The following is a 576716-nucleotide window of genomic DNA, read 5'->3' on the forward strand; positions in this document are numbered from 1 at the left end:
TTGCCCACTTTGATGCCAGTTTTGATGCCCAGAACCCATTTGTGCCAGGCTGAAGTGACATGGATTTCATGTGGGGCATCACTAGGTATGTAAATCAGGTGTTTGATTAGTGGCACAAAGGCATTTAACCCCTCAAAAATAGCTGTTACTTATTCAAATCTATGAAAATTGGTGATTTGCTCACTTTGATGCCAGTTTTGATGCCCAGAACCCATTTGTGCCAGGCTGCAGTGACATGGATTTCATGTGGGGCATCAATAGGTATGTAAATCAGGTGTTAGATTAGTGGCACAAAGGCATTTAACCCCTTAAAAATAGCTGTTACTTATTCAAATCTGTGAAAATGTGCAATTTGCCCACTTTGATGCCAGTTCTGATGCCCAGAACCCATTTGTGCCAGGCTGAAGTGACATGGATTTCATGTGGGGCATCACTAGGTATGTAAATCAGGTGTTTGATTAGTGGCACAAAGGCATTTAACCCCTCAAAAATAGCTGTTACTTATTCAAATCTATGAAAATTGGTGATTTGCTCACTTTGATGCCAGTTTTGATGCCCAGAACCCATTTGTGCCAGGCTGGAGTGACATGGATTTCATGTGGGGCATCAGTAGATATGTAAATCAGGTGTTAAATCAGTGGCACAAAGGCATTTAACCCCTTCAATACCATACCTCAGTGCCCACTTTGATGCCCATTTGTGTGCCAGCCTTCTAAATTTTGTATCTGTTTTTAAGTGTATTCACAAAAGGACACATGACCGCATATTATTATATACTCAGAATGGTTTATTTTTATACAAAAACCTGAAAAAAACAGAAAATAAAAAATAGCCGAATAAGAAACTGCTGAATAAGAAACCAACTTCAGCCCGAATAAGAAACTGAACGAATAAGAAACCAACTTCAGCATCGTCCCACTAACTATAGACGGCTCAGTGCTGAGGTGACCGGAGCTACTGGAGCCGGGTCCTCACAGGAACAACCCCACTGTAGGCGGCTCAGTACTGAGGTGACCGGAGCTACTGGAGCCGGGTCCTCACAGGAACAGCCCCACTGTAGACGGCTCAGTACTGAGGTTACCAGAGTTGCTGGAGCGGGGTTCTCACAGGAACAATTCACTGTAGACGGCTCAGTATTGAGGTTACCGAAGCTGCTGGAGTGGAGTCCTCACAGGAACAACCCCACTGTAGACGGCTAAGTACTGAGGTTACCAGAGCTTCTGGAGCGGGGTTCTCACAGGAACAACCCCACTGTAGACGGCTCAGTACTGAGGTTACCAGAGTTGCTGGAGCGGGGTTCTCACAGGAACAATTCACTGTAGACGGCTCAGTATTGAGGTTACCGAAGCTGATGGAGCCGGGTTCTCACAGGAACAAACCCACTGTAGACAGCTCAGTACTGAGGTGACCGGAGCTGCTGGAGTGGGGTCCTCGCAGGAACAACTCCACTATAGACGGCTCAGTACTGAGGTGACCGGAGATGCTGGAGCTGGGTTCTCACAGGAACAACCCCACTGTAGACGACTCAGTACTGAGGTGACCGGAGCTACTGGAGCGGAGTCCTCACAGGAACAACCCCAGTAACTATAGACGGCTCAATGCTGAGGTGACCGGAGCTGCTGGAGCGGGGTTCTCACAGGAACTACTCCACTGTAGATGGCTCAGTACTGAGGTGACCGGAGCTGCTGGAGCAGAGTCGTCACATGAACAACCCCACTGTAGACGGCTCAGTACTGAGGTGACCGGAGCTGCTGGAGCGGGGTTCTCACAGGAACAACCCCACTGTAGACGGCTCAGTACTGAGGTGACCGGAGCTGCTGGAGCGGGGTTCTCACAGGAACAACCCCACTGTAGACGGCTCAGTACTGAGGTGACCGGAGCTACTGGAGCGGAGTCCTCACAGGAACAACCCCACTATAGACGGCTCAGTACTGAGGTGACCGGAGCTACTGGAGCGGAGTCCTCACAGGAACAACCCCACTATAGACGGCTCAGTACTGAGGTGACCGGAGCTGCTGCACCGGGATTCTCACAGGAACAACCCCACTGTGGATGGCTCAGTATTGAGGTGACCGGAGCTGATGGAGCGGAGTCCTCACAGGAACAACCCCACTGTAGACGGCTCAGTACTGAGGTGACCGGAGCTACTGGAGCGGAGTCCTCACAGGAACAACCCCACTATAGACGGCTCAGTACTGAGGTGACCGGAGCTGCTGCACCGGGATTCTCACAGGAACAACCCCACTGTGGATGGCTCAGTATTGAGGTGACCGGAGCTGATGGAGCGGAGTCCTCACAGGAACAACCCCACTATAGACGGCTCAGTACTGAGGTGACCGGAGCTACTGGAGCGGAGTCCTCACAGGAACAACCCCACTATAGACGGCTCAGTACTGAGGTGACCGGAGCTACTGGAGCCGAGTCCTCACAGGAACAACCCCACTATAGACGGCTCAGTACTGAGGTGACCGGAGCTGCTGCACCGGGATTCTCACAGGAACAACCCCACTGTGGATGGCTCAGTATTGAGGTGACCGGAGCTGATGGAGCAGAGTCCTCACAGGAACAACCCCACTGTAGACGGCTCAGTACTGAGGTGACCGGAGCTGCTGGAGCCGGGTCCTCACAGGAACAACCCCACTGTAGATGGCTCAGTACTGAGGTGACCGGAGCTGCTGGAGTGGGGTCCTCGCAGGAACAATTCACTGTAGACAGTTCAGTACTGAGGTGATTATGGTCCTCACAGGAACAACCCCACTGTAGACGGCTCAGTACTGAGGTGACCGGAGCTACTGGAGCATATTGTATCAAATACTTGTGTCATGGGATAGAATGCAAATTAATTATGTAAAAATCATACAATGTGATTTTCTGAATGTTTTGCTTAGATTCTGTCATAGTTGAAGTGAACCTATGATAAAAATTACAGACCTCTCCATTCGTTATAGGTGAGAAAACGTGCAAAAATGGAAGTGTATTAAATGCTTATTTTCCCCACTGTAGCAACTCCAATCTTGCCGTTTCACTACAGAAATAACTAGATGGGAGTTGCTACATGGAGGTTCTTGGTTTCAGTGCACACAGTACTGTCTATTCTACTGGTGATAAGTAATAATAGTCTTTATATAGTGCCAACATATTCCGCAGCGTTTACAGTTTAACAGTTTCAAACCCAACAGTCATAGGTAACAACGTTAACAATACAATAATAAAGCAAAATAAGACGACCCTGCTCGTGAGAGCTTACAATCTACAATGAGGTGGCGGAGATACAAAGCACAGGTGTGTTTTTACAATGATGGTCCAGCCATCTTCAGGGGGTGGGGGGTGGATGGAGATAGTGAATGGGCTACACACACACAAACATAAAAGGACTTTGATTAGTTAACGTAGTAGGCCGCTCTGAACAAATGTGTTTTGAGCGAGCGCCTAAAACTATGCAAGTTGTGGATGGTCCTAATATCTTGGGGTATAGCATTCCAGAGGATTGGCGCAGCACGGGAGAAGTCTTGGAGTCAGGAGTGGGAGGTACGGATTAGTGCAGAGGTTAGTCGAAAGTCATTTACAGAGCGCAGCAGTCGGCTAGGCCGATAGACAGAAATGAGGGAGGAGATGAAAGGGTGCCGCACTGTGGAGAGCTTTGTGGGTGAGAACAAGTGCTTTGAATTGTATCCTGTAATGAATGGGCAGCCAGTGTAATGACTGGCGAAGAGCGGATGCATCTGAGTAACGATTAGCTAGACAACCCTGGCTACTGCATTAAGGATAGACTGGAGAGGGGAAAGTCGAGTACGGCCGGCCTCACACTAGCGAGTTTTACGGACGTATGAGCGCATAAACTACGTCTGTAAAATTCGCATTACACACGGCCCAATGAATCTCTATGGCCCAGCTCATATCTGCCGTATATTACGCATCCGTAATATACGGTCTTGTACGGCCGTAGAAAATCGCAGCATGCTGCGTTTGTCACCGTATTGCGCAAAAAAAATCGCCAATGAAAGTCTATGGGGGCGAGAAAAATACGGATTCCACACGGACCAGCAGTGTGACTTGCGAGAAATACGCAGCGGTGTTAGTGAAAAGCCGGTAATTCAATTGCCGGCTATTCATTTCTCCTTCACAAACCCGACAGGATATGAGACATGGTTTACATACAGTAAACCATCTCATATCCCCTTTTTTTTGCATATTCCACACTACTAATGTTAGTAGTGTGTCTGTGCAAAATTTGGGTGCTGTAGCTGCTAAAATAAAGGGTTAAATGGCAGAACAAAATGGCGTAGGCTCCCGCGCAATTTTCTCCGCCAGAGTGGTAAAGCCAGTGACAGGGCAGATATTAATAGCCAGGAGAGGGTCCATGGTTATTGCCCCCCCCCTGGCTACAAACATCTGCCCCCAGCCACCCCAGAAAAGGCACATCTGGAAGATGCGCCTATTCTGGCACTTGGCCACTCTCTTCCCACTCCCGTGTAGGGGTGGGATATGGGGTAATGAAGGGTTAGTGTCACCTTGCTATTGTAAGGTAACATTAAGCCAGATTAATAATGGAGAGGCGTCAATTATGACACCTATCCATTATTGATCCAACTGTATGAAAGGGTTAAAAAAACACACACATTATTAAAAAGTATTTTAATGAAATAAACACACAGGTTGTTTTAATATTTTATTGCTCTCTCAATCCACCTGAAGACCCTCGATCTGCAAAATAATAAACCAACAATATACATACCTTCTGATGATCTGTCACGTCCCACGAAGTAAATCCATCTGAAGGGGTTAAATCATTTTACAGGCAGGAGCTGTGCTAAAGCACTCGCTCGTGCCTGTAAACCCCGGGTACTGAAAGGAAAGCTGGGTGATCTGTACTTACATTGAGTCGCGGTGAGGCGCCCTCTGCTGGATGAACTCATATGAACTCGAGCGTGGGAACTTTTCCAAGGCTCCAGTTCATGACGACATCCAGCAGAGGGCGCCTCACCGCGACTCAATGTAAGTACAGATCACCCAGCTTTCCTTTCAGTACCCGGGGTTTACAGGCACGAGCGAGTGCTTTAGCACAGCTCCTGCCTGTAAAATGATTTAACCCCTTCAGATGGATTTACTTCGTGGGACATGACAGATCATCAGAAGGTATGTATATTGTTGGTTTATTATTTTGCAGAGCGAGGGTCTTCAGGTGGATTGAGAGAGCAATAAAATATTAAAACAACCTGAGTGTTTATTTTATTAAAATACTTTTTAATAATGTGTGTGTTTTTTTAACCCTTTCATACAATTGGATTAATAATGGATAGGTGACATAATTGACGCCTCTCCATTATTAATCTGGCTTAATGTCACCTTACAATAGCAAGGTGACATTAACCCTTCATTACCCCATATCCCACCACTACACGGGAGTGGGAAGAGAGTGGCCAAGTGCCAGAATAGGCGCATCTTCCAGATGTGCCTTTTCTGGGGTGGCTGGGGGCAGGTGTTTGTAGCCATGGGGGGGGGCAATAACCATGGACCCTCTCCTGGCTATTAATATCTGCCCTCAGTCACTGGCTTTACCACTCTGGCGGAGAAAATTGCGCGGGAGCCCACGCCAATTTTTTCCGCCATTTAACTCTTTATTTTAGCAGCTACAGCACCCAAATTTTGCACACACACACTACTAACATTAGTAGTGTGGAATATGCAAAAAAAAGGGGATATGAGATGGTTTACTGTATGTAAACCATGTCTCATATCCTGTCGGGTTTGGGAAGGAGAAATGAGAAGCCGGCAATTGAATTACCGGCTTTTCACATATATTGCGCTGAATTAAAGATAAATACAGAATATATACATATATATATATATATATATATATATATATATATGTCTCAATGACATATATATACTGTATATATGTTTTAACAAACATTTGAGCACATAAATCCATTAGATGTCGGTTTTGCAAGCCTGCGAGAAAATATCGCAGTACGGATGCCATACGGATTACATACGGAGGATGCCATGCGCAAAATACGCTGACACACCCTGCCTACGGATGACATACGGACCACTATTTTGGGGACTTTTCTGCATATTACGGCCGTAAAAAACGGACCTTATTTACATACGCTGAGTGTGAGGCCGGCCTAAGGGGGAGGCCAATTAATAGAGCATTGCAGTAGTCCAGGCGGGAGTGGATTAGGGCGACAGTGAGGGTTTTTGTCTCCATGGTGAGAAAAGGGCGGATTCTAGAGATGTTCTTTAGGTGTAAGCAGCACGAGCGGGCAAGAGATTGTATGTGGGAGGTGAAGGAGAGATCGGAGTCAAACATAACACCCAGACAGCGTGCCTGCTGCCAGGGTGTTATTATGGTGCCACCCACGGAGAGGGAAATGTCAGATTTAGGGAGGTTAGTAGAAGGCGGGAGCAGAAGAAGTTCAGTTTTGGAGAGGTTGAGTTTCAGATAGAGGGCGGATATGATGTTGGGAGACTGCAGACAGTTAGTGGTGTTCTGTAGAACAATGGGGGTAAGGTCAGGGAATGATGTGTATAGTTGTGTGTCATCAGCATAAAGATGGTACTGAAAGCCAAATCTGCTGATGGTCTGTCCAATTGGTGCTGTGTAGAGGGAGAAGAGAAGGGGGCCAAGGACTGAGCCCTGAGGTACCCCAACAGTGAGAGGAAGAGGAGATGAAGTGGAGCCAGAGAACAGAACACTGAAGGAGCGGTCAGAAAGGTAGGAGGAGAACCAGGAGAAAGCAGGGTCCTTAATGCCTAGAGACTGGAGCCTAGAGAGTAGGAGAAGGTGGTCAACAGTGTCGAAAGCTGCAGAAAGGTCGAGAATGAGCAGAGTGGTCACCGTAACATTTTGCTGTCAGAAGGTCATTGGTCACCTTGATGAGTGCAGTTTGTCGAATGTAGGGGGCGGAAACCGGACTGTCAAGGGTCTAGGAGGGAATGAGTGGAGAGGTAACGGGTAAGGCGGGAGTAGATCAGGCGCTCCAAGAGTTTTGAGATGAAGGGGAGATTGGAGACCGGTCTGTAGGAAGAGGGATCTAGTTCGGATATGAATTCAAATTCTTCCATGAGCCACATTAAGGTACCTAATCCTCAATTTTACCCTGTACAAGCACGTAAACCTGTGATGGATAGGTTTCAAAATGTCATGGAGACGCAGCTAAGACTCCTTTCTGAAGGTGTCCATGATGCACGTCTGTATAACAATAATCTCAAACCCAAATTACAACAGGCACTACGAGAACTACGAGATAATGATGACCTTGTCATTAAAAATTCTGACAAAGGTGGCTCTGTCGTAGTGATGAGTAGAAATGATTATATTGCCTGGGTTGACAAAATGCTATCAGACTCTGCTGTGTACAAACGTTTACCCACTAATCCCACCTCAGTGACAAAAGATCAGATTTTTGGGCTCATTGAAGAGGGTCTTAGCTTGGGCTTCTTTAACAAAAAAGAAAGCGACCATCTCAAAGTCCTGAATCCTGTCACCCCTGTGATGTATGCCTTGCCTAAAACTCATAAAAATGTATATCCACCACCTATGAGACCAATTGTCTCAGGCATTGGGTCCCTGGGTGAGAGACTGGGGGAGTGGTTAGATCTGCTCCTCCAGCCTCTCGTCCAGAGGACACCTGGTTATCTTAGGGACAGTACAGATGTCCTTAATATCATGAAAGACTTGACATGGCAACCTAACTATTCATGGATCACTTCGGACGTCGTTTCATTGTACACGTCCATACCACACGAGATAGCATTGTATGCATTAAAATTTCATATGGAAAAATATAGTGATTTCCCCCCGGATCTCCAATTTTACATAATAGAGGTTACCCATTTTCTCATGACCACCAATTTTTTCTGCTTTAATCAAATTTATTATATGCAAATCAGCGGTGTCTCAATGGGGGCCAAGTACTCACCATCTCTCGCCAATTTGGTGATGAGCTGGTGGGAGGAGTCATATATTTACAACATAGAGAATCCATTCAAGGACTGCATATTTTGGTACGGTAGATACATCGATGACATCATCATGGTGTGGAATTCCGATGTATCTACCGTACATAACTTAATTGACTACTTCAACAGTAATCTGTTTAATTTAAGTTTCACCGCTCGCCAGGAACACACAAGCATAGAGTTCCTGGACCTAAAACTCAAAGGTGTAAATAACATTCCTGTAGTGACATCAACTTTTAGAAAAAATACAGCAGGGAATACAATATTGAGGGCAAACAGTCATCATCCTAAGCATACAATCAAAAGCATACCTGTGGGGGAAATGGTTAGGGCAAAACGAAATTGCAGCACACAGGAAGATTATTCTAGAGAGGTCGAGGAAATCAAAGCAAGACTCACACAGAGAGGTTACAGCAAAGGGTATTTACAAAGGGCGGAAAAAATAGTGGAGAAAAAAACACGGTTTAAATCAAAACAGAATAAAAAAACAGGCTCCACTAACCCTATTACTGTTGTCTTTCAATATAGCAACCAATTTGCTTCTATCAGTAAACTGATGAGAAACAACCTAACCATCTTACGGGAAGATCCTGATATTGCGTCCATATTAAAACACGGATGCAGAATTGTGTCAAGAAAAGCACCATCATTGGGCTTTAGTTTATCAACCAGCTCTTTAAACACATCCCATGCTCAGCCTTCCAACTGGCTTAACATTAAGGGCTTCCACAAATGTGGTGCCTCAATCTGTAAATTTACACAGAAATGCTCCGACTTCACGGATGCAAACAACCAAAAAACGTACCAAATCAAAACATTCCTTAATTGTAATACCACCAACGTGGTTTACATTATGGAATGCACAATTTGCCATCTTAAGTATGTGGGGAGCACGATACGTCCACTTAAAACAAGAATCCGTGAGCATATTTATGATGTGGAAAATGGTAACACCCATAGAAATATGTCACAATTGTCACAACATTTTATTAACCAACATCAATCGAACCTCAATTCATTAAAAGTTTACGCAATTGAGAGGACACACAGACCCTTTAGAGGAGGAGATACTGAGATTACCCTTAGAAACAGGGAGACTTGGTGGATCTTTAAATTGGGGACCAGAATACCTCATGGTCTCAATAAGAGAAAGGACATCATGCTTTTCTATTAGTGTCATTTTCCTTAAAACGTATATAACTTAATTTTATTTTTTATTTTTTATTTTTTTTTTATTTTTTTTTTTTTATTCCCCTTTGGGATTTATATCCTATCATAATAACAGTAAAGCAAATATAACAAACATCCATAATGGATTCAGTTGGGGAAAATTGCAATATGTAGTGCCATCTCCATTTTTCTGCTTTCGCCGGACATCGGTTTCCAGACATGGTTTGGGCGTTCGAGCTAATGCTCGTATCGACATCACTCCCTATTGGTGTGTAATATTATTATTTATGAAATTTTTCTTTTCTGCAGCTTTTGTCGGATACAGGTCTTCATATACAATCGAGGTGTTTCATTAAGTATGTATACTAACAAAATATATATATTTTTTCTTAATGACAGGTATCAGCACCTTTATGGTGCTCGAACTCACCTGTCAGATTTACAGATTTGCGATGTTCTCCCCCCTCTCTGTGTAGCTGACCGCTGCTCCACTGTTTCACGTTTACTTTTGCCCCCGAATGTCTCCAATGCAGTCCATAGGTTTCTTATCCAGTAAATTAATACCCGCCTCCTTAATCATTTTTTGTATTTTTATAACCATCATCATGCCAATAATTAGAATTCTTTATTTATTTATTTATATATCTTCATAGGTCTCCGATTTAGAGATCACTCAAGATCCTGTGTATAAATCTTCTTTGAATAAAAATTCTCTTCGAATGATTATCTTGGAACATATAAATGAAACACCCAACAGATCTTTCATTATGACATTGCTCCAATCATTTTCTTCCAGCTACTTCATAAAGAATTTGATATATCAAAAACTTTTTGGATATTTATTATTATATGTCACATGCTTCATTTGTAAACAACGAATTATTATGGAATGACATATATGTATTCTGTATTTCCCTTTATATAGCCAAAGTATATATGTAGTCTGCTTGTTGTGTTTTTTTTTTTTCTGTGCCTTTTTTTCTATCTGTATTGTGCAACTAATTGCAGCTTGCACACACTATCATGTGTTTTTCATTTTGACTAGATTACTTTTTGTAATTAGTTATAGCACCGGTGTGCCTACTGGTTGCTAGCATAAAAGCATAGAACAGGCTGCACTAAAGTTATCATGACTAAGGGTGCTATGTCACCAGAAACGCGTAGATAGTGTTTTTAATTATATTGTGCTGTTGTTTTATCCTCTATTTTTTGATATGAAGTGAATAAAGTACCAAGACTTTGCTTTTTCACCACCTCGTCGAGCTGGATTTTTTTCTATTTCCTGCAAAATGATTTAACCCCTTCAGATGGATTTACTTCGTGGGACGTGACAGATCATCAGAAGGTATGTATATTGTTGGTTTATTATTTTGCAGAGCGAGGGTCTTCAGGTGGATTGAGAGAGCAATAAAATATTAAAACAACCTGAGTGTTTATTTTATTAAAATACTTTTTAATAATGTGTGTGTTTTTTTAACCCTTTCATACAATTGGATTAATAATGGATAGGTGACATAATTGACGCCTCTCCATTATTAATCTGGCTTAATGTCACCTTACAATAGCAAGGTGATATTAACCCTTCATTACCCCATATCCCACCACTACACGGGAGTGGGAAGAGAGTGGCCAAGTGCCAGAATAGGCGCATCTTCCAGATGTGCCTTTTCTGGGGTGGCTGGGGGCAGGTGTTTGTAGCCATGGGGGGGGGCAATAACCATGGACCCTCTCCTGGCTATTAATATCTGCCCTCAGTCACTGGCTTTACCACTCTGGCGGAGAAAATTGCGCGGGAGCCCACGCCAATTTTTTCCGCCATTTAACTCTTTATTTTAGCAGCTACAGCACCCAAATTTTGCACACACACACTACTAACATTAGTAGTGTGGAATATGCAAAAAAAAGGGGATATGAGATGGTTTACTGTATGTAAACCATGTCTCATATCCTGTCGGGTTTGGGAAGGAGAAATGAGAAGCCGGCAATTGAATTACCGGCTTTTCACATATATCGCGCTGAATTAAAGATAAATACAGAATATATACATATATATATATATATATATATATATATATATATGTCTCAATGACATATATATACTGTATATATGTTTTAACAAACATTTGAGCACATAAATCCATTAGATGTCGGTTTTGCAAGCCTGCGAGAAAATATCGCAGTACGGATGCCATACGGATTACATACGGAGGATGCCATGCGCAAAATACGCTGACACACCCTGCCTACGGATGACATACGGACCACTATTTTGGGGACTTTTCTGCATATTACGGCCGTAAAAAACGGACCTTATTTACATACGCTGAGTGTGAGGCCGGCCTAAGGGGGAGGCCAATTAATAGAGCATTGCAGTAGTCCAGGCGGGAGTGGATTAGGGCGACAGTGAGGGTTTTTGTCTCCATGGTGAGAAAAGGGCGGATTCTAGAGATGTTCTTTAGGTGTAAGCAGCACGAGCGGGCAAGAGATTGTATGTGGGAGGTGAAGGAGAGATCGGAGTCAAACATAACACCCAGACAGCGTGCCTGCTGCCAGGGTGTTATTATGGTGCCACCCACGGAGAGGGAAATGTCAGATTTAGGGAGGTTAGTAGAAGGCGGGAGCAGAAGAAGTTCAGTTTTGGAGAGGTTGAGTTTCAGATAGAGGGCGGATATGATGTTGGGAGACTGCAGACAGTTAGTGGTGTTCTGTAGAACAATGGGGGTAAGGTCAGGGAATGATGTGTATAGTTGTGTGTCATCAGCATAAAGATGGTACTGAAAGCCAAATCTGCTGATGGTCTGTCCAATTGGTGCTGTGTAGAGGGAGAAGAGAAGGGGGCCAAGGACTGAGCCCTGAGGTACCCCAACAGTGAGAGGAAGAGGAGATGAAGTGGAGCCAGAGAACAGAACACTGAAGGAGCGGTCAGAAAGGTAGGAGGAGAACCAGGAGAAAGCAGGGTCCTTAATGCCTAGAGACTGGAGCCTAGAGAGTAGGAGAAGGTGGTCAACAGTGTCGAAAGCTGCAGAAAGGTCGAGAATGAGCAGAGTGGTCACCGTAACATTTTGCTGTCAGAAGGTCATTGGTCACCTTGATGAGTGCAGTTTGTCGAATGTAGGGGGCGGAAACCGGACTGTCAAGGGTCTAGGAGGGAATGAGTGGAGAGGTAACGGGTAAGGCGGGAGTAGATCAGGCGCTCCAAGAGTTTTGAGATGAAGGGGAGATTGGAGACCGGTCTGTAGTTTGTGCAGGATGGGTCGAGGGTGGGTTTTTTTAGTAATGGAGTAATGATAGAGTGTTTGAAGGAGGAGGGGAAAATGCCAGAGGAGAGGGAGAGATTAAAGATTGTAGTTAGGTGAGTTGTGACGACTGGAGAGAGAGATTGGAGGAGATGAGAGGGAATGGGGTCGGTAGTGCATGTAGTCGGACGAGAAGAAGAGAGGAGCTTGGAGACTTCTGTGATGGGATCGAATGTGGAGAGTGAGCCAGGGGAGATGCAGGGAGGGATGGGAGTCATTGCACTTGGTATCTGGGAGCGGATTTCCTGACGGATATTGTCTGTTTTCTCTATAAAGTGGGAAGCCAGATCATCAGCACAAATGTCTGTGATAGGCCAAAAGCACAAGACCGTGAGGAGGGAGTGAAAGGTGTTAAAAAGTTTCTTGGGGTTGTTGGATAGTGAGGAGATTAGGGTGGTGTAGTAGGACTGTTTGGCGAGGTGAAGGGCAGAGTTATAGGTCCTTAACATAAATTTGAAGTGTATGAAGTCTTTTGGTGTGCGTGTTTTCCTCCATAAGCGTTCAGCACTCCTAGAGCATCGCTGGAGGAATTGGGTTTGCGATGTGAGCCAGGGCTGTTTCACTCTGTGTTTGGAGGTTCTGAGGGTGAGGGGAGCTACTTGGTCAAGGGTGTTTCTAAGAGTGTCGTTGTAGTGATGTACAGCCAGATCTGGACAGGTAAAAGAAGAGATTGGGGACAACGATGAGTGTAGGGAGTCTGAAAGTATATGAGGGTTAATGGCATGTAGATTTGTGAATGTGTGGTAGGTAGGAGAGTGCTGGGGTGGGCGCGGAATTGTGAGTGTGAAGGATAGAATTTTGTGGTCAGAGAGGGGAAACAGTGAGTTATCTAGGTAGGAGATTGAACAGAGCAGGACAAAGACCAGGTCCAGGATGTTACCATCTTTGTGTGTTTCAGAGGTTGAGAGCTGTGAGAGGCCCAGAGAAGTGGTTAGTGATAGAACCTGGGATGCAGATGTGGAAGTGGGGCTGTTAATGGGGATGTTGAAGTCTCCCAGCATAAGGTTTGGGAGTTCTGAGGACACGAAGTGCGGTAGCCAGGCAGAGAAATTGCCCAGGAAGTGGGTGGGTGAGCTTGGGGGCCGGTATATAAGTGAACGTGCTCAGATATAACGTGGTGTTCTAGTATCTTGGGCGACTGCATGTTTTGCAGCTGTTACATAGCAGCAACACATGCAGGGATTGCCTAACAAACAGGCAATCTTGCTCTTGTGTGATAGTCAAGAGAGCTGTTGCCTAAACAGCTATAGAGCTAACACCTTTCTAATATGTCCGAAGGCCTTAGGGTACCGTCACACAGTGCCATTTTGATCGCTACGACAGTACGATTCGTGACGTTCTAGCGATATCCATACGATATCGCAGTGTCTGACACGCAGCAGCGATCAGGGATCCTGCTGAGAATCGTACGTCATAGCAGATCGTATGGAACTTTCTTTCGTCGCTTGATCACCCGCTGACATCGCTGGATCGTTGTGTGTGACAGCGATCCAGCGATGTGTTCGCTTGTAACCAGGGTAAACATCGGGTAACTAAGCGCAGGGCCGCGCTTAGTAACCCGATGTTTACCATGGTTACCAGCGTAAACGTAAAAAAACCAAACAGTACATACTCACATTCCGGTGTCTGTCCTCCGGCGTCTCAGCTTCTCTGCACTGTGAGCGCCGGCCAGCCAGAAAGCGAGCACAGCGGTGACGTCTGACGTCACCGCTGTGCTTTCCGGCCGCTGTGCTTACACAGTGCAGAGAAGCTGAGACGCCTGGGGACAGACACCGGAATGTGAGTATGTACTGTTTGGTTTTTTTTACGTTTACGCTGGTAACCAGGGTAAACATCGGGTTACTAAGCGCGGCCCTGCGCTTAGTAACCCGATGTTTACCCTGGTTACCCGGGGACTTCGGCATCGCTCCAGCGCCGTGATTGCACCATGTGACCGCAGTCTACGACGCTGGAGCGATACTCATACGATCGCTGCGACGTCACGAATCGTGCCGTCGTAGCGATGTAAATGGTACTGTGTGACGGTACCCTTAGGCTATGTGCACACGTTGCAGATTAGCCTTAGGAATTTCTGGTGCGGATTCTGCATCTCTTGGCAGAAAATGCAGCTGCGGATTTGTTGCATTTTTAGACGGATCCTCAGCGGTTTTTGTGCACTTTTGCTGCGGATTTTCAGCGTTTTTGTACATCTGCCGATTTCTATAATGGAAGGGTACAAAAACACTGCAGATCCGAAAAAAAAAAGTGACATGCTACTTCTTTTAATCCGCATCGTTTCCGCTTGGAATTTTCCGCACCATCTGCACTTTTTTCCTCATTGATTTACAATGTACTGTAAATCAGATGCAGACCTGCAGCGTTTCTGCAACGCAAAAAATGCTGCAGATCCGCAGAGAATCCGCAACGTGTGCACATACCCTCAAAGAGACTGTCAGCGCAAACTGACTGTTCAAACCAAGCACAGGCACTTGATGCACCCCTGATACAGACAAACATTTAAGTGCCTCTTCACACCTGCTTGGTTTCTATGTTCGCCCTTCTCTCGTTTTATAAAGCCATATCAAAATAGAGGAGGTGTGGAGATAGATGAAAAAAAATTAGATGGGAAGAACCACTTAATGTTTGGCCACACCAAGTGTGCACCTAGCTCCTGTGCTTGGTTTGAATAGTTATTTTATGCTATCTAAACATCCAGGTTGCCTGGTACTTACCGACCTTGGACATGTGGATACATCCAGGCGATTTTGCACACACACAGGCTGTGCACACAATTAGTTATGGGCTGTCCGGCTCTTTTTGGTGATCCGTCTCTCATGGCTCTGTTCACCAAAAGGAGCTGGCTCTTTTTGGATCCTAAATGGATCCCTAATAAATATGTGTTCACAATAGGTGAACACATACTTATGCTGACAGTAATGCGTCCAAAACCCCGCCCAGCTGCAGCAGAAACTTCGCCCACTTGCTAACAACCAATTGGTGAGTGGGTGGAGTTTTGTTCGAGTGGGCGGCGGTACGTCTGCCAAACACCCAGATTTTACACCCCAGAGAATTTAGTGGGGTGCCAACTTCCATGGTTCACAGCAGGGATCTGGCTCTTTGTACCGGATCGTTCACGAATGACCCATCACTAGCACATGTGATCACCATCACCTACCTCTTGAAGCTCATCAAGAGAATGCCAAGAGTGTGCAAAGCAGTCATCAAAGCGAAAGGTGGCTACTTTGAAGAACCTAGAATATAAGACATATTTTCAGCTGTTTCACACTGTTTTGTTAAGTATACAATTCCACATGTGTTAATTCATAGTTTTGTTGCCTTCGGTGTGAATTTACAATTTTCATAGCCATGAAAATACAGAAAAATCTTTAAATGAGAAGGTGTGTCCAAACTTTTGGTGTGTAGTGTACGTACGTACGTACGTAAGTACGTACGTACAAACACACACACACACAGTTACGTCCATATATATTTGGACAGAGACAACATTTTTCTAATTTTGGTTATAGACATTACCACAATGAATTTTAAACAAAACAATTCAGATGCAGTTGAAGTTCAGACTTTCAGCTTTCATTTGAGGGTATCCACATTAAAATTGGATGAAGGGTTTAGGAGTTTCAGCTCCTTAACATGTGCCACCGTTTTTAAAGGGACCAAAAGTAATTGGACAGATTCAATAATTTTAAATAAAATGTTCATTTTTAGTACTTTGTTGAAAACCCTTTGTTGGCAATGACTGCCTGAAGTCTTGAACTCATGGACATCACCAGACGCTGTGTTTCCTCCTTTTTTGATGCTCGGCAGGCCTTCACTGCAGTGGTTTTCAGTTGCTGTTTGTTTGTGGGCCTTTCTGTCTGAAGTTTAGTCTTTAACAAGTGAAATTAATGCTCAATTGGGTTGAGATCAGGTGACTGACTTGGCCATTCAAGAATATTCCACTTCTTTGCATTAATAAACTCCTGGGTTGCTTTGGCTTTATGTTTTGGGTCATTGTCCATCTGTAGTGTGAAATGACGACCAATCAGTTTTGCTGCATTTGGCTGTGTGGAGCACACAGTATGTCTCTGAATACCTCAGAATTCATTCCGCTGCTTCTGTCCTGTGTCACATCATGAATAAACACTAGTGACCCAGTGCCACTGGCAGCCATGCATGCCCAAGCCATCACACTGCCTCCGCCATGTTTTACAGATGATGTGGTATGCTTTGGACCACGCCTTCGCCATACTTTTCTCTTTCCATCATTTTGGTAGAGGTTGATCTTGGTTTCATCTGTCCAAAGAATGTTATTCCCGAACTGTGCTGGCTTTTTTAGATGTTTTTTTTTAGCAAAGTCCAGTCTAGCCTTTTTATTCTTGATGCTTATGAGTGGCTTGCACCGTGCAGTGAACCCTCTGTATTTACTTTCATGCAGTCTTCTCTTTATGGTAGATTTGGTTATTGATACGCCGACCTCCTGGAGAGTGTTGTCCACTTGGTTGGCTGTTGTGAAGGGGTTTCTATTCACCCTGGAGGTTATTCTGCGATCATCCACCACTGTTGTCTTCCGTGGGCGCCCAGGTCTTTTTGCATTGATGAGTTCACCAGTGTTTTCTTTCTTTCTCAGGATGTACCAAACTGTAGATTTTGCCACTCCTAATATTGTAGCAATTTCTCGGATGGGTTTTTTCTGTTTTCGCAGCTTAACTGCTTTCTGACCTCGGACGGGATAGTACGTCCTAGGTCAGATCGCCTGCTTTGATGTGGGCTCCGGCGGTGAGCCCACATCAAAGCCGGGACATGTCAGCTGTTTTGTACAGCTGACATGTGTGCGCAATAGCGGCGAGTGGAATCGCGATCCACCCGCCGCTATTAACTAGTTAAATGACGCTGTCAAACGCTGACAGCGGCATTTAACTACCGCTTCTGGCCGCGCGGCCGGAAATCCGCGCATCGCCGACCCCCGTCACATGATCAGGGGTCAGCGATGCGTCGGCATAGTAACCAGAGGTCTCCTTGAGACCTCTATGGTTACTGATGCCGGCTTGCTGTGAGCGCCACCCTGTGGTCGGCGCTCATAGGAAGCCTGTAATTCAGCTACATAGGAGCGATCTGATGATCGCTGCTATGCAGCAGGGCTGATCAGGCTATGCCAGCTTCTAGCCTCCCCCAAAAAAAATGTTTAAAAAAATATGAATTAAATAAAAAATATATAAAAGTTTAAATCACTCCCCTCTCGCCCCATTCAAAATATCGATATCAATAAATCTATCAATAATAAAAAGATTAACCTGATCGCTAAACGGCGTAGCGAGAAAAAAATTTGAAATGCCCAAATTAAATTTTTTTGGGTCGCCGCGTAATTGCATTAAAATGCAATAACGGGCAATCAAAAGAACGTATCTGCACCAAAATGGTATCAGTAAAAATGTCAGCTCGGCATGCAAAAAATAAGTCCTCATCCGACCCGAGATCCCGAAAAATGGAGACGTTACGGGTATCGGAAAATGGCACAATTTTTTTTAGCAAAGTTTTCAATTTTTTTTCACCACTTAGATAAAAAATAACCTAGACATGTTTGGTGTCTATGAACTCGTAGTGACCTGGAGAATCATAATGGCAGGTCAGTTTAGCATTTAGTGAACCTAGCTTAAAAGCCAAACAAAAAACATGCATGGGATTGCACTTTTTTGCAATTTCACCGCTCTTGGAATTTTTTTCCCATTTTCTAGTACACTACATGGTAAACCCAATTATATAGTTCAAAAGTTCAACTTGTCCCGCAAAAAATAAGCCCCCACATGGCCATATTGACAGAAAAATAAAAAAGTTATGGCTCTGGGAAGGAGGGGAGCGAAAAACGAACACGGAAAAATGGAAAATCCCAAGGTCATGAAGGGGTTAAGGATGGCTTGTTTCACCTGCATGGAGAGCTCGTTTGGCTACTTCACAGCCAGAGGGAGGCATAGCTAGGGTTTTGGTTCGGGGGGGGGGGCAAAGCTTCTGAGTGGGCCCCTAACCAGGTAACCTTGATTACAACTGGGTGACGTGCTCTAATAGTGGAGGAGAACCTCAGCAGATGACCGCGCTGTTACTGAAGATAATCTCTATATAACGACCAACGTGAATATTACCGCCATATGGTTAGTGGTAGATACCAGTCCTACAGAACATGTAAGAGATAACAGCACAGTAACAGATAATGACTTACCACTGATGTCCTTTATGATGGAATTGTTCACTTTTCCTGTCTTTTCCATCTGGCCCAGACCGACATGACAACTTCTTCCAGCCAGGACTCATCTGCAGAGAATGCAACAAAGACACGTTTCACTTCTCATATTCCAGCCCCATCACCAGCTATTCCAAACCTGCACAAACTCCTTATCCTGCTGATACCCCAATACTGAGCCGCTGCTGCCGTATGTGTCCCTATTACTGCACCTGATACCCCAATACTAAACCGCTGCTGCCGTATGTGACCCTATTACTGCACCTGATACCCCAATGCTGAGTCGCTGCTGCCGTATGCAGGGCCGGCTCCAGGTTTTCATGGGCCCTGGATGAAAGAGTCCCAGTGGGCCCCTTTAACACATAACACAATTCATAATGCACCGATACGGCAGAGAAATAAAGGTATAGTACAATGCCAAAGATTTCACTTACTTCTTACATTACATGAGTGATATCTATTGTACATTCTACATTAGCTCAGAAACCGGACAGTATAGTCCTCTATACAGAATAATGAGCATCATATATTGCTCCAAACAGAATAATGAGCCCCATATATTGCCCAATACAGTATAATGGCCCCATATAGTGCCCCATACAGTATAATTGGCACCACATAGTCCTCTATACAAAAACATTTCCCGGATCCGTGCATTCCTTGACCGTGACACCGCAAAAACACTAGTGCATGCCCTTATCATCTCCCGCCTCGACTACTGCAACCTCCTACTCTCTGAACTCCCCTCTAGCACTCTGGCACCACTCCAATCCATCCTACACTCTGCTGCTCGACTAATCTACCTGTCTCCCCGCTATTCCCCAGCCTCTCCCCTATGCCAAGCCCTTCACTGGCTTCCTATCGCCCAGAGACTCCAGTTCAAAACCCTCACAATGACCTACAAAGCCATCCACAACCTATCTCCTCCATACATCTGTGACATGATCTCCCGGTACCTACCAACACGCAACCTCCGATCCTCTCAAGACCTCCTTCTCTACTCCCCTCTCATCTCTTCTTCCCACAACCACATCCAATACTTCTCCCGTGCTTCCCCCATACTCTGGAACTCTACCCCAGCACATCAGACTCTCGCCTACCATAGAAACTTTCAAAAAGAACCTGAAGACTCACCTCTTCCGACAAGCCTACAGCCTGCAGTGATCCTGAACCTACTGAACCGCCGCACAACCAGCTCTGCCCTCTCCTAGTGTATCATCACCCATCCCCTGCAGACTGTGAGCCCTCGCGGGCAGGGTCCTCCCTCCTTATGTACCCGTGTGCCTTGTTTGTGCTCATGTTTAATGTATTTGTCTATATTTGCCCCGTATTTCACATGTAAAGCGCCATGGAATAAATGGCGCTATAAAAATGAATAATAATAATAATAATAAATATACAAAATAATGAGCCCCATATATTGCCCCATACAGTATAATGGCCCCATACAGCAGGGCTGTGGAGTCGGTAAGCCACAGTTGCGACTCCGACTCCTGGATTTTATCAGGTTCCGACTCCTTCATAAATGTCCAATTCGTAACAATAAATTTACTGTTGTAAAATATTAACATCGTGCTTATTCAGTTTCTCACCATCATATAAGTAATCAGACCACTTAGAGCAAAAACTATATTTATTAGAATACAATTAGAATATAGCAAATAACTTTTATAAACTTTTATAAACTCTTGTAAGTAAATATGCCATAAACACTGTTATGCAGTTAATAAGAAGAAATCTATAAATTTGTCCTCAGAAAAAGTATTGCCTCTGTCAGATCCTCCTTCATGGATGCCCTCAAATCTGATCTAATTATTTTGAGAGCAGAGAACAACCTCTCTACACTAACTTGGATTGGTGGCAAAACAGTAACCACTCGGGCAACATCTCTGACAATGTCAGGATACAGAGGAATCGCTTGTTGCAGTGTTATTTTTGATGAACGGTCCAATTTCTCAATTTCTTTTAGTGCACATGAAAAATTCTGCTGAAATGTACTGGCTGTGTTCTTTGATGGGGATGACTCTTCTTCTATGCGGGAACGCTTTGCACGGTCCTTGTGATCCAAATATTTTTCGATATTAAATTCTTCATCAGTTGATGAGGGTGAAGATGTGGCAGGACGACCAAATTCTTCTTGTTCCTCCTGACTGTTCTGCAACCCTTTCATCCTTACTGCTATTTCAAACAGAGCTTCTTTTCCTTTAGTTAGCTGTTGATCATCTAGAAGAATCCGATGCATTTGGTCTACATAAACAGCTGCCAAAAGAATATTATTTTGTAATAGTAGCTCCTCTCTCCGTTTCATTGATGTAGCAATGCCACTTGCAATTAACCCTCCTCTTTGGGACAGGCGAAACATCAGGTTCTTCCACTCCTTTAAGAAAATACCTGGAGTTAAGTCCTCTGCTTGTAATTTTTTAGTCACTGTAAATGGGTGCTCTAGCAATTTTTCCAGCTCAGTCACCTGATTCCACTGACTGTCATTTAGCGTCGGTTGAGGGTTAGCCATGTCTACAAGAAAGGTTTTCAGTTCAACCAAGCGCTGAATCATTAAGTAAGTACTGCCCCATCGTGTGGCTTATAATTGCCCCTTTTCCAGCACGTCTCTTCAAAATTGAGTCAACTTTAGGGGTTCTGGCAACACTAGCCAATTTTCTCACCTTGCCAATCAGTGCAGCAGCATGTCCTTCTTGCAGACTGTCTCTTATAGCCAGCTGTAGCGTATGCACAACACAGCGCATGTTATGAATGAAAGAACGTATTGACACAGTTTCAACAAGATTATCTAAACTATCATGTTGCTGTTCATCTGAAGCAACTTCAGTTTGCTCCTCAGTTACAATACTGTGTTCCTCTATTTCAAACATTTCTGTGTCTGTGGACCCAGAATGTTCTTCTAGCTGCTGGTCACCATCATATTTGAAGCATTGTCAGTTACGACAGAAAGAACTTACTCTTTTTTAAGTTCATAGTTTTGCAGAACCTTTTCCACCAAGACCTGGAGAAACTCACTGGTGTGATGAGCTTTGGTGTCTTTTACTGCCAATGTCTTGGTAACTATTTCATTTTTGTCACAAACAAATCGGACATTGATGGCAAAATAGTTCACTCTGTGACGTGTGCAGGCATCCATTTTAATAAACAGAAAGCGTCCCTTGAGAGTTTTTTTAAGTTCTTCCTTTGGTTTAAAAGCTTCTTCGATTACTAATTTTCTAATACTCTCTCTCCCCAGAGAAACACGAAGCTTGCGGGCCATTTACCCATTTAGAAACATAAAAGCTGGTCGTGAAAATAATGAAATAGGCACACTATCCTTTACAACAAGCTCTATGATCTGTTTTTTAAATGTATCTACTGTCATTGTCACAGTAACTTTGTCACTGACAAAATATCTTGCAACTGATGGCTGCAAAGTTCTCTGCTCCTTTGTTTGGCTGGAAGAGCTGGGCACTGGTTCATTGGTTTCGATGCAGTCTTTCTCATCCACTGCTTTCAGTACTTCTGGATGAAAGCGCTGTAAATGTCTCTTTAGATTAGAAGCTCTGGTAGGAGCATTTTTATCTTTGCCTGAGTATGCACTGATCTTGGCTTCACAGCATTTGTTTTCGTCTGGATCATTTGTCATACACTGACAGACATAATGTTTTCTATCTTGAGAGATGGTGAAATGTTCAAATACAGCTGATTTAATGTGACGCTTCTTTGACATTCTCAGGTTTTTAATTCTGCATTCACAATCCAAATGACAATTGTTTTTCCTAAAAACAATTGTACAAAATTATTGCCAGGTCGTGCAACTGATATAGTGGTCAGTAATACTGTTATTCCTCATGTACTCACAGTTAACTGATGCAAAGTTTGTTGAAAGGATAATACTTCTTACAGTCTTCCTCTTCTGAGTAGCAGCTGTGAGATGCTTGGAAGACGCACACCTAGTAAACATCTAGTCTAGAGGAGGACCTTTACTACTAAGAATTTGCAACACATTTTCACTTTCAGTTTCATGCATTGTAAGTAGGGGGGATGGGGCATCATGAGGTTAACCAAGTATAAGATTAGATAAGGGCAGTGGAGAACAGTGACACACAAGAAGTAAGAAATGTCTATCTCCAGCAGAACTGCTTATCACTGTTGTTTATAGTTTGATAGAACATATATATTTGAGTAACATTTATAAAATTCACATGAAAGTTCAATTATGAAATATTAATACATTTTTTTTTAAAGCTGGAGTCGGTACATTTCTACCGACTCAGACTCCAACCAAAACTAACTCCGACTCCACGACTCCGACTCCACAGCCCTGCCATATAGTGCTCCATACAGTATAATTGGCACCACATAGTCCTCTATACAGAATAATGAGCCCCATATATTGCTCCAAACAGAATAATGAGCCTCATATAATGCTCCATACAGTATAATGGGCACCACAGAGTGCTCCATACAGAATGAGCCGCATATATTGCTCCATATGGAATTGACCCCATATAATGCTCCATACAGTATAGTGAGCCACATACAGTTGTGGCCAAAAGTATTGACACCCCTGCAGTTCTGTCTGATAATACTCAGTTTCTTCCTGAAAATGATTGCAAACACAAATTCTTTGTTATTATCTTCATTTAATTTGTCTTAAATGAAAAAACACTAAAATAATTGTCCTAAAGCCAAATTGGATATAGTTCCACACCAAACATAAAAAAGGGGGTGGACAAAAGTATTGCCACTGTTCATAAAATCATATGATGCTTCTCTAATTTGTGTAATTAACAGAATCTGTAACTTAATTGTGGCACCTAACAGGTGTTGGCAATAACTAAATCACACTTGCAGCCAGTTGACATGGATTAAAGTTGACTCAACCTGTGTCCTTGTGTGTACCACATTGAGCATGGAGAAAAGAAAGAAGACCAAAAAACTGTCTGAGGACTTGAGAAGCCAAATTGTGAGGAAGCATGAGCAATCTCAAGGCTACAAGTCCATCTCCAAAGACCTGAATGTTCCTGTGTCTACCGTGCGCAGTGTCATCAAGAAGTTTAAAGCCCATGGCACTGTGGCTAACCTCCCTAGATGTGGAAGGAAAAGAAAAATTGACAAGAGATTTCAACACAAGATTGTGTGGATGTTGGATAAAGAACCTCGACTAACATCCAAACAAGTTCAAGCTGCCCTGCAGTCCGAGGGTACATCAGTGTCAACCTGTACTTTCCGTCGGCGTCTGAATGAAAAGGGACTTTCTAGTAGGAGACCCAGGAAGACCCCACTTCTTATCCCGAGACATAAAAAAGCCAGGCTGGAGTTTGCCAAAACTTACCTGAAAAAGCCTAAAACGTTTTGGAAGAACGTTCTCTGGTCAGATGAGACAAAAGTAGAGCTTTTTGGGCAAACACATCAACATAGAGTTTACAGGAGAAAAAAAGAGGAATTCAAAGAAAAGAACACAGTCTCCACAGTCAAACATGGCGGAGGTTCCCTGATGTTTTGGGCTTGCTTTGCTGCCTCTGGCACTGGACTGCTTGACCGTGTGCATGGCATTATGAAATCTGAAGACTACCAACAAATTTTGCAGCATAATGTAGGGCCCAGTGTGAGAAAGTTGGGTCTCCCGCAGAGGTCATGGGTCTTCCAGCAGGACAATGACCCAAAACACACTTCAAAAAGCACTAGAAAATGGTTTGAGAGAAAGCACTGGAGACTTCTAAGGTGGCCAGCAATGAGTCCAGACCTGAATCTCATAGAACACCTGTGGAGAGATCTAAAAATGGCAGTTTGGAGAAGGCACCCTTCAAATATCAGGGACCTGGAGCAGTTTGCCAAAGAAAAATGGTCTAAAATTCCATCAGAGCATTGTAAGAAACTCATTGATGGTTATCGGAAGCGGTTGGTCGCAGTTATTTTGGCTAAAGGTTGTGCAACCAAGTATTAGGCTGAAAGTGCCAATACTTTTGTCTGGCCCATTTTTGTAGTTTTGTGTGAAATGATCAATGTTTTGCTTTTTGCTTCATTCTCTTGTGTTTTTTCATTTAAGACAAATTAAATGAAGATAATAATTCCCAAGAATTTGCGATTGCAATCATTTTCAGGAAGAAACTGAGTATTATCTGACAGAATTGCAGGGGTGTCAATACTTTTGGCTACAACTGTATAATTCTCCATACAGTATATGATGGGCCCCATCTATTGCTCCATATATTCAATACAGTATATGATCGGCCCCATACAGTATACTGAGTCCCATATATTGCTCCATACAGAATGGGCCCCATATGATGCTCCATACAGAATGGAACCATATAATACTCCTTACAGAATGGGTCCCATATAATGCTCCAAAAATAATTGGCCCCATAAGATGCTCCATGTATAATGGGCCCCATATAATGCTCCATATAATGGCCATATAAAATGATCTATATATAATTAGTCCCATAAGATGCTTCATATATTATTGGCCCCATATACTGCTCCATATGCAATTGGCCCCATAAGAAGCTCCATATTGAATTAGCCCCATAAGATGCTCCATATTAAATTGGCCCCATATAATGCTACCTATAGAATTGGCTTCATAAGTTGCTCCCTATATTATTGGCCCCATAAGATGCTCCATATAGAATTAGCCCCATATAATGCTCCATATATGGGCCCCTTCTGATGGTCCCCATACACTCACCGGCCACTTTATTAGGTACACCTGTCCAACTTCTTGTTAACACTTAATTTCTAATCAGCCAATCACATGGCGGCAACTCAGTGCATTTAGGCATGTAGACATGGTCAAGACAATCTCCTGCAGTTCAAACCGAGCATCAGTATGGGGAAGAAAGGTGATTTTAGTGCCTTTGAACGTGGCATGATTGTTGGTGCCAGAAGGGCTGGTCTGAGTATTTCAGAAACTGCTGATCTACTGGGATTTTCACGCACAACCATCTCTAGGGTTTACAGAGAATGGTCCGAAAAAGAAAAAAAATCCAGTGAGCGGCAGTTCTGTGGGCGGAAATGCCTTGTTGATGCCAGAGGTCAGAGGAGAATGGGCAGACTGGTTCGAGCTGATAGAAAGGCAACAGTGACTCAAATCGCCACCCGTTACAACCAAGGTAGGCCTAAGAGCATCTCTGAACGCACAGTGCGTCGAACTTTGAGGCAGATGGGCTACAGCAGCAGAAGACCACACCGGGGACCACTCCTTTCAGCTAAGAACAGGAAACTGAGGCTACAATTTGTACAAGCTCATCGAAATTGGACAGTAGAAGATTGGAAAAACGTTGCTTGGTCTGATGAGTCTCGATTTCTGCTGCGACATTCGGATGGTAGGGTCAGAATTTGGCGTAAACAACATGAAAGCATGGATCCATCCTGCCTTGTATGGAGCATCTTTGGGATGTGCAGCCGACAAATCTGCGGCAACTGTGTGATGCCATCATGTCAATATGGACCAAAATCTCTGAGGAATGCTTCCAGCACCTTGTTGAATCTATGCCACGAAGAATTGAGGCAGTTCTGAAGGCAAAAGGGGGTCCAACCCGTTACTAGCATGGTGTACCTAATAAAGTGGCCGGTGAGTGTATATTGTTCCAAATATTAAAAAAAAAAAAAATAAAAAAAAAAAATACTCACCTCTCGTTGCTTGATGCTGCTCTGCTCTGGACTCCTCACCATCGGCGTCTTCCTGCTCTGTGCTGCGACTGCTCAGGCAGAGGGCGCGCACTGGTGACGTCATCACGCCCTCTGACCTGAACGTCACAGTCAGAGGATGGAAAACGCTGCAGCGCTGGAACCGGGAGAGGTAAGTATCGCAAGTGCCGGGGCCCAGAGCAGGAGGGGGGTCCACTCACGGGGGCCGGCACTATAGCGCGCCAGTGTCCCTGACGGCGAGTGGGCCCCCTGCCTGCTCAGGGCCCTGGCACTTGCCTGGGTGCTGACTCTGGCCCTGGCCGTATGTGCCCATATTACTGCACCTGATACCCCGATACTGAGCCGCTGCTGCCGTATGTGTCCCTATTACTGCACCTGATACCCCAATACTGAGCCGCTGCTGCCGTATGTGTCCCTATTACTGCACCTGATACCCCAATACTGAGCCGCTGCTGCCGTATGTGTCCTTATTACTGCACCTGATACCCCGATACTGAGCCGCTGCTGCCGTATGTGTCCCTATTACTGCACCTGATACCCCAATACTGAGCCGCTGCTGCCGTATGTGCCCATATTACTGCACCTGATACCCCGATACTGAGCCGCTGCTGCCGTATGTGTCCCTATTACTGCACCTGATACCCCAATACTGAGCCGCTGCTGCCGTATGTGTCCCTATTACTGCACCTGATACCCCAATACTGAGCCGCTGCTGCCGTATGTGTCCTTATTACTGCACCTGATACCCCGATACTGAGCCGCTGCTGCCGTATGTGTCCCTATTACTGCACCTGATACCCCAATACTGAGCCGCTGCTGCCGTATGTGCCCATATTACTGCACCTGATACCCCGATACTGAGCCGCTGCTGCCGTATGTGTCCCTATTACTGCACCTGATACCCCAATACTGAGCCGCTGCTGCCGTATGTGTCCCTATTACTGCACCTGATACCCCAATACTGAGCCGCTGCTGCCGTATGTGTCCTTATTACTGCACCTGATACCCCGATACTGAGCCGCTGCTGCCATATGTGTCTATTACTGCACCTGATACCCCAATACTGAGCCGCTGCTGCCGTATGTGTCCCTATTACTGCACCTGCTGTGTGGTTCTCTGTACCCTCTAAAGTAATGCTGGGTGCAAGTGCCCTAGAAAACAGTGCCCACATTTTGCCCGCTAGAAAGTAATATTGCCCTGTGTGACTATTCACAGTAACCTGAGTTCCCCTATAATGCCGGTACAGCTCACCTTGCGATAACGGGCGGGGGACCCACTGCTGGCATCGCCCCCCCCCCCCCCCCCGCCTGCTCAGGAGCCACATAGTGGCAGAGCAGGGAGATTGATTCTCCCTGCTCTGCCGCAGAATGCAACTGCATCGGCGCGCGCAGCGCGCCAATGCAGTTACAGTAGTGTAGCTCCGGGTGGGCCCCCTCAGAGCGCGGGGCCCGGGGAGCTCGCACCCTCTGCCCCCCCCGGTAGCTACGCTACTATTCTCAGCAAAACCTTCCAAATGCAAGCACCACACCTCAAATCAACTCCAAGCCTTTTATCTGCTTAATTGAGAATGACATAACGAAGGTATTGCCCACACCTGTCCATGAAATAGCCTTGGAGTCGATTGTCCAATTACTTTTGGTCCCTTTAATAACAGGGTGGCACATGTTAAGGAGCTGAAACTCCTAAACCCTTCATCCAATTTTAATGTGGATACCCTCAAATGAAAGCTGAAAGTGTGAACTTCAACTGCATCTGAATTGTTTGTTTAAAATTCATTGTGGTAATGTCTATAACCAAAATTAGAAAAATGTTGTCTCTGTCCAAATACAGTATATATGGACGTAACTGTATATATACACAAACAGTATATACACAGTAGCAGGGCAAAGTGCCAGATGCGTGTCTCCACAGAACCTATGGCTTCAGCAGTTGTCTGACAGACCTGCTGAAGCCACAGGTTCTGTGGCGACATGAGTGGAGGTAGGCTGGGGAAATGATCTGTAAATCGGTTCACCATGCAATCTCAAAAATGGGGAGGTGTCATAGAACATTTTACAATCAGTGAAGCCCCCAGAGATGGGGGCATTCACATCCCTCCCTACTCCCCTCTCACACAGATTTCCGGTAAGGAAACAAGAGATGCCTTTTAAATAGAATTGTACAATGAAATAGAGGAAATTAGGTGTAGCTGGATAAGGAATAACCCTAATTAAAAGGCATGATGCTCCTTTTAGGAAAAAGAACCTCTGCAATGAAAAAGGGGATGTCTTTTGTGCGTGGACAAAGAGTTGTAGATTGGACAAATAATTAAGATAGGATACCTATATAATTTGTTTGTAGTCCGTTTCTCTTGCGCCTCTTTTCATTTTGTATTTGTTTTGTTTCTATTTTATTTCCAATTCTAGTAGCAGGGTTCTCAAAAGAATTAGCTGCATACTTTTTCCTGGCCGTATATCTCCTTTCCCATATTGCTCTAGTTAAAAGCTTTTCTGATGAGTGTGGCAAGGCGTCTACCAAATACATGTTTTCCTGTTTTCGCAACATACAACCCATTTCTAGCAAGGAGTCAAGAAACCCAAAACTTTGCAGCCAGCACCATCGATGTATCCAGTTGTTCACCTTTAAAATCCTGTTCAATCTCCTTGTTCCATGTTCATCCACTGGGAGGATGGATGAGAAGACAACCTGAGCTCCCAGTTTCTTCACTTTCTGGCTTATGTCTTCAAAGTTTCTGCACATACTTTCCAGGCAGGGCCGGACTGGCCATCAGGCAGTTCTGGCAAATGCCAGAAGGGCTGGTGCTAGTAGTGGGCCGCTGCATGGCGACTATGACGCCGGTACAGTTGAATGCAATGATGGAGGAGAGAGCGTCACCTGACACTCCCTCTCCCATCATTCCCCGCTCTGCTTCTGGCACTGCGGGTGCGCGCGCACTCACTGTGTCCCAGTTAGTGCAGAGGCAGCCACCGAGACAGGAGCAGGGAGCACCGCAGGCACGATGGGAGGTGAGGAGTGTTTTGGTTTTTTTTTTACTGGACTACGGGGCCATTCTAGGGGGGGAGGAGAGATGTGGGCTCTGCTGTATACTACTGTGTGAGCAGTGCTGTATACTACTATGAGGGCAGTGCTGTATACTACTATGTGGGCTGTGCTATACACTACTGTGTGGGCAGTGCTGTATACTACTGTGTGGGCTGTGCTGTATACTACTGTGTGGGCTGTGCTGTATACTACTGTGTGGGCTGTGCTGTATACTACTGTGTGGGCTGTGCTGTATACTACTTTGTGGGCTCTGCTGTATACTACTATGTGGGCTATGCTGTATACTACTATGTGGGCTCTGCTGTATACTACTGTGTGGGCAGTGCTGTATACTACTGTGTGGGCTGTGTTGTATACTACTATGTGGGCAGTGCTATATACTACTACGTGGGCTGTGCTATATACTACTACGTGGGCAGTGATATACACTACTATGTGGGCTCTGCTGTATACTACTATGTGGGCTGTGCTATACACTACTATGAGGGCTGTGCTATACACTACTATGTGGGCTCTGCTGTATACTACTATGTGGGCAGTGCTGTATACTACTATGTGGGCAGTGCTGTATACTACTATGTGGGCAGTGCTGTATACTACTATGTGGGCTGTGCTGTATACTACTATGTGGGCTCTGCTGTATACTACTGTGTGGGCTGTGCTGTATACTGCTATGTGGGCTGTGCTATATACTACTGTGTGGGCTGTGCTTTATACTACTATGTGGGCTGTGCAATATACTGTGTGGGCTCTGCTGTATACTACATGGGCAGTGCTGTATACTACTATGAGGGCTGTGCTGTATACTGCTACGTGGGCTGTATTATCTGCTATGCGGGTTGTGCTATATACTATGGGGGGTATATTATTCTATGGGGAGGCCGTGTTATATACTATGTGGGGGTATATTATATTCTATGGGGTGGCTGCATTATACTCTGGGGTGGCAGCATTATATTCTGTAGGGTGGTGGCTGCATTATACTATATGTGGGCTGCATTATACTGTATCGAGGATTATGGGGAATACGTTATACTATATGAAGAACTATGGGGTGCATTATACTATGAGAAGTGAATTGTACTACATGGATGACTATGGCGGTGCATTATACTATATGGAGGACTATAAGGAGTGTATTATACTATATGGAGGACTGTGGTGCACATTATACTATATGGAGGACTATGGGGTGTATTTTACTAAACAAGTAAAATGCTGCATATTCAGATTGTTTTTGCTGGAACAAAAATCATTGTTCTCAGCAGCACATCGCCGCTGTAAACTGTAGATGTGCTGCTGATAACATGGTACTGTATGGGGATCTGTTAGTTATCTACTAGTGATCGTTCTGTCCCATCATTATTCCTCAGCTGGTGGAAAGAGGCCGGGAAACAAGTGTTGAACAACTTCAGTATTGGTGATCAAACTCGTTTAGCGGCCTGAACTCAGCGCTTGTAAATACAACCGAAATGCTTTTGTGTGATGTGCAATATGTTAGCATTTGGGGCCCCATTTTAAACTTTGCCTAGGCGTAGTGTTGTAAATTCTGTTCTTGGGCTCCCTCCGGTGGTTGTAAATGGCACTTTCGTGAGTTCTGCCCTTGGGCTCCCTCCGGTGGTTTTGAGTGGAACTGCTGCTCCTTGGGTTTAACATTAGCAGCTGCTTCCACTTATCGTCTCTCCTGGCTCTGCTATTTAGCCTGGCTCTAGTCTTCAGCCAGTGCCAGCTGTCAATGTTTCTTGGTTGGATTCAGATCTCTCCTTGGATTTCTCTGATAGCTTGTCCATTTCAGCAAAGATAAGTCATTGCTTTTCTTTTGGTTGTCCACTTGCTGTGGACTTAATCGTTCAGCTCATGTTGTGTTTTTTCTTGTCCAGCTTGTCAGTATTATATATTCAGCTTAGCTGGAAGCTCTGGGGAAGCAGATTTGCCCCTCCACACCGTGAGTCGGTGTGGAGATTTTTTGTAAACTCTGTGTGGATTTTTAGCGTTTAATACTGACCGCACAGTATCCTTTTCTATCCTGTCTATTTAGTTAGAATTGGCCTCCTTTGCTAAATCTTGTTTTCATTCTGTGTATGTCATTTCCCTCTCCACTCACAGTCAATATTTGTGGGGGGCTATCTTGCCTTTGGGGTTTTCTCTGAGGCAAGATAGCTTTCTGTTTCCATCTTTAGGGGTAGTTAGTTCTCAGGCTGTGACGAGGTGTCTAGGGAGTGACAGGAACATCCCACGGCTACTTCTAGTGTTGGTGTTAGGATTAGGAACTACGGTCAGTACAGATACCACCTCCTCAGAGCTCGTCCCATGTTGCTCCTTAACCACCAGGTCATAACAGTACAGCTGGCCGCCAATGTGTTGAATGCATCTCAAAAGAGGGGAAAAAAAAGTTCTGAGCCATTTTTTTTTTTCTTTGCAGCCTGTTTTGTCTTTTTTTTTCCCCTTACCTCTGGGTGGCTCAGTGGTTAGGTGCTAGCATGGATATTCAGGGATTGACGTCTCGTGTGGATCAACTTGCTGCTAGAGTACAGGGTATTTCGGATTATATCATTCAGACTCCTGTTTTAGAGCCTAGAATTCCTACTCCTGATTTGTTTTTTTGGGGATAGATCCAAATTTTTGAACTTTAAAAATAACTGCAGATTGTTTTTTGCTTCGAGACCCCGTTCCTCTGGTGACCCCATTCAGCAGGTGAAGATTGTCATTTCTCTGCTGCGTGGAGACCCTCAGGACTGGGCATTCTCCCTTGAGTCAGGGGATCCTGCATTACTCAATGTAGACGCATTTTTTCAAGCGCTCGGATTGCTGTATGACAAACCTAATTCTGTGGATCAGGCAGAAAAGACCTTGCTGGCTCTGTGTCAGGGTCAGGAAGCGGCAGAAGTATACTGCCAGAAATTTAGAAAGTGGTCTGTGCTCACAAAATGGAATGAGTATGCCCTAGCAGCAATTTTCAGAAAGGGTCTTTCTGAAGCCCTTAAAGATGGTTCCCCACGCCTGCTGGTTTGAACGAATCAATGTCTCTGGCCATTCAGATTGATCGGCGCCTGCGCGAGCGCAAGGTGGTGCACCATATGGCAGTGTCCTCTGAGCAGAGTCCTGAGCCTATGCAATGTGATAGGATTTTGACTAGAGCAGAACGGCAGGAATTCAGATGTCAGAATAGGCTTTGTTTTTACTGTGGTGATTCTGCTCATGCTATTTCTGAGTGACCTAAGCGTACTAAGAGGGTCGCTAGGTCTGTTACCATTAGTACTGTACAGCCTAAATTTCTCTTGTCTGTTACCCTGATTTGCTCATTATCGTCCTTTTCTGTTATGGCATTTGTGGATTCAGGCGCTGCCCTGAACTTAATGGACTTAGAGTTCGCCAGACGCTGTGGTTTTTCCTTGCAGCCTTTGCAGAGCCCTATTCCCTTAAGGGGGATTGATGCTACACCATTGGCCAAGAATAAACCTCAGTACTGGACACAGTTGACCATGTACATGGCTTCAGCACATCAGGAAGATTGTCGTTTTCTGGTGTTGCATAATTTGCATGATGTTGTTGTGCTGGGTTTTCCATGGTTACAGGTGCATAATCCGGTGCTGGATTGGAAATCTATGTCTGTGACTGGTTGGGGTTGTCAAGGGATACATAGTGATGTTCCTTTAATGTCAATTTCCTCCTCCCCCTCTTCTGAAGTTCCTGAGTTTTTGTTGGATTTTCAGGATGTATTTGATGAGCCCAAGTCCAGCTCCCTTCCTCCTCATAGGGACTGCGATTGTGCTATTAACTTGATTCCTGGCTGTAAGTTCCCTAAGGGCCGACTTTTCAATCTGTCTGTGCCAGAGCATGCAGCCATGCGGAGTTATGTAAAGGAGTCTTTGGAGAAGGGGCATATTCGCCTGTCTTCGTCACCGTTGGGAGCTGGATTCTTCTTTGTTGCCAAGAAGGATGGCTCCTTGAGACCCTGTATAGATTATCGCCTTCTCAATAAGATCACGGTCAAATTCCAATACCCTTTACCTTTGCTTTCTGATTTGTTTGCTCGGATTAAGGGGGCTAGCTGGTTTACTAAGATTGACCTTCGAGGGGCGTATAATCTTGTTCGTATTAAACAGGGTGACGAATGGAAAACAGCATTTAATACGCCCGAAGGCCATTTTGAATACCTTGTGATGCCATTCGGGCTCTCTAATGCTCCATCTGTGTTTCAGTCCTTTATGCATGATATCTTCCGGAATTATCTTGATAAATTCATGATTGTATATTTGGATGATATTTTGTTTTTTTCCGATGATTGGGAGTCTCATGTGAAACAGGTCAGGATGGTATTTCAGATCCTTCGTGCTAATGCTTTGTTTGTGAATGGGTCTGAGTGCCTTTTTGGAGTTCAGAAGGTTTCTTTTTTGGGTTTCATTTTTTCTCCCTCGGCTATAGAAATGGATCCTGTTAAGGTCCAGGCCATTTATGATTGCATTCAACCCACATCTGTGAAGAGCCTTCAGAAATTTTTGGGCTTTGCTAATTTTTATCGCCGTTTCATTGCTAACTTTTCCAGTGTGGTTAAGCCCCTGACCGATTTGACGAAGAAAGGCGCTGATGTGATGAATTGGTCCTCTGCGGCTGTTGAGGCCTTTCAGGAGCTTAAACGTTGTTTTACTTCTGCCCCTGTATTGCGTCAGCCGGATGTTTCTCTTCCTTTTCAGGTTAAGGTTGACGCTTCTGAGATTGGGGCAGGGGCCGTTTTGTCTCAGAGAAGTTCTGATGGTTCTTTGATGAAACCGTGTGCCTTCTTCTCCAGAAAGTTTTCGCCTGCTGAGCGTAATTATGATGTCGGCAATCGGGAGTTGTTGGCTATGAAGTGGGCATTCGAGGAGTGGCGACATTGGCTTGAGGGAGCCAAGCATTGCGTTGTGGTCTTGACCGATCATAAGTATCTGATTTACCTCGAGTCTGCCAAGCGGTTGAACCCTAGACAAGCTCGATGGTCCCTGTTTTTCTCCCGTTTTGATTTTGTGGTCTCGTATCTTCTGGGATCTAAGAATGTGAAGGCTGATGCCCTCTCTAGGAGTTTTTTGCCTGATTCTCCGGGAGTCCTTGAGCCGGTTGGTATTCTCAAGGAGGGGGTGATTCTTTCTGCCATCTCCCCGATTTACGGCGGGTGCTTCGGGAGTTTCAGGCTGATAAACCTGACCGCTGTCCAGTGGGGAAGCTGTTTGTTCCTGATAGATGGACTAGTAAGGTAATTTCTGAGGTTCATTGTTCGGTGTTGGCTGGTCATCCTGGGATTTTTGGTACCAGAGATTTGGTTGCTAGGTCCTTTTGGTAGCCTTCCTTGTCGCCGGATGTGCGTTCTTTTGTGCAGTCCTGTGGGACTTGTGCCCGGGCCAAGCCTTGCTGTTCCCGTGCTAGTGGGTTGCTTTTGCCTTTGCCGGTCCCTGAGAGGCCCTGGACGCATATTTCCATGGATTTTATTTCGGATCTTCCTGTTTCCCAGAAGATGTCTGTTATCTGGGTGGTTTGTGACCGGTTAAGATGGTCCATTTGGTACCTTTGCCTAAGTTGCCTTCCTCCTCTGATTTGGTTCCATTGTTTTTTCAGCATGTGGTTCGTTTGCATGGCATTCCGGAGAATATTGTGTCTGACAGAGGTTCCCAGTTTGTTTCTAGGTTTTGGCGGTCCTTTTGTGCTAGAATGGGCATTGATTTGTCTTTTTCTTCAGCATTTCATCCTCAGATAAATGGCCAAACTGAGCGAACCAATCAGACCTTGGAAACCTATTTGAGATGCTTTGTGTCTGCTGATCAGGATGATTGGGTGACCTTCTTGCCGTTGGCCGAGTTTGCCCTTAATAATCGGGCTAGTTCGGCTACCTTGGTTTCGCCTTTTTTTTGTAATTTTGGTTTTCATCCTCGTTTTTCTTCAGGGCAGGTTGAGCCTTCTGACTGTCCTGGTGTGGATTCTGTGGTGGACATGTTACAGCAGATTTGGACTCATGTGGTTGACAATTTGACGTTGTCTCAGGAAAAGGCTCAACGTTTTGCTAACCGTTGTCGGTGTGTTGGTCCCCGGCTTCGTGTTGGGGATTTAGTCTGGTTATCTTCTCGTCATGTTCCTATGAAAGTTTCTTCCCCTAAGTTCAAGCCTCGCTTTATTGGTCCTTATAAGATTTCTGAAATTATCAATCCGGTATCTTTTCGTTTGGCCCTTCCAGCTTCTTTTTCCATCCATAATGTTTTCCATAGATCTTTGTTGCGGAGATATGTGGTGCCCGTGGTTCCCTCTGTTGATCCTCCTGCTCCTGTGTTGGTTGAGGGGGAGTTGGAATATGTGGTGGAGAAGATATTGGATTCTCGTTTTTCGAGGTGGAAGCTTCAGTATCTGGTCAAGTGGAAGGGTTACGGCCAGGAGGATAATTCTTGGGTTGTTGCCTCCGATGTCCATGCTGCCGATTTGGTTCGTGCTTTTCACTTGGCTCGTCCTGATCGGCCTGGGGGCTCTGGTGAGGGTTCGGTGACCCCATCTCAAGGGGGGGGGGGTACTGTTGTGAATTCCGTTCTTGGGCTCCCTCCGGTGGTTGTAAATGGCACTTTCGTGAGTTCTGCCCTTGGGCTCCCTCCGGTGGTTTTGAGTGGAACTGCTGCTCCTTGGGTTTAGCATTAGCAGCTGCTTCCACTTATCGTCTCTCCTGGCTCTGCTATTTAGCCTGGCTCTAGTCTTCAGCCAGTGCCAGCTGTCAATGTTTCTTGGTTGGATTCAGATCTCTCCTTGGATTTCTCTGATAGCTTGTCCATTTCAGCAAAGATAAGTCATTGCTGTTCTTTTGGTTGTCCACTTGCTGTGGACTTAATCGTTCAGCTCATGCTGTGTTTTTTCTTGTCCAGCTTGTCAGTATTATATATTCAGCTTAGCTGGAAGCTCTGGGGAAGCAGATTTGCCCCTCCACACCGTGAGTCGGTGTGGAGATTTTTTGTAAACTCTGTGTGGATTTTTAGCTTTTAATACTGACCGCACAGTATCCTTTTCTATCCTGTCTATTTAGTTAGAATTGGCCTCCTTTGCTAAATCTTGTTTTCATTCTGTGTATGTCATTTCCCTCTCCACTCACAGTCAATATTTGTGGGGGGCTAGCTTTCCTTTGGGGTTTTCTCTGAGGCAAGATAGCTTTCTGTTTCCATCTTTAGGGGTAGTTAGTTCTCAGGCTGTGACGAGGTGTCTAGGGAGTGACAGGAACATCCCACGGCTACTTCTAGTGTTGGTGTGAGGATTAGGAACTGCGGTCAGTACAGATACCACCTCCTCAGAGCTCGTCCCATGTTGCTCCTTAACCACCAGGTCATAACAGCGTAGGGCCCCACTTTGCCTAAAACCGGCCCTGCCTACAAGTGTACAAAGATATTATACAGTCACCATGTGACAAGTGGGCCTGTGTAACTTCAAATGCCAGGGCTGAATTTTAGTCCCAGCCCGGCCTTGCTTCCAGGTAAGGCCGGGTTCACATTGCGTTAACAGCAGCCCGTTCAACACATACGTTAACGGGCTGCTGTTAACGCAAGTGCCGGTATGGCAGCGCTAGCGCGCGCATAGAGCTTCTGCTAGCTCTAGCTGCGCTAGTGGTGACGGACCCGGAAACACTGCAGCCCGCATCTCGGGGTCCGTCACTCAATGATGGCACATCGCTAGCACACCCATTGTGGGCGTGCGCTAGCGATGCGTCCGACATTGGATTCAATGGCGGCGTTAATGGACTGCGTTACACCACGGTGTAACGTAGTCTGTCTAATGGACGGGTTTAACGCAATGTGAACCCAGCCTAATTTTTTGCTGAGTCATTTGTTCCTACATGTATAAGGAGGCATTCATGCAGCCCTAGGCACTTTAAGTGGTACGCTCCCTATTGATCAGTCAGCATAAGAATATGTGCATACAGCTTCTTTTTCAGGCAGATCCGCTCTGTAACCCGCTTAAAAAAGTGCTTAATATATGATAAAAACAATAAACTCATACACTGTAATGTAAAAGCGACTCGCTGTTCATATGTTCAGTCCTTTGAGGTTTATCATCATTTCAGGTTTCCTAAGACATGAAGTGTCTAAAAGAAGTGACCAGTTCATTATATGAGTGGCTTCTGTTCGGAAGCCGCTTCCTAGTTTATTAGAAAAAAAAAAAAAAGCTGATGGCTAAAACGGTTCCCTGAAAAATGCCCACAGGAAAATTGCCCACAGGAAAAATGCCCACAGGAAAAATGCCCACACGGAAAATTGCCCACACGGAAAATTGCCAATTGCAGCATCACAAAGTTTCAGATCTATGATATTTGAGGTGAAAGGTGAGGATGTTCACATGATGTGTGATCAACTTGTGATTTACAGCTGACCTAGTGCAAAACTGCAAACATGCTGAAGATCTGTGGTTTGTAGCAGTCTGTCATTATCAGCAATAGATAGATCTAGTCTGCTCTCATCTCTCAGTGACTCTGCCTTACTCCTCCCACCAGCCCAGAACAGCAGCACAATGCATGCGGAAACAGTAGCAGTATGATCCAGAGGAGCCATCACTGCTATCAGTATCCACAAAAGAATCACTGTATTATCTGTGGAGTTACATGGGACTGCAGGTCAGATCTAATACATTATCATCTCAGTGGGTGCCCACCAAAAGAAGGGTGCTGCTAGCTGAGATAAATGGTCCTGGAAGCCCAGAAGGCACCGCAGAAAGGTGAGATTCTGTCAGAATCTGTCAGAGGAGCGGAAGTATACAAAGAAGAGGGACTGACAGCACTCACTCAGTGGGGCGCACGTTCCGTTTCCAGGGAACCCTCCCAGATGTCTACATGGCGGTATTCGAGGACAGGTACGTGTACAATTCCAGCCTCTGGCGCCACGTCAGAGCCTGGTGGCGCTATATAGATGACATCTTTGTGGTGTGGGAGGGGAGTGCAACAGAACTTGATCAATTACATGAGTACCTTAATGGGATTTACCCAGAGTTACAGTTCACTTTAACGCAGTCAATAACCCAGATACAATTCCTAGATACCCTCGTATATAAGGAAGCAGACAGATTAAGAACGGATATTTTTGTCAAGGACACTGACAGGAATAATCTGTTACTGTTTGACAGCAATCATCCAAGGAGAATGGTAAATTCTTTGCCTTGGAGCCAGTTATTGAGGGTACGTAGGATAGTGTCCGACGAGAGTATAGTTGAACGGCGCCTGGGTGAGATGTGTTGTAAGTTTGCGGCTAGGGGTTATCCCAAGAAGGAATTGAGGAGGTTTAATGAGAGAGCTTTATCTGTATCACGGGATTCCATACGTGAGAAAACCTCACCAAAACGCTCATGTGGGCGGATCCCATTTGTCTCGACTTACAATTCAGCTAGCTATCGGGTTGATAGGATTTTAAAAAACACTGGTCATGTTTACAACATGGTTTACCGTCTGTTCCAGCTTTTGGTTGTTTACCCCGGATGTCATATCGAAGGGGACGAAATTTGGGTGACAGATTGATTAAATCGGACATTGGGACATCGAAAGTCTCGATTCAACAGACCTTGAGTGCGCCCCGGAATGGGAATTTCCCGTGCCTGGGCTGCGCCTGTTGCAACAATTTACTGAAAGGAGAATTTTTCTATCATCCGCATACCGGAAAAAAGATCTTCCTAAAGGGACGGTATACCTGCACCTCCAGTTTTGTGGTCTACATGATCGTTTGCCCATGCGGTTTGGTGTACGTGGGTGAGACCACAATGGAGGTGAAGGCCCGTATCAGCAAGCATAAGAGCACCATTAGAACGGGCCTTATTGATCTGCCGATTCCCAAACATTTTTTGGACAACAAACACTCGGTCAATCAGTTACGCTTCAGAGTAATAGATAGTGTCCCTGCTTCGAGAAGAGGGGGTGATAGATTAACTTTGCTAAAAAAAGAAGGAGATGCGATGGATTTATGAATTGGGGTCTTTACAACCCAGGGGTCTAAATTTAGACTTTAATTTGCAAGTTTGTGTCCACAAAGAATAATTGTGCCCTTCTGAATTGATGCAGTGTCTACATCGGTATTCTTGTTTTTAATTATGCACTTTTTGTATTGTTCATTTTATTTTCCCTTATAGGTAATGGATGCGACAGTCGGTGGACAGACCATTGGAGCCCTTTGGAAATTGCCTGTAAGATTTTGTCTTCTACGCAATATAGAATACATGGACATTGTATGGTGGCCTCTGGTATATTGTTTTCCGACTGCCTCATGTCTAGGTCCTAGGACATGTTATGTGGTCTGCTATGAATTTATCTGCATTTAATATATTACTCTTAGATTTGTTAATGGTTCCACATGTTTTTTTCCTGTGTTAATTTGTGCTAATTTGTGTTTTTTCTTATGCCAATTCTTTCTCCTTTAATTATTAGGCTGCCACTTGGTCACGGTCGCGCAGATCCGCACTAGGGGGTTGTCCGCGTGTCTCTGCCTGACTTGTCCACCTCGCACTTGTGCGGTGGGGGCTCGTCGGACGGATGATATGTGGGCACCTGCATGTTGCGTTATCTGCGCAACATGTGGTTTGATGCTATAGCTTTTGTTGATGTTGCCTGGGTTACTACTGTGGTCTGGGCTGTGCGGGCGCTGTGTGGTGGGAGTGGCTTCCGCTGTGACGCTGGACACGCTCGCATCGCGGTCATGTGATGGGGGTGTGCCTGGCTGATCGTGCGCTTGCGCTCTCCCTTTGCAGTGCCGGCTGAACCTTGACCCGGTTATAGACTACGGGGACGGACGCATCTATATGAGGAAGGAATGGAAGTACTATTTAACATAGCGTCCCATTGGCTATTGAGACAGCATGCTTCATATGAGTGACCCTATTGGCTACCTGTGTTTTCTGGCGCCGTTTTTGGCGATACACTATTGACTTCATGGATCGTGTTAAGTGTATGGACATTGGAGGAACATTACCATGACAACGGAAATGCTTTTGTTCTATTTGCGGACCAGTAGCTAAACAAATTATTCTTTTGTGTATATGTTTATATATTTATATTACCTATATGGGAAATCATCTTTTAATTATATGTATGTATTGTATGCTGTGTATATACAATTTGTGCTGTCTTTTGTATAATTGATGGCTGGATGGTGATTGGTGCCCTGCGTGGTATCCACACCATATAAACCAGCATGTTGTGAGAAGTTGTATGCTTGAAAAAGACCACATTTTTGGTCGAAACGCTGCTGTACCATGGCTCAATAAATTTCCCATTTTTGATGATTACACCTGACTGGAGCGCTGTTCATCTATCTGAGAGGAGCGGAAGTGTCATAGCAGCACTGCTCTCCCATTGACTTCAGTGGCCGTGAATCTGGGGCCTGCACTTCCTTCACTGTCCACTTAAGACTGCCAAGAGTAAGAGTGAACAGATCCTATGTAGTCTTGTATCATACACATATACTGCAGGTGCAGGCAGGCATAGGATGGAAGGAAATGCAGAGTGGATTTGAATAAGGGTCTCTAGGCCCAGACACACCACAATGAGAGTGGAATTATTGTTAGCACAGTGGAATGACAAGAACAGAATCCATACTCTGGGACTAGGGATGAGTGAACCGAACCTGTAGAAGTAAACTGGGCCCAGAGACCTTTGTTGAAATCCATTCTGCATTTTCTTTGTTGCCTGTGTTGTGCTGTATTTCAATGGAGCCCATGGAAGTCAAAGACAATCACCCGGCAGCTAATTATTTGCAGTTGTGCAATGATTGTTTAATAAACTTGTTATTGCTGTTATTAGACCACCTTAACCCCTTAGTGACAGAGCCAATTTGGTACTTAAAGGGCACCTGTCACCCCGTTTTTTCCGTATGAGATAAAAATACTGTTAAATAGGGCCTGAGCTGTGCATTACAATAGTGTATTTTGTGGACCCCGATTCCCCACCTATGCTGCCGAAATACGTTACCAAAGTAGCCGTTTTCGCCTGTCAATCAGGCTGGTCTGGTCAGATGGGCGTGGTGTCTTCCCCAGATCTTGCTTAGTTTTCCGTTGGTGGCGTAGTGGTTTGCGCATGCCTAAGTCCAGAATCCACTGCACAGGGGAGGGAAAAGAGCGCGATCTGCGCTATTCCCCTGGTGATCAGTGGGGGCGGCCATCTTCCTGTGGCTGCGCATGCGCAGATGGAGCGCTCTGCTGCCCGGGGCTTCAGGAAAATGGCCGCGGGATGCCGCGCGTGCGCAGATGGAGATCGCGGCGGCCATTTTCCTGAAGCAGAGATGCGAACTCTGCTTCAGGAAAATGGCCGCCGCGATCTCCATCTGCGCACGCGCGGCCACAGGAAGATGGCCGCCCCCACCGATCACCAGGGGAATAGCGCAGATCGCGCTCTTTTCCCTCCCCTGTGCAGTGGATTCTGGACTTGGGCATGCGCAAACCACTACGCCACCAACGGAAAAATAAGCAAGATCTGGGGGAAGACACCACGCTCATCTGACCAGACCAGCCTGATTGACAGGCGAAAACGGCTACTTTGGTAACGTATTTCGGCAGCATAGGTGGGGAATCGGGGTCCACAAAATACACTATTGTAATGCACAGCTCAGGCCCTATTTAACAGTATTTTTATCTCATACGGAAAAAACGGGGTGACAGGTTCCCTTTAATGACCAGGCCAATTTTTACAATTCTGACCACTGTCACTTTATGAGGTTATATCTCAGGAACGCTTCAACGGATCCTGCTGATTCTGAGATTGTTTTTTCGTGACATATTGTACTTCATGTTAGTGGTAACATTTCTTCGATATTACTTGCGATTATTTATGAAACACATGGAAATATGGCAAAAAAAATTAAAATTGTGCAATTTTCAAACTTTTTATGCCCTTAAATCAGAGAGATATGACACAAAAAATAGTTAATAAATAACATTTCCCACATGTCTACTTTACATCAGCACAATTTTGGAAACAACATTTTTTTTTGTTAGGGAGTTATAAGGGTTAAAAGTTGACCAGCAATTTCTAATTTTTACAACACCATTTTTTTTTTTAGGGACCACATCGCATTTGAAGTCATTTTGAGGGGTCTATATGATAGAAAATAACCAAGTGTGACACCATTCTAAAAACTGCACCCCTCAAGGTGCTCAAAACCACATTCAAGAAGTTTATTAACCCTTTACGTGCTTCACAGGAACTGAAACAATGTGGAAGGCAAAAATGAACATTTAACTTTTTTTTGCAAACATTTTACTTCAGAACCATTTTTTTTTTATTTTCACAAGTGTAAAAACAGAAATTTAACCATGTATGTTGTTGTGCAATGTCTCCTGAATACGCCGATACCCCATATGTGGGGGTAAACCACTGTTTGGGCGCACCGCAGAGCTTGGAAGAGAAGGAGTGCCGTTTTACTTTTTCAATGTAGAATTGGCTGGAATTGAGATCGGACACCATGTCGCGTTTGGAGAGCCCCTGATGTGCCTAAACAGTAGAAACCCCCACAAGTGACCCCATTTTGGAAACTAGACCACTTAAGGAACTTATCTAGATGTGTGGTGAGCACTTTAAACCCCCAAGTGCTTCACAGAAATTTATAAAGTAGAGCCGTGAAAATAAAAAATATATTTTTTTTCCTCAAAAATGATTTTTTAGCCAAGTTTTTATTTTCACAAGGGTACAAGAGAAATTGGACCCCAATAGTTGTTGTCCAATTTGTCCTGAGTACACTGATACCCCATGTGTGGGGGGGGACCACTGTTTGGGAACACGGCAGAGCTCGGAAGGGAAGGAGCGCCGTTTTGGAATGCAGACTTTGATAGAATGGTCTGCGGGTGTTATGTTGCGTTTGCAGAGCCCCCGATGTACCTAAACAGTAGAAACCCCCCACAAGTGACCCCATTTTGTAAACTAGACCCCCCAAGGAACTAGATGTGTGGTGAGAACTTTGAATGCCCAAGTGCTTCACAGACGTTTATAATGCAGAGTTGTGAAAATAAAAAATAAAAAATTTCTCCACAAAAAAGATTATTTTAGCCCCCAAGTTTTTATTTTCACAAGGGTAACAGGAGAAATTGGACCCCAAAAGTTGTTGCCAAATTTATCCCGAGTACGCTGATGCCCCATATGTGGGGGTAAACCACTGTTTGGGTGCACGGCAGAGCTCGGAAGGGAGAGAGCACCATTTGACTTTTTGAGCGCAAAATTGGCTGTGGCGTTTAGAGACCCCCTGATGTACCTAAACAGTGGAAACCCCCCAAATCTAACTCCAACCCTAACCCCAACACACCCCTAAGGCTTCTTTCACACTTCAGTTGTTTGGCGTCAGTCAGCTCCGACATAGTGACGGATCGACGGATCCGTCACAATTGTTGAGAAAACGGTTCTAACGGATCCGTTTTTTTGACGGATCCGTTACTTGGGGGTTGTCTGGGAAAAGTATCTACTTTTTGGACCATGAGCAATTGAAAAAGCGGATTGGGGCGACGGATCCGCCGAAATGACGGTAACGACGGATCCGTCGCCCATAGGAGGCCATTCTATGGAATGACGAACGCGACGGCTCCGTCGTGAACCGCCATTTTGGCGCAGACAAAAAATGTTACAATGGCCGTCAATGTCTAGATGACGTCCGCCAAATCTCGACAGATCCGTCGCATGGTGGATGGAGTGGACGACCATCCGCCACAATCCGTCGCTAATGCATGTCTATGAGAAAATAGCGGATCCGCAAAAAAAAAATGGCGAATCCGCTATTTGACGAAAATGGCGGTTTCAGACTGACGCCAAAAGACTGAAGTGTGAAAGAGGCCTAACCCTAATGCCAACCCGATCCATAATCCTAATCACAACCCTAAGGATAATCGCAACCTTAACCCCAAAACAACCATAACCCTAATCAGAACTCTAAATCCAACACACCCCTAATCCTAATCTCAACACTAACCTCAAACCTAACCCTAATCCCAACCCCAACCTTAACCCTAATCCCAAACCTAACCCTAATCCCAAACGTAACCCTAATGCCAACCCTAATCCAAACCCTAATCCCAACTCTAACCCTAACTTTAGCCTCAACCCTAGTCCTAACTTTAGCCCCAACCCTAAATTTAGCCCCAGCCCTAACCCTAAACTTAGCCCCAACCCTAACCCTAAATTTAGCCCCAACCCTAACCCTAAATTTAGCCCTAACCCTAACTTTAGCCCCAACTCCTCTCCTGCCGGTAGATGGCAGCAGAGAGCGGGCGCACTGCGCATGCGCCCGCCATTTTCTTTCCATAGGAAGAAGCCGGCGGGCAGGAGAGGACGCAGGAGGACCCAGGGACACCAGTAAGTATGATAGGGTCCCCGAATCCCCCTATTTCTCTGTCCTCTGATCTGCGATCACATCAGAGGACAGAGAATTACACATCGCTTTTTTTTTTTTTTTGCGGTCGCCGGTAAACAGTTAATTACCGGCGATCGCAAAAGATCTCCCGGGTGCCGGCCAGCGGGCCCACTGCGCATGCGTCCGCCATTTTTTTGCAGGAAGAAGATGGCGGCGCCCATCGGGAGCCACGAGGAGCACCAGGGGAGACAGGTGAGTATCGGGGGCCATCGGGGACCCCATTTCTCTGTCCTGTGATGTGCGATCACATCAAAGGACAGAGAAATGAAATGGGAAATCGCGGGTTTTTTTTGCGACCGCCGGTAAACGGTTAATTACCGGCGACCGCAACTCGGGGGTCGGTAAAAAAAAACCCGAATCATGTTCTCTGGGGTCTCTGCTACCCCCGGTAACCGAGACCCCAGAGAAAATCCGACTCTGGGGGGCGCTATTCACTTTTTCCACAGCGCGGTTAATTAACGGCGCTGTGGTTTAAGTACCCTTAGCGGCCGCCGATAAAAGGCGTATCGGCAATCGTTAAGGGGTTAATAAACTGTTCTTAATAAACTTGTCGGTAGTTTTTCATGTGGGCAATTTTCGCAGACATTCTTCTGTGCTGCAGAGCTTCTCACCTATAATTCTATACTATTCTCTGTTCTGCATAGCATCTCACCCATAATTCTATATTATTCTTCTGCCCTGCAGAGCATCTCACGTATACCTGCATACTATCCCCCGTCCTGCAGAGCATTTAACCTATATCTCTTTGCTATTCTCTGCCTTGCAGAGCATCTCATGTATACATGCATATACTATCCCCCTGTCCTACAGAGCATTTAACCTATAATTCAGCCTATGGGCAATTTTCTGTGGGCATTCTTCACCTTGCACCTCAAATATCATGGATCTGAAACTTTGTGATGCTGCAATTGGCAATTTTCCGTGTGGGCAATTTTCCGTGTGGGCAATTTTCCGTGTGGGCAAATTTCCATGTGGGCATTTTTCTGGTCACCGGCTAAAACATGTCTGTAAAGACAACAAGAAGTTAATTCAGAACAAAATGACGACTGTGTCCTAAAGTGTCTTCTATCTGTAAAACTCTAGGCATTGGCAGATGTCTAAAAAGTTGTGTGCACACACCCAGACAGTGCCTATACCCTTCAGATACTAGTTAGGACCCCCATACACATTAGACTAAGTTTGGCCAAACCCGCAGATATCGATAGGCTTTGCCGACAGTCAAATGTGTATGGGTGGCTCTGACTAATGATTGTCAAGGCAGATAAGAATCCAGCATGTGCGATTTCGGACTGTAGATCCTTATGTACTCTAAGTGATAATCTGCAGCGAGAGATGTCTAAGGCTAGTTTCATACTAGCGTTTAGCCGGGCTGCGGAGGGATGTGGACTTCCTCCGTGAAGCTCCGCCCACTGCCATGCCTCTTCATTCAGCTCCGCCTATGGCTGCATGCAGCGTGCGCACCCTATCTAACATTGGGTACGCAGGCCATGCCGCTGTATGCGGATGCCTCCGCATGCGTCGTTTTGATGGTGTGACGACCTGCGCCGAACGCAACGAGTTGCAATTTCGTGCAGATGCCGCACCGTCAAAATGACGCATGCGGCGGCATCCGCATACAGCGGCATGGCCTGCGTACCCAATGTTAAAGATAGGGTGCGCACGCCGCATGCAGCCGTAGGCGGAGCTGAATGAAGAGACACGGCAGTGGGTGGGATTTCACAGAGGAAGTCCGCATCCCTCCTCAGCCCGGCAAATCGCTAGTGTGAAACTAGCCTAACAGCAGCTCTTATAGAGAACACAGGAACACTTGGCAGAGTTAGCAATCCTGTATATGGATCATATAGGAAGTGTAACTGTCCTCACTCCTTATATTCTATCTACAGAGGAATATTCTCTCTTGTCCAAAGGACTTAAATGTTGTCCCTAACCAGATCTTTACTTTAAACACCTTATTGTACATCAATAAATTTGCAAGATCGTTAACAGTAAAAATATATTTTTTTTAAATTGATAATGACATGCAGGACCACTATTTAGCAAAAACATCTACTAGAATAACTGATAATTATGGGACTCTTGTTCAACCTAATTTTTCCTTTCTAGAAAATAACAAGACTTCTTGCCCTGGAATCCTTATCTAATGAAAGTCATGATACTAACCTTATTCCCTTAAGAAGTGGGATGCGAAAAGCGCGTCGGGTGAGGAGTGACGCTGTAATTCATGTGTGGCTGCAATCTTCATTGTTGTATAATCTTTCTGGTAATGTGTTTCATTTATATTTCTTATGATTGCATGCCTTAAGGCCATGTTCACACTTTGCGGTGTGCTCTGCAGGTTTATCCCGCAGCGGAATTGATAAATCTGCAGGGCAAAACCGCTGCGGTTATCCCTGCAGATTTATCGCGGTTTGTTCCGCGGTTTCCGCTGCGGGATTACTCCTGTACTATTGATGCTGCATATGCAGCAATATGCAGCATCAATAGTAATGATAAAAATAATAAAAATTGGTTATACTCACCCCCTCTGATGTCCGGATCTCCTCGGCGCCGCGCGCGGCGCTCCGGTTCCAAAGATGCTGTGCCGAGAAGGACCTTCGTGACGTCACGGTCATGTGACCCGGGCGTCACCACAGGTCCTGCTCGCACAGCAAACCGAAGACCGGACGGCCGCGGGCAGCGCTGAGAGGTGAGTATAGCATTATTTTTTATTTGAATTCTTTTTTTTTTACACTATTTATGGTTCCCAGGGCCTGGAGGAGAGTCTCCTCTCCTCCACCCCGGGTACCACCCGCACATTATCTGCTTACTTCCCGCAACGTGGGCACAGCCCCATGCGGGAAGTAAGCGGTACAATGCATTTCTATGGGTGCAGAATCGCTGCGATTCTGTACAAGGAAATGACATGCTGCGAGTTTTAAACCGCTGCGTTTCTGCGTGGTTTTTCCCGCAGCATGTGCACTGCGGTTTGCGGTTTCCATAGGGTTTACATGTTAATGTAAACGCTATGGAAACTGCTGCGGACCCGCAGCATCAAAATCGCCGCAGATCCGCGGTAAAAACCGCAAAGTGTGAACATGGCCTTATAGCCTGGCTGGTGATGTAGGGCACATGTCTATTACACTTCATTGCTCTTTTACTTGTGAGCAAGTGTTATGATTTGGAATACACTCGCTTAGCTATGTGCTATGGGCTTGTAATGTGTTAGAACTTTCACATTATGCAGTGCCTACCCTGGTTAGGGCGCTCTAGTATTTATTCTACTGTTTTATGTGTGTGTTTTTGACTTATTAACATTATTAATAAAGCATTGTATTTTAGGGTTTCTGATTATGTTCTGGATCTCTTCATTCAGCAACATGATCGGTTAGTCCGAACACTGTGATTTTACATATTAGGTATCGCAGGGTCCGCAACGACCCGATCTATAAACTTGTCTACCCCCTTTAGTGAACACCATAAAAAAAAAGTTAAAAATCAAGGCAAAAAACAATGCTTTATCTATCATCATACTTCCGAACCGAACAAAAAATTGAATAAAACGCCATCAAAAAGTCGAATATAAATAAACATGGTACCGCTGAAAACGTCATCTTGTCCCACAAAAACAAACCTTCAAACATCTCCATCAGCAGAAAAACAAAAAAAGTTATAGCTCTCAGTATAAAGCAATGCAGAAATAATTTTTACTATAAAATAGTTTTTATTGTGTAAAAGCGACAAAACAAAAAAACGATATAAGTCGGGTTCACATTAGAGTTTCAGTCTGCAGTGTGGTGCTGCATCCTGCATACCTATCTTTAACATTGTGTCCGCAGGGACATGTATTGTATGGGGATGTGTCCGCGCGTCGTTTAAAAGTTCGGCAGGCACTTAAACGACGCACGCGGACGCATCCACATACGCTTGTCCCTGCGTACACAATGTTAAAGATAGGTACGCAGGATGCATGCGGAAGTAGGCGGAGCTTAAGGAAAGAAGTCCACAGCACCATGCTGCTGACTGAAAAGCTAATGTGAACCTAGCCTAAATGAGATCTCACGGTAATCGTACTGAACCAAAGAATAAAACTGCCTTATCAATTTTACCACACACGGAATGGCATAACCCCCCCCAAAAAAAAAAAAAAAAAATTCCTGAATTGCTGGTTTTTGTTGATTCTGCCTCCCAAAAATCAGAATAGAAAGCGATAGAAAAAGTCATGTGCCCGAAAATGGTACCAATAAACACGTCAACTGGTCCTGCAAAAAACGAGCCCTTACATGAGTCTGTGCACCAAAATATGGAAAACTAATAGTTCTCACAATGTGTTGATGCAAAAGCTATTTTTTGCAATAAAAAGCGTTTTAGTGTGTGACAGCAGCCAAACATAAAAACCCGTTATAAATATGGTATCGCTGTAATCGCACCAACCCAAAGAATAAAGTCACCTAATCACTTATACCGCATAAGGAACTGAGAAAAAATAAATAAAAATTCTTTACCTACTGATTTTTTCATTTTGCCTCCCAAAGATTACAGTAAGGCTTCCCTCACATTTATCCTGAGCTCTGTGCTGAGCGTTTCCAATGGGATTTCCATGTAAATCTCTGAAATACATGATTCAGACTGAACCTTTGGCAGAAGATTCCCTATAATCACCAAAAAATAAATACATACAGGGTATAAATTAGGTATAACCAAAAAGGTGTACTACAAAAAAAACCTTAAAATATAACTTTTAATATTTAGAGTAAAAATTACCCATATAATAGGGTCAGGAGACAATAATACCTTAATCTACCTTAACATTGATAAGAAAGGATAGAGACTAAAATGGGGGGGGGGGGGGGGAGTGATCTTTCCCTTACTCACCCTACCTCACAGCGGAGGTTGGCACCCTAAGTTCGACATGGCGCCCCCACTCATCGATGGCTCTCCCTTGTGACCCTACAGGAACTTAACAAATGAAACTACCACCACACCAAAACCTTATCTAAAGTGCAATAGTGCTTATAAGGTGCAATATAAAAGCTGTTGAAATCTTATGTGGATCAGTTTTCCACAACAAAAGGGTTTAAAAGATATTTACCCTTATACACGTATAATATATGGGAGGTGCAGTAGGTGTCTAGTAACAGAGACAAAATAATTTTTAAGTATTTGCGATGTTCAGCAACAATAATCTTGCCTATAATACCAGGACATATATGACACCCAAAGTATACCCAAACACCTTAATTACCGTATATACACAAAATGGTATTTAGGGAAGTAATAATGTATAAATGCGCAAGCAGAGTAATATGATATTCAATCGGATAATACAGTATACCAATGCATCAGCATAATATCACTACGCTGCCATACACATGCACCTCCAGCATTTCATACAGACTTTAATGGTAATTTAACATCTTAAAAATGGTCAAGAAAAGAGGATGTACTCATCCATATACTGCCGCCCATCCCAGTATATGGATGAGTACATCCTCTTTTCTTGACCATTTTTAAGATGTTAAATTGCCATTAATGTCTGTATGAAATGCTGGAGGTGCATGTGTATGGCAGCGTAGTGATATTATGCTGATGCATTGGTATACTGTATTATCCGATTGAATACCATATTACTCTGCTTGCGCATTTATACATTATTACTTCCCTAAATACCATTTTGTGTATATAATTAAGGTGTTTGGGTATACTTTGGGTGTCATATGTCCTGGTATTATAGGCAAGATTATTGTTGCTGAACATCGCAAATACTTAAAAATTATTTTGTCTCCGTTACTAGACACCTACTGCACCTCCCATATATTATACGTGTATAAGGGTAACTATCTCTTAGACCCTATTGTTGTGGAAAACTGATCCACATAAGATTTCAACAGCTTTTATATTGCACCTTATAAGCACTATTGCACTTTAGATAAGGTTTTGGTGTGGTGGTAGTTTCATTTGTTAAGTTCCTGTAGGGTCACAAGGGAGAGCCATCGATGAGTGGGGGCGCCATGTCGAACTTAGGGTGCCAACCTCCGCTGTGAGGTAGGGTGAGTAAGGGAAAGATCACAGCCCCCCCCACCATTTTAGTCTCTATCCTTTCTTATCAATGTTAAGGTAGATTAAGGTATTATTGTCTCCTGACCCTATTATATGGGTAATTTTTACTCTAAATATTAAAAGTTATATTTTAAGGTTTTTTTTTGTAGTACACCTTTTTGGTTATACCAGAAGGTTCCCTACAATGATGCAGATGAAGGCACTGTGGATGCCATAGGACCTGTGATCCGGCGGTGTCCGTCTTTTTAGGATTGCATAAAAGTGCTGTCGGCCACAATTTTGTACACTTCTGAAAAGAACACCGCTGAAGAGGCCAGACGGAGTCCACAGTAACTCTGCTGTCTCATTATAGTGACTGGATCCCTCAGAGTTTCATCTGAATCATGTCAGAGATTTAGATGGAAATCCCAAAGTAATTGGTCAGCGTAGAGCACCGGTTAAATGTGATCCCACAAGTTATGTAAAATGTTCCCAATAAAATCTTCAACTCAATCCACAAAAAAAGCAAGTCCCCACTCAGATCTGTCATCTGTTAATGGAAATATAGGGGGCTTCCACATTACTGGTAGCACAAAAGTTCTGGAAAAGCAAAATGGCTCCTCACCCACCAACAGAAACTCAGCAAATTCTGCGCTCCCAAATCCAAATGCCCCCTACCTTCTGAGCCCCACAGCAGGGGCGGACATACCATATGTGCAGCTAATGAAGCTGTATCGGGGCCCAGAGGTGGACCCCTGCAGGGCAGCTAACACTGAGGGCATTCTGGCCTGTCTATCTGGCCCGAGGCTCCATGGGGCCCATGGACAGATTGCTCTCATGTGAGGCGGGCAGGGAGCGATCCCTGCAGCTCTGCTGCCTACAGGAGAAAATGGCAGGGGAGCGCTGCTGCAAGTATCCGTCCTGCTTCCTGGCCATGCTTCCTGTCTGACAAAGCAGTGCGGCTGGATGACATCAGCATTCAGTGTTCATCTGTGTCAGATAGAAAGCGGTCTCCAACTGAGAGGTGAGTAGTGGTGTGTGTGTTTCTGCATCCATGATGGAGGTGGTGGAGAAGGCAATGATAGAGGTGGTGGAGAGGACAATGATGGAGGTGGTGGAGAGTGTAATGATGGAGTTAGTGGAAAGGGCAATGATGGGACAGTGGGGGAGAGGACAAAGATGGAGGTGGTGGTGGAGAGGGCAATGATGGAGGTGATAGGGAAGACAATGATTGGGGTGGAGGAGAGGGCAATAATTGAGGTGGGAGAGTGGACAATGATGGGATGCGGGGGGAGGAGGACAATGAGGGATGTGAGGGATTGGGATGGGAGGAAGGGGGACTTATAATGGATTTCGGAACAGAGGGAGGTGGACAAAGATGTTCAATATGGATGTAAAATGAATTGGGTGGAGGAGGAGGATGCTAAGCCCCTGAAAGCATCCTCCCCCATCTCACAATTCATTGTGATGCCATCGGTTACTTAAAATTTATTGCGGATTGGGAGAGGTGGTAAGGTACGTAGGACCCTTTTTAATGAACTGAAAGGTGGGAGAAGATGCTGTCAGTGACTTGTAATGAATTGGGAGATGGAGGACGATGCTCAGTACCTGATAGCGTCTTCCCTTATACATTCTCACATGTGCATGAAATGTCCATCTGCTTCCAGGTATTTTTTTTGTAGTTTTTTTTTTATCGGATGGCACATGGACTCAAGAGTTTTATAGGTTCATTCACACATACATGAAAATCACGGATCTGGGAATGAGATCCGTGAGGGTCAGAAAATGTTCTGTTCTAATCCAATTTTGAGGACCACAATAGGACATGCTCAATAAGTCTGTAAAAGATGGCAGCACACCAACACTGCACACAGACACAGAGATGCAGACTTATTATGTATAGCACAGACCCTTAAGTATATAATGTACTCAATTATTATGTATAGCACAGACCCTTAGTATATAGTGTACTCACTTATTATGTATAACACCGTCCTTAGTTACATAGTTTCCTCTTTTATTATGTATAACATTGTCCCTTATTGCATACCACCTTCTCTAGTCATTTATGGTGCCGTCTATTATATACACAGCTCAAAAAAATAAAGGGAACACTTAAATAACACAACCTAGATATCACTGAATGAAATATTCCAGTTGTAAATCTTTATTCATAATACAGTGGAATGCGTTGAGAACAATAAAAATCACAACTAATATCCCATGGAGGTCTGGAGTTGGAACGATGCTCAAAATCAAAGTGGAAAATCAAATTGCAGGCTGATGCTTCAGTGGAAATGCCTCAAGACAAGGAAATGATGCTCAGTAGTGTGTGTGTCCCTCATGTGCCTGTATGTCCTCCCTACTACGCCTGGGCATGCTCCTGATGAGGCGGTGGATGGTCTCCTGAGGGATCTCCTCCCAGACCTGGACTAAAGCATTCGCCAACTCCTCGACAGTCTGTGGTGGAACGTGACGTTGGTGGATGATGCGAGACATGATGTCCCAGATGTGTTCAATTGGATTCAGGTTGGGCCAGTCCATAGCTTCAATGCCTTCATCTTGCAGGAACTGCTGACACACTCCAGCCACATGAGGTATGGCATTGTCCTGCATTAAGAGGAACCCAGGGCCAACCGCACCAGCATATGGTCTCACAAGGGGTCTGAGGATCTAATCTTGGCACCTAATGACAGTCAGGCTACCTCTGGCGAGCACATGGAGGGCTGTGCGGCCTTCCAAAGAAATGCCACCCCACACCATTACTGACACACTGCCAAACCGGTCATGCTGAAGGATGTTGCAGGCAGCAGATCGCTCTCCATGGCTCCAGTCTGTCACATGTGCTCAGTGTGAACCTGCTTTCATCTGTGAAGAGCACAGGGCGCCAGTGGCGAATTTTCCAATCCTGGTGTTCTGTGGCAAATGCCAAGCATCCTGCACAGTGTTGGGCTGTGAGCACAACCCCCATCTGTGGACGTCGGGCACTCAGACCATCCTCATGGAGTCGGTTTCTAACCGTTACTGCAGACACATGCACATTTGTAGCCTGCTGGAGGTCATTTTGCAGGGCTCTGGCAGTGCTCCTCCTGTTCCTCCTTGCACAAAGGCTGAGGTAGAGGTCCTGCTGCTGGGTTGTTGCCCTCCTATGGCCCCCTCCACGTCTCCTGGTGCACTGGCCTCTCTCCTGGTAGCACTTCCAGCCTCTGGACACTACGCTGAAAGACACAGCAAACCTTGCCACAGCTCTCATTGATGTGCCATTCTGGATGAGCTGCACTACATGAGCCACTTGTGTGGGTTGTAGAGTCCGTCTCATGCTACCACAAGGGTGAAAGCACAACCAACATTCAAAAGTGACCATATTAGCCAGAAAGCATTGGTATTGAGATGTGGTCTGTGGTCCCCACCTGCAGAACCACTCCTTTATTAAGTGTGTCTTGATAATTGCCAATAATTTCCAACTGTTGTCTATTCCATTTGCACAACAGCATGTGAAATTGATTGTCAAATACTGGCCGGAATGTCCCTGGCTCTGCGCAGATGTGCGATGCCTCTCTGCCTACTGCATAGATCCTCGGGCAGTGCACACTCAGTAGTTCAGCCACCCAGCCCTGCACGAACTTTCAGCTGGTTGCCAATCACCTGCAAAGCACCGGTGGACACCTGCACACCTTTCAAGCTCTCACCTACCAAACTCTTTGTGAATCCTAAGGTATGTGAACCCAATTAGTGTGCATCTTAAACAGAACCCACTGTTAAGTGTATTGTCTAGTGCCTCCAGACTGATTTCTATGTGCATTTACGGCAGCGATTTGAGCAAGCAATAGCCTTAATGGTTTGTCCAGTGACTATTGAATAGCAACCAATAACAGCTGTATATATATATAACCTCATTGTACAGAACATTCGTTCAGGTGGGGAGGCAGTTCCACCTGAACAGTTTTTTAGCGCAGTATTTTTGTTTATTATGATTGTCAAACAGTGTTGCTTGCTAAGTGGACAGTTTGATTTCACAGAAGTTTGATTTACTTGGAGTTATATTCTGTTTAAGCGTTCTTTATTTTTTTGCGCAGTGTAGCTTCCTCTATTGTTATATACAGTGCTGTCTCTTACATAGTGTATTCTTGTTATTTTTGTTATTCACGGCACTCTTACTGCATAGTCGCCTTTCTTGCTAGATATAAAATGACTGCTGATGGAGTAGCCGGTGACAGGACGACCAGTCCATCAGCCCCTTCAATAGAAAAGAAGTTTTCCCATGCTCCATCAGCCGTCATTGCATTACAAATCTAACAAGACAGGACGGTATGTAATAAAGACATGGCTCCATATAATCCGATATGTAAGGGACTGTGCTGTACATAACAAGAGAGGACACTGTGTAATAAGGGACTTAATATTACATAATAAAGCAGACTAATATGTATACACAGTGAAGGAAATAATTATTTGATCCCTTGCTGATTTTGTAAGCTTGTCCACTGACAAAGACATGAACAGTCAATTTTAAGGGTAGGCTAATTTTAACATCGAGAGATAGAATATCAAAAATAAAATCCTGAAAATCACATGGTATAAATCATATATATTTAATTGCATTTTGCAGTGAGAAATAAGCATTTGATCCTTCTGGCAAACAAGACTTAATACTTCGTGGCAAAACTCTTGTTGGCAAGCACAGCAGTCAGACTTTTTTTGTAGTTGATGATGAGGTTTGCGCACATGTCAGGAAGAATTTTGGTCCACTCCTCTTTGCAGATCATCTCTAAATCATTAAGATTTTGAGGCTGTCGCTTAACAACTCGGAGCTTCAACTCCTTCCATGAGTTTTCTATGGGATTACGGTCTGAAAACTGGCAAGGCCAATCCATGACCTTAATATGCTTCTTTTTGAGCCACACCTTTGTTGCGTTGGCTGTATGTTTTGGGTCATTGTCTTGCTGGAAGACCCAGCCACGACCCATTTTTAATGTCCTGGCGGAGGGAAGGAGGTTGTTACTAAGGATTTTACTGTACTTGGCTCCATCTATTCTTCCATTGATGCGGTTAAGTAGTCATGTACCATTAGCAGAGAAAAACCCCCAAAACAATGTTTCCACCTCCATGCTTGACAGTGGAGATGGTGTTCTTTGGGTCATTGGCAGCATTTCTCTTCCTCCAAAGATAGCAAGTTGCGTTAATGCCAAAGACATCAATTTTTGTCTAATCTGACCATAGCACCTTCTTCCTATCACTCACAGAATCATGCAGGTGTTCACTGGCAAACTTCAGACGGGCCTGCACCTGTGCCTTCTTGAGCAGGGGACCTTGTGTGCACTGCAGGATTTTAATCCTTTACGACGTAATGTGTTAGCACTGGTTGTTTTTGGTAACTGTGGTCCCAGCTGCCTTGAGATCATTAACAAGTTCCCTCCATGTAGTTTTAGGCTGATCTCTCACCTTATTCATGATCAGGGATACCCCCACAAGGTGAGATTTTGCATGGTGCCCCAGATTGAGGTCGATTGACAGTCGTGTTGTATTTCTTCCATTTTCTTACTATTGCACCAACAGTTGTCTCTTTCTCACCCAGCATCTTACTTATGGTTTTGTAGCCCATTCCAGCTTTGTGCAGGTCTATGATCTTGTCCTTGACATCCTTAGAAAGCTCTTTGGTCTTGCCCATGTTGTAAAGGTTAAAGTCTGACTGATGATTGAGTCTGTGGACAGGAGTCTTTTATGAAGGTGACTATGTACCTGTACCACGTGCCACGCCAGAGAGGCAACGGGAGATTAGGGAGGTTAATTAGTGGCTCAAGAATTGGTGTAGGAAGGAGGGGTTTGGGTTCCTGCAGAACTGGGCCGACTTCTCAGTTGGCTACAGGCTGTACGCTAGGGACGGGCTGCACCTCAATGGGGAAGGTGCAGCTGTGCTGGGGGAGAAAATGGCTAGAAGGTTGGAGGAGTGTTTAAACTAGGGATTGGGGGGAGGGTATTCAATTTATAGGAGGGGAAGATAGTGCAGATAGAGACCTGGGCACAAATAAGGAAGTTGGGGGTGGCGGTGGCATGGGGTTAGAACAGTTAATAATTTAAGAAAGAATAGAGGTACAGAGAGGAAGATCAAGTGCATGTATACTAATGCCAGAAGCCTCGCCAATAAAATGGACGAATTAGAATTAATGTTGTTGGAGCATAATTATGACATGGTGGGGATATCTGAAATATGGCTGGATGAGAGCCATGACTGGGCTGTTAACTTGCAGGGCTATAGCCTTTTCAGAAATCACCGTACAGATAAGCGAGGGGGAGGGGTGTGTCTGTACGTAAAATCGTCCTTAAAACCCATCCGGCGTGATAATATAGGTGAATTTAATGAAAATGCAGAGTCCCTGTGGGTGGAAATAAGGGGAGGGGGAAAAATAATAAATTACTGATAGGGGTTTGTTATAAATCTCCAAAAATAATGGAATCAATGGAGAATATCCTCGTAAAGCAAATAGATGAAGCTGCGACTCAAGGAGAAGTCATTATTACGGGGGACTTCAACTACCCTGAAATAGATTGGGGAACAGAAACATGCAGTTCCAGCAAAGGTAATCGGTTTTTGACAACTATGAGAGACAATTACCTTTTACAACTGGGTCAGGACCCAACAAGAAGGGGTGCACTGCTAGACCTAATATTAACCAACAGGCCAGACCGCATATCAAATGTAAGGGTTGGGGGTCACTTGGGGAATAGTGATCACAAAATAATAAGTTTTCATGTATCCTTTAATAAGATGTGTAGTAGAGGGGTTACAAGGACACTAAACTTCAGGAGGGCAAATTTCCAACGGATGAGAGATGATCTTGGTGCAATTAACTGGGACGATATCCTGAGACATAAAAATACACAAAGAAAATGGGAGACGTTTATTAGCATCCTGGATAGGACCTGTGCACAGTATATACCGTATGGGAATAAACATACTAGAAATAGGAGGAAACCAATATGGCTAAATAGAGCTGCAAGGGGCGCAATAAGTGACAAAAAAAAAGCATTTAGGCTATGTGCACACGTAGGAAATGTGGTGCAGAATTTTCTGCACTAAATCTGCATCTGCAGATTTGATGCAGTTTCTGTGCAGTTTCTGTGCAGTTTCTGCGCAGTACAATGTAAATCAATGTGAAAAAAAAAAGCTGTGCACATGGTGCAGAAGAATCTGCAGCAGAAACGCTGCAGAACTGCACAAAAGAAGCGACGTGCACTTCTTTGAAATCTGCAGCGTTTCTGCACAGATTTTTCTGCACCATGTGCACAGCTTTTTTTTTTCACATTGATTTACATTGTACTGTAAATCACAGTGCAGTTCTGCAGCGTTTCTGCAGCAGAAAAATCTGCTGCAGTTCTGCACCAATTCTGCACTAAATCTGCATCGTGTGCACATACCCTTAGAGGATTAAAGGAAGTAGGTAGTAATGAGGCATTAAATAAATACAGAAAATTAAATAAATTCTGTAAAAAGCAAATCAAGGCAGCAAAGAACGAGACAGAGAGACTCATTGCCAGAGAGAGTAAAAATAATCCCAAAATATTCTTTAACTACATAAATAGTAAGAAACTAAAAAATGAAAGTGTTGGCCCCCTTAAAAATAGTCTGGGTGAAATGGTGGATGAGGAAAAAGCCAATATGCTAAATGACTTTTTTTCATCAGTATTTACAAAAGAAAATCCCATGGCAGACAATATGATCAGTGATAACAAAAATTCCCCATTAAGTGTCACCTGCTTAACCCAGCAGGAAGTACGGCGGCGTCTAAAAATCACTAAAATTGACAAATCTCCGGGCCCGGATGGGATACACCCCCGAGTACTGCAGGAATTAAGTACAGTCATTGACAGACCATTATTTTTAATCTTTAAAGAATCCATAATAACAGGGTCTGTACCACAGGACTGGCGTATAGCAAATGTGGTGCCAATATTCAAAAAAGGGACAAAAACTGAACTCGGTAATTATAGGCCAGTAAGCTTAACCTCTACTGTGGGTAAAATCCTGGAGGGCATTCTAAGGGATGCTATACTGGAGTATCTGAAGAGGAATAACCTCATGACCCAGTATCAGCATGGGTTTACTAGGGACCGTTCATGTCAGACTAATTTGATCAGCTTCTATGAAGAGGTAAGTTCCGGACTGGACCAAGGGGACCCAGTAGATGTAGTGTATATGGACTTTTCAAAAGCTTTTAATACGGTGCCACACAAAAGGTTGATACATAAAATGAGAATAATGGGGATAGGGGAAAATATGTGTAAGTGGGTTGAGAGCTGGCTCAGGGATAGGAAACAAAGGGTGGTTATTAATGGAGCACACTCGGACTGGGTCACGGTTAGCTGTGGGGTACCACAGGGGTCAGTATTGGGCCCTCTTCTTTTTAACATTTATTAATGACCTTGTAGGGGGCATTCAGAGTAGAAGTTCAATATTTGCAGATGACACTAAACTCTGCAGGGTAATCAAAACAGGGGAGGACAATTTTATATTAGAAGATGATTTATGTAAACTAGAAGCTTGGGCTGATAAATGGCAAATGAGCTTTAATGGGGATAAATGTAAGGTCATGCACTTGGGTAGAAGTAATAAGATGCATAACTATGTGCTTAATTCTAAAACTCTGGGCAAAACCATCAATGAAAAAGACCTGGGTGTATGGGTGGATGACAAAATCATATTCAGTGGCCAGTGTCAGGCAGTTGCTACAAAGGCAAATAAAATAATGGGATGCATTAAAAGAGGCATAGATGCTCATGAGGAGAACATAATTTTACCTCTATACAAGTCACTAGTTCGACCACACTTAGAATACTGTGCACAGTTCTGGTCTCCGGTGTATAAGAAAGACATAGCTGAACTAGAGCGGGTGCAGAGAAGAGCGACCAAGGTTATTAGAGGACTGGGGGGTCTGCAATACCAAGATAGGTTATTACACTTGGGGCTATTTAGTTTGGAAAAACGAAGACTAAGGGGTGATCTTATTTTAACCCCTTCCCGACCCATGACGCCACGTAGGCGTCATGAAAGTCGGTGCCAATCCGACCCATGACGCCTATGTGGCGTCATGGCGGGAATGCTTCCCTGCGGGTCCGGTGACCGGGGTCATTCAAATGTCACCGTACCCGCAGGTGCAGGGGGACCTGTACTTCACCCCAGGGGGGGTGGCTTTGCCCCCCCGGGTGTACGATCGCTCCCAGTGACCTTTTTTTAACCCCCTCCAGCTCTGATTGGAGCTAGCGTCCTTGTGACGCTAGCTCTCCAATCAGACCTGGAGGGGCGGAGTAAAATAGCTCTGTCCTCGTTCTCCAGACTCATCCCGTTGCTGGAAGCTGGAGAACGAGGACCCCCCACTCATAGCTCCCGCCGATCGCCGCCGATTGCCGCCGCTGCCGCTCCTCTTGCCGCGTGTGCCGCCGCCGCTTGTGCTCCTGCCGCCGCCGCCGCTGCCGCCTGTGCTCCTGCTGCCGCCGCCAGGTACTCCCCTCTCTGCCATCCACCTCTGCGCTCTGCCCCCCTGATCACCCTCCCCCCCGATCTTAACCCCTGCCCCCCTTTTCAACCCCTCCTGCTGCTGCTGCCAGCTCCATCATCCCAGCTCCTGACAGCCCCCGCCTGCCCCCTGGTGATCACCCCCTGCCCCCCTGATCAGCCCCTGCCCCCCTGATCACCCCCCCGCCCCCCTGATCACCCCCCCGCCCCCTGATCACCCCCCCGCCCCCTGATCACCCCCCCGCCCCCCTGATCACCCCCTGCTGCTGCCGCAGATTTCATCTGCTCCTGCTGCATTGCCTCAGCCCCCCCGTGCCTGACAGCCCCCTCCTGCCCCTCGGTGTTCACCCCCTGCCCCCCTGATCACCCCCTGCCCCCCTGATCACCCCCTGCCCCCCTGATCACCCCCTGCCCCCCTAATCACCCCCGATCACCCCCTGCTGCGGCCGCTGATTCCATCTGCTGTTGCATCGCTTCTGCCCCCCCGCACCTGACAGCCCCCTCCTATCCCCCAGTGATCACACCTTGCCCCCCTCATCACCCCCTGCCCCCCTAATCACCCCCTGCACCCCTAATCACCCCCTGCACCCCTGATCACCCCTTGCCCCCCTGATCACCCCCCGTCCCCCTGATCACCTCTGCTGCTGCCGCTGATTCCTTTTGCTGCTGCTACTGCATCGCCTCTGCCCCCCGCGCCTGACAGCCCCCTCCTGCCCCCCCTGATCACCCCCTGTCCCCCTGATCACCCCCCGTCCCCCTGATCACCCCCCGTCCCCCTGATCACCCCCCGCTGCTGCCGCAGATTCCATCTGCTGCTACTGCATCGCCTCTGCCCCCCCACGCCTGACAGCCCCCTCCTGTCCCCCAGTGTTCACCCACTTCCCCCCTGATCACCCCCTGCCCCCCTGATCACCCCCCTGCTGCTGCTGCCGCCGATTCCATCTGCTGCTGCATCGCCTGACAGCCCCCGCGCGCCTGACAGCCCCCGCGCGCCTGACAGCCCCCGCGCGCCTGACAGCCCCCGCGCGCCTGACAGCCCCCGCGCGCCTGACAGCCCCCTCCTGCAGTGGAAAGTTTCACCAAACACTCGCACATACACACACGCACATACACACACGCACACTATAATAAAGTTTTTTTTACACACACCACACACACAATGTCCCGCTCATCCCAGTCCCAGTCACAAAGGCTGTACTCAGCTGAGGAGGCATATTCCTTTCTTGCCTCCGACGCTGATAGTGAGGGTGAGGACCCTACTTTTCTGTATTCCTCCCCCTCTTCCTCCTCCAGTGACACGGACTTGCCACCCACAAGATGTCGCAGGACGAGAAATCGCCCGGAGCCCAGGAGAGGAGAGCCGGAGCCCAGGAGAGGAGAGCCGGAGCCCAGCGGAGGAGACACACAGCCAAGGGTGAGTATCCCTCAACCTAGTGCTAGTCACGCCCAACCTAGCACTAGTGCCCCCACCTGGACCCCCGTCCCTGAAAATTTTGCTCCACGGATTCCTGATTTCATTCCCCAATCAGGAATCCAATTTGAGACTGCCAACCTCAGGGAAATAGACTTTTTCAAAGTCTTTTTTTCGGAGTCAATTGTCAGTCTCATGGTGGAGCAAACAAACTTATATGCCCTGCAATTTTTTGCCCAAAACCCAAGTTCATCATTTACTACTTGGAATCCCGTTGACTCCGTAGAAATGATGAAATATTGGGGACTGGTCCTTCACATGGGGATTGTGAAGAAACCAGAAATTCGCCAATACTGGAGTACTGATATTTTATATCAAACTCCAATATATGGCATGGTTATGAATCGCAAACGGTTTGAGGCGATTCATAAATTTCTACATTTTAGGGACAACACTGACATCCTTCCCCGCGGTGACCCGAATTTTGATAGACTGTTCAAAATTCGGCCGGTCATCGAACACTTCAGCAACAAGTTTGCTGAAGTGTACATTCCCCAAAGAGAAATTTGTGTGGATGAATCCCTCGTCCACTTCAAAGGGCGGCTTCAGTTCCGTCAGTACCTGCCAAGCAAAAGGGCGAGGTACGGGATAAAGCTCTACAAGATCTGTGAGAGTACCTCAGGGTACACTCTCAGCTTTAGAGTTTATCAAGGAAAGGACAGCAGTATCCAGCCCCCAGAATGTCCACCCGCTCTGGGGGTGAGTGGGAAAATAGTGTGGGATTTGGTTCACCCACTGCTTGATAAAGGTTACCATCTGTACGTTGATAACTTTTATACAAGCATCCCACTCTTTCAATCCCTCTCTGCCAGAGCTACCGTCGCTTGCGGTACTGTGCGCAGAAACAAGAGGGGTCTCCCTTTGTCGCTAATTGAGCAGGTTCTCCCAAAGGGTGAGAGCCGGGCCCAATGTAGCGGCAACATGCTTGCGGTCAAGTTCAAAGACAAAAGGGACGTCTTTTTCTTGACCACAATCCATGGTCCCGGCACCACGGCCACCACCGTTCGAGGTACCCCAGCACAGGTCCACAAACCGGACTGTGCCCTGGGGTACAACAAACACATGGGGGGAGTTGATCTTTCTGATCAAGTCCTCCAGCCCTATAGTGCCATGCGGAAGACGAATGTGTGGTATAAAAAACTGGCTGTGCACATCGTACAAATGGCACTGTATAATGCATACGTGCTATCACGATGTGCAGGTCAGACCAACAACACCTTCCTTCAGTTCCAGGAGGCGGTGATAAAGGCCCTGATTGGAGGCGTGGAAGGAGCGGGCCCCAGCACCCCTGGAACTCAAGGATCCCGTATGGTACCAGGGCAACATTTTCCCTGTGAGGGGAGAGCAAAAAAAAGGTGTCGGGTGTGCTATAAAAGGGGGATAAGAAGGGAATCTCGTTTCCAATGTGAAACGTGTCCCGACAAACCGGCACTGTGTTTGAATGAATGCTTCAGAATTCATCACACGTCCGTGGACTAGCCACATCCTGATATTCCACTACAGAACTCACCCACACCAGGCTGATATACACAACACCACACACACACACCAACCCGACGTACAGTACACCACACCCCAACCTGACATACACTACACCACACACACCAACCTGACGTAGTGTGTCAGGTTGGTGTGTGCGGCGTAGTGTACATCAGGTTGGTGTGTGGTGTGGTATAATGTACGTCAGGTTGGTGTGTGTGTGTGGTGTACACTACACCACACACCCCAACCTGACGTACAGTACACCACACCCCAACCTGACATACACTACACCACACACACCAACCTGACGTAGTGTGTCAGGTTGGTGTGTGCGGCGTAGTGTACATCAGGTTGGTGTGTGGTGTGGTATAATGTACGTCAGGTTGGTGTGTGTGTGTGGTGTACACTACACCACACACCCCAACCTGACGTACAGTACACCACACCCCAACCTGACATACACTACACCACACACACCAACCTGACGTAGTGTGTCAGGTTGGTGTGTGCGGCGTAGTGTACATCAGGTTGGTGTGTGGTGTGGTATAATGTACGTCAGGTTGGTGTGTGTGTGTGGTGTACACTACACCACACACCCCAACCTGACGTACAGTACACCACACCCCAACCTGACATACACTACACCACACACACCAACCTGACGTAGTGTGTCAGGTTGGTGTGTGCGGCGTAGTGTACATCAGGTTGGTGTGTGGTGTGGTATAATGTACGTCAGGTTGGTGTGTGTGTGTGGTGTACACTACACCACACACCCCAACCTGACGTACAGTACACCACACCCCAACCTGACATACACTACACCACACACACCAACCTGACGTAGTGTGTCAGGTTGGTGTGTGCGGCGTAGTGTACATCAGGTTGGTGTGTGGTGTGGTATAATGTACGTCAGGTTGGTGTGTGTGTGTGGTGTACACTACACCACACACCCCAACCTGACGTACAGTACACCACACCCCAACCTGACATACACTACACCACACACACCAACCTGACGTAGTGTGTCAGGTTGGTGTGTGCGGCGTAGTGTACATCAGGTTGGTGTGTGGTGTGGTATAATGTACGTCAGGTTGGTGTGTGTGTGTGGTGTACACTACACCACACACCCCAACCTGATGTACAGTACACCACACCCCAACCTGACATACACTACACCACACACACCAACCTGACGTAGTGTGTCAGGTTGGTGTGTGCGGCGTAGTGTACATCAGGTTGGTGTGTGGTGTGGTATAATGTACGTCAGGTTGGTGTGTGTGTGTGGTGTACACTACACCACACACCCCAACCTGACGTACAGTACACCACACCCCAACCTGACATACACTACACCACACACACCAACCTGACGTAGTGTGTCAGGTTGGTGTGTGCGGCGTAGTGTACATCAGGTTGGTGTGTGGTGTGGTATAATGTACGTCAGGTTGGTGTGTGTGTGTGGTGTACACTACACCACACACCCCAACCTGACGTACAGTACACCACACCCCAACCTGACATACACTACACCACACACACCAACCTGACGTAGTGTGTCAGGTTGGTGTGTGCGGCGTAGTGTACATCAGGTTGGTGTGTGGTGTGGTATAATGTACGTCAGGTTGGTGTGTGTGTGTGGTGTACACTACACCACACACCCCAACCTGACGTACAGTACACCACACCCCAACCTGACATACACTACACCACACACACCAACCTGACGTAGTGTGTCAGGTTGGTGTGTGCGGCGTAGTGTACATCAGGTTGGTGTGTGGTGTGGTATAATGTACGTCAGGTTGGTGTGTGTGTGTGGTGTACACTACACCACACACCCCAACCTGACGTACAGTACACCACACCCCAACCTGACATACACTACACCACACACACCAACCTGACGTAGTGTGTCAGGTTGGTGTGTGCGGCGTAGTGTACATCAGGTTGGTGTGTGGTGTGGTATAATGTACGTCAGGTTGGTGTGTGTGTGTGGTGTACACTACACCACACACCCCAACCTGACGTACAGTACACCACACCCCAACCTGACATACACTACACCACACACACCAACCTGACATAGTGTGTCAGGTTGGTGTGTATGGCGTAGTGTACGTCAGGTTGGTGTGTAGTGTGGTATAGTGTACATCAGGTTGGTGTGTGTGTGTGTGGTGAATACTACACCACACACACCAACCTGACATACACTACATACCTTCCATACACAACATGGTGTCCGCTAACGATTGGAGCTAATTTTTCATTCAAAAAGTCAAATGGCGCTCCTTCCCTTCCGAGCCTTGCCGTGCGCCCAAACAGTGGTTTACCCCCACATGTGATGTATCGGTGTACTCAGGAGATATTGCCCAATAAATTTTAGCATCCATTTTACCCTGATGCCCATGTGAAAATGAAAAAAATTGAGGCAAAAATAAAAATTTTGTGAAAAAAAAGTACTTTTTCATTTTGATGGATCAATTTGTGAAGCACCTGGGGGTTCAAAGTGCTCAATATGCATCTAGGTAAGTTCCTTGGGTGGTCTAGTTTCCAAAATGGGGTCACATGTGGGGGAGCTCCAATGTTTAGGCACACAGGGGCTCTCCAAACGCGACATGGTGTCCGCTAAAGATTGGAGCTAATTTTTCATTCAAAAAGTCAAATGGCGCTCCTTCCCTTCCGAGCCTTGCCGTGCGCCCAAACAGTGGTTTACCCCCACATGTGATGTATCGGTGTACTCAGGAGATATTGCCCAATAAATTTTAGCATCCATTTTACCCTGATGCCCATGTGAAAATGAAAAAAATTGAGGCAAAAATAAAAATTTTGTGAAAAAAAAGTACTTTTTCATTTTGATGGATCAATTTGTGAAGCACCTGGGGGTTCAAAGTGCTCAATATGCATCTAGGTAAGTTCCTTGGGTGGTCTAGTTTCCAAAATGGGGTCACATGTGGGGGAGCTCCAATGTTTAGGCACACAGGGGCTCTCCAAACGCGACATGGTGTCCGCTAAAGATTGGAGCTAATTTTTCATTCAAAAAGTCAAATGGCGCTCCTTCCCTTCCGAGCCTTGCCGTGCGCCCAAACAGTGGTTTACCCCCACATGTGATGTATCGGTGTACTCAGGAGATATTGCCCAATAAATTTTAGCATCCATTTTACCCTGATGCCCATGTGAAAATGAAAAAAATTGAGGCAAAAATAAAAATTTTGTGAAAAAAAAGTACTTTTTCATTTTGATGGATCAATTTGTGAAGCACCTGGGGGTTGAAAGTGCTCAATATGCATCTAGGTAAGTTCCTTGGGTGGTCTAGTTTCCAAAATGGGGTCACATGTGGGGGAGCTCCAATGTTTAGGCACACAGGGGCTCTCCAAACGCGACATGGTGTCCGCTAAAGATTGGAGCTAATTTTTCATTCAAAAAGTCAAATGGCGCTCCTTCCCTTCCGAGCCTTGCCGTGCGCCCAAACAGTGGTTTACCCCCACATGTGATGTATCGGTGTACTCAGGAGATATTGCCCAATAAATTTTAGCATCCATTTTACCCTGATGCCCATGTGAAAATGAAAAAAAGTGAGGCAAAAATAAAAAGTTTGTGAAAAAAAAGTACTTTTTCATTTTGATGGATCAATTTGTGAAGCACCTGGGGGTTCAAAGTGCTCAATATGCATCTAGGTAAGTTCCTTGGGTGGTCTAGTTTCCAAAATGGGGTCACATGTGGGGGAGCTCCAATGTTTAGGCACACAGGGGCTCTCCAAACGCGACATGGTGTCCGCTAAAGATTGGAGCTAATTTTTCATTCAAAAAGTCAAATGGCGCTCCTTCCCTTCCGAGCCTTGCCGTGCGCCCAAACAGTGGTTTACCCCCACATGTGATGTATCGGTGTACTCAGGAGATATTGCCCAATAAATTTTAGCATCCATTTTACCCTGATGCCCATGTGAAAATGAAAAAAATTGAGGCAAAAATAAAAATTTTGTGAAAAAAAAGTACTTTTTCATTTTGATGGATCAATTTGTGAAGCACCTGGGGGTTCAAAGTGCTCAATATGCATCTAGGTAAGTTCCTTGGGTGGTCTAGTTTCCAAAATGGGGTCACATGTGGGGGAGCTCCAATGTTTAGGCACACAGGGGCTCTCCAAACGCGACATGGTGTCCGCTAAAGATTGGAGCTAATTTTTCATTCAAAAAGTCAAATGGCGCTCCTTCCCTTCCGAGCCTTGCCGTGCGCCCAAACAGTGGTTTACCCCCACATGTGATGTATCGGTGTACTCAGGAGATATTGCCCAATAAATTTTAGCATCCATTTTACCCTGATGCCCATGTGAAAATGAAAAAAAGTGAGGCAAAAATAAAAATTTTGTGAAAAAAAAGTACTTTTTCATTTTGATGGATCAATTTGTGAAGCACCTGGGGGTTCAAAGTGCTCAATATGCATCTAGGTAAGTTCCTTGGGTGGTCTAGTTTCCAAAATGGGGTCACATGTGGGGGAGCTCCAATGTTTAGGCACACAGGGGCTCTCCAAACGCGACATGGTGTCCGCTAAAGATTGGAGCTAATTTTTCATTCAAAAAGTCAAATGGAGCTCCTTCCCTTCCGAGCCCTGCCATGCACCCAAACAGTGGTTCCCCCCCACATATGAGGTTTCAGCGTACTCAGGACAAATTGGACAACAACTTTTGGGGTCCAGTTTCTCCTTTTACCCTTGGGAAAATAAAAAATTTGTTGCTAAAAGATCATTTTTGTGACTAAAAAGTTAAATGTTCACTTTTTCCTTCCATGTTGCTTCTGCTGTTGTGAAACACCTGAAGGGTTAATAAACTTCTTGAATGTGGTTTTGAGCACCTTGAGGGGTGCAGTTTTTAGAATGGTGTCACTTTTGGGTATTTTCAGCCATATAGAACCCTCAAACTGACTTCAAATGTGAGGTGGTCCCTAAAAAAAATGGTTTTGTAAATTTTGTTGTAAAAATGAGAAATCACTGGTCAAATTTTAACCCTTATAACTTCCTAGCAAAAAAAAAATTTGTTTCCAAAATTGTGCTGATGTAAAGTAGACATGTGGGAAATGTTATTTATTAACTATTTTGTGTCACATAACTCTCTGGTTTAACAGAATAAAAATTCAAAATGTGAAAATTGCGAAATTTTCAAAATTTTCGCCAAATTTCCGTTTTTTTCACAAATAAACTCAGAAATTATCGACCTAAATTTACCACTAACATGAAGCCCAATATGTCACGAAAAAACAATCTCAGAACCGCAAGGATCCGTTGAAGCGTTCCTGAGTTATTACCTCATAAAGGGACACTGGTCAGAATTGCAAAAAACGGCAAGGTCATGAAGGCCAAAATAGGCTGGGTCATGAAGGGGTTAATGTATAAATATACGAGGGGACAGTACAAAGACCTTTCTGATGATCTTTTTAATCATAGAGCTGAGACAGGGACAAGGGGGGCATCCTCTACGTCTGGAGGAAAGAAGGTTTAAGCATAATAACAGACGCGGATTCTTTACTGTAAGAGCAGTGAGACTATGGAACTCTCTGCTGTATGATATTGTAATGAGTGATTCGTTACTTAAATTTAAGAGGGGTCTGGATACCTTTCTGGAAAAGTATAACGTTACAGGTTATATATACAAGATTCCTTGATAGGGCGTTGATCCAGGGAATTAGTCTGATTGCCGTATGTGGAGTCGGGAAGGATTTTTTTCCCCCAATGTGGAGCTTACTCTTTGCCACATGGTTTTTTTTTGCCTTCCTCTGGATCAACATGTTAGGGCATGTTAGATTAGGCTATGGGTTGAACTAGATGGACTTAAATTCTTCCTTCAACCTTAATAACTATGTAACTATGTAACTACACTGTGTTCCAAATTATTATGCAAATAATATTTCCTCATATTTTCTCTAAATTACCTATCTGAATTGCAGTCATTGTTATTTTCCTGTCATCTACTATTCTAGCATAATTGCAATGCTTTGGAACAAACTGCCTATGAAAACAGTATCTTTTTAAAAAAAATAAAGACTCAAAATGCATGTTCCAAATTATTATGCACAGCAGAGTTTTCAACCTTTTTTTTTTATTTTGAACTAAAAAATGGTCAATTGTGAAGTTATAAGCATTATCAGCTTATTACAAAATGAAATCAAACAGTTTTCAAGTGAAAACTTTTTTCTAGGTGATGTTACATTTGCACATAGGACCCCTTGTTCGAAAGAAGCTTCTGCACTCTCTCGTCCATTGAATTTGTCAGTTTTTGGATGGTTTCTGCTTCAATTGTATTGCATGTGGACAGAATACCCTCCCAGAGCTGTTGCTTAGATGTGAACTGCCTCCCGCCATCATAGACACTCCTTTTGATGATGCTCCAGAGGTTCTCAATGGGGTTGAGGTCAGGGGAAGATGGTGGCCACACCATAAGTTTGTCCTCTTTTATGCCCATAGCAGCCAGAGATGCAGATGTGTTTTTTTGCACCATGAGACGGTGCATTATCATGCATGAAAATGATCTTGCTGCAGAAAGCACGGTTCTTCCTCTTGAACCATGGCAGGAAGTGTTGTTTTAGAGACTCCACATAGATTATGGAGTTCATCTTTACCTCTTCAGGGATCATAAAGGGGCCGACAATCTCTCTCCCCATGATTCCAGCCCAAAACATTACTCCACCTCCTCCTTGTTGGCGCCTTAGCCGTGTTTTCATGGGGTGTCCGTCAACCAGCCATCCTCCACTCCATCCATCTGGACCATCGAGCGTTGCACGGCACTCATCGGTGAACAAAACAGTTTGGAAGTCAGTCTTCATGTATCGTTTGGCCCACTGGAGCCGTTTCTGCTTGTGTGCAGTGGATAGAGGTGGTCGACAGGATGGCTTACGCACAGCTGCAAACCTCTGAAGGACCTGCATCTTGTTGTTCTGGGGACGTTGGAGGCACCAGCAGCTTCAAAAACTTGTCTGCTGCTATGACAAGGCATTTTTGCAGCTGCTCTTTTAACCTTACGCAATTGCCTGTTGGAAAGAGTCCTCAATTTTTCCTTATCAGCACGCACACGTGTGTGCTGGGAATCAGCTACATACTTCTTGATTGTGCGATGATCACGATGAAGTGTCTTGGCAATGTTGATTGTAGTCATGCCTTGACCTAAATACTCCACAATTTGCTGCTTCTCAGCAGCCGACACATCCTTTTTCTTTCCCATTTTGGCAAAAAATGTAGGCTGCTTAGTAATGTGGAACAGCCTTCTTAAGTAGTCTTGCCTTTATTTGGACCCACCTGCCAAACTAATTTGCACAGGTATCTGCAATTGCTTTCAGTGATATAAAGAGCCCTGACACACATAACCATCAATGAGTTTAAATGACAAACAAAAAAATTCTAACCTTATCACTCCAAAACTCTTTGTGCAGAATAATTTGGAACACAGTGTATGTAAGACAGCTATCTTTAATAAAGGTAATGAGTTGATTAGGCACATCTAATTGGTCTGTAGGAGCCAGAACTCTTAATGGTTGGTAATGAATCAAATACTTATTTCTCACTGCAAAATGCAAATAAATTTATAAATCATAAAATGAGGGGGGCAGACATTTCTTGCACAGAGGCCCCAAGTTGTCAATGTCTGCCGCTACCCCACTGTATACCTAAACCACATATGTTGTTCCACATTTAGCATTTCTGAAGAGATGAGAGCCTAACTTACAGGTGCATGTCTCCAGAAGCGTGAGCTGGGCATAAAGTACTCGTGACTGCAACTATTGGTCACTACAGTGTACTGGTCACTACAACGGAAGTTTGCAATTTTCACTAGGCAACATTCATTCCTGCTTGTTTCTGGAAAATACCCATGGTGTCATAATCGTCACTACACCTGTAGATAAACTCCCCAAGGGGTATAGTTTCCAAACTGGGATCACTTGAGGAAGGATTCTGCTGTTTTAGCAATTAGGGGCTCTGTATATGAAGTCCGCAAACTGTTCTAGGAAAATCTGCGCTCCAGGAGGCATCAAACAAACAAGTTGCAAAAAGAAAATGCTCACATAGGATTATATATACTCCACAGTGACAGACGTGAAAGGACAGTGCCCGTGAGACTGGAGCAGTAAGTAAGAACGTGGATAGTCGTGCAGAACCAACTGAAAAAAAGACCAACAAAAACGACCATAAATCTACTGAAATAATGTTTATTAAATAAGTTACAATAATAAAAAATAATGGTAAGGGAAAATACACAGGTGTGTAAGGCTACTTTCACACTAGCGTCGTGCACTGCACGTTGCTATGCGACGTTCCGACACTAGCTGTGAATGTGTTGCACAATGGGGGCAGCGGATGCAGTTTTCCAACGCATCCGCTGCCCCATTGTGAGGTGCGGGGAGGCGAGGGCGGAGTTCCGGCCGCGCATGCGCAGTCGGAAATGCTGCAGACGCACCAAAAAACATTACAAGCAACGTTTTTTGGTGGCGACAGTCCGACGCAACACGACGCAACCGTCGCACGACGGTTGCGACGTGTGGCAATGCGTCGCTAATAAAAGTCTATGGAGAAAAAACGCATCCTGCAAGCACTTTTGCAGGATGCGTTTTTTCCGCAAAACGATGCATAGCGAAGTGCAGTGCACGACGCTAGTGTGAAAGTAGCCTAAAAAGGACGTTATTACAGAAAAAATTTATGCATATGAATAGCACTATATGATCAACAAGAAAAAAAGAGAAGCCCATTACTTAAAGTGCTAACAAAAAAAATATTCTCCAAAAAAATAAATAAAATGTAATAAAAAAGTGATCTTAAAAATAGGGATTGAGCATCTCCAAACAATGATAGCTCACTATTAAACTCAAGTGAAAAAGTGCTAAAGAGAAGTAATAAGCGAGGTGAATCATGTAAAATATGCTAGCATATAAGAATAGGTATTATAACAAATAGTGCTAGATCAATGGTAGACACTTTAAAAGAATCATAATAGCAGTTCAGTACTAGTAGTAATAGGTACAACTTACAAAGTATAATATGGGACCCAGAGCTCCAAGACAGCATCCACCCCAACGCGCGTTTCGGCGCTATAGCCTCCTGACGAAGGCAATATTTTTTTGGAGAATATTTTTCTTGTTAGCACTTTAAGTAATGGGCTTCTTTTTTCTTGTTGATCACATAGTGCTATTCATATGCATACATTTTTTCTGTAACAGCGTCCCATTTACAAACATGTGTATTTTCCCTTAACATTGATTTTTATTATTGTAACTTATTTAATAAACATTATTTCAGTGGATTTATGGTCGTTTTTGTTGCTCTTTTTCGTTTGCTCCAGGAGGCATATAGTGCTCTCCGTATGGCTAAGTAGTACTGTACAGCTACATATGGGTTAGTGCCATTTTTACCCACTTCTTGAGTGAAAATGTAAAATCTGAGGCTAAAACAAAATTTTGGTGGTAAAAATGTAATTATTTTTTCTTCTCTGACCAATGGTATAAAATTCTGTGACACACCCGTGGTGTCAATATGATCACTGCAGCTCTAGATGAATTCATTGAGAGGTGTAGTTTGTAAAATGGGGTCGCTTATGGGGGATTCTGCTGTTCTGGCAACACATAGGTAGAGATGAGCAAATATTTCAATCTTCGGTTCTGATTACAATCACCGAATTTGCAATATTCGCCGATTAATTAGTCGAATATTTGCCGAACATAACCGAACGCCATTCATCTCAATGGGAGGCAAAAACAAATGCATGTACAACACCTTATAACCGCCCCAAATGCTGCCAAATCACATCAAATGAGGGAGACACACAATTCATCTACAGTACAAGTTTCAGCATGGCACTGCAGCAATCAGCCAGTCATGAGGTATCGGGGTCTGGGACAGCATTTACAGCTTTCAATTGAACATCACAGTAAGACGAGGTGGATGAGGGAGCGGTGTAGGCCTCCTTTGCTGGGAAACCCTGATACCACATGCAACACCTCTACCTGCTTTCATGCTGAGCCACACTCAGGTGGAACAAATATCAGTTTTGTTGACTACCATTGTCAGAAAATTTTATGGATAGTAAAATGGGTAGTTGAGTCCAAGAAAGTGGAGGCCTACTACTTCAGGCAACATGCGTGAAGGAGACCCAACCAGGAGTGTTCACATTTCCAAAAATTACTGGCAGACACCACAAAAGTGGCATCAATTTCACCACAGTATAGATAGTATAATAGGGACAGACAGGTCTTCCACTACACCCAATCCAACAGATAGACACCCAACCAGGAGTGTTTACATTTCCAAAAAGTATTGGCAGACACCACCAAAGTGCCATCAATTTCAATAGAGTAGAAATAGAATAATAGGGACCGACATCTTCCACTACACCCCATTCAGCAGATGGACACCCATCCTGTACTTTTCACATTTTTAAAAATGAGAGCCTCACACCACCAAAGTGGAATAACTGTCACGAGAATAGAAACAGTATATTTGAGATCGAGACGTCTTCCACCACAGCTAACCAAGCAGACGTAGAACAACCATGACTGTTCACATTTCCACAAATTTGTGTTACCAGCCACAGCAGGCACAGAACCCACACTAAAGACATCACAGAATGCAGTTACGTGACATTAATGCATCACACAAAAAAATGCAATATCACCTAGTCTGTACAGTCTACGACTGGAGATCCATGACTTGTTCATCTTGATGAAAGTTAGGCGGTCTACACTTTCAGGGGACAGCCGCCTGCACTTATCCATCAGGACACCACCAGCAGCGCTGAAGACACGTTCTGAGACAACGCTGGCTGCCGGGCACGATAAAACCTCCAAGGCATGAGAGGTGAGCTCAGGCCACTCATCCACTTTGGAAGACCAAAATGTGAAAGGGTCCAAACCCTCCCTGATGGTATTGATATTTAATTCTAGATACTCCTGCACCATCCTCTCCATTAGCTCACCACGTGTAAGATTTGGACTCTTGAGCTGGTGCACGAGTTGGTCTAAAAAAAAGTGTTAAAGGGCTCACAGAAATTGCTTTTTTCACTTCCCCCGCTGCTGCTGCTAATGTTTTGGCATTAACGAACTGGCGTGACGGAGGTTGGAAGTCTAAAGCTGAGATGCAAACTCTGGCTTCACTGTTGACTTGGGGAAAAGCTCTCTTAACCCCTTAACCCCCAAGGGTGGTTTGCACATTAATGACCGGGCCAATTTTTACAATTCTGACCACTGTCCCTATATGAGGTTATAACTCTGGAACGCTTCAACAGATCCTGATGATTCTGACATTGTTTTTTTGTGACATATTGTACTTCATGATAGTTTTTCGCAATTTTCCAAATTTGAATTTTTATGCCCTTAACTCACAGAGATATGTTACACAAAATACTTAAGTAACATTTCCCACATGTCTACTTTACATCAGCACAATTTTGGAACCAACATTTTTTTTTTTGTTAGGGAGTTTATAAGGGTTAAAAGTTGACCAGCAATTTCTCATTTTTACAACACCATTTTTTTTTAGGGACCACTTCACATTTGAAGTCATTTTGAGGGGTCTATATGATAGAAAATACCGTATATACTCGAGTATAAGCCGAGATTTTCAGCCCAAATTTTTGGGCTGAAAGTGCCCCTCTCGGCTTATACTCGAGTCATGATCGGTGGTGGGGTCGGCGGGTGAGCACTGTCATATACTCACCTAGTCCCGGCGTTCCTGTCGCTCCCCCTGCCCGTCCCACGGTCTCCGGGTGCCGCAGCCTCTTCCCCTGAGCGGTCACGTGGGACCGCTCATTAGAGAAATGAACAGGCTGCTCCACCTCCCATAGGGGCGGAGCCGCATAATTCATTTCTCTAATCAGCGGTGCCGGTGACCGCTGACAGAGGAAGAGGCTGCGGCACAGAAGACCAGCTGTCCGGGGGAAGGAGCGGGACGCCGGGAGCAGGTAAGTATCGCATATTCACCTGTCCTCGTTCCACACGCCGGGCGTCGCGCCATCTTCCCGGCGTCTCTCCGCACTGACTGTGCAGGTCAGAGGGCGCGATGACGCATATAGTGTGCGCGCCGCCCTCTGCCTGATCAGTCAGTGCGGAGAGACGCCGGGAAGATGGCGCCGAGGAGCTGCAAGCAAGAGAGGTGAGTATGTTTTTTTTTTTTTTTTGCAGCAGCAGCTATGGGGCAATAATGGACGGTGCAGAGCATTATATATATGGCACAGCTATGGTGCAACGGTGCAGAGCACTATATGGCACAGCTATGGGGCAATGGTGCAGAGCACTATATGGCACAGAAATGGGGCAACGGTGCAGAGCACTATATGGCACAGCTATGGGGCAACGGGGCAGAGCACTATATGGCACAGCTATGGGGCAACGGGGCAGAGCACTATATGGCACAGCTATGGGACAACGGTGCAGAGCACTATATGGCACAGCTATGGGGCAACGGTGCAGAGCACTATATGGCACAGCTATGGGGCAACGGGGCAGAGCACTATATGGCACAGCTATGGGACAACGGTGCAGAGCACTATATGGCACAGCTATGGGGCAACGGGGCAGAGCACTATATGGCACAGCTATGGGACAACGGTGCAGAGCACTATATGGCACAGCTATGGGGCAACGGTGCAGAGCACTATATGGCACAGCTATGGGGCAACGGTGCAGAGCACTATATGGCACAGCTATGGGGCAACGGTGCAGAGCACTATATGGCACAGCTATGGGGCAACGGTGCAGAGCACTATATGGCACAGCTATGGGGCAACGGTGCAGAGCACTATATGGCACAGCTATACATAGTTACATACATAGTTACATAGTTATTAAGGTTGAAGGAAGACTAAGTCCATCTAGTTCAACCCATAGCCTAACCTAACATGCCCTAACATGTTGATCCAGGGGAAGGCAAAAAAAACCCATGTGGCAAAGAGTAACTCCACCATGGGGAAAAAAATTCCTTCCCGACTCCACATACGGCAATCAGACTAGTTCCCTGGATCAACGCCTTATCAAGGAATCTAGTGTATATACCCTGTAACATTATACTTTTCCAGAAAGGTATCCAGTCCCCTCTTAAATTTAATTAATGAATCACTCATTACAACATCATACGGCAGAGAGTTCCATAGTCTCACTGCTCTTACAGTAAAGAATCCGCGTCTGTTATTATGCTTAAACCTTCTTTCCTCCAGACGTAGAGGATGCCCCCTTGTCCCTGTCTCAGGTCTATGATTAAAAAGATCATCAGAAAGGTCTTTGTACTGTCCCCTCATATATTTATACATTAACATAAGATCACCCCTTAGTCTTCGTTTTTCCAAACTAAATAGCCCCAAGTGTAATAACCTATCTTGGTATTGCAGACCCCTCAGTCCTCTAATAACCTTGGTCGCTCTTCTCTGCACCCGCTCCAGTTCAGCTATGTCTTTCTTATACACCGGAGACCAGAACTGTGCACAGTATTCTAAGTGTGGTCGAACTAGTGACTTGTATAGAGGTAAAATTATGTTCTCCTCATGAGCATCTATGCCTCTTTTAATACATCCCATTATTTTATTTGCCTTTGTAGCAGCTGCCTGACACTGGCCACTGAATATGAGTTTGTCATCCACCCATACACCCAGGTCTTTTTCATTGACGGTTTTGCCCAGAGTTTTAGAATTAAGCACATAGTTATACATCTTATTACTTCTACCCAAGTGCATGACCTTACATTTATCCCCATTAAAGCTCATTTGCCATTTATCAGCCCAAGCTTCTAGTTTACATAAATCATCCTGTAATATAAAATTGTCCTCCCCTGTATTGATTACCCTGCAGAGTTTAGTGTCATCTGCAAATATTGAAATTCTACTCTGAATGCCCCCTACAAGGTCATTAATAAATATGTTAAAAAGAAGAGGGCCCAATACTGACCCCTGTGGTACCCCACTGCTAACCGTGACCCAGTCCGAGTGTGCTCCATTAATAACCACCCTTTGTTTCCTATCCCTGAGCCAGCTCTCAACCCACTTACACATATTTTCCCCTATCCCCATTACTCTCATTTTATGTAACAACCTTTTGTGTGGTACCGTATCAAAAGCTTTGGAAAAGTCCATATATACTACGTCCACTGGGTTCCCTTGGTCCAGTCCGGAACTTACCTCTTCATAGAAGCTGATCAAATTAGTCTGACATGAACGGTCCCTAGTAAACCCGTGCTGATACTGGGTCATGAGGTTATTCCTCTTCAGATACTCCAGTATAGTATCCCTTAGAATGCCCTCCAGGATTTTACCCACAGTAGAGGTTAAACTTACTGGCCTATAATTACCGAGTTAAGTTTTTGCCCCTTTTTTGAATATTGGCACCACATTTGCTATACGCCAGTCCTGTGGTACAGACCCTGTTATTATGGAGTCTTTAAAGATTAAAAATAATGGTCTATCAATGACTGTACTTAGTTCCTGCAGTACTCGGGGGTGTATCCCATCCGGGCCCGGAGATTTGTCAATTTTAGTTATTTTTAGACGCCGCTGTACTTCCTGCTGGGTTAAGCAGGTGACATTTAATGGGGAATTATTATCACTAGTCATATTGGCTGCCATGGGATTTTCTTTTGTAAATACTGATGAAAAAAAGTCATTTAGCATATTGGCTTTTTCCTCATCCTCCATTTCACCCAGACTATTTTTAAGGGGGCCAACACTGTCATTTTTTAGTTTCTTACTATTTATATAGTTAAAGAATATTTTGGGATTATTTTTACTCTCTCTGGCAATGAGTCTCTCTGTCTCAATCTTTGCTGCCTTGATTTGCTTTTTACAGAATGTATTTAATTTTCTGTATTTATTTAATGCCTCCTCACTACCTACTTCCTTTAATTCTCTAAATGCTTTCTTTTTGTCCCTTATTGCGCCCCTTACAGCCCTATTTAGCCATATTGGTTTCCTCCTATTTCTAGTATGTTTATTCCCATACGGTATATACTGTGCACAGGTCCTATCCAGGATGCTAATAAATGTCTCCCATTTTCTTTGTGTTTCTCAGGATATCGTCCCAGTTAATTGCACCAAGATCCTCTCTCATCCGTTGGAAATGTGCCCTCCTGAAGTTTAGTGTCCTTGTCACCCCCCTACTACCCATCTTATTAAAGGTTACATGAAAACTTATTATTTTGTGATCACTATTCCCCAAGTGACCCCCAACCCTTATATTTGATATGCGGACTGGCCTGTTGGTTAATATTAGGTCTAGCAGTGCCCCCCTCCTTGTTGGGTCCTGAACCAGTTGTGAAAGGTAATTGTCTCTCATAGTTGTCAAAAACCGATTACCTTTGCTGGAACTGCAGGTTTCTGTTCCCCAATCTATTTCAGGGTAGTTGAAGTCCCCCATAATAATGACTTCTCCTTGAGTCGCAGCTTCATCTATTTGCTTTACGAGGATATTCTCCATTGCTTCCATTAGTTTTGGAGATTTATAACAAACCCCTATCAGTAATTTATTTTTTCCCCCTCCCCTTATCTCCACCCACAGAGACTCTACATTTTCATTAGATTCACCTATATTATCACGCAGGATGGGTTTTAAGGTCGATTTTACATACAGACACACCCCACCCCCTCTCTTATCTGTACGGTCATTTCTGAAAAGGCTATAGCCCTGCAAGTTAACAGCCCAGTCATGGCTCTCATCCAGCCAAGTCTCAGATATCCCCACCATGTCATAATTATGCTCCAACAACATTAGTTCTAATTCATCCATTTTGTTGGCGAGGCTTCTGGCATTAGTATACATGCACTTGATGTTCCTCTCTGTACCTCTATTCTTTCTTAAATTACTAACTGTTCTAACCCCACCCCCCATGCCACCGCCACCCCCAACTTCCTTATTTGTGCCCAGGTCTCTATCTGCACTATCTTCCCCTCCTATAAAATGAATATCCTCCCCCCCAATCCCTAGTTTAAACACTCCTCCAACCTTCTAACCATTTTCTCCCCCAGCACAGCTGCACCTTCCCCATTGAGGTGCAGCCCGTCCCTAGCGTAGAGCCTGTAGCCAACTGAGAAGTCGGCCCAGTTCTGCAGGAACCCAAACCCCTCCTTCCTACACCAATTCTTGAGCCACTTATTAACCTCCCTAATCTCCCGTTGCCTCTCTGGCGTGGCACGTGGTACAGGCAGTATTTCGGAAAATACCACGTTGGAGGTCCTTGCTTTCAGCTTGCAGCCTAATTCCCTGAAATCATCTTTAAGGACCTTCCACCTACCTCTAACTTTGTCATTTGTGCCAATGTGCACCATGACCGCTGGGTCCTCACCAGCCCCTCCCAGTAATCTGTCCACCCGATCAGCGATGTGTCGGACTCGAGCGCCAGGTAGGCAGCACACCGTCCGACGATCCCTGTCTTTGTGACAGATTGCCCTATCTGTTCCCCTAATAATTGAGTCCCCCACTACCAGCACCTGTCTGGCCTGCCCTGCTCTCCTTTTTCCCTCCTTACTGGAGCAGTCACTCCTCCGGCTTTCAGAGGACATGCCTGGCTGCAGCAGTGCTACCCCTGTACTGGCACCCCCCTCATCTGCCAACTTAGCAAACTTATTGGGGTGTGCCAGATCAGGACTAGCCTCCCTGGGACTCTTCCCTCTACCCCGCCTTCTATCTGTCACCCAGCTAACTGCCACACTGTCCTGCAGCTCCATCCTACCATCCCCCTCCTCATCTATCCCATTGAGCGTCTGCTCTGTGAGCAGAAGACTCCTCTCCATATTGTCTATGGATCTCAGTGTTGCCAGCTGCACATTTAGATCCAGTATCTGGGTTTCCAAATGCACAATGTGCTCACATCTCGCACAGCAGCATGCACCCTCGACCGGCTGGTCAAGGACTGCATACATGTGGCAAGATGTACACTGGATGGCATTAACAATTGTGGAGCACATTTCCTAATGGGGATTGCACCACACAGAATGGGGCAACGGTGCAGAGCACTATATGGCACAGCTATGGGACAATGGTGCAGAGCACTATATGGCACAGCTATGGGGCAACGGTGCAGAGCATTGTATATATGGCACAGCTTTATGTGGAGTATCTATGGGGCAATGGTGCAGAGCATTGTATATATGGCACAGCTTTATGTGGAGCATCTATGGGGCCATAATGAACGGTGCAGAGCATTATATGTGGCACAGCTTTATGTGGAGCATCTATGGGGCCATAATGAATGGTATGGAGTATCTATTTTTAATTTTGAAATTCACCGGTACCTGCTGCATTTTCCACCCTAGGCTTATACTCGAGTCAATAAGTTTTCCCAGTTTTTTGTGGCAAAATTAGGGGGGTCGGCTTATACTCGGGTCGGCTTATACTCGAGTATATACAGTAACCAAGTGTGACACCATTCTAAAAACTGCACCCCTCAAGGTGCTCAAAATCACAATCAAGAAGTTTATTAACCCTTCAGGTGTTTCACAGGAATTTTTGGAATATTTAAAAGAAAAAAAAGAACATTTAACTTTTTCACAAAAAATTTACTTCAGCTCCAATTTGTTTTATTTTACCAAGGGTAACCGGAGAAAATGGACCCAAAAAGTTTTTGTACAATTTGTCCAGAGTACGCTGATACCCCATATGTGGGGGTAAACCACTGTTTGGGTGCATCGCAGAGCTCGGAAGGGAAGGAGCGCGTTTGACTTTTTAATGCAAAATTGACTGAAATTGAGATGGGACGCCATGTTGCATTTGGAGAGCCCCTGATGTGCCTTAACATTGAAACCCCCCAAAAGTGACACCATTTTGGAACGTAGACCCCCTAAGGAACTTATATAGATGTGTGGTGAGCACTTTGATCCACCAAGTGCTTCACAGAAGTTTATAATGCAGAGCCGTAAAAATAAAAAATCATTTTTTCACAAAAATGATCTTTTCACACCCAATTTTTTATTTTCCCAAGGGTAAGAGAAGAAATTGTACCCAAAAGTTGTTGTGCAATGTGTCTTGAGTAAGCTGATACCCGATATGTGGGGGTAAACCACCGTTTGAGTGCATGGCAAAGCTCGGAAGGGAAGGAACGCCGTTTGACTTTTCAATGCAAAATTGACTGGAATTGAGATGGGACACCTTGTCGCGTTTGGAGAGCCCGTGATGTGCCTAAACATTGAAACCCCCACACAAGTGACACCATTTTGGAAAGTAGACCCCCTAAGAAACTTATATAGATGTGTTGTGAGAGCTTTGAACCCCCAAGTGTTTCACTACAGTTTATAATGAAGAGCCGCGAAAATAAAAAATCATTTTTCCACAAAAAGTATTTTTTAGCCCTCAGTTTTGTATTTTCCCAAGGGTAACAGGAGAAATTGGACCCCAAAAGTTGTTGTCCAATTTGTCCTGAGTAAGATGATACCCCATATGTTAGGGTAAACCCCTGTTTGGGTGCACGGGAGAGCTCGGAAAGGAAGGAGCACTGTTTTACTTTTTCAATGCAGAATTGGCTGGAATTGAGATCAGACGCCATGTCTCGTTTGAAGAGCCCTTGATGTGCCTAAACAGTGGAAGCCCCCAATTCTAACAAACTCTAACCCAAACACACCCCTAACCCTAATCCCAACTCTACCCATAACCCTAACCCTGACACACCCCTAACCCTAATCCCAACCGTAAATGTAATCCAAACCCTAACCCTAACTTTAGCCCCAACCCTAAATGTAGCACTAACCCCAACTCTAATCCTAGCCCCAAACCTAACCCTAGCCCCAACCCTAACCCTAACCCTAGCCCCAACCCTAACCCTAACGGGAAAATGGAAATAAATACATTTTTTTATTGTATTATTTTTCCCTAACTAAGGAGGTTATGAAGGGGGGTTTGATTTACTTTTATAGTGGGTTTTTTAGCGGATTTTTGTGATTGGCAGCTGTCACACACTAAAAGATGCTTTTTATTGCAAAAAATAGTTTTTGCGTCTCCACAATTTTGAGAGCTATAATTTTTCCATATTTTGGTCCACAGAGACATGTGAGGTCTTGTTTTTGTGGGACGAGTTGATGTTTTTGTTGATACCATTTTCGGGCATGTGACATTTTTTGATCGCTTTTTATTCCGATTTATGTGAGGCAGAATGACCAAAAACCAGCTATTCATGAATTTCTTTTGGGGGCGTTTATACCGTTCCACGTTTGGTAAAATTGATAAAGCAGTTTTATTCTTCGGGATAGTACGATTACAGCGATACCTCATTTATATCATTTTTTAATGTTTTGGCGCTTTTATACGATAAAAACTATTTTATAGAAAAAATAATTATTTTTGCATCGCTTTATTCTGAGGACTATAACTTTTTTATTTTTTGTTGATGATGCTGTATGGTTGGTTGTTTTTTGCGGGACAAGATGTCGTATTCAGCGGTACCATGGTTATTTATATCCGTACTTTTGATCGTGTGTTATTCCACTTTTTGTTTGGCGGTATGATAATAAAGCGTTATTTTTTGCTGTTTTTTTTTTTTTTTTTACAGTGATCACTGAAGGGGTTAACTAGTGGGACAGTTTTATAGGTTGGGTCATTACGGACGCGGTGGTACTAAATATGTGTACTTTTATTGTTTTTTGTTTTAGATAAAGAAATGCATTTATGGGAACAATATATTTTTTTTCTTTATTTAGTTATTTCTTTTTACACATATGAATATTTTTTTTTTTTACTTTATAACATTGCCCCAGGGCGGGACATAATGCTATAGGGTCAGATCGCTGATCTGACACTTTGCAATGCACAGTATCATATCAGCAATCTGACAGGCAGTGCAGGGACGCTTGCAAGCGCTTGCTCTGAGCAGGCGCTTGCAAGCCTCCTCCCTGCAGGACCCGGAAGCAGCCCCTCAGCCATATTGGATCCGGGCCTGCAGGGAGGAGGAGGTAGGAGACCCTCGGAGAAACACGATCACATCACATTGCTCCGAGGGTCTCAGGGAAGCACGCAGGGAGCCCCCTCCCTGCGCGATGCTTCCCTATGCCGCCGGAACACTGCGATCATGTTTGATCGCAGTGTGCCAGGGGTTAATGTGCCAGGAGCGGTCCCCCCGTGAGCGCGGCCGAACGCTTATGACGTACTATCTCGTCACTGGGAATTAAGTCCCAGGTCACCTCGACGGGATAGTATGTCATATGGGATTAAGGGGTTAAGGTTTCGATACTCCAGCATTCGCCGGTCTCTTTCCAGGGCAGGAATCATCTGGCAAAATTTGGTTTTATAACATGGATCTAACAGAGTGGCATCCCCCTTCCCTGATGAAGGCACGCCGCCGAAACGCGAGTCGGGGTAGTGGCACCATCGCCTGGGCATTGGTAAGATATATTTACTTTGATTCTTTGCTTTGAGGTTAATATTGGTATAATGCTCATGGGTACTTGTATATAGTAATGGAATAGGGGCACTTTGTATGGTTCTAATGACTTGATATAACATGGTATATTATGAGTGTCCCTGCATTAAGACTTGGATTTGTTATAATATTGAATATTTGCTATACTTACCTTTTCTTGCTCTGCAATGCATATTTTTCTATTTATACAATCCAGTCTTTCCTATTGAGGACAATATAGTACACTGAGTGCAGAATTATTAGGCAAGTTGTATTTTAGAGGATTATTTTTATTATTGATCAACAACTATGTTCTCAATCAACCCAAAAGACTCAAATATCGAAGCTTAATATTTTTGGAAGATGGAGTGGTTGTTCTTTTTTAGATTTCGCTATCTTAGGAGGATTTCTGTTTGTGCAGGTAACTATTACTGTGCAGAATTATTAGGCAACTTAATAAAAACCAAATATAATCCCATCTCACTTGTTTATTTTCACCAGGTAAACCAATATAACTGCACAAAATTTAGAAATAAACATTTCTGACATGCAAAAACAAAACCAAAAAAAATTAGTGACCGATATAGTCACCTTTCTTTATGATGACACTCAACAGCCTTCCATCCATAGATTCTGTCAGTTGCTTTAGTCCATGAGCCGGGCCAGATATCGGTACCACCCGGAGTGACTAATTTTCTTTGGTATTTTTAGGTAGATGCATGTCTGTAGTTTATTTTTTGATATGATAGCCCTTACATATACGTAGCTTATTAACCCCTTCAGCCCTAGGCCTATTTGTACCCAAGTGCCTAAGCCAATCTGACCTGTGCCACTTCATGGGCTAATAACTTTGGAACGCTTTCACCTATCCAAGCCATTCTGAGATTGTTTTCTCGTGACATATTGTACTTCACGTCAGTGCTAAATGGGAGTCAATATATTTTACCTTTCTATATAAAAAAATGCTAAATATTCGGAAATTTTGGAAAAATCGGCAATTTTTTAACTTTGAAATTCTCTGCTTTTTACAAAAATACTGATACCCCCCATAATAGTTATTAATTTACACTCCCCACATGTTTACTTCATATTGGCATCATTTTGAAAATGAAACCTTATTGTTTTACGACGTAATAGGGCTTATAGTTTTATGCGCAATTTTTCACATTTACAGCAAAACCCACTTTTCAAAGGACCAAGTCACTTCTGAAGTCACTTTAAGGGGCTTACATAACAGAAACCACCCATAAATTACCCCATTTTGCAAACTACACCCCTCAAGCTGTTCAAAACTCATTTTTAAAAACTGTTAACCCTTTAGGTGTTCCACAGGAATTTTAGCAGAATGAAGGCGAAATTTCAAAATTTCATTTTTTTTCCAGATATTACATTGTAATCCAATTTTACCTGCAACCTAGCAAGGGTTAACGGCAAACCCAAACTTGGTTACCCTAATTCTGCAGTTTATAGAAACACCCCACATGTACTCGTAAACTAAAGTATGGGCACACAGCACAGCTCAACACGGAAGGAGCGCTATGTGGTTTTTGGGTGGCGGATTCACTGGAAGAAATCTAGGGGGCCATGTCACATTTGAAGGCTGCCTGAGGTACCCCCACAGTGGAAACCCCAAAAAGTGACCCTATTTTGGAAACTACACCCCCAAGGAATCTTTTAGGGGGTATAGTGACCACTTTGACCCAACCAGTGTTTCACAGTAGTTGGAAACACTTGGTTGAGAAAATGGAAAAAGTGCATTTTTTACATGAAGGTGTCATTTTAGGCTCATTTTTTTATTTTTAAGAGGTGTACCAGCAAAAAATGCACCCCACTATTTGTTCACCAATCTCTCCCGAACACAACAACACCCGATATGTTGTCGTACACTGCAGTATTGGGGAACGGCAGGCCTCGGAAGGGAAGGAGCGCCAAATGACTTTTGGAGTGCAAATTTTACTGGAAGAAATCTAGGGGGCTATGTCACATTTGAAGACACCCTGAGGTGCCCCAACACACGCACACACACTGACACATACACGTTCTGTGCTGAACAGGACTCTCCGGTCTTCTCTGCAGAGCTCCTATCTCCCTCTGTAGAGGCTGACACCTCCCAGGCAGAGCAGTGAGACTACACAAGCTGGTCTATGAAGCACTTATGAGGCTTGCTTGGAAAAACTTCCTTCCATGGCTAGAAGAAAACCATGCAAGGGACCTTCACCATCTGGATGAAACACTGAAGAACATCACAAACTTTCGCATCAGTGTGTCGCAGGGATCCTTCGAAAAGCTCTTGGATAATGAATCTTGCACACTTACCCTGAAGCTCTTTCAAGTTTATCTTGAGACCCTCAGAAATGAACAACTCTCAGCATTCTGGATGTCATACTTGGACATGGTCGAGACCATGCTGGCCCTGGTTCGAGCTTCAAGAGAAGGCAACTGGATGCTTCACCTAGGAGCAATCCGACAGATGATACCATGGTGTTTTGCCTATGACAAGGTCAACTATGCCCGATACCTAACCTATTACTATGCCACAATGTCTCGGCTGCCCATAGAACACCCAGAGGTCCATGAATACTTCATGCAAGGTGGCTTTTCGGTCCAGATCGGTAGCAAGAATCCTTTTGGACGAATTCCTGTGGACCAGACCATTGAAGAGACAATCAACAAAGACACCCAGACACCAGGGGGCACAAAAGGCTTCAGCCTCAAAGTTGGAGCTGTTTCCAGGTTCTACCTGACATCAGAGTACCGCAGTATGTACTTGAGGCAGCTGAGGGCCCTGGTAGGCCAACAATATACTGACTTCAGCCATTCAGACCTACAGGTGTCTAGGATTAGAAGAGATGAAGCCGATGTCCAATCTTTCGTTCAACTGCTGGAGACAGGTTGGGTGAACCCCTTCAACAAAGAGCATAATGGTGAACTTATCAGTTTGTCAACAGCGACTGTAGCACCACCAGATGTAGCCAAAGACCTTCAAGGGGCATACAGTATAGGAGAGGATGCATATCAAACATTCAAGGATGAGCGTTTGGGTACCGATAAGCCAACTACATTGTTTCATGACAAGATGACAAAGAACAAACTTAAAACGTTCTCTAACATCCAAATGAAGACACGCAGACAAGGTCTTGGCAAGGAGGTAATTTTGAAGGCTGACAGAAACCTATTTGGCCAGATGATACTTGTAGCTGAGAACAGAAAGCTACAAATGAGTGATGTCTTGACTCATCCCCTGGGTCCATTGCCATGGGCACTTGCCAATGGTGATGGGTCTATCCGCAAGACCAACAAGGCTGCCCTCGCAAGGGAGTTGGAGAGGAATGCTCGTCCTGCAGAAGTGATCCCCGAGCCCTCTGCAACCATCATTGATGGGATGAGCCTGGTTCAGAAACTGAAGGGAAACAATGCAACATTTGGCCAGCTAGCAGGCACAGCAATGAGTCGCGCTATCCATGAGGGTGCTAAGAGCAAGCGCATTGATATTGTCTTTGACGTCTACAAGGAGACATCCATCAAAGATACAGAAAGAGTCAACAGATATGAAGGCACAGGGATCCATTTCAAGAACATTCAACATGGGCACAACATCCAGCAGTGGAAAAAGCTTCTAAGTAGTTCCTCCAACAAGGCAAGTCTCATAAAGTTTCTGGTAGAAGAATGGAAGGCGAAACACCACAGGGAGAAGCTTGAGGAGAAGGAGCTGTATGTCACATGTGAGCAGCTCTGCTTTAAGATCACCAAAGAACAGTGGGAAGAGGCTGCTGACCTTAAGTCAAATCAAGAAGAAGCAGACAAACGCCTCCTTCTCCATGCTCTTCATGCAGCAGAATCTGGTTACAAGTCGGTCATCATCACTTCGGAGGATACTGATGTCATGGTCCTGTGTCTGGGCATGTGCCACAAAATCCCATCCCACCTGTTCCAGAAATGCGGTACACAGAACCGGACAAGATTCCTGGATATCACCACTCTGAGCCGAACATTGGGAGGCAGCGTATGTGATTCATTGATTGGTATGCATGCATTTACAGGCTGTGACACCGTCAGTGCATTCGCTGGCCGTGGGAAGATGACGACACTCAAGCAGTTGAAGATGAACAAGACATACCAGGATGCCTTTCAGGAAGTTGGTCGTTCATGGGAAGTGTCTACCGAACTTTTTGAGAAGTTACAGGAAATCACCTGCCACATGTACCTGCCAACTACCCAAACAACTGAGGTAAACAGGCTCCGTTATCAGCTGTTCTGTGCCAGACGTGGAGTGGTAGAGTCAAGTCAACTCCCTCCTTGCCAGGACTGCCTTTTCATGCATGCACTGCGTGCAAACTACCAGGCTGCGATCTGGAGGAGAAGTCTGCAGAGCCAGCCATGGGTTGCAAACCCAACAGACTGCGGTTGGATGATAGATAACGACGGAAAGCTTGTTGTCAAGTGGATGCAAGGGGCACCAGCACCAGAAGCTATTATACAGCTACTGTCCTGCAAGTGTGTGCGGTCATGTGAACTTCCTCAGTGTACTTGCCTCAGCAATGGCCTGAAGTGCACAGACATGTGCAGATTACAGACATGCCAGAACAAGGGTACTGAAGACGAGCCAGTAGAACAACAGTCAGATTCAGAGTCCGATGTTGAAGATATTATGGAGTAACATATATATATATATATATATATATATATATATATATATATATATATATATATATATATATATATATATATGCACATGACATGTTCAGTGTGTATTTACATAACTTGGATTAAATTTTGTTACAAATACTACATCTAGTCACTCCGGGTGGTACCGATATCGTCATATTTGGTTCTTGGCTCATGCTAAAATTCCTGTGGAACACCTAAAGGGTTAACAGTTTTTAAAAATGAGTTTTGAACAGCTTGAGGGGTGTAGTTTGCAAAATGGGGTAATTTATGGGTGGTTTCTGTTATGTAAGCCCCTTAAAGTGACTTCAGAAGTGACTTGGTCCTTTGAAAAGTGGGTTTTGCTGTAAATGTGAAAAATTGCGCATAAAACTATAAGCCCTATTACGTCGTAAAACAATAAGGTTTCATTTTCAAAATGATGCCAATATGAAGTAAACATGTGGGGAGTGTAAATTAATAACTATTATGGGGGGTATCAGTATTTTTGTAAAAAGCAGAGAATTTCAAAGTTAAAAAATTGCCGATTTTTCCAAAATTTCCGAATATTTAGCATTTTTTTATATAGAAAGGTAAAATATATTGACTCCCATTTAGCACTGACGTGAAGTACAATATGTCACGAGAAAACAATCTCAGAATGGCTTGGATAGGTGAAAGCGTTCCAAAGTTATTAGCCCATGAAGTGGCACAGGTCAGATTGGCTTAGGCACTTGGGTACAAATAGGCCTAGGGCTGAAGGGGTTAATAAGCTACGTATATGTAAGGGCTATCATATCAAAAAATAAACTACAGACATGCATCTACCTAAAAATACCAAAGAGAATTAGTCACTCCGCTTGGTACCGATATCGTCAAATTTGGTTCTTGGCTCATGGACTACTTGATCTGTTTACGATCAACATTGTGTGCAGCAGCCACCAGAGCCTCCCAGACACTGTTCCGAGAAGTGTACTGTTTTCCCTCCCTGTAGATTTCACATTATATGAGGGACCACAGGTTCTCTAAGGGGTTCAGATCAGGTGAACAAGGGGGCCATGTCATTATTTTTTCTTGTTTGAAACCTTTACTGGCCAGCCACGCTGTGGAGTAGTTGGAGGCATGTGATGGAGCATTGTCCTGCATGAAAATCATGTTTTTCTTGAACGATACCGACTTCTTCCTGTACCCCTGCTTGAAGAAGTTGTCTTCCAGAAACTGGCAGTAGGTCTGGGAGTTGAGCTTCACTCCATCCTCAAGCTGAAAAGGTCCCACAAGTTCATCTTTGATGATACCAGCCCATACCAGTACCCCACCTCCACCTTGCTGGCGTCTGAGTCGGAGTGGAGCTCTCTGCCCTTTACTGATCTAGCCTCTGGCCCATCAAGAGCCACTCATTTCATCAGTCCATAAAACCTTTGTACAGTCAGTCTTAAGATATTTCTTGGCCCAGTCTTGACGTTTTCTCTTATGTTTCCTGTTCAAAGGTGGTCGTTTTTCAGCGTTCCTTACCTTGGCCATGTCCCTGAGTATCGCGCACACCTTGTGTTTTTTGTTACCCCAGTAACGATGCAGCTCTGAAATATGGCAAAACTGGTGGCAAATGGCATCTTGGCAGCTTCACGCTTGACTTTCCTCAATTCATGGGCAGTTATTTTGCGCCTTTTTTGCCCAACACACTTCTTGTGACCCTGTTGGCTATTTGCCATGAAACGCTTGATTGTTCGGTGATCACGCTTCAAAAGTTTGGCAATTTCAAGACTGCTGCATCCCTCTGCAAGACATCTCACAATTTTGGACTTTTCAGACCCCGTCAAATCTCTCTTCTGACCCATTTTGCCAAAGGAAGGGATGTTGCCTAATAATTAAGCACACCTTATATAGGGTTTTGATGTCATTAGACAACACCCCTCCTCATTGACGAGATGCACATCACCTGATTTACTTAAAGGGAACCTGTCACCACGTTTTTGGAAGATGGGATAAAAATAGCGTTAAATAGGGGCAGAGGTGGGCGTTACATTAGTGTGTTTGTTATGCGTTTATTACCCACCTAAGTTGCCGAAATAACTTTGCAAAGTCTCCGTTTTCGCCTGTCAATCAGGCTGGTCAGGTCGCATGGGCGTTGTCTTCCCCCAGATTTGGCGTAGTTTTCCGTTGGTGGCGTAGTGGTGTGCGCATGCCCAAAGTCCGGAATCCTCTTCCAGGGGATTTAAAATAGCGCGGTGTTCGTTATTGCATTGGTGATCGGTGGGCGCGGCCATCTTCCTTTGGCCGCGCGTGCGCAGAAGCGGCGCTCTGCTGGCCGCGGCTTCAGGAAAATGGCCGCCGCGATATCCATCTGCGCACGCGCGGCATCCCGCGGCCATTTTCCTGAAGCCGCGGCCAGCAGAGCGCCGCTTCTGCGCACGCGCGGCCAAAGGAAGATGGCCGCGCCCACCGATCACCAATGCAATAACGAACACCGCGCTATTTTAAATCCCCTGGAAGAGGATTCCGGACTTTGGGCATGCGCACACCACTACGCCACCAACGGAAAACTACGCCAAATCTGGGTGAAGACACCACGCCCATGTGACCTGACCAGCCTGATTGACAGGCGAAAACGGAGACTTTGCAAAGTTATTTCGGCAACTTAGGTGGGTAATAAACGCATAACACACACACTAATGTAACGCCCACCTCTGCCCCTATTTAACGCTATTTTTATCCCATCTTCCAAAAACGTGGTGACAGGTTCCCTTTAATTGGCAGTTGACTCTCAAGCCTGAACAGCTTGGAGTAGGACAACATGTATAAAAAGTATCATGTGATCAAAATACAACTTGCCTAATAATTCTGCAGACAGTGTATATATCTATACACACAGTACAGACCAAAAGTTTGGACACACCTCATTTAAAGATTTTTCTGTACTTTCATGACTATGAAAATTGTGAATTCACACTGAAGGCATCAAAACTATGAATTAACACATGTGGAATTATATGCTTAACAAAAAAGTGTGAAACAACTGAAAATATGTCTTGTATTTTAGGTTCTTCAAAGTAGCCACCTTTTGCTTTGATGACTGCTTTGCACACTCTTATGCAAATTGCCTCTTCTGAGAAAAAGAGAACTTAAACTCTATAGCGCCACCTGTTGGAAGTAGCGATCCTACAAGTCACAATCAACCCTTTAACGAGTCGTGCAATATGACTTAGGATTAAAGCCAAATCAGTATCTCAATTTGCAAATTTGCTTTAATCCTAAGTCATATTGCACGACTCGTTAAAGGGTTGATTGTGACTTGTAGGATCCCTTCTTCCAACAGGTGGCGCTATAGAGTTTAAGTCCTCTTTTTCTCAGAAGAGGCAATTTGCATATTTAATTTCCCAGAGGAGCATTGCACGGCGAATAAGCCTCCTTACCTTGACAAGCCAGCTGGTATGTCACTCTCCATAAGGAGAAATGTTGCACACTCTTGGCATTCTCTTGATGAGCTTCAAGAGGTAGTCACCGGAAATGGTTTTCACTTCACAGGTGTGCCCTGTCAGGTTTAATAAGTGGGATTTCTTGCCTTATAAATGGGGTTGGGACCATCAGTTGTGTTGAGCAGAAGTCTGGTGGATACACAGCTGATAGTCCTACTGAATAGACTGTTAGAATTTGTATTATGGCAAGAAAAAAGCAGCTAAGTAAAGAAAAACGAGTGGCCATCATTACTTTAAGAAATGAAGGTCAGTCAGTCCGAAAAATTGGGAAAACTTTGAAAGTGTCCCCAAGTGCAGTGGCAAAACCATCAAACGCTACAAAGAAACTGGCTCCCATGAGGACCGCCCCAGGAAAGGAAGAGCAAGAGTCACCTCTGCTTCTGAGGGTAAGTTTATCTGAGTCACCAGCCTAAGAAATCGCAGGTTAACAGCAGCTCAGATTAGAGACCAGGTCAATGCCACACAGTTCTAAAAGCAGACATCTCTACAACAACTGTTAAGAGGAGACTTTGTGCAGCAGGCCTTCATGGTAAAATAGCTGCTAGGAAACCACTGCTAAGGACAGCCAACAAGCAGAAGAGACTTGTTTGGGTTAAAGAACACAAGGAATGGACATTAGACCAGTGGAAATCTGTGCTTTGGTCTGATGAGTCCAAATTTGAAATCTTTGGTTCCAACCACCGTGTCTTTGTGCGTCGCAGAAAAGGTGAACGGATGGACTCTACATGCCTGGTTCCCACCGTGAAGCATGGAGGAGGAGGTGTGATGGTGTGGGGGTGCTTTGCTGGTGACACTGTTGGGGATTTATTCAAAATTGAAGGCATACTGAACCAGCATGGCTACCACAGCATTTTGCAGCGGCATGCTATTCCATCTGGTTTGCGTTTAGTTGGACCATCATTTATTTTTCAACAGGACAATGACCCCAAACACACCTCCAGGCTGTGTAAGGGCTATTTGACCAAGAAGGAGAGTGATGGGGTGCTACGCTAGATGACCTGGCCTCCACAGTCACCAGACCTCAACCCAATCGAGATGGTGTGGGGTGAGCTGTACCGCAGAGTGAAGGCAAAAGGACCAACAAGTGCTAAGCATCTCTGGGAACTCCTTCAAGATTGCTGGAAGACCATTCCCAGTGACTACCTTTTGAAGCTCATCAAGAGAATTCCAAGAGTGTGCAAAGCAGTCATCAAAGCAAAAGGTGGTAACTTTGAAGAACCCAGAATATAAGACATATTTTCAGTTGTTTCCCACTTTTTTGTTAAGTATATAATTCCACATGTGTTAATTCATAGCTTTGATGCCTTCAGTGTGAATTTACAATTTTCATAATCATGAAAATACAGAAAAATCTTGAAATGAGAAGGCGTGTCCAAACTTTTGGTCGGTAGTGATACACACACACTCGATTTACGGAAACGCAACTCCCGCAATGCTGTGTGTGTGTGTGTGTGTGTGTGTGTGTGTGTGTGTGTGTGTGTGTGTGTGTGTGTGTGTATGTATGTATGTATGTATGTATATTATATCAAGTCGGGGGTCGTCTTATACGCCGGGTACAGATAAAATGTGCATGTGGTTGGTGGGGGGGAGTGGTCCCGATGACGAAGAGAGGGAGCGTCTCACAGTAAAGTGTGAGTGGAGTATATCCCCCTATTACCTCATTGCGGCAGCGTGGGGGTCTCTGTGCTGGGAGCGGCAGCTCCTCTTCGTGCGGTGACCTCCGGGAAAATGGCCGCTGCTCAGATTCAGATCTGAATCTGAGCATGCGCCGCCCCCAGCGGCCATTTTCCCGGAGGCCACCGCATCGCAACCTCCGGGAAAATGGCCGCTGCTCAGATTCAGATCTCGTCTCCCGAGATCTCGGGAGACGAGATCTGAATCTGAGCAGCGGCCATTTTCCCGGAGGCCACCGCATCACAGCAATGGGGCTGCCGGTGCCTCCGGGCCTGGAGGAGATGCCGGAGGAGCCCCGACGCTGCAAGAAGATGCACCGCCGCCGCCCCACAGCACGAAGATGCGCCGCCGCCCCACAGCACAGAGCACCCACGGCACGAAGAGGAGCTGCCGCTCCCAGCACAGAGACCCCCACGCTGCCGCAATGAGGTAATAGGGGGATATACTCCACTCACACTTTACTGTGAGACGCCCCCTCTCTTCGTCATCGGGACCACTCCCCACGCCAAAAGGCACCTATTCACCGGCCCTATAAGATGACATACGGCGTATAAGAAGACCCCCGACTTTTAAGAAGATTTTATATTTTAACTGGAAAAGTTGGGGGGTCGTCTTATACGCCCAGTCGTCTTATATGCCGGAAAATACGGTATATTTATATAGTGCATGTCGAAAAAGGGTTAATAACCTTCATAGTCACAGATCACATGGAGGGGGGTGTGAACCTTTGGTGAAAGTGTCTTTAATTCACTTAGTCACAATTTTTCCTCAGGTTATGAGTAAGATGCATATGCCTCGAAAAAAGTCAATCATTGACTTGTCACTTTTCTTCGTCTTATAATCAGAATCTGTGCTGTGCTGTAGTGGAGGGGGAGCAGCTCTGAAGAGGTCAGGGGGGCTGCAGAGACAGCAGGAGGTCCTGTGCTCCTGCTCATTAGCCTCATGTAATATTCACTGCACCTGCTGTCCATCACCTTGGTGCTGAAACTGCACAAGTTGATTCACAGGGGAACAGCGAATATTACATGTGCCTGCATCTCCCCCCCTCCCATCATGGATATGGCCCCCCGGTCACTCTTATATGCCCCCCCCTGCTGCTGGCAGACACATGCCCCCCCTGCTGATGGCAGACACATGCCCCCCCTGCTGCAGGCAGATGAGAAAATAACAAACACTTTACTCACCTTCTGATGATGGCTCCATGCTCAGGGCTCCTCGGTTGCTCTTCTTGTGTCTGTGCTAACATCCGATCATGTGATCGGCACAGCACAGTGATGACATCACTGTGTGCCAGGTCACATGATCTGATGCCTGGGAAACAGGAAGCACAACAGAGGAGCTGTGAGCATGGAGCCATCATCAGAAGGTGAGTTAAGTGTTTGTCATTTTACCATGTGTCTGCCAGCAGCACAGGGGGGGCATGTGTCTGCCAGCAGCACAGGGGGGGCATGTGTCTGCCAGCAGCACAGGGGGGCATGTGTCTGCCAGCAGCACAGGGGGGGCATGTGTCTGCCAGCAGCACAGGGGGGGCATGTGTCTGCCAGCAGCACAGGGGAGGCATGTGTCTGCCAGCAGCACGGGGGGGCATGTGTCTGCCAGCAGCACAGGGGGGGCATGTGTCTGCCAGCAGCACAGGGGGGGCATGTGTCTGCCAGCAGCACAGGGGGGGCATGTGTCTGCCAGCAGCACAGGGGGGGCATGTGTCTGCCAGCAGCACAGGGGGGGCATGTGTCTGCCAGCAGCACAGGGGGGGGCATGTGTCTGCCAGCAGCACGGGGGGGGGGCATATAGTGACTGGGGCGGCTGTACCTGTCAGCAGCACAGGGGGGCATATTGTGACCAGGGGGGCATGTGCCTGCCAGCAGCACAGGGGGCAAACTGCCAGCACAGGGGGCATATAGTGACCCAGGGGGGGCATGTACCTGCCAGCAGCACAGGGGGGCATATAATGACCCAGGGGGGCATGTGCCTGCCAGCAGCACAGGGGGGCATGTCCCTGCCAGCAGCACAAGGGGACATTGTGACCTAGGGGGCATGTGCCTGCCAGCAGCACAGGGGGGCATATAGTGACCCAGGGGGGGAATGTGCCTGCCAGCAGCACAGGGGGGCATATAGTGACCCAGGGGGGGCATGTGTCTGCCAGCAGCACAGGAGCATATAGTGACCAGGGGGGCATGTGTCTGCCAGCAGCACGGGGGCATATAGTGACCAGGGGGGCATGTGTCTGACAGCAGCACAGGGGGGCATGTGCCAGCACAAGGATGGGGGTTATATAGATACCAGGATGAGGGACATATGTTTTCTAAGACGGACATGGCATTATAAGACAGACCCCCATCTAATATAAGAAAAAAAAATTTTCTTTTTCTTCACCAAATTTGGCGGTGCGTCTTATAATCAGGTGCGTCTTATAAAGCGGAAAAAAAAAACGGTGTGTGTATATATATGTATATATATATCTATATATATAATTGTCTAAGGGTCTGTCTGTCTGCCTGTCTGTATTTGTCTGTCTTTCTGTCTGTCTGTTTCTGTCTGTCTGTCTGTCCTGGAAATCCCGCGTCTCTGATTGGTCGAGGCCGCCAGGCTTCGACCAATCAGCGACGGGCACAGTATCAACGTAGATGTCATAATGGTTGCCATGGCGATGATGATGTCATAAAGGTTGCCTCGACCAATCAGCGACGGGCACAGTCTGCCGCGAATTCTGGAATCATCCTTGTCCATATACTACGGGGACATGCATGTTCTAGAATACCCGATGCATTAGAATCGGGCCACAGTCTAATATATATATATATATATATATATATATATATATATATATATATATATATATATATATATATATATATATATATATATATATATATATATATTTATTTAATCTTTTTAGAGGTGTTGGATCTTTTGGATCCTGTGCACTTGATTGACAGGGGAGACGGATACTCATGTTCATTTGGCAACCACACCGAAAGCATTGCTACTGGGAAGAACTTAATTTTATTCCTCCTGGCAGACTCTGGCTTTCAGTCAAACAAGTGTGGCTTTAGTCACTGCTTAATATACACCCAGCAGTGGCTGTAACTACGCCCTGGCAAATGTCTGACAGCTGTCTGCACAGATATGCTGCAGAGACGGCTTTTAGTCAATGTGCCAGGGCGTGCTTACTGTATACAGAGCGGTGACTGAAGCAGGAGAATGTCAGGAGGAATAAGATAGCGGTGCTTTTAGTACTTTGGCCAGGCAGCTTTAGAACGCTATTGACCTGCAGATTAACCCTAAATCAGCAGTTTGTTTATGAAAGTAAGAGGGAGCAGAAAAAGGAATCAGGAAATACGTTATTCGCCTTTATGAGGTTTTAAACAGGTTTATCTTGTTACATTTGGAACAGAATTGCTATGCCTATATAATTTATGTGCACACATGAAAAAAAGAGCTGTTAGCTTACAAGCACTCTGTTTTTAAAGGTTCATTTTTTTTATGACATTTTCACAAACCATCCAAATCAGCCATCTTATGCACACATCTTCAAGCAAGTGGCCTTGTAATTTAAAATATCCTGGTAATTGCATTGCCTGTCGGGTATGATTGGTCACTGTGCTTGTTTTAAGACTTTAGTCCCATTTTATCCATCATTTGTTCATATACTGTCCACGCCATTGCAGCCATTAGAGTTCTGCGTAAAGCTCGAGGTATGCCTCCACGGAAAAATCCAGTCAGTCCATGATACTAGAATAGAGTATTAAAAACAATACATGGTGTTATTCTATAATACAAACAAAGCATTGTTTCTAGTCAACCAAAATATATTTTCAGATGCAAATTTCCTGGTGGCAAATATTAGTGATCAAAATTTAAATACATATACAATGGCATGTAAAAGTTTGGGCACCCCTGATCAAAATTACTGTGCGCGCCGGCTCCTCTTGCAGCATTATCGTCCCTGGCACCTGCGCATTAAGTTTTTCTTTTCGGGCGTGCGCAGTTGCGCTGCCCTTTGTACTTACAGCGCAGGCGCTGGGGACGATAATGAAGCAAGAGGAGGCGGCGCCCGGCGCGCACAGGCCCGAAGCGGCGGCTGTGCTGCATCTGATTAGAAAGGAAATAGGAAGTAAATAACTTGGCACTCAACTTGTGTATGGTGATGATTTTAACCCCTTAGTGACAGAGGCAATTTGGTACTTAATGACCGAGCCAATGTTTACAATTCTGACCACTGTCACTTTATGAGGTTATAACTCTGGAACGCTTTATCGGATCCCGCTGATTCTGAGACTGTTTTTTCGTGACATATTGTACTTCAAGTTAGTGGTAACAATTCTTCGATATTACTTGCGATTATTTAAGAAAAAAACGGAAATATGGCGAAAATTTTTAAAATTTAGCAATTTTCAAACTTTGTATTTTTATGCCCTTAAATCAGAGAGATATGTCACGAAAAATAGTTAATAAATAACATTTCCCACATGTCCACTTTACATCAGCACAATTTTGGAAACAATTTTTTTTTGTTAGGGAGTTATAAGGGTTAAACTTTGACCAGCAATTTCTCATTTTTAGAACACCATGTTTTTTTTAGGGACCACATCACCTTTGAAGTCATTTTGAGGGGTCTGTATGATAGAAAATAACCAAGTATGACACCATTCTAAAAACTGCACCCCTCAAGCTGCTCAAAACCACATTCAAGAAGTTTATTAACCCTTTACGTACTTCACAGGAACTGAAACAATGTGGAAGAAAAAAATGAACATTTAACTTTTTTTTGCAAACATTTTACTTCAGAACCATTTTTTTAAATTTTCACAAGTGTAAAAACAGAAATTTAACCACAAATTTTGTTGTGCAATTTCTCCTGAGTACGCCGATACCCCATATGTGGAGGTAAACCACTGTTTGGGCGCACCGCAGAGCTTGGAAGTGAAGGAGCACCGTTTGACTTTTTCAATGCAGAATTGGCTGGAATTGAGATCGGACGCCATGTCACGTTTGGAGAGCCCCTGTTGTGCCTAAACAGTGGAAACCCCCCACAAATGACACCATTTTGGAAACTAGACCCCTTAAGGAACTTATCTAGATGTGTGGTGAGCACTTTAAACCCCCAGGTACTTCACAGAACTTTATAACGTAGAGCCGTGAAAATAAAAAAATCGCATTTTTTCTAAAAAATGATCTTTTTGCCTCCAAATTTTTATTTTACCAAGGGTAACAGGAGAAAATGGACCCCAGAGGTTGTTGTACAATTTGTCTTGAGTACGCCGACACCCCATATGTGGGGGTAAACCACTGTTTGGGCGCATGGCTGAGCTCGGAAGCAAAGGAGCGCCATTTGACTTTTCAATGCAAAATTGACTGGAATTGAGATCGGACGCCATGTCGCGTTTGGAGAGCCCCTGATGTGCCTAAACAGTAGAAACCCCCCAAAAGTGACCCCATTTTGGAAACTAGACCCCCCATGGAACTTATCTAGATGTGTAGTGAGAACTTTGAATGCCCAAGTGCATCACAGAAGTTTATAATGCAGAGTCGTGAAAATAAAAAATATTTTTTTTTTTTAACAAAAAAGATTTTTTAGCCCCCAAGTTTTTATTTTCACAAGGGTAACAAGAGAAATTGGACCCCAAAAGTTGTTGTCCAATTTGTCCTGAGTATGCTGGTACCCCATATGTGGGGGTAAACCACTGTTTGGGCGCATGGCTGAGCTCGGAAGGGAAGGAGTGCCGTTTTGGAATGCAGACTTTGATAGAATTGTCTGCTGGCGTTATGTTGCGTTTGCAGAGCTACTGATGTACCTAAACAGTAGAAACCCCCCACAAGTGACCCCATTTTGGAAACTAGACCCCCCAAGGAACTTATCTAGATATGTGGTGAGAACTTTGAATGCCCAAGTGCTTCACAGAAGTTTATAATGCAGAGTAGTGAAAATAAAAAAATATTTTTTTTCCCACAAAAAAGATTTTTAGCCCCCAAGTTTTTATTTTCACAAGGGTAACAGGAGAAATTGGACCCCAAAAGTTGTTGTCCAATTTATCCCGAGTACGCTGATGCCCCATATGTGGGGGTAAACCACTGTTTGGGCGCACGGCAGAGCTCAGAAGGGAGGGAGCACCATTTGACTTTTTTAGCGCAAAATTGGCTGTCGTGTTTGGAGACCCCCGATGTACCTAAACAGTGGAAACCCCCCAATTCTAACTCCAACCCTAACTCCAACACACCCCTAACGCTAATCTCAACCCAATCCATAATCCTAATCACAACCCTAACGATAATCACAACCCTAACCCCAAAACAGCCCTAATCTCAACCCTAACTATAACCCTAATCAAAACCCTAAATCCAACACACCCCTAACCCTAGTCTCAACCCTAACCTCAAAACTAACCCTAATCCCAATACACCCCTAACCCTAATCCCAACCCTAACCTTAACCCTAATCCCAAACGTAACCCTAATCCCAACCGTAACCCTAATACCAACCCTAATCCAAACCCTAACCCTAATCCCAACTCTAACCCTAACTTTAGCCCCAACCCTAACCATAACTTTAGCCCCAACCCTAACCCTAATTTTAGCCCCAACCCTAGCCCTAACCCTAACTTTAGCCCCAATCCTAACCCTAAATTTAACCCTAACTCTAGCCCTAACTTTAGCCCCAACCCTAACCCTAAGGCTACTTTCACACTTGCGTCGTGTGGCATCCGTCACAATCCGTCGTTTTGGACAAAAAATGGATCCTGCAAATGTGCCCACAGGATGCCTTTTTTGCCCATAGACTTGTATTACCGACGGATGGCCACACGTCGCGTCCATCATGCACTGGATCCGTTGTGTTTTGGCGGACAGTCGTCACAAAGAAAGTTCAATGTAACCTTTTTTTTGTACGTCGCGTCCGCCATTTCCGCGCATGCGTGGCCGTAACTCTGCCCCCTCCTCCCCAGGACATAGACTGGGCATCGGATGCGTTGAAAAACTGCATCCACTGTCCACGTTGTGCACAATTTTCATAACGTGCGTCGGTACGTCGGGCTGACGCATTGCGACCGCCCCGTACCGACGCAAGTGTGAAAGAAGCCTAAGGCTACTTTCACACTAGCGTCGTACTCGGCCCATCGCAGTGTGTCGGGCCGACGTACCGACGCTAGCGTTGTAAGCACCACACAACGGGTGCAGAGGATGCTGTTTTTTCAACGCATCCGCTGCCCCATTGTGAGGTGCGCGGAGGCGGGGGCGGAGTTCCGGCCGCGCATGCGCGGTCGGAAATGGCGGACACGTCGCACAAAAAAGTTACATGTAGCGTTTGTTTGTGCCGACGGTCCGCCAAAGCACGACGCATCCGTCGCACGATGGATGCGACGTGTGGCAATCCGTCGCAATGTGTCGCTAATGCAAGTCAATGGAGAAAAAACGCATCCTGCAAGCACTTTTGCAGGATGCGTTTTTTCTCCAACGACGCATTGCGACGGAAGCCAAAAAACGCTAGTGTGAAAGTAGCCTAACCCTAACCCTAAATTTAGCCCCAACCCTAGCCCTAACCCTAAATTTAGCCCCAACCCTAGCCCTAACCCTAATTTTAGCCCCAACTCGCGCAGGAGGAGACGCAGGAGGACCCAGGGACACCGGGTGAGTATGATAGGGTCCCCGAATCCCTTTATTTTTCTGTCCTCTGATGTGCGATCACATCAGAGGACAGAGAATTACAGATCGCTTTTTTTTTTTTTGCGGTCGCCGGTAAACAGTTAATTACCGGCGATCGCAAAACAGGGGTCGGTGAAAACCGACCCCGATCATGTTCTTTGGGGTCTCGGCTACCCCCGGCAGCCGAGACCCCAAAGATCTTCCGGGTGCCTGGCGGCGGGCGCACTGCGCATGCGCCCGCCATTTTTTCCCCGGAAAAAAGATGGCGGCGCCCATCGGGAGCCACGAGGAGCACCGGGGGAGATAGGTGAGTATTGGGGGGCTATTGGGGGCCATCGGGGACCCCATTTCTCTGTCCTCCGATGTGCGATCACATCGGAGGACAGAGAAATTAAATGGCAAATCGCGTTTTTTTTTTTTTTGTTGCGACCGCCGGTAAACGGTTAAATACCGGCGATCGCAACTCGGGGGTCGGTAAAACCCCCCCGAATCATGTTCTCTGGGGTCTCGGCTACCCTCGGCAACCGAGACCCCAGAGAAAATCCGACTCTGGGGGGCGCTATTCACTTTTTTCACAGCGCCGTTAATTAACGGCGCTGTGGTTTAAGTACCCTTAGCGGCCGCCGTTAAAAGGCGTATCGGCGGTCGTTAAGGGGTTAAGAATTAAATATTTATTACTTGGATAGCAGTCCAGCATAAACGTTTCGGTCAAAACAATGAGACCTTCCTCAGTAGACCGACTGCTTGTATGATGTAGAGGGTCACAGGGTATAGGCTAGGTCCTATATATTAGTTGTAAATGGACCTCTCAAGTAAAACGATTTCCCAGGTAAGCTGGGTGTGTAAGTCTAGTTCTCCAAATTTGTAGTAAGGATGGTAGCTAAGGTAGCCAAAATAGGTATATGCACCGTGGTATTAACCCCTTCCCGACATGTGACGGTATAGTACGTCACATGTCGGGACCCCCGCTTTGATGTGCGCTCCGGCGGTGAGCGCACATCAAAGTCGCGACATGTCAGCTGTTTTTTACAGCTGACATGTGCGCGCAATAGCGGCGGGTGAAATCGCGATCACCCGCCGCTATTAACTAGTTAAATGCCGCTGTCAAACGCAGACAGCGGCATTTAACTACCGCATCCGGCCGTGCGGCCGGATATGAGCGCATCGCCGACCCCCGTCACATGATCGGGGGTCGGCGATGCTTGTACATTGTAACCATAGAGGTCCTGGAGACCTCTATGGTTACTGATCGCCGGTGGCTGTGAGCGCCCCCCTGTGGTCGGCGCTCACAGCACACCTGCATTTTAGCTACATAACAGCGATCTGATGATCGCTGTTATGTAGCAGAGCCGATCGGGCTGTGCCTGCTTCTAGCCTCCCATGGAGGCTATAGAAGCATGGTAAAAGTTAAAAAAAAAAGTAAAAAAAAATGTGAAAAAAAAAAAATATATAAAAGTTTAAATCACCCCCCTTTCGCCCCAATCAAAATAAATCAATTAAAAAAACCCCCAACCTACACATATTTGGTATCGCCGCGTTCAGAATCGCCCGATCTATCAATAAAAAAAAGCATTAACCTGATCGCTAAACGGCGTAATGAGAAAAAAAATCAAAACGCCAGATTTACGTTTTTTTGGTCGCCACGACATTGCATTAAAATGCAATAACGGGCGATCAAAAGAACGTATCTGCACCAAAATGCTATCATTAAAAATGCCAGCTCGGCACGCAAAAAATAAGCCCTCACCTGACCCCAGATCACGAAAAATGGAGACACTACGAGTATCGGAAAATGGCGCAATTTTGTTTTGTTTTTTGCAAAGTTTGGAATTTTTTTTCACCACTTAGGTGAAAAATAACCTAGTCATGTTAGGTGTCTATGAACTCGTACTGACCTGGAGAATCATAATGGCAGGTCAGTTTTAGCATTTAGTGAACCTAGCAAAATAGGCAAGCAAAAAAAAAGTGTGGGATTGCACTTTTTTTGCAATTTCACTGCACTTGGAATTTTTTTCCCGTTTTCTAGTACACGACATGGTAAAACCAATGATGTCGTTCAAAAGTACAACTCGTCCCGCAAAAAATAAGCCCTCACATGGCCAAATTGACGGAAAAATAAAAAAGTTATGGCTCTGGGAAGGAGGGGAGCGAAAAACGAAAACGGAAAAAGCTCCGGGGGTGAAGGGGTTAAAGACTAGGATAATCTCCAATGTGTTGGCATGTAACAATGTGTTCCTCACCATGAAGAGTATAAGTATCGTATATACTGGCAAATGGTTGCTAGTGTAGTGGCACAAAATCTATTGTTTAAGGGCTCCTTGAGAGTCCTCCCAAAATAGGTGCGCTTGTAACCTCGGCTCCAGTGTGTTGTGGGTAGACCATGTGCATCAACGCGGTGTCCGCCGCTGGTTGAGTCTCAACCAGCGGCGGACACCCCAAAATAGGTGCGCTTGTAACCCCGGCTCCAGTGTGTTGTGGGTAGACCATGTGCATCAACGCGGTGTCCGCCGCTGTTTGAGTCTCAACAGTGGTACAAGTGACAGAATCTCACCTTTCTGCTGTGCCTTCTGGGCTTCCAGGACCAAATATCTCTGCCAGCAGCAGTGATACTTTTGTGGGTACTGATAGCAGTGATGGCTCCTCTGGATCACACTGCTGCTGTTTCTGCATGTGCTGCTGTTTTGGGCTGGTGGGAGGAGTAAGACAGAGTCAGTGAGAGATGAGAGCAGACTAGATCTATTGCTGAGAATGACAGACGGCTGCAAATCACAGATCATCATTTTTGCAGTTTTGCACTAGGTTAACTGTAAATCACAAGTTGATCACATATTATGTGAACATCCTCACCTTGCACCTGAAATATCATAGATCTGAAACTTTTGTGATGCTGTAATTAGCAATTTTCCGTGTGGGGAATTTTCTGTGTGGGCATTTTTCCTGTGGGCATTTTTCCTGTGAGCATTTTTCCTGTGAGCATTTTTCAGGGAACCCCGACACAGCTGCGCCACGATATATTTCACTATTGATTAGAAAGGAAAGACCCGCCTCCCTGGCGATTTCAGGGTAAGAGGGGGCACATTTTATAAGTGATTATTTCAGCGTGTGCAGGCAGCATAACTAAAAGAGCAACCTTGTCAGAATGCAGCATTTGTGCTGCACAAGGTGGCTCTCTTAGTTACAAACGCCTGAGGGGGGTGACAGGTTCCCTTTAAATAATCCCTAAAAGGCCTAAAGTTAAAGATAACACATTTCCTTTGTATCTTAAAAAAAAGTAAGACTTTTTTTGCCTAACATTTTAACTTCTTCACGCCACAGACCATTTTCGTTTTTGCGTTTCTGTTTTTAGCTCCCCTGCTTCCCAGAGCCATAACTTTTTTATTTTTTATGGCCGTGTGAGGGATTGTTTTTTGTGTGACGAGTTGTACTTTTGAAAAACGTGACTGGTTTTACCATATCATGTACTGGAAAATGGGAAAAAAATTCCAAGTGCTGTGAAATTGCAAAAAAAGTGCAATTCCACAACTGTTCTTTTTTTAGCATGTTTGCCAAATGCTAAAACTGTTAGAGTACCGTCACACAGTACCATTTTCATCGCTACGACGGCACGATCCGTGACGTCGCAGCGTCGTATGATTATCGCTCCAGCGTCGTAGACTGCGGTCACACTTTGCAATCACGGCGCTGGAGCGATGCCGAAGTCCCCGGGTAACCAGGGTAAACATCGGGTTACTAAGCGCAGGGTCCCTGATCGCTGCTGCGTGTCAGACACTGCGATATCGTAACGATATCGCTAGAACGTCACGAATCGTACCGTCGTAGCGATGAAAATGGCACTGTGTGACGGTACCCTTAGGGGCACATGTCAGCTGTTCAAATCAGCTGATGTGCTGGGAAAGATGTGGGCTCAGCAATGGGGCCCACATCAAAGGGAGAGACCCGACATGAGCAGTACGTGTACGGTGCCATTTTGTGAAGGGGATTAAAAAATTACAAAAAAGAAAATGGGCCGATGCAAAAGTTTGGGCACCTTGCATGGATTGTACCTGGTAGCACCTGTCATGGTGTGTATGTGAATTCTGGTTTTGTGCTGCAGGGGTTAATGCTTTTGGCCTCTCTCTGGTTCTGGGAGGGCTTTAAATAACCTCAATTGGGCACTGTCCATTGTCAGTGATACTTTTGACCTCGGCTTTGTTTGTGACCCGTTTATCCGTTGATACTGTCTGCCTGTGTATGTTTGCTTGTGTATGACCCAGTCCGTTCCTGTTTCTGATATTTCTGCCTGACTCTGTACTTGTTTTGCCTCTTTGTTATGACCTTTGCCTGTCCTTGACCTTCCGTTCCTCCTGCCTGTACCGTGCTGCTATCTCTGGTTTCCAGACTCTGCTTTGTGACGGACCTCGTCCCTGTCTTGCCCCTCCTGTACCGTGCCATCTCCTGGTTTAGACCAGTGTATGTCCGACTACTCTCCGGGCATCTGTAACCCAAGCGCCGGTCTCCACCCCCAAACACTCCCCCAGAAGTCACGTGCTTCAGGTCCTGTTTGCCTGAAGCACATATCTCCACAGCTGCCGCCCCTGCTCCACAGGTATCTGAGCATAGTTTGTTCAACTCAGGACACAGGCACTGGCTCAGTGAGCAAGTGCAGTGCGGTGTTCCTGACAGCACCCCATTTTGAACGCTTTTTATAGTCAGACAAAAGAGTTTTTCATTTCTTGTTTGAGGGGTTTTCATCCATTCTTCCAGTTCTGTGAGATTCCTGGGTCGTCTTGCATGCACTGCTATTTTTTTAGGTGTTGCCACAGATTTTCAATGATGTTCCAATCAGGGGACTTTGAGGGCCATTGTAAAACCTTCAGCCTGCGCCTTTTGAAGTAGTCTATTGTGGATTTCTGGATCATTATGCATTTGTAGAAGATGTTCCCTTTTCAACTTGAGTTTTTTTTTTTTTTTCTTTACAGATGGTGCCATGTACGCAACAAGAATTTGCTGAAATTTCATTGAATCCATTCTGCCCTCTACCCTTGAAATATTTCCAGGGCCACTGGCTCCAACACAACCCCAAAGCATAATTGATACATCTCCATGATTACTGGTTGGCGAGCTGTTCTTTTCCTGAAATTCGGTGCTCTTTTTCTCCACATATACCTTTCGATCATTGTGGCCAAAGAGTTCATCGGTCCAAAGGACTTGTGCAAAAAATGCATCTGGCTTGTTTAGGTTCTATTGCATACTTCTGCAGCTGAATTTTATGGTAATGATGCAGGAAAGTTTTTAATCGGATGACTTTTCCATGAAGGCAATTATTTGTGCAGGTGTCTCTGAACAGTAGAATAATGTACCACAACTGCAGAGTCTGTTAAATCTTTCTGATGGTCTTTTGCAGTAAATTGGGGGTTCTGATTAGTCTCTCTAGCAATCTTAAGAACAATTATCACTGAAATTTTGCCTGGTCTTCCAGATCTTTTCTTGACCTCCCCTGTTCTTGTTAAAGTGAACCTGTCAGCAGGATTTTGCTCAGTAAACTACAGACACTGTCAGGTTGGCACCGTTATACTGATTAAAATGATATCTTGGTTGATGAAATCAGTCTTGTGGTTGTTGTTTAATCTGTATTATAGTTTTCACTCAATGAGATTCTCGTGCTTTGGGGCAGGCCTGTGGGAGGGTCTTTATGAGGTGTTCTCTTTACATATGCATCTAAATTGGATTGTGACAGGTCACTGGTCTTGGAGTGGCCTGTCCCCTATTTTACATACTGCATAAACTATTGTCGGGTTAGAAAAAATAAAATAACCATCAAAATACAGTTGCGGTGGTCCCTGCGCTACAGCATGATACATTCCTATAAGCTTTAGGTCTATACTATTGTGAGGTTAAAAAAAAAAAAAAAAAGTATCTTCATCAAAATGACAGTGGCACTGCGATAAATGCTACTGCACAAGAGCAGCTGGCGGCGCCAGTTTGATGAAGCCAATTTTTATTTTTTTTTTTATCTCCAGCAAAATGGCAACAGCTGTGGCGCTTGTGCAGTAGCATCTAATGGAATGTGATAGATGCTACTGACCAGGTGCTGCCCGAGGTGCTAGTTTGATGAAGATACATTTTTTTTTTTACCCCAGAATAGTATAGGCATAAAGCATAAAGGTATATAGGCATCATGTATCATGCTACAGTGCAGAGGACACCACTGGCGCCATTTTAATGAAGTTACATTTTTTGTTTTCTAACCCCACAATAGTATATGCCCCACAGTAGTTTATAAAATATGGGGCAGGTCACTGAAGGATCAGTGACCTGCCTGTCATAAGCCAATACAGATGAATATCTAAGCAGAGAAGCACATAAAGCCCTGCCTACAGGCCGCCCCGAAGCACAAGAATCTCATTAATTGAAATCTACAAATACAGATTAAACAGCAACCAAAAGACAGTTTTCATCAGCCCAGGTATCATTTTACTCAGTATAAAAGCCTGACAGTGTCTGAAGTTTACTGAGCAAAATCCTGCTGACAGATTCGCTTTAACTGCAATTTCTTAACTACATTTTGAAGTGAGGAAAGGGCAACTTGAAAACGCTTTTGCTACCTTCCTACTATAGTAGTGATGGCGAATCTTTTAGAGACTGAGTGCCCAACCGGAAACCCATTTATCTCAAGCTACCAACACAGCAATTTAACCTGAATATTGAGGTTTTAGTTTAGAAATACAACTCATGCAGAGAGCAGGTGGGGGCAGAAGAGCAGCCACAGGCAGGAAGGAGCAGGAGTACCATACTGCAGATATAAAAGAACTAGATGGTGGCCCGATTCTAACGCATCGGGTATTCTAGAATATGTATGCGTAGTGTATTGCGCAGCCCATGCAGTACAAGCCCGCGCTGTACATTGCGCAGCCCGCGTTGTACATTGCGCAGCCCGCGTTGTACATTGCGCAGCCCGCGTTGTACATTGCGCAGCCCACGTTGTACATTGCGCAGCCCACGTTGTACATTGCGCAGCCCACGTTGTACATTGCGCAGCCCACGTTGTACATTGCGCAGCCCACGTTGTACATTGCGCAGCCCACGTTGTACATTGCGCAGCCCACTTTGTACATTGCGCAGCCCACTTTGTACATTGCGCAGCCCACTTTGTACATTGCGCAGCCCACATTGTACATTGCGCAGCCCACTTTGTATATTGCGCAGCCCACGTTGTACATTGCGCAGCCCACGTTGTACATTGCGCAGCCCACTTTGTATATTGCGCAGCCCACTTTGTACATTGCGCAGCCCACATTGTACATTGCGCAGCCCACTTTGTATATTGCGCAGCCCACGTTGTACATTGTGCAGCCCACGTTGTACATTGCGCAGCCCACGTTGTACATTGCGCAGCCCACGTTGTACATTGCGCAGCCCACGTTGTACATTGCGCAGCCCACGTTGTACATTGCGCAGCCCACGTTGTACATTGCGCAGCCCACATTGTACATTGCGCAGCCCACTTTGTATATTGCGCAGCCAACGTTGTATAGTCACGTAGTATATTGCCCAGCCACGTAGTACATTGCACAGCCCATGTAGTATATTGCCCAGCCATGTAGTATATAGCACAGCCCATGTAGTATATTGCTCAGCCACGTAGTATATAGCACAGCCCATGTAGTATATTGCCCAGCCACGTAGTATATAGCACAGCCCATGTAGTATATTGCCCAGCCACGTAGTATATAGCACAGCCTATATAGTATATTGCTCAGCCACGTAGTATATTGCCCAGCCCATGTAGTATATTGCACAGCCCACGTAGTATATAGCAATGTGGGCATCATATCCCTGTTAAAAAAAAGAAATAAAATAAAAAATAGTTATATACTCACCTTCTGGAGCCCCCGGATCCAAGCAAAGCGATTACCGGCGCTGCTCGTGCGCTCCGGTCTCAAGAGTGCATTGCGGTCTCGCGAGATGATGACGTAGACCGCTACGTCATCATCTCGCGAGATCGCAGCATGGACCGGTTACCAGAGCGTCGCGAGCGGGAAAGGCCTGTTGTCGATCCAGGGGCCGACGGACGGTGAGTATATAACGATTTTTTATTTTTTTAACATTAGATCGTTTTACTATTCATGCTGCATAGGCAGCATGAATAGTAAAAAGTTGGTCACACAGGGTTAATAGCAGCGGTAACGGAGTGCATTACACCGCGGCATAACGCGGTCCGTTACCGCTGCCATTAACCCTGTGTGAGGGCAGACTGGAGGGGAGTGCGGAGCAGGCACTGACTGCGGGGAGGAAGGAGCGGCCATTTTTCCGCCGGACTGTTCCCGTTGCTGATACAATACTTGTATGTGTCACCCCATCCTTGGATACTCATCCCATCCTGCAGGCGCTGATGTTCAATGCAAAGAAAGAGAAGAAAAAACACATTAAACATTGCTACTTACCTTCCTTCCTCTTCCCCGCCGCGTTGTCTTCTGAAGCTAGCAGCTGATTTCAGCGTCCAAGCGATGGGAGGCTCATCATGTCACTGTTGTGCGCCCATGCGTGTATGCCAATGTCAGCTGCTGGCCTCTGATTGGCCAGCGGCGCACAGATCCAGAAAGTTCATGCGCTGAAGTATATATTCAGAAATTTGCAATCAGGGCATCAAGTCAAAAAATTAATCATAATTGTACCCCATAAAATCATCTATATTTTATTCGAACATATGTTAAGAACAACAACCAACTTGTGGTTACACATCAAAAGAAAAATCGACAGTGAAAAAAACACCAACCTTAACCAACCTATTGGGGATTTCTATGAGTCCCTAGTCTCGTGCCTATACTTGCACCTTCCTAACTGCGGAGGTTGGCACCCTATGGGAAGCGTATTGGTGCCCCCGCTCAACAATGACTGTCCCTATAGGCCCTAGATATCCTTTCAGTCCTCCAGGTATTCCTTCCACTGATGAGATATATTTAAAGGGTACCTCTATGACTAGACAAGTATCACTCCTATCACTAGGGAAATCCTAGTCCCCAATAAAATTAAAAACATAAGAGAACACAATTGGCATTTGGTGGCAATCAGATATTTCCACTGCAAACCTTGATCAAAATATAGGGGAATAGAAAATCAGAGAAAAAATTGCCTTGTTTTTAAATTGTTACATCTGCACTTATCCCCTTATGTTTACAATGCAGGAGCACCAAGAAACAATAACTCAATGATAGCAATTTATGCCCAGGCATGCCTTTAAAGATAGATGATAATTGCCATCACAGAACATAGTACGGAAAGATCATGGTACTCATCTGGACGCCACCCGCCTGCTCCGCTCTGCAATACAATTCAGCTGGATATGTATCCGAGAAAGCAGATCCAGCTGAAGTAAAGACCGGCGTCGCGGGGCTCCTCACCCGCTAGAACCGGTCAGGAACTAGCAAATTTGTTACACCAGTGCTACCCTGACAGTTTATAAAGCATAGCAGTGAAGCCATCAGAGTGAAAAAAGTGAAAGTCTCAGAGGGCACAGTAGAAGAGGAAAAAAAATTGTAACAATATGTAAAAAATAAATTAATAATAATTACAAAATAGAAAAAATAAAAATATATTGTACATATAAATATTTTTATGGAAAAAAAAAGTACACATTCCTGTATCCGCACCCAGAATGACCAGATCTATAAAATTGCCCCACTAGTTAACCTCTTCAGTGAACACAGTAAAAAAAAATAAATGAAAAACAATGCAAAAAATGATTCATTATGCTCATGATGGTAAACAAAAAGTGGAATAAAACGCACTCAAAAAGACAGATGTAAATAAAAATGGTATCGCCGAAAACTTCACCTTGTCCCGCAAAAAAACAAGCCGCCATACAGCTCCATCAGCGGAAAAATAAAAAAAGTTATAGCTCTCAGAATAAAGCCATGCAAAAATATATTTTTTCTATAAAATAGTTTTAATTGTGTAAAAGCGCCAAAACAAAAAAAAAATGTGGTATTGCTGTAATCGTACTAACCCGAAGAATAAAGCTGCCTTATCAATTAAACCACATGTGGAACGGCAGAAAAAAAAAACAAAACAGATACCTGAATTGCTGTTTTCTGTTCCTTCTGCGTCCCAAAAATCAGAATAGAAAGCGATAAAAAAAAACATGTGACCAAAAATGATATAAATAAAAACATCAACTTGTCCCGCAAAGAAACAAGCCGTTACATGACTGCCGGCAGAAATCTAGAAAAATTAGAGCTATCAAAATATGGGGATGTGCAATAAACAGTGTTTTTCACTGTGTGACAGCAGCCAAACATAAAAAAAAACTATAGAAATTTGGTATCACTATAATTGCATCGACCCGAAGGATAAAGTTGTCTAATCATATATACCGCATGAGGAACGGCGTAAAAAATAAATTGAACCCAGTCGACCTACTACTGACTTTTTTTTCATTCTATCGAAGGTCACAGTAAGGCTCGGCTAATATTTATCCTGCGCTCAGCGCTTACATCGGGGTTTCCGTGTAAATCGCTGAAATACACGATTTAGACTGAACCCCCTGTGGAAGATTCCCTATAATTAGTCAAAGAAGCACTGTGGACGCAGTCTGGCCTTTGAACCGGCGGTGTCCATCTTTTTAAGCATGCATAAAAGCGTGAATGGCCACAATTTTGTACACTTCTGAAAAGAAGGACAACGCTGAACAGAGGCCAGACTGAGTCCAAAGTAATTCCGCTGCTTCATTATAGTGAATGGATCCCTTGGGGGTTTTGACTGAATCACGACACTTGGACATTTAGATGGACACCCCAAAGTAAGTGCTCAGCATAGAGCACATGATAAATGTGATCACAAATGTTATGTAATTGTTCACAGTAGAAACTTCAACTAATTCCACAAAAAACAGCAAGTCCCCACTTATGTCCATCATCTGTGAATGGAAATATAAGGGGCTTCCACGCTTCTGGTAGCACAAAGGTCCTGGAAAAGTGCTACGGCTCCTCGCTCCATAAGATATCCAGCAAATTCTATGTTCCCAATTCCAAATGCCCTTCTCTCTTCTGACCCCAGTGTGCCTAAACCACTTTTAGTGTCCACATGTTTCGCATTTCTGTAGTGATGAGAGCCCGCCTAATTTACAGGCGTGTCTCCAGAAGCATAAGCTGGGCACTACAACGTACTGGTGACTACACTGGCAGTTTGCAGCTTTCGCTTCACAACATCCAATGCTGCTTGTTTCTATTAAGACACCCATGGAGTAGAAAACGTCACTATACCTGTAGATAAATTCCCAAATTGGTATAAATTCCATAATGGGGTCACTTAAGGGGAGATTCTGCTCTTCTAGCACTGAGGGGGCTCTGTATACGGAAGTCGCAAACTATTTTAGGAAAAACTGCACTCCAGGAGGCAAGTAGCACCCGAGTCTCGCTGTATGGTCAAGCATAACTGAACAGGAGCATATGGGGTATTTCTACATTCAGCAGAAATTGTGGGACACATTTTGATGCCATTTTTAACCAATTCCCCAGTGTGAAAATGTAAAATCTGGGGCCAAAATTTAATTTTGGTGGCAAAAACGAACTTATTTTTTCTTCACTGCCCAGTGGTATAAAATTCTATGACACACTTGTGGTATCAATATGATCACTGCACCCCTAGAGAAGTACATTTGGAGGTATAGCTTGTAAAATGGGGCCACTTATGGGGGGTTCTGCTGCTCTGGCACCTCATGGGCTCTGCCAATGTGACATGGCACCCATTTTCTACTGCTATCCTTGCAAAAATGAAAACATTGGGCGCTAAAAACATTTTGGTGGAAAAAATAATTTTTTCTCATTTTCACAGATCAACATTGTAAAATTCTATGAAGCACCTGTGGGTTGAAGGTGCTCACCACATATTTAGATAAAATCCTTGAGGGGTCTAGTTTACAAAATAGGGTAAGTTGTGGAGGGTTTCCACTATTTAGGCACATCAGGAGGTCTCTAAAAACACAACATGACACCAGAAGACCATTCCATTAAAGTCTGTGTTCCAAAATGTCACCCATTCCTTTCTAAGCTCTGCCATGTGCCAAACAGTAGTTTTACCCCAACATATAGGATATTGGCGTACTCAGGAAAAATTGCACAACAGATTTGGAGGTTCCATTTTCTAGTATTACCTTTGTGAAAATAAAAAACTTGAGGCTAAAAACATTTTTTAAATGTGTTTTTTTTATTTTCTTGGCTTTCCGGTATAAATTTCTGTGAAGCACCAGAAGGTTCAAGGTGCTCACCACAAATCTAGATACATTACTTTAGGGGTCAAGTTTCCAAAATATGATCACTCGTGGGGAGTTTCCACTGTGCACATCACACATCAGGGGCTCTCCAAACACGACATGGTGTCCACTAATGATTCCAGCAAAAAATCAAATGGCGCTCCTACCTTTCTGAGCCCTGCTGTGCGCCCAAAAACTAATTTTCTCCCCACATATGGTGTATCGGCATGCTCAGGAGAAATTGCACAACACATTTTGGGGTCCATTTTCTCTTACTACCCTTGTGACAGTAAAAAATTGTGTCTAAAGTAAAAAGTTCATTTTTTCCTTCCACATACCATTAAATGAAGCACCTGAAGGGTTAAAGGGCACCTGTCACCCCGTTTTTTTCAGTATGAGATAAAAATACTGTTAAATAGGGCCTGAGCTGTGCATTACAACAGTGTATTTTGTGGACCCCGATTCCCCACCTATGCTGCCAAAATACGTTACCAAAGTAGCCGTTTTCGCCTGTCAATCAGGCTGGTCTGGTCAAAAGGGCGTGGTGTCTTCCCCCAGATCTTGCTTAGTTTTCCGTTGGTGGCGTAGTGGTTTGCGCATGCCCAAGGTCCCGAATCCACTGCACAGGGGAGTTAAAAGAGCGCGATGTGCACTATTTCATTGGTGATCGGTGGGGGCGGCCATCTTCCTTTGGCCGCGCGTGCGCAGAAGCGGCGCTCTGCTGGCCGCGGCTTCAGGAAAATGGCCGCGGGATGCCGCGCGTGCGCAGATGGAGATTGCGGCGGCCATTTTCCTGAAGCCGAGATGCGAACTCTGCTTCAGGAAAATGGCCGCCGCGATCTCCATCTGCGCGCGGCATCCCGCGGCCATTTTCCTGAAGCCGCGGCCAGCAGAGCGCCACTTCTGCGCACGCGCGGCCAAAGGAAGATGGCCGCCCCCACCGATCACCAATGAAATAGTGCACATCGCGCTCTTTTAACTCCCCTGTGCAGTGGATTCGGGACCTTGGGCATGCGCAAACCACTACGCCACCAACGGAAAACTAGGCAAGATCTGGGGGAAGACACCACGCCCTTTTGACCAGACCAGCCTGATTGACAGGCGAAAACGGCTACTTTGGTAACGTATTTTGGCAGCATAGGTGGGGAATCGGGGTCCACAAAATACACTGTTGTAATGCACAGCTCAGGCCCTATTTAACAGTATTTTTATCTCATACTGAAAAAACGGGGTGACAGGTGCCCTTTAATAAACTTCTTGAATGTGGTTTTGAGTAGAGATGAGCAAATATTTCAATATTCAGTTTGGCTCACGATCGCAGAATTTGCAATATTCGCCAATTTAATCTGACGCGTTTCTGGTGTATACAACACCCTTATTCATAGGAAAACCTATGAATAAAGGTGTTGTATACACCAGAAACACATCAGTTTTACTGAGGTTTCATTTTACCATGTTTTAATCTATATTTCAAGAAAGAAAGATTTTACTTATATCCTGGATGGATGTTACGACACACTTCCTTTTCCTCCACTATTTGTTTGTGATCACCAGCAGGTGCAGCACCCTCAGGACGAACTCCAGCTAAACCATTTGTCTATTATATTACCTAGTGTGCCTTACAAGATACCTGCAGGAAATCCTTATAGATATTTAAGATATCAAAGCATTACTTTTTTTTAAGCTCTGCTCTATAAGATATTGTTTTCCCACCTATATTCCCAGCTATAATAGGGGAGTGAGGGGTAGTCCACGTTGAGTGGGGGAGCCAAAAAATCATCCCTTAGGGTGCCAACCTACACAGCCAGGCAGGAGCACCACTAGGCCTCTTGCAGGGTTTTTTGTTAGGCAAGTTTTTTGGTCAGCTTTATTTTTGGTAGTTAACCAATTTTTTCACTGGGTAGGTGTTGTTTAATTACCTAAATATTAAAGGTTGTTTTTAAAGGGAATATATGCTCACAGATTAATAGTTTTCAACCTAGACTGTGCCAAGATTTGACCTTCCAGGCTGACAACCACTGGTGAATGAGCTGCTGAGAGCGCAGCCTCAGTGACTAGTGGCAACATCAGCAAGGTTACCGCAGGTCAATGAGGCTGCGTTCCCAGCCGGGCTTAACTGTGGTGACCTCAGCACCGTGGGAAAAAGTCACTGACTTCACCGCACATCACAGTGAGCAATTCTCCCGGTGATCTCATCACTGACTTTTTCCCAGTATGCTGAGGTCACGGCAGTTCAGCCTAGCTGGGAACACAAAACATGAATAGGGCGCCGGGGACACCACACAAACAAGTGACCTACTCATGTAAGTGCTGTCTTTCCATTTACTTATTGCCAGACATATAATTTTACTGGTAACCGTACATCTCATTAACTTATCTTTGTAATATTGGCTTTACTCTCACCAGATACTTTATGCACTTTGAATTTTGTTGTTTGCTGTCTATGCTCATGGCTAGCAGTCACCTTGTTCACATTAGATGTTTTGCCTAGTTTTTTATTATGACTGAATAAAATTTGTTTTTATTGGCAATTTATGCTGTTGTTGCTCTCTGTTGTTTATTACGCCCATTACCAACCCGGTAATAAAAAGGAAACAAAAACAAAAAATACCTTGTTGTAGTCAACCGTCCCCAATATTCCCTCATTCACAGATTAAAAATTAAAAATAAAATAATGCAGGTCCAACAAAGCCCACCTAATCTGATGTAGTTTAGAAAATCCAACAAACTCTATGGAGCCTCATTCTGACACTCCATAGACTTTGACAACAGTTACTTCAGGGTCACACTGTGCTGTGCTTGAAGTGGCAAACTCTAGATGAGCTGGACGGATGCGGGAGAGCTGGACGGATGCGGGAGAGCTGGACGGATGCGGGAGAGCTGGACGGATGCGGGAGAGCTGGACGGATGCGGGAGAGCTGGACGGATGCGGGAGAGCTGGACGGATGCGGGAGGGATGGACGGATGCGGGAGAGCTGGACGGATGCGGGAGGGATGGACGGATGCGGGAGGGATGGACGGATGCGGGAGGGATGGACGGATGCGGGAGGGATGGATGAGGGAGAGCTGGACGGATGCGGGAGAGCTGGACGGATGCGGGAGAGCTGGACGGATGCGGGAGGGATGGACGGATGCGGGAGAGATGGACGGATGCGGGAGGGATGGACGGATGCGGGAGGGATGGACGGATGCGGGAGGGATGGATGAGGGAGAGATGGATGGATGAGGTGAGAGATGGACGGATGAAGTGAGAGCTGGACAGATGCGGGAGAGCTGGACAGATGCGGGAGAGCTGGACGGATGCGGGAGGGATAAGGGAGGGATGGATGAGGGAGAGATGGATGGACGAAGTGAGAGATGGATGGATGAGGGAGAGATGGATGGATGAGGGAGAGATGGATGGATGAGGGAGAGATGGATGGATGAGGGAGAGATGGATGGATGAGGGAGAGATGGATGGATGAGGGAGAGATGGATGGATGAGGGAGAGATGGATGGATGAGGGAGAGATGGATGGATGAGAGAGAAATTGATGAGGGAGGGAGGGATGGATGATGAGAGAGAGAGATGGATGGATGAGAGAGAGAGATGGATGGATGAGAGAGAGATGGATGGATGAGAGAGAGATGGATGGATGAGAGAGAGAGATGGATGGATGAGAGAGAGAGATGGATGGATGAGAGAGAGATGGATGGATGAGAGAGAGATGGATGGATGAGGGAGAGATGGATGGATGAGGGAGAGATGGATGGATGAGGGAGAGATGGATGGATGAGGGAGAGATGGATGGATGAGGGAGAGATGGATGGATGAGGGAGAGATGGATGGATGAGGGAGAGATGGATGGATATGGGAGAGATGGATGGATGAGGGAGAGATGGATGGATGAGGGAGAGATGGATGGATGAGGGAGAGATGGATGGATGAGGGAGAGATGAATGGATGAGGGAGAGATGGATGGATGAGGGAGAGATGGATGGATGAGAGAGAAATTGATGAGGGAGGGATGGATGGATGGATGAAGGAGGGATGGATAAGGGAGAGAGGAATGCATGGGAGAGGGATGGAGGGCAATATGGGTAATTGTTTTAGGGGTCAGCTGTGTAATGTCCGCTGTCATCAAACTCTGGCGTTCGTAAGGGAGAGGTGTCCATCAGACATGCCCACTAACCAGGTAACAAAAAGGAAAAGGACACACAAAAATATCTTATTGAAATAAACACTCCCCAACACTCTAGTTCACAGCATTATTTTAAAACAAAAATCCCACACAGGCCGAAGTAGTCCACCTACTCTGATGTAGTCCAGCAAATCCGACAAAAACTATATCGAGACTCATTCTTACAACCCATAGACTTTGCCAACAGCCGCTCCTGGGTCACACTGTCCGTGACTCAGTAACTCTAGACTAGATAGGTGGATGAGGGAGGGATATAGAAAGGATGGTTGAGGGAGAATCTTACAAACTGTCAGCATCTGCAGCCTAAGTACAGGCACAAAGTATAAAGAAAGCCTGGAAACCCCTTTAAGCTTTAGAAGAGAACCAAAATAGTGACAGGGGCCTTTCGCAGACCCCAGGCTGTCATAGTAACTGATTGGTCTCCTGTAATCAAGTTACGGGGCACTGATGGGAGACTGCTCTTGCATACACCAGTTGTTGCAGCATTTAAATGTTGCTGTTGACAGCTGCATCTAAATGTTTAACAACTGCGGCTACACCTATGGCTATTGGAGACAGATACACGCTACTTAATATAAGGAAGAATTTAAAGGGGAGATAAAAATTATTCGTTTATGAAATTTAGAAATGAAATGGCACTAGGACAATGTCATTTATAGCCAACCCCTTGCCTTTTTCAATCCTGTTTATCCTTTCGCCTGCCGACAATCCAAAACAACTGGATTCCGGTGCTCAGCTTAATGAATCATGACCATCCAATATTCCATGTCACAAAGAGATAAAAGACAGCGGCACCCACCAGTTTGCTGAATCAACGTCTTTAATGTGCCTTTAATCCATGGTACAGATTCTATTAGACACATTCCAAGAATTAGCGAGGGTACGGGGGAGTGCAGTGGGACGCCGCCGTTTCGTGCAATCAGCACTTCTACGGGTCCATGTGAGGTAAAATGATGTCATTTCCTTTTTAAAGGCTACATACACATCAATTACAAAACAAATTACTGATGTTAGCATTAGGTTTACACCAACTATATCAGTATAAATTAATACATATGCTTACTGAACACAGACGAAATGTATAGGAATACGGCCATATCTAGTTTATCATTCAGGCCGAGCGGTCCCTGGGCATTAGCCTTTATAATCCAGTTTCCTTCCTCTCTCAACAGGAGCTTATTATGGTTACCTCCCTGAGGTGGAAATGTAACTATTTCAAGGCCTGCAAATTGCAGTAATTCTGGATTACTATTATGTTTCTCCTGCATGTGCTTTATAAGCAGCATGCAGCCTTTACCTGACACTATTGAATTATAGTGCTCTAATCTAGTTACCAAGGGCCGTATTGTTTTTCCATTATAAAAATAGTTGCAAGGACAAAAAAAATCACATAGACCACAAACTTGCTCTTACATGTTATAAAATCGCATGTTTTATGATTTATGCCTCCGATTTTTAATGGATTATCTAGTCTATGCAAATGGCAAAATCTGCAATTTTTACATTTAAAATTTCCCTTTGGTAGATCTTTTGTTAACCAGTGGTTTTGTACTGGTAACAACCTATTGTGTACCAATAAATCTCCCAGATGCGGGAGAGTTTTTTGCAAACTGCAACATAAGAGACGAATTGGAATTAATCAGTACAAAAACCTTAGAGACAAAGATCGGCTTTTCAGCTGAAAAAGAAATTAACTTATTTTGGACAATAAAGTCTTTGAAATCGTATGTGGAATGTAATCGAGTCCCAAGAGGACTTAGAGTTTACAAAGAAATCTCGCAATTTAAAAATAATCCCAATTTTCAGCAAGCATGGGAACAAATTCATTTACAATGCTCCTTAAATCTCCTAGAATTAGTCATAAAGCAAAATGAGAAAGAATATAGTATTTTATGCGAACAATTGGAAAAATCAAAGAGAATTAATTTCAAGAATAACGGAAGAGCAGAATAGATCGTTTAAAAAAAAAAAAATGGGAAAAGAAATTAATTTTGATACAAATGGATACAAAGGAAAAGAAAAAAATGAAATTCCTAAGAGATAAAAACGATTATAGTACAGGTCAAATCTTTACTTGGAATAAAAATATACAAACAAAAGTTTATGGAAACCGCAATACCGCTAATAAAAATAAATCCTCAGGAGATGGATGGATTACAGATTCCGATTCAAGTGGAGTGGAGGATCACAATGGTGATAAAGAGTAAGCCACTACCTCAACTTATACTGAAACCCCTTTAGAGGCAAGACACGAAGGGGAGGCCGCAAACGCAAAGAAAAAACGGAAACAAGTTTCGTGGAGGAAATGACCACTTCAGAAAATGCATTTCAAATTATAAATCTATACACAAAGCTATTAACTACCGACAAGGAGAAGTTCCTTCACGAGGCTTAAATTTCTGTATACCGGAGGATTTTAATTTAACTGAGTTTAAAATTGATTTTTTCAAAAGCATAAGAAAAATGCATCTGCATAAATATTATAATAATGCAGAGAATAAAAAAGCAAAATCATCAATAGTTTCAACTGTTACTCCGGCAACTATAGGAAATTTAGGGTTTTATAGCTTACCCCCCCACTGACTTTAAGGACATTGAAGATACATGTCTCCTGATGAGTATCAACGAAGATTTCGACCCGGAAATACAGGATGATGTTGCTATGGATTGCGTTGTACCATTTAAAGGAGGAGTTCAATCAACATTTATGCCTCCAGTTTCACCTGGCAATGTGATTGATGCGTTTCACAATGCGGTATTAAAAGATGTTGAAGCAATCATTCATCCAAAGTCAGCAAAGAATCTTTTACAAAGGGAAATTAGAGCTTTATGTGAAACACAATCCTGGGACGATGTTGTAATCAGAAAATCTGATAAGGGCGGCAATTTGGTTATCTTGGAAAAACGTTGCTATATCAGTGAGGGATTGTCACAATTGAATAATGTAGAAACATATCAACTTCTCGATAATAATCCAACAAGTAAATATAAGGAAAAATTAAGAACTTTGTTGAATAAATATGTGGAAAAAGGTATTTTGAGAAAAAAATAGGGCAGAAAAACTTATACCAGAGTGCCCAAATATCCCTCACTGGTATAGTATACACAAGATACACAAATGTGCAAAAAGACCTCCAGGTCGCCCGATAATTTCGGGGATAAATTCCTTAACAGAGCCTTTGTCGCAATTTTTGGACTGGTTGCTGAAACCTCTTCTGAAAAAAATCCCTGCTTTCGTAAAAAAGACAGTGGTGACTTTTTGCGTGCCCTTCAAGATGTTGATTGGCAGACTAATTTCTCACTAGCTTCTATAGACGTTGTGAATCTCTACACGAGAATTCCACAATCGCAGGGAATTAAAGCAATAGAAAATTTTTTACAAAATACTGGAAAAGATCAAACGTTTATTTCTTTTATTATCAAGAGTCTTGCTTTTGTCCTGCCCTATAATGCTTTTAAATTTATAGGTAAGTGGTACGTACAAAAAACGGGCAGCGCGATGGGTACATCGGTGGCATGCGTTTTTGCCAACCTCTTCCTCGCGGCATTGCTTTGGTAAAAACTCACTGGAATTTTTAGACGTGAATGTTGAGATTGTGGACGGGAAAATTAATACTAGGGTGTTCAGAAAGCCGACCGCAACAAACAATTTACTGCATTATGAAAGCGCGCATCCGGCTCACACGAGAAAAGCCATTCCCTATAGCCAAATGGTTAGGCTAAGAAAAATTAATACTAATAATAAAGTGTATAAAGAACAAATTGCTGAGCTTAAAATGCGTTTTAAGAATAGAGGATATCCAGTAGAAATCTTGGACCAAGCAGAAAGTCAGGCGGAAAAGCTGACACAATCTGAATTACTGAAAAAACGTAGAACAAAAAATTTCCCGCTAGGTGATAAAAATATTCGAAAATTTACTTTCACATTTAAACATAGTCCAATTGACAAAGCAATTTATGCAGCGGTAAGAAAAAACTGGCACATTTTACAAAGTGATAGGGAATTAATAAAAATAAAAACTTTAGATCCGCAATTCGCATATAAGCGTACCAAAAATCTGGGAGATTTATTGGTACACAATAGGTTATTACCAGTACAAAACCACTGGTTAACAAAAGATCTACCAAAGGGAAATTTTAAATGTAAAAATTGCAGATTTTGCCATTTGCATAAACTAGATAATCCATTAAAAATATAAAACATGCGATTTTATAACATGTAAGAGCAAGTTTGTCGTCTGTGATTTTTTGTCCTTGCAACTATTTTTATATTGGAAAAACAATACGGCCCTTGGTAACTAGATTTCGAGAGCACTATAATTCAATAGTGTCAGGTAAAGGCTGCATGCTGCTTATAAAGCACATGCAGGAGAAACATAATCGTAATCCTGAATTACTGCAATTTGCAGGCCTCGAAATAGTTACATTTCCACCTCAGGGAGGTAACCATAATAAGCTCCTGTTGAGAGAGGAAGGAAAATGGATTATAAAGGCTAATGCCCAGGGACCGCTCGGCCTGAATGATAAACTAGATATGGCCGTATTCCTATAAATTTCGTCTGTGTTCAGTAAGCATATATGATAATTTATACTGATATAGTTGGTGAAACGTAATTTGTGTAAACCTAATGATAACATCAGTCATTTGTTTTTTAATTGATTTGTATGTAGCCTTTAAAAAGGAAATGACATCATTTTACCTCACATGGACCCGTAGAAGTGCTGATTGCACGAAACGGCCGTCGTCCCACTGCACTCCCCCGTACCCTCGCTAATTCTTGGAATGTGTCTAATATAATCTGTACCATGGATTAAAGGCACATTAAAGACGTTGATTCAGCAAACTGGTGAGTGCCGCTGTCTTATCTCTTTGTGACATGAGATAAAAATTATTGTATTGCCTCTGAGCTCAAACTATAAAGATAAGCTGCCCAGTGCACTTGTATTATCTTTAGAACACTTGTTGTGTCTGGGACAATATGTCACACAGCAGTGTGAAGCTCCCCACTTTGAGTAACAGTCAGTTGGAAATGAGGGGGCGTGGCCTTTAAACCTCTAACGGTACTGTCACACAGTGCAATTTTGATCGCTACAACGGCACGATCCGTGACGTCGCAGCGTCGTATGATTATTGCTCCAGCGTCGTAGACTGCGGTCACACGTTGCAATCACGGCGCTGGAGCGATGCCGAAGTCCCCAGGTAACCAGGGTAAACATCGGGTTACTAAGCGCAGGGCCGCGCTTAGTAATCCGATGTTTACCCTGGTTACCAGCATAAACGTAAAAAAAACAAACAGTACATACTTACATTCCGGTGTCTGTCCCCCGGCGTTCTGCTTCTCTCCACTGTGTAAGCACCATAGCCGGAAAGCACAGCGGTGACGTCACCGCTGTGCTCGCTTTCCGGCCGGCAGGCGCTCACAGTGCAGAGAAGCTGAGACGCCGGAGGACAGACACCGGAATGTGAGTATGTACTGTTTGTTTTTTTTACGTTTACGCTGGTAACCAGGGTAAACATCGGGTTACTAAGCGCGGCCCTGCGCTTAGTTACCCGATGTTTACCCTGGTTACAAGCGAACACATCGCTGGATCGGTGTCGCACACAACGATCCAGCGATGTCAGCGGGTGATCAAGCGACGAAAGAAAGTTCCAAACGATCTGCTACGACGTACGATTCTCAGCAGGGTCCCTGATCGCTGCTGCGTGTCAGACACTGCAATATCGTAACGATATCGCTAGAACGTCACGAATCGTACCATCGTAGCGATCAAAATTGCACTGTGTGACAGTACCCTAAGGGCAGTCAAATGGCAAAAAAAAACTCAATTCCATAGTTTTTTTGGGGAGGGCTGTCTTTATATAGAGTCCAAATAATTTTATATTTTGATATGTCGGACTTTTACGGATGAGGAAATACAAAATGTTAATTTTTATACTTTTTCAAATCTCTATTTTTGAAAGCAATCTGTCAGCTGGCGTTTTTTTATGGAATCTGAGAAGATTATGAGATATGGGTTAACACACTGAATTTAAATACGGTATGTATAACTTTTCTAAAGCTGTGTACTGTGCACTTACAATGCAAAAAAAGACATGGCACACATTTTAATCCCCCCACCATTTTCAATCTCTCATTTTAGACACCCCAAGAGAATTGAATCTGTGCTCTTCTATTCTATGTATACACACACGAGGGAGGGCCAGGGCCGTAGTTGTGGCTGAGACTATTTGTTTACACACGCCCTGGCCCCCCGCCACATGAAAACAGTGTCCCTTTTCTTGCATACCTTCTGCTGCACCCTCTGCATAGTCAGGGTCCTATCAGGGCTGCTGAAGTTCGTCTGCTGGTGTTGTTGAGCACAAAGACAAGAGTTCGTTTCAAACTTCAAATGCAAAACTTTACTCTGTTTTCGCAGAACATCCATCTTCGTTGCAGCTTTAATAACAGATTCCACACTAAACATTTTTTTCTCTTTCCCTGTACTTCTCTTCTTGTCACACAGCACGTGCCTGGGTTGGACCGTATCATACGGTTCCTCAGCGTCCCTCCCTGTTCAGACTCTCTGCGCTTGGGGGTTCCCTCAGCCCATGCGATGATCAGCCATATGGTGAGCGACCTGCCCTTCTGTACTGCCGTGACTTCTCCTGCAGCTCCAGTTCCTACTACTGCCATCACTGCGGTCTCTGCTGCTGTTCTGGCTTACTGGCCCTGGATGGCTGGGCTTCTCCCATGGAAGCGTTACAGGATCACGGTGTCATCCCAGGCTCTGAAGCCCTACGGCAGGGGTCCCCAACCTGTAGCTCGGGAGCCACATGTGGCTCGCAAGCCCATGATGTGTGGCTCGCGGCTGCCTGTCAGCTTGGTGCATTATCACCAGATGTAAATATCTATTAAGAGCAGATCCCTAAATAGTTACTTTTGTGTGTAGCTCTGTACAGAAGAGCAGATTTGAATGGGAGTGAGATAGGAAACAGTGGAGCTTGGCATGCTGCCTTGGTGTGATTTCAGTGGAGAAGCTTTGGTTGTCATTATAACGATAATGGAGGCTCTCGGTGTCACTATTGAGAGTGGGGGAAGAGCTGGCTGAGGCTCGCGACCCTCTCTCTCAGAGCTGAATGTGGCTCACGACCCTCTTTCATAGCTGGATGTGGCTCTCAAGGTCAGAAAGGTTGGGGACCTCTGCCCTACGGGATGCCTGGGGCTCTATGCCCCTATGAGCTGTACCAGCTCCCTGTCTTCACTGAACTCTGATCAGGAAATACTCTGGTCTTACCCACGACTGGCCACTCCTATGAATGAGCTATACACTAAGGTGCCCCATCTAGTGTCCACCTTGGGGTACTGCAATTACCCTAAACTACGGTACTACTCTTTCCCTATAACAAAGTAATCCACACTGTACAACAGCACACAAAGTGGCATCAATATAGCAGCACACATGAACATATCAGTAGTTTTATAACATCCACATGTTTCAATGAGAGCCGGGTCAGTTCTTAAAGGAGAGAGACGAGCAACAGTCCTTAGAGACCCTTACATTCACACACACACAACACAATAATATTGTAGTATATTTGTCGTAGAGAAAGACTGTAAAACTCAAAGACTTCTCCAGATAGGGGGCATATCACCCTCAAATTGAACATATAGGATTAACCCCTTACTGACATCGGACGGGATAGTACGTCTGATGTCAGCTCCCCTGCTTTGATGCAGAGCTCCGGCGGTGAGCCCGCATCAAAGCCAGGACATGTCAGCTGTTTTGAACAGCTGACATGTGCCCGCAATAGCGGCGGGTGAAATCGCGATTCAGACAGCGGCATTTAACTACCGCATCCGGCCGGGCGGCCGGAAATGACGGCATCGCCGACCCCCGTCACATGATTGGAGGTCGGCGATGCTTCAGAATGGCAACCATAGAGGTCCTTGAGACCTCTATGGTTACTGATCGCCGGTAGCTGTGAGCGCCACCCTGTGGTCGGCGCTCACGGCACACCTGATTTTCTGCTACATAGCAGCGAACAGCAGATCGCTGCTATGTAGCAGAGGCGATCGTGCTGTGCCTGCTTCTATCTTCCCATGGAGGCTATCGAAGCATGGCAAAAGTAAAAAAAAAAAAGTTAAAAAAAATGTGAAAAAAATAAAAAAAAAATATAAAAGTTTAAATCACCCCCCTTTCGCCCCAATCAAAATAAATCAATAAAAAAAAATCTAATCTACACATATTTGGTATCGCCACGTTCAGAATCGCCCGATCAATAAAAAAAAAAGCATTAACCTGATCGCTAAACGGCGTAACGAGAAAAAAAATCGAAAGGCCAGAATTACATTTTTTTGGTCGCCGCGACATTGCATTAAAATGCAATAACGGGCGATCAAAATAACATATCTGCACCGAATTGGAATCATTAAAAACGCCAGCTCGGCATGCAAAAAATAAGCCCTCAACCGACCCCAGATCATGAAAAATGGTCGGTATCGGAAAATGGCGCAATTTTTTTTTTTTTTTTTTTTTTTAGCAAAGTTTGGAATTTTTTTTCACCCCTTCGGTAACAAATAACCTAGTCATGTTAGGTGTCTATGAACTCGTAATGACCTGGAGAATCATAATGGCAGGTCAGTTTTAGCATTTAGTGAACCTAGCAAAAAAGCCAAGCAAAAAACAAGTGTGGGATTGCACTTTTTTTGCAATTTCACCTCACTTGGAATTTTTTTCCCGTTTTCTAGTACATGACATGGTAAAACCAATGATGTCGTTCAAAAGTACAACTCGTCCTGCAAAAAAATAAGCCCTCACATGGCCAAATTGACGTAAAAATAAAAAAGTTATGGCTCTGGGAAGAAGGGGAGTGAAAAACGAACACGGAAAAACAAAAAATCCCACGGTCATGAAGGGGTTAATTATAACTGGGGAAATCGAAACAAAGGGAACAGGAATGGAGACACAGGGGGGCAGGAATGGAAACACAGGGGGCAGAAATGGAAACAGGGGGGGCAGAAATGGAAACACAGGGGGGGCAGAAATGGAAACACAGGGGGGGCAGAAATGGAAACAGGGGGGCAGAAATGGAAACAGGGGGGCAGAAATGGAAACAGGGGGGCAGAAATGGAAACAGGGGGGCAGAAATGGAAACGGGGGCAGAAATGGAAACAGGGGGGCAGAAATAGAAACAGGGGGGCAGAAATGGAAACAGGGGGGCAGAAATGGAAACAGGGGGGCAGAAATGGAAACACAGGGGGGCAGAAATGGAAACACGGGGGGCAGAAATGGAAACACGGGGGGCAGAAATGGAAACACAGGGGGGCAGAAATGGAAACACAGGGGGGCAGAAATGGAAACACAGGGGGGCAGAAATGGAAACACAGGGGGGCAGAAATGGAAACACAGGGGGGCAGAAATGGAAACACAGGGGGGCAGAAATGGAAACACAGGGGGGCAGAAATGGAAACACGGGGGCAGAAATGGAAACGGGGGGCAGAAATGGAAACACGGGGGGGCAGAAATGGAAACACGGGGGGGGGGCAGAAATGGAAACACGGGGGTAGAAATTTAAACACATGGGGGCAGAAATGGAAACACAAGGGGGCAGGAGTGGAGACAGGGGGGCAGGAGTGGAGACACAGGGGGGCAGGAATGGAGACACAGGGGGGCAGGAATGGAGACACAGGGGGGCAGGAATGGAGACACAGGGGGGCAGGAATGGAGACACAGGGGGGCAGGAATGGAGACACAGGGGGGCAGGAATGGAGACAGGGGGCAAATGTTTAATAGTTTAGAGTAGAGTAGGTCCCGGCTAAAAGAGTCTACCTTGTTGTGGTTGCAGCCTAAAAAAAATCTTTTGGCCAAAACAAAGCTGCTGGCTATATCTGTGATCTGGTGATGGGAATTGTTAATGTGTGATTGGTGAGGACATGGTGCAGATGTGGAGTTTTTCTATGAGTGGGAGGTGGGACTGTGTATAAGGTTCGAGGGGTGGAGGTGGGGCTGGGGTGGAGCCTGGGGGGAGTCTTAAGGGGGCCCCGAAAATTTTGCCAGTATGGGGCCCCGAAATTCCTTGTGGCAGCCCTGATCCAACCGGTCTGTATGAACAATTGGTGGTGGCAGATAGTCGTTCCTTTTGTCATTGTGGAGTTGACAGTGATTATATCGGGGTACATATATATCTATCTCCATATCTATATATATCTAGATACCCATCTATCCATCTGGTATCGGGATTTCAATCTGCATCTGTGCATATGCAGCCTCTGGTGGACATGTTCTTGAAGCCCACTGCTGGGAAGTCAATGAGAAGAGCGGGGAATCTGCTTACCGCTGATATTTTCTGGAAGTCCAAGGTCCACAGCCTCACCCCCCTCCTCCCATCGCCGGCTTCCTGCAGCAGAGAACCTGCCTCCTCCTGTAACTCTACTTCACCGCCCAAAAACAGTAAGCTACATTTGGACTATAAGACGCACTATAATACTGTAAGTCCCCATTTCTAAAATAGAGACATTTCAGTTTAATTATATATTGCTGGTTGGCACTATATGGGAATTTGTATTAAATTATTGATGAAAGATATAAAGATATGTGAGCAATGTTATTGTATTTTTCCCATCTGCAATATGGCATCAGAAGAAATAGAACACATGACAGCAGTGTACAGAGCATGGTTTCTCATTTCCAATATGGCACCCATTATGCCGATTAACACAGTGCGCATGCGTGACAGAAACAGGAATTCAGCAAGCATTATCATTGGTAAAAATAACAAGCTATGTGTACGACATAGCGCGCATGTATGGGACACAGAGACCATTACTGAAATGATCTTCAAACTTTACGAATTTAATTACTGGGTGAATCCCAACTTTAATTTAAGGATTTGTCCACTTATAGGACAACCCCTTCTTAAACGAAATGTTCAGCCCCAATAAAATAATAAAGCCTATACTCATCTCCTGTTTCGAAACCATTCCAGCAGTGTCGGCTCTCGCGGTTCCAGGACTGTAATGAGGTTGGGTATCGGACACTAAGTGACGTTCAATCAGAGCTGGCGTCACTGTCTCTGCCTTTGGACAAATCGAACATTAAGAGAAAGTCCAGGATGAGCTGCAGCCATGGCTTCCTCTTCATGTTCAGTTAGCCCGAAGGTGGAGAGAGTGATTGGGCACCGGCGTCACATGTCAAAACCGCATCACAGCCCCACGGAGAGTGAGTGTCGACACCAAGGGAACGGAAACGTTACGGGAGGCGAGTATAGGCTTTATTATTTTTTCGTGGCCGAACATTTCATTTAAGAAGGGGTTGTACTAGTATTGGACAGCCCCTTTAAGATCTACGCATCTGGTTGTTTATGGATACTTAAGGCATAAAGCACTTTATATGAAATTTGCACTGAACTATTGTGTATGTTTTTTTTTACAATATACAGTATATGCTTGTATTGCATATTAACTGTGGTATAGATAACATAATGACATTTTACTTATAAAAAGTTTATGGAAACACGAATAAGATTAAAGAGATGTAATTGCACAAATAATGTTTGTAACTATTAGTGATAATCGCGTGTATGAAACAACAGGGATGGAGGGCACCACCGAACAATAACACTGGGGATCAACCTAGGGCCCAACAACAACAGTACACAAATTAGAAAAAAAAAGCTAGGGCCACAAAAAAAGGTGATCACCACATAGTAAATGAATAATTCACTTTTATTATATGCAAAAGTACAAGAACAACACATTTAAAAACATTTTAAAAGTCACCCATGTGACTAAACAATTATAACTGTTGCCCATAATAGGGTAATGCCCAAAAGAAATCACAGTGACAATTAACATCAATGTGGAAAAAATACACATCAGAAAATACAAGGTACAAACAGCACACCACTTGCAAAAAATAAATAATAATGGTGTGTAGATTACTCCACCCAAAAAAGGGAGTCGAGTAACGACAATCTTAGGAACACAATAACAAAATAAATGGCAATTCACCACCCCAAAAGGTGTATCTAAATAGGCTAATGTGTCCACTGAAAATCTGTCTATACTTCTATGTATGCAGATGCAACCCAAGAGCCTCCTAATGTATAAACTGATAAACCTGGTACCACCACAACTTATCCTATAGGCCCCATATGAAAAATATCCACAATATCCCCAATGAGAGGGCTGTGCACTGCCCACGGGATATATGCCTATTCAACAGGCAATAATAAACAATGGTCACAAGAAAAAAAGCGTATGCATTGAAAAGCTGGTCAAAGGAAAAGATGAAGGCCGGAATATACAGACCAGCAGACCACTGAGTGAATGTGTACCAGGAAAATCTCAGGAGGTAGATCAATTGCTCAGTATATCCATATCCATTTCTGCAAAGCAAAAAGTTCACCGAGATTGGACTAAAGGCCCAAAACGTGTCGCCACTCCAGGTGGCTTCATCAGGGGCAAGTTAAATGCTTTTAAAGGTGTTGTTCTTGTACTTTTGCATATAATAAAAGTGAATTATAAATTTACTATGTGGTGATCACCTTTTTTGTGGTCCTAGCTTTTTCTTCTAATTTGTGTACAGATGAGCGAGTGTACTTGTTGCTCGGGTTTTCCCGAGCACGCTCGGGTGGTCTCCGAGTATTTGTAACTGCTCGGAGATTTAGTTTTTTCCCTGCCTCAGCTGCATGATTTACGGCCGATAGACAGCTTGAATACGTGTAGGGATTCCCTAGCAACCATGCAACCCCCACATGTACTCGGGCTGGCTAGCAGCCGTAAATCATGCAGCTGCCTCAACAAAAACGAAATTTCCGTGCAGTTACAAATACTCGGAGACCACCCGAGCGTGCTCGTGAAAACCCAAACAACGAGTACACTCGCTCATCACTAGTAACTAAATATACCCACTATTTGCACTTGTACCTTGCTTGAGAAACGTTCTGTGAACCATAACCTTGCCATTTGGGCTTAATAAAGTCCATCATTTTGCATTTGGAGTGCGGTCTCCTTTTTATACTCTATACTAAATAACAAATTGGACATTTGTATGGAGGCCTGGCACCCATTGTGAGTAAAAATTGTTCTGCTGTTCCATACCTCATTATATACCATGTGTTGGAATCGTAGGTGTATATATCATACAGTCACTGAGTTTCCCAGATAACAGCCCTAGTAGTGGAAACTACCACAGCCTCGTCCATCACTTGTCAGTCAATTGTGTAATTGTCCTGATGATTGGAGGCGGCCGAGTGGTGTCCCATGACAAATATGTGGCAGCTGTGGGATCTGCACGAATCCCCCTGATGTCCCACCTGGCAAAAGGGAATCTGTCACCTCAAAAATGGCCTATAAACTAAAGGTACCGTCACACTAGACGATATCGCTAGCGATCTGTGACGTTGCAGCGTCCTAGCTAGCGATATCGTTGAGTGTGACAGGCAGCAGCGATCAGGATCCTGCTGTGATGTCGCTGGTCGTTGAAGAAAGTTCAGAACTTTATTTGGTCGTCAGACCGGCGTTTATCGTCAGGTTTGACACCAAAAGCAACGATACCAGCGATGTTTTACGCTGGTAACCAGGGTAAACATCGGGTTGCTAAGCGCAGGGCCGCGCTTAGTAACCCGATGTTTACCCTGGTTACCAGCGTAAAAGTAAAAAAAACAAACAGTACATACTCACCTGCGCGTCCCCCGGCGTCCGCTTCCCACACTGACTGAGCGCAGGGACCGGAAAGTGAAAGCACAGCACAGCGGTGACGTCACCGCTCTGCTGTTAGGGCCGGCGCTCAGTCAGTGCGGGAAGCGGACGCCGGGGGACGCGCAGGTGAGTATGTACTGTTTGTTTTTTTTACTTTTACGCTGGTAACCAGGGTAAACATCGGGTTACTAAGCGCGGCCCTGCGCTTAGCAACCCGATGTTTACCCTGGTTACCCAGGGACCTCGGCATCGTTGGTCGCTGGAGAGCGGTCTGTGTGACAGCTCTCTAGCGACCAAACAGCGACGCTGCAGCGATCAGCATCGTTGTCTATCGCTGCAGCGTCGCTTAGTGTGATGGTACCTTAAGGCTACCGGCATCAGGGGCTTATCTACAGCATTCTGTAATGCTGTAGATAAGCCCCCCGATGTATCCTGAAAGATAAGAAAAAGAGGTTATATTATACTCACCCAGGGGCGGTCCCGCTGCGGTCCGTTCTGATGGGCGTCGCGGTCCGGGGCCTCCCATCTTCATACCATGTCGTCCTCTTCTTGCCGCGGCGCCGGGAAAGGTCAGAGAGGCCCGGCGCCTGCGCACTGCAGTACTTTGCTCTGCCCTCAACAGGGTAGACAAAGTACGCCTGCGCCGGAGCCGCGGCAAAAAGAGGACGTCATCATATGAAGATGGGAGGCGCCAGACCCGGACGGCGATGCCCATTGGGCCGGACCACAGCGGGACCGCTCCTGGGTGAGTATAATATAACCTGTTATTCTTATCTTTCAGGATACATTGGGGGCTTATCTACAGCATTACAGAATGCTGTAGATAAGCCCGGATGCCGGTGGCCTTAGTTTATAGGCCATTTTTGGGGTGACAGATTCCCTTTAAACAAAAAAAAAAAAAATCATGGTTTCTTATGTGACTGGGATTCAGAGCAGAACTGATAAGGAATGATGGCCTTCAGTAGGCCTCTGGCTGCCATTGCGATAGGCTCTGTCATGATCGAGTCTGGAGTTTGTTTTCGGTTATTCCCTCTCTGGAGAGGGGTTAACAACCTCTGCCTCGTTTTGGAGCTGGCTAGGCTTTTTCAGTCCTCCGCAGTCTGCTGACCAATGTCAGTGATAGTTCATGCTTCCAGGCTAGAGCAGCTGACCCGTATACCTTGGTGATCCTTCTGCCTCTGACTTCCCGTATTTGTGCGAGACCAGTTCCCTATCCCTGACATACTGTTCATCTGGTGGTTTTCCTTACAGTGTATGACTCTGCCTGATCTCTGTACCCTGCGCCTCTTGCCTTCCGTCTCTGATACCTTGTTCCCCGACCGGCTTTGACTTCTGGATTGTACCCAGACTTTATATTACGTCTCATGTTTTGAATACCGTGCTCCCGTTTGGCTCTGACGTCTGGCTTGTCTCTGACTTTGTGCATGCTGTGACCTCTGCTGCTCCTGACAGTTTCTGACTCGCCTGACCTCTCTTTCGTTACCTGTGACACCTGTGCGGCTGCTCAGTGCTACGCTGTTAGTGTGCAACCTCTCTTCCCTCACCAGCACCCCCTGGTGAAGGTTGTGCTAAACTGCACTGCAGCCGCATCACAGGCTCCATGTGATTGTATGGAGGGGGACAATGGGCACCTGGAATGGAGTACCCATCGTACAGTATGCCTTTTATGCCGCCTTTTGAAATTGACAGCAGCAATCAAAGCTCAGTTCCTATTGCTGCCGTTACCATGCACGTCTGCTTTATAAGGCTACTTTCCAACGATTAGTATTTGGTGAGATTTTGATATTGCAGATTTTTGCAGTATGTCTGCACCTAACTAAATGAGGTTACTTTTTTTATTGCGTTTTTGAGTACACTTTTTTTTTACGCTGTGATTTTTGTCTCGTTTAAGTGTGTCATGTTTTAAATAAAACTGCTTTTTATACTTCCAGATATTTGGCTTTGACAGAAATAAATTGATATAGTCATGTGTGCATTATATACTAATTTAACGTGTTTCCATAGAGAAAATGCTCTAAAAATGCTTATGCGTTTTTACCTTTGGATTTTCAACATCTCGTGCTATTCAGTGAGGAAAACCAGCAGAAAAATCTTATACTACCCACAAGAGAAATTTAAGGTACATGTTTCAAACAAGTACAAAGGACAGTTTACGCAGTGTAAAAAAAAAAAAAAAAAAAAAAAAAACCTGAAAAAAGTACAGCGGGAATAAGATTTCTACAAATCCCAACCACGTTGCTGGAACTGTAAGACGTTGCACTTTTTTGTGTAGCGAAAATATGCAGCATCAAAAACTCACTGTAGCTCCTCAGCTGGCTTCATTCATTGATATCCCGCATGTTATGTCACAAGTCGAGACAAGATTAAATATTTACAAGTTGTTTTCTCATTTCAGTCGTTAAAAATTCCATATTAAATTGCTTAAAAAGTGTCAGATAATCAAACCTACTTGATCTTTCTTGACACAGTTCATTGTATTATTAATTTGTAGTAAAAGTTTAATACCTGATAAATAAAGTGGGCAGTCTCACCAGTCCAACGGTACTTTTCTGGAGAAAGCTGCATATGTGTTTTGACAACATCAGCAGGTTGAGTGATTACAGATGCCAGAATACCAGCCATAATTCCACAAGAGAAATTTATAATAGGGGTGTATGTTGATTCAATATTATCTGGAGGAAAACACATAAAATTCAGGTTCAGAATGTAGCAAGATAAAAAAAACAAAACACACAGATTGTTCTACTATGAAGTAAATTTAGGTGACTTGCAGTTATTTGTAATTTCCAAATATTAAATATCCAAGTAGAATAAGTGAAACAACTACTCCATAGTTCATAAGTAAAATAAATCCTAATTGCTCTGTATCCAACATATAAGAAGCACTCTAGGAACATTATTTTTAATAGAATGCTAATTTACTGTGTAATTTGTTTCATTATAGGCAGCATTGTTATGTCATCCAGCTACCACTCCGCCAAGTCTACCATGTCCAAGTTGATCACTGGCTGGCTTTACTGCCTAGGATGTCAGTCACACCTGTGCGGAGGACTTGTTGTGGACTGCCAGATTATTATTATTACTATTATTATTTTTTTTATATAGCACGATTAATTCCATGGTGCTGTACATGAGAAAAGGGGTTACATACAGGGTTATAGATATCGTTGACAGTAAACAAATTTACAATGACGGACTGGTACAGAGGGGAGAGGACCCTGTCCTTGCAGACTTACATTCTTCGGGATAATGGGGAAGAGACAGGAGGTCGGGGTGCTGCAGCACTGGTGGTGGTGAGGCGGCAGCAGCAGCTCGGGTGATTGGTGAGGCAGCAGCAGCTCAGGTGGTTGGAGAGGTGGCAGCAGCTCGGGTGGTTGGTGAGGCGGCAGCAGCTCAGGTTGGAGAGGTGGCAGCAGCTCGGGTGGTTGGTGAGGCGGCAGCAGCTCAGGTGGTTGGTGAGGCGGCAGAATAGTTATTGCAGGCTGTTAGGCTTTCCTGAAGAGATGGGTTTTCAGGTTCTGTCTGAAGGATCTGAGGGTGGTGGATAATGGGACGTGTTGAGGCGTGGAATTCCAGAGGATGGGGGAGATTCGGGAGAAATCTTGGAGGCAGTTGTGTGAGGAACGAATAAGGCTACGCTCACATTTGCGTTGTTGGGCGCAGTGTCGTCGACGCATACCGACGCATGCGTGATGCGCCTCTATCTTTAATATGGGGGGCGCATGGACATGCGCCGGTATGCGTTGTACTGCGTTTTACGACGCATGCGTCATATAGACGCACAAGACAGGGCGCAGGGGACGCTACTTGTAGCGCTTTCCCTGCGCCGAAAGTCCCGATCTGTAGGATCTTATGACAACGCATGCGTCGCAAAACGCTGCGTTGTGTACATGCATTGTTGGTTGCGTCGCGTAGCCGACGCTGCGCCCAACAACGCAAATGTGAACGTAGCCTAAGTGTGGAGGAGAGTAGGAGGTCTGGGGTGGATTGAAGATTACGTGAGGGAAGATAGTGGGAGATTACTTCAGAGATATAGGGAGGGGACAGATTGTGGATGAATTTGTAGATCAGTGTTAGTAGTTTGAACTGGATTCGTTGGGGAATTGGGAGCCAGTGGAGGGATTTGCAGAGGGGAGAAGCAGGGGAGTAGCGAGGAGAGAGGTGGATTAGTCAAGCAGCAGAGTTGAAGACAGACTGGAGTGGTGCAAGGGAGTTAGCAGGGAGGCCACAGAGGAGGGTGTTGCAGTAATCGAGGCGGGAGATAATGAGGGTATGCACAAGAGTTTTGGTAGATTGTGGGCTGAGGAAGGGGACGGAGTCTGGCAATATTTTTGAGTTGGAGGCAACAGGAGGTGGCAAGTTTGAATGGCGGTTTGAAGGACAGGGTAGAGTCGAGAGGTACCCCAAGGCAGCGGATTTCAGGTTCGGGAGAGAGCGTATTGCCGTCTACCATAATAGATAGAGAAGGTAGGGGGGATACGCGAGATGGGGGAAAGATGATGAGTTTGGTTTTGTCTACATTGAGTTTTAGGAAGCGAGAGTTGAAGAAGGATGATATGGCTGACAGACACTCCGTGATTCTGGACAGCAGAGAGGCGATATCTGAGCCAGATAGGTAGATCAGAGTGTTGTCTGCATATAGGTGGTACTGGAAGCCATGGGACTTTATGAGTTGTCCTAGGCCAAGGGTATAGATGGAAAAAAGTAGGGGCCCTAGGACAGAGCCTTGAGGGACTCCAACAGAGAGAGGGCGGGATGAGGAGGTAGTGTGGGAGTGGGAAACGCTAAATGTGCGGTCGGAAAGGTATGAGGCAATCCAGAACAGGGCAAGGCCTTTGATGCCGAGGGAAGAAAGAATCTGTAGCAGTAGGCAGTGGTTGACTCTGTCAAAAGCAGAGGACAGGTAGAGAAGGAGGAGGATGGAGAACGGTGTTAGCTTTGGCTGTGATTAAGTCACTAGTAATTTTTGTCAGGGCAGTTTCGATGGAGTGGTGGGGGCAGAAGTCAGATTGGAGGTTGTCAAGGAGAGAGTTAGATGAGAGGTGGGAGGAAAGTTGACCATGGACATGCTGCTAAAGCAGTTTGGAGACAAACGGGAGCAGTGATATGGGGCGATAGCTGGGCATAGCAGTTTGGTCAAGGTTAGCTTTACATAAATATCTATTTAATGCCTTCTGACCACACACAGAAAACGCCTATCATGAAGATCTGTCCTCCTTGTTCCTTTGGATGTCCCCTCCATATATTCTATGCTAGTAATTTTTGTCCTAAGTGACCAGGGGTGCAGTAACGTAGCAGAGTCAATACAATGACTAGCTTAAAGGGAACCTGTCAGGTCAGGAAGTTCAGAAGATTGATTCCAGTCATGCGATGTGCACCTCTGAAGCCAGGTGTACGCTTCTCAGCTTCGGAGGCGCGCACTGCGCATGTCCAGAAGTTCAGAAGATGGCTTCCAGTCATGTGAAGTGCGCCTCTGAAGCCAGGTGCACACTGCGCATATCCGGAAATTCAGAAGATGACTTCTGTAAATGCCCACTGTGCTTCTCTGAAGCCAGAAAGTGCACCCGGCTTCAGAGACTCTGTGATGCTGTCGGAATGAGAATGAGCAGTGCGCATGTGCTAGATTTGCATAAGCCGGCGATGACGCCGGCTCGTGGAAATTATGTTATCACACCCACCAGGGCGTGAAAACATGGAACTAGGGCTGATTAGTCTCGAGCAACTTATGCCCCATCGACTAGTCAAAGCCTTCATTAGCATAGGAAAAGCGTAGGATATAAATGTTTTTTAAAATAATTATGGTATACACAGCTGGTTAGGGAGGGAGTAATCACATGCAGCTGAATGCTGCTGGATTGGAAGGCATGGGGGACCTGACAGGTTTCCTTTAAATGACAATATTGGAAGTGACAGACTCCGTTTAACTCCACTTTTTTTTTTTTCTTTTTAAAATTCTGACCAGTTTTACTTTACATGGGAATAACTCTGGAATACTACAATGTAAGTGATTTTGAAATTATTTTTTCATGACACAATGTACTTTACCTTAGTGGTATATTTAAGTCTATAGGTTTTCATTTATTTGTGAAAATATCGTAATTTTATCTAAAATTTGGAAAAATTCGCAATTTTCAAAAGTACAACTTTGATACCCTGCAAAGTAGAATGAAAAAAATTAAAGGTAACCTGTCGTCAGGTTCTTCCCATATGAGGTAAGGCCAATACATGTATTATATAAGCTATATATAAGCCCCCAATCCGGCCTGCAAGACAAGAAAATAACCCTTTATTATACTCGCCTACAGGGCGGTCCGATTCGATGGGTATCGATAGCCTTAGTCCAGTGCCTCCTCTCTCCTTACGATGCAGTCCTCCTTCTTGTCCTACGTCATCCACGCAGTCTCCAGCATTGCGCTCCTGCCCAGACGTAATTTTATTTGCCCTGTTGAGGGCAGAGCAAAGTACTGCAGTGCGCATGAGCAGGAAAAGGCCAAAGAGTGCCGGCACCTGGCCTTTACAAGTACTGGCCTTACATCACAAGGAAAAAAAACCTTGTGACAGGTTCCCTTTAAATCTTACCTCTAAAATGTTGCTTTAGCAAAACATTTTCACTTTTACAAGGCACAGCATGACAAAATGGACAGCAAAATTTGGTGCCCAGTGAAACCCCACATGTGGTCTGAAACCTTTGTTTGGACAAACAGAAGGACTCGGAAGCACCATTTGAATTTTTTAACACAAATTTGGCTGAAACAGGTAACAGATGCCATGTCAGGTTTGCTGGGCCCCCAAGGATCCTAAACAGCATAAACCCCCCACAAGTGACCACATATGGAAACTCGCACCCCATAAATTGTTGATTGAGCTTTCCCTGCCACAGTAATGCCAAACATGTGGCTGCTTACTGTGGTTTAGGCACAGTGGGGCACAGAAAAAGGGGGCATTTGGGAGAACATATTTCACTGGACATTATTTGAGGGGGCGGGAGCTGTGTCACTTTTCCAGAGGATTTGTTCTACCAGTAATGTGGGACCCACCTATATTTACAGTGAAAGATCTGAGTGGGGGCTGGTTTTAAGAAGTTAGGGTTTTTGTTTGGTAACATTTTGGGGTGGTACATAATTTTTTTTAATCTCTTCCAGAAGAAAACCGGGATCACATTTTTGAGTTCTACGCTGATGTGGTGCCCCTGAGGGTCCAGTCGCCACAGAGGTATTGCATCTAAGCCAGAGGTGTGGTGCCCCAACTCTCTGGTAAGGAGGGGACATTGCACAGAACCCTAACAATTGCACCCATCACTAGGCCTCTCTAGGACAGGGAGGGATTAGGTAGAGAGTGTGGGTGGAGAAAGTGGACAAGGGGGAGAGTTAGTAAGTTAGACAGTCTGTGGGGAGGAGGAGAGAAGAGCAGACGTGAGAGAGTTGGAGCTGGGGACGGGAGCTGTGAGGAGCTCGTCCCAGGACGAGAGAGAGAACAGACGAGAGAAGGGAGAGAAGCTCCCAGGATAAACGAAGGGGGTCCCAGGAGCACGGGAAGTGTGGAAACCACCTGTGGGACCCGCATCCACGCTGATCATCGCCGGGTGGAGGGACCAGGTCACAGTAGGGGAACCGGCCCCTGATCTAGTGGAGGAACTGCAAGTCCCAGCTAGGAACCCGGAGGCTGTCGTGTCTGCAAGTGCGATGGCCACATGCACATCTATTTCGCTGAAACGGTAGACACAGAGGGTCAAGGGGACAGTGAAGACGTCACCCGACAGAACCCGCGACTACCGGCTTGGGACATTGGGTGTGAAGTGCAGGGCAGGAGAGGCGAGAGCCAGCGCAGTGAGTCGGCCAGGAAAGGCACATACTAAGGGGGTTCTGGACAAGTGCCCCATGTTACTGAAGAGCTGGCTGGACCACTAACCCGGAGGACACAGCACCCGGCTGGATACCGTACTCGAAATGTGAGCAAAATTTTAAGACTGCACCCTGCTGTGTCCTCTCAGTTCTTTCCTGCGTCATTTGCCCTGCACTACTACCATCCGTCAGTAACTGTACTATACACCCTTTAACTGCCCTGGTGTATAGCTCTACCCGTGGAGAGCTGCAACAACTTTGCTGCGTTCCCATCTGCCCCAGAGGATCTCAACTGCAGCGTCGGCTATTGCTGGCCGAATACCACGGGTGGCATCACGAACAACCCCCTTTCCTATATAAACTTTATTCCCATTAGCCATTCTTCATCTTTAATTGCGCGCCCACGGCTACGGACCGGGTCAACGCTGCCGTCACCACCCCTTTAAGAACCGTTCGACCCGGTTCCGAGTACCCCACGGTATTAGCGGGTGTTGCACTGAGCACGTACCTCAGGATTTCCTGTAAGGTTATGTTTCCACGTTCCGTAAAGGCAGCGCTTTGGACGCAGCAGATACTGGCTCCGTCCAAAGCGCTGCCAGCTTTTGTACGCGTGGTGATTCCGCATGTTCCTTGAACACATGCGGAATTACCGCATCCTATATATAGGACAGTGCTGTTTATTTTGCGGAGACTGAGCGTCTCCGCAAGATAAATAGACATGCCGTGGTCTACTAAGACGCGCTGCATGCGCGTATGCACAGATCTGCCGCCTGCGTCTTTGAACGCATAGTGGAGATGGGATTTCATAAAATTACATCCCCTACGCTGTAACATCTGGCCGCTGCGGATTGGAAGCTGCGGCTGTAAGCAGGGTCCAACCTGCAGCAAATACTGACCATGGAAACATACCCTAAATCTCTCAAAAATGAGATTCAGATGAAACCCCCCGAATGAACCACACACTCTAATGAGGCACATGGAGACAGTTTGGAATCAGTTTGTTGGCTGTTCTGGTGGTATCCATCTTTTTAGGCATACACAGAACTGTGGTCGACCACACTTGTGGGCTAAAAAGACACCCAAAAAGGTGACAGCTGGAACAGAAGCCAGACAGAGTCCAAAGTGACTCCAAGTGCCTCATAAGTAAGTGGCTACATCAGGAGTTTTTACTACATTTACGGTTGGGATTAGGGTTAGGGGTGTGTCAGGGTTAGGGGTATGTTTGGGATTAGGGTTAGGGGTGTGTTGGAGTTAGGGGTGTGGTTAGGGTTATGGTTAGAGTTGGGATTAGGGTTAGGGGTGTGTTTGGGTTAGAGTTTCAGTTAGAATTGTGGGCTTCCACTGTTTAGGCACATCAAGGGCTCTCCAAACGCGACATGGCATCCGATCTCAATTCCAGCCAATTCTGCATTGAAAAAGTAAAAGGCCATGTGCACACGTAGGAAAAGTGGTGCAGAATTTTCTGCACAAAATCAGCATCTCCTGGCAGAATCCGCAGCTGCGGATTTGCCACGGTTTTTATGCGGATTTTGAGTGCGGATTTGCCGCGGAATTGATGCGGATTTTCTGCAGTTTTTGCCACTGCGGATTTCTATCATGGAGGGGTGCAGAAACGCTGCAGATCCGCACAAAAGAAGTGACATGCACTTCTTTTAAATCCGCAGCAATTCCGCACTGATTTTTCTGCACAACTTTTTTTTTCAGACATTGATTTACATGGTACTGTAAATCACAGTGCGGATCTTCAGCGTTTGTGCGCGGAAGAATCCGCTGCGGATCCGCAGTAAATCTGCATCGTGTGCACACAGCCAAACAGTGCTCCTTCCCTTCACAGCTCTCCCATGCGCCCAAACAGGGGTTTATTCAAACATATGGGGTATCAGCGTACTCAGGACAAATTGGACAACTTTTGGGGTCCAATTTCTCTCGTTACCCTTGGGAAAATAAAAATTTGGGGGGCTAAAAAAAACATTTTTGTGGGAAAAAAACTTTTTATTTTCACGGCTCTGCGTTATAAACTGTAGTGAAACACTTGGGGGTTCAAAGTTCTCACAACACATCTAGATAAGTTCCTTGGGGGGTCTAGTTTCCAATATGGGGTCACTTGTGGGGGGTTTCTACTGTTTAGGTACATCAGAGGCTCTGCAAATGCAATGTGACGCCCGCAGACCATTCCATCTAAGTCTGCATTCCAAACGGCACTCCTTCCCTTCCGAGCTCTGCCATGCACCCACACGGTGGTTCCCCCGCACATATGGGGTATTAGTGTACTCAGGACAAATTGGACAACAATTTTTGGGGTCCAATTTCTCCTGTTACGCTTGGGAAAATAGAAATCTGGGGGCTAAAAAATCTTTTTTATTTTCACGGCTCTGCGTTATAAACTGTAGTGAAACACTTGGGGGTTCAAAGCTCTCAAAACACATCTAGATAAGTTCCTTAGGGGGTCGACTTTCCAAAATTGTGTCACTTGTGGGGGGTTTCAATGTTTAGGCACATCAGGTGCTCTTCAAACGCAACATGGCGTCCCATCTCAATTCCAGTCAATTTAGCATTGAAAAGTCAAACGGCACTCCTTCCCTTCTGAGCTCTGCTATGTGCCACGTGGTTTACCCCCACATATGGGGTATCAGCGTACTCAGGACAAATTGTACAACAACTTTTGGGGTCCATTTTCTCCTGTTACCCTTGGTAAAATAAAACAAATTGGAGCTGAAGTACTTTTTTTTGTGAAAAAAAATTAAATGTTCGGGTTTTTTTAAACATTCCAAAAATCCCTGTGAAACACCTGAAAGGGTTAATAAACTTCTTGAATGTGGTTTTGAGCACCTTGAGGCATGCAGTTTTTAGAATGTTGTCACACTTGGTTATTTTCTATCATATCATAGACCCCTCAAAATGACTTCAAATGTGATGTGGTCCCTAAAAAAAATGGTGTTGTAAAATGAGAAATTGCTGGTCAACTTTTAACCCTTATAACTCCCTATCAAAAAAAAAAATTTGGTTCCGAAATTGTGCTGATGTAATGTAGACATGTGGGAAATGTTACTTATTAACTATTTTGTGTGACATATCACTGTGATTTAACTCCTTTCTGACCTCGCACGGGATAGTACGTCCGAGGTCAGAAGCCCCGATTTGATGCGGGCTCCGGCGGTGAGCCCGCATCAAAGCCGGGACATGTCAGCTGTTTTGACAGCTGACATGTGCCCGCAATAGCGGCGGGTGAAATCGCGATTCACCCGCCGCTATTAACTAGTTAAATGCCGCTGTCAACTGCAGACAGCGGCATTTAACCGGCGCTTCCGGCCGGGAATGAGCGCATCGCCGACCCCGTCACATGATCGGGGGTCAGCGATGCTTCTGCATTGTAACCATAGAGGTCCTTGAGACCTCTATGGTTACTGATCGCAGGTAGCTGTGAGCGCCACCCTGTGGTCGGCGCTCATAGCACACCTGCATTTCTGCTGCATAGCAGCGATCTTATGATCGCTGCTATGTAGCAGAGCCGATCAGGTTGTGCCAGCTTCTAGCCTCCCATGGAGGCTATTGAAGCGTGGCAAAAGTAAAAAAAAAAAAAAAAAGTAAAAAAAAATGTGAAAAAAAAAAAAAAAAAATAAAAGTTTAAATCACCCCCCTTTCGCCCCAATCAAAATAAATCAATAAAAAAAAAAATCAAACCTACACATATTTGGTATCGCCGCGTTCAGAATCGCTCGATCAATAAAAAAAAGCATTAACCTGATCGCTAAACGGCGTAGCGAGAAAAACATTTGAAACGCCAGAATTACCTTTTTTTGGTAGCTGCGACATTGCATTAAAATGCAATAACGGGCGATCAAAAGAACGTATCTGCACCAAAATGGTATCATTAAAAAAGCCAGCTCGGCACGCAAAAAATAAGCCCTCAACTGACCCCAGATCATGAAAAATGGAGACATAACCTAGTCATGTTAGGTGTCTATGAACTTGTACTGACCTGGAGAATCATAATGGCAGGTCAGTTTAGCATTTAGTGAACCTAGCAAAAAAGCCAAACAAAAAACAAGTGTGGGACTGCACTTTTTTTGCAATTTCACCGCACTTGGAATTTTTTCCCTGTTTTCTAGTACACGACATGGTAAAACCAATGATGTCGTTCAAAAGTACAACTCGTCCCGCAAAAAATAAGCCCTCGCATGGGCAAATTGACGGAAAAATAAAAAAAAGTTATGGCTCTGGGAAGGAGGGGAGCGAAAAACGAACACGGAAAAATGGAAAATCCCAAGGTCATGAAGGGGTTAAGGGCATAAAAATTCAAATTTGGAAAATTGAGAAAGTTTCAAAATTTTCGCCAAATTTCTTTTTTTTTTTCACAAATAAACGCAGGTAATATCAAATAAATTTTACCACTCTCATGAAGTACAATATGTCACGAGAAAATGTCAAAATCATCAGGATCCGCTGAAGCGTTCCAGAGTTATAACCTCATAAAGGGACAGTGGTCAGAATTGTAAAAATTGGCCCGGTCATTAACGTGCAAACCACCCTTGGGGGTTAATGGTGCTATATAAATAAATAATAATAAATAATAATATGTAATCATGCAAACATGCAGGAGCTGGTAAGTGTCATAAGCAATTATTATATATAAACACATACGCATGTAGAAGGATAGAAAAGACCCAATGGTAAGGCCAGACTGACATAAAGAGGGAGAAGTGAAGGAGCCATCACTGTATACAGACATAGATAAGGGTAAGTATGGTGAAAATTGACGAAAAAACATGAATAAGTATAACAGAGATAATAAATGAACTGTCATAATAAATAACTGACATAATAGACTGTCCTGGTAAGTATAAGTAAATAAAAACTATATAAAAAATAAAATTAAGATACAAATATAATATTATAGGAGGGCTTCAATGGAGTTCCAAGTGAAAGTTTACATGACTGAGAAACAACATAATGCTCCAAGAAAACAGGTGCAAAATCAATATGCACAAATATCCTGGTAAAGTATTAACAATATCAAAATTGAACTTAAGAAGCAGATAAACTTGCTATAAAAAGACTATGATGGAGTCTACAAGTCAGAGGAAGAGAGAGACTGAAAGACTGCTTGATGCTCCCGGGAGAAACAAAATGTGCATAAAAAATACTCTACATGTACATAGTATAAAAGATCACATCTGTGTGGTTGTCTTTAATTATGTAGACTTGATTCCAAGGTTCCATGTGTACCGATGCAATGGTAGGAGAATATACTTGCCTAAAGCAGAAGCTGGTAAATAATGGGGCAGATATGATCAAACCTATCTGAAAACAAATAGAAAACTATAACATATGAAAAGAAAAAGAGGGAGGGGTGTCAAGTGAAAAGTGATAACCAAGGACTTGATGGTGAAAAGGTAGAAATCAACCTAATAAGTCAGTGAAAAACAAATCCTCATTCAGGACAAATGGTGAAACAAAATTGAGATTGAAGATCCATCTAGATTCTAACTGTAAAAGTTTTTAACAGCAAATACCATCCCTAATGCTGGTATAAAACCTTTGTAATCCCACAATTCGCATGTCATTAGGTTTGGTGTGATGTTGTGATCGAAAATGCACAGAAATAGAGGGCAGTGTCTCACCTTTGTGCTCAGAGGAAGAAAGATTAATTGATAGATGTTTAGTATCCAAGTTTCCAGACTAGCAAATATAGCAGTCCACACAAGGGGAGGATTCACTAAGAGAAATATCCCAACTTAGTATGAAGATTGGTCTTTCAAGTGTTCCCTTTATTATTTTGAGCAGTGTATTAGATTGGATATTGTTGCCCAATATTTTGTCCCCTTGTTTAACCCTCTTTTATGTGTTTATTATTGTGCTGCGGGCACAAGCGCACTTGTGTACATCACTGATTGGTGGCCAAGCGGTCATATGACCGGAACAGCTCACTATAATCACAGCACTGAGATCGTACTTAGGCCACGCCCCCTGAGGAAACGACGCTATCAGTACGCGAAACGCGCGTCGGAGTATAAGGCCGAGGTCCAGGGGGGACTCCAACACTGATTTGTAATTATTCCCCACTTTATTGATATCATGTTAACGCAGGAATGATAGGCACACAATCATTCAGTGACCAGTATACTGATGCTGATGGTGCTGTGACTTGAATGGAATTTTTTTTGCATTTTATGCTTGTTACATATATTCTCAAACAAGCACATGCATCCATCATATGTTAAACTTTATATCTGCACTCTTATTATCTTTGTTTGCAATTTCCTTTATATATTCCTGACCTTATCTTCGGCCTATTTCTACAACTATGGATTTATCACTGATTTTTAAATATGAAACCCATGTAATTATTGGTAATTACTTCACAAGAAGTCACTTTAACCCCTTAGTGACGGAGCCAAAGTTTTAAAATCTGACCAGTGTCACTTTAAGTAGTAATAACTCTGGAACGCTTCAACAAATCCCAGTGATTTTGAGACTGTTTTTTCATGATACATTATACTTTATGATAATGATAAATTTAGGTCGATATGTTTTGTGTTTATTTATAAAAAAAATATCAAAAATTTGAGAAAACTTCTGTGAAATCAAACTGTCCACTTAGGGAGCAACACTGTTTGACAATCAATTTCACATGCTGTTGTGCAAATGGAATAGACAACAGATGGAAATTATTGGCAATTATCAAGACACACTCAAAGGAGTGGTTCTGCAGGTGGGGACCAAAGACCACATCTCAGTACCAATGCTTTTTGGCTGATGTTTTGGTCACTTTTGAATGTTGGTTGTGCATTTACACTCGTGGTAGCATGAGACGGACTCTACAACCCACACAAGTGGCTCAGATAGTGCAGCTCATCCAGGATGGCACATCACTGAGCTGTGGCAAGGAAGTTTGCGGTGTCTGTCAGCGTAGTGTCCAGAGGAGCTACCAAGACAGTCCAGTAGACCAGGAGATGTGGAGGGGGCCCTAGGAGGGCAACAACCCAGCAGCAGGACCACTATCTCAACCTTTGCGCAAGGAAGAACAGGAGGAGCACTGCCAGAAGCCGGCAAAATTACCTCCAGCAGGCCACAAATGTGCATGTGTCTGACGAAACGGTTAGAAACCGACTCCATGAGGATGGTCTGCGTGCCCGATACCCACAGATGGGGGTTGTGCTCACAGCCCAACACCGTGCAGGACGCTTGGCATTTGCCACAGAACACCAGGATTGGCAAATTCGCCACTGGCACCCTGTGCTCTTCACAGATGAAAGCAGCACACTGAGCACGTAACAGAATCTGGAGACGCCGTGGAGAGCGATCTGCTGCCTGCAACATCCTTCAGAATGACCGGTTTGGCAGTGGGTCAGTAATGGTGTGGGGTGGCATTTCTTTGGAGGGCTGCACAGCCCTCCATGTGCTCGCCAGAGGTAGCCTGACTGCCATTAGGTACTGAGATTAGATCCTCAGACCCATTGTGAGACCATATGCTGGTACGGTTGGCCATGGGTTCCTCCTAATTCAGGACAATGCCAGACCTCATGTGGTTGGAGTGTGTCGGCAGTTCCTGCAAGGTGAAGGCATTGAAGCTATGGACTGGTCCGCCCGCTCCCCAGACCTGAATACGATTGAACACATCTGGGACATCATGTCTCACACCATCCACCAACAGCTTGGAGATTTAGTTTTCATCGTGGCAGCTGAATGATTTACAGCTACTAGCCAGGCTGAGTACATGTGGGGGTTGCCTGGTTGCTGGGGAATCCCCACATGTAATCAAGCTGTCTAGTAGCCGTAAATCATTCAGCTGCTGTGATGAAAACAATCTCCGAGCAGTCATAAATACTCGGAGGTCACTCGAGCAACGAGCACACTTGCTCATCACTACTCAGGAGACCATCCGCCGCCTCATCAGGAGCATGCCCAGGTGTTGTAGGGAGGTCACGCAGGCACTTGGTGGCCACACACACTACTGAGCATCATTTCCTTGTCGTGAGGCATTTCCACTGAAGTTGGATCAGCCTGTGATTTTGAGTACATACTGCAATAAACCTTGCTGCAAAATATACATAAGTTGAGTGCTGGATTTACTATCTTGTATCATTCCAAATCTAGACCTCCATGGGATATTAATTTTGATTTACATTGATAATTTTTATTTTTTATTCTTCTCAATGCATTCCACTAGGTAATGATCAAAGATTTGTAACTGGAATATTTAATTCAGCGATATCTAGGATGTGGGATTTTAGTGTTCCCTTTATCTTTTTGAGCAGTGTATATATGGTGAATATAGTTACATCAAATTCCTCCTATTTAATGAGACATTTGGAACCTATTTGAGATGAAGAAAAAGTGGCCCAAATTCCTCACATTGTCCCTTCATAATGGGATATAATTACCTCATTCATTTACTCTATTCCTCTATTTCCTCTATAATTGCCCCATGTAGTAATCCAATAGTTCTTTTAAAGGGAACCTGTCACATCCCCCCCCCCCCCCCTGGCCTATTAAAGTAAAATAGCCACCTGCAGCAGCACTAAGGCTGCATTCTGTGAAGGTGGCTTTTATGTATATTATCCATAAAAGCGCTAATGACTTATAAATTTCCCGCCTCTCTATTGGTAAAAAAAGGTAAGAAAGACAGGATATTGCATAATAATTATATAAAATCAATTGGAATAAAAGCAATAAAATGCATAAAATGCAGCCAGGGTCATATTTCTGTCTAACCGCTTCACCGATGCCTCCATCTTGTGCCAGTCATTACACTGGCTACCCATTCGCTACAGGGTCCAGTATAAACTCATCTCTCTCACCCACAAAGCCCTCCACAGTTCTGCACCACCTTATATCTCCTCTCTCATCTCTGTCTATCGCCCTACAAGTGCCCTCCGTTCTACAAATGACCTAAAGGTACCTTCACACGAAGCGACGCTGCAGCGATAGCGACAACGATGTCGATCGCTGCAGCGTCGCTGTTTGGTCGCTGGAGAGCTGTCACACAGACCGCTCTCCAGCGATCAACTATGCCGAGGTCCCCTGGTAACCAGGGTAAACATCGGGTAACTAAGCGCAGGGCCGCGCTTAGTAACCCGATGTTTACCCTGGTTACCAGCGTAAAATCTAAAAAAAACAAACAGCACATACTTACATTCACGTCCCCCTGCGTCCACTTCCTGACTGACTGAGCGCCGTACAGTGAGAGCAGAGCGGTGACGTCACCGCTGTGCTGCTTTCACTTTCACTTTGCGGCGCTGAGTCAGAGGAGGAAGCAGACTGCAGGGGACGCAATGTGAGTATGTGCTGTTTGTTTTTTTTACATTTTACGCTAGTAACCAGGGTAAACATCGGGTAACTAAGCGCGGCCCTGCGCTTAGTAACCCGATGTTTACCCTGGTTACCAGTGTAAAATATCGCTGGTATCGTTGCTTTTGCTTTCAAACACAACGATACACAGCGATCGGACGACCAAATAAAGTTCTGGACTTTATTCAGCGACCAGCGACATCACAGCAGGATCCTGATCGCTGCTGCGTGTCAAACGAAACGATATCGCTAGCGAGGACGCTGCAACGTCACGGATTGCTAGCGATATCGTTATAATGTCGTTTCGTGTGAAGGTACCTTAAGGCTAACATCCCCCGTAATCCGAACCTCGCACCTCCGTCTACAAGACTTCTCTCGTGCTGCGCCAGCTCTCTGGAATGCACTTCCCCAGACGATCAGACTGTTTCCTAGCCCCGACCTATTCAAGCGCGCTCTAAAAACCCATCTCTTCAAACAAGCCTACCACATCAACTACTCAGTAAACTAACTTTGCCCTGTTCCCTCCTTCCAAATATTATTCTAAATCTGCACCCTACTATTCATCTGTCTTCACACCCTCCGTGCACATGATAACTGCACTTGATACTTGACTATTGCACTTAAACACACGGACCGATGACCGGATCATGCAGCTTTATATGAAAATCCCTATTTATTATAATTGCCAGACCTGAAATAACAAGCAGTTTTCACCTATTGTGTCCCCCCATTTCCTTGTAGATTGTAAGCTTGCGAGCAGGGACCTCACTCCTAATGTCACTGTTTAAATTGTCTTAACTTGTATTGAATTTGTCTGCATATGTCCCCACTTAATTGTAAAGTGCTGCGGAATATGTTGGCGCTATATAAATAAAGATTATTATTATTATATCCACATGGCGGGAGGATTGGATCATCATACATATGTGGGACTCATTTTTTTACATATATGGAGACAAGCACCATTGTGGAAGAATAGAAGAAAATCTCGGGCCCAAAAAAGTAATTTCTCGTGATTTTCCAATTCTACATCATCTTCAATAATTTGGATTGTTCTGTATATGTGGGAACATTTTGAATTTATTGGTATGTTAATAGAACCGTTGGATTACTATATGGGGCACTTATCGAGGAGAACAATGAATGAGGTAATTGTATCTAATTATGAAATGATAATGTGAAGAATTTTAGCCTTTCTTCATGTCAAATAGGCTCCAAATGTCTCATTGGCTCCAAATGTCTTATTAAATAGGAGGGACTTTAATGTAACTATATTCACCATATATATTAGATTGGATATTGTTGCCCAACATTTTGTCCCCTTGTTCAACCCTCTTTTATGTGTTTGTTATTCGATTTTTATCATACGTTATTGTACATTTCTTTATGTCTTATTCATGGGTGGATTACACTTTTCTAATATATATGATTACTTTTAACATCTTTTGTCACCATATATATATATTTGTAATAATTTAATTTTCTTAATTTACACTAAGCACTTTTTTCACTTTTTTACACACACAGTCTGTTCCATGAGCAACTTTTCCTTTTTCTACTATTTATGTGCACTTTCATTATATTTTGTTATCGCCACCCTTTGCTGGCATATCGTATCAAATCGCACATTTCATGCAGCGTGTCCGATGCTTTTTCCTTCTTACCTCCGGATTGACGCCCTGCTTGTGTCAGCGTGGTGTGTAGTTAGGCGCCGGCTCACTCACGTGACCGAGACTGGGACATCCACTCCGCAATGTGGGTTGGCATGACTACTGGACGTGCTGCGGATGCAAGCGCACTTGTTTACATCAGATTGGCGGCCAAGCGGTCATATGACCGGAACGGCTCACTATAATCACAGCACTGAGATCGTAGTTAGGCCACACCCACTGAGGAAACCACGCTATCAGTACGCGAAACGCGCGTCGGGGTATAAGGCTGAGGTCCAGGGGGGACTCCAACACTAATGGGTAATTATTCCCCACTTTATTGATATCATGTTAACACAAAAATGATAGTCACACAGTCATTCAGTGACCAGTATACTGATGGTGCTGTGACTTGAATGGATTTTTTTTTGCATTTTATGCTTGTTACATATATTCTCAAGCACATGCATCCATCATATGGTAAACTTTATATCTGCACTCTTATTATCTTTGTTTGCAATTTCCTTTACATATTTCCTGACGTTATCTTCGGCCTATTTCTACACCTATGAATTTTATCACTGATTTTTTAAATAAGAAACCCATGTAATTATTGCTTACAATCATTTGCCCAAAATTTGTCTTTTCAATAAAATTTTGTATATTTTTTGGTATTTCTTGACTCAGTTTTCACCTTATTTTGCAATTACTTATGAGTCACCATTCACATGGGTACATGTTATTTTTCACTGGTAACTTTAAACGAGTAATATTTGTGTATGTGCATACTCTTCTGTCAAGACACACACACAATGGATAGTTCTTTTATATATTTGCATACTGTTTCTTTACTATACGTATTTTATCATATTACACAGTTTATGTATGGATTGACTATACTTGCACTTGTATCTTATCCAGGTTCACCAGCAGGCTCGCACAGGGCATATCTACAGGGGTTTGACAAAATAATGGAAACACCCAACGTTTTGGCATCATAATCTTTGAACATGTGATAAACATGCAAACCGTGACATATGGTAATATTTTGTAGTTGATTTGTGTTATGTTATATGTGTATGTAAATTAACTGTTTGTTTTGTATAATTGTAAGAACATTGATGAGAACCTGATACCAATGGCAGACCTTTCGGATTTTCAAAGACGCCAAATTGTTGGTGCTCGTATGGCAGGCGCTAGTGTAACAGAAAGTGCCCGAATGCTTGGTGTGTCAAGAGGTATTGTCTCCAAAGTAATGACTGCGTTTGAAAGAGAAGGAAAAACGTCTGCAACAAAGCACAGGTCCGGCCGAAAGTCAAAGTTGACAGAGAGACCGTCGGACTCTAAAGCGAATTGTGAGAGAGGTTCGCAAGACAACGGCTCCGAAAATCACTGCTGAGCTCAATGAACACCTACAGAACCCAGTTTCCACGAAAACTGTTAGTCGGGAGCTGCACAAATCTGGATTCCACGGAAGAGCTGCAATTAAAAATCCGCTGCGCTGCTCTCAATGACAAATGTTTCCAAGAGTTTAGAGTGGTGTAGAAACCTCCAGAATTGGTCCCTCGAGCAGTGGAAACATGTGATATTCTCAGACGAATCATCGTTTACCCTATTTTCGACCTCCGGCCGAGTGCACATTTGGAAACAGCTGAAAGAAGCATTCCATCCAGACTGCCTTCTCCCAATCGTAAAACATGGCGGAGGTTCTGTGATGATCTGAAGTGCTATTTTGTGGAGATCCGCCGGGCCAATGATATCCCTTCATGGAAGAATTAACAGCCGAGATTATTTAGGCATTTTGGGTGACCACCAAGTGCATCCAATGGTTCAAGCACTGTTCCCGGAGGGGAACGCCATCTTTCAGGATAATGCACCAATTCATACAGCTAGAATCGTTAAAGCATGGCACGAGGAACATTCTAATGAAGTTGAGCATCTCATCTGGCCCCCACAACCCCCAGACCTCAATGTTATTGAGCATTTATGGTCGATTATAGAGATTCAAGTTAGACGTCGATTTCCGCCACCATCGTCGCTCAAAGTACTGGAGGGTGTTTTATCTGCAGAATGGGGTAAAATTCCTTTGGAAACAATTCACACCTTGTATGAATCCATACCTCGGAGAATTGAGGCTGTAATCGCCGCAAAAGGTGGACCTACACCATATTAAACTAACTTTTGTTGATGTTTCCAGGTGTTTCCGTTATTTTGTCCAACCCCTGTATGTGCGCATGGCTATTGCACTTCGCAATACAACATGCCGATTCATTGTTATGGCTGTATGCACGCGCGGTAATTGACGATTCGCGCATGCGCAGTACCGAATGTTTTACTGACAAGGAGGTTGCCCTCACTTGACTATATTTTTCTTAGGCATGTGCACGCATCATGATGCCGGATATGCTTACTGCAAGGATGGACACTTTCCTTTCCTCGAGTGCCATAAACTACCCATTATTAAATTTTACATCTTATATAATACTCCTCTATTTGATCTCTTTCACACATTCCCTTATGAAGCTGCAACATGCAGCAATAAGCATGGGGTCTTGTCCTTGCTGATATTCAGGCTATGCTTCTACTTAGACGGTATATTCATTGCGGTCTTTCACTGATATTTAGGCTATGCTTTAATTTATTTGATTCTAATATTTTGGGACTGCCTATTTGGCTTTTTCTTCTATTGATGTTGTCTGCTTATATGGGTTCATTTTTGTATCCATTGACCTTTTTTCAGGCTACTTATTTGGTTATTTTACCCACACATCTTCTTTTGATACATTACATGACAAATTTTTCATTGGCCCGGATTCCTATTTTTTTAGATTACATCAGTGTACACAGCCACTAATTGTCTGTCTATGTCACACCATATATGCGATTATTACTTTAGAGCATTTTAGGCTATGTGCACACGTTGCGGATTGGGGTGCAGAATTTTCCCCACAAAATCTGCATCCCCTGGCAGAAAACGCAGGTGTGGATTTGCCGCGGAGTTTGTGCATTTTTGTTGCGGAATTGATGCGGATTTTCTGGGTTTTTTAGCCCTGCGGATTTCTATAATGGAAGGGGTCAGAAACGCTGCAGGTCCGCACAAAAGTAGCAGCGTGCTACGTTTGATCCGCAGTGGTTTTCATGCGGATTTTTCCACACCATTAGCTTTTTTTTTTTCAATTGATTTACATTGTACTGTAAATCACTGTGGAAGTGCAGCGTTTCTGCGCGGAAAAATCCACTGCGGATCGGCACTAATTCAGCATCGTGTGCACATAGCCTTACCCATTTTGTTTGCTGTATCCAGTATGTCGCTAAGTGCCTATTACTGTTAGTGTTTTTTAATGGTTTTGTACTTATATTGTTCTTCTAATAAAATTACAATTATTTTAAATGTGCTCACTGCTATAGTATTGCTTTTCTTTTTGGCTGTAAACAAGGATTTGTGCTGCTGTCTGGGTGAGACTTTATATGCTTTACCGTTTTTGAAAAAGCATTGTGTTATGCTACCATGTGTGTGCCAGAAAAGCTGTGGAAGTTTTTCAAATCAATAAATTTCACTATTTGGACACATGAACCAGATTGTCTGTGTAAACTCCAGTGCGGTCTACCTGTGAGCGTCAATCCTCTACAATTGGTGCTTGAATCGGGCATAAAATCCCAAAGCACACAAGTGATTGCAAAAGCAAGTCTGACAGTGCAAACACTCCCCGAAAGCATGTATGAGCTGATTGAAGGGAACCTGTCACCGGGTTTGTCCCATATGTGGTAAGGCCAGTATCTTTCAGCCCTAACATACAGTATTCTATGTAGCACAAGGAACGGATAAAGCAGCACATCCAGAGGTAAGTGAAATAAAAGAAAACAAAACTATTTTATTTACATATATCTGCAATGCTGCACCAGCTGGAGATACGGTACCCACCGGTTGAGCCCCCTGTAACCCTACGCCTCAGCGTGCTAAGCTCCTCCACTTTTCACTTGAATCAATTCAGCATTCTATATATGCCCCTAATCCGGAAGGCAAAACATGAAAAAGACCTTTTATAATAATCACCTACAGGGCGTTCGGGCCCGATGGGCGTCATTGTCTTGGTCTTCAATATGAAAGGGATTGGAAATCCAGCGAGGCACATGTGGTAAAATTCAGAAAAAACTTCATTATGAAAAATGAATAAAATTCAAAAACAGATGTAATCACCAGCGGCACTCTGACCAACGCATTTTGGCTAAGGTGACTAATTCATGGTGAATTCATGAATAAGGCTCCTTAGCCAAAACTAAAGGTGCGCTGTACTTGAATCGGCAGGCATTAAAGGGTATGTGCACACGTTCAGGAATTTTCGCATTTTTTTCACGTTTTTCGTGATAAAAACGCATAAAAAACGCATACATATGCATCCTATCATTTAGAATACATTCCGCAATTTCTGTGCACATGATGCGTTTTTTTCTGCGAAAAAACACATCGCGGTAAAAAAGCAGCATTTTCATGAATTTTGCAGATTTTTCGCGTTTTTCCCGCTATTTAATGCATTGGGAAAAAACACTAAAAAAAAAATGCGCAAAAAACGCTAAAAAACCGGGTAAAAACTGTGCAAAAACACATGCGGATTTCTGGCACATGTCTGGTTTTTGTCAGGAAATTTCTGCAAGAAATCCTGAACGTGTGCACATACCCTAAAAGGTACATTCTCCTTCTATTGCACTCCTGGTTGCTCTTCATTGTGTACGTTTTAACATTTATTTCACTTTTTTGTCCTTAATTTTTCCCCACTATGAAATTGTCATTTTTTGCACTAATTGGATTTATATTTAATCACTCATTACTAGTGTTGAGCATTCCGATACTGCAAATATCGGGTATCGGCCGATATTTGCTGTATCGAAATTCCGATACCGAGTTCCGATATTTTTGCGATATCGGAAATCGGAATCGGAAGTGTGCGGTGCGTATGGTTCCCAGGGTCTGGAGGAGAGGAGACTCTCCTTCAGGCCCTGGGATCCATATTCATGTAAAAAATAAATAATAAAAAATATTGATATACTCACCCCTCCGGCGGACCCTGGACCTTAGCAGTGCCTCCGTTCCTAAGAATGCAGGGAGTGAAGGACCTTCGATGACGTCGCGGCTTGTGATTGGTCGCGTGAGCGGTGAGAAGCAGCACCCGTCATGATGTATAGCGTGTGTCCCGGCACTCAGGTCCCCGACGTACGTTTCGGTAGTCTATTCTTCCTCAGGGGGCGTGACACATATTTGGTATTTATTGATATATTGTTTTTAACAATCCCTCCTCTTTTTAACATGTTGCACACATGAAGGGCACCTTTCTGAGCAATTAATGGGCATAATGTACATACGAGTATGCACATTATGGTTATTGGATACACACACATTTATATGTACTTTATTTTTGATGTGCATACATGTTTTCAGATGATATATATATATGTACTTCTTTTGGCCCGCTGTCGCTCTATTTTTTCAAGTACAGGCATATTTAAATAGTGCTACCGTTTGCCATTTAATATTTTAATAAAGGCAATTTCATTGAATTCATTGAAATGTACTTGTATTTTCTTAAGATCCTAAGGCTTCTTTCACACTAGCGTCGGCACGGGGCCGTCGCTATGCGTCGGCCCGACGTGCATTGTGAAAGTGATGCCCGACGTAGGCAGCGGAAGCAGTCTTACGACGCTTCCGCTGCTCCATTGTAAGGTCCGGGGAGGAGGGGACGGAGTTTCGGCCGCACACGCGCAGTCGAAAATGGCGGACACGACGCGCAAAAAAAGTTACATGTAACGTTTTTTGTGCCAACGGTCCGCCAAAACACGTCGGTTGCGACGTGAGGCCATACGTCGCAATGCGTCGCTAATGTAAATCTATGGGGAAAAAATGTATCCTGCGGACAACTTTGCAGGATGCGTTTTTTCTCCTAAATGATGCATTGAGACGTACAGCCAACAACGCTAGTGTGAAAGTAGCCTAAGCTGGGTTAAGCTGTTTTAATATCCCGAATGGTCTGCCATTCTTTAATCTAGCAACTATATTCCTTCCTTACAGATATATAATTTTTATTATAAAGAAATTTTAAACCATTTAGCTTGTATATGTTTGCCATGTTTCCCTTTATTTGCCTAATAAGTTGCTTATTATGAAATTTCTAAATACAACACAACATAACATGCCACGGTTACTGTATGAGGCTTGTTATACTAAGGGTATGTTTCCACGTTCAGAATTGCATCAGGATTTGACGCAGGTAAAATCTGCACCTGAGGTCACTGGCAGGTCACCTACGTTTTTTACGCGTTTGAAGCGTTTTTTTTATGCGTTTTTTTTTCATGCGGATTTGTGTGTGTTTTTGTAAGCTCAATAAAGATATACCAAAGATATACAAAAAAAAAAAGAATTGTGATGTCATTTCTTGTCCAACCTCTTCATTTACATACTCCATTGAAGAATATACACACACAGCTAGATAGATAGATAGATACGTTAGATGGATACAATAGATAGATACGATACATATCTATCATATCTGTCTATCGTATCCATCTATCATATCTATCTATGGATCTATCTATCGTATTTATCTATGGTATCTATTGATATATCTATCTAATATCTACCGATATATCTATCTATAAATATATCTATATATAGATATATCGATAGATATATTGATAGAAAATAGATAATAGATACGATAGATAGATATCTTTTTTATCTATCGTATCCGTCTATCTATCCATCGACTGTATCCATCTATTGTATCTATCATATCTATCTATCGTATCTATCTATCGTATCTATCTATCGTATCTATCTATCGTATCTATCTATCGTATCTATCTATCGTATCTATCTATCGTATCTATCTATCGTATCTATCTATCTATCGTATCTATCTATCGTATCTATCTATCGTATCTATCTATCTATCGTATCTATCGTATCTATCTATCTATCGTATCTATCGTATCTATCGTATCTATCTATCGTATCTATCTATCGTATCTATCTATCGTATCTATCTATCGTATCTATCTATCGTATCTATCTATCGTATCTATCTATCTATCTATCGATGTATCGTATCTATCTATTTATCGATCTATCGTATCTATCTATCTATCGTATCTATCTATCGTATCTATCTATCGTATCTATCTATCGTATCTATCTATCGTATCTATCTATCGTATCTATCTATCTATCGTATCTATCGTATCTATCGTATCTATCGTATCTATCTATCTATCTATCGTATCTATCTATCTATCTATCTATCCTATCTATCTATCCTATCTATCTATCCTATCTATCTATCCTATCTATCTATCCTATCTATCGTATCTATCTATCGTATCTATCTATCGTATCTATCTATCGTATCTATCTATCGTATCTATCTATCGTATCTATCTATCGTATCTATCTATCTATCATATCTATCTATCTATCGTATCTATCTATCGTATCTATCTATCGTATCTATCTATCGTATCTATCTATCGTATCTATCTATCCTATCTATCGTATCTATCTATCTATCGTATCTATCTATCTATCGTATCTATCTATCTATCGTATCTATCTATCTATCGTATCTATCTATCTATCGTATCTATCTATCGTATCTATCTATCGTATCTATCTATCGTATCTATCTATCGTATCGTATCTATCGTATCTATCTATCGTATCTATCTATCGTATCGTATCTATCGTATCGTATCTATCTATCGTATCTATCTATCGTATCTATCTATCGTATCTATCTATCGTATCTATCTATCGTATCTATCTATCGTATCTATCTATCGTATCTATCTATCTATCATATCTATCTATCTATCGTATCTATCTATCGTATCTATCTATCGTATCTATCTATCGTATCTATCGTATCTATCTATCGTATCTATCTATCGTATCTATCTATCGTATCGTATCTATCTATCGTATCTATCTATCGTATCTATCTATCGTATCTATCTATCGTATCTATCTATCGTATCTATCTATCTATCGTATCTATCTATCTATCGTATCTATCTATCTATCGTATCTATCTATCTATCGTATCTATCTATCTATCGTATCTATCTATCTATCGTATCTATCTATCTATCGTATCTATCTATCGTATCTATCTATCGTATCGTATCTATCATATCTATCTATCGTATCTATCTATCGTATCTATCTATCGTATCGTATCTATCGTATCTATCGTATCTATCTATCGTATCTATCTATCGTATCTATCTATCGTATCTATCTATCGTATCTATCTATCTATCGTATCTATCTATCGTATCTATCTATCGCATCTATCTATCTATCTATCGTATCTATCTATCTATCGTATCTATCTATCGTATCTATCTATCGTATCTATCTATCGTATCGTATCTATCGTATCTATCTATCGTATCTATCTATCGTATCTATCTATCGTATCTATCTATCTATCGTATCTATCTATCTATCGTATCTATCTATCGTATCTATCTATCGTATCTATCTATCGTATCTATCTATCGTATCTATCTATCGTATCTATCTATCGTATCTATCTATCGTATCTATCTATCCTATCGTATCTATCTATCGTATCTATCTATCCTATCTATCGTATCTATCTATCGTATCTATCTATCGTATCTATCTATCCTATCTATCTATCCTATCTATCGTATCTATCTATCGTATCTATCTATCCTATCTATCGTATCTATCTATCTATCGTATCTATCTATCTATCGTATCTATCTATCTATCGTATCTATCTATCTATCGTATCTATCTATCTATCGTATCTATCTATCTATCGTATCTATCTATCTATCGTATCTATCTATCGTATCTATCTATCGTATCGTATCTATCGTATCTATCTATCGTATCTATCTATCGTATCGTATCTATCGTATCTATCTATCGTATCTATCTATCGTATCTATCTATCGTATCTATCTATCGTATCTATCTATCGTATCTATCTATCTATCGTATCTATCTATCTATCGTATCTATCTATCGTATCTATCTATCGTATCTATCTATCGTATCTATCTATCGTATCTATCTATCGTATCTATCTATCGTATCTATCTATCGTATCTATCTATCCTATCGTATCTATCTATCGTATCTATCTATCCTATCTATCGTATCTATCTATCGTATCTATCTATCGTATCTATCTATCCTATCTATCTATCCTATCTATCGTATCTATCTATCGTATCTATCTATCCTATCTATCGTATCTATCTATCTATCGTATCTATCTATCTATCGTATCTATCTATCTATCGTATCTATCTATCTATCGTATCTATCTATCTATCGTATCTATCTATCTATCGTATCTATCTATCTATCGTATCTATCTATCTATCGTATCTATCTATCGTATCGTATCTATCGTATCTATCTATCGTATCTATCTATCGTATCGTATCTATCGTATCTATCTATCGTATCTATCTATCGTATCTATCTATCGTATCTATCTATCGTATCTATCTATCTATCGTATCTATCTATCGTATCTATCTATCGTATCTATCTATCGTATCTATCTATCGTATCTATCTATCGTATCTATCTATCGTATCTATCTATCGTATCTATCTATCGTATCTATCTATCCTATCGTATCTATCTATCGTATCTATCTATCCTATCTATCGTATCTATCTATCGTATCTATCTATCGTATCTATCTATCCTATCTATCTATCCTATCTATCGTATCTATCTATCGTATCTATCTATCCTATCTATCGTATCTATCTATCTATCGTATCTATCTATCTATCGTATCTATCTATCTATCGTATCTATCTATCTATCGTATCTATCTATCTATCGTATCTATCTATCTATCGTATCTATCTATCTATCGTATCTATCTATCTATCGTATCTATCTATCGTATCGTATCTATCGTATCTATCTATCGTATCTATCTATCGTATCGTATCTATCGTATCTATCTATCGTATCTATCTATCGTATCTATCTATCGTATCTATCTATCGTATCTATCTATCTATCGTATCTATCTATCGTATCTATCTATCGTATCGTATCTATCGTATCTATCTATCGTATCTATCTATCGTATCTATCTATCGTATCTATCTATCGTATCTATCTATCGTATCTATCTATCGTATCTATCTATCGTATCTATCTATCGTATCTATCTATCGTATCTATCTATCGTATCTATCTATCGTATCTATCTATCTATCTATCTATCGTATCTATCTATCTATCGTATCTATCTATCGTATCTATCTATCGTATCGTATCTATCGTATCTATCTATCGTATCTATCTATCGTATCTATCTATCGTATCTATCTATCGTATCTATCTATCGTATCTATCTATCGTATCTATCTATCGTATCGTATCTATCGTATCTATCTATCGTATCTATCTATCGTATCTATCTATCGTATCTATCTATCGTATCTATCTATCGTATCTATCTATCTATCGTATCTATCTATCGTATCTATCGTATCTATCTATCTATCTATCGTATCTATCTATCTATCGTATCTATCTATCGTATCTATCTATCGTATCTATCTATCGTATCGTATCTATCGTATCTATCTATCTATCGTATCTATCTATCGTATCTATCGTATCTATCTATCGTATCTATCTATCGTATCTATCTATCTATCGTATCTATCTATCTATCGTATCTATCTATCGTATCTATCTATCGTATCTATCTATCTATCGTATCTATCTATCGTATCTATCTATCTATCGTATCTATCTATCTATCGTATCTATCTATCTATCGTATCTATCTATCGTATCTATCTATCGTATCTATCTATCGTATCTATCTATCGTATCTATCTATCGTATCTATCTATCCTATCTATCGTATCTATCTATCTATCGTATCTATCTATCTATCGTATCTATCTATCTATCGTATCTATCTATCGTATCTATCTATCTATCGTATCTATCTATCGTATCTATCGTATCTATCTATCGTATCTATCTATCGTATCTATCTATCGTATCTATCTATCGTATCTATCTATCGTATCTATCTATCGTATCTATCGTATCTATCTATCGTATCTATCTATCGTATCTATCTATCTATCTATCGTATCTATCTATCTATCGTATCTATCTATCGTATCTATCTATCTATCGTATCTATCTATCTATCTATCGTATCTATCTATCTATCGTATCTATCTATCGTATCTATCTATCGTATCTATCTATCTATCGTATCTATCTATCGTATCTATCTATCGTATCTATCCTATCTATCGTATCTATCTATCTATCGTATCTATCTATCTATCGTATCTATCTATCTATCGTATCTATCTATCTATCGTATCTATCTATCTATCTATCGTATCTATCTATCTATCTATCTATCGTATCTATCTATCTATCGTATCTATCTATCTATCTATCTATCGTATCTATCTATCTATCTATCGTATCTATCGTATCTATCTATCGTATCTATCGTATCTATCTATCGTATCTATCTATCTATCGTATCTATCTATCGTATCTATCTATCGTATCTATCTATCTATCGTATCTATCTATCTATCGTATCTATCTATCGTATCTATCTATCTATCTATCGTATCTATCTATCTATCGTATCTATCTATCGTATCTATCTATCGTATCTATCTATCGTATCTATCCTATCTATCGTATCTATCGTATCTATCTATCTATCGTATCTATCTATCGTATCTATCTATCTATCTATCGTATCTATCTATCTATCGTATCTATCTATCGTATCTATCTATCGTATCTATCTATCGTATCTATCCTATCTATCGTATCTATCGTATCTATCTATCTATCGTATCTATCTATCTATCGTATCTATCTATCTATCTATCGTATCTATCTATCTATCTATCTATCTATCGTATCTATCTATCTATCGTATCTATCTATCTATCTATCTATCGTATCTATCTATCTATCTATCTATCGTATCTATCGTATCTATCTATCGTATCTATCGTATCTATCTATCTATCTATCTATCGTATCTATCTATCGTATCTATCTATCGTATCTATCTATCTATCGTATCTATCTATCTATCGTATCTATCTATCTATCGTATCTATCTATCTATCGTATCTATCTATCTATCGTATCTATCTATCTATCTATCGTATCTATCTATCGTATCTATCTATCGTATCTATCTATCTATCGTATCTATCTATCGTATCTATCTATCGTATCTATCCTATCTATCGTATCTATCTATCTATCGTATCTATCTATCTATCGTATCTATCTATCTATCGTATCTATCTATCTATCTATCGTATCTATCTATCTATCTATCGTATCTATCTATCTATCTATCGTATCTATCTATCTATCGTATCTATCTATCTATCTATCGTATCTATCTATCTATCTATCGTATCTATCGTATCTATCTATCTATCTATCGTATCTATCTATCGTATCTATCTATCTATCGTATCTATCTATCTATCGTATCTATCTATCTATCGTATCTATCTATCTATCTATCGTATCTATCTATCTATCTATCGTATCTATCTATCTATCGTATCTATCTATCTATCTATCTATCGTATCTATCTATCTATCTATCGTATCTATCGTATCTATCTATCGTATCTATCGTATCTATCTATCGTATCTATCTATCTATCGTATCTATCTATCGTATCTATCTATCGTATCTATCTATCTATCGTATCTATCTATCTATCGTATCTATCTATCGTATCTATCTATCTATCTATCGTATCTATCTATCTATCGTATCTATCTATCGTATCTATCTATCGTATCTATCCTATCTATCGTATCTATCGTATCTATCTATCTATCGTATCTATCTATCTATCGTATCTATCTATCTATCTATCGTATCTATCTATCTATCTATCTATCTATCTATCGTATCTATCTATCTATCGTATCTATCTATCTATCTATCTATCGTATCTATCTATCTATCTATCGTATCTATCGTATCTATCTATCGTATCTATCGTATCTATCTATCTATCTATCTATCGTATCTATCTATCGTATCTATCTATCGTATCTATCTATCTATCGTATCTATCTATCTATCGTATCTATCTATCTATCGTATCTATCTATCTATCGTATCTATCTATCTATCTATCGTATCTATCTATCGTATCTATCTATCGTATCTATCTATCTATCGTATCTATCTATCGTATCTATCCTATCTATCGTATCTATCTATCTATCGTATCTATCTATCTATCGTATCTATCTATCTATCTATCGTATCTATCTATCTATCTATCTATCTATCTATCGTATCTATCTATCTATCGTATCTATCTATCTATCTATCTATCGTATCTATCTATCTATCTATCGTATCTATCGTATCTATCTATCGTATCTATCGTATCTATCTATCTATCTATCTATCGTATCTATCTATCGTATCTATCTATCGTATCTATCTATCTATCGTATCTATCTATCTATCGTATCTATCTATCTATCGTATCTATCTATCTATCGTATCTATCTATCTATCTATCTATCGTATCTATCTATCGTATCTATCTATCGTATCTATCTATCTATCGTATCTATCTATCGTATCTATCTATCGTATCTATCCTATCTATCGTATCTATCTATCTATCGTATCTATCTATCTATCGTATCTATCTATCTATCGTATCTATCTATCTATCGTATCTATCTATCTATCTATCGTATCTATCTATCTATCTATCGTATCTATCTATCTATCTATCGTATCTATCTATCTATCTATCTTATCTATCTATCTATCTATCGTATCTATCTATCTATCTATCGTATCTATCGTATCTATCTATCTATCTATCGTATCTATCTATCGTATCTATCTATCTATCGTATCTATCTATCGTATCTATCTATCGTATCGTATCTATCGTATCTATCTATCTATCTATCGTATCTATCTATCGTATCTATCTATCGTATCTATCTATCGTATCTATCTATCGTATCTATCTATCGTATCTATCTATCGTATCTATCTATCGTATCTATCTATCATATCTATCGTATCTATCTATCGTATCTATCTATCGTATCTATCTATCGTATCTATCTATCGTATCTATCTATCGTATCTATCTATCGTATCTATCTATCGTATCTATCTATCGTATCTATCTATCGTATCTATCTATCGTATCTATCTATCGTATCTATCTATCGACTTGAGAAAGGCTCATTTGTAGCCGAAAGGTCGCCCAGACATGTGGGTTGATTAAAATCCTGCACATTTTCCCACTGAAACAATGGAGTGCTGCCTCTTTCTTGGAATTCTATCTATCTATCGATACATCAATCTATAAATATATCTATCTATATATAGATATATATCGATAGATATATCGATAGATAAATAGATGGATAATAGATAAATAGATAATAGATAGATACGATAGATAATAGATAAACAGATGATTGATAGATGGATGCGATAGATAGATACGATAGATGGATCACACAAGCGAGAAACTCGGACGAGTCTCGCATCTTAATACCCGGCACTGCCGCCGGCACTCGGGTGTGCAGCTGCATGTATTTCTATGCAGCTGCACGCTCCACTCCAGAGTGCCGGCGCCAGTGTCGGGTATTAAGATGCGAGACTCGTCAGAGTTTCTCGCATGTGTGGTCCCGGCCTTAAATAAAGACATACACAAAATCTGCGTTAGGGGTCACACTTGCGAGAAACTCACACAAGTCTCTCACTTCAATACCTGGCACTGCCACAGGCACTCGGGAGCGCAGCGTGCGGCTGCATGTATTTCTATGCAGCTGAACGCTCTGGTCCAGAGTGCCCGTGGCAGTGCCGAGTATTGACGCCGGCCTTAAACACAATGTGTTTAATTTAAAAAAAAAAATTTGAAAAAAAAACAATGGCGTGGGCTCCCACGCAATTTTCTGTGCCAGAGAGGGAAAGCCAGCGCCTGGGGGACTGATGTTTGTAGCCTGGGAAGGGGTTAATACCCATGGAGCTTCCCAGGCTATGAATATCAGCCCGCAGCTGTCTGCGTAGCCTTTACTGGCTATAAAAATAGGGGGACCCCCCCAAAAAAAATGACGTGCGGTCCCCCTATATTTTATAGCCAGTAAAGGCTATGCAGACAGATGCGGGCTGATACTCATAGCCAGCCCGCAGCCACCCCAGAAATGGCACATCTGTAAGATGAGCCAATTACGGCACTTAGCCCCTCTCTTCCCATTCCCCTGTAGCGGTGGGATATGGGGGAATAAGGGGTTAATGTCACCTTGCTAATATAAGGTGACATTAAGCCCGGTTAATAATGGAGAAGTGTCAATAAGATGCCTATCCATTACTAATCCCATTGTAGTGAAAGTTTAAAAAAAATAAAAAATAAAGACACAGCCAGAAAAAAGTATTTTATTATTCTTAATTTCACAATACTTACCATACTTGAGCACCTGCAAAAAAAGGAAAAATAATAAACCAACCGTATACTTACTTTCCGCCGTAGTCCAATTAATAACGAATGTCCCACGACGATCTCCCCTATAGAACAGTGACATCGCGTGATGTCACCATTCTATAGGCCCTCCAGTGACACACTGACAGGAGACAATGGCTCCTGCAGTGTATCACTGAGGTTACCCTAGTTCAGAGTCTCACTTTATGGCAAAGTTGTGTTGGAATTTTCCCACACAACAGTGCCACAAGTGAGACTAGGGACTATTTTCTCACAGGGGCGGAGGAATACATTGTGGGGAATACATTGTGGAAGGATACCTTCCATCATTGTATTCCTGGAGCCCCTGGGGAGCGGTCACATCAGCTGATGTGGCTGCCCTCCACGGGAGATTGTCATGGGACACTCGTTTTAATTGGATATCTGCGGATCAGGGTGTATATTGTTTGTTTATTATTTTATTATTTGTTACGGGTGATGTAGCAGAGCCTGTAGATCGCCGGAGATAGCTCTCCAGCGATCACCTACACTACAGCGTTCTCACAATCAGCTGATAAGCTGTTTGTGAGAACCAGATTAGTGACCGGAGACATCTTATCGCGAGAACTGCCGTGCACGTGACCGGGAGTTATCGCGAGACCTACAGTGGACGAGGGACTTCCGGTGGCGGGACAGGTGAGCCGGCAGACATGCGTAGTAAGCTGCATTCATGCAGTTTGTACGCATGTGACTAATCATTAGATGCAGTTTTACAGCATCTAATGATTGTCTATGGTAAATTTATGGCGCGGCGACGGAGCGTCGCCGCATTGTAAACAGACATGCTGCGTTCTGAAAAGACGTGCCGCATGTCCATTTACGTGGGTCTGCCGCCTGCGTGTTTTACTGCATAGTGGAGACAGGATTTCATGAAATCCCCTCCACTATCCTGTAACATCTGGACGCTGCGTGTTTGACGCTGCGGCTCTACGCAGTGTCATACACGCAGCGTTTCCTGAACGTGGAAACATACCCTAACAGGCTGGAGCTCACAATAAGACCCAGGCCGTAAGAATAATAAGCCCCTTACGTACCCAACTCCATCCTCCCTCCTCAAACAAAGTGCATAAAATCTCAGAACACTAAACAGTAACAACAAGGCCCCCAGCGCCCTATCCACCCTCAAGCACCCCTAAAGTTCCCATTCTACCTTCATCCTCTTACATTTACCCCATAGTGACCATGACTTACCCAAATTTAATTAACCTAATAAATTTTAGCCACCCGGAGATGAAGTTTACAGCCACTTAACCCCTTTACCCCCAAGGGTGGTTTGCACTTTAAGGACCGGGCCAATTTTTACAATTCTGACCACTGTCCCTTTATGAAATTATAACTCTGGAACGCTTCAATGGACCCTGGTGATTCTGACAATGTTTTCTCGTGACATATTGTACTTCATGATAGTCGTAAAATTTATTTGATATTTATTTGTTTAAAGAATGGAAATTTTGCAGAAATTTTTAACATTTCGCAATCTTCCAACATTGAATTTTCATGCCCTTAACCCCTTCCAGACCTCCGCCATACTATTACTGCGGAGGTCGAGTCCCCTGCTTTGATGTGGGTTCCTGCGCTGAGCCCACCTCAAAGCCGGGACATGTCAGCTGTTTTGAACAGCTGACATGTGCCCGCAATAGCGGCGGGTGAAATCGCGATTCATCCGCCGCTATTAACCAGTTAAATGCCGCTGTCAAACGCTGACACAGCAGCATTTAACTGGCGCTTCCGGAAGCGCGGCCAGAAATGATTGCATCGCCGACCTCCGTTACATGATCGGATGATCGGGGGTCAGCGATGCGTCAGGACAGTAACCATAGAGGTCCTTGAGACTGATGCCGGCCTGCTGTGAGCGCCACCCTGTGGTCGGCGCTCATAGCAAGCCTGCAATTCAGCTACATAGCAGCGATCTGATGCGCTGATCCAGTTGTGCCAGCTTCTAGCCTCCCATGGAGGCTATTGAAGCATGGCAAAAGTTAAAAAAAATATATGTTTTAAAAAATATGAAAAAAATAAAATATAAAAGTTTAAATCACCCCTCTTTCGCCCCATTCAAAATAAAACAAAAAAAAATCAAACCTACACATATTTGGTATCGCTGCGTTCAGAATCGCCCGATCGATCAATAAAAAAAAAGATTAACCTGATCGCTAAACGGCGTAGCGAGAAAAAAAATTAGAAACGCCAGAATTACGTTTTTTTGGTCGCCGTGACGGCCATCAAAAGAACATATCTGCACCAAAATGTTATCATTAAAAACGCCAGCTCGGCACGCAAAAAATAAGCCCTCATCCGACCCCAGATCACGAAAAATGGAGAATCTACGGGTATTGGAAAATTGCGCAATTTTTTTTTTTTTTTTTTTAAAGCAAAGTTTGAAATTTTTTATTTACCACTTAGATAAAATGTAACCTAGACATTTTTGGTGTCTATGAACTCTTAATGGCCTGGAGAATCAAAATGGCAGATCAGTTTTAGCATTTAGTGAACCTAGCAAAAAAGCCAAACAAAAAACAGGTGTGGGATTGCACTTTTTTTGCAATTTCACCGCACTTGGAATTTTTTTCCCGTTTTCTAGTACAAGACATGCTAAAACCAATGATGTTGTTGAAAAGTGCAACTTGTCCTGCAAAAAACAAACCCTCACATGGCCATATTGACAGAAAAATAAAAAAAAGTTATGGCTCTGGGAAGGAGGCGAGCGAAAAACGAGAACACAAAAACGGAAAAAGGGCAAGGTCGTGAAGGGGTTAAATCACAGAGAAACAGTACAGACCAAAAGTTTGGACACACCTTCTCATTTAAAGATTTTTCTGTGTTTTCATGACTATGAAAATTGTACATTCACACTGAAGGCATCAAAACTATGATTTAACACATGTGGAATTATATACTTAACAAAAAAGTGTGAAACAACTGAAAATACCGGATTACTTACCGGTAATGGTCTTTTATAGAACCCACAACAGCACCCACTAGAGAGAGAACGGATCCGCCCCTAGGAACAGGAAACCTACAGAGAGATAAACGGGGCGGCCCCCCCTCGCTCCTCAGTTGTATTACAGAGAATAGGAGGAACAACCGCCAGGCTTCAGTTAATAGGCTCAGTATTATGTACATATTCACAAACTTAAACTATATTGTTCTATTATTAACACCTCACCACCAAGGCACCTCGTGCTACTATAAAAAGGGAGGGATGTGAGCGGGTGCTGTCGTGGGCTCTATAAAAGAGCATTACCGGTAAGTAATACGGTATTTTCTATTCACCACGACAGCACCCATTAGAGAGATTTACAGAGACTATAATTTGGGTGGGTTCATCTTGTCAAGGACCGATATTCCAAAGGTTAGATCAGAGGAGGAACACAGGTCTAATCTATAGTGCTTATAAAAAGTGCTAAGTGAAGACCAGTTTGCGGCCTTAAGGTACCTTCACACGAAACGACTTTGTAACGATATCGCTAGCGATCCGTGACGTTGCAGCGTCCTCGCTAGCGATATCGTTTAGTTTGACACGCAGCAGCGATCAGGATCCTGCTGTGATGTCGCTGGTCGCTGAATAAAGTCCAGAACTTTATTTGGTCGTCCGATCGCCGTGTATCATTGTGTTTGAAAGCAAAAGCAACGATACCAGCGATGTTTTACACTGGTAACCAGGGTAAACATCGGGTTACCAAGCGCAGGGCCGCGCTTAGTAACCCGATGTTTACCCTGGTTACCAGCGTAAAAGTAAAAAAACAAACAGTACATTCTCACCTGCGCGTCCCCCAGCGTCTGCTTCCTGACACTTACTGAGCGCCGGCCCGAAAGTGAAAGCACAGCGGTGACGCCACCGCTGTGCTGTTAGGGCCAGAGCTCAGTCAGTGTCAGGAAGCAGACGCTGGGGGATGCGCAGGTGAGTATGTACTGTTTGTTTTTTTTACTTTTACGCTGGTAACCAGGGTAAACATCGGGTTACTAAGCGCGGCCCTGCGCTTAGCAACCCGATGTTTACCCTGGTTACCCGGGGACCTCGGCATCGTTGGTCGCTGGAGAGCGGTCTGTGTGACAGCTCCCCAGCGATCAAACAGCGACGCTGCAGCGATCGGCATCGTTGTCGCTATCGCTGCAGCGTCGCTTCGTGTGAAGGTACCTTTACATATAAGGTCTATTGGTACGTCTGCTTTCTTCCCCCAGGAAGTCGACAAAGCCCTTGTAGAGTGTGCTCCCACATGTAGTAGTGGATCTCTTCCTTTAGCTTTATGGCATCGCTGATCCAGCGTGATAACGTATTCTTTGTGACTTTGGAGCCTTTGTTTTTACCCTGGAAAGACACAGAGCCCTACTCTTTCTCCAGTCCCTAGTCCTTTCTAAGTAGGGCAGGACAGTCCTCTTAACATCTAGGGTATGAAGAAGTTTCTCCTCCTCTGGAGTCGAGTGGTCTTCATAAAAAGTAGGCAGGAAGATCTCTTGGGATCTATGAAACTTAGTAGCAACTTTAGGGAGATAGGACGGGTATGTCTTTAGAATTATTCTGTCAGATGTAACTGATAAAAACGGAGGGTCTATTGACAAGGCTTGGAGATCGCTCACTCTCCTAGCAGATACCAATACTACTAGCAATACTGTCTTTAATGAGATTTTTTAATGAGGCTGTATGAAGAGGCTCGAAAGGGCTCTCTGTTAATGCGTCCAGGACCAAACTTCGATCCCATTGTGGGACCTGTGGTATATGGATCGGTTTTGACCGTTCACATGCAGATATAAAACGGGATATCCACCTATTGCCTGCAATATCATAATTGAAGAGAGCTCCTAGAGCTAAAATTTGAACTTTTAGAGTGCTTGTAGCGAGACCTAACTCAAGTCCCTTCTGCAGAAACTCTAATATTGGAAATATGGGTATTTCAGAAGAAAACTGCGCTGTATGGAACTCAAGAAACTTTCTCCAGATTGACATAAATTCTTCTAGTAGATGGTTTTCTACTTTTCATGAGGGTATCTATCAGCCCTTTAGAGAATCCTCTAAGATTCAATAACTTCCTCTCAAATACCAAACTGTCAAGTTCATGCCCTTTACCAAAGGATGGAAGAAGGGCCCTTGAGACAGCAGGTCTTTGGTCTGAGGAAGAATCCAAGGGTCGGTAATCGACATTGCCCTGAGCCATGAAAACCAAGGCCTCTTGGGCCAAAATGGAGCCATCAACAGCACACTTGCTCTTTCTTCCCTTATTTTTTTGATAACTATAGGTAGAAGATTCCATGGGGGAAAGGCATAACCCAGACTGAAAGTCCATGGTACATGTAGGGCATTGAATATGTCCGGATTGTCCTGTCTGCACAACGAGGCGAATGTTCTAACCTGATGGTTGGACCTTGTTGAAAATAAGTCTATCTGAGGCACCCCATATCGGGCAGTTATCAGTCTGAAAATTCGTCTGTTGAGCATCTATTCTCCTTGATGAAGGGTGTGGCGGCTGAGAAAATCGGCACAAAAATTGTCTATACCCCTGATGTGTACTGCCGAAAGGGACAAAAGATGATTTTCGGATAGATTCATGATGTCTGATGCAATGTTCATGAGAGTGTCCGACCGCGTGCCTCCCTGATGGTTTAGGTAGGCCACCACGGTAGTGTTGTCGGAAAGGACCTTTGAATGGGAGCCCCGCAGCTGCGGAAGAAAGTGGAGTATGGAATAATATATTGCTCTTAATTCTTTTACATTAGAAGAGACCAAAGACCCTCAACCATCTGCTCCTGAAAATGTGCACCCCAGCCTCCTGGACCAGCGTCTGTGGTCACTATGTTTGAAGGAGTTATTACCCAAAGAACTCCGCCCGAGAGATTTTTTCGGTCCAACCACCATGTATGGGAACTAACTACATCTAATGTTAGAGATACTGTCTGGTCTAAATGTCTCCGTTTTTTAATGTCCTCTTCTAATACGAAACTCTGCAGTTGTCTAGTATGAAACTGTGCCCATTGTACCGCCGGAATACATGAAGTTAATGATCCTAACAAGGACATGGCACTTCTTAATGACATACTACGTTTCTTAATTGCTAGGTTCACCTTATTAATTATGGATGTCTTCTTATCCTCAGGAAGCAAACATTCCTGACTCACTGAGTCTAGAAGAAGTCCAAGAAACTTTTGACATGTTATCAGCTGGAGCCTGGATTTTTCCCAATTGATAATCCAGCCAAGTCTTTGCAGAGAAACAACAACTTCCTCCAACCTCTGTTCACACTGAAGGGGGGATCTACTTACTATTAGTAGGTCACCTAAGTACGGAATAACCAGCGTATCTTTTACCCGTAGATAAAATATTACCTCTAATAATAGTTTGGTAAAAACTCTCGGAGCCATAGACAACCCAAAGGGCATTGCTCTAATCTGCGGATGAAAAATCTGGCCTTTCATTATTACCGCCACCCTGAGAAATTGCTGGTGTGATTGGTGTATAGGAAGATGATAATAAGCATCTTTAAGATCCAAAACTACCATATAGCAGCCAGGAAACAGATTTTTTTTATAGCTGAACAAATAGACTCCATCTTAAAAGTCTTGAATCTTAAAAAGGTGTTTAATCTTTTTAAATTTATATAGTTCTGAAGGATCCATCGGGTTTGGTAATCAAAAACAAGGGGGAGAAAAATCCCTTCCCGATTTGAGATGACAGAACTTCTATTAACACCTCTTTTGGCTAAGGCCGGCGTCACACTGGCGAGTTTTACGGACGTAAGAGCGCAGAAACTACGTCCGTAAAACTCGCATTACATACAGCACAATTATTCTCAATGGGGCTGCTCCTATTAGCCGTATATTACGGTTCAGTATTATACGGCTTTCTACGGCCGTACAAAATCGCAGCATGCTGCGTTTGTCAGCGTATTGCGCAAAAAAATCGCTAATGAAAGTCTATGGGGGCGAGAAAAATACGGATTCCACACGGACCTGCAGTGTGACTTGCGAGAAATACGCAGCGGTGTTAGTGAAAAGTCGGTAATTCAATTGCCGGCTTTTCATTTCTCCTGCCTAAACCCGACAGGATATGAGACATGGTTTACATACAGTAAACCATCTCATATCCCCTTTTTTTTTTGCATATTCCACACTACTAATGTTAGTAGTGTGTATGTGCAAAATTTCAGCGCTGTAGCTGCTGAAATAAAGGGTTAAATGGCGGAAAAAATTGGCGTGGTCTCCCGCGCAATTTTCTCCGCCAGAATGGTAAAGCCAGTGACTGAGGGCAGATATTAATAGCCAGGAGAGGGTCCATGGTTATTGGCCCCCCCGTGGCTAAAAACATCTGCCCCCAGCCACCCCAGAAAAGGCACATCTGGAAGATGCGCCTATTCTGGCACTTGGCCACTCTCTTCCCACTCCCTGTAGCGGTGGGATATGGGGTAATGAAGGGTTAATGCCACCTTGCTATTGGAAGGTGACATTACGCCAGATTAATAATGGAGAGGCGTCAATTATGACACCTATCCATTATTAATCCAATTGTTGGAAAGGGTTAAAAAACACACACATGATTTAAAAGTATTTTAATGAAATAAACACAGTGGTTGTTGTAATAATTTATTGTTCTCTCAATCCATCAGGAACACCCTCGCTTGGAAAAATAATAAACGCACAAGATACATACCTTCTGGTGAACCGTCTCGTCCCACAATGTAATCCATCTGAAGGGGTTAACTAATATTACAGGCAGGAGCCCTGCTAAATGCAGCGGTGCTCCGTGCCTGTAATCCCCGGCGAATGAATGAAATGTAGGTCATTGACCTACATTTCCTTCAGTCGCGGTGATGCGCCCCCTGGTGGATGTCCTCATATGACCTGGAGCGTGGGAAAAAGTTCCCAGGCTGCAGTTCATGAGAACATCCAGCAGGGGCGCATCACCGCGACTCAATGTAAGTACAGATCACTGCTTTCCTTTCAGCACCCGGGGATTACAGGCACGGAGCACAGCTGCATTAGCAGGGCTCCTGCCTGTAATATTAGTTAACCCCTTCAGATGGATTACTTCGTGGGACGAGACGGTTCACCAGAAGGTATGTATCTTGTGCGTTTATTATTTTTCCAAGCGAGGGTGTTCCTGATGGATTGAGAGAACAATAAATTATTACAACAACCGCTGTGTTTATTTTATTAAAATACTTTTAAATCATGTGTGTGTGTGTTTTTTAACCCTTTCCAACAATTGGATTAATAATGGATAGGTGTCATAATTGACGCCTCTCCATTATTAATCTGGCTTAATGTCACCTTCCAATAGCAAGGTGGCATTAACCCTTCATTACCCCATATCCCACCGCTACAGGGAGTGGGAAGAGAGTGGCCAAGTGCCAGAATAGGCGCATCTTCCAGATGTGCCTTTTCTGGGGTGGCTGGGGGCAGATGTTTTTAGCCACGGGGGGGCCAATAACCATGGACCCTCTCCTGGCTATTAATATCTGCCCTCAGTCACTGGCTTTACCATTCTGGCGGAGAAAATTGCGCGGGAGCCCACGCCAATTTTTTCCACCATTTAACCCTTTATTTCAGCAGCTACAGCGCTGAAATTTTGCACATACACACTACTAACATTAGTAGTGTGGAATATGCAAAAAAAAAGGGGATATGAGATGGTTTACTGTATGAAAACCATGTCTCATATCCTGTCGGGTTTGTGCAGGAGAAATGAAAAGCCGGTAATTGAATTACCGGCTGTTCACAGATATCGCGCTGAACGAAATCTAAATACAGAATATATATATATGTGTCTCAATGACATATATATATATATATATACTGTATATATGTTTTCCCGAACATTTGAGCACATAAATCCATTAGATGTCGGTTTTGCAAGCCTGCGCGAAAATCTCGCAGTACGGATGCCATACGGATTACATACCGAGGATGCCATGCGCAAAATACGCTGACACACCCTGACTACGGATCACTATTTTGGGAACATTTCTCCGTATTACGGCCGTAGTACGGACGTAAAAAACGGACCGTATTGTCTTACGCCGAGTGTGACGCCGGCCTAAGAGAGACTTAATTTCAAGCTCAAGCGCGTCTTGCTTTGGTTTAGATTTTAAGAAGTCAAAAGGAAAGAATCCGGAGGTCTAGGGTCAGGCCTGAAGATACCAGATCTATGGCCCAAGAATTAGTCATTATTTCCTTCCATTGATTAGTGAATTTTAACACTCTACCTCCTACTGGTAGCATAGGATTAGCAGGATCTATCAGCCGATTTGAAGGGACGTTTATTGAATAGGTTCCCCTTCTGTCTGAACTCCTTGTTATTCCAGCGGTCCTTAAAGGAAAGGTGCCGCATTTTATTTTTTGTATTAAAAACGATTGTTTATATAAACAATTATTTTTAATACAAATTTACATTTTTTAACTTTAACATTTTTTTATTATTCTTTTTTTTCAGCCACTGGGCGCCGCCATTTTGCATTGCAGGAGTGTAAGTGTAGTTGCACGACACTTACACTCTGCAAATACGGCAGCCCTGGGCATAGAGATATGCGGTCGGCGCCCGACCCATACATAGCATTATAAGCTGCTCCCTGCTGTGTCTGGCCACGCCCCCTGAGCCGTCCACATCACAGCAGAGGCAGGAGATGAGCTCCATCTTCCTGGAGCTCACAGTGCATCTGTGAGCTCCAGCTTCCCAGGATAATCGCAGGAGCCCTGCAGTTATAGGAGGAGGAGGAGGAGGAGGAGGAGACCAAGGACGGGAGGGAGAAAGGACTCAGCAGGGAGCCGTGAAGTAAGTATCAGTGGGGAGGGGGAGAGGCAATCTAATCCTCTCCTTTGTGATGCTGACTCTGAGCAGTTATCTCCTCCCATGTGTGTTACTGGGCTGAGTTGTGTATCTAATCCTCTTCTGTGTGATACTTTGCTGAGATGTGTATCTAATCCTCATGTGGGATACTGTGTGCTGAGCCGTGTATCTAATCCTATTCTGTGTGTTACTGTGCTGAGATGTGTATCTGATCCTCCCCTGTGTGATATTGACTGCTGAGCTGTGTATCTAATGCTATCCTTTGTGATACTGACGGCTGAGCCATGTATCTAATCCTATCCTGTATGATACTGACTGAGCTGTGTATCTAATACTGTCCTGTGTGATACTGACTGCTGAGCTGTGTATCTAATCCTCTTCTATGCACTCCTCTCCCCCCGTTATGTGTGATCTATATATGGCATCGTTATGTGTGATCTATATGGCGGTATTATGCGAGAACACTGTTGGTATTATGTGTGCTCTATATGGCGGTATTATGTGTGCTCTATATGGCGGTATTATGTGTGCTCTATATGGCGGTATTATGTGTGCTCTATATGGCGGTATTATGTGTGCTCTATATGGCGGTATTATGTGAGATCTATATGGCGGTATTATGTGAGAACACTATGGCATCATTATTTGCAATCTATATGATGGTATTATATGTGAGAACTATAGGACAGTATTATGTTTGATATATATGGCGGAATTATGTGAGAACACTATGGCAGTATTATCTTCATAAAGTGGACCCATTCTAGGGTTGTTCTGGTTGAGCAGCTGCACACAGGTCTGGGGTAAGAGGGGGCAGCATGACCTCCAGTTAGGTGCAGTCAGGGGAGAGCTGGTGAGGCAGCTGAAGAGAGAGGTCTCATTTTTATCGTTACTATATGGCTACATTTCCTTCCCAGCGTCACCCCGTACTTCGCCTGTCACCTCGCTTTCACACATCGCTAGGTCAGGATGGAGAAGACAGGATCTGAGGAGGGGAAAGGGGTCTTTGCATACAAAGTCTGGATCAGAACAGGCCATCAATCCGCAGAAATGTTTCCTGAATTTTTGTGGAGCAGACTGTCCATCCATGTGTATAAAAGACAGCTCTCTATGTAAATCCCTGGCTGCTCCGCACACTGAACATGGTGCTTCCATACACCAACACACTGCTCTCCTGAAATACTCTGTGCTGCTGTCACCCTGCTCCCTCCACCACATATCTCCCAGAATCCTTGCCTGCCATCCTCGGTGACTGTCTACTTGTCAGTAGAACTCTGCAGTCACCAATAAAATGGCTGCTCTCTGGGTTCCTGAATATCATCCTCTCTTATCCCTTAGCAAACACCCAGAAGGGGAGGAGAGGAGTGATATCACACACGTCAGCAGACTCCGCCCATAATTACTGCAGTGCAGTAATGTGAGCTAGTTGTACACTAGGTTTTTGTCAAATTTCATTAGTTGCTCCCCCTAGTGTTTAAAAGTGAAAATGCCAAACCTTTTAAAATTATTTTTCAAATTTTACTAAATTATAAACAAATGATAATATTTTGTAAGAAAATTTAAACATTAATTCTTTACATTTTTTCAATCGCTGGAAATTTTTTTTTTTTTATGGCACCTTCCCTTTAACCCCTTAAGCCCCGAGGGTGGTTTGCACGTTAATGACCGGGCCAATTTTTACAATTCTGACCACTGTCCCTTTATGAGGCTATAACTCTGGAACGCTTTGACGGATCTTGGTGATTCTGACATTGTTTTCTCATGACATATTGTACTTCATGTTAGTAGTAAAATTTATTTGATATAACTTGCGTTTTATTTGTGAAAAAAATGGAAATTTGGCGAAAATTTTGAAAATTTCGCAATTTTCCAACTTTGAATTTTTATGCCCTTAAATCACAGACATATGTCACGCAAAATACTTAATAAGTAACATTTCCCACATGTCTACTTTACATCAGCACAATTTTGGAACCAAAATTTTTTTTTTGTGACTGAGTTATAAGGGTTAAAAGTTGACCAGCAATTTCTCATTTTTACAACACCATTTTTTTTAGGGACCACATCTCATTTGAAGTCATTTTGAAGGGTCTATATGATAGAAAATACCCAAGTGTGACACCATTCTAAAAACTGCACCCCTCAAGGTGGTCAAAACCACATTCAAGAAGTTTATTAACCCTTCAGGTGTTTCACAGGAATTTTTGGAATGTTTAAATATAAATGAACATTTAACTTTTTTTCACACAAAATTTAATTCAGCTCCAATTTGTTTTATTTTACCAAGGGTAACAGGAGAAAATGGACCCCCAAAGTTGTACAATTTGTCCTGAGTACGCTGATACCCCATATGTGGGGGTAAACCACTGTTTGGGCGCATAGCAGAGCTCGGAAGGAAAGGAGCGCCATTTGACTTTTCAATGCAAAATTGACTGGAATTGAGATGGGACGCCATGTTGCGTTTGGAGAGCCCCTGATGTGCCTAAACATTGAAACCCCCTACAAGTGACACCATTTTGGAAAGTAGACCCCCTAAGGAACTTATCTAGATGTGTGGTGAGCACTTTGACCCACCAAGTGCTTCACAGAAGTTTATAATGCAGAGCCGTAAAAATAAAAAATCTGATTTTTTCACAAAAATTATTTTTCGCCCCCAATTTTTTATTTTCCCAAGGGTAAGAGAAGAAATTGGACCCCAAAAAATGTTGTGCAATTTGTCCTGAGTACGCTGATACCCCATATGTGGGTGTAAACCATTGTTTGGGCGCATAACAGAGCTTGGAAGGGAAGGAGCGCCATTTGACTTTTCAATGCAAAATTGACTGGAATTGAGATGAGACGCCATGTTGCGTTTGGAGAGCCCCTGATGTGCCTAAACACTGAAACCCCCTACAAGTGACACCATTTTAGAAAGTAGACCCCCTAAGGAACTTATCTAGATGTGTTTTGAGAGCTTTGAACCCCCAAGTGTTTCACTACAGATTATAACGCAGAGCCGTGAAAATATATACGGTATATTTTTTTTTTTTCACAAAAATGATTTTTTAGCCCCCAGCTTTGTATTTTTACAAGGGTAACAGAATAAATTGGACCCCAAAATTTGTTGTCCAATTTGTCCTGAGTACGCTGATACCCCATATGTGGGGGGGAACCACTGTTTGGGCGCATGACAGAGCTCGGAAGGGAAGGAGCGCCATTTGGAATGCAGACTTAAATGGATTGGTCTGCAGGTGTCATGTTGCATTTGCAGAGCCCCTGATGTACCCAAACAGTACAAACCCCCCACAGGTGACCCCATATTGGAAACTAGACCTCCCAAGGAACTTATCTAGATGTGTTGTGAGAACTTTGAACCCCCAAGTGTTTCACTACAGTTTATAACGCAGAGCCGTGAAAATAAAACATCTTTTTTTTTTCTCACAAAAACGATTTTTAGCCCCCCAAATTTTTAATTTTCCCAAGGATAACAAGAGAACTTGGACCCCAGAAGTTGTTGTTCAATTTGTCCCGAGTACGCTGATAACTCATTCGTTGGGGTAAACCCCTTTTTGGGTGCACGGGAGAGCTCGGAAGGGAAGGAGCACTGTTTTACTTTTTCAACGCAGAATTGGCTGGAATTGAGATTGGACGCCATGTCGCGTTTGGAGAGCCCCTGATGTGCCTGGACAGTGGAAACTCCCCAATTCTACCTGAAACCCTAACCCAAACACACCCCTAACCCTAATCCCAACGGTAACCCTAACCACACCCATAATTCTAATCCCAACCCTAATCCAAACCGTAAATGTAATTCAAACCCTAACCCTAACTTTAGCCCCAACCCTAACCCTAACCCTAGCCCTAACCCTAACTTTAGCCCCAACCCGAACCCTAGCCCTAATCCTAACCCTAGCCCTAACCCTAACCCTAGCCCTAATGGGAAAATGGAAATAAATACATTTTTTTAATTTTATTATTTTTCCCTAACTAAGGGGGTGATGAAGGAGGGTTTGATTTACTTTTATAGCGTTTTTTATATCGGATTTTTATGATTGGCAGCTGTCACACACTAAAAGACGCTTTTTATAGCAAAAAAGTTTTTGCGTCTCCACATTTTGAGACCTATAATTTTTCCACATTTTGCTCCACAGAGTCATGTGAGGTCTTGTTTTTTGCGGGACGAGTTGACGTTTTTATTAGTAACATATTCGGACACGTGACCGTTTTTGATCACTTTTTATTCCGATTTTTGTGAGGCAGAATGACCAAAAACCTGCTATTCATGAATTTCTTTTGGGAGAGGCGTTTATACCGTTCCGTGTTTGGTAAAATTGATAAAGCAGTTTTATTCGACGGGTCAGTACGATTACAGCGATATCTCATTTATATCATTTTTTTATGTTTTGGCGCTTTTATACGATAAAAACTTTTATAGAAAAAATAATTATTTTAGTATAGCTTTATTCTCAGGACTATAACTTTTTTATTTTTTTGCTGATGATGCTGTATGGCGGCTTGTTTTTTGCGGGACAAGATGACGTTTTCAGCGGTACCATGATTATTTATATATCAGTCTTTTTGATCGCGTGTTATTCCACTTTTTGTTCGGCGGTATGGTAATAAAGCGTTGTTTTTTGCCTCTTTTTTTTTTTTTTCTTACGGTGTTTACTGAAGGGGTTAACTAGTGGGGCAGTTTTATAGGTTGGGTCGTTACAGACGCGGCGATACTAAATATGTGTACATTTATTGTTTTGTTTTTTTTAATTTAGATAAAGAAATGTATTTATGGGAATAATATATATATATTTTTTATTATTTATTTAGGAATTTTTTTTATTTTTTTTTTACACATGTGGAAAATTTTTTTTTTTTACTTTTTTACTTTGTCCCAGGGGGGAACATCACAGATCGATGATCTGATAGTGTGCACAGCACTCTATCAGATCACCGATCTCACTGACAGGGCTGCAGGCTTACCAGCATCTGCACTGAGCAGGCACTCGGTAAGCCACCTCCTTCCCTGCAGGACCCGGATGCCGCGGCCATCTTAGATCCGGGACCTGCAGCGAGGAAGGAGGTAGGAGACCCTCGGAGCAACGCGATCACATCGCGTTGCTCCGGGGGTCTCAGGGAAGCCCGCAGGGAGCCCCCTCCCTGCGCGATGCTTCTCTATACCGCCGGTACACTGCGATCATGTTTGATCGCGGTGTGCCGGGGGTTAATGTGCCGGGGGCGCTCCGTGACCGCTCCTGGCACATAGTGCCGGATGTCAGCTGCGATAGGCAGCTGACACCCGGCCGCGCTCCCCCAGTGAGCGCGGCCGATCGCGTATGACGTACTATCCCGTCACCCAGAATTAAGTCCCAGGTCACCTTGACGGGATAGTACGTCATACGGGATTAAGGGGTTAAAGTCTCTTCTCTTGCCAAATGGTGGCTTTCTGAAAGCCCTTCTGTAAGAAGGAATAAAAGGATTAAGAAATCCTTTTTTTCCTCTCACCTGCTTTAGTTCGTATATCATCCAGAACAGTCCCGAAAAGGTACTCACCCTGACAGGGTATGGCACACAGCTTAGATCTAGACTGAGCATCCCCCTTCCAATTCTTTAACTACAATGCTCGCCGAGCTGTATTCGTTAGATTAGCTGTTCTGGCTGCTAAGTGGAGAGAGTCTATTGAGGCATCTGATAAAAAGGCCGCAGCACCCTTAATCAAGGGAATAGAGGTACGCAATTTTTCTCTAGACATACCATTCTTAATGTTCTGATCCAGCTGGTCTAGCCAAACCAGCATAGTCCTGCCAGTGCACGTGGCAGAAATCGCCGGCTTGAATGCGGTGATACAAGCTTTCCATGACCTCTTTAGAAGCGCATCTGATTTCCTATCCATTGGATCAGATAGAGATCATGTATCCTCTACAAGCAAAGAGGAGCGACGAGAAGTGGATGCCACCGCCGCATCTACTTTAGGCACCTTAGCCCAGGTGGCCAAGTCTTCATCGTCAAAGGGGTAACGTCTCTTACAAGATACGGGTACAAACCCCTTCTGTCCCTGCTTATTCCATTCCCTTTTAACAAGGTCTTTAATGGTCTGAATTACAGGAAATACATGACCTTTTCGCTGGGAGAGACCTGCAAACATAACCTCTTGCGGCGTTTGAGGTTCCTTGGATTCTGATAACCCCATTGTGTTTCTTACAGATTTTACCAAATTATTTATACCGTCAGTAGGAAAACACACATAGTCCTCATCCTCTGAGGAACCTGAAGCCTGAGAGAGGTCGGAATCAATTTCCCCACTTTCTGCAGACGTATCTGCTCTAGGTGAGGGTGCTCTTTTGCTTCTCCTCTCCACATTCATAGAAGGGCCACCACTTAAGGACTGAAGCTCCTCACGGATCATAAGATGAATATCATCCATCTTGACCAATCCCTCCTGTTATAAGGTATTACTTATACAAATCTGACATAGTCTCTTTGTATAGGAGTCAGGCAGGGGTTTAGCACATAACACACACTGCCTATGTTTAGTTTTCCCAGTCCTTGTTGCCTATTAGAAATAAAAGCAGAAGAGACTACCATAAGCCTCAATAAATCTGTTTTTAAACTCACCTGGAATTATGATGATATACCGGCTGTAGGGTTGTTTGCTTGACCTGGGGTGTAGAACGGGTTGATCCTCTGTCCTTCCCTGATTTCTCAGTGGAATCACTCATTTTCGAGTGTCCACTACCTTTCCTCCTGGTATCACCAATAGGTAATATTAACTCCTCCAGTGGGCGCTCAGCAATATCCCCCTGAGACGACATGTTTGCGCACACTCCACCAAGCTGACATGCTTTATATAGTGTAGGCAACCGTTATCAAACACACCCTTTCCTCCACTTTTTTTTTTTTACCTTTCCAAGGGGAAAAGGCCATGCCGCCGGGTTACACCGGACCACCGCACAGAAAACATGGCGTCCAACACAGGAAACGCCATTCTAACCCCGAACCCCCGGAAGTTCATCCAAACAACTTCCGGGACGCCAATGCTACCGTGCATGCTCGTGCTTCCATCTCCGTGGTGCGGCTGGAAGACACCGCTACTGAGGGGGTAAGCGCTGCACCTGCAGCCACACTGCAACCACCGCACACATCTCTGCTCCTTCCACCATGGGGCGGCTGGAAAGTATCGGTACTAAGGGGGCGGCTGAGAAAATCGGCATCTGCAGCCACACTGACCACCACGCGCATCCACGCACTTACCGGCTTTGTGCTTCTGCTCAGCGGTGGTCCATGCAACAGTGTCCCAGCAGGGAGGCTGTTGAAAACTCCAGGAATCGCCGTAATGTAATCAAAAGAGGGGGGAGCCAGCAGGAACATTCCCCCGACTCTGTTACCCGCTCTGGAGCCCCTGCCGCTCAGCAGAGTCGTACAGGAGGCAATCCAGGCAGGTATTTCCTCTTCATGACAGTCTTCAGAGAGTCTTCTCTGTGGGTTCCCATCTAGGAACAGGAAACCAACTGAGGAGCGAGGGGGGGGCCGCCCCTTTTATCTCTCTGTAGGTTTCCTGTTCCTAGGGGCGGATCCCCTCTCTCTCTAGTGGGTGCTGTCGTGGCGAATAGAAAATATGTCTTATATTCTAGGTTATTCAAAGTAGCCAACTTTTGTTTTGATGACTACTTTGCACACTCTTAGCATTCTCTTGATGAGCTTGAAGAGGTAGTCACCAGAAATGGTTTTCACTTCACAGGTGTGCCCTGTTAGGTTTAATAAGTGGGATTTATTGCCTTATAAATGGTGTTGGGACCATCAGTTATGTTGAGCAGAAGTCTGGTGGATACACAGCTGATAGTCCTACTGAATAGACTGTTGGAATTTGTATTATGGCAAGAAAAAAAGCAGCTAAGTAAAGAAAAACGAGTGGCCATCATTACTTTAAGAAATGAAGGTCAGTCAGTCTGAAAAATTGGGAAAACTTTGAAAGTGTCCCCAAGTGCAGTGGCAAAAACCATCAAGCGCTACAAAGAAACTGGCTCACATGAGGACGAAGACCAAGAGTCACCTCTGCTTCTGAGGATAAGTTTATCCGAGTCACCAGCCTCAGAAATCGCAGGTTAACAGCAGCTCAGAATACACTGTGTTCCAAATTATTATGCAAATTGGATTTAAGTGTCATAAAGATTTAATTGTTTTGTTTTTCAAATAAACTCGTGGATGGAATTGTGTCTCAGGGCTCAATGAATCACTGAAATCAATCTTAAACACATGTGATAATTAGTTTTTCAGGTGATTCTAATTAAAGGAAAACTACTTAAAAATGATATTCCACATTATTAAGCAGGTCACAGGTTTCAAGCAATATGGGAAATAAAAAGGATCTCTCTGCTGCTGAAAAGCGTTAAATAGTGCAATGCCTTGGACAAGGTATGAAAAAATTAGATATTTCACGAAAACTTAAGAGTGATCATCATACTCTGATGAGATTTGTGACTGAAATAGAGCAAAGACAGAGTTCATGCAAATAAAGGCATAATGAGGAAGGTTTCTGCCAGACAAATTCATTGGATTAAGAGAGCAGCTGCCAAAATACCATTACAAAGCAGCAAACAGTTATTTGAAGCTGCTGGTGCGTCTGGAGTCCCTCTAACCTCAAGGTGTAGGATCCTTCAAAGGCTTGCTGTGGTGCATAAACCTACTATTCGGCCACTCCTAAACAGTGTTCACAAGCAGAAATGGTTGCAGTGGGCCCAGACATACATGAAGACTAATCTTCAAACAGTCTTGTTTACTGATAGTGTCGAGCAACTCTGGACGGTCCAGATGGATGGAGTAGTGGATGGTTGGTGGATGGCCACCATGTCCCAACAGGGCTGCGATGTCAGCAAGGAGGTGGAGGAGTCATGTTTTGGGCTGGAATCATGGGGAACCAGCTGGTAGGGCCCTTTAAGGTTCCTGAAGGTGTGAAAATGACCTCAGCAAAGTAAATAAGAGTTTCTGACGGACATCTTTCTTCCATGGTCTAAAAAGCAGAAATGTGCCTTCAGGAGCAAAATCATCTTCATGCATGACAATGAATACCTCTGAGTAATTGGCTGCTATGGGCATAAAAGGAGAAAAAATCATGGTGTGGCCACCATCTTCCCCTGACCTCAACCCTATAGAGAACCTTTGGAGTATCATCAAACAAAAGATCTATGAGGGTGGGAGGCAGTTCACATCAAAACAGAAGCTCTGGGAGGCTATTCTGACTTCATGCAAAGAAATACAAGCAGAAACTCTCCAAAAACTCACAAGTTCAATGGATGCAAGAATTGTGAAGGTGATATCAAAGAATGGCTCCTATGTTAACATGTAACTTGGCCTGTTAGGATGTTTTGGAGTTAAATAGCTTTTTTGTTCAGTGAATGTGACCTCCTAATGCTGCAAATACCACAAATGAGTATTTTCTGTTCTTTAAAACATATCAAATGTTTAGAAATTCTACTGTGCCTAATAATTTGGAACAGTGCATTTTAAGTTATTCATTTTGGAGATTATACTGTTATCATTGGGAGGTTTCTTCAATAAAATTCGATGTATACTGTAACGGGTGATGACTTTTATTAGACTGACTGTCATTTGCACCGACCATTTAGTAAAATCCGAGAAAAATGTCATTTGTATAATAATTTGGAACATAGTGTAGAGAAACAGAGTTCTAGCAGCAGACACATCTCTACAACAACTGTTAAGATACAAGATACTCAAGAAAAGCAACAGCAACCACACGGTATGAATCTATGTACTGACTTTCTCTTATACTCAAACATTTGCTGTTATAGTAAAGGACTACGGAACAATCCCGGACTAGTCGCTAATAAACCTGGACAAAGGGGGAGAATGTGGAAACCACAAACAAAAATTGTGACTCAAAACGTCCATAATAAATGCAAAATTTTTATTTAGAATATAAAAAAATAGAGACAAGTAAATTACAGTGACAAAAGGCATAGAATGCAGCCACTAAAAACACCAGCAGCTGTGCAAAGTGAAGGGGTGACGCGCCAGCCTGAGGGTATATACGTTTGCTACTCACTTGAGGTACCGTAATTATGTACATCTTGGCATTTATTATGTGGTACTTATTTGATAGTTCTAACGTGGTATCTTCCCTGGCTTATCCCATGTAAACAACCATAGTGGTTCTAATTAGTGCAACCGTGTGTTTCCATACTGGAATACATATTGGTGAATAAATAAGATAGATACACAGTATGTGATGAGTCAGTGTAAGACATTTTTGATATTATAAAATAGATAAAGTACCTTACTTATGCTGGGGTGTCCACTTTGCACAGCTGCTGGTGTTTTTAGTGGCTGCATTCTATGCCTTTTGTCACTGTCATTTACTTGTCTCTATGTTTTGATATTCTAAATAAACATTTTGCATTTATTATGGACGTTTTGAGTCGCAATTTTTGTTTGTGGTTTCAACAACTGTCAGGCCATGTTCACACGTTGCGGTTTATACCGTGGATCCGCTGCGTTTTTGACGCTGCGAATCTGCAGCAGTTTTCCATGCGGTGTACAGTAGCATGTAAACCTATGGAAAACCAAATCCGCTGTGCACATGCTGTGGAAAAAAACGCGCGGAAACGCAGCGTTGTATTTTCCGCAGCATGTCAATTATTTGTGCGGATCTGCAGCGTTTCTGCACCCATTGACTTGTATTGAGTCGGGCACTTCCGCAGCAAAACCGCAGATATAAAAAAGATCTGCGGTTTAGCTGTGGTGAAACGCTGCAGATCGGGAGGGAGGAAGAGTGTAGGCGGTGCGAGGGCGGAGACTGTGCGTTTCTGTGTGCGCTGGCGGGGTCTGTGCGGGACCGTCAGGGATCTGTGCGGGCCTGCCGGGGGGTCTGTGCGGGCCTGCCGGGGGGGTCTGTGCGGGCCTGCCGGGGGGGTCTGTGCGGGCCTGCCGGGGGTCTATGTGTGTGTCTGCAGGCATCGTCCGATGGGACTACAAGTTCCATCGGGCTATGCCTGCTACAATGACACAGTCACACATTAGCCAATGATGGGACAGTAGTAGTCCCATCATCCAGCTAATGTGTTGAATGTAAAAGAACAAAACACAGACATACATGCAACATACTACATGCAACATACTACACGCAACATACTACATGCAACACATTCATACATTACATACATATAGACATACAGTACATATAACAGAGTACATACTCACCATCACTTGTCACTTTGATCCCCGAAGCCAGTGTCACCTGTAAAAAAATGTTAAAATAATAAACAAACACTATACTCTCTGATCCGCAAAAATCCAATAAAAGTGAGTGTCCCACGACGATCTCCCGTGGAGAGCATCAGCTGAAGCGACTGCTCTCTAGGGGCTCTAGGAATATAATGACCGAAGATATCCTTCCGCACTGTATTCCTCCGCCACTGTAAAAAATAGTCCCTAGTCTCACTTGTGGCATTGCTGTGTGAAGAAGTTCCCACGCAGCAATGCCATAAAGTGAGACCCTGAACTGAGGTAACCTCTTCAGTGATGCACTGCAGGAGCCATTGTCTCCTGTCAGTGTGTCACTGGAGGTCCTATAGAGTAGTGACATCACCTGATGTCACTGTTCTATAGGGGAGATTGTCTTGGGACCCTCGTTATTAATTGGACTGCGTCGGACAGGGAGTATACAGTTTATTATTTTTTGTTTTTTGCAGGCGCTCAAGTATGGTAACTATGGTTAAATTAAGAATGATAAAATACTTTTTTCTGTCTGTCTTATAAAAAAAAAAAAAAAATTTTTACTCCCACTACTCTAGGATTAATAATGGCTAGGCGTCTTATTGACGCCTCTCCATTATTAACACAGCTTAATGTCACCTTACATTAGCAAGGTGACATTAACCCCTTATTACCCCATACCCCACCGTTACTCGGGAGTGGGAAGAGAGGGCTAAGTGCCGGAATTGGCGCATCTCACAGATGCGCCATTTCTGGGGCGGCTGTGGGCTGGTATTTGTAGCCGGGGGGGGGCAGTATCCATGACCCCTCTCTCTAGGCTATGAATATCAGCCTGCAGCTGTCTACGTAGCCTTTCTGGCTATAAAATATAGGGGAACCCCACGTCATTGTTTTTTGGGGGTCCCCCTATTTTAATAGCCAGTAAAGGCTACGCAGACAGCTGCGGGCTGATATTCATAGCCTAGAGAGGGGCCATGGGTATTAACCCCTTCCCAGGCTACAAATATTGGCCCCCGGCCCTCTGCTTTCCCCCTCTGGCGCAGAAAATTGCGCGGGAGCCCACAACATTTTTTTTCTTTTTTCTTAAGTAAACGCTCATTAAGAAACATCGGCCTTGCTATTATATATCTATGGATATATCTATCTATAGATATATTTATAGATAGATATATCTATAGATACATAGATGTATCTATCCATATATCTGGCTGCTTTCACACATCAGGTTTTTGCCGTCAAGCACAATCCGGCGAGTTTTGACAAAAACGGATCCGTTTTTTTCCGCCAGATCCGTTTTTTTCTCATAACATTGTATTAGCGCCGGATTGCGCCTGATGGCCTCACGTTTCATCCGTTTTTCGCCGGATCCGTCAGAAAAGCTGTTTCCGGCGGATGGAGAAAACATACAGAACAACGGTTTTTCTGTCCGGCAAAAAAACGCACAGCGACGGATCCGGCGAAGAAATGATAATTACTTACGGGTAATTTGATTTTCCAGATCCATGACAGCACCGGTACATGAGAGATGGTCCCACCCCCAAGAACAGGAAACCTGCATAGGAGATAAAAGATGGGGGCGGCACCTCTCTCCTCAGTTTGTTTACAGAGAATGTAAGGTAACCGCTATGTTAGTTTTAGGCATATATACATTATTTTAAACTCTAAGACTATTTATCTATTGTTATGTTAAGTGGTTATTACCCCATCTTTTGTTTGTGGTTTTTTTTTTTTTTTTTGTGAATCACACACCATCACCAAGATAGGGCGGGAACTAGAACGGTGCTGTCATGGATCTGGAAAATCAAATTACCCGTAAGTAATTATCATTTTTTCCCTTCCCCATGACAGCACCGGTACATGAGAGGAAGAAATAGAAAGAACCTCTAGGGTGGGACAACGGCAGATAGTACTTTTCTACCAAAGGCAAGATCTGATAGCCCTAGATTTAATCTATAATGGCGGAAGAAAGTAGAGGGTGAAGACCATACTGCTGCATTACAGATTTGCTCTATCGATGCATTTGCCCTCTCTGCCCAAGATGTGGAAATAGCCCTAGTAGAGTGGGCCGTAACACCAGGTGGAGGGACCTGCCCCGACGAGGAATAGGAAAGTGATATAGCCATACGGAGCCATCGTGCAATGGTTGATTTTGTGGCCTTTTTTCCCCTGTTTGCCCCCTGAAAGGAGACAAAAAGGGCTGAAGACTGTCGCCATGGTTTTGTCACTTCTATATATTGAAGTAGGCAACGTCTGACGTCCAAGCAATGGAAGGTTTCTTCTCCCTGGGATTTTGGATTGGCACAAAATGAAGGCAAGACTATCTCCTGGTCCCTGTGAAATTTCGAGTTGACCTTTGGTAAGAAGGCCGGATCAGATTTTATAATTACCCTGTCCTCTAGAAATGTAGTGTAAGGAGGGTCTATAGATATAGCCTGAAGCTCACTAATGCGTCTGGCTGAGGTAAGGGCAATGAGAAGGACCGTTTTTAAAGTTAGCGCTTTTTCCGATATGGAGGAAAGAGGCTCAAAGGGAGAGGAGGTCAAGGCATTTAAAACTAAATTTAAATCCCAGGGAGCGACCTTTGGACGAGGTTTAAATGGTCTGGCTGTAAAGGAGGCCCGAATGAACCTATACACCCAGGGGTGATCAGCCAATTTTTGGTCAAACAGGGCACTAAGCGCCGAGACTTGCACTTTTAGGGTGCTGGTAGATAATCCTCTCTCCAGCCCCTTTTGGAGAAATTCTAGGATTTCTGATATAGGGACTTTCTGAACGGTATCTGTTATCCGTCGGCCTGAGAATTCTAAAAATTTTCCCCATACCCTTTGGTATTTATCAGCCGTGATCTTTCTACTGGACAGTAGAGTAGTCACCAACGGATCCGAGAACCCCTTTGCTAGCAGAAGTCCCCTCTCAAGTTCCAAGCAGTAAGGTGTAGGCTGTGAACCTGAGGATGTGTCACTGGACCCTGGTGCAGAAGGTTTGGAACCTCTGGAAGTATCCATGGGTCCGAGATGGACATACGTCTGAGCCAAGTGAACCAAGCTCTCTTTGGCCAGAAGGGTGCGATTAAGATTATGCGTGATTTCTCTTCTCGGATCTTCTTCAGGACTGTGGGGATTAATGGGATTGGGGGAAACGCATAGGCTAGTTGGAATCTCCATTGGTGCAGTAACGCATCTACTCCTTCCGGGTTCTCTTTCGGGTTTAGAGAGTAGAATCTTTCTACTTTTCGATTCTGCCTTGTGGAAAAAAGATCCACTTGAGGAAGCCCCCAGATGGCACAGATTTCTCCAAATATTTTTTTATTTAGCGACCACTCGCCTTGGTGCAGGACGTGACGACTCAGAAAATCTGCAACAAAGTTGTCCGACCCCTTTAAGTGTGTACTTGTAAGAGATAAAAGGTGGTTTTCGGCCCAAAGAAATAGTCTTTCTGCTTCTTCCATTAGGGGACTTGATCTGGTTCCCCCCTGTCGATTTATATACGACACCGTTGTGCTGTTGTCGGACAACACTACCAGATGTTTTCCTTTGACATCCTCTTCCGTTTGAAGAATCGCTTGCCTTACCGCTGTTAATTCCTTCAAGTTTGAGGAGGCTAATTGCATTTGTGGATCCCATAGACCCTGTAGGATCCGATCTGATAGGTGTGCCCCCCAACCTAACGGGCTCGCATCCGTGGTTAGTACCACCGGATTCTGGATTGACCATGGGACCCCTTTTTTTAGATTTTCGGAATCTAGCCACCAGCTTAGAGAGTCCCGTACATGTTGTGAAAATACGATTCTTCGATTTAAGTTGTAAGGTATTTTTGTTTGTTCTGACAGGATCTGCCACTGTAGGTCCCTTGAATGAAGTTGTGCCCATTGGACTGCTGGAATTGTTGCAGTTAGCATACCTAGGAGGGACATGGCTTCCCTCACCGAGACATATTGGGCCACCTGTATTTGTCTTACCCGTTGTTTTATGGCCTCGACTTTTCTGTCTGGAAGGATACAGACTTGTCTGATTGAATTTAATTGTATCCCCAGGAACTCTTGTATCTGGACTGGAATCAATCTTGATTTTTTTAAGTTTATTATCCACCCTAGTTTGGTAAGCAGCTCTCGTACTGTCGTAACTGCTTTTATGCAATCTTCTTGATTGTCGGCTATAAGGAGGAAATCGTCCAAATAGGGCACTAGTAGAATGTTTTCTCTCCTTACGAAGGATGCTACTTCCGAAATTATTTTTGTAAAAATACGAGGAGCCACTGATACCCCAAAGGGGAGACATTGGTATTGTAGGTGGGTGTAGACCAGCTGCACAACCAACCTCAGGAATTGTTGATGCTCTCTGCTGATTGGTACATGATAATAGGCATCGGTAAGGTCTATGACTGCCATGTAACATCCTGGATACAGCAGTTTTACCGCAGTTCTCAGAGTCTCCATTTTGAATTTTTCCACTCGGATGAATTTGTTTAATTCTTTTAAGTTGAAAATTGTTCTTAATGACCCATCCGGTTTTGGAGTGAGGAAAAGGGTGCTGTAAAACCCCCTCCCTATTTCCTGTGGAGGTACTCTTACCAGGACTTTTTTGTCTAAAAGAAGACGAACTTCTTTCTCGAGAACTAACTGGTTCTTTTTGGCCACCCGAGTAACTTTTATTCGGTGAGGAGGCAGGGAGATGAAGTTTAATCGTAGGCCGTCTGACCGTCTGATAACAAGTTGATTATCCATGGAGACGGCTGTAAGGTTACCCACTGATGGACAAAAAACCGTAACCTTCCTCCCACCTGGAATATGGCGTCATTGTTTGGGATCTGGTTTTGGAGGTTTATTGAAAAGAAACCCTCTTTCTCTTTTTTCACCCCAGGGTTTCCCCCGTGTGGTTCTATCCGTTGGGCGGCTCCGGCCTCTACCCGATCCTCGAAAGGACCGACGATTGTCATACCAACGTCGTTTAAAGAAGGGAGGTGGAGGAAAGTGTTTCTTCTTGTCCGCCGCTTTTTCTAAAATTTCATCTAAAGCCCTGCCGAATAAATATTGCCCCTCACAGGGTACAGCACAGAGCTTCACTTTTGATTGAAAATCAGCATTCCAGTTTTTTAACCATAACGCTCTTCTTCCTGAATTAGAGAGGGCACTAGCCCGGGCAGCAAACCGTACCGAATCAATGGCAGCGTCCGCCAGGAATCCCGCTGCATTTTGAAGTGGAGGGATGACTTCTAGAAGTCTGTCTCTTGGACACTTGTTTTTTATTTGGTCGCTTAGTTCCTCCAGCCATTTAACCATGGCACGGGCAGTGCAGGTAGCCGCTACTCCAGGCTTGAACACCCAAGTTGAGGCTTCCCAGGCTGATTTTAGAAAGGCATCCGCCTTTTTATCTAGGGGGTCTTTTAGGGCCCCCATATCCTTGAAGGGAAGTGCTATGCCCCTGGAGGTACTTGCGATAGCCGCATCCAACCTAGGCGCTTTTTCCCATTTCTCGCCTAAAGCCTGGGGAACTGAAATCCTCTTATTCGTTTTTTTCCATTCTTTTTTTGATAAGATTTAATATGTTATCGTGAAAAGGGAAAACTTTCCGTTTTTTATCCTCTAAATTACTGAACATGGAGTCCTGAATCGTTTGCTTTTCTTTTGGCGTCTCAACCCCCAGGGTGGACCTGACCAGTTTTAGCAACTTCCCCATGTCTTCTGATAACATATATGGCCAGCCACACTCTTCATCTGAAGAGTCCAGGTCCGAACCCTCCTCGGGCGGAAGTTCCCCCAGTTCACCCTCGGATTCTACATCAGATATTTGGGCAGGCGTAGAGGGTGGGTTTACGGAGCTCTGCAATCCATGATGTTTTAACTGCTCCTTTACTGTGCTCTGCACCTCGTTTCTCACAATATCCTTTATACTCTGAAGTAAAGATGATGACTCTTCGGATACAGTTTTCTCTATGCATGAGCGGCACATACGCTTCTCATATGCTTTGGGAAGGCTTCTATCACAGAGTGCACACACTTTATGCTTTTGTTTAGAGGTAACTTTCTTTCCCTGCATATATATATATATACAGAAAACACAGAGTTACCGGATCCGTCGCTGTGCGTTTTTTCACGGGACAGAAAAAACTTTCCTCTGTATGTTATCTCCGTCTGGCGGAAACAGTTTTTTCTTACGGATCCGGCAAAAAACGGATGAAACATGTGGCCATCAGGCGCAATTCGGTCGCTAATACAACTCAGAAAAAAACGGATCCGGCGAAAAAAAAAAAAAGGATCTTTTTTTTTTTTTCAAAACTCGCCGGATTGTGCATGACGGCAAAAACCTGATGTGCGAAAGTAGCCTAACTATCCATCTATCTATCTATCTATGTATATCTATCTATCTATGTATATCTATCTACCGTATATACTCGAGTATAAGCCGACCCGAGTATAAGCCGACCCCCCTAATTTTGCCACAAAAAACTGGGAAAACTTATTGACTCGAGTATAAGCCTAGGGTGGAAAATGCAGCAGGTACCGGTGAATTTCAAAATTAAAAATAGATACTCCATACCGTTCATTATGGCCCCATAGATGCTCCACATAAAGCTGTGCCACATATAATGCTCTGCACCGTTCATTATGGCCCCATAGATGCTCCACATAAAGCTGTGCCATATATACAATGCTCTGCACCGTTGCCCCATAGCTGTGCCATATATACAATGCTCTGCACCGTTGCCCCATAGCTGTGCCATATATATAATGCTCTACACCGTTGCCCCATAGCTGTGCCATATATATAATGCTCTGCACCGTTGCCCCATAGCTGTGCCATATAGTGCTCTGCACCATTGCCCCATAGCTGTGCCATATAGTGCTCTGCACCATTGCCCCATAGCTGTGCCATATAGTACTCTGCACCGTCCATTATTGCCCCATAGCCGTGCCATATAGTGCTCTGCACCATTATTGCCCCATAGCTGTGCCATATAGTGCTCTGCACCATTATTGCCCCATAGCTGTGCCATATAGTGCTCTGCACCATTATTGCCCCATAGCTGTGCCATATAGTGCTCTGCACCATTGCCCCATAGCTGTGCCATACAGTGCTCTGCACCATTATTGCCCCATAGCTGTGCCATATAGTGCTCTGCACCATTATTGCCCCATAGCTGTGCCATATAGTGCTCTGCACCATTATTGCCCCATAGCTGTGCCATATAGTGCTCTGCACCATTATTGCCCCATAGCTCTGCCATATAGTGCTCTGCACCGTTGCCCCATAGCTGTGCCATATAGTGCTCTGCACCGTCGCCCCATAGCTGTGCCATATAGTGCTCTGCACCGTTGCCCCATAGCTGTGCCATATAGTGCTCTGCACCATTGCCCCATAGCTGTGCCATATAGTGCTCTGCACCGTCCATTATTGCCCCATAGCTGTTGCTGCTGCTGCAATAAAAAAAAAAAAAAAAAAACACATACTCACCTGTCTTGCTTGCAGCTCCTCGGCACCATCTTCCCGGCGTCTCTCCGCACTGACTGATCAGATCAGGCAGAGGGCGGCGCGCACACTATATGCGTCATCGCGCCCTCTGCCTGAACAGTCAGAGCGGAGAGACGCCGGGAAGATGGCGCGACGCCCGGCGTGTGGAACGAGGACAGGTGAATATGCGATACTTACCTGCTCCCGGCGTCCCGCTTAAAATGCGCGCTTGTCCTGCCTCCCGTGATGTCCCGGCTTGTGATTGGTCGCGTCGCCCATGTGACCGCGACGCGACCAATCACAAGCCAGAACGTGATTTTAAAATCCTGAAGGACCTAAAATTACGTCACGGCTTGCTGTGATTGGTCGCGTCGCGGCCACATGGGCGGCACGCGACCAATCACAAGCCGGGACTTCACGTAAGGAAGGAAAAGCGCAAATTTTAAGCAAACAACGCTGCCGATTCCCTCGGTGAGGTCACGGCTGCGTCGGAGAGGTGAGTATAGCAATATTTTTTATTTTAATTCTTTATTTTACACATTAATGTTGTTTTGATACCGATACCCGATACCACAAAAGTATCGGATTTCGGTATCGGAATTCCGATACCCGCAAGTATCGGCCGATACCCGATACTTGCGGTATCGGAATGCTCAACACTAATGGCATCCGATCCGATTTTTTATCGGATCGGATGCCATGCAGGAGGTCTGTGGGTCCAAACAACAGAGCTCCGGTGCAGAGCGTCTAGGCCTGGGACTTCCGGTAGGCCAGGCGCAGCTCCCGGAAGTCCCAGGCCTCTGCGTCGGATCTGTGTTGTTTGGGCGGCATTGCGCTGCTCCCTGCTCCCTGCTGCGCCGGCCAGAAGTCCCAGGCTGCATTTCTGAGGCCTGAGGAGATCGCTGTCTGGAGGCCCTGTGATCGCTGTCTGGAGGCCCTGTGATCGCTGTCTGGAGGCCCTGTGATCGCTGTCTGGAGGCCCTGTGATCGCTGTCTGGAGGCCCTGTGATCGCTGTCTGGAGGCCCTGTGATCGCTGTCTGGAGGCCCTGTGATCGCTGTCTGGAGGCCCTGTGATCGCTGTCTGGAGGCCCTGTGATCGCTGTCTGGAGGCCCTGTGATCGCTGTCTGGAGGCCCTGTGATCGCTGTCTGGAGGCCCTGTGATCGCTGTCTGGAGGCCCTGTGATCGCTGTCTGGAGGCCCTGTGATCGCTGTCTGGAGGCCCTGTGATCGCTGTCTGGAGGCCCTGGGAAAACCCACCATAACATTCTTAATGGCATCAGAAAGGCCATTTCTAAAATTAGCGGCCAGTGCACACTCGTTCCAATGTGTCAGCACGGACCATTTCCGAAATTTTTGGCAATACACTTCAGCCTCGTCCTGGCCCTGAGTCATAGCCAGCAAGCCTTTTTCAGCCTGAATCTCAAGATTGGGTTCCTCATAAAGTAAACCGAGCGCCAGAAAAAACGCATCAATATCAGCCAATGCCGGATCTCCTGGCGCCAACGAAAAAGCCCAATCTTGAGGGTCACCCCGTAAGAATGAAATAGCAATTTTTACTTGTTGAGCAGAGTCTCCAGACGAACAGGGTCTCAGGGACAAAAACAATTTACAATTATCCCTGAAATTCCTAAACTTAAATCGGTCTCCTGAAAACGGTTCAGGAATCGGTATCTTGGGTTCAGACCTAGGATTTCTGATAACATAATCTTGTATACCCTGCACACGAGCAGCAAGCTGGTCCACACTTGTAATCAAGGTCTGGACATTCATGTCTGCAGCAAGCTTAAGCCACTCTGAGGTAAAGGGGAAAAGAAAAAAAAAAAAATGAGAGAGAAAAAAAAAAAAAACTCAAAATTTTCTTTCTTATAATCCCACTTCTGCAATGCATCAAACATTCAATACTGGCCTGGCATACTGTTATGACCCCAGTGGACAGGGTCTCAGAGGAACGTGTAAGTCTGCGAGATACAAAAATCCAGCTCATAGGGCTGTGGTAACTGGGTTGACCAAATAGCTACTCCTAACGCCAACACTAGAAGTAGCCGGGGATCATGCCTACGGTGATCGCTAGATGACTCGCGCCAGCCGGAGAATCTAACTACCCCTAGGAGAAGAAAACAAAGACCTCTCTTGCCTCCAGAGAAAGGGACCCCAAAGCAAGATACAAGCCCCCCACAAATAATAACGGTGAGGTAAGAGGAAATGACAAACACAGAAATGAACCAGGTTCAGCAAAGAGAGGCCAGCTTACTAATAGCAGAATAAAGCAAGATAACTTATCTGGTCAACAAAAACCCTATAAAAATCCACGCTGGAGATTCAAGAACCCCCGAACCGTCTAACGGTCCGGGGGGAGAATACCAGCCCCCTAGAGCTTCCAGCAAAGGTCAGGATACAGATTGGAACAAGCTGGACAAAAATACAAAACAAAACCAAAGCAAAAAGCAAAGAAGCAGACTTAGCTTTGAAATACAGGAACCAGGATCAAAGGACAAGAGCACAACAGATTAGCTCTGAATTCAACGATGCCAGGCATAGAACTGAAGGTCCAGAGAGCTTAAATAGCAACGCCCCTGAACTAACGGCCCAGGTGAGCATATAGGAGAAGACAGAAGCTCCAGTGTCAAATCACTAATGACCACTAGAGGGAGCAAAACGCAAATTCACAACAGTACCCCCCCCTTAGTGAGGGGTCACCGAACCCTCACCACGACCACCAGGGCGATCAGGATGAGCGGCGTGAAAGGCACGAACTAAATCGGCCGCATGAACATCAGAGGCGACCACCCAGGAATTATCTTCCTGACCATAGCCCTTCCACTTGACCAGGTACTGAAGCCTCCGCCTGGAGAGGCGAGAATCCAAGATCTTCTCCACCACGTACTCCAACTCGCCCTCAACCAACACCGGAGCAGGAGGCTCAGCAGAAGGAACTACAGGCACAACGTACCGCCGCAACAAGGACCTATGAAACACGTTGTGGATAGCAAACGACACAGGAAGATCCAGACGAAAGGATACAGGATTAAGGATTTCCAATATCTTGTAAGGACCAATAAAACGAGGTTTAAATTTGGGAGAGGAAACCTTCATTGGAACAAAGCGGGAAGAAAGCCACACCAAATCCCCAACACGTAGTCGGGGACCCACACCGCGGCGGCGGTTGGCAAAGCGCTGAGCCCTCTCCTGTGACAACTTCAAGTTGTCCACCACAAGATTCCAGATCCGCTGCAACCTATCCACCACAGAATCCACCCCAGGACAGTCAGAAGGTTCCACATGACCCGAAGAAAAACGAGGGTGGAAACCAGAGTTGCAGAAAAACGGCGAAACCAAAGTGGCGGAACTAGCCCGATTATTAAGGGCAAACTCCGCCAACGGCAAGAAGGTCACCCAATCGTCCTGATCAGCAGAGACAAAACACCTCAAATAAGCCTCCAAAGTCTGATTAGTTCGCTCCGTCTGTCCATTAGTCTGAGGATGGAAAGCAGACGAAAACGACAAATCAATGCCCATCCTACTACAAAAGGATCGCCAGAATCTGGAAACGAACTGGGATCCTCTGTCTGACACAATATTCTCAGGGATGCCGTGCAAACGAACCACGTTCTGGAAAAACACAGGAACCAGATCGGAAGAGGAAGGCAGCTTAGGCAAAGGAACCAAATGGACCATCTTGGAGAAGCGATCACATATCACCCAGATAACAGACATGCCTTGAGACACCGGAAGATCAGAAATGAAATCCATGGAGATATGTGTCCAAGGTCTCTTAGGGACAGGCAAGGGCAAGAGCAACCCGCTGGCACGAGAACAGCAAGGCTTAGCTCGAGCACAAGTCCCACAGGACTGTACAAATGACCGCACATCCCTTGACAAGGAAGGCCACCAAAAGGATCTGGCCACCAGATCTCTGGTGCCAAAAATTCCTGGGTGACCTGCCAACACCGAGGAATGAACCTCGGAAATGACTCTGCTGGTCCACTTATCAGGCACAAACAGTCGGTCAGGTGGACAAGAATCAGGCCTATCAGCCTGAAATCTCTGCAACACACGTCGCAGATCTGGAGAAATAGCTGACAAGATAACTCCATCCTTAAGAATACCAACAGGTTCAGCGACTCCAGGAGCATCAGGCACAAAGCTCCTGGAAAGAGCATCGGCCTTCACATTCTTTGAACCTGGTAAATACGAGACAACGAAGTCAAAACGGGAGAAAAACAATGACCAGCGGGCCTGTCTAGGATTCAGGCGTTTAGCAGACTCGAGATACATCAGATTTTTGTGATCAGTCAAGACCACCACACGATGCTTAGCACCCTCGAGCCAATGACGCCCACTCCTCAAATGCCCATTTCATGGCCAACAACTCCCGATTGCCCACATCATAATTTCGCTCAGCAGGCGAAAACTTCCTAGAGAAAAAGGCGCAAGGTCTCATAACAGAGCAACCAGGGCCTCTCTGCGACAAAACGGCCCCTGCTCCAATCTCTGAAGCATCCACCTCAACCTGAAAGGGAAGCGAGACATCAGGCTGGCACAAAACAGGCGCCGAAGTAAACCGACGTTTCAACTCCTGGAAAGCCTCCACGGCAGCAGGAGCCCAATTAGCCACATCGGAGCCCTTCTTGGTCATATCCGTCAAAGGTTTCACAATGCTAGAAAAATTAGCGATAAAACGACGGTAGAAGTTAGCGAAACCTAAGAACTTCTGAAGACTCTTAACTGACGAGGGCTGAGTCCAATCAAGAATAGCTCGGACCTTGACTGGGTCCATCTCCACAGCAGAAGGGGAAAAAATGAACCCCAAAAAGGGAACCTTCTGTACACCAAAAAGACACTTTGAGCCCTTGACAAACAAAGAATTTTCACGCAAAATTTTAAAGACCATCCTGACCTGCTCCACATGCGAGTCCCAATTATCAGAAAAAAACAGAATATCATCCAGATAAATTATCAAAAATTTATCCAGATAGTTCCGAAAAATGTCATGCATAAAGGACTGAAAAACTGAAGGGGCATTAGAGAGCCCAAAAGGCATCACCAAGTACTCAAAATGACCTTCGGGTGTATTGAATGCGGTTTTCCATTCATCACCTTGCTTAATGCGCACAAGGTTGTACGCACCACGAAGGTCTATCTTGGTGAACCACTTGGCACCTTTAATCCGGGCAAACAAGTCAGACAACAGCGGCAAAGGATACTGAAATTTGACAGTGATCTTATTTAAAAGCCGATAGTCAATACAAGGCCTCAAAGATCCGTCCTTTTTAGCCACAAAAAAGAATCCCGCACCAAGAGGGGAAGAAGACGGACGGATGTGTCCTTTCTCCAGAGACTCCTTGATATATGAACGCATAGCGGTATGTTCAGGTATCGACAGATTAAACAGTCTTCCCTTAGGAAACTTACTGCCTGGAATCAAATCTATTGCACAGTCACATTCCCTATGAGGAGGCAATGCACTGGACCTGGACTCGCTAAAGACATCCTGATAATCAGACAAATACTCCGGAACTTCCGAAGGCGTAGAAGAAGCAATAGACACAGGCAGGGAATCCTCATGAATACCACGACAGCCCCAACTTGACACTGACATAGCCTTCCAGTCCAGGACTGGATTATGGGTCTGTAACCATGGCAGCCCCAAAACAACCACATCATGCATTTTATGCAAAACAAGAAAACGTATCACCTCGCGGTGTTCAGGAGTCATGCACATGGTAACCTGTGTCCAATACTGCGGTTTATTTTCTGCTAATGGCGTAGCATCAATACCCCTAAGAGGTATAGGATTTTCTAATGGTTCAAGAATAAAACCACAGCGCTTAGCAAATGAGAGATCCATAAGACTCAGGGCAGCACCTGAATCTACAAACGCCATGACAGGATAAGATGACAGTGAGCAAATCAAAGTTACAGACAGAATAAACTTAGGATGCAAATTACCAACGGTGACAGGACTAACAACCTTAGATATACGTTTAGAGCATGCTGAGATAACATGTGTAGAATCACCACAGTAGTAGCACAAGCCATTCTGGCGTCTATGAATTTTCCTCTCATTTCTAGTCAGGATTCTATCACATTGCATCAAATCAGGTGTCCGTTCAGACAACACCATGAGGGAATTTGCGGTTTTTCTATCACATTGCATCAAATCAGGTGTCCGTTCAGACAACACCATGAGGGAATTTGCGGTTTTGCGCTCCCGCAACCGCCGGTCAATTTGAATAGCCAGGGCCATGGTATCATTCAGACCTGTGGGAATAGGAAAACCCACCATAACATTCTTAATGGCTTCAGAAAGGCCATTTCTAAAATTAGCAGCCAGTGCACACTCGTTCCAATGTGTCAGCACGGACCATTTCCGAAATTTTTGGCAATACACTTCAGCCTCGTCCTGGCCCTGAGACATAGCCAGCAAGCCTTTTTCAGCCTGAATCTCAAGATTGGGTTCCTCATAAAGTAAACCGAGCGCCAGAAAAAACGCATCAATATCAGCCAATGCCGGATCTCCTGGCGCCAACGAAAAAGCCCAATCTTGAGGGTCACCCCGTAAGAATGAAATAACAATTTTTACTTGTTGAGCAGAGTCTCCAGACGAACAGGGTCTCAGGGACAAAAACAATTTACAATTATCCCTGAAATTCCTAAACTTAAATCGGTCTCCTGAAAACGGTTCAGGAATCGGTATCTTGGGTTCAGACCTAGGATTTCTGATAACATAATCTTGTATACCCTGCACACGAGCAGCAAGCTGGTCCACACTTGTAATCAAGGTCTGGACATTCATGTCTGCAGCAAGCTTAAGCCACTCTGAGGTAAAGGGGAAAAGAAAAAAAAAAAAATGAGAGAGAAAAAAAAAAAAAACTCAAAATTTTCTTTCTTATAATCCCACTTCTGCAATGCATCAAACATTCAATACTGGCCTGGCATACTGTTATGACCCCAGTGGACAGGGTCTCAGAGGAACGTGTAAGTCTGCGAGATACAAAAATCCAGCTCATAGGGCTGTGGTAACTGGGTTGACCAAATAGCTACTCCTAACGCCAACACTAGAAGTAGCCGGGGATCATGCCTACGGTGATCGCTAGATGACTCGCGCCAGCCGGAGAATCTAACTACCCCTAGGAGAAGAAAACAAAGACCTCTCTTGCCTCCAGAGAAAGGGACCCCAAAGCAAGATACAAGCCCCCCACAAATAATAACGGTGAGGTAAGAGGAAATGACAAACACAGAAATGAACCAGGTTCAGCAAAGAGAGGCCAGCTTACTAATAGCAGAATAAAGCAAGATAACTTATCTGGTCAACAAAAACCCTATAAAAATCCACGCTGGAGATTCAAGAACCCCCGAACCGTCTAACGGTCCGGGGGGAGAATACCAGCCCCCTAGAGCTTCCAGCAAAGGTCAGGATACAGATTGGAACAAGCTGGACAAAAATACAAAACAAAACCAAAGCAAAAAGCAAAGAAGCAGACTTAGCTTTGAAATACAGGAACCAGGATCAAAGGACAAGAGCACAACAGATTAGCTCTGAATTCAACGATGCCAGGCATAGAACTGAAGGTCCAGAGAGCTTAAATAGCAACGCCCCTGAACTAACGGCCCAGGTGAGCATATAGGAGAAGACAGAAGCTCCAGTGTCAAATCACTAATGACCACTAGAGGGAGCAAAACGCAAATTCACAACACCCAGGGCCCTCACGACTTATAGGACCCGGCTTGCCCGGATGGCGGCGGTGAAACATACTGACCAGCCGGTCCGCATGTATAGCAGAAGCTAGTACCCAAGACCTCTCCTCCGGCCCATAACCACGCCAGTGTACCAGGTACTGTAACGTGCGGCGCACCACTCGAGAGTCAACCACCTTGGAGACTTCAAACTCTAAACTGCCATTCACCAAGACTGGAGGAGGCATCGGCGCCGAGTCCACAGTACCCACCACCTTTTTTAATAACGATCTGTGGAACACATTGTGAATCTTATATACCGTAGGGAGCTCCAATCGGTAGGCAACCGGGTTAATGATGGCGGCGACCTTAAACGGACCAATAAACCTAGGACCCAATTTAAGGGATGGTATTTTGAGTCTTATGTTTTTTGTGGACAACCACACCCAGTCACCCACACTCAGGTCCGGACCTGGCACACGTCTACTGTCAGCCACACGTTTGTACCTTGCACCCACGCTCAACAGGCACTGTTTCTCTTTCCTCCAGATGGAAGACAGTTGTGCTCCTAACAGGTCCTCCTCAGGAACGCCGGAAGAGCCCCCCGACTCAAAGTACAAAATTGAGGATGGTGCCCGTAAACACAAAAGAACGGAGACTCCCCAGAAGATTCCTGGCGGTGATTATTTATGGCAACCTCAGCCAAAGGAAGGAACGTCGACCACTCCTCCTGGTTGTCAGAAACAAAACAGCGTAAGTACTGCTCCAAATTTTGGTTCATACGCTCAGTCTGACCATTTGACTGATTTTGCCACAAACTGAGTACCCCTATCAGACACGATGTCAGACGGGACCCCGTGAAGTCTGACCACCTCCTGCACAAATACCTGAGCCAGAGTCTTAGCGTTAGGCAACGAAGGCAAAGACACAAAGTGCGACATTTTTGAGAACCGATCAACAATCACCAAGATGACCGTGTTCCCAGCTGAGGAGGGCAAGTCCATGATAAAATCCATGAAGATCTCCATCCATGGCCTACTGGGTACCTCGAGAGGAAGTAGTGTGCCAGCAGGAAGGGAGCGGGGCGTCTTAGCCCTAGCGCACGTGGTGCATGCTGACACGTATGAGACCACGTCCTGTCGGATTTTGGGCCACCAAAACCGACGCGAGACCAACTCCAAAGTACCCCTAACCCCTGGGTGACCAGCCAGGACAGCATCATGATGCTCTGCCAACATCTTTAGGCGAAGATGGAGCAGTACAAACGATTTGTTAACGGGAAGTTCTGGTGGTACTTCCTCCTGAGCCTCGGCAATCTCAGCCTCAACCTCTGTCGTGAGAGCCGAGACCACTACACCTTTTTGGAGGATGGGTACCGGTTCTTCCCGAGCTTCTCCCCCCGGAAAACACCTGGACAAAGCATCTGCCTTAGTGTTCTTAGACCCAGGTCAGTAAGTAACAAAAAAGTTGAACAGCGTGAAAAACAATGCCCAGCGAGCCTGCCTGGGGGACAGACGCTTGGCTGACTCCAAATAAAGCAAATTCTTATGGTCAGTAATAACAGTAATCTGGTGAACCGACCCCTCCAAAAAGTGTCGCCATTCCTCAAAAGCCAACTTGATAGCCAACAACTCCCTGTTGCCGATATCATAGTTACGTTCGGCGGGCGACAGTTTCTTGGAGAAATAGGCGCATGGACGCAACTCGCTCAAGGATGAACCTTGAGACAGCACCGCCCCCACTCCAACTTCAGACACATCGACTTCCACGGTAAATAGTTTCGATACATCCGGTTGCACCAGAATGGGAGCTGAAGCAAAACTGTTCTTCAGAAACTCGAATGCGTGCACAGCAGGCACAGACCAGGTGGAGAAATCGGTAACTTTTATTGTCATGTCAATGAGCGGTTTAGCAATGGTAGAAAAGTTTTTGATAAACTTTCTATAGTAGTTAGAAAACCCAAGGAACCGCTGGAGCACTTTTAGGTTATCAGGCTGTTCCCAACGCAGCACCGCTTGCACCTTAGCGGCGTCCATTTTAAACCCTGAAGCATACACAATATAACCCAAGAAAGGCAACTCCTGAACCGAAAATACACATTTCTCCAATTTAGCATAGAGCTTATTCTCTCTGAGCAGGTGTTTACCTGCCTAACATGCTCTAAATGAGTATCACGGTCGCATGAATAGGTGAGAATGTCATCAAGGTACACAATAACGAATTTTCCCAGGACATGAGAGAACACATCGTTTATGAAATGTTGAAATACACGAAGCGCGTTTGTCAAACCAAATGGCATCACCAGATTTTCAGAATGACCCTCAGGAGTATTAAAAGCCTTTTTCCACTTATCCCCTTGACGGACTCTTATGAGGTTGTACGCCCCCCTGAGGTCAAGCTTAGAGAACCACCTAGCACCAGCCACCTGATTGAACAGATCGGGTATCAGCGGCATAGGGTATGGGTCACGAACCGTAATCTGGTTTACCTCCCTGAAATCCAGACACGGGCGTAAACCGCCATCTTTCTTCTTAACGAAGAAGAACCCTGCTGCCACAGGCGAGGACGAAGGCCTGATGTGTCCTTTGCTCAGACTCTCAGCGATGTAGTTTTTTAAGGCTTGCCTCTCAGGACCAGAGATGTTAAACATCCTAGCTTTCGGCAATTTGGCCCCTGGTTTTAACCTAATAGTGCAGTCATAGAGACGATGTGGTGGCAATTCTGAACAACCCTTCTCAGAAAACACATCTGCGAAATCCAGCAGAGACTCAGGAATACTAGGAGTCACAGCAGACACACGCATGGCCAGGCAGTTCTCCTGGCAGAATCCGCTCCACTGGATGATGTCCTGGGTTTTCCAGTCAATCACCGGGTTGTGCATAGCCAACCATGGAAAACCCAGAACCATTTGTGCAGGCAGATTACTGAGCACCCTACATGTAACTTGCTCCGAATGTAGGACCCCAATGTGGAGTTTAACCTCCGCCACAAACTCAGTAATCTCCCCCTGTGGGAGAGGAGCAGCATTGATGGTGACCACCCGGATAGGATGAGGCAGTTTTTCGATCCTGAAACCGGCTGTGCGCGCAAACTCCTCATCAATAAGATTAGTGGCAGAACCACTATCCACAAACACAGTGATTGGCAGCTCTCTGCCAGCGACCATAACTTTGGCAGGGAGCATGCATTGAGAAACCACAATGGAGGATATGCATAAGTTCAGATTGGCCTCCTCCACACCCTCTGAGCTTAGTAGTTTTTCCGCCGTTGCGCTTTTCTTAGATAGCAGAGGACAAGTATTAACATAATGACCAGTTTTACCGCAACAAAAACAGGGTCTCTGCTTCCTGAGCAAAGGGGCACGATGCTTCACATGTGACACCCCTGCGATTTGCATAGGCTCCGTGGGCTCACCTGCAGCAACCTCACGTGTACCTACGCTCTCTCCCATAGGCGGCGTCTCTTGCACCCCCTGAAGCAGACGGCGATCAATGCGTATAACAAGACTCATAGCGGATTCTAGGGAAGCAGGAGTCTCGTACATCAGAAGGGCTTTTTTAACCCTTCCTGAAACCCCATGAACAAACTGACTCCGCAGCGCGGGATCATTCCACTGTGTATCTACCGCCCAGTGGCGAAATTCAGAACAGTAATCCTCCGCCATACGCTCCCCCTGGCGGATAGCGCAAATTTTAGATTCTGCTAGACCCATTCTGTCAGGATCCTCATAAATGAGTCCAAGAGCAGAAAAAAAAAATCTCCACTGAGTTATATGCAGCATAATCAGATGGTTAAGAAAACGCCCATGCTTGAGGATCCCCGTTCAGTAATGACAACACCAGGCCCACACGCTGAGCCTCATTACCTGAGGAGATCGGGCGCATACGAAAATATAGTTTACAAGATTCACGAAAAGTAACAAATTTACTGCGTTCCCCAGCAAACCTTTCAGGTAAAGGAAACTTTGGCTCAGCAACTCTGCCTGCAGATTCAGCTTGCACATTAGATACTACAAGACCCTGTTGCTGAACTGCCCCCTTCAGCTCAGTGACCTGCAGGGACAGCGCCTCCAACTGGCGGGTTATGGAAGTCATGGGATCCATGGAATAAAAAAAATATGGTTGATTATAATGTCACGGGGGTACTGGGTAGACTACAGCTGATTACCCGGGCCCCTGCAATATCCCTCAAACTAGGGAAACCCTGTCTGTCCCTCTCCCAGAGTTTACACTGAAGGTGTGCATGTCTGGGCCGCCAGGCCTGACCCTGAGTCCTGTTTCAGTACTAAGCTGAAACCTCTACCCGCCACCCAGTGATAAGACCTCACACCAACCCCTACAGAAAGCAGAGACAGGAATAACTAAAAACGCACCACGCCGCAGACACACAGGAAAACACAATAATGTGCACAGGGCAAAACAGTACAAATATAGGAAGGAGAAATATAACGAAGGATAATACACCACCAGATACGATATTTCCTCTCCTAGACCACCACTCCAGACCGAGATCACCAGGCACAAGACAAGCTATAATCGGCGACGCCCAAAGCCCAGCAAAACTATTTAAAGGCAATGGGCGTGACTAAACGTCCAACCCGAGTACCAGCCAGATTAACCCCGGACAATCTGGATCAATCTAGCCGGCGCCACTGAGCATATAGTGGACGAATGAGGAATTACAGGAGTCCATCTAGGAGTCCATCTAGGAGCCCATCTAGGAGCCCATCTAGGAGCCCATCTAGGAGCCCATCTAGGAGTCCACAGGCAAATCTGCAATGTGTGCACATAGCCTTAAGAGGAGACTTTGTGCAGCAGGCCTTCATGGTAAAATAGCTGCTAGGAAACCACTGCTAAGGACAGGCAACAAGCAGAAGAGACTTGTTTGGGCTAAGGAATACAAGGAATGGACATTAGACCAGTGGAAATCTGTGCTTTGGTCTGATGAGTCCAAATTTGAGATCCACCGTGTCTTTGTGCGACGCAGAAAAGGTGAACGGATGGACTCTACATGCCTGGTTCCCACCGTGAAGCATGGAGGAGGAGGTGTGATGGTGTGGGGGTGCTTTGCTGGTGACACTGTTGGGGATTTATTCAAAACTGAAGGCATACTGAACCAGCATGGCTACCACAGCATCTTGCAGCGGCATGCTATTCCATCCGGTTTGCGTTTAGTTGGACCATCATTTATTTTTCAACAGGACAATGACCACAAACACACCTCTAGGCTGTGTAAGGACTATTTGAACAAGAAGGAGAGTGATGGGGTGCTACGCCAGATGACCTGGCCTCCACAGTCACCAGACCTCAACCCAATCGAGATGGTTTGGGGTGAGCTGTACCGCAGAGTGAAAGCAAAAGGACCAACAAGTGGTAAGCATCTCTGGGAACTCCTTCAAGATTGTTGGAAGACCATTTCCGGTGACTACCTCTTGAAGCTCATCAAGAGAATGCCAAGAGTGTGCAAAGCAGTCATCAAAGCAAAAGGTGGCTACTTGGAAGAACCCAGAATATAAGACATATTTTCAGCTGTTTCACACTATTTTGCTAAGTATATACCGTATTTTCCGGCGTATAAGATGACCTTTTAACCCCTGAAAATCTTCTTAAAAGTCGGGGGTCGTCTTATACGCCAGGTGCAAACCAATGTGCATATTGTGGGTGGGTGGGTGGGGGGGCGGGGGAGTGGTCCCGATGACGAAGGGAGGGGACGTCTCACAGGAAAGTGTGAGTGGAGTATCCCGATATTACCTCATTGTGGCAGCGTGGGGTTTCTGTGCTGGTGAGCGGTGGCGTATCTTCGTGCAGCATCGGGGCTCTGTGCTGTGGGGTGGCGGCGTATCTTCGTGCAGCGTCGGGGCTCCGCTGGCATGTTCTCAAAGCCCGGAGGCACCGGCAGCTCCATTGCTGCGATGCGGTGGCCTCCAGGAAAATGGCCGCTGGGGGCGGCACATGCTCAGATTCAGATCTCGTCCCGATACGCACGAAGATACGCCGCCGCCCCACAGCACAGAACACCCACGCGGCGCAAAGAGGAGCCGCCGCTCCCCAGTACAGAGACCCCACGCTGCCACAATGAGGTAATGGGGGATACTTCACTCACACTTTCCTGTGAGATTCCCCCCTCTTCGTCATCAGGACCACTCCCCCCGCCCAAAAGGCACATTAGTCACCCGCCCTATAAGACGACACATGGCATATAAGACCACCCCAGACTTTTTAGAAGATTTCATATTTTAACTGGAAAAGTTGGGGGGTCGTCTTATACGCCGGAAAATACGGTAATTCCACATGTGTTAATTCATAGTTTTGATGCCTTCAGTGTGAAGTTACAATTTTCATAGTCATGCAAAATATAGAAAAATCTTTAAATGAGAAGGTGTGTCCAAACTTTTGGTCTGTACTGTATATAGACAGGTGTGCGCCTTTCCAAAACAAGTCCTATCAGTTTAATTAAAAGTAGCTGGACTCAAATGAAGGAGTAGAACCATCTCAAGGAGGATCACAAGGAAATGGGCATATGACTTAAATATGAGAGTCTGAGCAAAGGGTCTGAATACTTATGACCATGTGATATTTCAGTTTTTCTTTTTTATTAAATTTGCAAAAATGTCTATATTTCTGTTTTTTCAGTCAAGATGGGGTGCAGAGTGCACATTAATGAGAAAAAAAATGAACTTTTTTTGAAGAAATGCTATGAATTCTATGAACTTCTATGAAAAAATGAAAGAAAATCTACTTACAAGGCCGGGTGAATCTCTTGGCTTGTGTATAAAACATCAGATATATCCCTGAAAAAGGAGCATCTCGTAGCAAGGTGGCAGACAATCCGCTGAAAAGACCACGAGCACCCTCAGTTCTGTATATGTTCCCCAGAGCTCGAAACACACCAGTATATTGATATTTACCACTCTGCAAGAAATATTGAGGGAATATTAGCGCAACACGTAGTGTGGAATTCCAGACTTTAACCACAGTTTCCCAAACCTCGTCCTCACGGCCTATAACAGATCATGTTATATGGATTTCCTTAGTACTGCATAGGTGAAAGAACATGTGGCCATTTGCCTTAATAATTCTATCACCTGTACAATACTAAGAAAATCCTGAACACACGATCTGTTGGGGACCGTGAGGACTAGAGTTTGGGAAACATTGCTTTAAATGGAACCTGTCTGCCCAATCATGAGCCTAAAGAGAACAAAAAAAACCAATGTAGGATCCCAGAGAAATATAATTAGTATAATATTATAAGACAAAATATACTAAAATTATCCAATAAAAATGCCTTTATTACATATTATCTGGCAAACAGTAGCACTAGTACAAAGTGCCCGTACTTGGAAATAACAACAAGACAGTAATAGTTTAACCCCTTAGTGACAGAGCCAATTTGGTACTTAATGACCGAGCCAATTTTTACAATTCTGACCACTGTCACTTTATGAGGTTATAACTCTGGAACGCTTTATCGGATCCCGCTGATTCTGAGACTGTTTTTTCGTGACATATTTTACTTCAAGTTAGTGGTAACATTTCTTCGATACTACTTGCGATTATTTATGAAAAAAACGGAAATATGGCGAAAATTTTTAAAATTTTGCAATTTTCAAACTTTGTATTTTTATGCCCTTAAACCAGAGAGATATGTCACGAAAAATAGTTAATAAATAACATTTCCCACATGTCCACTTTACATCAGCACAATTTAGGAAACAAAATTTTTTTTTGTTAGGGAGTTATAAGGGTTAAACATTGACCAGCAATTTCTCATTTTTACAACACCATGTTTTTTTTTAGGGACCACATCACCTTTGAAGTCATTTTGAGGGGTCTATATGATAGAAAATAACCAAGTGTGACACCATTCTAAAAACTGCACCCCTCAAGCTGCTCAAAACCACATTCAAGAAGTTTATTAACCCTTTACGTACTTCACAGGAACTGAAACAATGTGGAAGAAAAAAAATGAACATTTAACTTTTTTTGCAAACATTTTACTTCAGAGCCATTTTTTTTAATTTTCACAAGTGTAAAAACAGAAATTTAACCACAAATTTTGTTGTGCAATTTCTCCTGAGTACGCCGATACCCCATATGTGGAGGTAAACCACTGTTTGGGCGCACCGCAGAGCTTGGAAGTTAAGGAGCGCCGTTTGACTGTTTCAATGCAGAATTGGCTGGAATTGAGATCGGACGCCATGTCGCGTTTGGGAAGCCCCTAATGTGCCTAAACAGTGGAAACCCCCCACAAGTGACACCATTTTGGAAACTAGACCCCTTAAGGAACTTATCTAGATGTGTGGTGAGCACTTTAAACCCCCAGGTGCTTCACAGAAGCTTATAACGTAGAGCCGTGAAAATAAAAAAATCGCATTTTTTCTACAAAAATGATCTTTTTGCCTCCAAATTTTTATTTTACCAAGGGTAACAGGAGAAAATGGACCCCAGAAGTTGTTGTACAATTTGTCCTGAGTACGCCGACACCCCATATGTGGGGGTAAACCACTGTTTGGGCGCATGGCTGAGCTCGGAAGCAAAGGAGCGCCATTTGACTTTTCAATGCAAAATTGACTGGAATTGAGATCGGACGCCATGTCGCGTTTGGAGAGCCCCTGATGTGCCTAAACAGTAGAAACCCCCCAAAAGTGACCCCATTTTGGAAACTAGACCCCCCATGGAACTTATCTAGATGTGTAGTGAGAACTTTGAATGCCCAAGTGCATCACAGAAGTTTATAATGCAGAGTAGTGAAAATAAAAAATATATTTTTTTCCCACAACAAAGATTTTTTAGCCCCCAAATTTTTATTTTCACAAGGGTAACAAGAGAAATTGGACCCCAAAAGTTGTTGTCCAATTTGTCCTGAGTCTGCTGGTACCCAATATGTGGGGGTAAACCACTGTTTGGACGCATGGCAGAGCTCGGAAGGGAAGGAGCGCCATTTTGGAATGCAGGCTTTGATAGAATGGTCTGCGGGCGTTATGATGCGTTTGCAGAGCCACTGATGTACCTTAACAGTAGAAACCCCCCCCAAGTGACCCCATTTTGGAAACTAGACCCCCCAAGGAACTTATCTAGATATGTGGTAAGAACTTTGAATGCCCAAGTGCTTCACAGAAGTTTATAATGCAGAGTAGTGAAAATAGAAAATATTTTTTTTTTCCACAAAAAAGATTTTTTTAGCCCCCAAGTTTTTATTTTCACAAGGGTAAGAAGAGAAATTGGACACCAATATTTGTTCTCCAATTTGTCCTGAGTATGCTGGTACCCCATATGTTGGGGTAAACCACTGTTTGGGCACACGGCAGAGCTCGGAAGAGGAGCGCCATTTTGGAATTCAGACTTTGATAGAATTGTCTGTGGGTGTTATGTTGCGTTTGCAGAGCCCCTGATGTACCTAAACAGTAGAAACCCCCCACAAGTGACCAAATTTTGGAAACTAGACCCCCTAAAGAACTTATCTAGATATGTGGTGAGAACTTTGAATGCTCAAGTGCTTCACTGAAGTTTATAATGCAGAGTAGTGAAAATAAAAAAATATTTTTTTTCCCACAAAAAAAGATTTTTAGCCCCCAAGTTTTTATTTTCACAAGGGTAACAGGAGAAATTGGACCCCAAAAGTTGTTGTCCAATTTATCCCGAGTACGCTGATGCCCCATATGTGGGGGTAAACCACTGTTTGGGCGCACGGCAGAGCTCAGAAGGGAGGGAGCACCATTTGACTTTTTTAGCGCAAAATTGTCTGTCGTGTTTGGAGACCCCCTGATGTACCTAAACAGTGGAAACCCCCCAATTCTAACTCCAACCCTAACTCCAACACACCCCTAACCCTAATCTCAACCCGATCCATAATCCTAATCACAACCCTAACGATAATCACAACCCTAACCCCAAAACAGCCCTAATCTCAACTCTAACCATAACCCTAATCAAAACCCTAAATCCAACACACCCCTAACCCTAATCTCAACCCTAACCTCAAACCTAACCCTAATCCCAATACACCCCTAACCCTAATCCCAACCCTAATCCCAACCGTAACCCTAATACCAACCCTAATCCAAACCCTAACCCTAATCCCAACTCTATCCCTAACTTTAGCCCCAACCCTAACCCTAATTTTAGCCCCAATCCTAACCCTAAATTTAACCCTAACACTAGCCCTAACTTTAGCCCCAACCCTAAGGCTACTTTCACACTTGCGTCGTGTGGCATCCGTCACAATCCGTCGTTTTGGACAAAAAACGGATCCTGCAAATGTGCCCACAGAATGCCTTTTTTGCCCATAGACTTGTATTACCGACGGATGGCCACACGTCGCGTCCATCGTGCACTGGATCCGTTGTTGTTTTGGCGGACCGTCGTCACAAAAAAAGTTCAATGTAACCTTTTTTTGTACGTCGCGTCCGCCATTTCCGCGCATGCGTGGCCGTAACTCTGCCCCCTCCTCCTCAAGACATAGACTGGGCAGCGGATGCATTGAAAAACTGCATCCACTGCCCACGTTGTGCACAATTTTCACAACGTGCGTCGGTACGTCGGGCTGACGCATTGCGACCGCCCCGTACCGACGCAAGTGTGAAAGAAGCCTAAGGCTACGTTCACATTTGCGTTGTGCGCCGCAGCGTCGGCGCCGCAGCGCACAACGCAAACAAAAACGCGGCAAAACGCACGCTAAAACGCTGCGTTTTGCGCCGCATGCGTCGTTTTTGGCCGAAAGTTGGACGCAAAAAAAATGCAACTTGATGCGTTTCTTGCGTTCAACGCTTGCGGCCATGCGGCGCAAAACGCAGCACAACGCATGTCCATGCGCCCCCATGTTAAATATAGGGGCGCATGACGCATGCGGCGCCGCTGCGGCGCCCGACGCTGCGGCGCTGACCGCAAATGTGAACGTAGCCTAAGGCTACTTTCACACTAGCGTCGTACTCAGCCGATCGCAGTGTGTCGGGCCCACGTACCGACGCTAGCGTTGTAAGCGCCGCACAACAGGTGCAGAGGATGCTGTTTTTTCAACGCATCCGCTGCCCCATTGTGAGGTGCGGGGAGGTGGGGGCGGAGTTCCGGCCGCGCATGCGCGGTTGGAAATGGCGGACACGTCGCACAAAAAAAGTTACATGTAGCTTTTTTTGTGCCGACGGTGCGCCAAAGCACGACGCATCCGTCGCACGACGGATGCGACGTGTGGCAATCCGTCGCAATGTGTCGCTAATGCAAGTCAATGGAGAAAAAAACGCATCCTGCAAGCACTTTTGCAGGATGCGTTTTTTCTCCAACGACGCATTGCGACGGAAGCCAAAAAACGCTAGTGTGAAAGTAGCCTAACCCTAACCCTAGCCCTAAATTTAGCCCCAACCCTAGCCCTAACCCTAACCCTATAACCCTAGCCCTAACCCTATAACCCTAGCCCTAACCCTATAACCCTAGCCCTAACCCTATAACCCTAACCCTATAACCCTAACCCTAATTTTAGCCCCAACTCGTCTCTCCTGCCGGCCGGCAGATGGCAGCAGATGGCGGGCGCACTGCGCATGCGCCCGCCATTTTCTTTGCAGAGGAAGAAGCCGGCCGGCAAGAGGAGACGCAGGAGGACCCGGGGACACCGGGTGAGTATGATAGGGTCCCCGAATCCCCCTATTTCTCTATCCTCTGATGTGCGATCACATCAGAGGACAGAGAATTACAGATCGCTTTTTTTTTTTTTGCGGTCGCCGGTAAACAGTTAATTACCGGCGATCGCAAAACAGGGGTCGGTAAACACCGACCCCGATCATGTTCTTTGGGGTCTCGGCTACCCCCGGCAGCCGAGACCCCAAAGATCTTCCGGGTGCCGGGCGGCGGGCGCACTGCGCCCGCCATTTTTTCCCGGAAAAAAGATGGCGGCGCCCATCGGGAGCCACGAGGAGCACCAGGGGAGATAGGTGAGTATTGGGGGGCTATTGGGGGCCATCGGGGACCCTATTTCTCTGTCCTCCGATGTGCGATGGACAGAGAAATTAAATGGCAAATCGCGTTTTTTTTTTTTTTTGTAGCGACCGCCGGTAAACGGTTAATTACCGGCGATCGCAACTCGGGGGTCGGTAAAACCCCCCGAATCATGTTCTCTGGGGTCTCGGCTACCCTCGGCAACCGAGACCCCAGAGAAAATCCGACTCTGGGGGGCGCTATTCACTTTTTCCACAGCGCCGTTAATTAACGGCGCTGTGGTTTAAGTACCCTTAGCGGGCGTATCGGCGGTCGTTAAGGGGTTAAAAATACATGCATGTTATTAAAAGAAATGGAAATAAAAACAAAGGGGCGGGCCCAAAAGATACAAAAATAAAATTTAAGATCATATGAGGTATTATACAGCCATCATAAAAAATGAGGCTATGGTGCGCGTATATAATTTGCCTGAAAAAATAAATATAATAATATGTATGAGCAGTGAACACCAATCAATATTTGCTGAGTGCAATATAAAAAAGTGCATTGTGCAATATAAAAAATATATGCGACAAAAATAATAATTAAAGAAAAAATATGACACTATAGTCAAGAAAGGTGCAAGAAAACAAAGTGGAGGTAATATATACGGTAGATATATTGACTGCGTATATGTTAAGTGCGCACACTAAGACCAAAAGGTTGTGCATAAGATTAAAATATTGTGTATACTTTTAAGACCCGCCACTCCAAGTACAGCACACCCTAACGCACGTTTCGGATAGATCCTTCGTCAGGGGGTTATGCACAACCTTTTGGTCTTAGTGTGTGCACTTAACATATACGCAGTAAATATATCTATATATTAGCAGTGGATGTTGCCGAGTGAAAATTGCAAACTACCATTGCAGTTTGCATCCCTCCTGCTACAGATTCTATCATCTCTTTGCATCACAGACTTGGCTCTATTCTGGATCTCATCATAGCTAACAGACCGAACATTCAGTGTCTCCCTCTCCCACACCACCTCCTCACCTCGCCTCTTCTGTCGGTGTTCCTCGAGGCTCAGTTCTAGGACCCATACTCTTCTCCATCTACAATTTCGGCCTGGGACAGCTCATGGTACAGCAAACCGTGGGATTCTCTCTCTACGCCATTGAGACGCAGATCTACCTATCCGGGGACCTGACCTCACCTCCTCACTCACCAACATCCCACACTGTCTGCCATCTCGGCCTTCTTCTCTGCTCGTATTCTAAAACTGAACATGGACAAAACAGAATTCATCATCTTTCCCCCATCTCACTCTACCCCTCCCACCAGACCTATCCATCAATGGCTGCTCACTTTCTCCAGTCCCTCATGCTCGGTGCCTCAGGGTGATCCTAGACTCTGCCCTCTCTTTCAAGCCACATATCCAAGCCCTTTCCTACTCCTGTCTCAAACTCAAAAATATTTCCCGGATAGGTGAATTCCTTGACCACAAAACCACAAAAACACTAATGCACACCCTTATCTCCCACCTTGACTACTGCAACCTCCTACTCCCTGGCCTCCCCTCCAGCACTCTGGCACCACTGCAATCCATCCTTCACTCTGCTGCCTGACTAATCTGTCTCCCCCGCTATTCCCCAGCCTCTCCCCTATGCCAAGCCCTTCACTGGCTTCCTATCATCTAGACACTCCAGTTCAAAGCCCTTACTATGACATGAAAAGCCATCCACAACTAGTCTCCTCCATACATCTGTGACATGGTTTCCCGGTACTTACCTACACGCAACCTTTGATCCTCATAAGATCTCCTTCTCTACTCTCCTCTTATCTCTTCTTCCCATAACCGCATCCAAGACTTCTCCCATGCTTCCCCCATACTCTGGAACTTTCTACCCCAACACATCAGACTCTCGCCTACCACAGAAACCTTCAAAAAGAACCTGAAGACTCACCTCTTCCGACAAGTCTACAGCCTGCAGTGATCCTCAACCTACTGAATTGCTGTACAACCAGCTCTACTCTCTCAGTGTATCCTCACCCATCCTCTGCAGACTGTGTGCCCTCGTGGGCAGGGTCCTTCCTCCTCCTGTACCTGTTAGTGCCTTGTTTTTTTGCTCAAGTTTTTTGTATTGTCTATATTTGCCCTCTTTTTCACATGTAAAGCGCCATGGAACAAATGGCGCTATAAAAAATGTATTATAATAATAATAATAATAATTATTGCAGTGCTAGTACGTTGTAGTGAACATCCCATGCAGGAAACAAGCACACGTAAATTAGGCGGGCTGTCATTGTCACAGAAATGCTAAACATGTGGATGCAAAATGTTTAGGCACACTGTGGGGCTCAAAAGAGAGGGGGTATTTGAATTTGAGAGTGCAGAATTTGCTGAATTTCTTTTTTTTTTTTTTTTTTTTGGGGGGGGGGGGGGGGGGGGCGAGGAGCCATAGCGCTTTCACAGAGCCATTTTTGCTACCAATAATTTGGAAGCCCAATATATTTCCACTGACAGATGACGGACCTGAGTGGAGATTTGCTTTTTTGTGAATTGAGTTAAAGTTTTTGTTGGGAACATTTTACATACCATTTGGATTCACATTTATCCGGTGCTCTACGCTGAGCACTTACATCAGGGTTTACATCCAAATCTCCAAGTGACACGATTTAGATGAAACCCCCGAGGGAGTCATTCACAATAATTATGCAGCAGAGTTAGGGTACCGTCACACAGTGCCATTTTCATCGCTACGACGGCACGATTCGTGACGTTCTAGCGATATCGTTACGATATCGTAGTGTCTGACACGCTACTGCGATCCGGAACCCCGCTGAGAATCGTACGTCGTAGCAGATCGTTTGAAACTTTCTTTCGTCGTCTAGTGTCCCGCTGTGGCGGCATGATTGCATCGTGTGACACAGGTTGTATACGATGTGCGCACAGTAACCAACGGCTTCTACATCGCAAATACGTCATGAAATTATCGCTCCAGCGCCGTGTATTGCAACGTGTGACCGCAGTCTACGACGCTGGAGCGATAATTATACGACGCTGCAACGTCACGAATCGTGCCGTCGTAGCGATGAAAATGGCACTGTGTGATGGTACCCTTACTCTGGACTCTGTCTGGCCTCTGATCAGCACTGTCCCTTTCAGAAGTGCACAAAACTGTGGTGATCCATGCATTATCTGCATGCCTAAAAGACTGTCACCGCCGAATCACAGGTCAGACGGTGTTCCACAGTGTCTTTATCTGCCTTATCGTGGGGAATCTTCCGCACAGGGTTCCGTCTGAATTAGGCACTTCAGAGATTTATATGGAAACCCCGATGTAAGAGCTCAGAGTAGAGCGCAGGATAGATGTAAGCTGAGCCTTACTGCGATCTTTGTGAGGTAGAATGAAATTTAAAAAATCAACAGCGAGTGAAGAATTGTTTCTTTATTTTCTACGCCGTTCCTCGTGCGGTATAAGTGATTAGGTGACTTTATTCATTGGGTCGGTGCGATTCCAGCGTTACCAGAATTATATAGTTTTTATGTTTAGCTGCTGTCACACACCTATTTTTTTACGGTGTTCATTGAAATGAAAGGGTTAATTAGTGTAAGTTTTATAGGGTGGTTTGTTCCAGATGCGGTGATACCAAATTTGTACTTTTTTGTTTTTTTACTTATACATACATTTATTTATTGGATTCATATTTTTCTTTCCTTTTTTGTTCTTTATTTTGGGATTTAAAAAAAAATATTTTTACATTTACCTAGGATGGGACATCAACTTTACAGTGAAAGATCACTGGCTTCTGCATTGCAGGGCATTAGATCGGCGTCTCTCAGAGAGGGAGGAGGCGTGTCAGCTCCTGCTCTGAGCACGAGTTGATAGGCCACCGTCTCATGGTGACTCTTTTCAGTCATCTTTCGGCCTGTGGTCACCATTGAGACTATCGGCACAATGCAGTCATAATCCCTTTCTCTGCAATGTCCCATGATGTCGCTGTCACTATTGTCACCAGCATCAGAGGGCTTAAAATCTAGCAGTGATCACACGGGTTGATGCAAGGGGTCACCTCTCTTATAGAGCCGTTACCCGCATTTGATCGCATTAGCGCTAAGCATGAGCCCGTGCGATCATCACAGCATATATATATATACGGCGATTTGAAAGCATGCAGCTCCCTCATTGCTGGGAAAGGGTTAAATCAATTAACTCATAATTACCTGCTCTGCAGCAAGGATTGAAATAGCACATCAGAGATATCTAAAGATGTGCTGTTCCAGTCACCTGACATAGATCACAGGCCTCAGGTGACGTCCTCTAGTTCTGATGCAAACACCAGAGGGCTTGATCAATGGAAATAAAATCAGGCAGTATGATTAAGTTTGTTTTTGTTTTTAGGACTGTGTTCAACTTCTGAGGGTTTTTTTGGAGACACATTGAACTTCATGTTTGTGATAAATTTTGGTTGATATGATTTGCATTTATTTATAAAAATATAAAAAAATTGACAAAATCATTAAACCAGATAGTTATACCACATGTCTATTTTATAACAGTTACATTTTATATTTTTTTTATTATTAAGTTAGAAGAGTTAAAAGTTTAAATCAGTAATTTTTCAAAATTTACAAAACCAATTTTTTTAAGGGTTGCACCACAACTTGAAGTGACCCAAAAGTGACACCATTCAAAAAAACTGCACCCCTCAAAGTGCTTAAGACCAGATTCAAGATATTTAGCCCTTTAGGTGCTATATACTCAGGTATAAGCCAAGTTTTTCAGCACTTTTTTGTGCTGAAAACGCCCCCCCTCGGCTTATACACGAGTCATAGTACAGAAAGCCGGGGGAACAGGGGAGGCATGCATATCGGGCCTGAACGGGGGAGGCATGCATACCGGGACTGAACAGGGGAGGCATGCATACTGGGACTGAACAGGGGAGGCATGCATACCGGGACTGAACAGGGGAGGTATGCATACCGGGACTGAATAGGGGAGGCATCCATACCGGGACTGAATAGGGGAGGCATCCATACCAGGACTGAATAGGGGAGGCATCCATACCGGGACTGAACAGGGGAGGCATGCATACCGGGACTGAACAGGGGAGGCATGCATACCGGGACTGAACGGGGGAGGCATGCAGACATGGACTGAATGGAAGGAGGCATGCAGACAGGGGCAAGGAGGCATTAATAACAGGACAGGGAAGAGGGAGGCATGCATACAATGACAGGGGAGGCATGCAGACAGGGATGGGGAAGCATTGATACCAGGACAAGGAAGGGGGAGCCATGCATAGCAGGACGGTGATGAGGAGACAATGCATACCGTGACAAAACACTCCGGGATCGCCTTTGCTGGGGTCAAAGGTCACGTGGTTTGTGCATTGAACTCTGAGGCGACAGCAGGTTTCCAAGTTGACTGACCTCAGGTCAGGTTTATTAAAGTGAAAGCAAATACAGAAAACAAAACATAAAAATAAATCCTAGCCTGTCCGTTGCTAACTAAACAAATACGTTGCTATCTAACAACTGGGGGGGCTTCTCCCTCCCAGCTAACATTACACAGATCATGAGCACAGCTCTCACTCACGTTTGTCTCACACAGACAGGCATTCTGTGTGCCCCAGGCTGACGCTGAAAACCCCCAGCTGGTCATCCTTTATTCCTACACTTATTAACCCCTGAGTATCCTGAAAATACTGAGCGGCCTAATTCACATAGGACAAGTACCTGGGCGAGATATACCTGCCCCCGACTACCAGACCGAGATGACTCTTACATATCCTCCCCCCTGCTCAGACCACTCAGGTCGAGCAAGAATACTCTCGAAACAGTGTACTCGGGACAGGGCATCAGCGTTCCCCATCTGCACCCCGGGGCGGTGCTCCACCGTGAAAGAGTAAGCCTGCAGGGCAAGGAACCACAGGGTTACCCGACTATTACGGTCCTTGTGGAGGTGCATCCACTTGAGAGGGGCATGGTCCGTGACCAGCCTAAGTTTCCTACCTGCCAGGTAATATTTGAGGGAGTCGAGAGCCCATTTGATGGCTAGGCACTCTATTTCAACCACGGCATACCTCTGCTCATGTACATTCAGTTTCCGACTGAGGTAGAGGACCGGGTGTTCGACTCCGTCCCTTACCTGGGAAAGTACAGCTCCGATACCAGTATCAGAAGCATCAGTTTGCACCACAAACTCGCTGCTGAAATCAGGAGTCACTAGTACGGGCTGAGAGCACAAAGCCCGTTTCAGACTGTGGAAGGCCTCTTCAGCCGCTGAGGTCCATTTTACCATGACGGAATCCCTCCCTTTGGTAAGATCCGTCAAGGGGGTAGCCATGGCCGCAAAGTTGGGTATGAACCGGCGATAATAGCCGGCAATGCCCAGGAAAGCTTGAACTTGTTTCTTGTTCACTGGTTGCGGCCAGCCTTGAATTGCCTGTATTTTGTCGATCTGGGGTTTAACCACTCCTCTGCCAATGACGTAGCCCAAGTATCGGGCTTCTTCAAGGCCGATGTGACATTTCTTGGGATTCGCCATTAAGCCTGCGTCTCTCAGGTCATCAATCACCGCCTGTACCTTCCGGAGGTGAGCTTCCCAGTCCATGCTGTAAATTATGATATCGTCTAGGTAGGCAGAAGCGTACTGCCTGTGGGGCCTCAAGACTCGATCCATCAATCTCTGGAACGTTGCTGGGGCTCCGTGAAGTCCAAACGGCATGTAGATATACTGGAACAGCCCTTCCGGTGTAGCAAATGCCGTCTTCTCTCTGGCCGCCTCGGCCAGAGGGATCTGCCAGTACCCCTTTGTTAGATTCAGGGTCGTAATGTATTGGGCTTTACCAAGCCGGTCGATCAACTCATCGACCCGGGGCATAGGGTACGCATCAAATTTAGAAACCGCATTCAGTTTCCTAAAGTCATTGCAAAACCGTATAGAGCCATCCGGCTTAGGTATCAACACGATTGGACTGGACCAGGCGCTGTGCGACTCTTCAATGACTCCTAAGTCCAACATTGCCTTCACCTCCCGGGAGACGGCTTCACGGCGTGCTTCCGGAATCCGGTATGGCTTCACATGAACTGTGACACCAGGCTCTGTGACAATCTCATGTTTCACTAGCCTAGTCTGGCCAGGTTTTTCCGAGAAAAACTGTTGGTTCTGTAACAAAAACTGCTTAACCTCAGATTTGTGTCGTTCAGAGAGAGTCTCGGCAATCTGCACCTCCGGTACGGTCGGTGAGCAAACCGGACGGGGCACATCCGCTGTTAGGGCAGCGCGGTCTTTCCAGGGTTTTATCAGATTCACATGATAAATCTGTTCTGGTTTTCTCTTTTTACTATCCACCATAGGAATTAGGATCAACACCCTATTCCCCGGGTGCAAACGTACGGACCTTGGCGCCTCTATCATAACTTTGTCTCTGGGCTCCCTGGGCCTGTAACATATGTTCCCTAACAAGGGGCATGACAGCAGCAATACGGTCCTGCATTTGCGTTACATGGTCTATCACCGTTTTAAAGGGAGTGACTTGACCTTCCCAGGTTTCTTTTGCGACGTCCAACAGTCCACGGGGACGACGGGCGTATAATAGCTCGAAAGGCGAGAATCCTGTGGAACTTCCCTAATGGCAAACAGCAAATAGGGTAACAAGTAATCCCAGTTCTTCCCATCTTTGTCTATCGCCTTCCGGAGCATCTGTTTTAAGGTTTTATTGAACCGCTCAACCAGGCCATCTGTTTGAGGGTGATAGACAGACGTACGCAACTGGTCTATTTGCAAGAGTCTGCAGAGCTCCTTCATCACCCTTGACATAAAGGGAGTCCCCTGGTCGGTGAGTATCTGTTTTGGAATTCCCACCCGACTAAACACTTGTACCAACTCTTTGGCGATCTTTTTGGTAGCAGTGTTACGCAAAGGGATGGCTTCTGGGTAACGAGTGGCATAGTCCATGATGACGAGGATATGTTGGTGCCCACGGTGCAGACCGGGGAAGGGGCCCAACCAGATCCATCCCAATTCTCTCAAAAGGGACTCCAATGATAGGGAGGGGTACCAAAGGGCTACAGAACCGAGGTTTAGGTGCCGAGATTTGGCACTCTGGACAGGACTCACAATAGTTACGCACATCATTGTGTATTCCACGCCACACAAAACAATGCAATATCCTTTCTGTGGTTTTTTGTACCCCCAGATGTCCCCCCATTATATGTCCGTGGGCCAGGTCCAGTACCTTCCGCCGATAAGGTTTGGGTACCACTAACTGTTGCACAGTGTCTTCCCCTTTTTTTTCTACCTGGTAGAGTAAATCATTTTCAAGAACCATGTACGGGTACGCTAGCCTAGTGTCAGGTTCTACGGGTACGCTATCTATCACTTTTACATTTTTCCTAGCCTGAGTCAGGGTAGGATCTTTCATTTGTTCGCTGTGGAAGTCATCCAACTGAACTCCCAAATCTGGCAGGCAGGGTGCTGGATGGCCGTCTGCCTCCGCCCCTCGCTGAGTTTCCTCAGTTTCTTCAGTTTCCTCCGTTTCCCCCGCCATAACGGAGAAGGGGTACTGAGGGTTGGGTTCAATAACCTCCCCAGCAACATCTTCCTGTGGGGTCTCGTCTAGGAACTCGGGACCTCCAGATGGCATGGGGGAAGGTTCACAGCTACCGTGAAGGAGCAACTGATTCTCCCATAACTGCCAGAAATGGGGGAAATCCCTACCCAGGATTATATCATGTAACAATGCGGGAACGAGTCCCACTTTGTGTTGCACAGACCCATAGGGAGTGGAAATCGGTATGACCGCTGTTAGGTACGAGCAGGTGTCACCATGCACACACGTTACAGAGAATTTGTCAGACGAACCAGACGGAAGTGCCACCAGACTAGCTTTCACCAGAGTCACCACACTTCCAGAGTCTAGTAACGCCACAACACTTTTCCCATCAACAGATAATTCACACAGGTGTTTTGCTATATCATTTTGGCCCGCATTCACATTCACCAGCCGTGTAACCAAAGACATGCGTTTCTTAGAGTCTATAACATCGCACTGCATGGGTTCAGTGGTAACAGGACAGTTTGCAGAAACATGGCCCTTCTCACGGCAACGGAAACACCTAACAGGCCCCCTACTGAGACCACCGTCCCATACTCTCGGTCTCGGAGTGCGAGCAGTACCGGGTTCCTCCCCCACAGTTTTTGGCGATTTTCCTTCACCCGTAGTCGCTGGAACAGTCTTACCGGTTCCACGAGGAGAAGGCACAGACCGGGTGCTAGCGGTTTCGTCGGGAAGTCCTTCTGCCACGGAATAACGCTCGACCAACTCCACAAGTTGATCCGCTGTCGTGGGATTTCCTTGGCTTACCCACCTTTTCAGCGCTGGAGGTAGCACTCTCAGATACTTGTCCAGGACAACCCGCTGGATTATTTCTGGGGTTGTCAGTACCTCGGGTTGCAGCCATTTCTTTGTCAAGTAGATCAGGTCGAACATCTGAGACTGCGGCGGTTTATCTGGCTGGTATGTCCACTGGTGTACCCTCTGCGCACGGACAGCCGTCGTCACACCTAGCCGGGCCAGGATCTCAACTTTCAGCTTCTCAAAGTCCTGAGCGACGTCCAGGTTCAAGTCATGGTAAGCTTTTTGGGCCTCGCCGGAGAGAAACGGAGCAATCAAATCGGCCCATCGTGCCTTCGGCCACTTCTCCCTCAGCGCCGTCCGCTCAAACGTTGTCAGGTACGCCTCGACGTCATCTTCTGCGGTCAACTTTTGCCAGTATCGACTCACATGGATCCTTCTGGACTCTGCTTCCGGGTCCCCCTCAGGCATGCTCACCAGGCGCTGCCCCACCTGTTGGAGAAGCTGGCGGTCTGCAACCGTCATGTCCACTAACTCCTTCAGCTGTGCGGCCATCAAGCGATTAGCTTCATGCTGTGCGGCAGTGGCCTGCTGCTGCGCGGCAGTGGCCTGCTGCTGTACGGCAGTGGACTGTACTAGGGCTTTCACCACGTCTTCCATACTGTCACCTGTGCCACGCGATGCCCGCGTTCTCCACCACAATGCGACAAAACACTCCGGGATCGCCTTTGCTGGGGTCAAAGGTCACGTGGTTTGTGCATTGAACTCTGAGGCGACAGCAGGTTTCCAAGTTGACTGACCTCAGGTCAGGTTTATTAAAGTGAAAGCAAATACAGAAAACAAAACATAAAAATAAAAATAAATCCTAGCCTGTCCGGCGCTAACTAAACAAATACGTTGCTATCTAACAACTGGGGGGGCTTCTCCCTCCCAGCTAACATTACACAGATCATGAGCACAGCTCTCACTCACGTTTGTCTCACACAGACAGGCATTCTGTGTGCCCCAAGCTGACGCTGAAAACCCCCAGCTGGTCATCCTTTATTCCTACACTTATTAACCCCTGAGTATCCTGAAAATACTGAGCGGCCTAATTCACATAGGACAAGTACCTGGGCGAGATATACCTGCCCCCGACTACCAGACCGAGATGACTCTTACAATACCCAGCTTATACTCAAGTCAATAAGCTTACCCAATTTTCCGTGGCAAAAGTAGGTGCCTCGGCTTATACTCGGGTCGGCTTATAAGCGAGTATATACGGTAGTTAAACTCTATAACCAAATAGCGCTATGGGATGATAAGACAAAGGAAAAGAGCGATATGTTTGCATATTGCTAACACACTTATCTGCATATAGACATCAGTATTACTATGCATAAAACCAGGTGAGTCTAACAGACACGAAAGATCCATAGTGCAGGTATACGTGTAGATGTAAAAAATTATATGCTCCGATACTATGTTGATTATAATAAATGTACCTGAGTACAAAAAGCATGCACGTAACATCATGAATATGAAGTACAAAATAGAATTTTCGGCAATAACTATAACCATGCTTAACAATTTAAAATTTGATTTGCTTCTAGAGTTATTAATGATATATTTCTTCAGCCCAAAATAATATCTAGTAATCACCAATTATTGTCTATTTTAAAAGGGCTAAGAAGAAATATAATTCATGATCCTAGATGAGTAAATAAAGTGCAAGTGCTAATACATTTCACAGATAGAGTAGATACAGATACTTATATAAGAAATCACCAAGAGGACATACCTCAACCTCCTCATACCACTCCAATGCCGTTTTGCTACTGCTTAGTCAGTGAGTGTGGTGAGGGGAGGAGATGCAAAAAATATATAAGGAGATCACAGCTGCACATAATTAATAATGAGAAGTGCCCCATTACCGGGCGCCGTCGTTGATGGCACATGCGTCCTGGGAACACATCCAGAGCGGAAGACCCAGATCACATCACATCACTGAAGGGCATGTTGACATTCATGACGTGCCACTGAGTCAGTGCACTCCTGTTGAGAGCCAGGCACATGCGCACCGTGGCACACGAAGCTCCCGGCAGCAATTTTGTTACAGGGAAGAGAATATGAAATGATACAGCATAGGCATAGATCTGTAACTAGTGTGTGACGCATATAAGGCACTGAATGATTGCAGCTTAGCACTTGTATTACCAAAATAACGCAAAAGGACGCAAAAGGAACAAAAATTACAAAAGTGAGCAGATCAGTGGTGTGGTGAATTGTGAGTGAACTGTAATTATGAATTTAAAGGGAACCTGTCACCCCGGTTTTTCACTCGGAGATAAAAAAAACGCTACATAGGGCATGAGCTGTGCTTTACAAAAGTGTTTTTTTTCTACCCTGATTCCCCACCTAAGCTGCCGAAATTACTTACCAAAGTCGCCGTTTTCGCTTGTCAATCATGCTGGTCTGGTCATAGGGGCGTGGTGACAAAGCTGTTTCTTGCCCCAGATCTTGCTTAGGTTTCTGTTGGTGGCGTAGTGGTTTGCGACTGCGCAGGTGACGAAAATAGCGCGCTCTGCGCTATATCCCTGGTGATCGGTGGGGGCGGCCATCTTCCTGTGGCCGCGCGTGCGCAGTTGGAGCGCTCTGCTGCCCGGGGCTTCAGGAAAATGGCCGCGGGCTGCCGCGCGTGCGCAGATGGAGATCACGGCGGCCATTTTCCTGAAGCCGAGATGCGAACTCTGCTTAAGGAAAATGGCCGCCGCGATCCCCATCTGCGCACGTGCGGCATCCCGCGGCCATTTTCCTGAAGCCCCGGGCAGCAGAGCGCTCCAACTGCGCACGCGCGGCCACAGGAAGATGGCCGCCCCCACCGATCACCAAGGATATAGCGCAGAGCGCGCTATTTTCGTCACCTGCGCAGTCGCAAACCACTACGCCACCAACGGAAACCTAAGCAAGATCTGGGGGAAGAAACAGCTTTGTCACCACGCCCCTATGACCAGACCAGCATGATTGACAAGCGAAAATGGTGACTTTGGTAAGTAATTTCGGCAGCTTAGGTGGGGAATCAGGGTAGAAAAAAAACACTTTTGTAAAGCACAGCTCATGCCCTATGTAGCGGTATTTTTATCTCCGAGTGAAAAACCGGGGTGACAGGTTCCCTTTAAAGGTAGATGTGTGTATGCAAGGGCAATCTGCCAAATGACAATGTGCCATACAATTTGTGCTGGTACTGTCTATGCAATGCCAAGGTTAAGAAAGTTTCTGAAGATTAAATAATCAAGGGGGTAATTGATGCATTGAAGGCAAGCTTGCAACTCTGAATTTAAGAGGAGACCTAGAAAGGACTGTATATTCACCGGATTTAGTTTCAGCTTGAGTGAATTTATAATTCAGCCGAGCTTCTCAGCTATTCTGCAGTGCTTTTCTAATTTTTCCCACAACCAGGAAGTCGTTTAGGTATGGGATAACGAGAGTATTCTGAACTCGAGGATAGGCTGTCATCTCGGCTACTACCTCGGTGAAGATTCTTGGTGCCACAGACAAGCCGAATGGAAGGGCTCTCAGCTGATAATGCTTTATTTCCCTTCGTATAAATAAAGCGACTCTTAGGAATTTATGATAGTCTGGATGTAGCTGGATAAAATAGTATGCATCTTTTAAATTTATGACTACCATGTAGCAATCCTGAAACAGTAGCTTCAGTAGCTTCTTGAAGACCTGGTATTTTATGAATTTGTTAAGGCTCTTCAAGTCGATGATGGTTCTGAACATAGTGTTACTTTTTTTTATAAAAAAAAACAAAACAAAACAAAGGGGGGGGGGGATGAAACCCCCCTTCCTTTTTCTTCTTCTGGTATGTCACACAAGACCCATTTCCCTACCAGACCCAAGACCTCCATGTCAGGAAATATGACATTTTTTCTTTATTGTGCCAGCCACACACACAAAGCTCTGCTACATCTTCTTGGTTTTGTAAATGACATGCCAGCTCAGCGCACGCACACACACACGTGATGCCCTTCCCCCATTAGGTTTGTGTAGGGCATGCACACAAAGCCCCTTTGCAGGCACATGGCTGAGCCCCCCTCTCCCCCCCCCCGCTAGAATTCCTCCCCCCTCCCTTTCCCCTGCTACACAACTGTAACATGAGAGTAGTTTTACGACCCCCCCAAACTGGTAGAAAGCAGTCCCAAGCACATGGGACGTTCTTTGACTAAGATTGGGTTATTACGGATGAAGTATAATGGCCCCGATTAATTGATATAGGTGTGAATCTCACATTTTTGGCATCTATGTCGGTAGAGCCACCATCCCGTGAGTTTTCTAAGCTCCAGCACCAGCAGAATCCAAGAAATGGATTTCTACTTAACCGGGTCATACAGCCACTTCATGTTTAGGCTTAATAGAAAACTAATTCCACAACAAGAGTAATGATGAACCACCTTCGCTCTACGAGGTTTCCAGCCAGAGATATGGAATTAATAAGGTTTTGGTATCTTCGGGACAAGGGGAGTACCTTCCATAGCTCCGCCCACTCAGTGGTCATGAACAGAGATTATAAGATTATGAAGTGCAATTAGGATGGTGTCTTTTGCCGGGGGATTCAGCTACGACAGGCTGTGCAATCTGACCTGATGATTTGGGAAGGTCCCCTCGCCACCACATGGCATAACATTGAATGAGAACCAAGTTCCTTCATCTTTAATCCATTGTTATTTTTAATTGCTTTGTACATATTGTAATTGTCTCATTTTTTTACTTTTTTATGCTTTTGTAAACACTGCCTATTCTTTTGGAGTAAAATCTATAACATTTTATTATTATTGCTGACCTGATAATTATAAAATCAGGACCTGCTGGCAGTGAAGTGTTCTGAGCATTTTGGGAGACTGGCAGTGATGGACAGATTTATAATCTGGGAATAGTTATATAGCCCTCACTGCAGCATGCCCAGTAGCCAGTACACAGCAAGGCGGCCCTTCTGGTAACTACTTACCCTAGGTGTAGTTCCCTGAATGACCTGAGGGTAAGGGGGCGCCAGAGAGCTGCAAGTTCCAAACCGAAACTGGGAAGTGGGATATAATAAATCTCCTGACGAACTGGGGCAACCAAACACTCCCAGTTCATGACACTCCACCTCTAAGGCTAATTGCTCCTCTAATTACCTTGTGTGGGTGAGGGGGGTGTCAGTAAGAAGGTTTGTCGAAGAATCCCCAAAAAATGTATTAATAAGTTTACTCTTATTATATCTAGAATACAGTTGCTGGAAGAGATGTTTTCTCAGGCCTGGATGAAGGGGGAAAAGCCTCCCCCCACCAGTTGATTAGCATCAATAGGAAGATTTTTTGGTCCCTGAAGGTCTTTTTAACATAAAACCAGGATCTTTTCTGATTATTTGCTCCCATTTCCTTTTTCTTCTGGAGGAAGTCCTCTATTATATTTACTTCCTCCAAAAGGACTCCCTCTTTGGATCAGCCACCAAAAAACTGGTTAAGCCCTTCTCCAGCATTTTCTAAAATGTTGTCTAATCTATTCCTATAAGAATTGGCCATTGCACAGGATACAGCAGGGCTTGTTCTTTGACCAGAAGTCTCCTGGACAGCTTTTAAGCCACAAGGCCCGCCTAGCCACATATGACAAGCCTGCGGACATCTCTGTCAAATAATCTGCGGATTCATCTGCTAAGAATGCTGCCACTCCTCGTATTAATTGCAGAATAGCCAGAATACTGCCCCTTGGTGTCTTATCTAACTGCTGCAGCCAGATCATTAAAAAACTAGCAGTATAGGTCCCTGCAATTGCTGGTTTTAAACCCCACACTGCAGCTTCCCACGTGTGCCTCAGGTATCCTTCTGCCTTTTTGCCCAGCGGGTCTTTTAGAACACCAGAATCCTCAAATGGCAGTGCTAACCTTTGTGAAGAATTTGACACTGTGATGTCTATTCTGGGAACCTTGTCCAATATCTCTATATCTTTCTCCTCAAAAAATGTATCTCTTTTTGGAGGGTAAGGGTAGGGGGCCCTTTTTTTCAGGTCTTTTCCATTCCTTGGTAATGTTTTTTCCTCTGCTCCAATCCTCCAAACAGCACATCTTCTAGGGATTTAGCAATTTTCTCCTCTTTTAAGCCTAAAAAGAGTATGTCACTGTCCGTGGAAGAAGATTCAAAATAATATTCTCCTTCTGATATCAGGGAAATATCATATTCAGAAGGGACTAGGATTTCTTTTCCTTTTCAGGGAGCACTCCATCTATGCCCTGATGACAGTTTTAAGGTTAGAGGCCAGGGATCTCCTCACTAATAGCTCTATGAATACAGGCCGAAAAGAGTCTTTTCTGACAGTCACCTGATAGCGGAATTTTGCACAGCGAACTTCCCTTGTTGCTCCTTTTAGCACTAGCTTTTTTAGGCCTTCCCTAGTGATAATACAAAGAAAGGGGCCTATTACAATGGTGACATTAGCAAAGATCACTCACCACCGTCACTTAAACCGGATTCAGAGGCTGTTCTGGGTTACATGAAATATCCTCTTTGGATACCGAGGAGTCCAGGGTCACTCTGCTCCTCTGACTGGGACAGCTACGACTCCTGCCACTTGAATGGCTGCCCTTGCTGTGTCCACGCTGATGAGGCTACTGATGATCTTCCAGGATATGTCAGTAAGGAGAGTCGGAGAATGAGTGCCCTGCCTGTGGTCAGACCTAATTTTTAGATGAGGGACCACCAGAGTCTTCCGCCTCGAAAGCCTCCTCCGACCCAGTTTCCGGCCTGCCCTTCTGCCAGAATGCACCAGCGTATGCCATCTCTCATCGCATCCTGTTCTGCGGTGCTAACGGAGCATACCGCCATCTTTTCCAGGTACGCCATGCCAACATCACTTGTGCTTTGCGCCTGAGGCATCAGTTGAACGCACCAACATCTTCCTGCGTGCCCCACTGACATCATCTGGCATGCCAACTTCCTGCGCGATGGCTGGAAACATGCCAGGCATCTTGTCACAGCCACACACACAAGCCCACAGTGGACAAGCGGAGTGTGCTTCCATTACCTGAAAGCCACGGGTACAAGCACGCGTCCTGTTCTTCCAGCAATAATAATGAAACTTGACAATCAAGATGATATGTTGCAAGCCAAGGTGAATTTACAGTCAGTAGGTCAACAGCTAGTGGATACCTTTTTGGTCTGAAAGGACCTTCATCAGATAAATGCTGTGTTGATGCGGAAGATGACGCTTAAAACAGACTGAAGTTGGTAAGAGGTATGTCTGCACTGGGGTATGGTGGCTGAAAGCCACACAGTCAGGAATTTTTATGCTTCAGCAATAAAGTTCCCATCAAGCATAGGAAACCAGCTGATGCGAGGGAGAGGTACCGCCCTTTTATTTCAGTAGGTTTCCTGTCCTTGGTGGTCGCATCCCTCTCAGGTGTGCCGTCATGGAGGGAAAACAAAGTTGAGGAAATGCATCAGTGAACATCTCGGGGATATAAGAAATAGTAGAGATACTTAAATCGATAGGCATGTTAGAGAACATCACCAAGAGAATAGTAAATCACTGTGTTTTAGAGGTTGTTAAACACCACACTAGAAAAAGCGACTGGGATAGATTGATACTCCGAGGAAATGACAGTGGATTTTCCATTTGAGGGTCACTCCAAATGGTCTGAACGAGCAAGTATTCCTTAACTGTTTTATTTAGTAATTCATTTATAATGTACAGGCAGGCTTACCCCCTAGAGCAGGCATGTCAAACACGCATCCCGAGGGCCGCATGAGGCCCTTCACAGGCATATCTGCGGCCCTCACAAAAGTCTCAAACTTTGTCTCTAAACACAAAGTTTGAGACTTTTGTGCGGGCCGCAGATGCTCAAAACTTCACGATCAGCACTTCCGGCTCTTCATTAATTGGCCCATATCCCTGCATATGACCTGCTTACGTGATCAGCAGCCGACCAACTAGCTCCGTGTCAATCCATGATGCGTGTACTTTGGTCGGCTGCTGATCACGTAAGCAGGTCATATGCAGGGATATGGGCCAATGAATGACGACCCGGAAGTGCTGATCGTGAAGTTTTGTACATCTGCGGCTCGCGTGGCTGCTGATCATCTAAGTCAGTTTTGTTGTGAGCGGAGGAAGAGTCGTGGCTGAGAGTGACTGGGATACTGTGACCATGCTGAGGAAGAAGGGACCCACTGCCGCACAGGCAAAGTCCAAGCAAGTGAGTGGCCCTCCTGTATGTAACCATTAAAAACTAAAGAGAGGGGTGAGCACTGAGATTATAAATAATTGTGATGCAAATGGAGAGCTGTTACTCTACGAACTGGTGGAACACCATCTGTATGTAACCTGCCATTGGTGCGGTTAGCGTAGCTACTGGGGGGGCAGAGGGGGCCATCGCCCCGGGCCCTGTCACATGAAGGGGCCCACTGGGAGCCAGGGCCACTTCTGTGACGAGGCAGAACACCAAATAGGAGCAGAGCAGTATAATGTCTGCTCCCGTCTGACGGAGACTCTGCACGCTGCTAGCACAGTGGCCGGCTACAGAGTCTCCCCCCTGCAGTGAATGGTTTCGCCCCTCTGACCTGATCATGAAGCTTTTCCCATGGCTGCAGTTTTCTTCACTCTGTGCACGCTGGGATTGGCTCAGGCACACTGGGTCCTAGTGCCCACACCTTGCATTTCACTCACACTTCCTGGTCCTGCCTGCAAACGTTATCAGTAAGTGGGGATGGAACATTTTAGGTTTACTAAATTCAGGTATGTCACTGAGACCGTTGGGGTATTGTGGGGGCTGAAAGTGAGTGAGGGGGGACAGGGTACTGAGGGGTGAATGTGAGACCATTTGGTGGTTGTGAGGGCAGAAGGTGGGTGAAGTGGGACAGGGCACTGAGGGGGTGGATGTGAGATGATAGAGGCATTGGGGCTGAAGTGGGGGATGGGGGACAGGGCGCTGGAGGCTGAATATTACAATGTTTAGTTCTGATATTATATGTACTCCATCACATAATATTTGCTGTCTGGGGAGGCTGGAGATGGGGGGGTCGGGGGCTTTTGATACGTACCACCTGGGCCTTTTATGAGTATTAGTGTAAGGAGCCCCCACACAGTAACCAAGAGCTGCATCAAATTTACAGCACCACTCCAGCATTATTTTTTATTTCATTGCTGGAGTGGTGCTGAAAATCCACGTCCCCTGCCCCCTGTCTGATACTCACCTTCTGGCGTTTTCATCTGTTTTAGTCTCCGCTCGGCTCCGTCTCCTGCAGTTTGTGGCCTGTCCGAGGCTCCAGTGTTTCATGGAGCAGCGCAGAGGTCACTAATCAATGTGAGTCTATGGGAGCCTCGTTCTGGCCTCTTTCTCACTGTCAGGCTGTGTGCACACGGTGCAGATTGGCCGCTGCGGATTCGCAGCAGTTTTCTGTCTGGTTTACTACAAGACCTGGCTTTTTGCTGTGGATATAACTGCACATTTAACTGATCTTAATCTGAAATTACAAGGTAAAAACAAACTCATCACTAATCTGTATGATGATATCAAGTGCTTCCTTGCAAAACTAAGCTTATGGAAGTCGCAGTTGTCAAATGAAAATTTAGTTCATTTTCCTACGTGCAAAGAGTTAAAAAACACAGCTAATACTGAGTCTGTACTTATCTTTGCTAAGTATGACAGTCTGAAGCTATTGTCAAAGGAATTCCAGGAAATATTTTGTGATTTCTCATCTTTTGAACATCAGTTTGCATTATTCTCAGCACCATTCACCTTTGATGTTGCAAAGGCAGAAGAAAGCCTGCAGATGGAACTTTTAGAAATACAATCTGATTCTACACTCAGAGCAAAGTATCTTGAAGTGGGAATACCTGGTTTCTTTTCATACCTTCCTGAAAAGTTTAACAACTTTAAAAAGTTTGCCACAAAGATTATGGCAATGTTTGGTTCAACCTATGTTTGCGAACAGTTATTTTCTTTTATGAAACTGACAAAATCATCTCAGAGAACAAGGCTGACTGATCACCACTTATCTTTGATCAAAGTAGGCACTGCGTTGTCATTTCAGCCTGATATACCAACAATTGTTAGCACAAAGAGGTGTCAAGCCTCAGGACAAAACACTAATGATTGAAAAAAATGATAGCAAATAAATGTTTAGTTTTTAATTGCTGTATTTTTGTTAAATATATTAGTTGCTGTTGCGCACTGCAAATATATGTTGCTGTTACATATTACTACTTCATATCTTGTTTTCATGACTGCTGTTAAAATACGTGTGTGACATTAGCTGCTGTGTGCGGCCCTCGCAACAACCTCTTGTTACTCATGTGGCCCTCGGGGTACCCCGAGTTTGACATGCCTGCCCTAGAGCCCGTTCCTTCCTTACTCCTTGTATTCAGGTGATTTTACTTGCCGTAATAGGTCTCCATGCAAATGAGACAACATATACATTATTGTAATTTTTCTGTGACTTCATTTGTATCTATATACTTATAGAAATGAGTAGACACAATTTTATTTTAGGGACCGAAATAGCACATGTCCCAAAATATTAGTTATTTTTTGGCAGAAGAAAACAGAGACAGACTCATGTCCATCATTAATTTGGATTCAGGGCTATACAGTTGATAGCTGGTAAAATTTACAGCTATCTGTCTATACATAAACCAGTGCCTGCTGGTATAATGTAGCAGTTGTTATAACGTTGCTATTAAATGGAAGCTATTTATTCAGATGTTACTTTTATAGACACCTCCTATCAGCATAATAAATGTTTTCTAGAACAGATTAATTATTGTACATCCCGATTGACAGTCTTGTGTAACCCCCGAGGCTCACGTCATATGTAAAAAAGACCGTTAGGAGACACTACACTCAGTACTATCTATAGGCTGTAGTGCAGTGAGCCCATCTCCTAGTGTCCTATTGTCTCAACGTGTTTCACCCACCCTGTACCGGTGGGTACATCAGGAGACACGCTGTATATTACCTTAATATTATGACACCAGAGCACAGAAATTGACTCTGGCAACCACGATGTGAGCCGCGAGTTGCAGGCCCTTATAGACAACCACCCGCCCCTCCCAATGCTACAGAGCCTATCCACTTATTCGTCATATCCAGCCATCCAGGACAAGCTATTCACGATTACATGACTGACGGACGCAGTTTCAGTAACCAAGGACGCTCAACACTTATAATGCTGAGAATACCTGCATCTTAAGAGCTCCCAAAGCTGAGAAATATTGTCATATTTCCTGGAACTCACTCATTAGCTTTTCTTTTACTAATATAGGTTCCATATCCATCCAAAAAAAAGAAATTACAAGGACACTCTAATGCTATAATTGTGCATGCTATTAAATAATAACCACCTCACATACAGCTAGAACAGCACCCAAATAATCCAAGGCCTCCATATTTATATTAAAAGGCGGTAGACAATTATCATAATGAACACTATGTAGGATAATCAAATAAATGGTGTAAGCGACAGATTCATTAAGACCCAATGGTACCACAGTGTTTAACAAATATCCACTGTGTCTCTTTCCTTAGGCTCCTATTGTCAAAGTTTCCTCTTCGAGGAGATTGTCTCATCACTTCTATCCCCTGGAACCTTAGGAATCCTACATCCCACCATGTTCTAAGCAAACATGTCTCTCTATTGGGGCATCTTTCCTGCATCAGATATCCCCAACATGTTCTAATATTCTCCTACTGAACTCTCTATTTTCCCAACATAACTTTTTCCACACTGGCATGTAATCAGATATACAATTCCTTGCGTCCTACAGTTAACAAAATCTCTGTTATAAACCTGACCTGTAGTCTCACTTTTGAATTGGGTATGCTTCAGTATATATACACAATCCTTGCAAGAACCAAATTTATATGTGCCTAGTCCATTCCTTTTATTTAACCAAGTATTGGGACAACCAACTGGTCGGAGATGGCTATGCACAAGCCTATCTCATAAGTTACATCCACATAGGTACAATATTGATGGTTTCATCATTTCCTTAATATCCGAGTCCATTCTCAGAACCTCCCAGTAAAGCTTGAGGATATCCATCACTTCCCTCAAGCAATTTTCATATGTCAGTATCGATCTAATAATACCATCACTTTCCTCCCTCAGTTTGGTAACCAACAAACTGGCTCAATCACCTTACTAGGATACGTTAAAAATAAATAAATAGGGAAAAATAAATAAATAAAAATCGAGGCTATCACCCAATTCAACTACTTTATACTCAAACTCAGATAACAAAGCAGTTCCGTCTCGCTCTGAGGAACTGTCCCTTCGGTACCCCATTATTTTAGGGACCGTGGGTGGTAACTATTCCATTCTAACAAACGGTTTGTGGATGTTCGCTTTCTAGGGATGGTGGTAGTTAATTGGCCATTTGCATCCTTCCTTATCGACAAATCAAGAAAGGGAATTTGGGACACATCAATAGTTGAGGTCAACGCAACGCCAATTTTGGTTTTTATTTAAAGAAACCACGAAATTGCCAAACAGGGGTTCTGTGCCTGTCCACAAAATCAGTACGTTGTCATTAAGACGTAGCCACATGTTTATATCGGCAGTATAACATTCGCACTTGCACCAACGTGACAATCCGCACACGTAAGGTCAACTTGGGGACACACAAGGTGGATGATGATCGAGCATGTTTGCTGGGTTGTATGTGGGCCTGGGGCTGCCAGCCGTTTCCCAATCCTTCCAGCACGTTACATGACGTGGCCCCCTTCAAAAGTGAACAGCAAGCATGACAAAGAGAGCACACTTGGCCTTACACAAGTATTTAACCACTTGGTTAGTCACAGCCTTTCCGGCCCTGGGATGGGCCTTATCCCCTTCCCCTGTGTTCTTGTAGCGAAAACTTCCAAAATCTATGTAGAATCATAACTTCCCAAGGGAAAGTCATATGGAAGCGGTTCTGGTGCCATCGGATACGACCAGGCCCCCCATTACACTTGGAGACCAAACACTGTTTCGCTACCTGGCTTCTTCTAGCAGTTCTCCCCACCCTGGGTTACCAGAACGGTGCGAGACCCTGGAAGGAATTTGGCCCGTTCCAGAGATCTTGAAAATGCAACCGGTCTGTGGATAGGACATGCGATAACTCAATATTATCCGTAAATCGCTTTATGAAATTCCTATCTGACTGAAGGAAGTTTGAATGAAGCAGTCACACAGCGTGGGCTCCCACAGGTGGTCATCCTGTATGAGCCTGGTGTGATGACACAACATGCCATGACCCACAGGGAGAGCCCCTGAGGTGCCAGAACTTTAGAATCCACATAGGTTATTTTACAAACTACACCTCTCAGTGTATTCATCTAGGGGTGCAGTGATCATATTGACACCACAGGTATGTCAAAATTTTATACCATTGGGCAGTGAAGAAAAATTGCATTTTTAACAACCAAAATTTTGTTTTAGCCCAAGACTTTTTATTTTCTCCCTGGTGAAATGTGTAAAGAAGGCACCAAAATAAGTCACAATTTCTGCTGAACGTAGAAAATATAGTTCCAACAGAGGAGAAGCAAAAAAGCCCAGATAATAACATTTAACAAATGTTTGTCGAGAAATCTATTTAAAAAAACACAAAAAAACTATAAATAGAGGATGAAAAGGAAAATGGCAAAAGGGCAAATAACCTTGTGCAATACCAATCGCCACACATACATGCAAAGAATATCAAAAGGAAATTTCAGAATTCCTTGAAGCTTGTAGTCCTATAAGGTACACGTCCACTGGGTTGTAGGCAACCCCCAGTGGTAAATTACGATTATAGTAATCAAATACAGTCCAGTGAACATAGAGGAGATCTAAAAACACAATGCAATAAACACTGTACAATGTCAATAAACTACAAATGATAATGTGCAACCAGGCAAGCATCAATAAACAGATGTTATATACAGAACCAGCTATTAAAGCAAAAATACATAAGATGCCAGTGCTTTAGGAAAGGATAGAATATACCGTATTAGTATAACTTGCATGAAAAAGAAATTGCTTGTGTGGAATAGAAGGGTATATATGTAATAAAGGACAGAAACAAAAGGATTTTAGCCAAGAAAAAAGGTGGGGTTTGCTAATTAATTCATATAGGTAGGATTGATGCATTAACCCCTTCAAGGCCTTGATCTTTTCTGTTTTTGTGTTCTCGTTTTTTCGCTCCCCTCCTTCCCAGAGCCATAACTTTTTTATTTTTCTGCCAATATGGCCATGTGAGGGCTTGTTTTCAGCGGGACAAGTTGCACTTTTGAACTACATCATTGGTTTTGGCATCTCGTGTACTAGAAAATGGGAAAAAAATTCCAAGTGCGGTGAAATTGCAAAACAAAGTGCAATCCCGCACTTGTTTTTTGTTTGGCTTTTTGCTAGGTTTACTAAATGCTAAATCTGACCTGCCATTATGATTTTCCAGGTCATTACGAGTTCATAGACACCAAACATGTCTAGGTTACGTTTTATGTAAGTGGTAAAAAAAAATCCAAACTTTACTTAAAAAAAAAAAATAAAAAAAAAAATTGTGCAATTTTCCAATACCCGTAGCGTTTCCATTTTTCGTGATCTCGGGTCGGGTGAGGGCTTATTTTTTGTGCGCCGAGCTTACGTTTTTAATAATACCATTTTGATGCAGATTCCTTCTTTTGATCGCCCGTTATTGCATTTTAATGAAATGTCGCGGCGACCAAAAAACATAATTCTGGCGTTTCGAATTTTTTTCTCGCTACGCTGTTTAGCAATCAGGTTAATCCATTTTTTTTATTGATAGATAGGGCGATTCTGAAAGTGGCGATACCAAATATGTGTCGGTTTGATTTTTTTATTGTTTTATTTTGAATGGGGCGAAAGGGGGGTGATTTAAACTTTTTTTTTTCTTACTTTTGCCATGTTTCAATAGCTGGCACAACTTGATCGGCTCTGCTACATAGGAAGCTCAGATCGCTCCTATGTAGCTTAATTACAGGCTTGCTATGAGCGCCGACCACAGGGTGGTGCTCACAGCAAGCCGGCATCAGTAAGGCTACTTTCACACTTGCGTTTTTAGCAATCCGTCGTAATCCGTCGTTATGTGCAAAAAACGGATCCTGCAAATGTGCTTGCAGGATGCATTTTTTTGCCCATAGACTTGTATTAGCGACGGATCGCGACGGATGTGCACACGTCACATCCGTCGTGCGACGGATCCGTCGTGTTTTGGCGGACACGACGCACAAAAAAAGTTCAATGTAACTTTTTTTGTGCGACGTGTCCGCCATTTCCGACCGCGCATGCGCGGCCGAACTCCGCCCCCTCCTCCCCGCTCATCACAATGAGCAGCGGATGCATTGTAAAACTGCATCCACTGCCCACATTGTGCTAAATTTATTTAAATTTAAATTTGCGACGGCCCCGTACCGACGGAAGTGTGAAAGTAGCCTAACCATAGAGGTCTCAAGGACCTCTATGGTTACTATCCTGACGCATCGCTGACCCCTGATCATGTGACGGGGGTCAGCGATGCGCGCATCTCCGGCCGCGCCTGTTAAATGCCACTGTCAGCATTTGACAGCGGCATTTAACTAGTTAATAGTGGCGGTTGAATCGCGATTTCACCCGTCGCAATTGTGGGCACATGTCAGCTGTTCAAAACAGCTGACATGTCCCGGCTTTGATGCGGGCTCAACGCTGGAGCCCATATCGAAGCAGGGGAGCTGACCTCTGCAACCAGACAAGTAAATAAATAGATGTTACAGTATATACTGTACAGGACCAGCTATTAAGGCAAAAATGCATAATAAGGTGCCAGTGCATTAGGAACGGATAGAACACATTAGTGTAACCTGCATGCAAAAGAGATTACTTGTGTGGAATAGAGGGGTATATATATGTAATAAAGGACAGAAACCAAAGGGGATTTTAGCCAAGAAAAAAGGAGGGGTTTGTGAATTAATTTATGTAGCCAGGATTGATGCACATTGATAGGATTGAAGCATAGGCTGGGAGACCACTACATAAGTATCAATCGAAAGTGAAACGTTTGTCAGGCTTTCACAACCTGGGTATACATAGTGCTATTCCAGAGCCTTTGTGTTACCAGTAGCGTGGAAGAGCCTTATTTTTTCCATTAACAGATGACAGTACAGTGTGTATAAAATAGCATGAAAAGCATAGCAGGAAAAGTAGAGGGAAGAAAAAAAAAAAAAAAAAATCGCACTCACACTTTCTTCTTTATTAGAACACTAAAACATAGGGTTTGCAGGGGTGAATGGAATGCTTGCAGAGGTATTTCCCAATCATGGCGTATATATACTGCAAATGTAGGGGAGTGGTTAAGGGCATAAAACTTAAAAGTCTGAAAATGTCCTGGGTTTTGGATATAGGGGTAGTTAGTGGACATAGTGAACAGGAGCAACTATTGTGTGTCAGTCAAGTTAGGGTATATATTGGGTGTAATGCACTATGAATATAGTTTGGTCTGGTGTGTTACTGGAAGGAGGGGGGAGGTTTTTTTTTGTTCTCATTTATAAATATAATCAATAAAACTGAGTTAGAGATGGATATATGGAAAGTTGTTGATACAATTAATTGCATAACAGTATTGTAAAGGCTTAATCTGTAATTATGAACAAGTTACTATTTGATGGTGTATTGGTAACAATATTATGTATGCTTTCTTATCAATTAAAATGATCTGATTTAAAAAAAAGTCTCAAAATTGCAAAGTTTTGACCAACTTTCCGATATTTACACAAAGAAAATCATATCAAACAAATTTTACCATTATCATGAAGTACCAGACTTGTTACCACACTTGTTACCACAAAGTGGGGGGTCAGAATTGTAACATTTGGCCTATTGTTGAAGATGAAAACTGGCTTGGGTTATAAGGGGTTAATACTAGAGGTTAGGGCCAGCCCAAGTAGGGTCACCTTGACGTGGTGAGATTAAAAAAACAACAAATGTTAACCAAGTACCCTGGGTTATTTTCATGCACTATTACCATTTATTTACTTACTGCAGGGTATTTGCTTATTGAGGCCTTTTCCTGCTCCCACCACGCCGGCGTTCTGTCACCAGCATGTCCCAAGGTAATGTCATTATATCATCAGCAGCATGCATGTATTTTTCCTAGGACTTGGGTATGCCGGTGACATGTACTTCTTTATGCCCTGCATTTTTTGAACATAGTTATACTTCTCTTATAAGATATTTTTCATTCTGATGGGTTACCTCCATGGGTTTACTATATATCATTTCATGTTGTGATGTCCTCCTGGAGGGTTGCCCATCTGTGTAACTTTTTTCATTCTTTGACCCATGGGCATATTCCGGCGTGTTGGTGTAGTTAGGATGCCTGGATTTTTTTGTGTCTTTTCCCAGCATTCAGTTTACATCTTCTATGCTGGTGTGGTTGACTGTCTTTTTCCAATCACCCTTTTTTTGTGTATTTATTACAATTTTGTGTATTTGATACTTCAATAAAAATTGTTTTTGATACCTCTACCGCTTGGTTGTGGATGTTCGGACACAGTTACACTTTCCACCTTATCTCGCAACCCAGTGTGTTCTTATAGGTTTATATGTTTTGGCTTAGGGGTATGCCCTCTGCTGGCCGAGGGGGCATTTTTGGTTTAGGTGTTATTTGCTTATTTTGTTTTTATCTTCGGTTTTACTTCCATAATAATACCGAAAATCATTTTGCAGGTTATTTTTACTACACAAATGCTGTAAAAACAAACAGACAAAAAAAAAACAAATGTAAAATTGGGTTTGTTTCTTCCCCTCAATTTCCCCACACTTAAATTAGTCTTGCAATAAACAAGCTCTCATACAGCTACATGGAGGGGGAAAAAAAATGTTATAGCTTTTGTGAAAAAGGGAGGAAATAAATAAAGGCTCAAAAATGGAAAAATCACCATGTTGGGACGGTGTTAAGAAACTAGAGGGATACAGTGCAGACAATTCATGTAGTTACTTTACTGCAATAATTATGTCTTGGTAAAACAATTGCTTTATGGTCTTAAGTAAAATATCAAAAATGTATGCAACGTGTAAATACACTCACAAGCTTAGACATACCTCATATCGTGTTTTTACGACTGTAAATGGTAGCATACAAACTCCTGTCAGTGTTCTGGATCCTGCACCCAAAGCAACCGACTTTATTGGGCTGAGTTCCTGCTCCGATAAAATATGCTGTTTCAAGAAATATAGCGTGCTGAAGTAGAGACCAACCCCAGGAATGCATCGCAAGAAGGACTGGAAATTGAATAAAAAAAACACACAAATATTACAGTAAGGTTTAATAGCTTTTAGGTCACTTGAAAGATTTGCTGATAAACGATTAAGACTACTCACACATCAGGTTTTCAGTGTCAGGCTAAATCCGGCGAATGTTGGAAAAACTGGATCCGGCGCAGATTGTGAAAAACTGATAGGATGGATCCGTTTTTTTGACGGATCCGGCTAGCCTATCTAGATTATTGGATAAAAAAAAAAAAAAATTTGGAGCATGCTCAGTTTAAAAAACTGGATCAGGCCGCCGGATCAGCCTTGTTCCGGATTCGGCACCTTCCGGCTCCCATAGGCTTCCATTCTAGCAAACAGCCGGAAGCGCCGGATCAGGCGCTTCAGGCTTTTTCGCCGGAGACAAAAAAACGTTGCAGTGGACGTTTTTTCAAGAAACCAGCGATCCGGAGAAAGCCGGATGAAACGCAATGTCATCCGGTGCAATCTGGCACTAATACAAGTCTATGGGAAAAAAACCTGATGCGGCGGCAACATTCACCTGATCCGTTTTTTTTGAAAATTAGCCGGATTTAGCCTGACACTGAAAACCTGATGTGTGAAAGTAGCCTTAGGGTATGTTTCCACGTTACGGATGGGCGGCGGTATCGCCGCAGCGGCGAAGCCGCTCGGCGCTAAGCCCCGCCCCCTTAATGGGACGCGATCATGCCGGATGTGTTAACTCTTCACATCCGGGATGATCGCTCTCTCCCATAGCGCCCTGTGATATGCCTTGCGGGGACGCTGCGTCCCCGCAAGGTGTACGGACATGCTGCGATCTGAAAAGACGCGCAGCATGTCCGTAGTCGCAGGGCCGCCGCGTGCGGGTTTCCACGCATAGTGGAGACGGGATTTCATAAAATCCCCTCCACTATGCAGGAACATCTGGACGCTGCTTGTTTGACGCTGCAGCGCTGCGCAGCGTCAAACAAGCAGCGTTTCCTGAACGTGGAAACATACCCTTAGGCTATTTTTACACGTAGCGTCTGTGCAGCTTTTTTATGCCAATTTTAAGCTGCATTTAAGCTGCTTACAAAAGCAGGTTTTGATTAGTTTTTGCAGCATTTTTTACAGAGTTTTTGTCAGGGAACATTTGTCTCCTGTAATGCTGATTATGCTTAGTGCAAAAAAAAAAAATCTGATTCCACTTTATCAGGTTTTGTCGAGAAAGACATAGCAAAACCTGATACCAGAGTTTTTTTGCAGTGTTTTTGCAGCATTTTTTGCACCACCCATTGCTTCCAATGAGTGAAAAACGCCGCAAAACACTGAAAAGTAGTGACAGGCTACATTTTTCAAAAACACATCTCTTTAACAAAACAGTCAGGTGTGTGCATCAGATTTCTGAAATCTCGTAGACTTTGATGGTACTGTGAAACACAGATGAAAATTTAAAATAAAAAAGCTGCAAAACACAACGCATGAACATAGCCATAGTTCTAGAGCTGAGATTAAAGCCAACTTCTGGTTGCATTGTTTTTAATCCCTTCATGACCTTGGGATTTTCAGTGTTCGTTTTTCGCTCCCCTCCTTCCCAGAGCCATAACTTTTTTACTTTTCCGTCAATATGGCCATGTGAGGGCTTATTTTTTGCGGGACAAGTTGTACTTTTGAATAACATAATTGGTTTTAGCAAAAAAAGTGCAATCCCATGCGTGTTTTTTGTTTGGCTTTTTTGCTAGCCTCACAAAATGCTAAAACTAACCTGCCATTATGATTCTCCAGGTCATTACGAGTTCATAGACACCTAACATGACTAAGTTATTTTTATCTAAGTGGTGAAAAAAATTCCAAACTTTGGTAAAAAAAAAAAATAAAATTGTGCCATTTTCCGATACCCGTAGCGTCTCCATTTTTCGTGATCTGGGGTCGGCTGAGGGCTTATTTTTTGTGTGCCGAGCTGTCGTTTTTAGTGATACCATTTTGGTGCCGATACGTTCTTTTGATCGCTTGTTATTGCATTGCGTTATGCAATGTCGCGGTGACCAAAAAAACAGTTTTGGCGTTTTGAATTTTTTTCTCGCTACGCCGTTTAGCGATCAGGTTAATGCTTTTTTGTATTGATAGATCGGGTGATTCTGAGCGCGGCAATACCAATATGTATATATTTGATTTTATTTTTATTGTTTTATTTTGAATGGGGAGATTTAAACTTTTATATTTTTATTTATTTCATATTTTTTAAAACATTTTTTTTTTAACTTTTGCCATGCTTCAATAGCCTCCATGGGTGGCTAGAAGCTGGCATAGCTTGATCGGCTCTGCTACATAGCAGCGATCATCAGATCGTTCCTATGTAGCTTAATTACTGGCTTGCTATGAGCGCCGACCACGGGGTGGCGCTCACAGCAAGCCAGGATCAGTAACCATAGAGGTCTCAAGGACCTCTATGGTTACTATTCTGACGATCTATGGTTACTAACCGATCATGTGACGGGGGTCGGCGATGAGCGCATTTCCAGACGCGCGGCTGGAAGCGGTAGTTAAATGCTGCTGTCAGGGTTTGACAGCGGCATTTAACTAGTTAATAGCGGCGAGTGGATCGCGATTCCACTCGCCGCTATTGCGCGCACATGTCAGCTGTTCAAAACAGCTGACATGTTGCGGTTTTGATGTGGGCTCACCTCCGGAGCCCACATCAAAGCAGGGGTTCTGACCTCGGACGTACTATCCTGTCCAAGGTCAGAAAGGGGTTAAAACAAGCTTACACCCTCAGTATTAAATGTTCTAATCTATAGTCACCATACTTAACATTTATCAGAGCATTGATGAGAATGTGCAGAGTATCATGATGAGAGAACAGGTAGGAAAGATGTACAGTGGCATATAAAATTTTGGGCACCTCTGGTCAAAATTACTGTGAACAGTTAAGCAAGTTGAAGATTAAATGATTAGGGACGATCGAATCGCTTCAGATAAGTGCTAACCGAATATCTATAGCGCTTCCCAAATTTGTTGTGCACTCCATGCATGTGTTGTGACTGTCACACAGCCGCGACACATACCGCTGCGGTGCCGATCAGCAGGACAAAGGTTACCGATGGCGCTATTCGGGAAGCCTTAGGGTATGTTTCCACGGTCAGGAAACGCATTTGACACTGCGTAGAGCTGCAGACTCGCACGAGTCTCTCGCATAAATACCCGGGCACTGCCTCCTTCACTCGGGACCGGAGCGTTCAGCTACATAGAAATACATGCAGCCACACTCCGATCCCGAGTGCCGGGTATTGAGGTGCGAGTGTCTTGCAAGTGTGACCCCTGCCTAGCGCAGATTTTGTGTGTGTGTGTCTTTACTTAAGGTAGGGATCACACATGCGAGAAACTCGGACGAGCCTCGCATCTTAAAATCAGGCACTGTTGCCGTCACTCGGGAGCGGAGCGTGCGACTGCATAGAAATACATGCAACCGCATGATCCGCTCCCGAGTGCCGGCGGCAGTGTCAGGTATTAAGATACGAGACTCGTCCGAGTTTCTCGCATGTGTGAATCCGGCCTAACTCTTTATGTACCATTTTATTATGTTTATTACAAAACATCGGGCTTGCTATTTATCGTATCTATCTATCCATTGTATCTATCCATTAACTATCGATATATCTATTATCTATCGATATATCTATCTAGCCATCTATAGATAAATCTATCTATCGATAGATAGCTATATCTATAGATAGACAATAAATCGATATATCGATAGATACGATGGATAGATAGATCTAGATTGATACGATATAGCTATAGATAGATATATCGATAGATAAATAGAGATAGATGTATCTATTGTATCTATCTAATCTATCATATCTATTATCTGTCTATAGATGGATCTATCATCTATCTGTGTGTGTAAACATTCTTCAAATGGAGTACGTAAAGGTTGGACAAGGAAGTTACATCACAATTTTTTTTTTTGCATATCTTTATTTAGCTTACAAAAACACAAATCCACATGAAAAACGCGGATGAACGCAGCGTCCAAACTGCAGCGTTTACTGACTGTGGGAACATATCCCAATACAGAAAATTACTTTTTTTTTTTTCCTTCCCAGAAGCCAACTTTCAATTTGCTTTATTTAAAGTGACAAAAACACGCATGCAATGAAAAAACGCATCAATAACATGCGGAAAAAATGCATCAAAAATGCAGGTGACCTGCCAGTGACCCCTGATGCAGATTTGCGTCAAATCCTGAACAAAATCTGAGCCATTCCTGACCGTGGAAACATACCCTTAGAGATTCAGATAAGCATTTATCCAAAACTATTTGATCATTCCTAGAATTGCTCTCTAAAAAGGATTAAAGTTAAAGTTGACACATTTCCTTTGTGTTTAAGGCAAGAAAAAAAAATTATATAGTCATTTCTTACATTTTAAAAATGCACAAGTTTGAGCACCATGCATGGTTAATACCTAGTAGCTCCCCCTTTTGAAAATATAACCGCTTGTAAATGCTTTTTTTGTAGCCAGACAAGTCTTTCAATTCTTGTTTGAGGGATTTTCATCCATTCTTCCTTGGAAAATTCTTTTAGTTCTGTGCGATTCCTTGGTCATCAAGCATGCACTGCTATTTTGAGGTCTAGCCACAGATTTTTTATGATATTCAGATCAGGGAACTGTGAGGGCCATTGTAAAATCTTCACCTTACCCCTTTTGTAGTAGTCTTGAGGATTTTCACGTGTTTAGGATCATTATCCATTTGTAGAAGCCATCATCTTTTCAACTTCAGATTTTTTACAGATGGTGTTATGTTTGCATCAAGAATTTGCTGAAATTTAATTTAATTCTTCCCTCTTCCCACAACCCCAAAGCATGACTGATCCACCCCCATTAAATGGTTCGCAAGCTGTTCTTTTCCTAAAATTTGGTGCCCTTTTCTCTCCACACATACCTTTGATCATTGCGGCCAAAGAGTTCAATTTTAACCTCTTCGGTCCACAGGAATTGCCATTTCCTAATTAAGTTTCAAACTCCGGAAAGGACAACTTGAAAACACTTTGCTATCCTATAGCCTTCTGCTGTGTGGGCCGCCATCATTTTCGGAGTGCTAGGCAGCGCTTACAATAATCCATGGCAGCGGTTTCTTGGGACACGGTTAGTGGAAGCTGGGTTTTCATAACACTGGGTCATTTTCATCACCAGCAGAGATGGGTGGACACCTGCATGTTCGGATCCGTGGGGTTCGGCCAAACAGTTACAAAAAGTTCGGGTTCGGTTACCACAACAGTACCTGGACCCGAACCCCATTCACTTGAATGGGGGGGCCGAACATCCAGTGTTTGCCATGCTGTCATGTGCATGAAAGCACGGCAAACACAGCTTCTGATCGGCGGTGAAATCATTCCCCCGGTCGGAGAGCCGTGGTTCCCACACTGTCAAAAGACAGCGTGAGCGCTCAGCTGTGATTGGAGGTATACAGGTTACCTCCCTTCACTGGTGCCAGCTGATAGGACTACTGCTCCCATCATCTGACACCTGCTGCCGCTAATAACAGTTCGCTGCTGAACACTGAAGGGCATGCAATTTAAGATTACGTCCAGAAACCAGTGCCAGAGTAAGGATGCACTTTGTGGGCAGAGCTTGTACGGCCCCCAAAGGATGGTATAAATATTCATATGGCCCTTGGCAGGAGAGGGAAAAAAAAGAAAAAAAAGAAAAAAAAAAAAAAAAAGATTCCCTACCCCTGCCATATGTTGTGGAAAACTACTATTTGGGCACATGGGGCAGAGCTCGGAAGGGAAGAAGCGCCATTTGACTTTTGAAGTGCAAATTTGTCTGGAATAGATTGTGGATGCCATGTTGCATTTGACCAGCCCCTGACAGGACAAAACACTAGAAACCCCACAATTGACCGTTTTGAAAGCTACACCTCTTAAATAATTTCTCTTGGGGTGTAGTGAGCATTTTAAATCCACAGGTATTACAAAGAACTGTACAAAATTGGTGTGCGAAAATAAAATAGTTAGATTTTTAAGTAATTCGATTTCTAGGAACCCTCCACGACAGCACCATAGGAGATACTCCCCATGCCCTTATAGTAACAGGAAACACAAAGAGGTCAAATACTCACTTTCTCTCTCCAGTGTTTTTGAGGACAACACTGGTATGCATGCTTCAATATTTATTTACACCAACAAATGATAAAGAAAATAGTAATGTGGGATTACCTGTGCTGTCAAGTATGGTTCCTATAAATCGGATTACAGGAAAGTCAAGTTTTATTTTCTCTAGTCACCCTTCACGACAGCACCATAAGAGAAATGACAAAGAATACTTTTTAAAGAAAGGCAATGGCCTGGAGAACTTTCCTTCCAAAAGCTAAATCAGTATTAGACATCAGATCTAGCATGTAATATTTGGGAAGGTATGGACCTGAGGACCAGGTAGCCCTGCAGATATGCTCGATGGAGGCACTTGCCCTTTCAGCCCATGGACAGACAAGGCTCTGGTAGATATGATCTATAATAAATTGCACATGTCAGACCTCAAAAAACAAAAAAAATTCCAAAATTTATTAAGAATACAAAACAACAATCACAGCAATGATGGAAATAGGTACCAATATAGAGGCACCCCAGGCCAGAGGCAAGCTTATTACAACAATAAAATCCACCGCCACATTATCTAGACCTCTTGTGGATCAACAGTCTTTCTCGCCAAAGGCGTAGCTATAATGTACTTCCATAGATATATCGTGACAAATGCGGCATCATAGAGAATACCAATACTATAGTGCTTACATTACCTCTGGTCTGATGGTGCCAGGGGTTGTGGCACCATCAGACCACACCCCCCCATAGCCGTGGGGTTATAGACTCAATCATCACAATGAAAGAAGACGGCGTTCTATCAATTGGAGAACCTGAAATGATGAGAGAAAGTTTTCCGGCATGAGAAATGGTGTTAAAGACAACTTATTTCAATCACAATTGCTTGTAAAAGCAGATTTTTTGACCTACAGTTAAAAAAAGTGTTAGAGGAAATTGGCGATGTAAGGGTGGGAAGAGAAATACTCTGACTCCCAATTGTTAGATGGCAAATGCTACATCCGCCACAGGCAAAAGTTCCCCTTAATCGTACACCCCTTTCCAACCTATGAGTAGGTCTCTTGAAATGGCTGTGGCAAAGTGACTCTTTAAGAGACTGAGCCTTCCTAGCTACCAAGGTGGGTTTAGGGGCTATATGGGGTGCCAATTTGGGTTCATTGTCCAAAATTCCCCAATATCTGGACAGAATACCCCGAAGTGCCTGCCACTGATTATTATACGTTGTCACCAGGCCTATTGGTCTGGAAGTGTCCCACATACGTGGATTCAAAAGGTGTGCCCTTTCCAAATCCCTGGCTGACATAAAGGCTCTCGTGATTACCTTCTTGGGGTATCCTCTATCCTTGAAGCGATCAAATTTTTTTAAATGTAGGTCAAAAAATCTGATCTATGGTTTGGTCTGTAAATGCCCTAAAATCTACATGGGTCAGACAAGTCAAGAACTTAGTCGTAGAGTACAACAACACCTTTCTAGTATAAACACCACTAAAGTTGATCTGGCAAAAGGCAAAATACTGACCCCGGTGGCATCACATTTTTTACAGATACATAATGGTTCTAGTGCTGATCTTAGGGTGCTGGGTTTGGACGCTGTACAGACAGATATCAGAGGTGGCAACACCACCCTCGAATTATTAAGACGAGAATCAAAATGGATATACAATGTTCGCAGTCTCTCACCGGGGGGACTGAATGAGGATTTACTTTTTACCGGCTTTTACAAGCAATTGTGATTGAAATAAGTTGTCTTTAACACCATTTCTCATGCCGGAAAACTTTCATCATTTCAGGTTCTCCAATTGATAGAACGCCGTCTTCTTTCATTGTGATGATTGAGTCTATAGCCCCACGGCTATGGGAGTGTGGAAACTCACAGTTCTTTAAGCATATATTCTACTGAATCACCACCCTGCTGTATTAGTTACATGTTTCTACTTCTTTTGTTTGAACATCATTGTTGTTTGTCATATTTTCAGCATCGCTATGTTTTGCTCATATATACAACAAATGAATTCCTTTTGCTTAGTGGGGAACCCGTGGAGATTACTGTTTGAGAGGATCATACCAGATCCCCTCGGACCGTGCAGCATCAGGGGTAGAGAGGAAGAGAGAAAGAAAGAAAAGGGAGAAAAGGAAGGAAAAATTTTTTAAAAGGTTTTTTTTTTTTTTTTTCTTCTATCTTCATGTATATACATGCTATCTAAAAAGCTCTTTATTCATTTCTAGGGACTACTTATTAAGGCAACATATTACTTCTAGGGCCTTGTGTGGTATGGCATCATTCATAGATGTGGTTTGATTTAAGCTTACCCGTGGAGATGTTTGGGACAGGGGAACTACCAGTTCCCTAGTCTCAAAGGCTGGATAATTAGATTTTTGCACTTTTCCTTGCTATTTAATTCTATTCATGTGCCTAGAAAAAGGCTCAGTGGGAAAAGACTATTTATGCAATTGTATGTTGAACGCTTTTCTTGGACTTGCATATTTGTTCTAGGATTTGCAGATAATGCATTATTACAGTTATTCATTGAATTTTTTTTTTTTTCCTCTGGCTTGATCTCCGCTTTACCTATAGCTCAAGCTCGGAGGTTTATGGGTAATTACACTGATCTAACATCATTGCTTTTGTCCATTAAAACTTATACATAGACTCAATCTTTCAAAATCTTGTCTCATTAGCCTTACTTATGGCTGGTTAACTTCTCGTCTGATATCTGACAGGGTTTATGTGTGCTCATTCTTACTAAACACTCATCCGTTTGACACTACTTTATTAGTCTCTACAAATATGAAGCATATACCGCCGCGCCATTTTGAACGTCCTGTGTTTGTATAAACATAGTCTCACTCTGGGATGTAGCATGTTCTCTGATACGCATAGGAAATTCAATATTTCCGTGACGCAATTATGTTTGTGGAGATTGACTAGTCTACATGCACACTCCTACACGGGGTGTTTTTGTGGGCCTGTTTTCATCAAGATCTTGCCGTCTGGCATCAACCTCTGTGGCTTGTGCATATGAGTGGGGCTCACTGCCACATAAGTGTGCACGCCTGTGTACTATACAATCAGAGCCTTATCTAGGTTCTGTTTGGTAGACTCTTCTTTAACGCGTGTTGTCATGGTGAAGGCTAGCTTTCACTGTGCAGCGGCAACCGTAGCTTGTTTCATGCGCAGGGGTTTTCAAACTGAACTGGGGCTTATATGCGCTCGTTTACAAAATAATTTTTTACCGCTGTATTAGTGTGTAATTTTAAATATTTTTAATGATAGCCCTATCCCAGTCAGTCTTGATTTCAGCATACAGATTTAACATACCTGTGGGCGGCATACATCACTGCGGCTAAGATCTCTTCACTACGCAGTTGTATCAGCATCACGCCCATGACCTTACGCATTGTCCTGCTTTTTTGCGGGCGGTGCACTTGATTAGGGTTAATACTTGCGCATATTTAATTACTTTGTAGGCGGCACATAGTACTTGGGTCAAGGCCAGCCTTTACTATGCAGCTGCATTAACACGACGTTTAATATCATGTACATCTGATCTGTTTGTACTAGCTATGCGCGCTACTAGGGTGACTGCTCGTCTGTACTGCGCAGCTGTACAAACATAATGTCTTTGACCATGCGCAGCGTCTGTCTTACTAGCTGTACACATCACCATGGTTACGGCTTGCCATCACTGCGCAGTTGCACTTGCATGACGTCATCAATCATGCGCAGTGGCGTGCATCAGTCAGCGGTGCATGCTGCCATGGTGAGGGTTTCTCCTTACTACGCTGCTGCACCAGCATGACGTCTTTGATCATGCGCAGTGGACTTTATTCAGGACTTAGGAAATATCTCGTGTTACCGGAAGGTAAATCCAGCGTGTCCTCTCCTCAGCGTTCCGGAAGTAGGTCCCCAGCAAGCTTCACAACTCTAGGTAATTACCGCAGCTGCTGTACATCACTCATTACTTTATGTTATATTTAAGAATACCTGGCCAATTACATCTCCAGCCTCTGACGAAGCCACCTTGCGGTGGTCGGGCATCTCCACGGGCTCCCCTGCTCCCAGGCTTTGCATTTGTTCCATGCGCTGTTTTGGGTTTGTATTAGCCACTGTGTTATTATACACAGCTTGGTTCTTTGGCCGTTGTGAGTGCTAGCAGTGACATCTGCACTTTTTATTTAGTTTATTCACAGGCCTTTTGCCCACCACCAGTTAGATTCAGTGCAGAGGAACAACAGTATATTTTGGTGTGTTGCTATGTTGATGGTATATGTGTATATCTATATGTATTATTGTGACATATTTTGAGTCCTTGCTGTAATTTGCATATATCATTTTTACCTTCTTGTAGCTACCACCATCACTGTTTATCACACCAATTTATTGTTTGGCCTTGGGAGGGGCAGTCTTAGGCTTTATTGTAAGCTGTTTGGGTTTTTGATGTTAAGTCTGTTTTGACTTTTTTTAACTGTTTTTAATGTGTGTTGGTTTTGTATTCAATAAAATTATCATTACTATATTTGTGTTTGGTGATCCCCAATTTTTGGTCCGTAGCTTTTTCTCTGTTTGCATTGTTTGTCTAATTGGTATTTAAGACTCTGGTGGAGTATACCGTGAACTTTTCTAAAAAGGTAATTTATGTTTTTTGTATGCTTCACTTATTGCCTTCATCCAATCTGCAATCGCGCTCTTTGAAGTCTATTTGCCTTTTTTGTGTCCATAGTATTGTACGAAGATATTTTGATCATCCTTCTACGATTTTGATCTTTGAAGATAATGCAGGACAGTTCTATGTATATCCAGAGTATGGAATTCCATTTTTCTGTTATTGGATGGGTTTTGGCAAAAGGAAGGTAACAATTTCTTGGGACATATGGAACGCTTATTAAGTTACCTTAGGTAAAAAAGGATGGGTTCAATTGAAAAATGATTCTATTGTCAAGTTCTTAGGTAGGGTTCTCTGGTTGAGGGGTCTTGCGGTTCACCCACTCTCCTCGCTGTCGCGATTGCCATCAGGAAGGCTGCTTTCCAGGACAGTTTATCCAGCGTCAATAGGCTCAAACAATGGAATTATGAAACTTTTGACGACCATGTTTAGGTCCCAGTTTGGAACCAGGTTGGATACCAGGGGTTGTAACAGAGGCTGGGGTTATAAACCTTTTGATCCAGCGATGGTCTGCTAGACTTTGATCAAAGTCTGAGCTGAGGGCTGAAACTTGGAACTTCAGAGTGCTTGTCTTTAAGAACTTCTCCAGTCTGCTCTGTATATACAGTACAGACCAAAAGTTTGGACACAACTTCTCATTTGAAGATTTTTCTGTATTTTCATGACTATGAAAATTGTACATTCACACTGAAGGCATCAAAACTATGAATTAACACATGTGGAAGTATATACTTAATAAAAAAGTGTGAAACAACTGAAAATATGTCTTATATTCTAGGTTCTTCAAAGTAGCCACCTTTTGCTTTGATGACTGCTTTGCACACTCTTGGCATTCTCTTGATGAGCTTCAAGAGGTAGTCACCGGGAATGTTTTTCACTTCACAGGTGTGCCCGGTCAGGTTTAGTAAGTGGGATTTCTTGTCATATAAATGGGGCTGGGACCATCAGTTGTGTTGAGAAGTCTGGTGGATACACAGCTGATAGTCCTACTGAATGTCATGCTCGCGCCCAGACTGGTTGGCGCGGGCGTGCGGGAGAGTGGCCCCACTGGACCACAGACCAAACTTCCCAGGAAGGGGCGTAACTAAGTAGCTTCCTAGGTGTTCGCTGGAGCCTCTGATGGTGAGGTCAGACTTGTGCAATAGGGAGCTACCAGGTACCACTCCAGGGTGGAGTCTGGTTGTGGCTGCTGATCCTACCGGGGAACGGAACATAGACAAGCAAGCGGGCACGGCTGGCACATAGGCAGGCAGACGGGTACAACAGGAACACTGTCAGGCAGGCAGGCACGGCTGGCTCTCAGGTAGGCAGGCACGGCTGGCTCTCTGGCAGGACTGGTGGACAAGACTGGCACACTGGAAGAACCGGTAGGGACCGGTCTGCAGGCAGGTATGTAGAATGGGTAAGAACCTGTTCAGACACGAGGACTTAGGAATAAGTAGAAAAAGACCGCAAGAGCGGATGCAGAGCGAAAGCACAGGAGCTGGAGGCAAGAACAGAAGTGCAGGAGGCGGAGCCAAGAGCAGGAGGCGGAGCCAAGTGCAGACAGGCAGGAGGCGGAGCCAAGAGCTGGCGGCGGAGCCAAGTGCAGGAGAAGTAGAACCGCAAGGAGCGGAGCCAGGTAGAACCGCAAGGAGCGGAGCCAGGTAGAACCGCAAGGAGCGGAGCCAGGTAGAACCGCAAGGAGCGGAGCCAGGTAGAACCGCAAGGAGCGGAGCCAGGTAGAACCGCAAGGAGCGGAGCCAGGTAGAACCGCAAGGAGCGGAGCCAGGTAGAACCGCAAGGAGCGGAGCCAGGTAGAACCGCAAGGAGCGGAGCCAGGTAGAACCGCAAGGAGCGGAGCCAGGTAGAACCGCAAGGAGCGGAGAGGAGCTGCGGGAGAGGTCTCTGCAGCAAAGCTGAGCAGAGCCACAAGGAATGTGGAGAGAAGCTGCAGCAAGGGATAACTGCAACAGCAGAAGATAAGCTGAGAAGAAAGGAGCAGAAACGCAGAAGTGAGGAGCAGAGGTAAAGTAAAAAAGGTTCAGAGCAGGCAGAGCTGCAAGAGTGAGGAGTGTAAGCAGACTGAGAATACATGGAAAGACAACAGGGAAGGAAGCCAAAGACTAGGAGACCGAGGTAAGACTAAGTGCAGACAAGGCAATGGAACAAGACACAAGGACAAAGACACAGGGACCAGGATATACTGCCTCCTGGTGGGCGGACAACAAGACCAAGGAAATAACACAGAAAATCCTCCAGAGAGGGAGTAACTCAGAGAAAGGCCAGGCAAACTCAGAAGCAAGACACTAACTAAGCTAACACATTGCACAGGCCCAGAACACTGGGTGGAGCTGCACTATATACTGGAGGCCTCTTGACAATTGGTCAGGAACAGATTGGACAGATGCACCTGATTCCTATAAGAACCAGAGAGTTCAGGCGCCGCCCCTCTATACACAGAACCATGAAGCATGCAGAGAGCAGAGACACAGAACATGGAGCTGGCATAAAACAGAAACCACATCATGACCTGGAGCAGTGGGTAAGATAGTGTGAGAAATGCGAGGCCATGCCGTGATGCCAGCAGAGTTGTTACACTGAATAGACTTAGAATTTGTATTATGGCAAGAAAAAAGCAGCTAAGTAAAGAAAAATGAGTGGCCATCATTACTTTAAGAAATGAAGGTCAGTCAATCCAAAAAATTGGGAAAACTTTGAAAGTGTCCCCAAGTGCAGTGGCAAAAACCATCAAGCTCTACAAAGAAACTGGCTCACATGAGGACCGCCCCAGGAAAGGAAGACCAAGAGTCACCTCTGCTTCTGAGGATAAGTTTATCCGAGTCACCAGCCTCAGAAATCGCAGGTTAACAGCAGCTCAGATTAGAGACCAGGTCAATGCCACACAGAGTTCTAGCAGCAGACACATCTCTACAACAACTGTTAAGAGGAGACTTTGTGCAGCCAGCCTTCATGGTAAAATAGCTGCTAGGAAACCACTGCTAAAGACAGGCAACAAGCAGAAGAGACTTGTTTGGGCTAAAGAACAAAAGGAATGGCCATTAGACCAGTGGAAATCTGTCCTTTGGTCTGATGAGACCAAATTTGAGATCTTTGGTTCCAACCACCGTGTCTTTGTACGACGCAGAAAAGGTGAACGGATGGACTCTACATGCCTGGTTCCCACCGTGAAGCATGGAGGAGGAGGTATGATGGTGTGGGGGTGCTTTGCTGGTGAGACTGTTGGGGATTTATTCAAAATTGAAGGCATACTGAACCAGAATGGCTACCACAGCATCTTGTAGTGGCATGCTATTCCATCCGATTTGCGTTTAGTTGGACCATCATTTATTTTTCAACAGGACAATGATCCCTAACACACCTCCATGCTGTGTAAGGGCTATTTGACCAAGAAGGAGAGTGATGGGGTGCTACGCCAGAGGACCTGGCCTCCAGTCACCAGACCTGAATGCAATCGAGATGGTTTGGGGTGAGCTGGACCGCAGAGTGAAGGCAAAAGGGCCAACAAGTGCAAAGCATCTCTGGGAACTCCTTCAAGATTGTTGGAAGACCATTCCCGGTGACTACCTCTTGAAGCTCATCAAGAGAAGGCCAAGTGTGTGCAAAGCAGTCATCAAAGCAAAAGGTGGCCCCTACTTTTTTCCATCTATACCCTTGGCCTAGGACAACTCAAAGTACCATGGCTTCCAGTACCACCTGTATGCGGACGACACTCAGATCTACCTCTCTGGCCCAGATGTCACCTCTGCTGTCCAGAATCCCGAAGTGTCTGTCAGCCATATCCTCCTTCTTCACCTCTTGCTTCCTAAAACTCAATGTAGACAAAACCAAACTCATCATCTTTCCCCCCATCCCACGTATCCCCCCTACCTGACCTACCTATTATGGTAAACGGCATCACGCGCTCTCCCACACCTGAAATCCGCTGCCTCGGGGTAACTCTCGACTCTGCCCTGTCCTTCAAACCGCACGTCCAAACTCTTGCCACCTCCTGTCGCCTCCAACTCAAAAATATTGCCAGAATCCGTCCCTTCCTCAGCCCACAATCTACCAAAACTCTTGTGCATGCCCTCATCATCTCCCGCCTTGACTACTGCAACACCCACCTCTGTGGCCTCCCCGCTAACTCTCTTGCACCACTCTAGTCTGTCCTCAACTCTGCTGCCCGGCTAATCCACCTCTCTCCTCGCTACTCCCCTGCTTCTCCCCTCTGCAAATTTCTCCACTGGCTCCCAATTCCCCATCGAATCCAGTTCAAACTACTAATACAAAGCCATCCACAACCTGTCCCCTCCCTATATCTCTGAACTAATCTCACAATATCTTCCCTCACGTAATCTCCTATCCTCCCAAGACCTCCTACTCTCCTTCACACTTATTCGTACCTCACACAACCGCCTCCAAGACTTCTCCCAAATATCCCCCATCCTCTGGAATTCCATGCCTCAACACGTCCGACTATCCACCACCCTCGGATCCTTCAGACGGAACCTGAAAACCCATCTCCTCAAGAAAGCCTACAGCCTGCAATAACCATTCTGCCGCCTCACCATCGCCAGAGCCGCCGCCTCTCCATCACCAGAGCCACCGCATCGCCATCGCCTCACCCCTTACCTTCTGTCTCTTCCCCACTATCCCATAGAATGTAATCCGCAAGGACAGGGTCCTCTCCCCTCTGTACCAGTCTGTCACTGTCAAACGTGTTTACTGTAAACTATATCTGTAACTCTGTATGTAACCCCTTTCTCATGTACAGCACCATGGAACTAATGGTGCTATATAAATAAATAATAATAATAATAATAAATACTTTGAAGAACCTAGAATATAAGACAATTTCAGTTTCACACTTTTTTGTTAAGTATATACGTCCACGTGTTAATTCATAGTTTTGATGCCTTCAGTGTGAATGTACAATTTTCATAGGCATGAAAATACAAAAAAAATCTTTAAATGAGAAGCTGTGTCCAAACTTTTGGTCTGTACTGTATATTAAAAAAAAAAAAAAAAAAAAAAAAAATCAAGGATTTGGGGCATGTTCGGATGTAAAGGATTCGTAGGGGTAGAGCCACACCATGATATGGAAGTTTTCCATATTTTAAGAATGGAATTGGTTACTGGTTTCATGCTTTTCTGAAGCGTATTTACCACTTTATCCCAGAGACCCATAGCCTTTAGGATGACTAACTCAGAAGCCAGGCTGCAAGCTGAAGGCTTGAGGATCTGGATGCTAAATCTGCCCTTGGCAGAGAAGGTTGGTTGGTGGAAGAACCAGGGGACCATCTATTTTTAGACTGCTTAGGGCCTCGAAGCAGCTTCTATTCGGCCAGTGAGGTGCCACTAGAACAGTTTTTGTTTTATCTCTCCAGATTTTCTGCAACGTTCTTGACAAGAGAGGAATCAAAGTGATGCATGAAGTCATGGAACCCAAGACCAACATTGTGAATCTCAGATATTTTCCTCGGATAGCGCAAAGCTGTTTTGGACCATATCTGGATTTGTTTCTCTTTCAGTAGCCGAGACACCTGGTTCTGTGAATCCAACAGAATCCTTATGAAGATCTTCCTGGTGGAATAGACCAGGTCGGATTTCTGATAGTTCTTCAGCCACTCTAGGGATGCGTGAACAATTTCTCAAATGTCATCTTCAAGTATTGGTTCTGACAGGCCTATCATCCAAAAGTTGTCGAGGTAAGGAATAACACATTTTGTTTCCTGATGGACTCTACCTCTTCCCCCATGATTCTGGTGAATACGCAGGGTGCTAATGAAACCCCAAACGGAAGGAAGTTGAACTGATAGTGAACTACCTGAAGTCCTTGGGTAATTGCAAATCTCAGGTATTTCCAATGTGCTGGATGAATGTGAATATGGTAATAAGCATCCCGAAGATCTATGGTTGCCATCACAAAGTCTTGACCTATTAATGGATTAGTGGTTTTTAACGATTGCATCTTGAATCTTCTGTACATACAGTATATACATATATACACATTCAGGGGTTTCAGGTTTATTAACCTGCGAGTCCCTTTTGTTTTTGTGGGTTTTTTTTTACAAGGATCACATGGAAGTACCCTGCGGCTAGTATGTTTTTGTATAAGAAAAAGCAAAAAAATCAACTCACCCATCCAAGTATCCAGGACTCCAAGCATGGAAACTGCAGTGCAGCCGGAAAATCAATCCGGTAGGTAAACTTTGCAAGGATTAAGAACCGTTCGAAACGCATCTGCCCATAGACCTCTTCCCACTTTGGGGGCTTGTGACTTCTATGCTGAATGGATTATTTTAAAGATTTTTTTCTAATAAAATTTGAAAGTTTTTAACAGAATGCCTGAGCTGGTTTACCTATTGGATTGAGCAGGTTTTTGTAGTCCTGACGTCAAGGTGCTCCATGATTCCTGAGAGGACAGGGAAGTTATTCTCAAAATCTGTTGAGGTTTGGAGGAAAATTCCATCTCTATCCCGTTTTGTACAAATAGAGAACAAGACCAGCACATCCAAGCTAGTGTGAACAGGCGCCAACCAAAAAAACATAAATTGAAAAACGGTAAAGGTTGCACCATTTTTAACCAAGAATGACTACTCTAGAACATTGAAAGTGCATTACTGCCATAGAAAATAGGAAAAAAGCACTATATAATGTACACAAGAAATATAGCGCTTTTTTCCTATTTTCTATGGCAGTAATGCATTTTCAATGTTCTAGAGTAATCATTCTTGGTAAATAATGGTGCAACCTTTACCGTTTTTCTAACCCGTTTTGGACAGACTATAGAACCCATTGATTTGGGGTAAGCAGCTGCCACTGGGAGAGGAATCCGGAAATCTGCCCCCTTACCATTCAGGCGTCATTGTCTTTCTGACGTTGATCCTGGAAGAGAATGATGTTCCCTGCCTCTACCCCCCTTGAGTTAGCTCCAGCATCCAGTTTTCCCCTATATGCAGGGGGTTGATTCTGTAGGGGATGAAGGGACAGTTTTTTTGCTGCCCCCCCTTGGGTTCTGGTAGCGTTTTCTTTTAATCTGTTGCTTTTTCTAGTAACTCAGCTAGTGCTAGTTCAAACATGTATTCCCCTTTGAAGGGAATAGAGTAGAGCTTAATTTTTGGGGTGGTCTAGTCTTCATAGTTTAGCCACAGTGCACGTCTGGTTGAATCTGAGCAGACTGAGGATTTGGCCGCTGTTCTCACTGATTCCGTGAAAGCGTCAGCTAAGAATGCTGGGGATTTTTGCAGAAGAGGTATGGACCCCAATAGCTCTTCTCTTGAGGTTCCCATGCTGAGGCGTTGTTCTCGCTGGTATAGCCACAGGAACATCGATCTTGCTATACAGGTGGATACAACATTTGCATTCAATAGTGCCACAAAAGCTTCCCAGGATCTTTTTAGCAGGCTGTCCATATTACAATCCATTGGGTCTCTTAGTTGTGAGGAATCTTGAAAGGGCAACATTGTTTTCTTTTTCCATTTTCGCTACTTGAATATCTACTTTCGATATTTCCGACCAGATATTTTTTCTTCTAGCGGGAACCTCTCCTTCAAGGGAACCTGTCACCCCGTTTTTTCAATGAGGTAAAAATAGTGTTCAATAGGGCCTGAGCTGTGCTGTACAATAGTGCCTTTATTATCCCGATTCCCCACCTTTGCTGCCAAAATACCTTAGTAAAGTCGCCGTTTCCGGCTGTCAATCACGCAGGTCTGGTCAAATGGGTGTGGTGAAATCGCTGTTTCTCCCCCACCTCTTGCTTTTCTTCCCGGCGTTGTGGTTCGCGCATGCGCAACAGCCGAATGCACTGCGTAGCGGCAGAAAAAGAGCGCGATCTGCGCTATTCAACGGTTTATCGTGGCGGCGGCCATCTTCCTGAGGCCGCGCATGCGCAGATGGAGTGCTCTGCTTCCCGGGGCTTCAGGAAAATGGCCGAGGGATGCCGCGCGCGTGCAGATGGAGATCGTGGTGGCCATTTTCCTGAAGCCCAGATGCGAACTCGGCTTCAGCAAAATGGCCACCGCGATCTCCATCTGCGCAAGCGCGGCATCCCGCGGCCATTTTCCTGAAGTCCCGGGAAGCAGAGCACTCCATCTGCGCACGTGCGGCCTCAGAAAGATGGCCGCCGCCACCAATAAACCGTTGAATAGCGCAGATCGCGCTCTTTTTCTGCCGCTGCGCAGTGCATTTGGCTGTTGCGCATGCGAGAACCACTACGCCAACGCCGGGAAGAAAAGAAAGAGGTGGGGGAGAAACAGCGATTTCACCACGCCCATTTGACCAGACCTGCGTGACTGACAGCCGAAAACAGCGACTTTACTAAGGTATTTTGGCAGCAAAGGTGGGGAATCAGGGGATAATAAAGGCACTATTGTACAGCACAGCTCAGGCCCTATTGAACACTATTTTTACCTCATATTGAAAAAACGGGGTGACAGGTTCCCTTTCAGTTCTGCTGGTATTCCTAAGCACTTCACTGGAAGCTCCCACTGAAATATCAGATATTGAATGTTCTCATGTGCCGGGATTACCATTTTCATTTGCATATCGAGACCTGAACCGTATTTTGGGTAGTTTCTTCCTCCTCCACATTCATGGTGGTTCACACCGTGAGAAGTTCCTCCATGTCCACTGATGAGAAGTAGTATTTTTACTTCAATATTAAGAACAGAAACAGCAGTCATCATTGCTTCTTAAAAAAGGTAAATGTCCTTTATTCCATGTGGTGGGACAAGCCTTTAACATGCAGGCGGAGCTGGGAAGTGAAAGAATACAGCAGCCGTTTTGCGCCTATTCCAGCACTTCTGCGGGTCCAAACGGTTTGGAGCCGCAAAAGCGCGAAACAGCTGTTGTCCTCTTTCACTTCCCCGCTCCCCCTGCATGTTAAAGGATTGTCCCGCCACATGGAATAAAAGACATTAACCTTTTTTAAGAAGCAATGGTGAGTGTTGATTCTTTTTTCAATATTGAACATACTTGGTCTTCAACAAATTTTTCATGCACCACCTAGCCCATTATCAAGTAGTATGCTTTATATTAAAAACTGATTCAGACTGCAGGCAACAGTTTGGTGCCTTTTTTTCTGCTTTTCAACTTTCTGCTATAGTATTTTTACTTCCCTGAGTCTGATCAGTGCCGAAGGTTGACTCGCCTTCTTCCCACTACTCGCTAGCAAAGGATCTCTGACCTTTCTGAGTCTGAATCAGAAGGTTCCTCCATACATATTTTCCTCTTTTTGGTTCCCGAACATGTAACCGAAAAGGACTGGGAAAATGAAGCTAGGGATGTTTGGACCTCTTGGCAGACCATCCCTCTTAGTTCTTCTATTAAGGAGGGCTGCTCATCTTTAAAAAAAATAAAAAAAATGCCATCTTCCCATACAAAAATGCCTGTGTCAGGGCTGCACAGATAAAATTGTTAAACACATAGCACATTTACAGGACATCTTGTCTTTGCTTTTTGGTACAGGATCCTTGTCTATCTAAAAGAGGAGAAGAAAGGCCGATAAGTATAAATTCCTTTAAGAATATTCTGTTCCAAAGATAAAGAGACCTACAAAAGCCAGATACTTATTGTGTTCGGGTTAGCGCTGGATTCTGCAGATGCAGAGCTGAAGAATGTCCACCCTCCATCATAGAAAGGTCCTACCTTGTGGCATCTTCAGTATTGGCTTCTTTGATATAGGTGCAGGGACTCCAGCACAGCAACCTATTGGATGATTCTAACCCTCTCTGGCCTCAGCAAGAAAGGTCCTGCAGGTGCTCGCTCCTCAAGGATTTCCTTCTTTTCCTCCATGTGTGCACTGAAAAAACAGCAACCAAAAATGACACCGAAAAACCTGCGACGGCATCTGAGGTCACTTCCGGTTTCTGCACGCCAGAGTATAGCAAGAGGAGGAGAGCCGGAGAGCTCACGGAGTCCCCCAGCTCAAACCCGCTCTGCTTTACCCGAAGGCGCAGGAAGAGCGGGGGATGTCCTGTGTCCCGGGGAAGACAGGAGCAGCTATTGGAATAGAAAGATAGAGTGATCGTCCTCAGCTGACCGGCCTGCATGTAGGTGAAGAGCAGTGTCTAACTGGCCACAGAGCACCGCACGAAGACCTCCTCATGCCCCACGGGGACAGGAAAAAACCCACTGACGAGATGAAGTGAAGGGCGCTATTTGATCTCTTTTTGTTTCCTGTCCCTATTACGTGCTGTCGTTAGAGGGCGACCAGAGAAAAGTTACATTTTTTCCACTAAAATGTTAAGTTTTTAATTTTCAAAAGGGATAACCAGAGAAAATGGACAAGAACAATTGTTACACATTGTCTTCTGAGTAAGTCGATATCCCATATGTGATTAAAAACTAACTTTTTAGGCACAGTGGAAAGCTCAGAAATGAAGGAGCACCATATTGGAGTGAAGATTCTCCTGGAATAGTTTCAAGGTGCCATATTACTTTGCCAGAGTCCCCGAGTAGTCAGGACAGCAGTACTGCTCATAAGTGGCCCCATTTTACAAAAATACATCTCAATGAAATCCTCTAGCGGTGCACCAAGTATTTTGACACCACTTGTTTCACAAACTTTTATACCATTAAGTGAAGTAAAAAATTAAACTTTTCCACTATCATGTTTTAGCCTAAGATTTTACATTTTCATAATGGGAAATGGGTATGAAAGGACCACATAATGTTACACAATTTTTTGTGAACGGGGCAATAACCCATATGTAGCTGTACAATACTGTTTGGCTACATAGCAAGACTCAGGAGGAACAGAGTGCTATTTGACTTTTGGAGAACATATTTTCTTAGAAAAGTTTGCGAACTTAATATACAGAGCCCTTAAGTGCCAAAATAGCAGAATTCCTTCATTGACTCCAATTTGGAAATTACACCCCTCTGGGAATTCATCTACAGGTGTAGTGATGATTTTACCCACAATGGATGTTGCCAATTGAAAAGGCAAATATGCCATTGTAGTGACCAGTACGTTGCAGTGGCTAGTACATTGTAGTGCCCAGCTTATGCTTATGGAGACATGGACCTCAAATTAAATGGGTTGTCCTTGCTATAGTAATACCAAACATGTGGAAGCGCACTACAGTTTAAACATACTATGGGGCTTAGTAGGAAAGTGGCATTTTGATTTGGGAGCACAGATTTCACTGGATTTATTTTTGGTGGGAGCCATTTCACTTTTCCAGAGGCTTTGTAATATCAATAATGTGGACACCCCCTGTATTTCCGTTAACAGATGACGGACCTGAGTGGGGACCTGCTTTTTTTTGTGGATTTGAAGCTTTTGTTGGGAACATTTTACTTAACATTTATTCGGCGCTCTAAGCTGAGCACTTACATTGGTGTTTCCATCTAAATCTCAGAGTAAGGCCATTTACAAGGGAGGCATTCACTATAATGAGGCAACAGTTACTCTGGACTTCGTCTGGCCTCATTTCAGCACTGATCTTTTCAGAAGTGCACAAAACGGTCGACCGCGCTTTTATGCACGCCTAAAAATACTGACACCGCCGGATCATAAGCCAGACAGTATCCACACTGCCTCATTATCTATGTAATCGTCTAAGGTCCACTTCCGTCTGTCTGTCTGTCATGGAAATCCCGCGTCGCTGATTGGTCTCGGCCGGCAGGCACAGTCCGGCCATGAATTGGCCCCTCCCTACTTCCCTGCAGTCAGTGCCCCCCTCCATACTCCCCCCCCCCCCCCCCAGTCAGCGCCCACATAGCGTTAAAAGGACTGCCTTACACCGCGGCATAAGGAAGTCCGTTAACGCTGCCATTAACCCTTTGTGTGACCAACTTTTTACTATTGATGCTGAATATGCAGCATCAATAGTAAAAACATGTTAAAAATAATAATAATTAAAAAAAATCATTATATACTCACCCTCCGACGGCCCCCGGATCCAGCCCTGGCCTTTCCCGCTCCTCGAGTGCCGATCCGGTCCCCAAAATGCATTGCGGCAATGACCGGAGATGACGTAGGGGTCTCACGAGACAGCTACATCATCATGTGTTATTGCCGCTTGGGACCGAAGCGGCGCGCAAGGAGCGCGAAAGGCCTGGGCTGGATCCAGGGGCCGTCGGAGGGTGAGTATATAACTTTTTTATATTAATTCTTTTTTTTTAACAGATATGGCACCCACATTGCGATATACTGCGTGTGCTGTTCTATATACGTGGCCGTGTTGTATACTACGTGGCCGTGTTGTATACTACGTGGCCGTGTTGTATACTACGTGGCCGTGTTGTATACTACGTGGCCGTGTTGTATACTACGTGGCCGTGTTGTATACTACGTGGCCGTGTTGTATACTACGTGGCCGTGTTGTATACTACGTGGCCGGGGAATAATACTGCTTGGGCTGTGCAGTATACTACTTGGCTGTGCTGTATACTACGTGGCTGTGCTACATACTATGTGGACTGTGCAATATACTACGTGGCTGTGCAATATACTACGTGGGCTGTGCTACATACTACGTGGCTGTGCAATATACAACGTGGCTGTGTTATTCACTACGTGGGCTGTGTTATACACTACATGGGCTGTTATATACTGCATGGGCTGTTATATACTACGTGGCTGTGTTATATGCTATGTGGACTGCTATATACTACGTGGCTATGCTATATACTATGTGGCCGGCCGCGAACAATCAGCGAAAGGCGCACTCCGGCCACGAATTGCCGCGGGATTTGAACCACGCTTCGCTAATTGGTCACACCCGGCCGGCCGAATTCTGTGTATTCATTGTATTATTCTAAAATCTTCATAAATAAACTACGTACATATTCTAGAATACCCGATGCGTTACAATCGGGCCACCATCTAATATAACCATCTAATATATATATATATATATATATATATATATATATGCACATATACACACACATATAGTTACATAGTTATTAAGGTTGAAGGAATACTAAGTCCATCTAGTTCAACCCATAGCCTAACCTAACATGCCCTAACATGTTGATCCAGAGGAAGGCAAAAAAAAACCATGTGGCAAAGAGTTGGCTCCACATTGGGGAAAATAATTCCTTCCCGACTCCACATATGGCAATCAGACTAGTTCCCTGGATCAACGCCCTATCAAGGAATCTAGTGTATATACCCTGTAACATTATACTTTTCCAGAAAGGTATACAGTCCCCTCTTAAATTTAAGTAATGAATCACTCATTACAACATCATACGGCAGAGAGTTCCATAGTCTCACTGCTCTTTCAGTAAAGAATCCGCGTCTGTTATTATGCTTAAACCTTTTTTCCTCCAGACGTAGAGGATGCCCCCTTTTCCCTGTCTCAGGTCTATGATTAAAAAGATCATCAGAAAGGTCTTTATACTGTCCCCTCATATATTTATACATTAAAATGAGATCACCCCTTAGTCTTCGTTTTTCCAAACTAAATAGCCCCAAGTGTAATAACCTATCTTGGTATTGCAGACCCCCCAATCCTCTAATAACCTTGGTTGCTCTTCTCTGCACCCGCTCTAGTTCAGCTATGTCTTTCTTATACACCGGAGACCAGAACTGTGCACAGTATTCCAAGTGTGGTCGAACTAGTGACTTGTATAGAGGTAAAATTATGTTCTCCTCATGAGCATCTATGCCTCTTTTAATGCATCCCATTATTTTATTTGCCTTTGTAGCAGCTGCCTGACACTGGCCACTGAATATGAGTTTGTCATCCACCCATACACCCAGGTCTTTTTCATTGACGGTTTTGCCCAGAGCTTTAGAATTAAGCACATAGTTATACATCGTATTACTTCTACCCAAGTGCATGACCTTACATTTATCTCCATTAAAGCTCATTTGCCATTTATCAGCCCAAGCTTCTAGTTTACATAAATCATCCTGTGATATAAAATTGTCCTCCTCTGTATTGATTACCCTGCAGAGTTTAGTGTCATCTGCAAATATTGAAATTCTACTCTGAATGGCCCCTACAAGGTCATTAACCCCTTAATCCCATATGACGTACTATCCTGTCGAAGTGGGGTGGGCCTTAATTCCCACCGACGGGATAGTACGTCATAGCGATCGGCCGCGCTCATGGGGGGAGCGCGGCCGACCGCGGCCGGGTGTCAGCTGCTTATCGCAGCTGACATCCGGCACTATGTGCCAGGAGCGGTCACGGACCGCCCCCGGCACACTGCGATCAAACATGATCGCAATGTACCGGCGGTACAGGGAAGCATCGCGCAGGGAGGGGGCTCCCTGCGTGCTTCCCTGAGACGATCGGTACAAGGCGATGTACTCACCTTGTACCGAGCGTCTCCTCCCTGCAGTCCCCGGATCCAAAATGGCCGCGGGGCTGCATCCGGGTCCTGCAGGGAGTACTTCCGGGTGCCGTGCAGGCGCTGGTAAGCCTGCGCGGCTGTATGTCAGATCGCCGATCTGACAGAGTGCTATGCAAACTGTCAGATCGGCGATCTGTGATGTCTCCCCTGGGACAAAGTAAAAAAAAAAAAAATTTCCACATGTGTAAAAAAAAAAAAAAAAAAAAAAAATCCTAAATAAAGAGGAAAAAAAAAAATATTATTCCCATAAAAACATTTCTTTATCTTAAAAAAAAAAAACAAAAAAATATAATGAAAGTACACATATTTAGTATCGCCGCGTCCGTAACGACCCAACCTATAAAACTGTCCCACTAGTTAACCCCTTCAGTGAACACCGTAAGAAAAAAAAACAAAACACGAGCCAAAAAACAACGCTTTATTATCATACCGCCGAACAAAAAGTGGAATAACACGCGATCAAAAAGACGGAAATAAATAACCATGGTACCGCTGAAAACGTCTTGTCCCTTGTCCCGCAAAAAACGAGCCGCCGTATAGCATCATAACCAAAAAAATAAAAAAGTTATAGTCCTCAGAATAAAGCGATGCCAAAATAATTATTTTTTCTATAAAATAGCTTTTATCGTATAAAAGCGCCAAAAAAATAAAAAAAATGATATAAATGAGATCGCTGTAATCGTACTGACCCGACGAATAAAACTGCTTTATCAATTTTACCAGACGTGGAACGGTATAAACGCATCCCCCAAAAGAAATTCATGAATAGCTAGTTTTTGGTCATTCTGCCTCACAAAAATCGGAATAAAAAGTGATCAAAAACTGTCACGTGTCCGAAAATGTTACCAATAAAAACGTCAACTCGTCCCGCAAAAAACAAGACCTCACATGACTCTGGACCAAAATATGGAAAAATTATAGGTCTCAAAATGTGGAGACGCAAAAACTTTTTTGCTATAAAAAGCGTCTTAGTGTGTGACAGCTGCCAATCATAAAAATCCGATATAAAAAACGCTATAAAAGTAAATCAAACCCCCCTTCATCACCCCCTTAGTTAGGGAAAAATAATAAAATTAAAAAAATAGAATTATTCTTACCGTTAATTCGGTTTCTAGTAACCCACCACGACAGCACACCTGGAGGATGTTACCCCTTTCCTAATAGGGACAGGAAATGACAAGAGGTTAAATAACCCCTCCCTCATCCTCCCCCCTCAGTGTTATTATAAAGGACCACAGGAGAAGTAATGCTTCAAATTAAATTTATTCTTTTCAGAACATATCTTTAAGCAAAGGGAGGGATTACTCCTGCTGTCGTGGTGGGTTACTAGAAACCGAATTAACGGTAAGAATAATTCTATTTTCTCTAGTAACCCCCCACGACAGCACACCTGGAGCAGTACCCAAGAGTAATCTCTTAGGGAGGGACTATAGCTCTAAGGACTTTTTCTCCGAAGGCCAAGTCTTCCTTTGACATCAGGTCTAGCCTGTAATGTTTGGAAAATGTATGGACCGAGGACCATGTAGCAGCTCTGCAAATTTGCTCAATGGAAGCACTGGCTTTCTCGGCCCAGGAGACAGCTGTTGCTCTGGTAGAATGAGCTGTGAATTTTTCTGGCGGTGGAAGGCCTTGGATCTGATAAGCCTCCAAGATTGCTCTCTTGATCCAATTGGCAATTGTAGATTTGGAAGTCTTCTTTCCCTTATTCTGGCCAAGAAGGTGAATAAACAGATTCTGATCCTTTCTAATCTTCTCTGAAGCTTGAAGATAATAAAGTACCATTCTCCGAACATCCAAAATATGAAACTGTTCCTCTTCCTCATTTTTTGGTTCCTGATAAAAGGAGGGGAGAATTATCTCCTGCGACTTGTGAAAATCAGAGACGACTTTTGGGAGAAAGGATGGATCCAATCGCAGGATAAGCCTGTCCTGTAAAACCTTCATGTAGGGCTCATTGATTGACAGGGCTTGAAGCTCACCAACTCTTCTGGCTGTAGTTATAGCTACTAGAAAGGTGGTCTTCCAGGCGAGTCTATCCATACTTATTGAAGACAAGGGCTCAAAGGGTGGAAGTGTAAGTCCTTTTAGGACTATATTGAGGTCCCAGGATGGGACTATATTCATGGGTCTTGGAGATATGCGGGATGCCGCCGTCATAAATCTTCTTATCCGCCTATGGTCGGCTAAGGACTGGTCAAAATACGAGCTCAGGGCTGCCACCTGTACCTTGAGGGTGCTGGGTCTAAGACCTTTTTCCAGCCCATCCTGTAAAAAATCCAGGATCCTGGATAGGTTTGGCCTGTCTGGGTTAGGCCGTTCAGGAGCACTCCATGTGATGAAGGTCTTCCAAATCTTTTGGTAGACTGAATTAGTTACTGCCTTTCGGCTTTTTTGTAACGTTTTAATGACGTTCCTTGATAGGCCCTTGGCCTTTAGAATTGAGCATTCAGAAGCCAGGCATTCAGGTGTAATCTCTCGGGATTTGGGTGGAGCATTGGCCCTTGGTAAAGAAGGTCTCTGACCAGAGGGAGTGCTATTGGTCCATCTATTTTTAGGCTGATGAGAGTCCCAAACCAGATTCTTTTGGGCCAAAATGGAGCCACCAAGATTACTTTGACCTTCTCTGCTCTTTTTTTCTGTAGGACCTTCGGTAGAATTGGTAATGGAGGGAATGCATACGCCAGTGTAAATGTCCATGGCTGGACCAATGCGTCCACACCTAGCCCCGGATTGGTTGGATCTAGTGAAACAAATTGGTTCACTTTTGTGTTTTGACCGTTTGCGAATAGGTCTACTTCTGGCTGTCCCCATCTTCTGGCCAGTATCTGAAAGACCTCCGGGTTTAGGCTCCATTCCCCTGGATGGATCTTTGTTCTGCTCAGAAAGTCGGCCTGTACATTTAATTCTCTTATATGTAGGGCAGATAGAGAGAGCACATGTTCTTCGGCCCACGAAAATATTCTGGCTGATATTGCTTTTAGATCCTCGTGTCTTGTGCTTTCCTGATGGCGAAGGTGGGCAACTGTTGTTATGTTGTCCGAGTATATCTTTATGTGGGAATTCTGAACAAGAGCTACCGCTGCTTTGAGGACCTCCTCTACTGCCTTTAGCTCTCTCAAGTTCGAGGATTGTTGGCTTATTTCGATTGGCCAGTCTCCCTGGAACATATGTTGATCTACCGTAGCTCCCTAACCTCTGCCGCTGGCATCTACTGTTATAGTCACTACTGGGTCCTGAAACCAGGGAACTCCTCTGACTAAGTTCTCCTTCTGTAACCACCATGTCAGCGAGGACTTTACGTGCGGTGGTATTTGGATGTTTTTGTCTAGAGAATCTGGGGAACCGTCCCAGATTATTATTATTATTATTATTTATTGTTATAGCGCCATTTATTCCATGGCGCTTTACAAGTGAGGAGGGGTATACATAATAAAAACAAGTACAATAATCTTGAACAATACAAGTCATAACTGGTACAGGAGGAGTGAGGACCCTGCCCGCGAGGGCTCAATCTACAAGGGATGGGTGAGAATACAGTAGGTGAGGATAGAGCTGATCGTGCAGCGGTTGGTTGATCGGTGGTTACTGCAGGTTGTAGGCTTGTCGGAAGAGGTGGGTCTTCAGATTCTTTTTGAAGGTTTCGATGGTGGGCGAGAGTCTGATGTGTTGTGGTAGAGGGTTCCAGAGTAGGGGTGATACGCGAGAGAAATCTTGTATACGATTGTGGGAAGAGGAGATAAGAGGGGAGTAGAGAAGGAGATCTTGTGAGGATCGGAGGTTGCGTGTAGGAAAGTACCGGGAGATGAGGTCACAGATGTAAGGAGGAGACAGGTTGTGGATGGCTTTGTACGTCATGGTTAGGGTTTTGTACTGGAGTCTCTGGGCAATGGGGAGCCAGTGAAGGGATTGACAGAGGGGAGAGGCCGGAGAATAGCGGGGGGACAGGTGGATTAGTCGGGCAGCAGAGTTTAGAATAGATTGGAGGGGTGCGAGAGTGTTTGAGGGGAGGCCACAGAGCAGGAGGTTGCAGTAGTCAAGACGAGAGATGATGAGGGCATGGACTAGGGTTTTTGCAGATTCTTGGTTGAGGAATGAACGGATTCGTGCAATATTTTTGAGTTGAAGTCGGCAGGAAGTGGAAAGGGCTTGGATATGTGGTTTGAAGGAGAGATCAGCGTCAAGGATAACCCCGAGGCAGCGAGCTTGTGGGACTGGGGAGAGTGGGCAGCCATTTACTGTAATGGATAGGTTCGTTGGGGGGGTCACGTGAGATGGGGGAAAGATGATGAATTCTGTTTTGTCCATGTTAAGTTTCAGAAATTTAGCGGAGAAGAAGGATGAAATAGTGGACAGACATTGAGGGATTCTGGTTAGTAGGGAGGTGTTATCTGGTCCAGAGATGTAGATCTGTGTGTCATCAGCATAGAGGTGATACTGAAAGCCATGAGATTCTATGAGCTGTCCCAGGCCAAAGGTGTAAATGGAGAAGAGCAGGGGCCCAAGGACTGAACCTTGTGGGACTCCGACAGAGAGGGGGCGAGGTGAGGAGGTGGTGTGTGGGTGGGAGACGCTGAATGTCCGGTCTGTTAGGTATGATGAGATCCAGGATAGGGCCAAGTCTGTGATGCCAAGGGATGAGAGGGTCTGTAATAATAGGGAATGGTCCACTGTGTCAAAGGCAGCCGACAGGTCGAGGAGGAGGAGAACAGAGTAGTGTCGCTTGCTCTTGGCAGTTAAAAGGTCAGTGGTGACCTTAGTTAGGGCAGTTTCAGTGGAATGGTGTGGCCGGAAGCCAGATTGTAAGCGGTCAAAGAGGGAGCAAGAAGAGAGATGGGAGGACAGTTCAAGGTAGACGTGTTGTTCCAGTAGTTTTGAGGCATAGGGGAGAAGTGATATAGGGCGATAGCTAGATACAGAGGATGGGTCAAGAGAGGGCTTTTTGAGGATAGGTGTGATGGAGGCATGTTTAAAGCTTGAGGGGAAAACACCATTTGTTAGTGATAGGTTGAAGAGATGGGTTAGGGTTGGGATGAAGATTGTGGTGAGGTTTGGGATGAGGTGGGTTGGGAGCGGGTCAAGTGCACAGGTGGTGAGATGCGATCTTGAGAGTAGAGTGGCGAGTTGATCTTCTGTAATGGTGGAGTAGTTGGTTTTGGAGGTGGAGGGTAGGGAAGTTGGGAGGAAGGGCTCTGGGGCTTGTTGACCAAAACTGTCTCTGATGTTATCAATCTTCTGCTTGAAGAATGAGGCAAAGTCTTCAGCAGAGATAAGTGAGGAGGGAGGAGGTGCTGGGGGACGGAGGAGAGAATTGAAGGTGTTGAATAACTGTTTAGGGTTGTGAGACAGGGAGGATATGAGAGATGAGAAGTAGGTTTGTTTAGCTGTGGCGAGTGCGGTCTTGAAAGTAGTGAGGGACTGTTTGAATGCAATTAAGTGGTCGTTGGAGTGGGATCTTTTCCATCTGCGCTCAGCAGCCCTGGAAGCTTGCCTCAGTTCTTGACAGAATATGACTCTGAAGTATTCTGGTGTGGGCTTGTGCCCATGCCACCATCTGGATGCATGACGTCATGGTTCCGAGAACCGACATGGCCCATCTCAGAGATATTTTCTTTTTGTCCCGCAACATTCTTATCTTTGATGTGAGCAGGGTTCGTTTTTGCTCGGGTAAGAAAGATGTTTGGTTGTGAGAGTCTAACAGGACTCCTAAGAAGATCTTTGATGTTGATGGAACCATATCTGATTTTTTGGGGTTCACCACCCAACCTAGAGACGACAGGATCTGGACTGTTTGAAGATGTTCTTGTAGAATTGGAACTGTGGGAGCCACTACCAAGAGGTCGTCGAGGTACGGGATTATGCATATGTGTTGTCTTCTGATGTAGGATATTACCTCGGACATGATCTTTGTACAGATCCTTGGGGCCGAAGATAGACCGAACGGGAGGACGTTGAATTGAAAGTGGTCTATCTCTTTCCCTCTGGCGACCGCGAATCTTAGAAACTTCCGATAAGTTGGATGAATTGGGATGTGATAATACGCATCCTGTAGATCTATAGTCACCATAAAGAAATCTTGTCCTATCAAGGGTACTGTCGATCTGACGGATTCCATCCTGAATCTTCTGTAGGTTACATATTGATTCAGAGGTCTCAGATTGATTATTATCCGATGAGATCCATTTGGTTTCTTCATCATAAATAGGTTGGAATAATGACCCTTGTTCCTCTCGTTTTCCGGAACTGTGGAGATCACATTGTTGGCTAAGAGATCTTGTATTCCCGCTATCAATGTAGATTGTAGCTTTGGTGTCGACAATCTTGTTGTCTTTAACCTCTTTTGGGGATATGATACAAACTCTATCTTCATCCCCTCTTTGACCAACGTTAAGGCCCATTGATCTACACAGATCTTTTGCCAGTATGAAAGGAAGCTCGAGTTTCGACCCCCCACCGTGGTGGCGTCATTGCTTTCTCTGACTTTGGGGCTGGGAGAGAAAAAGATTTCTATCTTTCCCCCCTTTTGGATAGCTCCAACGTCCCGTCTTCCCTTTTCCCCTGTATTGAGGAGTCTGCTCTTGGTGAGTGCGGAAAGGCCTTTTCCTAGGGTTCCTAGGTTCTGGTAAGGCTTTCTTTTTATCTGAAGCCTTCTCCAGCAGATCATCCAGGGCCGGCCCAAACATATACTTCCCCTTGAAGGGAATAGAACAGAGCCTCATCTTAGAGGTCATATCACCAGACCAGGACTTTAGCCAAAAGTGCTCGTCTTACTGAATTTGATAATGCCGATGATCTCGCCGTTACCCTTACTGCTTCTGCGGAAGCATCCGCTAAGAAGCCTGTTGCCTTTTGGAAGATCGGAAGAGAAGTCAGAATATCTTCTCTGGGGGTACCTGAGGACAAGTGTTCTTCTAATTGCCCCAGCCAGCGGTGCATTGGTCTAGCCACACAGGTAGATACGGAGTTAATATTCAGTAAAGCTGTTGACGTCTCCCATGATTTTCTTAGTAGTCCGTCCATCTTGCGTTCCAGAGGATCTCTCAATTGGGAGGCATCCTCAAATGGTAGCGTGGTTTTCTTGGCTACCCTAGCAATCTGGACGTCCACTTTTGGAACTTCCGACCAACATGCGGATGTCTCCTCATCCACTGGAAATCTGTCCTTAATCTCTGCTGGAGTAGTCAGCCTTTTTTCTGGGAATTCCCACTCATCCAGAACTAAATCACGAATATTCTTATGGATGGGGAACATCTGTCTTTTCTTAGAACGGAGCCCTCCGAACATCTCTTCTTGTACTGATTGAGCAGTCTTCTCTTCCTCAATTTCCATAGTTTTCCTTACAGCTGTAAGGAGCTCTTCTATGTCAGTCGAAGAGAAGTATCTGTCCTGCTGGAAAGCTTCAGCGTCCAGAGATAATTCACCCTCCTCTGGGGGTTCGTCTGACGTCTCTCCTTGAGAGTCCTCCTGCCCTTCCTCCTGCGGATTAAGTCTCCTTTTCTTAGCTTCAGGAGGAGCACTTGGAGAAGGTGTAGGCTGGGAAAGAGTGGCCAGCGAAGTTTTAATCTCATGCTGGATTAAGCCTTTAATCTCTTCCATCAGAGATGGCTGTTCCTCCCTGATAATCTTTTCTGTGCACTCCTTGCACAACGGTTTCTTGTATGAAGAGGATAGTTTCTTCATACAAACTGCACACTTGCGGGCTTTATTTTTGCTTCCTGATGCGGATTCCCTGTCCCCCTAAAAAGGAAGGAGAGGGGATCATAAGATTATAATACGCATCAGGGAGTGGACACCCTGGGCCAGACTACTCACTGGGGCCGGGATGGTGCTGGGATCTGCTGATGCAGAGCGCGAGGAAGCAGATATCTCCATGGTTTTCACCACACAGTGGGCTTACCTGAGATTTCTTCCTGTCCGGGGCCTAATATAGGCGACCGGACTACAGCACCTGTCCTCATAGATAGAGGACCTCCTCATCCAAAGTCCGGGTACACGTGGGAGGGAGTACCGCCGACATAATCCGCACCATTCGCTTTGCGTTCCAGCCTGGAACGCAAAAGGACCTTCCACTTCACCGAAGCCGGCGGGCGTCTGACGTCACATCCTGCCGCCGGCTTCAGACCGAAGTCCTCACACACGCGCCAGAAGAGGAGAAAGGCTGGAGAGCTCAGAGAGGCCTCCAGCCGAAGAATGCCCCCAGACCTTGCCGTGAAGGTGCGGAATGGTGGCCAGGAGTCCCGAGTCCAGGAGGAGACGGGAGCAGCACTCGGGGAAGAGACGTAAGTCCTGCCCGGCAATAATGCCTATATCCCCCGGTGACCGCTGCCGGCACAGTACACCTGGGATGACCTCTTCATCCCTAGTAGGGACAGGAAAAAACACTGAGGGGGAGGATGAGGGAGGGGTTATTTAACCTCTTGTCATTTCCTGTCCCTATTAGGAAAGGGGTAACATCCTCCAGGTGTGCTGTTGTGGGGGGTTACTAGAGAAAATTTATTTATTTCCATTTTCCCATTAGGGCTAAGGCTAGGGTTAGGGTTAGGGCTGGGGCTAAAGTTAGGATTAGGGTTAGGGTTGGGGGCTAAAGTTAGGGTTTGGATTACATTTACGGTTGGGATTAGGGTTGGGATTAGAATTAGGGGTGTGTCAGGGTTAGGGGTGTGGTTAGGGTTACAGTTGGGATTAGGGGTGTGTTTGGATTAGGGTTTCAGGTAGAATTGGGGGGTTTCCACTGTTCACGCACATCAGGGGCTCTCCAAACGCGACATGGCGTCCAATCTCAATTCCAGCCAATTCTGCATTGAAAAAGTAAAACAGTGCTCCTTCACTTCCGAGCTCTCCCATGCGCCCAAACAGGGGTTTACCCCAACATATGGGGTATCAGCGTACTCGGGACAAATTGGACACCAACTTTTGGGGTCCAAGTTCTCGTGTTATCCTTGGGAAAATAAAAATTTGGGGGCTTAAAAATCATTTTGTGGGAAAAAAAAAGGATTTTTTATTTTCACAGCTCTGCGTTGTAAACTGTAGTGAAACACTTGGGGGTTCAAAGTTCTCCCAACACATCTAGATAAGTTCATTGGGAGGTCTAGTTTCCAATATGGGGTCACTTGCGGGGGGTTTGTACTGTTTGGGTACATCAGGGGCTCTGTAAATGCAACGTGACGCCTGCAGACCAATCCATCTAAGTCTGCATTCCAAATGGCGCTCCTTCCCTTGAGAGCTCTGCTATGCGCCCAAACAGTGGTTTACCCCCACATATGGGGTATCGTCGTACTCAGGACAAATTGCACAACAACTTTTGTGGTCTAATTTCTTCTCTTACCCTTGGGAAAATAAAAAATTGGGGGCGAAAAGATCATTTTTGTGAAAAAATATGATTTTTTATTTTGACGGCTCTGCATTATAAACTTCTGTGAAGCACTTGGTGGGTCAAAGTGCTCACCACACATCTAGATAAGTTCCTTATGGGGTCTACTTTCCAAAATGGTGTCACTTGTGGGGGGTTTCAATGCTTAGGCACATCAGGGGCTCTCCAAACGCAACATGGCGTCCCATCTCAATTCCAGTCAATTTTGCATTGAAAAGTCAAATGGCACTCCTTTTCTTCCGAGCTCTGCCATGCGCCCAAACAGTGGTTTACCCCCACATATGGGGTATCAGCGTACTCAGGACAAATTGTACAACAACTTTTGGGGTCCATTTTCTCCTGTTACCCTTGGTAAAATAAAACAAATTGGAGCTGAAATAAATTGTGTGTGAAAAAAAGTTAAATGTTCATTTTTATTTAAACATTCCAAAAATTCCTGTGAAACACCTGAAGGGTTAATAAACTTCTTGAATGTGGTTTTGAGCAGTTTGAGGGGTGTAGTTTTTAGAATGGTGTCACACTTGGGTATTTTCTATCATATAGACCCCTCAAAATGACTTCAAATGAGATGTGGTCCCTAAAAAAAAAAAATGGTGTTGTAAAAATGAGAAATTGCTGGTCAACTTTTAACCCTTATAACTCCCTAACAAAAAAAAATTTTGGTTCCAAAATTGTGCTGATGTAAAGTAGACATGTGGGAAATGTTACTTATTAAGTATTTTGCATGACATATCTCTGTGATTTAAGGGCATAAAAATTCAAAGTTGGAAAATTGCGACATTTTCAAAATTTTCGCCAAATTTCCGTTTTTTTTTTACAAATAAACGCAAGTTATATCGAATAAATTTTACCACCAACATGAAGTAGAATATCTCACGAGAAAACAATGTCAGAATCGCCAAGATCCGTTAAAGCGTTCCAGAGTTATAACCTCATAAAGAGACAGTGGTCAGAATTGTAAAAATTGGCCCCGTCATTAACGTGCAAACCACCCTCGGGGATTAAGGGGTTAATAAATATTTTAAAAAGAAGAGGGCCCAATACTGACCCCTGTGGTACCCCACTGCTAACCGCGACCCAGTCCGTGTGTGCTCCATTAATAACCACCCTTTGTTTCCTATCCCTGAGCCAGCTCTCAACCCACTTACACATATCTTCCCCTATTCCCATTATTGTCATTTTATGTATCAACCTTTTGTGTGGCACCGTATCAAAAGCTTTTGAAAAGTCCATATACACTACATCCACTGGGTTCCTTGGTCCAGTCCGGAACTTACCTCTTCATAGAAGCTGATCAAATTAGTCTGACATGAACAGTCCCTAGTAAACCCGTGCTGAAACTGGGTCATGAGATTATTCCTCTTCAGATACTCCAGTATAGTATCTCTTAGAAAACCCTTCAGGATTTTACCCACAGTAGAGGTTAAGCTTACTGGCCTATAATTACCGAGTTCAGTTTTTGTCCCCTTTTTGAATATTGGATATATAATATCGATATATAATCGTCTAAGGTCCACTTCCGTCTGTCTGTCTGTCACGGAAATCCCGCGTCACTAATTGGTCACGGCCGGCTGGGCGCAACCAATCAGCGACAGGCACAGTCCGGCCGCGAATTGGCCCCTTCCTACTCCGCTCCAGTCAGCGCCCACATAGAGTTTTAGCAGTCCGTTAGACTGCGTTACACCGCGGCATAACGCGGTGTAACGCAGTGCATTAACGCTGCCATTAACCCTGTAAGTGTGACTCAACTTTTTACTATTGATGCTGCCTATGCAGCATCAATAGTAAAAACATAATGTTCAAAATAATAATTTAAAAAAAATCATTATATTCTCACTTTCCAGCGTCCGCGGCAGCCTTTCCCGCTCCTCACGACGCTCCGGTCCCAAGAATGCATTGCGGCAATGACCCCAAATGACGTAGCGGTCTCGCGAGACCGCTACATGATGACAGGTTATTGCAGCAAGGCATTACTGGGAACGGAGCGTCGCGAGGAGCATCGCTAAACGCCTGGGCTGGATCCGGGGGCTGCCTGAAGGCGATTATATAACTATTTTTTTATTTTAATTCTACGTGGGCTGTGTTATATACTACGTGGGCTGTGTTATATACTGTGTGGGCTGTGCTAAATACACTACGTGGGCTGTGCTATAAACACTACATGGGCTGTGCTATATACTACGTGGGCTGTGCTATATACTACGTTGGCTGTGCTATATACTACGTGGGCTGTGCTATATACTACGTGGGCTGTGAGACGCTCACCCGGGGCCTTTAAAAACCTGGTAATACTCAAAAAACAATATGTATAGGAATCAAACTATATTGTGCGTACATATAATCCCTTAAAACTTCATTTTTATTTCTATTCAATATAAAACCCAGACCCAATATAAAACTAGATATGGATACCACAATTATGGACATAAGGTCACCAATATATAAACCTATTATGGTCCTAAATAAACCTACTACTCACGCCTGCCTTACTGTGGGGGTTGGCACACTAAGAAGCTATTTTTTGGCGCCCCCACTCAACGTCGGCTAGCCCTTTCTTCCCTGCAGTATCCCTCACACTACAGGTGGGAAAACAATATAGTAAAGAGCAGTGGTGAAAAAAACAATCAAATAACTAGATATATAATCAATTGGACCTATATAGGTACCTCCACAAAATTTAGCAACGCTCCAAACACACCGCATAAAATGTACTTGTAATGCCCTATAGTATATCAACAAGGTATCAGATGATAGCCATCATGGTCCCAAAATATCAGCGATACATAACACTGGTCAACAGCATTTTTGGTGCCAAAGATATTTCATCGAATTTAGGGTATTTTTGGGGTGCTGATTCTGAATATGTCATCAGTTTTGCCAGATTGGCTCAAGTTTTTGACATTTTTGGTATCTTATTTATAGCACTTGTTGGTAAATGCGACGCATCATCTCATTAATTTCTTTGGATTAGTACTTGAACTGAGCAGTTCTCAATATAGTTTTGTGTTAATTAGTGTTCTAAAAGTTTGTTCATAGCTTGATTTTTGCACTAACTTTATGTTGTCTGTTTTCCAGTGAAAAGCATGAACTCATCAAGAAGAAGTTGTCTTAACGATCCAGACTCATTCTGTTACATTTGTGGTGAATACACACTGCCAAAACATAGAAGAAACATAACAGACTTCGTAAAAAAAAGTGTATTTTGCCTATTTTAGGGTTATGCTTGGGGACCAAGACAAGTTTTGGGCACCACACATAGTGTGCAAAGCATGTATCGAATTATTACGAAAATGGAGCAAAGGACAAAGAAAAAGCTTCAAATTTGGTGTTCCAATGGTGTGGAGAGAGCCAAAAAATCATCATGATGACTGTTATTTCTGTGCAGTGCAAGTGCAAGGATTCAATAAGCATAAGAAACGAAAATGGGAGTAACATGGAATCTGCAAGGCGGCCTGTCCCTCATTGTGAAGATGTGCCTGTACCTGTGTTTACCATAAATAATGGTGTGGAGAGAGCCAAAAAATCATCATGATGACTGTTATTTATGGTAAACACAGGTACAGGCACATCTTCACAATGAGGGACAGGCCTTCTTGCAGATTCCATGTTACTCCCATTTTCGTTTCTTATGCTTATTGAATCCTTGCACTTGCACTGCACAGAAATAACAGTCATCATGATGATTTTTTGGCTCTCTCCACACCATTGGAACACCAAATTTGAAGCTTTTTCTTTGTCCTTTGCTCCATTTTCGTAATAATTCGATACATGCTTTGCACACTATGTGTGGTGCCCAAAACTTGTCTTGGTCCCCAAGCATAACCCCAAAATAGGCAAAATACACTTTTTTTTACGAAGTCTGTTATGTTTCTTCTATGTTTTGGCAGTGTGTATTCACCACAAATGTAACAGAATGAGTCTGGATCGTTAAGACAACTTCTTCTTGATGAGTTCATGCTTTTCACTGGAAAACAGACAACAACATAAAGTTAGTGCAAAAATCAAGCTATGAACAAACTTTTAGAACACTAATTAACACAAAACTATATTGAGAACTGCTCAGTTCAAGTACTAATCCAAAGAAATTAATGAGATGGTGCGTCGCATTTACCAACAAGTGCTATAAATAAGATACCAAAAATGTCAAAAACTTGAGCCAATCTGGCAAAACTGATAGCATATTCAGAATCAGCACCCCAAAAATACCCCAAATTCATTAAAATATTTTGGACACCAGAAAAAAAATTTTTTTTTGTTGACCTGTGTAATCAATTAGATCAAAACAATGACCAGACAGCAAACAAAGGCCTAATTATACATGCCAGAAAAAGATTTTCTCAATAGATAATTAGGGTCACTTAGCTTGTGTCGGTATCTTCCCGACGCGTTTCCCCGCTCTCACGGTTCATCAGGAGGAAGTGATATTCATGATGCCGAATGCTCCATAGATGTAAGGCATAAAGATTTATGCCTTACATCTATGGAGCATTCGGCATCATGAATATCACTTCCTCCTGATGAACCATGAGAGCAGGGAAACGCGTCGGGAGGATACCGACACAAGCTAAGTGACCCTAATTATCTATTGAGATAGTTATTTGATTGTTTTTTTTCACCACTGCTCTTTACTATATTGTTTTCCCACCTGTAGTGTGAGGGATACTGCAGGGGAGAAAGGGCTAGCCGACGTTGAGTGGGGGCGCTAAAAAATCGTTTCTTAGGGTGCCAACCCCCACAGTAAGGCAGGCGTGAGTAGTAGGTTTATTTAGGACCATAATAGGTTTATATATTGGTGACCTTTTGTCCATAATTGTGGTATCCACATCTAGTTTTATATTGGGTCTGGGTTTTATATTGAATAGAAATAAAAATTAAGTTTTAAGGGATTATATGTACGCACCCTTAAAAACCTGGAGCTGGCCCTGGCTTCACTGATTTGTCGCGCCCGGCCGTGAACAATCAGCGACAGACGCAGTCCAGCCGCGAATTGGCGCGGGATTTGAACCACGCTTCGCTGATTGCTTGCGCCCGGCCGGCCGAATCCTGTGTATTCATTGCATTATTCTGAAATCTTCATAAATAAAACTATACACATTCAAGAATACCCGATGCGTTAGAATCGGGCCACCATCTAGTAGGGAATAATCTGCCGGGGATTCTGTCTGAATCAAGTATTTCAGAGATTTACAAGGAAGCACTCGGCATAGAGCGCAGGATAAATGTGAGCTGAGCATTACAGTGATCTTTGGGAGGCAGAATGAACAAATCAACAGCAGGTAAACAATTGGTTTTATTTTTTTACGCTGATCTTCATGTGGTATAAGTGATTAGACAACTTTATTCTTCGGGTCAGTGGGATTACAGCAATAGATTTATTTTTTTTCTGTTTGGTTGTCACACACTAAAAAAGTTTAATTGCTAAAAACTTGCATCACCATATATTTTGAGCGCTATAATTCCATATTTCTGCCGACTTGAGGGCTTTTTTTTTACGGGACTAGTTGACATTTTTATTGGTACCATATTCGGGCACACAACATTTGATTGCTTTCTATTCTGATTTTTGGGAGTCAAAATGAACAAAACTCAGCAATTCATAAAATATTTTTTTTGCTTTTTTTATGCTGTTCCGCATGTGGTAAAATTGATAAGGCAGCTTTATTCTCAGTGTCAATAAAATTACAGCGATACCACATTCATAATTTTTTAGGTTATGGTGCTTTTACAGAAACCATTTTTATAGAAAAAAATAATTATTTTTGCATCACTATTATTCTGAGATCTATAACTATTTTTCCTCTGATAGAGGTGTATGGTGGCTTGTATTTCGCGAGACAAGATGTCGTTTTAAGAGATACCATTTATTTATTTACATTTGTCTTTGATTGAGTTTCATTACATTTTTTGTGTTCAGCGGAACGATCAAAAACAATTTCTTGCCCCCCCCCCTTTTTTTTCCCTTTACATTGTTCATTGAAAGGGTTAACTAGTGTGACAGCTTTACAGGTCGGGTCGTTCCAGATGCGGCAATACTAAACATGGACTTTTTTCTTTTAATTTATTCTACATAAAACTACAAATTTATGGGTAGAACATTTATTTTGTGTTTATTTTTTTTTTTATAATTTTACAGAGAGCGAGCCAGCGCGAGAGCAGAGACTCTCCTGCACTTTAATGTTCAATATGAGCACAGAAACACCTGAATCTTCAGGGGGCTAATCTGGATATTTTTTATTTTTTCTTAATTCAGTAACCAGCCCAAGCCCTCTAAGGTAGCCATTACCACATCTAGTCGATTACTGCACTGGTGGAATCTAGATATGTAATGATCAAGACATCTTTTTCACGGATATTAGCCAATATCTGAGCAAACAATTTTGTGCAGACCCTAGGGGCAACTGCCAGATCAAAAGGGAGGGCCCTAAACTGAACGTGCCTAACCACTCCGTGAATGATAAATGCAACTCTAAGGTATCTCTGATGTTCCATGTGTATGGGCACGATAATTCACATCCTTCAAATCCAGGACCGCCATGAGACAACCAGGAAAAAGCAACATTATTGCTAACTTAACCCCTTCATGACCCAGCCTATTTTGACCTTAATGACCTGGCCATTTTTTGCAATTCTGACCAGTGTCCCTTTATGAGGTAATAACTCAGCAACGCTTCAACGGATCGTAGCGATTCTGAGAATGTTTTTTCATGACATATTGGGCTTCATGTTAGTGGTAAATTTAGCTCGATAATTTTTGCGTTTTTGTGAGAAAAAAAAAAAAACAGAAATTTGGCGAAAATGTCACAATTTTCAAATTTTGAATTTTTATTCTGTTAAACCAGAGAGTTATGTGACACAAAATAGTTAATAAATAACATTTCCCACATGTCTACTTTACATCACCACAATTTTGGAAACAAATTTTTTTTTTTTGCTAAGAAGTTATAAGGGTTAAAATTTGACCAGCGATTTCTCATTTTTACAGCAAAATTCTCACATTTGAAGTCAGTTTGAGGGGTCTATGTGGCTGAAAATACCCAAAAGTGACACCATTCTAAAAATTGCACCCCTCAAGGTGCCCAAAACCACATTCAAGAAGTTTATTAACCCTTCAGGTGTTTCACAGCAGCAGAAGCAACATGGAAGGAAAAAATGAACATTTAACTTTTTAGTCACAAAAATGATCTTTTAGCAACAATTTTTTTATTTTACCAAGGGTAAAAGGAGAAACTGGACCCCGAAAGTTGTGGTCCAATTTGTCCTGAGTATGCCAATACCCCATATGTGGGGGGCAACCACTGTTTGGGCGCATGACAGGGCTCGGAAGGGAAGGAGTGCCATTTGACTTTTTGAATGAAAAATTGGCTCCAATCTTTAGCGGACATCATGTCGCGTTTGGGAAGCCCCTGTGTGCCTAAAGATTGGATCTCCCCCAAAAGTGACCCCATTTTGGAAACTAGACCCTCCAAGGAACTTATCTAGATGCATAGTGAGCACTTTAAAACCCCCAGGTGCTTCACAAATTGATCCGTAAAAATGAAAAAGCATTTTTTTTTTCCCCACAAAAAAGTTCTTTTAGCCTCAATTTTTTAATTTTCACATGGGCAGCAGGATAAAATGGATACTAAAATTTAGAAAATAAAATCAACACTGGCGCTCGCCCAAACAGGTGAAAAACTCCTTAGCTGCGAGCTTCAAAGCCGGGTAGTGCCCACCCGCATATACATAAAAATGAACAAATAGACTAGAACCCGCGCTACAAGGAGGAGGAGATTAATGGTGCTAAGACGGACCACACATGCAGTACTGGAATGCAGACGTAACCACTGCTATTCCTGAAGAAATCTATCGCAGTGGACTACCCCTCTATTACTAGCTGACCGCACACACTCAAGAGTGCAACTGAAGCTACTGTGCTTACCTATTATGGTGTGTTAGTTGTGAAGCCCGGAGTTCCTGGTTACCTCCGCCCCGGCCGGCAGCGCTTCCTGGATACCACGAGGGATGAAGCGAAAACGAAAGTGAAAGTAGGATGGCTGGTAGGCCCCGCCTACTAGTGACATCACTAACAGTACGGATCGCCGTAGCGCTCCAAAGAAAGGGGAGAGGGAGGTTAAACCAACGCGTTTCGAAGAGACTAAGCTCTTCTTCATCAGGGTTACCGGAATACCTCGCCCCACTAGATTATATACAGCCAAAATCGCGTCCCGCCCATCCTGTTTAACCCCGGACTTCCCAGTCAGTATTGAATGCCACACATATACCCTCAACAGGATTAAAGGTCTTGATCATTGATAGTGTATTGTATTGTGTGGAATACCTATAAGACACCACGCATGCACTAGTTGCTATAATATTGCCATAATTATTGCCATAATTAAAACCATAAACCTTTATTAACTAGAAATAAAAATTGAAAATTAAAAACATGAAATAGTATCTGATTAAAATCAGGGTCAGAACACCTACAATTTAGCGTCAAATCCCCCTATGCCCCCACAAGGGAGTACTGGAAAGATAATACTCGCCCAATAGGTGACCTGTGGATATATAAATATCTAAAAATCTAAAAACGAACTCAATATACACTACTACGCTAAATTAAATCCGATTGTAGACCCCAGTATTTCACACTGTGAATACTACCCACTATAAAAATTGTATTAACATCAATAATAACATTACATGAATATTAGATTAATATTAAAAGTAGCGCCGTAGTGTCACCGTTGTCCCCAACAGGATACGGTCCAAAAGAACGTTATCATTGGAAAGCAAATAATTCTAATTCCTGGTTTAAACCCCCTGGGGCCAGGCTGTCCAGGGTGAAAATCCACTGCGTTTCCACCCTCGACATTTTCCTGATAAAATCCCCCCCTCTCGGATTTTGATAAACCTTTGCTATACCCATGAAGAATACCCCTTTGATCCGTCCATTATGTTTATCCACAAAATGTTTCGATAAAGGATGACCTAGGTGGCCCTTTTGAATATTTTTCAGATGTTCCCTAATTCGGGTCATCAGGCACCTTTTGGTCCGCCCCACATACAGTTTGTTGCAGGGGCATCGGATCAGGTAGATGACCCCCGTTGAAAAACAGGTGATATTCTCCTTAATGGCGAACTCCCTGCTGCCACATGTGTCCCTAAATGTAAATTGTCGCTCTTTCTTAAAACTGGTGTTTATACATCCGAAACAGATACCGCATGGTGTGAAACCTACATTAGCTTGAGAGGATGTCATTGGTCGTTTTAATCCATTCCCTATGGCCAGCTTGGTAGTAGGGGCCAGCATAAGACCCAAAGATTGGGCTTTTCTAAATATAAACCGTGGGTGCGTAGGCAGGTGTTCCCCCCACCAGTTTATCATTGCGCAAGATTGCCCAATGTCTCTCAATTATTTTTCTAAAATGAGAATGCCCCATATGAAACTGGGTAACAAATGGTAATTGACCTATCTGGTCCCTGATACTACCCAATTCCAAAGTGGCTGGTTTAGTCGGATAAATTAACTCCCTCCTCGGTATCAATGCCATTTCCCTTTTTGTTCGCTCCAATAGGGTAGGTGAATAGCCCTTCTCGAGAAACTGTTGAGTCAAAATCTCCGATTCTTCTCTATAATCAGCCTCTTTTGTACAATTACGCTTTATGCGAGTAAACTGGCTCTTAGGAACATTAGTGAGCCATATAGGGAGGTGACAGCTTGTAACGTGGATGAAGCTGTTCACATCCACCTCTTTGAACTGCGTTTTACCTGCGGATTTACAGTGTTTTTTGTGCGGACTTCACCAGCTGATTCCTATACAGGAACAGGCGTAAAATGCAGCGGAATCCGCACAAAGAATTGACATGCTGTGGAAAATACCGAGCGGTACTTTCTGCACCATGGGCACAGCGGATTTGGTTTTCCATAGGTTTACATGGTACTGTAAAAGTGATGGAAAACTGCTATGAATCCGCAGCGGACAATATGATCTATCACAGTGATCAAAATGAATGAACGAATCTGCCGGACGATTCGGCGGGCGCACTGCGCATGCGCCCGCCATTTTGGAAGATGGCGGCGACCATGCAGAAGACGGACAGACACCGGGAGGGACACCGGAGGTCAGTAAGTATGGGGGAGTGGGATCGGAGCACGGGGGGAGCGGACAGGACGGAGGGTAGGAGATCGGTGGCAGATCGTGGTCTCCAGCCATGGCCGATGATATTGCAGCATCGGCCATGGCTGGATTGTAATATTTCACCAGTTTCCATTGCTCTGATTGGCTGTTGAAAGTTGCGTTTCACTTTCAACAGCCAATCAGAGCGATCGTAGCCACGGAGGGGGGGGGGGGGGGGGGAAGCACCACTCCCCCTGTACCTGCAGGTCGGGTGAAATTACAGTTAACCCTTTCACCCGATCTGCAGGGACGCGATCCTGCCATGACGCCACATAGGCATCACAGGTCGGATTGGCACCGACTTTCATGACGCCTACGTGGAGTCACAGGTCAGGAAGGGGTTAATGGATTCCATTTTGAAGGACTGGACCTTCAGGAACTTACTTAGATTAATCAGATATTTTATTGTGCAAAATAAAGACATCAGTATCCATACAAACAAACAGGGTACATTTGTGTTTTTGATTTAATAGAAACCTCCCTTCCCTCCCCCCTCCCCTCTGAAGACCCAACTCCGCCCAAACATTACTCCTGGAAAGAAGAGAAAAGAAAAGATACAACACATACATATTATAATATATGCAACTTTTTACCACAGTCACTTAATTGTTCCCGTCCAGCCACAGGAACTTACTTAGAGTCTTCAAATTAACTACAGTTCTGAAAGTTGTCTGGCTTGGTTATTTGAAAGAGAGGGGAGAAGAACCCCCTCCCTCTTTCAGACTCCGGGACCTCCAGGAGGACGGCTTTCTGTACCAAGTCCAGGACCTCAGTCTCTAGTGCCGATTGGTCCCTCAGGAAAAAACGAGGAGTGTTCAACACAAATCTTTCCTGCGGAACAGTCAGGAACTTCAATCTCAATCCCGATTTAATCAGGTTGAGGATCCAGACACTGGCTGAAATGCCATTCCAGGCAGGGAAGAAGAAATAATGCCTTCCACCTACCTAGGCTGGGAGTCATTAACCTGATTTTCTGTCGTCCTGCGAAGAGGTTCCAAATATGAGGCCTCTACCGTTTCTTCTGCGATCTTCTAATTTGTCCTGACCCTGAAAGGCATCCTCCGGACAAACTTCCTTTTTCAGAAGAATCGTTTGTAATTAGGTATAGAGAGACTGGGGAACCCCTTCTTGGCATCTCCCTTCTTCTCTAGGTTCTCGTCCAGGGCGGTGCCAAAGAGATGCTCCCCTTCACAAAGTATGGAACACAGCCTTGATCTTGCCAGGATGTCCCCCAGCCAGTATTTCAGCCATAAAGCTCTACAGGCTGCATTGGAGGGGGCGAACAATTTTTCCACCAACGTTACAGAGTCCACTGAGGCAGAGGCGTATCTAGGGAGGGCAACCGGGGCGTGTGCCCCGGGTCAGCTGGCAGGGGAGCGCAGTCGGGCCACCTAATGCGGCGGTCCGCAGTGTCTCCCCCGGCGGCTGCATTCTGCTGCCCCCCGGACGGAGAGTCAACTGTTCTCTGTGCCGACTGTCAAGCTGAAAGTCGGCACAGAGAAGCTGCAGCGCATCGGCTCCCAGGGATCAATTGTACTTGCATCTTACAGAAGCAAGTACAACTGAGGATCTGACCGCCGGGGTCAGAGCGGCGCCAGCAGCGTGATCATGTCATGTGATTACGCTGCTGACATCACTCGCCGGCACTACAGAGCCAGAGACGCAGATCGGTGGTAAGTGCTTCAGTGGAGCTGAAGACATCGGAGATGCAAGGGAAAAGAGATTTAATGTGAGTGGGGATAGGGAGATTTATTGTGTGGGGAAGAATTTCAGTGGGAATGGGGGGGGATTTATTGTGTGGGGAGAATTTGAGGATGAGGAATTTATTGTGTGGGGGTAGAATTGGAGTGGGGATGGGAGATTTAATGTGTGGGGGGAGATTTGGAGAGTGGATGGGGGATTTAATGTGTGGGGGAGATTTGGAGTGGAGATGGGGTTATTTATTGTGTGTGGGGAGAATTGTAGTGGGGATGGGGGATTTAATGTGTGGGGGAAATTTGAGGACACAATGAATAGCAAAGGGGGAGATGGGGGCATGTATGACGAAACAGTACAGGGGAATGGGGGGCAAATACGAGGAAACAGTGCAGGAGAATGGGGGGAATGTACGAGGAAACAGTACAGGAGAATGGGGGGAATGTACGAGGAAACAGTACAGGAGAATGGGGGGAATGTACAAGGAAACAGTACAGGAGAATGGGGGGAATGTACAACGAAAACGTACAGGAGAATGGGGGGGAATGTACGAGGAAACCGTACAGGAAAATGGGGGGAATGTACCAGGAAACAGTACAGGAGAATGGGGGGAATGTACGAGGAAACAGTACGGGAGAATGGGGGGAATGTACAAGGAAACCGTACAGGAGAATGGGGGGGAATGTACGAGGAAACCGTACAGGAGAATGGGGGGAATGTACGAGGAAACAGTACAGGAGAATGGGGGGAATGTACGAGGAAACAGTTAGGGGGAATGGGAGCATGTATTAGGAAACAGTACAGGAAAATGAGGGGAATGTATGTGGAAACATTACAGGGGAATAGGGGGCATGCATGAGGAAACAGTACGGGGAATGGGGGGCATGTAGAGGAAACCGTATGGGGAAATGGGGGGCATATATGAGGAAACAGTATGGGGGGATTGCTGGAGACAGTATGGGGAGCGAACGGGGGAATGCATGCGGACACAGTATGAGTAGCGATGTGAAAAATGTATGTGGACAGAGTACAGGAATGAGGGTGATGGGATGTGTGCGTGCGCAGCATGGGGGGGGGGGGGGGGGGGGGACAGTGTAAGGGCACAGCCAGGAGGGGACAGTATGCAGACAGTATGAGTGGCGATATAAAAAATGTATATGGAAAGAGTACGGGGAGTGAGGGTGATGGGATGTGTGCATGCGTAGCATGGGGGAGGACAGTGTAAGGGCACAGCCAGGAGGGGACAGTATACCAAAGAGGGGGAGTGTGATGAGAGTACAGTATAAATACTGGGCCCTATAGGGGAGACAGTATGAGAGGACAGTGTGAAGATGAGTCCGGTATGGAAACGAGAGGTCAGTATGAAGAGCATGTACCATAAGAGGGACAATGTGGGGGTCATATTTTGTGCAGACAATATAGTGAGGGTCAATTTTTTATTCATTTGTATTACAATGACACTTGTATCTTTAAGGGCATCATGTGGAGATATTCTGCAAAAGAGCGGAGAAGATGGAAGTCTGCAGAGATGGCTGTGGATGAGAAAACTCATCATGAGGTCCGGACAAGATGAACAAAGGAAGAACGACTCCATAAGGTACCTGGATGTAAATATTTGTAATACTAATTCTCATGTTTTTATTTATGTTAGGAGCATTAAAGGGAATGTCCAGGTTTGTAATGAGTCTGCAGTCATTCTTTGTGACTGCAGACTTCTGAATTCTCCCAGTGCGCACTGCACGCTGTCAGGATTCTCTGGTGCTGATTGTGACGGGGTGTGCGACAGAGCAAGCAGACCGATGAATAATCCAAGAGACCTTTAATGCAAATGAGAGAATATTCTGGCAAACAGTGATCAGGTTCTTCAATTTACAATAAGGCCGCAACAAAATAACAAATCCAGGGCGACACCCGATAATCCGACTCCAGGGAAAACAAAACACTAGTTCATAGACAGGCACCAGGATCTGGCCGCAGCAGCAGATCCTAGCTCCTCACACCACACAGGTCCCAGAAGAATGATAGTATATCCATGAGCTTATTGTTCCACCCTCTAGGGATCAGCCCCTTGGATGGGTGGAAGGGCTCACACCCACCCTCAAACATTTGTTACCTGGAGCTGAAAGTACAAAAGAGGCTCCAGATGTCCAGTCCCACTGTCCCAGCCAGTCTGAGAAGCCCCCTGCAGAGAGCAACAAATTAACAAAATGCCCCCCACCAGAAGCAGGGTAGGAAATATTAATGAAGTATGGTCTATGAAATCATGAAATCAGGGCAGGGGTGGTACTCCGTTACAACCCCTTCCCCTCTCAGATTGTGTACAGACTAGTGACCTCAACAGGTCGCTTGTCAAGTACACTTAGACATGGCCAACATGACTTATGACTTCTCCTGCCTGGACAATCCATCAGCATTTTGGTGTTGGCTCCCTCTTCTGTATTGTATGGTGAAATTGTAGGGCTGAAGTGCCAGGCTCCACCGCAGTAAACGTCTATTGTCCCCAGAAACCCTATTCAGCCAAGTGAGGGGATTGTGGTCAGTAACCACAGTAAATTCTCGACCATTCAGATACGGCCTCAGTTTTCTAAGGGCCCATACTACAGCCAGGCATTCCTTTTCTACAGTTGCATAGGCCACTTCTCGGTCCAGCAGTTTCCTGCTAAGGTAGGCAATGGGGTGCTCCTCCCCTGCTGCATTCACTTGGCTGAGAACAGCTCCCAGTCCATAAGAAGAGGCATCTGTCTGCACAATAAACCTCCTCTTGTAGTCCAGGGCAGCAAGAACAGGGTCACAGACAAGGGCGTTTTTCAGCAGGTTAAAAGCCTCGTCACATGCTTGAGTCCAGGTCACCACTCTGGGCATGGCTTTCTTCGTAAGGTCCGTAAGAGGTTTGTCCACAGTACGGAAATGAGAAACAAATTTCTTGTAATAGCTAGCAGTGCCCAAAAAAGCCATACTTGTTTCTTGGTTTGGGGTACAGGCCATTCTCTGATAGCCTGCATTTTGGCAGGTTCAGGATGTAGTTTCCCTCCCCCTGCCCTATGCCCCAGGTATTGTACTTCACCCATCCCCAACTGGCACTTATCAGGTCGAATTGTTAGGCCAGCTGCATAAAGCCGATCGAGAACAACAGCTACTTGACTCAAATGATCCTCCCATGTGTGACTAAATATAGCAATATCGTCCAAGTAGGCACAAGCAAAGTCGCCGCATCCCCACAGTTATCTGGTCCACCATTCGCTGAAATGTGGCAGGGGCATTCTTCATACCGAACGGCATGTATAGAAATTCAAAGACCAAAGGGGGTTATAAAAGTCGATCTTTCTGTTCCTCCCTCCGTTAGAGGGATTTGCCAGTATCCCTTGCTGAGATCCAAGGTGGTGACATATTTTGCCCCAGCTAGCCGGTCTAGAAGTTCATCGATGCGGGGCATTGGGTAGGCATTGCTAATGGTATGATCATTTAATCGCCTGTAGTCCACGCAAAATCTAGTACTGCCATCTTTCTTGGGTACTAACACCACAGGAGAGGCCCAAGGACTTTGAGGCCGGAATAACCCCCAGCTGTAACATCTCCTCCAGCTCATGTTGCTTCTAACAGATTCTGGTACCCGGTAAGGAGCCTGCTGTATAGGGCGGATGCCCTGGGTGTCCACATTATGCTGAATTACTGTGGTTTGCCCTGGTCGGGATGAGAAAGCAGCCTGTCTTTGGTGAAGCACTTCCAGCATTTGTTTCTGTTGTAAGGAATTCAAGTGGTCCCCCAGAGGAACCTGTTCCACAGTGTATGGGGTTCTCGCAGCTTCAACAATATCAGGTAACGGGTCCTCGTCCTGACTCTCTTCTGAAACTAGCTGACAACTGGCTATCACAGGTAGGGTCCGGTCATGATATTCCTTGATCATATTCACGTGGACAGTCTTTTGCCTTCGACCCTGGTCATCTAAAGCAAGGAGGTAATTGGTGTTAAGTTTTCTGAGAACTCGGAAGGGACCTTCCCAAGTGGTCTGAAGTTTATTTTGTGGATGGGGAACAATCATCAAGACCCGTTGTCCTTCTGCAAACTCTCGATAGCGTGCTTTGCGGTCATACCATGTCTTCTGTCTGGTTTGAGCCATCCGTACATGATCCTGAGCAAACCTAGCTAGTTGAGCCAGAGTTTTGCGAAGCTTCAGGACATATGGGACAACAGGGATTCCTGTATCTTCCACTTGCTCCTCCAAATATTCTTTTAGCAGGGTTAAGGGTCCTTTGACCTTCCTTCCATAGATCAGCTCAAATGGAGAAAACCCTGTGGACTCCTGGGGAACTTCCCGGTAGGCAAATAGGAGATGGGGTAGATACTTTTCCCAGTCTGAATCTATTTCAGTGAAGGCCTTTAGCATATTCTTCAGGGTGCCATTAAACCTTTCACAAAGCCCATTGGTTTGAGGATGATATGGTGTAGTTTAGATCACTCGTACTCCACAAGTGCGCCAGAGACACTGTACCAGCTGACATGAACTGGGAGCCTTGGTCCGATAGAGTGGGATTCCCAAGTGAGATCCTAAGTGAAAATTGTAACCAGGGCCTCAGCTACTTTGGCAACAGAAATACTTGACAGGGCCACCGCTTCTGGGTATCTAGTGGCATAGTCCACAACAGTGAGAATGTACTGCTTTCCAGATTTACTGGGTTTAGCCAGGGGTCCAATAATATCAACAGCTACTCTTTGGAAGGGCTCTTCTATTATGGGGAGAGGTTGCAAGGGTGCCTTTGAATGATCTCCTGGTCGCCCTCTACGCTGACATATGTCGCAAGTTCGGCAGAAATGTGCTACTGCTTGAAAAATCCCAGGACAATAGAAAACCTGAGCTACTCGTCTCTCCGTTTGGGTTTTCCCTTGATGGCCGGCAGTAGGGATATCATGAGCAAGGTGAAGTAGGGAAACCCTGTATTTCTGAGGAACAATCAGCTGCTTACTAGAATTCCAGGGTTTATCTGGAGAGGTAGTATTGGTAACACGATATAGAAGTCCATTTTCTTTCATAATTTTTTCCCCATATTCCCCTATCTGCCCCACTTCAGCCCTAACTAAAACTGGCTAGGGTAGGGTCAGTTTCTACTTGTCTTAACTGAGCTTTATCCCAAGGGACACTTATATTATCCCCAACAAGAGTCACTCACCGGCTGCGAAGGCAATGCTGATGATCTTAGCTCCAATGACGGGTTGAGCATATCCATTTGTGCTTCTCTCTTGGCTTGACTCCGGGTTACTGCACCCACAAAGTGGCACTGAAGATCCCCCACATAATTTCCAAGAAGAATGTCTGCAGGAAGGCCACTCATCACACCAATCATGAATTGTTTTGCCCCAAAGCCATTGTCCAAGATCACGTTGGCTTTTGGGATATTCTTCTGGGTGCCCCCAGCCAATTCAATGGCAATCCCTGGTCCCTTTTGAATGGCTTCTGGCTGAACCACCCGGGGATCAGCTATAGTGAGAAATGCCCCCGAGTCGCGGAAGCCAACAACCTTTTGGCCATCCAGCATAACTTCCTGTAGATGTTTGCTCCGCAGATCAGAAGAACAGGTGGCGGTGGCCCGCACCCCATAAACTCCAGGTAGTGGGGCAGACATATCATGGTCACTTGGCAAGTCATCACGGAGTGAAACAAGCTCTTCCACTGCTGAAGGTGTCTGTAGATAATGGATTGGCCAAGTTGGGGTGTGGCCATTCCTCCTCCGACCACCTGGAGAGGCAGCTTGCAAATGCCCAGGTTGTCCACATCCATAACATCTACGTTCTGCTATTCTTCCCCAGCGTCGCATTCCAGAAGATGCGGTAGCAGCTGCAGGCACATTCACACGGGTATCAGTATGAGGGGGTGGTCCAATAGGGCGGTGAACATTGGGGACTGAAGGTAAAGGAGCCACTGGTGATGAAGGGGAGTTGGTAGTTCTTTCTCCACCTATCAGTAACTTTTTCCACTGAGGCGGCAAAGGCGGCAGCTTGTTCTACTGTAGCTGGCTTTCTCTCACGCACCCATTCCCTGATCTCTGTGGGACACTTCGCAAAGAACTGTTCTTTTAGGATGGCCTGGAGGATGGTCTCCGGCGTTAAGGCCCCCTCCGCCTCCAGCCAGCGATGGCATGCTTTTTTGATTCTATGGGCATACATTTTAAAAGACCCATGCCCCCTACAGGTTAGCAAGCGGAACTGAGTCCTGCAGATCTCTGGAGTCCCAGCATAATGTTCCAGAATGGTTTCTTTGATGTCCTCATACTCTCGATTCCACCGAGGGTCCATAGCTCGGTATGCATCCGCAGCCCCACCGTCCAAAAGTCCCACCAGATGTCTGACCTGCTCCATTTCTGGGACTTCCATTAACTGACATTGATGTTCAAAGTCATGGAAGAAACCCTCAATGTCCCCTGCAGCCTCGTTAAATTGCTTAAAGTCCTTGCGGGACACTCTTGGAGGTTCCCTCATGGTGGGAGTTATGGTGGAGGTGTGCCTGTGAGCTCTAGCCGCTTCCTCAGAGAGCTGCCTTTCATGAGCTTTCCAAATAGCCTTCCGTTTATCTTCTATGGTGGCTTCTTCTCCCAGCAAGGCCATCTCCTCCTCATACCACACAACCCACTGACTTTTCAGAGTATTTACCTCCAGGTCCCGTCTTTCCTCCAATTGCTCTGGGAGTCCCTCTCCAGTGCCATCTTGAAGGCTAGCTCCTTCCAAAGCCTCAATCAGCTGATCCTTGTACAGTCCTTTGTAACTGACCCCTAATTCACGGGCCTTTGTCTGTAGGTTCATCACAGTCCAGTTCCTGTATCCTGAGGTTCTGGTTTCATTTGTTGCTGGGCCTCTGATCTCCATTCCCTCTGCTCTGATCCCGCTGCTTGCCACCAGTTTGTGACGGGGTGTGTGAGAGCAAGCAGGGAAAGCAGACCGATGAATAATCCAAGAGACCTTTATTGCAACTGAGAGAATATTCTGGCAAACAGTGATCAGGTTCTTCAACTTACAATAAGGCCGCAACAAAATAACAAATCCAGGGCGACACCCGATAATCCGACTCCAGGGAAAACAAAACACTAGTTCATAGACAGGCACCAGGATCTGGCCGCAGCAGCAGATCCTAGCTCCTCACACCACACAGGTCCCAGAAGAATGATAGTATATCCATGAGCTTATTGTTCCACCCTCTAGGGATCAGCCCCTTGGATGGGTGGAAGGGCTCACACCCACCCTCAAACATTTGTTACCTGGAGCTGAAAGTACAAAAGAGGCTCCAGTTGTCCAGTCCCACTGTCCCAGCCAGTCTGAGAAGCCCCCTGCAGAGAGCAACAAATGAACACAATGCCCCCCACCAGAAGCAGGGTAGGAAATATTAATGAAGTATAGTCTATGAAATCAGGGCGGGGGTGGTACTCCGTTACACTGATGATTTATATACATGTGGTCACGTGCCGATTAGACATGTGTGGCCTCACTCAATGAAAATGAACTCAGCGAGGCCGGGCACGTCTAGTCGGAATGTGGTCAGAAGTATACAAATTGCATGCTTGTGCTGACGTGACTGTCCACCGGCAAGGGAGAATCCTAAAAGTGTGCAGTGCATTAGTTGTGAGAATTCAGAAGCCTACAATGTCAGCTCTGCAGGTTCCAGTAGTCATCACATGGACACTTCACTCATATGCTATTTTCATACTTATGGTCCTGTGACAACGAGCTTCTCTTCCTGCTTCTCTCAGTTTTTCACTGATCATTGAGAGCATTAGGGAGAGGAGCTCGTGGGTACATAATTAAGTGTGCAAATCGCTTATTTTCTTGGGGGGCACCAAACTGAATTCTTGCCCCAGATGCCAAAAAACCTAGATACACCTCTGAGCTGAGGTATTCAATAAGAAGGCCGCTGCCCCATGCCTAAGCGGAATGGTGGCCAAGATGTCATCCCTTGCCACCCCTGATCTTTTAACTGGGATTCCAGTCTGTCCAGCCAGATCATCAGAAAGGTGTCTGCTTTTCTATCCAGGGGGATCGCTCAATGCCCCATATCAAAGGGCAGAGAAGTTCTTTTGGATGCCTTGGTTATTGCAACTTCCAGCCTAGGGGCTTTGTCCCAAAAAGACAAAAGGCTCGTCAAAGGGGTATTTTCTCTTGAAAGAAGGGGGTAATGAGCCCTTCATTTCTGGCTTCTTCAAATCTTTTTGCACTAAGGTCCCAATCTCGACATTCAAAGGTAAGGACCTTTGTTTCCTCTGGCCTAGGCCTTGAAACATTATATCCTGCACTAACTTCTCAGGTCTATTGTCCATAATGTCCATGGTGGATCTGACAGATTTCACTGGCCTATCCACTTTCTCAAGGGGAAAACAATAGTGTCCTGACTGACTATCAGATGAGGAAGCCGATGAAGAGGCACTCGAGTTATCCCTGTAGTACGATTTATAAGAAATATCAGAAGTTGGAGAGGCCTCCCTATCCTTTCTATCCTTCTTCCCTTCCTGTACCTCTTTCTGGGAGAGGTATCTAAAGGACTCTTTAATCTCAGGTCTTATGATGGCCCTTAAGCCGTTGGTGAAGCTAGTGGTCGCTTCAGTTACGGTCTACTCTATACAGGATTGACAGACTCTTCTGACAGGAGTGGGGCAACAAGGTCTTGTACAGAGAACATTCTTTCTGTTTGGTTTTAGTCACACACTTCTTTCCATGGAAATAAATGACAAGAAAGATGGGGAACCACATTATAAAGTGAAACTTTCACAAACATCACTTACCACCTTGTCGTAATCAAATGGTACAGATTTAAGGACGGACACGTCTCAGCCAGGAGATCATCCCTGAAGGCTGCTTATTTGTCCACCTTGCTGGAGCTTCACTGACTGGATCTGCTCTCTTTAGCTGACCCCTGTCTCTCTGTAGTACAGCTGCACCCTCTACAGACACAGACGACAACGCTCCACTTGCTCCTGGGGCTTCCCATGCTGCTGCTGTTGTTGTGGCTGCTGCTCCAAATCTCAGCTAGGAAGCGCTGTCGCCATCATAAGCACCCTTCCAGCAGGGAGCGCTTCCCCCGCACATCTTCCGGTGAGATTCCTTGGTGCGGTCGTCCTCTGGGCGCATCACCATTCGTCATCTGCCCACCTCCAGGCTTCAAGAGCACGGCACTTCCAGCTTCGGACACGCTGCACAGCGCTACGAGGAGGTATGCAGGACAGGGCAGTCACCTGAGGACGTCTGCCATCCCTGAGCCACGCCAGAGTCGTCCATCCCCAGTCAGGGGATACCACTCACCTTGCACTCGCTCACGTGTGAAGCCCCCCTGTACCCACCGTGGCACTTTCAGGCATCCTGCACCGGCCGAGGCAGAGAAAGGATCCGTGCCTGAGCCAGCAGACCAAGTCTGGGAAGGAAACTTTCATCCTCTATACCTTCACAGGTAAGCCTGCACGGGTTTCCCCAATCAAGGACAGGAAACCAACTGATGCGAAAAAGAGGTGCCGCCCTTTTTCGCCTGTAGGTTTCTTGTCCTTGGTGGGTGGATCCTGTCTCATGGTGCGGTCATGGGTGATCGATAAACAAAGAAAGTACCATATATACTTGAGTATAAGCTGACCCGATTATAAGCTGAGGCACCTACTTTTGCCACAAAAAAATTGGTAAGCTTATGGACTCGAGTATAAGCTGGGTATGCACTGTTACCCCATCCCTGTCCTGCTATGCGTGGCTACCCCGTGCCATAATTGTATGCGTGGCTCACATTGTGCCCCCCCCCGGCATACTCACCCCTCCTCACGCCTGCATCTTAGTCCCTGCATCTCCGTTGTTCCGGCGGTTCTCCTCTCCTCTGCTCAGCGGTCATGTGGTACCGCTCATTAAGGTAATGAATATGCGCTCCACGTCTATGGGAGTGGAGACGCGTCCATATTCATTACCTTAATGAGAGGTGCCATGTGACCGCTCAGCTCAGGAGAGGAGTGACGCTGGGACAACGGAGATGCAGCAATGGAGGGTGAGTATGATCTCTTCTGTTAGCCGTTGGCTGCAGCTGTCACTGTGCCACAGCCGCTGGCTACTGTCACCAGCTGCTCCGCCCTCCCCCGTCGGCTTTTTGGATCGTGACTCGTGTATAAGTCAAGGGGGCATTTTCAGCACAAAATATTGTGCTGAAAATCTCAGCTTCTACACGAGTATATACGGTAAGTCCTGGTTTTGGCTAAATTTTCTCACAGTGCTAGCAATGAGCTCACTGAGGTTACCACGGTTCATCGTCCAGGCTCACAGTGAACCACTTGTGGAAAACAGATTCAGTGACCGGCGGTAACCTCTGATGTCATCGCTCATCACAAGTAGTGTTCTCAACAGCTCAATTCCTGCTGATTTTCAGCTTGAACGGTCGCATCATTGCCACCATTCAGTTTGAAGACCAGATACAGATGTAGCAGCGATGGATTAAGGGGGGGGGGGGGGGGTGTGAACAATATGGATGACCTTCACGTCAGACATGTGAGGGATATGGTTCATTATTTTTCTTTTTTACAGGGTTCATAGGCATCAATGGATTTTAGGTGTAAACATGGGTATAACTTTATTTTTTATTTTTAAATAAATGTGTAAAACAGGGTGCTGAGTTTTATCTGATATAAAGGATTTTATTCTTGCAGTGTGTTTATTTCAAAACTTACTATGAGGTTAGTAAATAGCCTGAGCTTAATGTCAACCGACAATACAAAGCTGACATCAACCCCAACCCTACAACCCCACAGCCACAGGGAATGTGGGAAGACAAAAGCTAAGAGCCAGATTTGGCGCATCATATGTATGCGCCATTTCAGGGGAGGCTGACGGCTGATGTTGGTAACCTGGGGGGGAGCAATAACCCTGGCCCCTCCCCAGGCTATTAATATCAGCACACAGCTGTCTGTGTAGCCTTTTCTGGCATGAATAAGACACAAATGTGTATATGTTAGTAAAGACATATACTGACATATACACATTTGTGTCTTATATTTGTGTCTTACATCTCATGTTTTTTGCTTCATGCTTTGCAGACCACATTACTCAGCATCATCTATTATTGCTTTGCTTAAATATTTACTGCACGTTTGTCAGTTTTATTTAGGGTGTTCCTCTAGTCTGTCGTGTGTATGGCAGACACACTGGTTGTTGTCATCATTATGGTACTCCTTTATGCTTCCTTGTTTTGTTTTAACCAATAAATATATTCTTTTGTACCACTTACATTGGACCTTTTTTGCTCGGTTTGTCCTCTTTGCTGCAAGCCATATAATGCTGCACAAATGTTAATGATGGCCCCATAAGATGCTCCAAAAGTTGATGGCCCCATAAGATGCTCCAAAGGTTGATGGCCCCATAAGATGCTCCAAAGGTTGATGGCCCCATAAGATGCTCCAAAGGTTGATGGCCCCATAAGATGCTCCAAAGGTTGATGGCCCCATAAGATGCTCCAAAGGTTGATGGCCCCATAAGATGCTCCAAAGGTTGATGGCCCCATAAGATGCTCCAAAGGTTGATGGCCCCATAAGATGCTCCAAAGGTTGATGGTCCCATAAGATGCTCCAAAGGTTGATGGCCCCATAAGATGCTCCAAAGGTTGATGGCCCCATAAGATGCTCCAAAGGTTGATGGCCCCATAAGATGCTCCAAAGGTTGATGGTCCCATAAGATGCTCCAAAGGTTGATGGCCCCATAAGATGCTCCAAAGGTTGATGGCCCCATAAGATGCTCCAAAGGTTGATGGCCCCATAAGATGTTCCAAAGGTTGATGGCCCCATAAAATGCTCCATAGATTATAGCCCCATAAAAAAAAAAAAAAATCACATACTCACCTGTCGTTGCTTGCTCAGGCCCCCGGCACTTGCAATATTCACCTTCCCCATTCCACCGCTGCACGCGGCTGTTTTCCGGCTCTGAATGTTCAGGCAGAGGGCACACACTAACTACGTCATCGCGCCCTCTGACCTGAACAGTCACAGGCAGAGGACGAGGAAGACGGACCAGTACGCAGCGGTGGAATGGGGTTAGGTGAATATCGGAATGCTCACCTCCCCCGATATACTCACCTGCTCCCGGCGTGCTCCCTGGCAGCGTCTCACTGTCAGATGGTCTCCGGGAGCCGGCAGCATCTTCCTATGTTCAGAGGTCACGTACCGCTCATTAAAATAATGAATATGCGCCCATATTCATTAACTTAATGAGCGGTACCACGTGACCGCTGAACACAGAAACAAGCTGCCGGAGACCATGGGACATGCACCTGTGCCAGGAGCAGGTGAGTATGTGACAGCCACCGCTCCCCCTCCCCTGCCGACAATGACTCGAGTATAAGCCGAGAGGGGCATTTTCACCACAAAAAATGGGCTGAAAATCTCGGCTTATTCTCGAGTATATACAGTAAATAAAAAAGGGGTGACGTGACTGGAGAAAAAAAAATAAAATACACACCGAACAGATTAAGGATAAGCTAAAACAAACATGTGAATAAGGCCTTAAAGACCACATACACATCTGACTAATGAGGGTGGAACCCTGATGACGGGGTCTATTATGTATGAAGGCACTGGCCAATTGACGTTTGGGAGAGATATTGATAACAAAGCCCAATATCGTACTTCTGTTAACATTAATCTCTCCTGGAGATAAGACACAGGCTTTCTCAAAGAACTCAAATGCTCAGCTAAACAAGCACTCCTGTGTATGGAAGAGTTAGGTGCGATGGCTTTCGGCAAACAGCCGAAGCATCATTCATATTGACAGCAATATAATGTGTGTGTGGGGGCTTAAGATTCAGATTCAGAAACCAATAACTAGAAAAACTGAGCCATCCTACAGCCATCTTGTAGGAGTCATGGGGCATGTAGCCTATGAATAATCACGACAACTTACCGGTGACACCCCTTTCCACAGACCCAAGAAGTTTTCATTGCGAATAACTGTGAGGAAAAGCTTTAACATCCCTACTCGGCTCCTGTAGAGAGAGAAAAGACATTTGTGGAAAATGTGTCCAATTAGAGATCCATATCCTACAATCTTGGTGCACACTTATCATTTGTTAGTAAAGCAGTAGTGAGAAATACAGTTCACCAATATTAGGCCATTACCACAAGGTGTCTATCAGGTACATTCCGCCCGGAATCACCATACAAAAGCATTGCAAAACATCTGGTAAAAGGAACATAATGGATAGCAAAGTCAAAATGTCATTATTACATTAATATTACATTATTATTATATGTTCCGTCTAGTGTCACTAAATTGTTTCAGGTTCAGAAACGTTGAAGCTGTAAAAGGGAATCTGTCAACAGGTTTGTGCTACCTCATCTGACAGCAGAATGATGTAGGCAGAGACCCTGAATCCAAGGATGTATGACTTAGTTTACGGAGTGCAGTTTATAGATTTAGCAATGCAGCAGAGCTGAGAATTGGCCCAACTTTCACCAGGCTCTGTATATACAATGTCTATAGGCAGTGAGCTGCTTCTCAAAGAAGAGGCTGAGTCAGACTTGGAAGTAGTACCTACTGGCTAGTCACAGTAATGTTAATCACAAGGTGATAAAACCTTCAGTGTAAGTAAACAGCAGTCTCACATGTGACACATCATTGAAATCTCATGTTTTAACCCTTACCTTATGCTGTCCTCAGATTCCATAGCAAACACCTGCTGACAAACTCACTTTAACATAATTGATATGCTCATTCTCTAGCCTTCGGTATTCCTGAAGCTGCTCCACCTGTTTTCATGTGTTTTTACAAATATGTCTATGGCTTAAAAAGAATTAAAACAAACTTTTTATCTGCAACTTTTTCTGTAGACTCTAGGAAGCCATATAAAGAACATGGGAAAATAAAAAGCATGACATCCCCCTCCCCCACACACAAAAAGAAAAAAAAAAACTAACACCAAGATTGGGCAAAACACAATGTTGATAGAGTGTTTAACCACGTCCCTACGCGTGATGAACATGTATGTACACCACATCAGATAATGGATACGGAATGTGATCTGGAGCCAGTCCTGCTCGCATACGAGCTAGCTCTGATCGCTGAAGTTTAATCTATTGGATGCCAAAGTCACCTGAATTGTGACATCTAAAAGGAATTGTCTGGTCTTAAAGGGATCCTGTCACCAGTTTGTTTTAGTATCCCAACAAATTCTACCACCAATTCTTAGTAAAGCATTTTGGTATAAATTTCAGTTTGTGTTTGATGATGACAAATAAATCACTTCAAAGTTACGTTTTGATTTCATAACTGCGTTCTGAAATGATGACAGAATAAAACTTGATTATTCTGAACAGCCAGCATGTCCATTTTAATGAAATATATGACGATTTTGAGCCTGGGGTCATATAGACCCCATGGTACCAAAGCAGTGATTTGTTTCATGGTTCCACAGCAGGGTTAAACAAGTGATAATTAGTTTTCCAGGTGATTCTAATTAAAGGAAAGCTAATTTAAAATGATGTTACACATTATTAAGCAGGCCACAGGTTTCAAGCAATATGGGAAATAAAAAGGATCTCTCTGCTGCTGAAAAGCGTTAAATAGTGCAATGCCTTGGACAAGGTATGAAAACATTAGATATTTCTCGAAAAATTAAGAGTGATCATCATACTGTAAAGGGATTTGTGACAAACAGAGCACAGAGTTCATGCAGATAAAGGCATAATGAGGAAAGTATCTGCCAGACAAATTCATTGGATTAAGAGAGCAGCTGCCAAAATACCATTACAAAGCAGCAAATCGTTATTTGAAGCTGCTTGTGCCTCTGGAGTCCCTAGATCCTCAAGGTGTAGGGTCCTTCAAAAGCTTGTTGTGGTGCATAAACCTACTATTCGGCCACCCCTAAACAGTGTTCACAAGCAGAAACGGTTGCAGTGGGCCCAGACATACATGCAGACTAATTTTCACACAGTCTTGTGTACTGATGAGTGTCGAGCAACCCTGGATGGTCCAGATGGATGGAGTAGTGGATGGTTGGTGGATGGCCACCATGTCCCAACAAGGCTGCGACGTCAGCAAGGAGGTGGAGGAGTCATGTTTTGGGCCGGAATCATGAAGAAACAGCTGGTAGGGCCCTTTAAGGTTCTTGAAGGTGTGAAAATGACCTCTGCAAAGTATATAGAGTTTCTGACAACTTTCTTCCATGGTATAAAAAGCAGAAATGTGCCTTCAGGAGAAAAATCATCTTCATGCATGACAATGCACCATCTCATGCTGCAAAGAATACCTCTGAGTCATTGGCTGCTATGGGCATAAAAGGAGATAAACTCATGGTGTGGCCACCGTCTTCCCCTGACCTCAACCCTATAGAGAACCTTTGGAGGATCACCAAGCAAAAGATCTATGAGGGTGGGAGGCAGTTCACATCAAAACAGCAGCTCCAATTGGATTACCATGGCTTATCTATGGACTCATCACACTTCCCACCCCCTAACAAATGTCCTCCTGTAATATTCTTTAAATGTTGTGCTTTTTTCTTGTAATCTTGCCTGAAGGAGGAGCCTCTGTGCTCTGAAAGCTTGCAAACATATTTTCTGGTTAGCCAATAAAAGGTATCACTCCTAGAATACTTCTGTCATCATTGGGCAGAAACAAATTCACATTAAAAAAAATACAAAAGCTAAAATCACCCCTCTTTCGCCCCATTCAAAATAAAATAAAAAAAAAATAAAACCTACACGTTTGGTATTCAGAATCCGCGTTCAGAATTGCCCATAAATATATAAAAAAAAAAAAAAAATTACCCTGATCGATGAACAGTGTAGTGATAAAAATAATTCAAAACGCTAGAATTACGTTTTTTTGGTTGCCGCGACATTGCATTAAAATGCAATAACGGGCGATCAAAAGGACGTATCTGAACCAAAATGGTTTAATTAAAAATGAAAGTTCTGCACGCAAAAAGTAAGCCCTCACAAACCCCAGATCACGAAAAACGGAAACGCTACGGGTATCAGAAAATTGCGCACTTTTTTTTTTTTTTTTAAGCAAAGTTTGGATTTTTTTTTTCACAACTTGCCGTATATACTCGAGTATAAGCCGAGATTTTCAGCCCAAATTTTTGGGCTGAAAGTGCCCCTCTCGGCTTATACTCGAGTCATGATCGGCGGTGGGGGTCGGCGGGTGAGGAGGAGAGAGGACTGTCGCATACTCACCTAGTCCCAGCGCTCCCCCTGCCCGTCCCATGGTCTTCGGTGCCGCAGCTTGTCCCCTGTTCAGCGGTCACGTGGGACCGCTCATTAAAGTTATGAATATGGACTCCACTCCCATAGGGGTGGAGCCGCATATTCATTCTTCTAATCAGCTGTAACGGTGACCGCTGACAGAGGAAGAGGCTGCGGCACCCGGAGACCATCTGTCCGGGATAAGGAGCCAGGGACGCCGGGAGCAGGCGAGTATTACATAGTTACCTGTCCCCGTTCCACACGCCGGGCGCCGCTCTGTCTTCCGCGTCCTCTTGCTCTGACTGTTCAGGTCAGAGGGCGCGATGACGTACTAGTGTGCGCGCCGCCCTCTGCCTGAACAGTCAGTGCGGAGAGACGCCGAGACGGGACGCTGAGGAGCTGCAAGCAAGAGAGGGGAGTATGTCATTTTTTTTTTTATTGCAGCAGCAGCAGCATTATAGATGGGGCACCGCTTTCTATGGCACATCTATGGGGCAATAATGAACGGTGCAGAGCATTGTATATGGGGCACAGCTTTCTATGGCACATCTATGGGGCAACAATGAACGGTGCAGAGCATTGTATATGGGGCACAGCTTTCTATGGCACATCTATGGGGCAACAATGAACGGTGCAGAGCATTGTATATGGGGCACAGCTTTCTATGGCACATCTATGGGGCCATAATGAAAGGTGCAGAGCATTGTATATGGCACAGCTTTCTATGGAGCATCTATGGGACCATAATGAACGGTGCAGAGCATTATATGTGGCACAGCTTTATATGGAGCATCTATGGGGCCATAATGAACGGTGCAGAGCATTATATGTGGCACAGCTTTATGTGGAGCATCTATGGGTCAATACTGAACGGTGCAGAGCATTATATGTGGCACAGCTTTATATGGAGCATCTATGGGGCCATAATGAACGGTGCAGAGCATTATATATGGCACAGCTTTATGTGGAGCATCTATGGGGCCATAATGAACGGTGCAGAGCATTATATATGGCACAGCTTTATATGGAGCATCTATGGGGCCATACTGAACGGTGCAGAGCATTATATGTGGCACAGCTTTATGTGGAGCATCTATGGGTCCATACTGAACGGTGCAGAGCATTATATGTGGCACAGCTTTATATGGAGCATCTATGGGGCCATAATGAACGGTATGGAGCATCTATTTTTATTTTTATTTTTGAAATTCACCGGTAGCTGCTGCATTTTCCACCCTAGGCTTATACTCGAGTCAATAAGTTTTCCCAGTTTTTTGTGGCAAAATTAGGGAGGTCGGCTTATACTCGGGTCGGCTTATACTCGAGTATATACGGTAGATAAAATAAGAACCTATACATGTTTGATGTCTATGAACTTGTAATGACCTGGAGAATGATAATGGCAGGTCAGTTTTAGCATTTAGTGAACCTAGCAAAAAAGCCAAACAAAAAACAAGTGTGGGCTTTCACTTTTTTTGCAATTTAACCGCACTTGGAATTATTTTTTCGTTTTCTAGTACACGACATGCTAAACCCAATGGTGTCATTCAAAACTGCAACTAGTCCCACAAAAAATAAGCCCCCACATGGTCATATTGACGGAAAAATAAAGTTATGGCTCTGGCAAGGAGGGGAGCAAAAAACAAAAAATACCCGGGTCATGAAGGGGTTAAGCTACACATCTGCAGTCTCTGTAATGTGTATTGAGCGAGGCTGGCTACTGTGGCCGGATCTAGGGAAATCACGTAAAACTTGCGGTCATATAACTGCCAGACAATCCTCACAGTGCGCAATATGGCCAGGTTCACATTAGCGTTTGATTCCGCAGTGTGGTCCTGCGGACTTCTTTCCTTAAGCTCCGCCTATTTTAGCATGCGTCCTGATCTTTAACATTGGGTACACAGGGACATGCGCTGTATGTGGATTCATCTGCGTGCATCGTTTTGACGTGCTCACTCAACATGTTGTATTTTCTTGCAGTCAACGGGCACGTCAAAACGACGCACGCGGACGCATAAGCGCATGTCCCTGTGTACCCAATGTTAAAGATAGGTACGAGAGCTTAAGGGTACCGTCTCACAGTGGCACTTTGGTCGCTACGACGGCACGATCCGTGACTCTCCAGTGTCGCTCCATTATCGCTCCAGCGTCGTAGACTGCGGTCACACTTCGCAATGCACGGCGCTGGAGCGATAATTTCATGACGTATTTGCGATGTAGAAGCCTCTGGTTACAGTGCGCACATCGTATACAATATCGTGCACACCTTTGTTACACGATGCGATCATGCCGCCACACTTGACGACGAAAGAAAGTTTCAAACGATCTGCTACGACGTACGATTCTCAGCGGGGTCCCTGATCGCAGTAGCGTGTCAGACACAGCGAGATCGTAAGTATATCGCTGGAACGTCACAGATCGTGCCGTCGTAGTGACCAAAGTGCCACTGTGAGACAGTACCCTTAGGAAAGAAGTCCGCAGGACCACGCTGCGGAATCAATTTTATCAAACACTAATGTGAACTTAGCCTATGTGAGGAGTCACCAGTCTGCAGTGTGACTGCAGACTTGTGCACCAAGATCAGACACCCCCTTTAAGCTGTTAGTCTACGTTCACATTTGCGGTCTGCGCCGCAGCGTCGCCGCATGCGTCATGCGCCCCTATATTTAACATGGGGGCGCATGGACATGCGTCGCACTTGCGTTTTGCGCCGCATGCGTCCCTGCGGCGCCCGCGTCCGGGAGCAGAGGACGCAGCAAGTTGCATTTTTGCTGCGTCCAAAATCAATTAAAAAAAGGACGCATGCGGCGCAAAACGCAGCGTTGTGCATGCGTTTTTGTTTGCGTTGTGGCGCCGACGCTGCAGCGCACAACGCAAATGTGAACGTAGCCTAAGACAGGAATCCTTTAAGCGGCTTTACAGATCACTAAAGTTGCAATAATCTGGATAATACAAGTAAAGAAATTTAAAAATGTGTACATTAAAAAAAAAATTAAATCACTCCTAGTTAAGAAAAAAATTGAAAAAATAAAAGCTCAAACATCAAACGTGAAAACTATAGCAGGGGGAAGGGGGCGACACTCGCATACTGACTGACAGCCAACGTGTGCACACACCAGCAATAACCGCAGCGTGCTGGCAGCCGTAAAGCAAGTACACGAACGTTAGTAACCTACAAGCCAGCTATACGGTGCTATGAGAGGAGACCGTTACCCCGGGGAAGCAGCGAGCTGCTGCGCTTGGAGGCGCGTTTTCACAAGGTCTAGAGGCTGGAAGAGAAGAGTCGAGCAAGTCCCGCTCAGTGAGCCGCACACAAACGCTTTCACCACCGGGTGCATGGACGACAACTGTGAGAGCCGGTTCCCAGACACTAGCGGCTCTGCTGCCATCACCTCGGCTCCACATGGCCTTCATAGGCCGCTCATTACTGGCCTTCAGGCTCCCAGAGCACGGCCACGGCAGCAGCGCACAATGCACATGACACACTGATCCCGTCCCTCACACGGCGCTGGTGTTCCTGCTCGGGCTGATGACGTCAGACCACGTGATGCAGCACGTTGTGTGACTGTGCCGACCATTCCCTTCCTATGTGGTGCAGGCCACTGAAGTGATGGCGTCCCTGGGAAGTCCGCTACACACATTCCGCAGCCTGTTACGCGAGTTGCGACAGATCCGCAGTGTGGATCGTTACAGGAAGACAACCGCATGCGGCTTTATCCGAGAGCAGTTCCGGAAGAATCAGGTGATTATTACTGCACAAGCCGGACGCAGAGGAGATTTCCAGGGTCATATGTGTGTGTGAGGACTAGCACAAGCCGATTGCAGTAGTGTATGGCCCGCTGAGGGGGAGCAGGCCCGCCTATAACCCAGGGTGGGGGGCAGGACCCGCCCATGGCCCACGGGGAGACCTTCCCTTGCTATAGGGCCTTGTGTATGGAGAGTTCTCGCACCTCTCCACTGGGAACCATAGGGAGCATTGCCTTTTTGTGAGAAGATAGACTAAAAAAAAAGAATTCTCTGTGTGTGTATATATATATATATATATATATATATATATATATATATATATAAATATATATACACATACAGTACAGACCAAAAGTTTGGACACACCTTCTCATTTAAAGATTTTTCTGTATTTTCATGACTATGAAAATTGTACATTCACACTGAAGGCATCAAAACTATGAATGAACACGTGGAATTATATACTTAACAAAAAAGTGTGAAACAACTGAAATTATGTCTTATATTCTAAGTTCTTCAAATTAGCCACCTTTTGCTTTGATGACTGCTTTGCACACTCTTGGCATTCTCTTGATGAGCTTCAAGAGGTAGTCTCCGGGAATGGTCCTCCAACAATCTTGAAGGAGTTCCCTGAGATGCTTAGCACCTGTTGGCCCTTTTGCCTTCACTCTGCGATCCAGCTCACACCAAACCATCCTGATTGGGTTCAGGTCTGGTGACTGTGGAGGCCAGGTCATCTGGCATAGCACCCCATCACTCTCCTCCTTGGTCAAATAGCCCTTACACAGCCTGGAGGTGTGTTTGGGGTCATTGTCCTGTTGAAAAATAAATGATGGTCCAACTAAACCCAAACCGGATGGAATAGCATGCCGCTGCAAGATGCTGTGGTAGCCATGCTGGTTCAGTATGCCTTCAGTTTTGAATAAATCCCCAACAGTGTCACCAGCAAAGCACCCCCACACCATCACACCTCCTCCTCCATGCTTCACGGTGGGAACCAGGCATGTAGAGTCCATCCATTCACCTTTTCTGCGTCGCATAAAGACACGGTGGTTGGAACCAAAGATCTCAAATTTGGACTCATCAGACCAAAGCACAGATTTCCACTAGGCTCATGTCCATTCCTTGTGTTCTTTAGCCCAAACAAGTCTCTTCTGCTTGTTGCCTGTCCTTAGCAGTGGTTTCCTAGCAGCTAATTTACTATGAAGGCCTGCTGCACAAAGTCTCCTCTTAACAGTTGTTGTAGAGATGTGTCTGCTGCTAGAACTCTGTGTGGCATTGTCCTGGTCTCTAATCTGAGCTGCTGTTAACCTGTGATTTCTGAGGCTGGTGACTTGGATAAACTTATCCGCAGCAGCAGATGTGACTCTTGGTCTTCCTTTCCTGGGGCGGTCCTCGTGATCCAGTTTTTTTGTAGTGCTTGATGGTTTTTACCACTGCACTTGGGGACACTTTCAAAGTTTTCCCAATTTTTCAGACTGACTGACCTTCAGTTCTTAAAGTAATGATAGCCATTGGTTTTTCTTTACTTATCTGCTTTTTTCTTGCCATAATACAAATTCTAACAGTCTATTCAGTAGGACTATCAGCTGTGTGTCCACCAGACTTCTGCACAACACAACTGATGGTCCCAACCCCATTTATAAGGCAATAAATCCCACTTATTACACCTGACAGGGCACACCTGTGAATTGAAAACCATTCCTGGTGACTACCTCTTGAAGCTCATCAAGAGAATGCCAAGAGTGTCCAAAGCAGTCATCAAAACAAAAGGTGGCTACTTTGAAGAACCTAGAATATAAGACATAATTTCAGTTGTTTTACACTTTTTTGTTACCGTAAGTATATAATTCCACATGTGTTAATTCATAGTTTTGATGCCTTCAGTGTGAATGTACAAATTTCATAGTCATGAAAATGCAGAAAAATTTTTAAATAAGAAGGTGTGTCCAAACTTTTGGTCTGTACTGTATATAATTTTTTTTTTTTTTTTTCAGGGGTGGACACTGTCAGCTTCGGGCCCCTGTGCAAGAAATGTGTCTGGGCCCCCTCCTTTTATGGCAACAAAGCTACATATATGTATATATATATACACACACACATGTATATATCCTACATAGTCTCCTTTATTATGTATATTGCCGTCCCTTATTACACAGTGCCCTCTCTTGTTATATACAGCACCGTCCCTTACATATCGGATTATATAAAGCCTTGTCTTTATTACATACTGCCCTGTCTTGTTAGATTTGTAATGCAATGATGGCTGGTGGAGCATGGAAAGCTTCTTTTCTAATGGAGGAACTGATGGACTGGTCGCCTGGTCGCCGGCTGCTCCATCAGCAGTCATTTTATATCTAACGAAAGGTCACTATGTAATAAAAGAAGGCGCTGTGTATAACAAAAATAAGAATACGCTATGTAAGAGACGGCACTGTACATAAAAGCAGAGGAAGCTATATAGTAAGGGACGGCATCATATATAACTAGATAAGATGGTACGCAATAAGGGACGGTGTTATACATAATAAAAGAGGAAACTATGCAACTGAGGCCGGTGTCACACTTGCCAGTGCAATGGGAGAAATTCGCACATCAATACCCGGCACTAGGGACCGGAGCGTGCGGCTGCATGTATTTCCATGCAGCTGTACGCTCCGATCCCCAGTGGCAGTGTCGGGTATTGATGCGAGTTTCTCGCATTGCATTTGCACGTGTGACACCGGCCTAAGGATGGTGCTGTACATAATAAGTGAGTACACTAGATACTAAGAGACTGCTAAACAGAATAAGTGAGTACACTAAATACTAAGGGACTGTGCTATACATAAGTGAGTACACTAGATACTAAGGGACTGTGCTATACAGAATAAGTGAGTACACTAGATACTAAGGGACTGTGCTATACAGAATAAGTGAGTGCACTATATACTAAGGGACTATGCTATACAGAATAAGTGGGTACACTATATACTAAGGGACTGTGCTATACAGAATAAGTGAGTACACTAGATACTAAGGGACTGTGCTATGCATAAGTGAGTACACTATATACTAAGGGACTGTGCTATACATAATAAGGCTACATCCCTGTATCTGTGTGCAGTGTTGGTGTGCTGCCCGCTTTTACAGACGCATTGAGCATGTCCTATTCTGACATTCTCTGACCCTCACGGATTTCATTCTCAGATTTTCATGATTTTCACGGATGTGTGAGTGAACCTATAAAACTATAGAAAAAAAAAAAACCTGGAAGCACACGGACCCTTCACGCAAATGTGAAAATGTAGAATAAGGGATCTTACTGATAGCATTATCACTTCAAGCCATAAAGAGCAGCTACAGAATAATATCTACATCCTGGCACTTACCACTGACGTCTCGTCTGATTAGAGCCGCTTTCTCCTGTCTCTTCTCCATCTGGTCAGACCTTCATGTCGACATCTCCCAGCCACGATTCGTCACGATAAGCGTCGCAGCCCTGAAAATAACAAGGTCACATACATTGTATACATAAATGTGTCTCCCCCTCCAAATACAGATATGTACCCAACCATTAAAAATATAAAATAAGCAGCACTGTGCCCCCGTGAACTATTATCGTCGCCGCCCCATAATATAAATTATTCAGTCTGTGACTCTCCCCAATTAACTGAAAAAGAAGCAACACGGCACTCGTACTAATAATCAGTATAGGTGCTCAAGTAGGGTATCCAGCCCAGGAATCCAAAATCAGAAAAAACTTGGCACTCAAGAAGAATTTTGGTGTAAAGAAGAAGATCCTTTAATGTGCATCCACAAAGATATAAGTTTGAACGTTTTCGGTCCACATCCGGACCTTCATCTGAACAATTTTACTGGTATAGTAGGTAAAGCGTATCTCTCTGAGCGACTTCCGCAGCATTCCACGTGTGCTGACATCCACAGGATCTCCCATTGCATCCAGGCCAGTTGAATAATCCAGTTGGAACCAACACTGACCCCATACACGCTTTACCTACTATACCAGTAAAATTGTTCTGATGAAGGTCCGGATGTGGACCGAAAACGTTCAAACTTATATCTTTGTGGATGCACATTAAAGGATCTTCTTCTTTGCACCAAAATTCTTCTTGAGTGCCAAGTTTTTTCTGATTCTCCCCAATTAACTGTAAGGCTATGTGCACACGGAAAGTGAATGAGATCCCTGAAGTCTCATGTACACAATGCTTATTTTTTCTTTGCAGATTTGTCACAGATTAAAATCTCTATAATCTCAATTCTTGCAGCGTATTTCACCCTTACTAATGAGTGGGGAAAATTAAGCAACAAAAGCATGGAAAAAATGTTGTAAGTGTTTTATGCAGCGTTCTTCCTGCCAACACATTAGGATATGTAGCAGAATTTTCTCCTGCAAATCCTGAACGTGTACACATCCTGTGTCCCCCCCATTCATTATAAGTCATTGATAGCGTCTTCTCTCACCCCCAAATTCATTATGATGCTATCAGGTACTGAGCATCCTCCTTCACCTCTCAATTCATTACAAGTTCCTGACAGAGTTTTCTCCCACCTTTCAGTCCATTATAAAGTGTCCTTACCGCCTCATTTACCACGCCACAATAAATTTTAAGTCCCCGATAGCATTACAATGAATTATGAGATGGAGGAGGATGCTATCAGGGGCTTAACACCACCTCCACCACCCAAATCATTTTACATCCATATCTAATGTCCTCCTCCCCTGTTTATAAGTCCCTCTTCCATCCCAATCCCTTCCAACCCTCATTGCCTTCCCCCGGCATCCCATCATTGCCCTCCACCACTCCAATGATTGTTCCCCCTCACCAACTCCATAATTGCTTTCTCCACCACCCCCATTATTGCCCTCTCCACCACCAAAATCATTGTTCTCCCCCACCATCTCCATCATTGCCCTCTCCACCACCCAACCTATTGTTCTTGTCCACCACCCCCATCCTTGCCCTCTCCACGACCCCAATCATTGCCCTTTCCACGACCCCAATCATTGTTCTCCCCATCACCTCCATCATTGCCCTCTCCATCACCTCAATCATTGGCCTCTCCCCATCCCAATCATTGTTCTCCCTACCACCTCCATCATTGTCCTCTGCACACCAATCATTGTTCTCCCCCACCACCCCATTATTGCCCTCTCCCCTACCACCCCATCATTGCCCACGCCACCACCTCCAGAATTGCCCTCTCCACCACCTCCAGAATTGCCCTCTCTTCCACCACCTCCATCATTGCCCTCTCCACCTTCATCATTGCCCTCCACCATCATTGCCCTCAACACCACCACTTCCATTATTGCCCTCTCCACCATCTCCATCATTGCCTTCTCCCCCACCACCTCCACCATCTCCTCCTCCCCACCACTTTCATCATTGCCCTCTCCCCATCATTGCCCTCTCCCCCACCACCCCATCATCATTGCCCTCTCCCCCACCATGTCCATCATTGCCCTCTCCACCACCACCTTCATCATTGCCCTCTCCACCACCACTTCCATCATTGCTATCTCTACCACCTCCATAATTGCCCTCTCCACCATCTCCATCATTGCCTTCTCCCCCACCACCTTCATCATTGCCCTCTCCCCCATCATTGCCCTGTCCCCCACCACCCCATCATTGCCCTGTCCCCCACCACCCCATCATTGCCCTCTCCCCTACCACTCCCATCATTGCCCTCTCCCCCACCATCTGCACCATTGCCCTCTCCCCATCACCTCTATCATTGCCCTCTCCCCCACCACCATCATTGCCCTGTCAACCACCACCCCATCATCATTGCCCTCTCCCCACCATCCTCATCATTGCCCTCTCCATAATTGCCCCATCCACCACCCCCATAATTGCCCCCGTAATTGCTCTATCAACCACCCCATAATTGCCTCTCCACCATCATTGTCCTCTTCACCTCCATCATTGCCGTCTTCCCCACAACTTCCATCATTGCTCTGTTCACCACCACCATCATTGCCCTCTCCACATTCCACCAATGTATTGTTGTAGTGAAATATGTATAGGTATATGTGTGACTAGCAGTAATTTAACATCTGTCCTGGGTCTGCAGGTCTCACAGGGGGTCACAACATATGTTATCCTGAGATCCTGTCTCCAATCTCGCCAGGGGGCCTCGCTAAGAACCAAGAAGGGGAAGGGTTTCACACCTTCAGCGTTTTTGAAGAGCGATATCAATTACAGCCTGACACTATCTATCTGAGAAAGTTTATGCAAAGAGTGTTCAGAGGAAAATAATATATTCATTGGGGGAGCGGCCCTGGTCCAATCAAAAACAAGCAATTATAGTATTAACATGAGAGGCTGGTCTAGAAATTTGACCTCCAGAGTAACTCTATAAATTAGGCTTGTGCGCATACAAAGTTGTTTACAGATTGAGGGCAGCCAAGCTGAAGTGTTCCATTAAATATTCCTGCCCCCCTCAGGGAGCAGAAAGCAGACTGCAAAGTTAAATATTTCTGTAATTTCTCTGTCCCCCATGACGTCACCACGGAGAGAGGGGATCCACCCACCAAGGACAGGAAACCTACAGATAAAAAGTCGGTACCTCTCTCCCGCATCAGTTGGTTTCCTGTCCTTGATGGGAGACCTACAGTTTACCGACAGGAAGACGTCGTTGGATTCCAGGGCCAATCAGTCCGAGTCAGCTGGTGTGGTGAGCTGAAGCTCCACCGCTGGGGCTAGTGGGCCTCTAGGGTGTGCGGGGGAGGTGGCATGGAGTTCGCAGCCACCTCCTCGGGTAAGATGCTGCAGCAGCGATAAACATCCAGAGGGGTCCCTCTGCGGTTGTGGGGAGAGTGGCGCTCTCCCTCCTGAAGTGTCAGCCTGCAAGCTGCAAAAGCCGGGGCCTCCGGTGTGCAGCGTGAAAAAAAAAAAAAGCTGCATGCCGCCTCTCCCAGAATCTTCTCCAGAGAACAACGGAGCTGAGCCCGGAGCTGAAACCCTCCTGGGGGGGTCCCTCAGCCACAGAGACCAGTGAGCGGACGAGGATCCTGGGTGGAGCCGCTGGCAAGCCACCGCTACTTCTGTTGCCAGGCCAGACTGATCCAGGCAGTGGGGGTTCCCTGCCTCGGCTGGCGTGGTATCCTGAGGCGCCACTGCTGGGGCAGCGGGCCTTTAGGGTGTGTGGGGAGAGGCGGCAAAGAGGACGCATGGTGGAGAAGGCTGTCGCACTTCAGCTGACGTCAGAGCAGGGCGCCGGGGGCGCGCGCCCCTATGACGCAAGCAGACGCCGCGGTGCATGACTGGGTAATCAAGTCTCAACAGGCACATGTCGCTTCTCCAAGTCCCCTCCTCATGGAAATATGGTGCAGGTGGTCAGGGGCCGGTACTCTGAGCCCTAATATGTGGCAATGGTCAAAATTCTGGTCACCCAGACTTCACTGGTGCAACTCCTCAGAATATTATCCATAATATTGATTGTGAATGTTTCCAGGAGTGGAGAAGACCATATAGGAACCACCAAACTGCATGGGGGGGAAACCTGGAGGAACTTCTTTTCAGGTTCCAAGTTAGAAGAGGGAGTTTCCAATAACAGCTGTCTTAGAGTTTCTGCACAAGGGGTTGGAACAGGGGCTAGCCACAAATACTTTAAAAGTTCAAGTCTTGGCTTTAAGGGCCCTGTACAATTACGACCTGGCTGGGAATCGGGGGATATCCAGGTTCATCAAAGCAGTGGCCAGGTCTAGACCCATCCCCTCTCGGTTTACTCCTCCTTGGGATTTAAAATTGGATCTTACATCCCTATCCAAAGCTCCTTTTGAACTCCTGTCAGAGGCTTCTCTGGGAATCTGTCCCTTAAAACATCACTTTACGTAGCTCTCATAAGAGCTCGTAGGGTCAGTCACATTCAGGCATTGTCAAGCCAGCCCTCACTTCACACAAAGCTTAGAGAATAGGGTTATTCTTAAGATTGACCCAGCCTAACTTCCAAAAGTGGCATCACGGTTTCTCAGATCTCAGGAGATCTCCCTCTCTGCTTTTTGTCCCAATCTCAAAGATAGTGAAGAGGAAATCTTACATACACTAGACGTGGGGAAATGCCTAATCCAGTACCTAGCGGCCACACGGGAGCGTAGGAAGCATAGGTCTCTCTTTGTGTGCTTTCAGAGTCCTCGAGAGGGGCGAAAAAGCTTCTAAGGGCACGCCGGTAAGATGGATAAGGGACTCCGTCACCCTGGCATACTCCTCGCATGAAGCGGCCATCCTGAAGAAAAACTAAGAGCCTATTCATCAAGAGAGGTGGCAGCCTCCTGGGCAGAAAAAGACGGGGCCTTAATAGAACAGATATGTAGAGTTGCTACGCCATCTTCCTCCTCTACTACATTCTTTAATCACTATCGGCTGAATCTAGCCTCTTCTTCAGACCTTACCTTTGGGAGTACGGTTCTGGAAGCGGTGGTCCCTCCCTATTGTACAATCTCTGCAAATCTCTCTGTGGTGCCGTCATGGGGGACAGAGAAAAATATAGTTACTTACCGATAATGGTATTTCTCTGAGCTCATGACGGCACCCGTACATCCCCTCCCTTCACGTGTGGGTGTGCACTCTAGTAAAAGTTATGCTAGTCCTCATGAAAATAGTCACGCGGTATCTCTGTTAAGACTTTGAGTAATGTCGAATATATATATATGTTTTTTTATTAACCTAAGTTCCCATCATGCTCTGTAAACAACTGATCCGGGAGAGAGGTACCGCCTTTTTATCTTTAGGTTTCTTGTCCTTGGTGGGCGGATACCCTCTCTCCATGGTGCCGTCATGGGCTCAGAGAAATACCGTTATCGGTAAGTAACTATATTTTTTCTCCTGTTTATTTTTAGAACTGTTTTGCATATTTGTATGCCTTTTTATTACCATATTTTTATACCCTTTTTATTGTAAGCACTGTACCTCTTTGTATTAAAGCATAAAACTTTAACAAGTTGAACCTTTCATGTTCCAAAGAATCCATAGCCTTAAACTGTGTGACCTTTATGATTGGCAGACAGTAGTAGTAATATTTCCGGGACTCATCGCCCGTGTGTTCGGTGAGTGGTGGCAGCGTGTATGAGCGGGTGTGTGACCTGGGTCGGTGTGTGATTTATGCTCCCATTACAGCATAGGTTGAATGCTGGACTGAGAGAGGGGAGATAGATTAACCCTTGCAGGCGCAACCCCAAGTCGTGTGCTGAGAAATGGGTACATGACAATTGTAAAAAAAAATAAAGCACTCACCTGTCTGCACGTTCCCCCGCTGCTGCAGCAGCAGCAGCATTGTCATCGCCGGCAGCTTTCTCTCTGACACAGGCACACGCTGAATCCTGACGTCAGATAGGAATAACTGGGAAGGAAATGCAGGACGGATCCATGCAGCTCCGCTCCGCTGTCATTTTCACCTGTAGGCAGCGGAGCTGCATGCAAGGATCTCTCCCTGCCCGCCGCACATGAGGGCAATCTAGCCATGGGCCCCCGTGACCCTCGGGGCTCGAGAAACAGGCCAGATTGCCCTTATTATTAGCTGCCCTGCAAGGGCCCCATTCCATCTCCGGGCCCTGGTGTAGCTGCAACGGCGGTATTCCACCTCTATTTTTTGCTCTATCATATGGCTGAAGGTGGTTGTCCTTTCTTAAGGTACAAGTCCACAGTCACTCTATAATTCTCCGACACCAAGAGCGGGCGGTCATATGTCCATAACTATATGATATGTATACTCTCAGCCACATTCAAACTAGATGTGTCCAGCCTCCCTCAATACAGTTGCAAGGAGCGAAGCTGTCCACGTCTAGTCGGCACGTGACTGCATGTATGAAATTTTTCTCTTAGCATTGGTGAATCCTCACTTTGCGCACACTGCAGGGATTCACAAGTCTGCAGTCACAGAGTAAACGCAGACTTGTAGCCTAGGGTCGGACAGCCCCTAACCAGCAAATCCTGTTTTCACCTTCCTGACCAGGACAAATATCTCAATTCTGACCAGTGTCATCTTATGTGGTAATAACTCTGGAACACTACAACTCACCCAAACACATTGTACTTTATGTTAGTGGTAAATTTAGGTTGATTTGATTTGCGTTTATGAAAATTTGGCAGAAAATGTCTCAATTTTCAAACTTTGAATTTTTATGCCCTTAACCCCCTCATGACCAATAATGTATAATTACTAAGTCTGAGAGAGCACTGAAATGCTCAGATGCTCGTTATTTGAACCGAGCAATTTCTGATGCTCGGATGCTTGTTTGAAGCAACGACTTTAATGGGAGTGGGAAGTCCAAGCTTATTTCTGACAGACCCTACAAAGAGGTCTGGGGGGCAGTGAAAATGCTGAAATGGATGGGACAAGTGCTGAATGGAATGAGAATGGGGAAGATCTCTGGAAGCATCTCTGACTCCCAGGTCGCTGCTGAGAACAATGATGTCACACCTTTACTCCACGTTAAAGAGTGACAATAAAACACTCCAAACTATCCAGAAATTGGGAGCTTACAGGGTAAAAAATATTAAGAAACATTGTTTCATGTACAATGACTTGATTATAGGGCAACATTTAAAAATGATTAAATATATATATATATATATATATATATATATATATATATATGTATTAACCCCTTTCCCAACATTTGTAGTACATGTACATCATGATTGGGAAGGACTTCCGAACTTGGAAACCCCGCAACATCATTGCCATGGTGACCCGATGTCATCATGACTACATCTGGGTTACAAGGCACTAGGAAGTTAGTTAGATCATGTGCAGTTCGATCAGACTGCAGAAAGTGAAAGTCCCATACTGGGAATAAGTGATAAAAGTTGTACAAATATTTTTTAAAATATATATTATATCCGTAAATAAATATTCTGAAAAAAAAGCAAAAAAAACAATAAAAGTGCTCATATTTGGTATCGCCTCGTCTGGAATGACCCGACCTATAATAGTGTCCCTCTAGTTAATCCCCCTTTAGTGAACACCCTAAAAAAAAATTATTAACCCCTTCCCGACCTGTGACACAGCGTATGCGTCATGAAAGTCCTGTGCCAATCCGACCTGTGACGCATATACTGCGTCACAGAATGATCACATTCCTGCAGGACGGGTGAAAGGGTTAACTGTAATTTCACCCGACCTGCAGGGAGAGGGGGAGTGGTAATTCAGCCCGGGGAGGTGGCTTCGCCCCCCCCAATTCCACCCCAACCCCCCCACACCCCGCCTACAATCGCTCTGATTGGCTGTTGAAAGTGACTTTCACTTTCAATCAGAGCAATCGTAATATTTTACCCATAAAAATTGGTGAAATATTACAATCCGGCCATGGCCGATGCTGGAATATCATCGCCATTGCTGGAGACCATGATCTGCCACCGCCACCGATCTCCCCTCCGTCCTGTCCTTCGCTCCCCTCCTTCCTCCCGTTCGCTCCCCCCCGCAGTCCGATCCCACCCCCTCATACTTACTGAGCTCCGGTATCCCTCCCGGTGTCCGTCCATCTTCTCCATGGGCGCTGCCATCCTCCAAAATGGTGGGCACATGCGCACTGCGCCCGCCAAATCTGCTGGCCGGCAGATTCATTCCAGGTACATTTTGATCACTGTGATAGAACCTATCACAGTGATCAAAATAAAAAAAATTGAAAATAAACCCCCCCTTATCACCCCCATAGGTAGGGAATATAATGAAATAAAGAGATTTATTTTTCCACTAGGGTTAGGGTTAGAACTAGGGTTAGGGTTGCAATTAGGGTTAGGGTTGCAATTAGGGTTAGGGTTGCAATTAGGGTTAGAATTAGGGTTGCAATTAGGGTTAGAATTAGGGTTAGGGTTGCAATTAGGGCTAGGGTTGCAATTAGGGTTAGGGTTAGAATTAGGGTTAGAATTAGGCTATGTGCACACGGTGCGGATTTGGCTGCGGATCTGCAGCGGATTAGCAGTTTTCCATCATGTTTACAGTACCATGTAAACCTATGGAAAACCAAATCCGCTGTGCCCATGGTGCGGAATACCGCGCGGAAACGCTGCGTTGTATTTTCCGCAGCATGTCAATTCTTTGTGCGGATTCCGCAGCGTTTTACACCTGTTCCTCAATAGGAATCCGCAGTTGAAATCCGCACAAAAAGTAATGGAAATCCGCGCTAAATCCGCAGGTAAAACGCAGTGCCTTTTACCTGTGAATTTTTCAAAAACGGTGCGGAAAAATCCACATGAATCTGCATTGTGGGCACATAGCCTTAGGGTTAGGGTTGGAATTAGAGTTAGGGTTGGAACTAGGGTTAGGGTGGGAAATAGGGTTAAGATTAGGGTTAGGGGTGTGTTGGGGTTATGGTTAGGGTTGGGATTAGGGTTAGGGGTGTGTTGGGGTTAGGGTTGGGATTAGGGTTAGTGGTGTGTTGGGGTTAGGGTTGTGGTTAGGGGTGTGTTGGGGTTAGGGTTGTGATTAGGGTTATGGCTAGAGTTGGGATTAGGGTTAGGGGTGTGTTTGGGTTAGTGTTGGAGTTAGAATTGAGGGGTTTCCACTGTTTAGGCACATCAGGGGTCTCCAAACGCGACATGGCGCCACCATTGATTTCAGCCAATCTTGCGTTCAAAAAGTCAAATGGTGCTCCCTCCCTTCCGAGCCCCGACGTGCGCCCAAACAGTGGTTTACCCAAACATATGGGGCATAAGCGTGCGCAGGAAAAATTGCACAAAAACTTTGGGGGTCTAATTTTTCCTGTTACCCTTGGAAAAATAAAAAAATGGGGGCTAAAAAATTATTTTTGTGGGAAAAAAATGATTTTTTATTTTCATGGCTCTGCGTTATAAAATTCTGTGAAGCACTTGAGTGGTGAGCACTTTGAACTCCCACCTAGATAAGTTCCTTGGGGTCACTTGTGGGGGGGGGGGGGGGGTTCTACTGTTTAGGCACATAAGGGCCTCTGCAAACGCAACGTGATGCCCGCAGACCATTCCATCAAAGTCTGCATTTCAAAACGTCACTACTTCTCTTCCGAGCCCCGACGTGTGCCCAAACAGTGGTTCCCCCCCACATATGGGGTATCAGCGTACTCAGGACAAACTGGACAACAACTTTTGGGGTCCAATTTCTCCTGTTACCCTTGTGAAGATAAAAAATTGCTTGCTAAAAAAATAAGTTTTGAGGAAAAAAAAAATGTTTTTATTTTCACGGCTCTGCGTTATAAACTTCTGTGAGTATTAGAAATAAACTTTGGCACTCAACTTTAATATGTCGTAAATTTTATTGGCAGCCACTTGTACATACGTTTCGGTCAGTGTTATTGACCTTCTTCAGTGTACTGCATTAACATCAAAGAAAAAAACAGAACAACAAAAATAGACCATCAGTATACATGAAATTTTAACAAAATTCACTCAATTCCATAATGGAACAAGGAGACTAATGCGTGGTTATACACTCACCGGCCACTTTATTAGGTACACCTGTCCAACTTCTTGTTAACACTTAATTTCTAATCAGCCAATCACATGGCGGCAACTCAGTGCATTTAGGCATGTAGACATGGTCAAGACAATCTCCTGCAGTTCAAACCGAGCATCAGTATGGGGAAGAAAGGTGATTTGAGTGCCTTTGAACGTGGCATGGTTGTTGGTGCCAGAAGGGCTGGTCTGAGTATTTCAGAAACTGCTGATCTACTGGGATTTTCACGCACAACCATCTCTAGGGTTTACAGAGAATGGTCCGAAAAAGAAAAAAAATCCAGTGAGCGGCAGTTCTGTGGGCGGAAATGCCTTGTTGATGCCAGAGGTCAGAGGAGAATGGGCAGACTGGTTCGAGCTGATAGAAAGGCAACAGTGACTCAAATCGCCACCCGTTACAACCAAGGTAGGCCTAAGAGCATCTCTGAACGCACAGTGCGTCGAACTTTGAGGCAGATGGGCTACAGCAGCAGAAGACCACACCAGGTACCACTCCTTTCAGCTAAGAACAGGAAACTGAGGCTACAATTTGTACAAGCTCATCGAAATTGGACAGTAGAAGATTGGAAAAACGTTGCTTGGTCTGATGAGTCTCGATTTCTGCTGCGACATTCGGATGGTAGAGTCAGAATTTGGCGTAAACAACATGAAAGCATGGATCCATCCTGCCTTGTATGGAGCATCTTTGGGATGTGCAGCCGACAAATCTGCGGCAACTGTGTGATGCCATCATGTCAATATGGACCAAAATCTCTGAGGAATGCTTCCAGCACCTTGTTGAATCTATGCCACGAAGAATTGAGGCAGTTCTGAAGGCAAAAGGGGGTCCAACCCGTTACTAGCATGGTGTACCTAATAAAGTGGCCGGTGAGTGTATACCATGCGTATATAGTGATGGATGGGAAGATGGGGGATGGGATAAAGAAAATTTTCTACTATCTTTTTCTTTTCCCTTCATTTTATCATTATCATTTTTGTCTTCAATTTTCTTTATGGTTCAAAGTGCTCACCGCACATCTAGATAAGTTCCTTGGGAGGTCTAGTTTCCAAAATGGGGTCACTTGTGGGGGAGCTCCAATGTTTAGGCACACAGGCGCTCTCCAAACACGACATGGTGTCCGCTAACGATTGGAGCTAATTTTTCATTCAATAAGTCAAATGGCGCTCCCTCCCTTCCAAGTCCTGTCGTGTGCCCAAACAGTGGTTTACCCCCACATGTGAGGTATCGGTGTACTCAGGGGAAATTGCCCAACAAACTTTAGGATCCATTTTATCCTGTTGCCCATGTGAAAATGAAAATATTGAGGCTAAAATAAATTTTTTGTGAAAAAAAAGTACTTTTTCATTTTTACGGATCAATTTGTGAAGTACCTGGGGTTCAAAGTGCTCACTATGCATCTAAATAAGTTCCTTGGGGAATATAGTTTCCAAAATGGGGTCACTTGTGGGGGAGCTCCAATGTTTAGGCACACAGGGGCTCCCCAAACGCGACATGGTGTCCGCTAACGATTGGAGCTAATTTTTCATTCAAAAAGTCAAATGGCGCTCCCTCCCTTCCGAGCCCTGCCGTATGCCCAAACAGTGGTTTACCCCCAGATGTGAGGTATCGGTGTACTCAGGAGAAATTGCCCAACAAATTTTAGGATCCATTTTATCCTGTTGCCCATGTGAAAATGAAAAAATTGAGGCTAAAAGAATTTTTTTGTGAAAAAAAAAAAAGTACTTTTTCATTTTTACGGATCAATTTGGGAAGCACCTGAGCCCTGGCGTGCCCCCAAACAGTGGTTCCCCCCACATATGGGGTATCGGCGTACTCAGGACAAATTGTACAATAACTTTCGGGGGCCAGTTTCTCCTTTTACCCCTGGGAAAATAAAAAATTGTTGCTAAAATATCATTTTTGTGACTAAAAATGTAAATGTTCATTTTTTCCTTCCATGTTGCTTCTGCTGCTGTGAAACACCTGAAGGGTTAATAAACTTCTTGAATGTGGTTTTGAGCACCTTGAGGGGTGCAGTTTTTAGAATAATGTCACTTTTGGGTATTTTCAGCCTTATAGACCCCTCAAACTGACTTCAAATGTGAGGTGGTCCCTAAAAAAAATGGTTTTGTAAATTTTGTTGTAAAAATGAGAAATTGCTGGTCAAATTTTAACCCTTAGGCCACGTTCACACTTTGCGGCCTGCTCTGCGGGTTAATCCCGCAGCGGAATTGATAAATCTGCAGGGCAAAACCGCTGCGGTTATCCCTGCAGATTTATCGCGGTTTGTTCCGCGGTTTCCGCTGCGGGTTTCCGCCTATACTATTGATGCTGCATATGCAGCAATATGCAGCATCAATAGTAATGTAAAAAATAATAAAAATTGGCTATACTCACCCTCCGATGTCCGGATCTCCTCGGTGCTGCAGGCGGCTGTGCCGACAAGGACCTTCGTGACGTCAGTCATGTGACCGCGGCGTCATCACGGTCATGTGACCGCGACGTCACCACAGGTCCTGCTCGCACAGCAACTGAGACCGGACGCCGCGGGCAGCGCTGAGAGGTGAGTATAGCATCATTTTTTATTTTAATTCTTTTTTTTACACCAAAATATGGTTCCCAGGGCCTGGAGGAGAGTCTCCTCTCCTCCACCCCGGGTACCATATGCACATTATCCGCTTAACTTCCCGCAATGTGAGCACAGCCCCATGCGGAAAGTGAGTGGATCAATGCATTTCTATGGGTGCAGAATCGCTGCGATTCTGCACCAAGAAGTGACATGCTCCTTCTTTTTTTCCGCAGAAAAGCCGCGCGGCTTTTTCCGTGGAAATCCGCAGCGTGGGCACAGCGGGTTTTGTTTTCCATAGGGTAACATTGTACTGTACCCTGCGTGGAAAACTGCTGCGGATCCGCAGTGTCGGATCCGCGGCAAAACCCGCAAAGTGTGAACGTAGCCTTATAACTTCCTAGCAAAAAAAAATGTTGTTTCCAAAATTGTGCTGATGTAAAGTAGACATGTGGGTAATGTTATTTATTAACTATTTAGTGTCACATAACTCTCTGGTTTAACAGAATAAAAATTCAAAATTTGAAAACTGCTACATTTTCGTCAAATTTCCACTTTTTTTCACAAATAAACACAAAAATTGTCAACCTAAATTTACCACTAACATGAAGCCCAATATGTCACGAAAAAACAATCTCAGAACCTCTAGGATCCGTTGAAGCGTTCCCGAGTTAAAGGGACACTGGTCAGAATTGCAAAAAATGGCCAGGTCATTAGGGTCAAAATAGGCTGGGTCATGAAGGGGTTAAAAATTTAGCGATGCAAAAAATGATGCTTGCGATCATCGTATCACAGAACAAAAAGTGGTATAAAACACGATAAAAAAGACTAATGTAAATAAAGATGGTAGCGCTGAAACGGTCATCTTGTCCCAACAAAAAACGAGCCACCATACAGCTCCATCAGCTCAAAAATAAAAAAAGTTATAGCTCTCAGAATAAAGTGATGCAAAAATAATTATTTTCTATAAAATTGTTTTTAGTGTGTAAAAGCGCCAAAACATAAAACAACGTTATAAATGTGGTATCGCTTTAATCGTACTGACCAGTTTGCAAGTTTTACTCAGCAACATCCTTTGCTGCTTGTTTCTGGAAAACACCCATGGACTCAAAATCGTCACTACATCTGTAGATAAATTTACAAAGGGGTATAATTTCCAAAATGGGGTCACTTGGGATTCTGCTCTTCTAGCTCTTAGGGACTCTGCACATGGAGTGCGGAAACTATTAAAGAAAATTCTGCGCTCCAGCATGTCTTCTGTACAACAGTACTGCTTAGCCATTCGACGAGACTCTGAAGGGACGGAGCACTAGTTGCCAATAGCATTCCTTCACACCTGAATCTCGCCGTATGGCTAAACAGTACTGTACAGCCAGATTTTGGGTATTTCTCCATTCAGCAGAAATTATGGGACAAACTTTGGTGCCATTTTTACCAATTTCCTAGTGTGAAAATATAAAATCTGGGGCTAAAACTACATTTTGGTGGTAAAAAAACATAATATAATGGTATAAAATTCTGTGACCCACCTGTGGTGTAAATATGATCACTGCACCACAGTGATCATATTGAACTGATTAAGAGGCGTAGTTTGTAAAATGGGGTCTCTTATGGGGGGCTTCTGCTGTTCTGGCACGTCAGGGACTCAGCCAATGTGACACCGTCAAACCAGTCTAGCAAATTGTGAGCAACAATATGGCGCTTCTTCACTCTAGGCTATGTGCACACGTCTGGAAATGCAGGAATTTCCGAGCCAATTCCGCAACTGTGCCACGGGTAAAACGCATGCGGAATTGGTATGCGTTTTCCCGCTAAACACTAGCGTTTTACAAGCGTAATTATCTTGCAGAATGCCAGCGTTTTCCAAGCGATCTGTAGCATCGCTTGGAAAACTGATTGACAGGTTGGTCACACTTGTCAAACATAGTGTTAGACAAGTGTGACCAACTTTTTACTATTGATGCTGCCTATGCAGCATCAATATTAAAAAGATCTAATGTTAAAAATAATATAAAAAAAAAAAATCGTTATATTCTCACCTTCCGGCACCTCCCGCTGCGTTCCAGGTCCTTGCGATGCTCCCGTTCCCAATAATGCCTCGCGGCAGTGACCCCAGATGACGTAGTGGTCTCATGAGACCTCTACGTCATCACAGGTCATTGCCGCAAAGCATCCCTGGGAACGGGAGAATCGCGAGGAGCAGGAAGCTGCGAGGGACGCCAGAAGGTGAGAATATCACGATTTTTTCTTTTTATTCTTTTTTTTCTTTTTTTTTTTTACAGGTATATGGTTCCCAGGGCCTGGAGGAGAGTCTCCTCTCCTCGACCCTGGGTACCAACCGCACATGATCCGCTTACTTCCCGCATAGTGGGCATAGGCACATGCGGGAAGTAAGCGGAACAGTGCATTCCTATGTGTGCGGAATCCCCGCTATTCCGCACAAAGAATGAACATGCTGCGTTTTTTCCCTTCCCCGTGACAGCACCGTTACATGAGAGAGATGGCTCCCACCCCCAGGAACAGGAAACCTGCAGCAGAGATCAAAGATGGTGGGCGGCACCTCTCTCCTCAGTTTTGTTTCCTGCCTGCGACGCTGAATCTGGAGGGATCTCTGGCAGTGCTGGTCCGGAGACCAAGGTCCGCGGTGGGAGCAGCTGGGTCGGAGCGCGCGCGTCACTTACGGACCCTGGGGCTGTGTCTGAGGCGTCCTTCCCGCTGCGGGCTCCCCGGCGGCCGCTACTGGCCGGAGGCTGGGCCGCGGTAGGGATGTGCCCATCACGAAGCTGGCGCTAAAGTGAATGGGACGACTTCCGGTTCAAACAGGAAGTGACGTCGCACGCCGAGTAAGAGTGGTGTGCTGACACTCCCGGAGGCGAGAGAGAGTTCAGGGACGCTCACACCGCTCTCACCCTATACTATTTAAAGAGGCAGAGCACAAGCAACGGTGGTAGTAGCCTCCCTGGCAGAATGGCGGACCCGACCTCGGAATCGCCTGTTCCAGTGGAAAGCAACCCACAGGCTGCCATGGTACTGAGGTTTTGGTGGGTGAGTGCCTTTGTAAGGCAAAAAACACGTCAGTAATAGTGTCTTTCTGTGTCATGTTATGCAGGGAAAAAAGCTACGGACAAACAAAAAAATAAAGTGTGTGCACTCTGATAAAGCTCTCCCTAAAACATATGAGAAGCGGATTTGCCAATCATGTATAGATAAAACTGTGGCCGAGGAGTCATCATCCTTACTCCAAAACATAAAGGCTATTGTTAGGGATGAAGTTAAAATCACAGTAAAAGAGCAAATGAAACAGCATGGTTTACATAGCTCTGAAAATCCACCTTCTACGCCTGGCCAAAATTCTGATATGGAATCTGAAGGTGAACCGGGGGAATTACCACCCGGTGATGACTCAGACTTAAGGTACCGTCACACTAAGCAACGTCGCCAGCGATCTGTGACGTTGCAGCGTCCTAGGGAGCGATATCGCTGTATTTGACACGCAGCAGCGATCAGAATCCCGCTGTGAAATTGCTGGTCGCTGCTAGAAGGTCTGCACATTATTTGGTCGCTAGGTCGCCGTGTATCGCCGTGTTTGACAGCAAAAGCAACCATACCAGCGATATTTTACACTGGTAACCAGGGTAAACATCGGGTTACTAAGCGCAGGGCCGCGCTTAGTAACCCGATGTTTACCCTGGTTACCAGCGTAAAAGTTAAAAAAACAAACAGCACATACTCACCAGCGCGTCCCCCAGCCTCTGCTTCCTGACACTGACTGAGCGCCGGCCCTAAACTGAAAGTGAAAGCACAGCGGTGACGTCACCGCTGTGCTGTTAGGGCCGGAGCTCAGTCAGTGTCAGGAAGCAGAGGCTGGGGGACGCGCTGGTGAGTATGTACTGTTTGTTTTTTTAACTTTTACGCTGGTAACCAGGGTAAACATCGGGTTACTAAGCGCGGCCCTGCGCTTAGCAACCCGATGCTTACCCTGGTTACCCGGGGACCTCGGCATCGTTGGTCGCTGGAGAGCTGTCTGTGTGACAGCTCTCCAGCGACCAAACAGCGACGCTGCAGCGATCTGCATCGCTGTCGCTATCGCTGCAGCGTCGCTTAATGTGACGGTACCTTTAGACTCTTCAGATGAAGAGTGTGGTCGCCCGTATGTATATCTGAAGATGTGAGGAAGCTACTTAAGCTAGTTAGATCTCCTCTGGGGGTCGAAACACCAAAAGAACAAAAATCAATCCAGGACTCTATTTAGCAATCTGGAGGGAAAAAAACGGAGAGTTTTTCCTTTCCTTGATAATGTATTAAACTTAATTAAAAAAGCCAAATAAAAAAATATCAGTCCCTCAGGCCCTTAAGCGTAAATATCCATTTGACGAAGAAATCTGCAACAAGTGGGAAAAAACACCTAAACTAGACGTGGCAATTGCGAGTACCTCCAGGGGCATAGTGCTTCCTTTCGAGGACATGGGAGCTTTAAAAGATCCTCTTGACAAAAAGGCGGATGCCTTCCTAAAGCCAGGGGTAGCCGCCACTTGCACGGCTCGGGCATGGTTAAATGGTTAGAAGAACTGAGCGAGCAAATAAGGCTGGTTTCACACTTGCGTTTTTGAACGCATGCGTTTTTTAAAAAAAACGCATGGTGCAAAAACGCATGTAAACGCATGTAAACGCTGCGTTTTTTTGACGCATGCGTTAAACGCGTGTGTCCAAAAAACGCAGCGTTTACACGCGTTTACATGCGTTTTTGCATGCGTTTGCGTTTTTTTAACATTTTTCCAAAAAAAAAAAAAAAAAACCCCAGACACAACCAATGGGAATAGAGAGGGCGTATATGATTGTCTCTCAATATATTGACCCTAGGGGAACAGAAATTTTCAGAGCTTGCTACTGTTTCCGGTGTCACGATGGATCTTTCTATGGATAACTTTTATTTCAAACTGGAGTTCAGCTTCAAGATTTTCATTGCCTGTGTTTTTGCTTGGGAGCAAGACCGAAACCGCCAAAGATGGAGAAGGAGACAGCGTCGGCGTTTTTGGAGGCACCCCATCATTGAAGTGCGTGAGAGCCGTGGAGCATATCACACGCTCTATGCGGAGCTGAATGCCAACCCGGAGAAATTCCAGGATTATACCAGAATGTCTCAAGATTCTTTCCGGGATTTACTGGCTCGTGTTGAAGGATCCATAAGGCGACAGGACACACGGCTCCGTAGAGCGATTCCACCTGAGGAACGTCTGTTAGTGACATTACGGTACGTTCCTAAACTAAACCAATGACCGTCAACTTTGTTGTTATGACATGTTTTCTATGTTTTTTTTTTTTTATTATTTATTTTTTTTTAAAACACACCATTAGAACCGATTTTTAATTTTTTTTGTTTTTGTTTCTTTTTCTTCTAGATTTCTTGCCACAGGAGAGAGTTTATCTTCCCTGCACTTCCAATATCGCCTTGGAATCTCAACCCTCTCCGGAATTGTTGTGGACACCTGTCGTGCGTTATGGAATGCACTCCGTGAGGAGTTTATACCCGTACCCACCGTGGACATGTGGCGGGAAATTTCAACTACATTTTTGAACGTGTGTGATTTCCCAAACTGTTTAGGGGCGGTGGATGGAAAGCACATCCGCATTGTCAAACCGGCCAGAACCGGATCTGAGTTTTATAATTATAAAAAATATTTTTCGGTAGTGCTTATGGCAATAGCGGATGCGGAGTGTCGCTTCATCGCCGTGGATATTGGAGCTTTTGGCCGTGGCAATGATTCCCAAACCTTCAAGAGCTCGGATATGGGCCGTCGGTTGTATGGCAACAATTTTAATTTTCCCCCTCCACAGCCTCTCCCCAACACTCAAGGCCCACCGCTGCCATTTGTTATGGTTGGGGATGAGGCCTTCCAAATGTGTGAAAATCTCCTGAAGCCCTATTCTAGTAGGGACTTGGACCACACTAGAAGAATATTCAACTACAGACTGACCAGGGCCAGAAGAACCGTAGAGTGCAGCTTTGGCATTCTTGTTGCTAAATGGCGCATTCTTGCAACAGCCATCAATCTAAAAGTGGAAACAGTGGACGAGGTGGTCAAAGCCTGTGTGGTGCTACACAATTATATAATGGCTAAGGAGCGACCCCACATTGAACTTGATGAACCTGTTGCACACCCATTGCCTGATTTTCAGCATCACCCGATGCGGTCAACTGCAGCCGTTGGTCTTATGCGGGACCAATTTGCGGCCTATTTTGTGTCCGATATTGGACGTGTGTCATGGCAGGACAATGTTGTTTAAATGTCCTGTTGTATGTTTATGTTTACCAATTATTAAACACTGATAAACATTTTTCTAATTAATAAACTTTTTTGTGTTCACCATGTCTAATATCTTTTTCCTGTCTAAACAAAGGTTGACCAAAGATGGGCAGTAGATATGTATATCATATTTTGTAATCCAAAACCAGGAGTGGGTGATAGTTGTTGAGGTAATAAATTTTAAATTTTTCATCGTAATTTACCTATGTTGCACTCCCTATTTTGGTTTTCAAAGAATGATATAAACCACGGGCCCCATACTTATAATAATGGTACAAAATTTTTAATTATTTTTATTTATTAATTCTAATATTGTTGACGTCATTGCGTCAAGACTGTCACGGTCTCTATATCCATCAAGTCAAGTGTAAGCAATAATAAATTCATGATAAACATATACATGATCATGAATTCACAATTTCTTACACCTGGCCTGGTGAGCATAGATATGTAGAGTGTGAGAACACTTGTCCCATCTGTTTGACAACCATTGTCACATAATGAGCTATATAGAATATGGTGAATATACAAGGCAGTAATCAACTTAATCGGTCAGGTATATATTTTGACATATGACCGTTTCAGTTAATTTCTGAACTTGATTTCCACCATTTTCTCTTTGTACAGTGACACTACACTAGGTACAAAAATAAAAGAGTATGGAAATAAATACTATTTTTTTGGCCAACTCATATCTGTATACTAAAGAAACACATATAGATGTTGTCTTGTATTTTATACTACTGGAGATATGTGTAGGCCAAAAGAATAAGTGTGTGATGAAGTTTATTGGTGTGTATTGAGAGAGGTGATAGACACAATAAACCAAACATAATTTTTTCAAATAAACTTTTTTTTTATTGAGGAAAAAGAAAACAAATTTATTTTTTGGTACCGCGCCGGGTTGAACCACGCCGGCTTGGGGTTGAGTAACGTAACTGGGGGGTATTCAGAACTGAAGCCTGGCTCACCATGGAGGAGGCAGAGGTGGCAGGAGAATGGGCAACAAAACTTGAAGGGTCTGGAAGTTCGGGGATGGGGCTTAAAACATGAGGGGCTTGAGACACACTGGAATGTTGAGACACATCGGTAGGTGATGGGGGAGGAATAATCAAAGTTTTTTGTTTTTTATGCGTTTTGCCAGTTTTACGTTGGGTTTTCCGGGTTGGGGGAAGTCTTCTTGGGCTATGTTGTACAGTGTGGGCGGGAGACACGTCAGGACCCGGCTCCACACAGTCAGTCTCCATTGTGGAGCGCTCGGCAATGTCTGAGTCCAATGGGGGGAAAGATAAACTCACGCCTGGGTCCTGGTGCCTCGTTGGGGGTGGGGAAACAAAAACCCTTCCAGGATCCTGGTGCCTCGTTGGGGGGGGGGGGGAAACAAATCCCATAACAGTGTCCTGCTGCATTGCTGGTGGGGGGGAACATAAAGCCATGGATGTGTCCTGCTGCATCAGGGTGGGTCCTGCCTGGAAAGGTATGGCTTGGTCGTGCTGCATCATGGGGGGCCCGGTGCGATACGCCATGGATGGGTCCTGCTGCATCGGGGGGTGTCCTGCCAGGAAAGCAACGCCTCGGTCCTGCTGCATCGGGGTGGGTCCGGTCCGGTATGCAACGCCTCGGTCCTGCTGCATCGGGGTGGGTCCGGTCCGGTATGCAACGCCTCGGTCCTGCTGCATCGGGGTGGGTCCGGTCCGGTATGCCAGGCCTCGGTCCTGCTGCATCTGGGGTGGGCCGGTCCGATATTGCATGGATGGGTCCTGCTGCATCGGGAGGGTGCCGGCCCGATAAGCCATGCCAGGGTCCTGCGTCCTCGTGGTGTCAGCGGAGGAGGTCCAAGCCGGAGCAGCGGTCGTCACGGTGGTGGCGGTGGGATGTCCAACAGCACTCGTCATCGTGTTGGCGCTGTAGTGGAGTACACCTGTAGAGGGAATAGAGGTGGCCGTGCAGTGGTATGCAGCAGAGGTAGGAATAGTGTTTACTTGTGACAGTGACGGCACAGTTGGATAGGCCGCCACATTACGACTCTGACTCTGCTGCATAGCCTGCACAAAAGCAACATTGCAGGCCTGCATCACACTCAGCTGGAGATCAGGGCTAAGGTGTTCCGACATGCCCTCTAGGATTTGATTGAAAAAATGCTGAGCTGGCTTATTGAGGTCGGCTTTCAATTGATCAACGCTTTTGGCGACATCCTGGATGCGGCAATTTAAGAGATTATGGTTCGCATCCATTCTGTCACCTAAAGCCTTGATAGCATCATGTAAAACCGAGCTCAAGTGTAAAAACTCGGGCATGAGGGACCTATCCGAAGCCCTCTGTCGCTGCCGGGATGAGCCCGCCAAAATGGGTGCAGCGAAAGAGGACTGCGAAAGGGGAAGACCTGATGGGCCAGCCCCCTGGTCTCCAGTGAGTGTGGAAGACCCACCTGGTGCTGCGCTGCTGGATGGCTGGGACGGGTCCGTGGCTTCCGGCTGAAGGACCGCTCCAGCACCTGTGGCGACAGTCGTGCAGTGTGTGCTGTGAAAAAACAAAACAGAAAATTAATACCAAACTACAACAAGACGGTACATCCTGTGGAATTAAAAGTGACAGATTATGTCAATGCAATACAACCGGAGGCATGTGAGAAATACTTACGTTCTCATGAGAAGGACCGGTCTCAGGAAGGCCAACACACGGTGGTATTTGTAGAGCCGGTGCCTTGCTCCGGAACCACTAGCTGCACTCTTCTCTGCACGTAGGTCACAGTTGAAGCGGTCCTTCATGGAACGCCAACGTGTCCTTACTTTTTCCACTGTGAAATAACAATAAAATATAATGGTCAGAATAAGAACTTTTGGCCGTGCTCTTGTGACTGTGTGTGATGACAGAAACTACGAAAAGTTTCTTTCATCACACACAGTCAAGAGAGCATGGCCAAGGTCTGTTGCTTCACACTACCGTGCAATACTTACCAAATGCATTACGGACCCGTGGCGTGGAATTCTCCCAGCCATCCCACAACGCTTGGGCCACCTCACTCCACAAACGACGGAGAACACTATTGACGGCGTGCTGTTGATCCCGGCTGTCCCACAACGGGACTCGCTCCTGGACCAGACTGATCAGCAGGTCATTATCAATCCGGTCGTCGTCCCGTTGTGAAACCTAAAATTAAAACAAAATCATTTAAGTTTGCTCAACCACATTTGTAAAAAATAAGACACGAAGATGAGAAAGGGCAGGAATATGAAAGACAACTTTCAGAAAAGGATGATATAAGAAATATGTATAGAAAAACAAGGGTACAGAAAGGAAGTTAAAAGAATATTACAATAAGGACAGTCTGCCTGGTATACATACCCGCTGCCGTCTTCCACCTGGACCTTGACTCCGCTGCTCAGTACCTCTCTGTCCCTCTGTTGAAGTGCTCTATAAAATTAAAAAAAAAAAATTGCCTCATGTGTCGATGTGACAGTCAATACTTACCAAGCTGACGTACAAAAAACATACCTCGCTCACGTGATCCACTTCTGATTGACGTGGTTGGAACTCCTCATCAGACGAGGAAACCGGAGAAGACATTCTGATGCGTGTTGAAAGAAAAAAAATAGAAGAAATTAGGAGATGTAGATCCAAAAAATTGAAAATGAATGCATTGGCTAGGATATACTCACATTGCTCTGTGTCTTGTCCAAGAATGCGTCCGGGCAGGGTGCTGTCTTCTTTGGAGTCTGATGAGAAGTGACCAGAAACTTCCCCCCACCTTCCCTTTATAACCTTGCTGCTATGGGAGAGTCTTATCAGTGTCTAGACATCTTTATCTACAGTTAATTCAGTGGTGCCAAAAAAAACGCATGCATCAAAAAAACGCATGCAAACGCATGTCAAAAAAAACGCATGCGTCTCCATTGACTCCAATGCATTTTTTTGTCCAAAAAAAACGCATGTAAACGCATGCGTTTTTTTAGGAAAAAAAAACGCCCCTCAAAATACTACAAGTTGCATTTTATAAAATGAACGCATGCAGTTAAAAAACGCATGCGTTCACAAACGCATGCAAACGCGTACACCAAAAAACGCATGCGTTTTCAATGTTAAATATAGGGGAAAAAAACGCATGCGTTTTTTTGGTAAAAAACGCAGCGTTCAAAAACGCAAGTGTGAAAGCAGCCTAAGAGACAAGTGTCCAAGAGATAGACTCTTGGAAGTAATACCCTCATTACAAAATGCGGCGGGTTTCCTAGCGGATGCCGCCATTGACTCGGTACGTTTTTCTGCCCGTGCTTGTGCTCTCTCCAAGTCTGGTAGAAGAGCATTATAGTTAAAAAATTGGACTGCTGACTTTCAGTCAAAAGTTAAACTGTGCGCAGTCCCTTGTGAAGGGCAATATTTGTTTGGAAAAGCATTAGACGAAATTCTAGAGAAAGCGTCGGATAAGAAAAAAACACTTCCCTCCTCCCCCCTTCTCAAGACGCCGTTGGAGTGATACTCGACAATCCTTTCGGGGATCAGGGAAAGCAGGCCGGGGCCGGCCAGGGGACAAGTCTATGCGAGGAAAGTCCTGGAACGAGAGAAGAGAGAGAGGATTCCTCTACAATAAGCCCCCTCAAAAACCAGACCCCGAACAACAATGACGCCGAGTTCTGGGTGGGGGGAAGGCTTCGGTTCTTTGTCCATCAGTGGGAAAAATAACAAACCTCACAATAGATAATCGGTCTATTATCTGAAGGCCTATGGTTAAAATTCATCACCCCCCCCTCCTCAACGAGTAAAAATCACCCATGTGGCCAAAAGAAACCAAGTACTATTAGAGAGGGAAGTTCATCTCCTTATGGCAAAAGAAGTCCTCATGAAAGTACCAGCACAAGAGATAGGAAAGGGGTTTTACAGCACCCTGTTCCTCACTCAAAACCGGATTGTTCACTAAGAACTATTTTCAATTTAAAATCACTGAACCTATACATCCGAGTAGAAAAATTAAAAATAGAAACATTAAAAACAACGGTAAAACTCCTATATCCAGGCTGTTACATGGCAGTGATAGATCTCACAGATGCTTACTACCATGTTCCAATTTGCATAGAACATCAACAATTCTTGAGGTTGGTAGTACAGCTGGATCAAATTCCCTGTGATGTATTGTACATAGTCTGTTTAGAGTCTTGTGCTTGGGTGCGAGGAAGACACAGTAGACACAGGTTTAGTTATGACTTGCTTGTATTACTGCATACAAGTATGCCACAGGAAAGAAGGCTTTACACAATTGCAGGTACACAGGCAGGAGACATGGCAGATGACACGGCAGATCAGAATAAATGTTGAGTTCAACATGAAGCACAAACTGGTTCAGAGTCTCTCTCTGTGTTACTTCCCTTGCAAATGTAGATTAGCATGCAGCAGAGTTCCAGTGTCCACAAATACCAAGTCCAGACTTCCAGGAGCAGGTCACAGGCTGACTGCAGACATGATTCAGAAGCACTGATTGAACAGCTGAGGCTCCTTATAAAGGCAAGAGACAGAGAACAGGGCGGAAACAAGGAAGCTAGAAACTCCATACTGACTCAGGGCAAAGTAGCTACAACAAGACAAAGCAAAAATGGCGACGGAAAACTTAGGTTTCAATAACAGAAAACAACAGCAAATGTTGCAAAAATACTGAGAACCTTACATTACTCCCCCCTTAGGGACAGCCTCTGGATGACCTCAGAGCAGGCTTGTCTGGGTACCTCTGATGGAACTGGCGGAGTAAGCGAGGAGCATTAATGTTATTAACCGGTTCCCATGAGTTATCCTCAACTGGGTAACCCTGCCATTTAATCAGATATTGTAGCCGATTCCTATATAATCTGGAATCCAGAATCTTCTCAACCACAAATTCCTCCTGACCATCAATCAGCACCGGATCAGGATGGGGAGAAGAACGTCCAGGGAATGTATTGGGTACTGCTGCCTTTAGTAAGGAAACGTGAAAGACAGGGTGAATTTTCATAGTTCCGGGCAGTTGAAGACGGCAAGCAACGGCACTTACAATCCTACTGATCTTATAGGGTCCAATGTACTTATGTCCCAATTTGGATGATGGGATTCTCAATTTAAGGTTTTTGGTTGATAGCCAGACCAAGTCTCCTACCTTGAAAGCTGGTGCAGGTTTGCAAAACTTATCTGCTGCTCTTTTATACCTTTCCTGAGCCAATTGCAGATTTTCCTTTAGCAGATCAATATTGCGTTGTAAAGACGTGATTCTTTCAGCCACAGCTGGCAATGGCGTATCTATGGGAAATTGAGGCAGAATGTTAGGATGATAACCTAGATTGGCATAAAAAGGAGACTGCTTAGTGGAAGCGCTCTGAGAGTTATTATAGGAGAACTCAGCCAGTGGAAGTAAATCCACCCAGTCATCCTGTAGGTGGCAGATAAAGCAGCGGAGATACTGCTCCAGGGTCTGATTAGTCCGTTCTGTTTGTCCATTAGTCTGGGGATGAAAAGCAGAAGAAAGGTTTACTTTAATGTCCAATGCGGCACAAAAATTCTGCCAAAACCTTGAAGTGAATTGCACTCCTCGATCAGAAATGACCTCATCTGGTACTCCATGCAAGCGAAACACATTTTGAATCATTAAATCTGATGTTTGTTTAGCAGTGGGTAAGCCGATGCAGGGAATAAAATGAGCCGCCTTTGTTAACCGATCCACTACCACTAGAATGGTGTTTTTCCCTTGCGAGGTTGGCAACTCCACAATGAAATCCATGGAAATGGATCCCCATGGACGGGTAGGGGTGGGTAGGGGTTGCAATAGACCCGTTGGCGAGGAACGTGGTGTCTTGCATCTCGCACAAACTTCACATGAAGTGACATAGTTTAGAACGTCCTTTCTGAAAGTGGGCCACCAAAAGAAACGTGAAAGAAATTCCTGTGTCTTTAGAACTCCTCTATGCCCAGCTATCTTAGAATCGTGGATGAGTTGCATTACTCTTAATCTGACCGTTTCAGGTATATACAGGCATTGCCCCTGAAACCACACACCACTCTTATAAACAAGACTTACGTCTCTAGGAGGTTGTGCCAGCAAAGAATCCGCATGGTATGCTTCCTTGATGTCTTTGAGTAGGTCTTGATTATGAATCACTCCCAGGAATCTAGAATCAGGAAGAATAGTCTTAGGAGGAGTAGGTGGACAGGTCTCTGTTGAATGGATCCTAGAGAGTGCATCAGCCTTTCCATTGTGCGATCCGGGCCTATAAGAGATTATGAAATTAAATTGGTTTAGGAAAAGATTCCAACGAACCTGACGAGGAGTCAGGCACTTAGCCGACCTTATAAATTCAAGGTTGCGGTGGTCAGTTAGGACGACTATTTGCTGTGCAGCTCCCTGAAGAAGGTGTCTCCATTCTTTGAATGCGGCAATAATAGCTAGCAATTCTCTATTGCCTACATCATAGTTCCTCTCAGCTGCAGATAACCGCTGGGAAAAGAAAGCACAGGGATGAAGCACATTCTTCTCACCTGTCCTCTGAGAGAGAATAGCTCCGATGGCACAGTCTGAGGCATCCACTTCTATTATAAAGGCAAGTTCAGGGTTGGGATGCACTAGGATAGCAGCTGTGGTAAATTTATCCTTCAGACTGGAAAATGCTTCTTGAGCTTGAGGGGTCCAAGTGAAGCTAGACGCTTTCCGGGTAAGTTGTGTGATAGGTGATACTACCTCAGAAAAATTCCTAATAAAACGTCTGTAGAAGTTGGCAAACCCGATGAAGCGCTGCACTTCCTTCACATTCTTAGGAACTGGCCAATTCTTGATGGCTTGGGTCTTGCTTCCATCCATACTAATTCCTTGTGTAGACATTACATACCCCAGAAATTGAATTTCGGTCCGATGGAATTCACACTTCTCAAGTTTAATGTAAAGATGGTTTTGTCTTAGGCGTTCTAAGACCATTCTCACGTGTCCATGATGTTCCTCTGTGGAGTTAGAAAAAATCAGAATATCATCCAGATAAATCACCACGAATGTATCCAAAAGATCCCTGAAAATGTCATTCACCAAGTGTTGGAAAGTGGCTGGGGCGTTACACAGACCGAAAGGCATAACTAGATATTCAAAGTGTCCGTAGCGTGACCTGAATGCAGTCTTCCATTCATCCCCAGGTCTAATACGGACCAAATTATAGGCCCCACGGAGGTCCAGTTTAGAAAAAATCTTGGCATGCCGTACTCTCTCCAATAACTCAGGAATCAATGGCAATGGATAACGGTTTCTAATAGTAACCTTATTGAGTTCCCGATAATCTATGCAGGGTCTAAGAGATCCATCTTTTTTGTTCACAAAGAAGATGGGTGCACCTGCAGGAGATGAAGAGTGGCGTATGAAGCCCTTGGCTAGATTTTCGTCAATATAGTCCTTCAACGCCTTTAATTCGGGCCCTGCCAGAGGGTAGATCTTACCAAAGGGTATTTCTGCTCCGGGCAATAATTCAATTGGACAATCGTATGGACGATGAGGGGGAAGCTGGTCAGCGTTCCTTTTGTCACATACATCCGCATACTCCTGGTATATAGCTGGTAGTTCAGAGACTGACGTGGGTCTCTTAGGAACCGAACAAGCTGAAACTTCTGGACCCATCTGTTTCTCTGGAAAATGCAGCTCCTTGGTCTCCCAGTTAATTGTAGGGTTCTGAGCCTGCAGCCATGGTAGCCCTAGAATAATGGGGAAGTGGGGAGAAGAGATGAGCATAAAAGACAGCCTCTCCTGATGATTCTTACCCATAAGGACCTTCAAAGGCTCTGTTTCTTGATCCACTGGTCCAGAGGTTAGCAGGGAACCATCCACAGTCTCCATCTGTAAAGGAGTAGCCTTCTTCACTGAACGTATCCCATGTTTCTGGGCAAAGGAGATGTCCATAAAATTACCGCTTGCCCCTGAGTCAATCATACCAGAGCTAGACACCCAGACCGAGTCAACCCAGAGCTTGATGGAAAGAAAGCAATGAGACTTGTTCTTACAGCTCAGCTGAGACACTGCTGAGGAAACTTGAAAAACTGCCGCATTTACACAGTCATCAGAATCCGAAATAACAGAGTTTAAGTCCGAGAAATCAGCATCTATCGCTGCAGATCTTTCTGGAGCCTGAGGTTCAGACATGACTGATCTCCTTTCACAACACTCACAGTGAATGACTGCTGCAGTAGTTTTACGAGAACGGCTGGGGCAGTTGATAATGAAGTGCCCTGACTTACCGCAATAGAAACATAGATTTTCCTTTAAGCGATGTTCTTTGCGTGCGTCACTAACCCGTCTCTGTAAAGAGTCTACCTGCATGGGTTCAGGTTCTGGTTCCCGTGTGATCTTGCTCAGAGGGTCCCTAGCTGGGGAGGAAGGTAGGAAATGGTTAATGCGATTATTTTCAGACCATCTCTCCTGTCTGCGTTCAGTAAGACGGGCATCAATACGGATGCAGTAGTTAATAAAGTCACCTAACGCAGTGGGAGGGTCAGCACGAGCAAGTTCATCTTTAATCATGGGAGACAACCCTTTCCGAAAGATAGATTTTTTGGCAGAACTGTCCCAAGTGGTATCGAGGGCCCATCTCTTGAAATCCAAGGCATATTCAACTACTGAGCGCTTACCTTGGCGCAAAGTTAACATGGCTGCTTCAGCTGTCGCACCTCGGTTAGGGTCATCAAACACCTGCCCCATGGCTGAAATGAAAGCATCCAAATTATTCAAACACTCATCCTCAGTCTCAATCAGGGGGTTTGCCCACATCAGAGCTTTGTTGGAGAGCAGCATAATTATAGTAAGCACTTTGGACCGTTCCGAGGTAAATTGCGAGGCATGTGCAGAAAAAAAAAGTTTGCATTGGTTAATAAACCCCCTGAAATTTTCACGTTCACCACCAAAATGAAAAGGGGGTAACTTGGGAAACCCAGATCCCGGAGGTAGGGGTGGTTCCCGGACTCGTTCCTCCAATGCCTCAATCCTGGCTCGTAAATCCTGAGTATTTTGTCCGAAAACTTGCAGATTGTGGTTGTTCAGATCCTGCAGACTTGCAAAGCTGGTCTTTAAAGCCTGTATATCCGCAATTATTGTATCGGTAATTCCACACAAGTCCTTTAAGCGAGCCTCCATTTTCCCAGATCCTTTAAGGCAGAAGTGCTAGAAAAGGAAAAAAAAAAGCACACAATAGTGTTTACCCGTGGTAACACACCTGGCTGGAAAGAAGGGAATGCGCTCACCTGAAATGGTTGTGAGAAGTCACAACCACTGTCATCACAGAAGGCATAAATGAAATATCTTCCCAGATCCTCTAAGGCAGAAATGCTGGAAGAGAAACAAGGGCGCACAATAGTGTTTACCTGTGGTAACACACCTGGCTGAAAATAAGAGAATGCGCTCACCTGAAATGGTTGTGAGAAGTCACAACCACTATCATCGCAGAAGTATACAGGATACACGGTCCACAGCAGACTCGGCGTCCTCAGACCCAGCAGACACTAAAGTTGGCTTCTGAATCTTGTGATGTATTGTACATAGTCTGTTTAGAGTCTTGTGCTTGGGTGCGAGGAAGACACAGTAGACACAGGTTTAGTTATGACTTGCTTGTATTACTGCATACAAGTATGCCACAGGAAAAAAGGCTTTACACAATTGCAGGTACACAGGCAGGAGACATGGCAGATGACACGGCAGATCAGAATAAACGTTGAGTTCAACATGAAGCACAAACTGGTTCAGAGTCTCTCTCTGTGTTACTTCCCTTGCAAATGTAGATTAGCATGCAGCAGAGTTCCAGTGTCCACAAATACCAAGTCCAGACTTCCAGGAGCAGGTCACAGGCTGACTGCAGACATGATTCAGAAGCACTGATTGAACAGCTGAGGCTGCTTATAAAGGCAAGAGACAGAGAACAGGGCGGAAACAAGGAAGCTAGAAACTCCATACTGACTCAGGGCAAAGTAGCTACAACAAGACAAAGCAAAAATGGCGACGGAAAACTTAGGTTTCAATAACAGAAAACAACAGCAAATGTAGCAAAAATACTGAGAACCTTACATTCCCACTCATTTACAGTACCATTGTCCTCCCTTCGGGGTATCAGTGGCCAATCGAATCTTTACAAAAGTAATTTCAGAGATAGCATCGTTTGTGAGGATGGAAAATATCCTACTAGTACCCTATCTAGACTATTTTCTCCTTATAGCAGACAACCAGAGAGACTAAAGGCAGTCACAAAAGTACGGGACCTGCTGTCCAAGCTGGGATGGATAATAAACTTAAAAAAATCAAGAATGTTTCCAGTCCAGATACAAGAATTCCTTGGGATTCAGCTAAACTTGATCAAACAAGTTTGTGTCCTTCCAGACAGGAAAATCGAAGTCATAATACAAAAGATAAAACAAACAGATGGCCCGGTCTCTCGGTAAGGGAAGCCATGTCCCTTCTAGGGATGTTAACGGCAACAATTCCAGCGGTTCAATGGGCACAACTGGATTCAAGGGAGTTACAGTGGCAGATCCTGGCCGAACAGGAAAAAAGCCCCTACAATCTAAATCAGAAAATCGTCCTATGGCCACAAGTTCGGGACTCTTTAAATTGGTGGCAAAAATCCGAACATTTAAAAAAAAGGGGGTGCCATGGTCGGTCCAAAATCCATTGGTACTAACCACGGATGCGAGCCCATTAGGCTGGGGGGCGCACTTAACAGATCAGATTCTGCAAAGCCGGTGGGATCCTCAAATGGAGACCGCATCCTCCAACCTAAAAGAACTAATGGCAGTAAGGCAGGCAATTCTTCAAACAGAAGAAAACATCAAAGGAAGGCACTTAGTGGTATTGTCCGACAACAGTACAGCAGTCTCATACATAAATCGACAAGGGGGAACAAGATCGAGGTCTCTGTTGGAAGAGGCCAAAAGACTTTTCTTGGGCAGAAAACCACTTCTTATCATTGACAGGCACACACCTAAAGGGGATGGACAACCTTGTTGCAGACTTCTTAAAGGGAACCTGTCACCCCCAAAATCGAGGGTGAGGTAAGCCCACCAGCATCGGGCTTATCTACAGCATTCTGGAATGCTGTAGATAAGCCCCCGATGTAGCCTAAAAGATCACAAAAAGAGGTTAGATTATACTCACCCAGGGGCGGTCCAGTCCGATGGGTGTCGCAGTCCGGTCCGGCGCCTCCTATCTTCATCAGATGACATCCTCTTCTGGTCTTCACACTCCGGCGCAGGCGTACTTTGTCCTGTTAAGGGCAGAGCAAAGTACTGCAGTGCACAGGCGCCGGGCCTCTCTGACCTTTGCCTGCGCACTGCAGTACTTTGCTCTGCCCTCAACAGGGCAGACAAAGTACGCCTGCCCCAGAGCCGCAGCGTGAAGACCAGAAGAGGACGTCATCTGATGAAGATAGGAGGCCCCGGACCGCGACGCCCATCGGATCGGAACGCCCACCCAGGTGAGTATAATATAACCACTTTTTCTCATCTTTTAGGTTACATCGGGGGCTTATCTACAGCATTCCAGAATGCTGTAGATAAGCCCCTGATGCTGGTGGGCTTAGCTCACCTTCGATTTTGGGGGTGACAGGTTCCCTTTAAGCAGGCACGTGCTGCACCAGGGCGAGTGGTCGTTAAATGAGGAAATGTTTTGGAGAAATCTGCGCCATCTGGGGTACTCCACAAGTGGATCTCTTTCCACAAAACAAAACCGGAAGGTAAAGAGATTCTATTCCCTAAACCCAAGGGAAAACCCAGAAGGAGTGGATGCACTGTTGCACCAATGGAAATTCCAACTTGCCTACGCGTTTCCCCCTATTCCGCTAACCCCAACAGTCCTGAAGAAAATCCGAGAGGATGGGACACGAATAATTCTGGTCGCACCCTTCTGGCCGAAGAGGGCATGGTTCACCTGGCTCAGACGTATGTTCATATCGGACCCATGGATCCTTCCAGATGTTCGAAATCTCCTACACCAGGGTCCAGTATCCCATCCTCAAGTGCACAGCCTACATCAAACTGCATGGAACTTGAGAGAGGACTTCTGCTAGCAAAGGGATTCTCAGATCCGTTAGTTGCTACTCTGCTATCTAGCAGGAAAAAAATACAACTGATAAATATCAGAAAGTGTGGGAAAAATTTCTAGAATTTTCAGGACGACCCCTGTCAAATACCACCCAAAAAGTCCCAATAACCGAGGTCCTAGAGTTCCTCCAAAAAGGATTGGAGCGAGGATTGTCTACCAGCACCCTAAAAGTGCAAGTTTCAGCGCTTAGCGCCTTGATTGACCAAAAATAGGCTGATCACCCCTGGGTGTATAGGTTCATCCTAGCCTCCTTCACGGCCAGACCATTAAAACCACGGCCAAAGGTAGATCCCTGGGATCTAAATTTAGTGCTGAAGGCCTTAACTTCACCTCCTTTTGAGCCTCTTACTTCCATTTCAGTGAAAGCGCTAACCTTAAAAACCTGTTCTCCTGGTTGCCCTTACGTCTGCCCAACGTATTAGTGAACTCCAAGCTATCTCTGTAGATCCCCCATACACTACCATTTTGGAGGGCAGAGTAATAATTAGGACTGACCCGGCCTTCTTACCAAAGGTCAATTCAAAATTCCACAGGGACCAAGAGATAATTTTACCCTCGTTTTGTGCAAACCCAAAATCCCAGGGAGAAGAAACCTTTCATTGTCTTGATGTCAGACGTTGCCTACTTCAATACCTAGAAGTATCAAAACTATGGCGACAGTCTTCAGCCCTTTTTGTCTCCTTCCAGGGGGCAAACGGGGAAAAAGGGCCACAAAATCTACTATCGTACGGTGGCTCCGTATGGCTCACTCTCCTACTCTTCTTTGGGGCAAGCCCCTCCACTGGGTGTAACGGCCCACACTACAAGAGCTATCGCTACATCCTGGGCGGAAAGGGCAAATGCATCAGTAGAACAAATTTGCAATGCTGCAGTATGGTCTTCACCCTCTACTTCCTTCCGCCACTATAGGCTAGACCTGGGGCTTTCAAGTCTTGCTTTTGGGAGAAAAGTTTTATCAGCTATTGTCCCACCCTAGGAGTCTTTTCTATTTCTTCTTCTCATGTAACGGTGCTGTCATGGGAAAGAGAAAAAATTATAATTACTTACCGGTAATTTGATTTTCCAGATCCATGACAGCACCGCACTAATTCCCGCCCTATCTTGGTGATGGTTGTGTGACTCACGAAAAAAAAAAAAAATATATATATATATATATATATATATATATATATATATATATATATATATATATATATATATATATATATATATACACACTCACCGGCCACTTTATTAGGTACACCATGCTAGTATTTGGGTTGGACCCCCTTTTGCCTTCAGAACTGCCTCAATTCTTCGTGGCATAGATTCAACAAGGTGCTGGAAGCATTCCTCAGAGATTTTGGTCCATATTGACATGATGGCATCACACAGTTGCCGCAGATTTGTCGGCTGCACATCCCAAAGATGCTCCATACAAGGCAGGATGGATCCATGCTTTCATGTTGTTTACGCCAAATTCTGACCCTACCATCCGAATGTCGCAGCAGAAATCGAGACTCATCAGACCAAGCAACGTTTTTCCAATCTTCTACTGTCCAATTTCGATGAGCTTGTACAAATTGTAGCCTCAGTTTCCTGTTCTTAGCTGAAAGGAGTGGTACCCGGTGTGGTCTTCTGCTGCTGTAGCCCATCTGCCTCAAAGTTCGACGCACTGTGCGTTCAGAGATGCTCTTAGGCCTACCTTGGTTGTAACGGGTGGCGATTTGAGTCACTGTTGCCTTTCTATCAGCTCGAACCAGTCTGCCCATTCTCCTCTGACCTCTGGCATCAACAAGGCATTTCCGCCCACAGAACTGCCGCTCACTGGATTTTTTTTCTTTTTTGGACCATTCTCTGTAAACCCTAGAGATGGTTGTGCGTGAAAATCCCAGTAGATCAGCAGTTTCTGAAATACTCAGACCAGCCCTTCTGGCACCAACAACCATGCCACGTTCAAAGGCACTCAAATCACCTTTCTTCCCCATACTGATGCTCGGTTTGAACTGCAGGAGATTGTCTTGACCATGTCTACATGCCTAAATGCACTGAGTTGCCGCCATGTGATTGGCTGATTAGAAATTAAGCGTTAACAAGAAGTTGGACAGGTGTACCTAATAAAGTGGCCGGTGAGTGTACAGGTCCTTCTCAAAAAATTAGCATATAGTGTTAAATTTCATTATTTACCATAATGTAATGATTACAATTAAACTTTCATATATTATAGATTCATTATCCACCAACTGAAATTTGTCAGGTCTTTTATTGTTTTAATACTGATGATTTTGGCCTACAACTCCTGATAACCCAAAAAACCTGTCTCAATAAATTAGCATATTTCACCCGTCCAATCAAATAAAAGTGTTTTTTAATAACAAACAAAAAAACCATCAAATAATAATGTTCAGTTATGCACTCAATACTTTGTCGGGAATCCTTTGGCAGAAATGACTGCTTCAATGCGGCGTGGCATGGAGGCAATCAGCCTGTGACACTGCTGAGATGTTATGGAGGCCCAGGATGCTTCAATAGCGGCCTTAAGCTCATCCAGAGTGTTGGGTCTTGCGTCTCTCAACTTTCTCTTCACAATATCCCACAGATTCTCTATGGGGTTCAGGTCAGGAGAGTTGGCTGGCCAATTGAGCACAGTAATACCATGGTCAGTAAACCATTTACCAGTGGTTTTGGCACTGTGAGCAGGTGCCAGGTCGTGCTGAAAAATGAAATCTTCATCTCCATAAAGCATTTCAGCCGATGGAAGCATGAAGTGCTCCAAAATCTCCTGATAGCTCGCTGCATTGACCCTGCCCTTGATGAAACACAGTGGACCAACACCAGCAGCTGACATGGCACCCCACACCATCACTGACTGTGGGTACTTGACACTGGACTTCAGGCATTTTGGCATTTCCTTCTCCCCAGTCTTCCTCCAGACTCTGGCACCTTGATTTCCGAATGACATGCAAAATTTGCTTTCATCAGAAAAAAGTACTTGGGACCACTTAGCAACAGTCCAGTGCTGCTTCTCTGTAGCCCAGGTCAGGCGCTTCTGCCGCTGTTTATGGTTCAAAAGTGGCTTTACCTGGGGAATGCGGCACCTGTAGCCCATTTCCTGCACACGCCTTTCCACACCAGACTCAGTCCACTGCTTCCTCAGGTTCCCCAAGGTCTGGAATCGGTCCTTCTCCACAATCTTCCTCAGGGTCCGGTCACCTCTTCTCGTTGTACAGCGTTTTCTGCCACATTGTTTCCTTCCAACAGACTTACCATTGAGGTGCCTTGATACAGCACTCTGGGAACAGCCTATTTGTTGAGAAATTTCTTTCTGGGTCTTACCCTCTTGCTTGAGGGTGTCAATGATGGCCTTCTTGACATCTGTCAGGTCGCTAGTCTTACCCATGATGGGGGTTTTGAGTAATGAACCAGGCAGGGAGTTTTTAAAAGCCTCAGGTATCTTTTGCATGTGTTTAGAGTTAATTAGTTGATTCAGAAGATTAGGGTAATAGGTCATTTAGAGAACCTTTTCTTGATATGCTAATTTATTGAGACAGGTTTTTTGGGTTATCAGGAGTTGTAGGCCAAAATCATCAGTATTAAAACAATAAAAGACCTGACAAATTTCAGTTGGTGGATAATGAATCTATAATATATGAAAGTTTAATTGGAATCATTACATTATGGTAAATAATGAAATTTAACACTATATGCTAATTTTTTGAGAAGGACCTGTATATATATATATATATATATACCAACTAGAAAAAAGAAGGCAGCACTCCAAGTCCTTTTCAAGGTAAAAATAGTGTGTAGTTTTAATCAACCCAACCCACATCTCTGTGCGACGTTTCGGCTCACACTGAGCCTTTTTCAAGTTTTTTCTAGTTGGTATACATGTTGGATAGATGAGTGGACCATTCTGTCCAGGAGGCCAGGCACCCAGCGGTGAGCAGAATTGTGCTGTTCCATTTTTCTTATATATATATATATATATATATATATATATATATATATATATATATATATTAAAAACTGATGGGGATAATAGTTGCATTAAATATGTAATTAATACCAAGTAACAACCCTTGAAAATAAATGTAATGTACATAAACCCGAACTAACAAAGCGGTTGCCGTGCATACTCTGTTAACAAACTGAGGAGAGAGGTGCCGCCCCATCTTTTATCTCCGCTGCAGGTTTCCTGTTCCTGGGGGGCGGGAGCCATCTCGCTCATGTAACGGTGCTGTCATGGATCTGGAAAATCAAATTACCGGTAAGTAATTATAATTTTTCCGGAATTCAATTCCGCTGTGGGAAAAAACGCAACATGTGCACAAAAATTGTGGACTGCATTCTAATAATAGGATGCTTAATGTATATGTTTTATTTGTGGTTTTATCGTTTTTTTCCTGAACGTGTGCACACAGCCTTAGAGCTTTGCACTGTGCCTCAAAAGTAGTGTAAAACCACATATGGGGTATCGGCATACTCAGGAGAAATTTCAGAGCAAATTTTGAGGTCCATTTTCTCTGGCTATCCTTGTGAAAATAAAAAAACTTGGGGCTAAAATAACAGTTATGTGGGGAAAAATGTATTTTTTCAAAAATTTTCACTGCTCTATGTTATAAACTTTTGTGAAGCAGCTAGGGATTCAAGTTACTCACTACACGTCTAGAAGAGTATAACCTTATCTTCAATAAATGAGGTGCAAAAATTTTTTGTAGAAGTGGACAGAAAATATATCTTTAAACTATAATAGGTTATTAATTTATACAAACATGATTAAAATATTCAGGAACATACAAGTACTGGAAAAATGGAGGTTAATGAAGGATCACTACTGACATATATGGCTGGCAATTTTGAATATGGTAATTAATAAATAACAGCAAATAACAGCCAATAGGTGAATGGCAAATTGCTTATATAACTAAACATAAATATCAGCACCAAAATATAAAGTGCTTAGTGCAGAAAAATCATTTACAAGTATATTATGTAGAATGCATTTGTCAATTAATGCCAACATTATTAAGATTAGCCACTAGATGGTGCTATCGCTCGAAAAAAACGAAAAAGTAAGTTCATGAGCTTAACCCCATAACCCCCAAGGGTGGTTTGCATGTTAATGACTGGGCCAATTTTTACAGTTCTGACCATTATCCCTTTATGAGGTTATAACTCTGGAACGCTTCAACGGATCCTGATGATTCTGATGTTTTCTCGTGATATATTGTACTTCATGTCAGTGGTAAAATTTCCTCGACATTACTTGCTTTTATTTGTGGAAAAAAAACGAAACATTTTGAAATTTCGCAATTTTCCAACTTTGAATTTTCATGCCCTTAAATCATAGAGATATGTCACACAAAATACTTAATAAGTAACATTTCCCGCATGTCTACTTTACATCAGCACAATTTTGGAAGCAAAATTTTTTTTGTTAGGGAGTTATAAGGGTTAAAGGTTTACCAGCAATTTCTCATTTTTACAACATCATTTTTTTAGGGACCACATCACATTTGAAGTCACTTTGAGGGGTCTATATAATAGAAAATAACAAAGTGTGACACCATTCTAAAAACTGCACCCCTCAAGGTGCTCAAAACCACATTCAAGAAGTTTATTAACCCTTCAGGTGTTTTACAGGAATTTAACCCCTTAAGCCCCGAGGGTGGTTTGCACGTTAATGACCAGGCCAATTTTTACAATTCTGACCACTGTCCCTTTATGAGGTTATAACTCTGGAACGCTTCAACGGATCTTGGCGATTCTGACATTGTTTTCTCGTGACATATTGTACTTCATGTTAGTGGTAAAATTTCATCGATATAACTTGCGTTTATTTGTGAAAAAAAACGAATATTTGGCGAAAATTTTGAAAATTTCGCAATTTTCCAACTTTGAATTTTTATGCCCTTAAATCACAGACATATGTCACACAAAATACTTAATAAATAACATTTCCCACATGTCTACTTTACATCAGCACAATTTTGGAACCAAAATTTTTTTTTGTGACGGAGTTATAAGGGTTAAAAGTTGACCAGCAATTTCTCATTTTTACAACACCATTTTTTTTTAGGGACCACATCTCATTTGAAGTCATTTTGACGGCTCTATATGATAGAAAATACCCAAGTGTGACACCATTCTAAAAACTGCACCCCTCAAGGTACTCAAAACCACTTTCAAGAAGTTTATTAACCCTTCAGGTGTTTCACAGGAATTTTTGGAATGTTTAAATAAAAATGAACATTTAACTTTTTTTCACACAAAATTTATTTCAGCTCCAATTTGTTTTATTTTACCAAGGGTAACAGGAGAAAATAGACCCCAAAAGTTGTTGTACAATTTGTCCTGAGTACGCTGATACCCCATATGTGGGGGTAAACCACAGTTTGGGCGCATGGCAGAGCTTGGAAGCAAAGGAGCGCCATTTGACTTTTCAATGCAAAATTGACTGGAATTGAGATGGGACGCCATGTTGCATTTGGAGAGCCCCCGATGTGCCTAAACATTGAAACCCCTAACAAGTGACACCATTTTGGAAAGTAGACCCCCTAAGGAACTTATCTAGATGTGTGGTGAGCACTTTGACCCAACAAGTGCTTTACAGAAGTTTATAATGCAGAGCCGTAAAAATAAAAAATCATATTTTTTCACAAAAATGATCTTTTCACCCACAATTTTTTATTTTCCCAAGGGTGAGAGAAGAAATTGGACCCCAAAAATTGTTGTGCAATTTGTCCTGAGTACGCTGATACCCCATATGTGGGTGTAAACCATTGTTTGGGCGCAGGGCAGAGCTCGGAAGGGAAGGAGCGCCATTTGACTTTTCAATGCAAAATTGACTGGAATTGAGATGGGACGCCATGTTGCATTTAGAGAGCCCTTGATGTGCCTAAACATTGAAACCCCTAACAAGTGACACCATTTTGGAAAGTAGACCCCCTAAGGAACTTATCTAGATGTGTGGTGAGCACTTTGACCCAACAAGTGCTTTACAGAAGTTTATAATGCAGAGCCGTAAAAATAAAAAATCATATTTTTTCACAAAAATGATCTTTTCACCCCCAATTTTTTATTTTCCCAAGGGTAAGAGAAGAAATTGGACCCCAAAAATTGTTGTGCAATTTGTCCTGAGTACACTGATACCCCATATGTGGGTGTAAACCATTGTTTGGGCGCAGGGCAGAGCTCAGAAGGGAAGGAGCGCCATTTGACTTTTCAATGCAAAATTGACTGGAATTGAGATGGGACGCCATGTTGCGTTTGGAGAGCCCCTAATGTGCCTAAACATTGAAACCCCCCACGAGTGACACCATTTTGGAAAGTAGACCCCCTAAGGAACTTATCTAGATGTGTGTTGAGCACTTTGACCCAACAAGTGCTTCACAGAAGTTTATAATGCAGAGCCGTAAAAATAAAAAATCATATTTTTTCACAAAAATGATCTTTTCACCCCCATTTTTTTATTTCCCCAAGGGTAAGAGAAGAAATTAGACCACAAAAGTTGTTGTGCAATTTGTCCTGAGTACGACGATACCCCATATGTGGGTGTAAACCATTGTTTGGGCGCATAGCAGAGCTCAGAAGGGAAGAAGCGCTATTTTACTTTTCAATGCAAAATTGACTGGAATTAAGATGGGATGCCATGTTGCGTTTGGAGAGCCCCTGATGTGCCTAAACATTAAACCCCCCCACAAGTGACACCATTTTGGAAAGTAGACCCCCTACGGAACTTATCTAGATGTGTTTTGAGAGCTTTGAACCCCCAAGTGTTTCACTACAGTTTATAACGCAGAGCCGTGAAAATAAAAATTATTATTTTTTTTCAAAAAAATGATTTTTTAGCCCCCAGTTTTGTATTTTCACAAGGGTATCAGGATAAATTGGACCCCAAAAGTTGTTGTCCAATTTGTCTGGAGTACGCTGATACCCCATTTGTGGGGGGGGACCACTGTTTGGGCGCATGACAGAGCTCGGAAGGGAAGGAGCGCCATTTGGAATGCAGACTTAAATGGATTGGTCTGCAGGCGTCACGTTGCATTTGCAGAGCCCCTGATGTACCCAAACAGTACAAACCCCCCACAAGTGACCCCATATTGGAAACTAGACCCCCCAAGGAACTTATCTAGATGTGTTGTGAGAACTTTGAACCCCCAAGTGTTTCACTACAGTTTATAACGCAGAGCCGTGAAAATAATTATTTTTTTTTTTTTTCACAAAAATGAAATTTAGCCCCCAGTTTTGTATTTTCACAAGGGTATCAGGATAAATTGGACCCTAAAAGTTGTTGTCCAATTTGTCCTGAGTACGCTGATACCCCCTATGTGGGGGGGAACCACTGTTTGGGCGCATGACAGAGCTCGGAAGGGAAGGAGCGCCATTTGGAATGCAGACTTAAATGGATTGGTCTGCAGGCGTCACGTTGCATTTGCAGAGCCCCTGATGTACCCAAATAGTACAAACCCCCCACAAGTGACCCCATATTGGAAACTAGACGTCCCAAGGAACTTATCTAGATGTGTTGTGAGAACTTTGAACCCCCAAGTGTTTCACTACAGTTTACAACGCAGAGCCGTGAAAATAAAACATATTTTTTTTCCCACAAAAATGATTTTTAGCCCCCCAAATTTTTATTTTCCCAAGGATAACAAGAGAACTTGGACCCCAGAAGTTGTTGTTCAATTTGTCCCTAGTACGCTGATACCCCATATGTTGGGGTAAACCCCTTTTTGGACGCACGGGAGAGCTCGGAAGGGAAGGAGCACTGTTTTACTTTTTCAACGCAGAATTGGCTGGAATTGAGATTGGACGCCATGTCGCGTTTGGAGAGCCCCTGATGTGCCTGAACAGTGGAAACTCCCCAATTCTACCTGAAACCCTACCCCTAACCTCACCCCTAACCGTTTACTGAACATTTTCTGACAGTCATAAGTGCCACGTATATAAGTGCCACGTATATAAGTGCCACGTATTTAAGAGCCACGTATTTAAGTGCCACGTATTTAAGTGCCACGTATTTCAGTGCCACGTATTTCAGTGCCACGTATTTCAGGCACTGAAAAATACGTGGCACGTAAATACTTCAGTGCCACGATATTTCAGTGCCACGATATTTCAGTGCCACGTATTTCAGTGCCACGTATTTCAGTGCCACGTATTTCAGGCACTGAAAAATACGTGGCACGTAAATACTTCAGTGCCACGATATTTCAGTGCCACGTATTTCAGTGCCACGTATTTCAGTGCCACGTATTTCAGGCACTGAAAAATACGTGGCACGTAAATACGTGGCACTGAAATACGTGGCACTTAAATACGTGGCACTTAAATACGTGGCACTTAAATACGTGGCCACTGAAATATCGTGGCACTTATATACGTATATACCTATATAAACGTATATTTCAGTGCCACGTATTTCAGGTTAGGGGTAGGGTTAGGGGTGGGGTTAGGGTTTTTTGTTTTTTTCTTGTTTTCTTGTGTTTTTCTATAAAAACGCATGCGTTTTACCGCGTTTACATGCATTTTTTCACACATGCGGTTTTTTTAAAAAACGCATGCAGATAAAAACGCAAGTGTGAAACCAGACTAAAAGACGCTTTTTATAGCAAAAAAGTTTTTGCGTCTCCACATTTTGAGACCTATAATTTTTCCACATTTTGGTCCACAGAGTCATGTGAGGTCTTGTTTTTTGCGGGACGAGTTGACGTTTTTATTGGTAACATTTTCGGACACGTGACCATTTTTTATCACTTTTTATTCCGATTTTTGTGAGGCAGAATAACCAAAAACCAGCTATTCATGAATTTCTTTTGGGAGAGGCGTTTATACCGTTCTGCGTTTGGTAAAATTGATAAAGCAGTTTTATTCGTCGGGTCAGTACGATTACAGCGATACCTCATTTATATCATTTTTTTATGTTTTGACGCTTTTATACGATAAAAACTATTTTATAGAAAAAATAATTATTTTGGCATCGCTTTATTCTGAGGACTATAACTTTTTTATTTTTTTGCTGATGATGCTGTATGGCGGCCCGTTTTTTGCGGGACAAGATGACGTTTTCAGCGGTAACATGGTTATTTATATCCGTCTTTTTGATCGCGTGTTATTCCACTTTTTGTTCGGCGGTATGGTAATAAAGCGTTGTTTTTTGCCTCGTTTTTTTTTTTTTTTTTCTTACCGTGTTTACTGAAGGGGTTAACTAGTGGGCCAGTTTTATAGGTTGGGTCGTTACGGACGCGGCGATACTAAATATGTGTACTTTTATTGTTTTTGTTTTTTTTAGATAAAGAAATGTATTTATGGGAATAATATTTTTTTTTTTGTATTATTTATTTAGGAATTTTTTTTTTTTTTTTTTTTTTTTTACACATGTGGAAATTTTTTTTTTTACTTTTTTACTTTGTCCCAGGGGGGGACATCACAGATCGCAGATCTGATAGTGTGCACAGCACTCTATCAGATCCGCGATCATACTTTCATCGGAGCAGGCTGCAGCTTTCATCTGCAGCCTGCTCCGACCCGGAAGTGCTCCCTGCAGGACCCGGATACAGCCCCTCGGCCATTTTGGATCCGGGGCCTGCAGGGAGAAGACGTTCGGTACGAGGTGAGTACATCACCTTGTACCGATCGTCTCAGGGAAGCACGCAGGGAGCCCCCTCCCTGCGCAATGCTTCCCTGTACCGCCGGTACACCGCGATCATGTTTGATCGCGGTGTGCCGGGGGTTAATGTGCCGGGGGCGGTCTGTGACCGCTCCTGGCACATAGTGCCGGATGTCAGCTGCGATATGCAGCCGACACCCGGCCGCGATCGGCCGCGCTCCCCCCGTGAGCGCGGCCGATCGCGTATGACGTACTATACCGTCACCGGGAATTAAGGCCCACCCCACCTCGACGGTATAGTACGTCAGATGGGATTAAGGGGTTAAAAAAAAAAAAGAGCATTTAACTTTTTTTCACAAAAAATTTACTTCAGATCCAGTTTGTTTTATTTTACCAAGAGTAACAGGAGAAATTGGACCCCAAAAGTTGTTGTACAATTTGTCTTGAGTACGCAGAGACCCCATATTTGGGGGGGGGGGGAGGGGGCACTTTTTGGGCGCATGGCAGAGCTCTGAAATGAAGGAGTGACATTTGACTTTCCAATGCAAAATTGGCTGGAATTGAGATCGGACGTCATGTTGCGTTTGCAGAGCCCCTGATGTGCCTAAACAGTGGAAACCCCCAATTCTAACTCGAACACACCCCTAACCCTAATATCAGGCACACCACTAACCCCAACACACCCCTAGTCCCAACCATAACCCGAACACACCCTTAATCCCAACCCCAACACACCCCTAACCCTGACACACCCCTAACCCAACCGTAAAAGTAATCCAAACCCTAACCCCAACTCTAGCCCCAATTCTAAGGGTATGTGTCCACGTTCAGGATTGCATCAGGATTTGGTCAGGATTTTTCATCAGTATTTGTAAGCGAAAACCAGGAGTGGGTGATAAATGCAAAAGTGGAGCATATGTTTCTATTATACTTTTCCTCTAATTGTTCCACTCCTGGTTTTGGCTTACAAATACTGATGAAAAATCCTGACCAAATCCTGATGCAATCCTGAACATGGACACATACCCTTACTTTATCCCGGTGACATCAAGCCCGGGTTAGTAATGGAGAGGTGTCAATAAGACACCTATCCATTGCTAATCCTATAGTTGTTATAGGTTAAATAAAAACACAGCCAGAATAAAGTATTTTAATGAAATAAAACACTAAACACGGTTTGCCATCTTTATTATCCAGCTAATCCATGCGACGCCCTCGTTCTCCTTTAATAAAAATAGCAAACCAACAATATACCACACCTGTCCACCGTTGTGTCCCACACTGTGATCCATATCTGGGGTATATACAGTTTTCAACCAAGATGCGACCGCCGCGGCTGAAAACTACTGAATGAATGAGATGCTGGGAGCGGAGCTTCAGTGACTAGACCGTGTTACTGACATGTGTATTCAAACGAACAAAGGAAACAATAGACCTCCGCACTGCTGTTTTTTTTGGGCTAGTCTCTGTTATTTTTATCACCCTTTATCAGTGAGCCGATATTATATCCTTTTTATACAACGGGGTGCGACTTGCGAAGTAATACATAACAGTCCATGAAAAGATAAAAAAGTGCACTTACCCGTGTATGTAAAAAGTCACAACTTTTTTTGGACCCGTTGAAGTGCTGAGGCACGAAACGATCGTTGTCCGCATTTTTTCTACACTCTCCCTGGCTGTTATTGTAATGTTGTCCGAATAAAGTTGTGACTTTTTACATACACAGGTAAGTGCACTTTTTTATCTTTTCATGGACTGACATGTGTATATATACAGGGGTTGGACAAAATAATGGAAACACCTGGAAACATCAACAAAAGTTAGTTTAATATGGTGTATGTCCACCTTTTGCGGTGATTACAGCCTCAATTCTCCGAGGTATGGATTCATATAAGGTGCAAATTGTTTCCAAAGGAATTTTAGCCCATTCTGCAGTTAAAACACCCGCCAGTTCTTTGAGTGACGATGGCGGCGGAAATCGACGTCTAATTTGAATCTCTAAAATCGACCCTAAATGCTCAATAATGTTATGGTCTGGGGATTGTGGGGGCCAGATGAGATGCTCAACTTTATTAAAATGTTCCTCGTGCCATGCTTTAACGATTCTAGCTGTATGAATTGGTGCATTATCATCCTGAAAGATGGCGTTCCCCTCCGGGAACAGTGCTTGAACCATTGGATGCACTTGTTCACCCAAAATGCCTAAATAATCTCGGCTGTTAATTCTTCCATGAAGGGATATCATTGGCCCGGCGGATCTCCATGAAATAGCATCTCAGATCATCACAGAACCTCCGCCATGTTTTACGGTTGGGAGAAGGCAGGTTGGATGGAATGCTTCTTTCAGCTGTTTCCAAACGTGCACTCGGCCGGAGGTTGGAAATAGGGTAAACGATGATTCGTCTGAGAATATCACGTTTCCACTGCTCGAGGGACCAATTCTGGAGGTTTCTACACCATTCTAAACGCTTGTAAACATTTGTCATTGAGAGCAGCGTTTTTTTAATTGCAGCTCTTCCGTGGAATCCAGATTTGTGCAGCTCCCGACTAACAGTTTTCGTGGAAACTGGGTTCTGTAGGTGTTCATTGAGCTCAGCAGTGATTTTCGGAGCCGTTGTCTTGCGAACCTCTCTCACAATTCGCTTTAGAGTCTGACGGTCTCTCTCAGTCAAATTTGACTTTCGGCCGGACCTGTGCTTTGCTGCGGACGTTTTTCCTTCTGTTTCAAACGCAGTCATTACTTTGGAGACAATACCTCTTGACACGCCAAGCATTCGAGCACTTTCTGTTACACTAGCGCCTGCCATACGAGCACCAACAATTTGGCCTCTTTGAAAATCCGAGAGGTCTGCCATTGGTATCAGGTTCTCATCAATGTTCTTACAATTATGCAAAACAAACAGTTAATTTACATACACATCTCACATAACACAAATTATCAACTACAAAAGGTTATGTCACTGTTTGCATGTTTATCACATGTTCGAAGATTATGATGCCAAAACGCTAGGTGTTTCCATTATTTTGTCCAACCCCTGTATATCTATATATATCTCTATCTATCTATCTATCTACTGTATATAAATATATATATTTACGTATTCTATGTGTATATTTCTATTCTATCTATTCTATTCTAACCTGTCAGTGTGAATTTATTGTGCACCGCACAAGAATGCTTTTCAAAGGACACCCTTGCATAAAGAACAGACAGCACCCGCAGGGTGCGAGTGCTGTGCATTTTTTTTCTCGCATCCATTGACTTGCATTGGCGAGCCTCGTCTGCGGTACGCAGCAAATCGCAGCATGATGCGATTATTTTCTCAGTCCGATTTCAGCTGAGAACAATCGCAGATGAGAGGTCACCCATTGAATAACATTGGTCAGAGTGCAATTAGATTGCACTTGTTCGTTTTTCTCGCAAATGAGTATGAGCCCTTAGAAATGTTTTTGTCCCATGGCGTATCTCTGTACTCAGAAGAAATTGCACAACAAATTATGTGGTCCATTTTCTCCAATTACTCATGGGAAAATGAAAAATTTGGTGCTAGAGCAACATTTTTGTTGGAAAAAGAAACATTTTCATTTTTTCCTTTCACATTGTTTTAATTGTTGCACCTAATAATATATAGTTCTTGAATGTGGTTTTGAGCACCTTGACGAGTGCAGTTTTTAGAATGGTGTCACTTTTCTATATTTTGTGTCATACAGACCCCTCAAAGTCAATTCAAATGTGATTTGATCCCTAAAAAAAATAAGTGTTGTAAATTTTTTTGGAAAATGAAAACAGTTGCATTTTAACCCTTCTAACTTCCTAACAAAAAAAATTCTGTTTACAAAAATGATGCTGATATAAAGTAGACATGTGGGAAATGGTATTTATTATCTATTTTGTGTGTTATAACTATCTGATTTAAGGGTATAAAAATTGTGAACATTTTCACATTTTTTTTGTCAAATTTTTGATATTTTCATAAGTACGCAGATCATATCTACCAAATATTACCACTATCATGAAGTACATTGTCACAAAAAAACAGAATCTCTGGGATATGACAAAGTGTTCCAGAATTATTGCCTCGTAGAGATGAGCGAGTATATTCGGCTCCCTCCTTATTTGGCAAGCTATACACACACACACACACACACACAGTCGCGACACATGCAGCTGCGGAGCCGGACAGCTGATCAGGTATCTGGGTTCCCTCTGCAGCTTCTTCAGTAAGCGCTATAGCTTCCGAATACGGAGGGACCCGAACAAATTTGCTCAACTCTGCTCTGAAAGTGACGCATGTCAAATTTTAAAGGTGAAGATCAGTCATTAGCGTAAATAGTGGCTCACTCCTTAAAGGGAACCTGTCACACCCCTCCCTCAGGCGTTTTTAGCTAAAAGAGCCATCTTGTGCAGCACTAATGCTGCATTCTGTCAAGGTGGCTCTTTTATTTGGGGTTCTTTCCAACGCAATATTCGTTTTTTAATTTGCCCGCCATACCTGTAGTCTGTCTGGGGGGCATGTCTTCCCCCCCCCCCCCCCCTCGGACACAAACGTCTCCCAGCCATCATTCAGCCCCTCCGGGCGCCACCTCCTGTGCCTTCATTAACGTCCCTGACGCCTGCGCTGTAAATTCCTTTTTCAGGCACGCGCAGTTTGCGCTGCAATTTGTTCGACTCACATCACTTTACAGGGAACATCTGTGTTTTAAAGGGAACATCGTTAAGAGAACTGCTACATCTGCAGCAGAGAAAACCATTATTTTATCAAAAGTAAACCAGGCAGACCAGATGCATTGCTATAATTGTGGTCTATCATGCTGCTCACAGATTACATAGCAAAAACCTGGTGACATATTCCTTTTCAGTGTTATAATACTCATTTCCATATCTTGTGTCTCTAATTAGGCTGAAGACATTTTATTTAAAAAAAAAATTAAAAACCTAGACATATCCAATCATTTAACTACAGAAAAATACCCATAAGTCGAATAGCAAGGCAAAAAACTGGAATATTAGATAAACAACACAGAGCAGATACAGTATAAATTGCTTTTAAAACAAATTTTATTAAGTTAGAGTAAAAAAACTAATAGAACCAGTATAAAGAAGGCAGCTGCTAACCAGAAGCAGGGACTGCAAACAGCATAATGCAAAGTGACACAAGCTCACAAGGTTTCAGATGAAAGGAATACCTATTCTTCTTGGTGAATCAATGGGATACACTGTTCCCTAATTAAACGCAAGTTAGACAATAGCGCACAGAGAAACAACACTTTTTGAGTAGTTCACCTGTCAGTGTGAAGTCCCCGCCGCCCCAACGCACATTTTGCTTCTTCGTTAGGAGATGTGTGTTGGGGAGGGGTGGACCAGGTTAAGTAGTATGTGTCAGCAAATCTGAGCTGAGAATCCGGAGGTGTGTTCGGTCATATACGAAGACGATGTGGTCACAGATGTGAGAAAGGCGGAAGATCGCTCCCAGAGTAAACGGCGCATGCATCGCTGACATCACTCACAGGAAGTGGCCGGTTCAGCTGGCTGCCGTGGAACGCAAGCTAACACGAGCAGTCACGAGACGGCGCGTGCGCAAAGGCTCCCGGTTGCCACTCAAACGTCAGTGAGGTGAGAGCGAGGCATGCGTACCACTGGAGAGACAATCGGAGATGAGCTTGGGATCTGTAAATATGATACATAATAAGATGAATATGACATGAATGAATTCAAGAAGGAATCTGACAATGAGTATTACAGGTCTGTCTGTTGGACACATTAAGATGTCTAATATGTATAAATGGCGTTACATTTAATGAAATAATTTTAATAAGACTTCTAGTTATAGAAATGATTCTATGAGTTTATTTGTAAGGGGAAGATGTGATAATTATAGTGAATAAAGGGAAAAAATTATTTAAATGATAAGTGATGAACAACACAAGTGAACAGGGTTATGTAAATATATGCTAAATAGTGCTAAAGAGGGGGAAGCATAAACCACTGACCAAAGGCACAGTGAAATGCTTATTTTGAACTGCAATGTGCTAAAGTGCTAAAAGTATGTGCATGAGGCGTATTGGACACAAATAGTGCATAAGGGTAAGTTCACACAGGACGTTTTTGCTGCGTATTTTTGCTGCTTTTTTATGCTAATTTTCAGCTACTTTTTACAGTACCAGCAAAGCCTTTCAGAAATCTCATGCACACACATTGGGTTTTTTGTTTGATCAGTATTTTGTGCTTTGCTGCGTTTTTTGGATATAGACCATGTCACTTCTTTCAGCGTTTTTGTTGCTTTTTTTCACCCATTGACTTGAATGGGTGTTGAAAAAAATGCAGCAAAAACGCAGATATCATTATTTGCTGCGTTTTTGCTGCTGAAAATCCAAGGACATTAGCATGGACAAGGAGAAAAAAAACCGCAACAAATACGCAAAAAAAACACACCTAAACCTGCGTTTTTGACGCAGCTTCTTTCCTGCCAAGATGATCAGGTTTTGCTGCAGAAAAAAGCAAAAACGCCCTGTGTGAACTTACCCTAAGACCTTTTAATTTTGGTACCTAATAAACGCAATATGACTTCACAGGTAACCAGTGAGAAGCTGTGCTTAGCCCACCAGGAACTTCATTTCCAAGCATCCACCTACTTATGCCTTCTGCAAAGCGTCAGGAACCACCTTATATTTCATGAAGAGTATCATGGCAAAGGGGAACGCTCTGTTGAAAAGGTGGCGGGTCTTGTTGGATTTAAAATACCACAGCAACCTGGTGGAAAGAGCTGGGAGAGGTGAATTGCTGTTATCCTGAAACTGCCTGAAATCTTAAACTGTAGTAAAATTGTTCTCAAACGCTAAATTAAAAATTCTTGTTGGCATACCAATGAGTTTGTTGTTCTTTTCTGTAATAATTTTCAACAGTTTTTACTAACCTTGTATATTTACTACTTTTGCACGTAGTACGGTTGGTGCATGGAAGCTTTGAAAGGATTAAGTCAGCCTATATGGTCTAAAAATCTGTATAAACGGAGAAGACGCAGAGATGTATCTTTCTCAACCATAAATACCGTATATATAGGATAATTGCAAAAAAATTATTTAGCTATGCAGCTCATCCAAATCTAGTGTGCTTGACCACATCTTGAGAACTCTGCTTACAGGCAGTGACAACTCCAGTGTGTGGATCTTGCTTTCAGGACTCCAAGCAATACTATATTGCCATGATGAAAAGTGAAGATATAGCACCAGATGACAATAAATAAATATATATACAGTGCCTTGCGAAAGTATTCGGCTCCATGGAACTTTTCAGTTTTTGAATTTCCACAAAAATTTAAAACAAAACAATAAATTTTGTTCAACTTCACAATTGTGTTCCACTTGTTGTTGATTCTTCACCAAAAATTTACATTTGGTATCTTTATGTTTGAAGCATGATATGTGGTAAAAGGTTGAAAAGTTCCAGGGATAACTGGCACTGTGTGTGTATATATAATTCCTTTAATGGTACAAATATCTCTGCTTGCTGTCATCTGCAGCCTATCATCCTGCAACAATTCCTTTAAGGCCGGGGACACACACAACGTATAAAAATACGGTCCGTTTTACACGGACGAGAATCGCCCAAATGTTGCCAAAACAGTGATCCGTGTGCAGTGCGAGGATGCGATTTCCTCGCATCAAATTATCCGTGTGACATCCGTATGGCATCCGTACTGCGATATTTTCTTGCAGGCTTGCAAAACCGACATCTAATGGATTTATGTGCTCAAATATTCGTTAAAACATATATACAGTGTGTATATATATATATATATATATATATATATGTCATTTAGACACATATATATATACTGTATTTATATTTAATTCAGCGCGAGATATGTGAAAAGCCGGTAATTCAATTGCCGGCTTCTCATTTCTCCTTCCGAAACCCGACATGATATGAGACATGGTTTACATACAGTAAACCATCTCATATCCCCCTTTTTGTTTTGCATATTCCACACTACTAATGTTAGCAGTGTGTATGTGCAAAATTTTGGCGCTGTAGCTTGTAAAATAAAGGGTTAAATGGCGGAAAAAATTGGCGTGGGCTCCCGCGCAATTTTCTCCTCCAGAGTGGTAAAGCCAGTGTCTGAGGGCAGATATTATTAGCCTAGAGAGGGTGCATGGTTATTGCCCCCCCCCCCTGGCTAAAAACATCTGCCCCCAGCCACCCCAGAAAAGGCACATATGGAAGATGCGCCTGTTCTGGCACTTGGCCACTCTCTTCCCACTCCCGTGTAGCGGTGGGATATGGGGTAATTAAGGGTTAATGTCACCTTGCTATTGTAAGGTGACATTAAGCCAGATTAATAATGGAGAGGCGTCAATTATGACACCTATCAATTATTAATCCAATAGTACGAAGTGGTTAATAAAACACACACACATTATTACAAAGTACTTTAATGAAATAAAGACATAGGGTGTTTTAATATTTTATTATACTCTTAATCCACCTGAAGACCCTCGTTCTGTAAAAAAGGAAAAATAAAAAATCAACAATATCCCATACCTTCCGTCGTTAAGTCACGTCCCACGATGTAAATCCATCTGAAGGGGTTAAATCATTTTACACCCAGGAGCTCTGCTAAAGCAGCTGTGCTCATGGCTGTAAAAATATGGGGAATGAATGGAGTGCAGGGGAATGTCCTGTAGTTACCTCGAGTCGCGGTGATGCGCCCTCTGCTGGATGTCCTCATATGAACTCGAGCCTGGGAAAAATTCCCACGCTCGAGTTCATATGAGCACATCCACCACCATAGACCCTCTCTAGGCTATTAATATCTGTCCTCAGTCACTGGCTTTACCACTCTGGAGAAGAAAATTGCGCGGGAGCCCACGCCAATTTTTTTCCGCGATTTAACCCTTTAATAGTTAGAGCCCCCAAATTTGACACACAGACACTTCTTACATTAGTGAAGAGGAATATGTAATAAAAGAAGGGATATGAGATGGTTTAATGTATGTAAACCATGTCTCATATCCTGTCGGGTTTGTGAAGGAGATAGCAAAAGCCGGCAATTGAATTAGCGGCTTTTATGCTATCTAGCGCTGCATTAAATATATATATATATATATATATATATGTGTGTGTGTGTGTGTGTGTCTCAGTGACATATATATATATATATACACTCACCGGCCACTTTATTAGGTACACCATGCTAGTAACGGGTTGGACCCCCTTTTGCCTTCAGAACTGCCTCAATTCTTCGTGGCATAGATTCAACAAGGTGCTGGAAGCATTCCTCAGAGATTTTGGTCCATATTGACATGATGGCATCACACAGTTGCCGCAGATTTGTCGGCTGCACATCCCAAAGATGCTCCATACAAGGCAGGATGGATCCATGCTTTCATGTTGTTTACGCCAAATTCTGACCCTACCATCCGAATGTCGCAGCAGAAATCGAGACTCATCAGACCAAGCAACGTTTTTCCAATCTTCTACTGTCCAATTTCGATGAGCTTGTACAAATTGTAGCCTCAGTTTCCTGTTCTTAGCTGAAAGGAGTGGTACCCGGTGTGGTCTTCTGCTGCTGTAGCCCATCTGCCTCAAAGTTCGACGCACTGTGCGTTCAGAGATGCTCTTAGGCCTACCTTGGTTGTAACGGGTGGCGATTTGAGTCACTGTTGCCTTTCTATCAGCTCGAACCAGTCTGCCCATTCTCCTCTGACCTCTGGCATCAACAAGGCATTTCCGCCCACAGAACTGCCGCTCACTGGATTTTTTTTCTTTTTTGGACCATTCTCTGTAAACCCTAGAGATGGTTGTGCGTGAAAATCCCAGTAGATCAGCAGTTTCTGAAATACTCAGACCAGCCCTTCTGGCACCAACAACCATGCCACGTTCAAAGGCACTCAAATCACCTTTCTTCCCCATACTGATGCTCGGTTTGAACTGCAGGAGATTGTCTTGACCATGTCTACATGCCTAAATGCACTGAGTTGCCGCCATGTGATTGGCTGATTAGAAATTAAGTGTTAACAAGAAGTTGGACAGGTGTACCTAATAAAGTGGCCGGTGAGTGTATATATATATATACCTATTCTATGTGTATATATCTATTCTATTCTAACCTGTCAGTGTGATTTTACTGTACACCGCGCTGAATTGCCGGCTTTTCAAAGGACACCGGTGAGTAAAAATCGGACAGAACTCGCATGGTGCAAGTGCTGTGTGATTTTTTTTTTTCTCGCACCCATTGACTTGCATTGGCGAGTCTCGTCCGAGAATCGCAGCATGCTGCGATTTTTTTTCTCAGTCCGATTTCGGCTGAGAAAAAAATCGCAAATGAAAAGACACCTATTGAATAACATTGGTCCAAGTGCAATACGATTTTTTATCGGATTGCACTCGTCCGTTTTCCTCGCAATGGAAATGAGCCCAAATAGTACAAATATCTCTGCTTGCTGTCATCTGCTGCCTATCATCCTGCAACAATTTCTTTAATAGTACAAGTATCACTGCTTGCTGTCATCTGCTGCCTATCATCCTGCATCAATTCCTTTAATGTGCCTGCTGAATGTTTGCTAAATTCATTTGTTGCATTGTATTACTTACTGCTGTACATCCATCCTGGGGTCACAGGAGATATTATCGTGTGCAAGGTGTTAGAGCATATGGTTGTAGCCAGGCTCAGTGCCTTTGATCATGTAACCTCCCCCCAGGGTGTTGGCCAATTGCTAATTTATCCCAAATAAGGACCCACAATCCTGATCCTTTACTCAGTCCTATAAATTTAGTAGCATCTTAAAGGGAACCTGTCACCTGAATTTGGCGGGACCGGTTTTGGGTCATATGGGCAGGGTTTTTGGGTGTTTGATTCACCCTTTCCTTACCCGCCGGCTGCATGCTGGCCGCAATATTGGATTGAAGTTCATTCTCTGTCCTCCGGAGTACACGCCAGCGCAAGGCAATCTTCCCTTGCGCTGGCGTGTACTACGGATGACACAGCATGAACTTCAATCCAATATTGCGGCCAGCATGCAGCCAGCGGGTAAGGAAAGGGTGAATCAAACACCCGAAAACCCCGCCCATATGACCCAAAACAGGTCCCGCCAAATTCAGGTGACAGGTTCCCTTTAAAGGGTGTGAGGTCAGGCACACGCATCTCTGCAGGAAAGCATTACGCAGCTACGCATACAGATGCCGCAGTTATTTCAACGGCAGTTAGTCACGGCAGGAGTCAGGACCCCACTCTATCTCACTTACTCATTTGGGTATGTCTGCCCAGTAATTATACCGATTTTCACTATGACCGGAATTCTAAATCCCGATTCTGATCTTTGAATGTGATCGGAAATCGGAAGTGCGTATTTTTTTTTTTTTTTTGCACAATGCTTGTGATTGACACATGAACCACCCAATGAAGAGCCTGTGAAGTGTGGGCACATCCTGACACGCTAGTAGGCATTTTAACTACTGGCATGACTGTGATTGGCTGTGATCAGGCACTATAAAAGGCTGATGCCTACATCCACAAGGACTGGTGAACCGTCCACTGACACGACCAAGGTGAGCACTGCCGTGGCCAAATGTCAACAGGCCGTGTTGAAATTAATTAGCTTGGGGGATACAAGCCACACACACTGCAGAGTACCTGTGGAATGCCATCAAGCAGCAGAGCGACCAGTGGTTTGGGGCGCTCAACCTCCAGCCAGGTATGGTGGTGTGTGATAATGGGCGAAACCTGATGGCAGCTCTGGGTCTAGCCAATCTGACTCACATCCCGTGCCTGGTACATGTGTTAAATTTGGTCGTTCACAGTTTTCTTAAAAGCTATCCGGATCTTGAAGATCTTCTGCACAAGGTGCGAGTGCGCTCACTTGCGCCGTTCGAGCGTACACAATGCGCGCATTGCAGCTCTGCAGCGAAGATTTAACCTGCCTGAACACCACCTCATATGTCCGCACTAGGTGGAATTCCATGTTGCATATGCTGGAGAGGTTGTGTGAGCAGCAGCAGGCAGTAATGGAATTCCTTTAACCAAAAAGAACTACTTGAAAAATATTCAAAAACACAATTCATATAAAAACCAAATATTTTATTATTATGAGACACTAGACAAAACTAAACACAAAGAAATTCCAATAAAAATTGGAGGAGGCACCTAAATCAATACCAGAAGCAATATACAGAAACAATTTATAAGTAGGGTGAATCAATATCCATCATATTAGGATCCGTAGCAATAGTCATACCCTTGCTTCTTATTAAATTAATAATATATGCATGAGCAACTAAAAGGAAAGAATAAAAGGGCCATAATAAATACTAATAATTCATCCTAAAAGTAAGATACCAGTAATAATAGATATATATTAAATAGATATATATAAGCCCCTGTAAACATTTCCAAAAGTGCAAGGTGCATTTAGTAATCCCTGCCAGTGCTCAAAGGGTACAAAGTGCATCTAACAGTCCTTACCAGTGCTCATGCTGGACGTACTAGTGCCTCAACTCCACACTCCAACGCGCGTTTCACACGTTGCTTCGTCAGGGAGTGATGCATAGGGAGGGTCATGCCTGCCATTTATATACCATCCATATAGAATCTTTAAGCCAATCATGGCTGTGCTTACCAATCGGCCCATCGCATGCTGCCGCGGCGATGGCGTCCCCAGCACATGTCTCGCGGCAACGTCACAGGAAGGCGCCACGGCGCCGTCTGCGACATCACAGGCAAGGCACGCGATGGAGTACGCCCACAGCAGGAGCAGGAGATGCGCACCAGCACCATGTCGACCATTTTGGATTGGGGCAAGTGTAAGGGCAAATGGCAGCCACATACAATTGGAGCAGAAGAAAATAAAAATAAGATACTTTAAGCCAATCAAGGCTGTGCCTATCAATCGGCGCATCGCATGCCACCGCAGCGATAGCGTCCCCAGTGCATGTCTCACGGCAACGTCACAGGAAGGCGCCGCGGCGACGTCACAGGCGAGGCACGCGACGGAGCACGCCCATGGCGGGAGCAGGAGATGCGCACCAGCACCATATCAACCATTTTGGATTAGGGCAAGTATTAGGATAAATGGCAGCCACACACAATTGGATCAGGAAAAACCAGATACAAATAAGAGGAACCATGGACTAAATATGTGAACTACTATAATCAATAAATATTATACAAAAAGTGCATAAAATAGTGAACAGGACATTAATAGAGAAAAATCAACAAGTGTAAAACCATACATAAAAAAATATGCATATTGTAAATGTGAAAATAAATAAATTAATAATATACATAAATTCATATTAATATATATAAAGTGCAAAAGTGCCAACAAAATTCAGAAGTCCAGATTTTCCTCATGAGATGATATGTTCATATCCGATAAATACATAAGGATCCCCATATGATGACATGTCCATATCTGATATATACAGAAGGATCCTACATATAAAGAGAAAAATATATAAATCCATTAAAATCAAATATTGTTTGGCTCCAATTACGTGATAGGGGAATTAAGTTAGTCATATAAATGATTCCTTACTCCCCGTAGACCTCCCTATATTGGAATATTGACGAGGACCAGTACTAAAATATAGAAAAATTATTTTAAAAGATAAAACTACATTATTAACCCCTTTACCCCCAAGAGTGGTTTGCACGTTAATGACCAGCCTAATTTTTACAATTCTGACCACTGTTCCTTTATGAGGTTATAGCTCTGGAACGCTTCAATGAATCCCGGTGATTCTGACATTGTTTTCTCGAGACATATTGTACTTCATGATGGTGGTAAAATTTCTTTGATATTACCTGCGTTTATTTGTGAAAAAAAAAACAGAAATTTGGCAAAAATTTTGAAAATTTCGCAATTTTCCAACTTTTAATTTTTATGCAATTAAATCACAGAGATATGTCACACAAAATACTTAATAAGTAACATTTCCCACATGTCTACTTTACATCAGCACAATTTTGGAACCAAAATTTTTTGTTGTTAGGGAGTTATAAGGGTTAAAAGTTGACCAGCAATTTCTCATTTTTACAACGCCATTTTTTTTAGGGACCACATCTCATTTGAAGTCATTTTGAGGGGTCTATATGATAGAAAATAACCAAGTGTGACACCATTCTAAAAACTGCACCCCTCAAGGTGCTCAAAACCACATGCAATAAGTTTATTAACCCTTCAGGTGTTTCACAGTAATTTTTGGAATGTTTAAATAAAAATGAACATTTAACTTTTTTTCGCAAAAAATTTACTTCAGCTCCAATTTGTTTTATTTTTCCAAGAGTAACAGGAGAAAATGGACCCCAAAAGTTGTACAATTTGTCCTGAGTACGCCGATACCCCTTATGTGGGGGTAAACCACTGTTTGGGTGCATGGTAGAGCTCGGAAGCGAAGGCGCTCCATTTGACTTTTCAATGCAAAATTGACTGGAATTGAGATGGGACGCCATGTTGCGTTTGGAGAGCCCCTGATGTGCCTAAACATTGAACCCCCCCCCCCCCACAAGTGACACCATTTTGGAAAGTAGACCCCCTAAGGAACTTATCTAGATGTGTGGTGAGCACTTTGACCCATTAAGTAATTCACAGAAGTTTATAATGCAGAGCCGTAAAAATAGAAAAATCACATTTATTCACAAAAATGATCTTTTCGCCCCCAATTTTTTATTTTCCCAAGGGTAAGAGAAGAAATTGGACCCCAAAAGTTGTCCAATTTGTCCTTAGTACGCTGATACCCCATATGTGGGGGTAAACCACTGTTTGGGTGCATGGGAAAGCTCAGAAGGGAAGGAGCGCCATTTGACTTTTCAAAGCAAAATTGACAGGAATTGAGATGGGACGCCATGTTGCGTTTGGAGAGCCACTGATGTGCCTAAACATTGAAACCCCCCACAAGTGACACCATTTTGGAAAGTAGACCCCCTAAGGAACTTATCTAGATGTGTTGTGAGAGCTTTGAACCCCCAAGTGTTTCACTACAGTTTGTAACGCAGAGCCGGGTAAAATAAAAAATCCTTTTTTTTCCACAAAAATTATTTTTTAGCCCCCAGTTTTGTATTTTTTCAAGGGTAACAGTTGAAATTAGACCCCAAAAGTTGTCCAATTTGTCCTGAGTACGCTGATACCCCATATGTGGGGGGGGACCACCGTTTGAGTGCATGGCAGAGCTCGGAAGGGAAGGGGCGTCATTTGGAATGCAGACTTACATGGATTGATCTGCAGGCATCACATTGCGTTTGCAGAGCCCCTAATGTACCTAAACAGTAGAAACCCCCCACAAGTGACTCCATATTGGAAACTAGACCCCCAAAGGAACTTATCTAGATGTGTTGTGAGAACTTTGAACCCCCAAGTGTTTCACTACAGTTTATAACGCAGAGCCATGAAGATAAAAAATCTTTTTTTTCCACAAAAATTATTTTTTAGCCCCCAGTTTTGTATTTTCCCAAGGATATCAGGAGAAATTGGACCCCAAAAGTTGTTGTCCAATGTGTCCTGAGTATGCTGATACCCTATATGTTGGGGTAAACCCCTGTTTGAGCGCACGGGAGAGCTCAGAAGGGAAGGAGCACTGTTTTACTTTTTCAACGCAGAATTGGCTGGAATTGAGATCGGACGCCATGTCGCGTTTGGAGAGCCCCTGATGTGCCTAAACAGTGGAAACCCCCCAATTATAACTGAAACCCTAATCCAAACACATCCCTAACCCTAATCCCAATGGTAACCCTAACCACACCCCTAACCCTGACACACCCCTAACCCTAATCCCAACCCTATTCCCAATCGTAAATGTAATCCAAACCCTAACCCTAATTTTAACCCTAATCCTAACCTTAGCCCCAACACTAACCCTAACTTTAGCCCCAACCCTAACTGTAGCCTTAACCCTAGCCCCACCCCTAACCCTAACCCTAGCCCTAACCCTAATGGGAAAGTAGAAATAAATACATTTTTTAAATTTTTCGCTAACTAAGGGGGTGTTCAAGGGGGGTTTGATTTACTTTTATAGCTGTTTTTTAGCGGATTTTTATGATTGGCAGCCGTCACACACTGAAAGACTCTTTATTGCAAAAAATATTTTTTGCGTTACCACATTTTGAGAGCTATAATTTTTCCATATTTTGGTCCACAGAGTCATGTGAGGTCTTGTTTTTTGCAGGATGAGTTGATGTTCTTAATGGTAACATCTTCGGGCACGTGACATTTTTTTAACGCTTTTTATTCCGATTTTTGTGAGGCAGAATGACCAAAAACCAGCTATTCATAAATTTCTTTTGGGGGAGGCGTTTATACCGTTCCGCGTTTGGTAAAATGAATAAAGCATTCTTCGGGTCAGTACGATTACAGCGATACCTCATTTATACCATTTTTTTATGTTTTGGCGCTTTTATACGATAAAAACTATTTTATAGAAAAAATAATTATTTTTGCATCGCCTTATTCTGAGGACTATAACTTTTTTATTTTTTCTTTGATAATGCTGTATGGTGGCTCGTTTGTTGCCAGACAAGATGATGTTTTCAGCGGTACCATGGTTATTTATATCCGTCTTTTTGATCGCATGTTATTCCACTTTTTGTTTGTCGGTATGATAATAAAGCGTTGTTTTTTGCCTCTTTTTTTTTTTTTGCGGTGTTCACTGAAGGGGTTAACTAGTGGGACAGTTTTATAGGTCAGGTCGTTACGGACGCGGCGATACTAAATATGTGTACTTTTATTGTTTTTTTTTTATTTAGATAAAGAAATGTATTTATAGGAACAATATTTTTTTTTGGGGGGGGGGGAATTTTGGGGGGGAATTTTTTTTAATTTTTTTTACACATGTGAATATTTTTTTTTTTTACGCTATTTCATTGCCCCAGGGGGGGCATCATGTTATAGTGTAAGATCGCTGATCTGACAGTTTGCACAGCACTCTGTCAGATCGGCAATCTGACGTGCTCAGCTCCTCCAGGCTTCCCGGCGCCTGCTCTGAGCAGGCGCTGTGAAGCCACATCCCTGCACGACCTGGATGCCGTGGCCATTTTGGATCCGGGCCTGCTGCAGGGAGGAGGAGGTAAGAGACCCTCGGAGCAACGCGATCACATCGCGTTGCTCCGGGGGTCTCAGGGAAGCCCGCAGCGAGCCCCCTCCCTGCGTGATGCTTCCCTATACCGCCGGAACACTGCGATCATGTTTGATCGCAGTGTGCCGGGGGTTAATGTGCCGGGGGCGGTCCATGACCGTTCCTGGCACATAGTGCCGGATGTCAACTGCGATAGTCAGCTGACACCCGGCCGCGATCGGCCGCGCTCCCCCCGTGAGCGCGGCCGATCGCATATGACGTACTATTCCGTCGGTGGTCATATGGGCCCACCCCACCTCGACGGGATAGTACGTCCAATGTCAGAAAGGGGTTAAATATACATAATAAAATAAAAATAATGAAAACCAACTATGTCAGACAAACGACAGCACCGAGATCAAAAATCCAAAAAGCATTAATCTTAGTTACAGAAAACTAGAAAATCCCCACTGGTCATTAAGACCATGTGGTTTCATTGTTCTGAGGTTGGTAATCCAGCGGCATTCTTTTTGAGCTAATCTATTCATAATGTTCCCACCACGAACACTAAGATGCACAACATCAATACCTCTTACTTGAAGATCTATCGGTCCAGATGGATGAAATTCCCGATAGTGGGCAGGTATTGTCTTCAGTTTGGCAAAATCTTCCTTCTGAGAGTTCTCTGGATTCAAAAGTCTTGCTGATCTAATATCCTTCACATGTTCTAATATCCGTACTCGGAGTTGTCTCGACGTGAGACCCACATAGATAAGCCCACATGGGCATGTCAGATGATATATAACTGATACGGTTTTGCAGTTGATTGGATGGACAATTTTAAAGTCACGTGTTTTTGAAGAGTTACTGAATGTTTCAGATTTAATGTATTTACAAGCACTACATTCTCCACATGCACGTGACCCCCACTTGGGTCCTTTGGAATTAAATATAAAATTTGATTTAGGTGCAACATAGTGGCTGTGTGTAATAGTTTCACCAATTGTTTTACTCCTTCTTGCTACGATTAACGGTTTATCCTCAATTAATTTTGCAAGCCCAGGATCCTGTTTCAATATTGGCCAAAATTGATTAAATATGCTATTCATATCTCTCCATCTTCCATGATAGTTTGTAATAATTCGTAACCGTGAATCTTCCTTTTTCTTAGGTTTATTCTGCAAAAGTGAATTGCGATCCATTTCCCTTTCTTGTTGGTAGCCCCGATTGATATCATTAAAGTTATAACCCTGATCCAAAAATCTGCTGGTCATGTCACGGGCCTGGATTTCAAATTCTTCATTGGTATTGCAAATTCTCCTTGCTCGAATAAATTGTCCCTTGGGGATTGCTCTGATGGTATGTCCCGGATGTGCCGATTTTGCATGTAGTACAGAGTTGGTACTTGTTTCCTTACGGAAAATAGTACTATGAATATTGCCAAGATGATCCACCATTAATTGGAGATCCAAAAAATCTATCTTTTTTGTGGTAATTCTAAAGATGAGTTTTACATTCCAGTCGTTATTATTTAGATGTATAAGAAACGTATCCAGCTCCATTCTGTCACCCTGCCAAATAAAGAGAATGAATGAATCAATCAATGAAGCGCATCCAACTCGCCACGGATGGATCTTGAACATTACCAAGGTACGGTAACATGTGTTCCCGTTCCCATTGACCCATAAAGAGGTTGGCATATGAGGGTGCAAAAGACGCCCCCATAGCCACTCCTCGTTGCTGTACAAAATATCTATCTTTAAATGTGAAGTAATTATGGGTCAATGCGTGTGCCAATAAATCAAGAAAAAGTTGTAATAAATCCCCATCCATGCCTTTGTTTGAAAGAAAAAATCTTGCCGCTGAGATCCCTCGTTCATGGCTGATACAAGTGTATAGGGATTCCATATCCCCAGTAATGAGGAACATGTCTGATTCCAGTGTAATCCCCTGTAATCTCTGGAAAACTTCCCCAGAGTCCTTTACATATGATGGCAACTCTTCAACACAAGGTTTCAAATAATAATCAAGGAATCTGCATACTGGCTCGTTTAATCCACCACATCCAGATACAATGGGCCTCCCTGGTGGATTAGATAGGTCTTTATGTATCTTGGGCCGAAAGTAAATTGTTGGAGTGACGAGAAAATTAACACAAAGTCCTTCCCATACTGTCTAAAGGTACCTTCACACTAAACAACTTTCCAACTAGAACGACAACGATCCGTGACGTTGCAGCGTCCTGGATAGCGATATCGTTGAGTTTGACACGCAGCAGCGATCTGGATCCTGCTGTGATATCACTGGTCGGAGCTAGCAGTCCGGAACTTTATTTGGTCGTCAGGTCGGCGTGTATCGTCGTGTTTGACATCAAAAGCAACGACGCCAGCAACGAGCATAGGGGGCGTGGCAGCGTCTCCTAGCCAGGTAGGCGTGTTGCATTCCAAATGGAGACGCCCTCAGCCACGACGTCCCTCCAATGGTACCTGGGCGTCTCCCTGTGAACGCTGATAGGCCACAGCGGGATCATCTGTAGCTGCGTTCCGAAATATAAACCGCGACTCTACTCCTTTGCAATCACTTGTGCCTCCTCCGCCATCTACGAGCCTCTCGCGAGCGTCCTGTTTGGAAATCCAGAACTCTGCATCGTCTTCGTTCTCTATATCTCTTTCAGATCATCAACGGTAAGTATATCTTTGTGCTGTTAGTTTCATCTGCCATGCAGCAATGCTAATTTATGTGTATTGTAAAGTGATGTATACTACATCTCTGCAGAGATCTGTTAGAGCTTGCAAGTTTGTTAACAAATACGCTTTTGCGCTGGCTGGCAGCCACTTTGAGCTTTCACTATATGGAAAGGTAAACAAATACGTTTTTACGCTGGCTGGCAGCCATTTTGAGCTATTGCTTTATGGAAAGTGTATTGTAGAGTGATGTATGCTACATCTCTGCAGAGATCTGTTTGAGCTTGCAAGTTTGTAAACAAATACGCTTTTGCGCTGTAGTATTGGCCGTTAGTGGTCATTACTGGGTAACAAGGATTTGGTGATGTGGTGTGTTAAGATGTTAAGATGTTCACCAACAAAATGGCCACTGCCAAATTAACTTTTGCATCCACAAAATAGCCAGCATTAGAATTAACACTTTTTCCACCCACAAAAAGGCTGCTGACAATAGGAAAAAGAACAAGGCCCATCCCATCCACAAAATGGCTGCTAACAATAGGAAAAAGCACACGGCCCATCCCATCCACAAAATGGCTGCTAACAATAGGAAAAAGCACACGGCCCATCACATCCACAAAATGGCTGCTAACAATAGGAAAAAGCACACGGCCCATCCCATCCACAAAATGGCTGCTAACAATAGGAAAAGCACACGGCCCATCCCATCCACAAAATGGCTGCTAACAATAGGAAAAAGCACACGGCCCATCCCATCCACAAAATGGCTGCTAACAATAGGAAAAAGCACACGGCCCATCCCATCCACAAAATGGCTGCTAAGAATAGGAAAAAGCACACGGCCCATCCCATCCACAAAATGGCTGCTAACAATAGGAAAAGCACACGGCCCATCCCATCCACAAAATGGCTGCTAACAATAGGAAAAAGCACACGGCCCATCCCATCCACAAAATGGCTGCTAACAATAGGAAAAAGCACACGGCCCATCCCATCCACAAAATGGCTGCTAACAATAGGAAAAGCACACGGCCCATCCCATCCACAAAATGGCTGCTAACAATAGGAAAAAGCACACGGCCCATCCCATCCACAAAATGGCTGCTAACAATAGGAAAAAAGCACACGGCCCATCCCATCCACAAAATGGCTGCTAACAATTGGAAAAGCACATGGCTCATCCCATCCACAAAATGGCTGCTAACAATAGGAAAAAGCACACAGCCCATCCCATCCACAAAATGGCTGCTAACAATTGGAAAAGCACACGGCCCATCACTTTTTTGCTTGCTGTAACTTAACTATTTCTTTTTTTTTTTTCAGATGTCTGCCAATGACCAAGACTTTGTTCGGGCACTCATCGATATGTACCGCTCCCTGCCCTGCTTGTGGAAGATCAAGTCTGCGGATTACAGCAACCGCTACAAAAAGAAAGCTGCGTACAAGAAGCTGGTGGCCCTCTACAAGGAGCATCATCCCACTGAGACGGTAGATGAAAACATTGTGCGGAAGAAGATCCAGGCTCTCCGCACAGTGTACAAAAAATAAATGAACAAGGTCGAAAAGTCCATGAAGTCTGGGGCCGGAACCGACGATGTCTATGTGCCCAAGTTGTGGTACTATGACCTGCTGGCGTTCACTCAGGACCAGGAAATCTCTCGCCCGTGCCAGACAGTGACAAGCCTTTGTGCGCCATCTGCCGAAGAGATCCTGCCCGAGTCTCCTGACGAGCATGTAAGTACCCCCTAGCTTCCCTTCTTGTAGCATGCCGTGTGTCTTGTATGTTTATGAGACTGCACGGTTTCCAATAAGAATAATTCACGTTTTTCATGTTTAATCCCCCAGATAATAACAGTTGCCACTTCCTGTTCAGATAAGTATGTCCAAACAGTCCTTCCCTTCCTTTAAATGCTGTCTTATTTCAAAAGTCTATAACATAAATTTACATTTTGTGTCTTCCGCACATTCGTACAGTATAGCCGGCAAAAGTTCAGCCCAGCTCTGTAAGCTCTGTAACTCCTGTGGTTTGCTACCTAGATAACTTCCTCATAGCTTCCCATGGACGGGCATAGAGGTGTTGGGGAGGTGGGGGCTCTCTAGGGCTGATTTGTTTGTATGTTATTGACTTTTTATTCTTTTTTTTTCCTGTACTCGCAGGTGCCTCCGCAACAGCTCGAAACACCGGAAGGGAACGATGACCAGACCCCTCAGTCCTCCATAAGCCCATGTGTCGAGGAGCAGACACGTCCACAGCGGCCATCTCGCAAAAGAAAGGCGACTGCGGGCACACCTGTGGATCTCCTGGCACTGGCCAACAACATTATGACCCAGCATGCCACAACCCAGCTCACCGGATTCCCATCCTTCGTTGCGGAACGGTTAAACAGATTGGACGTTACCCAGCGAACGCACGTGGAGAGATCAATGTTTGAGGTTTTGAACGCAGCAGCCGCTGGCAAACTGAGTGAGACATCAACGGTGACCATCAGCGACCGTCAGCCCAGTGGCCAGTTTTATTTGGGACACCAGCAGGAGCCCATTCACAGCACAGACCTGGCCCACATCATTTGCAGTTCCGGACACCACCTCCACCCCCTTCTTTTGGTGACTTTTCGCAAGGACCTCCTACGGCCACACACCAGTACAGCGAGATGGACACCTACTATCAACATCTGTAGGGTTCTTGGCTTGAAAACAATAGAGAATTCTGTTTCATAAGCTCCGTAATCCCCTATGCCTACTCCCCTGCACTCACTGCCCGGCGCCCGCTCCGTAATCCCCTATGCCTATGCAGCATCAATAGTAAAAATATGTCATGTCAAAAATAATAACAAAAAAAACACCTGCCATACTCACCCTCCGCCGCCTTTCCCGCTCCCGGGACCGCTCCATTGCAAGCGGCAGCTTCCAGTCCCAGGGAAAGGCAGCAGATTGTGAGTATAGCAGGACTTCAACGGGACTTCGGAAGGTGAGTATATATATATATATATATATATATATATATATATGTTAATAAACTTTTTATTCTTTTTTTTTCCTGTACTCGCACGTGCCTCCGCAACAGCTCGAAACACCGGAAGGGAACGATGACCAGACCCCTCAGTCCTCCATAAGCCCATGTGTCGAGGAGCAGACACGTCCACAGCGGCCATCTCGCAAAAGAAAGGCGACTGCGGGCACACCTGTGGATCTCCTGGCACTGGCCAACAACATTATGACCCAGCATGCCACAACCCAGCTCACTGGATTCCCATCCTTCGTTGCGGAACGGTTAAACAGATTGGACGTTACCCAGCGAACGCACGCGGAGAGATCAATGTTTGAGGTTTTGAACGCAGCAGCTGCTGGCAAACTGAGTGAGACATCAACGGTGACCATCAGCGACCGTCAGCCCAGTGGCCAGTTTTATTTGGGACACCAGCAGGAGCCCATTCACAGCACAGACCGGGCCCACATCATTTGCAGTTCCGGACACCACCTCCACCCCCTTCTTTTGGTGACTTTTCGCAAGGACCTCCTACGGCCACACACCAGTACAGCGAGATGGACACCTACTATCAACATCTGTAGGGTTCTTGGCTTGAAAACAATAGAGACTTCTGTTTCATAAGCTCCGTAATCCCCTATGCCTACTCCCCTGCACTCACTGCCCGGCGCCCGCTCCGTAATCCGTTATGCCTATGCAGCATCAATAGTAAAAATATGTCATGTCAAAAATAATAACAAAAAAAACACCTGCCATACTCACCCTCCGCCGCCTTTCCCGCTCCCGGGACCGCTCCATTGCAAGCGGCAGCTTCCAGTCCCAGGGAAAGGCAGCGGATGGTGAGTATAGCAGGACTTCAACGGGACTTCGAAAGGTGAGTGTATATATATATATATATATATATATATATATATATATATATATATATATATATATATATATATACACTCACCGGCCACTTTATTAGGTACACCATGCTAGTAACGGGTTGGACCCCCTTTTGCCTTCAGAACTGCCTCAATTCTTCGTGGCATAGATTCAACAAGGTGCTGGAAGCATTCCTCAGAGATTTTGGTCCATATTGACATGATGGCATCACACAGTTGCCGCAGATTTGTCGGCTGCACATCCCAAAGATGCTCCATACAAGGCAGGATGGATCCATGCTTTCATGTTGTTTACGCCAAATTCTGACCCTACCATCCGAATGTCGCAGCAGAAATCGAGACTCATCAGACCAAGCAACGTTTTTCCAATCTTCTACTGTCCAATTTCGATGAGCTTGTACAAATTGTAGCCTCAGTTTCCTGTTCTTAGCTGAAAGGAGTGGTACCCGGTGTGGTCTTCTGCTGCTGTAGCCCATCTGCCTCAAAGTTCGACGCACTGTGCGTTCAGAGATGCTCTTAGGCCTACCTTGGTTGTAACGGGTGGCGATTTGAGTCACTGTTGCCTTTCTATCAGCTCGAACCAGTCTGCCCATTCTCCTCTGACCTCTGGCATCAACAAGGCATTTCCGCCCACAGAACTGCCGCTCACTGGATTTTTTTTCTTTTTCGGACCATTCTCTGTAAACCCTAGAGATGGTTGTGCGCGAAAATCCCAGTAGATCAGCAGTTTCTGAAATACTCAGACCATCCCTTCTGGCACCAACAACCATGCCACGTTCAAAGGCACTCAAATCACCTTTCTTCCCCATACTGATGCTCGGTTTGAACTGCAGGAGATTGTCTTGACCATGTCTACATGCCTAAATGCACTGAGTTGCCGCCATGTGATTGGCTGATTAGAAATTAAGTGTTAACAAGAAGTTGGACTGGTGTACCTAATAAAGTGGCCAGTGAGTGTATACATATATATATATATATATTTATATGTTAATAAACTTTATAAGTCTGATGAGTCCCTCCCCTACTCCGTAATCCCCTATGCCTATGCAGCATCAATAGTAAAAATATGTCATGTCAAAAATAATTAAAAAAAAACAAAAAAAACCACCTGCTATACTCACCCTCCGCCGCTTTTCCCGCTCCCAGGACCGCTCCATTGCAAGCGGCAGCTTCCGGTCCCAGGGAAAGGCAGCGGATGGTGAGTATAGCAGGACTTCAACGGGACTTCGGAAGGTGAGTATATATATATATTTATATGTTAATAAACTTTATAAGTCTGATTAGTCCCTCCCCTACTCCGTAATCCCCTATGCCTATGCAGCATCAATAGTAAAAATATGTAGCAGCAAATCCAAACATACGTTGATACTCCAGCTCCGATAAAAGTGGGTAAAGTCTTTATTATTCCAAAATGGTTAAAACCCGATCCTTACATCAATGGACAAGACAGGTGCTTATAAATGATATGGCAACGCGTTTCGACCCATATAGGTCTTACTCATGCCCTATTCACAGCAGGAATGAGAATTACATATATAGTGCTCATGAGCCTGAGACCCGCCCCTTAAAAGTCACATGATTCACTATACAGGTCCTGCAAACATATGTGTCCAAATGACTAAAATACACAAATACAGAGAATATATACATAAAAATGGAGGCAAATAATAACAATAATCAATAATGATACAATATTTTGTTTCTTTTGTTCAAGCCCACAGGGAAGCGAGTATTCAAGTTATAAATCCAAAACGCTTCTCTTGTGAGTAAACGTCTTTTCATTTCTCCCCCTCGATTAGGAGGATAGACTTTTTCTATGCCATGAGCTTTAAAGGCTGTGGTATCTCCGTTATGTACTGTGTGGAAATGTTTAGCTGCCATGGAAACGTTTCTGTTATGAATATTGCAGTTATTTACATCTCTAAGATGTTCTGTTATGCGTGTTTTTAGTTTCCGTGACGTGCATCCTACATAAAATATATGACAAATTGTGCAATCTATTTTATAAACCGCGTTTTTAGTGTGGCAATTAATAAAACTAATTAAAAAATATATACCTGCGCTCAAAAATGCATAGAAATTAAATAGTAACTATTTACCTGTCAGAGGGGAGGTAGTACTGGAAGCAATAGGGTTACTCGTATGTGAGTCAGAATAGGACCTTCGGACTTATTCAGCGTGTAGACACCTAGATCTGAAGAACGTCAGCAGGAGAAACATACACGTGCGCTTGTAAGGTTGTAAGATCAGCGACGTTCGGAGGTGGTATTTCCTCGGCGTGCTGTCCCGGCCGGTGACAGCCGCCCGTGCGGCAAGGGATGAATAGGAGCTGAGCGCTCTGTATCGTCTTGGCTCCTACAGTGCTCCGTACCTCCAACAGGGGCACCACGTGACGTACAGGACACGTGACCCGAAATCCCCGAAGGTCCTGTCAGCTGCAGCGATACAGAGCGCTCAGCTCCTATTCATCCCTTGCCGCACGGGCGGCTGTCACCGGCCGGGACAGCACGCCGAGGAAATACCACCTCCGAACGTCGCTGATCTTCACAAGGAAAGTAATAATCCAGTTACAACCTTACAAGTGCACGTGTATGTTTCTCCTGCTGACGTTCTTCAGATCTAGGTGTCTACACGCTGAATAAGTCCGAAGGTCCTATTCTGACTCACATACGAGTAACCCTATTGCTTCCAGTACTACCTCCCCTCTGACAGGTAAATAGTTACTATTTAATTTCTATGCATTTTTGAGCGCAGGTATATATTTTTTAATTGTATTTATCAGAGGTTCTCTTCGCCCTGTGTGGTTTAAGGGCTATACCAGCTGCTTTCTTATGCTTTTTTTCATTAGCGCCGCTACACTACCTTCCTAATTAATAAAACTATTTATAGCATAACTTCTGGTTTTCTCAGTATTTTGGAAAGTATTCCCTAATTGTGCATGAATGCACGTACTACAGGCAGCGGTACCACATTTATAAAAACCTTTACAATCCAACCATGTGTTGGACCTGGATCCGGATTTTAACAAAGCAGAGTTTGGGGCAATTATATCACCAATTGTTCGCGCTCTCCTCGCTACTATATTAATTCCATCTTTTAATATGTGCGTTAACGTGTTATCCTCACACAAAATAGGTAATCTCTTATTAATAATTTTTTTAATTTGATTGAATTGAGGAGAAAATTGTAAACATAGATCTAATTTATTAGCGAGTGTTTTATTTGCGGCATTATTCGATGTACTGGATACTAACAGATCTTCTCTGCGTTTTTTGTCTACTATATTTGTGGCCCTCTCCAATGTCCAATTTGGATACTTTCGGACTTTTAATTTCTTTTTTAATTCCTGAAACTCATTTAGATTGTCTTCCTCCTTGCTACAATTACGCTTCAGCCTGGTGAATTCCCCCACAGGTATGGATTTGATGGTATGGACTGGGTGGCTGCTATTAGCGTGCAATATCGTATTCCCACTAATTGGTTTTATGTGAGTTCGACTAATGACATATTCTCCAGCGATGCCACATAATTCCAAATCCAAAAAAGAAATATTTTTTTGATCATACACAAATGTAAATTTTATAGCAAATTTGTTAGAATTAATGTATTCCACAAATCCCGGTATGGCAGACACATCGCCCCCCCAAATAATGAGGGTGTCATCGATGTATCTGCCATACCAGGAGATGTGTTCAACATAAGGATTCTCAGCAGAATATATAAATTTTTGTTCCCAATATGCCATTGTCAGATTGGCTAGGGACGGTGAATATTTAGCCCCCATAGGAACTCCCGACTTTTGTGCATAAATTTCTCCATCAAATGAAAAAATATTATGTTTCATGAGAAAAAACGTTACTTTCAATGCAAAATTGATAAGATCTTGTGAATATTGACCATAATCCATTAGGTGAAATTCTAATGCTTTCATTGCTATATCATGAGGTATGCTCGTGTACAACAAGACAACGTCACAACTAAGCCAGGTGTAGTTATGTTCCCATTTCCAATTTTTCAAAATTTTCAAAATTTCTCTAGAATCCTTTATATACCCTGGCATTTTTATGACTATGGGTTGTAATAACGAGTCTACCCATTCGCACAAGTGTTCTGACATAGATCCAATTCCCGAAACTATTGGACGCATCGCTGGTAAACCTGTGCACTTGTGTACTTTTGGGAGACCGTACATGATTGGAAACTTAGGGGATTCTACATAAAGATATTCAGCCTGTTTTTTGTTAATAACTGCTAGGTATAAACCCTCCTCTATCAACTTCACAATTTTATCATTGCATTCCCTAGTTGGATTCTTTTTGAGTATCTCATAGGTGGATCTATCTGACAACAGTTCATGCATTTTATCCTTATAGTCACTCTCATTTAGAATGACTATAAGACCACCCTTGTCACTTCTTTTAATGATAATGTTCTTCAGGGACTTTAATTCCTTAAGAGCTTTTCGTTGTTTATATGATAAATTTTTTCGTATTTTTTTATTTAAACTGTATTCCAGTTCCTTTAGATCTTTTTCAACTAGTTCTTGGAACTTGTCCATACATTCCACTCTGGTTTGTAAAGGATAAAAATACGGGTTTTTAGTCTTAAAGGTTTTCGATACATTTGAGGACCCTTCTTCCAATCCATTCTGATTTTCTTTAGATAGTTTCAAAAGGCAATTTAATGCAACTTGTTCCTTAAAGTCCAAATCCTCGAACTCATTTATTTCAGGATCAAAATTTTGATTAGAGCCCGTTGTTTCATCTGAAAAAAAATGTTTTTTTATAGTAAGATTTCTTACAAACTTATTAATGTCTAAAATAGTCATAAATAAATTGAAATCAGCATCCGGCACAAAATTGAGACCCAAAGCCAATACATCTAGTTGATCTTGTGTTAATGTCTGAGAGGACAAATTAACTACATTGCATTTATTTATTGTTTGTGTTTCTTCCTGTAGCGAGTTGTTATTCCAGGCGGATTTCCTATGTTTCCTGCCGCCTCGTCTCTTCCGTTTTTTGACGTTTTTCCATATCTTTTTCTGTTTTCCAATGTATTGCTCAGTACTGAGGTGTCAGATGCACTGGCATTGGTGTCCAAGGAGTCAGGTTCTGTTGAAGAAAAGTTCACCTGAGGTCTATTAGTTGGCTTATAACGAGCATGGCTATTTCTTAAAATGGATTTAGGTGATTTATAATTCCTTTCCCACCGGCCCCAGTCGTACACACTATTCGTAGAGTAATCATTGAGATCTCTCTCAAATTTACGTCTTTTACGGCTCATGATGTCATCTTCCAGTGTGCAAACATTACCTATTACTTTTTCAAGAGATGATTCATAATGGTAATGATTTAAATTCTTCCAAAGTGTTTTTTATTTTTTCCACATTCTCTTGAATTTCCTTAAGCTTGATTTCCTCATTTTTTATTATAAGTTTCATTAAGTTCAGAGAGCAATTAGTAAGAATCTGATTCCACTCTTTATTAAATTCATCTGAATAGGATATGGTAGAGGTTTTTTTGATCCTCAATCCTCTTGGAACCATATCTTTTGCCACATAGTTTTGTAAGGTGGTAAGATTCCACCACACCTTTGTTTCTGTTTTCATGAGTTTTTCAGATTCATTTAGGTGTGCAGTGGAATCTCCATTACCTGCTGGATCAGATCCAGTGCCTCTGAACACCTGTGCCACTTTGGCCAATCTCTCTTGAGAGTGCATAATCAAAAGAAACGAAAAAGAAAAATTTAAAATATAAAGCACCTAAGGTCCACTTTCATTAAATAGTAGGATACAGGTTGGGAGAACCCGGCATAGTCAAATAGTTCCAAAACATAAAGCAAAAAATCGGCTGCAAAGCCGTAGCCAGCTCACCAACCAGACCAAAGGCACGAAGCACAGGAGTCCATCCTGACCCAGACGTCAAACAGCAGCAGCAAATCCAAACATACGTTGATACTCCAGCTCCGATAAAAGTGGGTAAAGTCTTTATTATTCCAAAATGGTTAAAACACGATCCTTACATCAATGGACAAGACAGACTAACCAGACTTTACAAACCAGAGTGGAATGTATGGACAAGTTCCAAGAACTAGTTTAAAAAGATCTAAAGGAACTGGAATACAAGTTTAAATAAAAAAATACGAAAAAAATTTATCATATAAACAACGAAAAGCTCTTAAGGAATTAAAGTCCCTGAAGAACATTATCATTAAAAGAAGTGACAAGGGTGGTCTTATAGTCATTCTAAATGAGAGTGACTATAAGGATAAAATGCATGAACTGTTGTCAGATAGATCCACCTATGAGATACTCAAAAAGAATCCAACTAGGGAATATAATGATAAAATTGTGAAGTTGATAGAGGAGGGTTTATACCTAGCAGTTATTAACAAAAAACAGGCTGAATATCTTTATGTAGAATCCCCTAAGTTTCCAATCATGTACGGTCTCCCAAAAGTACACCATTGCACAGGTTTACCAGCGATGCGTCCAATAGTTTCGGGAATTGGATCTATGTCAGAACACTTGTGCGAATGGGTAGACTCGTTATTACAACCCATAGTCATAAAAATGCCAGGGTATATAAAGGATTCTAGAGAAATTTTGAAAATTTTTAGAAATTGGAAATGGGAACATAACTACCCCTGGCTTAGTTGTGACGTTGTCTCGTTGTACACGAGCATACCTCATGATATAGCAATGAAAGCGTTAGAATTTCACCTAATGGATTATGGTCAATATTCACAAGATCTTATCAATTTTGCATTGAAAGTAACGCTTTTTCTCATGAAACATAATATTTTTTCATTTGATTGAGAAATTTATGCACAAAAGTCAGGAGTTCCTATGGGGGCTAAATATTCACCGTCCCTAGCCAATCTGACAATGGCATATTGGGAACAAAAATTTATATATTCTGCTGAGAATCCTTATGTTGAACACATCTCCTGGTATGGCAGATACATCGATGACACCCTCATTATTTGGGGGGGCGATGTGTCTGCCATACCGGGATTTGTGGAATACATTAATTCTAACAAATTTGGTATAAAATTTACATTTGTGTATGATCAAAAAAATATTTCTTTTTTGGATTTGGAATTATGTGGCATCGCTGGAGAATATGTCATTAGTCGAACTCACATAAAACCAATTAGTGGGAATACGATATTGCACGCTAATAGCAGCCACCCAGTCCATACCATCAAATCCATACCTGTGGGGGAATTCACCAGGCTGAAGCGTAATTGTAGCAAGGAGGAAGACAATCTAAATGAGTTTCAGGAATTAAAAAAGAAATTAAAAGTCCGAAAGTATCCAAATTGGACATTGGAGAGGGCCACAAATATAGTAGACAAAAAACGCAGAGAAGATCTGTTAGTATCCAGTACATCGAATAATGCCGCAAATAAAACACTCGCTAATAAATTAGATCTATGTTTACAATTTTCTCCTCAATTCAATCAAATTAAAAAAATTATTAATAAGAGATTACCTATTTTGTGTGAGGATAACACGTTAACGCACATATTAAAAGATGGAATTAATATAGTAGCGAGGAGAGCGCGAACAATTGGTGATATAATTGCCCCAAACTCTGCTTTGTTAAAATCCGGATCCAGGTCCAACACATGGTTGGATTGTAAAGGTTTTTATAAATGTGGTACCGCTGCCTGTAGTACGTGCATTCATGCACAATTAGGGAATACTTTCCAAAATACTGAGAAAACCAGAAGTTATGCTATAAATAGTTTTATTAATTGCCACACTAAAAACGCGGTTTATAAAATAGATTGCACAATTTTTCATATATCTTATGTAGGATGCACGTCACGGAAACTAAAAACACGCATAACAGAACATCTTAGAGATGTAAATAACTGCATTATTCCTAACAGAAACGTTTCCATGGCAGCTAAACATTTCCACACAGTACATAACGGAGATACCACAGCCTTTAAAGCTCATGGCATAGAAAAAGTCTATCCTCCTAATCGAGGGGGAGAAATGAAAAGACGTTTACTCACAAGAGAAGCGTTTTGGATTTATAACTTGAATACTCGCTTCCCTGTGGGCTTGAACAAAAGAAACGAAATATTGTATCATTATTGATTATTTATTGTTATTATTTGCCTCCATTTTTATGTATATATTCTCTGTATTTGTGTATTTTAGTCATTTGGACACATGTTTGCAGGACCTGTATAGTGAATCATGTGACTTTTAAGGGGCGGGTCTCAGGCTCATGAGCACTATATATGTAATTCTCATTCCTGCTGTGAATAGGGCATGAGTAAGACCTATATGGGTCGAAACGCGTTGCCATATCATTTATAAGCACCTGTCTTGTCCATTGATGTAAGGATCGTGTTTTAACCATTTTGGAATAATAAAGACTTTACCCACTTTTATCGGAGCTGGAGTATCAACGTATGTTTGGATTTGCTGCTGCTGTTTGACGTCTGGGTCAGGACGGACTCCTGTGCTTCGTGCCTTTGGTCTGGTTGGTGAGCTGGCTACGGCTTTGCAGCCGATTTTTTGCTTTATGTTGAGTAAAAATATGTCATGTCAAAAATAATAAAAAAATATTTATTTTTTTAAGTCTCTATACTACGTGGCTCTGTGGCTGGGTAATATACTACATCGCTGGGCAATATACTAAGTCGCTGGCCAATATACTAAGTCGCTGGGCAATATACTACGTTGCTGGGCAATATGCTACATAGCTGGGCAATATACTACATGGCTGGGCAATATACTATGTGGCTGGGCAATACACTGCGTGGGCTGTGCAATATACTACGTGGACATGCATATTCTAGAATACCTGATGCATTAGAATTGGGCCACCATCTAGTATATATATAGAGAGAGAGATGAAAATCATGAAAGTGCTAGGGCAGAGGATGCTGCGGACTCCCAGGATTCATATGTTTGATACAGAAGTAGAGTATGTGCATAGATAGATATATTTATTGATATGTTTGATACAGAACTAGAGTATGTGCATAGATAGATATATATTTATGTAGACATTGAGACAGAAAAAGGAATTGCATGGGTCATCAACAAAATGGTACAAGAGAGCACATCAACCCAAAAAAATTTATTCCATAATACATGGTACAAGTACACGAGAGCACATCAACCCACAAAAATGTATTCCATAATACATGGTAAAAGTAATGGCTACAGTTACGCTACTGCTGGAGATGCTGCCATGGGACAGCCCCTGGCCCATTGAAAAAGTCACAGTACTTCTCCCTGCAAATCGTCGCATCATCAGAGTTCCTTCTGGATCCAAGACTTTCCAATCCTGAAACCCTGTGCTCGTCTAGATGCCATTCGCCTTGGGTTACATCTCCGTTTGCAGGGTCAACAGAGTCAACATATTGTGGAGGGCTGTATGCACTGGCATCACGGTGGCATAGAAAGTTGTGCAGGATGCAACAGGCAAGCACCACAGAGTCAATAGACAAGAGTTTCATGTTGAGTGCAGTGTGGAAAACCCGAAATCGGTTTGCCATAATACCAAAAGCATTCTCCACAACGCGTCTAGCTCTGGAAAGTCTGTAATTAAAAATGCGTCGCTCCGGTGTCAGCGTTTTCTGGGAGAAGGGCTTCAGAAGGTTGGGATGCAGTGGGAACGCCTCATTTCCGACAAACACAAAGTTTATGTTTTCAGTTGTGTCGCTGTTGGGCGGCAAGGCCAGTTTGTGTTCTTTCAAGTGGTCCCCAAAATCGGTGTGCTCCAAAACTCCGCCATCAGATACTCTCCCATTGATCCCTACAGCCACACTTATAAATTCATAGTTTGCATTAACGAGGGCCATGAGAATAATGCTGAAATAACCCTTGTAATTGTAGAAAATTGAGCCGGAGTGTGGTGGTTGGGTGATGCGGACATGTTTCCCATCCAAGGCCCCACCGCAATTTGGGAACTGCCATTGCTGCTGAAATCCATGGGAAATCTGTTTCCAATCATCCTGGGTCTCCGGGAAAGGCATGTAAGTGCGGTGTAAGGCTGAGACGATGGCTTTACATGTCTCTGGGATGATGACGCTGAGCAGGGATCGGGAAATAGCTGCGCAGTAATGCAAGTCTTGCATAGACCTGCCAGTCGCCAGGAACCACAGCGTGACAGCCAGTCTCTCATCCACAGGGACAGCAGCTCGCATCCTTGTATTTTGCCGCCTGATAGAAGGTTCCACAGCAGCAAGTAGCACATTAAAGGAATCCTCCGACATTCGCAGGTAGTTCCTGAAACATGCGGGTTGTTCTCCTGCAGTTCCGTTATTAGGCCCATATGGAACAATTGATTCCTCTTCTGCAGCCACTGTCTGGTCCACATGCGGCGCTGTCGCTTTGTACGAGTGTTCCACGTGTGAGCCTCCAGCTGGCGGTGAGCTTCAACCAACAACGCAGCCGCTACAATCACAGGTACATCTGTAATAGACATGGCAACCTGAAAAAGCCAAAAAAAGAATTAGTACTTATGATTTGCAAAACTGACACAAGACATCCAATACTGTAAGGTAGCGTTCACACATCACGTATTTACCGCATATTATACGTCCGTTAAATACGCAGGGCTAATAAGCAGCGTTGACGCAACAGCCGTTCCCCATAGATACATTAAAATTACTACAAGCCGCTGAAACACTGAAACCAGGACGATGAGCGCTGCAGCTTGAAACCGGGAACGCCAAAGAGTGATTTCTGGAGCCGGCGCCACAACCGCAACGCTGTGCATAAACGGAGACGCTATAGCGATGCGGATCGCGCGGCATCACCAATCAAGGACCTCCTCTGGGCGTGGTTAGGCGGTTCAGCGTCTTTCCAGGGAAAATGGTGGCGCGACAACGTTCTGCTCCTCTGGGGCAGACCGTACTTAAATTTTTTGTGAGCAAAATGTATGCCCTGGACTATGAGGGCTTGGAGACTGGACCTGCCCACCCAAACCTCCACAAGCAGGAGGTGCTGCGCCGCATTGGGCACATGATGGAGAGGAGGTTCGGCATCCGCCGCAGTGCGCTGCAGCTGCGAAAAAAGTGGGCTGGCCGCTACAAGACCCCACAGCTTCTGGCAGAGTTGCGGGCGGAGACAAGGCGTGGTAAATACCAGTATGGGGGAATCGGGAGACGCACGCTGCCGGGAGGGGGGAATCGGGAGACTTGCGCTTGTGGTTGCCAACTTGTCCTGGAATTCCCGGAAAAGCATGCCACTTTTTCCTCATGTCCGTATTGTCCAAGAGGAAAATGGTCAGGTCAGGGGTTCCAGAATCTCCACCAACATATAAAATTTTGGGATGTCCGCAATTTTTATCTAGATTGTCCATAAAACATTTAGGAGGAGGTTGGCAACCCTGCGCGCGCTGCCGGGAGGGGGGAATCAGGAGACGCACGCTGCCATGAGGCGCTTCCTAGTGATGCAATAATACGTGTTCCAGGCCACGCAGAGCATTGAACACCAGAGCCCCCAGACAATAAAGAGTATAGCATCACTGGGAAGAGTGATCTCTATTTTCTTTATATGTATGTACATTTGGCGACTCAAAATTTAATTTGGCTCCTAACTTTTGCCGCCAATGGCGCCTAGGTATTTTTTTTTAGTCTGGAGCCCTGTACTTTTGGTGTCTAAACATTGCGGTTCTTTAATGTTTGTGCAGAGAGATGGCGCCGGCAACAGGCACCAGCCAGCAGCCCTTCATCCGCCACCAGCGGCAGCCCACAGCCCAGGCCGTCACGTATGTTAACCATCATTCATTGCAATTTTATTACTGCATACGGGACATTAGAAGGGAGCTGAAATATTGTATACATTACAGAAGCAGTAAGGACCAGGCGCGCTGGCACCCCTCCGCAAGCCGCAACACCACCCTTCCGCCACTCGTCTTCCCCTGGGTCGGCGAGATTCTCACCAGAGGCGAGCATTCATAAGTGACCAAAACTGCGAGCGGTTCCCCACAGCGTGTTCAATTGTTAACCAGATATGTATTTGCTTCCTTTTAGCTGCAGCAGCTGCGGCCCAAGCAAGGGGTTGGGAGGTCAGCAGTTCTTCCGCTTCTTCCGGGGATGAGCAACCGGCGTCCCTTCTCCGTAAGTATACAGACAGTGGGAGGGGTTATCGGTGGGATGTCACATTTGTCAGCGAGAAAAAAAAACGTTATCGCCCTCTGTGACAGGACCAAATTGAGTGTGTAGTAAATCTTAGGGTATGTTCACACATGCCGTATTTGCAGCGTAATCACCGTCCGTTCTCCGACCTCTTGTATCCACAGAAACGCCCACCGTGAAAGAGCTGCTGACCAGGCAGAAGCGCCTGGAGAAGACTGCAGCGCGCCTGCTGGAGGCCGCGACAGAGATGTCGCAGCAAATAAAGCTCCAGGGACGGAAGCTGAGACAAGTTGGCCCACCGCCATGGGCGGTTTTGAATTTTTTATTTTTTTTTATAGTTGTTAAAAATATTTGTTTTCTATTACCGTTATGTTGTGTGCTGATTTAATTAACTAGCTGACCAGGCCAGGGCCAGCCAAGCCAGACACAAAAGAGTTGGTTTACCTTTCCATATAGTGTGCGCACAAAATGGCAGCCAGCGCAAAAGAGTTTGCTAACCGCATCCTAAAGTGCCTCCATCTTGTGCGTCCGCTTGCCAGATGTTTTATACATCATTTTACCTAGTACATAGATAAGCATTGCTGCATAGCCATAACTATAAACAGAAGAAACAAACAACAACTCAAAGATATTTCATACCGTTGATGAGCAAGAAAAGAACCGATGAAGACGCCTGCAGTATACTGAGTATGGCGTTCCAGACAGAACGCTCCCGGGAGTAGAGGATCGTAGCTGGCGGAGGGTCGTGCCGGACAGGACGCTGGAAAGGCAGAACGTGAAGACGCAGCTCTCAAAAAATATGGAACGACTGAATCGCTGTATAGTCGCGGTTTATATTCCGGGACGTCACATCCTGGGTGTCTCCCTGTGGAGAAACACGCCTATCTGGCTACGCTGCAATGTGTCGGATCGGTACACTCCAGCTGTTTGACATGGAGCTAACAACCAGCGAGAACTATAAGTGAGTCGCCGTTACGTCACTGGATCGCTCCTGCATCGTTCTGGAGTTGCTGTGTTTGACGTCTCTACAGCGACCTAAACAGCGACGCTCCAGCGATCTAGTTTAGGTCGGATCGTTGTCTATATCGCTGCAGCGTCGCTGAGTGTGACGGTACCTTTAGTGATGAGGCCCTTATCCAGGGCATCATCCAGGATGTAAAATAATTGACTCTGAAAGGCGGCCGTGGGGTCTGAGGTCAGCTTTTGATAGCATTCAATGTCATTAAGTTGTTTAAATGCCTCTTTTTCATAAAGTTGCACTGGCCAGACCACCACATTGCCGCCTTTATCGGCCAGTTTAAATACAACCTGCTTCATGCTTTTTAACTCATTTAATGCCTGACGTTGTGCAAATGTCAGGTTGTCAAATGGTCTATGTGTTTTAAGATGATATAATTCATTACACACCATTCTGACAAATATCTCCACAGACGAGTTTAAGGTAATTGGTGGAAAATTTGTAGACTTCTTTTTAATAAAGTCAGGGAACTTACTATGTGTAGGTTCCTGCTGCTCAAGAAGTAGTTCCTCTAATGCCCGAAGCGCTTCCAATTCTGCCTCTGTTGAGAAGAATGTGTTAGAATGATTTTTACCATCATGGAATTTTTTAGAAGAAGCTTCCGTGCAAATAAGAAAACATCCTTAATTGCTACAAAGGTGTCAAAATTAGACGTGGGGCAAAAAGTTAGGCCCAAGGATAAAACTGATAATTGGGCTGCTGAAAGATTAACATCAGACAGATTTATTACCTTGAAGCTGTTACTCTGTTTGGACTCCTGATACTTGTTATAATTCTGTCCACCTGCCACTTGACGAGTATTGTAACGCCTCGGATTGTTTGAGATATTCGTTTCAGCTGATAGGTGCGAGGAACTGCTTGAGACTGAGGCAATAGAGTTTGTACGGGAAAGATTCTCATTCTTCCTCCATTTGTACACCCTATTTTGCTGATAGTCCGTTTGGTCCCGTTGGAACTTCTGGATCTTAGTTTTCTTAAGATCTTGTTCCCACTTAATGTGATCTTTATCTAAATCCTCCTCAAATGCAGTCAACTCCACCGCTGACATTTTCTCTTTAAGCTTTTCTTGGATAGTACGTATCTGTCCCTCTATAACCTCCAATTTCCTCTGATCAAGAGAAATTAATAGCTCCAAAAATATTTTGGAGCAATTATGGCAGGCTTCTTCCCACTTATTCCTACCACAAAAGAAGGGAAATACCTGAACACGCAGACCCCTTGGAACAAGTCTGCGTTGTAAATATTGTTCAAGGGTTTTACTATTCCACCATGTTTTCATACGTTTGAATAGAAGATCCCTCAGCTGCCGCTTGTCTGCCATTAAAACATCTGGACTTCTTCTGAATTTTGTTGGCACTTTTGCACTTTATATATATTAATATGAATTTATGTATATTATTAATTTATTTTCACATTTACAATATGCATATTTTTTGATGTATGGATTTACGCTTGTTGATTTTTCTCTATTAATGTCCTGTTCACTATTTTATGCACTTTTTGTATAATATTTATTGATTATAGTAGTTCACATATTTAGTCCATGGTTCCTCTTATTAGTATCTGGTTTTTCCTGCTGCAATTGTGTGTGGCTGCCATTTATCCTAATACTTGTCCTAATCCAAAATGGTTGATATGGTGCTGGTGCGCATCTCCTGCTCCCGCCATGGGCGTGCTCCATCGCGTGCCTTCGCCTGTGACGTCGCGGATAGCGCCGCGGTGCCTTCCTGTGACGTTGCAGCGAGACATGCACCGGGGACGCTATTGCTGCGGCGGCATGCGATGCGCCGATTGATAGGCACAGCCTTGATTGGCTTAAAGTATCTTATTTTTATTTTCTTCTGCTCCAATTGTATGTGGCTGCCATTTCCCCTTACACTTGCCCCAATCCAAAATGGTCGACATGGTGCTGGTGCGCATCTCCTGCTCCTGCTGTGGGCGTACTCCATCGCGTGCCTTGCCTGTGACGTCGCGGACGGCGCCGTGGCGCCTTCCTGTGACGTTGCCGCGAGACATGTGCTGGGGACGCCATCGCCGCGGCAGCATGCGATGCGCCGATTGGTAAGCACAGCCATGACTGGCGTAAAGTTTCTATATGGATGGTATATAAATGGCAGGCATGACCCTCCCTATGCATCACTCCCTGACGAAGCAACGTGTGAAACGCGCGTTGGAGTGTGGAGTTGAGGCACTAGTACGTCCAGCATGAGCACTGGTAAGGACTGTTAGATGCACTTTGTACCCTTTGAGCACTGGCAGGGATTACTAAATGCACCTTGCACTTTGTACCTTTGGAAATGTTTACAGGGGCTTATATATATATCTATTTAATATATATCTATTATTACTGGTATCTTACTTTTAGGATGAATTATTATTATTTATTATACCCCTTTTATTCTTTCCTTATAGTTGCTCATGCATATATTATTAATTTAATAAGAAGCAAGGGTATGACTATTGCTACGGATCCTAATATGATGGATATTGATTCACCCTACTTATAAATTGTTTCTGTATATTGCTTCTGGTATTGATTTAGGTGCCTCCTCCAATTTTTATTGGAATTTCTTTGTGTTTAGTTTTGTCTAGTGTCTTATAATAATAAAATATTTTGTTTTTATATGAATTGTGTTTTTGAATATTTTTCAAGTAGTTCTTTTTGGTTTAAGTTTGTGTATCTACTTGAAACCCATATTATTATTGGGGTAAAATCCTCTCCATGGTTTTTGGTTTTAAGCAATGGAATTCCAGCTGCATCAGGCGCAAACGAGTCGCACAGCTCGCAGGCCACACTTCACATGTGCTGAGTGGGCTTACATGAAGGACATCTGCTGTGTTTTGCGGCCCTTTCATGATTCCACTCTCATGTCGAGCGCGGATGATGCCATAGTCAGCATCACTGTACCCTTCATATGCCTCCTTGAAAAAACTATGCTAGGGATCAGGGATACAGTTTTGGACAAGGAGGAGGAGGAGGAACAAATGCTGACAATGCCTTCTGTATCGGGACAGTCTACCCACAGCTCTATGGGTGGGTTGTTAGCCAGGCAACACGGAAACTCACAAAGGTCCAGACGGGACACTTTTTGATGAAGAGGAGGAGGAAGAATTGGAGGAAGAAGTAGTATGGCCAGAGAAGGATGGTACACCACACACTGGTAGTCATCATTTACAGCGAGGATGGGGGGATGCAGAGGAGACAGAGAGCACGCCTCAAGCAGGGGACAGTGGGGCGTGGCCAGTCGGCAGTCTGCAACACATGAGTGATTTCATGCTGCAGTGCCTTCGAAACCACCGCCGTATTGCTCGCATTCTCAACACTGATGATTACTGGGTGGCCAGCCTCCTGGATCCTCGCTATCGGGACAACCTACAAACCCTGGTAACACCGTTGAACTGGGATAGTAAAATGCAAGAGTTCCAAGACACACTGGTACATTCGATGATATCCTCGTTTCCACCTGAGAGGACTACTTCGAGTGCTTCACATGGCAGCTCAGTGCCTCCAGGAAGGGGAGGTAGCTGTCCACAGAGCAGGAGCAGCACCTCTGCAGAAGGCCAGTTCAGTCTTGCCAAAATGTGGCAAAGTTTTGTGTGCCCACAACCACGTCATGCACCATCCCATACGGTTCCATTCAGCAGGATGCAGCATTACCGTCAGATGGTGGCAGACTACATGTCCAGCCGTGTCAGTGTGTCCCAGGATGGTTCTGCCCCCATTAAGTTTTGGGTCTCCAAGCTTGATATATGGCCAGAGCTTAGCCAGTGTGCATTGGAGGTGCTGGCCTGCCCCGCTGCCAGTGTGTTATCGAAGCGTGTCTTTAGCGCCGCTGGTGGAGTCCTAACAGACCAACGCATGCACCTATCCACCGATAACGTTGACCGCCTAACTTTTATAAAGATGAACCAGGCCTGCTTTGTTTACAGGGTTCATCACCGCAAGCTTTACTCTGGCTGTGCCACTGGCAAATCAGATACTCCAGTCCACCTACAATGAATCCTGTCTGCCTGGGCCTCAGCACCGCTAGCTGTTGCTCGGAAGTGCACGTAGCACAGTGAACACCCGCTGCCGTGTTGTCGGAGTTCAGCAACGCAAGCTGGACTCTGGCTGTGCTACTGGCAATTCAAATTCTGCTGTCCACCTACAATGAATCCTGTATCACTGGGCCTCAGCACCACCCGCTGTTGCCCTGCACTGTTTCCTCTGTTAACTGGTTCTCGAGTGCCGGCAGGACAGTTGCCTCCTAGCTTGGCTCCAGGTTCCGGTAACATAGACTGGTAATCAGGGAGATGCACAACTTGATCTGCTTCTGCTCCGTGCACCAGTAGAGTTAGCTGGGTCTCCAGAGTTCAGGTAGTCCAGGCGGCTCCTGCTGTGGCTCCGGGTTCCAGTAACAGAAGCTGTCCTTTATTTTGGGGGTAACACGTGTTAACCCTGCAGTCCAATACGAGTTCCTACTTTAGTAAGTATATCATGCCTTGATTTGTAACTTGCTTTTTGCATTCATACGGTCTTTTTAGGCCTCCCATGCACTATGCACTTTTGTATTCTATCAATTTATGGTCTATTAGTTATAAAACAGTTGCACAGACAGTCTGTCTAGCCTGTTTTCCTATGCACTTTATATGGCATTGATCTATTACTTATATTGCAATCATTAGTAGTGACTTGGGGTGCTGGGCATTTTCTGTCCTATTACTGGCCTCCAGTGGTTCTTATTCTGTTCTTATTCTTATTCCCCTTCTCCATGCGAGTGGCGGTGGTGTATCGTCCTCCCGGCCCCTCTCACCAGTTCCTGGATCATTTTGCCACCTGGCTTCCACACTTTCTCTCTTATGACACCCCCACCCTCATCATGGGTGATTTCAATATCCCAATTGCTTCTCCCCTCTCCCCATCTGCTTCTCACCTTTTATCTCTAACCTCCTCTTTCGGCCTCTCGCAGCATACTAACTCTCCAACACATGATGATGGAAACTCCCTTGATTTGGTCTTCTCCCGGCTTTGCTCACTGGATGATTTCACAAACTCCCCTCTCCCGCTCTCTGACCACAACCTTCTTTCATTCTCTATCAAGAACTGCCATCCCGCTCAGGTCATCCCCACTTTCCACACTTATAGAAACATACAGGCCATTAACACCCAGAAACTTATGAAGAACTTGCAGTCTTCATTGGCCCCAATCTCCTCCATCTCTTGTCCTGATTCTGCTCTGAAGCATTACAATGAAACCCTGCAAAGTGCCCTGGAAGAAGCTGCACCTCCTATACATAGAACAACTCGGCACAGACGGCGACAACCGTGGCACACGCTGCAAACACGTTTCCTGCAGCGGTGCTCCAGGTGCGCCGAACGTCTGTGGAGAAAATCTAATCTGCCCGAAGATTTCATCCATTATAAGTTCATGTTAAAAACATACAACTCTGCCCTTCACCTCTCCAAACAAACCTATTTCAACACCCTCATCACCTCGCTGTCCAATAACCCTAAACGGCTCTTTGACACTTTCCGGTCCCTACTCAACCCAAGAGAGCAGGCCCCAACCACAGATCTCCACGCTGACGATCTGGCCAATTACTTCAAAGAAAAAATTGACCACATTCGACAGGAAATCATTTCCCAATCTCTTCATACCATGCACTGTCCTCCCTCCCCCACTGCATCTAGTTCACTCTCTGACTTTGAACCAGTTACAGAAGAAGAAGTAAGCAGGCTCCTTGCATCTTCTCTCCCGACCACTTGCACCAGCGACCCCATTCCGTCGCATCTCCTCCAGTCCCTTTCCCCGGCTGTCACCTCTCACCTAACAAAAATATTCAACCTTTCCCTCACTTCCGGTATTTTTCCCTCCTCATTTAAGCATGCCATCATACATCCACTACTTAAAAAGCCCTCCCTCGATCAAAATTGTGCCGCTAATTATAGACCTGTCTCTAATCTTCCCTTCATCTCTAAACTCCTGGAACGCCTGGTCCACTCCCGTCTTACCCGCTATCTCTCAGATAATTCTCTTCTCGACCCTCTTCAATCTGGTTTCCGCTCTTTACACTCTACTGAAACTGCCCTCACTAAAGTCTCTAATGACCTACTAACAGCTAAATCTAATGGTCACTATTCCATGCTAATTCTCTTGGATCTCTCCGCAGCATTCGACACTGTGGATCATCAGCTCCTCCTCACTATGCTCCGCTCCATCGGCCTCAAGGACACCGTTCTCTCTTGGTTCTCCTCCTATCTCTCTGGCCGATCCTTCACTGTTTGTTTTGCTGGTTCCTCCTCCTCTCACCTTCCCCTTACTGTTGGGGTTCCTCAAGGATCAGTCCTAGGCCCCCTCCTCTTCTCTTTGTATACTGCCCCTATTGGACAAACAATCAGTAGATTTGGTTTCCAGTACCATCTCTATGCTGACGACACCCAATTATATACCTCTTCTCCTGTTATCACGCCGACCTTTTTAGAAAACACCAGTGATTGTCTTACCGCTGTCTCTAACATCATGTCCTCCCTCTATCTGAAACTGAACCTGTCAAAAACTGAACTCCTCGTGTTCTCTCCCTCTACAAACCTACCTTTGCCCGACATTGCCATCTCTGTGTGCGGTTCCACCATTACTCCAAAGCAACATGCCCGCTGCCTTGGAGTCATCCTTGATTCCGAGCTTTCATTCACCCCCCACATCCGATCACTGGCTCGCTCTTCTTATCTGCATCTCAAAAACATTTCCAGAATTCGCCCTTTTCTTACTTTCGACTCTGCAAAAACTCTTACTGTCTCACTTATTCATTCTCGTCTGGACTATTGTAACTCTCTACTAATTGGCCTACCTTTTACCAGACTCTCCCCGCTCCAATCTGTCCTGAATGCTGCTGCCAGGATCATATTCCTCGCCAACCGTTACACCGATGCCTCTACCTTGTGCCAGTCATTACACTGGCTACCCATCCAATCCAGAATCCAGTACAAAACTACTACCCTCATCCACAAAGCACTCCATGGCTCAGCACCACCCTACATCTCCTCTCTGGTCTCAGTCTACCAACCTACCCGTGCCCTCCGCTCTGCTAATGACCTCAGGTTAGCATCCTCAATAATCAGAACCTCCCACTCCCGTCTCCAAGACTTTACACGTGCGGCGCCGATTCTTTGGAATGCACTACCTAGGTTAATACGATTAATCCCCAATCCCCACAGTTTTAAGCGTGCACTAAAAACTCATTTGTTCAGATTGGCCTACCGCCTCAACGCATTAACCTAATTATCCCTGTGTGGCCTATTAATAAAAAACAACAACATAATCACGTTCCTCCATCATGTTCTCATACACTTTATGCAGTTAATAGCCTCTGTGTCTGTACTGTTACATACTTAGGCAGTTAACTGGTTCATGCAGCTTTACATGAACACCCGAGCCTTACACTATGGCTGGTCCAAATAACTAAAGCAATTGTTACCAATTACCATCCACCTCTTGTGTCTCCCCTTTTCCTCATAGATTGTAAGCTTGCGAGCAGCAGGGCCCTCATTCCTCCTGGTATCTGTTTTGAACTGTGATTTCTGTTATGCTGTAATGTCTGTTGTCTGTATAAGTCCCCTCTATAAGTTGTAAAGCGCTGCGGAATATGTTGGCGCTATATAAATAAAATTATTATTATTATTATTATTTTATTATTTCTGCTATTTTTGTTGTTTGATATTTTGTAATAAGATTCATTTTGGATTATACTCTATTGTGGTTTGTTTATATCCACTTATTGTTGTCTATACCTTATAATATGTGCATAGTTTAAACATTCACATATAGATTTGTACTTAAAGGGAACCTGTCACCTGAATTTGGCGGGACCAGTTTTGGGTCATATGGGTGGGGTTTTCGGGTGTTTGATTCACCCTTTCCTTACCCGCTGGCTGCATGCTGGCCGCAATATGGGATTGAAGTTCATTCTCTGTCCTCCGGAGTACATGCCAGCGCAAGACAATATTGCCTTGCGCTGGCGTGTACTCCGGAGGACAGAGAATGAACTTCAATCCCATATTGCGGCCAGCATGCAGCCAGCGGGTAAGGAAAGGGTGAATCAAACACCCGAAAACCCCGCCCATATGACCCAAAACTGGTCCCGCCAAATTCAGGTGACAGGTTCCCTTTAAAACGCTGGTATAGATGTGTTTGGCTAGATGGTGGCATTATATACATGCATTTTTTTTTAGAGTCACAGCACCACCTAGTGGCCAATTGTGATATTAATGGCATTCATGTAGTAATTATACTACAAATTATTTCTTGGCACTATGCACTTTAATTAATATTTTGATATGAGTATTTAATTTATTAATATAATTTGCCATTTAATAATTGGTTGCCATTTGGTGTTATGCGTTGATATTTGAAATTGTTTGCCATATATGCTATTAGTGATCCTTCTTTCAACCTCTGTTTTTCCAGTATTTATTATACTCCTGAACAATTTTTATCACATCTTGAATAAATTAATTAACTATTGTAGTTTAAAAAAAAATAATTTTATGTCAACTTCCAGAGATTTTTTCTTGCGCCTTGTGTTTGAATATGGTGCATGAAGAATAAGGTTTTATTGTTAAACTAGTAGGAAGTGTTGGCCCTCGTTTATGGGCATTCTTACTGATTGAGGACTTGTTGGTTTGATCTAATTTTTAAAACTGTTATAGTAAACATGTTTTTTGTTGTTTTCATAATCTGGTGCTGGCTCCTTGCCTTTCACCATGACACAATAAAGCATGGAACTAGACTTACTAGTACTTGTGAACATCTGTCATATCACACCAACGTATGTCATGGCCGAAAGTGTTGGCATCCTTGAAATTTTTTCAAGAAAATAAAGAATTTCTCCCATAGAATTATTGCAATTACACGTGTTTTGTTATACACATGTTTATTTCCTTTGTTTGTACTGGAACAACACAAAAAAACTGAAAAAAGGCAAATTGGACATAATTTCACTCAAAACTCCAAAAATGGCCTGGACAAAATTGTTGGCTACAGTCAGCTCTTTTGGAACTCCTAAAGTGAACCCGCAGAACCACGACAACGAACCTCCCAAGGGTGAGCTGGCCAGTGGACCATACAATACAGGGAGTGTTAGGGGCAGGCCCGAGGGAGACTATTGCCGCAGAAGCTGATACCCGAGAACAGGAGGTAGGAGCGGAAACGACGCAGAACTGGCTATAACAGGGACACAGGACAGACTGGCAATGACTGAGACTAAGAATAGGCTGGATATGGCGGATGCCCAGGATGGACTGGACATGACGGAAATACAGGACAGGCAGGGCATGGCGGAAACACAGGACAAGTGGGGTATGGCGGAAACACAGGACAGGCGGGGTATGGTGGAAACACAGCACAGGCAGGGTATGACAGACTCACAGGACAGAGCAAGGTATGGCGGACGCACAGGACAGAGCAAGGAATGGCGAACGCACAGGACAGAGCAAGGTACAGAGGGAACTGGGTCAAATGAGGACAAATGACAGGCATGGAGCAAAGGAAGGAGTTACCTTAAATAGGAGAGACGCAGAAGGACTTCCGGGTCAGGGTCCTCCAGGGTCAAAGAGGAGAAGCGGCGCGCCAGCATATCAAAGAGGAAGTGCGTGTGCGCAGAGGGAGATGGAGTACGCACGCGCACCCAACGGACACCAGAAAGCTGCGGTGAATCAGGAGGAGAAAAGGAGAAGAAGGAAGAACACGCGCCTGCAGGATGAGTGCACCAGAGAGGGTAAATATGTTGACAAGTGGGGGGCGGAGCGGCGGCGCAGAGCTTTGCGCCGTGACAGCTACTTTCCAAAATTGTGGCTAAACAACCTTGTTTCAAACATGTGATACTCATTCAAAGTTACCTGTGGCAAGTAACAAGTGTGGGCAATATGAGAATCTCCCAAGAAACTGGATAAAGAGAAGTTGGGGGCATGGCATAGACACCAAGCAGGTAACATGTGGGTGAGCTCAGCTCCCACTTATGGGCTCTTTTGCAAGCATTTTTTTTTTCAGATAGAAGTGCCCCAAATCTCGCCTAAAAACACGTCTGACCCTGTGGACTCCCCTCTACCACTTGGCTCAGGCAGAAATCCAGCTGAGAAGCTGGGCACACCAAGTTCAAGATCTAGTCACTAGCTGCAGACTAAAGCTGGGAAGTGCCTTTCCCGTCGAGCGTCCTGCACCTGGAGACAGAGGCTGGGTGTCCTATCCCTTCCGCAGGGAGACTGAGCCTGATCTGGTCCCCGGTAGAAAAACGCAATACTCCTTGAAAAAACGAGGACAGAAGGACTGGAGATAGTTGAGGAGCTGGGGATTCCGACAACATCTCAAGGGACCTAGGCCCCACATTGCCTCAAGACGCAGGAAAGGCAATGCCAGGGACTCCTGAACAAGGTAGTCTCAGAGCTGTACATTAGTAATTAGCCCTCAGTGACAGGGTGCTGGAGAGGAGTGCTCTGGTGAGCCAGCACAGTCCCTCCTTCTTTACTGAAACTTCTCCCCAGCGGCACCACAGCCCCCCATCCACCTTTTTGGTGCCAAAATAGTATCAGGCTCCAATGTCACTCCCTTGATCTTCCTCAAGAGGTCTGTGGTATCACGTGTATACAAACTAAGGGCTGTGATAAATGGGTTGAGAATCCTATCCAGATATACACCAAGACTTCTAGTAAGGCTACCTGTCCCTGATACAGTGGGTCTACCCCTAAGTGGGGTAAGACCCTTGTGCACTTTTGGAAGACAGTAAAATGTTGCCATTACTGGATACTTGGGTAACATGAATTCATATTCTTTCTTATCAATGACAGACGAAATGAGACCTTCTGATAAGGATATCTTAAGTTAACTTAAAGGCCCCGTCACACACAGCGACGCTGCAGCGATACAGACAACGATGCTGATCGCTGCAGCATCGCTGTTTTGTCGCTGTGTGGTCGCTGGGGAGCTGTAACACAGACCGCTCTCCAGCGACCAATGATGCCGAGGTCCCCGGGTAACCAGGGTAAACATCGGGTTGCTAAGCGCAGGGCCGCGCTTAGTAACCCGATGTTTACCCTGGTTACCAGTGTAAAATGTAAAAAAACAAACAGTACATACTCACCTTCGCGTCCCCCGGCTTCCGCTTCCTGCACTGACTGAGCGCTGGCCCTAACAGCAGAGCGGTGACGTCACCGCTGTGCTGTGGTTTCACTTTCCGGCCGGCAGTCAGTCAGTGCGGGAAGCAGACAGCAAGGGACCTGACAGACACCGGAATGTGAGTATGTACTGTTTGTTTTTTTTTTACATTTACGATGGTAACCAGGGTAAACATCGGGTTACTAAGCGCGGCCCTGCGCTTAGTAACCCGATGTTTACCCTGGTTACCAGTGAAGACATCGCTGAATCCGTGTCACACACACCGATTCAGCGATGTCAGCGGGACCTCAACGACCAAAAAAAGGTCCAGGCCATTCCGACACGACCAGCGATCTCACAGCAGGGGCCTGGTCGCTGGTACGTGTCAAACATAGCGAGATCGCTACTGAGGTCGCTGTTGCGTCACAAAACTTGTGACTCAGCAGCGATCTCGCTAGCGATCTCGCTATGTGAGACGGGGCCTTAAGGCCCCGTCACACACAGCGACGCTGCAGCGATACAGACAACGATGCTGATCGCTGCAGCGTCGCTGTTTTGTCGCTGTGTGGTCGCTGGGGAGCTGTCACACAGACCGCTCTCCAGCGACCAACGATGCCGAGGTCCCCGGGTAACCAGGGTACACATCGGGTTGCTAAGCGCAGGGCCGCGCTTAGTAACCCGATGTTTACCCTGGTTACCAGTGTAAAATGTAAAAAAACAAACAGTACATACTCACCTTCGCGTCCCCGGCGTTCGCTTCCTGCACTGACTGAGCGCCGGCCCTAACAGCAGAGTGGTGACGTCACCGCTGTGCTGTGGTTTCACTTTCCGGCCGGCAGTCAGTCAGTGCGGGAAGCAGACGGCAAGGGACCTGACGGACACCGGAATGTGAGTATGTACTGTTTGTTTTTTTTTTACATTTACGATGGTAACCAGGGTAAACATCGGGTTACTAAGCGCGGCCCTGCGCTTAGTAACCCGATGTTTACCCTGGTTACCAGTGAAGACATCGCTGAATCCGTGTCACACACACCGATTCAGCGATGTCAGCGGGACCTCAACTACCAAAAAAAGGTCCAGGCCACTCCGACACGACCAGCGATCTCACAGCAGGGACCTGGTCGCTGGTACGTGTCAAACATAGCGAGATCGCTACTGAGGTCGCTGTTGCGTCACAAAACTTGTGACTCAGCAGCGATCTCGCTAGCGATCTCGCTATGTGAGACGGGGCCTTTAGAAAGTCATTGGTGGGGTCTGATGGAAGTATCTGACAACATTCCTTGTCTCGCAAGATCTGCATGCACATTTGTTTGTAGTCTGGAGGGTCAATGACCACAACGTTACCACCCTTATCAGATGGTTTAATCGTAACACTGTGGTCATTCTCAATATAACATGATGCAGACATTTCTTGCCGTGTCAAGTTGTAACAAACGTCTGGAAAAGATCGAGCCAGAGTCTCAATGTCTTTAGAAACTAGGTTAAAAAAAAATATCGATTGATGTCAAATCACTTTGGGGTGGGGGAATTTTTATACTTTTAGCTTTTAAATCAGTAAATGGACCTTCTCCTCTGGTATTGGGATCCACATCAGATAAACTGTAGAGCGTTCTAATATCCTCCAGTAATGAATCAGGGACCCCCAATTCCATGCTTGTTTTTTTGTTTTCTTGAATATGGAATTGTTTCCATTTCAGTTTGCGAACAAACAAGTGGAGGTCCTTTATCGAAAATACAAAGGAAAGTGAAGCCAGCTCACCACATTCCAGGTGCACGGGAACTCCGTCCTGATGAAACGATAAGCAACAGAGAAAAAAAAGTTCTTTGTTCCAGCTCCTTGGGTAAAAATCTTTAAAATTGTATTCCAATGATTAAAACATGAGGAGGTCAGGGCTTTTGTATCTCATACCTGGTGCCAATGAGATTCTTAAATGATGTGGAACTATACCTGCTTTTATAACTTTCTAAGCCCTGAACTTCCCACCAGGAGACTATTTGTTTTTTATAGACTTTTGTAAGTTCCCTGAAAGCTAAATTAAATGATGGGGTGTACTTTTTTTTGTTGGAAACCCCGATCAGAAAAGATATATTTGACCTCAGTCAGCCATTGATTTGTATCTATCCCAGTGGTAAGGAATAGTGATGAGCGAGTATACTCGTTGCTCGGGTTTTCCCGAGCAAGCTCGGGTGGTCTCCGAGTGTTTGTGACTGCTCAGAGATTTAGTTTTCCTTGCCCCAGCTGCATGATTTGCGGCTACTAGACAGCCTGATTACATGTGGGGATGTCCTAGCAACCAGGCAGCCCCCACATGTAAGGCTGGCTAGTAGCTGTAAATCATGCAGCTGTGTCAACAAAAACTAAATCTCCGAGTAGTCATAAATACTCGGAGACCACCCGAGCAACGAGTATACTCGCTCGTCACTAGTAACCAGTCATACTCTTATTAAGATATTTAAGGATACAAATAAGCAATTTAAAGTATAAGTGAAACAATCAAATGGTATGGATACCTCAGTATCATTAGAAAAGGTAGCAAAATAGGGAACTTAAAACATAACATTTGATGGTAAATATTAAAATACATAGACACAACAACCATAGAAATCAGACCCCCCCCCCCAAAAAAAAACGGCCAAGGACATAAATATGCTAAATCAGGGGACTGACTGTTTATCAAAAACTACCAATACCAGTACCACTGGCAATGCAGTAAAATAGACCTAATAGGACATAGGGAGCCAGAAGACATGTCAGTACCACTGACACACTGCCCACTATGACCCAAATATACAATAGAGATCCATATAATAAAAAATAAATAACAATCTCACCCAACAGGTAGATGATAGGACCTCCAACAAAATTGTTGAAATAACCTCCTATGGAGCTGAAGGCACTAAACCATAAGAACAAACATCCATGCCAGGAGTAGGAATCAGTATGCCATACCAAGGAGAGACCACCTCCCAACTTGTTTCATCCCACTAGGACTCATCATTGGATATGGCAGCCAGGACAAGAGAGTTCTACCATGTAAGGTATTACTCAAGAGCATCTGTTATGGAAATATTTGGGTTGGATAAATTTATCCCTCTGTGTGTGCTGCGGCCGCTCCCAATTAGACTGAGTATTTTGAGCGCTCATCAAGAATGGACTGTACACAACTGTGACAGAACAACATTCCATCAATACTGATACTTTATTGTACATACATAGTTTTATATTTTCACATAGAAAGGAGTGGTTACGGGTTGTCAGGGGTGGTTAGTTAATTACCATATTGTCTAGCTCCTCTATCATTGGTTATCTAAACATATATGGAATATTGTGATTAATGCTCATCTGACTGCTGACCAAGCAAGTAAAATGTAGCTCTCTGCATGTAGGACAGAGTTGAGACATTTGATCAGCAGTTAATACATCTGACACTATTCCGCTTTTTTGGGATGGAAAACCCCATATGATCTGTCTAATTTATATCAGTTCGTGTCAGCCATTTTAAACCATTGATTATAATGTATATATTAGCTGTGAGCATATAAGTATATATTTGATTATAGAGGAGTATACATGCAAGTGAGATCTACATGATATATATATTTCTATCACAAGCCCCCCTTAGATATCACTTGCCCTAATCCTAGCCTCCTGTCCCAAAGCGCTGCAACTCTTTTGTGCTGTAGGCGAACTGACACAAGCCTAACGCCTGTTCCCCACTCCGTACAGACTTTTCGCAAATGGGCGGTCAGGAGATCTGTCCCTAACGGGGGTTCGTTGCAATCAGTCTCTTAGTCAATAGCATGTGTAGTAAGCGATGTGTAGTCTTTATCAGGTAGGTCATCTTTTCGGTCAGGCCGCAACATCATTCTGGCTTGGATGTCATCTTCTGGTAGGGGAGCTTTCTTGCAATGCGATGAGTGGATCCAAGCAAGTCTTCCCTCCAGTTTCACAGAGTTTGGTGTCATCAGCAGCACTTGAACAGGATCATCAAATCTGGGATCGAGTGGTGTTCTCCTTACAAGCTTTTTCACCAACACCCAGTCTCCTGGCTTCTAGGAGTGCATACCGGACACTGTATCTGGATCTGGCAATGAAGAAAAAAACTCGAGAATGGATGTTAGCAAGTTTCTTGGTGATTTCAATTACATAAGCAGACAAAGTATCATATTACATAGTCAGCTGCCGAGGGAAAGGATACCCCTAACCTGGGACTGGACACAAACAAAATTTCATACGGTGACAGCTTTTCTGGGCCTCTGGGAGTGTGCCTAACACTGAGTAGTGTGATTGGGAGTGTGTAGGCCTAAGTCTGACCCTACTGCTGACTAGATCTCTCGTGTGAGATTTGCTGTGAATGCGGGTCCCTGGTCACTCTCTATCACTTCTGGGACCCCATAGCTGCATATCTCGTCTCTGAGAGTAGCTTCTTTTCAGTAGTCTTTGCTGACTGGTTCCTCACTGGGAAAGCTTCTGGCCATCCTGAGAACATGTCCATGACCACAAGGGCATATTTGAAACCTCCACTTGGCGGAATTTGGATGTGTCTATCTGGATCCTCTGGAAGGGGTACAGTGGTCTGGCAATATGATGTGTGGGAACTTTCTCCATTCTTCCAGGGTTGCATTTGCCACAGGTCAGACAGCTGCTAGTGAACTTGGCTGTTAGGGTGGGGATCCCTGGAGCGAACCAGTAAGCACCAATCGGATCATTCATCTGTGCCTTTAATCTGTGTGTGGGCCCATGTGCCCACTGGACCACGATAAGGTACATGCTTCGGGGTAAACAGGGTTTGTAGTCCATTGAGTATACCCTTCCTTCTTCATGTGCTGCTCTTTTCTGCATCCAGCATTCCTTCTTGTCCTTTGGGGTTTGCTCTTGCAGCTTTTTTGAGCAGATTCCAGGATGTCATCTTGTCAGGTTTTCTGTCTTCAGCCGTCCTGTAGTAGCCGTCCGGCTCTACGACCTCTTCCACTTTTCCATATTGTCTTCCTTTGACTGCTTCTTTGGTTGCCATATCCGCCATATTGTTGCCTCGTGCCTCTACTGTGTTTAGTTTTCCATGCGCTTTGACTTTTAGTACTGCCACCACTTTTGGAAGTTGAAGTGCGTTCAGCAGGTCCTTAATGGCTCCATGATGCTTCACGGTTGTTCTACTTGCTGTGATGAAGTCCCTTGCAGCCCAGATGGGTCCGAAGTCGTGTGCTATGCCATGCGAGTACCCCAAATCGGTATACATTTTCTCAGTCTTGTCTTCTGCCATCTGGTAGGCCTTCATCAGCGCTATCATTTCTGCTTCCTGGGCTGACAGACTGGGCAGCAGACTTCTGGACCACAGGATCTCTTGATTGCTGGTCACTGCACATCCCGTGGAATCTTCCTTCATCATCTGCAAATCTGGAGCCATCCACATAGAGGATCAACTCTGGGTTGGTCAGTGGCTCTTCTGCTACCTTGGGTAGTCCTGCTGTTTCCTGTTGCATGATTCTGAAGCAATCATGGTCATCCGTCCGGAGCAAATTCAGATCCCATGCAGACTTTTTATCTGAGGGTCCATATCTGTATCCCCCCTTGGGAGTGGGAGTAGAGTGGACGGGTTGAGGACTGTGCATCTGGAGATGGTGACATTGTTGGGCAGGAGTAGAGAGCACTGGAGGCGAAGATGCCTGGCAGTGAAGAGATGTTTTAGCTGGGTTTGGTTGAGGAGATGCCATGCAGAGCCAGGATTTCCAATAGTTTTTCCACTGATGTCAGTAGTCCTGTCCAGGAGGGCGTGTGCTGCAACTGCTGCTCTCAAGCGGGAGGAAGAGGCTCCCCTTGCAACTGGATCCAGGCGAGCTGAAAAGTAGTCCAAAAGTCTCTGCTTTCCCCCCTGAAGCTGCGTCAGGACTCCAGTAGCAAGGCCTTCTCTTCTCATCAAGTAGAGACGGAATGGCTTCTCATAGTCAGATAGGCCTAGTGCTGGCACTGAGACTACAGAGCCTTTTAACTTCTTGAACGAACTGAAGGCCACATCTGTCTGGAGGAACGGGGTCACGCTGACGTATTCACACAGAGGCTGCATTAGGACGGAAGCATCAGGGATCCAGGCTCTGCAATACGAAACTAGACCAAGGAAGGCCTATAGCACCTTTGGAGTTGTTGGAGGAACCATCTTCTCCACTGTGGTCTTCCGGTCATCTGTCAGGCGTTTCGCCTGGTGAGCAATACAGTGTCTCTGGAACGTAACTTGCTTCAGACACCACTGGACCTTGTTCTTTGAGATCTTGCAGTGCTGCTCCGCCAGGTAGAGTATGAGATACAAGGAATGGGCTTTACACGTGTCAAAGTCAATTGCACAAAGGAGTAGATCGTCCATGTATTGTAGGTGGGTTACTTCTGCATGGTCTGTGACCCAGTTGGTGAGGACTGTGGACATTGCTTTGGTAAACTGTGAAGGGCTGTTCTGGGCCCACTGTGGCATCACTGTCCATGTGTGGTGTCCCCCCTGGTGCATTAAGGCAAACAGGAACTGGTCTTCCGGATGAAGGGGAACACTGGAGAAAACATTAGCCAGGTTGTTCACTGTGAACACTTTTGCTGTGGCAGGCACATTTGAGAGCAGAGTGTGCGGATTCGGCATAATTGCAGTTTCAAACACTGTGGCGTCATTTACAGCTCTCAGGTCATATACCATTCTGAACTTGGCTGGCTCTCCTTTTACAGCCTTTTTTTTGACGAGGAAAAGGGGGGTATTGCAAGGCGATGTGCGAGGAACAATGATTCCTATTTCCAGGTAGACCTTCAGTTGGTCAGAGGCAGCTTGACTCTAGGCCTGGCCTGGGCCTTACGAGGGTACGGGGTACATGGCTTGAGTGACACCTGTACTGGGGCAACTTGAGGTTTTCTCACGTGCTGGGGTCCCTTAGACCATAGACTTTCTGGTACTACATCCAGTACCTCCTTGGGTAGGCCTCATTGATTGTTTAATATTCTTGTAGGGCCGCCAGCATGACTCTTCTCGAGTCAGGGATGAAGAAAGTGTCACTGTCCCATCTTCCTGGAACACTGTGGTTGCCTTCAGCTTCTGCAGTAGGTTCACTCCCAGCAGGTTGAGTGGCAGGTCCTTGACACCACAAACTGGGACAGGATAGAGTGTCCTGGCTGAGTGCACACGCTCAGTGACTTTGTAAGCTGAGAATGTCTGACTTGACCATCAATGCCCATGCGAGGCATAGAGGATTCTGATAGGCAGGTGGGATCCACTAGTTCCACAGGTGTCATCACAGTTGCACCGGTGTGCAGAAGAAGAGATCTGACAACGCCATCCACTTTAAGGGTAATTTGAGGTATTGGTCTTGCAGAAGAAGTTTTACATGTCAGGAGCATAGTGTATTGCGGACCTGGCTTGCTTGCCTCTGTCCTATGGACGGGGTACTTCACTGCTTTCTGCACTTCTTCCTTGACCTGTTTCTCTGGACCAACTCTTGGGTTGCATGGGTCCAGTCTCAGGGTTGCATGGGTCCAGTCTCTTCGGGGGTGTGGGTGCGTTGCACTGGTTCTGGTAATGGCCAAACTTGCCACAGATGTAACACTTGACACTACTTCTGTCTTTGTAGGGTGGTTGCGCTTCCAGGTTAGTGGTCACCATGAGAGGGGTGTCTTCTGCACCCCTGGTTGGGACTCAATCCCTTTGGCTACTGTGGACAATGGCATGATGGGTACTGCAGCGGCAGCGGGGTCCGGCCTGCTGATTGAAGCTGCGGTGGTAAGACGGGGCCTGCAGGTGCATTCGTGGCGAGGCCCGGGGGTGCCATGAGACCGGCGGCTGCATCCAACCCAAGGTCTTGGGGTATTACAGGGGCTGCGGCTGCATCTGCCGTCACTTCTTACCCCTGATCTGACATAGCTTCTCCCCTTTGCTAACCTTATTGAGGTCGGTGTCGCCTCTCTGGAGTCTGCAGCGGTTCTTCCGGTGTGTTGATCGGCACTTTGCAGCGTCTTCACCTCTGGCTCCCCTTCCGGCGTTCTCAGCAGCACGGCACCCGTTTCCTTCTTCGCGCTCTTTGTGGTGCTATAATGGTGGCAGTTTTGGTGACAATCGGCAAAAAACAGTCTCCTAGGCGCACATAAAACATTTTTGCTGGGTCAGTCCACTGCCATTGACCTGTTCTCAGGCCTAACCACTATCAGTGGTTTCCTAATTGGCTGTCTCAGTCCATGCACAAAGGCCTGTGCCAACATTTGCCTGTGTATCTGATCATGAATGGTGAAGCCCAAGTCTTGGAATACTTGCATTACTCTGCCATGAAACTTCTTCACAGACTCTGTCCTTTCCCGACTCATGTCATGTAAGCTGAGGGCCTGTCCGGCCAGCCTGCCTTTGGCCCACTCTCTGAGTTGTTCAATTAGCTGTGGCCCTGACTCCTAAGCGTGTACATCTAATTCTGCTGGAAATTTGAATTGTTCCTTCATGATTGGCCAGAGTGCATCACCTGCTTCTATTTTCATTCATGGCCCAGAGATCATTCAAGCTGGCTGCATATGTTTGCTGCTTCTGCTACTTTCTTCGGTAAAATGGCATGGGATGCATCCCTGGGTCTGGAAGATTGTCACCTGACTTGAAGTGCAGTGCACATAGTGTAATGGTGGTGCCTCTATCTGCCCCTGCATTCTTGGTGCCTGTGGGTTTCTTTTCCTAGTGCTGGACAGCATGTATGATGCTCCCTCTTCATCTTCATCAGAGGAATAGTTGTGATGGCTTGTACTGGGGTCATACACTGGCTGATTTTGGACGTAGAAGTTTTTGTGAGGATGTCTCCCTCCTTGCTGAAGCTGTGATGGATTAGGCTTATAGTTCCATGTTGGTGTGAATGTAGGCAGCTCTGACTGGTGCTGAAGTTGTACATTATCAATACATGGTGATTATAAGTCCTCCCCCCTCTGCACCCAGGGCTGAGCTGTCTGCTGCCTGATATGTCTGGGGGCTGCCTACTGCATTGTGTGTAGGGGGATTTTCACTTTCTTTCCCCGATATCACAAATGGCAATGTCTGGTTTGCGCCAGGGGCATAGAAAGGGGAACCTTGTGCTGTAAGCACCATATTGTTTGAATTGGGCGTTGGCCCAGCCGGCAACGAAGAGGAAAAAAGAGGAAGAAGGAGGAGGGGTTGATGAGTGAGACAAAGGAATAGTAGGAGGGGAGAGAGAATGTGGACAAGAGGGAGGAGAAGATGGGAGGTGTGGAAGGGAGAGAGAGGGAGGAGAAGAGAGGAGAAGGAGGGGAGAGAGAGGGTGAGGAGAGATGGGTGTGGAGAAGGAAAAGAAGGAGGAGAAAGGTGTGGTGGGGGAGTGGAGAAGGAGGGAGGAGAAGATGGAGGGTATGGAGGAGAGAGATAGAGAGGGGGAGAGAGAGAAGAGAAAAGTGTGGAGGAAGAGGAGAGGAAAGGAGAGAGAGAGAGAGAGAGAGAGAGAGAAGAATGCGGAGAGAAAAGACTGACAGAGAAAAAGGAGGATAGAGGAGAACAACAAGAATAATAGAGAGGAGTAGGGTTGAGCGACTTTCATTTTTTTAAGATCGAGTCGGGTTTTGGGAAACCCGATTTTGTCCAGAGTCGAGTCGAGTGCTGTCGGCCGATTGTCGCTAAAAGTCGGGGATCGACCGAAACACGAAACCCAATGCAAGTCAATGGGGAAGCATAGTCGGCAGTGAGTGGAGGCCAGGAAAACACCTACAGTGCCCATTTTAATGCCAAAAACATCCATTCTTGTTTCTGAAGCTTGTCAATCTTAATTAACTTTATAATAATAGTTGGGCATTGGAACTTGGGGGTCATTTGGCAAAAGTTGTTGGGGGTAGGGCTGGTTCAAGGTTTTAATGGGCCCAGGAAACATGGACTACGTCACGGCGGTGGAGCAGGGAGAGGTAAGTATTTCAACGTTGCAAGTGCTGTGATCCTGAGCAAGCAGGGGTGGCCCACTCGTTCGCATTGGCACTGGCACAGGGCCCCTCAAAGTATGGCGGTGTGTTTGCATGGCGGGGGCGCCTCCCACCAGCAGCGACACTTTTGCGTACTCTGAGGGGCCCTGTGCCAGTGACGTCGCCAACGAGTATGCCCCCCCCACCTGATGAAGGAACCTGCACTTTCATCTGCACCTTCCTCTTTGTCCCTGTGTAAGGTGGTATAACATGCGGGAAGGGGAACCTTACTTTCAGCAGGGTCAGATTCTGGCTGTGTAGAGTGCAAGGGGAATGTAGTGGTCTAGGTCAATGTACCAGCAGACTCATCTAGCAGTGGCTGGGCAATGGGCAGGATGAGGAGGAAACAGATATAGGGCCAAAGAATAAATTAGGCTAAATGCAGTTCAAAATTGGTAACAGGACTAAACAGGCGGCATTGCTTTGTTCAGTGGAGTAGCAAACCCAAGAGCAGCAAACACTTTTTCAAGGGCCCAACCACACCAGTAGGCCAAATGCAGTTTAATATCTGATACTATAGGCCAAAAGCCAGAAGGTAGAAGCTCAGCTTTATTCAGTTGAGGACAACACCAGGCAGGGGCAGACACCGTTAGTAGGCCCTAAACACCAATTTTTTTAATTTAAAAACAGCACTTAATGAGAGCCAGAAGGTTGAAGCTCAGCTGTATTCAGTTGAGGACAAACACCAGGCAGGGGCAGACACCGTTAGTAGGCCTTAAACACCATTTTTTAAAAACACAGCACTTAATGAGAGCCAGAAGGTAGAAGCTCAGCTGTATTCAGTTGAGGACAAACACCAGGCAGGGGCAGACACCGTTAGTAGGCCTTAAACACCATTTTTTAAAAACACAGCACTTAATGAGAGCCAGAAGGTAGAAGCTCAGCTTTATTCAGTTGAGGACAACACCAGGCAGGGGCAGACACCGTTAGTAGGCCGGAACCACCATTTTTTTTTAAAAACAGCAGTTAATCAGAGCCAGAAGGTAGAAGCTCAGCTTTATTTAGTTGAGGACAACACCAGGCAGGGGCAGACACCGTTAGTAGGCCGGAACCACCAATTTTTTAAAAAACAGCAGTTAATCAGAGCCAGAAGGTAGAAGCTCAGCTTTATTCAGTTGAGGACAACACCAGGCAGGGGCAGACACCGTTAGTAGGCCCTAAACACCAATTTTTTAAATTTCAAAACAGCACTTAATGAGAGCCAGAAGGTTGAAGCTCAGCTGTATTCAGTTGAGGACAAACACCAGGCAGGGGCAGACACCGTTAGTAGGCCCTAAACACCATTTTTTTAAAACACAGCACTTAATGAGAGCCAGAAGGTAGAAGCTCAGCTTTATTCAGTTGAGGACAACACCAGGCAGGGGCAGACACCGTTAGTAGGCCCTAAACACCAATTTTTTTTATTTAAAAACAGCACTTAATGAGAGCCAGAAGGTTGAAGCTCAGCTGTATTCAGTTGAGGACAAACACCAGGCAGGGGCAGACACCGTTAGTAGGCCCTAAACACCAATTTTTTTTAATTAAAAACAGCACTTAATGAGAGCCAGAAGGTTGAAGCTCAGCTGTATTCAGTTGAGGACAAACACCAGGCAGGGGCAGACACCGTTAGTAGGCCTTAAACACCATTTTTTTAAAACACAGCACTTAATGAGAGCCAGAAGGTAGAAGCTCAGCTGTATTCAGTTGAGGACAAACACCAGGGAGCAGCAAACAGAGGTATTAGGCCCCATCCAGCAATTAAAAAAAAAAAAAAAAAAAAAAGAAAAAAGCTTAATAAGAACCAGAAGGTAGAAGCTCAGCTTTATTCAGTTGAGGACAACACCAGGCAGGGGCAGACACCGTTAGTAGGCCGGAACCACCAATTTTTTTAAAAACAGCAGTTAATCAGAGCCAGAAGGTAGAAGCTCAGCTTTATTCAGTTGAGGACAACACCAGGCAGGGGCAGACACCGTTAGTAGGCCGGAACCACCAATTTTTTAAAAAACAGCAGTTAATCAGAGCCAGAAGGTAGAAGCTCAGCTTTATTCAGTTGAGGACAACACCAGGCAGGGGCAGACACCATTAGTAGGCCCTAAACACCAATTTTTTTTATTTAAAAACAGCACTTAATGAGAGCCAGAAGGTAGAAGCTCAGCTGTATTCAGTTGAGGACAAACACCAGGGAGCAGCAAACAGAGGTATTAGGCCCCATCCAGCAAAAAAAAAAAAAAAAAGCTTAATAAGAACCAGAAGGTAGAAGCTCAGCTTTATTCAGTTGAGGACAACACCAGGCAGGGGCAGACACCGTTAGTAGGCCGGAACCACCATTTTTTTAAAAAAACAGCAGTTAATCAGAGCCAGAAGGTAGAAGCTCAGCTTTATTCAGTTGAGGACAACACCAGGCAGGGGCAGACACCGTTAGTAGGCCGGAACCACCAATTTTTTTAAAAACAGCAGTTAATCAGAGCCAGAAGGTAGAAGCTCAGCTTTATTTAGTTGAGGACAACACCAGGCAGGGGCAGACACCGTTAGTAGGCCGGAACCACCATTTTTTAAAAAAAACAGCAGTTAATCAGAGCCAGAAGGTAGAAGCTCAGCTTTATTCAGTTGAGGACAACACCAGGCAGGGGCAGACACCGTTAGTAGGCCGGAACCACCAATTTTTTTAAAAACAGCAGTTAATCAGAGCCAGAAGGTAGAAGCTCAGCTTTATTTAGTTGAGGACAACACCAGGCAGGGGCAGACACCGTTAGTAGGCCGGAACCACCAATTTTTTTAAAAACAGCAGTTAATCAGAGCCAGAAGGTAGAAGCTCAGCTTTATTCAGTTGAGGACAACACCAGGCAGGGGCAGACACCGTTAGTAGGCCCTAAACACCAATTTTTTAAATTTCAAAACAGCACTTAATGAGAGCCAGAAGGTTGAAGCTCAGCTGTATTCAGTTGAGGACAAACACCAGGCAGGGGCAGACACCGTTAGTAGGCCCTAAACACCATTTTTTTAAAACACAGCACTTAATGAGAGCCAGAAGGTAGAAGCTCAGCTGTATTCAGTTGAGGACAAAAACCAGGGAGCAGCAAACAGAGGTATTAGGCCCCATCCAGCAATTAAAAAAAAAAAAAAAAAGCTTAATAAGAACCAGAAGGTAGAAGCTCAGCTTTATTCAGTTGAGGACAACACCAGGCAGGGGCAGACACCGTTAGTAGGCCGGAACCACCATTTTTTTAAAAAAACAGCAGTTAATCAGAGCCAGAAGGTAGAAGCTCAGCTTTATTCAGTTGAGGACAACACCAGGCAGGGGCAGACACCGTTAGTAGGCCCTAAACACCAATTTTTTTTATTTAAAAACAGCACTTAATGAGAGCCAGAAGGTTGAAGCTCAGCTGTATTCAGTTGAGGACAAACACCAGGCAGGGGCAGACACCGTTAGTAGGCCCTAAACACCAATTTTTTTATTTAAAAACAGCACTTAATGAGAGCCAGAAGGTTGAAGCTCAGCTGTATTCAGTTGAGGACAAACACCAGGCAGGGGCAGACACCGTTAGTAGGCCTTAAACACCATTTTTTTTTAAAACACAGCACTTAATGAGAGCCAGAAGGTAGAAGCTCAGCTGTATTCAGTTGAGGACAAACACCAGGGAGCAGCAAACAGAGGTATTAGGCCCCATCCAGCAATTAAAAAAAAAAAAAAAAGAAAAAAGCTTAATAAGAACCAGAAGGTAGAAGCTCAGCTTTATTCAGTTGAGGAAAACACCAGGCAGGGGCAGACACCGTTAGTAGGCCGGAACCACCAATTTTTTAAAAAACAGCAGTTAATCAGAGCCAGAAGGTAGAAGCTCAGCTTTATTCAGTTGAGGACAACACCAGGCAGGGGCAGACACCATTAGTAGGCCCTAAACACCAATTTTTTTTATTTAAAAACAGCACTTAATGAGAGCCAGAAGGTAGAAACTCAGCTGTATTCAGTTGAGGACAAACACCAGGGAGCAGCAAACAGAGGTATTAGGCCCCATCCAGCAAAAAAAAAAAAAAAGCTTAATAAGAACCAGAAGGTAGAAGCTCAGCTTTATTCAGTTGAGGACAACACCAGGCAGGGGCAGACACCGTTAGTAGGCCGGAACCACCATTTTTTTAAAAAAACAGCAGTTAATCAGAGCCAGAAGGTAGAAGCTCAGCTTTATTCAGTTGAGGACAACACCAGGCAGGGGCAGACACCGTTAGTAGGCCGGAACCACCAATTTTTTTAAAAACAGCAGTTAATCAGAGCCAGAAGGTAGAAGCTCAGCTTTATTTAGTTGAGGACAACACCAGGCAGGGGCAGACACCGTTAGTAGGCCGGAACCACCATTTTTTTAAAAAAACAGCAGTTAATCAGAGCCAGAAGGTAGAAGCTCAGCTTTATTCAGTTGAGGACAACACCAGGCAGGGGCAGACACCGTTAGTAGGCCGGAACCACCAATTTTTTTAAAAACAGCAGTTAATCAGAGCCAGAAGGTAGAAGCTCAGCTTTATTTAGTTGAGGACAACACCAGGCAGGGGCAGACACCGTTAGTAGGCCGGAACCACCAATTTTTTAAAAAACAGCAGTTAATCAGAGCCAGAAGGTAGAAGCTCAGCTTTATTCAGTTGAGGACAACACCAGGCAGGGGCAGACACCGTTAGTAGGCCGGAACCACCAATTTTTTAAAAAACAGCAGTTAATCAAAGCCAGAAGGTAGAAGCTCAGCTTTATTCAGTTGAGGACAACACCAGGCAGGGGCAGACACCGTTAGTAGGCCCTAAACACCAATTTTTTAAATTTAAAAACAGCACTTAATGAGAGCCAGAAGGTAGAAGCTCAGCTGTATTCAGTTGAGGACAAACACCAGGGAGCAGCAAACAGAGGTATTAGGCCCCATCCAGCAATTAAAAAAAAAAAAAAAAGAAAAAAGCTTAATAAGAACCAGAAGGTAGAAGCTCAGCTTTATTCAGTTGAGGACAACACCAGGCAGGGGCAGACACCGTTAGTAGGCCGGAACCACCAATTTTTTAAAAAACAGCAGTTAATCAGAGCCAGAAGGTAGAAGCTCAGCTTTATTCAGTTGAGGACAACACCAGGCAGGGGCAGACACCATTAGTAGGCCCTAAACACCAATTTTTTTTATTTAAAAACAGCACTTAATGAGAGCCAGAAGGTAGAAGCTCAGCTGTATTCAGTTGAGGACAAACACCAGGGAGCAGCAAACAGAGGTATTAGGCCCCATCCAGCAAAAAAAAAAAAAAAAGCTTAATAAGAACCAGAAGGTAGAAGCTCAGCTTTATTCAGTTGAGGACAACACCAGGCAGGGGCAGACACCGTTAGTAGGCCGGAACCACCATTTTTTTAAAAAAACAGCAGTTAATCAGAGCCAGAAGGTAGAAGCTCAGCTTTATTCAGTTGAGGACAACACCAGGCAGGGGCAGACACCGTTAGTAGGCCGGAACCACCAATTTTTTTAAAAACAGCAGTTAATCAGAGCCAGAAGGTAGAAGCTCAGCTTTATTCAGTTGAGGACAACACCAGGCAGGGGCAGACACCGTTAGTAGGCCGGAACCACCAATTTTTTAAAAAACAGCAGTTAATCAAAGCCAGAAGGTAGAAGCTCAGCTTTATTCAGTTGAGGACAACACCAGGCAGGGGCAGACACCGTTAGTAGGCCCTAAACACCAATTTTTTAAATTTAAAAACAGCACTTAATGAGAGCCAGAAGGTAGAAGCTCAGCTGTATTCAGTTGAGGACAAACACCAGGGAGCAGCAAACAGAGGTATTAGGCCCCATCCAGCAATTAAAAAAAAAAAAAAAAAAAAGAAAAAAGCTTAATAAGAACCAGAAGGTAGAAGCTCAGCTTTATTCAGTTGAGGACAACACCAGGCAGGGGCAGACACCGTTAGTAGGCCGGAACCACCATTTTTTTAAAAAACAGCAGCTAATCAGAGCCAGAAGGTAGAAGCTCAGCTTTATTCAGTTGAGGACAACTTGAATTAGGGACTGCAGACAGACTTAGCAGGCTGTCCCCTGTGTGGACCATGCATCCAATACATTAACCCATCGAGCCACAAAGGACACGTAACCTTCCGTGGCCATGCCTACAGGTCCATGTGTCTGTTGTTAGGTGTACCTTTGGACTCACAGATTGACAGAATGCAAGGACAATGCGGTCTTTAACATGCTGGTGGAGGGGTGGGATGGCTTTTCTCGCAAAAGAATTGTCAACTGGGTAGCTCATAGCGTGGTACATCGTAGTCCATCCTTGCTTTATTAATATTAAATAAAATAAAAAAATAGGCTCTATGCACTGTAAAATAGGTTCCAGGGGTACACGGGCAGCAGTGGTCAGGTCAGTGGAGGCCTAGTGGAAGGAGGGACCGCAGACAGGCTTCGAAGGCCTAACACAATAAAATGGGCTGGCTGTAGGCACTGTAAAATAGGTTCCAGGGGTACACGGGCAGCACTGGTCTGGTCAGTGGAAGCCTAGTGGAAGGAGGGACCGCAGACAGGCTTCGAAGGCCTAACACAATAAAATGGGCTGGCTGTAGGCACTTATAATAGGTTCCAGGGGTACACGGGCAGCAGTGGTCAGGTCAGTGGAGGCCTAGTGGAAGGAGGGACCGCAGACAGGCTTCGAAGGCCTAACACAATAAAATGGGCTGGCTGTAGGCACTTTATAATAGGTTCCAGGGGTACACGGGCAGCAGTGGTCAGGTCAGTGGAGGCCTAGTGGAAGGAGGGACCGCAGACAGGCTTCGAAGGCCTAACACAATAAAATGGGCTGGCTGTAGGCACTGTAAAATAGGTTCCAGGGGTACACGGGCAGCAGTGGTCTGGTCAGTGGAGGCCTAGTGGAAGGAGGGACCGCAGACAGGCTTCGAAGGCCTAACACAATAAAATGGGCTGGCTGTAGGCACTGTAAAATAGGTTCCAGGGGTACACGGGCAGCAGTGGTCTGGTCAGTGGAGGCCTAGTGGAAGGAGGGACCGCAGACAGGCTTCGAAGGCCTAACACAATAAAATGGGCTGGCTGTAGGCACTGTAAAATAGGTTCCAGGGGTACACGGGCAGCAGTGGTCTGGTCAGTGGAGGCCGATTGTAATGAGTGTCTGCCAGTTAGTAGTCAAAAACAAAAAATAAATGTGAATGTCTCGCATTAAAACAAAACAAAAACACTAAAGGGTGCAATCATTAGGTTCAGGGGTGGGATCCTCTGCGTTGTTTCAGACCTACTAATTTAGCGCAAAGTATTTACTGTGGTAAATAGAGGACACTGCCCCTGACTATGTTAAGTACCATCATACATGTCAACACAATGGTATTGTCAGTGGCAGGTATGGAAGGATGTCAGCGCATACACTAAACATTGGTGGAAGTGTGAGAGATAACTGTGGAAGTGGTAGACCAATGTTTGACCTGGGGGTGGGTGAACTCTCTTGTGGCCGGCGGTACAGGCCCAGGGCCCCTCATGTTACAACAGTGTGTCTGACGTTGGGTGCGCACCACCATCGCCAGAGACACTTTATTGTACTATGAGGGACCCAGTAGCAATGCCGTCGCCCAAAAGCGAGCACACCCACCTCTTCAGACAAACAGCAGTCTCACGGGTGCTTGCGCCAAGTCGCGATACCACGGCCCCGTGTGGGGAGTTTGGCCATTTAGGGAGGTGTAAACATGTCGTATGCTGGACAATCAGCTGCAGCAAATTAGACATTAGAAAAGTAATTCACAGTAGTCCACAGGCAAGAGCTTTTCATAGGAAAGCTAGGTGTCGGCCGGGCAAGGTGGGGCAAAAGATTTCGAAATCCAGTTGTGGTTCATTTTAATGAATGTTAGATCGTCAACATTTTGGGTAGCCAGACGAGTCCTTTTTTCGGTTAATATTGAACCTGCAGCACTGAATACTCTTTCTGATAGGACACTTGCTGCCGGGCAAGCAAGCTCCTGCAATGCATATTCTGCCAATTCTGGCCAGGTGTCTAATTTTGATGCCCAGTAATCAAATGGGAATGACGGTTGAGGGAGAACATCGATAAGGGATGAAAAATAGTTAGTAACCATACTGGACAAATGTTGTCTCCTGTCACTCAATTGATGCAGCAGTACCTGTCCTGTCTGCGGTCATAGCAAAATCACTCCACAACCTGGTCAGAAAACCCCTCTGTCCAACGCCACTTCTGATGTGTGCACCCCTAACACTCCTAGTCTACTGCCCCCTGGAGCTCGTGTGAGAACGATCACGTGCGCTGTGTGCTGGGAATGCCTGAAGCAAACGGTCAACAAGAGTTGATTGTTTGGTTGCTAATATTAGTTCCAAGTTCTCATGTGGCATAATATTTAGCAATTTGCCTTTATAGCGTGGATCAAGGAGGCAGGCCAACCAGTAATCGTCATCGTTCATCATTTTCGTAATGCGTGTGTCCCTTTTTAGGATACGTAAGGCATAATCCGCCATGTGGGCCAAAGTTCCAGTTGTCAAATCTCCGGTTGTGATTGGTTGAGGGGCAGTTTCAGGCAAATCTACGTCACTTGTGTCCCTCAAAAAACCAGAACCCGGCCTTGCCACGCAACCAATTTCCAGTGCCCCCGGGAAAGCTTCCGCATTAAAAATATACTCATCCCCATCATCCTCCTCGTCCTCCACCTCCTCTTCGCCCGCTACCTCGTCCTGTACACTGCCTTGACCAGACAATGGCTGACTGTCATCAAGGCTTTCCTCTTCCTCTGGTGCAGACGCCTGATCCTTTATGTGCGTCAAACTTTGCATCAGCAGACGCATTAGGGGGATGCTCATGCTTATTACGGCGTTGTCTGCACTAACCAGCCGTGTGCATTCCTCAAAACACTGAAGGACTTGACACATGTCTTGTATCTTCGACCACTGCACACCTGACAACTCCATGTCTGCCATCCTACTGCCTGCCCGTGTATGTGTATCCTCCCACAAAAACATAACAGCCCGCCTCTGTTGGCACAGTCTCTGAAGCATGTGCAGTGTTGAGTTCCACCTTGTTGCAACGTCAATGATTAGGCGATGCTGGGGAAGGTTCAAAGACCGCTGATAGGTCTGCATACGGCTGGAGTGTACAGGCGAACGTCGGATATGTGAGCAAAGTCCACGCACTTTGAGGAGCAGGTCGGTGAACCCAGGATGAGTTTTCAAAAAGCACTGCACCACCAGGTTTAAGGTGTGAGCCAGGCAAGGAATGTGTTTCAGTTGGGAAAGGGAGATGGCAGCCATGAAATTCCTTCCGTTATCACTCACTACCTTGCCTGCCTCAAGATCTACTGTGCCCAGCCACGACTGCGTTTCTTGTTGCAAGAACTCGGACAGAACTTCCGCGGTGTGTCTGTTGTCGCCCAAACACTTCATAGCCAATACAGCCTGCTGACGCTTGCCAGTAGCTGGCCCATAATGGGACAACTGGTGTGCAACAGTGTCATCTGCCGATGGAGTGGTTGGCCGACTGCGGTCTGTGGAAGAGCTGTAGCTTCTGCAGGAGGACGAGGAGGAGGAGGGGGTGCGAACGCCTACAGCCAACTGTTTCCTAGACCGTGGGCTAGGCACAACTGTCCCGAAATTTATGTCCCCTGTGGACCCTGCATCCACCACATTCACCCAGTGTGCCGTGATGGACACATAACGTCCCTGGCCATGCCTACTGGTCCATGCATCTGTAGTCAGGTGCACCTTTGTACTCACAGATTGCCTGAGTGCATGGACGATGCGCTGTTTAACATGCTGGTGCAGGGCTGGGATGGCTTTTCTGGAAAAAAGTGTCGACTGGGTAGCTGGTATCGTGGTTCAGCGTACTCCATCAGGGCTTTGAAAGCTTCGCTTTCAACTAACCGGTAGGGCATCATCTCTAACGAGATTAGTCTAGCTACATGGGCGTTAAAACCCTGTGTACACGGATGCGAGGATAAGTACTTCCTTTTTCTAACCAGAGTCTCATGTAGGGTGAGCTGGACTGGAGAGCTGGAGATCGTGGAACTTTCGGGTGTGCCGGTGTACATGGCAGACTGAGAGACGGTTGGAGACGGTATTGTTTCCGCCGGTGACCTAGATTCAATATTTCCTCCTACAAAACTGGTGATTCCCTGACCCTGACTGCTTTTGGCTGGCAAAGAAACCTGCACAGATACTGCCGGTGGTGCGGAAAATGGTGGCCTTACAGTGACGGAAGGGATGTTGCGTTGCTGACTAGCTTCATTGGCCGAGGGTGCTACAACCTTAAGGGACGTTTGGTAGTTAGTCCAGGCTTGAAAATGCATGGTGGTTAAGTGTCTATGCATGCAACTAGTATTTAGACTTTTCAGATTCTGGCCTCTGCTTAAGCTAGTTGAACATTTTTGACAGATGACTTTGCGCTGATCAATTGGATGTTGTTTAAAAAAATGCCAGACTGCACTCTTCCTAGCATCGGATCCCTTTTCAGGGATTGCAGACTGAGCTTTAACCGGATGGCCACGCTGTCCTCCAACAGGTTTTGGCTTTGACACGCGTTTTGGGCCAGATACGGGCACGGCAGATGGAACCTGTTGCGATGTTGATGCCTGCTGCGGCCCCTCCTCCACCTCCGCTTCTGAACTACTGCCGCCTGCACCCAGTTCCCCCAATGGCTGCCAATCGGGGTCAACAACTGGGTCATCTATTACCTCCTCTTCGAGCTCGTGTGCAACTTTGTCTGTGTCACTGTGTCGGTCGGTGGTATAGCGTTCGTGGCGGGGCAACATAGTCTCATCAGGGTCTGATTGTGGATCAGTACCCTGAGAGGGCAATGTGGTGGTCTGAGTCAAAGGAGCAGCATAGTACTCTGGCTGTGGCTGTGCATCAGTGCACTCCATGTCAGAATCTACTTGTAATGGGCATGGCCTGTTAAGTGTTTCACTTTCTAAGCCAGGGACGGTATGTCTAAAGAGCTCCATGGAGTAACCCGTTGTGTCGCCTGCTGCATCCTTCTCTCTTGTTGTAGTTTTTGCTGAAGAGGACAAGGAAGCGACTTGTCCCTGACCGTGAACATCCACAAGCGACGCGCTGCTTTTACATTTACCAGTTTCAGAAGAGGAGGCAAAAGAGCTAGTGGCTGAGTCTGCAATGTAAGCCAAAACTTGCTGTTGCTGCTCCGCCTTTAAAAGCGGTTTTCCGACTCCCAGAAAAGAGAGCGTTCGAGGCCTTGTGTAGCCAGACGACGAAACTGGCTCCACAGCTCCAGACTTAGGTGGAATATTTTTATCCCCACGACCACCTGATGCTCCACTACCACTACCATCATTACCAGCTGACAATGAACGCCCACGGCCACGACGACCTCTTGCACCAGACTTCCTCATTGTTTTAAAAAATTAACCAAAGTAACTTTATTTGTTGCTGTCAAACAACTTACACGGTGAGCTATAACTTCAGTATGATTTCAATATCCCTTAACAGATTGGTGAGACCACAAGGAAAATCAGGCACAATGTTACACACTCTGTTTTCTGTGGCAACAAATCACAGAGATGCCACACACGCAGGACTGTCACTCAAGCACAAATGTCAATATTAATCTCACACCTTTTTTTTTTTTTTTTTTTCTCAGGGAGACTTTAGAAACCAAATAAGATCAAATGATTTCTTTCAGGGACAATTTAGAAACCAAATACTAAAAAAATAAAAAGACTTTCTAGGGCCCACTGAGTGAGAGATGGCACACACAGGAGTCAGGAGTGGCACACAAGCAGAAAGGGCAATATTAATCTCCCACTGATTGATGGTTTTTTGTTTTTTTTCAGGTAGATTTTAGAACCCAAATCAAGCAAAAAAATTAATAGGCTTTCTATGGCCCACTGAGTGAGAGATGGCACACACAGGAGTCAGGAGTGGCACACAAGCAGAAAGGGTAATATTAATCTCCCACTGATTGATGTTTTTTTTTTTTCAGGTAGAATTTAGAACCCAAATCAAGCAAAAAAATAAATAGGCTTTCTATGGCCCACTGAGTGAGAGATGGCACACACAGGAGTCAGGAGTGGCACACAAGCAGAAAGGGCAATATTAATCTCCCACTGATTGATGTTTTTTTTTTTCAGGTAGATTTTAGAACCCAAATCAAGCAAAAAAATAAATAGGCTTTCTATGGCCCACTGAGTGAGAGATGGCACACACAGGAGTCAGGAGTGGCACACAAGCAAAAAGGGCAATATTAATCTCCCACTGATTGATGTTTTTTTTTTTCAGGTAGATTTTAGAACCCAAATCAAGCAAAAAAATAAATAGGCTTTCTATGGCCCACTGAGTGAGAGATGGCACACACAGGAGTCAGGAGTGGCACACAAGCCCTGAAGCCAATATTAATCTCCCACTGATTGATGTTTTTGTTTTTTTTTCAGGTAGATTTTAGAAACCAAATCAAGCAAAAAAATAAAAAGGCTTTCTATGGCCCACTGAGTGAGAGATGGCACACACAGGGATGGCACACACAGGGATGGCACACACAGGGATGGCACTCTAGCAGAAATGCTAATCTTAATCTCCTGTAGCGCCCCCACTGCCGCATGGCCGAGGGGTACCCGGTACCGGGCCTCTGAGTCTCTGCTCTGGGGTTGTCACGGCGGCTAGGCCCCGGTCCGTGACCCTGCCGTGGGGCGCACAGGGGATTACTAGGAGTGGATGATGTAGATGGGGGTGGTGAGGCTGTAGTGGTGCGGTGCAGTAAATAACGAGGACACCAGGTTGCAGTCTCTTTACCTCTTTACTGAAGATCTCTGGGTCCTCAGTCCGGAATACGGTTCACCAGGCTGCGCAAGTCCGGCCGGTCCAATGGCACCTCCGGAATTCTCCTCACAGGTGGAAATCGGTGCCTTCCTTCTAGCGCTATGTGTTGTGGTCCTTCCCTGCTGTGCTTACGGAAAGTCCCCACAACCGTTGTGTCTGTTTCTTAAGTTCCCTCACAACTCGATTAAATGATGTTCTTCTAATCCTCCGTCCCTCCCTGTTGTTCTGGTTGGGACGGCACCCGTATGACGGGTAGGCTCGGAGCTCTTCCGGGACCCTAGAGTCGCCCCTCTCCACAAGTTGCCCCCCAAGACTGCATAGGTGATTTAAGTTAGACAGCCCGCCTTAGACTGACTGTCCTGCCGCTGTTTAGAGTATTGCTTGAAGCTGAATGTTATGATACTCCCTCGGTGTTCCGGCCACCGGTAGTGCGCCTCAGTAGGGTGTTGCTCCGGTCTTACAGCACGACCCCTACTGGTATTTCTCCTTTTGCTTGATCTCGTTTCTCACTCAGCACAATCTATCTCGCTTCTAGTCCTTCCTTGGGCACCGCCGCTACCCGGAGCAGGCGCGGTCCCGTTACGTTCGCTCAAGTTGCCAAGCCTCTGTCAGGATCCCACCCCTGACAGAGACCCTACTGTATCTTCCCCCACAACACCCTCTGCCACAAGGTGTTGCCTGGTTCCAACCCAGTCAGCTTTCTCATCTAACTTCCTGCCTGACCCCCAGTTTACCCACTATGGTGGGGAGTGGCCTAATGAATAGAACCCTTAGCTCCCCCCGGAGGCCCAGCTGTGAAATGTATTGGTGTCTGTGATACCTGGTCAGATGAACTCCTTCAGTGCCATCAGACGCACCATAGCTCCCCATAGTGGCGGAGCCACAGTACTGCAACGACCAGGACTCTGGGGCGCTGCACTCCCACAAAAAAAAAAAAAAACAGGGACTGTCCTACAATTACTATCTCCCTGCAGTAATCTCAGCCAGGTATGGCAGGCAGCAATAAGGAGTGGACTGATGCACAAATTAAATAAAAAGTGTGGACAAACAAAAAAGATAGCTGTGCAGAAAGGAAGGAACAAGAGGATATGTGCTTTGAAAAAAGCAGTTGGTTTGCACAGTGGCGTACACACAGCAATACAGCTATCAGGGAGCCTTCTAGGGCAGCCCAATGAGCTACAGCGCTGAGAGAAAAAAAAAAAAAAAGGAGCTTCCACTGTCCCTGCACACCGAAGGTGGTGTTGGACAGTGGAAATCGCTACAGCACAAGCGGTTTGGTGGTTAATGGACCCTGCCTAACGCTCTCCCTGCTTCTGATGAAGCGGCAGCAACCTCTCCCTAAGCTCAGATCAGCAGCAGTGAGATGGCGGTCGGCGGGAACGCCCCTTTATAGCCCCTGTGACGCCGCAGACAGCAAGCCAATCACTGCAATGCCCTTCTCTAAGATGGTGGGGACCAGGACCTATGTCATCACGCTGCCCACACTCTGCGTTCACCTTCATTGGCTGAGAAATGGCGCTTTTCGCGTCATTGAAACGCGACTTTGGCGCGAAAGTCGCGTACCGCATGGCCGATGCAACGCTGGGATCGGCTCGGTTTCATGAGACGCCGACTTTGCCAAAAGTCGGCGACTTTTGAAAATGAACGACCCGTTTCGCTCAACCCTAGAGAGGAGCAATTATGCCTTCTCCCTGTAGGGAGAGACGGGGCGCACCACATACTGTGCAAAAATAACTACCTATACCAGTGATGGCGAACCTATGACACGCGTGTCAGTGCTGACACGCGTAGTCATTTTCAGTGACACGCCGGCCGTGGCCCCATAGAAATTGCTTCTTTCCCAGGGTCTGAAGGAGAGGAAACTCTCCTTCAGGCCCTGGGAACCATATTAATGTGTAAAATAAAGAATTTAAATAAAAAATATTGCTATACTCACCTCTCCGACGCAGCCTGGACTTCAGCGAGGGAACCGGCAGCGTTGTTTCCTTAAAAATCGCGGTTTTCCTTCCTTACTTGAAGTCCCGGCTTGTGATTGGTCGCGTGCCGCCCATGTGACCGCGACGCGACCAATCACAGCAAGCCGTGACGTAATTTTAGGTCCTTCAGGATTTTAAAATTACGTTCCGGCATTGTGATTGGTTGCGTCGCGGTCATTTTAAAATGCGCGCGTGTCCTGCCTCCCGTGACGTCCCGGCTTGTGATTGGTCGCGTCGCCCATGTGACCGCAACGCAACCAATCACAACGCCGGAACGTAATTTTTAAATCCTGAAGGACCTAAAATTACGTCACGGCTTGCTGTGATTGGTCGCGTCGCGGTCACATGGGCGGCACGCGACCAATCACAAGCCGGGACTTCAAGTAAGGAAGGAAAACCGCGATTTTTAAGGAAACAACGCTGCCGGTTCCCTCGCTGAAGTCCAGGCTGCGTCGGAGAGGTGAGTATAGCAATATTTTTTATTTTAATTCTTTATTTTACACATTAATGTTGTTTCGATACCGATACCCGATACCACAAAAGTATCGGATCTCGGTATCGGAATTCCGATACAGCAAATATCGGCCGATACCCGATACTTGCGGTATCGGAATGCTAAACAATGGCATCCGATCCGATTTTTTATCGGATCGGATGCCATGCAGGAGGTCTGTGGGTCCAAACAACAGAGCTCCGGTGCAGAGCGTCTAGGCCTGGGACTTCCGGTAGGCCAGGCGCAGCTCCCGGAAGTCCCAGGCCTCTGCGTCGGATCTGTGTTGTTTGGGCGACATTGCGCTGCTCCCTGCTGCGCCGACCAGAAGTCCCAGGCTGCACCGACCAGAAGTCCCAGGCTGCACTTCTGAGGCCTGAGGAGATAGCTGTCTGGAGGCCCTGTGATAGCTGTCTGGAGGCCCTGTGATAGCTGTCTGGAGGCCCTGTGATTGCTGTCTGGAGGCCCTGTGATAGCTGTCTGGAGGCCCTGTGATTGCTGTCTGGAGGCCCTGTGATTGCTGTCTGGAGGCCCTGTGATTGCTGTCTGGAGGCCCTGTGATTGCTGTCTGGAGGCCCTGTGATTGCTGTCTGGAGGCCCTGTGATTGCTGTCTGGAGGCCCCGTGATTGCTGTCTGGAGGCCCCGTGATTGCTGTCTGGAGGCCCCGTGATTGCTGTCTGGAGGCCCTGTGATTGCAGTCTGGAGGCCCTGTGATTGCTGTCTGGAGGCCCTGTGATTGCTGTCTGGAGGCCCTGTGATTGCTGTCTGGAGGCCCTGTGATTGCTGTCTGGAGGCCCTGTGACTACTACAGCAACCATCATCCAGTGAACTGTGGGGTGTCATTGGCCATTACTGAGATAAGTGAGAGGGAGGCATCAGTGATGGCGAACCTGTGGCAGTCCAGCTGTTGCAAAACTACAATTCCCATCATGGCTGGCCATTCAAAGCAAAGGCTTTGGCTGTGAAGACATGATGGGAATTGTAGTTTTGCAACAGCTGGAGTGCCACAGGTTCGCCATCACTGGAAGAATTCCCCCTCCCCCTCACTTATCTTAGTTCACGGCACCCCACACAAGTTAAATAATAGCAAGACCAACAAAAGAAACCAACTGACAGATGAACAAAGAAGTCACTAAGCAGGTAAGTTAATTCTAATTATACATATTTGTTATTTAAACTATACATGTCGCAAAATTATGTTTTTTTATCAAGGTGACACACCACCCAAGTTATGCTCGGTTTTTTGGCGAATTTTGACACACCGAGCTCAAAAGGTTGCCCATCACTGACCTATACCATGGATTCTGCTAAAAGCAGACTGCGCAGATTCTCCCGTCTCATACCCACAAAAATTACTTCCTGGTTTGCTCACATAACTTTCTGTACCACCTAAACGATGTAAGCTCTGCTGCTACTTCATACCATGTATTGGCATTCAGCAATCTAACATCAGCTAACTTCCCTTATTTTCCTTTCTACGTCATGCCACTCCGCAGCTTGAAGTCTGCCATTCTAATGAATTTCACGTACTTTATACCTTCCAAAATCTTCACATACTTAACACCTTCGTGTTCTGCCACTATCTAGGGGCTGTTTGCTCATCAGGAAATAAAAGACTTTCCTGTTGCTCGGCCACTTTATTCCCCATGGCAAAAGCAAAAAATGAAAAACACACAAAAATGAAAAAAAAGAAAACATTACTAAAAAAAACTTCTAAAAGTGAGTATATAAAACTCTAAGAAAAACCCAAAACGATAAGAAAAACCGTCAAAAACTCAGTTCACAACCAAAAACTAAAAATTATGATACAACAGGAAAGAAAAAAAACTTTTTCCCAAAAAAAAGTAAAAAGGTAAAGAGATTGAAGATTGAGGAAAACTTAATTAAAAAACTTTAAAATGCCGCAAAAAGAAAAAGACCCTTTAAGAGAGTAAAAAAAATTAAAACGGCTTTTCTCTTCTCCTTTTTTCTTTTAGAATCTCTGCGCTCAAATACAGTCAGAGACACACTTCCTCTTTTCGTTCCGTATGCTATTGCAATCAATGTCACTAAAATCACGTATCTGAAAACACGTATGTCGCACCAAAAATGATAGATACAATTTGTTTCTTCACAAATAGCTACACATAGCCAGCATTGCAGCTGAAAACAGTCAGGGAAAAAAAAAACAGATGTGACAGTGTGATTTACAATGCATCTCTGCTTCAGCAGCTGAAAAAAGAGGAAGTTCAAGAGAGAAGGAAAAAAAAACAACAAAACTTTCTTTTACTATTTCATGCTTCTTAAAGAAGCAACACTTGACAGACAGAAACTGATAGACAATCCGAGAGATGCCCTTTTAAATTCTGTGACACATGCAGGTTGCGCTGGGAACAGACTACTGCCAATCGCACTGGACGCACCTGCGCCTGGGCCGCCTGAGTGAGTGAGAAGCACAACAAGCGGGAAATCTACCACCCCGGTCCGGACGTCCTAACTGGATCGCCGGCACTACGGGAATCTGCAGTAGCCCTCTAAGTTATCACTACCCGTGCCTGGAACATGGGACTGCCCCAGGACTACCTGTCCTTCCTATGCACGGGAATCCTGCAATAACTTATCGAGCGATTTGACCTCCTGCGGTCTGTTACCCAGTCACCAAAAACAAGTCACTTTTCCTTCCTCTCCCGGATTTTACACAAACACAGAACACATACACGGCACACAGCAGACACCTCCCAGGGTTTGGATTCGTGGCTACGGACTTTTTACACTACCTGGGAATTGGTGACCACACCTGACCGGCAAGAGGCATAGACCCGGACTGGGCACAGGGGACTTTCAGGTAAGATGATAACATTTTCTTACCTTATGGAGCTGCGCAGTCTCCATCCCCTGAACCAAGGCCGCGGCTAAAACCTCCATGTCTCCGGTCAGAAGGATCCCGTGTGTTTCATCCATGCCTCGCTGTTGGGGGCGCCATTATGTTATGGAAATATTTGGGTTGGATAAATTTATCCCTCTGTGTGTGCTGTGGCCGCTCCCAATTAGACTGAGTATTTTGAGCGCTCAAAGGAATGAGACTGCAACACCATTGTGTCAGAACAACATTCCATCAATACTGATACTTTATTGTACATACATAGTTTTATATTTTCACATAGAAAGGAGTGGTTAGGGGTTGTCAGGGGTGGTTAGTTAATTACCATATTGTCTAGCTCCTCTGTCATTGGTTATCTAAACATATATGGAATATTGTGATTAATGCTCATATGACTGCTGACCAAGCAAGTAAAATGTAGCTCTCTGCATGTAGGACAGAGTTGAGACATTTGATCAGCAGTTAATACATCTGACACTATTCCGCTTTTTTGGGATGGAAAACCCCATATGATCTGTCTAATTTATATCAGTTCGTGTCAGCCATTTTAAACCATTGATTATAATGTATATATTAGCTGTGAGCATATAAGTATATATTTGATTATAGAGGAGTATACATGCAAGTGAGATCTACATGATATATATATTTCTATCACACATCCCATGGGAAAGATTCCATGATAGGGTCCATTTATATAAACATTAGCATATGAAAAAAAATGCCCGATAACAAATCAAAATTCAGTAAAGCAAAACAGGAGGCCACCCAAAACCAATCATAGACATGTAATAGTGTGAATGATAGATCACATGGCAAAAAACACCTCATTGGTGATTCAAGTGGAACGCAGGTGTCGTGGACCGCATGCCAAAACATCCAGCATGTCAACTCATTCAGAGTCCAGTGGTGCGCCCATAGCCGGACACATGCGCGAACAACACGTGCGGTCAGATGGATACAGTACTTCATTCAGGTGCATGAACCGCAAAGCGGTGAGACACATAATCAACTTCCGTATACTCAAAGCACAGTGGTGAAATGCATTAAATGTTCCCGGAGCCAAAGAACAACCTCAACCAAGGAGAACGCATGCATGACCCATACCAGACACGGAGCGCCCAAAAAATCACCTGGGCAATAAAACATACACAATAAAGCACAGTGGCATTCATAAATGGATACAGCACATTTTAACAATCAAGGGGCAAGTCATAATATCACATTAAATATCAGGTAGATTACAAAGTAGCATGTGATAGTCATCTTGGTGACCAAGGGTAGAAGATAGACCAAAAATACTATATATAAGTGTGTCATCCTATTCCAAATCCCATCAGCTGTTCAAAAAATATACAATAACCCAAGAGAGAGATGGAAAACCGGGCAACACTGTTGCCCAGTATTCAATGAAAGAGTTTCAATTGGCTTCTCATTTTACCACATGAACAGAGGTCAACAGGCTATAACTAAGGTAAAAAAAGGGTCAAAAATAAAAAGAGGATGAAGAGGAGGGCACCAACAACCACAGACAAAACCACAGCACATAAAGATTAAAGGAGAGCACAAATGGGAAAAGAAGAAAGGAAAGCCTCTCAAATCCCCTGCACTTACAAATATCTATGTAATTCACTCTGCCTAACAGCAGAGTTGGCACCCTAGGACCTGTACACTGGCGCCCCCACTCGACAACGGCTCACCCTCAATACACAGCCCTAGGAACGCCCTAAAATTTCAAAGAAATCAACCAAAGGTAAGTTGTTGATTTCAACCTCCTGGGACAGTAGATCCAAGGCGATAAATCCATTTTGCTTCATGCTGCCATGTTGTCAATTCCCATGAATTTTTCTGAAGAGGTATTGCCACCATGGACAGAATTAACGTGCCTTGCTAATGGTGTATCTCTCTTTTTCACTGTCTCTCAAGTGTTCACCAACTCTTCCCCTGAACTCTGATGGTTTTACCGACATAGATTAGACCACATGTACACAAGGCTCTATAGACAATCCCTTCACTATTACAGTTGATGAAAGATCTGATCTCATATCTCTTGATATTATCTGTAGCAAAAAAATACTTCTCCAACTTCAATGTTTTTACAGGCTTCACATCCACTACATTTGTAGCAGCCAGTAACTTTTGTAGTAAGTGTAAGGAAAGACGAAGTAAGAAGGAAAGCACTGCTGTAACATATGCACACCATGACATACAAAAATATTTATTAATGAACATGAACACAGCACAGCAATAAAAACATATTTAAAACCAAAATGCATGACAGTCACCCCTCAGGACATGTAATAATCCCAATGTAATAATATCATATGCAAAGCCTATGTGAAACATAAACCTATCCGCTCATGATGCAAAAAAAAGGGCCCTAGATCAATGGTTGATACAGAGCAAAAATGGCCCCCATGGTCCAAAATAAAGCACCAGATATGGCAAGAGATACAGTTGTGGGCAAAAGTATTGACACCCCTGCAATTCTGTCAGATAATACTCAGTTTCTTCCTGAAAATGATTGCAATCACAAATTCTTTGGTATTATTATCTTCATTTAATTTGTCTTAAATGAAAAAACACAAAAGAGAATGAAGCAAAAAGCAAAACATTGATCATTTCACACAAAACTCCAAAAATGGCCCAGACAAAAGTACTGGCACCCTCAGCCTAATACTTGGTTGCACAACCTTTAGACAAAATAACTACGACCAACCGCTTCCGGTAACCATCAATGAGTTTCTTACAATGCTCTGCTGGAATTTTAGAACATTCTTCTTTGGCAAACTGCTCCAGGTCCCTGATATTTGAAGGGTGCCTTCTCCAAACTGCCATTTTTAGATCTCTCCACAGGTGTTCTATAGGATTCAGGTCTGGACTCATTGCTGGCCACCTTAGAAGTCTCCAGTGCTTTCTCTCAAACCATTTTCTAGTGCTTTTTGAAGTGTGTTTTGGGTCATTGTCCTGCTGGAAGACCCATGACCTCTGAGGGAGACCCATCTTTCTTACACTGGGCCCTACATTATGCTGCAAAATTTGTTGGTAGTCTTTAGACTTCATAATGCCATGCACACGGTCAAGCAGTCCAGTGCCAGAGGCAGCAAAGCAACCCCAAAACATCAGGGAACCTCCGCCATGTTTGACTGTAGGGACCGTGTTCTTTTGTTTGAATGCCTCTTTTTTTTTCTCCTGTAAACTCTATCTTGATGCCTTTGCCCAAAAAGCTCTACTTTTGTCTCATCTGACCAGAGAACATTCTTCCAAAACGTTTTAGGATTTTTCAGGTACGTTTTGGCAAATTCTAGCCTGGCTTTTTTATGTCTCGGGGTAAGAAGTGGGGTCTTCCTGGGTCTCCTACCATATAGTCCCTTTTCATTCAGACGCCGACGGATAGTACGGGTTGACACTGTTGTACCCTCGGACTGCAGGGCAGCTTGAACTTGTTTGGATGTTAGTCGAGGTTCTTTATCCAACATCCGCACAATCTTGCGTTGAAATCTCTTGTCAATTTTTCTTTTCCGTCCACATCTAGGGAGGTTAGCCACAGTGCCATGGGCTTTAAACTTCTTGATGACACTGCGCACGGTAGACACAGGAACATTCAGGTTTTTGGAGATGGACTTGTAGCACTGAGATTGCTCATTCTTCCTCACAATTTGGTTTCTCAAGTCCTCAGACAGTTCTTTGGTCTTCTTTCTTTTCTCCATGCTCAATGTAGTACACACCAGGACACAGGACAGAGGTTGAGTCAACTTTAATCCATGTCAACTGGCTGCAAGTGTGATTTAGTCATTGCCAACACCTGTTAGGTGCCACAGGTAAGTTTATTTTATTATTTATTATTATTTATATAGCACCATTAATTCCATGGTGCTGTACATGAGAAAGGGGTTACATACAGGGTTATAAATATCGTTTACAGTAAACAAGTTTACAGTGACAGACTGGTACAGAGGGGAGAGGACCCAGTCCTTGCGGACTTACATTCTATGGGATAGTGGGGAAGAGCCAGAAGGTCAGAGGTGCAGCAGCTCTGGCGGTGGTGAGGCGGCTGCTCTGGCGATGGCGAGGCGGCAGAATCGTTATTGCAGCCTGTAGGCTTTCTTGAAGAGATGGGTTTTCAGGTTCCATCTGAAGGATCCGAGGGTGGTGGATAGTCGGACGTGTTGAGCCATGGAATTCCAGAGGATGGGGGATATTCGGGAGAAATCTTGGAGGCGGTTGTGTGAGGAACGAATAAGTGTGGAGGAGAGTAGGAGGTCTTGGGAGGATCGGAGATTACGTGAGGGAAGGTATTGGGAGATTAGTTCAGAGATATAGGGAGGGGACAGGTTGTGGATGGCTTTGTAGATCAGTGTTAGTAGTTTGAACTGGATTCGTTTGGGAATTGGGAGCCAGTGGAGGGATTTGCAAAGGGGAGGAGCAGGGGAGTAGCGAGGAGAGAGGTGGATTAGCCGGGCAGCAGAGTTGAGGACAGACTGGAGTGGTGCAAGAGAGTTAGCGGGGAGGCCACAGAGGAGGGTGTTGCAGTAGTCGAGGCGGGAGATGATAAGAGCATGCACAAGAGTCTTAGTAGATTGTGGGGTGAGGAAGGGATGGATTCTGGCAATATTTTTGAGTTGGAAGCGACAGGAGGTGGCAAGGGTTTGAACGTGTGGTTTGAAGGACAAGGCAGAGTCGAGTTACCCCGAGGCAGCGGATTTCAAGTGCAGGAGAGAACGTGATGCCGTTTACCATAATAGATAGATCAGGTAGGGGGGATATGTGAGATGGGGGAAAGATGATGAGTTCGGTTTTGTCTACATTGAGTTTTAGGAAGCAAGGGGTGAAGAAGGAGGATATGGCTGACAGACACTCAGGGATTCTGGACAGAAGAGAGGCAACATCTGAGCCAGAGAGGTAGATCTGAGTGTCGTCCGCATACAGGTGGTACTGGAAGCCATGGGACTTTATGAGTTGCCCTAGGCCAAGGGTATAGATGGAAAAAAGCAGGGGCCCTAGGACAGAGCCTTGAGGGACTCCAACAGAGAGAGGGCGGGATGAGGAGGTAGTGTGGGAGTGGGAAACACTAAATGTGCGGTCGGAAAGGTATGAGGCAATCCAGGACAGGGCAAGGTCTTTGATGCCAAGGGAAGAAAGAATCTGTAGCAGTAGGCAGTGATCGACTGTGTCGAAAGCAGAGGACAGGTCAAGAAGGAGGAGGATGGAGAACTGTCTGTTAGCTTTGGCTGTAAGTAAGTCATTAGTAATTTTTGCCAGGGCAGTTTCGGTGGAGTGGTGGGGGCGGAAGCCAGATTGGAGGTTGTCAAGGAGAGAGTTAGATGAGAGGTGGGAGGAAATTTGAGCATGGACATGCTGCTCAAGGAGTTTTGAAGCAAACAGGAGCAGTGATATGGGGCGGTAGCTGGACATAGCAGTTGGGTCAAGGTTTGTTTTTTTGAGGATGGGTGTGATAGTGGCATGTTTGAAGGCAGAGGGGAAGGTACCAGAAGATAGCGATAGGTTGAAGAAATGGGTTAGGGCTGGAATGAGCATGTTAGTGAGGTTGGGGAGCAAGTGGGAGGGGATGGGGTCAAGTGCACAGGTGGTGAGGTAAGTTACAGGTGCTGTTAATTACACAAATTAGAGAAGCATCACATGATTTTTTGAACAGTGCCAATACTTTTGTCCACCCCTTTTTTTATGTTTGCTGTGGAATTATATCCAATTTGGCTTTAGAACAATTCTTTTAGTGTTTTTTTCATTTGACAAATTAAATGAAGATAATAATAACAAAGAATTTGTGTTTGCAATCATTTTCAGGAAGAAACTGAGTATTATCTGACAGAATTGCAGGGGTGTCAATACTTTTGGCCACAACTGTAGGTCAAATAAACCCCATAAATTGGCTCATGGAAACTCTAATGTGCATCTACATGGGGAAACAATAAATCCCATAGGGCACAGAACAACGAAGGGTTATATTGCCTGAAGTGTAGCATATGGAAAGGGCAGAGGAACAAAGTCCAGGTCCCGAGAGGGTGACGGCGGTGACCCACGCGTATCGCTCCCACACAAGGAGCTTCGTCAGGGAAGTGACAGCGAACATGTTCACCGTGATTAAATAGTCACGACACAAATTACCTAATAGCCAGCCAGCGTGAACCAGACCGTGTGACCAGAAGAAACCCAAGTGCTGGAATGCGCATGACCATCCCAGGATGAAACAGTGCCTGCGTGAGTAAGGCTCAAATCGCAAAAGCGTCCGTGCAGCTCAAAGGAAAAGGGGGTGTGTCCACATATGGAACGCAAACACAGCTGATGAGCCTGTGTGTACACAGGCGCCTGGATCGCAAAATAATCCACAGGTATTAGGTATAAGCTGGCGTCCCAGCAAAGCCCAATATACTTGTCTATACGATAAGACATGTATTCCAGGGCAAAAAAAAAAGAGAGAAGACAGTGGTGTATTCCAGCAATGCCAAAACATATACACCTCAAGTTTCAATCAGTATGCACACCGCACAGCACACAATCCCCAGGGATAGCCATCAGCCAAACCATGCTTACAAGTGCAACCATGAATGCGGAGCAAACAGGGATGAATACCAGTAACAATTTAATAATTGCAGTAACTTTATTAAATATACACTTATATAGACCTATAAAATACAGAAAAATCTAAAAAAGCAGGTAATCATCCTGGTCAAACTCATAAGATAAATCTATAGGTCCCAAAGGGATACATGTACACAAATCCCTATGTGCCCATATATATTTTATAGCATAAGAGCCATGGTGTGTGAAAAGAGCCATGATTCTCATGAGATAAGAGCCACGGTGTGCGACTAGAATGAGGAAGGCAGCCCACCAACACATGAACCAAAGAGCCCTGCCTCATGAACCAAGGAACAAAAAACCTCCCGTATATAACTTCAAAAAAAGGAGGGGGGGGGAGAGGGAAGAGCCTGAGACCACATGTATGTAAGTTAAATGCGGGCTACTGAAGACTCGGCAACAATACAAATATCTATAGCTTTTAGCAGCCATAGGAATATCATATGAATATATGTACATAGCAGTGCCAATGAAGTAGTCACAGGAATGTAGCCCATCAGTCCAAATTCTCCTCAGGCGATAGACATGTAGTGACAAATGCCAAAGCCTATGCATGATCCTTCAGGCAGTCTGAAGATGTTATCCCAAGAACCCGGTGAATAGTAATTCTTTATTCAGACCTGCAGGTGCAATAGAACTGAGGTTAAAGATCCATCGTGATTCAGAATGTAATAGGGCTTGCTTGGGTGAACCACCCCTAATTGAAGTATAGATCCATTCAAGCCCTATCACCCACGTATTGGTAACCCGACCAGCATGTTCTTCTAAAAAGTGGACTGCCATCGGGGTGAGGGTCTTGCCCTTCATAGAATCGGCCAATGCAAGATTAATCGTTGAAAAATGCTTTTGAACCCTGATTCGCAGTTCCTGCGATGTTTGGCCTACATAAATCTGTTGGCATGGGCAAATCAGTGCATAGATGACACAGGTGGTTTTGCAATTGATGTAAGACCGAAGTCTATGTTCTCTGCCATCTCCTGGGTTGGTGAAAAAGTCCATCGTGGGTGACATATGAGAACATATATTGCAGCCGCCGCACGCTAAGGAACCCCTCAAATTGATCCCCTGGTTGAGCCTAACAGTTTTCCTCACATAGTGGCTCCTAGTAAGAACATCCCTAAAATTAGGGGCTCTTCTGGCCGTCAACAATGGCCAATCCCCAACCACATTAGAGGTGTGAAGATCAGTGGTTAGGATACCCCAATGTTTTTGTAAAATGGTCCTGATCTGTGTCCAATGACTATTATAATTGGTAATGAGCCTAGGTTTATTATCACCCACCCTATTACGTACCTCCAACAATGACTCTTGTGTAGGGGCCCTAGCCCGTTGAAAGTCCCGAGAGCTACTCTTATGGGGATAATTCCTCTGTTTGAAGCGATCTGTCAAATCCAGAGCCTCTGAACGAAAATCCTTGTCTGAGGTGCAATTCCTTCTTGTCCTCAAAAATTGTCCTATGGGGACCCCATCCCTAGTATGTAGCGGATGAAAACTCCTATAGTCCAACAATGAGTTTGTAGCTGTGGGCTTCCGGTATAGTTTGGTGGAGATAGAACCATCATTCACGGACACTTGTAGATCTAGAAAGGCCACTGTGGAGGAGGACATTGAATACGTTAGCAGAACATTATGTGGATTGTCATTCAATAGATCAATGAATCTGCAACAGTCATCTTTAGTGCCCAACCAAATGAAAAAGACATCAACAATGTAAAGTAGCCAATGGCGTACGTTACTCTTGAACAATTCGAGGGGGTAGACCATGGTGGCTTCCCAACATCCCAAAAAGAGATTGGCGAGAGTCGGGGCACACCTCGCCCCCATGGCCACCCCCGACGTCTGAAGATAGTAAGTTCTATCAAACACAAAAAAATTGTGTTTCAGGATGAAATCCAATAAATCTACAATCAGAGAATCATGCATCCTGTCAGAATGCCCTAATTTATCCATGAAGTATAGGACTGCCCCAATGCCATCCTCATAACCGAATACAGGGGGTTCAACATCACAAGTTACTAACCAAATGTCAGACGGTACGGACAATTCCCGACAGACACTAATGAAGTGTGATGAATCCTTAACAAAGGAAGGTAAGTTCCTGACCAGAGGTTGCAAAAAGTAATCTACATACAGTACAGACCAAAAGTTTTGACACATCTTCTCATTTAAAGATTTTTCTGTATTTTCATGACTATGAAAATTGTACATTCACACTGAAGGCATCAAAACTATGAATTAACACGTGGAATTATATACTTACCAAAAAAATGTGAAACAATTGAAATTATGTCTTATATTCTAGGTTCTTCAAAGTAGCCACCTTTTGCTTTGATGACTGCTTTGCACACTCTTGGCATTCTCTTGATGAGCTTCAAGAGGTAGTCACCGGGAATGGTCTTCCAACAATCTTGAAGGAGTTCCCAGAGATGCTTAGCACTTGTTGGCCCTTTTGCCTTCACTCTGTGGTCCAGCTCACCCCAAACCATCTCGATTGGGTTCAGGTCTGGTGACTGTGGAGGCCAGGTCATCTGGCGTAGCACCCCATCACTCTCCCTCTTGGTCAAATAGCCCTTACATAGCCTGGAGGTATGTTTGGGGTCATTGTCCTGTTGAAAAATAAATGATGGTCCAACTAAACGCAAACCGGATGGAATAGTGTAATGAATCCCAATGGCTAGGGATAGCACAGGACAAGCAAAGTACAAGTAAATAACGGACGAGCTCTAGGGTGATGGAACCTGGGCTGACCGCTGCCCTACGCCTGACAAACGCAACTAGAGATAGCCAGGGAGCGTGCCTACGTTGGTTCTAGACGCCACGCACCAGCCTAAGAGCTAACTAGTACTGCAGATAAAATAAAGACCTCACTTGCCTCCAGAGGAATGAACCCCAAAAAGATATAGTTGCCCCCCACATGTATTGACGGTGAAATGAGAGGAAGGCACACACATAGAGATGATATATAGTTTTAGCAAATCGAGGCCCGCTGTAAACTAGAAAGCAGAATGATACAAAAGGGGACTGAGCGGTCAGCAAAAAACCCTAATCAAAAAAACCATCCTGAGATTACAAGAACCCATGTGCCAACTCATGGCACATGGGGAGAACCTCAGTCCACTAGAGCTACCAGCTAGCATAGAGACATAATAAGCAAGCTGGACAAAAAACCAAACAACTGAAAATCAGCACTTAGCTTATCCTGAAAGATCTGGGAGCAGGTAGGCAGGAACCAAACAGAGCACATCTGAATACATTGATAGCCGGCAAGGGAATGACAGAAAGGCCAGGTAAAATAGGAAACACCCAGCCTCTGATGGACAGGTGGAAACCAAAGGCCGCAACCCACCAAAGTCACCCAGTACCAGCAGTAACCACCAGAGGGAGCCCACAAACAGAATCCACAACAGTACCCCCCCCTTGAGGAGGGGTCACCGAACCCTCACGAGAACCCCCAGGGCGATCAGGGTGAGCTCTATGGAAGGCGCGGACCAAATCAGTCGCATGAACATCGGAGGCGACCACCCAGGAATTATCCTCCTGACCATAACCCTTCCACTTAACCAAATACTGGAGTTTGCGTCTGGAAACACGAGAATTCAAGATCTTCTCAACAACATACTCCAATTCTCCCTCCACCAGCACCGGAGCAGGAGGCTCAACCGAAGGAACAACGGGCACCTCATACCTCCGCAACAACGACCGATGGAACACATTATGAATAGCAAACGATGCTGGGAGATCCAAACGAAAAGATACAGGGTTAAGAATCTCCGAGATCCTATAAGGACCGATGAACCGAGGCTTGAACTTAGGAGAAGAGACCTTCATAGGGACAAAACGAGAAGACAACCACACCAAATCCCCAACAAGAAGTCGGGGACCCACGCGGCGACGGCGATTAGCAAACTGCTGAGTCTTCTCCTGAGATAACTTCAAATTGTCCACCACCTGATTCCAAATCTGATGTAGCCTGTCCACCACCACGTCCACTCCAGGACAATCCGAAGGCTCCACCTGACCAGAGGAAAAACGAGGATGAAACCCCGAATTACAAAAAAAAGGAGAGACCAACGTGGCAGAACTAGCCCGATTATTAAGAGCAAATTCGGCCAGTGGCAAAAAAGCAACCCAGTCATCTTGATCAGCAGAAACAAAACACCTCAAATAAGTTTCCAAGGTCTGATTAGTTCGCTCCGTCTGGCCATTCGTCTGAGGATGGAATGCAGACGAGAAAGACAAATCGATGCCCATCTTGGCACAAAACGTCCGCCAAAATCTAGACACAAACTGGGATCCCCTGTCAGAAACGATATTCTCCGGAATCCCATGCAAACGAACCACGTTCTGAAGAAATAAAGGGACCAACTCAGAGGAGGAAGGCAACTTAGGCAAGGGCACCAAATGAACCATCTTAGAAAAGCGGTCACACACAACCCAGATAACGGACATTTTCTGTGAAACCGGGAGATCAGAAATAAAATCCATGGAAATGTGCGTCCAAGGCCTCTTCGGGATGGGCAAGGATAACAACAACCCACTGGCCCGAGAACAGCAAGGCTTAGCTCGAGCACATACTTCACAAGACTGCACGAAGGTACGCACATCCCTAGACAAGGAAGGCCACCAAAAAGACCTGGCCACCAAGTCTCTAGTACCAAATATTCCAGGATGACCAGCCAACACAGAAGAATGGACCTCGGAGATGACTCTACTGATCCAATCATCCGGAACAAACAGTCTATCTGGTGGACAACGATCCGGTTTATCCACCTGAAACTCCTGCAATGCACGTCGCAAGTCTGGGGATACGGCGGACAATATTACCCCATCCCTAAGGATACCAGTAGGCCCAGAGTCTCCAGGAGAGTCAGGCACAAAACTCCTGGAAAGAGCATCTGCCTTCACATTCTTTGAACCTGGCAGGTATGAAACCACAAAATTGAAACGAGAAAAAAACAACGACCAACGAGCCTGTCTAGGATTCAAACGCCTGGCAGACTCAAGGTAAATGAGATTCTTGTGATCAGTCAAGACCACCACACGATGTTTAGCACCCTCAAGCCAATGACGCCACTCCTCAAATGCCCACTTCATGGCCAAAAGCTCCCGATTACCCACATCATAATTGCGCTCGGCGGGCGAGAACTTTCTAGAGAAGAATGCACATGGCTTCATCACCGAGCCATTAGAACTTCTCTGTGACAAAACCGCCCCCGCTCCAATCTCGGAAGCATCAACCTCAACCTGAAAAGGAAGTGAAACATCTGGTTGACACAACACAGGAGCAGAAGAAAACCTGCGCTTAAGTTCCTGAAAGGCCTCCACGGCCGCAGGAGACCAATCAGCAACATCAGCACCCTTTTTAGTCAAATCAGTCAAAGGTTTAACAATACTGGAAAAATTAGCAATGAACCAACGATAAAAATTAGCAAATCCCAAGAACTTCTGAAGGCTCTTAACAGATGTAGGTTGTGTCCAGTCACAAATCGCCTGAACCTTGACGGGATCCATCTCAATAGTAGAAGGAGAAAAAATGTACCCCAAAAAAGAAATCTTCTGGACTCCGAAGAGACACTTTGAGCCCTTCACAAACAGAGAATTGGCCCGCAGAACCTGAAACACCTTCCTGACCTGTAGAACATGAGACTCCCAGTCATCAGAAAACACCAAAATATCATCCAAATACACAATCATAAACTTATCCAGATATTCACGGAAAATATTGTGCATAAAGGACTGAAAGACTGACGGAGCATTGGAGAGTCCAAAAGGCATTACCAAATACTCAAAATGGCCCTCAGGCGTATTAAATGCGGTTTTCCACTCATCACCCTGTTTTATCCGCACCAGATTATACGCACCGCGAAGATCTATCTTAGTGAACCACCTAGCCCCCTTAATGCGAGCAAACAAATCAGTCAATAATGGCAATGGATACTGATATTTGACTGTAATCTTATTCAGAAGGCGATAATCTATACAAGGCCTCAGGGAACCATCTTTTTTTGCCACGAAAAAAAAAACCCTGCTCCCAGAGGGGACGAAGATGGACGAATATGTCCCTTTTCCAAGGACTCCTTAATATAATTCCGCATAGCAGTATGCTCTGGCAGTGACAGATTAAATAAACGACCCTTAGGGAACTTACTGCCAGGAATCAATTCTATAGCACAGTCACAATCTCTATGAGGAGGGAGCGAATTGAGCTTAGGCTCCTCAAAAACATCCCTATAGTCAGACAAAAACGCAGGGATCTCAGAAGGAGTAGATGAAGCGATTGAAATCGGAGGTGCATCATCATGAACCCCCTGACATCCCCAGCTTAACACAGACATTGTTTTCCAGTCCAGGACAGGATTATGAGTTTGTAACCATGGCAGACCAAGCACTAGTACATCATGTAAATTATACAGTACAAGGAAGCGAATCACCTCCTGATGAACGGGAGTCATGCGCATGGTCACTTGTGTCCAATACTGCGGCTTATTCATAGCCAATGGTGTAGAGTCAATTCCCTTCAGAGGAATAGGAACTTCCAGAGGTTCCAGACTAAAACCGCAGCGTTTAGCAAACGACCAATCCATAAGACTCAGGGCAGCGCCCGAATCCACATAGGCATCGACGGAAATGGAAGACAGTGAAAAAATCAGAGTCACAGACAAAATGAACTTAGGCTGCAGAGTACCAATGGCAAAAGATTTATCAACCCTTTTTGTGCGTTTAGAGCATGCTGATATAACATGAGCTGAATCACCACAATAAAAACACAATCCATTTTTCCGCCTATAATTTTGCCGTTCACTTCTGGACTGAATTCTATCACATTGCATAGTCTCAGGTGCCTGTTCAGAAGACACCGCCAACTGGTGCACGGGTTTGCGTTCCCGTAAACGCCGATCAATCTGAATGGCCATAGCCATAGACTCATTCAGACCTGTAGGCGCAGGGAACCCCACCATAATATCCTTAATGGCCTCAGAAAGACCATTTCTGAAGTTTGCAGCCAGGGCGCACTCATTCCACTGAGTAAGCACCGACCATCTCCGAAATTTTTGACAATATATTTCCGCTTCATCATGCCCCTGAGAGAGGGCTAATAAAGCCTTTTCAGCCTGAATCTCCAGGTTAGGTTCCTCATAGAGCAATCCCAATGCCAGAAAAAACGCATCCACACTGAGCAATGCAGGATCCCCTGGTGCCAATGCAAATGCCCAATTCTGAGGGTCGCCCCGCAGGAAAGATATTACAATCTTGACCTGTTGAGCAGGGTCTCCAGAGGAGCAAGATTTTAAAGAAAGAAACAATTTACAATTGTTCCTGAAATTCAGGAAGGTAGATCTATCTCCAGAAAAGAACTCTGGAATAGGAATTCTAGGTTCAGACATGGGAGTGTGAACAACAAAATCCTGTATGTTTTGAACTTTTGCCGCGAGATTACTCAGGCTGGAAGCCAAACTCTGGACATCCATGTTAAACAGCTAAGATCAGAGCCATTCAAGGGTTAAGAGGAGGTAAGAAGCAGCTAGACAGCAATTAAGGGCTAGGCAGCAAAACTCTGAAGGGAAAAAAAAAAAAAAAATTTCCCTTAAACACTTCTTTTTCTCCTGCTTCAGCCCAAACAATTAACACTTTGTGGGCCGGCTATACTGTCATGAATCCCAATGGCTAGGGATAGCACAGGACAAGCAAATAACGGACGAGCTCTAGGGTGATGGAACCTGGGCTGACCGCTGCCCTACGCCTGACAAACGCAACTAGAGATAGCCAGGGAGCGTGCCTACGTTGGTTCTAGACGCCACGCACCAGCCTAAGAGCTAACTAGTACTGCAGAGAAAATAAAGACCTCACTTGCCTCCAGAGGAATGAACCCCAAAAAGATATAGTTGCCCCCCACATGTATTGACGGTGAAATGAGAGGAAGGCACACACATAGAGATGATATATATAGTTTTAGCAAATCGAGGCCCGCTGTAAACTAGAAAGCAGAACGATACAAAAGGGGACTGAGCGGTCAGCAAAAAACCCTAATCAAAAAAACCATCCTGAGATTACAAGAACCCATGTGCCAACTCATGGCACATGGGGAGAACCTCAGTCCACTAGAGCTACCAGCTAGCATAGAGACATAATAAGCAAGCTGGACAAAAAACCAAACAACTGAAAATCAGCACTTAGCTTATCCTGAAAGATCTGGGAGCAGGTAGGCAGGAACCAAACAGAGCACATCTGAATACATTGATAGCCGGCAAGGGAATGACAGAAAGGCCAGGTAAAATAGGAAACACCCAGCCTCTGATGGACAGGTGGAAACCAAAGGCCGCAACCCACCAAAGTCACCCAGTACCAGCAGTAACCACCAGAGGGAGCCCACAAACAGAATCCACAACAGAATAGTATGCTGCTGCAAGATGCTATGGTAAACATGCTGGTTCAGTATGCCTTCAATTTTGAATAAATTCCCAACAGTGTCACCAGCAAAGCACCCCCACACCATCACACCTCCTCCTCCATGCTTCACAGTGGGAACGAGGCATGTAGAGTCCATCCGTTCACCTTTTCTGTGTCGCACAAAGACACGGTGGTTGGAACCAAAGATCTCAAATTTGGACTCATCAGACCAAAGCACAGATTAATACTGGTCTAATGTCCATTCCTTGTGTTCTTTAGCCCAAACAAGTCTCTTCTGCTTGTTGCCTGTCCTTAGCAGTGGTTTCCTAGCAGCTATTTTACCATGTAGGCCTGCTGCACAAAGTCTCCTCTTAACAGTTGTTGTAGAGATGTGTCTGCTGCTAGAACTCTGTGTGGCATTGACCTAGTCTCTAATCTGAGCTGCTGTTAACCTGCGATTTCTGAGGCTGGTGACTCGGATAAACTTATCCTCAGAAGCAGAGGTGACTCTTGGTCTTCCTTTCCTGGGGCGGTCCTCATGTGAGCCAGTTTCTTTGTAGCGCTTGATGGTTTTTGCCACTGCACTTGGGGACACTTTCAAAGTTTTCCCAATTTTTCGGACTGATTGACCTTCATTTCTTAAAGTAATGATGGCAACTCGTTTTTCTTTACTTTGTTGCTTTTTTCTTGCCATAATACAAATTCTAACAGTCTATTCAGTAGGACTATCAGCTGTGTATCCACCAGACTTCTGCACAATGCAACTGATGGTCCCAACCGAATTTATAAGGCAAGAAATCCCACTTATTAAACCTGACAGGGCACACCAAAGCAAAAGGTTGATACTTTGAAGAACCTAGAGTATAAGACATAATTTCAGTTGTTTCACACTTTTTTGTTAAGTATATAATTCCACATGTGTTAATGCATAGTTTTGATGTCTTCAGTGTGAATGTACAGTTTTCATAGTCATGAAAATACAGAAATATCTTTAAATGAGAAGGTGTGTCTAAACTTTTGGTCCGTACTGTATATGCAGACCTTCTCACAGAGACTGCCAATGCTAGCCACGATTGGACGTCCCGGTGGCCTATGAAGGCATTTGTGGACTTTTGGCAGCATGTAAAAAGTGGCTGTCACCGGGAATTCTACCCACAAAAATGTATGCTCTTGGCTGCCAATAATACCCAAATCCTTAGCTTTATCCAAAAGCAAGTCAGCTTGATCAGCTTCTATGAAGAGGTAAGTTCCGGACTGGACCAAGGGAACCCAGTAGATGTAGTGTATATGGACTTTTCAAAAGCTTTTGATACGGTGCCACACAAAAGGTTGATACATAAAATGAGAATAATGGGGATAGGGGAAAATATGTGTAAGTGGGTTGAGAGCTGGCTCAGGGATAGGAAACAAAGGGTGGTTATTAATGGAGCACACTCGGACTGGGTCGTGGTTAGCAGTGGGGTACCACAGGGGTCAGTATTGGGCCCTCTTCTTTTTAACATATTTATTAATGACCTTGTAGGGGGCATTCAGAGTAGAATTTCAATATTTGCAGATGACACTAAACTCTGCAGGGTAATCAATACAGGGGAGGACATTTTTATATTACAGGATGATTTATGTAAACTAGAAGCTTGGGCTGATAAATGGCAAATGAGCTTTAATGGGGATAAATGTAAGGTCATGCACATGGGTAGAAGTAATAAGATGTATAACTATGTGCTTAATTCTAAAACTCTGGGCAAAACCATCAATGAAAAAGAGCTGGGTGTATGGGTGGATGACAAACTCATATTCAGTGGCCAGTGTCAGGCAGCTGCTACAAAGGCAAATAAAATAATGGGATGTATTAAAAGAGGCATAGATGCTCATGAGGGGAACATAATTTTACCTCTATACAAGTCACTAGTTCTACCACACTTAGAATACTGTGCACAGTTCTGGTCTCCGGTGTATAAGAAAGACATAGCTGAACTAGAGTGGGTGCAGAGAAGAGCGACCAAGGTTATTAGAGGACTGGGGGGTCTGCAATACCAAGATAGTTTATTACACTTGGGGCTGTTTAGTTTGGAAAAACGAAGACTAAGGGGTGATCTTATTTTAATGTATAAATATATGAGGAGACAGTACAAAGACCTTTCTGATGATCTTTTTAATCATAGACCAGAGACAGGGACAAGGGGGCATCCTCTACGTCTGGAGGAAAGAAGGTTTAAGCATAATAACAGACGCGGATTCTTTACTGTAAGAGCAGTGAGACTATGGAACTCTCTGCCGTATGATGTTGTAATGAGTGATTTACTGCTAAAATTTAAGAGGGGACTGGATGCCTTTCTTGAAAAGTATAATGTTACAGGGTATATACACTAGATTCCTTGATAGGGCTTTGATCCAGGGAACTAGTCTGATTGCCATAGGTGGAGTCGGGAAGGAATTTATTTCCCTAATGTGGAGCTTACTCTTTGCCACATGGATTTTTTTTGCCTTCCTCTGGATCAACATGTTAGGGCATGTTAGGTTAGGCTATGGGTTGAACTAGATGGACTTAAAGTCTTCCTTCAACCTTAATAACTATGTAACTATGTAAGTCTAAGTGCAAATACATCAGTAGGGTCGGACGGTAGTTTCCTATAGAACCTCGTGTTACTCAATTGACAATGTGCCTCCTGTTGTGAATTCTGCTCTTGGGCTCCCTCCGGTAGTTGTAAGTGGTAGCGCTGCTGTCTCTGAGTCGCAGCATTTGTCAGGTGTGTTCACTTTTTGCAAATCTGACTGGGCTATTTAGTCTTGCTTCACCCTTTAGTCAGTGCCAGTTGTCCATTGTTCCTGGAGGATTCACATCTCTGCCTGGTCTCTCCTGCTTTGCAGTTCTTTTCAACAAAGATAAGTTCTGACCTTGATTTTTTGCTGTCCACATGCTGTGGCCTTATTATTCAGTTCTTTTCCATGTTTTTTTTTTGTCTTGTCCAGCTTGGTCTGTATAAAGATTTGTTTAGCCAAGCTGGTATCTCTGGAGATGCAGATATACCCTCCATATCTTTAGTTAGCTGTGGAGTTTTTGTATTTTCTGTGGTGGATATTTTCTAGTGTTTTAATACTGACCGCATAGTACTCTGTCCTATCCTTTCTATTTAGCTAAAAGTGGCCTCCTTTGCTAAATTCTGATTTCAGTCTGTGTATGTTTTTCCCCTCTCCTCTCACCGTCAATATTTGTGGGGGGCTGCCTATCCTTTGGGAATTTTCTCTGAGGCAAGATAGTTTTCCCTTTTCTATCTTTAGGGGTAAATAGTCCTCTGGCTGTGTCGAGATGTCCAGGGAGCGCTAGGTACATTCCACAGCTACTTCTAGTTGCGGTGTTAGGTTCAGGGTCTGCGGTCAGTACAGGTACCACCTTCTCCAGAGTACGTCTCATGCTGCTCTTAGGCCACCAGATCATAACAGTACAACTGGCCCACAATGAGTTAACCGCATCTCAGAAGAAGGGAAGGAAAGTGCTGAGCCATTTTTTTTTCTGTAGTCTGTTGTGTTTTTTTTTCTTCCCTCTTTACCTCTGGGTGGCTCAGGAGTTCAGCGCTGGTATGGATGTTCAGGGATTGGCTTCTCGTGTGGATCAACTTGCTGCTAGAGTACAGGGTATTTCCGATTATATTGTTCAGACTCCAGTTTTAGAGCCTAGAATTCCAACTCCTGATTTGTTTTTTGGGAATAGGTCCAAATTTCTGAGCTTTAAAAATAACTGTAAACCGTTTTTTGCTCTGAAACCCCGTTCCTCTGGTGATCCCATCCAGCAGGTTAAAATTGTTATATCTCTGCTGCGTGGTGACCCCCAGGATTGGGCATTTGCCCTGGAACCTGGGAATCCGGCGTTGCTTAATGTAGACACCTTTTTTCAGGCGCTTGGGTTATTGTATGACGAACCTAATTCAGTGGATCATGCTGAGAAGACATTGTTGGCCCTGTCTCAGGGTCAAGAAGCGGCAGAATCATATTGCCAGAAGTTTAGAAAATGGTCTCTACTGACTAAATGGAATGAGGATGCCTTGGCGGCGATCTTCAGAAAGGGTCTTTCTGAATCCGTTAAAGATGTTATGGTGGGGTTCCCCACGCCTGCTGGTCTGAGTGATTCTATGTCTCTGGCCATTCAGATTGATCGGCGCTTGCGCGAGCGCAGAGTTGTGCACACTATGGCATTGTCTTCCGAGCGGAGTCCTGAGCCTATGCAGTGTGATAGGATTGTGTCTAGAACTGAATGACAAGGATTCAGACGTCAGAATAGGTTGTGTTTTTACTGCGGCGATTCTGCTCATGTTATTTCTGATTGCCCTAAGCGTACCAAGAGAATCGCTAGTTCTGTTACCATCAGTACTGTACAACCTAAATTTCTGTTATCTGTGACCCTGATCTGCTCATTATCATCATTTTCTGTCATGGCATTTGTGAATTCAGGCGCCGCTCTAAACTTAATGGACTTAGAATTTGCCAGACGTTGTGGTTTCCCCTTGCAGCCTTTGCAGAGTCCTATTCCTTTGAGGGGCATTGATGCTACACCGTTGGCTAAAAATAAACCTCAGTTTTGGACACAGCTGACCATGTGCATGGCGCCAGCCCATCAGGAAGATTGTCGTTTTCTGGTGTTGCATAATTTGCATGATGCTATTGTGCTGGGTTTCCCATGGTTACAGGTGCATAATCCAGTATTAGATTGGAAATCTATGTCTGTGACTAGTTGGGGTTGTCAGGGGGTTCATGGTGACGTTCCTTTGATGTCAATTGCCTCCTCCCCCTCTTCTGAAATTCCTGAGTTTTTGTCAGATTTCCAGGATGTATTCGATGAGCCCAAGTCCAGTTCCCTTCCACCGCATAGGGACTGTGATTGTGCTATTGACTTGATTCCAGGCTGTAAGTTCCCTAAGGGCCGACTTTTCAACCTGTCTGTGCCAGAAAATACCGCCATGCGGAGCTATGTTAAGGAATCCTTGGAGATGGGGCATATTCGGCCATCTTCTTCACAATTGGGAGCAGGTTTTTTTTTTGTTGCCAAAAAAGATGGCTCCTTGAGACCCTGTATTGATTATCGCCTCTTGAATAAGATCACGGTCAAATTCCAATACCCTTTGCCTTTGCTTTCTGATCTGTTTGCTAGGATTAAGGGGGCTAGTTGGTTTACTAAGATAATCTTGTTCGTATTAAGCAGGGTGACGAATGGAAAACTGCGTTTAATACGCCCGAAGGCCATTTTGAATACCTTGTGATGCCATTCGGACTCTCTAATGCTCCATCTGTGTTTCAGTCCTTCATGCATGATATATTTCGGAATTATCTTGATAAATTCATGATTGTATATTTGGATGATATTTTGATTTTTTCAGATGATTGGGAGTCTCATGTGAAACAAGTCAGGATGGTATTTCAGATCCTTCGTGATAATGCCTTGTTTGTGAAGGGGTCTAAGTGCCTCTTTGGAGTACAGAAGATTTCTTTTTTGGGCTTCATTTTTTCTCCCTCATCTATAGAAATGGATCCGGTTAAGGTTCAGGCCATTCATGATTGGATCCAGCCCACATCCGTGAAGAGCCTTCAGAAATGTTTGGGCTTTGCTAATTTTTATCGCCGTTTCATTGCCAACTTCTCCAGTGTGGTTAAACCCCTGACCGATTTGACGAAGAAAGGCGATGATGTGACGAATTGGTCCTCTGCGGCTGTTTCTGCCTTTCAGGAGCTTAAACGCCGATTTACTTCTGCCCCTGTGTTGCGTCAGCCGGATGTTTCTCTTCCTTTTCAGGTTGAGGTTGACGCTTCTGAGATTGGGGCAGGGGCCGTTTTGTCTCAGAGGAATTCTGATGGTTCCTTGATGAAACCGTGTGCCTTCTTTTCTCGAAAGTTTTCGCCTGCGGAACGCAATTATGATGTCGGCAATCGTGAGTTGTTGGCTATGAAGTGGGCATTTGAGGAGTGGCGACATTGGCTTGAGGGGGCCAAGCACCGTATTGTGGTCTTGACCGATCATAAGAATCTGATTTATCTCGAGTCTGCCAAACGGCTGAATCCTAGACAGGCCCGATGGTCCCTGTTTTTCTCCCGTTTTGATTTTGTGGTCTCGTATCTTCCGGGTTCTAAGAATGTTAAGGCTGATGCCCTCTCTAGGAGCTTTTTGCCTGATTCTCCTGGGGTCCTTGAGCCGGTCGGTATTCTGAAGGAAGGGGTGATTCTGCCATCTCCCCTGATTTACGACGGGTTCTTCAGGAATTTCAGGCTGATAAACCTGACCACTGTCCAGTGGGGAAATTGTTTGTTCCTGACAGACGGACTAGTAAAGTGATTTCGGAGGTTCATTGTTCTGTGTTAGCTGGTCATCCGGGGATTTTTGGTACCAGAGATTTGGTTGGTAGGTCCTTTTGGTGGCCTTCTTTGTCACGGGATGTGCGTTCTTTTGTGCAGTCCTGTGGGACTTGTGCGCGGGCCAAGCCTTGCTGTTCCCGCGCTAGTGGGTTGCTTTTGCCTTTGCCGGTCCCTGAGAGGCCTTGGACGCATATTTCTATGGATTTTATTTCGGATCTTCTGGTTTCCTGTTATGACCCCAATGGCGAGGGTCTCAGAGGAACGTGGAAGTCTGCAGAATACAAAAATCCAGCTCATAGGGCAGTGGTAACTGGGTTGACCATATATCTACTCCTAACGCCAACACTAGAAGTAGCCGGGGATCATTCCTACGTTGATTCTAGATGACACGCGCCAGCCGGAGAATCTAGCTACCCCTAGTAGAGGAAAACAAAGACCTTTCTTGCCTCCAGAGAAGGGGACCCCAAAGCTGGATAGAAGCCCCCCACAAATAATGACGGTGAGGTAAGAGGAAATGACAAACACAGAAATGAACCAGGTTTAGCACAGAGAGGCCCGCTTACTGATAGCAGAATAAAGAAAGGTAACTTATATGGTCAACAAAAACCCTATCAAAATCCACACTGGAAATTCAAGAACCCCCGAACCGTCTAACGGTCCGGGGGGAGAACACCTGCCCCCTAGAGCTTCCAGCAAAGGTCAGGATGTAGATATGGAACAAGCTGGACAAAAATACAAAACCAAAACAAATAGCAAAAAGCAAAAGGCAGACTTAGCTGATATAACTGGAACCAGGATCAGTAGACAAGAGCACAGCAGACTAGCTCTGATAACTACGTTGCCAGGCATAGAACTGAAGGTCCAGGGAGCTTATATAGCAACACCCCTAACTAACGACCCAGGTGCGGATAAAAGGAATGACAGAAAAACCAGAGTCAAAAAACTAGTAACCACTAGAGGGAGCAAAAAGCAAATTCACAACAGTACCCCCCCCTTAGTGAGGGGTCACCGAACCCTCACCACGACCACCAGGGCGATCAGGATGAGCGGCATGAAAGGCACGAACTAAATCGGCCGCATGAACATCAGAGGCGACCACCCAGGAATTATCCTCCTGACCATAGCCCTTCCACTTGACCAGGTACTGAAGCCTCCGCCTGGAGAGGCGAGAATCCAAGATCTTCTCCACCACGTACTCCAACTCGCCCTCAACCAACACCGGAGCAGGAGGCTCAGCAGAAGGAACTACAGGCACAATGTACCGCCGCAACAAGGACCTATGAAATACATTGTGAATAGCAAACGACACAGGAAGATCCAGACGAAAAGATACAGAATTAAGGATTTCCAATATCTTGTAAGGCCCAATAAAACGAGGTTTAAATTTGGGAGAGGAGACCTTGATAGGAACAAAGCGGGAAGAAAGCCATACCAAATCCCCAACGCGTAGTCGGGGACCCACACCGCGGCGGCGGTTGGCAAAGCGCTGAGCCTTCTCCTGTGACAACTTCAAGTTGTCCACCACATGATTCCAGATCTGCTGCAACCTATCCACCACAGAATCCACCCCAGGACAGTCAGAAGGCTCCACATGACCCGAAGAAAAGCGAGGATGGAAACCAGAGTTGCAGAAAAAAGGCGAAACCAAGGTGGCGGAACTAGCCCGATTATTAAGGGCAAACTCAGCCAACGGCAAGAATGTCACCCAATCGTCCTGATCAGCAGAGACAAAACACCTCAAATAAGCCTCCAAAGTCTGATTGGTTCGCTCCGTCTGTCCATTAGTCTGAGGATGGAAAGCAGATGAAAACGACAAATCAATGCCCATCCTACTACAAAAGGATCGCCAGAACCTGGAAACGAACTGGGATCCTCTGTCTGACACAATATTCTCAGGGATGCCGTGCAAACGAACCACGTTCTGGAAAAACACAGGAACCAGATCGGAAGAGGAAGGCAGCTTAGGCAAAGGAACCAAATGGACCATCTTGGAGAAGCGATCACATATCACCCAGATAACGGACATGCCCTGAGATAGCGGAAGATCAGAAATGAAATCCATGGAGATATGTGTCCAAGGTCTCTTCGGGACAGGCAAGGGCAAGAGCAAACCGCTGGCACGAGAACAGCAAGGCTTAGCTCGAGCACAAGTCCCACAGGACTGCACAAATGACCGCACATCCCTTGACAAGGAAGGCCACCAAAAGGACCTGGCCACCAGATCTCTGGTGCCAAAAATTCCCGGGTGACCTGCCAACACCGAGGAATGAACCTCGGAAATGACTCTGCTGGTCCACTTATCCGGGACAAACAGTCTGTCAGGTGGACAAGACTCAGGCCTATCAGCCTGAAATCTCTGCAACACACGTCGCAGATCTGGAGAAATAGCTGACAAGATAACTCCATCTTTAAGAATACCAACAGGATCAGCGACTCCAGGAACATCAGGCACAAAGCTCCTAGAAAGAGCATCGGCCTTCACATTCTTTGAACCTGGTAAATACGAGACAACAAAATCAAAGCGGGAGAAAAACAATGACCAGCGGGCCTGTCTCGGATTAAGGCGTTTAGCAGACTCGAGATACATCAGATTTTTGTGATCAGTCAAGACCACCACACGATGCTTAGCACCCTCGAGCCAATGACGCCACTCCTCAAATGCCCATTTCATGGCCAACAAATCCCGATTGCCCACATCATAATTTCGCTCGGCAGGCGAAAACTTCCTAGAGAAAAAGGCACAAGGTTTCATAACAGAGCAACCAGGGCCTCTCTGCGACAAAACGGCCCCTGCCCCAATCTCCGAAGCATCAACCTCAACCTGAAAGGGAAGTGAGACGTCAGGCTGGCACAAAACAGGCGCCGAAGTAAACCGGCGTTTCAACTCCTGGAAAGCCTCCACGGCAGCAGGAGCCCAGTTAGCTACATCGGAGCCCTTCTTGGTCATATCCGTCAAAGGTTTCACAATGCTAGAAAAATTAGCGATAAAACGACGGTAGAAGTTAGCGAAGCCCAAGAACTTCTGAAGACTCTTAACTGACGAGGGCTGAGTCCAATCAAGAATAGCTCGGACCTTGACTGGGTCCATCTCCACAGCAGAAGGGGAAAAAATGAACCCCAAAAAGGGAACCTTCTGTACACCAAAGAGACACTTTGAGCCCTTGACAAACAAAGAATTTTCACGCAAAATTTTAAAGACCAACCTGACCTGCTCCACATGCGAATCCCAATTATCAGAAAAAACCAAAATATCATCCAGATAAACAATCAAAAAATTATCCAGATACTTCCGGAAAATGTCATGCATAAAGGACTGAAAAACTGAAGGCGCATTGGAGAGCCCAAAAGGCATCACCAAGTACTCAAAATGACCTTCGGGCGTATTGAATGCGGTTTTCCATTCATCACCTTGCTTAATGCGCACAAGGTTGTACGCACCACGAAGGTCTATCTTGGTGAACCACTTGGCACCCTTAATCCGGGCAAACAAGTCAGACAACAGCGGTAAAGGATACTGAAATTTGACAGTGATCTTATTTAAAAGCCGATAATCAATACAAGGTCTCAAAGATCCGTCCTTTTTTGCCACAAAAAAGAATCCCGCACCAAGAGGGGAAGAAGACGGACGAATATGTCCTTTCTCCAGAGACTCCTTGATATATGAACGCATAGCGGTATGTTCAGGTACCGACAGATTAAACAGTCTTCCCTTAGGAAATGTACTGCCTGGGATCAAATCTATAGCACAGTCACAGTCCCTATGAGGAGGCAGTGCACTGGACTCAGACTCACTGAAGACATCCTGATAATCAGACAAATACTCCGGAACTTCCGAAGGCGTAGAAGAAGCAATAGACACAGGCAGGGAATCCCCATGAATACCACGACAGCCCCAACTTGAGACTGACATAGCCTTCCAGTCCAAGACTGGATTATGGGTCTGTAACCATGGCAGCCCTAAAACAACCAAATCATGCATTTTATGTAAAACCAGGAAACGTATCACCTCGCGGTGTTCAGGAGTCATGCACATGGTAACCTGTGTCCAATACTGCGGTTTATTTGCTGCCAATGGTGTAGCATCAATACCCCTAAGAGGAATAGGATTTTCTAATGGTTCAAGAGTAAAACCACAGCGCTTAGCAAATGAGAGATCCATGAGACTCAGGGCAGCACCTGAATCTACAAACGCCATGACAGGATAAGATGACAGTGAGCAAATCAAAGTTACAGACAGAATAAATTTAGGTTGCAAATTACCAACGGTGACAGGACTAACAACCTTAGCTATACGTTTAGAGCATGCTGAGATAACATGTGTAGAATCACCACAGTAGTAGCACAAGCCATTCCGGCGTCTATGAATTTTCCGCTCATTTCTAGTCAGGATTCTATCACATTGCATTAAATCAGGTGTCAGTTCAGACAACACCATGAGGGAATTTGCGGTTTTTCTATCACATTGCACCGAATTAGGTGTCTGTTCAGACAACACCATGAGGGAATTTGCGGTTTTGCGCTCCCGCAACCGCCGGTCAATTTGAATAGCCAGTGCCATAGTATCATTCAGACCTGTGGGAATGGGAAAACCCACCATAACATTCTTAATGGCTTCAGAAAGGCCATTTCTAAAATTAGCGGCCAGTGCACACTCGTTCCAATGTGTCAGCACGGACCATTTCCGAAATTTTTGGCAATACACTTCAGCCTCGTCCTGCCCCTGAGACATAGCCAGCAAGGCCTTTTCTGCCTGAATCTCAAGATTGGGTTCCTCATAAAGTAAACCGAGCGCCAGAAAAAACGCATCAAGATCAGCCAATGCCGGATCTCCTGGTGCCAGCGAAAAAGCCCAATCCTGAGGGTCGCCCCGTAAGAACGAAATAACAATTTTTACTTGCTGAGCAGAATCTCCAGATGAACAGGGTCTCAGGGACAAAAACAATTTACAAATATTCACGAAATTCCTAAACTTAAACCTGTCTCCGGAAAACAGTTCAGGAATCGGTATTTTAGGTTCTGACATAGGATTTCTGATAACATAGTCTTGTATGCCCTGCACACGAGTAGCCAGCTGGTCCACACTTGTAATCAAGGTCTGGACATTCATGTCTGCAGCAAGCATAGCCACTCTGAGGTAAAGGGGAAGAAGAAAAAAAAAAAAAAAACTCAGAATCTTCTTTCTTATAATCCCTCTTCTGCAATGCATTAAACATTTAATACTGGCCTGGCAAACTGTTATGACCCCAATGGCGAGGGTCTCAGAGGAACGTGGAAGTCTGCAGAATACAAAAATCCAGCTCATAGGGCAGTGGTAACTGGGTTGACCATATATCTACTCCTAACGCCAACACTAGAAGTAGCCGGGGATCATTCCTACGTTGATTCTAGATGACACGCGCCAGCCGGAGAATCTAGCTACCCCTAGTAGAGGAAAACAAAGACCTTTCTTGCCTCCAGAGAAGGGGACCCCAAAGCTGGATAGAAGCCCCCCACAAATAATGACGGTGAGGTAAGAGGAAATGACAAACACAGAAATGAACCAGGTTTAGCACAGAGAGGCCCGCTTACTGATAGCAGAATAAAGAAAGGTAACTTATATGGTCAACAAAAACCCTATCAAAATCCACACTGGAAATTCAAGAACCCCCGAACCGTCTAACGGTCCGGGGGGAGAACACCAGCCCCCTAGAGCTTCCAGCAAAGGTCAGGATGTAGATATGGAACAAGCTGGACAAAAATACAAAACCAAAACAAATAGCAAAAAGCAAAAGGCAGACTTAGCTGATATAACTGGAACCAGGATCAGTAGACAAGAGCACAGCAGACTAGCTCTGATAACTACGTTGCCAGGCATAGAACTGAAGGTCCAGGGAGCTTATATAGCAACACCCCTAACTAACGACCCAGGTGCGGATAAAAGGAATGACAGAAAAACCAGAGTCAAAAAACTAGTAACCACTAGAGGGAGCAAAAAGCAAATTCACAACAGTTTCCCAGAGGATGTCAGTTATCGGGGTGGTTTGTGACCGGTGTTCTAAGATGGTTCATTTGGTACCTTTGCCTAAGTTGCCTTCCTCTTCTGATTTGGTTCCATTGTTTTTTCAGCATGTGGTTCGTTTGCATGGCATTCCGGAGAATAATGTGTCCGACAGAGGTTCCCAGTTTGTTTCTAGGTTTTGGCGAGCCTTTTGTGCTAGGCTGGGCATTGATTTGTCTTTTTCTTCCGCATTTCATCCTCAGACAAATGGCCAAACCGAGCGAACCAACCAGACTTTGGAAACTTATTTGAGATGCTTTGTGTCTGCTGATCAGGATGATTGGGTGGCTTTCTTGCCATTGGCCGAGTTTGCCCTTAATAATCGGGCTAGTTCTGCTACCTTGGTTTCACCCTTCTTTTGTAACTCTGGTTTTCATCCTCGATTTTCTTCGGGGCAGGTTGAGCCTTCTGATTGTCCTGGGGTGGACTCTGTGGTTGACAGGTTGCAGCAAATTTGGGCTCATGTTGTTGACAATTTGGTGTTGTCTCAGGAGGGGGCTCAGCGTTTTGCTAACCGTCGTCGGTGTGTTGGTTCCCGGCTTCAGGTTGGGGATTTGGTCTGGTTGTCTTCCCGTCATGTCCCTATGAAGGTTTCTTCCCCTAAGTTTAAGCCTCGGTTTATTGGCCCTTATAGGATTTCTGAGATTATCAATCCAGTGTCCTTTCGTTTGGCCCTTCCAGCCTCTTTTTCCATCCATAATATTTTTCATAGATCTTTGTTGCGGAAATATGTGGTGCCCGTTGTTCCCTCTGTTGATCCTCCTGCCCCGGTGTTGATTGATGGGGAGTTGGAGTATGTGGTTGAGAAGATTTTGGATTCTCGTTTTTCGAGGCGGAAGCTTCAGTATCTTGTCAAATGGAAGGGTTATGGCCAGGAGGATAATTCTTGGGTTGTTGCCTCCAATGTTCATGCTGATGATTTGGTTCGTGCCTTTCATTTGGCTCGTCCGGATCGGCCTGGGGGCTCTGGTGAGGGTTCGGTGACCCCTCCTCAAGGGGGGGGGGGTACTGTTGTGAATTCTGCTCTTGGGCTCCCTCCGGTGGTTGTAAGTGGTAGCGATGCTGTCTCTGAGTCGCAGCATTTGTCAGGTGTGTTCACTTTTTGCAAATCTGACTGGGCTATTTAGTCTTGCTTCACCCTTTAGTCAGTGCCAGTTGTCCATTGTTCCTGGAGGATTCACATCTCTGCCTGGTCTCTCCTGCTTTGCAGTTCTTTTCAACAAAGATAAGTTCTGGCCTTGATTTTTTGCTGTCCACATGCTGTGGCCTTATTGTTCAGTTCTTTTCCATGTTTTTTTTGTCTTGTCCAGCTTGGTCTGTATAAAGATTTGTTTAGCCAAGCTGGTATCTCTGGAGATGCAGATATACCCTCCATATCTTTAGTTAGCTGTGGAGTTTTTGTATTTTCTGTGGTGGATATTTTCTAGTGTTTTAATACTGACCGCATAGTACTCTGTCCTATCCTTTCTATTTAGCTAGAAGTGGCCTCCTTTGCTAAATTCTGATTTCAGTCTGTGTATGTTTTTCCCTCTCCTCTCACAGTCAATATTTGTGGGGGGCTGCCTATCCTTTGGGAATTTTCTCTGAGGCAAGATAGTTTTCCCTTTTCTATCTTTAGAGGTAATTAGTCCTCCGGCTGTGTCGAGATGTCCAGGGAGCGCTAGGTACATTCCACGGCTACTTCTAGTTGCGGTGTTAGGTTCAGGGTCTGCGGTCAATACAGGTACCACCTTCTCCAGAGTACGTCTCATGCTGCTCTTAGGCCACCAGATCATAACAGCCTCCTCCAGATAAAGGTCATGAGGCCACAAGACCACATTACCACCTTTGTCCGCTTCTTTGATCAAGAATGAATTATTGTTCTTTAGACTGACCAAAGCCTGCTTTTCCCCAACAATGAGATTGTCCGGTACCCGAGAATGTGGACTCAAAGCTAAGATGTCTTTTTTGACCAACTCAAAAAATACCCTAATAGCTGGTACTAGGGAGAAAGGAGAAGCCATGTTAGATCTGTTTTTATGAGGAAAACGTTGCTTACCATGATCTGATTCACTTTTTTGTAATAGCTGTAATAAATCACGAAACACCTGCTGGTCAGTCTGATCCAAACCCTCCACCATCTGTGGCCTGTTATGAAAGACCTGTAAAACCAACCTCCTGCAAAACAAATACAAATCCTTAATTAAAGTAAATTTATCCAAGATCTGAACTGGTGAAAACATAAGACCTCTGTGTAGGACCAAAATCTCAATAGAGGATAGTTCATAGAAAGATTAATGATCCGCAATGTATCAGTAGATACCTGATCATTGGCCACCATAGACTCAGGGGATGTTGAAGTCATTGCTTGCGAAAATTCTTGTATTGTTTCTGTGTTGGCAGTCGACGACCTCCAAAGCGAGTGGTTCGTGGCGGCAGATGAGTGGTGCTTGCGCCCCCCTTCGAACCCGCCGTCTGGTTTGCTTTCTGCTGACGATAAAAAATCACTCCCAGAAGTATAGTCACCCTTTTTCGGGGGTTCACGTCCGGTCTCCATAGTTCTCTTTACCTGGGTAGTTTGTCTCTGATTTGCCCGATGCTTCCATTTAAAGGCATTTTGTGTATCAAAATCATTGCGGTCCCTAAAAAAATTGGATTTCTTTTTAAGCATGATATCCTTATCACATTTATCCAAGCTGTCCTTGAGTTTCAGTTTAAAAGGCTGTATCTGTTTAAAGTCATCAAAGGTGGTTAATTGGCTTCCAGGTCCTTAATCTTGAGTTTGGTATTGGCCAACAGCTCCCTATCGTGCTCCAAAAGCATATTCATAATAATGCTGAAGCATTTAAGGAGCCCCTGCTCCCATGTAGCACGGAACGTGGGGGAGGGCTCCCATGCTGGATAAATGGGAACCCTGAGGCCCCGGGGCACTATGTTAGATTTGACATACTCTTCTAGGCTCCGAATATTCCACCATAACCTAATACCCATCCTGTGTGCTGGAGCACACAGCCTGAAGAGAGCTTGGTAAAATCTGAGTCCGATGTATGGTTATCACCTAAAGAAAAAAAGTTTGAAGATTGGGCCCGCCAAGCGGCCTCCCGGGCATCCCAATCCATCCTACACCCGGTCCAATCCAATCACGCCGATCGGCTAAAAGAAACCAAATGGACAATATATGTTATAACAATATGAAGCCCACTGGAAAAATATTATTAAATATCCCAAATAGGATGTGTGCAGCCTAATCAAAGAAAGCCAACTACCTATGGGCTGAAAACAATACCAATTTATATAGAACAATTCAGCGCACCACTATATATATAATAAATCTAATCGGGGTGCAATATCAGCAGTGAAAACATGTACCAGAAGAAGTAAGAAGGAAAGCACTGCTGTAGCACATGGCTGCTAAAAGCTATAGATATTTGTATTGGTGCCGGGTCTTCAGTAGCCCGCATTTAACTTACATACATGTGGTCTCAGGCTCTTCCCTCTTCCCTCTTCCCTCTTCCCCCCCCCTTTTTTTTTAAGTTATATATGGGAGATTTTTTGTTCCTTGGTTCATGAGGCAGGGCTCTTTGGTTCATGTGTTGGTGGGCTGCCTTCCTCGTTCTAGTCGCAAACCATGGCTCTTATCTCATGAGAATCATGGCTCTTTTCACACACCGTGGCTCTTATGCTATAAAATATATATGGGCACATAGGGATTCGTGTACATGTATCCCTTTGGGACCTATAGATTTACCTTATGAGTTTGACCAGGCTGATTACCTGCTTTTTTAGATTTTTCTGTATTTTATAGGTCTATATAAGTGTATATTTAATAAAGTTACTGCAATTATTAAATTGTTACTGGTATTCATCCCTGTTTGCTCCGCATTCATGGTTGCACTTGTAATCATGGTTTGGCTGATGGCTATCCCCGGGGATTGTGTGCTGTGCGGTGTGCATACTGATTGAAACGTGAGGTGTATATGTTTTGGCATTGCTGGAATACACCACTGTCTTCTCTCTTTTTTTTTTGCCCTGGAATACATGTCTTATCATATAGACAAGTATATTGGGCTTTGCTGGGACGCCAGCTTATACCTAATACCTGTGGACAGGTATGGACTGGGGTTGAAATTCAGCCCTGGCATTTTAAATCACAGAGGCCGATGTTGTCCCTGTCCCCGAGCACCAGATGGGATATATTACTAATATTACCCTGGATAAAGGAAAGCAAGAAATACTACAAGACCAATATTTGTAATGATACCTGTGGCCTGATGGGGTAAGTGACAATCAGCGACTTTGTGCTCCATCACAACTCTTAACAGTATGGGTGTCTTAAGAACACAGATTCTGCTAACAGCATAGCAGACAAGGCAGCCCACAACCAGACAGGCCCTTCTGGCATTTGCCAGAATTGCCAGATGGCCAGTCCGGCCCTGCCTGTGGATTATTTTGCGATCCAGGCGCCTGTGTACACAGGCTCATCAGCTGTGTTTGCGTTCCATATGTGGATAGATTTACCTTATGAGTTTGACCAGGCTAATTACCTGCTTTTTTAGATTTTTCTGTATTTTATAGGTCTATATAAGTGTATATTTAACCCCTTCCCGACCTTTGACGCCACGTAGGCGTCATGAAAGTCGGTGCCAATCCGACTTGTGACGCCTATGTGGCGTCATGGAATGATCGCGTCCCTGCAGATCGGGTGAAAGGGTTAACTCCAATTTCACCCGATCTGCAGGGACAGGGGGAGTGGTACTTTAGCCCAGGGGGGTGGCTTCGTGGCTACGATCGCTCTGATTTGCTGTTGAAAGTGAAACAGCCAATCAGAGCGATTTGTAATATTTCACCTATGAAAACTGGTGAAATATTACAATCCAGCCATGGCCAATGCTGCAATATCATCGGCCATGGCTGGAAACTCTGATCTGCCCCCCCACCACCACCGATCGCCTCCCCAGTCCTCCGTACGGTGCTCCGCTCCCCTCTGTCATCCAGTCCGCTCCCCATCCTCCTGTCCGCTCCCCCTGTGCTCCGATCCCACCCCCCCCCGTGCTCCGACCCCCCCGTGCTCCGATCTCCCCCCCTCATACTTACCGAGCCTCCCGATGTCCGTCCGTCTTCTCCATGGGTGCCTGTCATGGTTCTCAACACACAGAGAACATAGTTGAGCATACAAAAAGGACTAGCTCTTGGAAGATGGGAACTCGAGCTGACCGTGAGCTAAACCTATCACAACAACTGAAAGTGGCCGGGTAGCGTGCCTACGTTTTATCCCTAGACGCCCAGCGCCAGCCGGAGAACTGACTGACCCTAGCAGAGGAAAATACAGACCTGGCTCACCTCTAGAGAAATTTACCCCAAAGGGCGGACAGTAGCCCCCACAAATATTGTCGGTGATTTTAGAGGAAATTGACATACGAAGTATGAAAATAGGTTTAGCAAAATTGAGGTCCGCTTACTAGATAGAAGGAAGACAGAAAAGGGGACTTCACGGCCAGCTGAAAACCCTATTCAAAATTCCATCCTGAAATTACTTTAGAACTCTAATATCAACTCATGACACCAGAGTGGCAATTTCAGTTCACAAGAGCTTTCCAGTCTCAGAAATATTCAAACACAGAGAACTGGAACAAAAATGCAAACAAACTTAGGACAAAAATCCAACTTAGCTGAAAGTAGTCTAGGAGCAGGAACATGCAACAGAAATGCTTCTGGTAACATTGTTGGCCGGCATAGAAATGACTGAGGAGCAAGGCTAAATAGAAACTCCCACATCCTGATGGAAACAGGTGAACAGAGGAGATGACAAACCCACGTTCAGTACCACCAGTGACCACCGGGGGAGCCCAGAAACCAAATTCACAACAGTACCCCCCCCTCAAGGAGGGGGCACCGAACCCTCACCAGAACCACCAGGGCGATCAGGATGAGCCCTATGAAAGGCACGGACCAAATCGGAGGCATGAACATCAGAGGCTGTCACCCAAGAATTATCCTCCTGACCGTAGCCCTTCCACCTGACCAAATACTGAAGTCTCCGTCTGGAAACACGGGAGTCCAAGATCTTCTCCACAACGTACTCCAACTCACCCTCAACCAACACCGGAGCAGGAGGCTCAACAGAAGGCACAACAGGTACCTCATACCTGCGCAACAATGACCGATGGAAGACATTATGAATAGAAAAAGATGCAGGGAGGTCCAAACGAAAGGACACAGGGTTAAGAATCTCCAATATCTTGTACGGGCCGATGAACCGAGGCTTAAACTTAGGAGAAGAAACCTTCATAGGGACAAACCGAGAAGATAACCACACCAAATCCCCAACACAAAGACGAGGACCAACACGACGACGGCGGTTGGCAAAATGCTGAGTCTTCTCCTGGGACAACTTCAAATTGTCCACCACCTGCCCCCAAATCTGATGCAACCTCTCCACCACAGCATCCACTCCAGGACAATCCGAAGGCTCCACCTGACCAGAAGAGAAACGAGGATGAAACCCCGAATTACAGAAGAAAGGAGAAACCAAAGTGGCAGAACTAGCCCGATTATTGAGGGCAAACTCCGCCAAGGGCAAGAAGGCAACCCAATCATCCTGATCCGCAGAGACAAAACACCTCAAATAAGTCTCCAAGGTCTGATTAGTTCGCTCGGTCTGGCCATTAGTCTGAGGATGGAAAGCAGACGAAAAAGACAAATCAATGCCCATCCTAGCGCAGAACGCTCGCCAAAATCTAGACACGAACTGGGTCCCCCTGTCAGAAACGATATTCTCCGGAATACCATGCAAGCGAACCATATTTTGAAAAAACAGAGGAACCAACTCGGATGAGGAAGGCAACTTAGGCAAGGGAACCAAATGGACCATCTTAGAGAAACGGTCACACACCACCCAGATGACAGACATCTTCTGAGAAACAGGGAGATCAGAAATAAAATCCATCGAGATGTGAGTCCAAGGCCTCTTCGGAATAGGCAAGGGCAACAACAATCCACTAGCCCGAGAACAACAAGGCTTGGCCCGAGCACAAACATCACAAGACTGCACAAAACCTCGCACATCTCGTGACAGGGAAGGCCACCAGAAGGACCTAGCCACCAACTCCCTGGTACCAAAGATTCCAGGATGCCCTGCCAACGCAGAAGAATGGACCTCCGAGATGACTCTACTGGTCCAATCATCAGGAACAAACATTCTACCAGGCGGGCAACGATCAGGTCTATCCGCCTGAAACTCCTGCAAGGCCCGTCGCAGGTCTGGGGAAACAGCAGACAAAATCCCTCCCTCCTTAAGGACACCCGTAGGCCCAGAATTACCAGAAGAATCAGGCCCAAAACTCCTAGAAAGGGCATCCGCCTTCACATTTTTAGAACCTGGTAGGTATGAAACCACAAAATTAAACCGAGAGAAAAACAACGACCAGCGCGCCTGTCTAGGATTCAGGCGCCTGGCAGACTCAAGATAAATCAAATTCTTGTGGTCGGTCAATACCACCACTGTTGTGAATTTGCTTTTTGCTCCCTCTAGTGGTTACTAGTTTTTTGACTCTGGTTTTTCTGTCATTCCTTTTATCCGCACCTGGGTCGTTAGTTAGGGGTGTTGCTATATAAGCTCCCTGGACCTTCAGTTCAATGCCTGGCAACGTAGTTATCAGAGCTAGTCTGCTGTGCTCTTGTCTACTGATCCTGGTTCCAGTTATTTCAGCTAAGTCTGCCTTTTGCTTTTTGCTATTTGTTTTGGTTTTGCATTTTTGTCCAGCTTGTTCCAAATCTATATCCTGACCTTTGCTGGAAGCTCTAGGGGGCTGGTGTCCTCCCCCCGGACCGTTAGACGGTTCGGGGGTTCTTGAATTTCCAGTGTGGATTTTGATAGGGTTTTTGTTGACCATATAAGTTACCTTTCTTTATTCTGCTATCAGTAAGCGGGCCTCTCTGTGCTAAACCTGGTTCATTTCTGTGTTTGTCATTTCCTCTTACCTCACCGTCATTATTTGTGGGGGGCTTCTATCCAGCTTTGGGGTCCCCTTCTCTGGAGGCAAGAAAGGTCTTTGTTTTCCTCTACTAGGGGTAGCTAGATTCTCCGGCTGGCGCGTGTCATCTAGAATCAACGTAGGAATGATCCCCGGCTACTTCTAGTGTTGGCGTTAGGAGTAGATATATGGTCAACCCAGTTACCACTGCCCTATGAGCTGGATTTTTGTATTCTGCAGACTTCCACGTTCCTCTGAGACCCTCGCCATTGGGGTCATAACAGTTTGCCAGGCCAGTATTAAATGTTTAATGCATTGCAGAAGAGGGATTATAAGAAAGAAGATTCTGAGTTTTTTTTTTTTTTTTTCTTCTTCCCCTTTACCTCAGAGTGGCTATGCTTGCTGCAGACATGAATGTCCAGACCTTGATTACAAGTGTGGACCAGCTGGCTACTCGTGTGCAGGGCATACAAGACTATGTTATCAGAAATCCTAGGTCAGAACCTAAAATACCGATTCCTGAACTGTTTTCCGGAGACAGGTTTAAGTTTAGGAATTTCGTGAATAATTGTAAATTGTTTTTGTCCCTGAGACCCTGTTCATCTGGAGATTCTGCTCAGCAAGTAAAAATTGTTATTTCGTTCTTACGGGGCGACCCTCAGGATTGGGCTTTTTCGCTGGCGCCAGGAGATCCGGCATTGGCTGATCTTGATGCGTTTTTTCTGGCGCTCGGTTTACTTTATGAGGAACCCAATCTTGAGATTCAGGCAGAAAAGGCCTTGCTGGCTATGTCTCAGGGGCAGGACGAGGCTGAAGTGTATTGCCAAAAATTTCGGAAATGGTCCGTGCTGACACATTGGAACGAGTGTGCACTGGCCGCTAATTTTAGAAATGGCCTTTCTGAAGCCATTAAGAATGTTATGGTGGGTTTTCCCATTCCCACAGGTCTGAATGATACTATGGCACTGGCTATTCAAATTGACCGGCGGTTGCGGGAGCGCAAAACCGCAAATTCCCTCATGGTGTTGTCTGAACAGACACCTAATTCGGTGCAATGTGATAGAAAAACCGCAAATTCCCTCATGGTGTTGTCTGAACAGACACCTGATTTAATGCAATGTGATAGAATCCTGACTAGAAATGAGCGGAAAATTCATAGACGCCGGAATGGCTTGTGCTACTACTGTGGTGATTCTACACATGTTATCTCAGCATGCTCTAAACGTATAGCTAAGGTTGTTAGTCCTGTCACCGTTGGTAATTTGCAACCTAAATTTATTCTGTCTGTAACTTTGATTTGCTCACTGTCATCTTATCCTGTCATGGCGTTTGTAGATTCAGGTGCTGCCCTGAGTCTCATGGATCTCTCATTTGCTAAGCGCTGTGGTTTTACTCTTGAACCATTAGAAAATCCTATTCCTCTTAGGGGTATTGATGCTACACCATTGGCAGCAAATAAACCGCAGTATTGGACACAGGTTACCATGTGCATGACTCCTGAACACCGCGAGGTGATACGTTTCCTGGTTTTACATAAAATGCATGATTTGGTTGTTTTAGGGCTGCCATGGTTACAGACCCATAATCCAGTCCTGGACTGGAAGGCTATGTCAGTCTCAAGTTGGGGCTGTCGTGGTATTCATGGGGATTCCCTGCCTGTGTCTATTGCTTCTTCTACGCCTTCGGAAGTTCCGGAGTATTTGTCTGATTATCAGGATGTCTTCAGTGAGTCTGAGTCCAGTGCACTGCCTCCTCATAGGGACTGTGACTGTGCTATAGATTTGATCCCAGGCAGTACATTTCCTAAGGGAAGACTGTTTAATCTGTCGGTACCTGAACATACCGCTATGCGTTCATATATCAAGGAGTCTCTGGAGAAAGGACATATTCGTCCGTCTTCTTCCCCTCTTGGTGCGGGATTCTTTTTTGTGGCAAAAAAGGACGGATCTTTGAGACCTTGTATTGATTATCGGCTTTTAAATAAGATCACTATCAAATTTCAGTATCCTTTACCGCTGTTGTCTGACTTGTTTGCCCGGATTAAGGGTGCCAAGTGGTTCACCAAGATAGACCTTCGTGGTGCGTACAACCTTGTGCGCATTAAGCAAGGTGATGAATGGAAAACCGCATTCAATACGCCCGAAGGTCATTTTGAGTACTTGGTGATGCCTTTTGGGCTCTCCAATGCGCCTTCAGTTTTTCAGTCCTTTATGCATGACATTTTCCGGAAGTATCTGGATAAATTTTTGATTGTTTATCTGGATGATATTTTGTTTTTTTCTGATAATTGGGATTCGCATGTGGAGCAGGTCAGGTTGGTCTTTAAAATTTTGCGTGAAAATTCTTTGTTTGTCAAGGGCTCAAAGTGTCTCTTTGGTGTACAGAAGGTTCCCTTTTTGGGGTTCATTTTTTCCCCTTCTGCTGTGGAGATGGACCCAGTCAAGGTCCGAGCTATTCTTGATTGGACTCAGCCCTCGTCAGTTAAGAGTCTTCAGAAGTTCTTGGGCTTCGCTAACTTCTACCGTCGTTTTATCGCTAATTTTTCTAGCATTGTGAAACCTTTGACGGATATGACCAAGAAGGGCTCCGATGTAGCTAACTGGGCTCCTGCTGCTGTGGAGGCTTTCCAGGAGTTGAAACGCCGGTTTACTTCGGCGCCTGTTTTGTGCCAGCCTGACGTCTCACTTCCCTTTCAGGTTGAGGTGGATGCTTCGGAGATTGGGGCAGGGGCCGTTTTGTCGCAGAGAGGCCCTGGTTGCTCTGTTATGAAACCTTGTGCCTTTTTCTCTAGGAAGTTTTCGCCTGCCGAGCGAAATTATGATGTGGGCAATCGGGAGTTGTTGGCCATGAAATGGGCATTTGAGGAGTGGCGTCATTGGCTCGAGGGTGCTAAGCATCGTGTGGTGGTCTTGACTGATCACAAAAATCTGATGTATCTCGAGTCTGCTAAACGCCTTAATCCGAGACAGGCCCGCTGGTCATTGTTTTTCTCCCGCTTTGATTTTGTTGTCTCGTATTTACCAGGTTCAAAGAATGTGAAGGCCGATGCTCTTTCTAGGAGCTTTGTGCCTGATGCTCCTGGTGTCGCTGATCCTGTTGGTATTCTTAAAGATGGAGTTATCTTGTCAGCTATTTCTCCGGATCTGCGACGTGTGTTGCAGAGATTTCAGGCTGATAGGCCTGAGTCTTGTCCACCTGACAGACTGTTTGTCCCGGATAAGTGGACCAGCAGAGTCATTTCCGAGGTTCATTCCTCGGTGTTGGCAGGTCACCCGGGAATTTTTGGCACCAGAGATCTGGTGGCCAGGTCCTTTTGGTGGCCTTCCTTGTCAAGGGATGTGCGGTCATTTGTGCAGTCCTGTGGGACTTGTGCTCGAGCTAAGCCTTGCTGTTCTCGTGCCAGCGGTTTGCTCTTGCCCTTGCCTGTCCCGAAGAGACCTTGGACACATATCTCCATGGATTTCATTTCTGATCTTCCGCTATCTCAGGGCATGTCCGTTATCTGGGTGATATGTGATCGCTTCTCCAAGATGGTCCATTTGGTTCCTTTGCCTAAGCTGCCTTCCTCTTCCGATCTGGTTCCTGTGTTTTTCCAGAACGTGGTTCGTTTGCACGGCATCCCTGAGAATATTGTGTCAGACAGAGGATCCCAGTTCGTTTCCAGGTTCTGGCGATCCTTTTGTAGTAGGATGGGCATTGATTTGTCGTTTTCGTCTGCTTTCCATCCTCAGACTAATGGACAGACGGAGCGAACCAATCAGACTTTGGAGGCTTATTTGAGGTGTTTTGTCTCTGCTGATCAGGACGATTGGGTGACATTCTTGCCGTTGGCTGAGTTTGCCCTTAATAATCGGGCTAGTTCCGCCACCTTGGTTTCGCCTTTTTTCTGCAACTCTGGTTTCCATCCTCGCTTTTCTTCGGGTCATGTGGAGCCTTCTGACTGTCCTGGGGTGGATTCTGTGGTGGATAGGTTGCAGCAGATCTGGAATCATGTGGTGGACAACTTGAAGTTGTCACAGGAGAAGGCTCAGCGCTTTGCCAACCGCCGCCGCGGTGTGGGTCCCCGACTACGCGTTGGGGATTTGGTATGGCTTTCTTCCCGCTTTGTACCTATGAAGGTCTCCTCTCCCAAATTTAAACCTCGTTTTATTGGGCCTTACAAGATATTGGAAATCCTTAATCCTGTATCTTTTCGTCTGGATCTTCCTGTGTCGTTTGCTATTCACAATGTATTTCATAGGTCCTTGTTGCGGCGGTACATTGTGCCTGTAGTTCCTTCTGCTGAGCCTCCTGCTCCGGTGTTGGTTGAGGGCGAGTTGGAGTACGTGGTGGAGAAGATCTTGGATTCTCGCCTCTCCAGGCGGAGGCTTCAGTACCTGGTCAAGTGGAAGGGCTATGGTCAGGAGGATAATTCCTGGGTGGTCGCCTCTGATGTTCATGCGGCCGATTTAGTTCGTGCCTTTCATGCCGCTCATCCTGATCGCCCTGGTGGTCGTGGTGAGGGTTCGGTGACCCCTCACTAAGGGGGGGGGTACTGTTGTGAATTTGCTTTTTGCTCCCTCTAGTGGTTACTAGTTTTTTGACTCTGGTTTTTCTGTCATTCCTTTTATCCGCACCTGGGTCGTTAGTTAGGGGTGTTGCTATATAAGCTCCCTGGACCTTCAGTTCAATGCCTGGCAACGTAGTTATCAGAGCTAGTCTGCTGTGCTCTTGTCTACTGATCCTGGTTCCAGTTATTTCAGCTAAGTCTGCCTTTTGCTTTTTGCTATTTGTTTTGGTTTTGCATTTTTGTCCAGCTTGTTCCAAATCTATATCCTGACCTTTGCTGGAAGCTCTAGGGGGCTGGTGTCCTCCCCCCGGACCGTTAGACGGTTCGGGGGTTCTTGAATTTCCAGTGTGGATTTTGATAGGGTTTTTGTTGACCATATAAGTTACCTTTCTTTATTCTGCTATCAGTAAGCGGGCCTCTCTGTGCTAAACCTGGTTCATTTCTGTGTTTGTCATTTCCTCTTACCTCACCGTCATTATTTGTGGGGGGCTTCTATCCAGCTTTGGGGTCCCCTTCTCTGGAGGCAAGAAAGGTCTTTGTTTTCCTCTACTAGGGGTAGCTAGATTCTCCGGCTGGCGCGTGTCATCTAGAATCAACGTAGGAATGATCCCCGGCTACTTCTAGTGTTGGCGTTAGGAGTAGATATATGGTCAACCCAGTTACCACTGCCCTATGAGCTGGATTTTTGTATTCTGCAGACTTCCACGTTCCTCTGAGACCCTCGCCATTGGGGTCATAACACACCACCTGATGTCTAGCCCCCTCAAGCCAATGACGCCATTCCTCAAAAGCCCACTTCATAGCTAAGAGTTCACGATTACCAATATCATAATTTCGCTCCGCGGGCGAAAATTTACGAGAAAAGAACGCGCAAGGTCTCATCACGGAGCAGTCGGAACTTTTCTGCGACAAAACCGCCCCAGCTCCAATTTCTGAAGCGTCGACCTCAACCTGAAAAGGAAGAGTAACATCAGGCTGACGCAATACAGGGGCGGAAGAAAAACGGCGCTTAAGCTCCCGAAAGGCCTCCACAGCAGTAGGGGACCAATCAGCAACATCAGCACCCTTCTTAGTCAAATCAGTCAGTGGCTTAGCAACATCAGAAAACCCAGTTATAAATCGACGGTAGAAATTAGCAAAGCCCAAGAATTTCTGAAGGCTCTTAAGAGAAGAGGGTTGCGTCCAATCACAAATAGCCTGAACCTTGACAGGATCCATCTCAATGGAAGAGGGGGAAAAAATATACCCCAAAAAAGAAATCTTTTGAACCCCAAAAATGCACTTAGAACCCTTTACACACAAGGAATTAGAGCGCAAAACCTGAAAAACCTTCCTGACCTGCTGGACATGAGAGTCCCAGTCATCCGAAAAAATCAAAATATCATCCAAATACACAATCATAAATTTATCCAAATATTCACGGAAAATGTCATGCATAAAGGACTGAAAGACTGAAGGGGCATTTGAAAGACCAAAAGGCATTACTAAGTACTCAAAATGACCCTCAGGCGTATTAAATGCGGTTTTCCACTCGTCCCCCTGCTTAATTCGCACTAAATTATACGCCCCACGAAGATCAATCTTAGAGAACCACTTGGCCCCCTTTATGCGAGCAAACAAATCAGTAAGCAATGGCAAAGGGTACTGATATTTAATCGTGATTTTATTCAAAAGCCGATAATCAATACACGGCCTCAAAGAGCCATCCTTTTTAGATACAAAGAAAAAGCCGGCTCCTAAAGGAGATGACGAAGGACGAATATGTCCGTTTTCCAGGGACTCCTTAATATATTCACGCATAGCAGCATGTTCAGGCACAGACAGATTAAATAAACGACCCTTTGGAAACTTACTGCCCGGAATCAGATCTATTGTACAATCGCAATCTCTGTGCGGAGGCAGTGAACCAAGTTTAGGTTCCTCAAAAACGTCACGATAATCAGATAAGAATTCCGGAATCTCAGAGGGAACAGATGACGAAATGGCAACCAAAGGTACGTCCCCATGTGTCCCCTGACATCCCCAGCTTAATACAGACATTGCTTTCCAGTCGAGGACTGGGTTATGAGATTGCAGCCATGGCAATCCAAGCACCAAAACATCATGTAGATTATACAATACAAGAAAGCGAATAATCTCCTGGTGATCCGGATTAATACGCATAGTCACTTGTGTCCAGTATTGTGGTTTATTACTAGCCAATGGCGTGGAGTCAATACCCTTCAGAGGTATAGGAACTTCCAAAGGCTCTAAATCATAACCACAGCATTTGGCAAAGGACCAATCCATAAGACTCAAAGCGGCGCCAGAGTCGACATAAGCGTCCGCGGTAATTGACGATAAAGAGCAAATCAGGGTCACAGATAGAATAAACTTAGACTGTAAAGTGCTGATTGAAACAGACTTATCAACCTTCTTTGTACGTTTAGAGCATGCTGATATAACATGAGTTGCATCACCACAATAGAAGCATAACCCATTTTTTCGCCTAAAGTTCTGCCGTTCGCTTCTAGACAGAATTCTATCACATTGCATATTCTCTGGCGCCTTCTCAGTAGACACCGCCAAATGGTGCACAGGTTTGCGCTCCCGCAAACGCCGATCAATCTGAATAGCCATTGTCATGGACTCATTCAGACCTGCAGGCACAGGGAACCCCACCATAACATCCTTAATGGCATCAGAGAGACCCTCTCTGAAAATCGCCGCCAGGGCGCACTCATTCCACTGAGTAAGCACAGACCACTTACGGCAAATTTTTGGCAGTATATTTCCGCCTCATCTGTACCCTGGGACAGGGCCATCAAGGCTTTTTCAGCCTGAGTCTCTAAATGGGGTTCCTCATAAAGCAACCCCAAAGCTAGAAAAAACGCATCCACATTGAGCAACGCAGGATCCCCTGGTGCCAAAGCAAATGCCCAATCCTGAGGGTCGCCCCGGAGTAAGGAAATTACAATCCTGACCTGCTGTGCAGGATCTCCAGCGGAGCGAGATCTCAGAGACAAAAACAATTTACAATTATGTTTGAAATTCTGAAAGCGAGATCTATCCCCGGAGAAAAATTCAGGTAAAGGGATTCTAGGTTCAGATATTGGAGCATGAATAACAAAATCCTGTAAACTTTGAACCTTATTAGCGAGATTACTCAAACCAGTAGCTAAACTCTGAGGATCCATTTTAATCAGGTGAGATCAGAGCCATTCAAGGATTTAGAAGGAGAGAGAGACGAAGGCTGCAGTATAAGCAGAAAAGCAAACTCAGAGAGAAAAAAAAAAATAAAAATTCTCTGCAGACTTCTAATTCTCTCCTTTCTTCAGCCAATTATTTTAACCCTTGGCCGGCCAAACTGTCATGGTTCTCAACACACAGAGAACATAGTTGAGCATACAAAAAGGACTAGCTCTTGGAAGATGGGAACTCGAGCTGACCGTGAGCTAAACCTATCACACCAACTGAAAGTGGCCGGGTAGCGTGCCTACGTTTTATCCCTAGACGCCCAGCGCCAGCCGGAGAACTGACTGACCCTAGCAGAGGAAAATACAGACCTGGCTCACCTCTAGAGAAATTTACCCCAAAGGGCGGACAGTAGCCCCCACAAATATTGTCGGTGATTTTAGAGGAAATTGACATACGAAGTATGAAAATAGGTTTAGCAAAATTGAGGTCCGCTTACTAGATAGAAGGAAGACAGAAAAGGGGACTTCACGGCCAGCTGAAAACCCTATTCAAAATTCCATCCTGAAATTACTTTAGAACTCTAATATCAACTCATGACACCAGAGTGGCAATTTCAGTTCACAAGAGCTTTCCAGTCTCAGAAATATTCAAACACAGAGAACTGGAACAAAAATGCAAACAAACTTAGGACAAAAATCCAACTTAGCTGAAAGTAGTCTAGGAGCAGGAACATGCAACAGAAATGCTTCTGGTAACATTGTTGGCCGGCATAGAAATGACTGAGGAGCAAGGCTAAATAGAAACTCCCACATCCTGATGGAAACAGGTGAACAGAGGAGATGACAAACCCACGTTCAGTACCACCACTGACCACCGGGGGAGCCCAGAAACCAAATTCACAACAGGTGCCGCCATCTTCCAAAATGGCGGGCGCAAGCGCAGTGCGCCCGCCGAATCTGCCGGCCGGCAGATTCGTTCCAGGTACATTTTGATCACTGTGATAAAAAATATCACAGTGATCAAAATAAAAAAAATAGTAAATGAACCCCCCCCCCCTTTATCACCCTCATAGGTAGGGACAATAATAAAATAAAGAAAATATATTTTCTTTTATTTTTCCACTAGGGTTAGGGTTAGAACTAGGGTTAGGGTTAGAACTAGGGTTAGGGTTAGGGTTAGGGCTAGGGCTAGAGCTAGTGTTAAAATTAGGCTATTTGCACACGGTGCGGATTTGGCTGCGGATCTGCAGCGGATTGGCTGCTGCGGATTCGTAGCAGTGTTCCATCAGGTTTACAGTACCATGTAAACCTATGCAAAACCAAATCCGCTGTGCCCATGGTGCGGAAAATACCGCGCAGAAACGCTGCGTTGTATTTTCCTGCAGCATGTCAAAATAAGAATCCGCAGGTGAAATCCGCACAAAAAAACACTGGAAATCCGTGGTAAACCTGCAGGTAAAATGCAGTATCTTTTACCTGCGGATTTTTCAAAAATGGTGTGGAAAAATCTCACACGAATCCGCAACGTGGGCACATAGCCTTAGGGTTGGAATTAGAGTTAGGGTTGGAATTAGGGCTAGGGTTGGAAATAGGGTTAAGATTAGGCTTGTGGTTAGGGTTATGGTTGGGGTTAGGGGTTGTTGGGGTTAAAGTTGTGGTTAGGGTTGGGATTAGGGTTAGGATTAGGGATAAGATTGGAATTAGGGTTAGGGGTGTGTTGGGGTTAGTGTTGTGATTAGGGTTATGGCTAGAGTTGAGATTAGGGTTAGGGGTGTGTTGGGGTTAGAATTGAGGGGTTTCCACTGTTTAGGCACATCAGGGGTCTCCAAACGCAACATGGCGCCACCATTGATTCCAGCCAATCTTGCGTTCAAAAAGTCAAATGGTGCTCCCTCCCTTCCGAGCCCTGACGTGTGCCCAAACAGTAGTTTACCCCCACATATGGGGTACCAGCATACTCAGGACAAACTGGGCAACAACTATTGGGGACCAATTTCTCCTGTTATCCTTGTGAAAATAAAAAATTGCTTGCTAAAACATCATTTTTGAGGAAAGAAAAATGATTTTTTATTTTCACGGCTCTGCGTTGTAAACTTCTGTGAAGCACTTGGGGGTTCAAAGTGCTCACCACATATCTAGATAAGTTCCTTGGGGGGTCTAGTTTCCAAAATGGGGTCACTTATGGGGGGTTTCTACTGTTTAGGCACATCAGGGGCTCCTCAAACGCAACGAGACGCCCGCAGACCATTCCATCAAAGTCTGCATTCCAAAACGTTACTACTTCCCTTGCGAGCCCTGACGTGTGCCCAAACAGTGGTTCCCCCCCATATATGGGGTATCAGCGTACTCAGGACAAACTGGACAACAACTATTGGGGTCCAATTTCTCCTGTTACCCTTGTGAAAATAAAAAATTGCTTGCTAAAACATAATTTTTGAGGAAAGAATAATGATTTTTTATTTTCACGGCTCTGCGTTGTAAACTTCTGTGAAGCACTTGTGGGTTCAAAGTGCTCACCACATATCTAGATAAGTTCCTTGGGGGGTCTAGTTTCCAAAATGGGGTCACTTATGGGGGGTTTCTACTGTTTAGGCACATCAGGGGCTCCGCAAACGCAACGTGACGCCCGCAGACCATTCCATCAAAGTCTGCATTCCAAAACGTTACTACTTCCCTTCTGAGCCCCGACGTGTGCCCAAACAGTGGTTCCTCCTCACATATGGGGTATCAGCGTACTCAGGACAAACTGGACAACAACTTTTGGGGTGCAATTTCTCCTGTTACTCTTGTGAAAATAAAAAATTGCAGGCTAAAAAATAATTTTTGAGGAAAGAAAAATGATTTTTTATTTTCACGGCTCTGCGTTATAAACTTCTGTGAAGCACTTGGGGGTTTAACATGGTCACCGCACATCTAGATTAGTTCCATGGGAGGTCTAGTTTCCAAAATGGGGTCACATGTGGGGGAGCTCCAATGTTTAGGCACACAGGGGCTCTCCAAACGCGACATCGTGTCTGCTAACGATTGGAGCTAATTTTTCATTCAAAAAGTCAAATGGCGCTCCTTCCCTTCCGAGCCCTGCCGTGTGCCCAAACAGTGGTTTACCTCCACATGTGAGGCATCGTTGTACTCAGGAGAAATTGCCCAATAAATTTTAGGATCCATTTTATCCTGTTGCCCATGTGGAAATGAACAGATTGAGGCTAAAATAATTTTTTTGTGAAAAAAAAGTACTTTTTCATTTTTACGGATCAATTTGTGAAGCACCTGGGGATTCAAAGTGCTCACTATGCATCTAGATAAGTTCCTTTGGGGGTCTTGTTTCCAAAATGGGGTCACATGTGGGGGAGCTCCAATGTTTAGGCACACAAGGGCTCTCCAAACGCGACATGGTGTCCGCTAACGATTGGAGCTAATTTTTCATTCAAAAGTCAAATGGCGCTCCTTCCCTTCCGAGCCTTCTCGTGTGCACAAACAGTGGTTCCCCCCCACATATGGGGTATCAGCGTACTCAGGACAAATTGTACAATAACTTTTGGGGTCCAGTTTCTCTTTTTACCTTTAGGAAAATAAAAAAATTGTTGCTAAAAGATCATTTTTGTGACTAAAAAGTTAAATGTTCATTTTTTCCTTCCATGTTGCTTCTGCTGCTGGGTCATTCCATATCAAGTGATCCAAATATGAATATTTTTTTTACCTTACGTCTTTAGATTTTTTTTATTTTTTGTTTTTATGAAGTACAACTTTAGTTAATTACAAATTAAAAGTTTAGAATTTTTTTCTTCATCAGTTAATTTTTTACAGATTTTTAAAGTTTTGAAAAAGCATGGATTTTGGCCTGGTATGGCTTTACATTTTCTATCATATCTCGGGCTAGAATTAAGATATAGAGGTGGGAGAGGCATCATTTTTCTCAGAACGGTACTGGCTTTCATTTGATATGTCACAAGACTATGTTTCTTTATATTTTGTTTTGGAGAAATCAAATTAAAAATTTTGATGCGCAATTCTGAAAAAAACGTATGTTTTAAAATTGTGAAAACATGCATGTGTGTTACTTGTGTCCTTGTTTATATTTGTACAGGGATTCAACTTGGGATCTATCACATTTGTATTTTTTTTTAAGCCTTGAATCATCTGATTTTATGTTTGTGTGAGTTTCTTCCTTTTTTCTTTTCAAATTACAACTTATTGCATTCAACATTTATATGTAACAATAAAGAAACACAAAAAAACAAATACCGAAGTGCCAGAATAAACACATCTTAATCATCATAACAACTTGCTCAGCATTTTCAACCTGAATTCATTGAACAAGCCAAAAGATAAAAGGTGATCACATCCTCAAGTGTGATTTTCTAAATACAGTCTTGTCCTAATTATGTTAAAAACAAGAATAAAAGAACCAATATTTCTACCACCTATTTATACATGGAACAATTTTTTTTCTATTATATCACTAAACATGTCATTTCTGAAGTGTTTAAGAAGAATAGTCCAGTAGTTAAATCCTCATACTATAAAATATGAACTAATCAAACAATTAATAGTAGGTTTTTACACTGGCCTGTTATCATCAATGTGTCCCTTCTAGTGGGTGAAATGTCATCTTGCCCATAAGCGCTCACTAGCAATGGCCGTTTCCTTCTGTGTGAGTATGTGCGGCTGTCATGGTGCTCGGCTCCACCTGAGTTATATCTGGTTTTTGTTCACTTTTACAATGTCTGGTTTTCTTGGATACACATAGGACGGCGCTGGACCAGAAGGTGCAGAAAAGTCACTTCTACGTCTTCATTTTCACAATCTTTGGAGAGTCCAGTAGCCATCAGCGCCGATCATATTCACAGGTCACATAACCAGTTATGCCATCCATTGCCGATCTTGTGCCTTCTTCTACCACCTCATGGACGTCACTGTCTTTATTTCCACTACATGGGATGACAGTCCGGTATTGCTGAGTCCCTGTGATGGGTTCTGCTTCCTGTAACTGATGTTATAACAAACTCTCCTCCTCCTCCTCCTCCCCGTAGTCCTGGTTTGTACAATACATGAACTGGATGTTAAGAGTATTTTTCTCTCTCCATTTGAGGAGTTGCCTGGGTGATAAGATTTGGTGTGAATACGGTCTGTGGAGACCCAGGCTGCCGGCCGGTCATCTGCTCTGCAGTCACCGTCTACCCCTGGTCATTCTCAGCCCTAACAAAGCTTCTCCTCTGTCCTCTCCTGCTTCTAAGCTCTAACATAATAAAATAATACAGTAATATCTAGCAATCATGGATTATTTGGTAAATATGGACCCCACACTGTTAGACCACAAGCTGAGCAGATCTGAAATCAAGATTTTTGAACTGACACTGTAATAGTTTTATTTGTTAAAATATGATCCCATCATGATCCCATCTTGTGTTTTGGTACAGATGTGAATAGGAGCATAGCAGGCACATGTGCAGTTTTTGAAATTTTTAAATTAAACGTTTTTTTCGGAAATGCGTTTTAAAGTTTTGCGCTTGCGCTCGCATAGGTAAATTATTATCAAAGATACGCTTGTGACATATCTGGTGAAAGCCTGTACTGTTCTGAGTAGAATGGTGTTTATTTTGTTTCTCTATCTCTTTTCTAGCCTGAGTTATGGGGAGAAATGTAAAGGCAGGCAACACCGAAATTCGCACTTTTTCCGAACTTTGAAAATCAATAAAAAAAAAAAAAAAAAAAAAAAATCTAGAATTTTTTTTTCTTCACATTTTGCATTCTCTGACACACTATTACCAAATAACAAAATCTCAAAAGAATTAAAAATATAGTGGTAAAAATCATTGGTTCACTTGACATGGAATGACCCTGCTGTGAAGCACCTGAAGGGTTAATAAACTTCTTGAATGTAGTTTTGAGTACCTTGATGGGTGCAGTTTTTAGAATGGTGTCATTTTTGGGTATTTTCAGCCATATAGACCCTTCAAATTGACTTCAAATGTGAGGTGGTCCCTAAAAAAAAGGTTTTGTAAATTTCATTGTAAAAATGAGAAATCGCTGGTCAAATTTTAACCCTTATAACTTCCTAGCAAAAAAAATTTTGTTTCCAAAATTGTGCTGATGTAAAGTAGACATGTGGGTAATGTTATTTATTAACTATTTTGTGTCACATAACTCTCTCGTTTATCAGAATAAAAATTCAAAATTTTAAAATTGCGAAATGTTCAACATTTTCGACAAATTTCCATTTTTTTCACAAATAAACGCAAAAATTATCGACCTAAATTTACCACTAACATGAAGCCCAATATGTCACAAAAAAACATTCTCAGAACCGCTAGGATCCGTTAAAGCGTTCCTGAGTTATTACCTCATAAAGGGACACTGGTCAGAATTGCAAAAAACGGCCAGGTCATTAAGGTCAAAATAGGCTGGGTCATGAAGGGGTTAATAAAGTTACTGCAATTATTAAATTGTTTCTGGTATTCATCCCTGTTTGCTCCACATTCATGGTTGCACTTGTAAGCATGGTTTGGCTGATGGCTATCCCCGGGGATTGTGTGCTGTGTGGTGTGCATACTGATTGAAACGTGAGCTGTATATGTTTTGGCATTGCTGGAATACACCACTGTCTTCTCTTTTTTTTTTTTTTTTGGGGGGGGGGGGGGGGGTTCCCCTTTTTTGCCCCGGAATACATGTCTTATCATATAGTCAAGTATATTGGGCTTTGCTGGGACGCCAGCTTATACCTACACTATGTTCCAAATTATTATGCAAATGACATTTTTATCGGATTTTCCGAAATGGTCGGTGCAAATGACAGTCAGTCTAACAAAAGTAATCACCCGTTAGAGTATACATCGAATTTTATTGAAGAAACCTCCCAATGATAACAGTATAATCTCCAAAATGAATAAAAGCTTAAAATGCACTGTTCCAAATTATTAGGCACAGTAGAATTTCTAAACATTTGATATGTTTTAAAGAACTGAAAATGCTCATTTGTGGAATTTGCAGCAATAGGAGGTCACATTCACTGAACAAAAAAGCTATTTAACTCCAAAACATCCTAACAGGCCAAGTTACATGTTAACATAGGACCCCTTCTTTGATATTACCTTCAGAATTCTTGTATCCATTGAACTTGCAGGTTTTTGGAGAGTTTCTGCTTGTATTTCTTTGCATGAAGTCAGAATAGCCTCCCAGAGCTGCTGTTTGGATGTGAACTGCCTCCCACTCTCATACATCTTTTGCTTGATGATACTCCAAAGGTTCTCTATAGGGTTGAGGTCAGGGGAAGATGGTGGCCACACCATGAATTTATCTCCTTTTATGCCCATAGAAGCCAATGACTCAGAGGTATTCTTTGCAGCATGAGATGGTGCATTGTCATGCATAAAGATGATTTTGCTCCTGAAGGCACATTTTTGCTTTTTATACCATGGAAGAAAGTTGTCAGTCAGAAACTCTATATACTTTGCAGAGGTCATTTTAACACCTTCAGGAACCTTAAAGTGCCCTACCAGCTGTTTCTCCATGATTCCGGCCCAAAACATGACTCCTCCACCTCCTTGCTGACGTTGCAGCCTTGTTGGGACATGGTGGCCATTCACCAACCATCTACTACTCCATCCATTTGGACCATCCAGGGTTGCTCAACACTTATCGGTAAACAAGACTGTTTGGAAATTAGTCTTCATGTATGTGTGGGCCCAATGCAACCATTTCTGCTTGTGAACACTGTTTAAGGGTGGCCAAATAGTAGGTTTATGCACCACAGCAAGCCTTTGAAGGAGCCGACACCTTGAGGTTCGAGGGACTTCAGAGGCACCAGCAGATTCAAATATATGTTTGCTGCTTTGTAATGGCTTTTTAGCAGCTGCTCTCTTAATCCGATGAACTTGCCTGGCAGAAATCTTCCTCATTATGCCTTTATTAGAACAAACACATCTGTGCTCAGATACAGCCACAAATCTCTTAACAGTACGATGATCACCCTTAAGTTTTCGGGAAATTTCTAATGTTTTCATCCCTTCACCAAGGCATTGCACTATTTGATGCTTTTCAGCAGGAGAGAGATCCTTTTTCTTTCCCATGTTACTTGAAAACTGTGACCTGCTTAATAATGTGGAACATCATTTTTAAGTAGTTTTCCTTTAATTAGAATCACCTGGAAAGCCAGCTATCACATGTGTTTAAGATTGATTTCAGTGATCCATTGAGCCCTGAGACACAATACCATCCACGAGTTTATTTGAAAAACAAAACAATTACATCTTTATGACACTTAAATGCAATTTGCATAATAATTTGGAACACAGTGTAATGCCTGTGGATTATTTTGCGATCCAGGCGCTTGTGTACACACAGGCTCATCAGCTGTGTTTGCGTTCCATATGTGGACACACCCCCTTTTCCTTTGAGCCGCACGGGCGCTTTTGCGCTTTGAGCCTTACTCACGCAGGCACTGTTTCATCCTGGGACGGTCATGAGCATTCCAGCGCTTGGGTTTTTTTCCGGTCACACGGTCTGGTTCACGCCGGCCATTAGGTAATTTGTGCCGTGACTATTTAATCACGGTGAATATGTTCGCTTTCGCTCTCACATGCCTGACGAAGCTCCTCGTGTGAGAGCGATACACGTGGGTCACCGCGGTCACCCTCTCGGGACCTGGACTTTGTTCCTCTGCTACACTTCGGGTAATATAACCCTCGGTTGTTCTGTGCCCTATGGGATTTATTGTTTCCCCATGTAGATGCACATTAGAGTTTCCATGAGCCACTTTATGGGGTTTATTTGACCTATCTCTTACCATATCTGTTCCTTTATTTCGGACCATGGGGGCCATTTTTGCTCCATATCAACCATTGATCTAGGGCCCTTTTTTTGCCTCATGAGCCGATAGGTTTATGTTTCACATAGGTTTTACATATGATATTATTACATTACACTTATTACATGTCCTGAGGGGTGGCTGCTCTCATGCATTTTGGTTTTAATTATCTTTTTGATTGCTGTGCTGTGTTCATGTTCATTAATAAATATTTTTGTATGTCATTCTGTGCATATTGGTGTGGGGTGCATAAGTTACAACAGTGCTTTCCTTCTTACTTCGTCTTGTACATGTTCTCACTGCTGATATTGCACCCCCAGTAGATTTATTATATATATATATATATATATATATATATATATATATATATATATATATATATATATATATATATATATATATATATATATATATATATATATATATGTATAGTGGTGTGCTGAATTGGTCTATACACATTGGTAAGTGTAAGGAAAGACACACGCGAGGATAGTCGGGGGATAAGGATATCCCCCCCCGCCATCTCCAAGCTGTGACGGAGCTTACACAGGCACAGCTCTCTGGTGCCTTTTTACCCAAAGGTCAGTCTGGGAACTGCACCTAGGATAAGTAGTCCCCAGAGAGGCTGCCCTGTCACGTACTGGTTATCGGGGCACTCTGCAGTGAGGGCGGTATATATATATATATATATAAAACTCCAATAACACCAGAATGATATGCTGCCTCCAGTTCCTCGTTAGGGTATGTTCCCACGGTCAGTAATCTGCTGCGCTTTGGATGCAGGACATGTCCGCTCCGTCCAAAGCGCTGCCGGCTTTTGAACGCCAGTGATTCCACATGTGTTCATTGAACCATATGGAATCACCGCGTTCAATACATTTGACTGGTGATATTTATCTTGCGGAGACTGAGCGTCTCTGCAAGATAATTAGAGATGCTGCAGTCTGGAAAGATGTGCCGCATGTCCGTCTCCACAGGGAAGCCGGAGGCGTCCGTGCACGCATAGTGGAGATGGAATTTCTTGAAATCCCATCCACTATGCTGTAACGTCTGGCCGCTGCGGGTTGGACGCTGTAGATGTAAGCAGCGTCCAACCCGCAGTGTTTACTGACCCTTAGATATAAGTCTGGTCCGTTCACAAGCTTATATTGGGTGAGAAACAAACCCCAGGTAGCATATAAGTACTAACCAGACTCACAAATGTGGGAAATCGAGTTTAGAGATAAAAGAGCAGCCAAAGATTAATTTATATTTTAATTGCTGAAAGGCGCATTAGATACTACAAATATATACAGAGTAATATACAGGTATTACAGCCAGAATTACAGATAAAAGTAGGGTACAGGTTGGGGATAGCAGTTAGCTGTATGTGTCACGTTACCGTTTCTTATCACTTGCGGATGAAGGGAAGTTCTCGTATCCACAGGCACCTTCTTAGTTTCTGGTCCGTCTCCACACATGACATGATGTGGCTTCCATGGCAGATTAAAGGCTAAAGGTGGGCTAGCTTTTAACCCCTAGCTCACCCCCTCCCATATTCACCACCACCCCTCTGGGTTGGACTGGATTCTCCTCCCTTGACCTCCTAGCTGAAATAATTTCCAATATCTAGGATGGGTCATAACTTTCTGGGGGGGTCCAAACGGGATGACTGATGTCTCAACAGGTTCGTTGGGGCTAGACCGATATGGAGAATCCAAACTTGGGTTGGCTAAGAAGTTCTGGAGGGTCAGTCTCGATAGCTTGGTATCTGGGACAGCCTAGAGAAATATGAGACTCAGAGGTGCATGCGGAGGGCTCCCAGGGTTCTGGTGGTATATTGGGCTTATCCTTGAGGTGCACGGTACTTTCATAATTCATCTCTAGGTGTCGGTGCCAAAGTGTCTACATTTTCCCTTTCATGTTGGCCAACTTGCACACAAGACAGCAGGGGGTCCCAGCTCTGCTCGTCCCTGCCTTCATTAACATGTGGCCTCTGATTCTCTGGCCATATGGTAAAGTTCTGTTCTTTTGTGGAATTGTGTACTTATCCCAAGGGTGGGGGCCACTTCAGGAGTGGAGGAAGGTCTCTGGATAATCCATGGGGCCTGAATTAATAAATCCAAAATGAAGCCTCCATCATCCATCACAGTAAACCATGTTGTTTGTGGGGGTTTAGACAAGTGGCTTCATACTAGCCGATCCCTAAGTGATTTCCCGCTTTGGAATGTAATCTAGGGGTGTGTTGGTAATAAATCACCAATATCTCGATCCATCTTAAGAATCGGCCACTGTTTTTTAGTTTGCCTCAATTTATTGGTGCCATTATTGAAGGTGGTAATGAAACAAAGGCCTGCATATTGGTCTGATTTAATAGAGGTAGGGGTCAATAATTCAGCCCTCTCCCTATTCTAAACATCATGATATACGTTTCTCAAAACCCCATCAGGATAGCCCTTATCAAGAAATCTGTTAAGTAGATCACCCGCTTGCCGCTTAAAATTGTCAATATCAGAGCAGTATCTATGTATTCTGGTATGCTGTCCTTTTGGGATGCCTATTTCCTGGGCCGTGGGGTGACTGCTTTCCCATCTCAAGAGAGAATTAGTGGCCGTGGATTTTATGTAGGTGCTGGTACCCAAAGTTACATCCATCATCCTCTCAATCAGGACATCAAGAAAGGATAACCTCACAAGATTAGATACAAAGGTTTTCGAAAGTGAGGCTAAGGTCATTTAGATTCAAATTGGTGACAAAATCTGCAAAGGTGTCGCCCGTGACATTCCATATTACGAACACATTGTCAATATATCTTAACCATAAAAAGATATTCTCATTACCCTTAACACTGTTTCACCAAAAGTGATGGTTTCCTCCACCCACCCCAGGAGTAAATTAGCATATGACAGGGCACAGGGACTCCTCATCGCAGTACCCCTGAGCTGGTGGAAGTACTTACAGTCAAAGGTAAAGGCATTTCTTGTCAAAAGAAAATTCAGAAACTCAAGAACAAATTCTTTATGATTCATCAATTGATGACCCCTACTCCTAAGGTAATAATTTACTGCCTCAAGGCCCTTTTTATAAGGAATCAAGTAAAGAGCTTCCACATCAATACTTGCAAGAATAGTATCAGGCTCCAATGTCACTCCCTCGATCTTCCTCAAGAGGTCTGTTGTATCACGAGTATATAAACTAACAGCAGTGACATACAGGTTGAGAATCCTATCCAGATATACAGTACAGACCAAAAGTTTGGACACACCTTCTCATTTAAAATTATTTCTGCATTTTCATGACTATGAAAATTGTAAATTCACACTGAAGGCATCAAAACTATGAATTAACACATGTGGCATTATATACTTAACAAAAAAGTGTGAAACAACTGAAAATATGTCTTATATTCTAGGTTATTCAAAGTAGCCACCTTTTGCTTTGATGACTGCTTTGCACACTCTTGGCATTCTATTGATGAGCTTCAAGAGGTTGTGACCGGGAATGGTCTTCCAACAATCTTGAAGGAGTTCCCAGAGATGCTTGGCACTTGTTGGCCCAAGAGGTAGTCACCGGAAATGGTTTTCACTTCAAAGGTGTGCACTGTCAGGTTTAATAAGTGGGATTTCTTGCCTTATAAATGGGGTTGGGACCATCAGTTGTGTTGAGCAGAAGTCTGGTGGATACACAGCTGATAGTCCTACTGAATAGACTGTTAGAATTTGTATTATGGCAAGAAAAAAGCAGCAAAGTAAGGAAAAATGAGTGGCCATCATTACTTTAAGAAACGAAGGTAAGTCCAAAAAATTGGGAAAACTTTGATGGTTTTTGCAACTGCACTTTGGGACACTTTCAAACGCTACAAAGAAACTGACTCACATGAGGACCGCCCCAGGAAAGGAAGACCAAGAGTCACCTCTGCTTCTGAGGATAAGTTTATCTGAGTCACCAGCCTCAGAAATCGCAGGTTAACAGCAGCTCAGATTAGAGACCAGGTCAATGCCACACAGAGTTCTAGCAGCAGACACATCTCTACAACAGCTGTTAAGAGGAGACTTTGTGCAGCAGGCCTTCATGGTAAAATAGCTGCTAGGAAACTACTGCTAAGGACAGGCAACAAGCAGAAGAGACTTGTTTGGGCTAGAGAACTGTTGTGGATTCTGTTTGTGGGCTCCCTCTGGTGGTTACTGCTGGTACTGGGTGACTTTGGTGGGTTGCGGCTTTTGGTTTCCACCTGTCCATCAGAAGCTGGGTGTTTCCTATTTTACCTGGCCTTTCTGTCATTTCCCTTGCCGGCTATCAATGTGTTCAGATGTGCTCTGTTTGGTTCCTGCCTACCTGCTCCCAGATCTTTCAGGATAAGCTGAGTGCTGATTTTCAGTTGTTTGGTTTTTGGTCCAGCTTGCTTAGAATGTCTCTATGCTAGCTGGTTGCTCTAGTGGACTGAGGTTCTCCCCATGTGCCATGAGTTGGCACATGGGTTCTTGTAATCTCAGGATGGTTTTTTCGATTAGGGTTTTTTGCTGACCGCTCAGTCCCCTTTTGTATCACTCTGCTTTCTAGTTTTCAGCGGGCCTCAATTTGCTAAAGCTATATACATCATCTCTATGTGTGTGCCTTCCTCTCATTTCACCGTCAATACATGTGGGGGGCATCTATACCTTTTGGGGTTAATTCCTCTGGAGGTCTTTGTTTTCTCTGCAGAACTAGTTAGCTCTTAGGCTGGTGCGTGGCGTCTAGAACCAACGTAGGCACGCTCCCTGGCTATCTCTAGTTGCGTTTGTCAGGCGTAGGGCAGCGGTCAGCCCAGTTTCCATCACCCTAGAGCTCGTCCGATATTTGTTATACTTTGCTTGTCCTGTGCTATCCCTAGCCATTGGGGATTCATGACAGTATAGCCGGCCCACCAAGTGTTAATTGTTTGGGCTGAAGCAGGAGAAAAAGAAGTGTTCAAGGGAAATTTTTTTTTTTTTTCCTTCAGAGTTTTGCTGCCTAGCCCTTAATTGCTGTCTAGCTGCTTCTTACCTCCTCTTAACCCTTGAATGGCTCTGATCTTAGCTGTTTATCATGGATGTCCAGAGTTTGGCTTCCAGCCTGAGTAATCTCGCGGCGAAGGTTCAAAACATACAGGATTTCGTTGTTCACACTCCCATGTCTGAACCTAGAATTCCTATTCCAGAGTTTTTTTCTGGAGATAGATCTACCTTCCTGAATTTCAGGAACAATTGTAAATTGTTTCTCTCTTTGAAATCTCGCTCCTCTGGAGACCCTGCTCAACAGGTCAAGATTGTTATATCGTTCCTACGGGGCGACCCTCAGAATTGGGCATTTGCATTGGCACCAGGGGATCCTGCATTGCTCAGTGTGGATGCGTTTTTTCTGGCATTGGGATTGCTCTATGAGGAACCTAACCTAGAGATTCAGGCTGAAAAGGCTTTATTAGCCCTCTCTCAGGGGCATGATGAAGCGGAAATATATTGTCAGAAATTTCGGAAATGGTCGGTGCTTACTCAGTGGAATGAGTGCGCCCTGGCTGCAAACTACAGAAATGGTCTTTCTGAGGCCATTAAGGATATTATGGTGGGGTTCCCTGCGCCTACAGGTCTGAATGAGTCTATGGCTATGGCCATTCAGATTGATCGGCGTTTACGGGAGCGCAAACCCGTGCACCAGTTGGCGGTGTCTTCTGAACAGGCACCTGAGACTATGCAATGTGATAGAATTCAGTCCAGAAGTGAACGGCAAAATTATAGGCGGAAAAATGGTTTGTGTTTTTATTGTGGTGATTCAGCTCATGTTATATCAGCATGCTCTAAACGCACAAAAAGGGTTGATAAATCTTTTGCCATTGATACTCTGCAGTCTAAGTTCATTTTGTCTGTGACTCTGATTTTTTCACTGTCTTCCATTTCCGTCGATGCCTATGTGGATTCAGGCGCTGCCCTGAGTCTTATGGATTGGTCATTTGCTAAACGCTGCGGTTTTAGTCTAGAGCCTCTGAAAGTTCCTATTCCTCTGAAGGGAATTGATTCTACACCATTGGCTATGAATAAACCGCAGTATTGGACACAAGTGACCATGCGCATGACTCCCGTTCATCAGGAGGTGATTCGCTTCCTTGTACTGTATAATTTACATGATGTACGAGTGCTTGGTCTGCCATGGTTACAAACTCATAATCCTGTCCTGGACTGGAAAACAATGTCTGTGCTAAGCTGGGGATGTCAGGGGGTTCATGATGATGCACCTCCGATTTCTATCGCTTCATCTACTCCTTCGGAGATCCCTGCGTTTTTGTCGGATTATAGAGATGTTTTTGAGGAGCCTAAGCTCAATTCGCTCCCTCCTCATAGAGAGTGTGACTGTGCTATAGAATTGATTCCTGGCAGTAAGTTCCCTAAGGGTCGTTTATTTAATCTGTCACTGCCAGAGCATACTGCTATGCGGAATTATATTAAGGAGTCCTTGGAAAAGGGACATATTCGTCCATCTTCGTCCCCTCTGGGAGCAGGTTTTTTTTTCGTGGCAAAAAAAGATGGTTCCCTGAGGCCTTGTATAGATTATCGCCTTCTGAATAAGATTACAGTCAAATACCAGTATCCATTGCCATTATTTACTGATTTGTTTGCTCGCATTAAGGGGGCTAGGTGGTTCACTAAAATAGATCTTCGTGGTGCGTATAATCTGGTGCGGATAAAACAGGGTGATGAGTGGAAAACCGCATTTAACACGCCTGAGGGCCATTTTGAGTATTTGGTAATGCCTTTTGGACTCTCCAATGCTCCGTCAGTCTTTCAGTCCTTTATGCACAATATTTTCCGTGAATATCTGGATAAGTTTATGATTGTGTATTTGGATGATATTTTGGTGTTTTCTGATGACTGGGAGTCTCATGTTCTACAGGTCAGGAAGGTGTTTCAGGTTTTGCGGGCCAATTCTCTGTTTGTGAAGGGCTCAAAGTGTCTCTTCGGAGTCCAGAAGATTTCTTTTTTGGGGTACATTTTTTCTCCTTCTACTATTGAGATGGATCCCGTTAAGGTTCAGGCTATTTGTGACTGGACACAACCTACATCTGTTAAGAGCCTTCAGAAGTTCTTGGGGTTTGCTAATTTTTATCGTCGGTTCATTGCTAATTTTTCCAGTATTGTTAAACCTTTGACTGATTTGACTAAAAAGGGTGCTGATGTTGCTGATTGGTCTCCTGCGGCCGTGGAGGCCTTTCGGGAACTTAAGCGCCGGTTTTCTTCTGCTCCTGTGTTGTGTCAACCAGATGTTTCACTTCCTTTTCAGGTGGAGGTTGATGCTTCCGAGATTGGAGCGGGGGCGGTTTTGTCACAGAGAAGTTCTAATGGCTCGGTGATGAAGCCATGCGCTTTCTTCTCTAGAAAATTCTCGCCCGCCGAGCGCAATTATGATGTGGGTAATCGGGAGCTTTTGGCCATGAAGTGGGCATTTGAGGAGTGGCGTCATTGGCTTGAGGGTGCTAAACATCGCGTGGTGGTCTTGACTGATCACAAGAATCTCATTTACCTTGAGTCTGCCAGGCGTTTGAATCCTAGACAGGCTCGTTGGTCGTTATTTTTTTCTCGTTTCAATTTCGTGGTTTCATACCTGCCAGGTTCAAAGAATGTGAAGGCAGATGCTCTTTCCAGGAGTTTTGTGCGTGACTCTCCTGGAGACACTGGGCCTGCTGGTATCCTTAGGGATGGGGTAATATTGTCCGCCGTATCCCCAGACTTGCGACGCGCATTGCAGGAGTTTCAGGTGGATAAACCGGATCGATGTCCACCAGAAAGACTGTTTGTTCCGGATGATTGGACCAGTAGAGTCATCTCCGAGGTCCATTCTTCTGTGTTGGCTGGTCATCCTGGAATATTTGGTACAAGAGACTTGGTGGCCAGGTCTTTTTGGTGGCCTTCCTTGTCTAGGGATGTGCGTGCCTTTGTGCAGTCTTGTGAAGTGTGTGCTCAAGCTAAGCCTTGCTGTTCACGGGCTAGTGGGTTGTTGTTATCTTTGCCCATCCCGAAGAGGCCTTGGACGCACATTTCCATGGATTTTATTTCTGATCTCCCGGTTTCACAGAAAATGTCCGTTATCTGGGTTGTGTGTGACCGCTTTTCTAAGATGGTTCATTTGGTGCCCTTGCCTAAGTTGCCCTCCTCCTCTGAGTTGGTTCCTTTGTTTTTTCAGAACGTGGTTCGTTTGCATGGGATTCCGGAGAATATCGTTTCTGACAGGGGATCCCAGTTTGTGTCTAGATTTTGGCGGACATTTTGTGCCAAGATGGGCATTGAGTTGTCTTTCTCGTCTGCATTCCATCCTCAGACGAATGGCCAGACGGAGCAAACTAATCAGACCTTGGAAACTTATTTGAGGTGTTTTGTTTCTGCTGATCAGGATGACTGGGTTGCTTTTTTGCCACTGGCCGAATTTGCTCTTAATAATCGGGCTAGTTCTGCCACGTTGGTCTCCTTTTTTTTGTAATTCGGGGTTTCATCCTCGTTTTTCCTCTGGTCAGGGGGAATCTTCGGATTGTCCTGGAGTGGACGTGGTGGTGGACAGGCTACATCAGATTTGGAATCAGGTGGTGGACAATTTGAAGTTGTCACAGGAGAAGACTCAGCAGTTTGCTAATCGCCGTCGCCGTGTGGGTCCCCGACTTCTTGTTGGGGACTTGGTGTGGTTGTCTTCTCGTTTTGTCCCTATGAAGGTCTCTTCTCCTAAGTTCAAGCCTCGGTTCATCGGTCCTTATAGGATCTCGGAGATTCTTAACCCTGTATCTTTTCGTTTGGATCTCCCAGCATCGTTTGCTATTCATAATGTGTTCCATCGGTCGTTGTTGCGGAGGTATGAGGTGCCCGTTGTTCCTTCGGTCGAGCCTCCTGCTCCGGTGCTGGTGGAGGGAGAATTGGAGTATGTTGTTGAAAAGATCTTGGATTCTCGTGTTTCCAGACGCAAACTCCAGTATTTGGTTAAGTGGAAGGGTTATGGTCAGGAGGATAATTCCTGGGTGGTCGCCTCCGATGTTCATGCGACTGATTTGGTCCGCGCCTTCCATAGAGCTCACCCTGATCGCCCTGGGGGTTCTCGTGAGGGTTCGGTGACCCCTCCTCAAGGGGGGGGTACTGTTGTGGATTCTGTTTGTGGGCTCCCTCTGGTGGTTACTGCTGGTACTGGGTGACTTTGGTGGGTTGCGGCTTTTGGTTTCCACCTGTCCATCAGAAGCTGGGTGTTTCCTATTTTACCTGGCCTTTCTGTCATTTCCCTTGCCGGCTATCAATGTGTTCAGATGTGCTCTGTTTGGTTCCTGCCTACCTGCTCCCAGATCTTTCAGGATAAGCTGAGTGCTGATTTTCAGTTGTTTGGTTTTTGGTCCAGCTTGCTTAGAATGTCTCTATGCTAGCTGGTTGCTCTAGTGGACTGAGGTTCTCCCCATGTGCCATGAGTTGGCACATGGGTTCTTGTAATCTCAGGATGGTTTTTTCGATTAGGGTTTTTTGCTGACCGCTCAGTCCCCTTTTGTATCACTCTGCTTTCTAGTTTTCAGCGGGCCTCAATTTGCTAAAGCTATATACATCATCTCTATGTGTGTGCCTTCCTCTCATTTCACCGTCAATACATGTGGGGGGCATCTATACCTTTTGGGGTTAATTCCTCTGGAGGCAAGTGAGGTCTTTGTTTTCTCTGCAGAACTAGTTAGCTCTTAGGCTGGTGCGTGGCGTCTAGAACCAACGTAGGCACGCTCCCTGGCTATCTCTAGTTGCGTTTGTCAGGCGTAGGGCAGCGGTCAGCCCAGTTTCCATCACCCTAGAGCTCGTCCGATATTTGTTATACTTTGCTTGTCCTGTGCTATCCCTAGCCATTGGGGATTCATGACAGAGAACACATGGAATGGACATTAGACGAGTGGAAATCTGTGCTTTTGTCTGATGAGTCCAAATTTGAGATCTTTGGTTCCAACCACTGTGTCTTTGTGCGACGCAGAAAAGGTGAACGGATTGACTCTACATGCCTGGTTTCCACTGTGAAGCATGGAAGAGGAGGTGTGATGGTGTGGGGGTGCTTTGCTTGTGACACTGTTGGGGACTTATTCAAAATTGAAGGCATACTGAACCAGCATGGCTACCACAGCATCTTGCAGCGGCATGCTATTCCATCCGGTTTGCGTTTAGTTGGACCATCATTTATTTTTCAACAGGACAATGACCCCAAACATACCTCCAGGCTATGTAAGGGCTATTTGACCAAGAGGGAGAGTGATGGGGTGCTATGCTAGATGACCTGGCCTCCACAGTCACCAGACCTGAACCCAATCGAGATGGTTTGGGGTGAGCTGGACTGCAGAGTAAAGGCAAAAGGGCCAACAAGTGCTAAGCATCTCTGGGAACTCCTTCAAGATTGTTGGAAGACCATTCCCAGTGACTACCTCTTGAAGCTCATCAAGAGAATGCCAAGAGTGTGCAAAGCAGTCATCAAAGCAAAAGGTGGCTACTTTGAAGAACCTTGAATATAACACATAATTTCAGTTGTTTCACACTTTTTTGTTAAGTATATAATTCCACATGTGTTACTTCATAGTTTTGATGACTTCAGTGTGAATGTACAATTTTCATAGTCATGAAAATACAGAAGAGTCTTTAATTGCTCACCTGGTACTAAGCTGGCGTGCAGGAACGCCGGGTATCAGCGCGGCTGTGCGCACTTATTCTCTGCTTTTTCCCTCTCTGCGTAGTGAGAACTTGTGCAGAGAGTTGCCGGCTGCAGTGTAGCAGGGGCACACAGTCACACACGCTGCAACACTACTCACCCCCGCACCTGCAGTCAGCAGCAGAAGCATCGGATACCTCCCCTCCAGCAGCGTCACAGTTCCCACACTGTGAAGAGCCACGGAGGGGCGGAGCTAAATGTCGGGAGTGGAGCCACAGACAAGCAGGGAGAAGAAGGCAGAAAGGAAATATAAAAATCAGAGCGGGAGAGAGAAAAGATGTAAGAAGAGAGACAGAAAACACAACAGAGAGGCAAGACATCGGTGAGAAGTTTATATATATATATGGGTATGTTCCCACGGTCAGTATCCGGCAGCGCTTTGAACGCAGCACATGTCCGCTCCGTCCAAAGCCCTGACGAGTTTTGTACATGCTGTGATTCCGCATGTGTTCATTGAACTGTGAGGAATCACCACGTCCAATACATTGTACAGGGACATTTATCTTGCAGAGACCGAGCGTCTCCGCAAAGATAAATTGACATGTTCCTGTCTGGAAAGACGCACTGCATGTCCATCTCCGCAGGGAAGCTGCAGCTGCCGGTGCACGCATAGTGGACATCTTTCTTGAAATACCATCCACTATGCTGTAACATCTGGCGGCTGCGGGTTGGACACCGCAGTTGTACGCAGCGTCCATTCCACAGCGTTTACTGACAATGGAAACATACCCTAAGGGTATGTTTCCACAGGCAGAAACCAGCAGTGCTTTGGACGCAGCACATGTCCGCTCCGTTCAAAGCACTGCCGGCTTTTGAACGATGGTGATTCCGCCTGTGTTCATTGAACCATTTGGAATCACCGCGTCAAATACATTGGACGGTGATATTAATCTTGCAGAGACGGAGCGTCTCCGCAAGCTAAATTTACATGCTGCAGCTGGAAAGACGCACCGCATGTGCATATACGCAGGGAAGCCGGAGGTGTCCGTGAACGCATAGTAAAGATGGGATTTCATGAAATCCCATCCACTATGCTGTAACATCTGGACACTGCGGGTTGGACATGGTGGATGTATGCTGCGTCCAACCCCTAGCGTTTACTGACCATGGGAACATACTCTAAGACACTGACTGCAGTGGTGGGATTCAAGAGGCTTTCACAAGTACAGTGACACTGCTTGTAAAAATAACAGGCAGTTGCCCGAACCATCAAAAAGTGGTGCTGCAATCTGGTTTCCTGGCCTGCAATTTACAACTACCGTATATACTCGAGTATAAGCCGACCCGAGTATAAGCCGACCCCCCTAATTTTGCCACAAAAAAATGTGAAAACTTATTGACTTGAGTATAAGCCTAGGGGGGAAAATGCAGCAGCTACCGGTAAATGTCAAAAGTAATAATAGATACCAATAAAAGTAAAATTAATTGAGACATCAGTAGGTTAAGTGTCTTTGAATATCCATATTGAATCAGGAGCCCCATATAATGCTCCATACTGTTCATTATGGCCCCATAAGATGTTCCATATTAAAATATGCCCCATATAATCCTGCATAAAGGTTAATAAAGGCCCCATAAGATGCTCCATAGACACATTTGCCCAATATAATGCTGCACAAATGCTGATTATGGCCCCATAAGATGCTCTATAAAGATATTTGCCCCTTATAGTGCTGCACAAACGTTATGGCCCTATAAGATGCTCCATACAGACACTTGCCCCATATGCCGTAGTGCCCTACAAACGTTAATTATGGCCCCATACAGACACTTGCCCCATATAGTGCTGCACAAACATTATGCCCCTATATAGTGCTGCAGAAACGTTATGGCCCCATATAGTGCTGCACAAACGTTATGGCTCCATATAGTGCTGCAGGAATGTTATGGCCCCATATAGTGCTGCAGGAATGTTATGGCCCCATATAGTGCTGCAGGAACGTTATGGCCCCCATATAGTGCTGCAGGAACGTTATGGCCCCCACATAGTGCTGCAGGAATGTTATGGCCCCATATAGTGCTGCAGGAATGTTATGGCCCCATATAGTGCTGCAGGAACGTTATGGCCCCCATATAGTGCTGCAGGAACGTTATGGCCCCCACATAGTGCTGCAGGAACGTTATGGCCCCATATAGTGCTGCAGGAACGTTATGGCCCCATAGATGCTCCATACAGACACTTGCCCCATTTGCTGCGATAAAAAAAAAAAAAAATCACATACTCACCTCTCCGTCGCTCAGGCCCCCGCACTTTCAATAGTCACCTGCTCCTCGTTCCGGGCGCCGATCTGTCTCCAGCACTGACGTTCAGCAGAGGGAGCGCACTGACTACGTCACCGCGCCCTCTGACCTCAGCGTCACTGCTGGAGACAGATCGGCGCCCGGAACGAGGAGCAGGTGACTATCGCGCAGCGCTGTGCTCCCCTCCCCGTATACTCACCTGGTCCTGCCGCTGTGTAGATCCTGTTTCCCCGACGCCGCAGCGCTTCATCCTGTACTCAGCGGTCACATGGTCCCGCTGATTACAGTAATGAATAGGCGGCTCCACCCCTATGGGAGGTGGAGCCGAATATTCATTTACTGTAATGAGCGGGACCATGTGACCGCTGAGTACAGGAAGAAGCTGAAGCTGCTGCTGCCGGCGCCGGGGAAGCAGGGGCCGCGCCTGGACTAGGTGAGTATTTTTAGACAGCCCCTGCTCCCCCTCCCCTGCCGACCCCCGGTATGACTCGAGTATAAGCCGAGAGGGGCAATTTCAGCCCAAAAAAGTGGGCTGAAAATCTCGGCTTATACTCGAGTATATACGGTAAATGTGCATCTGAGGAGGCACATTCAGTTGCAATATATTGCGGTACAGAAAGCCACCGGATTACTGCACAGCAATAGCTACCAGCTGCCAGCCAATCACAGGCCAGCAGCTGACATCGGCCCACACGTCGCCGACGTATAATGTCACTGTCATGCGTCGGTGCATCCGCACCTCAAATAATTGAGGGAGAGGGCACCGCTGGGCCGTGGCCAGGTAAGGAGATTTTTTTTTACTTTCTTTCTGTACTGAAAGCCACAGGATGGGAGCTCATATGTGGGCAGGATGGGAGCTCATATGGGGCAGGATGGGAGCTCATATGGGGCAGGATGGGAGCTCATATGGGGGCAGGTTGGGAGCTCATATGGGGCAGAATGGGAGCTCATGGGGCAGAATGGGAGCTCATATGGCAGCAGGATGGGAGCTCATATGGGGCAGAATAGGAGCTCATATGGGGCAGGATGGGGACCCATGTGGGGCAGGATGGGAGCTCATATGGGGCAGAATGGGAGCTCATATGGGGGAAGGATGAGAGCTCATATGGGGGCAGGATTGGAGCTCATATGGGGGCAGGATGGGAGCTCATATGGGGGCAGGATGAGACCTCATGGGGCAGGATGGGACCTCATATGCGGCAGGATGGGAGCTCATATGGGGGCAGGATGGGAGCTCATATGGGGCAGGATGACAGCTCATATGGGGCAGAATGGGAGCTCATGGGGCAGGATGGGAGTTCATATGGGGCAGGATGGGAGCTCATGGGAGCAGGTTGGGAGCTCATATGGGGGCAGGATGAGAGCTCATATGGGGGCAGGATGGGAGCTCATATGGGGGCAGGATGGGAGCTCATATGGGGCAGGATGGGAGCTCATATGGGGGCAGGATGGGAGCTCATATGGGGCAGGATGGGAGCTCATATGGGGCAGGATGGGAGCTCATATGGGGGCAGGTTGGGAGCTCATATGGGGCAGAATGGGAGCTCATGGGGCAGAATGGGAGCTCATATGGCAGCAGGATGGGAGCTCATATGGGGCAGAATAGGAGCTCATATGGGGCAGGATGGGGACCCATGTGGGGCAGGATGGGAGCTCATATGGGGCAGAATGGGAGCTCATATGGGGGAAGGATGAGAGCTCATATGGGGGCAGGATGGGAGCTCATATGGGGGCAGGATGGGAGCTCATATGGGGGCAGGATGGGAGCTCATATGGGGGCAGGATGAGACCTCATGGGGCAGGATGGGACCTCATATGCGGCAGGATGGGAGCTCATATGGGGGCAGGATGGGAGCTCATATGGGGCAGGATGACAGCTCATATGGGGCAGAATGGGAGCTCATGGGGCAGGATGGGAGTTCATATGGGGCAGGATGGGAGCTCATGGGAGCAGGTTGGGAGCTCATATGGGGGCAGGATGAGAGCTCATATGGGGGCAAGATGAGAGCTCATATGGGGGCAGGATGAGAGCTCATATGGGGGCAGGATGGGAGCTCATATGGGGGCAGGATGGGAGCTCATATGGGGCAGGATGGGAGCTCATATGGGGGCAGGATGGGAGGTCATATGGGGCAGGATTGGAGCTCATATGGGGGCAGGATGGGAGCTCATATGGGGCAGGATGACAGCTCATATGGGGCAGAATGGGAGCTCATGGGGCAGGATGGGTGTTGATATAGGGCAGAATAGGAGCTCATAGGAGCAGATTGGGAGCTCATATGGGGGCAGGATGGGAACCCATGTGGGGCAGGATGGGAGCTCATATGGGGCAGAATGGGAGTTCATATGAGGCAGGATGGGAGCTCATAGGAGCAGATTGGGAGCTCATATGGGGGCAGGATGAGAGCTCATATGGGGCAAGATTAGAGCTCATATGTGGGCAGGATGTGAGCTCATATGGAAGCAGGATGGGAGCTCATATGGGGCAGGAAGGAAGCTCATATAGGGCAGGATGAGAGCTCATATGGGGGCAGGATTAGATCTCATATGTGGGCAGGATGTGAGCTCATATGGGGCAGGATGGGAGCTCATATGGGGGCAGGATGGGAGCTCATATGGGGCAGGATGGGAGCTCATATGGGGACAGGATGGGAGCTCATATGGAGCAGGATGGGAGCTCATATGGAGCAGGATGGGAGCTCATATGGGGGCAGGATGGGAGCTCATAGGAGCAGATTGGGAGCTCATATGGGGGCAGGATGAGAGCTCATATGTGGGCAGGATGTGAGCTCATATGGGGCAGGATGGGAGCTCATATGGGGCAGGATGGGAGCTCATATGGGGCAGGATGGGAGCTCATATGGGGGCAGGATGGGAGCTCATATGGGGACAGGATGGGAGCTCATATGGAGCAGGATGGGAGCTCATATGGGGCAGGATGGGAGCTCATATGGGGGCAGGATGGGAGCTCATATGGGGCAGGATGGGAGCTCATATGGGGCAGGATGGGAGCTCATATGGGGGCAGGATGGGAGCTCATATGGGGACAGGATGGGAGCTCATATGGAGCAGGATGGGAGCTCATATGGGGCAGGATGGGAGCTCATATGGGGGCAGGATGGGAGCTTATAGGAGCAGATTGGGAGCTCATATGGGGCAGGATGAGAGCTCATATGGGGGCAGAATAGGAGCTCATATGGGGCAGGATGGGAACCCATGTGGGGCAGGATGGGAGTTCATATGAGGCAGGATGGGAGCTCATATGGGGCAGGATGGGAGCTCATATGGGGCAGGATGGGAGCTCATATGGGGACAGGATGGGAGTTCATATGGGGACAGGATGGGAGCTCATATGGAGCAGGATGGGAGCTCATATGGGGCAGGATGGGAGCTCATATGGGGGCAGGATGGGAGCTCATATGGGGACAGGATGGGAGCTCATATGGGGACAGGATGGGAGCTCATATGGGGCAGGATGGGAGCTCATATGGGGCAGGAAGGAAGCTCATATGGGGCAGGATGAGAGCTCATATGGGGGCAGGATTAGATCTCATATGTGGGCAGGATGTGAGCTCATATGGGGCAGGATGGGAGCTCATATGGGAGCAGGATGGGAGCTCATATGGGAGCAGGATGGGAGCTCATATGGGGGCAGGATGGGAGCTCATATGGGGCAGGATGAGAGCTCATATGGGGCAGGATGGGAGCTCATATGGGGCAGGATGGGAGCTCATATGGGGACAGGATGGGAGCTCATATGGAGCAGGATGGGAGCTCATATGGAGCAGGATGGGAGCTCATATGGGGGCAGGATGGGAGCTCATAGGAGCAGATTGGGAGCTCATATGGGGGCAGGATGAGAGCTCATATGGGGTCAAGATTAGAGCTCATATGTGGGCAGGATGTGAGCTCATATGGGGCAGGATGTGAGCTCATATGGGGGCAGGATGGGAGCTCATATGGGAAAGGATGGGAGCTCATATGGGAAAGGATGGGAGCTCATATGGGGCAGGATGGGAGCTCATATGGGGGCAGGATGGGAGCTCATATGTGGGACAGGATGGGAGCTCATATGGGGACAGGATGGGAGCTCATATGGAGCAGGATGGGAGCTCATATGGGGCAGGATGGGAGCTCATATGGGGGCAGGATGGGAGCTCATAGGAGCAGATTGGGAGCTCATATGGGGGCAGGATGAGAGCTCATATGGGGGTAAGATTAGAGCTCATATGTGGGCAGGATGTGAGCTCATATGGGGGCAGGATGGGAGCTCATATGGGGACAGGATGGGAGCTCATATGGGGGCAGGATGGGAGCTCATATGGGGCAGGATGGGAGCTCATATGGGAGCAGGATGGGAGCTCATATGGGGGCAGGATGGGAGCTCATATGGGGCAGGATGGGAGCTCATATGGGGGCAGGATGGGAGCTCATATGGAGCAGGATGGGAGCTCATATGGGGCAGGATGGGAGCTCATATGGGGGCAGGATGGGAGCTCATATGGGGGCAGGATGGGAGCTCATATGGGGCAGGATGGGAGCTCATATGGGGACAGGATGGGAGCTCATATGGAGCAGGATGGGAGCTCATATGGGGACAGGATGGGAGCTCATATGGGGGCAGGATGGGAGCTCATAGGAGCAGATTGGGAGCTCATATGGGGGCAGGATGAGAGCTCATATGGGGGCAAGATTAGAGCTCATGTGGGCAGGATGTGACCTCATATGGGGCAGGATTGGAGCTCATATGGGGGCAGGATGGGAGCTCATATGGGGCAGGAAGGAAGCTCATATGGGGCAGGAAGGAAGCTCATATGGGGCAGGATGAGAGCTCATATGGGGGCAGGATGGGAGCTCATAGGAGCAGATTGGGAGCTCATATGGGGCAGGATGAGAGCTCATATGGGGGCAGAATAGGAGCTCATATGGGGCAGGATGGGAACCCATGTGGGGCAGGATGGGAGCTCATATGGGGCAGAATGGGAGTTCATATGAGGCAGGATGGGAGCTCATATAGGGCAGGATGGGAGCTCATATGGGGGCAGGATGGGAGCTCATATGGGGACAGGATGGGAGCTCATATGGGGACAGGATGGGAGCTCATATGGGGACAGGATGGGAGCTCATATGGGGGCAGGATGGGAGCTCATAGGAGCAGATTGGGAGCTCATATGGGGGCAGGATGAGAGCTCATGGGGGCAAGATTAGAGCTCATGTGGGCAGGATGTGACCTCATATGGGGCAGGATTGGAGCTCATATGGGGGCAGGATGGGAGCTCATATGGGGCAGGAAGGAAGCTCATATGGGGCAGGATGAGAGCTCATATGGGGGCAGGATGAGAGCTCATATGTGGGCAGGATGTGAGCTCATATGGGGCAGGATGGGAGCTCATATGGGAGCAGGATGTGACCTCATATGGGGCAGGATGGGAGCTCATATGGGGGCAGGATGGGAGCTCATATGGGGCAGGAAGGAAGCTCATATGGGGCAGGATGAGAGCTCATATGTGGGCAGGATGTGAGCTCATATGGGGCAGGATGGGAGCTCATATGGGGACAGGATGGGAGCTCATATGGAGCAGGATGGGAGCTCATATGGAGCAGGATGGGAGCTCATATGGGGGCAGGATGGGAGCTCATAGGAGCAGATTGGGAGCTCATATGGGGGCAGGATGAGAGCTCATATGGGGTCAAGATTAGAGCTCATATGTGGGCAGGATGTGAGCTCATATGGGGCAGGATGGGAGCTCATATGGGAAAGGATGGGAGCTCATATGGGAAAGGATGGGAGCTCATATGGGGCAGGATGGGAGCTCATATGGGGGCAGGATGGGAGCTCATATGTAGCAGGATGGGAGCTCATATGGGGCAGGATGGGAGCTCATATGGGGGCAGGATGGGAGCTCATAGGAGCAGATTGGGAGCTCATATGGGGGCAGGATGAGAGCTCATATGGGGGTAAGATTAGAGCTCATATGTGGGCAGGATGTGAGCTCATATGGGGGAAGGATGGGAGCTCATATGGGGGCAGGATGGGATCTCTGTCTATACTGTTACATACTTAGGCAGTTAACTGGTTCATGCAGCTTTACATGAACACCTGAGCCTTACACTATGGCTGGTCCAAATAACTAAAGCAATTGTTACCATCCACCTCTCGTGTCTCCCCCTTTTCCTCATAGTTTGTAAGCTTGCGAGCAGGGCCCTCATTCCTCTTGGTATCTATTTTGAACTGTGATTTCTGTTATGCTGTAATGTCTATTGTCTGTACACGTCCCCTCTATAATTTGTAAAGCGCTTTGGAATATGTTGGCGCTATATAAATAAAATTATTATTATCTCATATGGGGCAGGATGGGAGCTCATATGGCGGCAGCATGGGAGCTCATATGGGAGCAGGATGGTAGCTCACAAGGGGCAGGATAGGAGCTCATGGGGGCAGGATAGGGGCTCATATGGGGCAGCACGGGAGCTCGTATGGGGCAGCAAGGGAGCTCATATGAGGGCAGGATGGCAGCTCATAGGGGAGAAAGATGGCAGCTCATATGGCGGCAGGATGGGAGCTCATATGGGGCAGGATAAGAGCTTATATGGGGCAGGATGGGAGTCCAGATGGGGTAAGAAAGCAGTTCATATGGGGGCAGGATTGGAGTTCTTATAGGGGCAAGATTGGAGCTCATATGGGGCAGGATGGGAGCTCATAAGGGGGCAGGATTGGAGCTCATATGGAGACAGGATGGGAGCTCATATGGGGGCAGGATGGGAGAACATGGCTGGAGCCAAGAATGAGACACAAGGGGGCCAGGATGGGAAATAGCATTACTTTAGAGGCTAATTAAGGGACATTATTACTGCAGTGATGTATTTTATTTTTGGAGGACACTGTTTTCAATGAAGGGGGTCCTGTTACTCTACAGGGCGACACTATGTCACCTTTTTTTCTTCATCTGGTGTAGTGTAGAAGTTGGGAAAAATTAAGTAATGTGTTCTGCAAGCAGTGCTATAGATAACACTGTTATTTCCTGCAGAGATGAGTCCTGGGTGGAAGAAGTGATTGCGGTCTGTGCTGGACGAAGATGAAAAGTAAAGATGGAAGACCATCTCGAGACGTCAGTGGTGAGTCAGAGTATTACGTGTACACACACAGTATACACTGTATATTATAAATAGAGCTCCTGTGTACAATGTCACAAGTGATCACTGTATTACCTGTACACTGACACTATATACAGAGCTCCTGTGTATAATGTCACTGGTGATCACTGTATTATCTGTACACTGATACTATACACAGATCTCCTGTGTATAATGTCACTGGTGATCCCTGTATTATCTGTACACTGTCCACCGGTGATCCCTGCTTTACTAGTACACTGACACTATATACAGAGCTCCTGTGTACAATGTCACCGGTGATCCCTATATTACCTGTACACTGACACTGTATACGAAGTACAGATCTCCTGTGTATAATGGCACTTATGGTGATATTATATTACAATATTAGTATTGTTTTATTTTATTGATGATCAGTATTGTAGTAATCGGTCACTATTTTGTGGTAATATGTGGTCTGGTCATGGTGTGGCGGTCTTTGTTCCTTGTATGTGGTATTATTGGTTATTTTAAAAATTGAAAAACAATTAAAAATATACCTAAATTGTATTGGATATTTTAACAATTGGATATTTTAACAAATGTTTAATAAGTTACAGTAGAGTAGAGCCCAGCCAAAATAGTATACAAACACTACTGGCTATGTACAGGGGTTGAACAAAATAATGGAAACACCTAGCGTTTTGGCATCATAATCTTCAAACATGTGATAATCATGCAAACAGTCACATATGGTAACGTTTTGTAGTTGATTATTTGTGTTATGTGATATGTGTATGTAAATTAACTGTTTGTTTTGCATAATTGTAAGAACATTGATGAGAACCTGATACCAATGGCAGACCTCTCGGATTTTCAAAGAGGCCAAATTGTTGGTGCTTGTAGGGCAGGTGCTAGTGTAACAGAAAGTGCCCGAATGCTTGGCGTGTCAAGAGGTACTGTCTCCAAAGTAATGACTGCGTTTGAAAGAGAAGGAAAAACGTCTGCAGCAAAGCACAGGTCCGGCTGAAAGTCAAAGTTGACTGAGAGAGACCGTCAGACTCTAGAGCGAATTGTGAGAGAGGATCGCAAGACCACGGCTCCGAAAATCACTGCTGAGCTCAATGAACACCTACAGAACCCAGTTTCCACGAAAACTGTTAGTCGGGAGCTGCACAAATCTGGATTCCAAGGAAGAGCTGCAATTAAAAAACCGCTGCTCTCAATGACAAATGTTTCCAAGCGTTTAGAATGGTGTAGAAACCTCCAGAATTGGTCCCTCGAGCAGTGGAAACGTGATATTCTCAGACGAATCATCGTTTACCCTATTTCCAACCTCCGGCCGAGTGTACGTTTGGAGACAGCCAAAAGAAGCATTCCATCCAGACTGCCTTCTCCCAACCGTAAAACATGGTGGAGGTTCTGTGATGATCTGGGGTGCTATTTCATGGAGATCCGCCGGGCCAATGATATCCCTTCATGGAAGAATTAACAGCCGAGATTATTTAGGCATTTTGGGCGACCAAGTGCAGCCAATGGTTCAAGCACTGTTCCCGGAGGGGAACGCCATCTTTCAGGATGATAATGCACCAATTCATACAGCTAGAATTGTTAAAGCATGGCACGAGGAACATTCTAATGAAGTTGAGCATCTCATCTGGCCCCCACAATCCCCAGACCTCAACATTATTGAGCATTTATTTTAGAGATTCAAGTTAGACGTCGATTTCCGCCGCCATCGTCGCTCAGAGAACTGGAGGGTGTTTTAACTGCAGAATGGGATAAAATTCCTTTGGAAGCAATTCACACCTTGTATGAATCCATACCTTGGAGAATTGAGGCTGTAATCGCCGCAAAATGTGGACCTACACCATATTAAACTAAAACTTTTGTTGATGTTTGAACAGATCCATATTTAGCAAGCTTTGCTCATGGTAATTTTTCCATCATCCATTTGTGTGCTGACTGCAAGTGTGAACAGATCCATATTTAGCAAGCTTTGCTCATGGTAATTTTTCCATCACTCCTGTGTTGTTGTTTTTTTTTTTCTCTGCTTTTGGTCTCCGATTCAAAGTGTTCAACTCTATCTTTTTTTTTCCCACTGTTTTATGGCCTTGCTCCGCATTGGTTGTTTACCCTGCATAGTAATGCCTGCTCTGGCCTTATGCTAATTGGTTAATTGCTGATTGTGGCCATTTGGTTCCTGATGCTAGCAGTCATTTCATTTCATATATATTTAGTCTGGCTGGGATAGCACGCGTGCGCAACAGTTTAAAGTGCTTGGCAGTTAGAAAATGGCAGTTGGACAGGGCAGGAGACAGGTAAGGTGCATACGTTTTTCAAACAATCATGCTTCTTGGTCAGTCATACTACATTATGCATTGATCATATCAATCTGCTTCTTATTTGTTTTTACTTCGGCTTTCTCACAACTCGCCCGCCCTTTAACACATTTTGGGCCCTCTCTCTATATCCACCCCTCCCTTCTCCCCTCACCCATGTATAGCTCTGAGGCTCTACTGACACTTCTTACCCACTCTAAAACAGCCACTACCGCCATGCAGCACTCAAAATGTTCATACAATTCATCCCACCACCTGCTCTTTCTGTTTTTTTCTCCTACTAGTTGCAGGTGACATCTCCCCGAACCCTGGGCCACCCTCCACCAGCATACATTACTCTCCTCCAGCTGCATATAGAAACCCTGCTAATCTTATTAACATTCAGTGCATGCCTTCTCCTATAGCTTTCCAACGTGCCCTCTGGAATGCTCGGTCTGTGTGTAAAAAACTAACTTACATTCACGATCTTTTCCTCTCTAATTCCCTTAACCTTCTGGCTATTACAGAAACCTGGATCCAGCATTCAGACACCACCGCTGCTGCCGCTCTCTCGTTTGGTGGGCTGAAATTTTCACATACCACCAGACCTGAAAACAGACAGGGTGGGGGTGTTGGTTTGCTCCTTTCATCACAATGTGCTTTCCAGGTCATCCCCCCGGTTCCCTCACTTACATTTCCTTCCTTTGAAGTCCATGCCGTCAGACTCTTTAAGCCCTTCTCCTTGCGGGTGGCAGTTGTTTACCGCCCTCCAGGCTCCTCCCGCCTGTTTATAGACCACTTTGCCACCTGGCTTACTCACAATCTATCCTGTGACATCCCCACCCTCATCATGGGAGACTTTAACATCCCCATCAATGATCCCCTCTCCCAATCTGCCTCTCATCTTCTTTCTCTAACTTCTTCATTCGGCCTCTCACAGTTTACTAATTCTCCTATGCATGAGGACGGGAATACTCTGGACCTGGTTTTCTCCCGTCCCAGATCACTGCACGACTTTGCTAACTCCCCTCTCCCGCTTTCAGACCACAACCTTCTTTCCTTCTCTGTCAAGAATTGTCTCCTCACTCAGGACACCCCCACTTACCACACTTATCGGAATACACGTTCCATTAATACCCAGCAGCTTATGGACAATCTCCACACATCTTTAGCCCCCATCTTCTCCCTCTCCGGTCCAGACTTAGCATTGTCACACTTCAATAATACACTGAAGAATGCCCTAGATGAAGCAGCACCTTCTACACGCAGAAAGATCCGACACAGACAACGGCAGCCCTGGCACACTATGCAAACATGCTTTCTTCAGCGTTGTTCAAGGTGTGCAGAGCGGCAGTGGAGAAAGTCTCTCTTAGCAGAAGACTTCATCCACTATAAGTTCATGCTCAAAACCTATAACTCTGCCCTTTATCTGGCCAAACAATCCTACTTCACCACCCTCATCACCTCACTATCCAATAACCCAAAATTACTTTTTGAAACCTTAAACTCCCTCCTGAAACCAAAAGTACAGGCCCCCATCACCAATCTCAGTGGTGAGGATCTGGCCACTTACTTCCTAGAAAAAATCAACCACATCCATCAGCCCAATCTCCTCAGTGCCTGGATCCCCTTCCCTGCCGCACATCAAGCTCACTAGACGTCACTAGACGTCTTTGAGCCTGTCTCAAAAGAAGAAGTTTCCAAGCTCCTTTCTTCTGCTCGGCCTACAACCTGCAACAGTGACCCCATTCCTTCACCTCTCCTGCAGTCTCTCTCACCAGTGGTCACCACTCACCTGACTAAAATATTTAACCTCTCTCTTTCTTCAGGTATCTTTCCCTCCTCATTTAAACATGCCATCATAACCCCTTTACTTAAAAAGCCATCCCTGGACCAGAACTGCACTGCTAACTACAGACCTGTCTCTAACCTTTCCTTCATCTCTAAACTCCTGGAACGCTTGGTCCACTCCAGTCTAATCCGCTATCTCTCGGATAACTCTCTTCTCAACCCCTTACAATCTGGTTTCCGCTCTTTACACTCCACTGAAACGGCCCTCACTAAAGTCTCTAATGATCTAATAACAGTTAAATCCAAAGGTCATTGCTCTCTGCTGATTCTCTTGGATCTCTCTGCCGCATTTGACACTATGGATCACCAGCTCCTTCTCACTATGCTCCGCTCCATAGGCCTCAAGGACACAGCCCTCTCCTGGTTCTCCTACCTCTCTGACCGCTCCTTCACTGTATCCTTTGCCAGCTCCTCTTCCTCTCCTCGTCCCCTATCGGGGTTCCGCAGGGCTCAGTCCTAGGCCCCCTCCTCTTCTCTCTATGCACGGCCCCTATTGGACAATCAGCAGATTTGGGTTCCAGTATCATCTCTATGCTGATGACACCCAATTATACACTTCTTCCGCTGTCATCACCCCTACCCTAATTCAAAATACCAAGGATTGTCTGTCTGCTGTCTCTAAAGGCCCCGTCTCACATAGCGAGATCGCTAGCGAGATCGCTGCTGAGTCACAAGTTTTGTGACGCAACAGCGACCTCAGTAGCGATCTCGCTATGTGTGACACGTACCAGCGATCAGGCCCCTGCTGCGAGATCGCTGGTCGTGTCAGAATGGCCTGGACCTTTTTTTGGTCGTTGAGGTCCCGCTGACATCGCTGAATCGGTGTGTGTGACACCGATCCAGCGATGTCTTCACTGGTAACCAGGGTAAACATCGGGTTACTAAGCGCAGGGCCGCGCTTAGTAACCCGATGTTTACCCTGGTTACCAGCGTAAATGTAAAAAAAAACAAACAGTACATACTCACCATCTGTTGCCCGTCAGGTCCCTTGGCGTCTGCTTCCTGCTCTGACTGAGCCGCCGTACAGTGAGAGCAGAGCGCAGCGGTGACGTCACTGCTGTGCTCTCACTTTACGGCGCTCAGTCAGAGCAGGAAGCAGACGGCAAGGGACCTGACGGGCAACAGATGGTGAGTATGTACTGTTTTTTTTTTTTTACATTTACGCTGGTAACCAGGGTAAACATCGGGTTACTAAGCGCGGCCCTGCGCTTAGTAACCCGATGTTTACCCTGGTTACCCGGGTGCGGCAGAGGGACTTCGGCATCGTTGAAGACAGTTTCAACGATGCCGAAGTCGTTCCCCTGATCGTTGGTCGCTGGAGCGAGCTGTCTGTGTGACAGCTCCCCAGCGACCACACAGCGACCACACAGCGACGCTGCAGCGATCAGCATCGTTGTCTGTATCGCTGCAGCGTCGCTGTGTGAGACGGGGCCTTAACATCATGTCCTCCCTCTATCTGAAACTAAATCTCTCCAAAACGGAACTTCTTGTGTTTCTCCCTTCTACTAACCTCACTCTTCCCAACAGCGAAATTACCCTGGAGGGTTCAACCATAACTTCCAAGCAGCATGCCCGCTGTCTTGGGGTCATATTCGACACCGATCTTTCCTTTACTCCCTATATCCGATCACTCACTCGCTCTTGTCACCTGCATCTTAAAAACATCTCCAGAATCCGACCTTTTCTCACCTTTGAAACTGCTAAGACTCTTACTGTCGCTCTTATTCATTCTCGTCTGGAGTACTGCAACTCTCTCTTGATTGGTCTCCCTCTTACCAAACTTTCTCCTCTCCAATCCATCTTGAATGCGGCAGCCAGGGTCATATTTCTGTTGAACCGCTTCACCGATGCCTCCATCTTGTGCCAGTTATTACACTGGCTACCTATTCGCTACAGGGTCCAGTATAAACTCATCTCTCTCACCCACAAAGCCCTCCACAGTTCTGCACCACCTTATATCTCCTCTCTCATCTCTGTCTATCGCCCTACACGTGCCCTCCATTCTACAAATGACCTAAGACTAAAGGCCCCGTCTCACATAGCGATTTACCAACGATCACGACCAGCGATACGACCTGGCCGTGATCGTTGGTAAGTCGCTGTGTGGTCGCTGGAGAGCTGTCACACAGACCGCTCTCTCCAGCGACCAACGATCAGGGGAACGACTTCGGCATCGTTGAAACTGTCTTCAACGATGCCGAAGTCCCCCTGCCAGGGCCGGTTTTAGGCAAAGTGGGGCCCTAGGCAAAAGTTTAAAATGGGGCCCCAAATGCTAACATATTGCACCAACAGAAACATTTTGGTTGTAGCTACATGCGCTGATTTCAGGCCACTAAACGAGCGTGATCAACAATATTGAAGTCATTCGCCACTTGTTTCCAGCCTCTTTACACTGGCTGGGGACAGAATGATCACTAGTAAATAGTGTTGAGCATTCCGATACCGCAAGTATCGGGTATCGGCCGATACTTGCGGGTATCGGAATTCCGATACCGAGATCCGATACTTTTGTGGTATCGGGTATCGGTATCGAAACAACATTAATGTAAAAATGTGTAAAAGAGAGAATTAAAATAAAAAAAATATTGCTATACTCACCTCTCCGACGCAGCCTGGACCTCAGCGAGGGAACCGGCAGCGTTGTTTGCTTAAAATTCGCGCGTTTACTTCCTTACGTGAAGTCCCGGCTTGTGATTGGTCGCGTCGCCCATGTGGCCGCGACGCGACCAATCACAGCAAGCCGTGACGTAATTTTAGGTCCTTCAGGATTTTAAAATTACGTTCTGGCTTGTGATTGGTCGCGTCGCGGTCACATGGGCGACGCGACCAATCACAGCAAGCCGTGACGTAATTTTAGGTCCTTCAGGATTTTAAAATTACGTTCTGGCTTGTGATTGGTCGCGTCGCCCATGTGACCGCGACGCGACCAATCACAAGCCAGAACGTAATTTTAAAATCCTGAAGGACCTAAAATTACGTCACGGCTTGCTGTGATTGGTCGCGTCGCGGCCACAGGGGCGACGCGACCAATCACAAGCCGGGACTTCACGTAAGGAAGTAAACGCGCGAATTTTAAGCAAACAACGCTGCCGGTTCCCTTGGTGAGGTCCAGGCTTCGTCGGAGAGGTGAGTATAGCAATATTTTTTATTTTAATTCTTTCTTTTACACATTAATATGGATCCCAGGGCCTGAAGGAGAGTTTCCTCTCCTTCAGACCCTGGGAACCATCAGGAATACCGTCCGATACTTGAGTCCCATTGACTTGTATTGGTATCGGGATCGGATTGGATCCGATACTTTGCCGGTATCGGCCGATACTTTCCGATACCGATACTTTCAAGTATCGGACGGTATCGCTCAACACTACTAGTAAATCAATCTGTCCCCATACAGTATCATCTTAGCAGAATATCTGCAGTTTTAACTGGGCGATGTGCTGATGAGAACAATGATTTTTGTTCCGGCATATACTGTACATACATACACCGTACATACACACAGATACACATACCGTACATACACACACAGACATACACATTACATGCATACACACATACAGTTATATACACATATAGTATACACATACCGTACATACATATACCATACATACACACAAATACACATACATACACCGTACGTACACACAGATACACATACAAATACAGTATATGCAAACACATACATATATCATACATACAAACAGATACACATACATATACCATCATACATACACATACCGTACATACATGCATATACCGTACATTCACACAAATGCCGTACACACATATACCGTACATACACACAGATACACACACATATACCGTACATACACAGATAGTTATATACAGTACATATAGTACACACATACCGTACATACATATAAAATACACCCAAATGCACATACCGTACATACATACATATACCGTACATGCATACACACACATACCGAACATACAGATACACATACACGTACCGTACATACACACATACAGTATATACACATACCGTACACACATATACATACACATATACTGTATGTACATGCACATAAACATACATATATACCATATATCCATACAAATTATTGCACATACACAGATACACACATACTGTACATGCATACACACACAGCCATACAACTATACCATATACATACACACATATACTGTACATACACAGATACACACACAGATACACACAGATGCACACATGCATATACATACATACATACTAATCTTGTATAGGTGATCAGATGAGCCCTGCAGGTCAGTTCAGCTGGAGAGGGCTGCAGACCCCACTGTGGGGGATGGGGCACAGAGCAGGCAGCACTGATATCGGCCCCCTGCTGCTGCCGTGCTGTCCCCTGCAGTGAGCCTCCTCCCCATCTCTTCTCTGTGAGGTGCAGCCTGCTCTGAACAGAACAGTGGAGGGAGCAGAAGTCCTGCTCTTCCTCCATGATGGCTCTATGTGCTGTGCAGCTGGGGCCCCTGACTGTAGGTGAGCACTCACCATTGGGACGCTCCATGCAGGGGGACAGACGGCAGCCAGTGAGCGCTCTCCTCAGTCTGGTCACTGTGAGGTAAGGAAAGCGTTCATTGGCCAGCATCTCTCCCTGCATGACACGCCCCCTTTTTGATCTCCTGCACTTCGCGCCCCGCTCTCTCCCCGCCCTCTCCCCGCCCCGCTCTCTCCCCGACACTCGGTGTTCCATGATTACAGGAGGGAGTGAGAGGGGCCCGATCCTGCATGATACCGGGCCTGCCTGCAGGGGCCCCCCTCCACCTCTGGGCCCCAGAGCAGTGCCATCAACAGTATGTCTGCCCCTGGCTGGGGGCCCCTAGGGCAGCGGGGGCCCCAGGCAGCTGCCTAGTCTGCCTGCCCCTAACGCCGGCCCTGCCCCCTGCAGCACCCGGGTAACCAGGGTAAACATCGGGTTACTAAGCGCAGGGCGGCCGCGCTTAGTAACCCGATGTTTACCCTGGTTACCAAAAAAAACAAACAGTACATACTCGCCTTTCGGTGTCCCTTGCCGTCTGCTTCCTGCTCTGACTGAGCCGCCGTACAGTGAGAGCAGAGCGCAGCGGTGACGTCACTGCTGTGATCTGCTCTCACTTTCCGGCCGGCAGTCAGTCAGAGCAGGAAGCAGACGGCAAGGGACCTGACGGACATCAGATGGTGAGTATGTACTGTTTGTTTTTTTTTACATTTACGCTGGTAACCATGGTAAACATCGGGTTACTAAGCGCGGCCCTGCGCTTAGTAACCCGATGTTTACCCTGGTTACCAGTGAAGACATCGCTGGATCGGTGTCACACACACCGATTCAGCGATGTCAGCGGGACCTCAACGACCAAAAAAAGGTCCAGGCCATTCCGACACGACCAGCGATCTCGCAGCAGGGGCCTGATCGCTGGTACGTGTCACACATAGCGAGATCGCTACTGAGGTCGCTGTTGCGTCACAAAACTAGTGACTCAGCAGCGATCTCGCTATGTGAGACGGGGCCTTAACATCCCCCGTAATCCGAACCTCGCACCTCCGTCTCCAAGACTTCTCTCGTGCTGCGCCAGCTCTCTGGAATGCACTTCCCCAGACGATCAGACTGATACCTAGCCTATTCAAGCGCGCTCTAAAAACTCATCTCTTCAAACAAGCCTACCACATCAACTACTCAGTAAACTAACTTTGCCCTGTTCCCTCTTTCCAAATATTATTCTAAATCTGCACCCTACTATTCATCTGTCTCCACACCCTCCATGCACATGATAACTGCACTTGATACTTGACTATTGCACTTAAACACAGGGGCTGATGACCGGATCATGCAGCTTTATATGAAAATCCCTATTTATTATAATTGCCAGACCTGAAATAACAAGCACTTTTCACCTATTGTGTCCCCCCCCATTTTCTTGTAGATTGTAAGCTTGCGAGCAGGGACCTCACTCCTAATGTCACTGTTTAAATTGTCTTAACTTGTATTGAATTTGTCTGTATATGTCCCCGCTTAATTGTAAAGTGCTGCGAAATATGTTGGCGCTAGATAAATAAAAATTATTATTAATTATTATTATTATGTTTCCAGGTGTTTCCATTATTTTGTCCAACCCCTATATATGATCTGGTGATGGGAACTGGTAATGTGTGATTGGTGAGGACTTGGTGCAGAAGTGGAGTTTTTCCAAGAAAGGGCAATGGGACTGTGGAAGGTTTGTGTGATTGGGGTGGTCTCAAGGGGGCCCCGAAATTCCTAGTGGCAGCCCTGCCCCCACACACAGCAATATCCCCCATAAACAGTAATATCCACACGCTCAGTAACACCCCACACACACAGCAATACCCCCCATACACAGTAATACCCCCATAAACCGTAATATCCCCACAGCAATACCCCCCCCCACAGTAATACACCCCAACACACAGCAATATCCCCCACACACACAGTAATACCCCCCCCCCCACACACACACACAGCAATACCAAATTAATAATGTGAACTTGGTTTTCCTGTGGCCATCCAGTACGTGGGCTCAAAGGCTTATTGGGGTGCATGTAACTTTGGGGCAGGGCAGGCCTTGCATTCAATGCATAAGCAAACAGTATGGGAGACCCACTTACTAATAATGGGAACTGTAGGGATTAGTCAGCTGCTTCAACAATGAAATTCTCCACTTTTGGTTCTTCATCCTCAACACTGCAATTCTCCACTACAGATTCTTCAGCCTCAACACTGCAATTCTCCACTCCAGGCTCACCACTGCAATTCAAAAACGCTGGTTCTTCAGGCTTAACACTGCATAGTCAAACAGCATGGAAGTACTAACTTCCTAATAATGGGAACTTTGGTTTCATATGGCCATCCAGGACCTGTTCAATGGGTTGTTGGCAGGGCCGGCGTTAGGGGCAGGCAGACTAGGCAGCTGCCTGGGGCCCCCGCTGCCCTAGGGGCACCCAGCCAGGGGCAGACATACTGTTGATGGCACTGCTCTGGGGCCCAGAGGTGGAGGGGGGCCCCTGCAGGCAGGCTCGGTATCATGCAGGATCGGGCCCCTCTCACTCCCTCCTGTAATCATGGAACACCGAGCGTCGGGGAGAGTGCGGGGCGCGAAGTGCAGGAGATCAAAAAGGGGGCGTGTCATGCAGGGAGAGATGCTGGCCAATGAACGCTTTCCTTACCTCACAGTGACCAGACTGAGGAGAGCGCTCACTGGCTGCCGTCTGTCCTCCTGCATGGAGCGTCCCAATGGTGAGTGCTCACCTACAGTCAGGGGCCCCAGCTGCACAGCACATAGAGACAGCAGTGGAGGAAGAGCAGGACTTACAGGGGGTCTTCTGCTCCCTCCACTGTTCTGTTCAGAGCAGGCTGCAGCGTCTCCTCACAGAGAAGAGATGGGGAGGAGCTCACTGCAGGGGACAGCACGGCAGCAGCAGGGGGCCGATATCAGTGCTGCCTGCTCTGTGCCCCATCCCCCACAGTGGGGTCGGCAGCCCTCTCCAGCTGAACTGACCTGCAGGGCTCATCTGATCACCTATACAAGATTAGTATGTATGTATGTATATGCTTGTGTGCATCTGTGTGTATCTATGTGTATGTTTCTATCTGTGTGTGTATCTGTGTATGTACAGTATATGTGTGTATGTATATGGTATAGTTGTATGGCTGTGTGTGTATGCATGTACAGTGTGTGTATCTGTGTATGTGCAATAATTTGTATGGATATATGGTATATATGTATGTTTATGTGCATGTACATACAGTATATGTGTATGTATGTGTGTACGGTATGTGTATATACTGTATGTGTGTATGTACGGTACGTGTATGTGTATCTGTATGTTCGGTATATGTGTGTGTATGCATGTACGGTATATGTATGTATGTACGGTATGTGCATTTGGGTGTATTTTATATGTATGTACGGTATGTGTGTACTATATGTATATAACTATCTGTGTATGTACGGTATATGTGTGTGTATCTGTGTGTATGTACGGTATATGTGTGTACGGCATTTGTGTGAATGTACGGTATATGCATGTATGTACGGTATATGCATGTATGTACGGTATGTGTATGTATGATGGTATATGTATGTGTATCTGTTTGTATGTATGATATATGTATGTGTTTGCATATACTGTATTTGTATGTGTATCTGTGTGTACGTACGGTGTATGTATGTGTATTTGTGTGTATGTATGGTATATGTATGTACGGTATGTGTATACTATATGTGTATATAACTGTATGTGTGTATGCATGTAATGTGTATGTCTGTGTGTGTATGTACGGTATGTGTATCTGTGTGTATGTACGGTGTATGTATGTACAGTATATGCCGGAACAAAAATCATTGTTCTCATCAGCACATCGCCCAGTTAAAACTGCAGATATTCTGCTAAGATGATACTGTATGGGGACAGATTGATTTACTAGTAGTGTTGAGCGATACCGTCCGATACTTGAAAGTATCGGTATCGGAAAGTATCGGCCGATACCGGCAAAGTATCGGATCCAATCCGATACCCGATACCAATACAAGTCAATGGGACTCAAGTATCGGACGGTATTCCTGATGGTTCCCAGGGTCTGAAGGAGAGGAAACTCTCCTTCAGGCCCTGGGATCCATATTAATGTGTAAAAGAAAGAATTAAAATAAAAAATATTGCTATACTCACCTCTCCGACGAAGCCTGGACCTCACTGAGGGAACCGGCAGCGTTGTTTGCTTAAAATTCGCGCTTTTCCTTCCTTACGTGAAGTCCCGGCTTGTGATTGGTCGCGTGCCGCCCATGTGGCCGCGACGCGACCAATCACAGCAAGCCGTGACGTAATTTTAGGTCCTTCAGGATTTTAAAATTACGTTCTGGCTTGTGATTGGTCGCGTCGCGGTCACACGGGCGACGCGACCAATCACAAGCCGTGACGTCACGGGAGGCTGGACACACGCGCATTTTAAAATGCGCGCGTGTCCTGCCTCCCGTGACGTCACGGCTTGTGATTGGTCGCGTCGCGGTCACATGGGCGACGCGACCAATCACAAGCCAGAACGTAATTTTAAAATCCTGAAGGACCTAAAATTACGTCACGGCTTGCTGTGATTGGTCGCGTCGCGGCCACATGGGCGACGCGACCAATCACAAGCCGGGACGTCACGGGAGGCAGGACACGCGCGCATTTTAAAATGCGCGTGTGTCCAGCCTCCCGTGACGTCACGGCTTGTGATTGGTCGCGTCGCCCATGTGACCGCGACGCGACCAATCACAAGCCAGAACGTAATTTTAAAATCCTGAAGGACCTAAAATTACATCACGGCTTGCTGTGATTGGTCGCGTCGCGGCCACATGGGCGGCACGCGACCAATCACAAGCCGGGACTTCACGTAAGGAAGTAAACGCGCAAATTTTAAGCAAACAACGCTGCCGGTTCCCTCGCTGAGGTCCAGGCTGCGTCGGAGAGGTGAGTATAGCAATATTTTTTTATTTTAATTCTCTCTTTTACACATTTTTACATTAATGTTGTTTCGATACCGATACCCGATACCACAAAAGTATCGGATCTCGGTATCGGAATTCCGATACCCGCAAGTATCGGCCGATACCCGATACTTGCGGTATCGGAATGCTCAACACTATTTGCTAGTGATCATTCTGTCCCCAGCCAGTGTAAAGAGGCTGGAAACAAGTGGCGAATGACTTCAATATTGTTGATCACGCTCGTTTAGTGGCCTGAAATCAGCGCATGTAGCTACAACCAAAATGTTTCTGTTGGTGCAATATGTTATTATTTGGGGCCCCATTTTAAACTTTTGCCTAGGGCCCCACTTTGCCTAAAACCGGCCCTGGTTGTTGGGGTGCGTGTAACTTTGGTGCGGGGCAGGCCTTATATTCAATGCATAGGCTAACAGTACGGCAGTACCAAATGAAAAATAATGGGAACTTTGGTTTCATATGGCCATCCAGGACGTCTGTTCCAAGGGCTATTGGGATGCGTGTAACTTTGTGGCAGGGCAGGCCTTGCACTCAATGCATAGGCAAACACTATGGGAGACCCACTTTCTTATAATGGGAACATTTTTTCAGGAGGCCCTCCTGTACGTCTCTTGAAAGGTGTATTGTGGTGCGTTCTAATTTTTGGCAGCCCAGCCACTCACTACATAGGCAATAACAGTATAGGAGACCCACTGTTTAATAATGGCCCTTTAAGAATAATAATGCCGCCTGATGCCCCTATAAAAAATAGGCTCTGTGAATTTAAGAGTCCCTCCTTCATAAATGAAACAAGAGGTGTCTGATGATGTGTCACACACCACATGGCCAGCTAAGGTTGATGTTACAATGATATATCCCAGTGAATGCATTTGTATTGGTGGAAAGCAATGCTAAAGTTGAAAAACGCACCAAAAACTCTACATGTGAACATAGCCAAATTGGTGGAGGTACATTTTTTTTTTGGGGGGGGGGTTCTTTATTTTTCCTTACAAACAATTTATTACCATGGAAAGGATGTTCCTTAACCCTGCTGCGGAACCATGAAAAAAATCACTTCTTTGGTACCATGGGGTCTTTATGACCCCAGGCTCAAAATCTTCATATTTCATTAACCCTCCGTCAGGGGCAACTGATCTGACAGGCACAGCTCACTTAGTTTCATTTCTCTATTTTCAGTGGTTTGTCTGGGAAACACCCTCCTCCCAGTACCTTCCTAACTTTAACCCCTTCACCCCCACGGGTGGTTTGCACGTTAATGACCAGGCCAATTTTTACAATTCTGACCACTGTCCCTTTATGAGGTTATAACTCTGGAACGCTTCAACGGATCTTGGCGATTGACATTGTTTTCTCGTGACATATTGTACTTCATGATTGTTGTAAAATTTCTTCGATATAACTTGCGTTTATTTGTGAAAAAAACGGATATTTGGCGAAAATTTTGAAAATTTCGCAATTTTCCAACTTTGAATTTTTATGCCTTTAAATCACAGACATATGTCACACAAAATACTTAATAAGTAACCTTTCCCACATGTCTACTTTACATCAGCACAATTTGGGAACCAAATTTTTTTTTGTTAGGGAGTTATAAGGGTTAAAATTTGACCAGAAATATCTCATTTTTACACCACCATTTTTTTTTAGGGACCACATCTCATTTGAAGTAATTTTGAGGGGTCTATATGATAGAAAATACCCAAGTGTGACACCATTCTAAAAACTGCACCCCTCAAGGTGCTCAAAACCACATTCAAGAAATTTATTAACCCTTCAGGTGTTTCACAGGAATTTTTGGAATGTTTAAATAAAAATGAACATTTAACTTTTTTTCACACAAAATTTATTTCAGCTCCAATTTGTTTTATTTTACCAAGGGTAACAGGAGAAAATAGACCGTAAAAGTTGTTGTACAATTTGTCCTGAGTACGCGGATACCCCATATGTGGGGGTAAACCACTGTTTGGGCGCATGGCAGAGCTCGGAAGGAAAGGAGCGCCATTTGACTTTTCAATGCAAAATTGACTGGAATTGACATGGGACGCCATGTTGCATTTGGAGAGCCCCTGATGTGCCTAAACATTGAAACCCCCCACAAGTGACACCATTTTGGAAAGTAGACCCCCTAAGAAACTTATCTAGATGTGTGGTGAGCACTTTGACCCAACAAGTGCTTCACAGAAGTTTATAATGCAGAGCCGTAAAAATAAAAAATCATATTTTTTCACAAAAATGATCTTTTCGCCCCCATTTTTTTATTTTCCCAAGGGTAAGAGAAGAAATTAAACCACAAAATGTGTTGTGCAATTTGTCCTGAGTACGCTGATACCCCATATGTGGGTGTAAACCATTGTTTGGGCGCAGGGCAGAGCTCGGAAGGGAAGGAGCGCCATTTGACTTTTCAATGCAAAATTGACTGGAATTAAGATGGGACGCCATGTTGCGTTTGGAGAGCCCCTGATGTGCCTAAACATTGAAACCCCCCACAAGTGACACCATTTTGGAAAGTAGACCCCTTAAGGAACTTATCTAGATGTGTTTTGAGAGCTTTGAACCCCAAAGTGTTTCACTACAGTTTATAACGCAGAGCCGTGAAAATAAAAATTCCTCTTTTTTCACAGAAATTATATTTTAGCCCCCAGCTTTGTATTTTTACAAGGGTAACATAATAAACTGGACCCCAAAAGTTGTTGTCCAATTTGTCCTGAGTACGCTGATACCCCATATGTGGGGGGGAACCACTGTTTGGGCGCATGACAGAGCTCGGAAGGGAAGGAGCGCCATTTGGAATGCAGACTTAAATGGATTGGTCTGCAGGCGTCACGTTGCATTTGCAGAGCCCCTGATGTACCCAAACAGTAGAAACCCCCCACAAGTGACCCCAAATTGGAAACTAGACCTCCCAAGGAACTTATCTAGATGTGTTGTGAGAACTTTGAACCCCCAAGTGTTTCACTACAGTTTATAACGCAGAGCCGTGAAAATAAAAATTCCTCTTTTTTTCACAGAAATGATATTTTAGCCCCCAACTTTGTATTTTTACAAGGGTAACATAATAAACTGGACCCCAAAAGTTGTTGTCCAATTTGTCCTGAGTACGCTGATACCCCATATGTGGGGTGGAACCACTGTTTGGGCGCATGGCAGAGCTCGGAAGGGAAGGAGCGCCGTTTGGAATGCAGACTTAGATGGATTGGTCTGCAGGCGTCACGTTGCATTTGCAGAGCCCCTGATGTACCTAAACAGTAGAAACCCCCTGCAAGTGACCCCATATTGGAAATTAGACCCCCCAAGGAACTTATCTAGATGTGTTGTGAAAACTTTGAACCCCCAAGTGTTTCACTAGTTTACAACGCAGAGCCGTGAAAATAAAAAATCCTTTTTTTTCCCACAAAACTTATTTTTTAGCCCCCAGTTTTGTATTTTCCCAAGGGTAACAGGAGAAATTGGACCCCAAAAGATGTTGTCCAATTTGTCCTGAGTACGCCGATACCCCATATGTTGGGGTAAACCCCTGTTTGGGCACACAGGAGAGCTCTGAAGGGAAGGAGCACTGTTTTACTTTTTCAACGCAGAATTGTCTGGAATTGAGATCGGATGCCATGTCCCGTTTGGAGAGCCCCTGATGTGCCTAAACAGTGGAAACCCCCCAATTATAACTGAAACCCTAATCCAAACACACCCCTTACCCTAATCCCAACGGTAATCCTAACCACACCCCTAAACCTGACACACCCCTAACCCTAATCCCAACCCTATTCCCAACCGTAAGTGTAATCCAAACCCTAACTTTAGCCCCAACCCTAACTGTAGCCTTAACCCTAGCCCCAACCCTAGCCCTAGCAATAACCCTAGCTCTAACCCTAGCAATAACCCTAGCCCTAACCCTAGCAATAACCCTAGCCCTAACCCTAGCAATAACCCTAGCCCTAACTGGAAAATTGAAATAAATACATTTTTTTAATTTTTCCCTAACTAAGGGGGTGATGAAGGGGGGTTTGATTTACTTTTATAGCGGGTTATTTAGCGGATTTTTATGATTGGCAGCCGTCACACACTGAAAGACGCTTTTTATTGCAAAAAATATTTTTTGCGTTACCACATTTTCAGAGCTATAATTTTTCCATATTTGAGTCCACAGAGTCATGTGAGGTCTTGTTTTTTGCGGGACGAGTTGACGTTTTTATTGGTAACATTTTCGGGCACATGACATTTTTTGATCGCTTTTTATTCCGATTTTTGTGAGGCAGAATGATCAAAAACCAGCTATTCATGAATTTCTTTTGGGGGAGGCGTTTATACCGTTCCGCGTTTGGTAAAATTGATAAAGCAGTTTTATTCTTCGGGTCAGTACGATTACAGCGATATCTCATTTATATCATTTTTTTATGTTTTGGCGCTTTTATACGATAAAAGCTATTTTATAGAAAAAAATAATTATTTTGGTATTGCTTTATTCTCAGGACTATAACTTTTTTATTTTTTTGCTGATGATGCTGTATGGCAGCTCGTTTTTTGCGGGACAAGATGACGTTTTCAGCGGTACCATGGTTATTTATATCCGTCTTTTTGATCGCGTGTTATTCCACTTTTTGTTCGGCGGTATGGTAATAAAGCGTTGTTTTTTGCCTCGTTTTTTTTTTTTTTTTTTTTCTTACGGTGTTTACTGAAGGGGTTAACTAGTGGGGCAGTTTTATAGGTTGGGTCGTTACGGATGCGGCGATACTAAATATGTGTACTTTTATTGTTTTTTTTTTATTTAGATAAAGAAATGTATTTATGGGAATAATATTTTTTTTTTCTTTATTTAGGAATTTATTTATTTTTTTACACATGTGGAATTTTTTTTTTTTTACTTTGTCCCAGGGGGGACATTACAGATCGGTGATCTGACAGTGTGCACAGCACTCTGTCAGATCACCGATCTCACTTAGAGTGCAGCAGGCTTACCAGCGCCTGCTCTGAGCAGGCACTCGGTAAGCCACCTCCCTCCCTGCAGGACCCGGATGCCGCGGCCATCTTGGATCCGGGACCTGCGGCGAGGAGGGAGGTAGGAGACCCTTGGAGCAACGCAATCACATCGCGGTGCTGCGGGGGTCACAGGGAAGCCCGCAGGGAGCCCCCTCCCTGCGCGATGCTTCCCTATACCGCCGGTACACCGCGATCATGTTTGATCGCGGTGTGCCGGGGGTTAATGTGCCGGGGGCGGTCCATGACCGCTCCTGGCACATAGTGCCGGATGTCAGCTGCGATATGCAGCTGACACCCGGCCGAGCTTCCCCCGTGAGCGCGGCTGATCGCGTATGACGTACTATCCAGTCGGTGGTCATACGGGCCCACCCCACCTCGACGGGATAGTACGTCAGATGTCAGAAAGGGGTTAAAGGCTGGGTGAAACCTGAGAAGCCTCTTGTGCTGCAGGCTTCTCTGGCTCATTGCCCCTGAATGCATCACACCTTTGACAGTTAGAATTTGCTGTTTTTATTCATCCCAATTGTTTTTTTAGCTTGTTTTATGAATAGCTAGTGCTAAGTTTGTGGATTTGTCAGAGAAGGTTTTGTTAGAAATAAGAGTGTACTTCTCAGGCACATTGCGCCCTAACACATATTCTCTCTCTTGCGTCAGCTTTTCTTCTGAAATGGCGAGAATATTTTACCTATTAAGGTAACTGATCACTTTTAGAGCATTGAAATTTTTAACAAAGGAAATGTTACGGAGACGCGGGGTCAGTGGGTGCTCTCGTCCGCTGGCCCGGCTGTCTTTAGCACGACTGCATGGACCATGGCTCATACCACTGAATGCCCGCTCTATCTCCCCGTGGGCAATACACTACACAGACAACACAGGGTTAAGGTAAAACAGTGTGGCAATACTTTATTGAACCTCAACACACAATAGCAAACAGAACAATCTCACCATGGCTGGAATTGTTTGGTTACATGGGCGCATATAAAATATCACTGCGTCTCCATGTATTTCCAGTATGACATGATGTCAGAGCTCCCAGGGTCGCTACTCCATCTGTGGATGAACGCACAGAGAAGGGGTAACGACAAGCATAGGGAGATGACCAAGAACTGTCCATAGAGTCCAAACAGGGTCCAAAGCCAGTTGACACGAGTCACCACCTGACTTATCTGACCATCTCCATGGAACCAGGCGACCAGAGGGTCCCAACCCTGGCTTTCTCCAAACAGATCCATGGTGCAGAGATGGTCATTGGATCGGATCTGTGTCCTTCCAACCGGAGCCGAAAATCCCTAGGTTGTATCCTATAGAATCCTAGATCAGTGTCCCTCTTGATGGTGCCATGATGAATTGGCTGCAGTCCTTTCTCTTGTCTGTAGTGTGGTTTTCAGAATGTTCAGCTGGTAGCTCTGTATTACTTCAGACTCCCCAGATGTGATCTCTGAGTCTTTTATATACCCAAGGCATGTAAGCCATTTTTAGAATTACCCAGTGTCCTTTAGTTCAACATCAAGATATGGCAAACAATGGTGATGAGATTACCTAGTACTACTTGACCATTCAATCTATTTGCACATTCTTTCCTTCTCTGCTTTAGAAGTCACCAAGCTAGTTCTGGAATTCAATGCACAATTAGCATATCAGCACTCATCAAAGCCCAACACCCCCAATGTACAGTCACCACTACAGACCTACACAGCATGTTAGATATTATATCCATTGGCAAGTCTGTATTCCTGACACACCAGACATAAACACCCAAATTCACAAGCCAATACACAGATAAAAAGCCAGTTCTTTTGGTTTTTGCAAAAATATGGTTGTCTGGGAAATTAAGATACAATCTGGTTTCTTCACAGGAAAATATAGCCAATTTTCTAGCCTGTGCCGGATAGGCGCAATGCCCCTAAACTCGTTATGAAACATTGCCCCTGACGGAGGGTTAAAATGAACACGCTGGTTGTTCAGAATAATCAAGTTTTCATTCTATCATTTCAGAACACAGTTATGAAATCAAATGTAACTTTGAAGTGATTTATTTGTCATCATCAAACACAAACTGAAATTTATACCAAAATGCTTTACTAATAATTAAAAGTATTCAAATTCAATAAAAAAGCACAATAACCAACTGTGTGGATTTTAGTAAAAACATAATGACAACGAATGATCTGGCAATAAATTTAGCCCTTGCATTCACTGCACGTCATAGTGCCATTTTCTTCACAAATGAACTCCTTGCAGTCACTGCAAACAAATATTGTCTTTTCACCCTTCGATCGAGGACAAACATAGCAGCATTTGCGCTGTCCTGTAAAGGCGGAGTCACACATAACGATATCGTTAACGATATCGTTGCAATGTCACGCTTTTGGTGACATAGCAACGATCCCGCTAACGATCTCGTTATGTGTGACAGCGACCAACGATCAGGCCCCTGCTGGGAGATCGTTGGTCGATGGGAATGATCAGGACCTTTTTTTGGTTGCTGATCACCCGCTGTCATCGCTGGATCGGCGTGTGTGACGCCGATCCAGCGATGTGTTCACTTGTAACCAGGGTAAATATCGGGTTACTAAGTGCAGGGCCGCGCTTAGTAACCCGATATTTACCCTGGTTACCATTGTAAAAGTTAAAAAAACCCCCAGTACATACTCACATTCTGATGTCTGTCACGTCCCCGGCGTCCACAGGGTTAAAACTGCTTTCGGCAGGAGCGCTGCTAATATGCACGCGCTGCTGCCGATAGCTTCCCTGCACTGACTGTCAGCGCCGGCCGTAAAGCAGAGCACAGCGGTGACGTCACCGCTGTTACTGCCGGCGCTGACACATTCAGTGCAGGGAAGCTCTCGGCAGCAGCGCATGCATTAGCAACGCTCCTGCCGAAAGCAGTTTTAACTCTGTGGACGCCGGCGGGGGACGTGACAGACATCAGAATGTGAGTATGTAGTGTTTTTTTTTTTTTTTACTTTTACAATGGTAACCAGGGTAAATATCGGGTTACTAAGCGCGGCCCTGCACTTAGTAACCCGATGTTTACCCTGGTTACCTGGGTGCTGCAGGGGGACTTCGGCATAGTTGAAGACAGTTTCAACGATGCCGAAGTCGTTCCCCTGATCGTTGGTCGCTGGAGAGCTGTCTGTGTGACAGCTCCCCAGCGACCACACAACGACTTACCAACGATCACGGCCAGGTCGTATCGCTGGTCGTGATCGTTGGTAAGTCGTTTAGTGTAACGGTACCTTAACACTGCTGGTGTCACTTGGAACTAGCCATTGTTTATTTACAATTATATTACAAAACCTGTGAATAAACAGAAAATATAAAAAAAAAATGTCAGACAATAAAGGTACTATGGGGTCAGGAGAGTCCCAAACACACAAAAAAATGAAAATAATTTTGAAACAAAATTGAAAAACAAACTCAAATCATCAACATAAGCAGAAATGTTACTTGAAAATACATAGAAGGTCAATGTCTGAAATTGACAAGTTTTAGAAATATTTCAATTTATTCAGCGCTGGGGTCTATATGACCCCATGGTTCCACAGCAGGGTTAACATATTTCCCAGGAAAATCCATTAAGGTTTCATTTTTTTGTACGTTTTAGTGTGCACCTGTAACAGTGGCGTCACACTCTGACATTGGTCACAGCTGTGACTTAGGAGTCAGGAAAGCTTCCAGGGGTCTTTCCCATGATGTTCCTGTGTCATTTGAGCACTGTTCCCATCTATTTCGGACCCTAAAAGGACGCCAGGGAGGGATCGCAGAAAAAATGCTTGGGTTTCCCATAGACTTACATTGGGCTCGTTGCTCGGGTCAAGTACCCGAGTATTCCAATTTGCTCGACCTAAGCAACAAGCATTTTAGTGCTCGCCCATCACTAAACAAGAGGTGAGCCTGGTCCTGTCAGCTCCTCACTGGGGGACAGAGAGCTCCTGCCTCTACCCAGTCCGGTCAGCTCACCTTCTATTGCTGGCTGGGGGCCTGCAGACATGTGCACACTTAAGTCTGTACAAGTGCCGTTGGCAGCGTCCTTGTATTGCAGTCAATGTACAATGCAGACATCATACACCAGGAGGCCGGAATCAGCATGGGGGGGAATTTGCCACTCTGCCCATCATTTCCAGCCTTTTGATATTAATATGATTTATTAGTTAAAATAATAAAAAGCTACTTGTAACTTTTAATGTGATTATCAGGCTGTTGATGTCTGTATGCGCTGGGTCCAAAATTCTATGGCTGTGTTTATGCAACATTTTTTGCTGTGATTTTCCTAAACTGCGGTAAGAGCCAGAGGCGTAGCTAGGGTTTTGCTTCAGGGGGGACAAAACTTTTCAGTGGGCCCTTAACCAGGTAACCTCGACTATAATTGGGTGACGCACCCTAATAGTGGAGAACCTCCGCAGATGACCGCACTGTTGCTGAAAATAATCTCTATACAGGTCCTTCTCAAAAAATTAGCATATAGTGTTAAATTTCATTATTTACCATAATGTAATGATTACAATTAAACTTTCATATATTATAGATTCATTATCCACCAACTGAAATTTGTCAGGTCTTTTATTGTTTTAATACTGATGATTTTGGCATACAACTCCTGAAAACCCAAAAAACCTGTCTCAATAAATTAGCATATCAAGAAAAGGTTCTCTAAACGACCTATTACCCTAATCTTCTGAATCAACTAATTAACTCTAAACACATGCAAAAGATACCTGAGGCTTTTAAAAACTCCCTGCCTTGTTCATTACTCAAAACCCCCATCATGGGTAAGACTAGCGACCTGACAGATGTCAAGAAGGCCATCATTGACACGCTCAAGCAAGAGGGTAAGACCCAGAAAGAAATTTCTCAACAAATAGGCTGTTCCCAGAGTGCTGTATCAAGGCACCTCAATGGTAAGTCTGTTGGAAGGAAGCAATGTGGCAGAAAACGCTGTACAACGAGAAGAGGTGACCGGACCCTGAGGAAGATTGTGGACTGAGTCTGGTGTGGAAACATCCAGAGCCACAGTGCACAGGCGTGTGCAGGAAATGGGCTACAGGTGCCGCATTCCCCAGGTAAAGCCACTTTTGAACCATAAACAGCGGCAGAAGCGCCTGACCTGGGCTACAGAGAAGCAGCACTGGACTGTTGCTAAGTGGTCCCAAGTACTTTTTTCTGATTAAAGCAAATTTTGCATGTCATTCGGAAATCAAGGTGCCAGAGTCTGGAGGAAGACTGGGGAGAAGGAAATGCCAAAATGCCTGAAGTCCAGTGTCAAGTACCCACAGTCAGTGATGGTGTGGGGTGCCATGTCAGCTGCTGGTGTTGGTCCACTGTGTTTCAACAAGGGCAGGGTCAATGCAGCTAGCTATCAGGAGATTTTGGAGCACTTCATGCTTCCATCGGCTGAAATGCTTTATGGAGATGAAGATTTCATTTTCCAGCACGACCTGGCACCTGCTCACAGTGCCAAAACCACTGGTAAATGGTTTACTGACCATGGTATTACTGTGCTCAATTGGCCTGCCAACTCTCCTGACCTGAACCCCATAGAGAATCTGTGGGATATTGTGAAGAGAAAGTTGAGAGACGCAAGACCCAACACTCTGGATGAGCTTAAGGCCGCTATTGAAGCATCCTGGGCCTCCATAACATCTCAGCAGTGTCACAGGCTGATTGCCTCCATGCCACGCCGCATTGAAGCAGTCATTTCTGCCAAAGGATTCCCGACCAAGTATTGAGTGCATAACTGAACATTATTATTTGATGGTTTTTTTGTTTGTTATTAAAAAACACTTTTATTTGATTGGACGGGTGAAATATGCTAATTTATTGAGACAGGTTTTTTGGGTTTTCAGGAGTTGTATGCCAAAATCATCAGTATTAAAACAATAAAAGACCTGACAAATTTCAGTTGGTGGATAAAGAATCTATAATATATGAAAGTTTAATTGTAATCATTACATTATGGTAAATAATGAAATTTAACACTATATGCTAATTTTTTGAGAAGGACCTGTATAAAGGCCGCTATTGATATTACCGCCATATGGTCAGTGGTAGATACTAGTCCTACGGAACATATAAGAGATCACAGCACAGTTACAGATAATGTCTTACCGCTGACATTCTTTCTGATGTAATTGTTCATTTTTCCGGTCTTTTTCATCTGGACCAGACAGACATGACAACTTCTCCAGCCAGGACTCGGCTGCAGAGATTACAACAAAAACACATTTCACTTCTCACCAATGAGACGATACCGAACCTGCATAAACTCATCATCCTGCTGATACCCCAATGCTGAACAGCTGCTGCCATATGTGTCCCTATTACTTAACATGCTGTGTGGTATAGTGTGAACTCTAGCTGGTAAAGCAACCCTCTAGAATATAGTTATTCTGGGTGCAAGTGCCCTAGAAAACAGTGCCCACATTTTGTCCCTTAAAAAGTAATATTGCTCTGTGTGTGCCCCTTTGAAAGTCACAGTAACCCGAATTCCGCTATAACATTAAGAGCCCACTTTACATTTAATAATGTCCCGAGTCTCCCCCTATACAGCGTATGATGCTCTCATACACAGTATAATGCCCCCTCACTGTATATACTGACCCCTTAATATCCCCCCAAACTGTTAAATGGCTCCAACACTGTATGATAGCCCCATCACTAATCTCTACACTGTAGGGTGGCCCCCTAGATAGCCTTCATAATATATATATATATATATATATATATTTTATAATGCACTCCCCATAGGCCTCCATGCAGTATAATGCACTCCCATAGGTCCCGATATAATATAATACACTCCCCCTAGGCAGACTATATTGTAAAATGCATACCCCACAGGCAAACACTATATAGTATAATGCACTCCCCATAGGCAGACACTATATTGCATAATGCATTCCCCATAGGTCTCCATATAGTATAATGCACTTCCCATAGGTCTCAGTATAGTATAATGAAGCCCCCCATAGGCAGACTCTATGGTGTAATGCAGCCCCATAGGCAGCCTCTATAGCGTAATGCAGCCCCATAGGCAGCCTCTATAGCGTAATGCAGCCCCATAGGCAGCCTCTATAGTGTAATGCAGCCCCATAGGCAGCCTCTATAGTGTAATGCATTCCTCATAGGCAGCCTCTGTATCGGCACGATGTGCACACCGATAGTTACAGTGGCGTAGCTCTGGGAGGGCCCTCTCAGAGCCCGGGGTCCAGGCCCCTTCCCGGTAGCTATGCTACTGGGTAAGACTCAAAGTATTTTACAATGTTTTTGAAAAATCAAAGCATAGAAACCCATCTAGAAGCACTGTGTGCATACTGCTTAAAAATGCAGACATGAGGAATTATATTGTGGCAGTTCAAAACTCTCGGCAGCTTTAAAGGGAACCTGTCAGCAGTTTTGGCAAATATAAGATACGGTCACCGCCTTTCATGGCTTATCAACAGCATTCTATAATTCTGTAGACAAGCCCCAGTCAGACCTGAAAGATAAGAAAAATAAGTTTAGTGGCGTATCTTATATCGGCCAAAACTGCTCACAGGTTCCTTTTAACAATGTAGATAATTGTCAGTTTGTGTGATCTGAACAGTTGCAATTTAGAATTCCTTTGAAGAGGACATCTGTCAGTCACAATTTTTTTTTTACCTAGTGTAAATACTGCTGTTTTCCTGAATCTTGAGTTGGTTTCAGCCTCTTCTCTGTATGTAAATCTATTCATCTAAGTGGGTGTCGTCCTCAAGAAGACACCCACAGAGAAGAGTTGAGGATCATAGCCCCTTGGCTTAAAGGGATTGTCTGGTCCAAATCAATAAGTCTGTAGTCACTTTGTATGACTGCAGAATTATGAATCCCCCCAGAGTCCGCTGTGGAGATTCGCCAGTTTCTGAGCCGGGACTGAAGGGTATGTATTAGTTATACATATGTAAATGTGCCCAGGGTGGTAGCAGTGGGTGAGTGTCATGGATTCAACACCCCGGCACATTACAGAAGAAACAAGAGTTCTGGGTAGTGTGTGTGTTTAAATGCTGGCAGCGTTGCTATGGGTACCATCATCTGTCCCATTTCACTCCTCACCAGGTCCATTAGACTTCAAGACAAGAACACCAGGCACATTCGTAAGAACAAAGAACTCTTTACATGACTTCTCTCTCATACAGAGGTATATTCTTATCAGTTTTTGCTGACAGTACTTAACATGTGGACGGTAAATAAGCAGACCAAATTCGATATATCTCCATCTTCCTGATGCAGGGACACGGGTCGATATTATACATTGTCAACCTTGCATCCAAACAGCAGTCTGTGATCCTTTACAATGGCTGCTCCTAGAGCCACTTCGTTCATGTGTCCTCATCTGGGGAGCCCCATTTCTGGCCAACACAGAAGTCACGTCTTCATTTAGTTCTCCCATCAACGAGTTGCACACCCACTTGCCTGCTAAACTGAATCCCAGTCGTCTCTACAGTTCTGTAATGGTTCTTGTTGCATTGTGCCTCTCGGCTCCACAGATTCTGCTCTCTCCAGAACTCTCCACACACTCTGGCAACTTAGACTCTACCTGGAGCTAGTCTCTTGTCTGGCCACTCCTCCCTCTCCCTGGCTGGCTAGGTGTTAACCCACTCATTCCTGAACACCGGAAAAATCTAAAGATCGCAAACGTAAGACAATGACCTCTTGTGGCCGGTGGTTAATACTGCAGGACCTTTCAGGTCCATAACATTGCTATAATAGAGTAGTGTGACTGATGTCTTCAGTGGGGGAAATACGACAACCCAACCACTTCCTTACACATACTCCCGGCCACAGCCCGTCCAGTGGGCACATTTTTGCTGCACTTTGAGTGAGGTCGCACCCCAACTAGTGTCATGGCAGTACAGAGGACATGTCTGGGTAGATGATGTGGCCTCACTCCATGCAAATATATGGCCCAGCTTTGACCAGGAGCTCGTATAATGCATACATGGCGTGTGCACTGGGGGGGGGGGTTAAGGATTCAGAAAACTGCAGTCACATAAAGTGTTCAATAGCCGGCAGCGCTTGGGAGGCAGCGGACATGTGCTGCGTCCAAAGCGCTGCCATTCCTGACCGTGTGCACATATCCTGAGTGTTACATATTTATGGCAAGTGACACGTCCTTTCACAGTATCGCCCAGGTCTAACCATTCATTTTCGATCACCACAAGCCACTTGATAAAGACTTATTGAAGCAGCAATGTGCTTGACCATCTGCATGTGTCCACTGCGGCCAATCACTATCCTCAGATGATACCAGCAGATGTCTGCACGTGGTTGGCATGTTATCATGGGAATTTACCAGCTGAGAACAAGTGCCCTGCTTTGCCCCTGCTAGAGTTGAGCAAATTTGTTCAGGTCCCTGCTTATTCAGCAAGCTATAGCACTTACCGAATAAGCTGCAGCGGGAACCCGGATCGCGCCGGCTGATCAGATGTTTGGCTCCACAGCTGCATGTGTCACGGTTGTGTGACAGTCACAGCACATGCATGGATAGCCTGTTTGTTAGGCTCTCCATGCATGTTGTGACTGTCACACAGCCGGGACACATGCAGCTGCGGAGCCGAACATCTGATCAGCCGGCGCGCTCCATGTATTCGGGATCCCTCTGCAGCTTATTCGGTAAGCGCTGTGGCTTGCCGAATAAGCCCTGACCCGATCAAATTCGCTCATCTCTAGTCTCTGTTCCATGATGCGCTTTTGTTGTTGCAGATGGTCTGCACCAATTGTGCTTCCATTAACTAAAATAAACTGCTTGCATGTATTCAAAAATACAATGTACAAAAACTCACCAAAATCTCATTGTGGGAATGTAGCTTTAAAAAGGAGTTTAAGAGTTTTCAGGGTTTTTTTTTTCTAAAAGCTTCTAAAAAAAAATAAATAAAAATCACATTTGGTCCTAACAGGCTATAGGCATTGTAAAGGGTTTACAAGTCCGGCAACATGTAGACGATATTCCCATTATTACAGAAAATGTGTCTGCAAAATGTGTCTGCAACTACGACACTCTTGCATCAGAATTTTTCATGCCCCCAAAAATTTCTTATGAGATTATAAGGCCCACGATTTGTTTCATGCAAATAGCCTAAATTGTAGCACAGACCATCCTGTAGCACAAAACATATCCTAGGATCATAGGACACACAATAAAAGTCAAATTATTCCACCAGTCACTTGAAAATCTTTTTTTGTAAAAAAGGATCCCTTCTATAGGCGTGCTTGTTGGTACAGTTCCCAGGTCAAAGACTGTTCAAAAACAGTGATATTTGGGAGAGAAAGTGGCCAGTTTTCTTATTTTTGGTTAATCCCCATTGTTTCCCCCCAATATTTGCTTGAACACCAGTTGGCAATCTACTGCAGTCCCAGAATGAAGCAGGCACAGAAAACAGCACAGAAACACTTGTCATTGATCGATCACAACAGTATGAAAAAATGCTAACCCTCAGAAAGGAAGGAAGGATCAGTAACGTTTAAAAATGGATAAAGAAATCTGTTTAATGCAATACTGTACTACATGAAACAAATATACAGTTAAAAATGATGGCAAGCATGTTCAATACAGTTTACTGTAAAACAATATTGATTGTGAGCTTCTTTCAGGAGTAGATAGTAAAATAAGACAACAAAAGTAATTGCAGTTTGACCTTTGTTTTTTTATATGTGTAATTCTCTTAATTAGCAAACAAAAAAACTGGTTCAAGTAAAACCCTGTAGGTTAAAAGAGGTTGTCCAAGCATGACAAATGTAGAAGAGTTGGGATTTTGGTGTACGCCAATAAAATACCCTCCATCTGTTCTGTGACTGGTAAATTGTGGCACTTTTTAGCCTTGGTAACGGCACACCACCTAGCTGACAAGTGTTATTAATTAGTAGGAGAAAACAGGCGCCAAAAGTGCTTTATCCACGCTGCTGGTAGGCAATGAAGATCCACATGGAAGTATAATAAAGGATGGGCGCCAATGAAAAGACACCCGACATGTGAACGCTGTCTCTTTGGTGCCCATTATTTTGCTAAACCATGTGTATTAATATGTTCATCATCCACTGTCGTAATATATGGATTGTGTCCTGAGGAAGAAGTCTGGAAAGAAAAGTGTTGACTAAAGAATCGGAAATAAAAATCTTTTATTATACTTCCATTTGGATCTTTATTGCCTACCAGCAGCGCGGATAAACCACATTTGGTTCCTTTTTCCCCTTTACTGGTCGGAAGACCTGTGGATCTGCAGCAGCTGTTCTCATGCACATTTATGGTTGGGTGTCACTGACGCAATGACTAAATATTCTATTCCTTTATTTTCCATCTAATCCTCCAAATGCACTTCATACTACGACTGGTATATAGAACACCTACCTGATCTCAGACTATTTTCATTTTTTTTTATTTTTTTTTTATAACAGTCTCAAAATCATAGCAAAAAATAATGATGTAAATAGCTAAAGTCTAAAACTACATAGAGGTATGCAGTGAACAGAGTCCCTTCCACATGTAAAAGTTAACCACTTAAAGGACTTGGCCACTTTCCCTCATTAGTGCAGTTTTCCCCACAAACTGACCAGCATTTCTGTCCATAAGAGGAACTGGTCTGGGTACCTACTCTTCCACCAGCAGCCATGTTATCAACAGAAGTGCTTATCTGTTTGTATAGAACTGTAAATTATTGGTGCAGACCAGGTCCTAAATTTTGACAATTGTGCTCAAGGTTTACAAGCAAAGAAAAAAAAAAATAAAATAAGTGTGGCTAATGTATTTGACAGGTTTGCATGGGAGCGAGGGCGAGGCGTCAAGATCCTTGTAGAAAACCACCTAGCACAAGATAAATAGGGCACCATTTGCATGGAGTCAAGACAGCAGTCATATAATATAGCCCCCTGGCCTCCATGTGCTGCTGTACTAAGCCCCATCTGGAGCAAAATGTACAGAGGCGTTTTTCTAGAAGTGATTGTGACAATACTTTCGTCCATACAGAATGCTGCCAATGTTTTTGTTGGATACAAATAGGAAGTGAACAAAAAAATTAAAGGAAATATACAACTTGGGTTTTATGGAGCAGTCACACAATGTGCATTAAAATAAATGTTTATCCTCATGGGAAAGGTTTAACAAAATTAAAAATGACGGAAGAGACTGAAGTGACCCCATCTTTTATTTAGATAAATTGGTGTATTGTGCGAGTGCTCTTACATGTGACATGGTGGTGCAGTTTGGCACCTCAGGACTCAGCAGTGCATTGTAGAGATGTGATGTACATAGGAACAATTTTGCTTCTACGTTTTATTTTAAATTAACACACTGGTGACTTTTTCTTTCCCCTTTGTTAGCAATGATGTGTATACGTGTAATCAGTGCAGTAGTTGCAGTCTTCTGCAGTTTTCAGCGGCACTCCAGTCCACTGCATCACCACGTGACCACATTTGTAATCTGCTGAATCACACAGGCTTCTATGTGGAGCAGCAATTACTTTATGAATTGAAATCTCTAGCCTTGTTCTAAGTCTCAGATTAGTACTGACCTCTGCTCCCCCCAGAGGAGGCGGTGTGATTAGGTGCGTGACACTGGAGCATCACTGAAAATGGCCGAAGACTGCGAGTCACACATAACGATATCGTTGCAACGTCACGCTTTTGGTGACGTAGCAACGATCCAGCTAACAATCTCGTTATGTGTGACAGCGACCAACGATCAGGACCCTGCTGGGAGATCGTTGGTCGATGGGAATGATCAGGACCATTTTTTGGTCGCTGATCACCCGCTGTCATCGCTGGATCGGCGTGTGTGATGCCGATCCAGCGATGTGTTCACTTGTAACCAGGGTAAATATCGGGTTACTAAGCGCAGGGCCGTGCTTAGTAACCCGATATTTACCCTGGTTACCATTGTAAAAGTTAAAAAAACAAACAAACCAGTACATACTCACATTCTGATGTCTGTCACGTCCCCCGTTGTCCATAGGGTTAAAACTGCTTTCGGCAGGAGCGCTGCTATGCACGCGCTGCTGCCGAGAGCTTCCCTGCATTGACTGTCAGCGCCGGCCGTAAAGCAGAGCACAGCGGTGACGTCACCGCTGTTACTGCCGGCGCTGACACATTCAGTGCAGGGAAGCTCTCGGCAGCAGCGCGTGCATTAGCAACGCTCTTACCGAAAGCAGTTTTAACCCTGTGGACGCCGGCGGGGGACATGACAGACATCAGAATGTGAGTATGTAGTGTTTTTTTTTTTTTACTTTTACAATGGTAACCAGGGTAAATATCGGGTTACTAAGCGCGGCCCTGCACTTAGTAACCCGATGTTTACCCTGGTTACCCGGGTGCTGCAGGGGGACTTCGGCATCGTTGAAGACAGTTTCAACGATGCCGAAGTCGTTCCCCTGATCGTTGGTCGCTGGAGAGAACTGTCAGTGTGACAGCTCCCCAGCGACCACACAACGACTTACCAACGATCACGGCCAGGTCGTATCGCTGGTTGTGATCGTTGGTAAGTCGTTTAGTGTAACTCCAGCTTAAGTTACTGCACACACACAGCTGCAGAATGCTCCTTTATGTCCACTCAGTCCTGCCATCATAAACTGCAGTAAAAACTCCATCTAAACAAACATGAGCAAATCTGAAAAACTTTCACAACTGAAGTACCCGTACCAATGCCAACACACAGGGTGTGCAATATACATACATACAACAGCAAGAATTTATTTTACTGGAGGGCAATAATGTCTCATATTACAAGGACAACCCCTTTAAAAACACAGCCTATCAAATGACCTTGATATTCATTTTATAAACCTGACTCCATCTTACTTTTCGACCTTGGGGCTGCTCACAGGGAGCCCCAGCCAAGCTCAGGATTCATGAATGTGACTTGTGTAGATTACTGATGTCTGTGTATGGGCTGGAGTTGCCATGCTACAAAGCCTGTATATCCAGGTCATGTTGCGGCTGCATTACCAAGGACTTGACCTTGCAGAATTTTCTAGCTGGAGCAGAGCTGCAGATGAGAAGAGCTCTCTCTATGCTGTAGGGAACAGCCCGGTAACACTTCTCAGAGGCAAGCAATGCACAACACCCCCAAAAATTGGGGATGCTGTAGCCTCAACTGGCATCGTTCAAAAGAGAGTGGAACTTTATTTTCCAATGATCATTTGTATTCGCTTTCTCAATCCACCATTATCTACTTAACATAAGTGAATGAAACAAATTCACATAGTAACATTTAATAAATTACTCATAGGAGGAAAGATTTATTTACATTATGATACATATTATACTGGACCAGCTGCACTGTACTGTATTTTCTAACCATGGCAAAAGCTGTTTGTTACATGCATCAAATGCAACAAAACCAAATGACAGTAGCTGTAGTATTGACAAAGTATTTGTGCACGAGTGGGAAATGATACGGACATTCATCTGAAAGTTGTGCCAAGTACAGTGTAGAAATATACATTTCTGAAGCAGCTGTAGCACAGATGACAGCAAATGGGCCAACTGAAAGCAGTGTCGTGCACATTCAGTGCCAAAGTACAGCATTATGATGGGAACAGCTATTCTAGTTGTAACTGTACTACTGTATTCCTTTTAAGTCTTGTTTTGTTGTTGCCTTTTAATCGATTTAACGGACAATCACATCTGAATATCTACTTAAGTTTTACTCTTCTCTACTTGTATCCTTGGCCATAACTGTTAAGTAATCTGTAGAAATATACAGACTTAAAATCAGAATTAAGTTTAAAAAGACAAAGCACACATTAAAAAAGACACAACATTAACAAGCTAGTACAGCTAGCATTATGTAAAAAAATGTAACATGACATTTAGATCATGATCAGAGAAGTAAAATGTATTTGTGCAAACTTGGACACTTTACAGCCAGTGTGCAATCGTAGAAGGGTGAGGGGGATGGGAGGGAGGGTAGAAAACAATTTCACATTAACACCTTTAAAAGATAGATTTTGCATAGAGCTCCCATAGTTAGGAGATATCGCCTCTTGTGATTCTACTGCATTCACAATAGCTGGAGTAACCCATTAGCATCCAGAGGCTGTAGAGTGGGACAATCATTAGTAAAAAGGTCTATGGTGGCAATAACTGTAGCTGTCCTGAAGAAGGTAAAAAAGAGAAATACACAGATATTCCAATCATGTGAAATTTGTAACACCACATGAATGGGCAAAAACAAATCCATGGCTGCAGTGACATGGTGTCTGATAATGCATACAGTATAATGCAGTGCACAATAGGACTACAATGTGGTACCACATAATTACCCAATAGTAGCAAATTACAATTTACATCACAATTTGTATCACTTGTAGGAAGACAAAGACAATCCACTTGTGTGGAAAGTTTTTTTTTTTTTTTTTTTACCTGACTGATAAACGAATAGCTGCAATATTGTCCGGAGGAAGTAGTATTCCTTATTTTCCCTTTAAATTTGATCTACTCCTCCATTAAATAGCAAGGATTTAAAATACTCCGTACTAAAAGATTATTACAGCTCCAGGAAATAAAAACTGTTGTACTTATCCAAGCAAAGGTAAATAAAAAAAATACTGTATATATCTGCAGCTGTGTAAGGGTTAAGCTGCCAAAGTTTGGGTACTTTCTTTCGGATGGATACTGTGGCCAGCACGATAGTAGAACAGCAGCATGGGAACAAACTAGTACATAAATTCATTTCCCCTATTATAATTAATGTTGTATATAAGCAATAACTAAAGCTAAAAAACAGACAAATGACAAAATATGCCTTCGATGGAGTCATAGTCAAATCAGTTTCCATAAATCACTAACGCTCTTGCTCTTGCACAAAGTTTTGGTTTAAAAAAAAAAAAAGTATAGCAATAATATTAAATATTTGCTAAGATTCTACTACATTGAAGTCCATTAATCTATGTTCTTATCCTGCACAAAACAACTGTCCTATATATGGTATTAAATAAATGAAATTAGTTACGTAATGAAACAGCTGCAGGTAGTAAAAATATGACAATTCATTATTTCTATATTGTGGACTTTTGTAAAGGTTTCCTTTACTCAGTTCTTAAAAAAAAGTATTTGAGAACACTTTGTTATAACCGACTCTCACTCCCGAGGAAATTACTGAAAGTAGCTTGAAACTAAGTTATAAACTTTTCTCTAGTCGTCTTTTAATCTTGCATCGCCATTTTGTTGCTCCATTTTCTTCTCCCAGGCATAGAAAGAACAATTATAATAGTAATAATAATAATAATAGTAATAATTGTAATAAAAGCTCACTGCACAGAGTTATGTAAATAATATATATATACACACACACTTATACCACAGTTGAAAAAAAAAAAAATCTTTGGAACAAATGAACACACCCCTTAAAAAATACAGAAATAAAAATCGCAGTTTGAAAGAAAGCTGAGGTATAAAAAAAAAAAAGTAATAATATGTCCACTTTGTTTGATTTGTATATATTTCAGTTTTATCCATCCATCTTTCATTGCCAGAAAATTCCTAGAGGAGTTTCTCTTTAAGTATTGCAAAAGCCGGGCCACGCAAACCTTGACAGTTGAGGGAAAGGAGACAGGCAAATGGGGAGAAGGGCAGTTTTGTCCAGGCTGAATAAACAATAGGCTTACGTCACTTCAGTACGGAGCAAATCGGCTGTAACCACCTCTGTATAAACTCGCCTGGGAAAAAAAGGAAAAGGTTTTTGTTATCAAAACGGTAAAACCAGAAAGGAAAAAAAAAAACAAATACACAGATACTAAAAAGGTTGTAGATTCTCATGCATATCAGTAGGAATGCCAGCCTAAATAAAAGAAAGCAACAACTCTGATTAACATTTAGAGCAGAGGAAATGACAATGATGAGAATGGCTTTCAGTTCATTACTCAAATAAAAGCAAAACTTAAAATGTACTTCTTGCTTCTACATAAGCCTCATGAGTTGCTAGACAATCCTAATGCAAGTGATTTTAGATATACATGAAAGAGTTAATAAAGAAAAAAAAAATTAAAGGAAGGTTCCAGGAATTCTCTTACTGACTGCCTGTCTCTGGGATAGGTTATCAATATCATATATAGTGGGACTTGACTTCGAGCACCATCAGTGAACAGCTGAGTCAAGTATCCCAGAAACTCTAGGGTGCACTGCATCCACTTCATTCTTTACCAGACACACTACGGACATTTAATAGTGACTGTTCCTTGATTTTAAGGTCACTTCAGTCCCATTCCAATAAGTTTTTATTAAAATTCAAGTGATTATGTAGTGGCTGAGGCTTGTACTACTGCTCAGTCTCAATGTACAAAGTGGTACGGAATAAACAGTTGAAAGAGAAGAAAAATACCCTTCATCTAAGGACCTGTAATCTGAGAAAACATGGTCCAAAGATTATTCCGCGCAGGCCTTAAGGTACCGTCACATTAAGCGACGCTGCAGCGATAGCGACAACGATGCCGATCGCTGCAGCGTCGCTGTTTGATCGCTGTAGAGCTGTCACACAGACCGCTCTCCAGCGACCAACGATGCCGAGGTCCCCGGGTAACCAGGGTAAACATCGGGTTACTAAGCGCAGGGCCGCGCTTAGTAACCCGATGTTTACCCTGGTTACCAGCGTAAAAGTAAAAAAAAACAAACCGTACATACTCACCTGCGCGTCCCCCAGCGTCTGCTTCCTGACACTGACTGAGCTCCGGCCCTAACAGCAGAGCGGTGACGTCACCGCTGTGCTTTCACTTTCACTTTAGGGCCGGATCTCAGTCAGAGCAGGAAGCAGACGCTGGGGGACGTGCAGGTGAGCATGTACTGTTTGTTTTTTTTACTTTTACGCTGGTAACCAGGGTAAACATCGGGTTACTAAGCGCGGCCCTGCGCTTAGTAACCCGATGTTTACCCTGGTTACCAGTGTAAAACTTCGCTGGTATCGTTGCTTTTGGTGTCAAACACAACGATACACGGCGACCTAGCGACCAAATAAAGTTCTGGACTTTATTCAGCGACCAGCGACATCACAGCAGGATCCTGATCGCTGCTGCGTGTCAAACTAAACGATATCGCTAGCCAGGACGCTGCAACGTCACGGATCGCTAGCGATATCGTTTAGTGTGACGGTACCTTTACAGCAGCCAACCCAATGTCTACTGATGAAGAAAATGGAAAGTTGTGGCTAAAGTTGGTCAAGTCACATGCAGAACCGTATAAAAGGTATTTGTGTTTTTAGAAGAGTCATCTTATATGGCTCAGATCGCAAACAATGTTGGGAAACAATATTAGGCAAAGAATTGTGTTTCTGTAGCAGAATCTTTTAAGTCGGATGCTTTTGGTTTACATTACTTACCAAAGAGTTGGAAGAATAGGATTTCTGAAGGGTTCAGTACATGCAAAAGTAAACATGGACTCCTGGAATTTACAGGCATTTATGTACTGATATCTGAACGTAAATGTCTTTTATTCTGGAATTCTAAGTTGTTGTTTTTTGCAATTGTCACTCTTACACAAAGTGTATAAAAACTCCACCAGTATTGGGGGGCATGAGGTGGGTACATTGCTGCTGCCTCAATATGAATTTTCTGGGTGTAAAATCAGCAATATAATTTAGTATCAGATTAGATCGCATGACAAAATCTGCAAAGAAATTTGGTGTGGATTTTAAATCTGCAGGATGTTCATTTTTTAAAGGTATTTAAACCAGCTGGTAATGGTGGAAAGTGTTGATCTGGCTGGTGGGGAACTACGAAAAAGAAGCCTTTAGGGTATGTTCCCACTGTCAGGAACCGGCAGCGCTTTGGATGCAGCACATCCGCTCGGTCCAAAGCGCTGCAGACTTTTGAACGCAGGTGATTCCGCATGTGTTCATTGAACCATGAGGAATCACCGCGCTCAATACATTGGACGGGAAATTTATCTTGAGGAGACTGAGCATCTCTGCAAGATAAGTTGACATGCTGCGGTCTCTAAAGACGAGCCGCATGTCCGTCTTCCCATAGTGGAGATGGGATTTCTTCAAATCCCATCCACTATGCTGTAGCATCTGGCCGCTGCGGGTTGGACGCTGCGGATGTTCGCAGCGTCCAACCTGCAGCATTTCCTAACCCTGGGAACAAACCCTCACACAACTCCGGGAAGAGAGTCGCACACGCCCTTGTCACATAATCCGGAAATCAGTCTTACTGATAGATTATTTTAGATTTTGGATAAGATCACTCCTCAAGGTATCATCCCAAATAAAGTTTGAGTATGTGTTTGTCCTACTTTCTATATACTTCCCAAAGTTCACAAAGACCCTTTGGATCCACCAGGGCATCCGATTGTTTCAAGTATAGTAAGCATGTGCAACCCAGCCTGTAAATTTATTGAGCACTATTTACACCCCTTACTTGAGACCCTACTCTGTCAGAAACTACAGACATCCTTCAGCAGTTTGAGGACTTATCTGGGAACCACACGTGCTCGTTGTGACTGCGGATGTACAATCTCTTTATACTTGCATTAAGCATACTGATGGATTGGAGGCCGTGGGGTTCTTTATAAACACAAGCAATTTAGACAACACATTGTGCTCCTTGATACTGGAGCTTTTTCAATTTATTTTGACTCAATTTCCTTTTTAATGTTTTTTCTCCAGAAATGCTGTAATGCGATGGGCGTCAAATATGCACCATCATACACCAACTTCTTTCCTGGTTTTTCGGAAAGCGAGATTTTCAATGACTGTGCTCACGCCGCCTCCCAGGCACAATGGTGGAACAAATATATTGACGATCTGTTAACTGTGTGTCAGGGAACTCCAAAGCTTAATCTCAGAACTAAATATCACAAACAAACTGACTTTCTAGACATGAAAATAGAAATGCAGGGGGATTGTTTGCTACAAATGGATGTTGTCCATAAGAAAACATCAGTTAATCCTCTTCTACACGTTTCCTCTGCACATTCTCCTGTTCCTGTGGGCCAGTTTCTATTTTATCAAAATATAAAAGAATTCATCCAATCGGAAAATGGCGCAACGAGAAAAAAAAAAATCAAAACTGGCAGAACTATGTCTTGGTCGACGCAATACTGCAATAAAATGCAGTAACAGGCGATCAAAATACTGTATCTACCCCCAAATGGCATCAATAAAAACATCATCTCGGCACGCAAAAAAATGAGCCCTCACTCCATCCCTGAAAAACGGAGACTCTACGGATCTTGGAAAATGTTTTTTGTTTTTTTTCCCCCTTTTACACATTTTGGATTTTTTTTTACTTCTTAAAAAGAACCTATACATGTCTGGTATCAACGAACTCGTAATGGCCCGGAGAATCATAATGGCAGGTCAATTTTAGCATTTAGTGAACACAGTAAAAACAATTGTGGAATTTCACTTCTTTTGCAATTTCACCGCACTTGGAATAATTTCCTGTTTCCCAGTACAATATATGGCAAAATTAATTGTGTCGTTCAAAAGTACAACTTGTCCTGCAAAAAACAGGTCCTCACATGGCCATATTGACAGAAAAATAAATGGCTCTGGGAAGAAGGGGAGCAAAAAAAAACAAAAACGCAAAAATGGAAAATTCCAAGGTGGTGAAGGGGTTAAAGACTATCCCAAGGAATTTCAAGCTGTACTATAATTGCAACGCCAATGACCTCAAACTATGTGGAATTGATCGGGTCCACAGTGGACCTTTGGGGGCGATTACAAATGTATTCTGGCACAGCTAGAGTGCCGGTGGATTGTAATCTTGGATACCATGACACTTTCTGGTTTGAATGAAAACCACTGCTTCACTCCCTCTTTGTAGAGATCTCAGTGTTCCTGGATTTTAATTAAAGTTTCTTCTTATAGCCCCGGTAGCTGCACACTGGTCCTTGGACCTGTGGAGATTGCCATTGGGACCCTTTCGTCCTTTCTTGGTACCTTACCTTGTACCGCAATCACACTGTTTGGATAGATCTCATTTGTCCACTCCTATCTGTCGAAGTGATTTAGGCTATGTGCACACTTTGCAGATTCATCTGCGCTTTTTTTGGTATGTGCACATGTTGCAGATTTTTGTGTGGAGTTCTTCCTTTTTTTACCCCTGCAGATTTCTATTATTTAATGGGTGCAGAAACGCAGCAGATCTGCAAAAAGAATTGACATGGTCCTTTTTTGAATCTGCTGCATTTTCTGTGCAGATTTTTCTGCACCATTAGCACAGCATTTTTTTTTGCCATTGATTTACATTGTACTGTAAATCACTTGCGGATCTGTAGCGATTCTGCACGGAAAAAAAAGCTGCAGATCTGCAGGAAATCTGCAACGTGTGCACATACCCTTACTGTACGAGAGGATTACTGAGAGCTACCGTACTTGAGGATAACCAAGTTACTGTACTAAAGGATTCTATGTACTAAATGATTATTTGTACTACTATAAGGTTACAACTGTGGACATATCTTGTAGTTTCTAATATACACGGATATATTACCTAATTGACTATCAGATGTCTCTAACTCAGCCATTATGATATATATTTACCTTTTGGTTCAATAATGAGCATACTGGTCCATCGTTGAGCCTTCGCTATTGACCATTCAGACATTTTTGTCATGTGAAATTTTAATGTATTTGTTGATATTTAATACTACATTGTCATATTTTTATACTTTATTATTAACTTTATTGGCGTTCATACGCTCCACATATTTGTAGGTAATATGTATTTAGGAGTTCCCTATATCTAACTTTTGTTGGGATTAGGATTCCCTTAACTATTCATTATATTAATGCATGGATATTATATATACTATAATATTACTGCAGATGTTACACCCAGAAAATCCATATTTATCAGAGGAGATGACATGGCAAAATCTGCAAATAAATGTGGTGTAGATTTTAAATCTGCAGTAAGTTCATTTTTTCAGGATAAATTCGACAACAGAATATTATCCTTTACGATGCACAGGGAGAATTCCACAGCAATATCTGCATAAAATCCATATTCAACTGATGCAGATTTTGATTTTAATTAGAAATTCTTTGAATTTATATCCAATGTAGCACTATACATTCCCCATGGTTACAGATAACCTTTAGGGTGGATACTATCACACTGAAAACTAGTTTTTAGAAATTTCTGCAAATGAAAATCTTTTTCAATCCTTTGTTTTTTTTTTCAGGTATATTAGAATGTTAATAATTTTGCTTTTATAGCGCCAACATATTCCATAGCACTTTACAAATCAGAGGGGACATGTACAGACAAAGACATTGCACAATTACACATAATTCAACAGATACCAAGAGGAGTGAGAGGGCCAGCTCACAAGCTTACAGTCTATGAGGAAACAGGGGCCACACAAAAAAATGTAATAACGCCCACTTGGAGTTAACGAAAATTAACTCACTAGGTGCCAAATTTCTCCACTATGGAGAGGCAAAACTAAAAAATGCCCTGCTGCACTATTATATCCTGTGCCAGTTCATCATGAAAGATTTGGCGAAAGGTCTTCTTTAATCAGGTCATCTATGTGGGTACAGAAATTACAGCTTCTTGGCAACATGTCCAAGTCCTATATGTTGCACAAAAATAACGTAAACATGTATAAAAGCAGAAATCAATGACTATGAAAATGAGCAAAAATCAACTTCCTACATTATTGATCAGGACTCCCTTACAAGCAGTGCAAAAAGAGATACATTCACACAGCAGCACAAAATCCAGAGGGAAATCTGCACATTTCATTGCATTGATGGCCGGTTTTGTAGAATATTTCAGCATTTGCACTGCACCATTTGATTTGCCATACTACAGAGTTCACGTCTACAGTGCCAATGTCTGCTGCCATGTTTGAAGGGTATGCCGACTGTCATTATGGAATAGGATTTTCTCAGTAGCTTGCGAATGAGACACTGGAGCATGCAGTGAATTTTCTGCGCATAATTCTGTAGTACAAAAATCCACTGCGTATTCAACCTATGGGAATCAGTGGGAGTTTATTTCAGCTTTACACTAAAGTTTGAACCCATGAAACTGAAATCCCATGCCATCAGTCGTAGGTATTTTATTTTTTTACAGAATACCTTTCCGCTACAGACATCCACGTCTCACAAAGATCACAACCCCCCTATTCTTGTGATTGGTTCCAAAGAAAAGTGCAGTAGTTGCTAAAGGTACCAAGTCATATTTCCGTTTTCAAAAGGTGTTTTGAAAAATTAAAGCATAGAACTCATGATGTTGGCTACTTTCCGTGCTGTGCACACTATCTGTAATGGAAGTGTATAGAAAACTGCCTGCCTTCTAGCTAAATAAATGTCAATATAAATTTAAAGTGAGCGTCAGTCCAAACCGACAGTATGACGTAAACATACAGTGCCTTGCGAAAGTATTCGGCTCCCTGGAACTTTTCAACCTTTTCCCACATATCATGCTTCAAACAAAGATACCAAATGTTGTTGATTCTTCACCAAAAATTTACAAGTAGAACACAATTGTGAAGCTGAACAAAATTTATTGGTTATTTTAAATTTTTGTGGAAATTCAAAAACTGAAAAGTCTGGCCCTTTTAACTTAATACTTTGTTGCGCCACCTTCTGCTGCGATTACAGCTGCAAGTCACTTGGGGTATGTCTCTATCAGTCTTGTACAACAAGACAGAAATTCTTGCCCATTCTTCCTTGGCAAACAGCTCGAGCTCAGTGTGGTTTGATGGAGATAGTTTGTGAACAGCAGTTTTCAGCTCTTTCCACAGATTCTCAATTGGATTGAGGTCTGGACTTTGACGTGGCCATTCTAACACCTGGATGTGTTTATTTGTGAACCATTCCATTGTAGATTTTGTTTTATGTTTGGGATCAATGTCTTGTTGGAAGACAAATCTCCGTCCCAGTCTCAGGTCTGTTGCAGACTCCAACAGGTTTTCTTCAAGAATGGTCCTGTATTTGGCTCCATCCATCTTCCCTGTCCCTGTTGAAGAAAAGCAGGCCCAAACTATGATGCTGCCACCACCACCATGTTTCACAGTGGGGATTGTGTGTTCAGGATGATGAGCTGTGTTGCCTTTACGCCAAACATATCGTTTGGCATAGTTACCAAAAAGTTTGATTTTGGTTTCATCTGACCAGAGCACCTTCTTCCACATGTTTGGTGTGTCTCCCAGGTGGCTTGTTGCAAACTTTAAACCACACTTTTTATGGATCTTTGAGAAATGGCTTTCGTCTTGCCACTCTTCCATAAAGGCCAGATTTGTGCAGTGTATGACTGATTGTTGTCCTATGGACAGACTGTCCCACCTCATTTATTCAGAATGGAAGCCAGCCATTAAACTTCATAAAAGGTGCGATTTTTTATAGGTACTGTAAAGATCTTCAGTGGCGGAGGCAGGCCACTCACAACAACCATGACCTGTCATTAAATGGCATCTGTCAGCAGGTTTTTGCTACGTAATCTGAAGACCGATTGAGAAAGAGGCTGAAACACAGAATTGTGTTTGTTAGGCAATCCATGCATGTATTGCGACTGTTGCACAGCCACAAGACAAGCAGCTGCAAGGACTAGAATCTATTTTTTTTACCACGCTGAAGTCACTCTGTTAGCACCCGAGCATGCTCCGATAACCCCCTATCCAAGTATGCTAGCAAAGTATTTGGTGCAGAAATTTTCTGCGTCTCTTGGCAGGAAAAACACAGCGGCAAAAATGCAGGATTTTGATGCCTTTTTGCAGTAGATTTTTCCCCACTCATTAGTATGGGCCTGTACCCACACTGCAGGTTTGTCACAGAGTTTCTTGATGCCAGCACAGTGAATGAGATTCCTGAAGTCTTATGCACACGTTGCTTATGTGTCTCTGGCAGATTGGTGCACATTTAAAAGCTGCAGCATGTGAACTCTTTCAGGGTATGTGCCCACGATCAGTAAACGCTGCAGGCTGGATGCTTTCACATGTCCGTTCCAGTGAAGGAACACTGGAAGTAACATCAGAGTGTTAAGCCGAGGCTTGGGGCATTGATTTGTCACTTCTGGTGTCTGTACAGCGGAAGCATAGCAGTCAGAATGAGACTTAAGACAGCACGGCTGAGTGTGCAGGCGCCGTCGTTTCCGGTGACAATAAATAAGGTTTATTCTGAACTGACATGTGAAAGCGCCATATAAAAACTACTGCCACCAATGTCCGCTCACCCACCACCGTGAATGCAGGCTATGTGTATACACCACCTCCAAGGCCTGATGCTTGATGGTATGCATCTTACACTGCCCTCTCTTTACTTTTCTTTCCCCCTCTATCCAACGCTACTCAATTTTTAACAAGGACTTTCCTTTTAACCCTTTCCCTAGCCCCGTTGATGTTACCAGGCGACAGTCACCAAAACAGTGCTCCTTTACTTATCTTTTCATCTGAAGCCTATTGGTATGTGCCTCACCCCCAACCACCACCTTCCATACCACATTAATAAGCTCTGCTATTTAGCTTTAGACGAAGGATCATATCATCCTCAACATATTTTTATACACTTCATGACAACTCAAATTTGGTCAGTATTGTTGTATATACCCTTCTTATATACCTTTTCCCTTACCTCATGTTTTCTATGTGCAGATATTTGGCTCTTTTTTCTCATCTGGCTTTATTACAGTGATTTTTTTTATCATCAGGCTGTATGTCATGGAATTATATATGTTTTTTTTTATATGATAATGTCGCTTTAGTGACCTACCTTGATAATGTTTGCCTCTAATTTCTATACATAGAAGATACTGGGAATTTTATGGTATTTTACTTTGGTCCAATCTCTTTAGATTTGGTTCCAATTTGTACTATTTTTGTATCACCTGTATATTTGTACAGAAAACTTACGATGTTTGTTTTAATTTCTAGTGAATTTGAAAAAGACCCAGGATCGGGTTGAAACGATAGAAAATCACTTTGGAAATTCATTACATCTTGTCATTGACTATATTTACCACTGTGGTGTACTTTTTTAGTAGGTGTAATGTGTAGGTGTGTAAATAAGTGTGCTCACATGTGTATTCTGTGAGCAATTAGAGGAAGGATACTGGTTCTCTTATGCCAACTATTAGAAATTACTTCCCTATTAGTTTTTTTTTTTTTTTAATATATCCATTCATTTTCTACTGACCCTAATAGCAAAGTTACCAAGTCATTTTCACTCCAGCACTGGTGATAATATTCCCTGAAAAATAATGTTAGGCTACGTTCACATTTGCGTTGTTGGGCACAGCGTTGTCGACGCATGCGTCATGCGCCCCTATCTTTAACATGGGGGGCGCATGGACATGCGCCGGTATGCGTTGTACTGCGTTTTACGACGCATGCGTCATATAGACGCACAAGACAGGGCGCAGGGGACGCTACTTGTAGCGTTTTCCCTGCGACGAAAGTCCCGATCTGTAGGCTCTTATGGCAACGCATGCGTCGCAAAACGCTGTGTTGTGTACATGCGTTGTTGGTTGCGTCGCGGACGCTGCGCCCAACAACGCAAATGTGAACGTAGCCTTATTTGTACAGGGGCTTGTTATAGGTTTGCACAAATCTTTCTATTTCTTCATGTAATCTCACACAAACTTAATGTTGTAATTAGGGCTCCCGGAGGTCGTATCATCACAATACATGAACACAATGACCATCAAAGCTAAACTCAAGTCAAGAAGCATTTAAAGAGGGAATTGTTTCAAAACTTTTTGTTGCTGCACCTCTTCTTGGCATGAGGCACTTTATTCTAATTTTTATCAGGGTTTATTCATAAAGATTATATTTTATACAATGCCCTCTTTAAACGATCCTTGACCAGAGTTTACTTTTCGATGGTCATTTTATGTTCCAGTACTCTGTGTGTATATGTGTATATATATAGCGTGTGAAAAAGTATTGACCACATCACCAATCTTCTATGTAAATATATTTCTAAAATGTTCTATCGACATGAAATTCTCACCAGATGTCGGCAACCAGCTATGCAATGCACAGAAGCAAATAAATCAAACCATACATGTCCGTAAACTAAGTTATGTGCAATAATGAAGTTTATTTAATACGTCGTACAAAAGCCTTTGTTGGTGATGACAGCTTCAAGATGACTCCTGTATAGAAAAACTAGTCGCATAAATTGCTCAGGTGTGATTCTGGAGCATTCCTCCACACAATCGCTCTTCAAAATCTGAAGGTTCTGTGGGCTCCTATGAACTCTGAACTTTAGTTCCTTCCATAAATTTTCTATTGGATTCAGGTCAGGTGACTGGCTGGGCCATTTTAGCAGCTTTATTTTTTCTGTGAAACCAATTAAAGATTCATTTGGTTGTGTGTTTGGAATCATTTTGCTGCTGAACTGTCCACCCTCGTTTTATCTTCGTCAGCCCAGTAGATGGCAGCAAATTTTTTATCAAGAATGTCTTGGTACATTTGTTCCTACTTTAAACATATGACATTCTCCAATGTCGTATGCCGAAAAACAGGCCCACACCATGATGTTCCCACCTACAAATATCACTGTTGGTATGGCGTTTTGGGGGCGATAGGCCTTTTGACCTCAAAACATGGTATATATGATGGCATCAAAGTGGTCAACCTGACCAGACTATATTTTCCCAGTATTTCACATGCTTGTCTAAATGTTGAGCAAACTGTAAACGCTCTTCAACATGCTTTTTGTTCAACAATACAGTCTTGTGTGGTGAGCGTTCTTTTAGGCCATGGAGCAGCACGGTGGCTCAGTGGTTAGCACTGCAACCTTGCAGCGCTGGAGTCCTGGGTTCAAATCCCACCAAGGACAACATCTGCAAGGAGTTTGTATGTTCTCCCCATGTTTGCGTGGATTTCCTCCGGGCACTCCAGTTTCCTCCCTCATTCCAAAGACATACTCGGATAGGGAATTTAGATTGTGAGTCCCATTGGGGACAGCAATGATAATGTATGCAAAACTGTAAAGCGCTGAGGAATATGTTGGCGTTATATAAAAAAAGATTATTATGGAGGTTGAGAACATTATTGTTTTGTTTAAAACAATTGCACATGCTCATTCCAGGTCTTTCTGTAGCTCTCCCCAGGTGGTTCTTGACTCTAGAACAACTCTTCTGATAATTATTTTCACTCCTTTTTCTGAAATTGCAGGGAGCACCTGGTCGTGGCCACATTATGGTGAAATGTGGCAATATGGTGATGTTCTTTCCACTTCCAGATTATGGCCCCAACAGTGCTCAATGGAGCGTTCAGTAGTCTGGAAATTCTTCTGCAACCAATGCCATCAGTATGTTTTGCAACAATAAGGTTGTAAAGGTCTTGAGACCGCTCACTAGTTTTACCTATCATGAGATGTTTCTTGCATGACATCTTGCTAATGAGACACCTTTTTATAGACCATTAGTTGAAGCAGCTGATATTTTTCAGTAAGTGGCAGCGTTTCTTTCTAATTACTGATGTCATATGCAATGACTTTCCATGACTTTTTGAACCCTTCTTTCTTCAGCTGGTCAATACTTTTTCCCTGTTATATTCCTCATTATTGCACTAAACCCTTTCACGACATGCGCCGTACATGTACTGCGCATGCCGTGAATCCCCCTTTGATGTGGGCTCCGGCGCTGAGCCCACATCAAAGTCGCGACATGTCAGCTGTTTTGTACAGCTGACATGTGCGCGCAATAGCGGCTGGTGAAATCGCTATTCACCTGCTGCTATTAACCTGTTAAATGCCGCTGTCAAACGCAGACAGCGGCATTTAACTAAAGCATCCGGCCGGGCGGCCGGAAATGACATCATCGCCGACCCCTGTCACATGATCGGAGGTCGGCAATGTGTCAGGACAGTAACCATAGAGGTCCTTGAGACCTCTATGGTTACTGATGCCGGCCTGCTGTGAGCGCCCCCCTGTGGTCGGCGCTCACAGCACACCTGCATTTCCGCTACATAGGAGCGATCTGATGATCGCTGCTATGTAGCTGAGCCAATCGGGTTGTGCCAGCTTCTAGCCTCCCATGGAGGCTATTGAAGCATGGCACAGGTAAAAAAAATGTTTTTAAAAATATGAAAAAAACGTAAAAAACATAAAAGTTTAAATCACCTTTCGCCCCATCCTAAATAAAACAATAAAAAAAAAAAAATCAAACCTACACGTATTTGGTATCGCCGCGTTCAGAATCGCCCGATCTATCAATTAAAAAAAAGCATTAACCTGATCGCTAAACAGCGTAGCGAGAAAAAAATTCAAAACGCCAGAATTACGTTTTTTTTGGTCGCCGCGACATTGCATTAAAATGCAATAACGGGCGATCAAAAGAACATATCTGCACAAAAGTGATATTAAAAATGTCAGCTCGGCACGCAAAAAATAAGCCCTCACCCGACCCCAGATCACGAAAAATGAAGACGCTTTGGGTATCGGAAAATGGCACTTTTTTTTTTTTTTTTTTTTTAGCAAAGTTTGGAATTTTTTTTCACCACTTGGATAAAAAATAACCTAGACATATTAGGTGTCTATGAACTCGTAATGACCTAGAGAATCACAATGGCAGGTCAGTTTTAGCATTTAGTGAACCTAGCAAAAAAGCCAAGCAAAAAACAAGTGTGGGATTGCACTTTTTTTGCAATTTCACCGCACTTGGAATTTCCCCGTTTTCTAGTAAAAGACATGGTAAAACCAATGGGGTCGTTCAAAAGTACAACTCGTCCCGCAAAAAATAAGCCCTCACATGGCCATATTGACGGAAAAATAAAAAAGTTATGGCTCTGGGAAGGAGGGGAGTGAAAAACGAAAACGCAAAAACGAAAAAGGGCCGTGACTTGAAGGGGTTAATTTATGGACAATGAGGCTATGTGCACACGTTGCGGATTTGCCTGGGGATTGGCAGCAGTTTTCCATCAGGTTTACAGTACCATGTAAACCTATGGAAAACATAATTTGCTGTGCCCACGGTGCGGAAAATACCGCGCAGATTCCGCAGCGTTTTACACCTGATCCTCAATAGGAATCAGCAGGTGTAAAACTGCAGGTGAAATCTGCACAAAAACGCAGGAAATCTGCGGTAAATCCGCAAGTAAAACGCACTGCGTTTTACCTGCGGATTTTTCAAAAACGGTGAAGAAAAATCCGCACACCAATCCGCAACGTGGGCACATGGCCTTATAGTTTCTTTTTGCCTGGGTAGATTCGATGGGTTGTTACCGACATCTGGTGAGAATTTCATTTCAATAGCACCTTTAAAAATATATTTACTTTGAAAATTGGTGACGTGTTCAATACTTATTTCATCCGCTGTATGTGTCTATTATATACACACACATATATATAAAAGCAAATATACAAATTAATATAGATTACATATATCCAGAAAAACAGCAGCACGGACTGTATAGGTACAAATGTCCCAGAAGGAAACTGTCAAAGCTTCCTATCAAAGGAATACAATTCCAGTAAAGGAGGCAGCACATATTAAATAGCGAAAAAGTACGAAGCCTTTAGTCACCAACTACATTTCATCTCTCTCTATGGAGCCTTTCTCAAGCAGCGTCACATGTTCCACAATGTGAGGTATAGATAAACTGTGCAGTAAAATGAACATTTCAAGTCAGCACATAACACGGACATGTTTGGTGTCCCTGTAATTGCAACATCCCGCACTTTGTAGTGATCATATTTATGGTGATCGCTAAATTAAAAAAAAAATGAATTTTTTCTCTCTCCATTAAACCCATAAAAATAAAAATGTAATGCTGAGGCTTTATTCACAGTGTTAATGCAGCAATAATTCTACTGCAGGTGTCCACATGATGCAATAACAATTTTCTTTGATTATTGCATGTTTGCTGCATTTCTTTTATGTGTTTTCCCCCTTATTTGATGTATTGTCTTGCAGATATGAAGCAGCTATTTCCATAGTACACAAAAGATTTGATTTTACACTAAATAATACCAGAGTTTTATTTATAGTGAAAAGTTTAACCAAAAATGCACATACAACAGCATTTTTGGATGCCCTGAGAGCAAAGTTTTCAAGAAATAACATCCACTTTGCTTGGACATTTAGGCTGTGTTCACATGTAGCATAAATGTTGCGTCTAATCAGCTGCTTTTTTTTTTGCACAAAAATTCTGCCATGTTTAACTGTCCAAACAAATTTGATGCAATTTCATGAAAACTGCTACCCACTGTGCGTCTAAGGCTACGTTCACATTTGCGTTGGCGACGCAACGCACAACGCATGCAAAACGCAGCTTTTTGTGACGTATGCGTCCAATTTTGGCATGATTTTCGGCGCAAAAAAATGCAACATGCAGCATCCTGTGCGCCCTGACGCTTGCGCCAAAAATGACGCATGCGTCACAAAACGCAAGACAACGCATGTCCATGCGCCCCCATGTTAAATATAGGGGCGCATGACGCATGCGCCGCCGAACCTGCGCCCGACGCAACGCAAATGTGAACGTAGCCTAAAGATAACTGCAAACTTCTGCGGTTTTGTGTTTTTTTTTCTCTGGAGGATGCTATGTAAAGAGAAAAAAAAAAAAAAATCACAAGGAAAAAATCTGGTTACTATAAGAGCAGAATCAAAGTTCTAGAGATCATCTTGACGCACAAATGACATTGCACAAGACCTGGCTAATAAAAAGCTGCACTGGGGACGCTGGAAAGCAAGAGATTCAGGGGCTTTCAGGTGCCACTGACCTACACGCTATACCTGAGTCCCTTTGAATCGATCTGCTCATCACTAGTTCCAAGCACCCCGGATATGGCGGAACAGTCCCAGATAAAGGTCTACACCATGCGGTGTCCCTCACAGCCACTGTCCCGTCTGACGTTTCCTACTGCTAGGGCAGAAAGAAATGGTAAGAGTGTGGCTTGGGGCTTGGCTAGTAGAGTGGTCAAAATTTCCCACGTTGCGCTATGTGCGCCGTATGGTTTGGCCCTCTTTCTATTCTGTATAAGTTGGAAGGTATGGTGTGAGGCCACGGACGAGGAAGTCTTCCTCTGGGAGGAGAGCAGATTGGAATACCTTCATCCCAGGCAGCATTGGTGGGCCTATAGATCTTCCAATGCCAGCTGGTGGTCCCTAATAAAACAGATAACATTTTAGGGGTCCTTTTTCTCCTTGTAAACAGTGGTATACAGCGGAGATTCCACAACACTGACACAATGGTTTTAATTTCTTTTATAGCTTTATACAAGGTAAGTTATTGCTTGACTAGAGCATCCAGATGGATACACAATACAATAGCATGGTTTTTCAGGACAATTTTTAGTTTACGGCAAACTTGCACATTTTTAAACTGGGTGAGATTGATTATTAACAGAAAGGATGAACAATTGTAGAGCAATGTGATCACAAGTTCCACATATGCAAAGATACTGGATTTTTTTTAAACACTGGTTATGAAATGGTGAAATACTCTAGTAATATTAGTCCAAATTTTAACACTGAATAGGAATATGCAATCCCTTGACTTCTTCAAGAAGCTTCATTTTGAAATTTTTGTGTCAATACTAGAAGTAGAGCCTAAGAACATAAATGCAATTATGTGTCATTTATATACAAGTCTACATCTCAATTTAAAAAATCACATGAAAATGGTGAAGAATGGCCCATTAGGTTCAGACATGAGTCTTCAGATTTACATGTGGAGATAATGAATGAGTAACCGAAAGCAAACCCTGAAGACGTACGGGTGTCAACGGATGAAAGTACTTGCATCTAGTGTGTTGCTAAATTGGTAAGCACTGTATGGAAGGAACCTAGTACAGCCTCCAACACATTTGTACCTTCTGCAATACAGCAATCACGGCGTGCTTGCTAAGCTCATAACTTTTCATGCAATGTCAATAAACCTTAAAACTAGAATATGCAGCCAATTTATAGCTGAATCTGGTATGAAGGGTGGGTCTAACATGCCAAGTTACCACTGAGTGTAAGGAAATGAGAAGGCGAAGACTGAGCAGAGAAGCAGAGGGGAGGGGAGAAGAAAGGTCATAAAGCATTACAAATTAAGTATGTGTCCTAAATACTCCATCCTCCAGTTACTGCAGTAATCTAGAATTCAAGAAGAGGTACAATGAGGAAAAGAAATATAAAAAAACACATTTCACTAAGAGATAAAGTTGGGAAGTTTGAGCGATTAGATGACTTGCAGTTACGTAAAAGGTTATAGTTAGTTTTTTTTGTGTTATTTTACTTAGTTTTATGAAGAGGACAGATAGAAAGTAATGTCGAAAACAATCTCATAAAATTGAGTGATTAAAAGGAACCTGTCACCTCCAGAAACTCTACACTATTCCTTTAAACTTACAGGTGAATAGTGTTTAAATCCTATGTAGTGGGCAAACTAGCACAGCAGCTACAGGGAGAAAATGAAGTTTTATTCTCCCTGCAGCAGCTCGCTTCCACTCATAATGGCAGTGCATGGAGGTAATACTGTCCTCTCTTAGTACATAGTGAGCACGCTGTCATCACTTCCCAGCACTGGGACAGCCTGCTTTCACAGGGAGTGACTACAGTGTGTCCATTGTATAGTCAGCAGTAGCTGTAACAGCCCCATGCACTGCACTGATGACTGGAAGAAAGCGGCTGTACGGAGAATAAAACTTCAATTTCTTCATGTAGCAGCTTCTCCAGCAAGTCAGGAATGATGCACTATTTTCATGAGGATTACCTCTATATCTGCAGGTAAATAGGGATCATTGAGATGACAGGTTCCCTTTAAGGTTGAGCATTAGGAGATTTACATCATCCCAATCTCAAACCAGAAGTTTGAAAGTAACAAGATCAGCGCAAATCTGCCAGCTGTGCCATCAGCCATCACAGTAAGTTTGTGGGCAAGATATTGTCACTCTGGGGGTATACATCAAGTAAGATTCTCTGTGACTTCTTTAAACTTTAATTTTTATACCGGAAGTCTATAGTAACATAATGGTCACACAATATTGCAATACATGCTGCATGACATAGGCTCCTATACAGCAAGTATTTGGAAGCACAGCCACAGACCTCTCACAATATACAAATAGTATCGCATTGTTTCAATACAGCCCATGTTTTCCAGCAAACTTCATTAAGTAGATAAAAGGTGTATTACTAAAAAACAAACAAAACAAAGAACACAAACCAGTTATCCCCCATTAATGGGAGCGGGGATAACATGCTGAATAATGGGGCTCCAACTGCTCAGACTTCCAGCAATGCCAAGATCAGGGCCCTGAAACCCCAACAATGGAAGGTGCTGAAAGGTGTACCTCCGCTCATGCGCAACCTGTCCTCCATTGTCTATGGAACTGCTAGAAACAGCCGAGAGCTGCACTTCCCAGTCCCACAAACAATGAATGAAGCCGCGTCTGAGCATGCACACTTCTACTATATTTAGGATGGGGCTGGAGATCCCCAATCTCAGCATCTCTGGGGTTTCCTGTGGTCAAACCAGCAGCGACAAACATTATCCCCTGTAGACTAGGGGATAAAGGGTTATTCCCAAAAAAATCAAGCTAAGACATGAAATCTTTCAGTTTAGGTGTCCAAACAAAATCTATTCTCAGCTCACATAGAACTGTTGTAAAGCTGTATTTCACATATTGAAGTCTTGGTGCATTTTTTCCTCAAAGACACAATAACACTGCATTATTTTTTCCGAGATTTTTGACAATTGTGGCAAACTGGTGTGTGGCTGGAACATGGGAAAACAGCCCAACAATTGTTGAAAACCACATCTCAGTTAATCTAGAAAAAAAAAAATCAGGTTTTCGTGTATTTATCATTAACATACACAGTAGTTCTGCATTTTTAAAGTTATTTGCAAGAGTTGCACTGAACAAAGTATTACCAGTCATCTATCTCCAAAATAAAAATAGTACAAGTTTTGTGGTCTAATACAGACCACCTTGCATGAATGTGTGAATCCGGCCCTAAAGCGTACATTAACAATTCATTAAAAGGGCTTCCTAGGCAAACAGATTATTAAAGCATGGTAAAGTCTGTGAAAAATGAAGAAAAATCATAAATTTGCAGTTAACATGATATCTCAGAAACACTGCAGAATCTTGTCACCGGACCTCCTGCACCTTACTTCCGGTACAACATTGCATCAAAAGGGGCTTCACGGGCAAGGACATTGCATGCAAAACTGCCCTGATATCAACTATTTATCGGATCACAATAATTAAATCTTTTTGAAAAATTGGAAGAAGGTTTCAGGGCGCCTAACAAATTCCAACAAGTGCCAGGACCATATCCTAAAGAGGACTGAGATAAATGATCAGTTCAATACCAGTGCAGAGCTTGCTCAGCAATGGCAGCCGACAGATGTCAGTGTATCTGCAACACAGCGAGTTGAACACTTTTGGAGGTTGGCCTGGTGTCAAGCAGCAAAAAAGGCCACTACACTCCAAGAAAAACCATCAATTACTGACTGAATCTGCGAGAGGAATGTTAAGTTGCATAAAATCTCTAACACATTGCCCAGCTACCTCACTCCCACCCAGCCTAGTGAAATGTAGCCTAGAGAGCTGGCAGGAGGGTCAGAAAGTAAATAAAGATGGCTGCTGGGGAATGAAGTGGAGCTAACAAATGAAAATAAATATGCTCGAAAGACCCTTTTAAGGGTACATCCACATGGGACATATGTGAAATTTTGCCAATGCTAAAATCTGCACTAAATTGTTTGGACATTGTAGCGGATTAGGCAAGTGCAGTGGATACCAGCTCCATCTATATCACTGCTGAATAACCTTACCATTGATTGATAGGATAGTCATTTTATGCTGTGAGTTTTCTTTTCTTTGTTGTATGTGGATAAGATTTCATAAAATCTTTCATATTTATCGTATAATACGCATCAGTTTTCAATCTCCTAGCCATCACATTACTGTGAATGTACCCCATCACCTACTCTGCCTTTCTTGGGGGTCCAAAAGCATAAAATGTTGGAATGTGACTTCAGGATTGTGTGGCTCAAATACAAACCTTTTGCAGGGACTCGAGATTACCTGGATAAGGATTATAAATTTGATAAAGGGGGGGGGGGGGGGGGGGAGAGTGTGGAAGTGGAACCCTACAAAATGTTTTATTATACAACACACATACACATCAATGTGTTCAATGAGTATAAATGTAAAAGGCTAAAACAAATAAATTCATTCATTTAAGCCACCATGTATCCAGAAGTTGATGTATACATGGTGGCTCTAATCAAGGGAGGAGGGCAGGGTTGGCGAGTCAATTAGATCAACTATCCTCTACTGCTCACATACGCCCCTCCCAGCTTCTATGTTATGGTGATCTGTTCAACCGTAGCCTGGGAAACTTACACCATGTACTAGTACCGGGGATTCTTGCGCAGCCCCCATCAGCAGGAACTTTGGCAGAATCAACGAACTTCGTAAAAAAAAAAAAAAAAAAGTGGGGCAATTTATAAGAATCCATGAGTCATGTCCACTGCAGCACACCAAGTCAATTTTTATTTTAGAAGCCAGTATACTGACCTCTCCCAGTCCTTTATAGGTGCCCTCACAGAAACATTGCCCTTCGTGAAGACCATTAGTGTTCCTACACTGCACAAGTACCACTTTCATGGCCCTCCATCACACACAGTATGAAGACCTCACATACACAGAATCCTACCCCCCACAGCTTTCCACACACACAATACGATGCCCCCCACACTGTACTCACACCGCTCTGCATCATCAATACACAAAAAGACATTGTCTGTGTGTCTGCTTCTAGTCTCCGCTGCCAGCCAAGAGCTAAACTTCTTTTCAGTGACTTCAGCCTCTGCATAGACTGAATAGTGGGGGAGGGATCTCATGGTTCCCTGCTCCCCTGTTCTATTCAACTGTATCTCTCTTTTGTACCATTAAAGGGGTTACTCAGTTAAAAGAGGTTATGCATAGGTGATAATTTGATGATTGATGTGAGTCCGACCACTGGAACTCAATCAAAACAGAAAATTATGAAATTTGCTGCCAAGTTCATTTAAAAAAACAAGCAAAAATCTGAATTCTCCTAAATTTTTAAGACTTTCTAGTTTAAGGATATAATCATTCAAGGTAGTTAAAACAATTCCCATTTGTCTACCTTATATTAACATTATTTTTCAAACATCCTTTTATTTTGTTAGAAGAGATCAAATTTGGCAGCCATTTTTAATTTTTTTTCCAAATAAATTTACAAATCCTAACATTTGCAGAACTATTCAGTTTTAAAGTGATATTCAAAGTTCTGTATATTGGAAAACCCCAGAAGTGATAATATTTTAAGACCTGCACCCCCTCAAGATATTTAAAACTGCTGTCAACAAATGTTATAACTCATCAGGTGGTATACAGGAATTCAGGCAAAAGTTAAAGTAAGGAAAAATTAAAAAATGAAATTTCCCACCCATTATATGGGGCATCTATGGGGCCATAAAGAACTGCATGGAGCATTATATGGAGCATCTATGGGGCCATAACTGCATGGAGCAGAGGTGTCAAAAACAGCATTCCTCGAGGGCCGCCAACAGGTCATGTCTTCAGGATTTCCTTGTATTGCACAGGTGATAATTTAATAACCTGCACAGAATGATTCCAGCACCTTGTGGAATGCTAAGGAAATCCTGAAAACATGACCTGTTGGCGGCTCTCGAGGAATGCAGTTTGACACCTCTGGCATGGAGCATTATATGGAGCATCTATGGGGCCATAACTGCATGGAGAATTATATGGGGCCATAACTGCATGGAGCATTATATGGAGCATCTATGGGGCCATAACTGCATGGAGCATTATATAGAGCATCTATGGGGCCATAACTGCATGGAGCATTATATAGAGCATCTATGGGGCCATAACTGCATGGAGCATTATATGGAGCATCTATGGGGCCAGAACTGCATGGAGCATTATATGGAGCATCTATGGGGCCATAACTGCATGGAGCATTATATGGAGCATCTATGAGGACGTAACTGCATGGAGCATTACATGGGGCATCTATGGGGCCATAAAGAACTGCATGGAGCATTATATGGAGCATCTATGGGGACATAACTGCATGGAGTATTATAAGGGGCCATAAAGAACTGCATGGAGCATTAAATGGGGCCATAAAGAACTGCATGGAGCATTATATGGAGCATCTATGAGGCCGTAAAGAACTGCATGGAGCATTATATGGAGCATCTATGGGGCCATAAAGAACTGCATGGAGCATTATATGGGGCATCTATGGGGCCATAAAGAACTGCATGGAGCATTATATGGAGCATCTATGGGGCCATAAAGAACTGCATGGAGCATTATATGGGGCATTTATGGGGCCATAAAGAACTGTATGGAGCATTATATGGGGCCTATTTTGTATGGAGCATCTTATGGGGCCATAAAGAACTGCATGGAGCATTATATGGAGCATCTATGGGGCCGTAAATAACTGCATGGAGCATTATATGGAGCATCTATGGGGCCATAAAGAACTGCATGGAGCATTATATGGGGCATCTATGGGGCCATAAAGAACTGCATGGAGCATTATATGGAGCATCTATGGGGCCATAAAGAACTGCATGGAGCATTATATGGGGCATTTATGGGGCCATAAAGAACTGAATGGAGCATATATGGGGCATATTTGTATATGGAGCATCTTATGGGGCCATAATGAACTGTATGGAGCATTATATGGGGCCTACTTTGTATGGAGCATCTTATGGGGCCATAATGAACTGTATAGAGCATTATATGGGGCCTATTTTGTATGGAGCATCTTATGGGGCCCATCATAAACTGTATGGAGCATTATATGGGGCTCCTGATTAAATATGGATATTCAAAAACACTTAACCTACTGATGTCTCAATTAATTTTACTTTTATTGGTATCTATTTTTATTTTTGACATTTACCGATCGCTGCTGCATTTTCCACCCTAGGCTTATACTCGAGTCAATAAGTTTTCCCAGTTTTTTGTTGCAAAATTAGGGGGGTCGGCTTATACTCGAGTATATATGGTATTTTTACCCCTTGTAAAAATTGCGAACTCTGTGCTGTAAGGAGAAATTGCTCATCAAATTTTAGGTGTCCATCTTCTAACCCTACATGTAGTTCCATTTAGCTTTTGGAGCGATTGTTGCTAGAATTGTTTGAGGGTGACATTTGCAGAACCCTTCATGTGCCAGAACAGCAGAAATCCTACAAGGTGTGACCACATTTTAGAGATTCTACCTTGATGAATTCATCTCTGGATGCAATGACTATTTTGGCCACAAAGGTATTTTTACTTGCCAACATCCTCTCCACGCATATACAGTGGTGTGCAAGAATGTTTGCCCCTTCTAGATTTCCTATTCTTTTGAATGTCTGTCACACTTAAATGTTTTTAAATGCAGTTTTTAAATGAAGGTCTTTATTATTAAGGGAAAAAGAAATCCAAACCTACAGGGCCTTGTGTGAAAAAGATTGGCTCCCACACCCACTTAAAAACAAATTAACTGTGGTTGATCACATCTTTGGGAAGCAAAGTTCAATTTCCCTAGCCACACTCTGGCCTGATTACTGCCACACCTGTCCTCAAATCAAGAAATCATTTAAATAGGACCTGCCTGACAAAGTGAAGTAGACCAAAAGATCGACATTATGCAGCAATTCAAAAAATTCTGGAACAAATGAGAAACAAAGTAATTGAGATCTATCAGTCTGGAAAACGTTATAAAGCCATTTCTAAAGCTTTGGGACTCCAGCAAACACCACAGTGAGAGACATTATTCAGAAATGGCAGAAACATGGTACAGTGGTGAAACTTTCCAGAAGTGGCCAGCCGACAAAAGTTACCCCAAGGGCATAACGACGTCTCATCTAAGAGGTCACAAAAGACCCCACAACAACATCCAAAAGAACTGCAGGCCTCACTTGCCTCAGTTATAGTCAGTTACTGTACGTCAACCTGCAACTGTTTGCATAGCATTTGCTGGTTATTAAATATAGTGGGACCCTACGTAATTTTTTTTTTGAGGGGGTGCCCCATTTTAATAACCAGTAAAGGCCACGTATACAGCTGTTTATTCTGTGTGCATATATCTATTCTAGTCTATCTTGTCACTCTGATTTTACTGTATGTGGCAGATGAATTGCTGGCTTTTCAAAGGACAATAGGTGTGTTAAAATCAAACGGACCTCGCATAGTCCGAGTGCTGTGCAATTTTTTTTTCTCGCACCCATTGACAATCCCATCATGCTGCGAATTTTTTCTCAGTCCAATTTCAGCTGACAAAAAAAAAAAAAGCGCTGAGGAGAAGGGACTCCTAGCTTAACACTGGTCTGAGTGCAATCCAATTTATCGGACTGCACTCATCACTTTTCCATGATGAACATAAGCCCTAAGAAAGATTGGGCAAAAATGTCCTGCATGGCAGAGTGCCAAGACTGAAACCACTGCTGAGAAATGAGATCATAAAGACTCTGTTTTGCCAGGGAAATGGATGCTGCTACTTCTATGGGGCTGAAGATGAAAGGCTGTGCAGAGAAGGGGGCGATGATTGATTATGAGGGGCTGTGCAGAAAAGGGGCAATTATGATTGTGAGGGGCTGTGTGGTTAAAGTGTTAATGATGATGAGGGATTGTACAGAGAAAGATATCTAATGCCATCATGTGTGGTACGCCCAGGGCAGTGTATCTAATGCCCATCACATTACACCACTGCTCCCATAGAAATGGATAGAGTGGTTTCACACATCACATCATTGCTCCCATAGAAGAGGACAAGTGGGGTCACACATTACATACATTAGATACTGAGTATCTAATTCCATCCTGAGTGATACATTCCGATGAGCTCCATATCTAATCCTTTCATATGATACACTACACTGAGGCTTGCATCTAATCTCCACGTATCTCATCGCAGCACGTGATACACTGCTCGCCGTATCATGCGTATCCCAGTGCATTATATAGTGAGCAGCACCAACTAACAGCATTGGCACTGCCAGCCATCATTTGACTTTCCACATCTCACCATCACTTTCCAGTTACAACAAAATGGCTCCTCACTGTGCGAAAGGATAAGGTAGGCAGCAGTTTAGGATCACACACCCATAAGGGGAGGGAAAAAATGACATTAAACACATGACCAGCACGGTGGCTCAGTGGTTAGCACTGCAACCTTGCAGCGCTGGAGTCCTGGGTTCAAATCCCACCAAGGACAACATCTGCAAGGAGTTGATAATGTGTGCAAATTTTAAAGTGCTGGGGGATATGTTATAGCTATATAAAAATAAGGATTTATTATTATTTATTATCCCACCCATTTTTACTCTCGTAATGAGAGTCAGCAGTATACAAGGTTTTCATGGCAAACTTCAGCAGCCGCTCCCTGAGTGTTTAAAAAAAAAAAGTGGAAAAGAGCAACTTTTTAAATTATTTTTCTCCATTAAAAATAAAATATATATATTTTTAAATTAAACCATTACAACTTTACATTTTTTTTATTTTTGTATCCATTTGTTGAAAATAAAAATAAAAAAAATAAATAATATATATATATATATATATATATATATATATATATATATATATATATATATATATATATATATATATATATATATATATATATATATAGATAGATAGATAGATAGATAGATAGATAAAAAAATGGAAACAGCACAATGCTCACCGATGGGTGCCAGGCCTCCTGGGCAAGATGGTCCACTCATCCACCCAAATAATATGCCAAGTAAAAATGAAGGCAGCACTCCAATTCTTTTAAAAGTGAAGAAAACTTGTGAAGTTTATTTCAGCCCCACATCTCTATACGACGTTTCGGCTCACACTGAGCCTTTCTCAAGCCTTGAGAAAGGCTCAGTGTGAGCCGAAACGTCGTATAGAGATGTGGGGCTGAAATAAACTTCACAAGTTTTCTTCACTTTTAAAAGAATTGGAGTGCTGCCTTCATTTTTACTTGGTATATATATATATATTTTTTTTTTGGGGGGATGGCACCCTCCTTCTAGTACAAATCATTTGAGGGTACCAATACGTTCTGCCAAATTAAAGGGAACCTGTCACCCCGTTTTTTCCGTATGAGATAAAAATACTGTTAAATAGGGCCTGAGCTGTGCATTGCAATAGTGTATTTTGTGGACCCCGTTTCCCCATCTATGCTGCCAAAATACGTTACCAAAGTAGTCGTTTTCGCCTGTCAATCAGGCTGGTCTGGTCACATGGGCGTGGTGTCTTCCCCCAGATCTTGCTTAGTTTTCCGTTGGTGGCGTAGTGGTGTGCGCATGTCCAAGGTCCCGAATCCACTGCACAGGGGAGTGAAAAGAGCGCGATGTGCACTATTTCATTGGTGATCGGTGGGGGCGGCCATCTTCCTTTGGCCGCGCGTGCGCAGAAGCGGCGCTCTGCTGGCCGCGGCTTCAGGAAAATGGCCGCGGGTGCGCAGAAGGAGATCGCGGCGGTCATTTTCCTGAAGCAGAGATGCGAACTCTGCTTCAGGAAAATGGCCGCCGCGATCTCCATCTGCGCACCCGCGGCCATTTTCCTGAAGCCGCAACCAGCAGAGCGCCGCTTCTGCGCACGCGCGGCCAAAGGAAGATGGCCGCCCCCACCGATCACCAATGAAATAGTGCACATCGCGCTCTTTTCACTCCCCTGTGCAGTGGATTCGGGACCTGGGACATGCGCACACCACTACGCCACCAACGGAAAACTAAGCAAGATCTGGGGGAAGACACCACGCCCATGTGACCAGACCAGCCTGATTGACAGGCGAAAACGACTACTTTGGTAACGTATTTCGGCAGCATAGGTGGGGAAACGGGGTCCACAAAATACACTATTGCAATGCACAGCTCAGGCCCTATTTAACAGTATTTTTATCTCATACGGAAAAAACGGGGTGACAGGTGCCCTTTAACTTTAGTGCATTTTCTGTTTACCAGTGTTTTGGATATGTGGGTTATTAATTTCCTATGTTATGGTCCAGTCCTATATATACACATTCTCTTACTCTACACGAGCTCTAAAACAAATGTTGGCGCAGGAAGCACTGCTTTGGTCCTTTCTACAGACCATAATACAAGATAAAGGTATCCTGCGCTCGTTCACAATGCGGATGAGAACACAAAGCCAATCACGTACACAAACTGCAATCATGACTAGATTTCCGGCATGGCTGTCAAATAAATTATGAGCACATACATTTCAAATGAGTTAATTATATATAGGGTGTCAACTCACGTACTACAAAGGGAAACTGGAGGTAGGATTCCAGCCCTTGGAAATACTGAATTTATTGAGAAATCGAAATTAAAATTGATCTCATCGCATTGATCTCATAAGGCTGAAAAGCTCCATTTCCTGGGAAGAGCGGCACCCAGGCAAATGAGTAGTCAGTCAAGCGTGAAGAGGCAGCACTGAGTGGGGAATAGAGCTGGAGTGATAGTCTTCAGATCTACAGCCTCATGTGCTTGGGATGGCATAGTCAGCAGAGTGATGGTCAGGATATGGAGGAGGCAGCTATGCTAGGAGTGGCCATGTACCATTCAGACACTCTGGGAAGGATCAGTGATTATCGGGTCTACTGTTACATGATGGTCTTTGTTACTCTGTTGTATATTATAAAAAAAAAAAAAAAAAAAAAGATTTAAAAAGGTGTCCATCACACTCAAATGCATTTTAAATGAGCTATACAGAATTGTAGAGGACGTAGTCACTATAACAACCATACTAGCAGTGTACGCATAATTGTTCATGAGAAAATAACTATTCATATATGTCACGATTCACACCGTGACTGTCAAGATCCCTTAGCCGCGGCCAGCAGTTTGTCACGAAATCCACGGGGATTCCTGACCACTGCCACCAATATGTCACGGATTAGGGTGGCTTTAGACCAACAGACGGCTATCACATGTGCAGGGGGCTTATCTTAGTTATGCCTCCACTGCCACAACGTGATAAAAAGACACACAAGTTTATTGACCTCTTAGGTTACAGCAGGGGCTTATTTTAGGTATCCCACTGCTCTTCAATATACCATGAACTGCAGGGATTTGTGTATCCCGCTTACAGTTCCACTTAAACCTTGCAGCTCTCTGGCGCCCCCCTTACCGTCAGGTCAGATTAGGTACTGCACCTAGGGTAATTAGTCGCCAGAAAGGCTGCCTGCTATGTACTGGCTATTGGGCCCGCTGCAGCGACGCGATAACTACTCCCGCTCGGGCAGGAACAATAATTATCAAGCCACAGTCGCTGCAGTGACACCCAACGGCCTGCACAGTACGGTATCACTGCCACCAGCCTCGATTAAACGGGTCCGAAGCTAACCCAAAACAGTAGCGTAATTTCCCTTCAAGAGACTTAGGGTACGTTCTTAGAGCAGGGAGAAAGAACTGGCATGAAATAATATACCCCACAAAATGTAGACAGTGCTTTATCAAAATATTTTACAAAGATGTTACAAATGAGACAATTGCAAATATGTACAAGGTAATTATAAAAAAACAGGAAATAACATGAGAAATAACACTTACAGTTGTTCAAAGCATTGCAGGCAACCAGGATAGTGAAGTTGCCATCTATCCCAGTGCATTTGCACTCGCAGTCAGGTCGCTTCAGGTAAAAACTCACAACTCCCCCCTGGAAGCCTGCCAGCAACTTTATAACCTACAGCCTGTGACCTCACAGAAAGGGCTGTGTTGAGATCGCCTGCCTCTTTCTTCAGTGTAACTAAATGTCCCCTAAAGATATCTAATGCTGGTATCTTCGCTACAGAACATGTCAGAATCATATCATACCCAGCATTCATCTCAGATTACCGTGGGCTTTCTAATGAGATCAAATATGTCCTATTATTTACAGAGCAATCCCTACTTCTTCACCCGATCGAGTTAGACGCCCGTGTCTAGAGTGATGCGTAGATCCACCGACGGAGAATAAGAAGATATATCTACCATTTTCCTATCTTACATCGTCTGCCTAATATCTTACAAAAATGGAACAAAAGACTTGCATGATTCCGGAATCTTCTCTAACAGTTCCAGCTAGAGCAGTTGGGAGGGGGCGAGTAACTTCCTTCAGAGCCTGGAATTTATGGCATGGCCATAAAACCCCCTACTGCCTTAGATTCAGAAACTCATAGGGAAGCAAAGAGAACCAGATAGAGGGGGGTTTAGCCCCCGCAGGCTAGCAAGAAAACTAACTTATGATATTTCATACCATATCGTGACAATATACAAATAAGAAGGAGAGTTTGGTGCACAGCTATGCCTCTTCATTTTCCAATTGGGGCCCATTCCTCATTTTATTGACAGTGCTCGCTTACAATACATGCAGGGGTCTTCTTGCCATTTCCATTCCTCTGACACTGATCATAAAACAATACATCTGGAAGTGCAGAGAGCGGCGTCAGAAGGAGACAAGCAGGAGAATGCGCCCAGCTGCACATGTGCCGGCAGCACTCAGACAGTGCTCGCTCTGGGAAGAAAGCACGGTCAATGGTAGAGGTAGGGCCCAGATATGCAAATGAGGAAGTGCAATGGTGCAAGAAAGCCGCCTCATTTGCATATTAATTAAAAGGCATTTTCTCAGGTATTGTACCAGTAACAGCTACAATGCTCATGATTCTTCTCAAATGGTTGTTATTGGGGTCAAGTCGTAGATTACACTGCATACACAATTTAAAATGCATTTTGGGGGCTAATAAACTCCCTTTAAAGGGTACCCGTCACCAGGTATTCCCAATAGAAACTAAAAAGTCACCACCTTTACTGCCTCTTATATACAAATTGATAGACTGCTGCAAAAGCCCCCGACCCCCTCTGCAAATCCCCCCAAAAATGGCTTTTATAATCTTCCCATACAGCACGGTCCGATGGGTATCAAAAGTTGCAAAGTACCGTAATGCGCATGCGCCGGTTTTACTTCCGGGTCATCAGTCTCTCCCGGCACATGTTCATTACAGGACTACGCTCAGCCTTGCTGATAGTAGAAAACACAGACAATCCTCACTATACTCACCTAGTTCACAGAAGATGCATTCCTATACTCACCTTTTGTTACGGTTTCCTCTGCAATAAGTCTTAAAATAATTCACTTACTTCTGCTTATTTAACCCCTTCATGACCTTGGGATTTTCCGTTTTTCCGTGTTCGTTTTTCGCTCCCCTCCTTCCCAGAGCCATAACTTTTTTATTTTTCCATCAATATGGCCATGTGAGGGCTTATTTTTTGTGAAACGAGTTCTACTTTTGAACGACATCATTGGTTTTACCATGTTGTGTACTATAAAACCGGGAAAAAAATCCAACTGCGGTGAAATTGCAAAAAAAGTGCAATCCCACACTTGTTTTTTGTTTAGCTTTTTTACTAGGTTCACTAAATGCAAAAACGGACCTGTCAATATGATTCTCCAGGTCATTACGAGTTCATAGACACCAAACATGTCTAGGTTCTTTTATCTAAGTGGTGAAAACAAATTCCAAACTTTGCTAAAAAAAAACAAATCGCGCCATTTTCTGATACCCGTAGAGTCTCCATTTTTCGTGATCTGGGGTCGGTTGAGGGCTTATTTTTTGCGTTCCAATCTGACGTTTTTATTGATACCACTTTTGTGCAGATACGTTCTTTTGATTGCCCGTTACTGCATTTTAATGCAATGTCGTGGCGACCAAAAAAACGTAATTCTGGCGTTTCAAATTTTTTTCTCGCTACGCCAGTTAGCGATCAGGTTAATCCTTTTTTTTTTTTATTGATAGATCGGGCGATTCTGAACGCGGCAATACTAAATGTGTGTAGGTTTGATTTTTTTTGTTTTATTTTGAATGGGGCGAAAGGGGGGTAATTCCTCCTTCTGGAGGAAAGAAGGTTTAAGCATAATAACAGATGCGGATTCTTTACTGTAAGAGCAGTGAGACTATGGAACTCTCTGCCGTATGAGGTTGCAATGAGTGATTCATTACTTAAATTTAAGGGGGGGACTGGATGCCTTTCTGGAAAAGTATAATGTTACAGGGTATATATACTAGATTCCTTGTTAGGGTGTTAATCCAGGGAACTAGTCTGATTGCCTTATGTGGAGTCGGGAAGGAATTTTTTTCCCCAGTGTGGAGCTTACTCTTTGCCACATGGTTTTTTTTTTGCCTTCCTCTGGAACAACATGTTAGGGCATGTTAGGTTAGGCTATGGGTTGAACTACATGGACTTAAAGGTCTTCCTTCAACCTTAATAACTATGTTACTATGTAAACTTTTATATATTTTTTTCACTTTTTTTTTTTTAACTTTTTGCCATGCTTCAATAGCCTCCATGGGAGGCTAGAAGCTGGCACAACTGGATCGGCTCAGCTACATAGCAGCGATCATTAGATCGCTGCTATGTAGCTGAATTGCAGGCTTGCTATGAGCGCCGACCACAGGGTGGCGCTCATAGCAATCCGACATCAGCAACCACAGAGGTCTCAAGTACCTCTATGGTTACTATTGCAGACGCATCGCTGACCCCCGATCATGTGACAGGGTCGGCGATGCACTCATTTAAGGCCCGATGGCCGGAAGCGCTGGATAAATGCCGCTGTCAGCGTTTGACAGCAGCATTTAACTAGTTAATAGCGGCGGGTGGATCGCGATTCCACCCGTCGCTATTGTGGGCACATGTCAGCTGTTCAAAACAGCAGATTTCAATACAAGACATCCTACGCAAGAAAAAGGTCACCATTCCCATGTTATTTAGGTGTATCTATATAAATAGCCCACCCAAAAAAGTTTGCTTCATCACTGAACATAATATTCTGTGTAAACTGAGGATCCTGTTCCAATTTTTGTTTTGCTCATTCTGCAAATTCAGCGCGCCGATCTGGGTCATCCTCGTTGAGATGCTGCAGCAGCTGGATTTTGTAAGGGTGATATTTGTCAGTAGCCAATAACCGCCGAAGGGATGTTCGACTGATGCCAGATCAGCGAGCTGAATTTGAAGAATGGGCTAAACAAAATTAGAACAGGACCCTCAGTTTACACAGAACAAAATGGATGAGTTTTTAAATGGTATCTGTCACCCCCTGGGACATATATGACTTATTAATATGGGCATACAGGTAATACAAATGTTACACTAGTCCTACCTGTATGCCTCATATTAATGATCTTGTTAAGAAATGTTAATTTCTTTCCCTGTGCTATTGATTTCTTCCAGGCTCTGGAAGAAATCCCTACCTCCTGTTTTCATTATAATATCACCCCCCCTCCCATGCACATCAGCAGTGGCCCAGGAATCCCGCGCCTGCGGCCTGCACTCCCTCCACAATACGTACCTTTTTCTCCCTTCAATGGGCAGTGTATTCAGGGATCTTCTACGCAGGTGACTTCCACTCCAGTGACCTCTGGTGTACGTGACGTAAGATGCTCTCCCCACTTCCTCCCTGCTCCAGTGACCTCTGGTGTACACGACGATAAGATGCTCTCCCCACTTCCTTCCTGCATAGTCATTGCTATGTACACATGGTTCCGAGAGATAACCATGCAGGGAGGAAGTGGGGAGAGCACCTTATTGTCGCGCACGCTGGATGTCAGTGACTCGCCTGCGCAGAAGATCCCTGATACAGTGCCCATAGAAGGCAGAAAAAAAAGTACCGTATGTATTGTGGAGTAAGTGCAAGGCACAGGTGCCGGATTCTGGGACCACAACTGACAAGCATGGGAGGGGAATGATATAATGAAGACAGGAAGTAGGCTGTACGCTCCTGGAGCCTGGAAGAAATCATTAGCATAAAGAAAGAAACTAAGATTTCTCAACAACAAGACCGCTAATATTAGGCATACAGGTAGGACTAGTGGAACATTTCAATAATCTGTAAGCCCATGTTAATAGGTCACATGTCCCAGGCTGGCGATAGATTCCCTTTAAGCCCATCTTTACAGTCAAGCAGCTAGGTGGTATTCCTTTATTTCCTGGTTGTCACTTGACTCTCGAAAAAGGGAAACAATTATGCCTGCTGTTATTAAAATGAGCAGTGAAAAAGCACAATGCAGAGTGAAAATGGTTTTCCCCAAGTCCAAGTTTTACATGTCTATGGGCTTGCTCCAGATGGTAAAACTTGGTGGTTATTCATCTGCCCTGGATCTGTTGAAGCGTCTTTGCTGTTTCTCCAGTCTTTCGCATGGGACAGCTCTAAACTCCTTGCCATGGTCACTCAGCATATTGATAGACTGCAGTAGTGAGGTCACTGTGACTGTTGCAGCCAGTCAGATAGGAGTAAAGTAGTGATGAGTGTACATGCTTGGATAAGGCATTCTCAGAGCATGCTTGTGTACTAACCAAGTGACTTTGGTGTGCTCGATAAATTTGTTCAATTTCCTGCAGTTGCATGTCTCGCGGCTGTTAAGACAGCTGCAACACATGCAGGGATTGTCTGTGTTAGGCCAGTCTCACACGTCCAGATAATTCCGGTACCGGAGTTATCCGTGTCAGTGTGTCCGTGTGCTCACGTGGCACATCAGTGTGGCACACGTGCGGCAGCCGTGTGCCGACTGAGGACCACACGGACCGTGTAGGAGACGGCACTAGAGTTAAGCGCTGTCCCCCCTGCGTGTGGTGCTTTAGCCGGCATTCATTCCTTCTCCCCAGCAGCGTTCGCTGTAGAGAAGGAATGAAAAATCAAGGTGTTTTTTTTTTTGTGTTTAAAATAAAGTTCGTGGTCACCTCCAGCCCCCCACCCCCTGTGCGCCCGCCCGCTTGCATTAAAATACTCACCCAGCTCCCGCGATGCTTTCTCTCAGCGCCGGCAGCTTGTCCTGTGTGAGCGGTCACGTGGTGCTGCTCATTACAGGGATGAATATGCGGCTCCACCCGTTTTGCACACAGACACACGGTCCGTAAAAACACGCTGACATGTGCAGAGACACATTGATTTTAATGCGTCTACGTGTGTGTCTCCAGTACGTGAGGAAACTGTCACCACACGTACGGAGCCACTGACGTGTGAAACAGGCCTTAGGCAATCCCTGCATGTGTTGCGGCTGTTAGATAACCAGGAGACATGCAGTCGCAGGGTCTCGAACATTATTTTTCTAGAACGCCGAAGACACTCTGTTAGCACATGAGCATGGTCTGATAACGACTTATCAGAGAACGATCGCTCATCACTTGAGTAGAGCCATAGTGGTGTTCCAAGATGAGGGAGAGTACCAGTTGAGCTCTATATTTTCATGTAGAGTAAGCCCAATATTCAAAGGAAAAAAGAAAACTGTAAAGCCAGTTTAAATAGGATATTAAGGAATTGTTTTAGTTCATAGATATATTTGCCATAAAGGGACTTAAATTCTCAGATCCCTGTGTACTACTGTTCCTTCTGGCAGGCACTTCATTCATGGCGAGGCCTTTGTGGCTTCAAATGTTTAGGGTCCACTCTTACACCTTCACAGATTTTTCTTTGTGCAAAGCGTAAAAAAATGAAAAAGCTTATGGTCAATTTGATTAGTGTGTCCATCTCCTTGTAAGGTTCACAAGCACATTATTTCAAAATCAACATTTTTAAAGCCTTCTGACCTTTTTTCTCACAGAGCACACAGTTCTTCTGTCCCTCTTCAGTTTTGACTTGTGTTTGTACATATTGGTTAGCATTTGCTCATTTTAAAATGTATAAATAATAAAAAAAAAGGGATAGGGCCCAAAGCTTAAGTGTAGTCAGCCTTAGGCCATGTTCACACATTGAGTTTTTTTTTTTTTTAAATTCGTTTATTAATTGCAGAATAAATCATACACACAGTTGCTTTGTATCCATCATTATCCTTAAATTACAGACAATTATCATACATTGCCATGTCTAAAGTGTTACAAAGATAGCAAACAGTGCATATTAATCATTAATATCCTATTTTATAACCTTAATTACAATAACATCTAATAAAAAAAAAAAACCCTTCTAAAACTAACAGTGCCGCCAAAAGAAGGATTCTGTATAAATTCCGCCCTGCAGGTAAGTAATGCCTCCAAAATTATACACCCCACCACTCACGCATATATTGAGTTATTACTGCTTATAAAGTATGACAGGAGGAGTTCCATCTTCCCCATATTTTTTCAAATTTAGCTGGACATCCTCTATTTTGATACAATGTCCGCTCATACGGAATAATTGAATTCACTAATTCAACCCATGCTTTGAGAGATGGGCTAGAACCACCCATCCACCGTAGTGCCAACACCTTTCGTGCCATAAACAGTGCCTCCCTCAGAAAAATCCCAGTGTAATGGTCCCAGGCCTCCGCTTCCCATACTCCAAACAAACATATCAATGGCTCAAGTGGGACAGGGATGGACACCAAGGTTGTCAATAGTGTCGTCACCTCTTGCCAATAATGAAAAACAATAGGACATTTCCAAATCATATGAGTGAAATCCGCATTACTGAAGTGACACCTCAAGCAGTCTGATGATGTCAAATAGGATTGATGTATAATATACAATTGGGTCATTCTATTATTGATCGATGGGGAGACTTTAGTTGGAGATTCCAAGATTTCATCCCATTCTTCTCCCAGTGTATCCGGAAGGAGCCCCCCCCATTTCCCCCAATTGAGTCTATAATAGATCCTCCGCCTACGGATAATAGATAGGTATATAAAGAGGGAAATGAGTCCTTGAGGGCCCTGCGAATTAAGAATTCCTATTAACGGTAGAGACGATATAGCTCGACCCGCCCCCGTATTCCGTACGTGTGACTGGAAGGCTGATCTTAGTTATAATATACCGAGGTTCAATTTTTCCGCTATTTACAAGTATTTTGTAATTGTTCAAAGGAGACAAAAATCCCCTGGTTATGTATATTACCCACTGAGAGAACACCATGCGATATCCAAAACTCAGTGGACGGGTGGCCCAGTAATTCCGGAAAATAACTGTTATTCCACAGTGGCATTTCGATTGCTATGTCAACAAATTTAATTATTTTTTTAATTTGCCTCCATATTGATCGTGTCGATCGAAGCAGAGGTAGCAAACGGGGAACATTAATTTTCTCCAGTTCCAAAAACCCCAACGGGCAATCGATTCTGGCTGAGTGTAGTATATGACTTTCAGAGTTAGGAAGGGAGTTCCCGGGCATCCATGAATTTATCATTTTAGCCTGTCCGGCAAGGTAATATAGGTAGAAGTCCGGCAAGGCCGCCCCACCCCCCTGCCTGGGTCTCTGCAGAGTGGACAGCTTAAGTTTAGGCCTAGTTTTCCCCCATATGAAGGATGTAATAAGGGAGTTTAGGGTTGCAAAGAAAGATTTAGGTATTGAGACAGCGCTGTGCTGGAAGCAATAGCTCAGTTTGAGGAGTAGTATCATTTTGATCAGGTTAATACGACCAGGCACAGAAAGTGGGAGTTTATCCCAGGTAGCAAATTTAGATTTAACTAGATTCAGTAGTGGGTATATATTAAGATGTAAATCTAGTTGACTGCGTTGAGACATATGTATTCCCAGATATTTAAAATTGGAGACGATGGGCAATAGCGAGAGAGTTTCAAGGCATGACATTGGGGCATGGGAGAGAGGCATCAGGGCAGATTTATCCCAATTTATATAGAGACCAGAAAATGTACTAAATTTATCAATCATCGTTATTACTTTTGGTAACGTATCTTCTGTTTGGTCCATAAACACCACCATATCATCAGCATATAGACCGATAATGTCCACTCGATCAGCAATATGTATCCCCCTAATGTCTACAGAGGACCTCATCCGTATTGCCAAGGCGAATAAAGCTGGGGAAAGAGGGCATCCCTGGCGAGTCCCCCCTATGTAAAGAAAACGGTGCAGACATAGAACCATTCACCACCATGCGCGCCCTAGGTTTTGCATATAGTGTGCCTATCCCTCTTAGAAATTTGTCCCCAAATCCATATTTCCGCAAACATGCAAAGAGAAAGGACCACTCAAGGGAGTCAAAAGCCTTGGCTGCGTCCAGCGAAGCCAATGCCCATTTATTATCCGGTTCTAGTGAACTATATTGAATAACCGATTGCACCCGCCTGATATTAATGGAAGTACTTTTCCCAGGCATAAAAACAGTTTGGTCCGGATGTATAAGATCTAATATGATCGTATTCAGTCTGGTAGCCAGAATTTTAGTGAAGATTTTGTAGTCTACGTTCACTTAAGAGATTGGTCGATATGATCCACAATCCAGAGGATCCCTCCCCTCCTTCCTGAGCACGATAATGTTGGCATCATAAAACGTTTCAGGCACAGACTCTCCTCCCCATATTCCCCTGAGTACCTTCAGTAGGATAGGTGCTAATTTGTCACGGTATTTCCTATAAAATTCAATGGCAAACCCATCAGGTCCCGGGGCCTTCCCAGTAGCCATGTCTGCTATAGCATGCTCTACCTCCTCCAGAGTAAATTCAGCCTCCATAAAGGCTTGCTGGGATGGGCTCAGTGAGGGGAACGTTATATCCGATAAGTAATCTAAACATTCGTAAACATCCAAACCACTACCAGACTTATATAATGAGTTATAATAATCATAAAAACCTTTAAGTATTTCGTCAGTAGAGGACACTAATGAGCCATCCGATACACGGATCTGCAATATTGTGTTGGAGGCGTTATGTTGGCGCACTAAGAAGGCCAGGAGTGTACTGGCCTGATTCCCCAGCTCAAAGTAGGACTGACGGGTAAAGAATAGTTTGCATTTTGACTTAACGTCTGCATGTTGAGTATATAGCCTCTGAGAGGTGAGCCATGCAATTCTGTTACTGCTAGTCTGATTAGCTATATAAGCGGCTTCTGAGTCCCTTAATCTTTGCTCTATCTCATCATCCTTCCCCGCCGTCATCCTCTTGATATAGGAAATGGTAAAAGATAAGCACCCCCTCAGGTATGCCTTCAGGGTATCCCAAAATTAACCAAGGTTCTGGGGTTCCGGGTGTGTTAAAATAAAACAATTTAACTGGTCAGCTGTCCTATCACTAGAGTCTATTAATTTTAACCAAAAGGGGTTCAATTTCCAGGATTTGTTATTATCGGACTGTCCGTATTTAAGTCTAAGAATAATTGGACTATGGTCTGAGATTCCTCGATTACCATGTTCAATACTATCCACCCATAATGCCAAACCACCCGACCCAAATATATAGTCTATTCGAGACAAAGACTGCTTAGTAGATGAGTGGCAAGTATACCCCCTGACCTCTGGATGACTTATTCTCCATAAGTCTAGCCAACCGCTACCTTCCATGAATAGTGCCAATTGAGAGGGGGATTGAGGTAGAGCGTCCCCGGATGCTGCGTCATCTAATCTCAGTCTATCCATGGATTGGCTCATAACTAGATTAAAGTCACCCATACAAATAACACTGGCATCTGGATATTTTAGGGAGAAGCCCAGGGCTATACGGAGGACCGACATATTAGCGGGGGGGGGGGGGGTTATAAATACACAATATCAAATATTCTCGTGAATTAATGAATGCATGCACAAAGACAAAACGACCCCTCTGGATCACGTCTCGCTTCCTTGGCTTCCCACCTAACCTCCTTGTGTATCAACAGAGAGACCCCTCTTGAGTAGCTAGTGTGAAAGGCATGTAGAGAACATTGTACCCACGGTTTTTGCATACATCGAGCCGTGTCCCTCGTTAAATGTGTCTCTATAAGTGCTACAACATGAGGATGACATCTTTTTATCTGCAAAAATACCTTGATTTTCTTTTGAGGGGTTTTGATACCTCGTATGTTCCAGGTCATACATATAATTTCAGACCCCATGTTTACATCTAAAGGGAGAACTAGTGCAGATCATTATTATTCGGGAGGCAGTTCAGAGACATCATACAGAGCAAAGAGCTGGTATTGGTGGCCACCATACCCAGTAAACAATCAAAACTAGTACGTAAAATCAAACCAAACAAAACTTGAACAATTGAGGAGTACACCTCCATACTCCCGCAGTCGAATTGAAAAGGGGATACCCTCACTGAATTCAGTGTCCGGTATTGTTGACATCATTTGCACCCAAACAGAGAGCTCCATTTGTATTGCCATTAGTCAAAAGAACCCAGATCAGGGGTCTTCCACACTAGACCCCCCGCGAGACCTCAACCATTCGGCCGCCTCCACTGGGTCTGTAAAGAATAAAGAGGAGCCCTTATGGACAATACGGAGCCGGGCTGGATAAAGCATGGAGTAGATGATGTTCTTATCTCTAAGTTGTTTCTTGATATCCATAAATCGTGCCCGCTGCTTTTGGAGCTCCATGGAAAAGTCTGGAAAAATCGATATGGTAGCATTATTAAATTTAATGAGGCCCTTCTGCCGCGCCAGACGAAGAACGGTATCCCTGTCTCTACAATTAAGGAGACGTGCCAGAAAAGGTCGTGGCGGAGCTCCAGGAGGAAGAGGCCTCGCCAGGACTCTATGGGCCCTCTCCACCGAGAATGTTGAGGAGAATCCGTCTCCTAGTGAAGATTTAAGCCAATCCTCCAGAAATTGCTCAGGCTGCTGACCTTCCGACCACTCCGGGAGACCTATAATTCGGATATTGTTGCAGCGTAGTCTGTTTTCCAAATCATCTGCCCTCTGCTTCCACGCATTGACGGAGCCAGCAGCCTTTGTCAGTTTAGCCTCCATAGGAGTGATAGTTTCTTCTATATGAGACACCCTCGTTTCAACCTCCGAAATACGCCCTCTCATAGCTTGCATATCTTGTCGCAGGCGGCCCACTTCAGTATGCACATCTTCTATTTTCTCCGTAAGAGATGATCTAGTGAGGGAGATAGCCTGCATTAACTGCTTGGATGCCTGTTTAAGAGTTAGTTCATCTTGTTCCCCCTCCTCATTACTATCAGAGGGACGACCTTTGCGTTGAGATGGTGCAGGATTATTCCTAAGATTGCGCACATTATCAGGAGGATCGTCTTTGGCGTATTTTTTCAGTTTTTCAGCAGCCGCTGCTCCTCTAGAGTGCTGCATGGTGGGCAGACAAAAGGGACTCCACAAAGCGGTCTCAGAGGTAGTTATAGGCAGGTTAAACTCCCACCTCAGGTCTCGTATTATTAGGCACAAGATTATACCTCAAGAGACCACTGGACAGGCAATTTACTTCAACACATGTGCGGTCTCAGTCACCACAGGGGGGAGCGGCAGGAAAGGGTTAATCTCTGTGATGTCATGGCGTTAGTTCTCTCCGTCTCCACGGGGGGGGGGGGAAACAGCAGGGAGGGGATTAATTCCTCTAAGGGTACTGTCACACAGTGGCACTTTGATCGCTACGACGGTACGATCCGTGACGTTCCAGCGATATCCATACGATATCGCAGTGTCTGACACGCTACTGCGATCAGGGACCCCGCTGAGAATCGTACGTCATAGCAGATCGTATGAAACTTTATTTCGTCGCTGGATCTCCCGCTGTCATCGCTGGATCGTTGTGTGTGACAGCGATCCAGCGATGCGTTCGCTTGTAACCAGGGTAAACATCGGGTTACTAAGCGCAGGGCGGCGCTTAGTAACCCGATGTTTACCGTGGTTACCAGCGTAAAAGTTAAAAAAAAACAAACAGTACATACTCACATTCCGGTGTCCGTCAGGTCCCTTGCCGTCTGCTTCCCGCTCTGACTGACTGCCGGCCGGAAAGTAAGAGCAGATCACAGCGGTGACGTCACCGCTGTGATCTGCTTTCACTTTACGGCGGCACTCAGTCAGAGCGGGAAGCAGACTGCGAGGGACCCTGAAGGACACCGGAATGTGAGTATGTACTGTTTGTTTTTTTTTTACTTTTACGCTGGTAACCAGGGTAAACATCGGGTTGCTAAACGCGGCCCTGCGCTTAGTAACCCGATGTTTACCCTGGTTACCCGGGACCTCGGCATCGTTGGTCGCTGGAGAGCAGTCTGTTTGACAGCTCTCCAGCGACCACACAACGACTTTCCAACGATCACGGCCAGGTCGTATCGCTGGTCGTGATCGTTGGAAGTTGCAGAGTGTGACAGTACCCTAACACTCCAATATGTCTGGAGAACAGGGGGGGACCCCACAGCACTGACAGGAGAGGCTTATAGGAGGGGGGCAAGACCCTCCAAATCTCAAGCACCAATGGGACAGATGTCTCTCAGACAGGGGAACGCACGGCCCAGTCTTCCAGAGCACTCACTGCACGTCTCCTCAGTAACAAGCCCAGGATGTGTGCTCACCTTCCCAATAGTGCTGCAGCTATGGACTTCTGCGACAAGTCTCCACTGTCAGAGAACGCGCTCATGGGTGAGTCACCTCCACTGCCAGCACTGCTCCAC

General features: G+C 44.6%; 4 protein-coding genes and 1 long non-coding RNA gene across 23 annotated transcripts in view; 2 read left to right on the top strand and 3 right to left on the bottom strand.

Annotated features, from left to right (window-relative positions):
• Positions 1-96610: 96610 nt before the first annotated feature.
• SLC25A38 (solute carrier family 25 member 38) lies at positions 96611-306856 on the bottom strand. Of its 2 annotated transcripts, XM_077278914.1 has the most exons (6): positions 306656-306831; positions 300162-300243; positions 240836-241015; positions 208238-208406; positions 133516-133682; positions 96611-97013 (listed from the first exon to the last, which is right to left on the bottom strand). In XM_077278914.1, the coding sequence occupies exons 1-6, from the start codon at positions 306829-306831 to the stop codon at positions 96891-96893; spliced, it is 897 nt and encodes a 298-aa protein (XP_077135029.1). In that variant the 3' UTR covers positions 96611-96890. The 2 variants fall into 2 exon arrangements, with proteins under 2 accessions (XP_077135029.1, XP_077135030.1); XM_077278915.1 differs by lacking the exon at positions 300162-300243 and having other exon boundaries at positions 306656-306856.
• A 194-nt stretch (positions 306857-307050) lies between these two features.
• Positions 307051-359995, top strand: FMC1 (formation of mitochondrial complex V assembly factor 1). The gene is made up of 2 exons (XM_077278916.1): positions 307051-307184; positions 359707-359995. The coding sequence occupies exons 1-2, from the start codon at positions 307053-307055 to the stop codon at positions 359908-359910; spliced, it is 336 nt and encodes a 111-aa protein (XP_077135031.1). The 5' UTR covers positions 307051-307052; the 3' UTR covers positions 359911-359995.
• On the bottom strand, positions 328533-333245 carry LOC143788581 (uncharacterized). 3 transcript variants are annotated; one of them, XM_077278362.1, is made up of 4 exons: positions 332822-333245; positions 332434-332626; positions 332117-332273; positions 328533-331996 (listed from the first exon to the last, which is right to left on the bottom strand). In XM_077278362.1, exons 3-4 carry the CDS (start codon positions 332242-332244, stop codon positions 330358-330360), a joined length of 1767 nt encoding a protein of 588 aa, XP_077134477.1. In that variant the 5' UTR covers positions 332245-332273; positions 332434-332626; positions 332822-333245; the 3' UTR covers positions 328533-330357. The 3 variants fall into 3 exon arrangements, with proteins under 3 accessions (XP_077134477.1, XP_077134475.1, XP_077134476.1); XM_077278360.1 differs by having other exon boundaries at positions 332434-333245; XM_077278361.1 differs by having other exon boundaries at positions 332117-333245.
• Positions 359996-373850: 13855 nt separating the features above from the next.
• On the top strand, positions 373851-376718 carry LOC143788517 (uncharacterized). The gene is made up of 3 exons (XR_013218656.1): positions 373851-374595; positions 374707-374738; positions 375019-376718. It is a non-coding gene; the product is annotated as an uncharacterized LOC143788517 (long non-coding RNA).
• A 157009-nt stretch (positions 376719-533727) lies between these two features.
• Positions 533728-576716, bottom strand: part of RBFOX2 (RNA binding fox-1 homolog 2) — a 641301-nt gene continuing 598312 nt past the window's right edge. For all 16 annotated transcript variants that reach the window (XM_077276184.1, XM_077276185.1, XM_077276172.1 and 13 more), the window contains one exon: positions 533728-536182. In XM_077276184.1, coding sequence (XP_077132299.1) covers positions 536138-536182 — 45 coding nt within the window. In that variant the 3' untranslated portion in view covers positions 533728-536137. The remainder of the gene's footprint in view (positions 536183-576716) is intronic.

The sequence above is a fragment of the Ranitomeya variabilis genome, chromosome 8, assembly GCF_051348905.1.
Source record: "Ranitomeya variabilis isolate aRanVar5 chromosome 8, aRanVar5.hap1, whole genome shotgun sequence".
NCBI lineage: Eukaryota > Metazoa > Chordata > Amphibia > Anura > Dendrobatidae > Ranitomeya > Ranitomeya variabilis.

Bases quoted from the DNA above. Each gene is read 5' to 3' on its own strand.
- SLC25A38 (XM_077278914.1), bottom strand. From the start codon at position 306,831: ATGGCAGCAGAGCCGCTAGTGTCTGGGAACCGGCTCTCACAGTTGTCG. The intron at 300,244-306,655 runs GTAACGGTCTCC...CTCTCTCTACAG, and splicing joins CAGCTCGCTGCTTCCCCGGG to GAGCCGAGTAGGGATGTTAA. The intron at 208,407-240,835 runs GTATGTCTAAGC...TATTTCTTGCAG, and splicing joins TCGTAAAAACACGATATGAG to AGTGGTAAATATCAATATAC.
- FMC1 (XM_077278916.1), top strand. From the start codon at position 307,053: ATGGCGTCCCTGGGAAGTCCGCTACACACATTCCGCAGCCTGTTACGC. The intron at 307,185-359,706 runs GTGATTATTACT...ATGACTTCACAG, and splicing joins AGCAGTTCCGGAAGAATCAG to GTAACCAGTGAGAAGCTGTG.
- LOC143788581 (XM_077278362.1), bottom strand. From the start codon at position 332,244: ATGAAGGACCGCTTCAACTGTGACCTACGTGCAGAGAAGAGTGCAGCT. The intron at 331,997-332,116 runs GTAAGTATTTCT...GTTTTTTCACAG, and splicing joins CCGGTCCTTCTCATGAGAAC to CACACACTGCACGACTGTCG.